Source organism: Giraffa tippelskirchi, chromosome 9 (assembly GCF_054371585.1).
Source record: "Giraffa tippelskirchi isolate mGirTip1 chromosome 9, T2T-mGirTip1v1.2.pri, whole genome shotgun sequence".
Classification (NCBI taxonomy): domain Eukaryota; kingdom Metazoa; phylum Chordata; class Mammalia; order Artiodactyla; family Giraffidae; genus Giraffa; species Giraffa tippelskirchi.
Window position 1 is genome coordinate 42,263,343 of NC_137283.1, and position 412,860 is coordinate 42,676,202.

Consider the following 412,860-nt stretch of genomic DNA (forward strand, 5'->3'; position numbering starts at 1 on the left):
AGAGCCTTCTCCAACACCACAGTTCAAAAGCATCAATTCTTCCGCGCTCAGCCTTCTTTATGATCCAACTCTCATATCCGTACATGACTACTGGGAAAACCATAACTTTGACTATACTTTGCCGGCAAAGTAATGTCTCTGCTTTTTAATACGCTGTCTAAGTTTGTCATAGCTTTTCTTCCAAGGTGCAAGCATCTTTTAATTTCTTGGCTGCAGTCACCAAGCCAGACTGGGGGAGGCGGGGCCAAAACCTGAAGTTCGAGCCTAGGGGCGGGCCCCGAGGGAAGGGGCGGTGCTAGGATCCATAGCGCATGCCCAGTGGTGCTGCCCGCTCCGCCGTGGCTGCCGGCGCCACCGCCCACTCCGGGCTGGCCAGCGGCAGGCGGCCCGGGAGCAGAGTAGGGCCCGGCTGGGCGAGCGCACGGCCATGGCCCCATGGCTGCAGCTCTGCTCGGTCTTCTTCACGGTCAACGCCTGCCTCAACGGCTCGCAGCTGGCCGTGGCCGCGGGAGGCTCCAGCAGAGCGCGGGGCGCCGACACCTGTGGCTGGAGGGTAAGGAGAGTTCTCGCTGTCCCCCAAAGCGCGGAGGGCACAGGTGCTCGCGGGCAGTGGAGCCCACGCCGACTTGCCTGCTCTCCGTCCGTGGCTTGCGCCACAGGGCTGGGATCCTGTCTGCTCCCGCCCTCCTGCCTCCCTCCCGGGGCGCGCGTCCGCCTGCCCTGACTGGGTTGAAAGAGGCCGCCCGACCCCCGGCTTTGTGTTGCTAATGAGGCGCGGCCACGGGCTGGGGTCCGGCTCCAGGCGGGCAGGCGAGAGGGGCGCCCGGCGACGGGCGGGAGGAGGGCGCCCCACCCTTTGTTCCAAGCCCGGGACCTCAGGGCAGCGCGCCCCCGGGCTAGGATCCTCCGCGCTGTCGGAATGGGGTCGTTGGAGCGGGAGTCGGGGGAGGGGTCTCCCCACGAACCTCCGGTCCTCAGCTCTGCAAAGGTTCGGGACCGCCAGGCAGGGGACCCTGAATGCTGGGCAGGGGTCCGCCCCGTTCTCGGGACTGCTTTGTTCCTTCTGGGCCAGGCCATTTTACCCCACTTTCACCCCAGCTCAAGACTCCTGTTTGATTTTGCATTCAGCCCTTTGCCTAGCGGATGGTCTCTCAGATGACCCTCTCGCACCCACGCACACCCCGAGCCCGCTTGAGTTGCGGATATTTTTCATGACCAAAGGGAGGAGTGAGTTTGTCACCTCGGTCAGGTGTCTGAGAGGAGAGGGGCACCGTCGTTCGTCCTGTGTTTGGAGCAGTCTGCCCCTAACCATCGCCTCTTGGACGCCATCTGAGCGGTGGGACATGCGGAGGGGGTTGTCCTTCCGGCAGCTTGCATCCCAGGTCCCCAGCAGTGCTCCTGGGCTTGGGGAGCGCGAAGATTGGAGACTGTATCCATCTGCCCCCGGCTCCCCTCCCTCCCAAGCCAGGGCCAACCTGGCGTGTGGGCTCTCAGCGCCTTCAGCTTTGTGGAGAGGACACCGGCTTTGCACTCAGGCAGCCACGAGCATGATCTTGCCTCTTTTTCTGGGCAGCTTTGAGCCTCGGTTTCTTCACTTGGAAAATGGGAGTAAGTGGGGATTTCCTGATTTCCCTAGCACTGCTTCTCAGGGATGGGTAGGGGGTAGATCTCTTAGAGCAGTGTTCATCCACCTCTGTGGGGTACTGTGAATGGGCCTGGAGCAGTCACGGCCTAGAACTGACACCCCTTTAGGAGTACAGACTGGTGCCTTCACCTCACTTGCCCTGCCTTCAGAGAAACACAGCAAGGAAGACCAGGTCAGCTGGGTAAGCTGAAACGTCTTCAAACCCAATAGCTGCAGTGTAGAGAGCTCTAACCCACCTTCTCACGAACCCCATAGTGAACAAAACCTCCTTAGTTGAGTAAAACATCATATTTTCCTACTTTGCCCCATTTTAGTAAAATACCACTATTCTTTTTTCTTTTTTTCCAGTAGATACCAAGTTTTCCTGTTTTTAGGTTTAAAAAGTTTCCCGTAAGACTATCCTCACATTGACTTACCAGTCTTTAAATTTTTTAGCTCTAAACTGGTATGTTGGCATTTGAGTAAACAGCATCGCAGGCATTTTATTCTGTTTTCATAAGACGGCATAGGTGGATCAGTGTAATTTGCTGTTTTTCTGCAGTTGCCCAGGTGGCTTCGTGTGTCCGTGCACCAGCTGTGTGAAGTTTTAATGCTGTGGGTATAGCAGGTCCCTGAAGGAGCCGAGCTGGTGGCTTTGTGCTCTCAGTGAGAATGTGTTCTCCCCTTAACCTGCACCCACATAGTTTTAATCGTGGCCCTCGCTCCAGTGGCTTTGCATTCATGTTGGAGGTAACCTTCTCAACAGCTCTTAACCTTGGTCCCACAGTCCTTCCCTTGGGGTCATCTTCACCTACTTCCTAAATGAGCATGGAAGTCTCAGGGTCACCTCTTGGATTCTGGGCTCTCCCCAACCTAATACCTGGCACCTTCCTTCCTGGACTTGCTCATTGATGCACGGAGCCCAGCTCACCCACCTGCCTCACACACTCACCTTCCCAGCCTCTACCTGCCCCTCCCACCCTGCTCCCTAACTCCTGTGCCTATGATGCTGCTGAGGACACGCTTCTTCCCTGCTCCTGGGGTGCCTTTTCCTCCCCTGAGAGCCCCGTGGGCCCAACACTCAGCTCAGGTTTGCTTCCTCGAGGAGGCCCTCTCTGAATGCCATTCCCCTTGCTTCGCCTTCTCTTGCAGGTCCTCGCCTTTGGCTCTCACCAGACTGCATTGTCAGTATGTGCTCCCATCTGTGTCTTCAGACTAGTTTCCTTAGCCAGGCACTTAACCTCTTTTTGGTGGGTTCAGGGCCTGGTGCACTGTAAATCTTGGCCTAACCCAATTAGACCCCGCAGCCTTCCTGCTAAATCCTGTATTAAGTGATAGATTTTAAGAAGGGGGCAGGGGAGGGATGAAGATCAGAGCAGCGGGCTGCAATGTCTTTCCCGCAGCAGGCTTTCGTACATGCTGTTCCCGCCTGTGTTCCTTCTCTTTACACCTCAGCCTCCCTTCTCAGCTCCAACATCACTTCCTGCAGGAAGCCCCCTCTCCCCCTACCTCCCTAGGTAAATTTTTCCAGAAGTTGCTCTGTCAGAGGGCTGGCCAGTAAGTACCAAAGTACAGCTATTTGGATGTCTGATTCATGTCCGTGTGACCTACCTGACAGTGGGTGTTCAACCCATAGACCTTGGTCTCAGTTCTGAGGTTGCTTATCGTCTATTTGGGGCCGTGCTCACATGTAACAGTAGGGGTTAATGCTGTGTGATGCAAACAAGTGAAGGCTTCCTGTGGGTCTAGGTCACACAGAACCTGGAAGATAGAGGCACAGCAGGGCAGAGAAGTGAGCCTGAAGGAGGTGCAGGATCTGGGTGCTGGAGAGGAGCTGAGCGATTGACCCCCTGGCTCTCGAGGGAGCGGGTGTTCCAGGAACTCTTGCCTCTGCAAAAATGTGTGTTTTCCCAGGACTCACAAGGTGACTGCAGCCAGCTAACCCTCAGCAGCTGTAACCCTCCCTTTGGGGTTGCTCTCAGAGGAGCCAGCCTGGTTTAAGTGGTCAGATTTCACAACCTCCCCGTTATTAGTGGGGCAATTAAGGGGCTGATACCATCTCAGTGTTTTAGAAATGAGTTGTGGGCACACTTCCTCGACTGCTTTAAAAACAAAAGTCTCTTAGGGCACTTGCCAGGTAAAGTTGCTCTTTGAGTAATACAGTTTTCTCAAAGAAGTAACGAGTTGTAAAACTTCCAGAGGGGCCAGCATCCTCCTTGACTGTCTTAACTGCTTGCTTCTTGGAAGTGGAGTGGTTGTGTTTGTGATGTGTAACTTTATATCAGTCACTTGCATGGAGGTTTGCCCCGCCCCGTCCTTGCCTTGCTCATTGTTTTAAGAAGCCTATGCGTGGAACCAGGAATTAGAAATCTATTCCCACAGGTTTTTATTCAGCGGCTTTTCCTGCAGTGGAGGAGGAAGGAGCATTTCTTGCCTTTTTACCTAAATGGAGTACCCCTTCCCTGGTCTATTATCCCTGAAACTCAATTTCCACTGCCTGCCCTCCCGGAAGTCTGCTCCTTCAGGAATCCAGGAAGCCGGGATGCTGGCATCGTCTTTACAGTGAAGTGCACGTTTCCCATTTAAGGCAAATACTTCATCTCAAAAGGTAGGAAGAAATAGGGTGGTACTTGGAAAAGAAGAAGTTGCAGCTGATTAAAATTTAGGTTCTTGATAAAAATCCAGTCCAAGAACTCTCCTTGGCCACAAGCCCAGCCATGTTTATTTAATTCTGAATTGGATGTGTTTTCATTCACTTGCAGCTCGTGGCTCTCAAGCCTGCATCTGATCTGCCTGTCCTGTGGCTGTGTTGTCCATGTTACACATTGCGTCTCTAAGTTAAAAATGACTCAGGCCTGGTTGACACATTTTCAGAGAAACATTTTTATAAGAAGCGTGATGCTTTCTTCCAGCCTGCTTTGCTGTGGTAATTGGGAATCCTCTGGCTGGGGTCCATCTTTCTTGAGCAGCCCTCACTTCCCATCCCTCCCCCATCCGTCCAGTGGACCCAGAGCCCCTGCAGTGCCTGAGGCATTATGCTAGTTATTAACTGGGGGTGGGGGGGGGCGGTGCTGCGGGGGGAGATTGGGAGGGTACAGCTGGGTGAATGAGCCCAGCAGCTAAGTACTGGCTGAGGCACTGCTTCCTTCTAGACATTTCTCAAAGTGAAGTCCAGAGCCCTTCCAGTATCAGGATTGCCTTGGGAGCTCATTAAAATGCAGATTCAAGGCCAGTGAGACCAGAATGGGCATGAGGTGGGGTCCAGGAACTGACATTTTAGCAAGTTCCTCTGATGCTCTCAGCGGTGAGAATCACTGCTCTAGGAGACAGGGCTTCTGTGATGGCAAGAAGGAGGTGAGAAGCCACACTGTAAACATTTAAAATCAGAGCTTGACTTTAAATTACTTCACTGGACCTTTAGAATGGAAAGTGGAGACTTTGTCCAAGCCCTGGAAAATGGCAGGGGTGAGGCTGGCTGAGGGGGGACCTGGGGAGCCAGTGGTTCCCAGGGGTGCCTCTGGGGCTGGGGACTAAAGAAGAGGCCAGGGGTGAAGGGGACTGACGCCTCCACTGGATTCCTCCCCAGAACAGCTGGGCCTGTCTGGAAAACAGTCTCAAGAAAGAGTCGAGTAGGATCCAAATCATATTCTCAGCCGTTCAAACCTTTCAGACAGCTTCCTTACAAAGGAAAGAACTGCTAATGCTTTTTTAAGTCTTTATTTTAAGTTGAGTATTTCTCATGCTTCATTTGGCTTAAAATGTATTGGTTTTTTTTTTTTTTTTTAAGCTTTCAAACTCTCTTTCCCTCATCAGTCCCTAAACTTTTCACATACCATGCCCAGCAGATGTCTGCTGGTGCTGAGGCCATCCCATCAACAGTTAGTTTTTCCTTTCATTCCTTGCTGCCTCTTGTGTCTGCCCCTGATGGATGGGTTCTTAGGCTTCTGGAAGCTTGGGGCCCCCTCACCCTTGATCTGTAAAAAAAAAAAGGGATGAAGCAGGGGCTCAGGTACCCCTAGAACTTCACAGGCTGGGGTGGGGGACAGGTCTGTCTTTGGAGCAGACCTCTGTCCAGCCACCCCAGACTGGCAGCCAAGACCATTTCTGTTTCACATCCCCCCCATATCTGGAAGTTTCCCTGACCTCTGCAAGCCCTGGGACCTGTCTGTGCTGGTGCAGCAGGCCACATCTCCAGGCAGCCTGGCTTGCCTGGGCAGTGGGAGGCAATGTCCTCCTGGGCAGTGTTTGTCTTCGCTGCCGGGATGTTCTGAACGGGCCTGACACATGATTAGGTGACTGATGGCCCCACAACACATTGTCTCCTCCAGGGGCTGGGGCCTTTGAAGCTCTTCCCTGTGGGAAGTAAAGAGACTATTTGCTCTATTAAAATGCCTTGGTATTTCCTCTGTTTAACCACAGGCCACTTCCTCTCTGCCACTCTAAACCCGGCAGGGCCACCGGCTGATTGAAAAGACACAAGCCCAGGAGTGATCACATCCTATTGAAACAGATAGTCTTACTGCAGATTAAAGCTGGGGCAAGAAGAGACCAAATCTAAGAGGGATTCCTTGAGATGCTCCTTATCTTGCTCAAATTTAGCCTGTTGATATCACTCACACTTAAAAGTCATGAATGCATTCTTTTTTTTTTTTTTCTTTTTAAGAAGGAACTCCTAAGTTGTAACCAAATGAGTGAGTGTGTGTTTCATCTATATAAGGCAGGTTAAAGTTATTCAATCCACTGAATTTCTCATCGTGTGAGTTGGAAATGCTTCAGTGTCTGGGAAGGGCATGATGTCTGTTCATAGAAAACCATACTTGGCTTATTCTCTGCTTGTAGATCCTGTCTGTTTGTTCTCATGTGCTCAGAAACCCAAGTAAGACATTTATAGCTTAACTAATACCAAGAATATATCCGGGGAGACTGTCTCTCCTGCTTTCCCGAGCAATATCTTGAGAAGGTTTAATTAATAACACCAGGCATGAAACTAAAAATTGAACAATTGAAAAATTACCTACAGTAAACAAAGACTGAAATTTAAACTCCATCCGTACCCTGTTTCTTTTGAAGGGGCCTAAAAAGGGAATGACTAGTGAGTCTCTAATGAAGACTATTATTTTAACATTTGCAACTCCATTGTTCAAAGCATCCATGATAAAAACAGCTTTCCTTTTCTTTGGTTCCTTGTTTGGAAATGTTGGGGAAAGGTGGATGTAGCTAATTAAGGCTACAACATTTAAAGGGGGGGCTTAATAAGTACCAGCTGTCCTCAACAAATCAACCGGGTGGATGACAAAATAAAGATGTGATGTGAACACACATGTAATTCTCTTCTAAAACGGAAGTTGCCCTATAAATTGTCTGATTTAATAGGGTAAATGAAAACTACCTCTACTATGCACTTTTAAGAAGCATTTGTTTTATAGTAAACCTCATGTCTTATTTGCATAAAGGCCATGCATTAAAAGTTGAAAGGGCAGTAGATGGCAGGTATTGTGGAAAGTTTAATACATTGTAATTCTTCTGTCCTTTCCCTCACTCTAAACCTGATCTTAATAGACATTAATCATGAGACTTTTCATTAAAATTACTACATTGTAGGGAAGCTTGCTTGAACTTATCAGAAATGCCTATAAAATTGTAGCCATGACTTTGAAAAGAGAATTTGGAAATTGATAGCATTAATGAAAATGTTCAGGTAGAAATTTACCTTTTACACATTAAATGAATACTTCAAATGAATCCTTTTAAATCATAAGGGATCAGGCTTTAAATATAGCTTTTTTTCAAATTTGAAAGTCCTTTACTCCCTTAAAAACTAGGAGTTTTTCCAAGTGTTCTGTTTTGTCAGTTTTGTAGATTTTTTCCCCCCATTGAATGGTAACCCTTTAAAAAAATGCTGGCTATGGCCCCAGACTTCTGTTCTGAGCTGGACTGTTTGACTTGCTAGTGGGAGGTTGATGGGGATAGAGGGAGGGTTTCCTTGGAAAGAAGAGGTACGTTTCCCTGAGACGGGCCATATGGTTCTCCATGATTTTATTCTGTCCAGGTGATTTCTGGTTTCTCTTCTGAAAAGCGTTTCTTTCCCTTTTATCTGAGGAAAATACAATGGAATCCAGACGAGACGCAGGAGCGAGCAGTCAGCCTGAGTGTGATCCCAGCTGAGTGACAGCACATTACCTCCATCCTCTGGAGGGGGCACGTTTGCCCTGGGTGGGGTCCAGGCACTCACACAGTTTTAGGATTTGTTATAACTGCTCCCTGTCTGCAGTTCACAAAGACATTTGGAGTGAGGCAGCAAGAGCTGCTCCTCTGTGTCAGGCCATGGTGGTTACATTTTCTGGGGAAGTACAAAGAGGAGTAGGACCAGGCGCCTGGCTGCAGTGGCTTCCTACCCAGGCGGAGCTGCGAGGCCTGGGGGCTCCCCCTCCTCGCTCTGCCTGGCGCACTCCCCACAGAGTAGTATGAACCAGGGTTCCTGCTCCACATTCCAGAACATTCCGCATGTGCATTTGCCAGTGTGGCAAGCAGGGTGATGAGGAGCTTGTGTCTGAGGGGCTGCTTGGTGCCTACCTTGCGGACCCTGGCTTCGTAGCTCATGTCTCGGTTGATTCCCAGGAACTCTGGCTACTTGTTCTGCCTCAGTTTCTCCAGCTTTGGAAGAGACCCGCCTTTCCCTGGGAGGCTTCTCCACAAAGGCCCCCCAACTTCCCCCCATATGGCTTTCACCTTTGCCAGGAAGCCTACCTTAGGTGAAATCAGACCCCCCCGCCCCCCGCCGCCCACCGCCCTCCCATCATGGCTCCAGATTTAGTGAGGGCCCATCCAGCCTTCTGCAGTGATGCAGTCAAGAAGGGAAATCTTGATCTGTTTATGAAGAAGACACTTAATTTGGATGGTTCAGAGGAGGCTTTGAGAAAGGGATTAGATGGCTAGAGAAGTTCGCCCAGGGGACTTTTGAGCAAGGCTTCTGGCAAGTGGAGCCCGGAGGTGAGGGACAGTTTGGTCAGAAAGAAAAATGTGGGTAAAGCTGGAGGAGGGCGGCTCCCTGGAGACGGGACAAGAAGGCTGAAGACGGAGGCTGGGACTAGATAAAGGGGTGTGTTGAGTTTTGCCCACATATGCACCTGTCAGGAATGGTGATGCTTGGAAGATTTCTCCAGCAGCCGAACAGCTTGATAGGGGTGACCCTAAGCGACCTTCATTCCTTCATTCAGTGTGTATTTGGTGCTTTCTATGTGTGAGGCCTGGTTTCTGGAGCTTAGATTGTAGTAAGGGAGACAAATAGGATAACAAACTACCAGAGCCTGACCACTGTATTTAAAATAGCAACCACTACTCTTGGTTGCTCACCATTTTTCTTCACTTGAGTTTTCTCCATAGAATTTTTTTTTTTTTTTTTTTTTACCGTGAAACACACAGTATTTTCTGGTCTGCCTGTGTGTCTCCCTTGCCGCACAGTCAGCTCCCTGGGGGCAGGGCCTTGATCTGTTTTGCTTCCTGTTGTGCCAGGAGATCAGCAGTGGCACACAGTAGATTCTCCCTCTGTGTGACCAAGTGCTCTGCAGGAAACCAGGGGTGATGAGAGCGGGTGATCTTGGGTGGCCTCTCTGAGCAGGTGTCATGTAAGGCGAGCAATTGTATTAATAATGACAATGTCCTCTGAAGTTCTGTAGTTATGATTTTCTTTTATCTTTTAAATTTTATTTTGACCGGAGTATAATTGGCTTTATTTATGGGTTCTTAACATTGGTGCATCATGTGGCATTAGGTGCTGAGAGTAGCATAAAAATATGCCTGACTTCATCCACACCGCAGATTATTGGCACCGTGTCCCCAATACTGGCCAACCGCTGGGCCGCAGGACAGGTTCCCAGGGAACAAGAGAGGCGGGGACCAGGGCTGGTCCTGGATGGCAGTCGCACTTGGGAAAGGGTTGGATTCTTGAAGAGGGGATGTTTGGACTGTCCAGGTTACGCTGCACTGTGAATGGAAAAAATATGTAAACAAACAAAAAAGGACTGCTAAGGGCTAACTAAACATTCTGATTTTGGACTTCACGAAACAATGTGAACGAGATGACCCTCACTCCCTGGCAGCAGGGAGGTGGTATGTGGAAACTTGGTGATTTTAACAGAGAATCAAGCCTCATTTTCTTTCGGTTCCCTTGGGTTGTGAATGCCTTTCATTTTCTGAAGTCACCCACCGGTCCGTCCAGAATCAAAGATGCTCTTTGCCTTCTTCCCAGGGCTGTGGGTTTGCCGGCCAGCTGTGGTAATGAGTTTCTGCCCAGCTTTGATTTCTATGCCTTGCCTCCCCGTGGGAGGAACTGGATATTTCTGATCTTACCTCTGCTCATATTCAGATCCAGCCAAGCAATCAGTGACTTCCCGGGCTTTTTTGTGGGAGACTGTGGGAAAAGTCCTGGTTGGCTGGCTATGAATTAATGAAATCCTTAGAAGGCTTCCCTAAAGATAGCTCCTGTGGTTTTAAAAAAATAGCATTGCCTTTTTTAATTTGAGAAAGAGGTCATGGAGTTTTACCGAAATTAAGCAGAGAAAATGTAACATCTGGTTGTGCTGCCTGAAGACCGCTGTAAGGGGGCAGGAGCGATGGGTTCCCAGTGTCCGACATGCCCAAGGTGAGCGCCACCCAGGTCTCTCAGGGCCGCTCTGGACACGCAGCCTGCCCCTTTGTTATCCTCCCTGCGTTTTGAACCTCAAGACACAGAAATGCTATTCTGACATCTTTTCAGTGGAGCACATTTCCCATCTACTGAGCTTTATTCCTTTTGCTTAGAGGGTCACACTTTTTTTCCCCCCCTTTAAGTGCATAGTTTTCAAGTTGCAGATTAGTATAATCATTGCCTTTATCTCATTAAAAAAAGATGGGGTAGATAATGGGAGAGAGCTTGAGCGGAAGGCAGGGAGGGGAGTTTTAAAGAGCCGTTCTGAAAACTGGAATTCTGATAAGAGGAGGAAGAGAATGATAAATTGCAGACAAGTTTTAGGGAAAGGCATAAAGGCATTTTAAAGGGACTGTGCCTTTTATAAAGGCAGAAACCTAAGTTATCTTAAATGTCTGCTGTGTGTACATACCCCCAACCACCACCCAGTTAAGTGAATAGTAAGTCATATTACTATGTTTTTAAAAAATTTATTTCAATTCTGAACCTATTCTGTATTAAGACTTTATATTTAGGGAGCACACATTTTCTGAAACTAAACCGAAAGGTGAAATTGTTGCTGCCCAGTGCCCACGCAGACCAGCATCACTCGTACCTGGGGCTTCCCTTTACTGTGCTTTCTCCCACATATTTTGGATTCTGAAAATTTCAGACCTGTAGAAGCGTTGAGAGAACAGTGGAGTAAACACCCATTTCCCCTTAGCTGAGAGTCACCAGTGCTTTGCGCCCACGTACCTCTGTTGTCCCCCAATGTCCTTCATGATTTCTTTCTGAATCACATTCCAAGATTCAGACAAGAGCCATTCACCGCTTGTAGACACACCCTGTCTCTTTAGTCTCCTTGCATCTGATGGAGTCCCTCCACCTCTTTTTTGATCTTTTGTAACATATACATTCTGAAGAGTCAGGGTCACTTGTGGTATAGACAGTCACACAATTTGAATTTCTGATTGTTTCCTCATGATTAGGGTAAAGTTAAAATTTCGCAAGATCTCTCTAAAGGTTCAAGTGTGATGTTGTTGGATTTTAGGTATCAGTCGGTAATAAACACAGGTGCAGTTCTAGCAAAGAGCAAAATGTGTTTTTTCTACTTGAAATTATTGCACATAGAGACCTTTCTAATGATTTAACCCAGTTTGGTCTTGTATTATTTGTTTTTTTTTTTTTTTAATTCAGTGCTATACAGAAAGACTTCTCTTTTACTTTACTGGGAGTCCAAAGAAATGGCAAGGTGTCTTTTGCATTATCTTGTAATTTAACTTTTTTCCTTGAAGACGATCTGATTTCAGCTGTGCTCTCAAAATTGGGAGTGTCGCGTCCCAAGAATGCTTAAGGCTTTTGCCATTCACCGGGGCTCGTTTCAAAGAGCTGTAGATGTCACTCTCAGCGACTGACCAGGAATGAGTTCCTATTATAGCTCCCGCTTTGGCCTGAGTGAGTGCATGGTTGAGTGCTCCCTCACACCAAACTCAGCCACTTCTTTCCTTTGTGCTGAGAAAACATTGAACTTTATTTCCAGAAAAGGCCGCTTTACTCAAAACATGTCCTCAAAATCAGTTTCCAGCCTTCTCCTTCCGTGAGTACATATTGCCTGAATTATTTTATTAGAGACCCTTAAGAGAGTTTATTTATTTAACTTGAATTAGTATCTTCTACCTCATGGCATGCTTTTTTTTTCTTTATCCCTACCCTAGATTTCAGGGCCAAAGACACAGAAAGTTAATATTGATTATTTCTCAAAGTAAGTTAAAATGTCAAAAAGCAACAAGTTGTTATTCTCCCAGGGTACCAGGGAGACGACAGAGACAAAACCTCCATCTTTTATTCATAAGTACAGGGAGCTGGCGAGAGCGCAGGCAGGCCTGTATGCCCAGCATTTGTTCAGCTTTCAGGACCAGGCCTCCTCCCCTGCTGGCCGTGAAATGTCATGCCGAGATGCAATAGTGGGACATTCAGCGTCCAGAGAATGGACCGCAGAGGTTCAGGCTCGCTTTTCATTTTATTTTCTGGCACAGAATCCACAGTCGCCTCTGTGGCCTGACAGCAAAAGACCAGAGAAGGATGGCTTGGGATGCTGCACACGCGGGGCACCACGTCGGGCCAGGGTGCGCCTGGGGAAAGGGCGGCCAGCCGCCTTGGCTTAGGCTGGTGTGCTCTGCTCAAGGAGAGCATTCTAGTTTCCATGGCTCTGCTCCTTTGGTTTTGGTGGGGGAGAAGTGCACAGTGCTTTTCAGTTGAGAAATCACTAACCATCTCTGTGTAGAGGGCAGCCTTGGGGCGGGGAGCTGAGGCTGGGAGGCTCCTTGGACTCTTAATTGTTTTCTTAGAAAAAGAGAAATCACACAGCATTTGCTAAACAGGCTTTATAGCAACAGTTTTCAATTGGAGGTGACTGGGGTATCTCTGGTGACACTTTTGATTGTACTGGGAGGGATTTTGCTACTGGCATTTAGTGGGTAAGGGCCAAGGATGCCACTAAACATCCCCAAATGCACAAGTCAGCCTTCCCCAATAATGGCCTAAAATGTCAGTAGTGCCAAGATTGAGAAACTCTGATTTTGGAGTCCCTTTTTAGTATTTGAATTTCGCAGCTCACTTCGCCACATAACACTTTTTAACTTCCTTTCTGTTAGAAGCTGCTGGTTCTATAAATCTGCACTCAGGATGAATTTCCATTAAAGTCTGTAAGACATATGATTAAACTATTGTGGTGCTCCGTGAAGATACGCCCTATATGCAACTACTATTTAAAATGCAAAAGACGGTGGTTTTTTTTTTTGGCCAGAATTTGATCAAAGTAGCATAACCTGTGCCTCTGTTTTTGTTACTCACTGATGGTCTGTGGATAACATTACATTTTTTCAGCATGAAACCCAACACTTCAAATCCCTAAAGCAGTCTCAAATTTATGGTTAATAAAAGCATTTATTGTACTGGATGTCATCTGTTATATCACTCTGGGGCTAGAAACTGGCAAGCAGTGGACAGGAAATATTTTCATTTCAAATCGCTTCAATCTTATGGTCTAGGGGCAAAAGTGTCTGATTTCAGGAAAGCCGTGGTGAATAGCATAGTAATGAATGCATTTTTAGTTGATTAAGCAGGCATTCTCTCCCTTTCAAACAGTCTTCTCTCTTAGGCTTGGTGGGGCTAAATAAACATGTGATCTTAAATGATAGCATTTCTTGGGTTGGCCATTCTTCTCCTTTGATCATCTTAAACTTTTCAGAGTGTTTTCCAGGAATCCTCAGTAGGGCAGGAGAAAGCCAGGGAGAAAGGCCCGACTCAAGTGTTGACCCTCCTTGTAATTGTTTACTTTAGGAGCAGAGGAGGTTTTCTGAGACGATGCTGACTCTTCCGAATTCCTCTTTAAAAATGGAATCTGGTACCCTGCCCTCAGGATCATGAATTTAGGAGGAAAAAAAAAAGCCTTGTGATTACTTTTTTCTTTCCTTTCAAAGGCTGCGATTTTATTGTAACTTGAGTATTGATCCCCCCACCACCATCAAGTAAACAGGGTAAGGAGAGTTCCATTCAGAGGCAGCTCTGGGTGGTGATGATGTATCCAGGGTGAGAGGTACCTTTGGTCCCTGCTGCCCAGCGCCTTTGAACGTGTTATGTATGTAAATCATTGCTTCCCCTGAGCCTCTGAGGTAGACGGATTATTTCTGATGTGGTTCCTTTTTTTCCAGATGAGGATTCCAAGGCACAAAGAGCCAGGAAGGGATTAGGATGGGAGGCCACGTGACTCAGAGAGGCCTCTCTCTGCCAGAAACCAGAGCCATAGAGCTCTTACCCTGCCCCGTGCCCCCAGCAGGCCAACTTGCCCTGCCTTCCCAGCACCCAGCCTGAGATGGACATCAGCCACGTGCTGCAGAACAGCTCGTGGAGGTGGGAGGAGAGCAAGACTAGATACCAGCGAGTGCTTTGCAGAGAATTAAATTAAACCACGATTCGGCATTTACCCTGGAGGTTCCCAAACCTGGCTGAACCCCAGAAGCACCGGACGGAGGAACATTCTTGGGGGTAGGCGGGGGTGGGAGATTCCGGGACTCTCCCCAGATCTGCTTAAGTGGGATTTCCCGGGAAAGGCCGGGAATCTGAGTTTTTTTAAAAAAGCTGCCAGATCAGTGGTTGCCAGGGTTTTTGGGGGGTGGGGGTGGGGGTGGATAGAGAGTTTGACTACAAAGGGGCAGAACAAGGGGATTTTGGGGAGATGATGGAATTGTTCTGTGTGCTGACTGAGGTGGTGGATACACTGGTGTATGCCTTTATACACCTAATTATATATTTATACACATGTAACCTCATGAAACGTCTTCCCGGGCGGCACCAGCGGTAAAGAACCTGCCTGCCAGTGCAAGAGACAAAAGAGATGGAAGTTCGATCCCTAGGTCAGGAAGATCCCCTGGAGGAGGGCAAGGCAACCCACTCTAGTATTCTTGCATGGAGAATCCCATGGACAAAGGAGCCTGGCGGGCTGCAGTCCATAGGGTTGTAAAGAGTCAGACACAACTGAAGCAACTTAGCACTCACTCATGCATACATTTATATGTGTGTAAACTCCTGGAACTGTACACCAAAAACGTCCATATTTACATGTGAAAAAAAAATGTTGCTCCAGTGAAACTGAGCTATCACCAAGGTGTCAGGTGACAAGTTTTCTAGCTGTGGGAAAATTCCACCTGGAATTGCAGAGGCAGGTAGGCAGATCCTGCTGAGTAGAACTTTGTGTAACAATGGACATGTTCTTCTCTGCACTGTCCATTTCAGCAGCTGTTCACCATGGTGGCTGAAATGTGGCCAGCACAGTTGTGGGACTGAATTTTGAATTGTACTGAAGTTTCAATACCTGCACATAGAGGCTGCCCTTTGGACAGCTTGCCTTGGAGGCAGACATTGCCATAATGGGGGGCTTTGGCTCTGTGCCAGGTGCACACAGAGCCCTGTGGTCCTTCGTGCTTGAGGAACAACAGTAAGTCATCCCAGGTAGAAGGCAGAACGGGCACACAGGCCAACCATCTGGGTTGATAAGGGCAGAGGGAAAAGGAACTTTGGAAAGAACAGTGATGTGAGGTGGGCCCAGGCAGGGAACTGTCTCGCCAACTGGAGGAATCAGCTTTTCTTCCCGTATGTGCAGAAGTCTGGGCCAACTGTGGGCCATTTCCTGCCCCAACTTCCCAACTTCGTTCATCTTAAAAAGACACAATAGTTAGCATGTTCCTTAATTGAGCTTCTGTTCCCTGAGATGCTGGGATGTACAGGAAGCCATTGGAGAGTTCAGGGGAATGATGTTCAGATAGGGTTAGGGGGTGCCTCTGGCTTCACTGGAGGTTTGCTGGGTCCCCGTGTCAACCTGGACAGGGTGTGGTGAAGAACTTGCATGGGCATATCCTGCTCCTCTTTGGGGAACGAGATCCTCTGAAAAGGCACCTGGGCACAAACCTCCCACCTTAGGCATCTAGCACATGGCTTCCATCTCAATACGTGTTCAGACACTCTTAAACCTATCTCTCCACCCGCATGTATTTATGCTGTCTTAAATAGCGTTACTTTTCCAAATGCATTATAAGAGTGAGATTCTGAGAGTGTGACCTTTTATTAATGCAAACCAAATGGTGACAGAAATAATGTTCCAATTTGTCAACATATTTGTTCTTAAATTGGCTAAATGGGTAACAAAAAAATTCATGAGCCACAGGTTTTTATAAATAAAGAGGTTTTGTTAATCTTACGTTAAAAGAGGGCTTACTCGAGAGCCTAAGGGGGTGGTCTTTTTTTTTTTTAAGAAAGGGCTTTAAAATTAGAAGAGCTGTTTCTTTATTTTTATATGAAAGTGCCACATCTTTGGATCAGGAAGAGAAGGACATTCTGAATCATAACATCTTTGAGCAGAGTTCCCTTGTATTGCTTTTATTAATTGGTAACTTCAGTTTAATGCAAAAAAAAAAAAGAGCATAATGAGCATTAAATGATTCTTCTTCCACTCTTGAATACATAAACACATCTTGATGCAGAGTTGTAATCACTGCATTTTTTAATGGCTAATTTTATTTTTACTTATGTTTGTTTTATGAAGATATTTCCATGTTTTAGTTCACAGACTTGTTGCTCTTTGTGGCCATATATTTTCATGTTGTGTGCCCTTGCCCCTTTTATTGCTCCTGTCCCCCCACAGATGAAGCACTTGGGCTGTTTCCAGGTTATTGCTGTTATAAAGCTGCTATGCATACCTTCATGCAGATTGCTTTCCTGCCCTCCCACCCTCACCATTTTGGTTTGTTTCCTTGGCCCATAGTGTTTCCCAAAGTGGAATTACTGGGGCAAAGGTTTTATAGCTCTTACTACACTTTTACCAGCTTGCCTTTTGTAATGACTGAGCCAATTTACAGTGCAGACTTGTGTTTTGAGAAGAGGACAGATTTGGTCCACAAATCCCAGCTCTGCCTTTTGCTACCATTTATTGTGACCTTGGGCAATTTTCTTCATCTGTAAAATGAGTTAATAATAGTTTATCTCCCAGGATTGTTTTGAGGCTTAAATAAGATACTGTTTTAAAAACATTTAGCTATGTGCCTGGCCACATAGTAGCTACATTTATAATGATTGGTGGCAGATGGCTATCAGTGAATAAGTGTGCTCCTTTTTCCACATTCTAAAAAATGTTGACATTTATCATTTTTATTTACATTTTGTTATTTGAATGGCACTGTGTATTTGTTTCATTCTGAGTTTACTAGAGTGCGACTGAGTCTTTCCACCTTTTTATTTACCTTCGGAGTAAGTTTTAGTGCTTTGTATGGATGAAATATTGCTCGGTAAAAGTATTAGGGAAAATGTTGAAGGGAGTAAATGAGGGTTTTAAAATAAGAATATTGATTGAGTGAATCTTTTGGGCTTAATAGCTTATTACGAAAACAGCTGAATCTAGGCATTTTCTTTTTTTTTTCTAATCTAGGCATTTTCATGGGAATTCTACCTGTACCAGTAATTTGGCTGGCAAACCTTTCTTCAGACATAGATTTTCCAGGGTTGATTTTTGGATTGATCACACATTTCCTGTGAATCGAATATAAATGAATCTTGTTTTACTGGAGCTTTTGTGCATCCTGATCTTGGGCTAGAAGTCACTCTGTTAGACGGTCTCATATCAGTGTGACCTGCTAGATGAGGGCATCTCAGGCCAACTGACTATGACTGTTGACAAGGTGGGTGACCCCTCTGACTCTCAGTTTCTTTACTTACGCAGGGGGGCAGTCAGACTAGAATTATTCTGGAGAATTTAGGGAGTGTTTTTATTGAGATAACTTGAACTTTTAACTCAGAGGGTGTAATTTTTCTATCCTTCCCATTCCATTTCCTTATTGAGTTGGTCCCTCCTGTTTCCATCTGGATTCTTGCCTCTTGCACCTGGATGTCTGTTTTTGATCTCTTTTGAGAAAGAAACACCCAGCCTATGGCCATTTTTGCAGCTCTTTCTATAATAAAAGTAGCATTTGTCCTCCACAAAGGTTTTGATTTTTTAAAAAAAAATTCATACACAGGGAATTCCCCAGCAGTCCAGTGGTTAAGACTCTGTGCTTTCATTGTCAAATACATGGGTTTGATCCCTGGTCAGGGAACTAAGATCCCACAAGCTGTGTGGTGTGGCTAAAAAAAAAAATTTTTTGTATACAGATTGCTTTATTTCTACAAAGTGTGCCTACCCCATCAACACTTCTGTCATTGTTGATTTGTGTCTGTTGGTGTTTACCTGAAAGTGTTTAGTGTGTCCACCTGCCTCCATCCTTCACATTTCCTGTACACTTGTCTGCATGGCCAAAGACCCCCTCTCATCTCTTGTTTTTTTAAACATTACACTACTGTTAATGATTGCTTTCAACCTACTTAGTCTTCTGGACCAGGAGCTTTTAGGGTCCAATCAATCACTGAGTCCATAAACAAGGGCACTGTCTCAGACTCCCCGTGAGCCCTGAATTCCATCAGGGTGTTGACAGTCCCTGAGGCCTGGACCGCTCTGTCATCAACTGTCAGTGGAGGAGAGGATTTGGGTCTGTGCATAGTGGTGGCGGGGGGTGGGAAGGGCAGCTGCAGATAAAAACTGACCAGAGATAAGAAATAGTTTGTTTGGCAGAAATTCTGCATGTGGGTAATTGCAGAGCTGAGAGATTAATTTTCCATTTCCCTCTCACCCCCGTTTGCATTGAACTGTCTTCTTTTTGAAGTATAGTTGATTTACAATATTATATTAGTTTCAGGTCTACAATGTAGTGATTCAGTATTTTTATAGATTTTAGTCCATCTAAAGTTATTATAAAATAATAGTTCTGTTCCCCATGCTGTGCATTACATCTTTGTATCTTATTTTATACCTAGCTGTCTCATTAGAAGAGCTGAAGATGTGAAAAAAGTGACATGCACACGCATGCCCTCCTTCACCAAGGGATTGCTGTCCACTGGTTTCCATCCAGGTGCTGTCATCCTGAATGATTGCCACCTGCCCAGGTTGAAGTGGTGTTGCTTTAGTGGGTCTTGTTGAGGGTCCCATGGATACGATAAAAATATTTCTGGAAGAATGGAAGAAGCAGCATTTAATGTTCATTAAGCTCCCCCCACCCTTTTTTGCATTGGGCTGAAATTACCAATTCATAAGAACAACATAAGGAAACTCTGCTTGACAGTGCTAATGGGCAGGCAAGGAGACAAGAATGCTTGCTAGGCTGTTAGGAAGCTGGTTATCTCCACAGGGGTCTATGACGCAGGCGGAAGGAGGAAAAGATGGGGAGAGACTGGGGAAGAGGTCACCCATGCAGAGACCAGAATGGCCTACTGCTTGAGGGCAGTGAGAAAGCTTTCTTGATGAAGAGCCTTATCTCCCGGGGTCATGCCCTCCGGAAGCTCTGAGCTTAGCCAGGAATGATGACAGGATGCCCTGGGAAGGTGCTGGGTGGTTTTAAACTACCTGCAGCAGTGATAGAGCAGTGTCTTAATCCCCTGCAGGAAGGACCAAGATGTGCATGATACATGCTGCTTGTACCTCTGAATACCCTCACCCCAAGAAATACAGCTTGGTTGTGAACACTTTCCCTGAACCTTTACTAACACCCTGTGATTTGATGGTTCCCTTCTGTGGCCTGTAACCTGTGGTACTCTGCCAGAAAGACACTGGGCAGGATGGCCAGTCTTTTGGGTTCACAGGCACTTTTGAGGGGCTCCCCAGTGCCACCAGCTGGTTCCTCACTGAGTGAGTTGCTGTGCCTTGCTGGTGAGACTGAGGACGCGGGGAGGCACGGGAAGAAGGGGGCAGTCTCCTTGGGGTCTGCTCCTTACTGGGAACTTGTTCTCTTCTGCTCTGGGCTGGTTGAAGCTTCAACCCTTGCAGAAAGCTCTGGCCTGGGTGAAAACATCTTGAAATAGGCTTCATACCTATGGAAATTGAAAAGGAAACAAATCATAGGGACCGTTTCTCCTGTTCTGATGTGCCTCCTGCCCGCTGTAAGTACAGACATATTTTAGCTCCAAATAAGTGGTTTGAGAAGTACCACTGTTCTGATTTGGAAATGTGAAGCTGGCCACTCCCCAAAGGTGCTCCCTCACTCAGTCTTCACTCAGGTAGTCACTTCTACCTGAGTGTCCCTTCCTGGCTCCCGTCTGAGTCACTCTTAGACCCTTCGTGTGCTCTGCAAATCCTGTGTGCCCTGTGAATAGGGCTGGATTACCTACTGAGTACAGATACTCAGTCTACACACATTAGGGCTTTGGGTTAAAGGGGTTTGGGTTTTTTTTTTTTTTTTTTTTAGCATTTTGGGGAGTATGTGATGCCAGGAGGATCTTAGTGACTTGGCTCATGTGCATGGAAGCGCCACCCTGCCTACTTGCATAGGGTTGCTGGCAGCCTGTGGGGACTAAGACTATTCATCCCAGACCTGTCCCCCTGACTCCTGGGAGGCAATGGGAGAGTACCCCAGGGCCACCTCTCTGCTGGGGTCACTTGACTGGGGTCACTTGGCCTTGTCAGGATTGTCCAGGAGCAGCGGAGATGAAGTCCGTCTAGCTCAGACAGTTCCATGCCTTTGCAAACAACACATTTCAGAAAGGATCCCACCACCACCCCCATGGCATTGTAAGGTGGCGGAAGGAAGCGGTGGCTGACAGCGGAGTTAAACAAACTTGAAGGTAGGTCACATTTTTGACATACCATTTTCCTCCGCCGTACCAGCAGCTGCCCTCTGCTTTGAAAGGGAGCTTAGCTGCTCACATAAACTTTGGCTTGTGATAATGTAAACTATTATTAGGATTATCTTTTTATTCATAATATATGCCTAGCTCTCTGTCTCCCTTATTTATGCTGTACTTGAAACACTCATTCACTCTCAGGACCCAAAGCCCTCTGAAAACCAAGAAACACTTTATATAATAGACTATCTATTTAAATCTCTCTGTGGTTAAAAAGAACTCTGGGAATGAAATCACTGGGTTGAGGAAGCTTCAAATCTCAGCAAATGTCCAGGTTGGAACTGGGATGTGATGTTGATGAAACATTTCAGTTATAAGACATTTTTTTTTGTTGTTTTTTAAATGAAGGTTTGTCCCAAGGGTGGTGGTTTTGATACAAAAATGCTTGATTTTCATTTTGAGAATCTTCAGCTTTCAGAAGAGTCTCTTCTCCCATTTCATCACCACCTGGTGGAACCGTCTGTCACTCGGGACATTCTGGAAGTTAGAGAAGGTCCCCAGGCTCCCGCTGTGGTCAGCTGGAAATACCTCCCTGCATCCTTCAAGGGAGGGAAGCTCCAGTGGGCCTGCCTCAGGTGCTCCTGTGTGGTTTGTCAGCAGAGGACAGGTTAACATGCAAGCCAAAAAAATCCCCCAAACTAATACCCTTTTCAATTTTCCATAAGACGACTCTCCCACCCTTTTGTTTCTCCCTCCACTGCACCCCAAAGGAAGAAACAGACTGAAGTTTTAAGCACATCTGGACACTGTTTTTGTAAAACTCTTACCCTGAATTCCCAGAAGGAATGTATTGGCTCCCATCTTTCCAAGCAGAAACTGAAATGACTCCTTTGTTTATAAGTACCGGGCTAGCATCTGTTAATAAATCTGGGAAGAAAGAAGTTGCACTGACATGAGGGTCCTTAGCCAGGCCGACACACTCTCCTCTGCTCTCTCTTGAAGTCTTTGAGAGGTGCTAAAGTCTATGTTTGGCCCTTTTTGGTGGGGGTTGGGAAGCGCGGAGTAAGGGCTCCTTGTGTCCCGTCTGAAATGACGTTTTCTGCTTTCTGTGACTGTAACAGTGTTGGGGCAGGGGTGTTTAGAGCCCTGGTCTGTCTACTCTTGCTACCATGCAGTGCCCCCTTGGTGAATGCCATGTACAAACAATCAGATTAGAATGCTCCAGGTCCGAGAATCCAGAGGTTGGCAATGGAATCCACCTTTCCCACATCGGATAGTGTTTGTTTTCCTCTTAGGCAAATCTTCTAGAAGGTTATTGTTGCTGAGAAAATGAGGCTAATCTTTCTTTAAAATCAGTCAACAAGATGTTGGCCTGGGGTTCTTCAAGTATGGGGAGAATTTCAAAACAGTGTGAAACTTCTAAAACCAAGATAGAGAGGTATTTGCTATGTTGGGTAGCTTGGAAGTTCCTTTTTTTTTTTGCCCTTAAAAAGTATGTTTACGGATTGAAGCTGTACCTTCTGAAAGACATGAGTGTAGTGTGGTTATGAGGGTAATAGTTCTGTTACTACCCAATAAATGTTCATTAGTGATAAGCATTTAACCAGTGTAGTAGTTACTTTTCTTAAAATATGCCTCTTTCCAGACTGTTCTGGGTATCTGGAAATAAACTCAAGAGGTGTAATATTCCTGCAGGCCTCTTCTCAGAGATGCATCAAATTTCAGAGATGACTGCACTTGAGCTTTATTCCCCTACTTTTGGGGAAAGATTGTTAACCACAAAGCCAAAACTGATCCACTTAAGCTTGGCAGTGCTATGGATGTCTGCCTGTCAAATGGCCACTAATGATGAAAAATGTCCAAAAGAGGATGGTCTGAAAATTAATATTTGTATTTGTGCCTTTGTGCAAAAATTCGCCATTTCCAGGAGGTTTGGACAAAAAGAATATGCCTGAACTGAAATTTAAGTTGATAACTTTGAGTTGTATTGATAATGTTCTAGCTTATCTTTCCAACTTTTTTTATTTCTTGTTGCTAAGTTGCTTCAGTCGTGTCCGACTCTGCGTGACCCCATAGATGGCAGCCCACCAGGCTCCCCCGTCCCTGGGATTCTCCAGGCAAGAATACTGGAGTGGGTTGCCATTTCCTTCTCCAGTGCACGAAAGTGAAAAGTGAAAGTGAAGTTGCTCAGTCGTGTCCGACTCTTCTCGACCCCATGGACTGCAGCCTACCAGGCTCCTCCATCCATGGGATTTTCCAGGCAAGAGTACTGGAGTAGGGTGCCATTGCCTTCTCCATTTCTTGTTGAGTTCTGGGCTATTGTTGTTTATTCTGAATGCTAGCTATTAGGTGAGTTGGTTAGGGGTGTTTGGCTAAAAAATGACCTGAGTGTTGGTTACCTCTACATTTCCCAGATAGCATCATTTCAAAACTGCCAAAAGATTGTGTGTGTTTTTTTTTAACTAATTTAGCAGTAGCTCAGACTATAAACTGGTCTTCCTTGGTGGCTCAGTGGTAAAGAATCCACCTTCTCCTGCAGGAGATGCAGGTTCGATCCCTGGGTTGGGAAGATCTCCTAGAGAAGAGAATGGCTTCCCACTCCTGTTTTCTTGCCTGGAAAATCCCGGACAGAGGAGTCTGGCGGGCTACAGTCCATGGGGTTGCAGAAGAGTCAGTCTTGACTGAGTGACTAAACAATAACAAAAGTGTAAAGTGCTGAGCAAAAATCAGGGAGTGTCATGACTTTGGGCCCCTGTGCTCTTCTCCGTAATAACTTGAGAGATTGGATGGCTGTCCTGGCAGAATGCAAAGCTCTGATGCTGCACACAAAACCCTGACAGGGTTCTTTTAAATTCTTTTAAATGCCAGATTCTTTTAAATGCCTTTTCCAGTGCTAATGTCACTTGTTTTCTTTTTAAGTTTGCAAACGTAAGAAAAGATTTTCTTTAGGTAGTATTTATAATATGCTTCCTACTTTTTTAGGAAACCAGGGGATGGGTCTGAAAAGCAACAAAAGACCTAGGAATTTATTTATGTGGAGAAGCTATTTTAAATGAGCCATCAATATAGTTATTTGCTCAGGGATTTTCATAATCAATAAGGTGGTTTTCATGTAGAAAATATCCATCTTGACAATCTGTTACATGAAACCTATTTGACATTCTTTTTTTTTTTTTCCATTCTCCTTTACCTAATAGTCTGTTCTGGCTCCTCTTCTACTTTACCAACCCCACTTTTTCTATCTTCTTTTCCTCCTCATAGGCCCTAAATGTGGATAGTCCCATCCCACAAAGCTCTGTTCTTAGCCCTACATCCTTTTTCATACCTCCTTTTAATTAGCCCATTTGCCCTTAAGATTCTGTTGCTTGACCTCATGCATGACTTCCTGCCTTACAATCCCGTATTTCCAAAAAAATATGGTATTACATTGAAGGTTCCCTGTCGTCACCTCACGTTCACCAAGTTTTTTTCTTAGAAAAGACTCCTTCCCCGGGGTTCTCTATATTGCTATAAAATCACTCACCTTCCAGGTTTCCCAAAAGAGGAGCCCTCAAGTTGCCTTTGAATTCCATCATCACCTCTCTATCACATTTGTCACAAAGGCCTGCCATTTTTTTTTTTCCTTAAAACCGCCTCAGACGGGTCCTTTCATCGTCCGCCCATCATCTCCATCCTTCTCACCTCACGTCTGGACGCCTGCAGGGGCCGCCTCTGCCACCTCCACTGTCCCCCTTCCTAATTCTTCCTGCAAACATGGCCACAGCACCCTTTTATTAATCACTTTCCTGCTCAGAATCCTTCAGTTCCTTTCTTTGTTGTTGTTTTTCCCTCCTTTTCAAAAATTGTGGTAAAATATGCATTTCATAAAATTTGCCGTTTTAACCATTTTAAAGTGATGTTAAGTCCATTCACATTGTTTTACAGCCGTCACCACCATTCATGTCTAGAGTTTCATCCTCCTAAATGGAAACTCTAAACCCATCCCCCGCCACCCCCAGCCCCTGGCAAACCCCTCATTCCACTTTCTGTCTCTGTGGAGTTGACTATGCTGGGTACCTTGTGTGAGAGGAATCACACCGTCTCTGTCCGTTTGTGCCAAGGTCAGATTTTTAAAGACTGTTTTTCGTCATTCTGATCTTCAGGAATTTTGTTGAAGAGTTGGTAGAGGCTCACAAAGGGCCTTTGTTTCTGAGTCATCTTCTTTCTGTCTTTAGTGAGCTCTGCTGGGAGCATAGCACTGGTTTACCCCAAGTATAGATAGGACAGTCAAGGTGGGTGGGATCGAGTAGGAAAGATTAGAGAATGCAGATGTTGACTCCCACCCTGAGTATCTGTGGCACTGATTCCAACAGTTAGTGATATTTTTGGCCATGGAGGGAAGATAGGTGAAAATTGGAGGTTGATGGTGCTCTGGACTCCGCTTCCGCCTTCTTAAACGTCTTCCATCTGTATCAGGCAGGAAATCAGGCCCATGTTCAAAATAAGAAGACTCTGAAATGGGACCCCAGCTCTAGTCCTTTCTCTTTTGTCAGTGGCACCTTCGGTCCACAGGCCCCAGGATCTGAATCCTCCCTTTGATTCAGCTCTCTGGTCCTTTTGGTTCATCTTTTGAAGCTGCTGTTTTACTGTCTGCTTCTTGCTCTTCTGCACCCCCAGCCTAGCCCATTGCTATGTCGACTCGGATCAGAGGTCCCTGCACCCTTCCCCTGCAGTCCCACCTGCCACGTCAGGCTGTGCTCACATCTGGCTGTGCTCACGTCTATTAGGCCCTCTCTGTTTAGGTCTTGCCAAACTCCAGGCTGTGCCACATGCAGAACCCAGCCCACCTGTCCATCCCAGCCCTACAGCGCCTATCCTTTCAGGCTACTTGGGGGTGTTTAACTCGAAAGAGATGGGTTTGTTGGGTCGGTCACTCCAGCTTGCCAGTGTTTGTTCTGGCTGGTGAAGGAGGCTCCTCCTCATCCCTGAGGACTAAGGGCCATTTCCTGAGTGTTCACCATGTGGCCACATGCTCCTCTGTCTGCCTCTGCTTGCAAGGGTCTTCTCCCCACGCCCACCCTCTCCCACCCCTCCCCACCCCCCTGAAGGTCCAGCCAGAGCCCTGCCTCCTCTGTGAAAACACTCCTCTGGTGTCTGGTGGGCCTTCCCCTCTCCACTTCCCTGTCTCTGGGCTTCTGTTACTTGGAGCTCAATTGTATACCTGAGCACATTCATTCCATAAATATAACATTACTGCCTCTAATTTAGTGTCTTTTAGCTTTGTTTTCCAAGACAGATGGTAAACTCCTGGAGGAGCATTGTTCTCCATCACTCAAAAGGACCTTCCCAGTATAAAGTGTATCTCTAGCCCTCAAGGCATGTGCTGATAAATTCTGGGGCATAAGCTAAGTTTTTGAGGCAAGATCCTTTTTCCTCCTTCATGCTACACATGTGTTGTGATTCTAATCACAAAATGGAGTATACAGTTTTTATTGGCAAATTATTTTATCTTCTTAGCTTGCTCTGGAGAATCTGCCCATAGTGGTCTTCCCCCAGCCACCCAGGCTCTGAAGAGTTGGCGCTCCGAGGTTTCCAAGCCGCTGTAATGTGATTACCGTGTAGGATAAAGCTGTTGTCAGCCGCTTCCTGGATTTGCCCATTTCCCTTTTAATTTTACACAGTTCTGTTATTCACATGAGACCAGCCAAGTAATCATAAAATCCCCTGAATTTGTGTAATTTTCTTTTAAACATACAGTATAAATCATAGTAATTTGGTTACCCTACAGAGCAGCATTTAGGGTACCCACATCAACAGGCAGCCTACCGAAATATTAACGTGTGTGTTGCCTTCTCGATGAATCTGCCTCGTTGCCTTTTCCATATACACAACTGGGTTCAGAACAGGTGAAAGGGCCCGCTACTTTTTAATAATGATGGCTAATTAGAGCTGGCTGACAACCCACTCCAATATTCTTGCCTGGAGAATCCCAGGGACGAAGGAGCCTGGTGGGCTGCCGTCTATGGGATCGCACAGAGTCGGACACGGCTAAAGCGACTTAGCAGCAGCAGCAGAACACTTAGAAATTTGCCAGTGGCCTTAATTCTCACCTTATTAGGATCTTTTTGCTATTTTACCCACATGGCTCTCCCAATAGGAACTACATCAACTAGTAGAGCTACATTAGCTAGTAGAGATTTATCATAATAAATGGTGTGTATTAGGATCCTGCTTAAGTTGGAGTCCTTGTGACACATGCAACAGAGATCATTTGGAAGAGTTTCTGAAGAGATGGGGAGGGGAGGAGTTCTAGGGACACTTTTCTTTTTATTGAGGTATATACATATATTGACCTACAACATTGTGTAAGTTTAAGGGATAACATTGTGTACATTTAGGTTGATTTGATACATTTATATTGTAGTATGATTTACAATGGCTTTAGCTGACACCTCTATCACATTACATAATTATCAGTTCTTTTTTTTGTAATGAGAGAATGTTTAAGATCTAGTCTCTTAGCAATTTTGAAGTATTTGTCTGAGTTTTTCGAAAAGGTAGAAAACCCAAATGAGCTTTTTGGCCAACCCAATATACAGTACAATAGTGTTGACTAGAGAAGATGTTCACATTCTTCTCTGCACTTAAATTTCTTTTGCCTTGAATGTGTTATATTTACAAAAGTAATAAAGCCTCTTTCAAAGAAAAGCCCACTATTTTCCCAGAAACTTGAAAACCCACTTCTAGGGTTCTCTATTTGAGAACCGCCGAGTATTGTGCCCCTCGTGGACAGTTGGGGAAGCAGCTGACAGGATTGGGCACCTGGTCCCACCGGCCTGGGGAGGGGACTTCCTCAGTGCCCCTCGCTTCCTCAGTGCTCCTGTGGCTGACGTGGCTCCATGTCCCACAGAGCCTGGCAACTTGGCCTTACGTCCACTCAGCTGCTCCTTCTCTGCTTGAAATCATTTTAGCCAGAACCTTCGGACCTCCCTTTTTTGTTTCCTTAAAAATACCTCATCACTGCTTCTTTTAATTTTTTTTCTCCTGGTAAGTGTCTGTTTTCATCCTAACTTCATTATAAAACACCACAGGCTTCTAATTTAGTTCCACCATGTTGCTTTGATTCTGGAAGCACTTCTCCGCAGAAAGCTGATGAAGGGGATAAGGTGCATGGAGCTCTTTCTATTGACAGGCCAAGGAGGAGGGTTGTGTATGTCATTTGTGTGCCTCACCCCCCTTCACCAGCACCACTCCATCAGTGCTGTTCTACTTGCCTTGTCTGCCTCACGCGTATTGGCTAATTTACCTCTATACCAATCTGTGCCAAGAGTCCCTGGGGAGGTGGGACAGGGAACTCTCATTCCTGGGAACTCTGCATGCTCTCCTTCACCCACAAGGAATATTTATCTAAGTCTGAAATCAACTGAGACATTCATACTCATTTTTTACCTTATGCTTTGCCCTCCTTCTCAGAATGACATTCTGGCCATTCAAGGAAATTAAAACAAAGTTGAATAGTTTTTGGCAAACACAATTGTTTCCTGGCCTAAATCACACAATGATTTAATTGGTATGTCTTTGTGTGTGTGTTTGCATGGGAGTATTTTAATGGGAATTCCATGTGGTATCATTGGGAAACTAGGAAAGAGAGCCTTCTGGATTTATTGCTTATAGTTTAAGGGCAGACTACTGGCTTCCATCCAAGAAGTAGGGAGACTTCAAGTTGCAGGGATCATTAGAGTTTGAATATATCCTTCCGCTCACCTACTATTTAGAAATTGGTTTGGCATAAGGTAAAAACCAGAACCAAAGGTGAACTGAGTTACACTTTGAAACTTGTAGGGTTCATCAGAATCAACTTGTGGGGGTCTTGGCATCTTGGTGGTGACAGTCTCCTTTCTCTGCTTTTACCGATATCTAATTTTTGAATCTCGAATAAGTTTTGGTATGTCTGGAGTAAGAAGTCAAAATTGTAGATTATTCTTCATTTTGGGAAACTGGGGTTTGAGATTATCCTCCCTAGTGGTTCTTGGGCAAATATTTGAGAACATGTCCCAAACCTAACCTAATTTTGTGTGTTGACAAACATACTAAAGATAGGAAGAAGCAGTTGAGCAGGAGTGGGAAACTCAGCCACTTTCTCCTTCTTTTGGACACTCTGAGTGTGTTCCTTCCCATTCAGCAAACGGGGAAAAAAAGGAATAAGAATTAACCACAGGTAGTTCATGTTTTTAAGAAAACTTGACTCAGTAAAAAGGACTTGACTGCAAACGGGACTTGTCACCTGTGATCTGAAAAGTAAGAGAGGCTCTTCATGGGTTCAGGTGGTTAACAGCAGAAATGGTTGTCTTTTACGTTCCCACTTTAAGTTCACGAGTCCCAGCATCTTAGGCAAAGTCTTCAATTACTGAGTTGGAACAAATACTGGCTACAAAGGATAACAATTGAGGCATTAATCTGGAGTTTTACTTAAAATTGAGACCTTACATTTTTTTTTTAAATAAATTTATTTATTTTAGTTGGGGGCTAATTACTTTACAATATTGTAGTGGTTTTTGCCATACATTGACATGAATCAGCCATGGGTTTACATGTGTTCCCCCTCCTGGACCCCCCACCCACCTCCCTCCCCATCCCATCCCTCTGGGTCATCCCGTTGCCCCGGCCCTGAGCAGTTGTCTCATGCATCGAACATGGAATGGTGTTCTGTTTCACATATGATAATATACGTGTTTCAATGCTATTCTCCCAGAACGTCCCACCCTCACCTTCTCCCTCAGAGTCCATAAGATTGTTCTATGCATCTGTGTCTCTTATTCTGTCAAAATTGAGACCTTACATTTAACCACCTCCCTCCCTCATTTGAATTTTGTTTTTTCCAATTGCCAGAGTTTCCCCTGGGTCCCTAAACCACTCCCTCTGTGGACCTGGTGTTAAGCTATCGATAAGGCAGGCAGGTGAGAGCCTGGGTAGATTTTAGGAATCCTGAAACCTCCTGAAGAACTCACATGCATACACGTGGACCACAGCTCTCCCCAAATCCTCAGACATCTGTGTCCCCAAATAAAAAGCTGGAGCCCTCTGTTGGGAAGGATAAGGGTCAGTGAGAGGTTTTGAGTGATTTGAAGCTATATAACAACTCAGACTCCCCCCTCCTACCCATTTTTCCAATCTGATTAGTGTTTGAAAGCCTCAGGATGTTACTCAAACCTTCAGCACATCCTTGCATCTTGAGACCATCTTGCACTTCAGCCTATGAGCATGCTTGGGTGGGACACCTGTGCTTAGGCAGGCAGCACGCTGGGGGTCGGACAGTCCCTGTCTCATGTTGTCTGAGCACTGTCATCTTTATCCATTTTCAGCCTCCTTCATGCAGGGCAAGTAACAGGTACTCGGCAAATGCGAGTGGCCTGCCTGTAGGGGAACAACTCTAGTAAATCGACATGGAGACTTCATACTGTTCTCAGGGAACTAAGATTCCCCCCAGTTGGGAGAACCAAGACTGTTGAAAATTTCCCCTGGAGGGTTTGGTGGGCTGGAGGAGCAACTGAGGTGGGGGGCGGAGGAGAAGCTTGTTCACATGCTTGTTAACATTTGAGGGTCTTTGACAAAGGAAGTCTAATGCCCTGCCCCGGTCAGCCAGCGATTGCCCCCTGGGAGGCCCCCGTTGTGCACAGGAAGTCAGACACTAATGATGTTAGCAAGGGGACAAAAGCGCCCGGCCCCGGGAAGGGCCTAATTGCTGTGTCCGGCTCCCAGGAGGCCAGCCTCAAGCTGGTGGGGGCTGGGCAGGATGCGCTAAGTGTTAACACCTGGAGCCACACTGCTGACTTCCTGGTGCTTTTTTTTCTGTGTGACTGGGTTCAGGCACACGCGTGAGAGAGCACACACACATGCACAGGCAGGCATGCACATGCACACTCCGGCTGCATCTCAGGGACACTTTGGGATGTGGTATCTAACAGACTAGTTGGAAGTGTTGGATCAGGAGGTCACAGGGCTGAGAACCAGGAAGACTGAGTCTCCTCAACCCACCCGTGGGGCTTGGTGACTATTATTTCACCTCTGGGTGGGCTGACTCTCTTCCTCTCCTCCATGAAATCTGAGAAAGGCCAGACCTTGCAAAGAGGGAGATATAAATTAGGAAGGTCACTGGAGTTTTGGCTTAGGACAGTCTAGTCAGAACGGATGGAAGAGTGCTCCCAGGGAGAAGGGAGATGAGGGTCTTTACCCCTGTTCTGAGCCAGTTGGGGCCCTAGGGAGGCAGATGAGGGGTGATGGGAGGCACCTGCCAGCATCCATGGGGTGTGTGTATATCTGAGCCCACACCTGGAGGGGTCAGTTGTGTGAGGGGGTTGCTTTCCAGAGAAGGAGGAAGCCAAGATGCACTCCCTCATTTTTAAGTGGAGTCTCTGAATTCTTTGTGTCTAAACATGACTCTGGAAAGCACTCAGTGGTCTCTCCAGAGCTCTGGGAATGTCCCAGAGTTGTTTCTGGGTGGGACAGTTTGCCCCAGGAATGTTTCTGGGGGAAGTGGGGTGGGGAGTGTTTCTCACAGGCTTCTCCTAGGGGCTCTAGAAACCCTTTCCCCTTAACAGCAAAGGGGTCATCAGCAATTAAAAGTGAAGACCTCCTGCTATGGCAGGAGCACTGCTAGGATGGCCTTAGTGGCTCATTTCCGGCAACCAGCCAAGCAGCCCTGGATCCTGAGCCTGGTCCCTCCGGAAAGCAGGCGATGAGAGGTGGCCCGGAGCACAGGGGACTGCCTTGGATTTTTGCAGTCAAAGACAGGAAAGTTTAAAAAGGATGCTTGATGGCTGCGAAGGGGGGAAAGCCACAAGTAACTTATGAAAAGGGGTCTAATGTTGACTTGCTGCTTCCCGCTGTTATTTTAAGGTTTTTCTGTCCAAGACCACCATGTGGACAGAAATAATAGGCTGACAAAAGGGGTCGCCTTGCTTTATAGCGCAGCCTGTGATGTTTCAATTAGCACTAAAACCTGAGAGGGCAGCCTTCCGTAATTTCCAAAGATGTGAAATCCACCTTGAAGGAAGCACATGTGTGGGGTGTGCTGGGGACCGGCCTCGCTGGACGAGGCTGGGTCCCCATGGCAACGCCACGGTCCCCCATTTCTGCAGGCATCTGTGCTGTAAAAGCAGAATTCCAGATGTGATACAGCGTTCGGAGGCTCCGTCCCCCGGCCTCAGAAACTGTATTTGAAGTCGGCACAATTCAGCCCTCGCTCTCTGTGTGGTCCTAAGGCTTTTTATTAGTAGTTTTGTTTTGATCCGAACATTTCCTCTGAGCTTAGGCATAACAATCATGTTTATAGCTTTAATTTTTTCCTCTGCTGTCTAATCACTATTTTGCCCTCGCAGGAAGATACTTTTCTTGGGCTTCTGGAGTGAAGTCTTTGTAACCGCCTTTCCGAGCTAAGTGAGAGCGAGCCGGTAGCCAATTGGCCGGCTGTGTGCTCGGGTGGCTGGTGTTTGCTTCCCCTTCGTACCCGGTATTTACAGAAAACCAGGTTATGTGTGTCCATGCGTTGCCCATGTGTGCTTTTGAAACTGCAGATATGTTGACGGTTACCTTAAGGATGCTGGCACTTTAACATGCGGTTCTCATTTGCGTGGATGGGAGTGGTGTGTGCAAGTGGAGGGGAGAGGCCTGGCTCTTCGTCCAGAGGCATGTTTTATAGCTTGCTTTTAACGTTTGGAGAATTGGAAAAATGGAACAATCCTGTCTATTTGTGAGTATCAGCCATGAGAGAACACGCCGCCCAGATTCTTAACAGACTCATTGGAAAAAGTACTTGGAGTTTTGCTTTGTGAAAACCAGGGCGGCTGCAGAGTTTTGTTTTGTTTTGAAACAAGAGGGAAAAAGTCAGCGTGCATGCGTGTGTGTGTGTGTGTGTGTGTTGATATCTGGGCTTTTACTGTATTTGCATGTTCCAGTGCCAAGGTAAAGACAAAATTATGAAGTCTGCAGCAAGGAAGCTTATATTAAAATGTATTAAATCCCATTTAGGCCACCACCATGTAGAAAAGTCGGAGAAGGCCATGGCACCCCACTCCAGTACTCTTGCCTGGAAAATCCCATGGACGGCAGAGCCTGGTGGGCTGCTGTCTATGGGGCCGCACAGAGTCGGACATGACTGAAGTGACTTAGCAGCAGCAGCAGCATGTAGAAAAGTTGCTGTCATACTGCAATACATAAATGTATCAAGTCAACACTTTGCACACTTTAAACTTACACAGCGTTATATGTCAATGATATCTCAAAAAAAAAGATAAAAAAAGAAAGATTTCTGAGAAACAATGCATATCAATGCCTTCCCACACTTCTGTCTTTAGTGAATGGATTTCTTTTTCCAGGGCGGGCGTGGTGGAAGGGTGAAAGAGTGAAAAGACACTCAGATGAAAACTAGAGCTTTCAGTTTGATAAGCAGGACACATGGTAACTTGGCATAGGTTGGCTCCATGTTAGAGCTCAGAAACAATTGTCCCTTCAGCTTTCCTCCGGGGAGCGTGAAATTAGGAACATGTGTGCAATGATTAGCAACATGTCAGAGATGAATCATGATTACGGCTTTGGTCTGGTGCACAGGCGATGCTGTGGAGAAGTTACTTCCTACCTCCTCCAGCAAATCTCTCTAATTAGCTTAAGATCTCTGGGTCTTTTTGGGCTGATGTGGTAATTGCTGGTGGGAACCCACCGGCACTCCCCCCACAGAGCTTGTGTGTTCCCCACTAGACATCCGAGCCCTCACCACCCTAAAGCAGACAGCTGGCTGGCACCCTGCGTGTCTGAAGTTGGTTGCTTCTAGATGGGGAGTGGGAGAGAACAGCTCCTGGGAATGTGGCGTGAATATCTCGGATAGATAGATCCGGGCCCAAGCTGGCTTTGTGATTTATTCTCCTTGTGTTTTGGGTTTGCCAGCATTCTCTTCGGCTTACATCACCTGGGGCTTCTCTGCCTTTGCTGTGTGTTTTTTGTTTTTTTAAACCAAAGGTTTGAACTGAAGTAAGTGGGATCTGTCTTCATTTATGAAACCTCTGAACCCGCATGAACTACATTGACCCCATGTTCTGCCTCTTGTCCTTGTGATGTCCCCTGGTCACAGGCAAAAATGTCACTCCCCTTGTGCATTTTAAGCTTCACAGAGCTGTCTGCTATCTTTTCAATCTCATTGACATACTTGTAAACTCACGGTGAAGGAAATGTTATGTACAATAGGATGTTTGAGTTGCCCATAATTTTAAGTAGTTACTTGGTTGGTGTGCCTTTTAAAAAAAAAATCTTTTCAGGGATTTCCCTGGCAGTCCAGTGATTAGGACTTCACGCGCCCAGTGCAGAGGGGTGCAGGTTCAATCCCTGGTCAGGGAACTAAGATCCTGCATGCCGTACATCGCGCCCCCCCCAAAAAAACGTCCTTTCAGTTCTTCCTGACAAATGCTCTTATTCAAACTTTCCCCTAATCTCAGTTCACTAAAACTTCAGTAGCTTTCTGAAAATTCCTTCACCACAGTTGATTTGAAGGCAGTCTCACGTAGGCCTTACCGTTTGGCCTGTCTTCCATCGGAAAGGGGGCACTAAAATCAGCACGGTCCTTTTCAAAATGCGTTTTTCCAAAATGGCACTTAAGCTGTTCTGGAGCTGGAATGGGAATGTTGCTCTGGAAAGTTGGTGTTTTCCAAAGGCCTAGAATCCCCCAGGGCCCCCCAGGAAACTGGCCAGCTGTTGGCCCCTGGTCTCGATGCTGGCTGCTCTGTATGGGATCCCGCCCCACGGCTGAATTTTGTGTCCAGGCCTTTGCTTTTTTTTTTTGCCATCTGGGTGGAGCATGGTGTAGGTTTTTGCCTTTTGAATTTTATTCCTTTCTAGCACTTAAGGGTGTTCCTTTCCCTCCCACTTCCAGAGTAAAAGCTGTTTTCTCCATTCTTTTTGCGTTTGCTGCTTCTTTCTCTGCTTAGCATAGAGGGATCACAGCCCAGCTGGTGTCGCTAGCTCACATCGGAACAAATTAAAAGCTGCCGTTAGTGCAGCAAATGGGGGTGGTTAATTAACTAAGAATGTGACACCCTGAGGTCACAGCACTGGCATTTTTAAGTAATAGGCAACAAGCAAGTATTCTTAATTTTCAGCTCATGAAATATCAAAATGGGTGTAGTAGGTAAAAGCTCAGAATTGTTTCCTGAAGAAACAGCTTCCGAAGCTGTTGACCAGCTTTGTGAGTGGCCTTCTTTGTGTTCTCTGACGGCAGGCCCTGACTGTAAGCCCTTGAGGCCCCCCTGTCATACCAAGCTAGGACCTCCTGGGTTCCTGGGTGTATAACTGGCTCAATTATGCATGCATTCATTATGACGAAAAGCTAATAATTGTCAGGGGCAAGGGCTGACCCTGGACAGTGGGGACCGCCCTAGTCACTTTGCCTTGAGTCTCTCCCCATTTGAGCAATTTGCAGGAATGGAGTCTCTGGGTTGCCCAGTTCCCACCACAAACAACAGCAGAACATAGTCCTCAGTCTGCTGGTTGGTGCCTTCTTCCACCTCGCTCTGGCCTGCACGGCTGCCTCTTCTCCCACTGTGCCCCCAAGGTCTGGCTGCTGGAAACATCGTACCTGGAAATGCCACTTCCTGTGGTCACCCCCCTTCCTACCTCATGTGTCCCCTCGTAGCACAGCTCTCACCGTGTTTATTAGGGCAGGAGTCTTCTCAGGAATCATGACACAACCATTGCTGCCTGTAAAATAACTGTTTCAATATGTGCCAGGTGCCATGTAGAGCACTGGACACATATCAATCATCTCACGTGGTCCCCACACCAATCCTTCCCAAGGAGCTTGATTCCAACACTTTACAGCACTGAGAAATGAGGCTCAGAAAGGTTGAGAAGCTTGCCCAAGGTCACACAGCTGGAAAATGAGATCTGCACACACCTGTTGCAATCTCAGAGCCCATTCTCTTAACGATTCTTCTACTCTAGATGAGCCCCAGTATCACTACACAGAAGCGTCTGTGTAGGATGGCAAAGTCTACAGTAGCAGTGCTCATGGATCAGTGTTCCATGTCTGCCTGAAGTGGGGGTGGAGGTGGGGTGGGAGAGGGCACAGTGAGAGTGATCGCTCAGCAGGAGGGGAGAATGACAGCGTAACCGTGTGTGTCTGTGTGTGTGTGTGTGTGTGTGTCTGTGTGTGTGTGTGTGTGTCTGTGTGTGTCTGTGTGTGTGACATTGAGATGCAGTTCATCCACTTGGCAGTTGAAATTAGGTAAGTAATTAGCTTTCAATTGCTGTAATAAAGTTACCACCATACAACATTGTAACCCAACTATACTCCAATATGAAGAAGGAAATGACAACCCACTCCAATCTTCTTGCCTGGAAAATTCCATGGATAGAGGAGCCTGGCGGGCTACAATCCATGGGATTGAAGTCGGACACGCCTGAGCACGCACGTATGCAGGTTCACACATGCATACTCCAGTAACAATTAACGTAAAAAAGTTACCACCAACTTAGTGACTTAAAATACCGCAAACTTAGCATCTTACAGCTCTTAGCATCAGAACTCCAAAATGAGTCTTCTGGGGCTGAAATCAACGTGTCGGTGGCCTCTATCTGGAGGCTCTGGGAGGTGAATCCATTCCTTGCCTTTTCCAGCATCTAGTGGCTGAACTAACTGCATTCCTCAGCTTATTAACCCCTTCTTCCTCCATCTTACAAACCCAGTAGTATAAGATTTTTAAATCATCTTTAAACCATCTCTCTGCCTCTCTGTCTCTCTGCCATCTATGTCCATTGTCATGTCTCCTCAGACTGACCATCCCATCTCCCTCTTCTAAGGACCTTTGTGATTATTATTAGGCCCAGCTGGATAATTCAGACTACTTTCCCCTACATTTCAAGATCCTGAAACTTAATTGTATTGCCCCTTTGTTACGTAAAGTAACATATTCATGGATTCTGGAGATTGTATGTGGACGTGGTTGTTTTTCTGTCTACCACCAACTGTAAAGAAAACCAGTGCTCTGTGGGCCAGCCTGGGCCACTGCTTCTCAGGTGGGTCCTAGGACTCTGGAGCAGCTGAAGCATCACTTGGTTGTGAGCTGAGGACAGCCTGGTGGAGTGTCTGTCTGAGGCATGTGCTAAGAAGCTGCGTACTTGACGATGTCCCAGCGTGGAAAGTCTTTACAGTGCACACAGGAGCCGGTGCCTCTTGATCGCACAATCAGTCTTGGTTGATCACACGGTCTTTTGGTCTCTGATCTGCTGTGGGATTAGGATGACCACCTTGCCTCTGCATTCAGAGAAGTGCCATGCTGGTCAAATTGTGGGGATGGATCACTGTGCTCCCATCAAGTGAAGTGCACAGGCAGGGACTTCCCTGGTGGTCTGGTGACCAACTCTCTGAGCTCCCAATGCCGGTGGGCCTGGGTTCGATCCCTGGTCAGGGAACTGTATCCCATGTGCCACAACTAAAAGATCCTACATGCTGCAGCTAAGACCCAGAACCTGCTAAATAAATAAACAAGTAAGTAAATAAGTATATTTAAAAAAAAAAAAGAGTGTGTAGGCAAGCTGATGTGTCAGGAACACAGTGTGAGAGGGACTAGGCTAAGGTGAGAAGCTCACAGAGGAGCAGGCTCCAGGTGAAGGGAAGGGCATTTAGGGAATATGTGTGTCCCCAAGGCAATGGCACCCCACTCCAGTACTCTTGCCTGGAAAATCCCATGGATGGAGGAGCCTGGTAGGCTACAGTCCATGGGGTCGCTAAGAGTCGGACACGACTGAGCGACTTCACTTTCACTTTTCCCTTTCATGCACTGGAGAAGGAAATGGCAACCCACTCCAGTTTTCTTGCCTGGAGAATCCCAGGGATGGCGGAGCCTGGTGGGCTGCCGTCTATGGGGTTGCACAGAGTCAGACACGACTGAAGCGACTTAGCAGTAGCAGTAGCAGCAGAACATGTACTGAGCAATCGTAGGCCCAGAGCAAGGTGGGAGGTGGGGAGGGGACTGATTGACAGGGTAGGCAGGGGCCATGTCAGGAATGGTCTAAGTGGGGCAGGGAGCCAGCGGTGGGCTTGGAGCAGAGGCATGAGGGCAGATTTGCATGTCAGGAGGTCACCTTGGTGGCCAGAGGCCATGCCCTACCCCCTGCCACCTGCCCCAGGTCAGGACCCAGGACTGGTTCTTGGCCTAGTGCCCTTTGGGGCTTGGATGAAGGTAGAATGCTCAGTTGATGGTGAATGGATGCTACAGGCAAGCCTCATTGTCCTTTGAGGCCAGGTCCCTGGGCCTGTCTCTGAGCAGCTTCACCTACATCACAGAGCCTTTATTTACAGTGATTTTGGTTCCTGTATGCAGAATATAGCCCCTCTGACTGTTTTGATCTCCTTTCCATAATGCATTCATGGCAAGTGCCCAATGAATATCTGTTAAAAACATGCTGCAATAGAAATATAGGGAGAACAAGAGCAAAATGAAAAGCTGATGTGATTGGTCACCAGAGTCCTACACGCCTCAGGGCATGCTATTAAATGGAATGCATTTCCTTTTTGAAAAATGCTTCCTCTGCATAGCTTCATGTGGCCCTCCTCAAACTCCCATCTCGGAGGAAAGACCTGTCTTTTAATAAAAAGACTATTTGAGGAGACTCAGACCCAGTGGAGTGAAGTGGTTTGCTCTTGGTTCCAGCTAGAGGATGAAGGATTAAAGTACTTTCGTTGGCCCCTGGATTACATTTTTTTCTTTCCCTCTCCTGAGACTCCCCTTTCCTCTCCATTCCAGCCCAGTTATTCTTCCCTCTTTTAAACTTCTGGTACGCAGTGTTCTTACCCTGGGTTTATCCTTCCTGACGTGCTGTTTGTGACATTTCATACACTGTATGCTTATTTATGGCCCTGTTACCATGGCTACATAGACTTTGTATGCCTTCTATACTGAGAGTTCTTGGAGGGTCAAGGTGTGATTTGAGATTTGTCTGTATGTGCTGTGTGTGATTTGCATTCTTTGAATGAATGAACAACTTTGCTCTGAAGGGTAGGGATAATGACTTTCATTCACCACTGTACCTCAAATAATGTTTGACTCATAATAGATGTGTGTCAGTCGCTCATTCATGTCCGACTGTTTGTGACCCCAGGGACTATAGCCCACCAGGCTCCTCTGTCCATGGGATTCTCCAGGCAAGAATACTGGAGCGGGTTGCCATTCTTTCTCCAGGGGATCTTCCCAACCCAGGGATCGAATCCTGGCATCCTGCATTGAAGGCAGATTCTTTACTATCTGAGCCACCAGGGAATCCAAGTGAATTTTGATCCTGGGGTTTTGTATGGGAGCAGAAGGGTATGGCCTGGGTGTCTTGGGGGTCCTAAGACTTAGGGGTCGTGGAGGTATTGTATCCTCTCCTTCCTGGTCTCCTTCTGGTCACGGTACTCTGGGTGTGGCCATCTGTAAGTTGGGCATCCTCCAGTTGCAGACTGTGGGCCTATCCCTAAGCAGTAATAGAGGCATTTAAGGTTTGAGTAAGGTATTAATAATTTGCAAAGTGTTTCAACTCAGGTGAGGAATTCTGGAATCTTGTATGTACATGGAAGGGAGGATGGAAGGAGAACAGCTGGAGAAGGAAGGTGAACCAGGAAGAAGGGGAGAGGAACCCCAACTGATCATGGAGCTAATGCGCCGTGATGATTTAGATTTTCTGTTAACCATTTCTTCCTCACTGTAATTAGAACGAGGTGTGTCCATCCCTTTCTGCACAGCTGTGCTTTCCCAAGGTCTGTGTTTATCTGAGCCCAGGGATACAGTTTCAGTGGGTGTGCCTGGCCTCAGGATAAGCCGAGTGAACATGCCTGTACCATATGGATGTGCTGGGACTGTGGCCTGAGACCTCGGGCTCCGTCAGAAGGGTTCCACACATTGTGTCTCAGTGTAACAACTGCCCATTAAATACCAGACTGCCAGCATATGGTTTTCCCCAGCATCCTTCTCGTCGGATGGAAATTGTAGCTGTGTGGTTAGAATATTTTCCCATCAGTTAGCATCTAAGAATTAACATATTGTGTGGGGGGGAGAATCCTGCAATTCATGCTGAATAGTGTACTTGCTGATGGTTACAGAAACAGTTAAACCAGAGTCTTAGCTGATCTTTCCCATGGTGGATAAATGGTGGGTCAGGAAAAGGCGGAGCCACCAGGAGGATGCCGGGGGTTCCGTGTGGGTGCTGTAATTAAAGTGGGAAGTCTGGCGGAGCTGTTAGCCCTGCTATTAGGAGTGCAGATGGCTAGCGGCCACATCACTGAGAGTCAGAGGTAGACCTTTTAAAGTCCTTTCTTTTTCTTTTATGACCCACCGTCTATGCTCCAAGCATAGGTATGGAGGCAGTGAAGAATTTTCTCATTAAAAGTAACAGCTTATTCCCACACTTACTCCCACTCTTGGAATGAAAAACCTGTTTCCTCGAACTTTAGGAACTGCCTATCTGTCGTGGCTTAATAGGGCTTTTGGACGAGAGTGTCTGGGAGGCAAATTTTATAACCAATCAATGCTCAAAGTGGATCCAACTGGAAGGGCTCCAGCTGGCAGCTCATGGTCTCTCTCTCTCCCAATTTTACTGTTAATGAATTATTATTTAACCCCCAAACACAGAGCAGCCTGCTGCTATTGTTTCAGGGGAAGTGAGTACCCCTGATCCCTGTGGCCTGGCAGTTAGGAACCTCCTGGGCTGGAGGGAGTTGGGTGGTGGGACCGGGGGGGGGGGCGGGGGGCCACAAAGAGCGTGGATGTTGCTCGGTGACTGGCATGACCCTGGACCTCTGCGATCATGTGTGCGTTTTGACTCCACGGGGATCTGGGCTAGAAAAGCAAATTGGCTTCACTCCTCCTCATGTTCTCTTGTTTTCCCACAGGGAGTGGGGCCGGCCAGCAGAAACAGTGGGCTGCACAACATCACCTTCAGATATGACAGTAAGTAAACGACTTGACCGCTGAAGAACAGAGCCCCTTCAGTGATCTAAAGCTTGCACAGTTGTGCTTAATCGGGGGCCTTACAGGTCCTTGAGTTGGGGGATTTCCTGAATTTGCTCAGGTTTGTCAACAGAGCCGAAGCACCTCAGACTCAACTAAGCCACCCAAGTATTTCAGAGCTTGAACGGGTCGAGTGTCCAGGAGAGTGTTGGGAGAAACTGTGTGGGGAGACCTCCCCTGCTTTCCTTCAGGAGATAGCCATATCCTTAGGAACAACCCAGATGCCCTTGGGCCCAGCAGGGGTCACACTAGCAAAGTACCCCAAGCACAGGATGCTTGAGAGTGATGGGGACCGTGGTAAACTGGACAGCCCGTGTCTGGTCCTACAGGAGCACTGGGTCGTCCATTCCAGCTCAGTCAGATGTGGTTTCCAAGAAGAGTGGGGAATTTGAATTTTTTTAGTTTGAGCTTTCTGGCGGGGGAGGCATGCTGTGTGGCATTCAGGGACCTTAGTTCCCCGACCAAGGATTAAACCTATGCCCCTTGCATTGGGAGTGCAAAGTCTTAACCACTGGACCACCAAGGGAAGTCCCAGCACAGACTTAAAAAAATATATATTGTATATTACCATATGTAAAATAGATGACCAGTGCAAGTTCGATGCATGAAGCAGAGCACTCAAAGCGGGTGCTCTGGGACAACCCAGAGGGTTGGGGTGGGGAGGGAGGGGGGAAGGGGGTTCAGCATAAGGGGGACACATGTGCACGCGGGGCTGATCATGTCGCTACATGGCAAAACCCACCACAGTATTGTAATTATCCTCCAAATAAAATAAATAAATTAATTAAAAAAATATATTGGCATTTACTTAAAAGTTTTCACAAACACAGAGTGGGCCAAGTGAATCTGTGTCTCAGATGGGCCCGGGTGTCTCCAGTCAGCCATCTCTGATGGGGGCCTCAGTTCTCACCCCGTCCCCAACCTCATCAGCCGTGAACGAGGGCCAACGACTCCACTTTTCCAAACTGCAGTTTTCTCATCATGTGAAGTAATGATTAACTTCCTCAGCACCGTTTTGAGACTTAAGTGAGGTAATGCTTATAACTGCTCATCTCAGGATCGGGCCTTCAGTGTGCATTCAGTAACTGATATCTGTTACTATTAGAAGTCATTCCAGCTGGAGCTGGAACCCAAGCACCTTTTTGGGCCCTTCTGTCAAGGAATTGTGACTTTTTCTGACCAAATTGTTTCCTGAGGGCAGGTTGGGTTTTTTTTTTTTCTGATGAAGCATGTGGAACCCCCTCTGAGCATCTGCTTTCATGCCTTAGAAGGTAATTATATAGAATTATGAGCAATTTTAGCCTTACGAGCCATAATTTATAGGTAAGAATGTTGACAGGAAGGAGATTGATTCATATTAGTGACTCCTGATGTTTGATTTATCTCTTGGAGAGAATTATGAGTAAGGGCTATAGGTCACACTGAGGCCTTTGGAATCAACACTGCTAAAGCAGGGTTTTTGAGGTCATGTGTGCAGCCTAACAATTATAAATACAAGTATGGATGTCAAGTTCATGCCCACAGTCGCTGACGTGGGTACTTTGACTGATGAGGACTTAACATGGGAAACTCAGATACTTCGTGTCCGTGATGTGTGCATGTTCTGGGTAAGTGCTATGATGCTAAGGAAAGATTTGCAAGTCCATGAGACTTGATTCAGCTAAGTAAAGACACGTGTAAGGGATCTTTCTTTAGATTAGAAAGTTAATTTCTAATATATGTTCTTGGTCCGGGTAGATCTTGTATTACATTCAAAGTTCAAAACTTTCTGGTCAGCTGCAAACAACTATTTGCATCTCTAATTTAATATGGGGTTTTGTGAAAGAGGAGCCATACCTATAAAACTTAAAAGTGCCTTAGTGTTCCTTCATGGGACTAGATACGTGGCGCTCATGCCAATATCTGTCTCTTGGTCATTATTTTCTTTCTGATTCTTTGGCATTTAATTACAATTTAATTCACAACTCAACTCCTGAGACATCTGAAGGTAGGTTGCATTTTGGCCAAATGTCATTTGGGCATAATTATTTTGTAACCAGAATCCAAAATGTTAGAGTTGCTAATAATTGGATCCAGGCTGTGCAAAAAAACTTAGTTATTGTTTTCCATTGAAAAAGATAGTTTATTTCTCCCACAAGGAAGTTCCTGTTACCGCTCTGTTGACTGGTTACTAGTTCTGATTGAAATAGCTAAGAACCAATTACCAAGTTTTCACCAAAAGTATTAAACTACAGAAATCTTACTTTTCTATTCCTTTGCCATTCAATGTTACAAAGAAAGAAAATGTCTTGCCTTTAAGTCAGAACCAGCTCTCAGATCTTGCCTCCTTTCACATTGGATTTCTTGTTTGTTCTTCAGCCTCTGAGTGGGTAATGCCTGAATAGGTTATAATACATTTTTTTTAATTCATAGACTTTATATTTGCATAATTGTATTTGCAGAAACCCAGAGAATGCCGATTTTGACATTAGAAATGAAAAAAGAGGAAAGAAAAAAACATGACTTACTTTTGTCCATGGATCTTTTCCTAAAGCTGTTTAAAGTCAAAAGTTTCTTTCATTATGTGCTGTGCTGTGCTAAGTTGCTTCAGCTGTGTCCGACTCTTTGGGACCGTATGGACTGTAGCCCGGCAGACTTCTTGTCCATGGGATTCTCCAGGAAAGAATACTGGAGTGGGCTGCTGTGCCTTTCTCCAGGAGATCTTCCTGACCCAGGGATCAAACTTGTGTCTCTCATGTCTCCTGCATTGGCAGGCGAGTTCTTTACCACAAGTGCCACTTGGAAAGCCCCTTCTTTCATTATAGATCTCAATAAATGAAAATATCTGAACTTTATACATATGATGGGATTTTGCCTTCTTCTTTTTTTTTTATTGGGAAGCCGGTCCCAGCCAGGATTTCTGCAGGTTAATACCTCTGACTCAGACCTTATTTTTCAGTCGAGCTTTGTGCTGGAGAGAGAACAGCCAGAGCCTTTTGTGTGAGCCCTCAGAGATGGTGTTGTGTCCTGGTCCTGGGCTGGTCACTGGCAACATTGCAAGCCACCCAGTCGATCACTGTAGCTACAGTTTCCTTGTTTGTCAGTGTGTGTGTTAAACCAGATGTTTCAACATATTTTTTCCCTACTCTAAAGTTCTCCTCTATCTAGAGAACACATGTAGAACACTTTGAGAGTGAATTTTCATCAGAAGTAGAATTTGGTTTTATTAATCATTAACATCTTTTCAAAAGTAGTACTGAAATGTAGAAGTGATTGTTTTTGAAGCAGATGGAGTTTGCAGAAGGGAGTGTGCCTTCTGTCGGAGTCAGGCAAAAAGCGGAACACAGCAGAGTGGAAGGTGGAGTTTCAGAGAGGAGGGGGTGCTTTCAGTGCATGTGTGTTATAAGAAGTTTTAAAAGAATATCATGTGCATGTTAAAAGGCTTGCAAAAGTATCCATTAGATGTTAGCAGTTACTTCTGTGTGGTGGGAGGTTATGGATGACTTTTATGTTTTTCTCATGTTCTTTTGTGACTTTCAAATATCTCGTGAATGTTTTTCATCATAAAAAATGGGAAATGTGTGGTATAGTTTATGGGGGGGTGGTGGGAATGCCACAAACTCACCAAGCTTCTTAGAAAATACCTCTGAATACTTCACCCCCCAAACCCCTGACTTTCAAGAGGGTAATGAGTAGGTTTGAAATCTGATGGAAGACCTTTTGCATCAGATACTAAAGAAACTCTTCAAGCTTAATCACTGAAAAGAAATAGCAATAAAACAGCATAATTCTGATGTCTGTAGTGAAGGCTGGTGGCTCTCCCTGCATGCGTGGCTGAAACAGCCTGCAGCCATCCTCTGAGGTCCCTGCCTGGGTCTGGCTGGATGCTTCTGGCAGCTTCTTTAGGATGGTGCAGACTTTGAAAGTGTACTTAGCAATACCAGGTGGCACAGCTGCTGCACTGGCAGGTGGCAATGAGTCACATCCTCAGACAAAATCAAAGAATCAGTGGTTTTCGTTTTTTCAAGCACCATGGGAATGTTTGGATTCAGTGGGTGTTGTGGGTGTCTTTGATGAGGTAGTGTTGGGAACAAAAGTTTTACCTTTGTCATGCTCGTAACATCCAAGGTGCTCTGCTTATCACTAAATCACTTAGTCCCTTTGGCAGGTCCTAATCGGATTCTTTAACAGCCTGGCTGTGAATGACGCCCCCACAAGTTCACATCCTCCTAAGAGTTCCTCTTTCCCAGTCACCTTGCCCTCTAGGCTTTTTCTGAAAAAGAACAAACCCCAGATTACTTAGTCATTGTTTGGTTTCAGATAACTCTGCAACATTGGAAAATTTTTGAACTAACCTAAGTTATTACTGATTTAGGTAAACTGTCAGAGTAGTAAAAAAGTGAATGCCCAATACAGCAAACTCCAGAGCTTACATAATCCTCCAACCACTTTAACTCAAAAGTGAGGGGGTGATGGTGTTATATATAAACCCCATCGCAGCATCTTACAGTTTTCCAAACAGCTAACCTTTGATGTCATCTGTGGGCTTTGAGGCACACATCTTTAAACAGAGTAGATTTGGCTAACTCCGAGCATGCTCTGTGTAATTTGAGAAGATGAACTTGGAAAAAGAAAGAAACAAATGTTTAAATCTAACTGTCCTCATTCTCCCAACCCTCCAGACTGCACCACTTACTTGAATCCGGTGGGGAAGCATGTGATCGCCGACGCCCAGAACATCACCATCAGTCAGTACGCCTGCCACGACCAAGTGGCTGTCACCATTCTTTGGTCCCCCGGGGCCCTCGGTAAGTGGTCCAAGCGGAGTCTGCTATGGTAGGTGGTACCCAGTACAGAGGTCCTAAGTGCAGTGGCCTCCTGGGGTCAGGCAGGTCTTGACACGAGTGTACCTTAGGTGTGCCTCTGCACAGATGCTACTGTGCGTGCACACACCTTCATGCTGTGCTTCATGGCTCAGCTTTTGTTCCCTTGGCTGTTATTGAGAGAGATGTAGGTTTGTAAAATAATAGGGTGTGAATGATAAATGTCACTGAGGTCTTTGCTTGTGTGTCTCAGCAGGAGTGGGGGGATGAGTGGCCTATCCAAGAATGTAATGGATTCAGGATCCAGCACTTCTGTGGCCACATGGAGATGTACCGGCCTAGCCTTGGCACATTTTGTGAGTTGTCAGGACAACCCCAGTTTTCAGGAGAAATCATGGAATCGACAATTTTTAAATGTTGGAAACGAACTGAATTTATATTTAAATTGTATGGACTGAAAAAAACCCAAACAAACTAAACAGAAAAAAAACAATAAACCTACATTATCTGGCCAGGTTCAGGTTAGGGCTGAATCTACTTGTCCTCTTTAGTTAATTGATGATGCCCAGGATAGGATGGGGTAGTTGAGTGTGGGACATGGAGAGGGCTCATTTGTTCAGATGGGCTTGGGTTTGAACCCAAGATGAGCTACCCAGGTGGCGCTTGTAGTAAAGAATCCACCTGCTACTGCGGGAGATGCAAGAGACACAGGTTCAGTCCCTGGGTCAGGAAGATTCCCCTGGATAAGGAAATGGCAACTCACTCCAATATTCTTGCCTGGAAAAATCCCATGTGAAGAAGAGCCTGGCAGTCTACAGTCCATGGGGTTGCCAAGAGTCAGACATGACTGAGTGTGCACTCACATACATGCACACACACACACAAAACCTTTCAAAAGAAGCATTTAAACCTGTCTGAGCCTCAGCTTCCCCATCTGAAGCATATGACTTTCTCCTCATTTAAGAGTTAGAAACAGAGTGGATTCATGTGTATGTATAACTGATTCACTTTGCTATTCAGCAGAAGCTAATGAAACATTATAAATCAACTATACTCCAAAAAAACTGCAAAAACAAAAAATTGAGTGGAAATGTACAATGGTATAACTACTTTGGAAAACCTTTTGTATTCTCCTAAACAGTTAAATATGCATTACCACATGATCCAGCCATTTGGCTACTATTTACCCAAGAGAAAGGAAAGCATATATCCACACAAACATTCATAGCAACTTTATTTTTAGTTGTCCAAAACTAGAAACATCCTGAATATCCAGTGCATAAACTGATAAACCAGCTGTGGTGCATTCACACAATGGAATGCCACCCAGCAATGAAGTAATGAAATAGTGATATACTTAACAATGTGGATGAATTTCAAAATAGTTTTTCTGAGTGAAATCAGCAAGACAAAAAAAAAGGTGTTGAGCATTGACACATTCAATAAAATACAAACAAAGCTTTCGTGGCAAAAAGCAGGTTCCTAACTGCCTGGGAACAGAAGTGAGAGGGAGTATAAAGAGACATGAGAAAGAATTGGGAGGTGATAGGTAAGTTCTTGGTTTTAATGACAGTTTCATGGGTATACACATAAGTCAAAGTATATGAAAATGTTCTCTGTAAAATGAAACTAATTGCATGCCAATTATGCCTCAATAAACCTGTTAAAAGTAGAAAAAGAATTAAGGACAACACACACACACACACACACACTACATTTCTAAAGAGAGCTCTTAAAAAACAGTAATAGTGTCTGTTGTTACCATCATCAGATCCCGGTCCTCAGGTTTCCTAGAACATTGCCACTTAATCTTAGAATTTTTAAAAAAGTCTGACCGAGGGAAAAGTAAGATAAAGTCTGAATTTCTTAATCTAAATGGGGTAAATCTCAAAGGAACCAGATTCAGAAAAGGTGAGTACAGAGACAGGGAGAATGGATCAGACGTGTGGGCCTGACTCACTTCTCCATGTAAATACCACTGGGTCTGAATGCAGCAGGTTTTCCAAAAATAACATTATCTTAACATTTAAAAGGAAAAACATCCTCTGTGGATAAAAGAGAAGTGGTCATTCCAACATAAGGCTAAAAATGTAAAAATGGTTAAAGGGTTGGCCTGACACATTATAGGCTCCCTCTTTAGAATGAAAGTAAGAGATGTGAGGAGAACTGACATGTGAAACAGTGAGGGCAGAAAGATGAGCTTTTTCTGCATGACAATGTGTGGGTGGGGATGGCTGGATAGATTCTAGCAATTTCTATGAGGTTCTATTAAGGAGACTCCTTGGGAGATAGAAAAACACATGTGTTAAGAGCACTCTGGGTTTGATCCCACCTGGGCCATTTCATCCCTGTGTGACCCTGGGCAAGTCATCTGGTGTCTGTACACCTCTGTTTCCTCATCTATAAAACGGGGACAATACCTTCCTCTTGTGGTTGTGAGAAGGATTCAATCAGTTAAATGACGAGGGGTAAATAAGTCCCTTTATTTTACTGCCCTATAAAATTGTAAACATGATCTAACTATGAGATGTTATAATATTTTGATAAACCTGTTACTATAAGATTTACATTTACTCCCAGACTTGGAATAGTGGTTTTCCAGACAAGTCTTTTTAAACATAAGAACTGGAATCACCCACTCCCACCTCCAACTGATGAATTTGTCTGTAATTGTGAGATGTACAGTCTTACAATCATATCAGTTACCTGGCTTTTGTTTAAACAGTTCTGGTAACACCGCAGGAATTAAATCTTAGTATAAATAATAAGGATTTGTTCAAAAATATTTGGAGGGGAGGAATGGGAGGATTTCAAAAGATAAGTTCCTGTGAGATCTACTGAATAGTTGCTGGTTGGAAACCTTGGATCTGGTCATGTGTGGATCTCTGGCTGTGGATCCGCCAGCCCTCACTCCCGCAGGAAGCTTTGTACTTGAAATACTACAACATGGCAGGATCCGGACTTGTGCCCTCTGTGCTCCGACCTCTTAAGTCGTGAAGCTCTAATTGTAACTCCTTTGCCCTTCCCACCATAAAATATGTGCTCTTCATCAAATAATTACAGGATTGAAGAACCTATTCGAAAGAGAAAAAGATTTCCTTGGCCTTTGCCATCGATAATTTTCCCACCTGCTTAATTGCATCCTGTGTAATTACTCTTGCCCTGGAAAGGAGAAGGGTTGAAAATGTCTCCTTGTCTGGTGTTCCGAAAGAATGCGAAATCGATATCTTGCCAATTGAGGCCTGCTTCGGGGAACTCCAGCTGCAGTTGGACCTCTCCAGTCTCCATGGGATACGAAGCCCCAGCATCGGCTCTTGTGGCCATCAGAGCTTAATCCTTTTGAAAGCAACTAGTTGGAAGTGCAGCAGGGGAAGCTCAGGTGGCGGGAGGCTGGGCCAGTCCCTTTCAGTGGCGCTGTGGGCGTCCCGGGGGCCTCTGAGGGCAGCATCAAGAGTACACACTGGGCAGCTCTTGGGTGTCTGCCTTTCAGGCATGATTAGAGCAAGAATGGCTTTGTAAATCACATAGGCATTCTCCTAAGCTATTTAATCTCCAGCCTAGGACCCCCTTGGGTGCAGACACACACTTTGCTGGGAATTTTCTACGTTACTCAGTGAAACACACCAGCAAATATAGGACTAAAACGGAAAGTATTTGAAACATGGTTCGGGGCAACCGAACCATGCTAGTCAGCACTGGAAATGATCGTCAGCTGAATATACCTTGTTTAATGACATAGAAATTATATATTCCACTGCAGATGTTTATGATCAATTGTGACTTGGGTCTAAATATTTGAACCCTAATGTCATAGAGCAAACGGACGTTCGTGAAATGGCTGGCAGGATTAGAGATGTATTCATTAGTAATTGTAGCACAGAAAGTCACCTGGCCTGTATGAGAGGAATGCAGGGTATGCCTTTTTCCTTTCTGTCAACCCAGATATTCCTGCCTGACTTAGAATGCCGTTTACTCTGTTGTGTAGGGGGAGAGGATGGTGATCTTAGAGGAAGGAAAGTGTGTTCAAAAGTAATAAGGTCCTCTTTTCATATTAATAAAAGCATTCTGCTTTGCTCAGGCATCGAATTCCTAAAAGGATTTCGGGTAATACTGGAGGAGCTGAAGTCAGAGGGACGACAGTGCCAACAACTGATTCTAAAGGACCCGAAGCAGCTCAACAGTAGCTTCAAAAGAGCTGTAAGTCGCATGCAGAAGAATGCACTCCTGAAGACGTGCCATTGTTCTGGGAACTGAATGGTCTATTGAGAGCCTGTGAAACTGCAGCAGGAGGGGCTGCGGAGTCCAACCCGCCTGCCCAGGTGGGCGAGCCTGCTCCACACTCCCAGAGAGCCTCCAGTACCTCTCAGTGGTAGACCCACTTCTCAGGTTACAAGCTGGAGTGGAGCAGCCATCCTGGAAGGTGGCTTTGTGCCCTCAAGAGAGGATGTGGGCTCTTCCCCACGAGCTTGGAGCCTCAGCTTCACTGTCGGAAAAACAGACAGTGTTGCCTTATATTCCTTTTCATTTAGGGGTCCAAACCTAAACTTGGTCTGGAAAAGAAACCTTAGTTCTTCCTGCCCTGCGACATCCCCCCAACCCTAGAACTGTGTCTGGGGTACCATCAGGATGGACGGGAACTCTTGCACGTAGGTAGAGGGGTGGATGATTTCTCCGTGACATCACACTTGTTTTTTGATCCCTTTTAGGGGATAGAATCTCAACCTTTCCTGAATATGAAATTTGAAACGGATTACTTTGTAAAGATCGTCCCTTTTCCTTCCATTAAAAACGAAAGCAATTATCACCCTTTCTTCTTCAGAACCCGCAGTGAGTATGGTCTTTTCTGCCTACTTTCCACGGGGAGACATTTCTCCTGCTTTTAAAGACATTTTGACAGAGATATGTTCAAGAGTACATGAAATACTAGTATGAAACTAGCATGGAGAAGAGAAAAGCATCTAGAAAAGCAATTTTTAAAATTAAGATTTGACCCAAGCTTCCCTGGCGAATCAGTGGTCAAGAATCCGCCTGCCAATGCAGGAGACATGCGTTTGATCCCTGGGCCAGGAAGCTCCTCTGGAGAAGGAAATGACAATGCACACTAGTATTCTTGCCTGAGAAATCCCACAGACAGAGGAACCTGGCAGGCTTCAGTCCATGGGGTCACAAAAGCATCAGATACAATTAAGCAACTAAACAACAACAACTGTTCATCTAACCAGAAACACCCATTCCTGGCTTGTTATAGAGTGGACATGACAATTGACCTTTTTTGAAGGTGCTGCGATACAGTACAGCCATGTAGTAAAATTGTTTAACTTAGGAAGAGGAAAAGAGAGTATAAGTTTAAGGTGAAGGGTAAGCATGAAATGATTCCATTCTGTACCTGTCCTCAGGAGGGTGGCCTCTGTGGGTGGCTGCCTGTCATTTTTTTCAAGATTAGGTCAAGTAGTGTCCCTGAGGTCACCTCATTCTAGGAAGTTTATTTATTTAACATCTCTGTGCCAGACTCCATTCTAAATACTTTCCAAATAGTAATGCAGTTGACCTCCATAACAGCCCTACAAAGGATTTAATCTTACCATCCCCACTTAGCAGAGGTGGAGCCACACAGAGAGAGGTTAAAGGGGCTGCTGGCGGGGCTGGGATTTGAATGCCACAGAGCCTGACTCTGGAGTCCTCACCCTGCAACCAACCACTGGCTGTGCTGGGTTCCCCTCTCTGTCTGCCTCTCCTTTTCCACCTGTTCTGCACACAGTGTGGTGTGTCTTTCATCCGTCCAAATTGCTGCTTTAGAGTTCTTACTCTGCTCTGCAGAGTTCTTACTCTGTTTTCTTCTTTTAACACTGTAGTGGTTTTCTATGCAGAGACGTTCGTTTTCTTAATAAAAACAGGATTCCATAGGGCAGAGACCATGTGCATTTTACAGTATCTCTCAATGCCTTACATGTAACAACCAGATAGAGGATTCAAAGAATGTGTTTATGGAAAGCTTGCCTAAATCAAAACTAGCCTACTTTAATTTTCTTCTTCAGAATCAGAGTCTCTCTGGGGGTGAGGTGGGGCAGGAGGTGCATTTATCACCATTTCAGGGCACCGTGACCTCAGTGCAGCCTTTGATTTTCTTGGCATCATAAGCACATTTTCCAGAGGGTCCTCCTGGGATAGCAGCATGGCATATAGGGCCTCTCTCATGGTGGTTTTTTTTTTTTTTTAATCACATTTAAATCCTGTTTCAAAGCTCCTTGTTTTCAAGCACTGGTGCTACTACTTAGTAGATGCCCAGATGTCATTTTTAGACTCCATCAAAAGGATTTTAAGTTGGAGAGCCAGCAAAAGTTAAAGTAACCTCAAGACAAGTTACCAGGATCACTCCGATGTTCACTTGTGCCTAAACACTCCGCAGTTAGGTAGGGGCTGGCATTATTTCTGTCTACAGCTAAAACAGAGCCCCCCCCATAGGACAGAAGCATGAACACAGTCTCACTGCCCTTGGCCATGGCCTTGAAACTATGTAATACCTGACAAGCTTTTAAAATGTAGGTGACTTCATGTTGTTTCCAATTATGTGGCATAAAATGAACTGCATTAATGTCTTTATATGGTACAATTCAAATTTTCACAAGATACAACTGGGCTGTACTGAAAAGCATTGTTCAATCGATGCAGTTGCTGTGTTTTACGTTCTTCAGCAACGTTCAGTGCCGAATATTTGTATTGTATTGAATTGTTAGAAGAAGAAGATGTCAGACTGTCCTAAAACTAAAAACATGTATCTTTCTTAATAGCGTGTGACCTGCTATTGCAGCCGGACAACCTGGCTTGTAAACCCTGTAAGTATAGCTGTCCTTGGAATTCCCAGGTGGCACAGTGGTAAAGAATCTGCCTGCCAGTGCAGGAAATGTAACAGAAGTGGGTTCGATCCCTGGGTTGGGAAGATCCCCTCGAGGAGGAAATGGCAACTCACTCCAGTATTCTTGCTGGGATAATCCCATGGACAGAGGAGGCTAGCGGACTACAGGCCCTTTGGTTGCAAAGAGTTGGGCATGACAGAGTGACTGAGCATGCGTGTAGCTGTCCTTGTCCAGTCCCAAGTGGTGTCAGGGTGCCTGCAGGGTGCTCACTCTGGTCCTTCCTCCCCCTAGTCTGGAAGCCTCGGAACCTCAACATCACTCAGCACGGTTCAGACATGCAGGTGTCTTTCGACCACGCGCCCCACACCTTTGGCTTCCGTTTCTTCTATCTTCATTACAAGCTCAAGCATGAAGGACCCTTCAAGCGAAAAACCTGTAAACAGGTAAGCCGCTGGGTATGCGTAAAGAAACCACTGCATGTTTTAAAGTGACCCCAGAGCCTCTGGAATTTGGATGGTTCAGTGTCAACATTAGCCTCTGTGGACTCTGCTATTCCAGAATGTTATCACTGAGTTCATCTCAGGATCATCCTGAGTCACCCCTCACTCCCTAATTATCTAATTATCTCTACCCTAGCTGGCCCAGTGCTGATGTAGCCAGTGAAGTTTTACCAAAGGAACAGAAACAATGACGTAGTTGTCAGTTCTTTTGTATTTCAAACCTGAATCAGGTGCCACTGTGTGCCGGTCAGCAAGCTCTGTGGTCATTGAGTGTTTACAGCTCAATGAAACCGAGGCTGCTGTTATCCTCCCTTTAGAGATGTGGAACCTGAGGCCCACGAAGGTCACCTGGCCTGCTGCTTAAGGCCTCACAGCTAATCTGGGAGCCAAGTCACTAGCATGTCAGTGGCTCGTAATTTATACAGAGGCCAAGGTTAACTTGAAATTCAGTAACCAAGTTCTTAAACTTGAGATAGGCAGAGGGAGTGGGTGGTATTTCATGGAAGTTCACGAGACTGCTCAATGACCCCACAAGAACACCAAGAGAGGTTTTTGGTCCTGGTGGCAGAAACCAGCGCCCTCCTAGATGTGTGTGCCGAGTTTGGTTTTCCTGCTCGCTCTCACCTCTTGTCATTGACTCAAGTCAAAATTATGGCAAATAAAATATGCACAAACAGGGGAGGGTAATTTTTTTCCCCATTCTGTATTAAGTAAAAGGTATTCTAACTAGCTTCTTTGTCTTCAAATAAAAAAACTGCTGCTCTAGGCACTACCAGCCGAGCATAGACTGTGACAGGGGTTGCAGGCTCTCCTGGGCCTTTTATCAGAGTGAAGTTCAGATAACCTGGCAGATAAGCACAGTTGCTTTCTAATTGTCATCTTCTGAAAACATAATTGAAACTGGTGGGAAGTCTCTTTCATTCAGTTCCAAAACAAAAGAGGGGTCCTGCTGACCTTTATCTAAGAAGAAAATTTTAGAGTGTTACTTGTTTCTTTGCAGGAGCTAAATACAGAGACAACCAGCTGCCTTCTTCAAAATGTGTCTCCTGGTGATTACATAATTGAGGTACACACAACTCAAGAAAGCCCTATTATTTTCATTAAAAAAATTTTTTTTTTTGGTGTACCATGTGGCTTGCAGGATCTTAGTTCCCAACCGGGGACTGAAGCCAGAGCCTTGTCAATTAAAGCACCGAGTCCTAATCACTGGACCACCAGGGAATTCCTGTTTTTTTAAAAAGTTTTATTGAAGTATAGTTGATTTACAATGTTATATTAATTTCTGCTCTATAGAAAAGTGATTCAGTTATACATGCACATATATATATATTTTCCTATTTCATGTTCTTTTCCATTATTATTTGTCAGGATATTGGATATAGTTCCCTGTGCTATACAATAGGGCCTTACTATTCACCTATCCTCTGTATACTCGTTTGCTTGGAAAGGCAGAGATGTACCTGACTGTTACTGTCTAATCTCAGCTTGAAAATGGTCACCGACAGCAGCAGCTCTGCCCTCCTCTTGCCCCAATGACCACAGATGGAAAAATGAATGCAATCTGTTGAGATGCTATCACTTAAAAAATAATACAGCATCCTCTGCTTTGCAGCTGGTCGATGACAGTAATACGACAAGAAAAGTGATGCATTATGCCTTAAAACCAGGTGAGATTTTGTGTGTTTGTTTGAAATGTTGCCTCTGGACTACAGAGTGGACCAAGGTATTTGATACTTTCTGTACTTCATGGTTTAGGAAAAGAAAACACTTGAGTTCCTCACTCTTATGATGTTCCATCAAATCTGACTTTCCTTCCACCCTAATGTTGATGCCTGGAAGATCAAAGCCAGTGTGCTACATGTGTCACTGGGACTAAATAAATAGTTAATTGTCTTCAGAAGCAAAGTGGTGGGAGGGGAGGTTTCCTTAGGCAGATTCTCACTCAGAGGTATTCAGTGGTCTCCGCAGATTCTAGCTGTTGAATTGTATTCTACAGCCTTTTAAAGTGAATCCTTTTATAATCACCAAATCATTACTAGAGATTCAGTTACTAGAGGTGGTCAGGGAGTCTTGGAACCTGTTATGTAGCTTATTTTTAAAAAGAAAAAAAAATGTTTCTCTTTGAACCTGTTCCACCGCTGACATCTGAAAGCCTTCCCTTTGAAACTTCCCAGTGCATTCCCCATGGGCTGGGCCCATCAGAGCCGTGGCCATCACGGTGCCATTGGTCGTCATATCGGCATTTGCGACTCTCTTCACGGTGATGTGCCGCAAGAAGCAACAAGGTATTTGTGTGGTGTGTCGTCCCCCCCTCAACCCGAGTTGGCAGGACTGGGGCCAACAGAGGGAGACCCGGAGCGCTTGGTCCCTCCAGGCAGGTGACTGGGAAGCCACACAACTCCTGTAGTCAGTTCCCTGGCTGCTGTAGTTCCCAGAATTAAAATACTTGACTTTTAACCTCAGGAGCCACTAAAAGGACAGGTGTACTTCCCTTCTCAAACTCAGGATGATAAATTCAAGAGCATATAGGAAGTCCAAAGGGGTGAGTAAGGGAAGAGGTAGGGCTTTATCACTTACAAAAGTCTGATGCCAGGAGAGAAACTTGTGGGAAACTTGGAAATGTATCTTAGTCTGAGCGGTGGTTACACAGGTATATGCTTAGATAAAAATTTCCCGAGATGTACTCTTAAGATTTATGTACTTTACCTTTGTAAGTTGTACAAAAAAACTCCCCCAAACCTCAATAAAAGTTTTAAAGAACGTCAGCTCTGCTGAAGCTTCATTGGTCAGGTAGCTGCACTCAGTTGCAAAAGCTGGTTCGAGACACTGCTGACCAGAGCGGAGGGTGAGGGTGGGTGGGTGGTCCCTGCAGTGTTTTTGGCTTAACCAAGGTCAGTTTCTGGTGAAGAACAAATTTTGGCCATTTTTGGCTCCACTGGAGAAATCAGCTGTCCCATTCCCAGCAGTGACCCAAGGGGCTGGTAGAGTTAGGGAGCTGGGAATACTCCAGGTGACATGGCGACTGTTACTTCTTGAAGACAGCATTACGTCTCGAATCATAGGGAACAAGTCAGAGCGTTGCTCATGGGCACCAACCTTATCTTCTTGTCCACTTTAGAAAATATATATTCACACTTAGATGAAGAGAGTTCGGAGTCCTCCACGTACACCGCAGCGCTCCCCAGGGAGAGGCTCCGGCCGCGGCCCAAGGTCTTCCTCTGCTATTCCAGTAAAGATGGCCAGAATCACATGAACGTTGTCCAGTGCTTTGCCTACTTCCTTCAGGACTTCTGTGGCTGTGAGGTGAGAAATCTAAAGTCTCTTCTTTTATCCTGGGCAGGATGTGTGCTAATAAACTCTTAGCTTCCAACCTAGGGGTTAGCCATGTCTTCTTTGAGTCTGTCATAGCCATCATTGGCACTAAATGTTTGCTGACACCTAGTTCTAACCCCGACACACTCCTGCTCAAAAGCCTTGAGTGGCATCCACCTGGCAGGAAGTTTTTTAAACTTTAAAAAGACTTGCTGGGTGTATGGATGGTGGAGATGGCAGCGTGCAGTGAGGGTGGTGGGAGGAGGTCATCATGGCATTGGAGGGTCAAAGAGAAAATGGTAAGTAAAGAAGTGGGTTTACACAATTCTTTGGGGGAGCTTTGCTAATAAGGGAAAACATGTTAAGTGCTCAAATGGTCTACTCTGGTTTCTTGCCTATTCTTTTGAGTTAAGCTATTAACATGTAGCTTTTATATAATGTCAGTGTTCATTTTAGAGTGAAGTTTGAAGTTCTCATGGAAAACACACTGTTTCTTACAGATGCAAGAACTGTACAATAATTTTATTGTTGTTGTTTAGTTGCTAAATTGTGTCTGACTGTGCGACCCCATAGACTGCCAGGCTCCTCTCTCCATGGGATTTCACAGGCAAGAATACCGGAATGTTTTGTCGTTTCCTTCTCCAAGGGATCTTCCTGACCTAGGGATTGAATCTGCGAATCTGTGTTTCTCCCATTGCAGGCAGATTCTTTTACTGTGGAGGCACCCTTGGAAGTTACTTGTGCTTTGAAATTGAGGGCTCAGTGAGTTTCTTAGACTCTCTCCATGTGGTGAGGCTGCCCCCTAGTGTCAGTAAAGCATATTTACAAGGCTGACAGGGTTTCCTAATGTATGAAGGTTCCAGAGGTGGGCTCATCAGCCTGAAAGACCAGCAAGTGGCACACAGTCTTCAAATACTTTGTGAGTGACTAGCCTGGGGAGAAGTGGGCTAGTGTAACAGAAATATGGGTGTAATAGAAAATTTGGAAACTAGAAAAATTTCAAAATGAATGGTAATCTTAACTTGGAGAAGAGGAATCATAGTTAAAGTTGCTGTATTTCCTCCCAGTCTTTTTCTGCATAGATGAACTCATACATACAGATTTGCGTTTTGGATGGATTGGAATTATTTTTTCTGTCTCTTCACTCAGTGACTTTTATACTATTAGTAGTTCTATGTAAACTGAAGTTTTAAGTAGACACTTGGTTCATATTAACGATTCACCATAATTGAGTTTTTTCCAAATTGTTAAACATCTTTAGTTCCAGTGTGCCTCATTTATATTGATTTCCCAAAGATAGATACCTGGAAATGGAATTGCAAGGTCAGGCAGGAACATTTTTTTAAGTGGTTAGTCAGTTAGCTTTCAGAATGTATAATGTTAGCAAGAATTAAGGAAAGTGTAAGACAACTTGGGATTATTTTCAGCAAGTAGGTAGATGTTGGGGGCTTTCCTCCCTTTGGTAATACCTTAGAGCAAAAAAGGAAGTCAAAGTCATTTCAGAACCCTCTTCCCCATAGGAGACTGTGGCTGCCACATTTGGGCATAGGCATTGGGAATTAATTTCTGAACTACAAAAGCCAAAAGACTTTGCAGCAGAATCAGATGAAGATGGTCTGAGAAAGTGAAGCCCTCTGAGGGGCCACACATGTCTTATGGTCTTACTTTTCCGGTGCTCCACTCCTAACTCCCTCCCAGACCTCCCCTTGGGTTAAAGGCCTGGTAGGGATGTGGTCCTGTTGGTTGCTTAGAAGTCATGGTGAGACATGGCAGTCTCTACAAGTGAGTGAGCCAGAATGGCGGTGTTACTGCGGCTCATCACCCTTCTCTCCATGCACCAATCACCTGGTAAAGAGCAGGCTGACCTCAGGGCTGTGAGAGTGGCCAGGGAGGCCCTCTTTGTCACTCATACTGTCTGTCGTTGAGTCAGCTGGCAGCATGAGTGGGCGACTCTGGCATCCAGACCTGAACTCCATTTCCCAGCCCACATTGAGATCCCTCACCCACACCCTTCTGTTACCACCTTCCAGTTCTCTCTTCAAGATCTGCCGCCATCCAGGTGGCCTCACTCAGCAAGTAGCTGCTCCCTCATTTCCTGTTTTCCATGCTCACCATCACACTCTAAGTTCACTGAAGGCCTCACATGCAATGTGTGACTTAGGCAAGTTGTCAGATACTCTGTACTCTATCTTCACTTGTAGGGTAGGAGTGGTAATGATCCCACAGTATGCTAAAATGAGGACATGATGCAGAGGGCCTGGTGCTTGGTGGTCGGTCACCCATGGAATGTTAGCTGTTCCTTGAAGCTGGGCGGCCTGGAGCCTGCACATAGCAGAGATTTGGGGTAGATGATGAGCCCTTCTTGTAACATTGACCATCTTGTCACTTGACTCTCCAAGCTGTACAGGTGAGAGAGGTTACCTGTTCTCTTTCCAGGTGGCTCTGGACTTGTGGGAAGACTTCAGCCTCTGCAGGGAAGGGCAGAGAGAATGGGTCATCCAGAAGATCCATGAGTCCCAGTTCATTATCGTGGTGTGTTCCAAAGGCATGAAATACTTCGTGGACAAGAAGAACTACAAGCACAAAGGAGGCGGCCGAGGCTCAGGGAAAGGGGAGCTCTTCCTGGTGGCGGTATCTGCCATTGCCGAGAAGCTCCGCCAGGCCAAGCAGAGCTCATCCGCGGCACTCAGCAAGTTCATCACTGTCTACTTCGATTATTCCTGCGAAGGAGACGTTCCCGGCGTCCTGGACCTGAGCACCAAGTACAAACTCATGGACCATCTTCCCCAGCTCTGCTCCCACCTGCACTCCCAGGACCGCAGTCCGCAAGAGCTGGGGCTGCAGCCGGGACGGGTTAGCCGAAGGAACTACTTCCGGAGCAAGTCGGGCCGCTCCCTGTACGTCGCCATTTGCAACATGCACCAGTTTATCGATGAGGAGCCTGACTGGTTTGAGAAGCAGTTCGCTCCCTTCCATCCGCCTCCTCTCCGCTACCGGGAGCCGGTCTTGGAGAAGTTTGACTCGGGCTTGGTTTTAAACGAAGTCCTCTGCAAGCCAGGGCCCGAGAATGAATTTGGCCTCAAGGCCGAGTCGGCGGGCCCTGGGACACCGGCCGACCTGCACCCTGAGGGCCCGCAGTTCGGGCCTGACGAAGACGTGGAGGCGGGACCCGTTGTCGCGGGTGCCGGTGCCGTCCTGCGGCCCCTGCCGTGCGCGGGGAAAGCTGCTGGGCCCTCGGACATGCCGCGGGACTCGGGCATCTACGACTCGTCCGTGCCCTCGTCCGAGCTGTCCCTCCCCCTGATGGAAGGGCTCTCCGCGGACCAGACAGAGACGTCTTCGCTGACGGAGAGCGTGTCGTCCTCCTCAGGCCTGGGTGAGGAGCGGGGAGCCCGGAAGCTGGTGGTTTGGTGGGTTGGGTTCCAGATTCAGGCCACAGCCTTGCTCTAGGATCCCAGAATCCAGGAGAAGCTTTTTGCTAATTTTGCTGCAATTTTATTTGTCAGTAGGATGTTATGAGAAGTAACAAAACTACATTGATAGCCTCCCAGGTAATGGGACTGTTCAGGTGTGTGAGCTACGAAATACTGATAAGAAATTACGGTGATCTGCCTGGTACCATGTTATGTAACATACATCATGTGCATTAGATCACCTTTCTAAACTCTGAAAACGGGTAGATACTAAAACACATTGGGCCCCAAGTGTGTTGGATGAGTGTCTGTGGACCTGTAGATTTGTAGGGTTCACCACTCCCCACCTTGCCAATATCTTTAAAGCCACATGTATTGACCCAGGGGTTCATGGGGCATAGTATTCTCTCCATCCTAGCTCAACACAGGCTCTGGTAGAAGGGCCTGCTTCCCCAGGGAGCCCCCCACAGGATGCCGTCTGAAGCTGCTCTTACTGTGCCTATAACCCTTTGGAGTGCATGCATGCACACGTGGCCCCTCAGCTGAGGGAACTGGAATCTGGTGGCAGGATGAGAATGCCCAGCCTTGAGCTGGTCGGGATGCCTGCCTCACTTGTGCAAAGTGCATGGTGCAAACCCACACCCAGCTTATTCTGGCCTGAGCACCCAGCAGTAACATGTGATTCTGCCCTCTCTTCTTAGGTGAGGAAGACCCTCCTGCCCTTCCTTCCAAGCTCCTTGCCTCAGGGGCGTGCAAAGCAGAACCTGGTTGCTGCAGCTACACTGGTGAACTCCACACGGTCGCCCCTTTGTAACAGAATGGAAGAGTCTAAGCATTGCCACTTTAGCTGCCGCCTCTCTCTGGTTCCCCAGCTCATCTCTCTGGGTATGTGGCCCACTTGGAGCTGAGGTCTCTTTCAAGGATTTTCAGAGTGAAATCCTGGCCAGTACTTGCTCTCCTGGCCTCTCTATTCTCTACCAAATATATTGGCAGAGTCTCCAGTTCTCTGAAACCATGTGGAGCTGTGAAAGGCATGTCCATAATGTCTGACAGCAGCTTGCCATGTTAGGTCAGACTCTGGACTAGAGCCAATTCTGGGAGGTAGGGAAGAAACAGGAAAATACCCGCACTGATCATTCAGACTTAATTTATCTGTGCACACTTTGCCAGTTAGCTATTGGCTGCTTTGATTTGAAATGCTTTGTGGAAAAAGCACTTTTGATGCCACTACAGCCGCAGAAGTCAAGTGCCAGTCTCTCTGGAATCCATGTAGTTAAAGATAATGCCTCTTTCCATTGTTGGTATGGAATTTACAGTGCCATTTATGATGCCGTGGGTGTTTAAAAAAAAAAAGCTCTGGAGTCAGAGGTCAAGAAGTTAACTGAATATACAGTCATTTTTCATAAAAATGAGTCTTATATGTTAGTGGGGGGCATGTCTGGCCAAGGAGGGGGCTGTAGGGCCAGGCTGATGACCACCTAGACCATTCTTTCTGAGATGGGTTGATCAATGTGCAGGGTCACTGGGGCCACATCTTGATCTGAATAGGCATTACGCAGGGGCCAGGTCTGCCCACCGAGTTTCCCTGGCTTATACTTACTTTGTTGAATCTCAGATGTTGGTGCCTAAACGTTTATTTTTAAGAAACTGATACCTAACTGGGCTGTATTCACCGAAGTTGTAATTTGTGCTTTGGTTGACTTCTACTCTAAAGCTCTGAACAGAAAATTAGGGATGAGAATCCAGTGACAAAACAGCAGTATGTGGAGGTGGTAGCCAGTTAATCTGCTGAACCTGTTTTGCCTAATGACAAACCTCTTTTTAAGAAGGTGAAAAGGAAGGGATTGTTATAAAGATGAATGTGCTCTTTAAGTATTGTCTAGAGAAGACAGAGACCTGAAATCATTTAATTCTTGAATCTTAAAGTACTTCCTTCACAACCCAGCCTGTTAATAAGGTTTCACTTTCTTTTTGTTTGACTTACCCAACTAAAGATTTGTCTCTTGTACTTCACTCTACCAAAAATAGGTATTGAGAGCTTAAGAGGAAAGAATTTGCTTTAAAAGGGAGAAGTATATGTTCTGTTTTTATGAGTGGCTTCTGTACAGAATTTTTGTTTCCAAAGGGAAAATAGTTGTTCCTTTTCCTTCTCCATGACCTTAATGGGGAGTGAATATCTTTTTCTACCTTTTTCATAAATGCTGTTGGATTTTGACACCAATACCAGGGAACCTGGTTTTCACTCCTTCACAAAATAGGACCAATATTGAGGGGGGGACACTAAGAAGCATCCTAAGGTGGGGTGTGGGGGAGTGGGGAGGGGAGGACTTTTCCTTCGAGGCTCATGCCCAGCAGGTGGGGAAGGGAAGGCTTGCACCCTTGGCTGGAAAGAAGAGGTTTGTGTGTATCTTTGTTGCAAATACCACACTGCTTGCTCTGTAAAGGCAGCTGGCAGCTTTTTGGGAGAAGAACATGCTCGTCTGTTCTCTGGCATCGAGTTTCCTGCAGCTGCTCTGAAGGAGAGACAAGTGGGCTGCAGAACTGTCTCCCCTATAAGACCAAGCGTCTTGCTGGAGGAGGGTTGTTCCATGTGGTCACTGTGGAATCCGAGATGAACGCAGAGTTCCTGCCCACCTGTGAGTGTCCTGCCATTCCATTGGTGGCGTCCATTCTGGGAAGGAGATTGGTCAGTCTTATTTATGTACGAACATTCACATTGGAACATTTTCAGAGTGATTTCTTAATGAAGTCAAGAAATGGTGCATGCCCCAGAGGTGCCATTGGGAGCTGCCTTAGGATAGATGTTCAGCTTTGCGTGTGAAAGGAGGCATCTCTGAGAAACTGGCCCCAGAAACAGAGTGAAAGACTGGAGAAGAAGCATCAGCTGAGCTCCGTGAGCATACGCAGAGAGCTTGCTAAATAAACTCACTGTGAAAATGGAAAGGAAAATTGTGCCTGGCCAAAAATCAAGTGATGCTTTAGTTTGGATTTAGGGTTTAGGTACTTATTTTGAAATACTAAAGATTGTGATGTTCAGCAAAATCAAACTTTTGTACCAAGTAATGAAAATGACAGTGTGAATACCCAGCTCTGAATAGTTGAGAAGTCCAACTTCCTAATGTTGTCTTATTACTTTCACTTTTTTTTTTTTTAAACCCTCCCCATCTCATGCTGGAATTGGGAATGGTTGCCATATAGATTAATGCAAAATCTTGTTTTACGCAGAGGTGCTTTTGACTCACGAATGGTCCTGGATGGTGGAAATGATAGGACAGAATTCAGATAAAGGTTCAAAAGTCACAGGCTTTCAGATGCTGGGGAATCAAGAATTCGGATATGGGAATGAACTCAATGAAGGGCCTTCATCCCGAGAGTAAAAGGCTCTAGCTCAGTTAGGTGGTATCCTCCGTACAAGAGACCAGAGGTAGGTCCAGGTTTCCTTCAGCTAACCGGGAAGGGCAGGTAGTTGAAATGAGGGAGCTAGTTGTTTATCTTGACTCACCGATGCCCTACATGTCTGACACACATGACACATTAGCATCTGGCACAGTCGGCTTTTCTTAGAGCGTGACCAGCTGGGTGAAGGCCCAGGCAAAGGTGTGTTCTTCTCTGAGATGAGCTACAAGCAGTAGGGACTGCCTGGATGGGCCCAGCCCAGTCATACAGGGGCAGGAGTCTTTTGGAGAACTGAGGCCTGGGCCTGTGAGGCACACTGATCTCCAGAGAGTTAGAAGTCATCCAGGCCCAGGTCCCAGGACTTCAGTGGGTGACCCAGCCAGGGAATAGTATTTTGAGCCCAACACAAGAGAGGCCATAAAAGTCATGAGACAAAGAGTTTTTGGTTGACACAATAATAATTGAAGACAGTCCCAGATCAGAAGTTCAGAGTTGAGTTGTCTTTTCCTTTAAAAGAAACGAAAGAAAAAGCTTTTTTTTTTTTTTTTTTAAATTTCTGGTGAAGAAATGACACACTTTCCTCCCTAAAGAGAGAAAACCCTGCAGTCCACAACCACCTCAACACTAATTGGGCTCTCTTAAGGAGAGAGGAATTACTCTCTCTTTACTGGAGAGAGGTGGACAATGGCAATGAGAAGATTATGAGCCTTTTCTAGTTGATATTGTTGGGAAAGAGTGCTGTTCTTATTTAACAGATGCTGTTCCTTCAGGAGGCCCCCCTGTAGCAAGTGTAGTGATAAATAAGGTGTGATGACAAACCCTTCTCAGGCTCAGAGAGACAGTGGGGCCTGGTGGAGACTGTGGCCAGCAGACACCCTTGTGCTGCACTTACAGGGAGCAGCCACTCCAGCCTGTTGTGACCATGTAGTGTTTCCTGATTGTCCATTTTTCAAGAGAAACTGAGAATCTGGAGTTTTACATGAAAAAAATCAGATTATTTTTCTTTAGTATGGGCACTAAAATTCTTAATTGAATTCGGGAAACCCATGGGTGGACCTTATTTGGCCTGCTAGCTATCAGTTTGCCACATCTGCTTTAGAAGATTTGAAAAGAAAGGCATCCATGATAATTACAGATGTCTGGTGCCACAAGAAAATACTCTTGCTAAATGCATCCAGAAGTTAGATTGCTTTTTTTTTTTTTTTTACCCATTGCTTCCCTAAAGAAATTTGCTATGATTGTGAATATATTTGAAATCTTTTGATTGCTTCTTCACACTTCATATGTCTTAAGAAAAAGGCACGGCAGTTGTTAATTTCAAAATCAGATTTCTCCTCATTTAAAAAACGTGACACTTGAAACAGTTTTATTTAAATTCCACACCTTAAAGGACCTTATTTATAGTTTTAACTCTTGGCTTAATCACTTTTTTAGATGAATTAAATCACTTTTTTAATGCTGAGCTTAGGCCAAGCCCTAATGAGGAAAGCAGACATTGTGGAGAGTAGGGCAAGGAGTCCTGAGTATCCACTAGAGCCAGGCATTTGCTCTGTCTTGGTTTTAAGTAATCTGTGAATTGATCTGTTTTGGAGATGTGTGACAGAATATGGGGATACCAGTCAGGAGTGCTCATGGAGTTGGGTCATCCTTGCTATATCACCTCCTTTCCAGGTTCAGGGTGAAAATAAACAGAAGGAGATCAGACTGTAAGCCAATAGCTTTCATGCCAATTGCAGAGCTTTGGGGGCGAGAGAAAGTTTGGATTATCTGGCAGGTGCCCCTCTAGTGTCAAACAGGAAGGGTTGTGCATGAATTATTTCAGACATTTGGCTGTGGATATGATTCTGGATTTTCAGTGAAGGAGCTTCTGTAACCTACCCTGCTGATCAGATAGTTCTTTGTACATCTTCCTTATAGAAATTCAAACCAGCCTTCTTTTGTTCAGCATGTAGTGGAAAAAGAACAGCTGGTCACCTTCCGTGTATTTGAAAACCACGGTAAAGTCATCCCTCTAGTGTTTTTATTCCAGTGATAAGTAATCCCACCCCTACTCATTCTTCACAGCTCTTGTTTTCCAGGGGCTTAATAATTTTCACTGCCCTTCTGTTTCTCAGTTTCACACTCAGTTTAGTTGCCCAAATAGAATGTGGTGCCTTATTCACATTGGTGCCTTGTGAAAGCCAAGCTCAGGATGGGGATTAACAGAAATTCTTATGTACCCAGCTTCTTTTACTATTTAGAAATATAAAGACGCTTTTTTAAAAGTCGTATGTCATCTGTGTTCATTTTGAAGGTTGCTTACTAGATTTTTTTTGTCTCAGCAGTAGTCCTCTATCATATGTGGGTTTGTTATTTTTTTCCCTCGTGTGTTCAAACACTTGGTGCTTATTCTTGATGTATCTAATGTCATTCCCAAGCTTCTTCAAGATACCCTTCAAGACCAGCTCTTACTTTCTGAGTGGCAACCACCCCTCCCTTCCAATTTTGGATTCTATTTTTATATATCTGTATATGTCACCTTTAATTCATGACTCACAGTATTATTAAATGGTGCAGACTCTAGCCACAGACAGGATAGCAGTTGCTGAGGGCTAATTTGCTAAGAGGTCGAGTGAGGCAGTTGCCTTCCCTCCTGCTCTTCGACTCCTCTCCAAAATTCAGTGAGGACCACAGACTCCACAAGGAACATGTCCATGTTCTAAAGGGCTGGAGCCATGGCTCCAAGTTGACCAAGCACTGTGGTTTGTATAAGCAGATGTCTGACAAAAGCAAACCATTATGACTGTGTATCTGATGTTTTTATCAAAGAAAATTTCAGTGGAGAAGATTCAAAGAAGCTATCTTCTGTTTGTATGTGACAAAGACAAAGTTGGCTGCTCCAGTCATTAGCCAAAAAATAATTACCATTGGATGACGCTAATGTGTAAGCATGTTATTTTTAATAAGTGGTTATTTTCTGTCTCAAGAAAAAGATGTAGAGAGTCTGGAGAGAGCAAAAGCTTTTGTAAAAACCAAATGTATTCATTTAGAGAGTAGATGACTTTTGTTTTCACTGTTTGTTTTGTTTTTCACTGCAGAAGCTCCCTATTACTGTGTCTGGGGGGAAAGCCTGTGGAACAGTGGTTATTGCCATTGTCTTTGTTTCATCTTTAAGTTTCTCCTTCGTGAGGTTTGATGGAATAGTGAGCACTGACCAGCAGACTGTAGCAGTATGCTATATTTTTACATTGAAGATGTTATTGTCTTATTTGATTTGTACATAACTCTGTAAATAGGTAATAGTAGTCCACAGGTGACATTTGCAAAATGTTGTTTTTGTACCCTAGAATCTCTGCATCAAATAAAATGTTTTGTTTTCAGATTGTGGTGGCTCATTATTCTAGGTTGTGTTTTCTGTTCCCTGAATAGCTGGGGTTCCTAGCACAATTTTCTGTGGACCCTCATTCTGAGAGGGAGAGAGATTACCCAGGGTGAGGAGGCCGGGGTGGCTGGTCTGTCTTATACTTGAAGGAAAAGGAACCTGCTGCCCTTGATCGTTGACTCCATCCTCCGTCGGTCAGATGCTTGTCTCCTCGGTGTCTGGAACAGGGGCAGGGACACTTACCTCAAGGAGAAATTTGACTCTCAAAACAATGGACTTTCTTTGAAGAAATTGGGAAAGAAGTTGATGGATGCTGAAATTTGGGAGCCACAAATTTCCTGTCATTCAGAAAGAAAAAGGTGCCTGTTCATTCTTCGGACAGATGGTGTCTCGTCTTCTGTGTGCCATGTGCTCTGAGTTACATCCCTAGTGTATGTCAACTTTGGGGTCTCATTTTTGAGATTCTGACACACAGAAATGGGGTAGCTTTGCTGAGAGCACAAACAGGAAGTCAGCAACATTGGGATTCGTACATCTGATTGACTCATCCTCACTCCTAACCAATGGGCTGTACTGTCTCTCAACATAATTTCTAAGAAGAAAAAACCTTGAGTAGCAAGTTACAGCGAGTTGGTTCCCTCCTCAGTCCACATATTGAGAGTACAGCTGGTTCAGAGGTTAAGCAGATGGATCTAAAAGGACTTCATTGGAAGGATCTCATTAGGTGGATGCTGCAGTAAGTGAATACCTCTTTCCTGTTAGTGGGGAGAAAATTCTCTTTGGACAGCATGAGAAGCCCTAATTTTTACCATGATATTAGAAAGCAAGAGTCCATTTTCACATCTGCTTTGGGTTCATACAGTTGCCGACATCTGTGGGACCTCACCACTGGTTTTACTTTGTTTTAGAAATGCAAACTTTAGGTAGCAAAGATCAGCTTCCCCTTGCAGGCTTTAATTAGGAAACACTTAATTTAGGTTTAGTTGAATAAGAGGCTACAGGCAATAAGCAGGTGGATGAGGAAGGAGACATAAATTATACCTTCACTGTCTCGGGCATGGGTGTCCCTGGTGGCACAGTGGTAAAAAATCCACCTGCCAATGCAGGAGACAGGTTCGACCTGGGTCGGGAAGATCCTCTGGAGGAGGAAGTGGCAACCCACTGCAGTATTCTTGCCTGGAGAATCCCATGAACAGAGGAGCCTGGCAGGCTACAGTCCATGGGGTCGCAAAGAATCAGACACGACTGAGCATGCATGCACATCTTGCGCATAGTGAGTCCTTAATAAAAGACTCAATAAAGATGTTTTCCACCCCTACCCCCTACCCTGTCTTCTCAGTTGAGAGGGACAAAATCAGAAGTGGTTCAAGAATAGTGGAGATAGAATGAAGGGCAGGACAGACAGAAACAAGAGGTAAGGAAGGCCTTTTGCAAGGAGATAAAATTCAAATGGGGTCTTTGAGATTAAGGGAAAATAATGCAAGATCACTAGGCTTGGCTCCCTGGCCTCTTTCTAGAGGGTTTTTACACCATCTTTCACATTTATAGGTAATAAAATCTTTTTACAATATTTATTTGAGAGCCTAAAATATGTATTAGAGATGCAGTAATGAATAAGATATACATGATCCCTGCCATCTTGCTTCCACCTCATTCTCAGTATGGGACTATGGGCAAACCCCCTAATTGTTCTGAGCCTCAGTTGTTTCATCTGCAAGATGGGACTGATTCCCACCACATTTGGTTTTTCTAAGACTTAAATGAGCTGGGGTTTATGAAGCACCCACAGCCACACTTGGCAAGTGCTAACCGTGTGGTAAATAGTGGCTTTTATTCTGTGGAAGAACAGGTTTTGGACTACTTGTTGGCAGGTTTTGGACTACTTGTTGGCCCTATGGACATGGGTAGAAGACAATTCCGTGATGATAGGAGCTTCAGCCCAGGAGCTTGAGCGCAGCACCTTTGTCAGGTGCTATGTCAAATCATCTCTTTCCCTAAGAGAATAGAGTGGGTCTACATGTGACTGTTGTGGAAGGAAGGCATGGGGCTTGTGGAGGGGGAGGTGCTCCTCACAAAATTAAACTAAGGCAGGATTCTTAAAAGTTGACTGTACATAGCCTGTAGCAGTTGACTGGATTCTCAGATCTGACTATGTCCCACTTACTAGGCTCATTCTCCCCTGATCATCTTTCAGCTCTGATAGAGATACAGACATGTTTCTGAATTTGTTGCTTTAAGGTCCCTGTGCTGGATTACCACACTCTGCTCTGGCTGTGAACAAAAGCAGTGATTGTTTCTCTAACCGATGACCAATTCGTGGTCGGTGGAATTTCCCAAGTTTTAGAAGCTGGAGGGGACGCAGACTGAGTAATGGTCCTTAGGATGAGGACCGCTCTTCCTGATCTTGCTGGTCAGAAACATTCCAGGGAGTGGGACAGGCAGCAGCTCCCAGACAAAGCGTAGACGTTTCCCACCAGGCTGGGCAAGGCCAGGCCAGGCGGAGCTCACAGCAGAGAGAGGCCGAAGCGTGACTGGTGACGGCAGAAATAAGCAGGACCTGCCTTTGGTTTATGTACCTGAAGTTTGAGGTACTTGAAGATCCTGCACACGGTTATAGAATTGTGCATTCTTGACGAAATTTTTTAGTCATTGTGATTAAAGTGGGGCTTTGGTTTCAGGTACCCGGAACTTAGATCTCAGTCTGCCACTTTTGGGGGGACTCAAGCAGGTCACTTGAGCTGATCAGGACTGTTTCTACATCTGGGAAATAAGTAATAGCTCAGTACCAAATGGGGCTGAGGTGAGGCTTGACTGTGAGCCTAAGCAGAGTTATGGTCACAGAACCCAGTACACGGTGAGCCCCCTTGCCTTTGGGGATGTGGTCACCTGGGGCAGGTTAAGGGATGTACAGTGATAAAATGTGATCCCCTAGATATCTCCGTTAGCCCTGGTCTGGGTAGCAGAGGGCCTCAGTGACCACAGTGGAGTCCCTGTCTCCTGGAGGACTCAGTTCTGCAGGCAGTTGGCTGGGACCAACTACAGGAAATGGCTACTTGTAAACTGCCAATAGCCCAGAAGTGAAGCCCAAACTTGTTATCTGGCTTCTAGCCAACCTCTTTTTCTCTGTGTTTCTCTTTCTTCTCTGTCGCCACAGCAGAATTTGAGGGTCCTCCCTGGTGTGGTCCTGTCCTGGACCTTCTGTGCTAGACTTTTCCTTCCCCTCTTGAAGTCTCCAACCATCCTTTGCAGTCAGGCCTTCCTTGATCACTGTCCACCCTCATTCAGGTCCTGACACACGCCTTCAGGAACAGCTCCCATGTTTATGTGCCAGACCCTCTTACTCACTAGTCCAGCTGCTCCTTGAGGGCAGGCTGTGCCCCTTGCTTATGCCTTCCACCTAGGCTGGACTTGGAATTTACTTCTTTAACCAGCTTGAGACCCCAGCCCTACCACTGATCAGTCAGCAGGCAAGTTACCTCATCTCCCTGGTCCTCAGTTTCCTCCGTCTATGGGGATAAAAATGCACCTGCCTATGGTATGGTTGTGAGGATAAAGCAGATGGAGGGGATAGTCCGGATAGTCCAGTGCCTGGCACATGGCAAGTGGTCACAGCCATCACTTGTCTCAGTTGTCATCAGGGTAAGCAGTAACAGTTGCTAGTGAGTTTCAAAAGCTTCCCAGAAGAGTAAACTGCATCTATTCCTGCTTTGCAAATTGGGGTGAGACACCCATTCACTTACCATGATCTCCAGAGCTGAGGGCCACTGGGATGTCCCACATCCCCCCCGAGTGGCTTGCATTGTCTCAAGTTTGCACTCCCTGTGGGTCCTGTCTCCATACTATAGACTTAGGGTTGGTGATGACCTGTTGTGTATTAGAGTCACCTCTGTGAGTTGGACACCTGCTACCACCTGGGCGCGTCCCATATTCCCAGCAGGGTTCATGGCTTAGGTAACGTCTCACCTTCAGGGCAGGGCGACATTGGATTTGAACCCAGGAATTTCCTGCTCTGAAGCACCTGTCTTACCTTTCCACCCCACCTCCTGGTCTTGCTTCTCAGGTCTTCCTCAAGCCCAGATTATGAGAGCAGATGGGACTTGCTTTTAGAGAAAGAAAGTCTTTTACTGTATTAGCTGCTTGCAGAACATTGCTTAGGTCTGAACACTGAGATGAACCCCTTACTCCTTCACAGGTGTCACCATCTCCTGGGGGAGAAGGTTAGTGTTGCTTCATCAACTGGATGCTCCACACCTTTCAAAATAAAGTGTGTGTGTGTGTAGGGGGGGGCGCATCTGAACATTGCTAAAGGCAGAAAACTTGAATATTCCTTTCAGTGATCCACTTCTAGCATTTTCTCTGTAAGAAATAACCAGAACTGTGTATCAAAGTTAGTTATGCAAAGATTTTCGTCACTAAGCATTATCCCTGATGCTAAGAAGTGAGGATCAAACCAGGTACCAGTCAGGACTGCTGATAAGAGGAGGCACATTCAAACCACAGACCAACGGGCGGCTCTTAACAGTCATGTTGTAGAATATTTTATCACAAGGAAAAGGCTCACAATATGTTAAATGGAAAACAAAAAAGCACACAAAATAACAGTAGATGTTGCTGGTTATCAGTAACCTCAGGTACGCAGATGACACCACCCTTCTGACAAAGTGAAGAGGAACTAAAGAGCCTCTTGATGAAAGTGAAAGAGGAGAGTGAAAAAGTTGGCTTAAAACTCAACATTCAGAAAACTAAGATCATAGCATCTGGTCCCATCACTTCATGGCAAATAGATGGGGAAACAGTGGAAACAGTGACAGACTATATTTTTGGCTCCAAAATTACAGCAGATGGTGACTGCAGCCATGAAATTAAAAGATTCTTGCTCCTTGGAAGAAAAGCTATGACCAACCTAGACAGCATATTAAAAAGCAGAGACATTACTTTGCTGACAAAGGTCTGTCTAGTCAAAGCTATGGTTTTCCAGTAGTCATGTATGGATGTGAGCATTAGACTATAAAGAAAGCTGAGCGCCAAAGGATTGATGCTTTTGAACTGTGGTGTTGGAGAAGACTCTTGAGAGTCCCTTGGGCTGCAAGGAGATCCAGCCAGTCAATCCTAAAGGAAATCAGTCCTGAATAGTCATTGGAAGGATTGATGCTGAAGCTGAAGCTCCAGTACTTTGGCCACCTGATGCAAAGAACTGACTCATTGTAAAAGACCCTGATGCTGGGAAAGATTGAAGGCAGGAGGAGAAGGGGACCACAGAGGATGAGATGGTTGGGTGGCATCACTGACTTGATGGACATGAGTTTGAGCAAGCTCCAGGAGTTGGCGATGGACAGGGAACCATGATGTGCTGCAGTCCATGGGATCACAAAGAGTTGGACATGACTGAGCAACTGAAATGATTACTGGGTGGTGTGATTGTGGGTGGGTTTTATCTTATTCTTAATATTTCTCTCAGCACTGGTCATACTAATAGTATTATATCATCAGTGGGTTTTAAATGTGTGATCTCACAGGACGAGTGTTAAAGGTACCTGGTGGGCACTCGATGGCCAGGTTGGTGGTCTCCATCTCGTCCTTGTCCTTGTTGTGCCTTCTCAAGAGATGGCTTTCTCCAGCTGTGCTCCCTGGTGCCTCATCTCAGCCCCTCACCCCTGCTTCCCTACCTGGCACCAGTTATAGCTCTTCACTCACTCTTTCATGTGGAGACCTGCAGTAGACACCCCAGCTTTCCCAACTGATGACTTAGGTGACAGCCTTGGTCCTATTCTACCTTGTTTTGCAAAGTTAGGGGAGATGGAGCTGAATTCAAGAATGAGCCCTCATGAACTGACTGTTTCAAGGAGAAAAGGTGGCTGATCATCAGTATCTTCTGGCTTCTCCAATGTTTTCAAACTCCATGGATAGTGACCCACATTTCCTGCTTATTCCCTTCACACACCCCACCACAGGACTCCCTTTGGGTGTATCACCTCTTCCCCAACAGTTGCCTAATCTGAGTCCAGGAGCCAAGTCCTCCTTACCCTCCCCCTGGCAGGGCCAAAACATGAGTAGGTGGGAGGTGATGGGGCATTGCATATAAACCATTGTGGGTTTACACAGATTTGTTTCTGGTCTACATATTCCTGCAGATCTGTTCTGATCTCTGGACACCCGGAATTGAAAAACAAAGGAAACTGAGGCGTGCATCTCCAGTAATAGTCAACACGCACATTGCCTTTGCTGTGTCTGGGAGACTTTGACCCACTGCATCCATTCCTCACTCAGCAGCCATGGAGTCCCATCACCTCTGCCTGGACCTTTCCATGGTCAAGGTCTAGTGTGTCACCTTGGCCATCAAGGCCCTTTTCCATGGGCTTCCAGAAGGGTGCCCTGTGCTCTCCCACCTCTGGGCTTCCACGTCTGTCCTCTCCAGCCTGGTCGCCCCACATCCCACAGGAAGGCTTCCCATGCTCGAATCTGGGCTAGCACTTCCCTTGTGTGTCTCTCACCATGTCCTGTCCCCTAACCTGCCCAGTGATGGCTCTGACTATTCCCACATCAGCTGTGAGCTCCATAGGGTCAGGGACTATGTCTGTCTGTCTTGTGAGAGTCACTGCTGAGGTTCAGAGTCTGGCATGGTCTGTGGCATGTAGCAGATGCTCCAATCATTAAATGGAATCTAACAGAAATAGAAATTTTATCTCGGACAACACCGCCTGAGTAGAGCACCAGGTGTCGACTTGTGGGGCAGAAGTGCCTGCCGAGCTCTGGGTTGCTGAGGGAGTGGAAGCCCTTTATTATTACCTAATAAACATGGCTGGCTGTAGTAAGTGATCTTCCACCGTGTGGAGGAGGGAGAGTAACAAGAGGTTTGGAAGAAAAGGTTGAGGACTAGGGATCTGGATATAGGTTTTGGCCTTGGAAATGGAGTCCTGGAGAGGGTGTGTGATCCTTACACAGGAAAGGGATGGGTCATGAGGCACTGGGATTGGGGTCAAGGTGTAGTGGAATGAAGTTGCCCCTGTTGGAATGAAAGTTCCTTTGCTCAAAATTGGTCAGTTTCTGGCCCGGAAGGTGGGCTGTGGTCTAGGAAGAGGTCACACAGCCTTAGGAGGCTAAGTGCCTGCAAAGGAGAGACAGGAATTTGCAATAAAGGAAGTCTCATCTGTGGCAGATGAAGGTCTGAACACCTGGTTCTGGTGATGGTGTGTGTGTGGGGGGTGGTGCCTGGGCTGGGAGATTTACATCCCAGCTGCTGCTGCCAGGGCAGGTCCCTCCTGGGAAACCCTCAACGGCCCCCTCCCCCTTGTGAGGTGGAATGAGGGGGTGGGGGTTAGAGCTCCCCCATGGAGAAAGTGAGGAGGTCCACTCAGAGCCTGATCGCAGGTTTACTGGAGGTATGGCTGCAGAGAAACTTAGCCCTGGAACTGGTGCTTTCTCCTCTGACCTGGAGGCTGGCTTCACCTTTCTAAGCTTCAGTTTCTGAGACGGCCCATACAAGCCATACACTTCACAAGGCTGTTGTGAACGTGCAAGTAGATCAAGCACCTGAAGTCCTCGCCAGGCACATGAAAGCAGCTGATGAACATTTTATCATCATGGTTTGTACTTCATAAGAGCTCATAACTAGTGTGTAGGGATATTTTTTATTCCTGACTTTATGGGGTCCTGAGGACTGGAAGAATTTAATCTGTTGAATGGATGAATGAGTACAGAAAATGCTTTTAGTATTTAGATTCTTACGTCTATTTCGGCGAAAGACCCAGGCCACACTGCTGGCTGCTGCTCTTTCAAGCTCAGCATCTGCCCACAAACGTGTTTCCTGAGAACCTAATGGGCGCGCGGGGATTCGTCTTTATTTGCACCCCCACGGTCGGGGAAAGTGAGGCTTGGGCAGGACCAGACACGCCCAAGTTCAGCCTGGTAAGCGAGGCTGGAGCTCCAAGCGCTGACCCGGGCCCTGGCCCGCCCGGGCAGCTCCTGCTGCCCATGGCTCGGGAGTCGCCACAGCCCCCTCTCGTTGGGATACAGATCCCTGGAGCCACCCTCGGGGGAGTGGGATTCGGGGGCCTGCGCACCGTTTCCCGGACCCAGTAAATTATCTCCCAAATATGTGCTGGGCATGCCCCGGGGTCCAGGTCTCCCCTTCTTCGTCCCCAGCCTTCCCTGGGACCCCGGCAGGGTGCGGAGTGGGAAGTGCTGAGCAGCGGCCAAGCGTGACTGAGTCCGAGCTTCCCGCCAACGGGCTTGGCGCCCGCTGGGGTCCCCGACCCGCCTCCCGCCCACGTGGCCGGCCAGGCCTCTCCGCCCCCGGTCCCGCCCCGCCCGCGGGGATCCGCCCCCGTAGCCGCCGCCGCTGGAGTCGTAGCCTCGGTGCGCGCGGCAGCCCCGCGGGTCGATCCCGTGCTGGGAGCCGAGGTGAGTGTGGGCGGCTGGCCTGGAGCCCCGCTACTCCGCTAGACCTTCCCAGGCTGCAGACCCTGCTAGACACTCTGGGGCGGAAGGCTTTCCCGGGCTGGTTCCTCTCCTTCACCCACCAAGCCGGAGCTAGTCCCCACCTCCAAGCCGCCCTCGCTCCATCCCGGCGCCCGCAGCAGAGTGTGCGCTCCTGGCTCCAGGCACCCTGAACGCTCAGGGGAACCCTGGACGCGGCACAGGTAGGCGATGCCAAGACCAGCGCCGACCAGCCGCCGCTCCGCCGGAGACCCTGACTTCGACCCTCTGGTAGCTCTTGGGCTAAAAGTTCCCGGACCCACTTCCGGGGAGGGAGGTGCCACCTGTCTTGGAGTGCAGCCCCTTTCCCTCCACGTGTCTTCCCCTCGGGCGCGTTCGTCGGGGGTCGCAGCACCACCAGTCACTTCGAGGCGGGGAACCCGGCTTTGGGCGCGCGGGGCGGTGGCTGCGGTTTCGGGCCCCTCGGGCCCCCGTGCTCGTTGCCGCTTAAACTAAGCGGCTCGAGGATCCAGGGATAGAGGAGGGGGAGGCGGACACCGTGGGGTTAAGGCGAACTTCGGGCCCTCGTAGCCAGAGAGGAGCAAGCGTTTTCTGAGTGTGGAAGTTTTTACTGAGTCGAGTTCCCATGGAAGTTCCTTTGCCACGAGGAAGAACCGCGCTTGCTGTATCAGCGGCCTCATCAAGGGCTTAAACGTTGATGAAACTGAGTGGCTTGTTCCTCGAGGGCTCTCCATTTAATGCCTAAACCAGCTTGCCTCCAGGACTGGGCAAGGATGCGAGAACTGCCAAGCGGTGGTTGTCTTGGGTGAACTATCAGAAACTTATTTTTAAGCACTTCATGCACTGCCCCGGTGTTATCACCTTCTACCCTAGGGTGTGGAAGAGTTTTGCTATGACTGGGCGTCAGCTGTGTAGTCTTGCGCAGGTTACTTCGCCTGCTCATGCCTCAGTGTCCTCATCCGTATAGTGGAGATGATAATAGTACAAACCTTAAAAGGTTGTGTAAGATTTAAGTTTTTATTGTAGTGCCTGGTGCAAGGTAAGTTCTCCCTCGGTTAACTGCCTTTCTTGTTACTATTTTGACTGACATTAACAGAGCACCCCCATCCTTAACTCCGCAGTGAGCTAGGTGAGCAAGCTCTCCACACTTCCCCGTTTCCTGATAAGGACCTGAATTATTTACACAGTAGCTGTGGTGTCCCCTTCCGCCTTGAAACACTTGGGCTTTGCATTAACACTTCCTATGCTTAACCAGCCTTGTTCGAAATGTTATCTCAGAATGTGAGATTACAGATGACCTTTGTCAAGGACAGTCCTGGAAAATGGGGTCTTGGACCTTCTCTGGAGGCTCTGGAGTGCTGTGGGATGTTTCCCTCGCTGGAGTGGAGTGGATAAGGTTTCACTAGGACTTCTTCAGGCCTTGGTCCCCCTGACAGGCTGACATCTTCTATCAGACATAGAAGAGATAGTGTGGGAGTCTACTTATGGGTCTGAGGAACTGATCTTGTCCCCTCTCTTTCATTTATTCACCTCTAACAGGTTGTCCCTTCCATCAGTGGGGTGCTCCTGGGCTGAACCAGTTTAGTTTTTTCTTGTAACGGTGGGAACCACAGACAGACGTTCTGAACCTGGGGCTCTAAGAACCTTCTGAAATACACATGACATGCTTGGAGCACAGGTGTGTAGTTTTTCAGAGGGTTCTCTTTACATCGTATTCTACAAAAGGCCCTCATCTCCCAAATGTGGGCCCTGAACCCCAGGTGGGAAGATGGGAGTTATGGTTCCCTATACAAGACAGGCCCACTTTTTTATGGAGTCAAGATGTCAGCATTACCTCTGTCCCTGTAGGTAGAGGTGCACACATACTCCTTTGTGCCCTTGCTCAGAGCACACTTGCCAGTGGAAAGTTCAGAGTCAAATCAGCTCTGCCTTGACGTGAGAAAATCTGATAAAGAAGTCAGTAGGGAAAGAAGGCAGGTGGGGGTGAGGGGAAATATGTGTTTAGGGCTTGTGGTGGGGCCTTTAGGATAGGGTGCAGTTGATGAATATTTGAACTCAACTTGTCAGGAGACTTCTCAGACTTCTCTTTTGCACATGCTTTTCCTTCTGCTGAGCACACTCTTTCACCACCTTTTCTCATGTCTGGCAGTTTCGTGCCATTTAGCTCAGATGTTTCCTCTGTAGAAAAGTTTCCCCTGACAACTTTGTCCAGAGCAGCCCCTTCTCTGTCAGTTTCTGTCATGTTTCCCCATTTTTTAAAATTAATTTTATTTTTGGTTGCACTCGGTCTTTGTTGCTGTGTGAGGACTTTCTCTAGTCACAGAGAGAGAGAGGACTACTCTCTAGTTGCAGTGTGCAGGCTTATTGCAGTGGCTTCTCTTGTTGCAGAGCATGGGCTCTAGGTGTGTGGGTTCAGGAGTTGTGGCACATGGGCTTAGCTGCTCTGCAGCATGTGGGATCTTCCCAGACTAGGGATCCCCTGCATTGGCAGGCGGATTTGTATCCTCTGCACCACCGGGGAAGTCCCGTATTCCCCTATTGTATTTTACTCTTGGAGCTTGCCTCAAATGGTTTTCCTCATGTATCTGCTCATGGGTTTGTTGTCTTCGTCCACCCAGAAGAACATAGAATCCTGTTGCCCTTGTCCCTGCTCCACTCTGGCCCCTGGCCCACAGTAAGTGCTCACTAAATGTCTGTAAGGGACAGCGCGAATTGAGTATCCACTAAGGGAGGCTTGTGGAGGCTGGAGAGGTTTAGGAGTCGTGAAATGCAAAGGAACTGGCCAATAGGAATGCCAGTCTACAGCGTGACCTTTGAGGTCACATAGTTCAGCCTGCAGTCTAAACCATCTCCACAGCACCTCCTCCTAGTTACTGCTTAACCCAAGCTTGGATCCTCCAGTGAAGGGAACTCGTTGCCTCCTGAGAGAGCCTATTCCTGTCAGAGAACGATGTGGGATGCAGAGAAGGGGATGTCATCCCCATACCCCCTCGGACGATGAGGAGAGGTGCATGCTACTGCTCCAGTTTTTCTGGTCCATGTTGCGTCCGGATCCTTTCCTCCATCACCATCCATCCCAGTGAGCTGCCTCTATTTCTCTGCCGTCACCAATGTTCCTGAGCCCCGACCAGAACGCAGTGTGTGCTCCTGAATCAGAAGTCACTGGAGGGAGCCTGAGGCGAAGAGGCATCAAAGAACACTGCAGTGTCTGGAAACCTTCGAGGCCAAGCTCTATCGTTCAGGCTCCTGTAACTCACTGGGCAGCAGGGGTGGGTGGCTGTGAGGTATGGGGCTCTGTTTCTTTCATTCTTTTTGTTCTTCTTTGAGATTTGTCCAGTTAATTCCTCAATCAGTTTATTAATTATAGTCCTAGCTATATTTTTAAAAGATTAATCCTTGGACCCATTACCTTGATGGTTTGTAAGGATATCGCCTGATTCATATCACCTCACACAAACAGGTTGAAACTTGAGTGAAAACAAAATGTTTATATATATGATTCTAATTTATTGAGTAAGTTCCAGTTTCTGCGGGAGGTCACCAGTGTGGTGAGTGGAGCGGGGTCCACTGTGGAGAGGTTTGGAGGAAAACTTTGCTTTTTTCCCCATGTACCTTAGCCACTTAGCTCAGCTAATTTACTTCACTTATTCAAGAATCACTTATGGAGGGAGTGCCCTGGCACTGGACACACAGCCATCAAGGAAACGAACACCGCTTCTCCCTTCAGAGTTCACATCGCAGGGGTGAAGATGGGTAATAGACAACTAGACCTATGCTAAGATGCCAAGGGGTGTGGCCAGTGTGATGAAGAAGGTGAAACTGGGTAAGGGGATTCAGAGTAGCTGGGACGGAGGCAGAGTTGCTTCTCTGAGGAAGCAGCATTTGAGGGGAAACTCATTTGAAAGAGGGAGCAGCCATGTGGGTGTCTTGGGGAAGACCACTCTGTACATATGGATATGGTCTGTCTCCCTGGGGAAGGGAGAGAGGAAATGAGGCAATATGGGCAGAACATCCCCCACCCTCTCTCCAGATCTTAGCAGGTGGCTAGAGTAAGATCTCAGCAATGTGTGCGCTCCTGGTTGACCAGAAGGCTTGTGTCTTTCTTTTCTAGAGGGTGGGACCTGGAGAAGTGATGTTCCTGAAACTGCTGCCTGGGCAATGAGCATGAACCTTGGGGGCTTGATGCAAGATTCTCATTGGTTATAGCTCTGTGTGTGTGTGTGTGTGTGTCTGTGTGTCTGTGTGTGTGTGTCTGTGTGTCTGTGTGTGTGTCTGTGTGTGTGTGTTGGAATATACCGTGGAAAAGGAACGAACGTAGCAGCCTTCAGTAAATGCCAGTTAATCTGAATGGCTGGGCCTTGTGCCGCTGAGCCCTGCACCAACATCTTAATACATCTATGTGTGTCACATACCCTCATTTTCCAGACCAGAAAACGGAGATGTGGAGTGATGAATAACTTGCCAACTGTGTGTCTTCTTGGGCCTCTCGTCAGTTGTACTGAGAGAGATGGAGGTGAAGAGAATCTTCCTGAATATCTGTTCAGTGACATGAAGAGAGAGAGGTGTTTTAAGTATCTTAGGCCTCTCTTGGGTGCACATCCCTGGAATGTCAGCTCTGGGTGGCGGAGCGAGTGCTCAGCCCCTGGCTCAGTGAGGGCTTGTTGGGACATTTGGTGGGTGCGCCAGAGTCTCTGGTGGCCATGGAGTAACAAGGCTAGAGGAGGTGATCACTTTCATTTCCCAGGTGTCTCCTGACTTTTTCAAGGTGAAGCACAAGTTTTCAGGGCAGAACTGGACATGGGTCCCAAGTCAAAACAGGAATGCTCAGAAAGAGAGGCTGGGGCTCGTGGCCAGAGTTGGAGGACAGAGGAGGCAGCTTGGTGTCTCTCCTGGCTCAGCCAGCTAAAGAGCAAGCTAGTTAGTTACCAGTCCAACTTGGCTCCTTATCCCAACACCTCCATTTCCAGCCAGCATATAGTAACTTTATGGGTTTGAATTTGCTGGTAGAACCCCAAGCTCTGAATTCAACTCCAATTCTGAGCTCCATAATATTTTCCTGGAAACTGGAGCGGAGTACTGACTTGGCTTTGAAGCAGATTGAAATGTCTGGAGGTTGTAGAGATGGGAGTTAGGGTCTTGTGTTCCAGTCTCTGCTTCAGTGTTAACCAAGGGAGTGACCTTGGACAAGGTGCTTAACCTCTCTAAGCCTGTTTCAGTGAACCAGTGAAGTTGCTCAGTCATGTCCAACTCTTTGCAATCTCATGGACTGTAGCCTATCAGGCTCTCCATCCATGGAATATTCCAGGCAAGAGTACTGAAGTGGGTTGCCATTTCCTTCTCCAGGAGATCTTCCCAACCCAGGGATTGAAGCCAGGTCTCTCACATTGCAGGCAGTCGCTTTACCATCTGAGCCACCAGGGAAGCCCCCAAGCCTGTTTGCCCATCTGTAAAGTGAGGTAGTGCTTGCCTGTACCTCAGAATTTTGCTCTGAGGATTAATTGAAAAGATATTTGCAAAGTGCTTACCCCCATCACAGCCCGCATGTTGGGGGGGGGGCTTGCTGGGGTCATCATCTGGTACTTAGGATTGACCCAGGTCACTCTATCACTTCTTCGTGCTCCTGTCGAAAAGGTATGCTCAGACACACTGGAAGTTCTTCATTCAGATTTGGGGACTTCAGTGGTGTGGATGTTATTCTTTTTGGAGACCATCTTATTAGACAAATCTGGATAATGGAGTTGGCAATCAGTTTATGGTGAGACAGAGGCCAAGCTGAACTGCTGCCGAGACCTCTTGCCCAATTATAACCCCCCATTCTCTCCCAGCAGTACCCCACGTCCTCGTGGCCGTCAATCTCTGAGGGGCACATGACACCTTTGGAACTTGGCTGCTTCAACTCACTGTTCTGATTCACCTTCACCCCATGTCCCTACTGGTTCCTGTAATAGAATGAACCTGACATCCCCCAAACACCCCAGAAGCTTTTCCACTTTCAAATCTTTGCTCCTGCTATTCCCACTACTTGGGATGCTCTTTCGCTCTTGTCCACTTTCACAGATTTCCTCACTACCCAACTCCAGTGGCCTCTTCCTTTTTCTTCTGTTTTGGCTAGAAAAATTCTCTTTTGCATGGCATGCCCTGATTATTTCTTAATACACAGAAAAGCAAGCAAATCAGAAATTGTAGAGTAAATAATGCAGTTCCACCTCCCTCATCCCAGGCTTACATCCAGAAAGAACATTTATGATCAACTGGCTGTGTATTTCTCTTACAGTCTTACATAACAAGTTTGTACCTGTGTGTATTTTTTTAAAAGGCTAGTCAATGGCACCCCACTCCAGTACTCGTGCCTGGAAAATCCCATGGACAGAGGAGCCTGATAGGCTACAGTCCATGGGGTCTCTAAGAGTCGGACACGACTGAGCGACTTCGCTTTCGCTTTTCCCTTTCATGCACTGGAGAAGGAAATGGCAACCCACTCCAATATTCTTGACTGGATAATCCCAGGGATGGTGGAGCCTGGTGGGCTGCCGTCTATGGGGTCGCACAGAGTCGGACACGACTGAAGTGACTTAGCAGCAGCAGCAGCAACATAATCACTTATTTTGTATGTATTCTTCTCTGGTCTTGTTTTTTTTTTTTTTTTTTTTCCATTTAACCATGTGTCCAAGAGCACCTTCTCTGTCCATATGCCCTCTTGTTTTTATCTGCCCTGGCTCTCACCTTCCCCTGGAAGAGTGTACAAATTTATGTGGAAATGGATTTTCACTTCTCTTAGGTATATACCAAGCAGTGGAATTGCAGGTCATATGGTGACTCAATGATTAACATTTTGAGGAACTGCCGAATGTTTGTCTTGTGGCTGTACCATTCTGCAGTCCCACCAGCAGTGTGTAAAGGCTCCAATTACTCCACATCCTCACCGATGTTTACCACTGTTCATCTTCTTGATCATTGCCGTTCTAGCGCAGGTGAAGTGATCTCGTTGTGGTTTTGATTTTCATTTTCCTTATGGCTAGGGGTGTTAAATATGTTTTTTAACTTTATTTTTTAGAACAGTTTCGAGTTTATAATAAAATTGAGAGGAGGGTACAGAGATTTTCCCCTTGCTCCCTGCTCCCACACATGCCTAGCCCCCATTATTATCAGCATCGCTCACCGGAATGCTACATTCATCACCAAGGATGAACTTGCAGTGGCACTTAATGAACATCTAAATTCTATAGTTTGCCTAAGGGCTCATCACTCTTGGTATTCTACTTTCAGTGGATTTGGGTAGATGTACAATGACGTATATCCATCTTAACAATATCATGCAGAATATTTCACTACTGTAAAAACCCTCTGTGCTCTACCTGTTTATACCTTCCTCCACCCCTGCCGTATTCACTGGTCTTTTTGTTGTCTGCACAGTTTTGCCTTTTCTAGAATGTCATACTGTTGGAATCGTACATGGTGTATCCTTCTCGTTTTGGCTTCTTTCCCTTAGTAATATGAATTTAAGATTTCCCATGTCTTTTCATGAATTGGTAGCACATTTTTAGTGCTGAATGACGTCCCTTTGTCTAGGTGTATCCCAGTTTATTTTTCCCTTTACCTACTGAAGGCCATCTTGGTTGCTTCCAAGTACTGAAAATTATGAATAAAGCCTCTATAAACATCTCTGTGCAGGTTTTTGTGTGGGCATAAGCTTTCAGCTCTTTTGGGTAAACACCAGGGAGTGGCTCACTGATAAGGGTGTCCTTAGTTTTTGTTTTTGGCTGTGCTGGGTCCTTATTGCTCCACGCGGTCTTTCTCTAATTGTGGTGAGCTGGGAATGCTCCTCGCTGCGGTGCATGGGCTTCTCATTGCAGTGATTTCTCTCGTTGTCAGCATGGGCTTTAGGCACATGGCCTTCAGTTGTCTGTCTTCAGTAGGTGTGGCTGGAGTGTGCTCCAGAGCAAGGGCTCAGAAGTTGTGGCGCACGGGCTTTGTTCTGCAGCACATGGGATCTTCCCAGACCAGGGATCAATCCAGGGATCGATCCACGTCCCCTGCACTAGCAGATAGATTCTTAACCCCCAGATCACCAGGGAAGCTCCAGTGTGTTTAGTTTTTTAAGAAACCTTCAAACTGTCTCCCAAAGTGGCTGTACCATTTTGCATTCCCACCAACAGTATATGAGAGAGTGCCTGTTGCTCCACCTGCTAGTCAGCATTTAGTGTTGTTAGTATTTTGGATTTTAGCCATTGCCATAGGTATGTAATGGTATCCTCCTTGCTATTTTACTTTATGTTTCCCTGTTGTCAGATGATGATATGTAGCATCTTTTCCTATGCTTACTTGCCATGTGTGTATCTTCTTTGTTGAGGTGTCTTTTAAGGTCTTTGGGCCATTTTTCATTCAGATTGTTTCTTATTATTCAGTTTTAAGAGTTCTTGGTATATTTTGTGTAATAGTCCTTTATCACTTGTGTCTTTCACAAATACTTTCTCCCACTCTGTGGCTTATCTTCTTTTACTCTTGGTATTATCTATTGCAGAGCAGAAATTTTTTTAACTTTATGAAGTCCAGGTTATTAATTATTTCTTTCATGAATTGTGTTTTTGGTGTTGGATCTATAAAGTCATCACCATTACAAGGTATTCTAGGTTTTCTGCTGTTTTATTTTTTCGGAGTTTCAGACATTTGCATTTTACAAGGTCTGTGATATATCTTGAGTTAATTTTTGTGATGGATGTGATGTCTATGTCTAGATTTTTCTTTTTGTATGTGAACATTCAGTTGTTTCAGCACCATTTGTTGAAAAGATGGTCCTTGCCGCATTGTACTGCCTTTGTTCTTTGTCGAAGATCTGCTGCTGCTGCTAAGTCGCTTCAGTCGTGTCCGACTCTGTGCGACCCCATAGACGGCAGCCCACCAGGCTCCGCCGTCCCTGGGATTCTCCAGGCAAGAATATCAGAGTGGGTTGCCATTTCCTTCTCCAGTGCATGAAAGGTGAAAGTGAAGTCGCTCAGTCGTGTCTGACTCTTAGCGACCCCCTGGACTGCAGCCTACCAGGCTCCTCCGTCCATGGGATTTTCCAGGCAAGAGTACTGGAGTGGGGTGCCATTGCCTTCTCCTTGTAGAAGATCAGTCGACTGTATTTATGGGGGTCTATTTCTCGGCTCTCTGTTCTGTTCCATTGATTTTTTTTTTTTGTCTCATCTTTTGCCAATACTGTGCTGTTTTTATTACTGGAGCTTTATAGTAAATGCTGATGTCTTGTAGCATCAGCCCTCCAACTTTGTTCTCCTTCAGTATTGTGTTGATTGACTATCTTTTAATGTGCTTATCAGCCATTTGTATATCATCTTTGGAGAAATGTCTGTTCAGTTCTTTTGCTTATTTGAAAAACTGGGTTGTGTTTTTACTATTAAGTTATAAGGTTCTTTATGTATTCTAGATTCAGTCCCTTATCAGATAGATACATAGTTTTTCAGTATTTTCTGCCATTCTTTGGGTTGGTCTTTTCACTTTCTTGATGGTGTCCTTTGAAGCACAAGGTTTTAATTTAGGTGAAGCCAACTTACCTATTTTTCTTGTGTTGCTTCTGCTTTTGGTGTCTTAACTAAGAAACCTTTGCCTAATCTAAGATCATAAAGATTTATGCCTAAATTTTCTTCTAAGGATTTTATAGTTGTAGCTCTTATATTTAGGTCTTTGATCCATTTTGGGTTAATTTTTGTGTGTGGTGTGAGGTAGGCCAGTACAGCTTCCTTCTTTTGCATGTGGACACCCTGTTGACCCTGCACAGTCTGTTGAAAAGACTACTCTTCTATTGAATTGTTTTAACATGCTTGTCAGAAATCAGTTAGTCACAAATGTGTTTATTTTTGCATTCTCAGTTCTAGTCTGTTGATCTATATGTCTGTCCTTATCATACTACCATTATCAGTACTGTCTTGATTACTACACCCTTATAGTAAGTTTTGAAATCAACAATTATGAATTCTTTCAACTTTGTTCTTTTCCATGATTGGTTTGGCTCTTTTGGGTCCCCATATGAATTTTAAGATCAGCTTGTCAATTTCTGCAAAAAAGACAGCTAAGTATTTGACAGGGGTTGTACTGAGTCTGTAGTCAGTGGTAAGTTTGATGATCTCATCAATACTCCATCCAGTCCAGAAATACTTTTCCTGGGTGCGTCACTCACCTCCACCAATGGTTGTCTTATGGGGACACACTCAGAGGCCCACCCTTCAGGCTGCACAGACAAAAATCCAGGAACATTGCATCTTTTTTCATTGTTGAAGAAAGTGACACCATACAGTTTAGTGTTTAAGGCTGAAGACCTTGGATAAAACATTTAATACCCGATTTTGTGGAATGGGAGTGCATCTGGCACTGACCAAACATACTACAGACCTGCTCCCTTTACTCTGAGGGTGTGATGAAGATCCCCCCTAATTCTCCCACCTCCATGCCTTGAGAAGTGTGGTGAGAACTAAGGACTCCATACCCTGGAGTTACCAGGGAACGGTGGAAGGCATTGGAGTAAGGCTGCATTTTAACTTGTTTTATCTACTAGGCAAATAGATTGCATTTAATGGGAGGGGTTTTGCTGCTAAAGCAATTCCTCCCTCCCCTCATCATAGTTTGAAGAATGGAATAAAAATAAGAACGGAATACTATCACATATTAAAAGATTAGTTTACACCCCTACACGCACTTATGTGTTCCAGATGTAATGCCTTGGCACAAGTCCAAGGTTGTATTCTCACAGAAGAAGAAATAAAAAGCACACCACCTACATGTGCGTCTGTAGGAACTTGGTTTTCTGAATTTAAGGAACAACCCGGGGACTCCATTGGAAACTGCAAATCCACTCACACCACAGCTTACTCTCAGCTAGGGCAAGGAGCTCCATTTTAAACAAAACAGTGCTAATGCATGTGTGTGTGTATTTGTGTTTGTCTGTGGTGGGGGATTGGAGTTGTTTATCACTGTTGTTACAAAAAAGTTTAGGGTGAGTTTTTCATTTTTGTAGGGGAAAAACTTACATGTAATAGAAATTATTTTGAGATCTTCAAAATCTAAGCTCCTTTGGTTTAACAGATTTCCTTTACCTAAGCTGTTAGAACAGTTCATAGGGATTTCATTTCCATTCTTAAGTGAGGGGTATGTGTGCCTGCATGTGTGGTTGGAAAGTTAGGGGGAAAACACAGTGACATAACCCAGCCCCCAAACAAGGAAGCACGTTACAGAGCTGAGGTTCCAGCCTCAGAAGGTGCAGCTTAACTGACCTTATGTAACCTCTCTTTATGACACATCTCCTGGGGGGTTGGGGTGGGGGAGAGAACTGTGTCTCTCCAGCATGGCTTTAATTTTACAAAAGCCCTGTGCAGCCTTGCGGACTCAAGTCGTTTTCTTAGCAAATCACATTTCATGTGTTCTGGGTTGGGCAGGGCCTCACTAATCCTTGGCCAGCATTGTGAGTCAGAAAATATTTAAATGACCGCCTGAGTCCTTTGAGGAGAGAGAATTGGCAAGTTAACTTAGGGAGCTGGAGTGACTCTTAAGCAGCATTGCAGGAAACAGGTGTAAAATTGACACCAATGTTAGCAACTTTCTTTTACTGTACTAGTAAAGAAAGGCGTATTACCTTTTAGAGTGAGATAGTAATAACAATGCTACCAAATTTTATTGAGCACTTACTATATGGTGGAATCTGGCTTTTCACACTTGTTTTTCACTGTGACCCATTGTAAGACAAAAATCTAAACAGTCTGTGTGTAACCTGTTCTCTGTGTGTGTGTGTATGCACACATATCTAAAACAAATTTGGTAACACAATACTCACCCTATGTATGTCTAGTGTCCTCTGATAATTCTTTCCTACATTAATGAATTTATGATATTTTTAACAAATGATGGTTGTGAGACCCACTAAATTTATTTCACTAATAGGGCAGAAACCTACTATTTGAAAAACACTGCTACACAATTTACTTTGTGTTTTATATGTACTATCACATTTATTTCTCACAGCAAACTCATGGAGGGGATATTATATATCCCCATTTTATATATAGAAAAAAAAGGCACACAGAGGTAACTTGCCCAGGGTCACCCTGTGAATGATAGTGGAGCTGGACTTGAACCCAGAAAGATCCGTACTGTTATCAATTCAAAGGAATATGGTGTAACTTAGTATCCTAATGAGTTGCTATACACTGAAAAAAAGTAGCCATAGAAAGGATACAAAATTATTACCACTCCTATGACATATAGTTGCATTTAAAATTAATGTAACCACTTTGATGGGTTTGATCAATATATAGACAGACATTATTTTTCCTAGATTTGCGGTATTTTGTGGGTTTTTTCTTTATCTTTTAAATCATGTAATGACTTGACATTTTATGAAAGTATTGGTTGTAAGAGATGATGTCTGATAGAAATTCAGTTATTTTAGGAATGTATTAGGGTTCTCCATAGAAACAAAATCAACGGTATACAAAAGTCTGTAGAATATTGTATAACAGTGTATAATGTATCAGTACCTGATGAACTATGGACGGAGGTTCGTGACATTGTACAGGAGACAGGGATCAAGACCATCCCCAAGAAAAATGCAAAAAAGTAAAATGGCTGTCTGAGGAGGCCTTACAAATAGCTGTGAAAAGAAGAGAAGTGAAAAGCAAAGGAGAAAAGGAAAGATATACCCATCTGAAAGCAGTGTTCCAAAGAATAGCAAGGAGAGATAAGAAAGCCGTCTTCAGTGATCAGTGCAAAGAAATAGAGGAAAACAATGGAATGAGAAAGACTAGAGATCTCTTCAAGAAAATTAGAGATACCAAGGAGACATTTCATGCAAAGATGGGCTCATTAAAGGACAGAAATGATATGGACCTAACAGAAGCAGAAGATACTAAGAAGTGGTGGGAAGAATACACAAAAGAACTGTACAGAAAAGATCTCCATGACCCAGATGATCACAATGGTGTGATCACTCACCTAGAGCCAGACATCCTAGAATATGAAGTCAGGTGGGCCTTGGAAGCATCACTGTGAACAAAGCTAGTGGAGGTAATGAAATTCCAGTAGAGCTATTTCAAATCCTAAAAAATGATGCTGTGAAAGTGCTGCACTCAATATGCCAGCCAATTTGTAAAACTCAGCAGTGGCCACAGGACTGGAAAAGGTCAGTTTTCATTCCAATCCCAAAGAAAGGCAATGCCAAAGAATGCTCAAACTACCGCACAATTGCACTCATCTCACACGCTAGTAAAGTAATGCTCAAAATTCTCCAAGCCAGGCTTCAGCAATACGTGAACCGTGAACTTCCAGATGTTTAAGCTGGTTTTAGAAAAGGCAGAGGAACCAGAGATTAAATTGCCAACATTCGCTAGATCATAGAAAAAGCAAGAGAGTTCCAGAAAAACATCTATTTCTGCTTTATTGACTATGCCAAAGCCTTTGACTGTGTGGATCACAACAAACTGTGGAAAATTCTTCAAGAGATGGGAATACCAGACCACCTGACCTGCCTCTTGAGAAACCTGTATGCAGGTCAGGAAGCAACAGTTAGAACTGGACATGGAACAACAGACAGGTTCCAGACAGGAAAAGGAGTACGTCAAGTCTGTATATTGTCACCCTGCTTGTTTAACTTACATGCAGAGTACATCATGTGAAATGCTGGGCTAGATGAAGCACAAGCTTGGAATCAAGATTGCCAGGAGAAATATCAGTGACCTCAGATATGCAGATGACACCACCCTTATGGCAGAAAATGAAGAAGAACTAAAGAGCCTCTTGATGAAAGTGAAAGAGGAGAGTGAAAAAGTTGGCTTAAAGCTCAACATTCAGAAAACTAAGATCATGGCATCTGGTCCCATCACTTCATGGTAAATAGTTGGGGAAACAGTGGAAACAGCGTCAGACTTTATTTTTTTGGGCTCCCAAATCACTGCAGATGGTTACTGCAGCCATGAAATTAAAAGATGCTCCTTGGAAGAAGAGCTATGACCAACCTAGACAGCATATTAAAAAGCAGAGACATTACTTTGCCAACAAAGGTCTGTCTAGTCAAGGCTATGGTTTTGCCAGTGGTCATGTATGGATGTGAGCATTGGAGTAGAAAGAAAGCTGAGTGCTGAAGAATTGATGCTTTTGAACTGTGGTATTGGAGAAGACTCTTGAGAGTCCCTTGGACTGCAAGGAGATCCAACCAGTCCATCTTAAAGGAGATCAGTCCCGGGTGTTCGTTGGAAGGACTGATGTTGAAGCTGAAACTCCAATACTTTAGCCACCTTATGGGGAGAGCTGACTCATTGTCAAAAACCCTGATGCTGGGAAAGATTGAAGGTGGGAGGAGAATGGGACGACAGAGGATGAGATGGTTGGATGGCATCACTGACTCAATGGACATGAGTTTGGGTAAACTCCAGGCGTTGATGATGGACAGAGAAGCCTGGCGTGCTGCAGTCCATGCGGTCGCTAAGAGTCGGACACGAGTGAGCGACTGAACTGAACCCAATGTATCAGTGTATACTGATGTGTTATGCATAATATATATATATTATACAATATTATATAATAGAGCATTTTACATATTGTATATATATATGTATACACATGTCACATACATAGGGAGAGTGAGCAAGAGTGAGAATAAGAGGAGAGAGATATTTATTTTGAATAATTGATGATTCTTGTATGTGATTGTGGAAGCTTGGCAAGTTAACAGTCTATAGAGTAGGCTAGCAAGCTGGCGTCTCAGGGTAGAGTTGCAGTTTGGATCCAGGGCCATCTGCTGGCACGGTGCCTTCCTGCTAGTGGAGATCAGTCTTTGTTCAGTTAAGGCCTTCAACTGTTTAGATAAGGCCCACCCATGTTTTGAGCACAGCTTGTTTTACTCTAACTCTATTGGTTTAAATGTTAATTCTATCTGAACAAATTCCTGTACCTTCACAGAAACATCTTGAATAATGTTTGACGAAATATCTGAGCCTTAGGGTCTAGCCAAATTGATATTTAAGATGAAGTATCACAGGGGTTAAGATACTGTTTGAAGTTGTTCAAAAGAAAGAAATAAGGCAATGGGAAGCAGAAGTGTGGTACTGTTACAACTGAGAGGACATTTCAGAAAGAACTCCATCTGCCATGACTAACCGCAAAATAAGGCCATCCCTCTGCAGTTACAGAGCAACAGACAGCATGGATTGGCAGATGAGGTAGGGGCGAGAGTGGCTCAGATTTTCTGCCTTTGAGTTGAATGGATTTTTCTTACATTTCACTTTTAGATCAGAGGCCTGAGAATTCATGGCCCTAACTGAGCAGGGCCATTTATCTGCAGCTACTGGGTGCTTGTTCAGTAGGTTTGTCTCAATTGCTTTTATGTGCTAATGCGGCATTTGTGTTTTAGCCTAAACTTGGGAGACTGCTCCTGTCTCCTGAGCCACCAGCTGCCACACAGCTGTTGTGACCTGTGGGTTACTGGCCACAGAAACTGTTGGTGCCCAGGGCTGTCTGCAGGGAAACTCAGGCTGCATGTGTAAACGTGGTATCCCAGAAAACATTATTATAGTTTTAATTGTATCTTTTTTTTTAATTGAGATATGTCACATACCATAAAATCAGCCACATTAAAATATACAATTTAGTAGTAGTTTTTAGTATATTCACAAGGTTGTGCAGCCATTACAACTGTCTGATTCCAGAATATTTTCATCATCACAAAGTACAACATTTTTTTTGAAAGTAAACATTCAAGAACACTGTCCTATGATGAGGTCTGTCCCATCAGTACATAAACATGCATGCTGTTATTTTTTCCAATTTAAAGAAAAAAAGAAAACAACCCGCCCACTTCTTGCCTTCAGTCAGACTCCCATTTCTTTTCAGTTGAGAGCAGAACTTCTTGAAAGAATTGTCTGCACTTGCTGACTCCCAATTATTTGCCCCCCTGCCCTTTCTCACTATTTTTTAATAAAAAAAGTGATAAACTATACATAACGTAAAATTTACCATCCTAAACATCTCTAAGTGTCCAATTTAGTAGTGTTAAGTATGTTCACAGTTGTGCAGCAGTTTCCTGAACTTTTTCATCTTGCAGAACTAAAACCCGATATTCATTAAATGACTGTTCTCCATTTCTCCCTCTCCCCAGACCCTAGTAGCCACCATTCTGTTTCCCATCTCTATGAATTCACTACTCTAGATGCCCCCTACAAGTAGAATCAATATGTGTATTTATTTGTGAGGTAGTATTTGTCTTTCTTGCCTGGAAAATCCCATGGATGGAGGAGCCTGGTAGGCTACAGTCCATGGGGTCTCGAAGAGTCGGACATGACTGAGCACCTTCACTTTCGATTTTCACTTTCATGCATTGGAGAAGGAAATGGCAACCCACTCCAGTACTCTTGCCTGGAGAATCCCAGGGACGGGGGAGCCTGGTGGGCTGCCGTCTATGGGGTCGCACAGAGTCGGACACGACTGAAGCAACTTAGCATAACATAGCATTTGTCTTTCTTGGTGACTGGCTTCTTTCATCTAGTTTAATGTCTTCAGTTTACATCGAAGTTGTAGCATGTGTCAGAATGTGTTTCATTTTTTTCCTAAGGCTGGATAATATTCCATTGTATGTTAAAAGATCACATTTTGATTATCCATTCATCTGTTGTGGAGGCATTTGGTTTGCTTCCACTTTGGCAACTGGATAATGTTGCCATCCCAATTCTATATCTCTTGTTTTTTGTAATATTTTGGCTGTGCTGCACAGTATATGAGATGTTATTCATTCCCCCAACCAGGGATCGAACCTGGGCCCCCTGCATTGGCAGCAAGGCGTCTTAATCACTGGAGCACCAAGGAAGTCCCACAAGAGTCTTTTGAGCCCATTATTCCTCATGAATATCTCTTGCCCAGGTCTGCAGTGACTGCCGTGTTCTTCATCCCAGTGGCCCATTTTCTAGCCCCGTCCTTCTTGGCTACCAGCAGTGTTTGACCGTTGGTCATTTTCTCTTCCTTGAAGCTCTTTCTTTACCTCACTTCCAGGACACTGGTCGTCTTCCCACACCTCCGTTAAGGGCAGTTCTCTCGCTGCTCATCGCCCTTGCTGCTACCGCTCTTGTCCAAGCCCCACTTCAGCATGACTCAGTTTCTCACCTCCTTCACCTTTACTCAGATACCACCTGCTCTGGCCATCATATCTAAACTGTCACCACTACCCCCAACACTCCTCTCTACCTTTCTAGATTTATTTTGTCTCTTAACTCCTGTCACCATCCAGTGCAGCGTATATTTTGCTTATTCATCTTATCCATTTTCTGCCTCCCCTGCTAGAATGGAAATTCCATGAGGGCTGGGATTTTTCTTCTGTTTTGCTCGCTGCCATATCCCCTACACTTCACCTGGCACCGAGTAGACACTCAGTAAATACTTGTTAAACCAGTAAATTTTGGAAAATCGAGATTAAAAGCCATTTATGATCCTTTCATCATGATACAATTCTTGCCATATTTTTTCTTACATGTGAATTGTTACATATAAATGTGTCTGTATTTGTGTGTCCTGTTTTTTCCCACCAGACATTACCCCATAAGACTTCTTTTTTCTTAAGTTGCTACATAATCTTCATGATTACTTGCTAAACAGCTGCATATTGTTTTCACTGAATGGATGTAGCAATTTTATTTAACCTTGTTGTTTTGTTTAGTACTATTGGGCATCTTCCAATTTGTTGCTATTGAAGATTACACCACAGTGTCTGTTGGGCATTTGCCCTGCCTCCCTCCCTCTCCTCTGAAAAGAGTCCTCATTCTTTTGATCCCAGGAAGGGACTGCAGCCCAGGCTGGGCCCGTCATGGTTCCCCAGCCACTTGGCTATGGTGATTGGTCCAGGGATGCATATAGGCCCAGCCAGGACAAGCCATGGGCTTTCCTCAGGTCACCCTTACTCAAAAGTGGCAGAATAGATGCTCAGAGGCACCAGAGCTGTAAGGAAGGGGCTCCTTACAGAGAACAGGGTGGTGACAGTTTAAGGAGGGAGATAGTCTGTGGATCCAGTGCCTGGGCTGAGCTGTTTCATTATGCTTCCAACAAATTCTCCTTTTCACTGGTGTAGATGGAATTGGATTTCTCACTGCAAAGAGAGAGTCTAGAATAATCCAACTCAATGGAACATCCCCACTCACTCCTACCCCCTGCCCCTATTCCTTTTTTTAGTTCTTTAGTCCAGAGAAGGCAATGGCAACCCACTCCAGTACTCTTGCCTGGAAAATCCCATGGACTGAGGAGCCTGGTAGGCTGCAAACCACGGGGTCGCTAGGAGTCCGACACGACTGAGTGACTTCACTTTCACTTTTCACTTTCATGCATTGGAGAAGGAACTGGCAACCCACTCCAGTATTCTTGCCTGGAGAATCCCAGGGACGGGGGAGCCTGGTGGGCTGCCGTCTATGGGGTCGCACAGAGTCGGACACGACTGACGTGACTTAGCAGCAGCGGCAGCAGTCCAGAGCAAGGAAAGAGGTTGCAGGGTACCGTTTTTTTTTTTGGTCATACTGGAGAGACAGTGTGAAAGCATCATCAGTCTGTATTCAGATGCTGGCACTGCTATCCGGTAGGTGTAACCTCAGTTTATTTGTCTGTAAAATGGGGATGAAAATAATCATGCCCCACCTCAGGGAATTGTTTTGAGGACTAAATGAGTTAACACCAGAAAATCTTCAGAATGGTGTGTAGCAAACTGAGGGAACGCTCACTGAGCGTTAGCTGTGGCAGCTGCTGGGTTATGATGCCCAACTCTTAAAAGGGTGTGCATGCTCAGTCGTGTCCAACTCTTTTGCAGCCCCATGGACCGTGGCCCACCAGGCTCCTCTGTCCATGGGATTTTCCAGGCAAGAATGCTGGAGTGAGTTGCCATTTCCTCCTTTAGGGGATCTTCCCGACCCAGGGATCAAACCCGCATCACTTGCATCACCTGCATTGGCAGGCGGATTCTTTACCACTGAACCACTTGGGAAGCCCATCTTAAAAGGGCTGTGGCAAGGGCCTTAGAGAGATGCGGCAAGAGGAGTTAAACAGAGAACTCCCATGTGAGGTACTAATAGCAGTTCCGTTCCTGTGTGTACACCCATAAGAATACCCAGAGATACTTGCACACCCATGTTCGTACCAGCGTTATTCACAGGAGCTGAAAAGTGAAGACAGCTCATGTGTCCATTGGCACGTGAACGGATAGACAGAACACGGCACGTGCGTACGATGGCACATTACTCAGCCACAGAAAGGGAGGAAACAAGCCACAACTTGGATGTGCCTTGAAAACAATGCTAAGTGAAGTAAGCCCGGCACAGGAGGACAAATATTGTATGATTCCACTTATATGAGGTGTGAATAGGCAAATTCATATGGATAGAAAGTAGAATGAAGGTTGCTAGGGCCCAGGGGGAGGCAGGCCCCCGCCATGTATTAAGCAAGTCGTGTTTAATGAGTATGGAGCTTCTGTTCGGAATGATGAAAAAGTTTTGAGATGGATAATGGTGATAGTTGTACAACATTGCGAATGTACTTAGTGGTACTGGATTGTACATTTAAAAATGGTTAACATGGTAAATTTCACGTTGCAATTTTTCCACACACACGAAAAAAGTGTAAGAGGAGTTACAGGGTGTGAATGGGTGTGAACTATGGTGGGTCTCCTGGACTTTTTCTTTACATGCTCAAGTGAACTCAAAATGAAGCAAAACACAGTGGAAAAAAATGGCACAGACTGAAACAGTGGTGGTGGCGGCGGCGGCAGCAATGGGGTAAACTACCCAGGAGCCCACAGCATCTTTCTAATGTTTCATACTGGAGGCTGGGACCTGGCGTGGGACAAGCAGGCCACCAGGCCAGAGGGTGGAAGATGAGGGACAAGGAGAGGGTCCACATGAGTGTTCTTAGTGACTATGTTAGTCCTGTCCCTGGGTCAGATGGGCCCAACCCAGAACTAGAGACCATGTGAGTCACAGCTTACCCTCCAGGGAACAAAGGGATGTGGCAGGGAGGGGCTGGGTGGTGACTCAGAGGCCTTGGCCTCTGTGAGCTTCCCGCCAGGTGCCTGGAGGCCCCCTCTGATTCCCCGATTGGCTTCCCTCTGTGGGGGTGGAGGCAGGTGTACCCACTTCTCTGCAGGCATTGAGAAGGCTCCCTAGCAGAGCCTTAAAGTTGTCCAGAGTTCTTTCCCTGCTCGTTTTTGGAAACACAAACACAATAATAATAGCAGTGGCATTGCTTGAGCAATAGTGTGCTCAGGGCTCTGTGCATTTAATCTTCTTCAAGCCTCATCTCAGCCTGTCAGCTAGTCTTATCAGTCCCACTTTACAGAAGAGAAAAGGGGCTTGTAGGGATGAAGCAACCTGCCTGAGGCCACACAGGCTGCAAGTGGCAGAGATTCAGGAGGCTGGACTTGTAACCATGACGACACATAAACACACACATTCGTGCAAGATTAGACTCCAACATGTGACTTTATCTCTGGGTCTTAGTTTTAAAGACAACTTTAATACTTTTTTCTTTGTGCTGGTGAAAAAAAGTTGGAAAATACAGATAACAAGTATATTTAACAACAAAAAGATCATTCAGTCTGGTTGCATTTTAGCATTTCAGTTCATTTTTATTGATTCCTTTGGGATCCTGAAGAGTGGATGACATTAAACAAACCCAGTGAGTACTGAGTGCCCCTCTCTCTTCAGGGCACTGTGAGTATCATAGTCATGACAGTTCTGTCCAATGTTTGTAAAACTGTGATGGTATTTCTGAAGGACCAGGCTCATTTGAAACAAATTACTTTAAATATTCCAATAAACAGGTGTAGCATTGTTTGCCCTGGAGGGAGCAAGCTATAATACAATACTCATTTCTAAGGCATTGTTCTTCTGTGTGTAAAAGGCCCCATGTCTTGTTTAATGGAAAGAAACTTGTTCTTTCAGTATTTTATTTGAAAGAGATTGTGGGAAATATGTAATTTTTCCCTGCTTACCCCCACTTCTTAATGAATGTGGCAATGATGAGAACAGGACCAAAAAGTTAAAATCCAATGAATAGGGGGGAAGGGAGAGTCATCTTAGCCAATAGTTTAAATCTCATCTCCTGAAATTTTATTGGAGTTAACCAGTTGGCAAACTGACTCATCCAGGTGGCCCATCCTTGACTTTTTTCCTGTCTAGTATCAACAGAAAAATCAGTAAAAGTAAAATTAAGGACCTGTTTTTTTGTCTATTACAGTAAGAGACATTTATTTATACATTCATTCAACAAGTACATACTGAGTGATACGACGGCTGGGGTTTAGTTCACTGGGAGGGGTATAGAAGAAAAAAGATTAGGAATGACTTGACTCTGGAGGTTGTATGATGGGTACATTTTTTTCTGCTTTTGTATGTGTTTGAACTTTTGCATTCAAAACAGTTTGTGTGTTGTGATATTGAGCATTTCAGCCTTGGGCCAGGCCATGTACTAGGTGCTTGGGACTCCTTGATGGTCAAGACAGCTCAGATTCTGCCCTTTTAGAATCAGAAGACACTCATTCAGGAAGCAAGTGCTAATCAAATAGTCACATGAATGTAAGTAAAATTACAGCTGTGGTAAGTGCTGAGAAATCACCAGTTGAGATGCAAAAGTCTGCAGTGTCGACTCCATTTCACCCAGAATTGGTGGAGGTACTAAGTTCTCAGCTTGAGGTAGCAGGAAGGGAGCAGGTGTGTGTGCATGTATGTGTGTATGCGCATGGACATGCACGCAAGCATGCATTTGTGCGCAAGCTCAGTCAAAGCTGAGAGGCTGTGATTCTTGGACTGTCTGAACTATGGTGTGATAGAAGGAATTCAGAGTAGACCAGCTAACTGAATGCTCTTCTAGAGAACTTCTGTGTTCAAGAAGATAACAGAGCATCATCCTCCAATGAATTCTGATTCTGATTAGAAAAAAAAAATCCAAGCTTTTTCTCACCTTTCACTGCATACTCTGCCACCCCCTGTCATGCCTTCTAACAAGATCCCAGTCCCTGTTGTTTCTCAGTCTTTGTGTATGCCATTCCTCCTGTCTAGAATGCTCTAACCCCTGCTCTTCTCAGGGCCAGCTCCTTTCCATATATAGGTCTTGGCTCAAATGTTGCAAGGGAGTCCTTCTCTTAGCACTTCCCTCTGTTTACTTTCTCTTCCCCCATTTTTTTTAGTCTCTTCCCCAGGCTGTGAGCATGGTGACAACAGGGGTGTGTCTGGTTGTGTCCCATAGTGTCACTCACCCCTAGCTGGTACATGCAGACAGTGGGTACTCAGCACATCTGACAGCTGGGTGCTATCTTACATCATCCCTGTGCATATTCCTACTTGATTATTTTGCATTTTAAAAGGATTTTGACCCATGGAAAGTTGTCAAAATGGACTTAAGGGAAGTTATGGAAGCTTAATATGAGATGAGAGTACTTTGTGTATGGTCTGTGTCCAGAAATTCAAACAGTAGGGTCATGTACATCTGAATTCTCTTGGGCTGCAGGAGGTGAGGCGAAATGAGATGCTTCTACAGGCTCGAGATAAAGGAAAGGGGTGTTTGGGAAGCCACATCTCTCTCGGGAGATGACAGAAGAAGGGGGTCCTTGTCTTCTGGTTTGTGGTCACAGCTGACAGGATATTACCGTAGAAGTCTACCCCACCACCCTTACTTCATACCTTATATAAAAATAGATCAAGATGTGTAAGGAACTAAATATAGAAGGCAAGTAAGTGGAGCTTCTAGAAGATAATGAAGAATATCTGTATCAAATTAGATGAGGCACAGCTTTCTTAAACAAGACACAAAAAAGCACTGCTGTAAAGAAAAAGTTTATAAATTGGACTTCATTGAAATTAAGAACTCTTGTCAACAGTAATGTGAACATGGATGGACTTAGAGGGTATTATGCAAAGTGAAATAAGTCAGAGAAAGATAAATAGTGTATGATACCACTTGTATGTGGAATCTAAAAAATACAATAGACTGGTGAACAAAACATAAAAGCAAACTCACAGATATAAAGAACAAACTAGCGGTTACCACTGGGAAGAGGGAAAGGGGAGGGGCAAGATAGGGGTGAAAGGAAGTGAAAGTCGCTCCAGCCCTGTCTGACTGCGACCCCGTGGACTGTAGCCCACCAGGCTTCTCTGTCTGTGGGTTTCTCCAGATAAAAATATTGAGTAAGATAGGGGTAAGGAATTTTAAAAAAGGTTATTATGGAATTATATGAAATCATGTGTGTCAAACTTTTGAAAATTGTAAAGTACTATAGAATTAAGAATCATTCAGTTAAAAAGTTAAAAAAATAAATTAGAAAAATAAAATTAAGAACTCTTTATCAGGACTTCTCTGGTGGTCTAGTGGTTAAAAATTTGCCTGCGAAGGCAGGGGACATAGTGGGTTTGATCCCTGCTCCAGGAAGATCCCACATGCTGCAGGACAACTGAGCCAGTGCATGCAATGCAACTGCTGAGCCTGTGCTCTAGAGCCTGGGAGCCGCAACTACTGAGCCTGTGTGCCACAACAAGAGAAGCCACTGCAATGAGAAGCCTGTGTGCAGCAATGAAGACCCAGCACAGCCAATAAATAAATTATATTTTAAAAAGAGTGAAAAATCAAGCTATAGTCTGGGAGATAATATTTGAAATACATATGTCCAACAAAGTGTTCATATCCAGAAGGTATATAAAACTGCTACAGACATGTAAGAAACAATCCAATTTAAAAAAGGCAAAAGACTTGAGCAAGCATGTCACCAAAGAGGATTCCAAAAGACAAGTAAACATGTTTAGAAAGGTACTTAACCTCAGTAGTCATCAGAAGATTTTAACCACAGTAAGATACCACTATATCTCCACCCAGAATGGCTATAATAAAAAAGACTGACACAAAAGTGTTGGTAAAGACATGGGGCAACTGGAACTCTCATATACTGCTCATGGGCAAATGCATTGGTACAACCACTTTGGAAAATCGTTTTGGCAGTGTCTACCCAAACTAAATATATTCCTCCTTACGTGGTAGCAGTTCCACTCCCAGCTGTATACCCAACAGAAATGAGTGCCTATGAGTGCCTGAGGACTTGCACAGGGAAGATCATGGCAGCTTTATTCATAATTTACCAAAAGATGAAGACAACCCAGTGCTCATCAACTAGCCATGTGAATGAGCAAGTTGTGGTATGTCCACACAATGGAGTATACTCAACAATGAAAAAGAACCTTTGGGTAGGACACTAACTGGGCGGTGGTGGGGGGCATGAAGAAATGAGGGCTATAAATGTTTTATAATTTGGTTTAGTTGGTGGTTACATTGGAGTATAAATATCTAAAAACATTAATAACTTGTACACATTAGATTTGTGTAGTTTATATATGTTGCAAACTATCTTGTTATGTATGCATACATTTTGTTATGTATGCAGAATACATGATAGTCTTTCTCTAGAGTTGGTGAAGGAAGGTTAGGGAGCTGAAAAAGTGTCAGAGGTTGGAGCCCGTGAGAGGCCGGAGTTTCCCCTGCCATGGCGCTCTGGTGTGATCCTCTTTGTCCTCAGCCGCCTCGCCCTCACATCCTGCAGCACATGAGCAATAGCCACCATCACCACCAGTTCCTGGCATGAGGCTCCCTTTGCAGAAAGGGTCAGCACTTGGGAGGGAGGGCGGCCGGCTGGTCCTAACTGTGGTGCTATTGAAAGGAGAGATGCATCGGTCTGCTGCTGTCCTCGGAGTCCCTGAACATCCCATCCTGGAAGGGAGAGAACCTGCCTGTCGGCTAGCTTTACCCAAAGCTGATGGTTAAATGGTCATGGTGGTGGTTGGTGTTACTGGGTAGGTTGGAGGGGATCCAGTGAGGAGCTGGAAGCTGCTTCTGTCTGCCTGGGCCTGTCACTTGGCACCCATACCTTGGGCTGATCCTCTGTAACAAATTAAAGTGTGTTGTGTAGATTGCCCAGGGCAGCTTTGTGGGTCTGCTGGGGCAGATCTCCAAGCTGAATGGCATGAGGTTCCCTGGGCTGAGGTTGGTGCTCCAGAGGATCCCTGGCTCCATGCTTGGGTGCCTTTGCTGGTGTCTCTCTGACAGGTCTGGCTTCTTGAGAGAGAATAAGCACTCTGGTTGTGGATCTGAATGCTAGCATGGTTTGACTTTTATCTGTTTATATCTTTGTGGTCTGCCATGTTCTGTCAAAGTTTTAAGCCACTCTACCAAGAGGAGATAAAGAAAGTGCAGGGGTTAAGAGTATCCTAGGCTCTGGAGCCGGAATTTCCAGGTTCCCAGGCCTGACTCTGTACCAGGAGCAGCTGGCAGCTTGTGCACCACTGAGGTGCCTTGGCTGGTGGCCGTGAGCAAGTCGCTCTGTCCCTTTGTGCTTCAGTCTCTTTGTTGGATGATAGAGGATACATTAGAGATGAATCTGGATAACATGAGAAGAGTAACAGTACCACCACTGGGTTGTTGTGTGGATTTAGTGGTGTAATTAATGTAAAGCACTAAGACCTGGTACACAGTCGGTGCTCCTGGATGTTAGTGGTGGTGGCGGCAACAGTGAAGAGCATTTAGACGGGCTGGAGTAGTAAAGGGCCTCAGGGCCATCATGGGCCCAGTGTGCCAGCACTGGAGCTTACTTGACGTGTCAGGGCCCGGAGTATGTTCGATCGCTTCCTATTTTTATTATTCCAGCACCTGACCACAGGTCCTCCATCCCTTATCCAGAGTTATAGAATCAAGACACTACTACATGTTTTTTAAAAAGTTTGATGCAAACTCATTGGATGCCCATATCTGAGCTGAGTTAATAGAAGCCTCTTCAGAGTGTGTGGCAGAAATAGTCACATGTTCAGCTGCAGAAATATTTATGAACTTGACTGTGGATGCTGCACTTGACCCTGCTGCGGCTGTATGGAACATACTGTACATACTTCCTATTACCTTTCTAAAATGCAAATGTTATGAGTTCTGAAATGCATATAGCTCCAAAGGTTTGGAAGAGTTGTGGCTGTGGTTTATTCTCTCGGTGGCCTGTTTAGGCCAGTTTCTCTTTTTCGCTAATATGAAGGGATCCTGCAATGAGTATCCTTGATAGACTTGGAATTGCTGGGTCAGTGAGTAGGCAGATTTTAAATTTTTGTAGCTCTTGGCAGATTGCCTTTCAAGGAGATGAGAGAAAATGGCGATTCATCCCACCAGTAGCACGTGAATGTGAGTTTGGTCCTACTACTCCCCTGCTTCCGTGAGCCTCCTCCGCCACCCATGTCCCCAGGCTTACATCCTAGCTCCTCTCTGTCACGTTTGCAGGCTCCCCTTCCCAGTCTAGCCCTGGCCTGTCTGCCCAGACTCTGACTTTCTGGCCCTTCTGCCGCACCACCATCCTTGAGCCTCTGACCAGCTGCAGAGTCCCTTGGTCAGTCAACCACCATAGCCCACGCCCCGCCACACACCCTGGGCTTAACCCTGGACTGGACAGAGCTCAGTGGCCTTGTCTTATCGGGAGAGCTGAGGGTCTGAGCTGAGAGAAGTTAGGCTGGAGGAGTGGAGGGGAAGCTCTGTGGGAAGTCCCGGAGGCAAACTTGGGAGGAAGATTTGTGTCTTCTGGCCTGTGGAAAGCTCTTGCAGAGGATTAAGCCAGGGAGTGACCTGGCTGACGGGACTCATATTTTATGCATGTGCTCAGTTGCTAAGTCATGTCCAACTCTTTGCGACCCCATGGACTATAGCCTGCTGCGCTCCTCTGTCCATGGGATTTTCCAGGCATGAATACTGGAGTGAGTTGCCATTTCCTTCTCAAGGGGATCTTCTTGACCCAGGGATGGAACCGGTGTCTCTTGCATCTCCTGCATCGACTGGCAGATTGTTGACCACTAGCACCACTGGGGAAGCCCACAGGCTATAATGGAAGGTTAAAGTGGTGTTAGCAGTTGATTTGGAGAGAAGGGGGTCAGGCCTTGTCACTGATTGTTAATGAAGAGTAAGACGGGAGAGAGGAAGGTCAAGGACACCTCTCAGTGTGGTGCATAGAGGTGGGACTTGAGGAGGGGTTGACAGTGAAAAGAGCACATGCTGCCAGGGTTCGAATCCCAGCCTCGGCTCTTGTTGGGAACAGGACTTTGGGCCAGGGCATGTCGCTGCACCGTGTGCCTCACTGTTCTCGTCTGTGAGGGGGGGACGAGGCCGCCAGCTCTGCTATGGGGTTGTGGTGAATGTGAGTGGTGTCGGTGTCAGCAGTAGTCAGAGGGATGGCCCATAGCCGGTGCTGGGCAAAGCCGTCCTTCCTGCAGTACCCTCAGCCTCCCCAGACTTGGCTTCTCCGTTGGAATTGCCTGCCTACCCATCAGTTTCCAGATTCATGTTCTTGTCTGGCCTTGCTTTCACTTTCTTGCTGGGTTGAGTCCCTCGAACCTGAATCACAGGCGGTGGATGGAGCTTGGACAGCTGCGTTTCAAAGAAATTCCCCAGGTGGACCCAGCTGCTCCCTGTAAGGCAGGAACCCTGTCTCCTCAGAGCCAGTCCCCTGGGCAGCCCTGGGTAGATGCTTTTGGAATGAATGAACCATCGACCACTGTCTTGTCTCATTTTCTCACAGACAGATCCAGCAGGCTGGACTGATCCAGTTTCCAGAGCAGCCTGGTGCCAGGCTGGCTGCCTCAGAGGCACCCTGGGTGTTATTGGTGGTGGTGTGTCGTCAAAGTGCAGATTCCCAGGCTCAGTCTCGCGATTCTGATTCGGGAGCCCCGAGCGGGAGCCGAATGTGAGCCTGTGCATGGAGCCTGCTGCCTCAGGACACCTGTGGGCCCTGAGTGACGTGTCTTTCTGGCTGTGACACCCTGTGACTCTGTTAGGGAAACAGAAGGCCCTCGGCCTCAGCCACAGGCCCTGGCATGTCCTGCCCTGTTGGGTGAGGTTGACTTTCTCGGTGCCTGGTCACCAGGTGTGGTTTCTGGGTAGTGGCAGCGGCTGCTCCCCTCCTGCAGTCAGCCGGAATGAAAACACCTGGGCATTTTGAACTTGAGTGTCCCTCTGCTGCTACCCCAGACTGCACAAGAGCAAGTGTCTTTGTCACAGCTGATGCCCCAATGATTTGGGGGCCCTTGCCTCCAGTTTCCTTTGCTTTGTGGTCTCATTCTCCCTGCCAGCCCCTTGGGAGGGGGTGATGGGGAACAGCTGCTCTCACCGCAGCAGAGCACAGGGCTTGGGTGCCAGGCTTTGCGTCCGGAAGCATCTGCCCCTTCCCATTGTCCGTGCCTTTCTGGACACAGAGGAAGGCTTATAACCGGGCAGAAGGGCCCTCCTTCACTCCTGTTTCCCTGCCACCTGCAGGTTTTGGGTGAGTTTGTGGAAGGTGCGATCTTGCTCTTGACCTGTGCAGCCTCCTGAGCTGTAAAGGTCCCATTGTAGTGTCGCAAGCACCTCCTGGTTACTTCTGTGCCTGAGAAGTGGGAGAGGGTTCAGCAGCTGGCAGAGCCAGGTTGGCATCGGACATGTGACTTGGCTGGCCCAGTGCAGCTTGCTCACACCTCCTTGTTATTTCTTGTGTGCTTTGCGGGCGTGTGCCTCTCAGAGAGGAGGGCAGGGATTTGGAATCCTGGAGGGGATTTTTCAGAGCAGATCCAGGTCTCAGCCTCCGACCTGGGGATCAGCGGAGGGGCAAAGTGGGCTGTCAGCAGGTTGGGGCTGGTGGAGGGGGTGGGGGTGGCATGCTCAAAGCCTCATTTAGGGTGACCATCACTGGAAAGGTGACTTTTTTTGTGACTGTGGTCCAGGTGGCCAATTTACTGGCTCCTGAGGTCTCTGTGGTCTTGCCTTCTGGGTGGGTCTGGAATGGTTTCTCACCAGGTAGTTTTATATTCTCTGAAAGTGTTTCTCCCTCCTTCTTATCATGCTCCTGTTTGCTCAGTAGCCCAGTTCCCCACACTTCAAGTTCTGCCTCCCAGGCCCGTTAACCTAGCTGCCCTGGGCTCACTCTGTTCCAGCAGGGACCCTCTCTCTTATACCTTGCTCCCCGAGACCCCCAGTGCTGAATACAGTGTGGATTCTGGACTTCCTCACTGTGGGACCTCTGACAAGTTGCTAACCTCTCCTCGAGACCCTCTGCTTTTTTGTCTGTTTCTTGTAGAGGGGAGGGGATGTCAGCCTTTGTGGAGCACTGTGCTGTGCTCTTCACTGGCTCTATGTCATCAAATCCCCAAAAAAGCACCATGGAGCTGACACCATCACCATCCTATTTTGTAGTTGGGGCAGTGCTATGAAAATGCTCAGTTGCTTCAGTCGTGTCCAACTCTTTGTGACCCCATGGACTGTAGCTGCCAGGCTCCTCTGTCCACGGGGATTCTCCAGGCAAGCATACTGGAGTGGGTTTTCATGCCTTCCTCCAGGAGATCTTCCTGACCCAGGGATAGAACCCAAGTCTCTTGCATTTCCTGCATTGGCAGGTGGATTCTTTACCACTAGCGCCTCCTGGGAAGCCCATAGGTGGGGAAACCAAAGTACAAAGTAGCCCTTTCTGGGCTCTCAAGGCCGCCAAGTGGCAGAGGTCAAGTTAGAGTCCCTGTAGTCTTAACTTCAGAACTGACAGGCTTGTCTGTTTCTCTGTAGTGTGAATGTTTTCAGCATTTATAATATAGATCTTTCAGCAGCTTATGGTACATCGTGCTATTGTGGAAATATGGTGTCATGGAAACCTATCTCTCTTACATTTGACTTATGTTGACTGAACTGGAAGCTCTTAGAAGAAAGAAACAACCATTGAGGGATTCCCTGATGGCTCAGTGGTAAAGAATCCACCTGCCAGGAGACACAGGTTTGATTCCTGATCTGGGAAGATCCCACAGGCTGTGGAGCAGCTAAGCCCACGCACCACAATTATTGAGCTTGTGCTCTAGAGTCCGTGTACTGCATGCACTAGAGCATGTGCTCTGCAACAAGAGAAGCCTCTACGAATGAAAGGCTGGCACACTACAACTAGAGAGTGGCCTCCACTCACCGCAGCTAAAGAAAAGCTCACGCGACAGTGAAGACCCAGCATAGCCAAAAATAAATACATAAATTAATTTTGAACAAAGAAAAAGACACAGTCATTGAACCCTGCTCTTCCGCTTAAGTAAGTGTATATTCTGGAAGGGGTGGTGGCATGGAGATTGGGGTTGGTGAGAGCTGGCCCCACATCCTGTGTGCCCCACTTCCTGTAGGGCTGCCCTGCGTGGGAGTCCAAGGGTTACATGTCTGTGTGTTCCCTCTGTCCCAACCACTGACTTTACCTGAAGTGCGATTGAACACACCCCTACTCAGCACTGGGCTCTTCGAGGGAGGGGACACCCCCTCCCCAGAACCCACCTTCTCCAGGGGCCTTCCAGGGGAATTCTGGGTTCTGCAGGATTTCCCCACTAACTTTAGAAGTTGTCCTCCAGTGTCAGAGGCCACGATTGGTCCTTTCCTCTGTAGGACCTTTCTCAGCTGATACTTGGGGGTAAGAGCACAGAGATGGAGCTAAGATTTAGCCAGAGAGTTTTCTTGGGGGAATCAGGCTGCGTATTTACTCAGGTGCCAGTTGTGGGTTTGGGAAGTTTGGAGGCCTCGGTCCAGGAGTCAGATCCAGCTGTTCAGTCCCCGTGGTCCACTTTCAGCTGCTGGAGCTTGGCCAAGCTGCTGAAGCCCGTTTCCTTCTCTGTAACATGTGGCCAACAGTGTGCATCTCCTGGGGATGTCATGTGACTAAATGCAGGTATAGAATGGGTCCTTGATATATTTAATTCCAGGGAATTTTATATTGTCTTCAAGTGCCTAGATGTCATGAAACATTATATATAGTTGAGCTTCTCAGAGAAATCACCCCCTTTTTTGCAGGTGTTTTGAAGCACTCTTTGGGCATGAAGTATGCTGTATGTAAGCATTTGTCTCAGCAGAAAATGAATGATGGTGAGGCAAACCAGACTACCTTCCTTGAGCTGAGTTAGTGAGTGTGGCACGTGTCAGTTCTACGAAGCTCACTTTAATAATAAATGGCCTATTTGGTGAAGGATCAGGTCAGGAAAATGTTGCCCTGACCAAAGGATCCAGTTTTATTCCCAGATGGCAACATTAGCACAAGGTCTATTCTAGGGCCATTTTACGAGAATCATCTCCCTTTTGGACTTCTGTTAAGTAGGGTGTGGTGGAGATAAGCACACTTATTTTTGTGCTTTGCCCTGATTCTTCCACTCACTAACTCTGTGGACATGGGAAAGGCACTTAAACCTCTCTGTAAGACGGAGGTAAGAGCCTTTATCTTACAGCATTGCTGAGAAGGCTACACGGGATCAAGCATTTGAAGCCCTCCACAGGGTGCCTGGCATATAGGAAGGCTGCTGTCACCGTTGCCTGTGGTGAGGAGGAGGGCAGTGACGACCACAATGGCAGTGCTGACATGGTGCCAAGATCCTTGGGGAGCCTGCATGCCCTCCCTTGGATGAGCCGTGCTTGGGCAGTGTCCCCTTACAGTGGGCACACTGCTCTGACCTGTGTCTTACTCTCTCCTACCTTTGTGTCCTCTGTGAATACATGAGCATGCCCCCTATCAGCAAAAACAAACGGAGCGTCCATCAAAGGCATTGTTGGAGAAACTTAGAGGTTTTGTGAAAAGCAGGTTTTTCAAACTTTTTGTTGTTGTTGCTTTGGAACTATTTTATAGTATAAGGACTTACCCAGGAACCCTGGCATATGGATCCTATAGGACAGGAGATGCCCTGGTTGGAATCGCAGCACCCTCAGGCCTAAGGACAGGCAGCTAGGAGCTGGAAAGGACTTGAGCACTGGTGGTATCCCCATCAAACCCTCCTCCTAGGACCTGGGATCCGAGCTTCCACTGGGAAGACTGAGACTTGGGATGAGGACCTGAAAACTGACCCAGTCTCCTCTTCCTGTCTCCCCAAAGGAGCATGTGATGGAGGCCATTCGTGAGCACTGGAACCATGGCTGCCACCGGGGCATGCTCAGCTCGGCCTCTCCGTGCAGTTAAGCCATGTGGGGAGCCAACCACTGAAGCTGGAGGCTGCCTGGCCAGGGGCGAGTCCAGGATGTGTGTGATGATGGCGTTAGTCTGTTGTACCCATTCCATCATTGGGGCATCTTGACCTTGGGTCTAGAAATGTAACCCCGAGTCCTTGGGTCCCCAGCCTACATCTTCCTTTGAGAGAGTGACTTGAGGGCTCAGATGGGTACTGAGGGAGCTTGCTTCTTGAAGCCTCGCTTTGCTGTGATGCTGGGGGCAGCCAACTCCCACGAGGGCCACTTTATTTCTTCACGTGTGTGGCGATGGCCTCTGAGGTGCCCTGGGCCTGCAGCAAGTTTGTGTTCTCTTCCGTGAGAGTGGACAAGTGCAGATGGTTGAATTTGTTCTTTCATCCAGAGAGCTCGTATCCGTCAGTGTGCTCACAGTTGGGCCCCTTCTGCACCCAGTGGAGTCGAGAACACACGAGCACGTACCGGGATTTGGGTGAGGCGGGGAGCACGGCAGGAGCACCGGGGAGTCACTGGAGGACTGGGAAGCTTGTGGGGATGAGAGGGGTTGTTTACAAAGTATCCCTCTGAGGGTGGGAGTGGAGACCTCCTTTCTAAACTCTTGGCCTCCGACTCCCTACCCTCCAGGACCTCACAATGTCTAGCTTCCAGGAAGGATGGAGTAAATAAAATTCGATAACACTGATCTCTAACTGAGTGCATCTTCTTGGCTAAACGCTCGGGGTAGATTGTCTCATTTTGCCCAGAGGCGCAGAGCCTGCTGAGACCAGGTCCCACCCGTGGTTCCCTCCTGCGGCCGGGGGTTGCTGCACCCCTTGTAACTGTCCGTCTCTCCATTACTGCTCCACCACACTGTGTTGTAACCATCAGGGTTTGTTTTTTAAACTTTGAGACAATTTTAATAACCCCCCAAATACGTCAACTCTTTTTGTTCTTGTAAAACTGCTAGTGGTACAGATGTAACCAAAGCCCTCCTTAACCTCCAGCCAGTCCCACGTCTCTGCTCAGAGACTGTGTCCTGGGTAGTCTGCACACCCTGGGTACAGGCACTCCCATCCGTATCCACTCAGATGCTGCAAGACAGTATGTGGGAGGCCGAGGCTGTGCCGCCACGTCTGCCCCGCAGGACAGGGAGCTGTTTGGTATCTGAGTGCGGGGCTTTAAGGAAGGGACTGCATGGGCTCGAGCCAGCAGCCAGCGCTGTGGGTCATGGCATGATGTCAGTGTCATTATCTCCGCTTCAGTTTATCTCCGGCAGCCCTCGGGGGCGGCGGCCTTGTTTTCAGTCAAGGCCTCTGGGCCACATTCTTTGGCCATGTGAGAGGTGAGGTCATCAAGGGCAGGTGGCTCAGGGTGTTGTGGTCACAGCCCCCGTCGTCCAGCCCGTCTTCAACCCTGACTTTGGCTTCGGTCCTGAGGTTGCGGACAAAAGAAGGAAAAATGTATCCATCTCTCCCTGCTTTGATAAAAGCCTGGAGGACAAACCCTGACTGTTTGCTGATAAATGTTTATAACGCCCCCGAAAGCCAAGCATGATGCAGAGGAAGGAGCAGGTGGGCTTCTTCAAATCTCTCCAGGGGGTGTGTTCCCTTCTGAGGTCTGAGACTGAAAAATTATTTTGTGACGAGTCTTGATTTGTTACTTGTGTGTTGTGAAAGGTTTTTTTTTTTTCCTCCTTCTTAGTATATCTTTTTTTGGGGGGGAGCGGGGAATGTCACATATTTATGAAGCACCAACTGTACGCCTAACCCAACTTGGGTGGGGCGTTAAGGAAGCAGAGTGGGGTCTGGGTCAAGGGCACCATGGGCCCTGGGGTCAGATCACATGGGCTCAAATCCCATCCTCTAGTGGACTTTTGGGGCCTCGGGCAAGTTAATTGGCCATTCTGTGCCTCCTACTTAAAAGAGGGATCATGGTAGCACCCACTTCGTTGGGTGGGAGAAGAGGAAATGAGGTCATGCTTGAGGAGTGCTGAACCTGATGCATGTTAGGTGCTCAGCAAAGACAGTTGCATTATTAGTAGTTATTATGAACTAGCATTGGGTGCTCACATGCAGTCAGAAGTAGGAGAATTGAACAGGCAATCCTGAACAGGCAAGACCTGATTTCTGTTCTTGAGAGTTTGTAGTCTGACTGGGGAGACTAGATTAAGGTGCTTGTCACTGTTAGCAATTAATATGTGACATTAGCAATTAAGAGCAAATGGTATGGTTTGTATTGCAAGTCCTACAGAGGTTTAGGGGGAGTTCCTGGGGGGGCAGGAGTGGTGTGTCAGGTGGGTGTGTCCATGGCTGTGTCAGGTGAGTGACAGGAGTGAAGAGGAGACGGAGGACAGTGCAGCAGGGGTCAGGGGGACATTCCGGGTCTGTCTGGTGAACAGCTACTGGCAGGATTGGGGATAGTCAGGAAGTCAGCTGGGATCTGCTTCATCCAGAGGTGAACTGACACACACCTGTGGAGTGGAAATGCATGAGAGAGGCAGAGACACTGTTGCTGCTGCATTTGCTCCTTCTTCTTCTTCCTCTCCTCCTCCTCCTTTAGTTAGAAATGCATTCCTTGGATTTTCATAACTGTTGACTCCAATGGTGGGATGCAAAGTTGGGGAATTTAGCATGTCTGTATCTATATTGATTTATAGGAAACAAGCAGTGACCTTTTTGAGAGGACTATGGAAGACTCTAAGTTGAAGGTAACGGTCGAGTAGACCAACTTTATTTGGTTCTGCCCTTTCTGCAGACAAACTCATACAGCAAGTGCTCTTGTGTTTGGTGTCATCGATTCAGTGTTGTCTCGTGAGCGTCATCTTTGTTGCAGGTAGCTGTAGACCGTACATTCTTATACACTGTGAATTACCACCTTTTATTTCATTCATTTTACTGTTGATGAGCATTTGGATTTGCTTCTGGTTTGGGGCTGGAGGTGAGGCAAATAATGGCCCCTCAGAAGTTATCCATGACCTCACCCCTGGTTACAGGTACCATTCACTGGTAATACGTGTGACTGAGTTACATTATGTGGTGGAGGGACTTTGTAGGTGTGATTAAGTTAAGGGTCTTTTTTTTTTTTTTTTTTAAATATTTGTTTATTTATTTGGCTGCTCTGGGTCCTACTTGCGGCGCATGTAATCTTTGATCTTCATTGCAGCGCGCGGGACCTTTAGTTGTGCCACGTGAGATCGTTTAGTTGTAGAATGTGGAATCTAGTTCCCTGACCAGGGATCAAACCCAGGCTCCCTGCACTGGGAGCATAGATTCTTAGCCACTGATCTCCCAGGGAAGTCCCAAGTTAAGGGCCTTGATATGGGGAGATGATCTTAAAATCTCTGGGTGGGCCAGTGTAGATACAAGGATCCTTGTAAGAGGGATGCAGGAGTGTCTGGTAAGAGGATGAGCTGTGATGATGGAAGCAGAGGTGAGATAGGGTGCTCCACTGCTGGCTGTGAAGAAGAGGAAGGGGCTATGAGCCGAGGAATACATGGAGAAGCTGGAGAAGCAAGGAAGTGGATTCTCCTCTAGAACCTCCAGAAGGAGTGCAGCCCTGCTTGACCCATTTCTGACCTCCAGAACCATAAGATGACAAACAGCACTAAGCTGGTGATTGTTACAGCAGCAGAAGGAAACTAATACAGGACGTTGTGCATAGTACTGCTGAGAACATTCTAGATAATGTCTCATGGTCCATGCAGGTACCTGGGAGCAAAGGCAGGTTGAGTAGATATTGCCACCATCTTCCAGGGTGATTGGACCAGTCTGTGCTCCCACAAGCAGCAGACTGTTAGAGTTCTGGTTGCTTCACATCCTCACCAACACTTGGTCGTCCTGAGAAGAGATGCTTCTCAGGGAAGAACTAGCCAGATTTGGTGTCCAGTGGAAACCTTGTAGGAAGGTGATGCTGAGGAGATGCTGGTCACCACTGATGCAGCCCGCAGAGGAGGGGAGGTGGTGGTGCCAGTTTCTAGCTGGGGAGAATTAGGACTCCTCTTCCATGAAGGGACTGGCATAGCGAATGCTCAGTAGCTTTAGATTAATACAGAGCTTTCCGGCTAAAGAGTTGAAACAGCACGTATTTTCACGACTTGCTGATTTCTCAGGGTGAGTGGTGGGTCTTTTGAGGTGGAGGAAAGGCCTGCACTATTCCACCAGCCCCTCAGAGTTTGAACACTGCCCTCACTTAAGTGCCCAAACCTTAATCACAAGTTCATCACAACCTCTGCCAGCTCCAGTCACCTCAAAGGGGTGTGATCCCGCCTTTCCTGTGCAGCAGTGGGTGGATGAGAGGAACCTCTGCATGAAAGCCCTGAGCTTCCCGCCTGCAGGTAGGAGGTGCTGAGTCAGTGGTTTCTCTGGCCATTACCAGCAGCAGTACTGAGCACATACACTCCTGCAGAAGTTGGCAATTCTGAGTTCAGAGGAAGTGTTCAGGGGCCGAGTAGGTGCCTTGGGAGGGATCTGAGAATATCACCAGGGCATCCAGGATGGGTGAGGGCAGTCCCTCTAGAGACACTGTCTCCCCACAGCCCTGAGACTGCTTTTGAAAGTATTGTTCATTCATTCATACATTCAGCCAGGACTGAGCTTTCCCTTGCACATTATAATACCATGGTTAGGCACACAGTCCCCCAGAACAAATGCTTGGTTAAAGTCTGGCTTTGCCATTTGCTGTCTGTACAGCCTTTGACAAATCTTAACCCAGTTTTCCAATTCATAGAGTGAGGCAGCACCTGCCTCCTAGGGCTGGTGTGAGAATTTGCTGAGATAATCCATGTCAGTGTCTGTGCCTTGGGAATCCGTCAAGGCTGGGGTACAGAAATGGGTGTCCCAATCCCCGTCCCTACCTGCAGGCTGAAGAGTAGTGGTTTCTTGATGGCTCTGTACAGAAAACTTTCTTTAACACCAGGAGGTAAAGAGTAAAACCCAACCCAGAACTAGCAAGTGGGCCCATGGAGGGCAGGCTCTGACCTCATAGCTGCTGAGGAAACGTGACTTGGAGGAGAGTCTTCTGTTGGCATCATTTGTGATGCAGATGTCAAATCCTCTTGCAGCAGTTACTATGCTGCAGAAGAGCTTGCTACACTGAGCAGATGTGGCTTCCAGGCCGAGGTGAGGGGGACTGAGGTGTTTACAGCTGCAGAAGTGGCCACTGCTTTCTGTTCTGTCCCTTCATTGCAGGGATGCAGTGGCACCTCCAGGACTCTTGAGTTCAAGTCCCACTGCCTTCCATCTCTCCTCCTTCCAGGAGCCATTATCTTCCCTCTTGCCTTTTTCTGGGTCCCTCCATGATGCACAGGCCTCAGCTGAAGGAGTTAAACTCTGAGGGAAGCTAGCCAGAGCGTTGGCCTCAGACAGGGATCCAGATACTAAAAATATCTCATGGTGTGCTCTTTGCAAGTTAAAGAGCAGGGTTGAAGGCTGTGACTGGGGATTCTCCCCCAAACTGATTCTGTCCAATGCTTCATAGTGCCGAGGTCCCAGGTATCTGGTCCTGCTCACCTGGACCTGAAAGTTTATCCACATGGTACTTTGATCTGGGAGAAGGCCAGACTCACAGTAGAACACATGGAGGAGGGTGGCGCAGGGGGTGGGGAGGATTTGGCCAAGCTGCCTGTGATGCTCAGCAGTCATAACAGCTGATGCAGCGGAGCTGGGCCGTGACAGCACAGCATGAAGGTCATGGGTGTCAAAACTCTCCTGGACCCCTTTTGTCTAGGAGGCTCCAGGCTAGGGACCAGCACACTATCCCTCAACATGGTTTACACGGCCAGCTCTTCTTATGTTGAAACTGACAGCTGTTTCTTTGGTTACAAAGGAAGGAGCTGCTCAGTGTTCTGGCTGTGTTGTAGAAAGAGAATATGTCTTTTAATGCTAGAGCCACACCTGGAGTGGTGAGGAGTGCAGCTCCTGAAACTGGAAAGGGAACCTCTGAGTTGTATCTCAGAGTCACCCTGGGACAGGTGCTCAGGAGGTGGAATAGTGGGTGGAAACCTCCACCATCGGAATGTTCTCCCTTAGGTCTGTCACTCTATCCCTGTCCGTTAGCCTCTGTTGCTCCTCAGCGCAGACTAAAATCCTTAAATGTGGGTATGGTGCACATTCAGATGGCATTTTACCATCCTGAGTAGTTGTTTCGTGAAGTGAAGCTCACAGCTCATACTTGTGGGTCCCAGCGTTCCTGACTCCATACCACGTGCTCTGCCTTCAAGACATTTCACACGGGAAGCGATTACATGCTCATTAACACTTCTTCATCCATCAAACACTGATGGAATACCTATTTGAAATGATGTGTGGTTTTACCAAAATTGTGACCCAAAGTAATTTGGCCTCACCTGTCTCCATAGACACAGACTGTCCCAAGCTCCAAATAACCAAACCCACCCTCCGAAGGGCCCCAGTGGAAATATTTAACCATAGTGTCAACTTGATGAGAGTTAGTCAGCCATAGGAACAAGACCCAATAGAACTTAAAGTTTTATTAAACTTAAAGTGACTGAAAGAATAAAGACATTTCTCTCAAAGATAGTAGTTCCAAGTTCAGAGGGCACCTGTGCTCCATGCAGAGTCACAGGCCCAAGTGCCTTTTATCTTGTTGTTTTGTTATTTCCAAGTGCATTGTCATCATCTGCATGGTCAGAACTGAGTTCCAGCCAGTGGAAAGGATGAACAAGGCTTGCCCATGTCTTGACACCTAGATGGAGAAGAGAAACATATCACATCCTCTCATATTCCGTTGGAACTCATACCTGGCTGCATGTAGCTGCAAGGATGCCTAGGAAATGTAGTCCCTGGTAAAACTCATATAACCCACGGGTGAAAGGGAGAAGAGATTTTGATGGACACTGGGCAGCCTGTGACATATTCCTTTTGTATGTATTTAATGCATCTCTTTGTGTTAACATAAATGCACCCAGGTTATAAATGTTGGTTATTTTGCTTTTTCAGAAAGAAGACCTGGATCTACGACACAGCGTCTATGGACAACTCCAGAGTAATGAATCAGTGTGTCTTTAGAGGAATGGAAGAAAACAAAGAAAGGTAAAGATTTCTTTAAAAATTAAAGTTAAAAAAAATTCTTACAGGCAACAATAAGAGCAGTTCAGGACTTTTTATTAGTCAGTGGAGGCCATCAAGAATTTGGAGATAGCAAAACTTCCACGCGTCCCCTTTTCATATCTTGAATTCCTGACACCAGAGGAAGGATACATTTGTCAAGTATGAGGGAATTTTTTCCAAAATTTAGAAGGAAGAGTTGGTATATAGCACTGATATGGTCCAGAATTAAATATCTGATTCTAAAAACCAAGGACACTCATTCCAAGAAATAACGGGCTTATGCTTAGATGTGTTGTTTCTGCATTTGCTGGTGGTGAATGCAGAGGAGGTGAAGGCAGACCCTTAAGCGCTTGGCAGTTACATCTTCTCTTGAAGTCATCATCTCTTCCTCTTCCTTCCACCTCGTCTTTTTTTGTTCCTTATAAATAAATGCATTAGTTTAAATACTCAAGAAATGCATGGATAAGTTTTCCTAGTTAATAAAAGTGAAGTCTCCATTGAGCCTCCCCCCAATTTCATTGCTTGCACATACCCTACTCCTGTCTTTCCCAGAAGTAACCACTGTGAGCTACTTTGTGAATTTCCTTCCAGCACTTTCACGAGATGTCTGTGTGTGTTAGTCGCTCGGTCGTGTCTGACTCTTTGCGACCTCATGGACTGTAGCCCTCCAGGCTCCTCTGTCCATGGAATTCTCCAGGCAATATGCATAGGAAAAAAAGTCATTCTTTCCTTCCTTCCTGTTCTTTAAAAACAGTCTGTCATACTGTGCTTGCTGGTCTATTCTGTACCCTTTGTAAAACATTCAGTAGTATGATTTTAAATGTTTTCAATACAGTACATGTGAAACTACCTTGGTTTGCTGCAAAGTGAGTATTGGGTCCATGGCACGAGCATCTCAGTGTTTTCCTGTTGGTGGTGGGTGGGTGGCTTCTCTTTTTTGCTTTTAATATTAATAGCGGTGCTTTGATGCACTTTCCGGTTTATGCCTCCAAACACATGGGCAGGCATGTTGGTTACTGATGAGTGAAGTTGTTGGGCCACCCCATGAATGAGTTTAAGATCTTCATAAATATTGCCAGATCATTCTCTAAAAAGCACCACTTACCAACAGGATACCAGATTTCCTATTTGCTCACCTCTCGCCACACCTCAGTTCTTCATGCTCTTTGATTTTTGCCAGTCTGACAGGTGAACAATGGTATCTCTTCATGGTTGTAATTTCCTCCCCCTTCTCTTTACTCTGGGGAAGTTCATCTTCTCAGGTCTCTCCATTTCCCAGTGGCCCTGGCAAGCGTCAGTCCTTACAGGACTCAGTGACTATCCTGAGGCCCAGGGTCCCTGGGCAACCCGGGTCTTTCTCAAGAGCAGACACCTCTCTGTTTCTCTTCTGAAAAGCACCCAAGTCTGCTCTTCCAGGACCGCTCATCCCAGGATCACCTGCGTCTCTCCAGATCCTGGCAGGGGTTGCTGGGAGAGCCTTGCTTTGGATTTCCCTACTCAAATGGATTCATCCACTACCATCACCATCATCCTTGGCAACAATCAGAGTGTTTAGTCTGTGTCTGGCTCTGGGTGGATCACTCGGGTTACTCATTGAATTCTCACCACAGCCCTGTGAGGTAGGGAGTTATGTTGTTACCCCCATTATGTCCATTAGGTGACATGAGGACAGAAATTGATTCATAAACAACCCAAACAACAAGGGAAAAATGAACAAATACCCTATCTTGCCATGGAGCCCCAGCTCCTACCTATTGCTCTCACTTTGAGTGACAGACAGACGCACGCTTGCTAAGTGTCGAGTTCTTCTGTGGCCATAGCTTATGGACCACATGGAGCCATCAGGCCCATGTTCATGGTGGCCTTGACCACACTCAGGGGCCTTCCCAGAGGAGAGTGTAGAAGTGGAGAGTGTGTTTTGGGTTTTGTCTGCCTCCAGCATATGAACGTGGGCTCTTGCCTTTCACTAGCCCCTCTGCTCTGGTGTATAGCTGGGGGTAATGGTCCCATCCGTGTTCGTCCAAAATACCTCCCTGGTAAGGGGCTTTCAGGGTGAGCCTGTTTGTCGTGGGAATGAATCTACTTGATGAGGATAAATAAGCCCACTGAGCTGTGGCCAGAGAGGAGGTTCTTCTCTTGCCCCCATAGACCTGATTAGTTATCCTCCCTAAAATGTTTAACTTTAGAGCTTCTCCTTAAAGCAGGCAGAGGGAAGTTTCAGAGGTCCTCCTGAGCCCCAGCCCCTGCCCCCGACTCCCCATAATGTTTCAGAGACGTAAGCATGCAGAGCCGGCAGAGGTCCTAGGCTCACTGTCTGGTTTCTTCTTCATCAGGACAGTGTGGAGCAGTCAGGCCTGGAGGGGAAATGATTGTCTGAGTTCACACAGACAAGCCTGGTCTCAGGCCTGCAGGGGCTGGGGCTCTGGCTCTTTACACAACATTGCAGCTACTTATGTGATTATTAGGAGCGCTTGTTCACAAAATTGATTTTATTAACTGATAATGCCTTGAAGGAAACCAGCCCATTGATTAGGTAATTATTCATTCAGTGGGAATCTATGAAATATAAATGTGTGCACCAGAGACAGCAACTTAAGTAAGATGAATTCTCAGGGAATTCAGGGTTGGAAAGAGTGGGCTTTTGCACACACAATGAGCAGTGGTTAAGTAGAAAATTTTAATTCTTCGTTGGTCGATGGGGATAATAATAGTACCTCCTGCAATGTCGTGTCCTGAGTTAGTCATACTAAGGCACCTGGCCTGGAGTAAGCCCCCAGTTAAGGCAGCTGTTTTCGTTTTTATTTGTTTATATTTAATCCCACATAGTGCGAGGAGCCTAGGAAGATTTTTCCATCAGAAGATTGATACAGCCAGACTTGTGGTTTAGAAATGATAATCCATTGACATGATTTTTTATCCTATACGTTATCATCTTTTGAGTATCTACCTTACTTAATAGACTGTGAACTCCATGGGGCCAAGTCTTGGCTGTTTTGTTCACAACTGTTTACCCAGTGCTCGACAGGCAGTAGGTGCTCACTGATATTTCTGGACTGACGAGTGTAGGGGTCAGGTAGTGGTAAGAGGTGGACCCCGGATCCTTGAGGTGAGGTGCTGTCACAGAATCGGCCACGGAGAAGGACCTGAGCTCACCTGGAGCCAACCCCCGGTCCCCAAGGAGAGGGGCTCCCTGGAGGTCCTGCCCACAGACTTCACTCCTTTCTGAGGGGATGTCGTTTTGCTCCTGAGCTTTATGGATATTTTGTCTTTCAAGCAAGTGACTTTTTTGTGGAGAGACCTAGTCCCACAGCATTTATTAACTGAGCAACCATTACTTGTCACTTGTACTTCTGGGTGCCAACTCACAAGAACACATGCTTTCTAGAAGAGGAAGCCCTGGGAATGCAGTTTGCTGCTGCCATCGGTAATGTGGGGGGGATAGCGCCTCTGTGCCTCTGTTTTCTCAGCTGTGCAGTAGCGGAGTTAGGCATCCGGAATTTCTAATCTTCAAGAGGATTTTGAGGGGAGAATCCCTTGCTCTTCACATAAGTCCTTCATACATATGGACTTGTGATAGCTCCTTGAAATGGATAGAAGGTTAGGACTCAGCCCATGCTGGAGAAGTGGAAGGTTTTCATTCATTGATTCATCATGTGTCAGTCAATCAGTGAACCTCCCATCCTTGCTTAGCAGCCCTAAGCACTTTCGGAAAATGTTCAAATAAGGGGTTACTCTTTGTTTGCAGGGCCTGTCACTCTCAGGTTGTACAAATGTGTATCACTTTGATGAAAATAAAGATCTTTTCTGGGTCCCTCATTTATTCCGGGGTGTTTTGAGCGCCTCCTTTGTGCTGGCTTGGCTGCTTTACTGACTTGTCTGGCGCAGCGACACTCCACCTCTAGTCCAGGGCCCTGCGCACAACAAGCTCTCAACCTGTGAGCGGCTGTAGTGGACTGAACTGGCTACAAAACAGAATGGTTTTTCTTTTTTTGTTGGCCGCAACTTGCGGCAGGATCTTAGTTCCCCAACCAGGGATTGAACCTGTGCCTCCTACAGGGGAAGCATGTGGTTCTTAACCACTAGTGGAAGTGGAAGTGCCAGGGAGACCCCCAGGATGATTAGTGGATGCATCACAGCGTGAAGGGCTGTATCCAGAATTGAGGTTTGCTGTGCGCTGTGTTCTGTTTCCACGATCTAAGGGTAGGCTGCCTCTAGAGCCCTCACCTTAGACAGGTTAGTGGCACCGTTTGTTGTTAGTTGCTGTCTTCTTGATCTGCTTATCAGCTTCCATCTTGTGCTTTAGGCAGAAGCTGTTTTGGTCACTGATTTTTATGAGCTCTTTGTTCACCGCCCAAGGGCTGTGGGGGCCTGCTCAGCTTCCTCCACCTCCAGAAGTTCAACTGCTTACCTTGAGCAGCTGGTGTCTGCACTGTGCGTGTGTGCATGCTCAGTTGGTAAGTCATGTCTGACTCTCTGTGACGCTATGGACTGTAGCCTCCCAGGCTCCTCTGTCCATGGGATTCTCCAGGCAAGAATATTGGAGTGGGTCACCATTTCCTCCCCCAGGGGATGTAGGTCCTGCTGCTGCTAAGTCATTTCAGTTGTGTCCAACTCTGTGCAACCCCATAGACGGTAGCCCACCAGGCTCCCTCGTCCCCGGGATTCCCCAGGCAAGAACACTGGAGTGGGTTGCCATTTCCTTCTCCAATGCATGAAAGTGAAAAGTGAAAGTGAAGTCGCTCAGTCGTGTCCGACCCCCAACAACCCCGTGGTCTGCAGCCTACCAGGCTCCTCCGTCCCTGGGAGTTTCCAGGCAAGAGTACTGGAGTGGGTTGACCTGTGTCTCTTGCATCTCCTGTATTGGCTGATGGATTCTTTACCACTAGCACCACCTGCGGAGAAGGCACTGGCAACCCACTCCAGTCCTCTTGCCTGGAAAATCCCATGAACGGAGGAGCCTGGTAGGCTGCAGTCCATGGGGATGCTAAGAGTCAGACCCAACTGAGCGACTTCACTTTCACTTTTCACTTTCATGCATTGGAGAAGGAAATGGCAACCCACTCCAGTGTTCTTGCCTGTAGAATCCCAGGAATGGGGGAGCCTGGTGGGCTGCCATCTATGGGGTCACACAGAGTCGGACACAACTGAAGTGACTTAGCAGCAGCAGCAGCACCAGCACCACCTGGGAAGCCCCTGAGAAGCTGGAGACCCAGCAAAAGGGAGAGTAACCCCTCCTGACCAGAGACACTAGCCTTCAGTCTCAAACTCAGCAGCCCTGTGACCTTGAGCAAGGCACTTCACCTCTCCAAGGTGTCTTCTGGAGTTTCTGTCAGCATCTCTCACGGTCTGCTCCTCAGAACATGATTGCCTCCAAACATTAATAAGCACCGAAGTGGAAAATGGGGCCTGTTGTCAAACTTGTTCAGCCATTGCTGACTTCGGCTCAGACAAGTGTGACCTTCCTCATAGGACCCAGCAGAGCAGTGCATGGAGGGAGGGGAGGGTGTGCGGCCCCCGCCACCTACACCTGCTGTTGCACGGATCACACTGGGGACACGCCCAACTGGAAGATCTTGAAGCTTCTTCCCAGTGCTGCAGTGATGTCCCTGGGACAGAGAGGCATAGATGCTGGATATTTGAATGCTTTAGTGTTTGTTTTTTTTTTTTTTTGATAGGAACTTTAGAATAGTATTGTAGGCAAAAGATGGATCAAAAGCCTGCCAGTGAGTGAGTGGAAAAGTGGAAGGGCCAGCTGTCTTCATGCCTGTTTTTATTCAGGCAGAAATTTTTCTGTGCAAAGAACACTCAGCTGCAGTTTGAAAAACCAGTGTGCAGCATCTGCTCTCCCTCTCCTTGATTTTGTGACCTTGGGTGTCTCTCCTCTCTCATATCGCTTATTGGCTTAAAAGAATGGTTGGTTGGTTGATGACTTTTCTTTTCAATCCTAAAATTTTAGATGTATATATACATATGTATATATATTTAATTAAAAATTTTTTTTGGCTGCCCTTGTCGCTGTGCGTGGGCTGTCTCTAGTTGAGGTGAGTGAGTGCTACTCTCTAGTTGGGATGATCAGGCTTCTCTTTGCAGTGGCTTCTCTCGTTGCAGACCACAGGCTCTAGAGCGTGGCTCAGTGTTTGTGGCACATGGGCTTAGTTGCCCTGCTGTGTGTGGAATCTTCCCAGACCAGGGATCAAACCCTTGCCCCTGCATTGGCAGGTGCATTCTTAACCACTGGACCGCCAGGGCATCTGGTATATTGCTTGAAACAGCTGAAAACCTTTGTAAGTCACTGAGGGCAGACTTGGTCTGTGTTGACTCCTCAGGGCGGTGCCTGGGATAGAGTCATCACTCACTAAACATTTGTTGCATAAATATGAAAACAGAATACACTCCTTATTACATTCATTGGCATAAGCCCAGAGACAGGTTATTGTTAAATGAGTGTTAAGGTAATTGAGTGAGTGATCTTCTCTGAGACACATGAAGACCCAGGGATGTTATTTTACAGATGAGATGAGAAACTGACACTTTGGGAGGCAAAGTGGAAAAGCCAAGACCCAGATTCAGCCTCCTGAGCCTCAACTTCTGCTTTGTTGTGGTTTTTCCCCACTAAATCATCTTTCTATGTCCTTGATGTGGTTAGAGGCATTAATTAGGACAGCGTCCTGAAAGATCTGCTGTGAAGACACTGAAAAAGCTCTTCAGTTCTCCAGGGAGCCTGGCTAGTTCTCTACATGGAAAATTATAATAATATCTTCCAATTCTGGGCACCTCTTGAGGGGCTTTTTATGTGTATTGGCTCCAAACACCACAGCAACTGAGCAGGATTCACATTATCTGCCTCCGTTTTACAGGTGAAGGAGCAGTTTTAAGTACCTGCCCCAGTGTCGCAGGTAATTGTTGGGACACCTGTGTCTTTGATGCTCTTAAGGGAGAAAGCCCCTGGCCTTCTTGCCATTCCCCCTGTTTCTCATCTGACTGGGACCCTCATCGTACCTTGTCCTTGCAGGTGAGTACTTGGAGCCCCCCTGCAGGATGGGGAGGGGTTGCTGTGGCTGCCCCAGGGGTGAGACTGGGCTCAGCCAAGGGAATCCATTGAGGTGCAGACGGTGGGCATTTGAGTTTCATTGGTAGCCCATCAACATGTTCCTAATTCCAGGCAGTCTCTTCATAATGGGTCCTAGTGATGGGGGAACTCCCAGGAGGATGTTAGACAAAGTGGTGACAATCCTTGGCCCGGTTGTTGAAGTTTGGATAACAGTGGTATTTAGGTCATAAAGTTGATGCGAAGGTTCAGTCTGGTAAGAAGTCCCTCACTTGAGGTCACTGGGCACCTGGTTAACACCTGGCGCATGGCCTTAGTCTGTTATCAGCCTGTAAATCATTCTCCTACCAACTGCAGAACCAAGGGGGAGACATCAGAACACATGCCCTCTACTTTTCTATAATGATCCTTATGGTGATCACCTTGGAAAATTTGTTCAGCAGTTATTTGAGTACCTACCATGTGCTCAGCTCTGTCAGCACGCTGGGAATGCAGTCAGATCTGGGCCTTGCTTCCAACATGGAAGGAGAGATGAATGTCTGTAATAGGAGACAAGCAGGGTTAAGGAAGGGCCTAGCAGGGTCTGGCACACAGTGTGCACCTGGGAAGTGCTTAAAAACACTCAAATTGAAAGGGACTCGGATGGGCACCGCACTTGAAAGTGGTACCAGGAAACACAGTGCACAAGTCTGGCAGGGGACGCTCACCCAGCCCTCGCCCTGCAGATGGACGGTGACACGTGAAAGGCAGCACCCGTCCTGATGCTGAGTCCTCGCTGGGTGGGGCCATGTGCGTCAGTCTCCCTCCTGGGAATCTGATAAAAAAAAAAAAATTCCTCCCAGGCAAGAGCGTGGCATATTTGCTGGAGGCAAATCGACCAAGAAGAATCAGGCTTGGAGAGCTGTATGAAGCTGGGGGTGGGGACGTGAACCCACAGTGGTTGAAGTGCTCACCGTACCTCACAGAGGTACAGAACTGTCATGATGCATTTATGGCTCGTGTTGGGTGTTCTCTGGGTTTTGAGTGGAGGGAATCTTAAGACACTGTCTCTAGGTGGGGAAGAGCGTGGGAACCCGGGCAGGCTCCCTGTGATCACGGTTTGGACTCGAGCTGCTTGTGGCCTTTGTCCCACCCTGTGCAGGGCTGTGTGCACGCGAGCCGGAGCCAGCGCCTTCTGTAAGGATGGGGGTGGATCGAGGGCCTGCTGTGTGCCAGGCGCTGCCCCAGGCTCAGGGCTAGATCTGTGACTGGTTGTGTTGCCCATAAGGAAACTGCCCGGGGAGGTGGTGTGCCTGGAGGTTACGCAGTGAGTTTGTAGCAGAAGTGGAAATAGAACCTGGGTGTCCTGTAGCCGTGGATGATGGCAATTAATGGGGCTGGGTCAGCGCCCAGTTGTCTTTTGGGAGGTTGTCCTCGTGATTAGGACTGAGGACCTTTCTTTATTCGTCTGTCAATTTGAACAAGTAAGAAAAGTTTTCACCCTTTCCCTCATTTCCCTCCTTGCTTTCCTTACTGTCCCCATTTCCACAGGTGCCTGCGGTCCTTCCTCATTCTTTCGGCACCTCCCATACTCAGGATTTTTCCAAGGCAACTCATTTTCTTACCTCCCCCACCCCATCTTGCTACCACTTTAGTTTTCATAGTTTATGGGTTTTTGCCAAGTTTCAGTTTTCCACATTGTTGTAATCATAGTAGTTTTATGATACTTCTCACTTGTGTCAATCATTTTTTTGTTACATGGTCTTCATGTGCATTCTTTTCTAAGGGCTGTATAATAGCTCATTCATGTAACAAATATTTCTTGAGTGGCTGCTCTGTGCCTGGCCCTGCCCTACAAATGAATGAGCAGGAACTCGATACTGCCCCTGCCCACATGGAGTTTCTAATTAGCGGGAAAGTCAGCCTTTAATATCACAGTCACTTGGGCAGAATATTCTGTTATGTTATGTGATGGTGTTGTGAGTGAGTTTTAATAACCTGTTTTGTACTCCCTAAAGCAAGTAAAGGGGAGTTTCACCTCTCTAGTGACATCTGAAAACACTTCCTGGGGTGGAGGGGGTGAGCATTCCAGGGAGAAGGCACACTTTTACTGTTGTGGAAAATTCTAAAAAAAGTATAAAACTGTCGGTCATGCAAAAAGAATATTGTGCTTTGGATAGTAGGCGTATTTTAAGTTCTGAAACAATGAAGATCTAATCACTTGTGAAAGACCTAACAACTCCTTTCTTTGTGTTCTTTATCTTTTTATTATAATATGTTATCAAAGAAACTAAGTTTTATCTTGTATTTTTTCCACCCAACTGTATATATGGAAAATTTGTAGCCCTACAGAAAAGTTAACAGACTTTTTTTTAGCCTAGATTTTATTTGAACATTTTGCATCATTACTGTCTGTGTGTGTGTGTGTATGTGTACACATATATACTTTTTTTCCCCCCACTTGGAAATCCACTGCAGACTACCTTTAAATACCTTGACCTCTAACTCTTAAAATAGGGCAGTCTTCTTCATATTCACCCACTGTTACCCAGCTCTGCAAATTAGCAATAATTTTAAAATGTCTTTTTTTAGTGTCAGTTCTCTTTATTACGTATTTTGTATATATGCATAAGTTCATTCCAGTGTTTGGGCTTAGTACATGATTCTAAAATGAGGAAGTGAAGATTTTCCCTGTGTCAATGGGACAAGTCCCAATAGTTTTAAAAATTCTATCATGAGGTTACATGAACATTGCAAACAAGAAAATAAATCCTATTTCGAATACTAACTTGAAAGCCAAGGAAGTATATAAATTCCCATAAGTAAAATCTATTCATAGGTGTTTACAAATGGCAGGAGATCCAAAGGCCGGCAGTACTTCACAAATGCATCTAATGAAGCATGTAGAAACTCAAGACAGATGATCTGCTTCCCATCTTTTGTTCATGTGGTTTTTGTCACATAGGCAAATGTGAGTATAGGATGTCCTTGTCCTTTCAGTGGAAAGGGTGGTGCTGCTCAGCATGAGGTAAAGATAACCCAACCTAGGCAACCTTTCACCTCCAGGTGAGCCGGAACACCTTTCCCCTCCCTTAGCACCATGTCATAAAGAGACATTGGCTTTTATCAGCTGTATTTCAGAAAATTGTTTTTAAAAGCTGGTACACTTTCTTCAAGGAGGTTCATCTCAGAAGCCTGGTGCACAGAACCATTTTAGGATTGAGGGAAGAGGTGGGAGTAGATTTAGGGAACACGAGTCAGATGTCACTATTATCATTCAGAAATGCACTTGGTACTTCTCTTATCCTTCCAAACACATCTCTCTCTCTCTTCTTTAAAAAATCTGTGTTCAGTATTAATTTTACTTCTTTGATTATTCTAGTCCCTTTTTATTTAGCTGAGGCCTATAACATCTTTAAATATCCAGACCATATTCAAATTTCCTTAGCTTTTTCAAAACATTTTTTATAGCTCATTCCATTTCTCTTCCTTCCCACCCCACATCCAGGGAGCATTCCTGGCTGAAGCACTGCATTTGGTTCTTATATCCCTTTAGTCCCCTTTAATCACGGTGCTAGTAGTGAAGAATCCACCTGCCAATACAGAAGACATAAGAGATGTGGATTCGATCCCTGGGTTAGGAAGATCCCCTCAAGGAGGAGATGGCCACCCACTCCAGTATTCTTGCTGGGAGAATCCCATGGACAGAGGAGTCTGGCCGGCTACAGTCTGCGGGGGTCACAGAGAGTCACACACGACTGAGAATCTGAGCACGAAATCCTCTGGGAAGGTCATGTACACCTGCTGTATTTAAAATGGATAACCAATAAAGCCTATTGTATAGCACAGGTAACTCTACTCAGTGTTATGTGCCAGCCTGGATGGGAGGGGGGTTTGGGGGGACAATGGATACTTGTATATGTATGGCTAGGTCCCCTCACTGTCCACCTGAAACTATCACAACATTGTTAATTGGCTATACCCCATTATAAAATGTTTTTGGTGTTAAAAAAATATTCAGTTTGTAGGGTTGGGAAAATCCTTAAAGAGATGGGAATACCAGACCACCTGACCTGCCTCCTGAGAAACCTGTATGCAGGTCAAGAAGCAACAGTTAGAACTGGACATGGATCAACAGACTGGTTCCAAATCGGAATGGAGTATGTTAAGGCTGTATATTGTCACCCTGCTTATTTAACATATATGCAGAGTACATCATGCAAAATGTTGGGGTGGATGAAACACAAGCTGGAATCAAGATTGCTGGCAGAAATATCAATAACCTCATATACGCAGATGACACCACCCTTATGGCAGAAAGCGAAGAACTGAAGAGTGTCTTGATGAAAGTGAAAGAGGAGAGTGAAAAAGTTGGCTTAAAACTCAACATTCAGAAAATTAAGATCATGGCATCCGATCCCGCCATTTCATGGCAAATAGATGGGGAAACAATGGAAACAGTGACTTTATTTTGGGGGGCTCCCAAATCACTGCAGATAGTGACTGCAGCCATGAAATTAAAAGATGCTTGCTCCTTGGAAGAAAAACTATGACCAACCTAGACAGCATATTGAAAAGCAGAGACGTTACTTTGCCAACAAAGGTCTGTCTAGTCAAAGCTATGGTTTTTCTAGTAGTCATGTATGGATGTGAGAGTTGGACTATAAAGAAAGCTGAGTGCTGAAGAAGTGATGCTTTTGAACTGTGGTGTTGGAGAAGACTCTTGAGAGTCCCTTGGACTGCAAGGAGATCCAACCAGTCTATCCTAAAGGAAATCAGTCTTGAATATTCATGGGATGGACTGATGCTGAAGCTGAAACTCCAATACTTTGGCCACCTGATGTGAAGAACTGACTCATTTGAAAAGACCCTGATGCTGGGAAAGATTGAATGCAGGAGGAGAAGGGGACAACAGAGGATGAGATGGTTGGATGGCATCACCAACTTGATGGACATGAGTTTGAGTAAACCCCTGGAGTTGGTGATGGACAGGGAAGCCTGGCATGCTGCAGCCCATGGGGTTGCAAAGAGTCGGACACGACTGAGTGACTGAACTGAACTAAGGGTTGGGATTGGATCTGAGGACTTAAAGAATCTGTTTTTCTATACATCCATCCATCTATCCATAAAACCAACATTTTATTATTGAACCCCTTCTGCGTCTGAGAAGGGGATGTTCAGGTTTGGGGAGACAGCGATGAATGAAGCAGATATGGTGATCCTTGTCTTGATGGACTTTACCTTTTGGAGAGAAAGTCTGTGTAAACAGACTATAAACTGACAGACGTGTGAAGCAACATTAGCTGATGACGTATTCTGTGAAGAAAAATAAAATTAAAGGGATAGAGAATAAGACAGGATTTTAGGGAAACTGGGAGGGATTTTTTCAGAGAATATCATTTTAGCACAGACCTGAGTGTTCAGACAGCAAGCCCCATAGCCTTTTTAGGGAAACTCTTGGCAGGTGGAGAGAAGCATATGCACAGGCCCAGGGGCAGGACAGGGGCTGAGATTTGTGAGGAACAGCATGCAGGTCAGTTCCCGTAAATGTGTGTTGGTCAGTGTGACCAGCCTTGTTACTGTGAGGTCACATCTTGAAGAATGGGTCTCCTTGCTCTGAGCTGGATGGGAGAGGGACCTACTAGGCTTGGCTAGGTGACAAGTAGGCCATCTCAGGAGGTGGGTTCCCAGTCACCAGAGATTGTTGAGCCAGAGCAAGATAAGTATCTTTTTGACAAGGGCCTTGTTTGGTTTGGGCTATCTGTGTATTTCAGGCATTCCACCAAAATCTGCACAAACAGAGAAGGGGGACTAGGACAGCACAGAGGAAGGAATCTTTGTTAGAATAATCATTTACTTTGGCCAGATCACCATCATATTTTCATGTTTGGTTTTTTTTTTTTGGTATATAGAAAAGCTGTTGATAAATAACATCTTTTATTACTGTTCACTAATATGAAATAGTCCTACCTTTTAAATAGTTTTTATAGGTTTTAATAGTTTTTCAGATCTTATTTATTTTTTCGCTGTTATTATTGGGAGGAGTTTTTCCGGACATATAATCACATTGTCTGTAACTCAATAAAATTTTGCTTCCTCTTCCTTTCAAATTGGTAATTTTTTTTTGATTGTCTAACTACGTTAGCAAGTGCTTCCTGAGTAATGTTAAACAGTGGTGAAATCTCAGGTCCTTCTTACCTTATACTTCAGTGGTGGAGCTCTAACCCTTCCCTCAAAATGTAATGTTGGCTTTCAGTTTGACCTGTGGAGCTCTTGAGGAAATTCCCCTCTGTTCCTATCTTGTTAAGAGGTTATTTTCCCCTTTAAAAGTCAGGAATAAATGTTGAAATCTAACAAGATTGACATTTAAGAAGACTTTTTTTTTCTTTTGACTCTGGTAATGAGATGAATTACATTGATTTATTCCCTAATATTGACCGATCTTTGCATTCCTAGTGTGAACCACGTGGTTGTGATCTGTGTTCCTTTTCATTAAAAAGCATTTTAAGTTACCATCATTTAAAATACGGTTCCATGAAGATGCGGTTAGTTGATCTTGTTGCTTAGAGTAATGCTGTCAGGCTAGCTTGATTTCAGTTTGAGAAGTTGGAGCTAGAGTCGTGAGCAAATAGTCATTGGCCAATGTACCACTGTTGAATGCTTGATGTGTGTACAATACTGCTGGGTGGCCTCTGGTGCCTTCTTGTATTGATAACATGGAGATCTTGTGCTTCTGTTCAGTTGGTCCCATTAGTCAAGATTTGTTGTTATTGCAAGTGACAGAAGCCCAGTTCGGTCTGGAGTAAGCAGCATAGGGACTGCAATGATCATATGAATAGGAGGGCCAAGAATATATGGCTTCAGGCATGGCTGGACCCAGGGGTTCAGTGTTATTCGGGCTTGGTCCCATTCTCTTCTTCTCTTGGTCTGCTTTTCTTCTGTATTGGCCTCATTCCCAGGAAGCCTTCTTCCACAGGGTACCTCCCAGAAGCTCCAGGCTGACATTCTCCCACAGTGGTGGAGTGAGAGTTTATCATTCCCACTTGTTCTAATAGGGCTGCCCAAGTGGACTCATATTTGTTCAGCTTGTCCATGCTTTCTTCTGGAACATGAGGGTGGGGGGATAGGGTCAGCCTCACTTGGACCCATAAACTCAGAGTGGGGAGGGGTGGTTCCCCCAGTGGAAAGGCCAAGTGCTATTGCCCACGGGCAGGGAATCAGTTGCTGGGTAGCAGAATCGCTCATGTTCGCGACTCCCAGGCCAGTGATGCCCTTTCTTCTGTGTTCTCACTGTCCTTTCTCACGAGTGGGAGGAGTGGCTGCCAGGCACTGGGATTCCTCACCCATCCTGAGGCCCAGCAAGTCAATGACCGAATCAGGATTCTAAGGTCTTACCTGAAGTTCGAGGCCTTACTTGCTCCACTGAATTACACATAGAAATAGGAGTGGAGAGTCAAAGCGTTAGGTGGGTACCTTGCAAGTTGGTTGTCAAGTAAAGGATTGCCCTCATCCTTGCCCCCAACCCCACAGACAAGCACCGGGGTCATCTTGGTTGTTCTTTTGTTCCCTTTTCCTGAAGAACTTAGGAGGTAGACACTTTTAAAGGGATATCTTTGGTGGGATAAATATTTTTTGGAGCCTTTATAATAGCAAAGTTTTAATTTGATGGACTCTTCTTGCCTTATCTGATTTGCCATCCCTTCACATACTTCTATTTATTTTGTTTTATTTATTCACTTTTTAATTTTGTTTCTTTTAACGTGTATTGAGTTGTAATTATATACGATGTGTGTGCAGGGGCAGCGCTTGTTCAATTTACTGTCCCACCCCAGCTCCTTCCTCTCTCAGCTTTCTCCTCCTTCCTCCCAGAGGAACTGTGGGCTCCTCGCCACTGCCTGGCCTTGGGCTGCACCTGGGAACTCTGCTCAGTGCACAGACCTGAGTCCAGGGAGGGTTAGAAAGCTGCCTGTGGAGGTTGGTGCTGGGAGCAGGGAAGTCACCTGCTGGGGAGCAGAAACAGCCACCCCTCCAGCCCTCCCTGCCGCAGGTGACCACATGCCCTGTCTAATCCTGGGCTGGCAGGGCCCCTTGCTGTTCCTGCTCTTCCTCCACAGACTAGGAAACAGGCTTGGAGAGAGCAGGGATTTGCCGAAGGTCATGGTAGTGGATGGTCTGCAGCTACAGTTCAGCCTCCCGCTGCCGTCTCTCCCATTCACCGAGTCCAGGGGGCTTAGTTGTTGAATTTGGTCATTCTCACCCCTCATTACATGACACTCTTGATTGTTTTTTTTTTCTGGGAAATCTTGACATTCTGTGAGAGATGGCATATATAATAAAGAGAATGTAAGTACTGAAATATGACATTTTGGATTCAAATTCCTGCTCTGTGTTATGACTGGGCAAGCATGTGACCTCCCTGAACCTCAGTGTCTTTTTCTGTGAAGGGGATAATATTAATGCCAACCTCATAGACTGGTTGTGAGGATTAAATGATACAATATGTAACTGATGCTCAGCACACTGACTGGTACCAGGGTTTTTATATCTGAAAAGCCAGGTTATAGCATTTCATGGGAGGAGAGTGAGAAGTGACATAAAAGTGAGTTGGAAAAATCACAGCCTCCCCCAAATGTGAACACTTTAGCATAACTTGAAGTTCACAGTTCTAAATTGGTTTAGTAATTCATGATAGCATGGTATTGAAAAACACACACTCTGGAGATGAACTGCCTTGGTTCCCAACCTGACTGTGCCACCGTGTAACCTTGGGTAGATCACTTAACCTCTCTGTGCTCGAGTTTCCTGGAATGCAAAATGAGGCTAATAGTAGAGCCTACCTTCTAGGGCAGTTCTGAGGATTAAGTGAGATGAGGTGTGTAACATACTTCCTTAGCCCAAGGCCTTAGTTGATGTATAATAACTGTGGCTTGTTATTGCTAACATATTGGCCAATTTCTCTGTGCCTTTAAATGTCTCAATGGAAGTTTGCCTTGAGTTTCAGAGTTCATACTCTCTTTGTCCTGGCGCTTCTGAAAGCTGTCTCCCATGTCTGTCTCTCGCACGTTTGTGTTGGCAGCTGATTTGGGAAGAGAAGACTGCTCAAGCAGCAGCATCCACCAGAGATCACAGGAGGAGACTGGCCCTTGGAGAAGCGTGAATGCGCCACTCTCTAGGATTGAGCGTTTCATCTGTTGGGGACAGTGGGTGGCTTTCATGGGTGACTCATTCCCGGGGCAGCGGCGACCACAGCATGGGAAAAGCGGAATGGAGTTAAAGTTCACGTTTGCCAAGTCGGTGCTTCGGTCACTACACGGTGGCAGCCGAGGGGGCCAGGGAGGGTTGATTTCTCCAAGGACTGAGGACTCCGTTCAGCCAGCAGTGGGTCACACTGAGCAACTGAAAGGATGTGAGAAAATAAGAGGTGCTGGCTGGGCCTTTTTAGTTTGAAAAATGCTCCTTTCGGCTCTGAATTGGTCCCTTGAGCTGCAAGGAGCAGTGCCAGTTAACCCACATTGAATTAGAAACTGGGTTAGTGGACATTCAGAGCGGGTCCTGGGTGTTGGACCCCTTCCAAGGGCTGGTACAGTAACAGCCATTGACACAGCCCTGGCTGTCTGTACAAGGGCATCAGCTGGGTGAACGTACATTCATCTCCTTCCACCTCCGCCAACAGGTTTCCTGACTGATTTTGCCAGCTCCGCAGAGAATGTTGACTTTCCCCTTGATTTTCCTCAAAACCCATCTCCTCAGCTTATCTTTGCCTACCTCTGCTGTTTGGGAAACACTTCAAGACATCCTTATGGTCAGATTTTTCTTTTCCTCTCAGTGGAAGATTTTCCCCTCCCGAGTGAAATGATGTGGATTTCCTTTTGTCTGGAGACTTCCCCTTGTGTATGGGGGGGGGCGGCGGGGGGAGGGTCGGGGGCAGTGTGTGTGAAAGCCTCCCTCCCTCCCTTCCTCCCTCCCTCCCCCAGGCCTCCCTGTGTCTTGTTTCTGGGGCTGGGACCCTGTGGACAGCGATACAGAGATTCCCTTGTCTGCCTGGTTCCCACCAGCTGATGAGCAAGGTCATGTTCAAACCCCTGACACCTGCTTATCAAGACCGCCAGCTGCACTCCACAGAGATGTCCCCTCCCCACACCAGCGAGAGGTGGATAAGAATAGACCAGGGAGGGACACTATCCACCTGACCCTTGAGGTGTGGGGGGGCATTTGATTGGACAACTGGACTCTAGAGGCTCCTGGTTGATGTAAGTGCCCCACCGTAACGGTTGTGCTATGTTTTGGAGAGTTCTTTTACATAGACAGTTGTCCACTGTTTGCACGCACACTGTGTAATTTGATCCCCCCTTTCTTATTCTTCCAAGCCACATTACTTTTTAGAAAGCAGTTTTAGATCATCCACCTGCCACTTATTATTTGGAAGAGCTCTGATTACAGAGGCTCTGAAATCGGAGAGTACAGATTACATGTGTAATGAAAATACATAAATTGCACTGGATGGTGGGATTTCAGCGGAGCTAAGGAATGGCTGAAGGACAGCGTGTGTGAGCAGGTGTTCCTCTTTCCTTTCTGTGGATGTGGGTGCCCTCAGGCTCCTCTCAGGACTGGTCGGCTCCATGAGCTTCCTGGCGGATCCTGGGTGTCTCTGGAAGGGCAGCTCCTCGGTCCACCAGAGTTGCCATCTGGGGACTGGAAATCAAACTGCTCGTCATGGCTAGTGCTGCTTGGGGGTTGGTGACCCCCGAGACCCTTCTTGCTGCTGAACATGATGTGGTCTTGGACGTAGAACTAGGTGGGGAAATGTCTGGGCATTATGCAGGGGTAGATCCAGTTTTGAAGAGTCTGAAAATGTATATAATTTGTGGGGGCTTCTTTAAGAAAAAGATTTCAAAAATATCCCTTTCCAAATTTTATTAAAAAAAATACCCTTTTCCAAATTTTATAAAAGCATGAAATCATATGGATACCTCTCTAAGGAGGGGCTATAGGTTCATGAGCTTCCTGATTCATCCACTGAGGGCTGGAGCAAAAAAGACACACATTGTGAGGAGAAATTTAGAGGTGGGAAAGTAAGAGGTCCATCTCTGAGCTACATTAGAAAGCAGCGTGTAGTGTTGCCATGTGTCTCAACTTGCAGGTGTATCAAAAAGTGGGCATTAGACATTTATGTAAATGATGAACATGGCTGTGTTCTGATGAACATTTATTAAATTTTTTTTTTAAAAATTGAAGTATAGTTGATTTACAATATGTTAGTTTCAGGTGTACAGCAAAGTGACTCAGTTACATATGTGTGTGTATGTGTGTATTTTTTTTTCCATTATAGGTTATCACAAGATACGGAATATAGTTCCCTGTGCTATAGAGTATGTCCTTGTTGTTTATTTTGTGTATCTGTTAATCCCAAACTCCTAGTTTATCCCTCCCTCCTTCCCCCTTTGGTAACAGTAAGTTGTTTGCTATGTCTGTTAGTCCGTTTCTGTTTTGTAAGTAAGTTCATTTGTATCTTTTTTTTAATTTAGATTCCACAATTAAGTGGTAATTTTGTCTGACTTGCCTCACTTACTGTGATAATCTCTAGGTCCATCCATGTTGTTGCAAATAGCATTGTTTCATTCTTTTTTTGTGGCTGAATAACATTCCATTGTACTTCTTTGTCCATTCGTCTGTCTATGGGCACTTAAGTTGCTTCCATATCTTGCCTATTGCAAGTAATACTGCTATGAACATTGGGGTACATACATCTTTTCCAATTAGAGTTATCATCTTTTGTGGATATGTGCACAGGAGTGGGATTGTTGGATCATATGGTAACTATTTTTTTTTTAAGGAACCTTCATACTGTTCTCCATAGTGGCTGCACTATGGAGAACAATTTACATTCCTGCCAACAGTGTAGGAGGTTTCTCTTTTCTTCACATCCTCTCTGGCATTTATTATTCGTAGACTTTTTGATGATGGCGATTCTGACCTATGTGAAATGTGAGGTGATACCTCATTATGGTTTTTGATTTGCATTTCTCGAATGATTAATGAGACTTCCCTGGTGGCTCAGACGGTAAAGTGTCTGCCTACAATGCAGGAGACCCGGGTTCAATCCCTGGGTTGGGAAGATCTCCTGGATTAGTGATGTGTGTATCTTTTCATGTGCCTATTGACCATCTGTATATCTTCTTTGGAGAAATATCTGTTTGGGTCTTCTGTCCATTGTTTGATTGGGTTGTTTTTTGTTTTGATATTGAGTTGTATGAGCTGTTTGTATACTTTGGAAAGTAAGCCCTTGTTAGGTGCATCATTTGCAAATCTTTTCTCCCATTCCGTAAGTTGTCTTTGTATTTTGTTGGTTTCCTCTGCTGTGAAAAAGCTTTAAAGTTTGATTAGACCCTATTTGTTTATTTTTGCTTTTATTCTTTTGCCTTCAGAGACCAATCTAAGAAAATTTATATCAGAGAATGTCTTGCCTAAGTTCTCTTCTAGGTGATTTATGGTGTCATATCTTGCGTTTAAATCTTTAAGTACCAATAAAACTTTATTTATACAAACAAGCAGAGGGCTGGAGTTGGCCCTTGGAATATAGTTTGCCAGCCTCTGGTCTAGACAGTAATTTCAGTATGTTTAATAAATTTTTGCAAAAAATTGATGTTTGAAAAATTAAAAAATTTTATAACATTCTGCTTTTATAAGTTATTTTTATTTTATTATTAGCTATTACTTTTTATTTATTGCTAAAATTTTTGAGGATTTTAGAAAAATATAAAGAGGAAATTTTAATATCACTTGTAATTCTACTACTACTCAGTAAACTGGTTAATCAGTGAATATTGCAGGAAATTTCCTTCTTACCTTGGCATATACACACACATTGGTTATTTTAGTTGAAATTACGCTGTCTGTGCCACTGAGTTTCCAGGTTTCTTTTAGAATATGGGAATCCAGGTGGCGATGCAAGAGGTATAGTTTTGGAGGATGGTGCCATCATGACTAAGGCTGTGGACTGTGGTGTCTGAGTCCTGGGTGTGAAGGCCAGTTTGTTTTGAGCTGTGAGGCCTTGGACAAGTGATTTTAGTTCACCTGATGTTGAAGCTGAAGCTCCAATACTTTGGCCACCTCATGCGAAGGGTTGAGTCATTGGAAAAGACCCTAATGCTGGGTAGGATTGGGGGCGGGAGGAGAAGGGGACGACAGAGGATGAGATGGTTGGATGGCATCACCGACTCGATGAACATGGGTTTGGGTAGACTCCGGGAGTTGGTGATGGACAGGGAGGCCTGGCATGCTGCAGTTCATGGGGTCGCAGAGAGTCGGACACGACTGAGCGACTGAACTGAACTGAACTGAAAGTGAAGGTAGTCACCCTACCCACCTCCTGTGGTGGTTGTGAAGATTAAATGAGATAATCCGTGAAGAGGGCTTAGTTCTTAAGCAGTATCAATTTTAGGCATCATCATCATTATTATTGTTGCTGTTATTGTTATGTTGTGTTGGAGGAGTGGAAGCTGTTCCTGGATTGTGAGGCAGGTCGTGGAGCTGAGGCCCTGCCCTGTAGATCCCAGCCCATAATCAACCACACTCTTCCTGGCACAGCTTGAAGGGGAGCAGGGCTGTTCAGGCCATCAGGTTCTCTCAGGATCCATCGTCCCTCACGGGCACTCCATGAGGGAGTCCTTGTCCTCGGGGGTTACCATGCCGGACCCAGGACCAGTCTGTGCCGGCCCCTCCCACCTAACCAGATCCCACTGCTTCTCTCTCCCCTCAATCAAGTCAGAGGCTCTGCAGGCAATGGGAGAGATGGTAGTGGAGGGAGCCCTGTGATTAACAAAGCACTTTAAAAAACTGATTCTCAATAGAGCCCAGTAGGGTTTGGGAGTGATTATCTCTGAGTGCAGGTGAAGACACAAAAGTCCGCAGTCACAGGACAGAGAAATAAATGACAGTGATGGGGCACCTGCTGCCTTTGCCTTGGTTTCGATCTGGCTTTCTCAGCCTCGGCACTACAACATTTTGGCCAGGGTCGTTCCTGGTTGTTAAGGATTGTCCTGTGCGCAGTGGGGTGTTCAGCATCGTCTATCACCTCTGCCCACTAGATGCCAGCAGCACTTCCCCCTCCAAGTTGTGACAACCAGTAATGTCTCCACACATTGCCAGGTGTCCCCTGGGCAGGGGGGCAAAGGAGGAGGCATAGACTTGCCTGCAGGTAGATGGGGTGGAGAGTGACTCAATGTCAAACTTGAAACACTGTCAGCAGTGTGTCTGAAGGAGCAATCTCCAGGGAGTTCCCTGTTAGAGCAGAAAACCATGAGCTTCTTCGCTCAAGATCATGTGCTTAGACCCAACATGTTCACATCAGTTCCAGGTGGTTGAACTTTACAACCTATTCCTAAAATGTTTTTGTTTGCATTGATGGTGCCAGTAAGTGTTTCTTTATTAGGCTTCATGCCTCCCTGCTTTATGAAATTGGACACCCGCCCCAGTTTCACCTTCCCCCTGACTTTCCACGTTGCTGACTTATAGCTTCATCACAAAGCCTTGCACACAGCCATGTGCCTTTAACCAGGGAGCGGGGCTGAGACCTTTTCCCTGGTGCTAAATCCTGCAATTTCCTATTGGTCTCCTTTCTGGAAATCGACGTCACCCATTACCACCTTCTTCTTTTTCTCATTCCCCTCTTTAGGTTTTGCTGCTTCTAATCTGTTCTTCCTAAGTTTAACGGTGTCTATAAAAGTATGAGTGACAGACAGTGAGTGAGGGTCCAAACGTCTCTTCCTTGGAGCACAGTATCAATATATTTTGTAAAACAGCCCCGTAACTATCTTTCAAGAGAACCCTCCCCTTAATTTAGGTGTTTTTGCAAACACTGGGCACCTTTGTTCTGGGTGATTGGGATGCTAGGAGTCAGGTCTCTGAAGGGGCAGACACTTCACTGTGAACAAGGCCAAAGACACATGCAGTGACTTGCACACCTAAAGCTGGCCAGTAAGGTGCGGGTTGCACATGGTCAGAGTTCATCTTAAATGTCCTCCACGCCATGCATAAAGAGAAGCGTGCACAGTTCTGTGTGCAGAGTGATCTGTGCATTTAGATGTCAGTGTAAATGGCATCATTATTTCACAGCGAGGAGCACACAAGCAAATAGATTGCACTGTGATTTTTAGTCACTGAATCCTGAACATCAGAGGCACAATGCACGGGGCAGCAGAGAGCCCCAGGATTCAGGAAGCAGCTGCCTGAGGTCAGGTTTCTGCTCCACCACTCGTCCCGTGATCCTGCTCAAGTCTGTGACCTTGCTGGGCCTCAGTTTCATCATCTCTAAAGTGGGGATAATGATGATAACACCAGCGCCCGACAGAGTGAGAGCTCACTGAGTGTTAGCTGTCCTGCTGCTGCCCATCCTTTCACTGTCATTGTCACTGCATTATTATTACCAATGAGGTGTGACTGCCCTGAGAACGGAGTTTCCATTCCTGCACCTCTTGGCTTGTGTGTTTCCTTTAAAGAGATGTGGATCCAGGTCCCATCTTCCTGACCCCAGCCTCTCATCCCCAACATACCTGAGTTTCTCTTCTCTGTGCCTTTCTTTCTCGCTTCTTCCTGCAACGTGACTCACTTGTTGGTTCATCTCCACCAGCGACTTGGCAGGCCCACAGGCAGCGTTGCACATGCTGCCCTGTTCAGAAGGATGACAAGATGCAGATGTGGCCCCGACCTTCTCAGAAACCCGCCCACCTCTGACCTCACTGTCCTGGCTCCCAAACGTATGTCCTGGCTGAGGGGTAGAGGAGACAGCCCATGGAGGTCAGAGAGTCCGAGAGGACTTTTAAACTGCCCTGGGTCCCTGGACCGACAGTGTTAGAATTGCTGGTAGGCTGGGATATATGTCCCCTGCTTTATGGAGTCCCACTTAATAGATTGTTTGTACTGGTTCTTGTGAAGTATTTTGACTTCAAAGCTTATTCATGAGTGTTCCAGTTGAAGTGAAAAATGAAAAAGTTGAGCAATATGTTAAAGGAACAAAATAAGGCAGACTTATGAATTGAAGTCCCAAACATAAATGCTCACAGGGCATCAGCTTGGGGTGGTTCATTCCCTTTTCTGGGAACTCTTTCTGTTTCCTAGTTTCTGCCTCCTATGGGTAATGGGTCCACTGTGGCCAGGTCTGCTGATATCCCAAGAGAATCCAGAATTTTGGATTTTAAAGTAAAATCCCTACATTCTCAAGAGACCTCCAGATTTTGAAATGTTGGCAATAAATTAGAAAAAAAAAATTAAGTCTGGTGCGCTGGAATTGAAAAGCCACCAGCACTGAGAGGACTCGAGAGATGCTGTGCTGATGTCTTCGAGGGGTTTACAGAGGAGGAAACTCACGTCCAGAGAGATGTGACCCGTCCATGGTCCCAGAGCTGGATTTGAATCCAGATCTCTGGGGTCCCCATCATAGGCCTTTTTCTCCCAGTGCTGTCTGGAGTCTGTTTCTGGTTGGCTTCCAAGAGAGCCATCGAGTGAAGTTTTACCGCAGGTGCCAGCATCATCCAGGCTCTACCGAGGAGCTAGTGGAGGAACCTCAGGGAGAAGGGGCCCCAGGAAGCATGAACCCTCTCCCCGACTCGCTTGGTGCTTACTCATTCCCAGAAGGGGCTGTTCTTGGCAGAGCTTCCTCCTCAGGTTCATCATCCTGCAAAGTATACAGATTTAATTTTACTGAAGTTTGATGTATTCTCAGAAAGTACATCCAATATGGCTCAACAGAGACTTTTCTGCCCAAGAATCTATGCAGTGTAAAATATTTTGGAGATCTCAGCCTCCGCAAAGGTAGGCTAGGATAAGGCCCCAGGTCTCAGATCAATTTCGCCTTGTCCTCTGGCCAGCAAAGACCAGGCTGCCCCTGGATCATGGCATCCCACCCCAGCTGCCCAGCAGAGCAGCCCTGCTGGGACAAGGTGATGAGAAATTCACCGCTGCTAAATGGCTGGTGTGACCAAATGACTTTCTGACCAAGGGACTCAGAAACGAGTGTTTCCTGTTACGCAGGAGGGAGGGGAAGTCTTGAGGCTAGTGTATTCATTCATGTGCTGCTCAGTCTGCTCATGAAAAAGACGTTTTATTTTTGCAAGTTATTGCAGCATGAACCCCAAACACCAAAGCCAGTCTCTTGAAGGAAATTGATCAGGATCCAGGAGCAGCCGTCAGGCCCTGGGAGGGTGACTCATGAGCAGTAAGTTCCCGGAACACACCCTTCCCTGGCCAGCTCGGAAGAGGCCGAGAGGGGGAGGTGGATGTGAAGGGCTGGGGCAGGCGCTGCCGGCATGGCCTCTGTTCTCAGAAAACAACATGTCTTAACAATCAGAGCACCCATCCCCTGTGAGCACCCGTGGTTTTACAAATAGGACGTTCTGCAGAAAACCATGCTGGCTGGCTACTGTTTTCTAGAAGGCCACGTGGTTACTATGCAAGCCCCATCATGGAGCAGACAAAATCAGTTCTGGCTCAGCGTCCGCAGGAGCAACGTGCCATGGCAGCACGTCTGTGGCTGCCTTTCCTTCTGGGCTGTTGGCAGTTTCTGAACCCAGTATGATCTGTGGGTCTCAACCACAGAAACAACTGGTTTTTCAGGCTGTTGAGAAACCTGGTGATTTATGAGGATGAAATATGGTGTAATTGACCCCCAGCTCTAGCCCCTAAAGTTCTAGAACACACTGAGAATTCATGTAAATCAGCAGTCTTATTTATGAACCTTCTGTAGATGAATCAGGTACATGCAGAGAAGCCTGCAAATAACCCATGTGGCTCTCTCGTACTGAACACGCCTTTGCAGATCAAGAAACACAGCGTTGACTGGTGCTCGGCATTCCCTGTGTTCCCTCCACAGGGGGAATCACATCCTGACTTCTTAGTATACATGGAATCACCAGGATGTTAGGTCATTGGTTTTGAACTTAAAGAGTCCAAAACAAGTTGATGCCGTAAAGCTGAAGGAAAAATCAGCCAGGGAGGGTTGTTCTCTGAAGGTCAGGAGGAAGATTGTTGTGGTGTTGCGAGTCTGGGGACAGTGTTGCTTAATTGGCTGGGGCGGAGATGGATGTGTCGGCCCATCTTTGAGAGGAAGGGGGAACAGGGAAATCGAGACCATGTCAGGGGGGTTTGTCAGTGGCAGGCAGAACACTGGCGAGGTGGTGTGTACCACTGATACAGGGCCATATCCTTAAAGGCTTGATTGTTCAGGAAATATTAGCAGCCCTTGAGGGGAGGAGTGGCATCTTGAATGGGAGCCAGAGAGAAGTGCCATGTGTCGGTACTGATAGAAATCTGATCGTCTCCGGATGCCGCCTGTCAGCCTGTGGGCTCCTGAGAGCTGTTTGCAGATGGCCTGGAAGATGTCTGTGACAGTGGAGCTGGGAGGATGCAGCTCTGCCTACCGAGTTCCTTGTTTCTTGGCTGAAGGTGTGGAGTTTCTTCGAGGGAAGCCCCAAGCCACTGTGATGGTTTGTTTAAAAACAACTGCAATCTGTCTCATCATTGTGGAGGTTCCATGTTACTTCATGCCGGTCCTTGACACCAACAGCTGGGAGCTCCCCTGGCAGGTGGACATAGCTGGGCTTCTTCATGATTTGTTCTCATGTTACTCGAATGTGCTGCTGGGGTGGTTTCTATATATACACTTGCTTCGTGTGGCTCAAGGAAGCAGGGAAAGTGGCAGATCCTTTTAAAAATGGTTCCTGTGCATTCACTGTTCACTCAACATTTATTAAGCGCCAACTGTGCACCAGGTGCCAGGGATGACTTTATTTACAGTCACCGGGGTGATGGGCCCTCATGCAGGCACAGTGTTCCAGGTAAGTTGTTTATTGGTTTGAGGGCTGTATGATGTGCATCCATCTCTCCTGACCTGTGTTTCTTTTCTCATCCCAAATGCGATGATATATGTAAAGGACTTGGTACACTGGATAATTTTCGGTAAGTAAATCTGAGGGGTTATTTTTATTCCAGGGCCCACAGTCTTCTGTTTGCATGTCAAGTTGAGTAGGCCTTGTGCCGGGTGCACTATAAACATTACCCTTCACCTTTTACAATACCCTTCACCTATTAGAGAATAGAGTCTCATGGAGGTGGTGCCCTCGCTCCTTGAAGGACCCGGTTTGCAGCTTCAGATCTTCACCCTCAGATGCTCTACAGGGTTGAATGCAATCTGGGTACAGAGCTGGTGGGACAGGAGCGACAGGCTGTCCAGCAGTTGGAATGCAGGTCCTGATTACAGGACTTCCCTGGGACTCTGTGATCCATACTGGGGTTCCCCTGTTGGGCAGTGTACAGTTTACCTTGGTAACTTTCCTCTAGCCTTGTAATCCCATTTAACTAATGGTGTGAGGGTGGGGACAGGTGACACTCAGGTGACGGGTGGGTTACGGCAAACACTTCCTATTGAAGTTAGCATTTGCCTCCTGGGGCTCTTGTTCTGCTCTGCTGCTTACTGGCTGTGGTGGTGGGCAAGTTACTAGACCCTCTGTGCCTCAATTTGCTCATCTATCAAGTAGAGTTAATATTAGTACCTCTGATGTAGGGTTAATATGATAATCAGGATTAAGTATTCAATATATACTCACCTGGGGCTTCTCTGGTGGTTCAGCAGTAAAGAACCCGCTTGACAGTGCAGAAGATGCGAGTTTGATCCCTGGGTCAAGAAAATCCCCTGGAGAAGAAAATGGCAACCCACTCCAGTACTCTTGCCTGGAGAATCCCATGGACAGAGAATCCCATGGACAGAGCTGTAGCCCATGGGGTCACAAAAAGACTGTGCATGTTCAGTTGCTTCAGTTGAGTCTGACTCTTTGCAACCCCATGGACTATAGCCCTGCCAGACTCCTCTGTCCATGGGGTTCTCCAGGCAAGAATACTGGAGTGGGTTGCCATACCCTCCTCCAGGGGATCTTCCTGACCCAGGGATTGAACCTGTGTCTCCTGCATCTTCTGTATCGCAGGCAGATTCTTTACCGCTGAGCCACAGACTAAATAACAACAACAAATACTCATACCCTTTCTCTTTAATTATTCCTGGAGATATTCCCATCTCCCAAATTCTGTGTGTTTCATGTATTAAGATCAGCAGAAGCTGACTCCTTTTGCCCAATAGTGTAGCTTAAAACTTTGACCTTGTACATTCTGCATTTTAGGGAGGGTTGGACTTCTTTGTGGACTTTTAAAAGAACATCGTATAAAGAGAGGGGTCTGTTTCTTTCTGCACCCCCACTTATTTTAGGGGTTGCTTGATGCTGCTATTATTTAAGTACGTGATAAATCTCGGTTTGTTGGTCTGACTGGGGAAGACTGTGATGCGTGTGGAGACCAGTGCACGTGGGAGGAGCTTCCTTGAAAGGGGAGCTGGGGATTGAAGATGAGTCTGCATCTCTTACCTGAGAACAGTCTGTTTATGGGCCTGACTTTGGCTGCGGAGAAAGGAAATGTCAAGCATTACTAGTCTGGAAGTGCAGGAGGCCCAGCAGGAGGGAAGGGCAGGAAGGCCGGACTGGTAAATCCAGACGGGCCACCAGAGGATTCCAGGAAGGAAGCTCTGTGAGGGTGTTGCCCTTTCCCTTGCCAAGTTTTGTCTCACACAAATGTAGAAACATTATCAGGGCGGGTTCATTAGAAGATGAATTCCCTGAGAAAACCGTTAGCAAGTGGCTCCAGGCTCATATCTCCCTGGACTTTGTAGGCAGTTGTGGATGACAAGGGCATTCTTCTGGGATGGCCAGGGGCCCATGTGTGTGAACCAGACGCTTTCCCCTGGGATCCCCCAGCACTTCATTGTGGGGTTCTGTGGCTCCCGTGGCATCTGGTGTTAGGAGCTGGTGGTGGCTTTCCTCTCCAGGTGAGCGAGCTCCTGGAGTGAGCTCCTGGAGTACAAGGACTCAGGAGGGTGGGTTTGGGGGTCAGAGTTATCGACTCTTCATTTCCCAGGGCTGCTGTAACACATTATTACAAACTTAACGGTTTAAACAGCAGACATTCTTTTACAATCCTAGAAATCTTAAGTCTAAGATCAGTCTCACTGAGCCAAGGTCAAGGTGTCGGTGGGCCTGGGTGCTTCCTGAAGGTTCTAGGGGAGAACCTGTTTCTTTGCCTTTTCTAGCTTCTACGGGCTGCCTGCATTCCTTGGCCTGCAGCTCCCTTGCTTCCCTCCACCTTCTGTTCCATCATCACGTCTCCTACTACTGCTTTGACCCTCTGTCTCCCTCTCTTAGGGCCCCTTTTGATCATCTGGAAGGTAATTGGGCCCAACCAGCTAATACAGGATCATCTCCCCATCTCAGGATCCTTGACTTAATCCCACCTGCAAAGTCCCTTTTGCCACATAAAGTAATGTGTTTGCGGGAATTAGGAGGTGGGTGCCTTTGAGGGGTCATTATTTAGCCTGCCACACCAACACATGCCCTGAAATGCTAAACTCACAGATCCTGGCTCTATCACTCACTGTCTTGCTGATGTTGGTGTTACTTAATGTCTCTCTATGGAGGCTCCTAATCTAATGTGAGAATAATGATAATAGTTTCCTTCTTCTGAGACTTCATTGAATACATGTGAGGTTCTTAGAACAGTGCCTGGCATGTGGTAAGTGCATTTTGAGTATTATCTATTAACGCTGTCACCATCTTATTCTTAGTAAGCACTGGAAGGGTTTGGATAAGTGTTCAATTTTGTTTGCTTGTTCTGGCTACTGACATTTAAGAACAAAAAGTTTTGTCTTTGTAATATAAATCTCTCTAATTTAAGAATCTCACTTTAAGTTTTATGATAAAAGACTACAAAGCAAACTCACGTTTTTTTGGAATTGAAATAAATTTCATTTCTTTATAGAATAATACCTAAGTAAAGTAGTAATAAAGGTTAGGAAGAGATTAATTTAGCACCTAAATAATACAGTTGTCTACAAGTCAAGTTTTTTGTTTTTTTTTTTCCATTTTGCCATGCCCTTGGTGAGGTTTTGTCCTGATGTTAACACCATGGCTGCTCGTCTCCTGCCCTCAGGTCTGTGTTCCAGCCGGGGAGGAAGGAGGGCCATCACTATAGCAAGGGAAGCAAAGTTTTCTGGGAATCTTCAGTAGATTTTTATCTTTGGCCAGAACTGAGGTATGTGTCTTCCTGTAGCTACAGGGAGGTCTGGGAAGGTGATGATGTTTAATTACAACCTAGAACACATTGGGTTCTGTTAGTAAGAACAAAAGATGCATCAGCGTGTGCCATGATTCCCTAGAGAAACTGGCTGATGCTGGTCCCCAGGGAGATCTGAACAGGAATGGCTGCATACTTACTACCATTTTGTTTGTAACAGAAGAAAACAGTAAAGACCCAAGATATCCATCAGCAGGACAATGCACAAATAAATGGCTATTATATCCATACAGTCAGGGACTCTGGAGTAGTTACACTGTGCGTATATCAATATGAATCAATCTTAGAAATATAAAATGTCAATAGAAAAGTACAAGAGATTAAGTATAACGTGATATGGTTCCACTTATATAAAGCTTACGTATAAAAACACTTGTTTATAGTTACATAGTAAGGTGAAAATACAAGTGGAGTGATCAGTGTCATGTTCAGAAGGGAGAAAGTGGAGGACTGGAATGGGGGATGAATGTGAGCTTCGCTTGTTACCTGTAATCAGGGAAGGATCCAGGTTTTGTGGGGCCTGCTGCGTATATAATTTGAGGGGATCCTTTTTAAGAAAAACGGATCCTTGCTTTACTGTAAATCTGCCTCTAACTGGTCATTGCAAGTGTGTATGTGATGTACTGAGAGTAATTTGTAAAGTTATGTAGGAAGCTCTTTGTAGATAAGTAATTATAACATTCATAATCATAATAGCTAATGATTTTTGAACCTTTTCCATGGGCCAGCCACTGCGCTAAAGATTTGGTGGGATTTTTTTTCACCTACTCCTTACAACCAGCTTATGGTACAGGTTGTGTTTTGAACTGGACCATATGTTTTTTTAGTGGTATTTCTCAAAGTAATTGACTTGATGAGTAGGTAAGAATAAGTTAAATGTTTTTGATTAAAAGACTTTTAATCAAAAAAAAAAGCACTTCAAAATCCTTGTTGCATTTAATATGTTGGCTGAGCTAATGCAAACTCCAGTTGTAAATAATCAAGAAGTCAGTATGCAAGACAGGAAAAGAGACACAGATGTAAAGAACAGTCTTTTGGACTCTGTGGGAGAAGGCGAGGGTGGGATGATTTGAGAGAATAGCGTTGAAACATGTATATTACCATATGTGAAACAGATCGCCAGTCCAGGTTCGATGCATGAGACAGGGTGCTCAGGGCTGGTGCACTGGGATGACCCTGAGGGATGAGATGGGGATGGAGGTTGGAGGGGAGTTCACGATGGGGAACACATGTACACCCATGGCTGATTCATGTGAATGTATGGCAAAAACCACTACAACATTGTAAAGTAATTAGCCTCCAATTAAAATAAATAAATTAATTTTAAAAATAAAAATAAAATATTAAAAAAAAGTCAGACCTGATGACTTCTTAGTAATAGAATTCAGTGAGATTCTCACCATATGGAGGCCCCAGAACAAGGTGCTTCAATGGGCACAGGGATCTGTTTCACAGTATCTGCTGAGGATGGGACTCTGTGTGTGCCCATGGGTGTACACACGTGGACGTGGCTTCTTCTGGATCCCTAAATGACCAGTTCCACAATGGGGAGAGAGGATGAAGGCAGGCCAGATTTGAACTGGCCATTCGTTGAAACAGTGTGAGTTAAAAGCCAAGTCATGAAAACCGAAATGGCTGGCTGCCGGCTTTCCACTGGAGTTTGGCCAAGATGGCTTGAGGAATGGTCTGTGAGGTCCCTGGGCTACAGGGCTTGGCCTGGGGGCTTGGCCGTGGCCACCTCAGTGGATGGCTGAGACCACGAAGGGGCTCATGGCCCCCTCAGGGCCCTGGCCATGGTCTTTGCTCCAGGGAGCTCTGCAGCAGCTCAAGCAGGGAAGTGCCCCGAGTCGAGCCAGTGTTGCTCTTGGCTGCAGGGAGAGAAATTAGAAAAGACGGGGTGGCTGGAAAGAGAAGGAGCCAGGTCACCTACTTGGCCACATTTAATGAACATTGAGATTTGTAAATATTAAGTAAGTATCTGTTACCAAGGAACAGCCTTGCCAAGTGATTGAGTGGAGAGCCCCCTCCTGTTTGATCTCACAGGTTTGGGGTTTCTCTGTGCAAAGAGTGTTTGGCATCTTTTTCTTTTGTGTGGTTCTATGGGTTGAATAAAGAGGTGGTTGTTTTTCAACTGTTTATGTGCAGGCTGACTGTAAAAATTTGGTACTGGAAAATGAGCAGCAGTCTGTGATGAGATCGATTTGTTATTTGCATAAATAACTTGAGAACGTTAAAAACAAAGCGGTACATCATAGATTAAGGGCATCAAAGGTAATTAAGTCTCACCTACCTCATTTTGCAAATGAGGAAACAGAAGAGCCTGCTTGCAACATTGCTTACAACTGTATGCAAGTTTGTAAGGAGTGTGGTGTTTTGCAAAATGAATATTTTTTAGAAGTTCCTGCTGAAGCATCTCCAGGAATTCTAAGTTGGAACATGGGGCCCCTGGAGGAGGGAAAAGGTAAAACCATTTGAGTTTCCTGGTAATTACAGGGGGAATGACAGGGTGGTGGGGCAGGGGTGCAGGGGGAATGCTGGGAGCATCTACCCCACCCCCACCTCCCGCTGGGGTCTCTCATTGGACTCCCAGAGTGTCCCTCTCTGTTGAGCAGGACAAAGGCACATGTGGATGTGGAAAAAGCCCCCACAAACAGCTCCTCTGAGTTCCTGTGACAGCCTGCCCAGGGAAGGCACCGTGTGGAGTCAACCCTGTTTATGGAGAGGCTTCCAGACCCCACTTTCTCCTCGTCCTTCTTGCTCAGACAAGCCCACCACTGAGCTGTCAGGGGAATAGTTCATTTTTAGCACCTCCCGCTCACCCGTGAGCTGCTCTTTTTGTTGGTAGCAGCCCCTTTCCAATAAGTCAGTACCCTCAGGCCAGTTCTCTTCCAGGCCATGGACTGGGCAAAAGTGACCACAGATGGACCGTGCCCTGAAGGGACTCGTAACAGGGTACATGGACGGGTAGGTCCATGGGGGAATCGAGAGGAGTGGTCTGTCTTGACGGAGGTCCGTGGGGAAGATCTGTCAGGAAGACTCCTTAGAAAGGGTGCCACTGGGCTGACTCAGCTGCTCAGAGAGAACCAAGCATCATAGCTTGGATGGTGTCTTGAGGGAGGGGTCAATTTTCCAGGGCTGGAGGCCTGGTGGGGGAAGCTGGAGTGGGGTTCCCAGAAAAACAGGTCCAGGTAGGTGGGGTGAGGATGGGTGTAGTGGTTAGAGGGTCTACTAAATTGTACTTTTTTATCTTGGGTTGTATTTTATGAGAGATACGGAACCTTTCAGAGATTTGAAATGGGATGCAGGGGTGAGGAGGGAATGACCGGATTTGAGATTTAACAGCTTCTTGCTGCTTTATTGACTGCGCCAAAGCCTTTGACTGTGTGGATCACGATAAACTGGAAAATCCTGAAAGAGATGGGAATACCAGACCATCTGATCTGTCTCTTGAGAAACCTGTATGCAGGTCAGGAAGCAACAGTTAGAACTGGACATGGAACAACAGACTGGTTCCAAATAGGAAAAGGAGTACGTCAAGGCTGTATATTGTCACCCTGCTTATTTAACTTATATGCAGAGTACATCATGAGAAACGCTGGGCTGGAAGAAACACAAGCTGGAATCAAGATTGCCGGGAGAAATATCAATAACCTCAGATATGCAGATGACACCACCCTTATGGCAGAAAGTGAAGAAGAACTAAAGAGCCTCTTGATGAAAGTGAAAGAGGAAAGTAAAAAAGTTGGCTTAAAGCTCAACGTTCATAAAACTAAGATCATGGCATCTGATCCCATCACTTCATGGGAAATAGATGGGGAAACAGTGGAAACAGTATCAGACTTTATTTTTTTGGGCTCCAAAATCACTGCTGATGGTGACTGCAGCCATGAAATTAAAAGACGCTTACTCCTTGGAAGGAAATTTATGACCAACCTAGATAGCATATTTAAAAACAGAGACATTACTTTGCCAACAAAAGTCCATCTAGTCAAGGCTATGGTTTTTCCAGTGGTCATGTATGGATGTGAGAGTTGGACGATGAAGAAAGCTGAGCACCAAAGAATTGATGCTTTTGAACTGTGGTGTTGGAGAAGACTCTTGAGAGTCCCTTGGACTGTAAGGAGATCCAACCAGTCCATCCTAAAGGAGATCGGTCCTGGGTGTTCACTGGAAGGACTGATGTTGAAGCTGAAACTCCAATACTTTGGCCACCTCATGCAAGGAGTTGACTCATTGGAAAAGTCCCTAATGCTGGGAAAGATTGGGGGCAGGAGGAGAAGGGGAGGACAGAGGATGAGATGGTTGGATGGCATCGCTGACTCGATGGACACGGATTTGGGTGGACTCCAGGAGTTGGTGATGGACAGGGAGGCCTGGCGTGCTGCAATTCATGGGGTCGCAAAGAGTCAGACACGACTGAGCGACTGAACTGAACTGAACTGCTGGTTGCAGTGTGCCGGGGGAGCTGAGACGGGACTGGATTAGGGAGGAAAGGGTCTGAACAAAATAAATGCAGAAATGAGGGAGATAGGGAGGGTGGATACAGAGTGGATATAGGGGGAATGATGATGCCATTCATTGAATCTCTTCTTTAACTTGGGAACCCCAGTTTCTAGATCTGGGACAATGACGGGACTAAAGAGCTCTTGTGGGCCTGTACCTAGTGGGTACCAGCCTCTGTCTTCCTCTTCTGCATCGAAACTCACCCAGCCGGCACTTCATCCCCCAGGGCCTGGCCCTTTGCTGTTTCAACTGAGGCATTACCATGCATCACGTGTGGGACTTAATGACTGGTGGGTATTAATATGTTACCCAGTCCTGATAACCTATTTACATTTTAAACAGAAGTCCTCAGGGCCCGACTGAAGGAGTCCTTAGTGCTGCTACGTTAGCCCTGAAATTTTCCTCCCAGTTTTACCAGAAAACCTTTAATTGTCCAATTTTAGCTTCAACTTCTATTTTTCAGGTTTCTCTCTATTGGAGTTTCATATTGAGACCAGGTTTTTGTTTTTTTTTTAAAGTTGGAGAGTGAGGTGGGGTCTTGTGCAGTTAAGAAATTTTACTCTCTTTTGCCCCCTAGTGGCAGCCTGTTGAACACCTCTTTTCAATTCCAACTACTTTGGAAATTTTTGATTCAAAAAATACCTCCTATGTGCTAGTGGCACAAAAATCCTCACTCTTTGATCTTTTGAGGGCTGTTCATTCATCTCCTAAACATATAAAGTTAAAATGTCTAGGAGAGTTTGTTTTTAATTTTAAGCATTTCACATTACCCTTCAATACGGTAAATATCCTGAGGTATGACAAACCCAAGGCTGAGAATAGATGCTTTGTGCACTAGCCATACTTCCTGGTACATATATTGTTTTCTTCTGTTATCCTGGATTCATGGGAATGTAGGAAGTACTTCATATGTACTAATTATTATAGGTCTAATGAGAAAAAATTATTTAAAAGATGACCCGTCCAGATGAGTGCTAGTATCTTGAGACTAGTATCTTGTATCTTGAGGCACATAATAATGGAAAAATATGAACTCTTTCATATTCAGAAATGTGAAATGAATGGGACTGTCAAAGTTCTATTCCCTTTCTGGCAAATAATTTTAGAGAAATATTTATATTCTCTGCCTAGTGGTCTCTCTTGAAAAACCTGAACATGTTGACAAATGGACCTGAGTTCTCTGTACATTATTATTTTAACACCTGAGTAGAAGCAGGAGAGTGCCCAGCTCTACACCCGATGCAGCGTCACTCCGGAAACACGCCTGCCAGCCTTTTGGGATGAGAGCTTGCTTTCTGACCATGTTTCTGCCAGTTTGTTGTTTGGGGCTATCTATTTTTATATGGAAATTTTGCCCAAGTTCCACATAGAGTTGTATTATGTACTTAACAAACCCTTGTATTTTAAAAATAGCATCAGATGATTATAACGACTATGAAAATAAGACACATTTATATTGTGTTTTATCATCTGTAATGTGTTTATGTCCACTAACACTGAGTCTTCTAATGACACATGAGTATTTCCGCTTCCAGAGGAGGACACCGAGGCTCAGGCAGGTTAAGCAACTTGTCCAAAGTCACATTGTTACTGGCCTGTGGCCAGAGTCTTCTGCCCCCAGGGCTGGTGCCGATTAAGCTGTGTGAGAGAGAAAACCCCTGTTCTCAGGAGGCTGCTCTACCGCTTGAATGTAGACTGATGTCTTTAGTGGAAATGTGCAGAAATGATCATCCTACTGTAGGTTTTAGCAAGCCCCCTCGAGCAGGTGTTTGTGCTGTGCTGACTTAGTAAACGAGCAGCCTGTGGAGCTGGACCCACCACAGAACACAGGGGTTGACAGAGGGCCTGGCGTGGAGCTGTTGATGTCTGGGGATCTCTGTTTTCCTCTGTGCCACATACTGAGGCTGGCATCTGAGGGTGTAGTCCACTGCACAGGTGTCCTCTCCCCCAAGAACTGGGACTTTGCCAGCTGTCCTGTACCTGGCTTCTCCCCAATCATTTGAGAAGGGTGACATGGAGTTAAAGTCAGTTGATCCAGGGAACACAGTTTTTCATCTCCCACCCAGTGGGGCCAGTTCTGTGTTCTTAGGTCACAGCCATTGCATGTGGCTGGGACAGACAGGAGGGACTCGACAGTCATGTCATGATGTTGATATTGCAGGTGTTGGTTGAAAGGATCAGTGACAGATGCTGGAGGTCACATGACCATCTTCCCAGGTCTCTAGTGTGCTGTACTCCATACCACAGGGCCTTTGCACATGCTGCCCTGTTTGCCTGGGATGCTTTTCCTCCTGTTATTCTCCAGATCTCACACAAAGGTTGCTTTTCTCTGAAAACCTTTAACTCTTATACAAATATATACTTAGTCAGGGTAAAATATCTGTTTAACTCATTTATGAGAAAACTAGAAGGACAAGGAAGAGAAAGCTGGATCTAGGAGGTATCCAGGAAGATGTATATGATATATATGCATATGTGTGTGTGTATGCATGTAATTGTATACATAATATATATATGTATATGTACACATACATATACTCTCATTTGTGTGTGTATATATGTGTACATATATATACATATATTCATAGAAAATTGTGAAGAAAAGAATGTTGGGATAAGACTGCAAATTTAGACATACAACTTGTTAAGGTTCTACAGGAAAATAACACTGTAACCTTTGAAATTATCTTTTAATACTTGGAAGAAATTACTTACAACTTACCAGTCTTTTATAAGTTCACATCCTAAATTTACAGAGTCTGGGACCTAATCAAAAGCAAATAGTAAGTCAAAAATCACCTACCCTGTAGGCAGGTGCTGACTGTAGATGACATTGAAGAGGCATGCTTTATTTCTTAGTTTGGGACTTTTTTTTTTTTAAGTAGCATTATGTCCTGAGTGGCTAACACAGTGCCTGGTGTAAAGCAGAAACAAGTGACTATTTGGTGAATGAATGAACACATGGGAAGAAGATCACTTCCTCAGGCAGGCACAGGAAAGTGAAAGTGAAATTGCTCAGTCGCATCTGACTCTTTGCGACCCAATGGACTATAGCCTACCAGGCTCCTCTGTCCATGGTATTTTCCAGGCAAGGGTACTGGAATGGGTTGTCATTTCCTTCTCCAGGGGATCTTCCCAACCCAGGGATAGAACCTGGGTCTCCCACATTGCAGGCAGCAGCTTTACCATCTGAGTAACCAGCGCCAGGGCTGGGTTTTTAATCCAGGACAGAGAACAATGTCTGTGAGAAATTGTGCCTCCACCACCCCACTAGAGGAGTTTGGGGTCAGAACTACCACACCACTGGAGGAGTTTGGGATCAGAATTACTACCGCACTGGAGAAATTTGGGATCAGAACTACCACCCCACTGGAGGAGTTTGGGATCAGAACTACCACCGCACTGGAGGAGTTTGGGATCAGAACTGCCTCCCCACTGGAGGAGTTTGGGGTCAGAACTACCACCCCACTGGAGGAGTTTGGGATCAGAACTACCGCCCCACTGGAGGAGTTTGGGGTCAGAATTGCCACCCCGCTGGAGGAGTTTGGGGTCAGAACTACCACCCTGCTGGAGGAGTATGGGGTCAGAACTACCACCCTACTGGAGGAGTTTGGGGTCAGAACTACCACCCTGCTGGAGGAGTTTGGGGTCAGAACTACCACCCTACTGGAGGAGTTTGGGGTCAGAACTGCCAACCCACTGGAGGAGTTTGGGGTCAGAACCCAGGCTATGTGCAGACCTGGGGGAAGCTAGTAGCAGGGCACTTACCAAATCGGGTTTGGGGCAATAAAGGACAACAGGTCAGAAATCCAGCAGTGAGGATGGGGCATTCAGAACCAGGGCAAGCTCAGGGATTAGGACAGAGGAGGGAAGGGAAGGAACTGGTCCTTCTGACATCACCGACGATGTGCGATTCGTTGTGGAGGTTTTCAGTCCCCATGGTCTGTCTCATGTCTGCCCCTCCCCTGGCCTGTTAGGTGGTCTTCTTTTCCTTCTCCCAGAGGCCTGAGCATCACTGAAGGAGCAGTGGAGGAAGATGCACTTGGATTTGCATTTAGGCTCTGCCACTTATGAGCTATGTGGGCCTTAGCAAGGTAGTGACCCTCCGTCGGCCTGTTTCCTCATTGGAACCTTGGAGTGTAACCTGGGCAGGTACCAAAGCTTCCAACACTCTAGACCTCAGGTTTTGCTATGTCCAAAGGTTCAAAGTCTGTTGGTTCTCCTCTTCACTGCGTCTCTCAAAGACTCAAAGGGGATCCATTTTAAACCCAAGAGCAGCCCTTCTTAGCAACTCCTGTCTCTTCTCCTCATTCCCTTCAGTCCCCAGCTCATCTGGCCTTGCAGGTGCCCTAAAACCTCTCTCCTCCTCCCCTGGATTCCCCCTAAGTTCTCCCCCTATGCACTCCAGAAGACTTTTCTCCCCCCACCCCACCTCAGTATTCCCTCATCTCTCCATATCCTGCTTCTCTTCCCTCTGATTCACTCAGTTTACATATAGAGACTGATGAACTCAGACCATATAATAGGGGGTGTGGGGGGCAGGGAATGGCATACAGGACCAAGTCATTCCTTAACTGCTGGACAAGAAGCCGAGTAGCCTCAATTTTTAAATAGCTCTTGCCCTCCATTCAGAAAGAAAAGCACCCCAGAGATGCTCAAGAGGTCCTCTCTTGAGGTCAAGAGGATTCTTGTAAAGGGGTATGTGTCAAGTTGCTGGCAGCTAGTGGACCTCCAGTCAATGGCAATTCCTATTATTGTTACAGAGAAGGGAACTCAGTGGGGACTTTCCCACAGCTGTGAATGATGATGACCTGACGGTGAAGCTGTGCCAGGTGGGCTCTGGTGCACAGTCTGAGTGAGCACAAAGCCCAGAGGGCGAGAACTCACCCACAGGGTCAGGCTTGAAGGAGAGTGGGGATGGTGCTCCAGCTGGAGACTGAGGTCGTGGGGGCCCGAGCTGTGGTCGAGTCTTGAGGCAGGAGGGTGTATTTTTCGAAGGTTCCTAGATTCTAGAGCAGGCCATCCAGAGTCATCTGGGTCTGAGCCAGAATCAACCTGTCCTCACTGCCACTGGGATCTCCTTACCTGCAAGCAGGAACCCCCCCTCTAGAGGTTCTGGGAGGAGTCAGGCGGCTTTGAGTCAGGGTCTGTCTGTGAAATTTGGAATCTGATGAGGTCTTAGGATGGAAATTGGATGGTGCTAGAGATCAAATTGCCAATATCTGCTGGATCATCAAAAAAGCAAGAGAGTTCCAGAAAAACATCTATTTCTGCTTTATTGACTATGCCAAAGCCTTTGACTGTGTGGATCACAATAAACTGTGGAAAATTCTGAAAGAGATGGGAATACCAGACCATCTGACCTGTCTCTTGAGAAACCTGTATGCAGGTCAGGAAGCAACAGTTAGAACTGGACATGGAACAACAGACTGGTTCCAAATAGGAAAAGGAGTACATCAAGGCTGCATATTGTCACCCTGCTTATTTAACGTGTATGCAGAGTACATCATGAGAAACGCTGTGCTGGAAGAAAGACAAGCTGGAATCAAGATTGCCGGGAGAAATATCAATAGCCTCAGATATGCAGATGACACCACCCTTATGGCAGAAAGTGAAGAAGAACTAAAGAGCCTCTTGATGAAAGTGAAAGAGGAGAGTGAAAAAGTTGGCTTAAAGCTCAACATTCAGAAAACTGAGATCATGGCATCTGGTCCCATCACTTCATGGGAAATAGGTGGGGAAACAGTGGAAACAGTGTCAGACTTTATTTTTTTGGGCTCCAGAATCACTGCTGATGGTGACTGCAGCCATGAAATTAAAAGACGCTTACTCCTTGGAAGGAAGGTTATGGCCAACCTAGATAGCATATTTAAAAGCAGAGACATTACTTTGCCAACAAAAGTCCGTCTAGTCAAGGCTATGGTTTTTCCAGTGGTCATGTGTGGATGTGAGAGTTGGATGGTGAAGAAAGCTGAGCGCCAAAGAATTGATGCTTTTGAACTGTGGTGTTGGAGAAGACTCTTGAGAGTCCCTTGGACTTCAAGGAGATCCAATCAATCCATCCTAAAAGAGATCAATCCTGAGTGTTCATTGTAAGGTCTGATGTTGAAGCTGAAACTCCAATACTTTGGCCACCTCATGTGAAGGGTTGACTCATTGGAAAAGACCCTAAATGCTGGGAAGGATTGAGGGCGGGAGGAGAAGGGGATGACAGAGGATGAGATGGTTGGATGGCATCACCGACTCAATATGAGTTTGGGTAGACTCCGGGAGTTGGTGATGGACAGAAGCCTGGCGTGATGCAATTCATGGGGTCGCAAAGAGTCAGACACGACTGAGCGACTGAACTGAACTGAACTGATGGACCACCTGAAGACCCAAGTTCCACAGGGGCCATTTTTAGGTGGCATTCATATACTCCAAGCAGGAAAACATTAAGTGAAAAGTGGAAGGAAATTCTCTTTGACCTTGTTCTTTCTCTCTGTTCTTCTCCTTTTAGGAAAGGAAGCATTTTTATTTGTGGTTCAGATTAATTAAAAAGACAGGAAAGGAAAGAAGACAAACCCAACCCCTGAGGTTTTCTCATTGCTGGCCAGCAGAGGGCACTCTTCACCCACATACTGTGCTGACTTTCTTTTTTTGGTGGAGGCAGGAGTCTTGTTCTCTCAAGGAAAAGTCAGTTCTGGAAGAGATTCACTTCCAGCCCTTTCTAATACAACTCTGCATTCTCATGGAGGGAACTTTCCTCTTTTAGAGCTACAACATCTGTCCTGTTATTTTAACATCTGTCTACTGTTGCCTGAGTATTCAAAGCCTCTTAAGAGGAAGATGTTTTTTCCCAACTTCTTAGAGCACAGATTCAGACAGAAATGGGGCCAGATGGCACAGAGTGGGAGTGTGTTAGTCTCTTTAGTCGTGTCTGGCTCTCTGCAACCCAATGGACTGAAGCCGGCCAGGCTCCTCTGTCCATGGGATTCTCCAGGCACAGAATGTTGCATTAACACCAATTAATAAATACTTGGCTCCAGATGAGCGTTCCTTGCCAGTCTCATGATTTTCACACTTCCGTGGTCCAGGCCCTTCCTCCCAGTGGTACAAAAATGATAGAGATGGCTACAAAAACCAGAGCATTCACAGGCCAGTCCTGAGAGGGAACAGCTTTGGGTCATGCAGAACACTGTACTTTCCATGGGGACATTTTAATTCCTTCCACTGGATTTTTTTCCCCCCATCACACTTTTAATCCTATTGATGTGATTAATAATATTAGGTAACCCTTATCGCACTCTAACCAACACTGTTCTAAGAGCTCTTACAAATGTCCGCTTGTTCAACTCTGTTAAAATCCCAAGAGGTGGTGGAACTGCTGGGGCTTCCGAGGCTTTGTGAGGGTTGGACACTTGCTGAGAGTCACTTAGCTGGTAAGGGAGGATCCAGATTTGACCCTGCACAGGTGTTGTCCAGACTTAATCTTTTGTTGAGTCCCAGTTGGATCCCAATACGGTGCAGACACAAGGCACTACAGTGCAGCTCTGGCTAATGTTAGTTTTGAATGTGCTATTATTTGAGTATTTGAAAGAAAAAGGAAGGAAGGAGAGTGAGCCAGCCCTCAGGGAACATGCATCCGAGAGTGGAGCCCTAAGGAGTCCTGAGTTCCACCAGGATGGAGGTGTAGGGATGGGGGAGGTTGGTGGGTCTAGTTCCTCCTCCTCCTCCCCTTCAAATAGAACAACTCTGCTTTTACCAGGTTTGTTATGTCTTGGGTTTTGAGTATAATCAGGTTTGACACATGGGTTCTATTGCTAAAGGAACAAAACAATCCTCTGGTGTAGCAGCCTGTAGCTACAAGCATGCCCTGGGGCGTTATCCACCCGCACCCTGGGGTCCCTTCCTCTTCCAGTTCCCTTTCCAGTGACTCCTTCCCTCCTGCCTCCGTCCTGTGCCACACACTTCCTTCCCTGGCTCCTGCCCAGCCTTTGCATCACCAGAAGCTCAACTCAGCTCTAGTTGAGACAAAGGCAAGGCTAGGAGGGTGAGAACTGGTGTCCGAGCTCAGCCTCCCCACCTGCTGGCACACTGTGTATGCCCCTGTGCCCCAGGCTCCTCAACCGTGAGATGAAATGTTACCAGAACCTGTCCATCACCTTGTGCAGATTATATGAGAGGATGGTTTTAAACATCACCTGGCCCAGTTGTAAGAATTCACAATCCCCGGGCCATTGTGATGACAGCTGCCACCACCCCATTTTTCTCTTTCATTGTCCCCCCAGTGTTCTCAAGAGAGTCCATCCTCTCTTCAGCCTCTACTTCTTCCTCACCTGTTCACTCTTCCCAAGAGGTTGGACCGCCAGCTCCCCCCACCCCCTCACTGCTGCCCTGAAATAGCACCCCAGGTTATCAGCCTTCTCCTGACAGCCAGTCCTGCCCCCTGACAGTACTCCACTCTCTGAGTCAGCAGCCCCAGCTGGGCATCTTCTTTGAGGAAGTTTGGGTACTGTTGGCCATTTGCAGATGAGCGACCCCAGAAAGAGGCTGTGGGGGGATGTGCACAGAACTCAGAATCTGGGTTACGGACACAGCCAGGAAGGGGGACCTTGGGCTCCCAGTTCACTGTTACCTCCCAGGCTGTAATGGTTCTAGAACGTTGCCAAGGGATGTAGAAGGCGACAGGTCCATTGTTGTTTTCAGTTGAGTGAAGAGATTTCCTTTGGGGAGAAGACAATAAAAAGGAAGGAACCGCAGGTGACTCTCGGCGCTCTGCACAGAGGGAAAGGAGCCAGGCGTAAAAGGCGACGTGCTGTGTGATCCCACTTACGTGATGTTTCGGAAAAGGCAAAATTACAGGAACAGAAGACAGATCAATGGTTGCCAGGAACTGGGATGGGGAGGAGGGTTAGATCACAAAGGGGCTGCATGAAGGGCTCTGGGGGTGGTGGAGCAGCTCTGTGTCTATGTGGTGGTGGGCATACACCTGCAAATGTCTGTCAGAACTCACACCTGCACGTCGGAGAGTGACTTTGTGTGTAAAAGTGTATTTTTAAAAACGAGGCAGTAAAATCAAATGAAAGACAGGCTGCAGAGCAGGTAGACAGAACACGCTGTCATCACCCTACAGCGGGTTGGTCTGATCCCCGTTTACTGATGCGGAAACTGAGGCTCAAGCTCCTGAGAAATGGAGGGAAGATCTCTTTCTCTTTTCTTCCATCTGTTCACCTTGGCCCCTCCAGGCCCCAGGTGCTGCTGTAGGAGCTGAGGATCAGGTCCTCAGGAGGATAGGATGGTTTCCACCCACACACAGCTCACAGTATAGAATTCTGAGAAACAGATGTGAAATAAGTAAGTCTAAGAAAGGGTGGTGTGGAAGGGAGGGTCAGCTTGTGGGGCCAGACCAGGGTCAGGGAAAGTCCAGGCTTGGGGGAGTTGGTAGGAGGTGAGCGCCCCCACCCCCCGCCACTGTGAGGCTTGGAGCAGAGAGGATAAGACAGGGAGGGGAGAGGGTGAGCTGTGGCCAGTGGAGGCTGACCGAGGGCAGCAGGCCTCTTTAAGCAAAGGAGGATTCACTCTGAGGGGCCTGGGAAGCTTTTGTAGGTTGAAGCAGGACTAGTCCCAGATCTGCCCATCTCCCGAGACCAGGCCTGGTTCACGCCCTGCGCTTGCTGCCTTGCTGCTGGGTCACAGGGTGGCGGGGAACCTCCAGTTCCTGTGTGTTTCTTGTACAGTTCATCCACTCTGCGGGTGATTCATGCCCCTCTCATTGACTCCAGTGCTCAAATACAATCTGCTAATAAGTTGCGGCTGGCAGAACCCGGAGGCGGGTGTAACTGCACAGTACTTAATAGCCGATGTTCTCTTGAACAGCCTTGGGAAGCCAGTAATAACTTTCCATCCTTTGCTTTCGTCTCCCACTTACTGACCCAGATCTGTGGATATCTTGGTCACTTACTTGGTTGCTTCTTAAGGGTCTTCACCCCTTTCCCCAGCTTGCTTGCAGTTTCCAGGTTTGCAGGGTTCAGTCTCCCCAGCGCCTGGTAGCCTGGGAGCACTCGGGAAAGGTTTGTGGGATGAACGCGGGAGGAGGAGGCAGGAGGCAGGCAACCGTTCTCAGCTGTCATCACTCCTCCTCTCAGAAACCTGGTCTTCTTGTCCATCTTTACAAAGTCGCTGGCCCTGAGCTCTTGCTGCCCACCCTGTATGTCAGTGCAACACACCCGGAGACCAGCTGAGGGGGTAGAGACCACCGGGGCTCCTGGGAGCTGCACACATCATGTCATCAGAGGACCGTGGTGTCTGGTGCAGCCTATGCTATTCTAGCCTCCCCACAGCGATGGTACCAGAGCAGCAGCCGTGCTTTTCAGGATGCACATCTATTTTAATTTAAATTCATGTGTTGGTGTCAGAAGATTTCCTTGTTTTTCTTAGGAAGCATTCATAGGCCAATGTTGAACAAATTACCATCCTTTGCTCCAAAAGAAATATACTTTCCCCTCACATTCTGGATTTCCAGGATCGAGAAGGAGAACTGATGTTGCTGCTGCTGATTGCAGGTGTGTGTCAGGGTGGGGAGGTGAGCTGGTCATCCTGGGGCCACTGAGAAGCCTTGAAGGATCCCTTTCCGCTGTGGAAGGCCAGGCTCACCTCTGTGTTTTCTTTTCCTCCCCCTTCAATTCTGCTCTGAGAGCCAAACTAATCCAAAATATTATCCTCACCTCCATGGGCCCTTCGAGATTCAGAATCTATGAAAGTCTAGGGCAAGAATTCTTCTAATCCAACTCAATGGACATGAGTTTGAGAAAACCCTGGGAAATGGAGAAGGACTGTTGATGGTGACTGCAGCCATGAAATTAAAAGATGTTTGCTCCTTGGAAGAAAAGCTATGATCAACCTAGACAGCATATTAAAAAGCAGAGACATTACTTTGCCAAAAAGGTCTGTCTAGTCAAAGCTGTGGTTTTTCCAGTGGTCATGTATGGGTTTGAGAGTTGGACCATAAAGAAAGCTGAGCACTGAAGAATTGATGGTTTTAAACTGTGGTGTTGGAGAAGACTCTTGCGGGTCCCTTGGATTGCAAGGAGATCAGAGCAGTCAATCACAAAGGAAATCAGTCCTGAATATTCATTGGAAGGACTGAAGCTGAAACTCCAATACTTTGGCCACCTCATGCGAAGAGTTGACTCATTGGAAAAGACCCTAATGCTGGGTAGGATTGGGGGCAGGAGGAAAAGGGGACGACAGAGGATGAGATGGTTGGATGGCCTCCCCGACTCGAAGGACATGAGTTTGAGTAAACTCCGGGAGTTGGTGATGGACAGGGAGGCCTGGCGTGCTGCAGTCCATGGGGTCACAAAGAGTCAGACACAAGTTAGTGACTGAACAACAACAAGGGCGAGAATATTCACTTGATTGTAGTTCAATGCTGGCAGTTAAAAATGAACTAATGGAAAGTACACAAAGGGATAAAAAAATTCTACCACAATCAATGTTATAGTGTTTTCCTTATTTTTTTAAATATATGAATTTATTCAAAGATGTAGCTTTATACCACACTTTTTAATTTAATATTTTAATATAAGCATTTCTTCATGACATTGGCAAATTATAAAGTTTTTGTTAAGGGGCCCATCCCCTCTCTCCATTCTTGTAACATGCTCACCTACCCATCGTGAGTGAGTCTGCTCACTTACTGTCCACCCATCTTGGGTGGAGGACCTCCTCTGTGAGGATGAGTTGCTGCTGTTGTTCAGTCACTCAGTCGTGTGTGACTCTTTGTGACCCCATGGACTGCAGCACACCGGGCCTTCCTGTCCCTCACATCTCCCAGAGTTTACCCAAGTTCATGTCCACTGAATCGGTGATGCTATCCAACCATCTCATCCTCTGCCACCCTCTTCTCCTGCCCTCAATCTTTCCGAACATCAGGGTCTTTTCCAATGAGGACGGGTTAGATTCTAGGAAAAAACGACTCCCTGCCCAGAGGGAATTGTCATTATACAGTGAAGGAGAGCAGAAATAAACAAAGGAAGAACCCAGATGGTGGGGTCTGCGGGCAGAGTATTCAGAGCTGCAGTGGTGGTCCATCCTCTTGTGGCTGTTCCACATCGCGGAAGACTACCCGCATCATGGGCACTGAATTTAAACACCAAATTGGGAGTCTTCCTATGGAAAAGGCAGCTCAGTGGGTGCTCAAGACGGGGCCCCTCCCATGTAGGCTTAACTGAGGGCCGTATGTTAAGGTGTGTACAGGTTGGTTGTGGTCAAACTGGGATAGTCCGGCTGAGAAGAAGGCACTGAATCTGACCTGGCTCTCTGAGCCTGCCGAGGAGGGCTGGGCTCCAAGCGCAGGATTCTCTGACACTGGAAGTTAGGTGGTTTTTGGAACATCCTAGCCACTGTTGGAGGCAGAGGGACGTTTTCAGAGGGGCTTCTTTCCACAGACCATGTGACTTTGTTGTTGTTTGGTCACTAAGTTACGTCTGAGTCTTTGCAACCCTGTGGGCTGTAGCCTGCCAGGCTCCCTATCCATAGGATTTCCCAGGCAAGAATACTGGAGTGGGTTGCCATTTCCTTCTTGAGCCAACTCTTAGTTTTCCAGTCTCTAAATCAGAGTTGTAGATTAGCTGGTTCTCTGAGGATCCTTCCAGCTCTTACCTATTTGAGTTTTAGGCATATTATCCGAAAATAAACAATTGAAGAGACACTTAATTAAAATGACCAGGTTTGAAGCAGAACAGGCTTATGAATCCTGAGGAAACACATGGGTAGGTCTTGTTTTGTTTTGGTTTATTTTTTTCTCCAACAGCTAGTTCTGGTGAATTACTAAGGAAGCTGTGAGAAACACAGAACAGCCCCAGCGATGCTGTTTCTTGGTGGCTCCTACCTATAGCTCTGGCCGTCTGGTTTGCAGGGAAGCTTTGTCAACTCTTTAGTCTGGTGATGGGAAGTGAACTCGCTGCCACAAATCTCATGCTCCAAAGGCTAGAATGGCACATTAAGGAAGATTTACCCTGGTTTTGCCCTCCAGTGTTAACTTGTGAGCAGGCCATAGTTTAAATAACACATGACCATCAACAGCTGTGGGGAAAACCAGCTGTGTGGATGTCAGCATGCGGTTCCAAGACACCGATTACATGTCTCGGTCCAGAAGTTTGCTTTAATGCTAATGTCTCGTCTCCAGAGTTAGACCCACACCAGGAGGATAGGGAGGAATGATGATGATGTTGGCCTTGCTCTTTGGTGATTCTGCTGGTGTGACTTACCCTTCTGTTCATCAGGCATCCCTGGGGCCAGCATTCATGTGACACGGTAGGGGGCTTGATAGTGAATAATCTCAAAGCTCAAAAGCCGTGCATCACCCTCCCTAGGAAGTGCTAGCAGGCATACAGCTTTGCAAGGAGGTGGCATGGGTTATGTGAACGTCAGGCTGAGCAGTGCAGGGGGCAAGAATGCTACATTCTGACTGATGTGATTTGAAGCCTGGCATCATCGATGCCTCCTGGCTGTGTGATCTGGGGCAAGTTACTTGAGCTTTCTGTGCCTCCGATTCCTCATCTGTAAATCTGAAAAATAATCTTTTGTTGTCAGCATTAAATAGGAGATCCCATGTTAGGTTCTTATCGCCCGATTGATGACTTCTGTTGGAGGTGGTGGTGGACTAGCACGGTGTCAAGTTCATCAGGCCCACTGCAGTACATGACAGACACTGTTCCTAGCTCCCCTGAGATAGATAGATAATGTGAGTATTCATGTCAACTCAGGAGGGTACTATTATTATCATTTCACTGATGAACAAACAGGGAGTTAAGTAACTTGCCTAAAGTCACAGAGCCAGTGAGTGGTAGACAAAGGATTTGAAACCCAGGCAGCTGGCTCTAGAGTTCTTGTTCTTAATCACTACTCTATATAGTCTCCATGAAATAAAAGAGCTGTTCAGAGCGCTTCCCATAGGTCAGGAAACATTCCAGGCATTTTCTATAGATTGATTCATTTAACCTTCACAAAAAACCCTCTGAAGCGGTTGCTATTTTCCTACCAATTTTATAGTGAGGAAACTGCTAGAAAGGACTGAGAATGTGGCTGAGTGGAGTTCACATCCTCATGAGCTGGGTGATGTAAGACAGGGAGGCTGATGTCTGTGAGCCTCAGTGTGGCTGCGGGCTAAGAAGGGATTGATGATAAGAATCGCCTGGAGACCTGGCGGAGGTGAGACCTTCTCGGGAGGTGGTTGTTTAATTATTAGTGAGAGGGCTTTACTCACAGACCCCAGCTTTGTTCTTGTCTCCTGGTAGCTGGGGCAGGGCCCTGAGCTCCTGGCTTCTTAGGGGGAAGAGGAATTTAAAGAAGTGTCCCCACCCCCAGCGTGGGCCTGCTGTGGCCCCAACACAGAGGCTGGGTCTCAGTCTCCTTAGATGCAAAACCAAGTGTGTCTGGGATCAAAGCATGTGATTAAAAGCACCAAATGCAGTAATTTTATATTTTCACCTTGTGGAATAAGCAGGTCTCGTGTCCTTTATTTTACACATTGAACCTGTGGAACTTTGCAAGACACATTCTCAGCAGCCAGTCCTTCTTGTCAGCTATGTGAGCTGTGCTGTTTCTCCCTCCGAAACAACACTGGGAGCTATATTCTGGTCGTTGAGCCCAAGTTTGTGGGTTTTTTTTCTTTTTTGGTCTAATTAATTATTGTAAGCACAAAGTTCTGGGTCATTGTAAGGTTCTTGGAAAATGCTGCCAAAGTATCCTGTGGAAACATTATACCAATTTATTCATCATCATTATGAAGCAAAATGTCTGCTGCTCCGCATTCTTGCCCAGACTGGATATGACCATGTCAAATTTGCCAATTTGAAAGGCAAACATGCTTTTTATTTAGATTTCCATTTTGATAGTTACTAAGGAGGGTAAACATTTTTTTGTTGTTTATTGGCTGTGTGGATTTCTTCTTTGGTGAACTGTCTATGTTATGGCAAAACATTTTAGTTTTCTTTTATTAAAAAAGCTATTTTCTGATTACAGAATTCACTTATGCATATCCTAAAAGCTCAGATAGTGTAGGAATGTGTAGCATTGCAAGTGCAGGTTCCTGGGATCAGTCCTAACCCCAAGAAATGACCACAGATGACAGTGTGAACCTTATGTTTTTCTGAATTGTCTAGAAATTTTTGAATGCCCTCATTTCACCTTAAAGATTTCCAAAGGTTCACACGTGGCTTTTGCATCTTAAAAGGTCTTTTGCTGAGTGGCATTTTTATTGAGTAAAAGTAGCAGATTTATTTTGATAAATTGATTTTTTCTGAGAAGCCACCCAGCCTAGTGGAGGGGAGCATACTGAATTCGGGGTCCCCACTGACCGCTCTCCTGTCTCCCTGTGTTCAGCTGGGTGTGTGCAGTCTGGGGGCCTGTCCAGCCCTGGCGTCAGTGCCCATGAGCTGCCCAGAGGGCGCTTTCTGTTTTGAATGTCAGGCTGCTGAACTGTAAAGGCGGCAGCAAGAGGATGAGGGCTCCTCATCTCTCTCAGCATCAGCGCCAGGCCAGTGCATGGGGACAATAGTTAATAGTAGTCATCAGTAACAGCTAGCATCTCCCCTCTATGTCCTTTACGTGCTCCAATCTGCTTAGACCTCACAGCAACTCTATGCAGCATAAAATCTAATATTATCCCTGGTTTTCACACAAAAGACAGGTTCCTAGAGACCACATCATTTGCTTAGGATGCCCAGAAAGCAAAGGCCAGAGAGCCAGAACTCAGACTTAGCCCTGCCAGGCACTGAGGCCCCTCAGGAGGTTAGCCACCTGCTCTTCAGTTCTGTACAGCCTCACGAATCCCACCTCCCTGTCCACCCTTTGTATAAAGGTATTAGTCTGGTCCAGATGCATCCGGGAACCTGAGGAACCCCCAGTAGGTTATCATTTTGGTAAAGTCTTGAGCAGGTTGGAAGCAGGTAAAAAGATGAATTCAGGGGCTGCATCCCTGAATCAGGGCTCCGGAGCAAAGAGGGGGAGAGCACCTGTGCCTGGGTGGCAGGATGCGGTTGTCATGGCAGCAGCTATGGCAACGCCAATGCAAGTGCTGGCCCTGTTCCCACTGGAGCCCAGCTGGTGAGCTGGAAGATGAGGTGCCCAAGAGAATGAGCTGGACCATGTTTGATAGAAATAATTGATAAATAGCACATAACTGATCAATATGGTTAATTTTTCTCTCCCAGTTTACGGCTTTTGTGGATTAGGTGGCTGGAAAATTCTTAGACAATTTGGCGGGACTCTGGCTGACAGCAGGCATCCTGGAATCAGGCTGTCTGGCCCTGACCTCTAGTAACTCTGGGGCATTTCCAGGTCTAACTTCTCAGTGCCTCAGCCTTCTCTTCTGTTATGGCCCTTATTTCTGTTAGAGCCCCCATGAAAGTGAAATGAATTAAGCCACAGAAAAGGCACAGCAGCATTATTACTATTCTTCTTCTTATTAAATTAATAATAATAGTTCCCACTTTTACTCAGAATTCTCTTACTCAGAATTATCCCCTCTTACTCAGAATTTCGGGGGTGGCTTGCTATTTGCCATAGTGATGAAATTATCTCAATTTGAATGGTGCCCTTAGCATCACCTTTCCCTTTTCTGCACATATGCTGTAACAAGTCTGATGTGGTCCCACCCCACCACCATATTTCACTGACAGTTTGGGAATAAACATGTTTTAATGTGTGGCCCCAGTCACTGCCAAAAACAGCATTTATGGAGCTTCTAATTACCTTGGAGACTGTGGTAGGTCCTATATTAGAGAGTCAATAAACTGCTTTAAGTGATGCTGGCTAATTTAAGAATTTTGGGGTGTTTTTGGAGTTGAAATCAACAGAACATTTGTTAGAGATGCTCAATTCTGAGGACTAATTTTAAAGGTTGCGACTTTCAATTTGGAAAATTGGGCCACCTACATACAGATTTATTAGCTTCTGATCAATATATTACTAAAAAAAAAAAAAACTGTGAGAACTTTCTTTTGCTCTTCTCTAGGCAAAAAGCCCTTGTGGAGCCTCTGTCGGAGAGGAACTGGGAAACTATGGTGTCTGTAAATATAATTTTTGAGTTAGACTTTTCCAAGATTTGAAAAACATGAATTTATCCCCCTCCTTTTTGTTTCTGGTTTGTGTATAGCTAACTAGAACAGTTCTAAAGGCTTTTCTTAATTTTCTTAAGACAAAAATTGGATAGTTCAAGGTGATTTTTTTAAACATGTCTTCTAAGGATTATTTGATCCAAATCCATTTAAAACATTAAGAAAACTCAGCCATTAACCTTGTTTATTTTTAGAATGTTAACATTGTACTCCATTTGTTTTTTTCATTCTCTCTCACAGTCTTAAAGAGAGGAGGGATTGATACTTAAATATTATTTATTTATTCATTTTCTGGCAGCACTTGGCCTTTTTTCTCTGCCTGGGCTTTCTCTCGTTGCCATGAGTAGGGGCTACTCTCTAGCTGCAGAGCACAAGGCTCCAGGGCTCTCGGGTTTTAGTAGTTCCAGCTCGCGGGCCCTAGAGCTCAGGCTCAGTAGTTGGTGATGCATGGGCTTAGTTGCTCTGTGGCACATAGGATCTTACCCGTCCAGGGATCGAACCCCTGTCTCCTGCATTGGTAGGCGGATTCTTATCCACTGTACCACCAGGGAAGTCCCGCCATTAACTTTTTCAAGCTACAACTATTTTTGTAATCAAAGTATAATGTGCACACAGTAAAGTGTACCAATTTGAATGGATTTTTACTTGCAGATGTAGAAAAACTGATAAGACTAATCTCTGATTATTTATTATTATTATTTAAGATCAATTGCATTTCACATAAAGAGGAACCAACCCTGTAACACTGGCTCTGGGTCTAGTACGTAGTAAGCATTTTAGTTCCCATCTCCTTTCCTCTGTTGTCACTGATTCTGCAGTGGTTTTAACATCTGTTTCTCTGTTCAGGTTTTCTGGAGCCAGACTGCCTGGGTTTGAATCCTAACTATGCACTGCCTAGTTGTGTGATTTTGGACTAGTCACTTAACCTCTCTGAGCTTCATTTTCCTCATCTATGAAGTGAGAATAGTAGCAGTGCTTACTTGTAAAATTGTTTTGAGGATTAAATGAGTTAATATTTATTAAGTACTGAGAACAGTGGCACATAGTAAGCATTTAAAAAAAATAAATAAACCTTTAAAAATGTCATTTCCATGACAGAGAGGTTGAGTATTCTCCCGGTCCATAAGGCAGAAGTCAGTGGTGTTGATATACTGGAATGACCGAGACCTGATTCCACATCCCTGGAGTTGTGGGCCACTGACTCTCATCAGTGGAGAGCTCCAGTTTCTCATTTCAGATGAGGGGTGGGGGTTGGTATCTCAGTTTTGGCTCATAGGAAGGTAAGGCGCGTACAAGGAGTCCTGGTTAGAAAAACACACGCTCGGGAAAGAACAGGCTCTCCCTAGGCAAAACTTTAGAAAAACAACAATCTGCTGCTCCTTGATTAAAGGGTAGAAAGCTAATTATCCTTTCCGGAGGGACGTGAAGCTGCTGTCTGCCGGGCTGTGACCTGGAGAGGCAGGATGTAGATTGCCTTAGGAGGTAATGAAGCCTTTCCCGTTGACAGTGTGCCATCATTCAGATGGTCTCAGGCGGGAAGAGGGAGAACCATCCTTGTGCTTTTAAAAGCAGCCCCCAAACACTTTATAAACAGCATTTGCAGGTCAGTACTCAGAGCATATGAAAAAATAATTTTCTTCAATTGGATTTCCGAAAGACCTTTGTTACAAAGCATCCCTTCAAAAATATCCTGTAATTCCTGCTAACTAGACTAGCTCATAATTAGCTCGACTATTTGAAACTTAGCACTGCCAATGAGAAGTCATCCATGCAGTTATGATGCGGGTCAGGATGCCAGCAAGGGGTAACTGGGAAACGTTATTTTTGTGCTGAGTAAATGCCAAGAAGTATTAAGTCTAGTTTCTTCAGTCAAAGGAGGAGACCGTGAAGCATTCTATCTTGGGATATTTGTGTATGCGTTCTCTCACTGTCTTCCATACCATCATCCTGTTAGGAATAGGAAGTTCCTGTTTACCTGTACTGTTTGGCCAGAGATGTCAAGAAAGTTCAAAGAAGTCTTACAAATATTTTTTGAGCATCTTCCATGTGCCAGGTGTCCAGAGGCTGGGATGAGGCATTAAAAAGACAGAAGTGCCTGCCCTCAGGGAGCTCACATTTTTTCTTTTTCTTTCTTTTTTTTTTTTTAAGTTTCCAGTATCACCGTTTTTATAGCATTTTAGTTGAGACATTAAAATGTCTTGTCAGTGATCCCAACAGGACAGCCATGCCTTTGTAAACATTTTAATGCTTGTAACTGCATTATTTGTGAATAGAGACCAAAAGTGTTTATTTTTAATCTATTTATTTTTAATTGGAGGGTAATTGCCTTACAATATTGTATTTGTTTCTGCCATACATTAACATGAATCAGCCATAAGTATACATATGTCCCCTCCCTCTTGAACCTCCCTCCCACCTCCCAGCCCATCCCACCCCTCTAGGTTGTCACAGAGCACCGGGTTTGAGGGGAGCTCACATTTTAATGACTCAGTGGGCTAGCCAGTACCTAAGATCCTCGTCAATTTGTATTTTCTGTGAACAGTGCCTCTGGGTAATCTGCAGACATATCCCTCTCAGCGCTTGTCCCCCCAGCTCCACTTACTTCCTTGATTTATCAAGTCACCAGGGACTTCTGCTTTGTCAGATTTAGTGAGCATTTCTCCTTCCCCTACTTAATGACATCGTAGAGCACCCCTTCCCCTAAACACTTTCTTCTCTGGCCTCTGGGATGACCCTGCTCACCTTGTCAGGACTCCTCTTCTGTCTAAAGGCTGATGACTCTTGAATACAGTCTCCAGTTCCTTAAATTCAGCTGCAGATTCCACATCTCCATTTAGAGGCCCATACCAAAACACTTGGCATATTTCAAATGCGATAATGTCCGCTCTTGATTTTTGTCCCCATATCTGCTGCTCTGATAAGTCTTCCTCACCCTCCAAGTTGCTCAGCCTAAAATTCTTAGAGTACCCTTTATTTCTTTTTTATTTCACCCTCTGTATCAACCCACCAGCAAATCCCGTTACCCTACCTTCAAATATGTACCTAATTCTAGCACTGCTCACCAACCCCATTGCCACCATCTTGGTCCAGGTCCCTGTTGTCCCTCATCTGGGCCACCATCTCCTTCTCCCTACCCTTTATCCTGTCTCTATAGCCATATCTCCATGCAGCATTGAGAACAGTCCTTTTATTTTTTATTTAAAAAAATTTTTTTTTATAAATTAGTTTATCTATTTTTTAACTTTACAATATTGTATTTGTTTTTCCATACATTGACCTGAATCCACCGTGAGTGTACATGTTTTCCCCTTCCAGAACCGCCCTTCCACCTCCCTCCCCATCCCATCCCTCCAGGTCATCCTGGTGCACCAGCCTCGAGCACCCTATATCATGCATCGAACCTGGACTGGTGATTCGTTTCACATATGATAATTTACATGCTTCAATGCCATTCTCCCATTTCATCCCGCCCTCGCCCTCTCCCATAGAGTCCATAATACTGTTCTATTTATCTGTGTCTCTTTTGAGGTCTCGCATATAGGGTTATCTTTACTGATTAACTGAATACCATATATATGAATTAGGAGAAGGCAATGGCACCCCACTCCAGTACTCTTGCCTGGAAAATCCCATGGACGGAGGAGCCTGGTAGGCTGTAGACCATGGGGTCGCTAAGAGTCGGAAACGACTGAGCTACTTCACTTTCCCTTTTCACTTTCATACATTGGAGAAGGAAATGGCAACCCACTCCAGTGTTCTTGCCTGGAGAACCCCAGGGATGGGGGAGCCTGGTGGGCTGCCGTCTATGGGGTCGCATGGGGTCGCACAGAGTCGCACACGACTGAAGCGATTTAGCAGCATATATATGGATTAGTATACTGTATTGGTGTTTTTCTTTCTGGCTTACTTCACTCTGTATAATAGGCTCCAGTTTCATCCACCTCATTAGAACTGATTCGAATGTATTCTTTTTAATGGCTGCATAATATTCCATTGTGTATATGTACCACAGCTTCCTTAGCCATTTGTCTGCTGATGGACATCTAGGCTGCTTCCATGTCCTGGCTATTATAACCAGTGCTGCGATGAACATTGGGGTACACGTGTCTCTTTCGATTCTGGTTTCCTCGGTGTGTATGCCCAGCAGTGGGATTGCTGGGTCACATGGCAGTTCTATTTCCAGTTTTTTGAAGAATCCCCACACTGGAGAACAGTCCTTTTAAAACTTAGACCATGTTTCTTCTCTGTTTAGAATCCTTTGTGGTTTCCCAGCTCACCCAGAACTAAAATCCAAAAGACCTAGCCTTCTAGTTCATCACCCAGAAGGAAGATAACTCTTAAAATGCACCTTTTGTGTACCAGGCACTAAGAGCTCTACGTATATCAATTCATTTAATCCACACAGTGGCACTATAAGGGAATCCTGTTACAACCTCCATTTTACAGAAGAAAGAAGTTGGAACAGAGAGGTTAGGTCACTTGCCCAGTGCCACACAGCTGTTGAATAGCAGAGATGGCGCCACGATCTGTGCTCTTAACCACTATGCCCAACTGTCCCTTGATGGCTCCACCTGAGAGTCACTGAAATTTGTCAACAGCAGTTTGTCTTCTGGAAGATTGCACTCATGAAAAATTGTCCTGAAGGTAAAAGCTTTGCAGGAAGCTCCAGTGTAAGAAGCAGCACAGCAGAATGGCTTGTGAGATGGGAGCAGAAGACAGAATGGGTGATGCTGCAGAATCTCTGAGCACAGAGACCCAGTTGGGGGTGGCAAGTGGGAGGAAGCACAGAAAGCCAGAGGCTGTGGAAATTTTTATCATTGTTGAATAATTCACGTAAATATGTGTCTCGGAAACAGACTAGTGGGGCTGGTTTCTCATGGTACCAGTAAAACTTCACATCTAAGCCATTTCTGTCAATTCCCAAGCTGTACAGAATGGTCTGGCTTTTATTTATGTATTTCCCTTTTCTGGAATAGTTAATATAATAGCATTTTACTTTGCATTATTATTCATGAGCATTTTTTCCATGAGATATGTATCTTTTATTTTGCCTGAAAATCGCAAAGAGAGGAGCCTGGCGTGCTATATTACATGGAGTTGCAAAGAGTTGGACGTGACTTAGCAACTGAACAACAAGCTTTACTTTACCCTCACTTTTTAAAAAATTGTGGTAAACTACACATAACGAAGTATTAGCAATTTTAAGTGTTATAATAATTGAGTGGCATTAATAAGTACATTCACAGTATTATGCATATGTCACCATTATCTCATTCTGGAACTTTTTAAAAATTACCCTCAAAGGAAACTGTACACGCATTAATGGCCACTGTCCGTTTGCTCTCTCACCCTAGCCCCTGGCTACCACGTGTCTGCTGTTCCTATGGATTTGCCTATTCCGGGTATTCCATGTAAATGGAATCATACAGTATGTGGCCTTTTGTGTCTGACTTTTTTCACTTTGCATAACGTTTTCAAGATGGTTGCATGTTGTAGCATGTATCAGGACTTCATCCTTTTCGTGGTCAAATAATACTCCTTTTTATGCATGTATATCACATTTTGTTTATCGATTTTCATTCATTATTTGATCAAAATTTTATATATTTTCAATATGGTTACTAGAGTATCAGCTATGTGTTAGACACTTTGCTTCATCCTGTATCCTGAATATATAAAGAGCCTTTACATATCAATAACAGAAAAGAGAATCCCTTTATATAAACGAGTAAATAAACCTGAACAAACATTCCACAAAAGTGGAACTATAAATATAATAATTTCAGGAGTTTAAAAATCATTTCAATCTCTTCTTTTTAGTTAATTCTGGAACTAGTTTGGTTAGAGCAATTTGTTATTATTTAGCAACAGATCATAAACATTTGTTTGAGATATGCTCCATTTGGGAAAGAATTTCATTTGTTGCTCCATTCAAGTAGGCCTGTGACCTGAAGATCATCTCCACTGGTTTTTCTAGAGACTATGTCTCTAAAGCCTTTGTAAAAATACTTTGCACCATTGAATGTTTCTGAATTCAGATGGATACAGATATCTTTTTGGGGAATGTCCCACTTTATGTGGGTCTCAACTTACACATTTTGAGTGGTCACTAACTGCTGAAACATAGAGTGGTGAATTTTCAAAGTTTGAGGCTCTTTGAAACTGTAAGTGCTGTTTTTCTGTAACTGAGCTGTCCAGTAAGGTAGACACAGGCCACCTGTCCCTGCTGAGCACTTGAAACATGGCTAGTGCCAATTAAGATGTGCTGCAAGGGTGAAATACTCAGTGGATTTTGAAGATTTGGTATAAAAAAAGTAAAATATTTCTAATTTTCTCCCGTTGATTGCATGTTGAACTGATAATACTATCTGGATATATTGGGCTCAGGAAACTATATTATTAAAATTAAACTTACCTGCTTTTTTTCCTTCCATTTTAATGTGACTCATAGAAAATTTTAAATTACGTATGTTGCCCACATGATATTTCTCTTGAGCAATGAGTGCTGTTCTGAAAATAACAGGCGCATGGGTGGAGAATGGGAGAGAAGTCTGAACAGACTTGACTTCTTTGCCTTCAGAATCTTGAAGATGTCCCACGAGAGAGGCTGAAGTGGATCTGTATGCTTCCAGGAGCCTCCCCGTAGGTCTCTGCCTTCACCCTGGACCCCCTTCAGCCATATTCTCCTCTCTCTAGCCTGATGGATCTTTCTTTTTAAAAGAATTTTTTTTGGAGTGTAGTTGATTTACAATATGTCAGTTTCAGGTGTACAGCAAGGTGAATCAGTTATACATATACATGTATCCAGTCATTTTGTTGATTTATTCTTAGATTCTTTGGCCATACAGGCCATGCAGAGTATTGAGTAGAGTCCCCTGTGCTATACAGCCATTTCTTATTAGTTATCTATTTTCTGTAGTGTGTATATGTCAGTCCTGAGTGAGTAAATGAGAGTTGGTCAGTTGTGTCCGACTCTTGTGTCCCCATGGACTGTAGCCTGCCAGGCTCCTCTGTCCATGGAGTTCTTCAGGCAAGAATACTGGAGTGGGTTGCCATTTCCTTCTCCAGGGAATTTTCCTGACCCAGGGATTGAACACAGGTCTCCTGCGTTGCAGGCAGGTTCTTTACCATCTGAGCCACCAGGGAAGCCTACTATTAAAAGACATTTTTAAGTATAAAGACAGGTCAACTTAAAAAGTATCAGGAGATACATGCTTCACTTTATCTTATAATCTATAGACAATAATTAAAATATGTAATTAAAATCTGTACACCTTTTCCAGGGAATACTCGAGACAGAAGTAGCAATCAAGTTATAAATGACAGTCATCAATCAGATGATATAATTTAGATGAAGCTTATCTCTCTCAAAGAGTTGGGCACTGTCAGTCCCAGTCTCCTAGTTTATCCGCAGGGATCTTTCTAAAGGCAATCCTCATCATGTCACTCCTCACTTTACAATTTTACTGGCACCCCGTTACCCCCAGGCCCAGCTTTTAAGGCTCCACCTTGACCACCTGCTCCGCCTCATCTCACACCTCTCTGCCTCCTTCTCCACCTGTCAGGGCCTTTTTATAAACATCATTATGATTTCCATTATATGCACAATAGGTTCCCATAGTAATGATTTAAAAATATGTAATGTAAATGGCAATGTCCACATTTATGCTGCCTAACCTGCACCCCAGCTACATCATCAGTCACTGTCAACGGTGGAGTGTATGCTCTTCCAGGGCCCTCTGCACACACACTGCTGACTCTGTGTGTGTGTGTGTGTAAACCTAAATGGGTTTACATGTTGTCTTGTGTCTTATTTCACATATTTTAAAGTTTCTGCTAGTGAGGATTTAGATTTACCTCACTATTCTTAATGGATGCTTGAGATTTTGTTATATAGCTTTGCCATGATTGATTCCTGTTTATTGCTATTTTTAGTTACACAATTTTTCACCCATATAGCAAAATATCAGCTATTACAATATCCACCTCTGTATCCCCATATAGATTGAATAAGGAGCAACATTTTGCCCTGTTGGCTTCAGGATTTTTATGTGAATATGGAAACATTCCATGCAGAGAGGAAGCCTTGTGTCTGCTCCACCCAGTCGCTCTCCCCTCTTCATCCCCAGAGGGAAGGAAGCTGCCTTCTGCAGTTGATAACACCCTGTTTACTCTTACGTTTCTACTACACGTGGCCATAAACAGGGTGTTTCTTTGTGCTTTCCTCAATGGTATCATACCATATGGCTATCTCCTGTGACTTGAATTTTCATTCTGTTTTTTTTTAAAGATTTTTCATTATTATATAATTCTATGTTGTCTTCCATTTGATAAGAATGAATATAGCTAATGAATATAGCTTCATTAAATCCATTTCCTTATTCACAGAATTTCAGTTGTCATACTTTTAATTCCAATTGTTCACATGTGTCGTCTCTCCTTCTTAACTCTGGACTCTTTTTTTATCTTCTATGGCACAGCCTGTCCAAGATTGGAATGAGCTGTTTTGAAAGTTTTATAGAATTCATCAATAGAACTGTCTGTCTGGTGCTTTCTTTTATTTTTTTTTTAATTAGTTAATGAGTTTTTTAGGTTTTGTATTTCTCCTTGAGATATTTTTGATAAGTTATATATTTTAAAGAAATGTATATGTTTTAAGTTTTCAGATTTAACGGTGTCGAGTTGTTGTTAGCAGTCGTTTGTCATTAACTTGATGTTGTGTCTGTAGTTCTGTGCCTCCATCCATAATAGTATTTGCAGTGTTCTCCATGCCCCCTTTTAACTTGATCAGTTTTGCCAGTTTTGTCTGTTTGATTAATATTTTCAAAGATCAGTTTTTTACCTCCTGCACTTTGAACATGCTTTTCCTGGGACCTGGCCTGCAGATCCCTTTTCTCATCACCTGGCCGAGTCTTTCTTCTATCTCTTCAAACCTTGATTTAGGCTCTTGGGCACTCCCCACCACTGCACTCTCCACAGCACCCCCCACCTCAATTTTTGGTCTGGTTGCCCTTCTGCAAGCTCCATGAAAGTAGGAAGTGATCTGTTTCATTCGCCACAGTCTCTCTAACATGTGGCACTGTGTGGAGATATAGTAGATGCTCAGGAAGGAAAGGGAAGGAAATTAATGAGAGTCTATTATACATAAAGAGCTACAGATTCATTCTTCAAGGAGAGAAGGCTCTCTTTCAGTGTGTATTCCCAAAAGGACTGTTGTGAAGAGGATGTAACGTGCTGAGTGATTGAACCAGCTGAGCAATCCAACGTTCTGTAATTCTTTTTTCCATAATTTATCAGGAAGTAAAAAGCTGGACTTGCAGCCATGGCGTGACTGGAATGAGGCTGAGTGTGAGTCAGTGAGCTACAGAAACATGTACCAAGTAGTGGCTTTTTACTTATATTTAAGAGAAAGACAAGCCAAAGTGATGAGATGTCCATTTTGCAAACTCTTTCCAGTGAGCTTCTCCAGGAAGACTTGAGTCTTCACTGGGCTAAACACCTGCCAGTCCATCCTTGATTATGTACTCAAAACAGAAACTAAAAAGACATTTAAGTGAAAGAAATCACCACATCTTTAGTGGTCCAACCAGAATAAGAAATACCTGGCTTTAGTTTTTCTTATAAAGTGTAGCTGTTTTCCTAGTAATTCTACAGCTTCTCATGGAGAGAGAGGTGAAACAAAAGAGAAGAAATTCAAGGAAAGTTTTGTTAGCAAGATGCTCTGGGCTGACAGTTAAGATATTAAAATATTTGCAACACATAAAACATGCTGGCAAAGGTGGTAATCTTTGAAAAGGAAGAGAGGAGTGGGGAACCAGGAAATATCAGTGGAAAGGCAGGGCTCTTTTCACAGTTACATTATGTTCATATTTATGACCATGTTATTGTCACCTAACAAAATATTCATAGCACGTTAAAGCCTTTGTTTTGTTTTACTTACATTACACAATTTGTAAGACTCAGTTGTAAATTTCATTGTCTCTCTGACAGGAGCCTTGCCAATGAAAATGGCAAGTGATATCCTCCTTGCTGGTTGGGTCGACTCAATAATAATAACAGCAAGTTTGAACAGCTATTAAGTGTCAGACTCTCTGCTAAACCTTCGTATAATACATCATTATTTTTTAATCAACTATTTTTATTCCCTTTTTATAGCACATTAATTTTTCAGTTTTATAAAAAGAGATTATTATCCCTACTTTCCGGATGAGAAGATGGAGGCTCAAGGAGAGTAAAAAGTAGGTGGCCTGGCTGATGTCCTCCAGCAAGAAAGGGAGGGAGGCACTCTTGGAGCCCCAGGTCTGAACACCAGACTTCAGCCCCCACAGTGCTGGCAGTAGCAGCAGCCTGACTCCCAGGTGCTTGGGAGATGCTGTGGATACAGTCATCATTCTCTGGTGGTGGGAGAGAGTCATGTTTGCTTAACGTGGTGGGAAAATGCATTCTCTTTCTAACCCTGAGGCCTGTCTCTCCTGACCTTATTCTGATTCCAGCCACGTACACTCCTGAATCTGAGGTCTTTCCCTAAATGCACCTTGAATCCTGACTTTTCACTCTCACCTTGGGCATTTCTGTATCTACTGTGAGCTCTCCCTGGTGTGGAGAGCTTATAACTTTTCTTTCCAGTCTTTCCTAAGATTGTAACCTCCTTCCAGTCAAGAATCTGCACCTTCCGTCTCTGCAGAGTCTGTCCTGCCGCTCACCCAGCCCTGGCTCACATCACTCGCTCCCTCTGTGGAGGGTGGAGGCGGAGGTGGGTGATCCCTGGTCAGCACTGCCCTCCTGACATCCATGGGTGGGCTGTGCTTCCTAACCGCGTGTGCACGTGTCGTGCACAGACCTGGGTCACTTAGGGGCCTGAGGACCCCATATAATACAGAGAGCTCCCCTCAGTGTAGCTTGGATCTGAGAAGCCTGTAGAACCAAGTGCCATTTTCTCCCTTGGACTTTTGCTGACAGTGCAAAGAAGTTGCCTATAAAACGAAACATACCCAGGACTGGTTGCCCCTTCCGTGGTGCACATCTGGCCTTGACTGGCTTCTGAGATGCTGTCCTTCATGCCTGCCAGTTCCCCTGGGCTTCCTAAAGGAGCCTTCTCAGGAGGGTGCCTTTTACTCCCCAAAGCCGTCCTTCGAGGCCATGTGGGTGGCAGTGTTTGGCTGGAGAGAAGGAAACTATCAGGGGACTCTTGATGCCAGATGAGATTGTTAAAAGGAACTGCAGCCAAGGTGAATGATCTGGAAGCCTGGCTGTTGGTGGAATGCAGGAGTCGGGGAAGCAGCATTTGGAGACAGCCATCTTCTAGGTAGGTTTCCTGGCACTTTCCCCAGCCACTGGGGGTGTGATCATGTTGCCCAAGAGTGCCCTGGACTGACAGACTTGCTCTGATGCATTGTCTTTGTCTATGAGGCCTCTTAGTGTGAGACCACGCTAAACCGCTGCCCTCTCACAAAAAACCCCCAGGCTGCATTCTTCCAAATGCATGGAAGCCCTGTTTGATGGGGCTTCTCTCTGTTTGAGAAGGGCTACATCCTCTGAATCTGGAGTCCAACACATCTGGGTATGGATCCCACCTTGGCCACCTACCAGCTGTGTGACTTCTGGCATCTGGTTTAACCTCTCTGGACCTCAGTTTATCCTGTCTGTTAAAATAGGATAATGATAATATCCCCATTAGGCCATAATAATATACAATATTATGTGAAAACATTATGATACGAAGTTACAATTACTGTATACTTCAATGTATGTAAGGCCATACATGTAAATGTATAAAATATGGTAATATGTAGTGCCACTGAGATGTGTTAACATACAGTATACCATAACAGAAGGACCCATCTTCCCATTATCCTAAGATTTAGATTATGTAGGCAGAATACTTGGAACAGTCCCTGGCACATCGTGTAACTCCGTCACTGTTAATTATCATGACTGTCATTTTCTGTGGACTGCAGCAGGTAAAACAGGGACACTCTGACTCAGAATGTTCTGGTATATGTTGTTGCTTTGGAAGCAGTGAAGCTCGTCAGGTAATTAGGGGAGCAAAGCCCAATTATAACATGCGAGGAGAGGGAACCGTAACCAAGGAGAAGTGCTGTTCAATTCTAAGTTTGTTTGTGTGTGTGCTTTTTTTTTTTTTTTTAAAGAAATGTCTCTTCAGAAGAGCTTAGACCAACATGGTACCTAATAAGAGAAGAGTATTAAATCTAAATAACCACCCACATTTGCTCTGTTTGTCCTGAGAAGTTATTAGCCTGGGTGTCCATTGTATGCGTGGGTGAGGAGGAGGGTGAGGCAGAAGAAGGGGGTTGGATGCAAAGATGCGGCAGGCGGGAGTTCCCATCTGTTTCAGCCAGTTGTCCCAGCTCTGCTGTGGGCACTGGGCTGACAGCTGCTGAGAACTTAGCAGTGACAACACTGGAATCAGAGCCCTCCTCTCGTCTTGGCTCTGTGTGCTGGGTATTCTCTCTCCTGTTTTGCACATAAGAATATGAAAGCTCAAGAGCTTAAACCTCGGGCTCAGGGTCACACAGCTAATAAAATGCTGTGGGATTTGAGATCACATATTTGAGACCAGAATCCTGATTTCACCTGTGTGATGATAGTCAAGTCACTTAATATTTTCTTAGGTTCCTGTTTTCTTATCTATGAAATGGGTACAACAGGGAACCCCAGCTGCCAGTAGAGAGTAGTGAGAATAACTACTCAGCATATGCTGTTTTAAGTTCTCAGTGCCTGTCAGCTGCTGCTGTTATTATAATTACCTTGTGTTTTGTTTGTTTATGTCTTCTGCCTGATGCAAGGTGTAGACATGATGCGTTCTGGTATGGTAGAGCCAGTCCAGATTTTTATCAGGCCTGACATTCTGCAGAGCCTGTGCAGTGGTCACCACAAGCATCCTACCTTGCATTCCTGCTCACTGTGGCAGGGAAGTCAAAGAAGAGGGGTGAGTATCATATAAAAAACCAGCACCATGGCCCTTTCCCTCAGGGCAAGTCCAAGGTGGACCTCCTTCAGGGGTTCTTTTCAGTGAAGTGGTACTTCAAGCAAACACGGCATTTGACTATCCATATAGACAGACATAGCATTTTGGGGAGGAGTCATTTATCTATCGCTCCATAAAAACATCATAATACGTGTTCCTGTGGGTATGTTGCAGTCACACAATTGAATTCACTTTACAAGACAGAAGTAAGGTGTTCCTGGTGTGTCTGCGGCCACCCAGCCCCCTTCCCGCATCTCTTTTGTACCGTTTACCTGCCGCTTATGTGGACCCGACTTGAACCTGCCTCTGTTACATCTAAGGAGATTGATTCGTGGGGAGAGATTAACAGGTGAGGAAGCTGGTTCTGACTTGTTAGGCAGCGGCTGCTTAACAGTTGTCCTGTCAACCGTCCCTTTAAAAGTCCAGGCAGCTCAAGTGTGGCCTTGGTGGAGGAGCAGGGACTCCCCAGCGAGCGAGCAGCAAGGGAGGGTTCCTGGCTGTGCCTGAAGCTACAAACATCACCTGATGGCCTCCCTTTGGGAGCCTTCCTTGTGTGAAAAGTAAAGACTGGAGTTTTGTCTGGCTCCGTAATTGCATCCGGTTTGCACTTTTGATTTTCTTTAAAATTTTTCTGTTTTTAAAGGTGAGGGATTGAGTTTTCTCAGTGACTTTGGAGCTTTCCTCCCAGGGGCCTGGGAAGGAATCTAGAGTGCATTTGGCTGCTCAAGATTGCTGAGCTGTAGAAAACTCCAGCCACCTCACATTGCCTGGACCATTTCTGCAAGCATCTCTCCTTCTGATGAAACTCCATCTGAAACTGGTGATTTCCTCTGAATAATGAGTGCATCTCTTTTTTTGTCCTCTTCCAGGCCTAAACGGCAGCGGCAGAACAACTTTCCCATGTTTCCTTCTCCTAAAGCCTGGAATTTCAGAGGGGTAAGTGTTTCCCCAACCAATCCCACCTGTTACTTGTCCTCTTCTGGGTGCTGCAGAGAGGACTCAGCTGAGGTGGACTTTACTAGCCAAGTCTCCACCAAGCTTCTGTGCTTTACCATCCGGGGAAGTCATCTTTGCATCAGCGCCTATGGTTTAATGAAAAAACTCCAGGTGGTTCAGTAAGTACCCAATGATGTTTGCCTGCCCTGTAGGTGTTGGGTTACGGGAAGCATCTTATGAAGAAGCCAGGAGATGTCAAGGTTGATGAAGCGGACATTGTGGCTGTTTTGGGGGAACAAGAAAGGTGCAGAGTGAAGGAGAAAGAAATCAGAAATATACTGTCTGTTCATGTGTAGTTTTATGACTTTGTGGGGAGCTTTACTTTACAAAAGGAGGGAGGTTTGTAAGCTTTAAACATTAGATGCTGAAGAGAATCATAGAATTCTCCCAGTCACAAAGCTCTAGACCCTTAGAGGTATAGGGAGGGTCAGATTTAACCTTTGCTTGATGCAAAATTCTCTTCCTTTATGTAATAGTGATAATAATAGTAGTCAAAGTGGCCCATCTGTGTGTCAAAATGAATTCTAGCTCTGACTTCAGGAACAGGACTCTTGCCTGTGTAGAGTCTGGTCTGAGCTCTGTATCACCAACAGGCCTCTGCATGTGTTGTACCTTATGCCCAAAACACAGTCTCCTGCTGCATGACATCACACTCCTGCACACACTGGACTGGCCCACCCACTTCATCCATTGGATCTAAGCTTGACATCACCTTCCATAGGAACGCATCGTGTCCGCCCCTTAAATCTGACCTAGAGGCATCTCCTGTGGATCTCTGTCGTTCTTTTTCTCATTATTAAAAGATTGGTAGTTAACATGTAGTAACATTTAAGATCGGAAGCCCCAAGCATTGGAGACCTTATCACTCTCTCTCGTTACTGCATTATCCCTGGGCCTAGCACAGTGCCTAGAACATACATGCTTAATTAACATGAATGGATAAATGGAATGAATGAATAAATAAATCTCTCACATATATCTGACACAAAATTCACTTCAGGTTATGTTTCAGGTTTTTTAGTCTTTCAGCAGTGTTTTTACTGGTTCAGTTCATCTTTAATATCCTACATACATCTCAGTCATTTTCCCCAAATGTCTTTTTAAAAATACAAATCGTGGCTCTCTTTTAGCTAAGTTTTCAGTATGCTTTTAACTGAATACAAAGAGAAATGTGTTGGCCTCTTAAGTAGATGTGTGTGTCTTACCGAGTGTAAGTCATGTACCTCCTCAGTTGGTTGTGGTTTTGTGAACAAGACCCCCATTTCTCAAAGTATGTTCAGTTGGATGACCATAAACATTAAGTGAAGAAAAGGCTTATGTGGTCCAACAGACTTGGGACACCCTGAGAGCACCCAACTGAAGTATGTTCACCACTGCAGGACTTCTCAGAGCCTTCAGTGTGTTGATGTGCACGGAGACCATGTGAAGCAGAGCTGATGGAGTTTGTGTGGAGCATCTCACAAAGTCATTGGCCATAAACCCTTTGTTGAAAAAATAGTTTGTACACATTTGACACGGTTGACATCTGCAGTTGGTTTTGAACTAAAGAGAAGTTGAACTGTTTTGAAGGTGTTTATTTTCTCTCCCTCTCTACCTTCCCTCGAGTGTACCATCCCCTTCCTTCTAATTCAACCTCTACTAGGGTTGAGGTCCATCTGGGATTTGCCTGGAACTGTCCTGGCTTTAGCACTGAAAGCCCCATGTCTTGGGAAACTTCAGTCCCGGGCAAGCTGGGACAACTTGATAACCCTACCTTTGGCTGAAACTTCTTCAGCTGTTTGTCCTTGAAAAATGTTTCATGAATTTTTAAGCTCAAGTCTGCTTTACAGATCTTTCTGCTGAAAAGGGACCTATTAGACACATACTTGGTTTAAGGGACATTCTGTCTATCAGAGCCTTGCAGGGGTAACGTTTAACACTAGTAATTTGCTGCAGGGGAGCAAGCAGACAACTGGCCCCTGGCTAATTAAAACCACATAGATAACAGAATCTGGAGAAGGCGATGGCCCCCCACTGCAGTCCTCTTGCCTGGAAAATCCCATGGACGGAGGAGCCTGGTGGGCTGCAGTCCATGGGGTCGCAAAGAGTCGGACACGACTGAGCGACTTCACTTTCACTTTTCACTTTCGTGCATTGGAGAAGGAAATGGCAACCCACTCCAGTGTTCTTGCCTGGAGAATCCCAGGGACGGCGGAGCCTGGTGGGCTGCCGTCTGTGGGGTCGCACAGAGTCGGACACGACTGAAGCGACTTAGCAGCAGCAGATAACAGAATCTGATGCTTTGTTGGCTTCAGTTTCCTATCAGCCCTCAAATTCTTAGCCAGCTCATAAGATTTCCCCCAATAGTTAAAAGTGTCAAAATGTCTAGAGTCTATTTAGGTGGTCAGGTCAGTTGTGTTTATCTTGGTCTCTTGTCTTTGCTTTGATTCTTCTGGCCCCTATGGCTTCTTGGTAAAGTTAGACAAACTGACCTCAAGACCACACCAGAGGGAGATGGTTCAGGGCCTGGCCAATTGCCAGATTCCTCTGTGACCAAAGTCATCCCTCTGTCCCTTGGAGCATAATATTCTATGGCCTGGTGGGCGTGGAAGAAAACCCAAGCCAGTGGGAACAGTGTCACTCCCAGCTCTGTAAGCATAGTTACGGTAATTGGAACTAAAGAATGAGAAGCACCCAGAATGCCAGGAGGAAAACATAGGAGATATTACCTAATCGATACATTTTCTGTAACGAAATGTGATGCTCAGGCCTGCTAGACTGTTTGTTCTAGGGCAAGACACGTGTTCTATGAACTCTTCATTTTCTTCTCTATTTGGAAGGAAAGTGTTTAGAACCTCTGTGATAGCAAATTTCCCATTTTTATATATGTGGCAGAGAAAACATTAGAAGCATTTGCATTTCCATTCCTTTTCAGCTTGTAAAGCAGAGGAGCCTGTGTTACTTTCTCACGTCCTGGACATGTGTGGGGCTTGGGGATAGGGGTGCGGGGAAGAGATGGTGAGAAATGGATTGAAAAAGACAAGAGGAGAAAGAACCACATGGTTGTAAATGAGAAGTGAGATGGAGACACATGAGGGCCAAGGAGGGAGCATGGGACGGGGAGTGAGGTGGGGAGAGGGAGTGGCCAGTGTCTTAAGAAACAGACATTTTGGGAAGAGACATGTTTCAAAATGTCAATAATTTTAAGGAAGATCTTGCTGAGTGAGTGTATGGTAACTGCCTCCTTGTCGTTCCCTTGAGATCCACTGCAGATCTCATGACTTCTTAAGGCCTTAGGAATTGCATTTGTGGTTTTCCTCTTTTTGGCTGGAGTTTTTGGCCACCAAGAGCCTCAGGAAGGGCTGGTGACACCTGGATGACACATCTTTTCTATGTACCAAGCGGTTCAGTCCTTTCATGAGTTACTGCTGCTAATTGTTGGCTGTGTCCTTTGGTTTCTGTGCTCGTCTAAGGAGACAGAGGCCCTGGGTGTTACAACCCCCTGAAATTTCTCTACCCTCCCTGGCCAGGGGTGGTGCCATGTCATCTCTCACCAGAACATGAATGCTACAGATATGTTCATGGAGAGAAGCCAGGAGGATGGTTGTGCTTGGGACAGTTATGGTAGGAAAATCACAAGTGAGACCAGAACAGGATGGGGAGAATAAGAAGGCAGGACCCTCAGAGAGGTGGGTGGGACCCTGGGAAGTGTCTTACCCTGTGTCAGCTCCTCTGGATCTGGTTCATTTCAGTTTAGTTCAGTTGCTCAGTCATGTCCGACTCTCTACGACCCCATGGACTGCAGCACACCAGGCTTTCCTGATCATCACCAACTCCCAGAGCTTACTCAAACTCATGTCCATCGTGTTGATGATGCCATCAAACCATCTCATTCTCTGTCATCCCCTTCTCCTCCTGCTTTCAACCTTTCCCAGATCAGGGTCTTTTCCAATGAGTCAGTTCTTCGCGTCAGGTGGCCAAAGTATTGGAGTTTCAGCTTCAGCATCAGTCCTTCCAGTGAATATTCAGGGATGATTTCCTTTAGGATTGACTGGTTGGATCTTCTTGCGACTGCAAGAAGGGGACTCTCAAGAGTCTTCTCCAACACCACAGTTCAAAAGCAGTAGAATGGGAAAGACTAGAGATCTCTTCAAGAAAATTAGAGATTCCAAGGGAACGTTTCATGCAAAGATGAGCACAATAAAGGACAGAAATGGTATGGATCTAACAGAAGCTGAAGATATTAAGAGGTGGCAAGAATACACAGAATAACTATACAAAAAAGATCTTCATGACCCAGATAACCATGATGGTGTGGTCATTCACCTAGAGCCAGACATCCTGGAATGCGAAGTCAAGTGGGCCTTAGGAAGCTTCATTACGAACAAAGCTAGTGGAGATGATGGAATTCCAGTTGAGCTATTTTAAATCCTAAAAGATAATGCCATGAAAGTGCTGCACTCAATATGCCAGCAAATTTGGAAAACTCAGCAGTGGCCACAGGACTGGAAAAAGTCAGTTTTCATTCCAATCCCAAAGAAAGGTAATTGCAAAGAATGTTCAAACTACTGCACAATTGCTCTTATATCACATGCTAGCAAAATAATGCTCAAAATTCTCCAAGTCAACTTCAACAGTATGTGAACCGTGAACTTCCAGATGTTCAAGCTGGATTTAGAAAAGGTAAAGGAACCAGAGATCAAATTGCCAACATCTACTGAATCATATAAAACGCAAGAGAGTTCCAGAAAAACATCTCCTTTTGCCTTATTGACTATGCCAAAGCCTTTGACTGTGTGAATCACCACAAACTGTGGAAAATTCTTAGAGAGATAGGAATACCAGACCACCTGACCTGCCTCCTGAGAAATCTGTATGTAGGTCAAGAAGTGACAGTTAGAACTGGACATGGAACAACGGACTGTTTCCAGATGGGGAAAGGAGTACGTCAAGGCTGTATATTGTCACCCTGCTTATTTAACTTATATGCAGAGTACATCATGAGAAATGCTGGGCTGGATGAAGCACAAGCTGAAATCAAGATTGCCAGGAGAAATATCAATAACCTCAGATACGCAGATGACACCACCCTTATGGCAGAAAGTGAAAAAGAACTAAAGAGTGTCTTGATGAAAGTAAAAGAGGAGGGTGAAAAAGTTGGCTTAAAACTCAACATTCAGAAAGCTAAGACCATGGCATCTGGTCCCATCACTTCATGGCAAATAGATGGGGGAACAATGGAAATAGTGAGAGACTTTATTTTGGGGGGCTCCAAAATCACTGCAGATGGTGACTTCAGCCATGATATTAAAAGACGCTTGCTCCTTGGAAGAAAAACTATGATCAACCTAGACAGCATATTAAAAAGCAGAGACATTACTCTACCAACAAAGGTCCATCTAGTCAAAGCTATGGTTTTTCCAGTAGTCATGTATGGATGTGTGAGTTGGACTATAAAGAAAACTGAGCACTGAAGAATTGATGCTTTTGAACTGGATATGGTTGGGGCATTGTAAAGTTCAGAATTCTGACCCTTTATTGTGAGAATATTTGCTGCAGCTCCTCTATTAAGCTGAGACAGAGAGTCACAGAGACGGAGTCAGGGAGGAAACTCATCCTAGAAATGTGAAAATCCTGGACCACAACACTTGGCATTTCCTGTAGTAAACTTGAAAATATTTAACAAGACCCACTATGTATGAGACATTGTTTTAGGTGCTAGATCTGAGATTTGAATGAAATATCAACCAAATTTCAGGGCCATACTGGTCTTGTCTCTTTTTCCAGTGCTTGGCCTTTATACTTGCCTAAACCATTTGGTAAGAAATGTCTAAACGAGGCTTTGGAAGGGACTTTGAACATTATGTGTGTGTGCCTGTGTGTGCTCAGTTGCTAAATCCTGTCTGACTCTTTGCGACCTCATGGACTGTAGCCTGCCAGTCTCCTCTGTCCATGGATTTCCCGGGCAAGAATACTGGAGTGGGTTGCCATTTCCTTCTCTAGGGCACCTTCCCGGCCCGGGGATTGAAACTGTGACTTCTCTGTGTCCTGCGTTAGCAGGCAGATTCTTTACCACTGAGACCGCCAGGGAAGCCCTTAACGTCGTACCCTAAACCTTTTCATTTTCAGTTGAGGAAAATAAGGCTTAGTGGATTAGTCAGGACTCTTCTGGCTGCTAGTGATAAAAACACAATTATATCAAGCTCAAGTGGAAAGGGAAATTGATTGGTTCATGTAACTTAGGGAAATGAATGGGTAGGCTTCAGGTACAGCTGTATTCAGGTACACTCTCTCAGCTTTGTCACTTTTGAAGTTTTGGTCTTGTCTTCTCCTACTGCATGTGAACTGTTTTGGAAGGAGGGGATGACCACAAATAGCCACACGTTTCCAGACAAAAGGGAGTTTTTGCTTCCAGAATCCCAATGTGAAATCCCAGCATAGGACTATGATTGCCCTGGGTCCACTCACGTAATTATACCTTGGCCAATGACTGTAGCCAAGAGCATTGGACAGACCTCGGTCATGTGCTCCTCTGAAGGAGCTGGGTTGACAGAGTTTCATGATTGGCAGTTCTACTGGAGCCATTGAAAGTGGAGAAGGGACATTTGCTCCAAGGAAGAGGTTGTTGTTGTTAATAAAAGGTTAAAGAGCATTCATTCAACAGCAAAGACACAAAATTGAATAAGACACAGTCTTAATCTCATGTACCTTAACATCTAGTAGATGTGTAGGTAAGCAAATTATTTTATCATAGCAGAATGTCACAGTAGGAGACATATGACAGAGCTGCTTAACAGGGATTGAAAACAAAAGGTCACTAGACCAGATAGTAAACACTCATATTTTCAAATGATCCCTTTGTTACATGGCATGGGTAACATGCGGCCAACCATGCCTGCAGCCCCTGGCACTGTTGGAGGTGAGTTGGGGATCCCTCTTGGTGTGGGAGGTCCAGATACTTGAGAGGTCACTAGATGCCTGAAATTTAGTGCAGGGTTTGGGAGGTATGTCATATGTTTTAGGGCAAAGGTCTTCATTTTTTTTTAGCCACACTTTCAGAGTTCTGTGATCCATGTATCTATGGCTATAGTTCTGATGGTAGAAAGTACAGTTAGGTATGTGAGACATTTGTAAAAAGATTGATTTGAAGCCCTTTCAAAACCAGTAGAGGTTTATTCATCTTGCCGGGGTGGAAAATGGCTCTTATTGGCCTTTGAAAGGGATGCTTGTTACATAGGCTTGCTGGCCCATTGTCAGCCCCTTTCCTCCAGCCTGCCCCTGACTTCTTCCTGCATGGACTTTGGGCCTTCTCTCCCACACCCTGAGCATCTACAGTTACCTGTTAGTCTTCTCTCTTCTTTGTCACTTTCTGGGTACATTCCTGGCACAGTTAATGCTTTTTTAACTAATAACCTCCTACTCTAAGGAAGAGTTTGGTACTGTCACGGAAGAGAGTCCAGTTTCTAGACAGACAGGAAATAATGCTGGTGAGGCTCAAAGCCAAGAGAATTAGGAGTCGAGTCATATCTCCAGACAATAGGTCCTGTGCCTGCTCCAGGCGGCCTGACCCACCCCCAGGCCCCAAGTTTGGAAGGAAGTTGGCAAACCCTAGGTGAATGTTTCTTGAAGATCAGGCTGAAATGCTGCAAAGTTCATAACTCATTAGAGTGACAGAGTCTCTAATACTCAAAACTCACCTCGCCCCTTCAGCGTTTACTGTGGCCTCACCTCTCTTTTGCCAAAGAAGGTGGCACGGCTTTTTATTCTCTCGCAGCCTCAGTTTGTACATTTACCTACATTATTTAACATCAGGTCCAAGCAAGGCTGCGGCAGCGCTGCGTGGTAGGTAGTACGTGTTCCGTGTTGAATATGAAGAAACTGAGTGCACGGCTGCTCGCTGCCTGAAGTCACAGCCTGTGAGCCTGGGATGGGCTTTCCCCAGGTGGTGGGAGCCTGTTGCCTTTCTAAAACAAAGCTTATTACACATACCTTGATTTCAGAGAAAGTTAGGCATGACCATCTTTTTAACAGTGCTAGAAACAAGGAACAATTTCATGGTAAACTTTTCATGACCTCAAATCCCTTTTCTTCTGCTCCCTTGAACTTTTTTGTTTATGTTTATTTATTTTTTTTCTTGAAGTATGTGTGTGCTAAGTCGCTTCAGTTGTGTCCATCTCTTTGCGACCCCATGGTCTGTAGCCCACCAGGCTCCTCTGTCCATGGGATTCTCCAGGCAAGAATACTGGAGTGGGTTGCCATGCCCTTCTCCAGGGGATCTTCCTGACCCAGGGATTCAACCTGTGTCTCTTATGTCTCCTGCATTGGCAGATGGATTCTTTACCACTGACTCCACCTGGGAAGCCCAAAGTGTTGAAGTATAGTTAATTACAATATTGTGTTAGCTTAAGGTATATAGCAAAGTGATTCAGTTATACATATATATATGTATATAATTTTTAGATTTTTTCTATTATAGGTTATTATAAGATGTTGAATATATCTCCCTGTGCTTATAACAGTAAATCCTTGTTGCTTATATACTTTATGTAGTATGTATCTGTTGATCCCATATTCCTAATTTATCCTTGCCTGCCTCTCTTTCCCCTTTGATAACCATAAGTTTGTTTTGTATGTTTGTGAGTCTGTTTCTGTTTTGTATATATATTCATTTGTATTATTTTTTAGATTTCACACAGAAGTGATATCATATATATCTTTCTCTGACATTGCACTAAGTACAGTATTCTCTAGGTCCATTCATAATGCTGAAAATGGCAATATTCATGTTAATGACTGAGTAGTATTCCTGCGTGTGTGTATGTGTGTGTATGTTCAGTTTTATGTATAAAACTGAATTACTGTACACCTGAAACTAACACAATATTGTAATCAACTCTATATATACATATATATATGTATATATATGTATGTGTATATATATATGTGTGTGTGTGTATATATATATATATATATATCTCACATCTTCTTAAGCCAGTTGTCTGTTGATGTGTGCTTGGGTTGTTTCAATGTCTTGTCTGTTGTAAAAAGTGCTGCTATGAGCTTTGGGGTGCATGCATCTTTTCAAACTAGAATTTTTGTCTTTTCTGGAGTGGAGTTGCTGAATTATACGATAGGTCTATTTTTTGTTTTATAAGAAATCTCTATACTGTTTTTCATAGTGGGTGCACCAATTTACATTCCCACAATAGTATGGAAGATTCCTTTTTCTCCGTATTTTCTCCATCATTTATTGTTCATAGTCTTACTGATGATGGCCGTTCTGACCCGTGAAAGGTGATACCTCATTGTAGTTTTGATTTGCATTTCTCTGGCAACTAGTGATGTTGAGCATCTTTTCATGTGCTTTTTGGCCATATATGTGTCATCTTTGGAGAAATGTCTATTTAGATCTTTGGCCCATTTTTTATTGAGCTGTTTATTTTATTTTTTTGATATTGAGTTGTATGAGCTGCTTGTATATTTTGGAAATTAAGCCTTTGTTGTTCACACTGTTTGTAAATATTTTCTCCCATTCCATAGCTTGTCTTTTGTTTTATTGATGGTTTCCTTTGCTGTGCAAAACCTTGTAAGTTTGATTATGTCCCATTTGTTTATTTTTGCTTTCATTTCTATTGCCTTGGGAGTCTGATCTAAGAAAATATTGCTGCGATTTATATCCGGGGATGTTTTGCCTGTGCTCTCTTCTAGGAGTTTTATGGTGTCATGTCTTATATTTAGGTCTTTAAACCATTTTGAGTTTATAATAGATGCCTTTCGATGTGAGGTGCCCCTTCAAGACGAAAAACAGCTTCTCATTCCCGCTTAGTCTTCCTGTCTCATTTCCCTTCAGACAGTGGAGAGGCCACCCTGTGAAAGATGCTGACACCTGTGAGGAAAACCCATCTCATCTTCAGTGTGCTGACACCAGAAATATGCCAGGCACATTGAAGCTCATTTTTAGACTCAAAAGTGGTTTCTTTTTTTGGCCATATGTGAGCTCTGTGGGGACACGGTGGCTTGTGTACCAGCTGTGCAAGTTCTGCACTTTTGAGACAGAATTTATAGATGCCTTTGTTTATTTTATGCTGTCAACTCAGTTATTCCCTTTTTGTTCCAGAATTTTACAAGGTAAAAGATGCGGTTGACTGTGGTCTTTTAGGTTACTTAGGACATCTTCTTGCGGTGATAGAATTCGACTCAAGTTAGCTTAAACAAGGAGAGTTTCAAAAATTATAGAGGTCTCCAGATATCTCATGGAATGCAGCAGGATGTCGGAAGTCCCTGGAAGCAGCACCTGAAGCCCATGAGGGTTCCCAATGCCTCTGTTGTTTGCTGCATTTTCTCTGCAGACTGACTTCCTCCATACCGTGGAAATGCAGCCATCTGTAGAGTGACAGCTTTTTCTCTCTCAGAGCCAAAATTACTGGTGGGGAAGATTTTGATTGGTTCAGCCTGGGTCAGGTGGATGCTCCAAGACCAATCAGCAGTGGCCACAGTGTGGAGTTCTGCTATACTGGCTCCTGTGGTAACCATAGTAACATGGGAACGAAGGGGCAGTTTCCACAGGAAGGGGAGGGGCACTGGGCAGATACAAACAATTCTTGTCTACAGTAGTCTTCCCCATCTCTCATCCCATAGTAACGGGTAATCATACTGATGCCCAGGGTCTGACTGTCAAATAAACAAAACTTCTAACCCCCTTTTTTTTCCACGTTGGCTAGAAGTAGTCCTTTTGGTTATTGGTATTTTTTTTTCAATCCTCAGAATCTGAACTGGGAGCAAGAATAAACTGCTCATAAGACATAAGGCATAGTAGTCCTCTGGATTAATTAAAATAAAAGCAGATCCTGGACAATTGCATTCTAAAATGGCCGTTATTAATTCTGTTACCATTGGGTAGTATTGGAGCTTAGTCAGGGGTTTTATTTTTATTTTTTTAAAATGTTATTGAAGTTTTATAGATTTACAATGTGTTAATTTCTGCTGCACAGCAAAGTGATTCAGCTATATATATGTGTATATATATATTTACATATATTCTTTTTCATATTTTTTCCCATTGTGCTTTATCACAGGATATTGATTTACAGTTCCCTGCACTATATAGTAGGACTTTGTTGTTTATCCACTCTGTATGTAATAGTTTGCAGCTGCTAATCTCAAACTACCACTGCTTCCTTCCCCATCACCCATTCTTTGGCAGTCACAAAACTATTCTCTATGTCCCTAAGCCAGAAACGTTTCTATGTTTAGTTGTATTGCATTTTAGATTCCATATATAAGTGATGTCATATGGTATTTGTTATTCTCTTTCTGACTTACTTCACTTAGTATGATAATCTCTAGGGCCATCCATGTTGCTTCAAATGGCATTATTTTGTTATTTTTATTACTGAGTAAGATTTCATTGTATATATATACCACGTCTTCTCTATCCATTCATCTGTTGATGAACATTTCGGTTGTTTCCCTGTCTTGGCTATTATAAATAGTGCTGCTATGAATGTAGGGGTGAATATATATTTTCAAATTAGAGTTTTATCAGAGTATGTGCCCAGGAGTGGGATTGGTAAATCATATGGCAACTCTATCTTTAGTTTCTTGAGGAACCTACATGCTGTTTTCCTTAGTGGCTACACCAATTTACATTCCCACCAACAGTGTAGAAGGGTTCCATTTTTCCCATACCCTCTCTAGCACTTATTATTTGTAGACTTTTTAATGATGGCCATTCTGACTATGGTACCTCATTGTAGTTTTGATTCTCATTTCTCTAATAATTAGCGGTGATGAGCATCTTTCAATGTGCTCATTGGCCATCCATATGTCTTCTTTGGAGAAATGTCTATTTAGGTCTTCTAGTCAGGGGTTTTAAATAGAAGGTGGCCCAAGAATCAGGCTCAGTATTTCTTTGTGTTTTGTTTCATTTATGACTTTTCATGGAGGTTTTTATTTTTTGTTCCAATCAAATTTAGCATTTATTACACAAACAATATCATGGCAGTGATCTTATCACCTCTGAAAGGCCATCATGCTATTTGAAGGCATGGGAGGGGATGGTGATGTTGAGAACTGAGGGGATGCACCAATTTGGAAAACTGATTTTCTGAATCTAAACCTTTCCCTTCACGTTTTCTTTTTCCCTCCACGGTAGATTTTACATTCTGTTTCTTGCTCACTTCAGAAGCTGGGGATGGGAGTTGAAGCCTCACTTTTCTTCTTTCCCATCGTCTTCCTCTCCAAAGTAACGTGGTACATTTAATGGACTGGATGACATTTAACTCATTGTGACTCTAAATAGTGCCTCCTTCTTTTCTTTTTCGTTTTTGTCTGCAAAGCTTGGCATGTGGGATCTTTGTTCCTTGACCAAGTATCGAACTCAAGCCCTGTGCGTTGGAAGTGTGGAGTCTTAACCACTGGACCACCAGGGAATGCCCCTGGCGTTCTTTAAATGCTCAAATCACATTGTCTATTTAAAGCAGTTGAAACATAGAAGCAAGGTGGGGAAATGGAGTAAGTTAACTCCCCGCAGAGAGGATGCAGATGGGAAGGAAGGGTCCCACCAGTATCCCGGGGTTCACAATGCTGATATGTCCCCTCTCTCTCCGCTTCACTGGCCTTTCTTTCTGACATGGTTGCAAGGACCAGAGTTGAAGTACAGGCAGGAGGTCTACAGACTGAAGGTGCCCTGGGCCACTGACACACGCTTTATCATAAAAACTCAGAGACAAACATAACTGGTCAGCAGTAGCAGCTTGCCAATTAGCCAGGTGAACAGCTGGCTAATTTCTATTTTATTTGTGTTTCTTGGGCAGAAGGGATGTGGGGTCAGGATGGAGTGTTTCCAATGGGCAGCCAGACTAAGGCCTCATGTATATTAAGTGCTCATATATATTTAGTGCCTCTGTGCAGCTAGTACCTCAGAAGTCTCATGCATATTTAGTACATAACAGACATTCAGTAACCAGGTGCTTCATGAATAATTGGTATCTTTTGCTCCTTTCACCATTTCATATCTTTGTTTACCACACACATGTTCTACTTAGTGACCACTTATTTATACTTAAGATATTTCTATTATTGAAGATGAATAAGTGTTAACAAAATTATTCATTTTTAGTAATTAAAATAAATACTCTCTAAAAGCAAATGCTCGTTACAACTTGATTGCCTAGAGCTCATTTTTAAATGGTCTATCTTCTTTAGGCCTGATGATGAGAATTCTTCCCTTACTTGATTTTTGGGCCTCCCAGCCTTGTCCTTCCTTACACAAACTCTCCTTACACAAACACCGTCTGACACTGGACATCTCAGTGAACGCACCTCCTGAATGAGCCTTTTTGAGCATGACTTTCACATGGTCCAGCTGGTTTAGACGCTGCAGTAGCAGTATAGCCCACCCCTGCCCTGACCTCCTGGTTAACACATGTTCAGGGAGGAGGAAAACATACCATACAGCAGAACGCTGCTAATGCATAATGTGTTTTTGTATCCTCAGGGCTGATTTGACCTTACATCTATTTGGGAAAAAACAGGGAATTAGGCCTATTACTTTTTTATGGACAGATGAAGACTTGTTTAAAATCATAGTTCTGATTTGAGGAGGTTGTGATAGAGGTGTATCAGATGTGTATTTATTTCATTTATATAGGTTCAGCTAAACCTGCTCATAGAAAAAGGAGTGTTGGATGGAGTGGCAAACCTGCTTTTTCCTCTGTTGATCCTAGTAGGGTGATGGTGATTCTAGACTTTGATGGGGATTTATTGTGCTGCATTCCCCCTGAACACAAGCACCAGCTTTATCAGGAGCTAAACTGAAGATGTATGTACAATATTTGTTCTAGCAGTAAAGTAGGAACTCTTAGGGCTCACTGAAATCATTCCTTTGATATGTGCTTGCAAAGTTGCTTCAGTGTTGTCTGTGACATGACTGTTTGCGACCCTGTGGACTGTAGCCCACCAGGCTCCTCTGTCAATGGGATTCTCCAGGCAAGGATACTGGAGTGGACTGCCATACCCTTCTCCAGGGGATCTTCCTGACCCAGGGATCGAACCTGTGTCTGCTGTAGCTCCTGCATTCCAGGCAGATTCTTTACCACTGAGCCACTGGGGAAGCCTTAAGGAACTCTTAAGTGTGGTTTATTGAGAGAGAAGGATGGTCAGGCTTCACCTGATGTCTTCCTAAGGGGTTTCCAAGATGATTATTTTTACTATGTGTGCTATTTTTTCAACTTTTTGTTATGAAAAATTTTAAATATATGGAAAGTTGAAAAGTAAGTACAATGAACACCCACCATCTAGAATCAACAATTGCTAACATTTGGCTTTAACTGTTTATCTATCTGTAACTGTTTATACAATCTGCTTAATTTTACAAAATCTTTTCAAAGTATGACAACCATGACACTTCACTTCTAAATTCTTTAATATGTGTGTCCTAAGAATAAGAACATTTTCCTACATTATCAGGCCTAAGAAAGCTACTATTAATTCCCCAACATTCAGTCTGTATTCCTATTTCCCCAACTATCTTTTATAGTTGATTTCCCTCAAGACATTCAAGCGCCTTGCATTGCATCTGGTTGGATTTTTTGTTTGGTGGTTTTTTTATCCAGTTGAGGACCATGATTTCATTTTGTTACTGTGTTTTTTAGTCCTGTTAAGTCCTTGAATAGTCCTCTCATTCCCCCCGCCTTTTTTTTATGACATTGATTTTTTTAAAAGACCAGACTAATTGCTTGTAGAACGGATTTCACATTTTAGTTTATCTGATTGCTTACCTAAGATGTCATTTAACTTGCTCTTCTGCCCTTTATATTTCTTATAACGCTGGTAATTTATGTCAAAAGACTTAGTTTGTTTCGGATTAAGCACTTTTGGGCAGGAAAATATCCTAAGGGATGCCAACTACTTGCATCTCATTAAGAGGCATGTGGCGTTGGTTGTTTGTAGTAAATGGTGCTGACTTGCTGCACAGGATAGATGCTGCTGACAGTCCATTCCAGTGAGGAGTGCCTCCATTGTAGATTCCTTAGTGGTTATTTCAGATTGAGTTCTTGTCAGAAAGCAGGTGCTTGCTCCCATTACAAGACAAGTGCTATTTAACAAGAGAATTATAGCTGCAGAAACCAAGGATTTCTTTCTGTGGGTTGGTTTCATTCTTTCTCTCTTGGCTGTTGTCTTCTGCTATGTAAGTCCTGCTCCCAATGTCTTCTCTTTGCATGAGCTGTTGTTGAGTTTGTCACAATGCCAGCTCTGATCCAGCCTCACATGATCTTTTAGCATCTCTTTTTCTCAAAGCTCAGAATAGTCTCAATTGCCCTGTCCCCAGATCCCTAAGAAAACCCTGATTGCTTTGGATAGTCTTTCTTGTGTTGAGCCTCTCAGGTGGTGGGCAGCCTTCTGGCTGGCTCCTAGAGGGGCTTCCCTCTCACTTGGTCCAGTCATCTGCAGCCAGAGAGTCAGGGTCAAAGGGGTCTGCCATTCACCAGGGTGGGCAAGTAAGGAAACCCATTGGGACTCAGATTTCCCCATATGAAAAATATATCTAACTCACAGGGTTCTTATGAGAATTACATTAAATAATTCATGTTAAGTGTTTAGCACTGGGTTTGTGACATACTAGATGCTCAGTAAATACTTTTTTGCCCTCTCACTACGGCTACTGTTTTACCTAGTTAGCAGGAGCTGTGGAAAACATTGGGGAAAGTGGGACACATCTCCTGAAAAGAGAATGAGGGGAAGATACTCCAAACCATTTCCAGCATGGTAGAAAAGGTTTCCATTTATCTGATATTTTTCCATATCATAGGTTGATCAGTTTAGGCCTTGGATTATAAGAGACTGAATCTGGACCGTTTGCTCTAGCATATATGTGCCATTAAGTTAAAAAAAAGAAACAACTTACTTGATGTATATGGGAATGTGCGCCAGTTTGGAGGGAGGAAAGAAAATTTCACGTGGAAAAGCAATTGCGTGAATTTTAAATGTAATCTGGATGTATTCCTGAACATTCTGATGTATTCCTTCTGATAAGTGTGACTTATGGTAATTCAAATCTTATGTACCTTGTGAAGTTTGGCAGTGGATTCAGTTCTGAATTTATTTTGCTCGTGTCTCTCTGTGCTGGGCGTCTCTCCGTACTGTCACAGACTGGTACATCGTACTGGCTGTTCTTGGCTTCTTAACTACAGCACCTTAGTTGCCCAATGAAAACCTCCAACAAATGACTACATTCTTTTCATGTTTGTGGTTTTGTTTGCATTCTTGTATGTGAGAAAAATTAACATTGTATTTTGAAGAGTAAAGATTAGTCTGATACTGAGGAAACATTGGAAATTGTTGACCTCAGCAGGTCAGTCCAAGAATTGGAAATTTTTTAAGGTATCGTTTTCAGGCTGCAGAATTAATCAGCCTTTTTAAAAGTGATAACTTTAATGCTTATAGGATGGATGCTGTCACTGATGTTTAGTGACACTGTTACTTCTTCATCTTTTTGGAAAGCTATTTGTGTCAAGAATCATAAATATATTTATGGCTATCGATCTAATAGGAATTTATCCTAAAGAAGTTACCAGAGATGTGGATTAAGATTTATGAACAAAAATGTTTAGTGTAGTTGTCATTATAGTGACAGAAAAAAAATGGAAAAAGTGTAAATGTCCGATAATGTGAAACAGCTGGTATAAATTGTGTTTTATCCATATGAGTTCATATTATGCAGCCATAAGGGGATGTTGAGGAAGAGTGCTAATTCAATAAAAATGTTTATTGTTATGGCTTTAAAAGCAGGAAACAAAATTGTATGAATAGTGATGAATCTACTATGAAAAAGCTCACTTAGAGGACTGAAAGAAAATATGCCAAAATATTAATAATGATTTCTTCTCTGTGAGGTTATAAGTGACATTTTTTCTTTGTTTTATTTTGACTTTGCCAAGTTTCTGCAAGATGCATACATAATTTTTATAATTAAAGAGAAGAAAAATCGAGGTGAGAAGACAAACTATAATTTTTAAGTGGAGTTTTAGGTCTTAAAGTTTAAGAATAAAAATCCATAGCAGGAATAAATCTGAGTCAGAAACTCAACGAATTGGCCTAAATCCCATGGTTACTTAAGATGGAATTTTAAAATAATGGCATCTGTTTGTGGAGGAGTTTTAAATGTGAGAACTTGATAAAGGTGAAGTTGGAGGAATTTTGTCTTCCTTTTCTAACAACAACTAAAAAAAAAAATCCATAAATCTTACTTGAATATTTGAGAGGGGAGGAAAAGCACCTTAATAAGAATGAATACCATGTACTCAGCCAAGAGAGAAATCACAGTCCTGAAACAGTCATCCCCAAGAGTTAATATTCCAAAGAATTAATAGGTAACTCAGTTGTATCTTTCTCAATTGGGGCACATTATTTTTAATGGGTTCCGGATGATAGCTTGGGACAGTACTATAAAATATCACTTTATTCTAAGTGATGTTAGAATTATAGAGAGAATTAGAGAAAATTACAAAATGTGGCATAGGTTTAGTTTATTATTGAAACTGTGAGGACAATCGATTGCAAACTTGGCTTAAGAATTTAGGAGTCAAAAAGATACTTGCCTTTTTAAAAAGCCCTCTTGTCCCAAAGTGTGTTTCCCATTGTAATATTTGTGTAGTAAAAATCGAAGGTGTTTTTCTCAGGGCTGATCTTTACCAGACATCACCAAGTTCATCGCCAAATTCTAAAGCTTCTCTCTCAAGGAAGGAAAAAGTTTGAGACTGCGATGGTCTTTTCAAGCCTACAGAATTGGTACAAATGGACAAGATTTGCTGTTCTTGATACCTAATAAAGCTTCTTGCTGCCTGTTCTAACAGTCTTGATGTCATGTCTTTTTTCCTTCTTTTAAAAATATGCTCATCTCATTATCCAGAGTGACTCAGAGGCCCTGCATGTGTGCCACTAAACAGCTTGTCCTCACTTTGCTCTTCATTTTCTCCAACACCCATTGCTCAGGAAGTGGCTTCTCCATCTTGTTTTATTAGTCATTCTGACATGGTCCATCACAGGCTCCCTCCCTGGAGCCTACCTAGTCTTTGAACATCATCTCTCTGCTTTAAGAAATGTCCATTTCTCTTCCCTTGTCCACTGGCATTTTTTTTTTTTTCTATTTTAGGGTTTTGATTTAGAGACTAATGTTGCCTCTTATATCTCTTATGTGTAATTTTATGTTATTTAATGATATTAAACTTATTTAATATATTAAGAAATATTTCTGCTACCCAAGTCAGAAGGCAAATGCCCAAAAGTGCAGGGGACAAGAATAGGAAAGAAAAATCTTTACTGTGAGGCAAGAAACAGACAATACAAATAAATCAGTTGATTTAGTGTCCAAAAATCTGTGTCTACACGTGTGTTTGTGTAGGAAACACAGAGTTGGCTTTCCAGGTGTTCACCACTCAACTGCCTTCTGTTCTCACATTTGACATTTGGTTTTATTTCTAGAAGAACTCAATTTCAGAAGTCTCTGGTTTAGCAATAGGAGGAGATAAAAACATTTTCACCTGTTGTTAGTTGTGTTTATGTAAACAAACCCATGCAACTATTGTTGCTTAGAGTCACTGGGCTCATTTCTGCTGGCCTGGCAGGGTTTATGTTGGCAACAGTAAGGAGATGCTATCAACAATTCATTGTGTACTGTTTGCATAACGGGACAGGGCAGCCAGCCCCAGCCAGTTAAAAAAATTAAAAAAAGAAAACATGTGTTGAATTAGTTGAATGATTTTATTAGGGTGCCTGTCTGTTTGGGATGGTGTAACCTGTTACTGAGGAGACAGTGCTCAAGCTCTAAGAGGTCCCCACCAGCTATGCTGGTGGGCTAAGGGGGCAGGTGGCTCAGCCTCTAGAACACAGTGAACTGGCCACCCCGCTGACAAGAAGAGAAACATCAGTGATGAGAATGCTAGTGAAAGCATAATGTTCAACTGTGTTGCCCTCTGAACCTCAGAGAACCCAGGGCTATTCCAGAAACTTGGGCCAAGGGACAATCTGCTGGATTTTCCTTAGTTGATAGCCTTCCACAAGGTTTTCCTCCAAGGACAGTCATCCTATTAACCACCACCAAGATAACTTGGAAATAAGAACTTTAAAGATGCATAGTGCTTGAAAATTTACTGCTTCGCTCTTGGTCTTAGAACAAAGATACCACTTGACATCGTGACTATAGAAACATAGGAAACAATGAATTTTTTTTTTCTGTCTGCTTAAGCCTCTAGCATGTGTCCTAGCAAAGGTTTTTAGCGTGTGGTCCGTGGGGCAGTAACAGGAACAGCACCTGAGATCTTGGGAGCAGTGCCGAATCTCAGGCCCCACCGCAGACCTGAATCGGCATCTGCATTTTTATCAAGACGTCCAGGAGATTTGAGGGCACATTAAAGTGTGAGAAACGCTCTAGTTTTTCGGGAAGTCTTGGAGATGTAACGTCACCTCAGTAGAGGTTCCACGTGCAAATCTTCAGTCAGGATCAGGGGTGATGGAAATGGACATGTAGTCTGTCTGCTTTCTCTAGTGAAGGAAGGTGGAACTATGGTGAATCCCAGTCAACAAGTACCCAGGACTCTAGACACTTACACAGGAGCCGTAATTATTAGCACAAATGCCCCTGTGGTTCAGATAAGAGTAAAAGAAGCCACGGGCAGGGTTGAGAATTCTGGGATCTTCCATCCCCAACTCCTCCAGCCTCACCCTCGTCCTCCACCCAGCGGCACCCAGATCGTAGCAGTCTGTGTTCATGGAAAGATCCTCTGGGCGCTCTTTCTCCAAAGCAGAGGTGGTATTTTTTCTCTCAGTGTGCACATAATAAACCTTCTGCTGAGCTTGTGGGGGCCCTGTGGTGGGAAGGCCCCCTCACCCTGACAAGGGACTCGTCGGCAAGTCCGCAGGTTGTGATACAGGAGGGATGGGTGTCCACTGTGCCTCTCACTGAGGCCCGTGTGTTATGTAATGTGTTTCCTGCCTTTAATTATTTACCGGTCTTGCTCAGTGTGCCCACTGTCCTGGTTGTTGTTTTCTTTGTTCTGTGACAGAGGAATTTGACCTCTCTGGGGATTAGATCCCGCCCAGCCTGGGCCACTCTTTGGCATGGTTTTTTCCTCAGGTGGCAGTTTGCCGGGGGCAGAGGCATATTTTCCAGCAGACACCCACCCCCCACCATGTCTCAGTTTCTTGAGTAGATCTTCATTTCCAGAGAAATCTGGGGAGAGGCTAAACTGATTACAGGGCTCCAGTGATGCCCTGAGTACATTTCAGATTTGGAATGCAAATTGTTGTCTGTAGTAATTATAGTTTGTGCCATGGCCCTGCTTGGCCCCCATGGTCATTATCTTGGTACAGAATAAGTAGCTCTGTGCTTTCAGAGTAGGAGGTAATGAGGGGGAGAGGGACGTGTGAAGGACATTAAGGACATTTTCAGAGCCTCTCTCCAAGCCTATGTGAAAGTAGGACAGACACAGACGTGTGGTGGGATGCTGCCACTGACAAGCTCAGTGACCATGGGCCAGAACCTCAACCTCTGTGAGCCTCAGTGGCCTCTAGTCCTTGTCTCAGAGCATTGCCATGGTGATGAGATGTCAGTGATGCGATGGGACATTCAGCAGACTTCCTGGTGCATGATAGGTGTTTAACAACAGGGAATCTCACTGCCTTAGCAAATGCCTGAAGGGTAGGGATCTGCAGTGGAAAACACACACCCTTCTTAAAGGGTAATTCCTGTGCACCCAGTAGTTCCCTCTCTGTCCTGCAGAGGAGCTGTGGTACATCCTTCTCGTGCTTCTCGCATCTGCAGAACTTGAGGGCTGGCTTAGAGTGCTGGCTTGTGTCAGACTTTCTGTGTGTCCTTCAGTGATTTCATTAACATCTCGGAGCTGTGGATTCTTCTCACTTGTAAAATAGACATCATAATTGTATATGATTCACATGGCTGTTGGGAAGATTCTCTGTGAAAAAAGCATATAAATTTCAGCGCCAGTGCTTGGTACAAACTCTAAGAATTTAATATTGTTATCTCCTTTGCAGAGATGAAAAACTCAAGGTTTTAAGGACTAAGTAACTTTCCCAAGCCTGCAGTTCATGGGTGGCAAATCCCGGACTCTGACCCAGCAAATTGGCTCTGGAGTCCACATTGATGTCACTTTCACTTTACCCAAAGGGGATCAAAAGTCACTGCACAAGCTACTGAGGCTCCCCTCCTCAGACCCTTCATTTTTGTTGACACATTTTTTCTTAAATTAGGTTACAACCAATCATAATAAAATAATTATATTACTATAATTATGTAATAATTAGGTAATAATTATGTGTCCTGTAGCACAGTGTTATATAATATTGGGTTAGACGAAAAGTTCGTTCAGGTTTTGCCATTACATCTTACAGAAAAACTCAACCGAACTGTGTGGCCAACCCAATATTTAAAAATAAAGTTTTATTCAATGGCAGGACATACTTAAAGTAATGAAAGAGAATAATCTACAACCCAGATTACTGTACCCAGCAAGGATCTCATTCAGATATGAAGGAGAATTCAAAAGCTTTACAGACAAGCAAGAGCTGAGGGAATTCAGCACCACCAAACCAGCTCTCCAGCAAATGCTAAAGGATCTTCTCTAAACAGGAAACACAGAAAGGATGTTTCAACACGAACTCAAAACAACAAAGTAAATGGCAACGGGATCATACTTATCAATAATTACCTTAAATGTAAATGGGTTGAATGCCCCAACCAAAAGGCAAAGGGTTGCTGAATGGATACAAAAACAAGACCCCTATATATGCTGTCTACAAGAGACCCACCTCAAAACTAGGGACACACACAGGCTGAAAGTGAAAGGGTGGAAAAACATATTCCATGCAAACGGAGACCAAAAGAAAGCAGGAGTCGCAATACTCATTTCAGATAAAATAGACTTTAAAATAAAGGATGTGAAAAGGGACAAAGAAGGACACTACATAAAGATCAAAGGATCAATTCAAGAAGAAGACGTAACAATCATAAATATATATGCACCCAACATAGGAGCACCACAATATATAAGGCAAATACTAACAAGTATGAAAGGGGAAATTAACAATAACACAATAATAGTGGGAGACTTTAATACTCCACTCACGCATATGGATAGATCAACTAAACAGAAAATTAACAAGGAAACACAAACTTTAAATGATACAATAGACAAATTAGATTTAATTGATATTTACAGGAGTTTCCACCCCAAAACAATCAATTTTACCTTTTTCTCAAGTGCACATGGAACTTTCTCCAGGATAGATCACATCCTGGGCCATAAATCTAGCCTTGGTAAATTCAAAAAAATTGAAATCATCCCAGCCATCTTCTCTGACCACAATGCAGTAAGATTAGACCTCAATTACAGGAAAAAAACTATTAAAAGTTCCAACATATGGAGGCTAAACAACACGCTTCTGAATAACCAACAAATCACAGAAGAAATCAAAAAAGAAATAAAATTATGCATAGAAACGAATGAAAATGAAAACACAACAACCCAAAACCTATGGGACACTGTAAAAGCAATACTAAGGGGAAGGTTCATAGCAATACAGGTGTACCTCAAGAAACAAGAAAAAAATCAAATAAATCAACTAACTCTACACCTAAAGCAACTAGAGAAGGAAGAAATGAAAAACCCCAGGGTCAGTAGAAGGAAAGAAATCTTAAAAATTAGGGCAGAAATAAATGCAAAAGAAACAAAAGAGACCATAGCAAAAATCAACAAAACTAAAAGCTGGTTTTTCGAGAAGATAAACAAAATTGATAAGCCATTAGCCAGACTCATCAAGAAACAAAGGGAGAAGAATCAGATCAACAAAATTAGAAATGAAAATGGAGAGATCACAACAGATTCCACAGAAATACAAAGGATCATAAGAGACTACTACCAACAGCTATATGCCAATAAAATGGACAACTTGGAAGAAATGGACAAATTCTTAGAAAAGTATAACTTTCCAAAACTGAACCAGGAAGAAATAGAAGATCTTAACAGACCCATCACAAGCACGGAAATCGAAAGTGTAATCAGAAATCTTCCAGCAAACAAAAGCCCAGGACCAGACGGCTTCACAGCGGAATTCTACCAAAAATTTAGAGAAGAGCTAACACCTATCCTGCTCAAACTCTTCCAGAAAATTGCAGAAGATGGTAAACTTCCAAACTCATTCTATGAGGCCACCATCACCCTAATTCCAAAACTAGACAAAGATGTCACAAAAAAGGAAAACTACAGGCCAATATCACTGATGAACATAGATGCAAAAATCCTTAATAAAATTCTAGCAAACAGAATCCAACATCATATTAAAAAGATCATACATCATGACCAAGTGGGCTTTATCCCAGGAATGCAAGGTTTTTTTAACATCCGCAAATCAATCAATGTAATACACCACATTAACAAATTGAAAGAAAAAAACCATATGGTTATCTCAATAGATGCAGAAAAAGCCTTTGACAAAATTCAGCATCCATTTATGATTAAAACCCTCCAGAAAGCAGGAATAGAAGGAACATATCTCAACATAATAAAAGCTATATATGACAAACCCACAGCAAACATTATCCTCAATGGTGAAAAATTGAAAGCATTTCCCCTAAAGTCAGGAACAAGGCAAGGATGCCCACTTTCACCACTACTATTCAACATAGTTTTGGAAGTTTTGGCCACAGCAATCAGAGCTGAAAAAGAAATAAAAGGAATACAGATAGGAAAAGAAGAAGTAAAACTCTCACTGTTTGCAGATGACATGATCCTCTACATAGAAAACCCTAAAGACTCTACTAGAAAATTACTAGAGTTGATCAATGAATATAGTAAAGTTGCAGGATATAAAATTAACACACAGAAATCCCTTGCATTCCTATACTCCAATAATGAGAAAACAGAAAGAGAAATTAAGGAAACAATACCATTCACCATTGCATCAAAAAGAATAAAATACTTAGGAATATATCTACCTAAAGAAACAAAAGACTTATATATAGAAAACTATAAAACACTGATGAAAGAAATCAAAGAGGACACAAACAGATGGAGAAATATACCGTGTTCATGGATTGGAAGAATTAATATAGTGAAAATGAGTATTCTACCCAAAGCAATCTACAGATTCAATGCAATCCCTATCAAGCTACCAATGGTATTTTTCACAGAACTAGAACAAATCATCTCACAATTTGTATGGAAATATAAGAAACCTCGAATAGCCAAAGCAATCTTGAGGAAGAAGAATGGAACTGGAGGAATCAACCTGCCTGACTTCAGACTCTACTACAAAGCCACAGTCATCAAGACAGTATGGTACTGGCACAAAGATAGAAATATAGATCAATGGAACAAAATAGAAAGCCCAGAGATAAACCCACGCACATATGGACACCTTATCTTCGACAAAGGAGGCCAGAATATACAATGGAGAAAAGACAATCTCTTTAACAAGTGGTGCTGGGAAAACTGGTCAACCACTTGTAAAAGAATGAAACTAGAACACTTCCTAACACCGTACACAAAAATAAACTCAAAATGGATTAAAGATCTAAACGTAAGACCAGAAACAATAAAACTCCTAGAGGAAAACATAGGCAAAACACTCTCCGACATAAATCACAGCAGGATCCTCCATGACCCACCTCCCAGAATATTGGAAATAAAAGCAAAAATAAACAAATGGGACCTAATTAAAATTAAAAGCTTTTGCACAACAAAGGAAACTATAAACAAGGTGAAAAGACAGCCTTCAGAATGGGAGAAAATAATAGCAAATGAAGCAACAGACAAACAATTAATCTCAAAAATATACAAGCAACTTCTGCAGCTGAATTCCCGAAAAATAAATGACCCAATCAAAAAATGGGCCAAAGAACTAAACAGACATTTCTCCAAAGAAGACATACAGATGGCTAACAAACACATGAAAAGATGCTCAACATCACTCATTATTAGAGAAATGCAAATCAAAACCACAATGAGGTATCATTTCACACCAGTCAGAATGGCTGCTATCCAAAAGTCTACAAGCAATAAATGCTGGAGAGGGTGTGGAGAAAAGGGAACCCTCTTACACTGTTGGTGGGAATGCAAACTAGTACAGCCACTATGGAGAACAGTGTGGAGATTCCTTAAAAAACTGGGAATAGAACTGCCATATGACCCAGCAATCCCACTGCTGGGCATATACACCGAGGAAACCAGAATTGAAAGAGACGCGTGTACCCCAATGTTCATCGCAGCACTGTTTACAATAGCCAGGACATGGAAGCAACCTAGATGTCCATCAGCAGATGAATGGATAAGGAAGCTGTGGTACATATACACAATGGAATATTACTCAGCCATTAAAAAAAATACATTTGAACCGGTTCTACTGAGATGGATGAAACTGGAGCCCATTATACAGAGTGAAGTAAGCCAGAAAGAAAAACAACAATACAGTATACTAATGCATATATATGGAATCTGAAAGATGGTAACGATAACCCTATATGCGGGACAGAATGAGAGACACAGATGCATGGAACAATTTTATGGACTCTGAGGGAGAAGGTGAGGGTGGGCCGTTCTGGGAGAATGGCATTGAGACATGTGTATTGTCATATGTGAAACAGAGCACCATTCCATGTTCGATGCATGTGACAAGGGCTCGGGGCCGGGGCAGTGGGATGATCCAGAGGGATGGGAGGGGGAGGGAGGTGGGTGGGGGGTTCGGGAAGGGGAACACATGTAAACCCATGGCTGATTCTTGTCAATGTATGGCAAAAACTATTACAATATTGTAAAGTAATTAGCCCCCAAGTAAAATAAATAAATTTATAAAAAAAAAATAAATAAATAAATAAAATCAAAAAAAAAAAAAATAAAGTTTTATTCAAGATACATAATTATATACTATAATAAATATTATATATTTTAAATAATGATAGTAACAACAGCTATTTGCATAGATTCACATTCCTATTCAAAATGTCCTAGCCAGTGTCAGCACTTATAATTGCTATTTTTGTCCCATGTGGGTGTTTAGTATCCATGATCTTGCTGTAAATTTCACTGTTTATGGTAAGTACACAGTCTCCAAAAGCTGCTACTGTTACTTAACATGTGCCAGGCACTGATTTGTTTGATCCTCACACTGATCTGTGGTGGGTGTTCTTAGTATCCTCATTTAACTGAGACACCGAGAAATTAAGTAAATTGCCCGAGGCAACACAGTAAGTAATCGAACTGAGATTTGAATCCAGGTTGCTTGGCTTAGAAGTCCTGCTCCTAGTCGTTGTGCTAAACTACCTCCATTGATTTCCAACCTACTTTCCGAATGCTGTGCCCTTACCATCTTGGCTGGCCTTGATGCTCCCAGACCTCCTCAGCTGCAGACTTAGCATACCATTCCCCGTTACTATGTACTGGTCTCACTGAGCCTCAGAAGGTCTCTCTGGGGACGCTTCCTGAATTCCCCAGAGGCTCCTTCAACATAGGAAGCTCTTTGTGTGGACTCAAACATTCTTAAAAATAAATAAGAGTCAGTCTTTCATTTTAATGATGACACAACCCAGAGGTGAGGTTCTTGTTATCCCACTGGGGGAATGAGGGCAGAGGTGGTTGGAGTTGTACAGTCAAGTAGCAGGGGAATTCCTTCTTTTCTCCATAAATTACAGATGTGAAAGCTCTGTGTAGTTTCACAGTTCAGGAGGGGATGGCTGTGCTTAACTCCTGTTAGAAGGGCAAATTTATCTCACTTCTCATATAACAGAGGGACAGAGTCAGGAAGCATAGACATGGAATTCTTGGTGGTGGTTGTTACAGTTCCTGGCTTTTAGTTCATGCACATGTACTTTTAAATATGTAGCAAATAGAGTATTAGGACATCTCACCATTGTTATATAGCCATGGCCACTGTTACTGACAGAAAAAGAATTTTTATCTGGTCATGTCTGTTCTTGCCCCAACTTGTGTTGCCCCATTTGCTACAGGATAGAGTTGGCATTCCTACCTTGGTTCCGGCCTTCTGTCTCCTGGCCTTCCCACCCTGTCCCTTCCACAGGCCCTTTGAACATGTCACCTCTTCCTGGGTGAACCGTGCTGTCCCGCCTCCTCTCCTTTGTTCTGATCCTCCTCCCCTCTGCCTGGCAACTCCTGCATGTTCCCAACACCCTGTTCTAATGGTGCTTTCACTCAGGGGAAGTGTGAGAATAGTCCCTGGTGATCCCTCTGTGTGACTGGTGCTCCAGGACTGTGGGAAGTGGCAGGGTGAGCAGCCAGCATTGTTGGCAGGCCTGTGTCCCCGGCCTGTGAGCATCTCCGTGGTGTTTTTGTATGTTGACTCAGCACAGAGCTAGGCACTTCTCTGTTAAGTGAAGGACTTCCTCACCCTCTTTACACACACCTGGCTGCATTTCTTCCATAAGGAGGATCCATGGAAAATAGACAGAACATGTGGTGTAAGATCTGAAATGTGAGGCTATGGGCTCCGTGAGAGCTGGGTCAGCTCTGTGGCTCCAGAGCCTGCACTGTGGTCGTGTCTCATTCTGTTGCTGTCAGACAGCTGCTTGAATGAGCCCTGTGGTGATGATCCCATACTACAGGCCTGGGTTCACAACCTCTTTGCATCACTGCCATGCTTGAACAATTCTTTAACCCTACTCTGAGCCTATTTCCTTATCTGTAAGTGAAAGATAAAAAAAGTACCTATCTCATAGGGTGACCATAGAATTGAATGAGTTTAATACAGTGTCTGAAGCCTTTGACTGTGTGGATCACAACAAACTGTGGGAAATTCTTAAAGACGTGTTATAATACCAGACCACCTTACCTGCTCCTGGAAAACCTGCATGCAGGTTAAGCAGCAACAATTAGAATTGGACACGGAACAATGGACTGGTTCAGAATGGAGAAAGAAGTACATGAAGGCTGTGTATTGTCACCATGCTTATTTAACTTATATGCAGAGTACATCATGCAAAATGCCAGGCTGGATGACTCACAAGCTGGAATGAAGATTGCTGGGAGAAACATCAACGACCTCAGATATGCAGATGATACCACTCTAATGGCAGAAAGCAAAGAGAAACTAAAGAGCCTTTTGATAAAGGTGAAAGAAGAGAGTGAAAAAGCAGGCTTAAAACAATATCCAGAAAACTAAGATCATGGCATCTGTCCTGTCACTTCATGGCAAATAGAAGTGGAAAAAGTGGAAATAGTGATAGATTTTATTTTCTTAGGCTCCAAAGTTACTGTGAACAGTGATTCCAGCCATGAAATTAAAGATGCTTGCTCGTTGGAAGGAAAGCTATGACAAACCTAGACAGTGTATTAAAAAGCAGAGACATCACTTTGCCAACAAAGGTCTGTATAATCAAAGCTGTGGTTTTTCCAATAGTCAGATGTATGGATGTGAGTTGCACCATAAAGAAGGCTGAGCACTGAAGAATTGGGGCTTTTGAATTGTGGTGCTGGAGAAGACTTTTGAGAGTCCCTTGGACTGCGAGGAGATCAAACCAATTAATCCTAATGGAAATCAACCCTGAATATTCATTGGAAAGACTGAAGCTCCAATACATGGCCACTGAGATACAAAGAGTTGACTTATTGGGAGAGACCCTGATGCTGGGAAAGATTGAGGGCAGGAGGAGAAGGGAGTGACAGAGGATGAGATGGTTGGATAACATAACCAACTCAATGGACATGAGTTTGAGCAAACTCCAGGAGATAGTGAAGGACAGGGAAGTCTGGGGTGCTGCAGTCCATGGGGTCACAAAGAGTTGGACATGACAGTGAAAATGAACAACAACAAGAGCACATCTAGTGTCTGGCATGTAACAAGCCTCTTAATCAATGCTGGTTGTTATTGTTATTAATAATGAAATAAATTAATCACAGGATGTGTGCTGGAAAGGAAATTAACTGGGTGTTGTGATAAAGGATAAGATGGTGAGGTGTGGGGTGTGGTCCTTTAGACAGAATGGTCATTGAAGGCTTCCTGTAAGCTGACTGAATGAGGAGGACGCTGCTGCAGTGTGAAGAGTTGGAGGAAACAGTTTGCAGTAGAGAAAGTGCAAGGGCCCTGAGGCAGAAAAGAATCTGAGGAGGAACAGCATGAGTGCCTGGTGCTTAGGAGGAAGGAGGAGAGTAGAGTGAGATTTCAGTCCAGCAGGGAGATAGGGGCCGAATGATACAGGGCCTTGCAGGCTGAAGGGCAGTAATTGGATTGAACTGGAAGTGTGAAAGAATATCTTCAGTCCTTATGCTCAGAATCATTCTTTGGGATTGGTTTCTGGATTCCTCCAGCTTTAGCCCGTCTTGTGTTCTGTGCATGTGAACTAACCCCTAGCAATAAAACCCAGTTGTGATTGACTTAAGCAGAAAATGAATTGACTAGATATCGGAAGCTCAGAGAATTTAGGAAGGATCAGGGAATCGGGAACAACCCAAATTATACTACCAAGCATTTCCTGCAAGATTACCGCTGCTGCCACTGATGGGCAGATGTGCATACCATGGTTTGCAGCACCAGCACCGGTTACAGGACACGGCTACTTGATCTGCCCTCGCTGCTGCCTCTGCGAGCTGCCCCCACCCTTCCCAGAACAGTCTGCAGTATCCCTGCTGCTTTTCCTGCCAGCTTCTCATGCCCAGTCTGAGGTGGGAGTCTCCGATTGCCAGCACCTCACTCGTGCCCAGCTGCCAGGGAAACTGGGAAAGCAAGTGTATGGCGCCCTCATCTCCTCTTGTAGAATGTGGGCTCTGGTTCATGAAGTGGGGCTTCCCTCAACCTGGGCTTGGGGGGATGAGCTGCAGAGCATCCCGAGGGTGATGAATGTCCCTCACAGAGACGCATGGAGTAAGTGTCACACGGTCCCATGGCCTCAGCAGTGTGCGTCTAATAGGCAGTGGCACTTTAAGACCTGATTGCTTTTCTCGTAGACAGTGATTTTTCAAAAAGCAGTGCCAAATTTGGAAGCAGCTATTTCTCAGTCTGATGAGAGGCTAGGGGCTGGGTTTTTTTTTTTGAAATTAGTTTCATTTGTGCAGGTGTGTGGGGTAGCATGTTTCTCCCATGTTTATCACAGACTTGCATTCCTGTTGGAAATGCCCTGGCCATTGTCAGTGCTTATAATTGCTTCTTGTTATGGCCACGTGGGGCTTATTGTCTCAGATTTTGCTGCACAGTTTATTGTTTATCTTATATTGTCTCCAGGAAGCTGCATGCGGAAATCTCTGAGTCTTACCAGGAAGTCTGATTTAAAGGGACAGCCTCCGGGGCAGAGCCCTAACTGGGAGGAGGCATTGAGCTTCCACTCAGAATCAGCTTCCCTCGGGTGGGAGCTGGGAGGAAGGAAGGCTTTTCTGACTACCTCCCACTTGGTTTGCTGGCTTCCAGTGTTTGGGTGATTCCTTTCTGATTTGGATTTAAGGGGAAAAGTAACAATATTTATTCTTCTAGTATACATAGACATATACCAAACAAAAAACAAAAAAACCACTTTCACTGTTGTGTAGGCAGAATGAATGCTCTGGGTCATGTGTATATACATGACTTTTCAATCTCTTGGTATTTTGTTGGAAGTGTTTTCATCGAAGCTTTAGATTTTTTTGATGGACACAAGGATTTCAAGGAAGTCAGCATTATAACATCTAAAAAATAAGTGGGACTTGAGTTTTAACCACCTTCCCATTTTCCCGCCTATTGGAAGGAAGAGGGAAAAAATGAGAAATTGCCAATTTCCTTTGCCTTTTTATTACTCTCTTTCAAATCAAGATGAAAATGAAACTATCTTAGATTTGGTAGCAACTTTTCAGTGTGCTCAGAGGAAGACCTGAAGCAGTATCTATAATGACACCAAAAACCTTCCTTTTCTGCTTGAAAAATCATTATTCCTGTTTTACAGATGAGGAAACTAAGAGTCTAGGAAATTAAGAAGTGACTTACCAGATCATTCAAGTAGTAAATGGCAGAGCCAAATATCACAGAGCTCCCCTATTAATTTACTGTCCATCATTCTAGCCAGCCAGTTGTTCCCCAGAAATTATCCCTAAGGAGATATCTGGAGTCAAAATACTAGCGAGAAACTTTTTTAAAAGACTGATTTCTGCTTTGGTTATGTATTTTTAACTCAGACATTCAGTTTGTCGCGATGTGTTTTTTGATATATGCAAATTGCTTTCCAAATGCCTCCTGAGTATTCAAGTGGTAGGAGTACCACCCTCCTCATATTTAGATTTTCTACTTCTAACCAGTTTTGACAGTTTAACACCAAAGAGTGAGTCTCATTTCCAAGGAAGGAAGCTCTTCGGCTGATAGATACCAGCTAATCAGTTTTTAAACCTCTCTTTATCCTAAGAATTGGTTAGAGGTCAGCAGCCTGCTGGAGTTTCACTTTTAACTGATAGTTTAACAAAGAGGACTTGACAGTCCTTTGAAAAAACTGTATTCAGGGTATTCACGTTTGTAAGAAATTGAGTGAGCTTCTTGTAAGCGCCCCAGTCTGCTCCATGCAAAATTCTTCAGGCTTCCCTGCTCATGTTCGTAAAGGAGGTGGAACCCCAAGGACCAGGCTAGGTTAGTGGCTATTTCACAGGGCACATCAAAAGATGGCTCTCCTTATTTTTCAATTGCTTTTTAAAATAGCTGTCTATATATTGGTTGCCAAAATCATGTGAGGAATGTGATAAATAGAAGTTCAGATTTGTTTAGAGAAAAAAACTGATTCCAGTTATTGCTTGTAACAAAACCAGCAAGATAAGCCCTCAGGATTAGCAATCTGTTGATTAGCAATCTCCATGTTCAAGCCTCATTTATTTTTAGTTCTTGTGTTGCAACTATAGATGAAAACTTTTCTGTTTATTCATTCTTGACCCTGGGCAGCCAGGTCTGCTCCCACATTCTTCTCAGCATGCTGTTATCTTGCTGAGCTGAGGTATTAAGAAGGGCTCTATAAGAACATGTTATAAGACATAGGTTGCAAAAAATAATAAGCTATTTGTATTGTAAGCTGAAGAGAATGAGAATCATAGAGTAGATTTGCAGCAATCTCTTCTGAGGATAGCAAGGAAAATAGACATTTCAACTGTGCCTTTAGATTTGCAATCAGGTTGATGGAAACAAATAGCCCCAGGTCATTCACCTTAAAACCTAAACAAAGAAATAATCCGCCAACCAGAGGTATAGAATTGGTATAGAATTTAAAGACTCAAGAGACAGTTTTCTATAACAGGTTAACCTGGGATATCCTCTAATGCACATTAATGAAGTCTCCTTTATGAACAGTTGGGAAGGTCCCCTGAAGGAGGAAATGGCAACCCACTCCAGTATTTTTGCCTAGAGAATCCCATGGACAGAGGAGCCTGGCGGGCTACAGTCCATGGGGTCGCAAAAAGCTGGACTCAACTGAGCGACTAATACTTAAAATGCTAGAAGAACATCAACATTTTCAAATGGTGGCAGTCTCTTAAGTCAAACCATTTTGCTTCCAACCGACACTGGCCTGGTGTGGAGTCTGGACCTGCTTGCCCAGGACGTCTCAGCTTGTTCATGGTGAGGGGGACAGAGTACTTGTTCAAGTTTTGCTTAATTTAACCACACTTCCAGCACCAAGGAGTAGATATGAAATTATGCAATAAAAATGTGTGACCATGAGTAAACTCCCAGGCTCTAAAATACTTTGAAGTTCTCTTTATTTTCCACTGGCTTGCCATGCATTATGCCTTCCTGCTAACCTAGTAACACCAAAGAGTATTACTGTACTTCCCCTCTCCACCACAGCATAAATTTTGTTTCTTCCTAGTCTTTATTTGAATTTGACAACATTCTCAGAAACTAAGATCTGTGATGTAACACTTTTCTAACACTGGAAACTTGGCTAAAGCATGGTGCAGTATGCTATTTTAATTTGGTCACTGCTTCCACTCCATTTTAATGGGATTCTTTTATTACCTATTTTTCAATTCAATTTGTGGAATTATTTTAAAATGTAAAGCATCAACTGGAATATGGTCACAGGCCTTGAAATTCCCAGACAACTTCTAAACTTTTGTGAAATCTATGGCTTCTTGGGTACAAGTAGCAAAGAGGTTGAATAAAAGAAATCAGAGTAAAATTTTGAATGGAAACAACCACCATTAGTCACCAGCTTTTAATGAAGAAATAATTCTGCTGAAATTTCACCATTTTGTTTTATGTAAATGAACTTATAATAGCCCTAATGAATTTTTTTAAATAATATTTTTTGTGAGAAAGTAGCTTGAAACCTCTCAACAGAACTTGGTATAAGTTAATAGGGTAACAGCATAAGAAACACATTTGAGCTCTAGTGACACAAGAAAGTGGGGGAGGGGGTGCCGTCTTAATGAGGCCCCCATTTTGGTGCTAGCCTCTTTGGAGTTCAATAAGAAGTTGCTACCACTGTAGTTATTCACCAGGTGTGGGAGAACAGGGACCTTTTTTTGCAAACCTATGGGTACCCTCTAGGTAGTTTCCCATTGATAATATATAATAATTCAGGTTTCACATATTTAAATAAAAGTATCATACCCTGAGAACTCCCACCCCCAGAATTTCATAGTTCTTTTTTTTTCTAACATCTTTTAATATAGTTCTTTTTAACATCTCACTCTAATTTATGTAGAATATATTTTGACTGAGTATGAAGTAGAACTTTAAAATGAGGCTTTTCTTTCTAAGAACTGAATTGTCCTGTTTGTTAGTGGTCCTTCTTTCCTCCAATAGTTTGCAGTCAACACTCGCTGTATGTCCGATTCTGACTATCCCAGGACAGGTTTTGAGCAGTCTGTCCCAGGGCTATATGCAGATAGCAGGAGCTCTGAGGTCAGCCCACCTGGTTCCCTGCCCAACCCTGCCACCTCTAGGCCCTCTGGGGCAGGCTTACACCACCGGTTTGAGTCTCAAGTTTTTTAAAAATCTATATGGTAGAGATAATAGTAAGGCCCACCTTGAGATAGTTGTGAAGATCAAATTAAAAAGTTCTCATATGAAAACATTGAAAATCTGCAGTCACCATTAATGGTTTCAGTAATTGTGGCTTTAGGACATTTTAATATCTGTGCACAAGTGCACTTTCATCATGAGTTACATTGTCAGGAAAGAGCAACTGAGAGGTGACGTTTCAAGTGTGTCTCTTAACACTTGCTGACTGTTCACAGGGCAGGAGCTGATGAACTAAGGTGCTCCCATACCATGGAGCGCTTTGCAGAGCAGTCCAAGATGTGAACAATGTGGAAAGATGATATTAAGTGAAGAAAGCCAGTGCTAAAGTAATGTTAGCATTGCATTTTTGACAAATATATTTAAAAAGTGATAAAACACAAGTTTATGTGTGTTTAGATGGAAGGAAATGTCTAAATGATCACCAGCAATGGTAGCAAACTGGTGGCCCTTGGGTCAAATCCACCAGCAACTGTGCTTTGTGTGGCTTGTACAGAATTAAAAAAAAAAAAAAGATGAATTAGTGGCCAGCATTTAAAAATCGGGAGATTTCATGTAAAACCCGAAATTCCCAGCTTCTCTTAAAAAATTGGAATGTCTGTTCACTTGGGCCATTAGTCCCTTGGGACTCCAATAAGCTGGAACTTTTCCTAGGCAAGTGCTCTCAATGGTGTCCAGTGCCTGCCAAACCACTTCTTTCCCATCCCTTACCCCCCGGTCCTAAAAGCGTTTAGGTTTGTTCACCCCCACATGGCAACCCACTGCAGTATTCTTGCCTGGAGAATTCCACGGATAGAGGAGCCTGGCAGGCTGCAGTCCATGGGGTCGCAAAGAGTCAGACATGGCTCTTAAGCAATTTTCACTTGTCTACCTGTGGTTTTGACACAGTGCCTCTGGCAAGTGGGATTGTGGTGAGGCAAAAAGCGAGGCCTTTGGGAAGATTCACTTGTTACACTATATACTTCTGTGTGGTTCGAATGTGTTATAATGACACTATGTTACTTTTAAAATGTAAAAATCAGTAGAAAAAGGTGTTTGAATAGTCCATGGTATCTTAGATGCCACGTGAAGAAAACCCACATCCCATACCTTTATAAGCTCTCATTATTATATTCAAAATGAATTTAAGCCCTCCAGGGCAGGAGCCTCTCATTGTGGAAACGTTCCTCCCAGGTGCCTTCTGCCCAGGCGATCTTATTTCTGGAGTTGTTCTTCCTGTCAAAGCAGGGGCATCAGAGGGAAGGGCCGCGCCTGGCTCTTCCCTTCCCTTTTGCAGGCTGTGCCCTTCTTCTCCTGCTAGGGGCTCTGCTGGTCCTCCCGCCCTGCCTCCCTCTGCTGTGGCTACCTGCCCCGGAGCCCACTCAAGTTTCACCTCTTCCACAAAGTGCTGCAGCCCACAGGTTTCGGTTCTTCTTTCTCATTCACAGTCAGCAGCCCGGAAGTTAGGCTTAATCATTCTAGGATTAGTTCATGTGAATGTACCCTTCCTCCCCCAGGAAAGAAAGAAACTCCAGTGCCCCGTGGTCACCTCACATTGCTTTTGGCTCCTGCCTGGAGTGGATCCTAGTCTTGGTGGCCAGGGCCCCCGCAGAGGGAAATTCCTCCAGGATTCGAGTGCCTGCGCTTATGGAGAAGGACCCTTGGTCCTTGGTCCTCAGAGAATTGACATTCTTCATTAGTCGAACTACTGCCAGGGCTGGTTAAGCTTAGCTTGTTTACAGGCCTGTACAAATCAGGACCTTTTCTATGCATGAGGCCAGAGCACGAAGCCTTTTTAGAAACACTTCCCCTTCCCCTGATAGCACCGCTTACCCCAGGTTTGCTTTGTGGGGAGTCTGGCTTTGGAAAATAGAGGATCCTGAGGACAAGCTGAAGCCCATCTTTTGTGGACACTGTTGTTTGATTTTCACACTTTACTGAGTGTTTCTTGGGTGCCTGGCCAAGGAGGTACCGCATATAGGCCTTGAGGTGACCCACATGCTTGCCTGAAGGGCTTGAGCCTTTTCACAGTGATTTCACTTCCCTCTTTCTCCAGACAGATGGGACCCGTGTCACTCTCTCTGAAGCAGGATGCAGGCCCGTCATAGTAGTACTTTCAAAGTATTTGCCTTTCTTCCTAAGCACTCATATGGGTCTGCACCCCACTGCCATTGCCCTTGCCCATCCTGCCTAGAACACCCCTCAGAATCCTGCCCATGTGTCTCTGGCTCTAAGAAGCCTTCCCAGAATTTGTCCCTATGAAAAATGCATTTGCCAGGCTCAGTTATTTCTTGGCTCCCTCAACACTTTTTGCAAATTCCTGGCAGCATTTATTTTGTTTCTGGTCATCTTTGGTTCATCTTTGCACTGCCAGAGCCTGGTGCATCCTTCTGTAGCATCTTATGTAACGCACTCTTCAGAGACCAAATGTTAGCACCCGGCTGCTGGCCCAAGAATGGGTGGGGAGAGCATTTCTGTTAAGCTCTGAGGTTGAGTCTTGGATCAAAGCTTATCAAATGAACCCTCTGTCTTTGATGAGTCCCCCCATTGTACTCAGGGCTGAGACAGGCAGAGGCTCTTAAAAATCTGTGCATTTTTAAGAATGCCTTGGGAAGTCCTGGGCTAAGTCTTTCTGCTGAAAGTTACAATTAGAAAAATGGTTGTAAATCGAATACTCACCCCGTTAGAGAACTAAAAAATAAAAATTAAGAATTGAAAACTACCCTGAAGTTTTATGTCTCCTTGGGTTCAAGTCCCTCTGCCACTGTGCTGGGAGGGTAAGGGTGTTGATTTGTTTGTGGTGAAGGGTTAAATAGGCACAGTTTCCATCTGAAACCTTGTAATTCACGTGACTGTCTCACCCAGTAAGTCTGGGCCTTGTCAAAGGCAGGGGACTAGGGCACGGTGTTCATTGGTGAGATCCCCAGTTCATAAAATAAGACATGTCAGCCACAAGTTGTTTCCGTAAGAACTCTGAGGCGAGTTCTCAGTAAGGCCTTTTGTTATTCCTGTTAAAAGCTGAAAGAGAGGTTTCCAGAAGCAACTCGTCGAAGGGGCTCTGAAGAGAAAATTTGTCTAGGAAAAAAAGAAAGGAACGGATGGGTGGGGTGTTTACCATCACTCTCATTTGTTGAGTTGCTATGAAATTAGGATTCAGCGTAGGCTTTGCCTGCCAGGCAGGGCCCTGACTCTTGGGTGAAGTTCAAGTGGACTGTTGATTCCTCTTTGAACACACACAGAGTTCTCCTCCCTGTGTCCCTTCTCTATCCATTTCACCCCAGTGGGTCTACAAAGCATGGTATCCTGGCAGTGAGCCCTTTAGAGCTGCCGGAATGCCCAGCATGGCTTTAGGTGGGGGCCCACTTAAGCATTGTCGTTCCTTACAGGCTGGGAGTTGCCAGCCAGAAACTGAGTTTCTGGTGTGCCTTTGAATGCTGGGAGGCAGGGTGCTCTGAAAAAGCAGCAGCCGGCAAGGAAACCGCTGGAGGTGGGGAGCTCTGGGCTGGTGTGGTTCTCGGCTTCTGACAATGTAACTGATGGCCCCCTGTCACTTCCTGTCATACAGCCCAAGTAGTGGGGAGGAGTTCCTTGAGGGAAACCATGCTCTGCTCTGGTCAGAGAATCCCGTCTGAAGGGCGCCGCTGCAGTTAGGGGCGAGGGACTCTGTGTGGATGAGGACGGAGCGCCCCATGGTGTGGTGCTGCTTCTTTGTTCGTACTCAGGTAAGCTCCCTGCAGCAGGACCAGGGACAGAGGGGCTCTCAGTTCCCACCCAAGCCTGGCTGGACCATGCCAGGAGCTGAGGTGTGGGAGGGGGCAGCTGTCTGCATCTCCCAAAAAACTGATCAAGGACCTGGGACGATGGAGGCACACTTCTGCCTCGCTGAAGTACATGAATCAGAAAAGAGCTGTGTGGTTGTGCTTAAGACCACAGATGTTTGTGCTTGGTGGGGACGGTGAGTTATGTGGAGTGCCTCGCTGTCAGCGCTTCCTTTAGCATCTGTGATTGGAAGAGAGCAAGGGGAGGGGGGCTTTCGTTCTTTGCTCCACCATGCCAGTATTTTAATTTTTGCAAGACACAGGTTTTCATTAAATGGGAAGGTAAAAGTAAGTGAGTGTGTGTGTGTGTGTTTAAATAGCAAAGTGGATTTTCATGACCTTTTCTTGTTTGGATTGGAAGATACCTAAACTCAGTTTTAGAAGTTCATTCTGCGTGGAGCAATTTTTTTTGTAAGTTTCCTTAAAATTCTGAATGTGTTCACCGTTGGGAAGATGAGGTCAGATAATACCAGGGGAGACTCAGACTCACTGGTATTCTCATTATAATAGTATTGGTGCCTGTTTGAGTAATTTCAGAAGAAGTGGCTGGAAATGTTATGTTTCCATGGGCAGAAGAGTGATTAGGAGCCCTGAAGCTTACTCTCTCTATTCCTTTTGTTTGTGGGTAAGTGTTAAAGCTTTGGATAAGCCAAAACTATGTTTCAAAGAAAATCCTCATTGCCTTTTCTGTTTCTTCGATCAGAATTGTGTTTCTCAGACTGATGTTTGTAATACTAATTCCAAATCTTGTATATGGCCATTATAGACCTACATTTTTAATTTTTTCATGTGATGTGTGTGGTTTTGCTATCTTTTTCCTTTCCCATCTCACTCACCTAGCTATTCACTCACCTGATAAAGAATAAATTTTAAGCCTTTGAGATATGGAAATTAGTAATACAGATACGGATAGCAGTTATTAGATATGGAAATTATTTTGTATGATTTACTACACTTCAGTTAATATAATATTAATAAAAATATTACAGTAATAGCTAATGTGTATTATTAGACAGTGTTCACATTACTTGCATCAGCTCATGAAATTCTTACATCACTGTAGGGGTTGGCTGTTATCATCATCCCCACTTTGCAGATGGTGAAACTTGGATGTGACAAGGATAAATACTCTGTCCCTGATCTCCCTGATGGTTAGCAGTGGGTCAGGCTTCAAGCTCAGGCAGAATGGATCCAGAAATGACATTCTTGGCCATGGGTGCACTTGACAATTTTAATGACAGGGGCCTTCATATATCTCCTATCACGTGTGGCATCTTCTATAACACTTTGCTCTGCAGTCCATTTGCAAATAAATTCATTTTGGTGGATGTTTGCCTTGGTTCAAATTAGCACCTACATAAGAAGTATCTACGACAAGTCACTGCCTTCTCTGGACTCAGTTTCACACCTGTCAAACAGAGATGTCTCTAAACTCATTTCAACTCTGATATGGATCTAAGGTATGATTTTTAAACAAAAAGTAAAAAATAGTTCTCCTGTCTTTCCTGTTTCAAACTCAAGTGATTTAATAAGTGCTTTTACATACACATTTTCCCAGGTATATGTCCTGGAACTCAAAATGTAATTGGCTGCCTGGCTATTGACCTTTATTCCGCTTTTGAAAATATTGTTGAATGAATTTGTATTTCTTGGCTCTGAGAGTCTCTAGAGCAGGGATCTGGAAGAGTTGAGTCTGGGTGTGGGAGAGGCAGTTGGGAGCTGGATGTGAATAGAGAGAAAGGGAAGGGAGAAACCCTTGAAAGTTCTCATAAATCCATCTTCTGAGGTTTGGCCAGGGGAGCTGTGTATCTGTGCAGGAATGGTAGAGTATAACAGTTAAGGGCAGCGTTTTAGAACCACGTAGTTGTAGGTTTCAGTCCCAGATTTGCCTCTTGCTATCCGTGTAATCCCAAGCACATTACCAAACCTATCAATGTGTTTTCTCCTTGTAAAGTGGGGGTAATCAATAGTGCCCACCTTACAGGGTTGTCTTGAGGAGTAAGTGAAGTGACTGATGACCGTGCCAAGAACAGAGCCCACACTCAGCAAACACGACCCATGTCCCAGGTCTTGCTGACCACAGGGGTCAGTGGCTCCCAGAGAAATGAATCCATGGTGTCTAAGAGCTCAGCAACCACAGGGCTGTAAAACAGCGTATCTCTCTAGTGAAACATGGTCCTGATTGGATCTTGTGGAGGGAAGGAAGCAGCGTGTTACGCAGAGAAGTCAGTACTTCATTTTAGACCCCCAATTCCAGCCATGCTTTTACACCTTTCCCAGAACGCCAAGTGGGTGCCATGGAAGGGGAAGTTGATTCAAGCCAGATCCTAAAAAAGGCCTGTCCTGATGGAATACTCAGCGGTATGACTCGGAGAGGGCAAGGTCAGGGTGGTGACCCTGCGCATCCACTGGGAGAGAAACAATGGGTGACTTTAGTGCCGAAATATGGACTACGTGGATGTCACTTGGGGAAGCCACGGTGGGTGGGTCTCCTGGTCGGAGTTCAGAAAGCAGCCCCCATGTGCCAGCCCTTGCTCTGCCAGCCCCCTCTTTCTGAATAATTTTGTCCATATTCTAAGTGTTCTGCATCCCTTGAGTGCCTGCCTCTGTTTGTCAGCCTAATTTATGTCCCCATCTCTTCCCTCCCAAGTCCTCCTTGTAGCATTTACTGTACCTCTCTCCCTTGTTTCTCACAGACCCCACCCACCCCTGCCATAAACCCCCAGTGTTCTCACTACATGCCAGTTCTCATGGAGCTGGCATGAGACCACTGGTCTGGGAGTTAGGAGTTTGGGGTTCAAGTTCGAGGTTTTGCAGTTCACCTTGGCCACTGCTGAACATCCCTGGCTACCAGGTTCTCTAGTAGAGACTTAATTGGATCCTGGAAGGTAACATTCTGAGTTCACACCCTCACTGCCACTTAACCTTGGGCAAGTTCTTTATCTCTCTGGGCTTTAGTTACCTCACCTGCAAAATGGAGATGATAGTATCTGCTTCTGATACTATGAAAAGTTTATAAAATAGTATCTGTGAAACTCTTGAAACAGGGCATCATATAAGTGCTCAAAAATGCTAGCTATGATTGTGATTTGTAGGAAAATGAGACTTAGATAGGATCAGTGTTTTCCTAAACTTCAGTTTTGTGTCCCATATCCCTGTACCACTTTCACTGTTATTTTTCACTTACTGTTTTTCTTTAAATTATCTAGTTGTTCTTTGGTTTGGCTTTGAACTTACATTCATCCTAAGCAGCTGCTGCTGCTGCTAAGTCACGTCAGTCGTGTCCAACTCTGTGCGACCCCATAGACGGCAGCCCACCAGGCTCCCTGTCCCTGGGATTCTCCAGGCAAGAACACTGGAGTGGGTTGCCATTTCCTTCTCCAGTGCATGAAAGTGGAAAGTGAAAGTGAAGTCACTCAGTCCTCAGTCGTGTCCGACTCTTTGCGACCCCATGGACTGCAGCCCACCTGGCTCCTCGGTCCAGGGTATTTTCCAGGCAAGAGTACTGGAGTGGGGTGCCAATGCCTCCTCCGCATCCTAAGCAGAAGGAGTGCTAAAGTCACTAAATATCACTATGTGTTTCCTAAAACACATTATCATAACTGCACCTTGGTCTGCTGCATATGGTCTGAAATGATCCTGTGTCACCACCAGGCCCACTTCCCACACTGGGGACCGCAGAGCCAGGGGCTTTGAGCGTCTGGGCCCAAGTTGTTGCCTGTTGTGATTTTTGACAGTGCTTCTCCCACCAGAGCGAACAGCTAGCCCATCCTTTCATACGTCAGATGCTGCCCGAGAACCAGCTTTGTGCTTGACTCTGTGCCAGGTGCCAAGATGGCCAAAATATGGGTCTCTGTGTCCCCTGCCATCTTCTCCAAATGGGACATTAACAGCTTAGAAAAAATGTGCTAGAGAGAGCCACAAAATGACCCAGTTGTTGAAATTCCACTGTAAGAGAAACCAGGGCCACTCTCTGCCTCAAATTTCTGGATATGGGTATAGGAGTATGATTCAGTCAGCTTTTGCTGAGTAACAACTATCCTAATCTCAGTGGCAAGCAATATCAAGCATTTATTCTCATCCTCACAAGTGTGCAGGTTTTGTGTGAATCTGCCTCATGCATATCGGTGAGCTAACCCACATGTATATTCTCCTGTGTAAACCAGAAGATCCCAGAGGAGCAAGCAGAAATACACAATGTTTCTTAAGGTCTACACTCAAAAGTAGTACATTGTCCTGTCTACCCTGTTCCATTGGCCAGAACAAGTGACAGAACCAAGCCATGGAGGTCAGGAGAGGGGATAGAAGTTTGCTGAAGAATAAATTAGTATACCACAGAGATCATCTCTATTTACTCACTCAAATAGCATTTACTGAGGGCCTACTATGGGAGAGGGAAATGGCAACCCACTGCAGTATTCTTGCCTAGAGAATCCTGTGGACAGAGGAGCCTGGTGGCCTCCTGTCCATAGGGTCACACACAGTCAGACACGACTGAAGTGACTTAGTAGCAGCAGCAGCAGCAGGGGGCCTACAATATTCTTGCCCTGGAAATCCCATGGACAGAGGAGCCTGGTGGGCTTCAGTCCATGGGGTTGCAAAGAGTCAGACATGACTGAGCAACTAACACTTTTCACTTATGTGGAGTACTGTGCTGTGTTGGGGAGATAAATATGATACCAATAAGTGATGAAAATGATGAAAACCACCAACCTAAGGCCTGGCATGTATTAGGTCCTAAATACATATACGGTGAATGAATATCTGCTAGTATTTTAGGGATGCTGACCAGTAATGATGTTTCACGTGGGTTATTTCATCCTCTCTTAACTAACCCACCATAAGTCCCCCCTCTTTGGGCAGCAACAGTCATCCCAGGTCAAACAGGTGAGATACTGTCTTGGCCTGTTGAATGCTTGTAGTCTGACATGAGGAAGGAGAGGGTTGGTGAAGGCACAGCAGTGGAGAGAAGCCATGTGCAAAGAGATTATCCCTGGCATGGGGGCAAAGAGGTGGACTTTGCAAAGAAACGCTGGTTCAAACTGCTTGTGTGTTTATCCTCGTGTCCTCCTGTGCACTGTTTTGGGTGCTGACTCTTCAGGCACCCACCATGGACTAAGAATTTAGCATGTCACTTGGCCTCTCATAGTTCCTTTACATCACTAGCCCCCTGCCTTCCTGAAGTCACATGCATCTTCAAATGTTCTCTTTAGAAAACTGCACATAGTTGTGAAAATGTCTGTGCAGACCCCTGGCCCAGGTGAAGAACTCGGGTCTAATGAGTCATTTCACTTCTATCCTCTTCTCTTTCCTTGCACCTATTAAGAACTTCATCCCAGCGGAAGAAGCGTTTTTCCATATTTGTATGCCATTGTCAGGCTCAGGGTCTAAATCATGTTAGTTGTCCAGTAAATGTCTTTTAAAGCCGCAAGAAAACGAGACGGAAGGTGTGGGTGATAGTTCTTTTGTATATGCATAGAGTCGCAGAACTTTCTGATTGGATGAGATAGGAAAGTTCATATATTTTATAGATAATAAAACTGAGACCCAGAGAGGTTATTTCACTTGCTTAAAGGCACAGAAGCTAATAATGATGATGATAATAATAATAAAATAATAATAATGTTTTCCCCTAAGCAAATGACCTATGTTCAGATAGAAAGCAGATGACTTATGCTCAGATATAATTAGGTCTTATTCCCTCAGTACATGGTTAGAAAATGTTCTGATCTATCAAGTTTATGGTTTATGTTGCAAAACCAAGTTTTCTTCACCTTCCTAGCCAAAGACACAGGTGACAGAAACATATACGCCATGTCTCAACCATAGAATCATTGTGGTGTCAGCCCGTTAGGGCAGCCCTTGTCACCCACCTCTTTCTCTAGGTTTCGTCTTTCTATCCTTCCCTCCGTCTGTGTGTACAGACTATTGAGAATGCAGGGAGGGTGGGGCTGGGACAGGCCATTTGTCAAGCCAAGGGTGGAAGGTGGTTTAGGGCGGTGCAGGGGAGGAATTTGTTCCTGCAGAGTCCTGGAAATCTTGTTTGGAGCCACTCTTCTATTCTTAGTTTCGAAGGCACTTTGTTCTCTGGTGCATTGTTTTAACAGGCACCAGGAAATCAGGCTCTGCTCGGGGTCAGCGATGCCACTGGTTCCTGCCTGCAGCCACCCAGGTGGGAAGTCTACTGGTTTGTTTCAGATTGTTCGTCATCAAGATCATTGCTGCCCTTTCTCATTTTGCTGCCCACCCTATCTGCATGAAGCAGGGAAGGGCGAGAAGGAGAAAAGAGATTCCAGTGAGTCTCTTTTTCTTTATAAGCAATAGTAACTGCACTTATTTCTGTGTAAAAGGAAAAATGCTAAAACCAACATCTTAAGAAAGCACTGTGCCCATTGGAGCAGCATTGTTCAATAGAAATAGAGTGTGAGACACATGTAAATTTAAATTTCCTAGTTAGCCATGTGACAGAAGTATAAAGAAACAGATGAAATTAATTTTAATGATTTGTTTAACCCAGTATATCCAAATATTAGCATTCCAAAATGCAATCCACATAAAAATTATTAAGGAGACGTTTTACATTCTGTTTTTACAATTTTGAGTCTTGGAATTCCAATGTGTATTATCCACTCAGAGCACATCTCACCTCACACTGGCCACATACTGAGTGCTCAGTACCCACATGTGGGTTCCTGGTGGCCATCGGACAGTGCAGGTCTAGAGCAGCACTGTCCAGTAGAAGTTTACACATGATGCAAATGTTTAGTGTCTGCTCTGTCTCACACAGAAACCAATAGCCATGGATGGCTGTTGAACACGTGACATGTGGCTGGCGCAGCTAAGGAGCTGAGTTTTAAATGCTATTTGTGTGTGTGTTAGTCACTCAGTCAAGTCTGACTCTTGGCAACCCATGGACTGTATAGTCTGCAGGCTGCTTTGTCCATGGGATTCAGGCAAGAATACTGGGGTGGGTAGCCATTCCTTTCTCCATGGGATCTTCCTAACCCAGGGATCAAACCCGGGTCTCCTGTGTTGCAGACAGATCCTTTACCGTCTGAGCCATTAATTTTCCTTAATTAAAATTTAAATTTAAACAGCCACATGTATCAAGTGGCTATCATTTTGGCTAGTGTAACTCTAGAGATTTGATCTTCTTATAGAAATATCCATTTAAACTTAACCAAGGTATTGTTTTTCATCTACCATATTGACAGAGATTAAAAAGTTTGATAACACCACTTGGCAAAGATAATCGAACCTCTCATGCATGGCAGTGGGAGTATAAATTAGAGCAGCCTTTACAGAGGACAATTTGACAATGTTTATCAAACTTACAAATATACATTCCCTTGGACCCAGCAGTTTCATTCCTGGATATTAGTGCTGCAGAGTCTCTCACATGTGTCAACTGATCTATGTAGAAGGATATTTGCTGCAGCAGAAGGTTGGAAACTACATATCCAGTTAATGGGGGGGTGGGTGGACAAACAAGCTTTGTTTTTATTTTATTTTATTTATTTATTTTTTTTCTGAGTTTTATTTTTTATTTATTTATTTATTTAAATAAATTTATTTATTTTAGTTGGGGGCTAATTACTTTACAATATTGTAGTGGATTTTGCCATACATTGACATGAATCAGCCATGGGTTTACATGTGTTTCTCATCCTGAACCCCCCTCCCACCTCCCTCCCCATCCCATCCTTCTGGGTCATCCCATTGCCCCAGCCCTGAGCATTTGTCTCATGCATTGAACCTGGAATGGTGTTCTTTTTCACATATGATAATATACATGTTTCAATGCATTGAAACAAGCTTTGTTTTTAAAATGTAATTTGCAACTATTAAGAAAATGGGGCCAATTTTTATTTCATAGTGTGGAAGGCTGTCTAAGCCATAATGTTAAGTATACAGCAGTGCATATAGTACAATGCCATTTGGGTAAAAGAAATGATATGCTTATTTATGTATAGAGCAACTCTGGAATGTAGAAGGAACCAATCACAATGGTTTCCTCCTGGGAGAGGAAGGGATAGATGTGGGAAAGAAGTCTACTTATTATTGTATGGTATACCCTTTTGGAACTTAATCCAATGTATTTCAGTTACTTAATCAAACAATAAGTATTTAAAACACAAAAAAGTAAACTCCAAAGGAAGGGTTAATCAGAGAAGTCTTCTGAGAGGAGGTGACCTTTGGATGGGGTTGCAAAAGTTTCATAGGAGTCTTGGCAAGAGGAAAGTTGAGACTCATAGACATCAACAAGCAGAACAGATCAGGCATGTATGTGTACCTGGAGGTGGCCAGGGTACTGGTATATAAGACAGAGCAGTAATGGAATTTGGACAGACAACAGATTGGCTAAATAGGAAGGGGGTTTGTGCAGTGTGGACTCAACCCTATGAGCCATAGGCAGCCATTCATGATTTGAGAAAAGTGGGAAATGACATGACTGTGTTTGTGTGAAAGACAACTTTTGGCAGAATGGAGGGTGATTTAAAACAGTGGTTCTAAAGTGTGATCCACAGAGCTCCCGAGGCCTAGAAAGTACTAACTACGTAACTTCAGAACAGATTTCATTCATATGTGTCAACAAAAATAGCACACCATAGCAGACTGATTACAGAAGCAGATATGTGAATCCAGCTGCCTCCTATGCAGCCAGACATTAAAAAGAGTTATAAGAGTATGAAACAGTGCTGCTCTTCTCACTGTTTTTTTTTTAACAAATAGTTAATTGTCAAATGTGATAATTAGATTAAGAAGTAATAATACACTCATTTTTAAAATAAGAAAAATTCTCAATTTTATTTCTAATACTGCAAATATTAATAAAACCAACATAAGCAAATACTCTTTGGGGACCTCGAAATTTTTTTAAAAATATAAAGGGGTCCTTAGACCAAAAATTTTGAGAACCACTAGTCTAGAAATAAGGAGGTCCTGTGTGCTTATAATTCTGGTTGGATCAAAATAAATTTTCGGGAAACAAATCCAGAATCTGGTAGGAGGCAGGATCTAACAGTGCTGGAGTTGATGTGTTTTGCATATACGAGCACAATGAAGTGGCCTGGGCAGGGATGTGTGAAAGAAATAGTCCGATTGATGGATGGGTTTTGACTGATGGAAATGTTGGTGCATGTCATATACTCCATTTATGCACCAAAAGATATTTCTGTTGTGTCCAGTCCTTTGCTGTTATAAACATCCTGAGCCTCCCTGTGTGTGTGTGCGTACTCAGTCGTGTCTGACTCTTTGCACCCCGAGGGGCTGTCGCCCGCCCGACTCCTCTGTCCTTGGGATTTCCCGGGCAAGAATACTGGAACGAGTTGCCATTTCCTCCTCCAGGAGATCTTCCCAACCTAGGGATCAAACCCATGACTCTTGAGTCTCCCACACTGGCGCCACCTACCTCTAAGTGCCCACTGCCTGCAAGAATTACGCTAGACTATGTCCTTAAAAGTTAGACCATTCACTAATGCCTTGTTCATGGAGATTTACTGAATCTTGACAAACTTGAATAACAAGAATTGACTGTACGCGTGTCTGTCAGTATGTGTATCTTTTCTTTTCCCTTCCTTTCTCCCTTGCTCACTCTCCTTTTTGACCTCTCTTTCTTTCTTCTCCTAACCCCTTGATTTTCCACTCTTTTTCATTGATCATTAGTCCTTCTGTCATTAGCCTTTTTTAAAAAAATTGAGGTTTAAAATTGGTTTATAGCACTGTATGTTTTATGTGCATAACATTGTATTTCTACTTCTATATGCTCACCACCAAAAATTTGATTTTCATCCATCACCATATAGTTGACCCCTTTGATCCATTTCGCCTTTCCCTGCCCCTTCCCCTCTAGTCACCATGACTGTGTTTTCTGTATCTATATGATTGGTTTTGGTTGGTTGGTTCATTTATTTTGTTGTTTGTTTCTTGTATTCTTCTATGAGTGAAATCACGTGGTATTTATTTTTCTGTGTCTGACTTAATTTCACTTAGCCTAATACCCTCAAGATCCATCTATATTGTCACACATGTCAGGATTTCATCTTTTCATGGCTGAGTAGTATTCCCCTATGTGTGTGTATGTATGTTATATATGTGTTCCATATATATGTTCCATATATATGTATGTATATATGTGTATACACACACACACATACACACATACCCCACATCTTCTTGATCCACTTATCCATTGATTGGTACTTAGGTCATTTCTGTATCTTGGCTGTTGTAAATAATCGAGCATTAGCCTTGAGTCTTTAAAAGATATCCAGGGAAGGTGCCTTTGTCAACTAATTTAATACACATTGGTGGATCACCTTCTTTGTGTAGTGCACTGGGTTATGCTGGAATCTGGACACAGACATTGTGTTTCAAAAACATAATACAGCTAGAATTATTGTCATCTGTGATTTTGAGGCAAATATAGAATATCATATTTGTTTCTAGAAAGTGTTCCCCAATCTCTGCTGTTCTCATTGCCCACCTTCCCACCTTCACCCAGCAGTCTCCTTGGCTATGTGTTGTCATTCACACACACAATGTTAGGAGGAAACTTTGGAGGAGCCCTGGACCAGTGCTCTTGTCTTACAGATAATAAACCTGAGATCCAGAGCCAGAAGGTGAGATGCCGAAGGTCATATAGCTAGTTTGATGACCTTAAAAAGTAGATAACAACTAGGTAATTGTTCTCTAGTTGCTCCATCTTATTACTTACACATCAGATAAGAGAAAGGTAATAACACTTGTAAAGTCTTCCCTGGTGGCTCAGTCAGTAAAGAGTCTGCTGCAGTGCTGGAGACCTGCAATGCGAGAGACCCAGGTTCAATCCCTGGGTCAGGAAGATCCACTGAGGAAGGAAATGGCAACCCACTCCAGTATTCTTGGCCTGGAGAATTCCATGGACAGAGGAGCCTAGCTGGCTACAGTTCATGGGGTCACAAAGAGTCAGACATGACTGAGTGACTAATACACACACACAATAACACTTGTGATCTGGCAACTTCTCATAAACTTGTATAGAACAGACTTCTGTAAATTGTTCACATTGTAATAAAGCTAGAGGATATACACAGATGTAAGTTTTAGAACTATTTAGGTTTAAACTTTCTTTTTTTTTTTCTTCACAGAACCATTTTGTATCTGTGGCCAAGGTATCTAGACATTTTCAGCAGAGAAGGTTTTTAAATTCCTCATTTGGGTTATTTTCATCACCAAAATATTTTTTATAGTATATCCTAAAGTGGGCATCACTTGGTCCCGATGATAGACAGCACAGATTTGAGAGCCAGCACTGTGACAGCAGAGAGGGGAGACACCGCCCACAAAGCTAACCAGGAAACAGATTCAACAGGCCTCACTTCCCACTCACTCCCCAAAGCTGAGCCTCCACCCCTCCCCTCCCAGAAAGGGGCAGGAAGAAGGTTCAGAAAAGATAATGTGCCCATCCTTCAACAAAGCTTGGCTCCCCCTCTGGGTCCTCCACATGCTCCCGTTTCCTGTGGCTAAAGTTAGACCTGTTAGATATGAATTTCATTTTTAATCCATGACTGGGCAGACAGAGGGCAGACAGATCTTCTCCAGAAGGGACGGGCGGGTGTTGAGAGGGTGGATGGGGTAGAAGTTGCTTCTCACTCCTTCAGAGAAGAGGGCAACAGAGTGTCACTTTTTCTGTGCTTGTCAGGAGCAGCAAGGTCGTGCGCCAGTTACTTTGTGTGACCATTAGGAGAGGGAGTTTCCACAAAGAAAGTGTTTCCTAAACCTCACTCAGTTATGAATCATCTTCTGCCATAGCTTTTAACATTGTAAAATACTTAATAGCTTTCTGCAAAACAACAGTTTTTCCCTTAGAGTTATCTTTAATGGAAAGTTTGTATTATAATAAACAGAAAACCAGTATGCTGGCCCAACTTTGAATACTAGATACCCACAAAGCAATGTAACTAAATTCTGGCTAGCTGCTGTTGCCTGAGTCTCTCTCCTGGAGAGAGAGTAAAGGTTGAGGTTGGTAAGCATTGAGTACGTGTTAAAGGTGAGGTAGCCCCAATCAGATGCTTCCCTGGTGGCTCAGCAGTAAAGAATCCACCTGCCAAGCAGGAGACCCAGGTTTCATCCCTGGGTCGGGAAGATCCCCTAGAGAAGGAGATGGCAACCCACTCTGATATTTTCGCCTGGAGAATCCCATGAACCAAGGAGCCTCACCAGCTACAGTCCATGGGGTTGTAAGAGTCAGACACAACTCAGCGACTAAATTACCACCACAGCAACCTGATAGACTGAGAATGGACAGTGACTTGAAAACGTGGTAACTTTCCTATCGTGTGATCTGCTGGGTAAAGCCTGTGAGAGCACTCTCCCAGTGTTCCACTCTTACCACCTAAACTGCAGATATCACCTCCAGAGTCCCCTGGACCCACGTGCGACTTCCTGTGTCCTTCAGCTTGTAGGGGGTTAACGTCCCGAGGGGCCCCTCCCCATCAGTGAGGGGGTGGATTGAATGCTTCTACCTCCCTACCTGTTAGTGGAAAATTATGAGCTGTGTCTTATACAGCCCCTCACGGGGGTGGGAGGGGGCCCAGTGGGTTGTTCTCCAGCTCCAGCTGCCCACAGCTGAAACCTGGTGGCTTTACATCTTTTTGGGGCCTCCCTCCTTTCACCACCTCACTTTCTCACTCCTCACCAGTTCTCCGTGGGGATTGCCACCCCCACGTGTAAACAGCTTATACCTAAACCGTCACCCAGGATCTGCTGTAGGGGGAGCCCAAACCACAACAACTGGTAAGCATACCGCCTAAAATAATCTTACAAACCACCATGAGACCAGACCCATCCTTTGGGCAATAGTAGCCCAAGGTACATGTCCAAATGGTGTAAAGAAACTTATCACGTTTTTTTTTTTCCTTTAAAGTTCAAAAAGGTATTGGAATTCTTGGTGTTCAACTTTTCCGTTTTCCCTAACATTTTAGTGATACTCTGTTCTGATGAGTAACATCATTTTCCATTTTTGCTGTTCCTCTTTCAATATAGTATTACAGCTTGCTAACAAACTTGGTATTCCCAAATTTGCCTATAAATTTAATTTACTGTGTGACATTTGTCAGTTGTTTGCCGGTCTGAGACATCCAGTGACTGGAGCAGTGAGTGTCGGTCTGTGGTTACTGAAAGTGATTGTTGAGGCATCAATGATGAGCCCAGGCTAAAATGCAGTGGGCAAGTGCTGCCAACCTCAGAGAGCCACTTTCTAGCAGGCCTTTTACAATATCCTGAGGAGAACCAGGACTTTAAAATTAGGGAGATTTTAAAAAGTGCTTTGTTGTTATTTAGTTGCTTACTCATGTCCAAGACTCTTTGTGACCCCACAGACTGTGACCTGCCAGGCTCCTCTGTTCCCAGGCAAGAATATTGAAGTGGGTTGTCATTTCCTTAGGGATATTAAAAAAATGCTTCTGTAAGATGAAGTTTTTGTTTCGGCCTGAGTCTTATAGGCAGATTGAAGGCAGGACTGAAGTTCTAATGGGGAAAGGACTTCTTGTCTTTAGGGGGTTGGGCCCATGCCAGCGAGATCCTGTCCTGTGAAACCTAGATTATTGAGAGAGTGGTGAAGTCCAGGGTAAGATATACCTCACAAGAAGTCAGAAGCATCTGTAAATGACATGAGATCAAGAAATCCAACAGGAAGGCAGAAAGAGGGCCAGCTTCATGGACAGGGCTCTGTGCTCAACAGGTCTTCACTATGTGGGCATGTAGAGTTGCCCAATAAATATTTGTTTAATATTTGAATGAGTCAGTGCTTGGTAGTCAAACTTGCTCTGAGTTTTCAGGGATAGTGACCTCAGAATGGGTACTCATCCCAGAAGAGTCCCTATACATTTTTTCCTTTCCAGATCTGGCTGCATAATTTGCAGGGTCCAGTGAGAAATGAAAATCCAGGGCCCTTGTTTAAAAAGTTACTCAGAGTTTCAAGATGGTGACTGCAAAACATTATTCTCTATGTGCCTGCATAATGGAAGGCGCTAGAAGTGAACTTGAACTGGCTTCTGCATTCATTGACCTTAGCTTGAAGGAGGAGACAAATGTTAACCCAGTTATTACACAAGTAAAGGGTAACATTTTAATAAGGTTAGTACAACAAAGAAGAGGCACAATGAGGCTGAGAGTCCATAACTGAGAGATTATTTTTGGTTTGGAGCTATCTTAGAATACCTCCATCACGAGGCTGCCATCTGAAGAGTAAGGAGGAGTTGGCTGGGAGAAAAGGGGAGGAAAGAAGGCTCAAAGGCAGAGGAAACATGGAGAAAGAGGAACTGGGATTATGGGAGGGAGGTTGGAGCTCAGAGCAAAGGGAATGAGAGTGGAGATGAGAATTGGACCAGTCCTGACTTTGCACAGGGTCTTCTGGACACTAACAAGTCTTGAGAAATTCAGGGCTGTTTTCGTGACTAACAATAACAAAAAGATGAGTAAAATTATTCACCCTTAGTTTTCTTTCCTGGCTTTTAGGGCTTTCCTGCTGGCTCAGACAGTAAAGAGTCTGCCTGCAGTGCAGAAGACCGGGGTTCAATCCTTGGGTTGGGAAGATCCCCTGGAGAAGGAAATGGCAACCCACTCCAGTATCCTTGCCTGGAAAATCCCATGGATGGAGGAGCCTGGCCAGCTACAGTCCTGGGGTCGCAGAGTTGGACATGACTGAGCAACTTCACTTTCACTTTCTCTTCAAATAAACTGAGAAAGAAAATTACTCCAGTACATTTCTCATCCTTATAAATAGGAAATGATGTCAACAATCATGTTCATGGACACTGGCCAATCAGGACAGTCATCAGGTACTGTGTGGGAGACTTGTGGAAAGGGAGAACTTGTACGTTTAATGATGAGGGCCCTTTAGGAGCTCTCACTCCTCATCTATCCCCATCTTTGCTTGGTTGGCTCCATCCCATCACTGAAATGTCATCTCAACTGTTCCTCCTCTGAGAAACCTCCCTGACCTCTCTCTCCAATAGCTTCACCCCTCACCCCCTTTGACAGGCTTTCCTATTACCCTGGTTTACTTTCTTTATAATTCTTGTTGTTGTTGTTCAGTCGCTAAGTCATATCCTACCCCATGGACTGCAGCATGCCAGGCTTCACTATCTCCCAGAGTTTGGTCAGATTCATGTCCATTGAGTCGGTGGTGCCAGCCAACCATCTCATCCTCTGCTGTTCCCTTCTCCTTTTGCCTTCTATCTTTCCCAACATCAGGGTCTTTTCTAATGAGTCAGCTCCTAAGCATCACAGGGCCAAAGTATTGGAACTTCAGCATCAGTCCTTCCAATGAATATTCAGGATTGATTTCCTTTAGAATTGACTGATTACTACTCTTAGTACACCTTAAAACTAGCTTGTTTATTTGCTTATTATTTTATAATCTCTATTCCCTCCAAGGGCAGAGGCTGTATCTGTTTTGTTAACCAATTTATCTCCAGCAGCTTACACAGTGCCTGGCATCTAATAGGCACTCCATAAAATAGTTATTGAATGAATGAAACTTTAGAGTGAAGGTCATTCATCTGAGTCTTGTTTCTGGATTTCCATTGCCAAAAAAAAAAAAAAAAAAAGAGGAATATTGTGGGTCCCAGAATCAAAAATGGAACTCTATGGATGACACATCTTGGTGTTTTAGTCTTCATGAAAAGAAATTCTACAGCTTTATATGCACTGTTTGGGAGTTAGTGGCTTTATTTGTTCATGTAAGTCAGTCAGCACACATTTATTGAGCTTTCTGTGTGTTGGACTAGGCCTTAGTAATGTCCAGCAAAGTTCTAGACATGAAAGAATTCTACTCTTAGTAAAACATGGATTTCCTGGGAAATGGATTAAATGTTGGATAAATGTGCTTTGATTCTGCAAAATCCAGACCTCAGTTTCAGACTTTAGGATAAAAATGATTGGGAGGGGCTTTGAAGCAAAAAATCAGGATAAGAAAATTTAGCAAAGTCCTTCCCCCTCCCTGCAGCCCCCCTGTGGCTTAGCACTACTCCTGCTTTTTACTCAAAACTTGACAGGACATGATAGTGCTGCTGAAGGAGGGCTGCCCTGAATACCTGCCTGTCCCTGTTGTTTGGGGCTCATTACCTCTCTCCGATAATTTGGACTTGTGGTGAGGCCTCCTCCCCTTTCAGAAACAGCTGCAGAAGGAAAATGTCCCTCTTAATCACAGTTGACATCTTTCCAGACACTGCATCAGGAATGGTAACTGGCTTTCATATTACTGTTCTGTCAGGTTCTCTGCAGACTGTTGCCAGGAGTGTTTTTTCAGGTTAGTCAAGACTAGTCTGGAAACTGGTCGTCTGCTTTGTGCTAATGACTAGTCAGACCAGGAGAGGGGTCCAGTCCTTCCAGAGGCCACATTCTGCAGAGCTCCATTGAAGAAACATTGTTGGCATATTCAAGAACATCATTTTGAGAGGAGGGGAATTATCTGTTACACAGTTATTTTCCTTTTAGCTGTTTCTTTCCTACTGAGAGAGAAACATCTTTAAGAATAGGCAGCTTCTTGTGAGACTTTCAAGTTTTGTTTGGAAGAGAGCTAAATATTTTGATCAAATAATCCTTAAATTATATTCTTCTCAAGCCTAAGGGATTGTGTTCCAGCTAATGCCCAACCAAAGTCTGCTGAAGTACGTAGGCAGACTCATTCCCTTTTAGGTGCTCAGGGGCTTGCAGGCACCAAAGGTTAGCAGATACTGCAGAGTTGAGCCCTGAGGGCCTGAGGGCTCCTGGAGTTGGGCACTGGGTGGATATCAGATGCCTCCAAAAGGAATGAGTGTTTATGGGCTTGTTTGTTTTTGTTTTTTTTTTTTTGAGGACAGGGGAGAGTGTGCAGGTTATTTGTGAACATCTTTTATTTTACTTTTGGCAACTTAATATTTAAAACTTTTGGAAAAGTTGCAAGTCTAGAAAAAGATACTCCTGAATACCTTTTACACACTTCACTGATTGTTTAAGTCTGTTCTCTCTGTATCTCTTTCTTTGCCTCTGTATCAGTCTTTCTCTATAGATGCATGCTTGCATGCTAAGTCGGTTCAGTCGTGTCCAACTCTGAGGGCTATGGACTGTAGCCCATCAGTCTCCTCTGTTCATGGCATTCTCCAAGCAAGAATATTGGAGTGGGTTGCCATGCCCTCCTCCAGGGGATCTTCCCGACCCAGGGATTGGACCCGAGTCTCTTGGGTCTCCTGTGCTGGCAGGCAGGTTCTTTACCACTAGCACCACCTGGGAAGCCCCTCTCCATAAGTAAATAGATAGATTTGTTGTTGTTCAGTCGCTAAGTAGTGTCCGACTCTTTGTGACCCCATACTGACTGCAGTATGCCAGGCTCCTCTGTCCTTCACTATCTCTTGCAGTTTGCTCAGATTCATGTCCATTGAGTCAGTGATGCAATCTAACAACTTTATCCCCTGTTGCCCCCTTCTCCTTTCAATCTTTCCCAGCATCAGGGTCTTTTCCAATAAGATGGCTGTTTGTGTCAGGTGGCCAAAGTATTGGAGCTTCAGCATCATTTCTTCCAATGAATATTCAGGGTTGATTTCCCTTAGGATTGACTGGTTTGATCTCCTTGCAGGAATAGAAGAATTCTCAAGAGTCTTCTCCAACAGCACAATTCGAAAGCATCAGTTCTTTCGTGCTCAGCCTTCTTTATATAAATGTGTGCATGTGTGTGTATACGTATATATTAAATAAATTTATATATTATATATTTAAATAAATATTTATATTATATATTATGTATATTTAAATAAATTTATGTATTACATATATAATGAAATTTATTTTATACATTTATATATACATATATATGTATATACTAAATACTTAACTACAAGAGTAATTACAATTACTTTCACACAAGTATAACTGTCAGAAGAAGAAAGTTTAACATTGGCAAAATATATTAACTCCTCCACCATTCATTTTTAAAGTTTTCCAACTGTTACAATAATGTATTTTATAGCTGTTTTTTTTTTTTTCCTGGCCTAGAGTCCAATTTGGGATCATGCATTGCACTTATTGCCACTTGTTCTTTGGTCTCCTTTAATCTGGAACAGTTCCCCAGGCCTGTTTGGTGTTTCTTGATTTTGACTCTTTTGAAGAATAGAAGCCAGTTAGGTTGTACAGTTTCCTTCTCTGTGGGCCTATTAGATGTTTTTCATGACTAGATTCAGAATTTGCACTTTAAAAATATCTAGAGAGATGGAAGAATGCCTTTTTTAGGCTGTGCATTTATTTTTCACAGTTCAAGAGGTTTGGAGGACCAAGATCAAGGTGCTGATCTATATAGTGTCTGGCAAGGAGCTTCTTCCTGATTTGCAGCCAGCCACCTTCTTTCTGTGTCCATAAATGACAAAGAAAACAATCTTCTCTTTCATGTCTCTTCTTATAAAAGCACTAATCCCATTCATGAGGGTTCTGTCCTTACCACCTAATCACCTCTGAAAGGTCCCACCTCCAAATACCATTACATTGGGAGTTAGGGCTTCAACAAGGGAATTTGGGAGACTCAAACATTCGGTCCATAACAGGAGAGGATCAGGCACAGATGAGGGTCCTCGTCAGACAGTATCAGGGAGGTCTGAGCCTTCACTTCCACAGTTAGTCTTAATGAAGCCTCTGGACTGAGGCTCTGGCTAATGAACAGCAAGTCCACTCAGTCCTTTCTGTGTCTTGCACAGGGGACAGTCAATGCAAAGGTCATTCACCTTTAAATTTCTTCCCAGCTTTATCTTTAAAAACTCATGTAAAATGGCATTCCACTCTTGTTAAAGTATATAAATAAAGGCTTACCTGGCTTCCCACAAAGTCAGGTTGATGGACCGTTTTTATTCTGTGGCTTTAACCCGCCTCCTATTCCACTGCTCAGTTTTAGAAGCACAGAGTTGTGTTCAGCTTGTCTTAGGTTCAGAACCCTAGAAGCAGACCTGGATACAAGTGCGAGTAGTTTATTTGGTCACCAGAAACACTGGTGAGGGACTGAGGGAGAGAAACAGGGTACAGGGTGTGATCATGAACAGGTTAGCTCTGTGAACACCTGGGGCTCAAACCTGCTGGGGACTTCTGGGAGACTGGATGTGGTGGGACTTCTCAAACTTTGCCGCACAATCGACTCAACCTGGGGAGCTTCTGCAAACTCCTGATGTTCAGAACCCGCAGATGGCAGGAGCCAGTCCCTGGGAGCTTTTTTAACTCCTCTAGTGATTCCAGTATATGGTCAAAACTGAGAAGACTATTTCAGAGTTGTCCCCTCAAGCTCTAGGAAGCTGGAGTGTTTACCTACCAACTGCAGTTCATCGCAGGTTGAGGGCTGCTCCTGGTGACATTAACAGCCAAGCATTTCTGGCCTGTAAAGAGCTGAGGCATGCCAGGGAATGGTGGTTGCCCAGGGGACGTGGGCCAACAGTATCAGCTACTAGCTGGATATGATATCAAATCCTGGCTTTGTCCAGGCACTCTCAGAGCAGTTTTAATCATGTCATTTAAACTCTTTAAGCCTCAGTTTCCTTTCCCTGGTGGCTCAGACAGTGAAAAATCTGCCTGTAGTGCAGGAGACCCAAGTTCAATCCCTGAGTCAGAAAGATCCCCTGGAGATGGGAATGGCTACCCACTCTAGTATTCTTGCCTGGAGAATTCCATGGACAAAGGGGCCTGACAGGCTACAGTCCATGGGGTCGCAAAGAGTCAGATGTGACTGAGTGACTGAACACTTTTCCTCATGTATAATAACTTCTTTGTCCAAGCTGGGAGGATCAGATATGATATATGGAAAGCACCCAGCATGCAGTGAATTCTTAACAGATCTTTGTTTTAAACCCAGCAAGTGGAAAGAGGGAGGGGAGGAAGGGGCTACTTGAAGCCTCCAGAACATGCCATAAAGCAATGCAGATTGTGAGTTCTAATCTGGTTAGATAACACCAAATAGTTCTACTAGGGAAATTTTTCTTTATTTAAAGGAATGCTATGATGAGTTGTCAGGATATACACAGTGGCTTAGCAGATGCAACCCATTTCTGTAGCATGTTCCATCTCCGCTGTGTGTGCCAAGTTGTCCCCAGGAGTAGTGGATGCAGAAACCAGTAGTCGAAGGGAAATTGCTCTTCCTATAGATAAATGCCTGCCTGCTAGTATTTGGGGGCACTACTCAAGAATGCATGGGGTGCTGTGTCTGCAAAGGTATTACCAGCACTGGGGTCTGTCCTGATAGGAAAAGGCAGGAGTCCCAAGTGAAGAAGTGAGAACTCTCCTTGAAAAATCAGATTCCCAATGGGCAATCAACACATTTGAGTCTGAATCGCACAGTTGGACCATCTGAGTTCCTTGGTTATGTGGAGTAATTCTCTAGAAATTAAGCAATTATTGGGACATTCCCTAAACTATATGGGTACTATTTTTGTTGATAAGGGATTCAGACAGTTCTGTGTGGGAATAATTTTAATACATAAGAGTTCTTTATGCTGGTAAAAATAAGTGTATTAGCAAATAACGGAGGACCAGGAAGGCACCGGTGATCACAGTGTATAATGAACTGCAGATTGTGACTAAGCCACTTCAGTGCACCTGAGAGCAGAAGGAAACAATAGAAAATAATTACAGTAATTGTTCGAAGGCTTCGGAGAAGGCAATGGCACCCCACTCCAGTACTCTTGCCTGGAAACTCCTATGGACGAAGGAGCCTGGTAGGCTATAGTCCATGGGGTCACGAAGAGTCGGACACGACTGAGCGACTTCACTTTGACTTTTCCCTTTCATGCACTGGAGAAGGAAATGGCAACCCACTCCAGTATTCTTGCCTGGAGAATCCCAGGGATGGGGGAGCCTGGTGGGCTGCCCTCCGTCTACGGGGTCGCATAGAGTCGGACATGACTGAAGCAACTTAGCAGCAGTAGCAGCAGCAGCCCTGTTTAATTAGGTTCTGTGCTTCTTGTCAAATTCCATTGTTGGCACCCTTTATGAATACGAGCCTCCTTTCCCACCTCAGATGGGTGCTCATAATGGGAGTTTATCTGGAGCAGCCTGTCTGGAAAATATACTTGCCAGTGCTCTGCCCTGGACAGACAAGTTTTCTGTCTTCTCTCCTGCTCCTTTGGCCTTGAATGTTTGGAGAGAAAAGTGGTCTGTAAATGTTCATGGGATGATTGTGAAACTGGCTGCTCTCGATTGTCAGGGCTGGTGGTGACCCTGGCAGGTTGTGACACCTGGTGATGACTCCTGACCTCTCATCTGCCTGGTTGAACATCTTTTCCTTCCCATGGGAGAGGAAGACCTTTCCTTGGCCAATGTGACCTTATCTCTGCTTCCCAGCAAGCTAAAGGCCAGGTGTTCTGGGGCCAAAATCAATCTTTGGGGCTTTTCCTGATTTGCCAAAATCAAGTCAGTGTGTACACTCTTGTACATTAGTGGAATTTTATCCATGTTCCCCCTACCCCGATGCCATTCCTGCTGTTACTGCTACTACTGCTAGTGATGACCAATGCTGAGAAGTTGCTGTGTGACAGGCATTGTGGTGAGCCCTTTACAAACACTGATCTATTTGACTCTCATGATATCCTTAGTTATTTTATAGACAAGGAAACTGAGGTTCACAGAGGAGAAATTATGTGCTTAAGGTTCTATACCATGCGGCATGACGAGGACATGAACCTACCAAGTCTAACTTTAGAGCCCACAGTTAATGGCATCTGAGCACAAAACTGTATCGAAGACATGAACCTACCAAGTCTAACTTTAGAGCCCACAGTTAATGGCATCTGAGCACAAAACTGTATATTTTGTTGTGCTCAGTTGTATCCGACTCTTTGCTACGCTATGGACTGCACTCTGCCAGGCTCCTCTGTCCATGGGATTCTCTGGGAAAGAAGACTGGAGTGGGTTGCCACTTCCTTCTCTAGGGGATCTTCCTGATCCAGAGATTGAACCCACATCTCCTACAGCTCCTGCACTGCAGATAGATTCTTTACCACTGAGCCACCAGTTAGTTAAGATTTATTTACCAACGTCTCAGGGAGCACCATGATTTCCAGGTTTTCTACCCTGTGAGCACATTAAAGAGTCTAGGAAAAAAAAGATCATGGTTCCTGGATGCTGGAGAAGGGAGGATGTTTTTTAAAATAAGGTATTAAAAATGGAGCAAAGGTTCCCTCTCAGTTTTTTTGCTCAGCCCTGGAGCTGAGACAGAGGAGAAATGAGATGTGGATCCTCTTCTGCTCAAACGTGAGTTTAGTGAGTCAAGTTCCAGCTAAGGACAAGTACAAGAACATAAAATCCTTTTCTAATCTCTCCCTAAAGAAGGCGCAGATGAAAGGCCTCGTCAAAGCCTCTGAAACCACCAAAGCTGTTTGCCAGCGGAGAGATAAATCAGGAAGGTTTGAGATCTGGTTTGAATTTAATAATTACAAATGACTAATCAGGGGCCATTCTCTGTCAAGTCAGTAGCTGTACTCTCTCCACCAGTGCATTTCTGCTGCTCTGGTCACTTGGTTATTAAATAGAAAAGCCCTGTGATTAAATCACAGGGCTGTTCCAACACTAATCAATTCAATCTCGGTCATTTAAAATTAAGTCAGGCCTTGCACTTGCCCTGCCTCTGTGACAGAAGTGGGAACCACACACTGCAAACGTGACTGAAGGTATCCAGAGAGCATCCATTTATAGCCCTGTGTGATGTGGGTACTTAGAGGAGGGTCAGGCTGCATCCTATGTCTCTTATTTATCATCCTGCAGGATTGCCTCCTCCACCATCTTTAATACCAACATCCTCTTTGCCTGCCTCTCAACATCCAGTAACAACAAAGCAGCAGTGACAATAGTAGTAATAGTAATTAGGATAGTAACCACGGAAGCGATAATAATTATCATTTTTTAATCTCTTGCCATATGCCTGGCCCTGTTGTAAATATTCTATCTGCTTTAACCCTTCAGATAAGCCTATGATGAAGAAATCAAAGTTTACAGAAATATATCATAGACACTTTCATATCTCACACACCTGGAACCTGCCTGGCCCATAGTTCATCCTCTATAAATATTTGTTGAGTGAATGAAGTGATAGAGAGCATCAGTATCTGTGATACATATCAGTTGCTGTGATAAGATCACAGCAAGGAGAAGTGATGGAGCTGGATCCTGAACTCAGTCTGTCTCATTTATTCTTTTTGTTTCCTTGAGGTATGTAGGTAAATGTCTTATGAGCCTTTTTACATTGTTCTAAGGCACATATTGTTTTAAATGTAAATTTACTTTATGTGCTTCTCTGATGGCTCAGATGGTAAAGAATCTGCCTGCAATGCAGGAGACCCGGATTGGATCCCTGGATTGGAAAGATCCCCTGGAGACGGGGATGGCAACCCACTCCAGTATTCTTGCCTGAGAAATCCCATGGTCAGAGGAGCCTGCCAGGCTACGGTCCCTGGGGTCGCAAAGGGTTAGACATGACTGAGCGACTAAGACTTTCACACTTCCCTTCACATTTTTATATTAATTTAAATAAATCACACTTTGTTTTTAAACAATATAAAAAGAGAAGTAGCACTGGATGGTGAAAGGATCAGTGGTTTGGGAACCAGGCTGGTGTAGAGAAAACTCCCCTTTCCAGCGTTTGCTAATTTTGTGGCCTTAGACAAATCCCTGAAGCTTTCCCACGCTTCAGTGTTCTTCTCTGTAAATTGAACACCACCATGTTCACTGAAGCTGGGCTGAGGAGAAGCTGGAAAGGAACAGTTCTTTAAATGGTGAGTACAGTGCTTGGCTCATAGCAGACACCCAGTTCCCGTATCCACTTCTCTCCATCCCCACTGTATATTTGATGGTGATTCTCCTTTGCTTACAAGACTGAAAACCTCAAAGGATCCCAAGATTTGGGTCTAGAGAGAATGTAAGCTGAGCCTAATAAGAATCAGACAGCTTAGACCTGGGACCAGATCTTCTGCAAATCCATCAGCTGAGGACAGGTAGGGTCACTGCTCTTGGCAGAGAGCCTTACCCAGAACCACAGAAAAACATTAGTTCCCAGACCATTTACTGATGAGATTTATGTGTCTGCCTTGTGCTGTCAGAAGGTAGCCAAGCCTAAGAGGAGGTGGTCACAGAGTGGCCTGGAGAACAGTAATGTGCTGTGAAAGCAGATGGTGTCACTAGGAATGAGTCTCAGGGTCCGCCCCATCTGTCCAGAGAGACCTGTGTCTCCATCAGAACTCAGATCCACATGTACAGAAGACTTTGCCCTGTTGTGGATTAACAGAGAGCCTCCTGGTCAGTTTTTGAGCCAAGAAGCGTGAGGTTTTTCCAGCACCCAAGCACCTCTAGAAAGCGTCACCATGAAATATGTTGCCTGCAGGGTTAAGGAATCAGACAGTATATTCTACCCCTTTGTTCCCGTACATTGCCTTCTGTAACTGCCTTTCCTCCCTGCCTCAGATAAGCGTACAGACAAAGGATTCAGATGCCCAGTCAGGTCACTTATGGTTGGATTTAGCCAGCTGTTTCATTTCAGTCAGGCTGTTATCAATCCTGGATTCGTTGTTTCTGAAGCACAGAGGCTTGGGTGCTCATGGTGTTGCTCGGGGAAGTGCGTGCTTGCTGCCTAGTCATGGGTGTGCCTCGCCCTTGAACAGACCTGACACTTTTCACACGAGGAGTGAAAATCACCAGTGTTCCACTCGGACCAATGTCTGAACAGTTGTAATTTTTTTTTTTTTAACTTATCTGTATACTTAAGGGAAAATAAATGCCCCTGCTGGTTAAGAAAAAGAGTCTCTTATTTGAAAAGCAAAACTCGTAGCTTGAACTTGCATGTTTTGAGTCCCCAAGGAAATTTGAGGTTGAAGAATTTTAGCCTTCAGTAATCTTTGCTTTTGAGGTTTTGATTTAATTTTGGCAGCCAGGTGGTTAGCGGAAGGGAAGGGTGTCGCCCCAAGAACACGGGCCTCCTTTATTTATTCTTTTTTTAGTCACTCATTCAGAGATTATTCATTGACCTTCTGCTCAGCACAGGATGCTGGGGTTTTAAGTTATGCACTCAAATCAGAGAGCCCAGACTACAGCACAGTCCCTGGGCTCACCCACGGCGCACTGTTTTGCATAGTTGAAAGGGAAGTGGACTGTGCATTCGCCTCAGTGAATGTGACAAGAATAACAGGGTGGGTCTCTGGCTCTTCAAATAGGCTGAGAACCCATGAGACCAAGTATGTAAATGCAGGTGTTTCACAGAGTCCTTCCTCCCTCGGAGGTCATCTCTCCATGACCTCTGATGCGCACAGAAGGGTGGTGCTGGGCTGGTGGAATGGGGACCCGTTTGTTCCCCTCCACCCGTACCCTCCTTCCTCGAAGCTGGGTAATAGTGAAGAAGACAAGCTTCTCAAAGGGAGCAGGGTCAGAAGTATCAACAACAACAACAAATGAAGAAATACTCTTCTGGGGCAGTTGGCTAGGTACCAGGTACTGTAGCTGGTTCTAAGAATGTGATCATGACAGATTAAATCCTGCCTCTGTGTGCTTGCATCTCATGAGAAAGTCAACCCGAAAACAGAAAATTAAAGTATCTCTCTGAAGTGGGTCTCTCCTCCTGGTCTCTGTCTCTACAGCTTGTCTGAATCATTCACAGCAGAGATCACAGTCTAAAATATTTTGTTTTCTTTCTATTCCCAGTTAGTGGGAAGGGAGCATGCCTGGCTCGTTCACTGCTGGATCCTAGCACCCAGAGCCTCGCACATCGGAAGTGCTCAGTGAACACGGTGAATGAGCACACAACCTAGTGACCCTGTGACGTGTTTGCGTTGGGCCCAGAGTTTAAATTGCAGACTCCTTCTGTGTTGCTGACCGTGGTCAGTTAACACCCTATGCAGTGGAAATTGAAAAGAACACCCACTTTGATAATCCATGCAGATTTTACTTTGTAAAATGGGTGGGTTTCTTAAGGAGATCTTTCTATCCCAGGGTAACTGGCTGTGGCTTACTTTAAAGGCTGCTGGAAGACTTTTGTCTTCTGCATTTGGCTCTTGAGATGCATAGAAGCATCTGGGGTTAGTGATGCTTAGGAGGCTGTGTTCCAGCCCTGGGTGATGTACTGAGTTGGTCTGGAGAGGGCTGCATGCCTATAAGAGAAAGAGCCTCTGTTAGTGTCCCCTTTCCTTCACTAGGGTAGGATTCTTGGGGTACAGTTCAATTCAGTTCAGTCGCTCAGTCCTGTCCGACTCTCTGCGACCCCATGAATTGCAGCACGCCAGGCCTCTCTGTCCATCACCAACTCCCGGAGTCTACCCAAACCCATGTTCATCGAGTCGGTGATGCCATCCAACCATCTCATCCTCTGTCGTCCCCTTCTCCTCCCGCCCCCAATCCTACCCAGCATTAGGGTCTTTTCCAATGAGTCAACCCTTTGCATGAGGTGGCCAAAGTATTGGAGCTTCAGCTTCAACATCAGACCTTCCAATGAACACCCAGGATTGATCTCTTTTAGGATGGATTGATTGGATCTCCTTGCAGTCCAAGGGACTCTTAAGAGTCTTCTCCAACACCACAGTTCAAAAGCATCAATTCTGCAGTGCTCAGCTTTCTTCACCGTCCAACTCTCACATCCATACATGACCACTGGAAAAACCATAGCCTTGACTAGACGGACTTTTGTTGGCAAAGTAATGTCTCTGCTTTTAAACATGCTATCTAGGTTGGCCATAACCTTCCTTCCAAGGAGTAAGCGTCTTTTAATTTTATGGCTGCAGTCACCATCAGCAGTGATTCTGGAGCCCAAAAAAGTAAAGTCTGACACTGTTTCCACTGTTTCCCCATCTATTTCCCATGGAGTGATGGGACCAGATGCCATGATCTTAGTTTTCTGAACGTTGAGCTTTAAGCCAACTTTTTCACTGTCCTCCTTCACCTTCATCAAGAGGCTCTTTAGTTCTTCTTCACTTTCTGCCATAAGGGTGGTGTCATCGCATATCTGAGGTTATTGATATTTCTCCCGGCAATCTTGATTCCAGCTTGTGTTTCTTCCAGCCCAGCGTTTCTCATGATGTACTCTGCATATAAGTTAAATAAGCAGGGTGACAATATACAGCCTTGACGTACTCCTTTTCCTATTTGGAACCAGTCTGTTTTTCCATGTCCAGTTCTAACTGTTGCTTCCTGACCTGCATACAGGTTTCTCAAGAGACAGGTCAGATGGTCTGGTATTCCCATCTCTTTCAGAATTTTCCACAGTTTATTGTGATCCACACAGTCAAAGGCTTTGGCATAGTCAATAAAGCAGAAATAGATGTTTTTCCGGAACTCTCTTGCTTTCTCGATGATCCAGCGGATATTGGCAATTTGATCTCTGGTTCCTCTGCCTTTTCTAAAACCAGCTTGGACATCTGGAAGTTCACAGTTCACGTATTGCTGAAGCCTGGCTTGGAGAATTTTGAGCATTACTTTACTAGCATGTGAGATGAGTGCAATTGTGCGGTAGTTTGAGCATTCTTTGGCATTGCCTTTCTTTGGGATTGGAACGAAAACTGACCTTTTCCAGTCCTGTGGCCACTGCTGAGTTTTCCAAATTTGCTGGCATATCGAGTGCAGCACTTTCACAGCATCGCCTTTGAGGATTTGAAATAGCTCAACTGGAATTCCATCACCTCCACTAGCTTTGTTCGTAGTGATACTTTCTAAGGCCCACTTGACTTCACATTCCAGGATGTCTGGCTCTAGGTGAGTGATCACACCATCGTGATTATCTGGGTCGTGAAGATCTTTTTTGTACAGTTCTTCTATGTATTCTTGCCACCTCTTCTTAATATCTTCTGCTTCTGTTAGGTCCATACCATTTCTGTCCTTTATCGAGCCTATCTTTGCATGTATCTTGGGGTACAGGCCACTGTCAATGTGTCATGTTGACAAGATCATTGAGCCCTCAAAATGGAACTGTAGCATCATAAAATTCCATAATCTAACAATACCAGATAGCAGCATACATCTCTGTAGCTTACAGTTTGGGTAATACTGGGAGCCACCATTTATTGTGCCCTTACCATGTGCCAGCCGTCGTTCCAGGTGCTGTATACATATCTTCTGTGATCCTCAGGACAGCCTGACCTGGTGGTTAATGGCCACTTTACAGATAACATCCCAGAGCCTCTGCCCTCTCATGGGATTTCCCAAAATCGCAGGTCTAATTCTGTAGCCTCTCAGTGCAAGAGAAGCCAGGCTCAGGAAATGGCATAGGTTGTCCTGGGTGGCAGGACACCAGCGCAGACATCCCTACTCTTTTACCCCAGCACACGTTACTGATTGATTGCAGCCTTCCCTCACTTGCTGTGCTGTGAAATCCTTCTCAATACAGCACTTGAGGCAGACGCTGCCAGGCATTCCGAATGGCAAATAAATCATAACCTATTTGCCAAGTGTGCTTTAAATGGTGTGTGTGTGAAGGGTTTTGCCCTAGGAATTCCAATCTTGGATTCAGGGTGTTATACTGTAGCCATTTAACTTGGGAGCCATTGTTTATCTCTCCTAACTTCAATTTATTTACCTGTAGAATGGAAACTATGCCTTGCCATACTTGCCTCCAAAGTCACCATATAAATACAGGCCAATGAGTTGGCTTCAATGATACCACAGTGCCGCTTTTAATTGTAACTGAATGATGAATCAGTATGGGTCATGTCCCTATGCAAACATGAAGCAGCACCCCCCCCAAAAAAATTACAAGCAGCTCTTAGCGTCCTCTTGGGACTCCCCCAAAGCCCGTGAGTGGAGTTTTTGACTCCCTGACAATCACCAATCACATGGTGAACTTGTTAGTGAAGATTCTTGGATATTATCTCAGAATGGCTGATTAAGGATCCTGGCTCCTAACATTGGATCTCTAAATTCTTCCACTGCTCAAGTGGAATAATATAGGGATCTAGCACTCCGTACTCTGTATGGAACCATGTTAACCTTTAGGATTTGAAACATCTAGGTAGCTGGTGACAGAAAAGAGGCTCCAGTCTCTTCCTCATCTGCGTCTGGCAAACTAATTCATCCGTCAGACCTGTTCAAATGCCTCCTCCTCTGAGAAGACACCCCCAGCTCCCATCAAGGCCAAGCTGATTACTCCCTCACTGTGCTCCAGAGCCCTCCAGCCCACAGGCTGAGCACTTACTGTATTTACTTCTCTCTCTTGGAAAATAAAAGCTTATGTTATCACCTCCACCTTAGAGTTGAGAAAGGGTGACTCAGGCAAGTGAAGTGACTTTCCCTAGGATAATTGGATCTTACTGCATTGTACTCACACCAGAGTCTGTGTCTCTTACAGGAATATGATAATTATGTGAGTTAATGTGAGTTCCTTAACTAGGGAAGTTGCCAATCTCGGCATTCCTGGGAGCAAACACAGGACCTGGTGCATAATAGGTGCTCAACAAATCTTTGTTGAGCTAAAGAAATACTAGAAGAGTTATAGTGAGACAGTCAAGGACAGATAAGGACTGGGTGCTTTCCAGCATCTGCCTTTGTTCACACTCTTCATCTAATAGAGAAGAAAGGGCAGGAGGTGATGGACTTCTTAGAGGACTGAAGACTCGGACTGTCTCTCATACCACTCCACTGTAGCCTCACACCAGGGATTCCAGTCTGCCGGCAGCTTTCTGCCAAGTAGGCGACTTAGCAAGTCACAAATTAGAGACTCGAGAAATACTTACCTGATTGGTTAAGCTAGAGATGCAGAAGAGAAGTAAATATGTCTCTGAAGAGCTTGATTGTGTTTGCGAATGGAGTTTCTTTTCTTTTTATATAGAGGATAATACATTTTTCCAACCCCATAGACTTCCATGGTCATAAGTTCATTTCAAATATAGTTTTCTTCAGTTCCAATAGCGACTCTTCTGAGACTTGGTGTTTATGGCTCTAAAATGGGAAGGTTGGAGAAGATGTCTAAGGTTCTTTCCAACATTCTGGTTCGGTGATGACATCAGCACCCTGGATGAAGTTTAGAACAAATTTAACTTATACAAGTACAAAGCAGCTCTAAAAATGGAATATCTTTAAGTGAATTAGATTATTTCCAGTCTAATGTCTTCTTCCATGTTAATAAAAATCTGAACTCTGTGTCTAAATTTCTAAGTCTTGCTATACAGAGACATTTAGAAAAATAGAAACTATAAAGAGAAACAAACTGTAGCAGCTTGAATAAGAACAATAATGCAAACCAGTTATCCCAGAGCTTAATCATTTCCTGTAATTTCTTAGGCTTTCTTAGAACTCAGTTTAAGGTTTTGCGTAACATGGTAGAAATCATAAGGATTACATGTGCTGTTTGATTGCATTTTTTTCTTTCCTTAATCGAAATCATAATCCTTGTTTACATTTGAACTTTGTTTTATTATTTGTTTCACAGCGGAAACGGAAGCAGAGCACCCAGGATGAAGACGCAGTTAGCCTTTGTAGTCTTGATATAAGTGTAAGTACAGTACTTCCTACGTCCCCTGCCATGGGAGCACCTCTCATCTCTGAACGTATTTGTTAACCTGCTGTGGGCTTTAGGTGGGCTTCCAGGATCCATTTACAGAGGTTGGGATCTGGGGGGAAATGTTAAAAAAATTTTTTTTTCATTTTACTGGAAGAAGCTGTGTGGCCAGCTTAAACTTCCAAGCCACTTGTTTATTGCTTGTGTATTTTCTCTCATAAAATGAACAATGAAATCAGTGCATCTGGGTAGAATCTAGATAAAGGCTGCTGTGCCGTGTTAGAGACTGGCTACTAAAGGTGGACCAGATGTCTGTCCCCCTCTGGAGGAAGTTGTCAGATTGGCCCAACTCAAGCAGCTGCATGGCTCAAAGGGCAGAAGAAGTGTCCGGCAGCATGGCTGAAGGAGTGGCTTTGGTTTTAACAGGTTCGTTTGAATGAAGATTCTGTACTTAGATTTGTATGACACCTTTCTTCTCCTCTGTTTCCTCATGTGGAAAAGACTTAACCTAACAGAATTGTTGTGAGGATCACACAAAACAGTAAAAGTGAGAGTACCAACCACGTAGCCTGGTACATAGTAGACACTCACCAAATGTTAACCTCACTGTATTTTCCTTTAAAAGCAGAAGTTTGCAAAAGATGTTTGAGTGACCTGGTAACTGTGCTAGTGATGATAGAGGTCAAAAGCTTTCTTGGATTTTTTCAGGTCTTTGGATGCTGAATTTCAGTAGCTTTCTTTGTGTGGCCTCCTTGTCTCCCAGTGACACAGTTGGGGAGGCTCCCTGGGCATCTGATGCTCTCATTGTCTAGGGACTGGGGGTCAGGAATCTGGCCCCTGCTGCGCTCCCCATGTCTGTTCATCGTTCACACTCCCTAGAACTTTAATCATCATGCGTGCACAGTGGATCCATCTAACGTTGGGGCCTGATCCTCCTCCTCCACAGACACCGCAAAAGCCACTGTTGTGAGATGAGGCTTCTGTGCTAAGAATTAAGAACTGGTCCATGGTGCTGGCTCTGTCTGTAACTAACGATGTAATCTTGGGCAAGTCAGTTCCTCTCTATGGGCCTCATCTGTTAAAAAAACAATTTTGAGATCCAGTCTTTAAAGTATTGTAAAAATTTGAAGCTCCATTGAATGCAGATTATTGGGTTCTCACCTGATAATATTTGCTTACCCATATAAGCAACGCTTTCTTAGTTATTTTTAATTGTGGCAGAGTTTTCTATGATGCACATAGCTATGATGGAGGGAGCCTGTGCTAGCTAACGTTAATGTATTCGCACATCTTTATTTGCCACATGGTGTTTGTTCCAGTCTTTAGAACCATCAGATTGATGGGTTGGACCAGTTTATTATGTTGCTATGGTAATAGGACAAAAAAGACGATGTTCTTCTTGCTTTTACTTTACTCATTGAATCTTTTATTGTTGGCAAGTGAAGTCTTTGGAACTTTCTTTATTGACAACAAGTTTTTTGGTGTTTGCAAATGTTTTTAATTTTGTGGCAATTATTAGAATTGTTGATGTTCAGAATATATAGAGCCCTTAGCCATCATATAGCCCAGTCCCCTCACTTTGAAAATGAAGAAGTAGAAGCCCAGGGACGTGTAGTGATTTAATAAGACTTTAACCTAGATCATTTCTAAGATCATGCCTCATCCTATGTTTTTGCTGAACTATGTTTATTTTTCAGAAAAATACATCTCTAGAAGCTTTATTCAAAGAACCACTCGACTCTTTTATATCAAAGGATTATTTGCAATCATAAGTTGTGATTTGGTTTTCATGTTGATCGGCATCCATGACCTTATCTTCTGATCAGAGTCATCTAAGCTCATATAATGAATTATTTGATGTCTTTTCTCCATATGCAGCCACAAAAAATACATCTCCCTCCCTTGCTGTATCTCTTAACCATATCATATCATGTTTTGTCACAGTAAAGAGACTTTCATGGAAGAGTCTACCTTTATGCTTAGGGATTCACCTGTGGCCAAACTCCTTTCTGATTTCTCTGTTATTTTTTCCTGATTCTTGGCAAACAGATTCCAGAACCTGGGCAGTTTCCTCCAAATATTGTCATGTAATATTATAATCATTATGAAACTTAAAAGAATCCTAGAAGCTGTTGGAAGACATGAAAACTGGTGTTGTGCAAGTTTACTGACAGTCCAAGCTATACAGAGATGATGGGATGTGTGACAGATACACATGTGGCCACAGAGGAATTGCTACTGATTTTCAGTGCCTTGCACCTAACAGATGCTTGGTAGAGACGAGTTGAATGAAGTAGTGGATAGAGCCACTCATGAGAAGATTGTAGCCATAAAGGCTGCAATGTCTGAGTAAATATCTGAATCCCATAAATTAAGGGTCTCCCCAAAGGTGCCTTTTAAATGGTAATATCCAGTAGAGTCACAGCAGCATTAATGAAGAGTTGTTTTGAGTCTGTTTCTATGTGTAGTGGAAAGTATCTGAAAAAAAGGTGGGTTCCAGTGGATGACTCATACCGGAAGATGTGAGGGCTTGGGAAAGTAACATTAGTAACTCTCAACTTTGATTCCACTTCATAAGTGGAAAGACGTTCACCAGATGTGTGCTTGAACACGAAGTTGCTGAATGGGGGACAGGGATCTTTGCGGGATCGTAGTCAAGTTTCCATTGAGTCCTAGCCCAATGCTGCACAATGAGCTCTTCATAAATACTTACAGGTTAGTGAATTTTAACAACGAAAAGAGTGGATCTTCCCAATGTGTCTGTGGAATTCAACACACGTATCCCCTTTCTAGAAATATATCTGTGACGTATAGTTGGAAAGTGTTAACACAGAAACTTTCCGCCTTTGATTAAAAGCATATATTGGTGTCTGAGTGTGGATAACACCAAACATTCCTGTTGACATCGTGCTTTATTTTAAAGCTTCAGATGACCATTCTTGTAGGTGCCTGCTACAGGGTTTTCCTTCTGAACGCCTGTGCAACCTCCTATTGAACTTGAGCTTAGAGACCAAACAGGAGTGGGTAAGCTAGAAAAGAGTGTATCCTTACAGAACAGGGCTCCGCAGTTGTTTGGGGGCGGAGTGTGTCATGGACTCTTTTGAGAATCTGATGATAGCACTGGGCTCCAGACTATTTTACAAGATTGACATGATTTTGTGGGCCTCACAGAGCCCAGCCAAGACCCCACATGAGGAGTTCCTCTTAAAAAGGAAACTGGAAGGATCTTAAGGCCTGGTGAGGTATCTCCGCAGAATTATTCTCCCACCTCCGGGAGCGCTTGGTGAAAAATGAGTTGTGACTGGAGAGTCTACACTAGTTGACAATATAATTGATCTCTGTTTTTTCCCACCACTTTACCCAGTCCACTGGTTGAGCCCCTGGCTTCCTGGCAGGATAGAACGCAAACTATTCTGGGGAGGAGGGGAACAGACTATATTTTTTAGCACTTTTGAGAACAATTTGCAGAGTGGAGAATGCTCCCAGAAGCCGCCTACAAATATTCTCTCACGTCAAAGGATATGAGTGGGATGGTTTCAGGGACATCGCTTCCCCCACAGCACTTTTCTCATTTGAATTCTAGTGGGCGAGAGACTCCCAAGTGAAGAGCTGGGTTTCATGGTCCCTCAAGCAAGGCCCTTGGCAGAAGAGCCAGGTGTGACCCTGATGTAGGGCACTGCTTAGCATCAAACATCCTTTATGAAAAAATACACGAATGTTGGGATAGGCACAAGAACACTTTCCAATGAAGAAACAGTGTAAAAGATAAAAAGGAATATATGTTCTTTGTTGCAGATTTGGAAAATGTGAGCACTAGAATTCACTATAGTCTTACCTCAAAGTAGTGGCTACATTTTAATGTATTACCTTTCTAGCATTATATACACACTCACTTAAAACTGTTTAATTATGAAATATTTCAGGCATACAAAGTGGTGTAAAGGATAATGTAAAATTCCAGGTAGCTACCAATGCAACTAAAGGCATGTGCCCTTAATGACGCCACAGGCCCTTAAAAAAATCCCTGGCTCTGCTGTGTTTAATGTTTATTGTTGCCTTCCCTGTCTATAAACTTGCTATGTACATGTAGCCCTAAATAGCACATATGTTATCAACCAACTTTTAAAGTTTATGTAAGCACACCGTTTTAATTGTGATCATAACATATTAATTTATTCCTGTATTTTCCATTTACTATATTGAAATCATGTCACCACAGCCTGAAACATTCTTCAATAAGATTATTTTAAATAACCACACTTTGTCAAATGGATCCACCAAGTTTATTTAGCCAGTCCTTCCTTGGATATTTAAGATAAGTTGCAGTTTTTTACTGTTACAAATACCACTGATGGGCATCCAAGAATATCTTTGTGTGATTCTTTTATCAGTAGGGTAAAATATAAAATTCCTGGCTAAAAGGGAGTGAATATTTTTTAAACCTGTTCACAGGTTTATACCCCTTCTGGCAGTGAGAGGTAGAAATTCAGTTCAGAGCATTTGAGCGTCTTGTGTGGAAACTCGGAATGGGGGATTGTTCTTAGTTTTCTTTGCCACATTCTCTTTCAGCTATATCGCTGGTCCCTTGCTAAGTGTGGCTTTATGTGGGACATTCGCTAACACCCCGTCTTTGGGAGGAGCCCCTCCTGTTGCCCTTGGCAGAGCCCAGGCTCTCTCTTACCTGGCAGGGAGGGGCTGGTAGTAGTGGAGTTGGTGGTGGGGCAGCCTTTCCATGCAGCGGGACTTCCCCACAGGAGCAGGTGGCTGAACTATAACTCAGGTTGGGATGAGGCCCATTTAACCCTCATAACAGTCTTGTGACCATAGGTGTTATCATACCGTTTTTGTAGATGAGAAAACTGAGGCTCGGAGAAATAAGCAATTTGCTCAAAACCCCACATTCTTGTAGATTCAAGGCCGGGAGAGCTGGCCCCCACAGCTTCTCCATGCTGCCTCCGGCACAGGAAGGAGAAAGCGTTTGGCTCCAGGCCTTCTGGTGATGGATGATGGACAGGACGTTGAGCTGGTCTTTTTGGCAACCCCCCTTGGAGGTTCATGCCCACGCACCTGCAGAGTACTACAACTGGGCTTTCCAAGTACTTACTCTGTTACACGATGCTCAGAGCACAAGAGTTGATACGTGAGAAGGGGGAAAAGCTTTCCCATCTCAGTGAAGCTAAATGACGTTTCTTTGCTAGGACGTGTTAAACCAGACGTGAAACAGCAGCAGGATTATTTTATCTCTGCTCAGCAGAGTCCAGATAATTACAAAAGATACCATTTCTGTGGTTTTGTTTCTCTTGGTCTGTTCTGGAACTTGCTAACTGAGGAGATTAGCCTTGCCCTGACCAGCATGAGGCCTTGATGAATTACGTGGGAGATTTTAATAATGCTCTTATCACTGAGGAGACCAGGCCTGCCCCTGAGACTGGGTTGTCAATAGCGCATATTTATATTTAACCTGATGGAATTTTTTTTTTTTTCTGTTTTGAAATTACGATCTGGTCTTGTTGCCTGTGAAATTATCTGGGCCTACAGTGGTGGAGATCCTGTGTTGAGTCCCAACCCAAATCTCTGATGGCAGATCTGCTCATTGTTGACATAGGCACATCTTATCTTGCTGTGGTTACTGTTGTTTAGTTGCTAAGTCGTGTCCATCTCTTTTTGTGACCCCATGGACTATAGCCCACCAGGCTCCTCTGTCCATAGGATTTCCCAGGCAAGAATTCTGGGATACATGGGAATTCCTAGGCATCTCCTCCTCCAGGGGATCTTCCCGACCCAGGGATTGAACCTGCGTCTCCTGCATTGGCAGGCGTATTCTTTACCTTCTTTATCTTGCCTTTGGCCTAATCGAGTAGGTTGTCAATGGTTGTCATTTCACTGTGTATTCACTATGGTCTTTTCTCTTTGATCCACCTCTTGAAAAGCACAGTGACAAAGAAGTTCCTGGGAGCTTCAGGACATGCTCTCAGAAGCTGCTCATGGGACAAAGTGTCAGTCATCATTTTTTGTCCCCCTTCAGTGACCCCCATGGGGCCCAGGATTATTGAGGGATCCTGTATTCTGAGTATACCTAGTTGTTTGAATTTGTCATCAGAATTACAGACTTTGGAAGTTTAGAGATTAATCACCTTCAGTTTCTCCACTTGTAACCTGAAATCATAGCAGTGCCTTGCCTTAGAGTTATAAGGATTAAAATAAGTTAATTCACGTAGAGCATATAGTACCTGGCCCTTGGTAAGCACAAAATACACTCGCTATTGTTGCTGTTGATTTCGTAATACCGTATTGATTCTGTGGTTCAATTTGAGGATGTCATTGTCAAAAATGTTCCATATATAGAACTGATTATGAAATTTAAAAAAAAAACAGAATATAAAGAGATGTATACAAGGAGTTTTATTACAGCATTTTAAAATAACAGCCATAATCTGGAAACAGCACGAGTGACTAAATTATATAGAGGCTTGTAAATGTGTTGCAAAATAGAAGTGCAAAACACGATTACAGAGCACATAACTGTGTAAGTTATGCCTCTGGATGGTTATGTGTATATGTGTCCACTTGAAGGAATACACATGGAGGGACATACACTACACTGTGGACAGTGGTTACATTGGGAGAATGGGGTTACAGGAGGGGGCGGTTGAGTTCCAGGGGTTCTTAACCTTTTGTATCTTGTGAAACCTATGAACCTCCCCCCACCCCCAAGACTGTTTAGATGTGCTTAAACTACAATATATGATTAGAACAAAACCCAATTTTACTGAAATGCTATGCTATGCTAAGTCGCTTCAGTCGTGTCCGACTCTGTGCGACCCCATAGACGGCAGCTCACCAGGCTCCGCCGTCCCTAGGATTCTCCAGGCAAGAATACTGGAGTGGGTTGCCATTTCTTTCTCCAGTGCATGAAAGGGAAAAGTGAAAGTGAAGTCGCTCAGTCGTGTCCGACTCTTAGCGACCCCATGGACTGTAGCCTACCAGGCTCCTCCGTCCATGGGATTTTCCAGGCAAGAGTACTGGAGTGGGGTGCCATTGCCTTCTCCGTTTACTGAAATATAGTTATCAAAATATTTAAAAGCAGAATTGTGGTGAGAGTTACATATGTGCTTCTTAATTAATGCATTAAGGAACAAGATCTGGCAACAAATCCAACATCTCATACTCCTTCCATGAAATGATGAGTAAATGATGTTTTAAAATACCCTCACCAGCCACACTGTGATTTGCAAACACAGTGATTTTTATGGTGACAAAGTCATGGGTCTGCTAATGCTTCTGTGATTCTGTGGTCTCCATTCATAAAGGAAGTGCTAAATTTCACTTGTTAGTAAAACTGATCTTCAGTGGGTTTTTTTTTCCATCCAAGCTCACAGATGCCCTGAATTGAATCTGTGCAATCCTTGGGCTTCTGAGGATTTTAGATTAAGAATCCCTGTTTAAGACACTCAGTCTGTTATGATAAGCTTGTACTGTATTACTTTAGTACTTCAAATGACTAAAATTTAAAAAAAATACAATAAATATAATTGATTTTGACCTGCTGGTATATGAGGTTGTTAGTGTTTTAAAGGAGGGAAAATAAAACATTACATAAAATTAAAGGATGGGGATAATGATGATAATGTTGTTTTTAGAAAGACTTTGCTATAAGCATTGAGTCAGTTCAGTTCTCAACTCTTGGTGTTTATTTAGATTTTTCTTTGAGAACAGCTTAGCTTTTTTAAATGAATGACTTAACTCACCCCAGTAGTTTAGTATAAGATCTTTTATGCTTTTTCTGCTATTGAAAAACAATTTTAGGGTAGAAAAATGTCCTTGTTTTTAAAAGATGAATACTGAAGTATTTAAAATGTCATTATATCTGTAATTTATTTTTGAATATTTTATTGTAAGTTGTAAAGTACATATTTTTAAAGAAAAATTTTATTTTTAATTACACATGTAACACTGCTTATATATTCCCACAATTAAAAAAATCAAACGAGAGGTAGAACTAACAACCCATTAACCATCCATGGCCCCACTTACCTTCTTAGGTATAATCTGGTTATTAACTTACTCTCCTCCTAGATATTTAGATATATAGATAGATATAGCTATAAAAATTAGTTTATGGTGGCTTTATAAAGATGTGTTGTCATTTTTTTTGTTTTACTTTGCAATTTGCTTTTTTTTCTTTTAAATTGTCTATTTTTTAGAGCACTTTTAGGTTTACAGCAAAATTGAGCAGAAAATGCAGATAATTTCCATTTGTCCTCTGTCCCTACACATGTTCGGTGTCCCCCCATTATCAGCATCCCCCACCGGAGTGGTGCAGTGTGACAACTGATGAACCTCCATTGACACACCATTATTATGCATAGTCCATAGTTTACATTAGGGTTCACTCGGTATACTTCCCCTGGGTTTTGACACACTTGTAATGACATATCCACCATTATGGTATCTTCAGAATAGCCCTGAAGATGCTCTGTGCTCTGCCTATTCATCTCTCTCTCATCTCAGCCCCTGGCAACCACCCATCTTTTTACTGTCTCCTTAGTTTTACCTTTTCCAGAATGTCATACAGTTGTTTTCAGACTGGCTTCTTTCACTCAGTAATAGCCATTAAGGGTCCTCCAAGTCTTTTCATGGCTTGAGAGCTTTTTTTTTTTTTTTTTTACTTTTTTTAATCACGGAAATAATATTCTGTTGTATGGATGTACCATAGTTTATTTATCCATTCCATTCACTTAGTGAAGGATATGTCTCATTGTTTTAACTGCTGCTTATTTTTGCACAAGACAAATGGGTCATAGTTTATTTTAACAGCATTCTCCATTGAGGGGCATTTTTGTTGTTTCCAGTATTTTCCAGTTACAATGACCGTCTTCATATTCCAGAGCAAGTAGTAAGGTAGATGCAAAAAAGTACCTGTGTACACTGGTTATTTTAAAGTTAATATGAATAATATAAGTTGCCATTTTTATAATTTAAATTTTTGTGCACACAGTTAAAAACCAAACTGTTCCCAAATGCAGATCTGAACAGGCCATGAGAACGAATAGAAAGGAAAGGTTCTTTTGTCTCCATCATGAGGGCTTCATTTAAATAAAGGCTGTGCAACTATTAAGCTTGTGTATCTCCAGAAGTGTGTTCCTTTTCTGTCACCCATGGTTAAAAATACAAAACTACAGTTGTAAATTCAAAGGAAAGGTCTTGTTATATTACCAAGTTTACATCTCAACTGCTTTTAAATTTTTTGTAGTTTATCATTAATTCTATTTTGACTGAGATTATTTGCAGTAAAAAGTCACTAGAAAATAATTGTTTACAAATACTTTTCTTATAGTTAATTTTTTTCTGAAACATAGCCTGGGTCTGTCCACCTGAAAATTACATAAATAATCTTGGTTAGAAAGTACCATCCAGGCTTCTATTCCCAGCTAATTGAGTTTTTCCCCTAAATGACTTATGTAATTGCATCAAGCCTCATCTTTGATCTGGTTATATAGTCCTAGTTTCAGTAACAGAAGCTGTTTTTCTTCTTTCTCTTCTTATTTGTGCCTGCTGCCCCTTCTCTGTGAAGAAAAGGTGGTGGGTTGACTTTGTTCCCTTAACATTTATTGTGCATAAACTTTTTACATTATTGGATTATTACTTGTATTTTGGAGGGACTTTTGAAAAATGTAGAAAGAATGAAGGATCCATGAGAATACTCGGGATCTGTATGTCTTCCTCCACCCAGCTCTAACGTAACATTGCTGTGCCTGGCTCGTTTTGTGGAGAGCTGATCAATATGAGCAACTGGTTTCTCTGTGAGCTACAGTTATAGCTGGTATTGAGAGTGAAGTGTTTGACTCACAGGTTTATTATCTTCAGTGATCCAAATGCAGAGTTTTGGGTTAACTCCTTAGAAACCTGCAGGGAATTGAAAGTGTTTATTTTGCTTCTTTCTTTAGCAGACTGACTTTGTTTTTTTTTTTCCTCTCTTAGTTACAAAAATGAGATTTCTTTTACTCCCCACACACCTCAAAACATCAGCCTCTAAAATTGAAATCTTCTACTGAACACAAGTCAATAAATCTTAAGTATCTTCTTCGCCTTTTTTTGCCAAAATGATGCTTTTGCTAGCCAGGTCTGTATGAATTCTATCCAAGGAGATATTTATTTCTATAGAATTAATGAGTTCCCTTGTTTATTGTTTAGTGCATTCATGGAAGTGATTCATGCACTAATTCAATTGACTGGTATTTACTGGACTGGACTGTATGTCGGCACAAGGACACTGAAGGAAGAGAAACTTAAAGATTCATTCATCTGCAGACAAGTGGGAACTGCATACCATTTTGTTACAAGTTAACCAATCACATAGAAAGCACATTTTAGCTTTTTACCCAGGACTGATTTTCTCCTTTCTGTAAGGAAATAAATCCAATTATCAGGATTAGTTTCGAAAAAAGAAATTTTGCTATGTATTCTGCTTGCTAACCTTTTTCTCCTAGAGAGTATCCCTGAAGTTGACTTATTTCTTGCTGATCAGCCCAGAGGCTCAACTGTGGATATACTTCACTTTATTTTAGGCAAAAACTGGCCCTGAGAAGTTATAGTCTTGCAGGTGAGCTTTGCATCTGTGTTCTCCAGAGAGTGAGCCAGCATTTGGTTTCAAAGCAAGAGCCCTGGAAGGAACCTTAAAGATTATCTAGTTGAGTATATTTCATTTTGTAGTTGTGGCAATTGAAGCTGAGACACATTACATGTCCAGCCCAAAGTGATCAAGGAAGAGTGAGAATATAATTTTGAAGATTTGTGTTCTGGATTGTACCTTAAACTCAGGAGGAGGTAGAAGCTAACAGTTCTGGTTCACCACTTCCTAGCTGTGTGACTTTGCACAATGTATTCAACTTCTCTGTGTTACGGTTTCCTTGGCTGGAAAATGCAGGTGACAGTAGGTTGCTATAAGAATTCAATAAGATAGTACAAGTAGGGCTGGGGCACAGTGCCTGACACAAGCAAGTACTCAATTGCTGTTGATAATGCAAAATATCCAGGAGCCATGGGACAAGACACAGGCAGAGATACTGTCGATTTCTGGCATTGCTGCAAAGAGTGCTGGTATGTACCCAGCTCTCTATCAAGATTTTGTTGAGTGGATTTTTTTCCAATGGAAACTTGGTAATTCTCATAGAGAATAAATGACACCAGGAAGGGGAAAATAAAGATACTTATGGGTTGCTTAAAACAAGAGGGTTGGGAAATTCTATGCCTTTTTAGGGGAAACAAGTTTGTTTTTAAATGTATTTATATTTCTAATGTATTTTTAAGATGTTGTAATATGTATGTAAATGAGTAAGTAATAATAATCAATAGGAATATTTAACTAAATGCCTCAACTGTTGATTTCATTCTGCAAAGCTTTGTTCTGAGCCCAGCTGTCATGATCAGCAGGTGACTGGTGGTAACACCTCTGTCAGCTCTGCCTCTCAATAGAGCCACAGCCACACCATTGTCACCTTCTCCAGCTGGTCCACCTTCATCCAGCTCCCATTATCTCCATGAAGTCTGCATGATTCCAGGGGCTTCCCTGCTTCTACCCTTGACCCTCTGTTGTTCCCTCTCAGCCCAGCAGCTGGAGGGGTTGCCTTAAGGCTGAATCACATGCTGTTTCTCTCATGTCCCCCTCCTCGCTCAGCCTCATTGCCGCGTCCCGAGGCCCTGCCCAGCGAGGCCATGTTGCTACTCCTGGAGCTCGTCATTTCCACACACTCTTTTCCCTGTGCTCCCGCCACTCTGGCCTTTTTCTTCTACACTCACACTCCAGGGCCTTGGCAGCTGGAGTTTCTGTCCATTTGGAAAGCTCTTTTAGGCACCCCTGTGACTTACTTCCCGTTTTCCTTCAGGTATCTGCTCAAATGTTCTTAGACTGACTTTTGCAACCCCCACCCCACCCCCTACCCCCGTGTAGAGCAGCATTTCACTCCCCACCCTCACCCCACCCTAGCTCTCCCTGCTCTTCCTACCTGACTTTGTATTTTTTTCCTTTTTGGTATTTATCATCACCTGCCACATGTTTTTTGTTTTTTTTTTTAATTTATTAGTATATGTCCACACTACAGTACAGCTCTCATTTTGTTTTCTGACATATTTCCAACATAGGGGATGATATCTGACACAGAACACATCTACTTGATATTTGTTGGATAAATGAATGAGTGGCCGCTTCATTGTTCATGTTTTGTGCTGTCTTCGAAAGGTTACTGTAAACATGAACTGGATTTATCTTGGTGACATTGTAAGAATATCTGTCTTCCTCTACCAACATATTTGCATTCCCTCTTTTTGGAAGAAAATCCATAAAACAGGAGGCAAAACCAAGGCCTACCTGTGGTGTACAAAGTGAGATAAGTGAACATAATGCCAGGCTTTTACAAGCTAATGATAGAAATCAGCCTGGAGATAAGAGGATATAAGTGTGGAATGTACATGTGATTTCTACAGATGTGGAATCATTGATGCCAGTGCTTTAATATTTCACTCACTTTGTGCTGCAGGAGTCTCTCAGGACAATGGTAGGAATGGAAATTTTCTGTTACCATGAAAAGCATTCCCCTTTTGAAGTCTCAGTTCCTTTCCATCTAACTGGTATTCATTGAGTGCAAGGCCCTGTTCCTGGTGCCCACCACGTGGGGAGAGGAGGAGAGAGACATGCGAGGAGCTTGTCAGGTACACTCATCTCTGGATGATCCCGGTTAATGAAAAGGAGTGTATTCTGGGCCAGTTAAAACAGTGGGCTACTGGACATTAATTGCAGCTCACCCTGGACTGTGTTCAGCGATGACATTGCAATGTGAGCTTGTCTCACCTTCTTGAGCATTCTCAGTGTGTTGACGCTCCTGCTCAGTTGCGTCCGACTCTTTGTGATCCCATGGACTGCAGCCTGCCAGGCTCCTCTGTCCGTGGGATTTCCGAAGCAAGAATGCTGGAGTGGGTTGCCATTTCTTCCTCCAGGGGATCTTCCTGACCCCAGGGATCGAACCCACCATTTCTTGTGTCTCCTGCATTGGCAGGCAGATCTTTTTACCACTGAGCATTCTCAATATGTGAAGAAAATAAGGGAGCCACTTTGGAGAGACCCAGCTTTGTAGGACCTGGGAATGTGCCAGGTTAACCCAACTGGACTTGGGTGGAATTCTTTCCCACTCTCCTCCAGGGTTAGTGGAGGAGCCTCACCTGGCAAAGTGATGCAGGCCACCTGCTGTACTGACCTACCCCCTCTAGCTTTGTGTGTTTAGCTTATCTTACTTGGAAAAGGTAAATAAGGTTGTGGTTTAAAGTGCCTTTTATTGACTGTAAACTTCAAAGACAGTGGAAAACTAAATAAGAGGTGCTGAATGGACCCAGGAATGAACCTGATGATCTATTCAGCTCATTCATGCTAATAACTGGAGAGGTGGCTTTTTAAAAAAATTTGCAAATAACCCAAAGGCAGATGATTTATCTGTGGCTAACAGAGGTGACTGCACTTTGAGCAAGATGTCCAAGCTCAGTGGTGCCCCATCAGCCATGGGAACTGGCTAAATTCCATAGAGGAGATAGAGGAGAGAAAACACCTTCTTTACCATGGTTTGATTTTCACACATTTGAATATTATAGCTAGCTGAAAAATCCTGGGCTTTAAAATATTGTATATTATCTTCCTTTACTGTGGTTATTTCATGTTGTTTTGCCTTCACAAGAGAACAGGGTTCGCTCATAATTATGTTTCTGAAGTACCTTTTCTTCATCACTGTTGACACCTCGCCGTGTTTGCCTTGCTCTCTTTTCCGTAGCAGAACACTTCTTTATGTCCAGCCCAGGCTTTGCCGCATTGTGTTCTCTGCCTTGCTGCTGCTTTAAGTTTTGCTCCGTCTCTCATGATGGTCCCTCTCTGTAATACAACCAGCAATTGAGGCTGAAGTTTAATTTACAGTATTGTCTGATTGCAGAAATAGGCCTGTCATGCGCTCTCTGTCCCTGCAGGGAAGTGGAGGAGTGTCTGAAATGAGAAATGAGCCGGCTGTTGGCGACAGGCAAGAAAAATGTGTCTGAAAACAGGGATGGCATGAAGGGAGGGTTATCTCTATGTGGTATATAATGAAAGGCTTGATTTATGGGGTCTCAGGAAACCACAGTAAGGGGCAAAATTGCTGTTGGGACCCCAGAGGTTTTGTTTAGTTTGGGAGTTTATGTTTGACTGAAGGTCTTAGGTTGTTGGCAGAAGAGGGACAATTTACTGAGCAGATTTTGAAATGTTGTTATATTTTATGTGATGTGGTCCTACAGACGCAAGCATGCTTCTGAGAAAAGGCTACTGAATCACTTCCCTGTCTCCTAGAAAGGTCTGCCATAAGTGGCATTGATCGTTGACTAGCTTCCTGATGTACAGGTGACTCAGAAGCCATTTCTAGAGTCTAAGTTCTTGAGGGCCTTACACATATTTTTAAAATCTTTTCCTCATTTATTCTTTTATTCATAGTCATGTTCATTGGGCATCTCTGACAGTCACACTGTGGTGGTGATGAGAGGATAAAATGGGGAACAAGCAGGGCAAGGTGACTTATACCGCAGTGATGAGGTAGATATTAATTAAAAATCACAGTAATAAGAATATAGTAACAAGTAGAAATAAAAGCACAGGAAACATGTAGCTATGAGAGTGTTTAAGCAAGGACCTTGATCTAGTCATGAAAGGTCAAGAAAAGCTTCTTTGGGGAAGTGAGATCGGAAAGAAGGGGAGTGTTAACTAGGTTAAAGGGGAGAATAGAGGAGGTGCAGCATGGTAATGGCATGTGCAGAGGTCCTGTGGTAGTATGGGGCACGCTGCTTTAAAGGCATGTGTGGCTAGTGGGTGGTATGTAGTAAGACTAGAGCAGTCAACAGGAGCCAGACCATGTAGAATCTCAAAGAACTTGCTCACGAATGAGTAGGGGAGAGGGTAAGCAAGGGTATGAGTTGCATTTTGAGAAGACTCCTCAGGCTGCTGAGTGGAGAATGGCTCAGAGGAGGCCAAGGTTAGATGCAGACGACCAGTAGGAGGCTGCCTCACTTTCCTAATGATGATGATAATGTCGTTGTCCACAACTTAGCTGGTTGTGGAGCAGATGGGTTTGAGGGACATGTGGAGCGCTTTGCATCTTTACTACCTTGTCTTGAATGGGCACTTCTCCGCATGGATTAGGAGACTTAGGTTTTATTTTGACTTCTGTCATTGTGTAGTTATCAGACCTTGTACTTGTTGGTTCACCTCTCTGGTCCTCAGTTTCCTCATCAATAAAATAGTAAGAGATAAGAGTACATCATTTTCAGTGCCAGAATTCCCGGGGTCCATGATGTTTTGAGTACCATGGGTTTTTCAGGTAGTTGAGTAGAAAGTAAATACATTAGAGATCAGTTAATAATGGGAGACTAATATCTAAGTTCGCTCATACAATCATGTGGCTTCAAGTCCTTCTCTCCAACTCCTTGTATGATGGAAGAATACATAAGCAGGTAGGGGCACTAATGCATATTTTCCCATCTCTTACCAGGGCAAACACTAGACTCTTCTTTAATTAGGACGGCTCTTTAATTAATCTTAACTCAGGCTAGTATAACAAAAGACCATAGTAGCTTATTCAAAAACATTCCTCTCTTTCTCACACCACTCCCCAAGGTGGTTCTGGGTCAGATATTTATTTCTTACAGTTTGGGAAGCTGAGAAATCCAAGGTCAGGTTTCCAGCAGATCTGTTACTTAGTGAGGGTCTCTTCCTGGCTTGCAGAGGACTGCTTTCTCTCCTCCTCTCTGTGTCATCACAGAGTGGAAAGAGAGAGCTCTGGTCTCCTTTCCTTTTCTTATGAGGACACTAATCCCCTTGTGGGACCCCACCCCCAGGACCTCATCTAAACCTATAATCTCCCATAGCCTCACCCCCAGACATCATCACGTTGGGGTTTAGGACTTCAAAATATGAGTTTGAGGGGACACACACATTCAGTCCATAGCAGATGGCTTTTTAAAACACACCAGCTGTGACTCCCAGAAAAACAAAACAAAAACCTTCATGTGAGTAGGAGTGAAAGCAGAGGTTCTAATGAAGCAGCCCAGTGTACACAGCCTAAATGAAGTGGAAAAAGCTAGAGGAGTTTTTGCTAAGGGGGTTCGTTTTTTTCTCCTGTGCCTAGGATTTTTGAATCCTTTGTCAGCAGTTGTAACAGGGCCTTAGCTGCAACCACAAACATTTTCCAATGGAGGAGTGGTGATAACATTTTCACTGACCTAAAAAATAATAATAATAATAATAATGGCATGGCCAAAGGAAAGGCAGGAGATGTAATTTGCTGGTCAGCCTTGGTCAGCTGCCCACAGCAGCCTTGTCCTGCATGAGTCTTTAAATGGATGATGCACATTGCCACGGAGATCCCTGGAGGGTGTGGGGACGGCCCAGCCTTGGCCTCATAGAGGAGCCACACATTCAAACAAGAGCGGCACTGTCGACCTTCAGACTGCAAGTGGTGGACTGCTTTCTTTGTGCCATGTCGCCCAGCGAAATAATCCTAAGAAAAGCTTTTTTGTTCAGTCCCTGGAACAAGAGCAAGGATTTGGGGAAGGAGTTTTTCCCCAACCTCTGTAAAAGTGTTTTGAAGTTGGCCCAGCAGTAGCTGTTTGGCAGATATAAGTTCAAAGTGAGCACAGGAGAGGGGCGTGGGATTTGGGGCATATTGAGGTTCTCAGTGGTTCTCAGTAATTTTCGGGGTTCTTGTTGCATCTCTCACACTTAAAAGGATAGCTGTTTCCGGCTCCCAGTCCCCTCCCCACACCTTCGTCTCTGCGCTATCCCTTATAAATCCCCGAATGGTGGATGGGTGAGGAGGTCAGGGACTTGCACTCCCCCATTTCAAGCTATGAATGAGCATCTGTATTTCTTCATTTGCATCAGCATGGCTAGAGGAAGCTGCCTTTTCGGCACACCTGGTGCCATGTGTGGGTTTCAGGGGCCATTTGAGAAATATTACAGATCTAGACCAGTGGAAGTAAAGCTGCTGCTGCTTATACTGGAGCCATTTGGTTGAGAAAGAGCAAAAACCATAAACAGACAGAACCCATAAAGACCAGGTGAGGAGGTTCCAGTGACCCTTAGAAAAGAGAGAGGAGGAAGTGTCTGAGTGAGGCACATTCTCTGGCTTTGAGGAGAGAGAAAGAGAGCCATCTGGCAGAAGCTTCTGGGCTGAGCACAGGGCCGGGCAGTGGTGGTCTCCACGCCTTGATCCCTGCAAGGCTCCAGCAGCCCCCCTCTGAGGGCCCAGCAGGTCTAGGCCTGTCCACACCACCCCCAGCCTCACTGCTCTACAAACACCGGCACACTTTACAAAGTGGGGGGTGCTCCATGGTCCCCTTGTGCAAATCCCTCAAGAGAGGAAAACTGTGTGAAGCCCCTACTTCTGCCACTGCCTTCTTCTGGTCTCAGCATTCTTTGCTTTCCCTGTTAGGAGATGGTTTCCTTTGCTATGTTTTCACCTGGATAATCTAGGTGTTTTTATTTCGCAGTATTTGAGGAGCTCGAGTTGGTTTTGTTCCAACCCTAGATAATGGAATTGGACTCCACAGCTTTCTAAGTCATCTGTGGCCATCCCTTGACTTGTGCAGGGTGAGATGGCCTCTGAGACTGCTCTCTGGTCCACCCTCCCTCTGAAGATGGTGGCCAAGGTCCTAGACTGAAGTCAACAGAGAGGAAGACCCCACCATTTACTGAGGACCCGTGGGTGCCAGGCACTGCGGTCGGCAGCTCCTCTCATCTGCAGAGCCAGCCTGTGAAGTCATCATCATCAGTCTCGTCTTATAGGAAACCCAGGTAGATGTGGTGTCTTTTCTCTGAGCCTCACTGACTCTCACAGGGGTCTTTTCTGGCCAAGAACCTCCTGTTTCTTCCTGGTGGCAGAGGACCAGAGGCACTTTATTTCTGCAGTATTAGCTTTTTATTTTTTTTTTTCCTTTGTGAGCCCAAGAAGTGCTCATGAAGACAGATCTTCCATTCGTTAGCATCCTCCTGGCAACAGAAGCCATGGTGTGCCCCCCCCCCTCAGCTGGCCAGTGCCAGCTTCCAAACTAGAAATTACCTTGGGGCTTTTTCCCTCCCTACATCCCCCACCTTCCATCAGGCTTATCTTTTCAAGAACATAAATCAGATCATATTACTTAGTCAAGCCCTGCAGTGACTTCCATGAGGTCTATAAATTTGAACTGAAAAAGAAATACACCGTCGTTTTCACTAACCTCCAACTGAAATTTAAATTTCCTTTTGTTACAAATGAGGGCGACAAACCCCAGAGGTACCTGTGACTTTGTCACCAGAAGAAACCCTAATATTTTCTTTTCACATCACACTGGTTCCATACATCCCTAGATATCATGTATGCCCATGATTATTCTGGATGACAGTAGTTATTAGACCCAACACCTGATCTTGTTATTTAAAGCATGAACAAAGAAACCATGTTACCATAGTTACATAAATTAGTTTTCTAATATGTTGATAACTATATTTGTATATGGTATTCTTTCCTGGAGAATTCCATGGACAGAGGAGCCTGGCAGGATACAATCCATGGGCTCACAAAGAGTCAGACACGGCTGAGTGACTGACACACATATTTTTATATAGTGGGATCCCTTAATCAGAAGTGTACCAAGGTAGAGTTGTGGGGGAGTAATGGGAAGTCATCCAGTTTCAGGTGATGCATTGGCTGAAGAATTTAAAAGCAGCGAAAAGCCAGTTTCAAGTCTATCTGCCTTTTAAAATTTTTTTTTAAATTTATTTTTGGTTGCTCTGGGTCTTTGTTACTACACATGAGCTGTCTCTAGTTGTGGAGAGTGGGGGCTACTCTCTAGTTGTGGTGCACAGGCTCTTCATTGCGACGGCTTCTCTTGTTGCAGAGCACAGGCTTAGTTGTACCTGGACATGTGGGATCTTCCTGGACCAGGGATCAATCTCATGTCCCCTGCATTGGCAGGCAGATTATTCTTAACCCCTGGACCACCAGGAAAGTCCCCGAGTTGGTTTCCTTTTTCTTATTACTGTATGCTGGCAACTTGAAACAACGTCAGTGATACTGTACTTCTTGCTGCCAGGATAAACCGCTCCCATTGTCCCCCTGCCTCCACACCCACACCTGTGCCCTTTCAAATTTCTAATTTGTTGGTTTTTTTGTGTCATTTAAAAATATTTTGTAAAAAAAAGAAAAAAGTCCACAGGCTTCAGGAAGCTGATCAAGAGATCCATGGTGTTAAAACAATTAAGACTTGGAAAAAAATACAGATCCACTTTCCTTGGCCTACAGGGCCCTGTATACCTGCCTGCCTGCCAACTGTGTTTCTCTCTTGGGACTTTCTAGCAAATCAGAACTTTCTGATGCTCCTCAAGCAAGCCAGGTTCATTCCTGCCGTTCCTCTTTGCCCAGACTTGGCTCCCACCTTTTTCTGATCTCAGTTTTCAATGCCACCTCCCCATAGGGGCCACCCCTCACATACCTGGCAAAGGGAGGCCAGCCTTCCTGCAGTGTCTCTTCTTGTAAGTATCGCTATGGAAGCGTCCGTTGTTCTTATTTACTGACATCCTGAAAGGTAAATCCCTAAGCACAGAACGGAACTCCCACTGTCCTAACCCCTGCTGTAGCCCCAGCCCTTGGCACCTTGCCAGGTGCAGACAGGGACTCAGTGTCCTTTGGGCTGAGTTTGCATCTCTTGAACTTTCCACGGTAGCAGCCAGTTGATCGTGTATCTTTGGTTGTTGTTCAGCCATAGCCATGCCGTGCAGCTGGCAGCATCTTACTTCCCTGATCAAGGATCTAACCAGGGCCCACATCAGTGAAAGCACTGAATCCTAACCACTAGACCACCAGGGTGGTCCCTTTTATATGTGTATAAGTTTAATCACTAGACTTAAAGACTAAAACAGTTCCTTCAAAACCTAGGAAAATGCATTCAACTATAAAAATGCATGTGGATACAGCGAATGTGTTATGTAACAAACAGGGAAGGAAAGAAGAAATTTCTCAAATGTAATTTATAGGTGAGAAAATGGTACCAGATTTTCTCTCCTACCTTCTTTGGTGTTGTGTTGGTTTGGAGAAAGCGGCAGAAATCTTGACTCAAAGCACCTTAGACAGTGGTCTCCCAGAGTAAGAAGGATAGATGTAGGATGGTTCCTGGTTGATTCACTCAGTTATTCAACTCTTACGCAAAACCCAGAATCCACACTCTTTAGGTTGATGCCCCTCATGGTTGCAAAGTGGTTGCCAGTTGCCACTGATGCAGTGTGCTTACATTTTCTTCCCTTTAGTATGATTGGGCTCATTAAGTCACATGCTTATCTCTGTGCCAGTAACAACCCCCAGAGAGCTACCATGCAGACTGATTCAGATTATGCAGTCGGTGTGAGGTGAATATTTGTGTTAAACAGGGTTTCCAAAGGGAGCGAGAAAGGGGGAACAGATGTTGGGAAGGCAGTATCCTTCCTATTGTGGATCCTGCAGTGTCCACTACCAGTATAGCTCTTATAAAAAATCAAATTTCATTGTTGTTTCAGTGTTGAGGAATAGCCACTTAGAATGGGTTCTGATGGAGACAGTTCTAATCTTTCTATTTTTTTCAAATGCATGGGCCTTTTTCCTTTGAGAAAAAATTTTTAAAAAGATGATTGCCTTTATCTTGGCCTTGTTTATCAGTCATGTGACTTGGCAACTGCAGACTTGGATGCTTATGTAAGAGGCTTTGGTCTCCATGGTTTTAAAGGGAGCGTGTGCAGCAGGGATTTGGGAAAGCTCTAATATAAATTTTCAAAGAAATAACATTGCTTAGACCTTACTTAGATTATGAAGAAGCAAGTCAGTTGATCTTGGGAGGCAGAGCAAAGCCCCTAACCGAGCTCTGGAAAGCCTCTGTTTTTTTTTTTTTTTAACTCCATTTTTATTACAGCAGAAGTGTCAGCTGCTCTTGTGATGGATCCTAAGAAAGTTAAAAAAAAACCAAGAAATCTCAAGGTGGAATAGAATTTGGTTCACTGTAGGAAAATTATAAGACAAAAGATGCAAGTAAATGAGGAGATTTGTTTATATATTATATAAATATGCAGATGTGCAGAGAAAGGTCTGGAAAGTGAGCCACTGTGCAGCAGAGATGGAATGCACCAAAGGTAAAGGGAAATAATGGGGGCTGGGACATAGTGTAGAGGAAGGAAGAGGGGGAGTCTGGGGGGACTTAAGTTATATTTGTAAGGAGGCTATATATTCATGAATTACTAGTGTAATAAATCATTAATAAAAAACTGAGTCAGTTTATTAGCAGTAGCTAGACAAGTGAAATTGCAGTATTAGATTTGATGGCTTAAGAATCCTTCAGCCCCATGTTGGTATTTGAAGGCTGTGGGGTAAAGACTAGAGAAAGAAGTTGAGATTTCTAAAAATGTTGAGTTATTGTTCTGCTGGGAGAAAGTGAAAGTCGCTCAGTCGTGTCTGAGTCTTTGTGACCCCATAGACTATGCAGTCGATGGAATTCTCCAGACCAGGATACTGGAATGGGTAGCCTTTTTCCAGGGAATCTTCCCAACCCAGGGATCGAACACAGGTCTTCCACAATGCAGGTGGATTCTTTACCAGCTGAGCCACAAGGGAAGCCCTAGTCTTCTGGACCAAGGTTGTTTTCTTCCTTTTCCTCCTCCCCTCGTTTTCCCTGAGCTTCCTTTACCTTCCTGAGTAACGTGTGTTTCATGCAACTTGGTGCTCTTCAGTGGTGCCATCTCCAAGGATTGGCTGTTTACAGATTCAGATGTCCAGTCCCCAGTAGACCTCCCCAATGTACACTGGATCAGGCCCCCACCCCTATATATCCTGCCTCAGCTCCAAGCCCCTCGGCAATGGTCTGTGGGATTAAAACTTAGTGAAATGACACACTTGGGACCAGGAAAGAGCCTTTTGAAAGCCAAATAGTGAAATTGAAAAATGACACTTGTCTCTTGGGGTGTAAAGCTTTAGAAGTTAAATTTCCTTTTATTTTAAGGTTAAGGGTAAATATTCAGAATGCCTTTACCAATGGCAGCTTTCACCCATCATCTGTACCATGTATATCACAAATAAAAGAGAGATGTGATTCAGCATTAATTACAGCTTTTCCCCCACTTCATTGTCTGTGGTTTATGCTGCAGTCATTTAAGGGACAGGCAGCAGAGAGCACTTGTTTTTCTATCAGTAAAGGTCCGTTTATTGCTACCAAGATGAGATATTTGTAAAGAGACAGAGAATACATGTCTGGATTCATATTCCTCCACTTTTGTGGGAAAGTCATTTTATCCCCTGCATAAAAATGGGGACAGTAATCTCTCTTGACAGCCTTAAGTCTTTCTCTTTGCAATGAACACCCTTCAGTGACTGCTGGCAGCCCTCCATCCTGCCCCTCACCTCCATCTCTCTCCTCCCCACTCTGGTCAGCCCCATTCACTTCTGGGTCCACTCCAGTCTGGATTCCCCCCTTAGCCCTCCTCTGACCTTGTAGCCATATATCATATGTTGCTGTCAAATATATGACCCAACTGCCTTGGCCACCGGCTTTTGTCATGGCCACATCTAATGGCTCTTTTCCCATCCTGACCTCTGCTGACTGTTCCTGATTCAGCTCCCCTTCTGTGTGGCCTCCATGACCGCACATTCTCCTGTTTCATCCTCACCTTTCTGGCCACTGTGCTTGGATTCCTTCACAGGCTCCTCTTCCTATGGCCATCCCTTAGAAGGGAGGCATCCTCCTGGGCCCTGAGTGAGGCTTCCTGGACAGCTGCATTTGAATGTCTCCCCAGACTTCATACTTCCTGTGTCTAAGACACAACTCCTCCCCACCCACCCACTCACCCACCCCCCGCCCCACTCCACCAGATCCACAGCCCCTCAAGGTATTTCTGTCCCTGACTGGTACCTCTCAGTTCCACAACCAGGAACCTGGGTGGTAGCACAGCCTTCCACTCCTTCCCCTAGTTTCCCCACACTGAATCTGTCTCCAAGTTTCAACCTGTCCGCCCCAGTACCTCTTCGTTTGCCGAGGCCACTCAGTCTTTGACCTGCATTCCTGCTGCCAGCTGGATCAATCTGCCTCCTTTCTCCCCGTCACATCTATTCCCCACATGAAGGCAGAAGGATCTTCCTGAAATACAAGTTGGGTTGTCACTCTGCTACTCTACACCTTTTGCTGCCACTTCCTGTTCCCTCTAAAGAAAGCCAGACGATAAAGCGTGCTTCTTAATGTGGCTTTCAAGACCCAGCCCCTGCCTGCCTCTGCCTCTTTCCCCAGTCCCCTTCTCCCTCTGAACCTCCTTGATCATGGTCCCGTCCACTTGCTGGTCCTTCTGTACTGTTGTTTCCTTCATCCTATCTCTGCCTGATTGTCGTTCAGGTCTCAGCTTTCACTGTCACTTCCACTCAGAAGTCCCCCCTGACCCTCAAGGAGTGTGATGTGCCCCTTCTGGAGGCTTCCATAGGAGCCTGTGCTTTCATTTGCTATGTAAGTCCCTGCAGTGCCCAGCAGAACTCTTGGCACACAGGATGTGCTTCACAGATACTCAACAAAGAAAAGCAAGAATGAGGATTCATAGCATGTGAAAGAGGCTCTGAAAATTCTAAAACATTAAGTTCAGTTCATAACAGAACTATAATAAAAATTTGGCAAGAAAACCTTGTATAATGAGGTAACTCAGTTATATTTTTGAGGATGGAAGATGTGAGCTTTCTTCTACACAATCACCAGACCTTTTTGTTGGTAGATTTCTGATTCTCGTATTCCCTGGAATTTCCTCTGATGATGTTCTGTCATCCATTCTTTTCTATCTGCACTCCTTGCTCAGGTGCTAAGAGAAAAGTGCTGCATTGAAAGAAATAAGAAGCAAGGTTCATAATATGTACAGATTTCCATCTTTGGATCAAATTCAATATTTAAAAATCTGTACTGTTTCAAAGAGGTCTTATTTTCTTAAACACAAAATCCCTTAAACTTCAAATAGAGACTCAGCTGAAGCCGTCTTTGGCTATTCTTAGCCCTTGCTCTTACTGTTTTTTCAAGGCCGCGCATGATCTATACATCCATTGAGCAGTCTGGCTTCCTCTTTGGGAAGTAATAATTCTGGTGAGTCAAGGGAATGGTTGGTAGGATAAAGTGGACATTTCAGATCAGGGTTTGATGAATCAGGCAGCTGAGCCTGAAGCTGGAAAGATTACCCACTGCATACTTCACATTTTCTTCTCCAAGTTGACCATTAAGAATGGCATATTGTACAAATGGGTTTTTTTGCAGCATGTGAATCAGCTTGTGACAATTCTGTAGGGTTTTTTCCTTTAATCTCATGAAATAAAAGAGAATTAGTCATGATTTTGATCTGCAGAAGTAAGAAAGGGGCCCAGGCCTATTCCTTTCTGCTGATGCATTTGAGAAAACGCATGTCACGCAGCAATTTGTGTTGTGTGTGTATGCATGAGTGTGAATGTATGACCTCCAAAGGGGAGAGCAGCGTGTTTGGGCTCAGGTGACTTTCCAGGCTGTGCCTCCCAGGGTCAGGTCACTGATGGTCAGTGTGGTAGGTCTAAAGGTCCTTTTTTTTTCAGACCTCTGATATCTCTGGGCTCTGATTCAACCCAAAGAAGCTACAAGGGAAATAACCAGAAGGATACTTAGATTCTTCCTCCTCTGAGATAAAAGCCCTTTACATGAAAAGAAAGCAATGAATAATGAAATAAGATTAGGGTCTGCAAAGAGCAATGGGGCCCCCAAGACCTCATCCTGGAGTGTTCTCAAGAGGAAATTTCTTATTTCCACACTGGGGCATTTTTGATGGAGTGATACACACATCTCTCTTGCGGTGGGCTTTTCCTGCATCAGGAGGAACCTAAGGAAGGCCCAGGGTTGGGAAACGTTGGCGTAGGAGCAGAATGAGTCAGATGGTAGAGGAGACTCAAAGGTTACACTGTTGGTGGGAATGCAAACTAGTACAGCCACTATGGAGAACAGTGAGGAGATTCCTTAAAAAACTGGAAATAGAACTGCCATACGACCCAGCAATCCCACTGCTGGGCATACACACCAAGGAAAGCAGAATTGAAAGAGACACATGTACCCCAATGTTCATCACAGCACTGTTTACAATAGCCAGGACATGGAAGCACCTAGATGTCCATTGGCAGACGATGGACAAGAAAGCTGTGGTACATATACACAATGGAATATTACTTAGCTATTTTTTAATGCATTAAAAATTAAATTTAATGCATTGAATTATTTTTAGAATGCATTTGAATCAGTTCTAATGAGGTGGATGAAACTGGAGCCTATTATACAGAGTGAAGTAGGTCAGAAAGAAAAACGCCAATACAGTATATTAACACATATATATGGAATTTAGAAAGATGGTAACGATGACCCTATATGTGAGAAAACAAAAGAGATAGAGATGTAAAGAACAGACTTTTGGACTCTGTGGGAGAAGGCGAGGGTGGGACGATTTGATTTGAGAGAATAGCATTGAAATATGTATATTACCATATGTGAAACAGATCGCCAGTCCAGGTTTGATACATGAGACAGGGTGCTCAGGGCTGGTGCACTGGGATGACCCTGAGGGATGGGATGGGGAGGGAGGTGGGAGGGGGGTTCAGGATGGGGAACACATGTACACCCATGGCTGATTCATGTCAATGTGGCAAAAACCACTGCAATATTGTAAAGTAATTAGCCTCCAATTAAAATAATTAATTACAAAAAAGAAATGACTTGCTCAGAAGTTTATCTCTGGGGATAGGCTTTGGGAAATCACAATTTTGTCGTTTTTGCTTGTCTTCTACTTTTTCTGCAAAGTTCATATATAACTTATACACTAAAAAACACAAAATAAGTTTTTGTTTTGTTTTGTTTTTGTTTATTCTTTAAGCAAAGAGAGTATTGGAGAGAAAACTGAGGAAAGAAAACCCATTAGGAGGTTATTGAATAGTCCAGGGGAGGAGACGGGTTTCCCTGGTGGTCCAGTTGATGAAGAATCCGCCTGCCAGTGCAGGAAACGCAAGAGACGAGGGTTTGATTCCCGAGTCAGGAAGATCCCCTGGAGGAGGACATGGCAACCCACTCCAGTGTTCTTGCCTGGAGAATCGCATGGACAGAGGAGCCTAGCGGGCTACAGTCCACGGGGTCACAAAGAATAGGACACGACTGAGCATGCACACAAGTCGCAGGGGAGGAGACTAGGGCACAGAAAAAGAGCAGAAGAGAAGTGACTGATGAAGTGAAACCCGTGGTGCTAGAAGCCAGGCAGGGGATGTGGGAACTCGATCGCCTTGTTTCAGTAAGTGGAGCGGAGGTAAATGGAGGAGGAAAGTGGAGAGAGACTTCCCCTGGACACAGAGGATGTGGAGGCCGGGGGGACACAGGCACCCTCAAGCACACAGCTGGGGCCCTCATGTAGACTCTGAAGGCATTTTCCCTCCAAAAGACAACATGATGAACAAGCAAATAGGCGATCCTGGGAGCCAGACTGCCTGGGTTTTGGTCTCTGCTCTGTCATTTACTAACTGCATGACCTTAACACAAGTTAGCTGACCTCTCTTGTGCCTCAGATGCCCCATCTGTATGTGGGCATACAGGTAGTATAATAATACTATCTACCTCATAAGACTGTTATATGGATTAGATGAGTTACTGTGAGTAAAGTGGTTAGCACAGTGCCTAACATTTGTAATCTCTATGTAATGACTGATGTATAAAGACAGAAACCAGAGTTTGAGTCCTTTGAGGACCTGGAATGTGTGTTTAGCTGGTCTCTATGCAAGTACCTCACAGTATAGTCTATTTTATACAGTATGGTATATAGCATATTGAAAGTACGTATCAGTATAGTGCTAGACAGCTATATTGCAAGCACTAAGCATATACTTCTCAAATGAATACACATGGCAATTAGGCTTTTAAATAATTATTTTGGCTATATCATGAGTTAAGTAGATCTCAGATGGCTATGTTTTTTTATGCATAGAAAAAGAAACTCATTTGAAGTTCCAAATAACCACATTTATAAAGAAATTTTGGTACACTATTTCATCAGATGGGGACTGCCAGTATTTACAGAAATTCCAGGAACTGCAGTGCCTTGTACCTAAATAGGATGGATGATGTTGGAAAGTGTCAATTAAAGAAATAGGGCTTAAAAACATTAGGTTGTTACTATGAAGGGGAGGGGGACTGGGTTTAAGAAGTACTGCTTAAAATTTAGAAAATGCATAAAGCAACTTAGTTTTGTGTCTTGAGCCAAAATTGATAAGATCTAAGGCACAGGGACTACATTTTGTGAGGGACATTTTCCAAAAGGCCCTTTCAGCTGTCATGTCCTGGCGGGAGCACGATGGCAGAGCTCCGAGGGGGGAGGCCAGGGAAGATGTAGGCACAGTATTTTTAGACTTCATTGTTCTCTGAGCTCTCCAAGAAAATGTGTTTTCAGACACACTCTTCCATTCTTTGTGCTACGTTAAGATTGGTATCTAGAAAAATAGAAAACAGAGTATGTTTTCTTTGGTAATTAAATTTCTTGGTGTTTTACCCAGAGATCGAGGTGTGGGGGACCATCTATTTTGGGCTATTAGAGTTGGTAAAACATTAAAACATCATCTTTAAGGCCACGGGCCACTTGATTTGTGGGTGGGCAGTGTGGTATCAGTGTGAGAGCTTTCTGGATGAGGTCATGGTACTCAAATAACAAAGGCATCTACCATTTATTGATCTTTTACCATGTGACTTAGCTGTGGGGTTTTCTCACTTTAATCTTTCCACAACCCTGGGAAGTTAATTTTATAATATCACCATCCCCATTTTACAGATGGAAAAAGCAAGGCTGAAAGCAGTGAAGAAACCTGACCAAAGCTATAACTCTGTATTGCTAGAATGAATCCAAGGATTGCCACTAAACCATATTGTATATACATATGGAAAAACCTCCTCAGCCTGTTTTATTTTCATTTTAAAAGAACCCAGAGTATGAGCTTCTTATACCAACTTGGAACGAAAAGTTATGTAAGTTCCTGGTGAAAGGCCGTCTGATTCTGTAGGGTAGAACACCTGGGTATGATTTTGTCATCTCCAGAAATACAGAATGAAGAGGCTTTCACAAAAGGCTGGCACTCACATTGGCAGGAGGTGAATGAGACTTGATTCACTACAATTAAGATAAAAATAAAGCTCTTTTAGTGGTTTTACTAAATAAAGAGCTAGATACCTACTGATCATAATTAGTGTTCAGTTCAGCCTTAAAAAAAAAAAAGCTACCAGCATATCAAGTGTATTAGAAGTCTTAGAGGGACAGGTGAATGGAGACTGTATGTATATGTGGGACAGTGTTCTTTTCCATACTCTGCCCCCAATAACTCTTATCATGATAACAATAATCTACCTTTTGTTGAGCACCTACATTTTCTCAGAAACAGTACCAAGCCTTTTACATACATTTTATCATCACTTAAGTCTCAAAAAAGCCCTCTAAGCAAAGGGATCTCGCAGCCATTGTATACTTGGGGAAACTGAGTCTCTGAAGAATTAATTGGATTTCCCAAAGCCACAGAGCTAGCAAATGGCACAGCTTAGAATTATTGATGCCCCCAATATTTTATTTCTGTTGATCGTAGAAATGATCAACAATTCAAGAGATGAGTATAATGAAGCATGCGTATGCCAGTGCACCCAGCTCTAACAGTTTTCCATCATTTACCATTTTTCTCTTACGTATTCCCCCATCCACACACTCTTTATCATTATTTGTGTCTTAAAGCAAACTCCAGGTATTGTATCATTCAGTCTATAATTTTTTAAAAGGTAGTTTAGAATGTCACATTAGCATTTTTTGCTTTAAAGCAACTTGCTACTCAGCTCAAGGCTTGCTTTGCTCCACCATGGACTTTTCTCTAGTTCATGGTACTTGCAACCATTGCAATATCACGGTCTCTGTGCAGTCGTTTCCTGGGCCTCATAAACTCCGAGGGGGCAGCAACTATGCCATCCCTCCCCCCTCACCCACCCCCTACATTCTACACTGAATCGGTGGGATCCAACTACTGCTTATAAAACTAAGGGTATATGCTCTTAGAGACTTCACACTTTTTAAAAATTAGAGCTTCACTCTTTTCAAGCAGTCCTAGAAAAGCAAGAGAGTCTTTGAAGGAAGAGGTGAGGAAATGCTCCTTCAGAACCCCATACTCACTGCTTCCACCTTGAAGGCATCTAACACGCACGCCTCAGTTGACCAGTAACTGTGCAGGGAACTGGATTGGAGGTGCAAAATGAGGCTGAGTTCTGGTACAGGTTTATGAGTTTGATTCTTAGGCTATGTCTCATTTTGGGTAGGGCTGAATTGGCTCCAGAGCAGAAGAAATTGCATTCATGAAATAAATTCTGGGGAGTTGGGAAGAACACCTTCCCACAAATTAAGGTTATTCTTGTGAATCTGTCTGTCTATAGTTTATGACGTGTGGGACTAGAGGAAGCTTGAGATGTGGAATCAGCCTGTGTTCTCTTCCCCTGTTCTGCCTCTACTTCATGTGTGACTTTAGGCAGGTACCTTAACCTCTCTGACCCTCTGCTTCTTCATCCATGCATTTAGTAAATACAGCTGAGCGCCTGCTATGTGCTGGGCACTGGGTATCAGGAAACATGGTGAATGTGAAAAGAATTTGTGAATGAATTCTGTAATAATTATTGATGTTTTCCTTGTTAAAAATGCAAGTTCCTTTGGAAGGGTCCACTTTGAACAGGAATCTGTCCTTATGAATAACGCTTAGCTTTTTAAAGCTTTGACAGGAGGGGAGGAGACAGGATTTAAGGCCATGGGCTCACTAAAGATACATTTCGTCAAAGAATGGCTCTCAGCAGGGGCAGTTGTATGGAGGGAAAGTTGCGAAGGCAGTCCATGAGCAAGCCCTGTATTCAAAAAGCACTATGCAATTTCTGGTGTTCAGATGAGCATTCAGAGCAGCAAAAACAGCAATTCAAGCAGCTTACACATACTCTGAGCCCTTTCACAGCAGTCTCTATCAAAGTGTCCCTTTGGAACAAGCAACACTTGGGCCTGAAAGTTCTTTAGTCGTTTTTACCCTCTCTAACACTAAATACTTGTTAATTATTGCTGAGCCAGCAGTCCTCTTACAGTACTGACCCATCCCTGTAAGCTGTAAGACCATTACCTGTCTTTTGATTCAACCCCTATTTCCCATAGCCTCAGTTTCTAGTGTCTGCATTTTCTACAGCTGTGTTTGTGTTTCTGCGCTCCTTTGAGGATGAAGTAGAGTGAACTATATCGATGAAAGACATAAACAAAAGTCCCTTGGATTGGAGTGAGGAAGGAGTTGTTAGGAACGTAAGTGGGAATTTTAGAACCTTCAAACAGATGATGTGTTATATCAGTACTGTTGACCATTCAGTCCAGTTCAGTCACTCAGTCGTGTCCAATTCTCTGCAACTCCGTGGACTGTAGCATGCCAGGATTCCCTGTCCATCGCAAACTCCTGAAGCTTACTCAAACTCCTGTCCATCAAGTCAGTGTCGCCATCCAACCATCTCATCCTCTGTCATCCCCTTCTCCTCCTGCCTTCAATCTTTCCCAGCATCAGGGTCTTTTCCAGTGAGTCCGTTCTTCGCATCAGGTGGCCAGAGTATTGGAGGGAAAGTATTGGAGTTGATCATTAGACATTACTATATAATAGACAGATTGACCTTGGGAAACCTGTGTTCATTTTCACATGTTGCCAGAACAAAGGCCACTGAGGTTACACAGAGATCCTAAGAGCAGTGGAGATGATGCTTTGTTTTTGTTTCAGCATCACAGTAGAAGTTTAGGGGCAGATGCCACATGGCAAGTACTGTGCTGGGAACTGGGGAGATGAAAATAAATGAGACACAGTTTGTGACACTGATCAATCACAGCTTCAGGGCAGTGTGATAAGTGTTCTACCACATGCCTTTATTCATTTCTTTATTCATTCAACAAACCTGGCCTTGGGGCCTTGCTAAAGATTTTGGCTGTAATTATCCAGGAAATGGAGGTTTTGGAAAAGGGATGTGACCTGATTGGAATGGTCTTTTCAGAAGGTCAAGAACTGAGAGAGCGGGTTACTGAAGTCAGGGCCTGGCACCTGGTAAATCAATTAAGAAGTCAGGGAAATTTCCCAGGAAGATCATCTGCTTGTGGAGTTCTATTATATGTTAAGTGGATGTTGTTCTCTTTCACTGTGAACAGAAAAGGAAAAGTCAGTGAACAAAGAAATACAAAATATAGCACCAATTTTTGGAATAAGGCCCATTTCAGTTCAGGCATCATCAAATAGACCTGGTAGCCCGATGCTGCTGTAGATTTTTACTCTCTCATTACTGGTCAGACTGGTGCATATATGATTTCTTTCCTTGGTTCAAATGGAAAAATGGAAGCAAACGTGATGTATTAATTATCTATAACAATGTTGGCTTCCCTTGTAGTTCAGTCAGTAAAGAATCCTCCTGCAATGCAGGAATATCTGCCTACAATGCAGGAGACCTGGGTTCAATCCCTGGGTTGAGAAGATCCCCTGGAGAAGGAAATGGCAACCTACTCCAGTATTCTTGTTTGGGAAATCCCATGGACAGAGGAGCCTGGCGGGCTACAGTCCATGGGGTTGCAAGAGTTGGACATGACTTAGCTACTAACCACCATAACAATGTTATCACAAATTCAATAGCTTAAAACAACACAGGTTTATTATTTTACAGTTTTTATGGGTCAGTAGTCTGACTTGCCTAAGCTGGTCCTCTACTGTGGGTCTCACAAGGCTTTAATCAAGGTGTTGGCCAGGGCTGTGGTCTCATCTGTGGTCTGATTGGGGCAAGAATCTGCTTCCAAACTCATACTGTGTCAGTAACATTCAGTTCCTTGTGGTTGTAGGACTGAAGGCTTCTTGTTGGTAATTGGCGGACACTGCTCTCAGCTCCTAGAAGCTGCCCTTAACTCCTTGCCACATAGGTCTCCCAACATGACCTCTTCTTTCTTCAATGCAAAGGAGAGAGCCTCCTTAAAATATGGATGTTACAATCTTATGTAATCAAGTACACATACATAATCATGCATATCCTGTCACTTTGCCACATTATATAAGGCTAGAAGCAAATTACTAGGCCAGCATATACTCGAGGACAGGAGGTCTCTAAAGGGCATGAACACAAGGAGGCAGAGGTCATGGGTGCCACCCTAACAGGCTATCTGCCATGATATTCAGTGACTTGGTAGAGGTGATGGAATAAATACAAGGGTGAAGGAGACCATAGTCTGTAGGGCTCCCAGAAAAATTATTGCCACCACAAAACTGCTTTGTTTTCCTCTTATTCCATGTAATCTTGGGAAATTGATCCACCGTCCCCACTGAATCCTTCAGGATGATTATTTTAGCCCCACTACAAGGCTAAGGCAAAAATCTGTTCCATTTTCTGTGTGCTGGAATCCTGGTGGCAGCAGCAGTTTCTACTGGTTTTATTTGCCTTTTCCTGTTTTGCTTTGTTTTGTTTCATGAAATATTCTTTGCCTGAAAGATTTTGTTCCTTTAGGTTGATTTTAATTTAACTTGTTTAGCTCAGTTGATTTGAATAAGAGTCATTTGAGGCAGGCATGATGTCTCACAGCATGCTTAGAAGGTTTTAGTAGCAACTTCAAGCATTTTTCTTATTAATTTAATGATAAATCATAGATATGGAGCTTAATGGCTCTTAGAAAAGCTAATCCTGGTACCATAATGGATCTACCTTGAGCATCACTATCTCTCAATTTCCCTACCTATAAATCTACAAGAGGCCACATCCATACTAACAAGATGTTCCAAGAGGAACCAATAATGTTTTTTTTAATATAAATTGGAAATCTTTCACAGTAGAAATTGATTTGCATTCTGCACCATTGAGCATAACTACACCCTGAGCTTTAAGTAACTGTCATGCACTAAATGCCTACCAAGTGTCAGGTACTCTGCGTGCTGTCTTCATTTCCTGTTCTTACACAGTCTTGACAGTGACCTTGAAAGGTAAATATTATCTTCATTTTACACATGATGAGTCTGAGATTCAGAGATGTTGCTTAACATGTCCAAGGCCACACATCTATGAGTTGGGATTCTGCCTGGAGTCATCGCACCAGGAATTATGGACTATGGTTGAGCCCTCACTCAGATTGACATTCAAGCATTGTGTTTTGTTTTGTTTGTTTTTTTTACTGAAATCAGTGGCAGCCTTCCAGAAGCCCAGAAACGGCAAAACTTAAAAGGGGTATTTCAACTTGTGTGTCATCTCTCACAAAGAAAAAGTGTTATAGAAAACCAAAGATTGATTTTCACTGTCTAAAATATAAAATATATATCCACAGTATGGAGTACAATACAGTGATTAAAAAAAAAAGAGAGAAGAAAGAGTAAAAAGTGAGGTAGGCCTAAGATGAAAAGATGGTGAAGATACAGTGTTAGATTTTAAAAAGCAAGTTACAGAAATCTGGTGTGCTATACTAAACTACATAAAAAGGAATTGTTGATTTTTCAAAGATACACAACTGCATTGAGAGCAGTCTGAGACAATAACACCCTAAATTTACTAAGATGGTTCCCTCTGAGGATGCGGTGTGGTACTGGCCATGTGGCAGTCTGAAGGAACTTAAATCTTTAAAATGTTAAGTTTTTACAAAGAGAACATATTCATGTGTTACTTGTGTAATTAGAAGTTACTTTTTTTAAAAAAGTAAAATATGTAACACAAAGTCAGCCCACCTCCTGAACAGCCACAGCCAAAACTTGCAGTTATTTTTAAGTCATTTCAACAATAAAGAAAAAGGATGAACTAAAAATACCATGTCACCAATAAAACTTTTCCCCCCAGAGATTTCTAAATCAGCTAGGACTTTGATGTCTGGCCTTTGTCTGAGTAAGGTACTTGCTCAGGAATCAGCTATGGCCACCTTAGGGAGAGTTCCGTGATGAGCCATGTTGGGGGACAGAGAGATGAGTGAGCAGGTCTGTTTCCTTCCAGACGTCTCTGTTCTGCATCACTTCACCTCATGTCGGGTAATCTTCCAGGGCCAGATGAATGTCGGAGGGGCAACGGGAGAGGAGGAGAGAGGCAAGGGAGTTAGTTGATGGAGAAGAAAGGGGTAAGAAAAAAAGATCACCTCTTTGAAGGTCAAAGCATTGGAGTCTAGGCATCAACTGGGAATCTTTAATGTCTAGGCTGTTTAACTCTGTTGGGTACCAGTCTAATGAGACTGATATAGACGTCACCCCTTGGTGTGCCAGATCATCTAACTCCTAGGAAAACTGGCATGACAATTCTTGAGTATTTTTCTAGTTTTTGCAAGGTATGTTACTGATGCTGAATTAGCCAAGTCCTCCGCAATAAGATTCAAATTAGATAAGGTAGTTGAGTGACTTTTTTTCCTCATCCACATTAAACAAATATTAAACTATTAAAAATAACTAGTGAAATAAAAACTTATTTATCCATGTTCATCTTAAAATCTCTACTCGTGGTGCATGGGCCATGCTTGGGGAAACACTGCTGGAAGTGTGATGAGCTTGGGCTTTGGGGAGGAACTGGGTTAAAATATGGTCTCCAAAACTAAGTAACCTGGGGACCTAACCTTCTTAGCATCAATTTCCTCACCTTAAAGTGGACTTACTAGTAGTTCCTACCTCATGAGACAATTGTTAGGATTATCTGAGCTAATGTCTCTAAAGCACAATGTGTAGCTTTTTCAAATTTTTAGTGAAAAAAAAGGTCTTTGCAAATAATAAAACAAGTGGTCAGATCTTGATTGAATGTAACATCTGTAAAAAGATACTGTCATCCTTGGGTGATGGTTCAATGTTCAACTTCTTATTTTAGAAATTTGTGTGTGTAAGTGAGGTGGGGATCACCCTAAGCTCTTGGGTCCTCTTTTTATTTTGGTCATTTGGCTATAATTCATAAAATTATCTATTTCAAATCAATCTGATGGCTGCAAAAGGCAAAACACAGAATCAAAGTGATTACATACCTACTCTGAAATGCATAGAGATCAGATACAAGATTTTTTCTTATTAAACAGTCTTTGTGGGGGTGAAGTCTCTAGCATGAAACTATGTAACTAAAGCCTTAGAAACATCTCATCAGATTGTGGGTGCTTATGTTTAAATTTTGTATCAAATACATCTTTTCTGGCTGTAGTGCTTGCTAGTTAACTTGATAGTTAGAAATGTGAACTCAGCTACTTGGCATTTAAATAGAGGCCTTGATGGAGCAAGTGAGACAGTGGGAATCATGCAGAATTGATGGCAACTAACTGGGTAAGTTCTGCCTAAGTGGAGGCCTTTTAAAGATCTCATGTCACACAACAGGAGTGTGCCATAGCTGAGAAGGTGATCCAGTTCAGGAAGCCTACCTATTAGGAAGCAGCCACATTCTCCTTGTCACTTGTTTAGAGTTTCTGCTGGATTTACCTGGAGGGGTCAACTGAGCTTTTTCAGCTGTTCCTTTGCTACTGCAGGCAAAGACGCAAGCCAAGGTTGAACCTTCTTCTTATTCTTGAGATGCCAAGTGAGCATATCCAGTGGTCTTAATTTGCCATTCTGTTTTACTCTGAATGTGATTAGTACAGGTAAGGAGCTGAGGTACTCATGTTTTGGAGATGAAGAGACGAGAAGCAGTTTTATATCCTGGCATGCTAATGTAAACATTCTTTAGATCAGGTAGGTGTATTCTGAGACCAAAGGCTTTCTTTGGCTTAACTATGTGTAGGCTAATAAATGGAACCTTTTGATTTTCTTCCATCTTTGAAAACCTTTTCTATCTCAGTAAATCTTGCTACCCATGAAACTTAATACAGCAGCACCCTGGAAGTTCTTACCTTTAAAAAAAAAGGGAAAACGTTTTAATATTTGATGAAATAAGTGAAAAAATATTTTTTAAGCAATTTGAATACGTAGTATTACTTTTGTAAGATGCCAGGAAGTGAATTTCCAGTGTGCTCCTGGCTTCTCTGTCAGCCTTTCAGAAGTGGTATTTGTCTTCTCAGTTTTAAAATCAGAGGAACAGAGAAGAGGAACCAGGGAACATGAGTCAGGGTAGAGCTGGCCTTCCATTCTGGTGTCTCAAACTTCTACTGAGCACTTATGATGCTCCCTGGGCCAAGTCCCTCAGCAAACAGACACTTCTAATCATGTGAGAGACAAATGTGTAAACAATGAACTGTGCCTCTGGGATGTGTGTGGTATTAGTGATACTTTGAAAAGGAGATGTTTGATGGGAGTATACTCGGAGCCTCAACCTTCTTATCTGTAGAACATGGGAACTGGACAGCATCTCTGCTCCTTTCCAGTTTTGAAATGCTGTGAACCTATAGAAACACAGACTGTGTCTTGTCCTAGAACATTTGTTTTGCTTGTTCATTGAATAGCAAACACACCATCAGACACAGTAAATATTTATAGCCCCCTGAAACAGGGTGTTTTTTCCTGTTTGTGACATTGTTGGCCGGCTCTCCTGAGCACAGCATAGGCTTTTCATAAGAGTGTAGCAGGCTGTCTCCACCTCACCTTTATAGAATGTCTGGGATAGTCTTTAAAAGTAACCTCTTTGCCTCAAAGTGCTAAAAATATCTGCTTCAAAATGAGGTGGGCTGCTAGAGCTGTGTCTCACCCCTCATTTCCTCTTAGTAGCTTGAGGGAAAATGCAGAGGATGACACACTGCCAAGATGAGATAATGCCTGGGATCTGCTTGTTGAAGTCATCCCCAAGGGGCTTCCTGTCAGATGAAACACTTCCGGTCCTCAGAGCTTCTCATCCTGCGTGGTTGTACCAGAGTTTGCAGACCTAGGGACCAGGCCACTTTCTTACTACTCTTTCTCCGGTGGGTAGAGCGCTGTCAGATTCTAAGGAAGGTAGCCTTCTAAGGTCACTGTTGATGCTTGGCGAACCCAATCAGTAAAAGCTCAGCTATCAGACTCTGTGAGATGTGAGGTGGGGGTACACAGTGTGGAAAGTATGTTTAAGTAACCAAGCCCTAATTCTTCTTGGTTTGCTTTCATATGTTTAATAAACTTCCATTTTGAATTGGTTTTAGATTTACAGAAATATTATACTGCAGAGAGTTCCTTTATATCTCACTCTCAGCTTCCCTTAATAATATCTCACAATCACTATGGCAAGTTGGTCAAAATTAGGAAAGTAACATTGGTGTAGTACTACTAACAAAACTACACTGTTTTTGGATTTCACCACATAGTCTTCTTTAAAAACCAAAGTTAAAACAACAACAACATTAAATCACACACACACACATACACCAAAAATAAATATATATAAAACCCCCCACTTTTAAAATGTATATGTGCAAATACACAAATATATCTAGTTATATAAGCAGATATTATGTTCTCCTGCCTTGTAACAGGTTATACACATTCTCATCTGCCATTCTCAGATGATCATCAACCATTATGCTTTGCTATATTGCATTGATGTTTAGGGCTATTTGGCCCCAGGAATTTGTGCTTTTTGAGTCCTCAGTTCAGATCATGACACTTTTTTCTAGCTCCCCTTACATTACCAAGCTGCCGGCTGTTACTTTTCTCTACCATCAGCATTTTGTTTGTGGCAGACCTTCACTTCACATCTACACTTGAACTGCTAACCTGTTAAGGTGTCATCATCATGAAACAGGACTTCTTAGAATTATGGAAGGCAAAATACCTGTAAAGAAAACACATGGGCTGTATTACTGTAGGGATTTTCTGATATTTTTCCAGAAGCCTTTTTATTGTTTCCCTGTTATTCACCAGACTTTGATAAGTAACGGTGTAAAAATTCAGTGATAATATAAGAAATAGAATCTAGATTTTAATAGCTAAAAACATGGGGGTGACTACCTGTCTTAGGTCCCTGGTGGCTCAGTGGTAGAGAATCCACCTGCCAATGTAGGAGACACAGGTTCGATCCCTGGATTGGAAAGATCCCCTGGAGAAGGAAATGGCAACCCACTCCAGTGTTCTCGTCTCGGAAATCCCATGAACAGAGAAGCCTGGTGGGCTACGCTCCATGGGATCGCAAAGAGTCGGACATAGTGACTAAACAACAACAACCTGTTTTATGTAGAGATTTTTACCAAAAAGTTCAGTCTACTGGTCTGCTCTTCCAATATATTTAAATTAATACATATTTTTTTCTAAATCATTATTTTGAAAGGCAGCATAATATTCCATATGTAGCTATATTTATCACATATAAAATGTTGCTTAGGGTGTTTATATATATATATATATATATATATATATATATATTCTTATAAATAGTTCTGTGAAGAACAGTCTTAGCTACACTTTTGCACACATCTTCCCAGGAGTGAAATCATTGAGTCAAAACATAATACATGGCACCAGACTGGGCTCTGTGTTATATGGCAGCTTCCCATTAGCTATCTGTTTTACACATGGTAGTATGACAAGCTGGAGGGATGGAATTGAGAAGTGCGAGGGAGGTTCAAGAGGGAAGGGATGTATATATATATACATATATATACTTACGACAACGTGCATTGCTGGTCAACAGAAACCAACACAATATTGTAAAACACCCTCTAATTTAAAAACTTTTTAAAAGTTAAAAAACTTGGCTTTTGATGACTGTTCTTGCAGTTAGCTGAGTTATATGCAGTTAGAAAAATACGTGATTTTCTGGCTGCTGAAGGGAGCTTATAATCCTAAAGTTTTAGAGTGAGCTTGTTTGCCAGGCTGTGCATGCATAATAGCAGAGGAAGCAGCTCTGCTTTGACCAGAATCATAGGTCGAGTATTCATGCTGGGGTGAATTCAGATGGTCAGTACTTATAAGCAAGCCTTTTCAAGTGACTTCTTAACTCCTGGAAGGAAACTGTTTGTCAAGACGTGTTGCAGTTTGCTCATCCACTGGAGGTGATGGCTTTGGAGTCTGGGGTTTACGAGGGACAGGCTACCACAGGCTTTGCCCCCCTACAGCACTTCCTTGCCCTGCAACTTCAGGTAGCTTCATAAAATAGCCTCTTTAATGAATAGTTGTCCTCTTTGATTCCCATTGGTAATCATTGGACCATCTTTTATCCTCATGTTTTCTGCCTGGTGGACTGTCAGGCAAAGCTTCTTGGCAAGTTTTCTAGCCAGTCAAAAATGGAGGACTTGTTCCATTGATCAGTCAATTCCAATTAGCTCGGCTGGTGGGACTGTGGCATTAATGCTGGACCAAGGAGGAAAGCGTGTGATTTCCCCATGAACTCAACCGGCCATGCTCTGTTCAGAGTGTGGTAGCAAAGTAGGAAAACATCTGGATTCTTTGCTTGCCCCTCTCCTTCCTTTTAAATGAGGTCTCTTTAGTTAGACTCTTCTCTGGGTTATAGGCATCTCCATTCTTTTTAATCAACCACTTAGGACTAGTCTTTTCAAAAGGTAAAAATAAACTTTCTGAACCTTCTGATTCTGATGGTGACTCTTCACTTTCTTTAGGAAACTATTTATTAAAAATAAAGCACACTTTCTGCAGGCTCTGAAAGCCTGAATACATGTTGAATATTTATAGGATGGGCCTTCTGGGAGTGAGTGAAGTAAAAATCATATCCTGGAGACTGATTCTTTCACATCGTTGTTGGTCCTTACACAATTGTCTATTTATATCTTCTCTGCTTGTGTTATAAGTGTCTTCAGGACTGGTTTGGATCATTCAGAATAGGTCAAAATAAGAATGGGCTGAAATCACCTTTGTTTCCCTGCATCTTGTGTTGGGTCCATGTAGGGACTCTGGGTGAGTAAGTGAAGGAATTAACAAATAAATGAATCCCTGAATGAATTGAATCAATAAATGAATGTGCGGCACAACTAATTAGGATAATCTTATAATGGGATTTATAATGCTTCTCAACTTTTAATTTAAAATGTCAACTGTTCCAATTCCCCCCCCCACCAAAATAGTGGGAGATAGAAGTTTGTGTAACATTTCTGTGCACAAAATATGAAAGAATACTTAAAAAAAAAAAGCATTCTGAAGAATGCTTCCTTCCCCTTTTTTCCTTTAGAAATTTTTCATCAACTATTGACCAAAAACAAACATCTGTTTTTTAACCTATTTCTTCCTAAAATTGCTAAGTTGGCCTTGTGCGGTTATCAGGAGTTATCTCTTAAGCATAGAAGATGAAGGGAGAGGACAAGGAAAAGTGATACATCAGCTTGCATCAGTCAGATGTAAATACATACATTTGCTTTACAGATGTAAATACATAGCCTTTGCTTGCTAAACTGTCACAAAGGTGATTTCTGTTGCAGAAACACTCCTGCTTACCAGCAGTTTTTCTAAGAGATGTGATGTTCTTTCCTTTGGGGACGCTGGGGAAACACGGACTTCAATCATTTCTTGACCCTCAGAAATCTTTGCACAGAAGTCCTCATGAGGGGTATGGTTCAGTTCCTCTATCCTCTTTTTCCCAGAGGTCAGGAGGGAATTGTGGGTGACTCAGCCACAGGGTTAGTCATCTGGCCTGGGAGGTGCTAAACTTTGCAGGTCATTTTCTTTGTGTATGAAAAGAAGGGAGAGGGTTTGTGCATTTAAGCCTTTCTGCTACAGCTTAATAGTTCTTTCAAGGGAACAATATGGTCCTTCCATGTGGCTGAGACCCTTGGAAGGACAAGTAGTAATTAATTAAATCTTACTCTGAACTAATGCTTTTATGTAACATTTCCATGTCTTTTATTTCATTTTAATGCACGAAGTGTGGGTGAACATCTGTTTTAAGAACCGTAATGTTAAAATTGTGAACACAAAAACAAATAATTTAGTGAATTAATAGTCTTAATACTTTTAGGTAAGAATTCTTTGCAGTCAGCCTTTAAATGAAAAGTATCTCAACATGTCTGCTTTTCACATTTTTCCAATGTTTATATCTTTATTGTACTGGCATTACAAGGATGTTGTAGAAAATTATAAGATAAAGGTAAACATAAAAAAGATTATTATACCATAATTTTACTATTGGGAGAAAGCTACTTTTCATATGTTGACAAAAAGCTTTTCTAAATGTATAATTATGTATGTTTGCAAACAGAGCAACATGATACACAGATACTGTTTTGTGGCTTGTCTTTCTGTCTGGTACACAAGACCATTGCACTTGTTCTTACATACGTCTGGACCATATTACTCTTAATATCTATGTAGTATGGAATTGTTTAACTGGGACATAGCTTTACTGAATTAATCCACTACTATGACTATGCCAAAGCCTTGACTGTGTGGATCACAATAAACTGTGGAAAATTCTGAAAGAGATGGGAATACCAGACCACCTGACCTGTCTCTTGAGAAACCTGTATGCAGGTCAGGAAGCAACAGTTAGAACTGGACATGGAACAACAGACTGGTTCCAAATAGGAAAAGGAGTCCGTGTATATTGTCACCCTGCTTATTTAACTTATATGCAGAGTATGTCATGAGAAATGCTGGGCTGGATGAAACACAAGCTGGAATCAAGATTGCCAGGAGGAAGATAGATAACCTCAGATAGCAGATGACACCACCCTTATGGCAGAAAGTGAAGAGGAACTAAAAAGCCTCTTGATGAAAGTGAAAGAGGAAGGACTTTCCACCCCAAAACAATCAATTTTACCTTTTTCTCAAGTGCACATGGAACTTTCTCCAGGATAGATCACATCCTGGGCCATAAATCTAGCCTTGGTAAATTCAAAAAAATTGAAATCATCCCAGCCATCTTCTCTGACCACAATGCAGTAAGATTAGACCTCAATTACAGGAAAAAAAACTATTAAAAATTCCAACATATGGAGGCTAAACAACATGCTTCTGAATAACCAACAAATCACAGAAGAAATCAAAAAAGAAATCAAATTATGCATAGAAACGAATGAAAATGAAAACACAACAACCCAAAACCTATGGGACACTGTAAAAGCAATACTAAGGGGAAGGTTCATAGCAATACAGGCGTACCTCAAGAAACAAGAAAAAAATCAAATAAATCAACTAACTCTACACCTAAAGCAACTAGAGAAGCAAGAAATGAAGAACCCCAGGGTCAGTAGAAGGAAAGAAATCTTAAAAATTAGGGCAGAAATAAATGCAAAAGAAACAAAAGAGACCATAGCAAAAATCAACAAAACTAAAAGCTGGTTTTTCAAGAAGATAAACAAAATTGACAAGCCATTAGCCAGACTCATCAAGAAACAAAGGGAGAAGAATCAGATCAACAAAATTAGAAATGAAAATGGAGAGATCACAACAGACTACACAGAAATACAAAGGATCATAAGAGACTACTACCAACAGCTATATGCCAATAAAATGGACAACTTGGAAGAAATGGACAAATTCTTAGAAAAGTATAACTTTCCAAAACTGAACCAGGAAGAAACAGAAGATCTTAACAGACCCATCACAAGCACGGAAATCGAAACTGTAATCAGAAATCTTCCAGCAAACAAAAGCCCAGGACCAGACGGCTTCACAGCGGAATTCTACCAAAAATTTAGAGAAGAGCTAACACCTATCCTACTCAAACTCTTCCAGAAAATTGCAGAAGATGGTAAACTTCCAAACTCATTCTATGAGGCCACCATCACCCTAATTCCAAAACCAGACAAAGATGTCACAAAAAAGGAAAACTACAGGCCAATATCACTGATGAACATAGATGCAAAAATCCTTAATAAAATTCTAGCAAACAGAATCCAACATCATATTAAAATGAGCATACATCATGACCAAGTGGGCTTTATCCCAGGAATGCAAGGTTTTTTTAACATCCGCAAATCAATCAATGTAATACACCACATTAACAAATTGAAAGAAAAAAACCATATGGTTATCTCAATAGATGCAGAAAAAGCCTTTGACAAAATTCAGCATCCATTTATGATAAAAACCCTCCAGAAAGCAGGAATACAAGGAACATATCTCAACATAATAAAAGCTATATATGACAAACCCACAGCAAACATTATCCTCAATGGTGAAAAATTGAAAGCATTTCCCCTAAAGTCAGGAACAAGGCAAGGATGCCCACTTTCACCACTACTATTCAACATAGTTTTGGAAGTTTTGGCCACAGCAATCAGAGCTGAAAAAGAAATAAAAGGAATACAGATAGGAAAAGAAGAAGTAAAACTCTCACTGTTTGCAGATGACATGATCCTCTACATAGAAAACCCTAAAGACTCTACTAGAAAATTACTAGAGTTAATCAATGAATATAGTAAAGTTGCAGGATATAAAATTAACACACAGAAATCCCTTGCATTCCTATACTCCAATAATGAGAAAACAGAAAGAGAAATTAAGGAAACAATACCATTCACCATTGCAACAAAAAGAATAAAATACTTAGGAATATATCTGCCTAAAGAAACAAAAGACTTATATATAGACAACTATAAAACACTGATGAAAGAAATCAAAGAGGACACAAACAGATGGAGAAATATACCGTGTTCATGGATTGGAAGAATTAATATAGTGAAAATGAGTATACTACCCAAAGCAATCTATAGATTCAATGCAATCCCTATCAAGCTACCAATGGTATTTTTCACAGAACTAGAACAAATCATCTCACAATTTGTATGGAAATATAAGAAACCTCGAATAGCCAAAGCAATCTTGAGGAAGAAGAATGGAACTGGAGGAATCAACCTGCCTGACTTCAGGCTCTACTACAAAGCCACAGTCATCAAGACAGTATGGTACTGGCACAAAGATAGAAATATAGATCAATGGAACAAAATAGAAAGCCCAGAGATAAACCCACGCACCTATGGACACCTTATCTTCGACAAAGGAGGCCAGAATATACAATGGAGAAAAGACAATCTCTTTAACAAGTGGTGCTGGGAAAACTGGTCAACCACTTGTAAAAGAATGAAACTAGAACACTTCCTAACACCATACACAAAAATAAACTCAAAATGGATTAAAGATCTAAACGTAAGACCAGAAACTATAAAACTCCTAGAGGAAAACATAGGCAAAACACTCTCCGACATAAATCACAGCAGGATCCTCCATGACCCACCTCCCAGAATATTGGAAATGAAAGCAAAAATAAACAAATGGGACCTAATTAAAATTAAAAGTTTTTGCACAACAAAGGAAACTATAAGCAAGGTGAAAAGACAGCCTTCAGAATGGGAGAAAATAATAGCAAACGAAGCAACAGACAAACAATTAATCTCAAAAATATACAAGCAACTTCTGCAGCTGAATTCCAGAAAAATAAGCGACCCAATCAAAAAATGGGCCAAAGAACTAAACAGACACTTCTCCAAAGAAGAAATACAGATGGCTAACAAACACATGAAAAGATGCTCAACATCACTCATTATTACAGAAATGCAAATCAAAACCACAATGAGGTATCATTTCACACCAGTCAGAATGGCTGCTATCCAAAAGTCTACAAGCAATAAATGCTGGAGAGGGTGTGGAGAAAAGGGAACCCTCTTACACTGTTGGTGGGAATGCAAACTAGTACAGCCACTATGGAGAACAGTGTGGAGATTCCTTAAAAAACTGGAAATAGAACTGCCATATGACCCAGCAGTCCCACTGCTGGGCATATACACCGAGGAAACCAGAATTGAAAGAGACGCGTGTACCCCAATGTTCATCGCAGCACTGTTTACAATAGCCAGGACATGGAAGCAACCTAGATGTCCATCAGCAGATGAATGGATAAGGAAGCTGTGGTACATATACACAATGGAATATTACTCAGCCATTAAAAAAATGCATTTGAATCGGTTCTACTGAGATGGATGAAACTGGAGCCCATTATACAGAGTGAAGTAAGCCAGAAAGAAAAACAACAATACAGTATACTAATGCATATATATGGAATTTGAAAGATGGTAACGATAACCCTATATGTGAGACAGAATAAGAGACACAGATGCATAGAACAATTTTATGGACTCTGAGGGAGAAGGTGAGGGTGGGACGTTCTGGGAGAATAGCATTGAAACATGTATATTATCATATGTGAAACAGAACACCATTCCATGTTCGATGCATGAGACAAGGGCTCAGGGCCGGGGCAATGGGATGACCCAGAGGGATGGGATGGGGAGGGAGGTGGGTGGGGGGTCCAGGAAGGGGAACACATGTAAACCCATGGCTGATTCATGTCAATGTATGGCAAAAACTATTACAATATTGTAAAGTAATTAGCCCCCAACTAAAATAAATAAATTTATAAAAATAAAAAACAAAGAAAGAAAGTGAAAGAGGAGAATGAAAAAGTTGGCTTAAAGCTCAACATTCATAAAACTAAGATCATGGCATCTGGTCCCATCACTTCATGGGAAATAGATGGGGAAACAGTGCAAACAGTGGCTGACTTTATTTTTTTGGGCTCCCAAATCACTGCAGATGGTGATTGCAGCCATGAAATTAAAAGACGCTTACTCCTTGGAAGGAAAGTTATGACCAACTTAGATAGTATATTAAAAAGCAGAGACATTACTTTGCCAACAAAGGTCCTTCTAGACAAGGCTATGGTTTTTCCAGTGGTCATGTATGGATGTGAGAGTTGGACTGTAAAGAAAGCTGAGTGCCAAAGAATTGATGCTTTTGAACTGTGGTGTTGGAGAAGACTCTTGAGAGTCCCTTGGACTGCAAGGAGATCCAACCAGTCCATCCTAAAAGAGATCAGTCCTAGGTGTTTATTGGAAGGACTGATGTTGAAGCTGAAACTCCAATACTTTGGCCACCTCATGCGAAGAGTTGACTCATTTGAAAAGACCCTGATGCTGGGAAGGATTGAGGGCAGGAGGAGAAGGGGACGACAGAGGATGAGATGATTGGAAGGCATCACCGACTCGATGGACATGGGTTTGGGTAAACTCCGGGAGCTGGTGATGGACAGGGAGGCCTGGCGTGCTGTGATTCATGGGGTCGCAAAGAGTCGGACACGACTGGGCAACTGAACTGAACTGAATCCTGAATTGATCCACTATTGAACGTATAGTCTGCTTCCAGTTTTTCTTATTGGAAACTTCAAGTTTTTCAATAATGATAGCTACTTTCCACTTTACACCCAGTGCTGTGTGAAGAAGCATTCACTATATAGCATCTCTTTTTTAGTCAATTCTGGTAAAGATCATGTAACATAAAATTAACTAAAGTGTACAGTTCTGTGACATTTAATACAGTCACAATATTGTGAAACCACCACCTCTATCTAGTGTTCAAAGTATTTCCATCAGCCTAAAGAGAAACCCCAGGCCCATTAAGCAATTACTCCATCTGCCCCTATCTTCCCCTTCCCAGACCCTGGCAACCCAACCACTAATCTATTTTCTGTCCCTATGGGTCTACTTTTCCTGGATATTTCCTATAAATGGAATCACAAAACGTGTGACCTTTCATGTAACATTTCTTGTAACCCTCACACATCCTGTATGGGAAGACCCAGGGAGGTTGAGGGTTTTGCCAGGGACTCCCACCCTGTAGAACTTGAATGCTCATCTCTCTGTCTTAAAGTCACATTCCATCCCTGTGTCCCGTGCTGTCTCTCATGATCTTCTAGACTCCATTATGCAAAAGTGCTCACTCCTTTCTTAGCCTGTTTACTTTAGCATCATGATTAGGTGACTGGTCCTTTTCCTCTGCTTCAAACTTGCACAATAAGACAGTGCTAATACAGCGGTTCTCACACTGTAACTGCCATCAGCATCACCTGGAGGACTTGCAGGGTTTCTGACTCAGGTCTGGGATGAGTCTCAAGAATTTGCTTTCCTAACAAGTTCCTGGGTGAGACCGATGCTATAGGAAACACACTTTGGAAGCCACTACTCTGACAGTTATGATGCAGAAGAATTGTTTCACTATACTACCCTCTGATCAGAATGCTTGCAATGCATTTAAGAATATGAAAAATTGCAGAAAAAGTGTGCATTCATCCCACTTGAGGAACATGCAAGTGTGATGTACACTGGAGGCTGAGGAGCCTCCTGAAATGTGATCCAAAGTTGCATTTGATTTTCCAAATGTATGTTTAAAAAGAAACTAAGCATCTGGTAAGATTGTAAATGTGCATATCCTACAATCTACATTTGAACCTTTAGAAAACCAGTCCCAGGAGCGCAAAAGGAGGCATGTACAGGGAACTGAAAGCCAATGTTCTTTGTAACATAACAGTAAGAAAAGGAAAGAAAAGAAAGAAAAGTCTAACTCTCCATAAATAAGAGAACAAGTAAAATGTGGTGTAGGGAAGGCCAAATGCAATTAAGCTTTGATCTAGATCTATACAAAATAACATGGAGGGAGCTCAAAAACAATGCTAAGTAGGGAAAATATTTAGATTTACACTCAGAAAACAAGAATATCTATTATTTGCGAGTGCCTGGAATTTTTTAAAAAGTGGTCAAAGGTCTCCAAATAGCCAATAAGAACATGAAAATATGCTCAATATTAGTTGTCATTAGGGAGATGCTAATAAAAATCACAATAATATACTATTTCACATCCATGCATTAAAAAAAAAGATTTGAAAATAAACATTGGTGAAGATGTGGAGAAATTGAAACCTTCATACCCTGCTGGTGGGAATGTAAAATGGTATATATACCACTGTGGAAAAGAGTTGACAGTTCCTCAGAAAGTATAGACTTACCATATTTGTCCAGCAATTCTGCTCCTTTAAGTAGAATTCTTTTTACCCAAAAGAATTGAAAACAGGTACTCAAAGACTTTCATACCAATGTTCTTAGCAGCACTGTTCACAGTAGCCAAAAAGAGTAACAACTCAAATGTCCATCAGCAGAGGTATGAATAATCAAAACGTGGTATATCCAAACAATTGCATATTATTCAGCCAGAACAAGGCATGAATATTGATGCATGCTACAACATGAATGAAACTTAGAAACATTACATTAAGTGAAAAAAGCCAGGTACAAAAGATCACATATAGTATGTTTCCATTGTATATGAGATGTCCAGCATTGGCAAAAAGTCTGTATATAAAGTGGTACAGATTTGGGAGGTACAGGCTTTCCTCTGGGTGATAGAAATGTTCTGGAATTAGACAGTAGTGGTGGTTGCATGACATTGCAAATATACTGATCACAGCGGAATTGCATATTTTGAAATGGGTAAAATGGTGAATTTTAATTCAATAAAAACATTTTTTGTAATGATAAGTGGACTGGTAGGATATATACCCAATCTATGACAACAGTTGCCACTTGGGGGCTGGATTAAGTTAGGATATGGGACTGTGGTTGTGGAGAAAGGAGATGTTAGGTATTCTAGTAATGTTTGTTTCTTCTATCTATTAAAAAAAAAAGTACTGGAAGCACATTTAACAAAAAATTGAGTCCATAGTTTTGGAAGGTGGGGATATCAACATTCATTATATATTACCCATAGCATTTGCTTTGATTATTTTAAACTGCTTTTAAAAAAGAATGAAACCCCATTCTAAAGGCCCAGTGGGGTGGGCATAACACAAGAAGAGCTGCCTTCTTGTCTAACTCAGACCTCTGCCTGCCCCCTAAGATCCCCTTGGATCCTGGGCCCTCTAGTTTGTGCACTCTTTCCACACAGTCTCCACTGGCCCCTCTTAACCAAAGGCGTCATTACACTCCTGATTTAGTAAGAAAAGCAAGTTTCTTGATTCCCCAGTGACTCATCAGCAGACATCTGTCCTCCTGACTCCTCCCTGAGCCTAGACACAAATCTTTCCTCCATTAGAGAACCCCCTGCCACCAGGCTCACCTAAAGATTGCTCAGGTTAGGTCCAGAAAAAGCAGAAGGGTGTCCATTTCTGTTTCTATGAATATGATAACTGGTTAATATAGTTGCATGGATAGACCTGAACCTTTCTTAAAACACTGAGTATGTCTTCTGAATATATAGACCAGTGTTCTGGGGATAAGATCTTCTTATCTGATTGGTGGTATTGTTCAGTCGCTAAGTCATGTCTGACTCTCTGGAACTTCATGGACTACAGTCCGCCAGGCTCCTCTGTCCTTCACTAACTCCTGGAGTTTGCTCAGATTCATGTCCATTGAGTCACTGAATGATAGATGAAGACTACAGACTTCTTCCCTGGTGGTTTAGTACAGGTATCTTCAAGCTAGGGCCAGCTCTGCTGGCCTGCTGTCTGTGTTTGTAAAGTTTTACTGGAACACAACCACATTCTCATTGTCTATGTCTGTTCTGTACTGCAGCAGCATAATTGAGTGGCTGCAACAGAGACTGCATGGCCCACAACGCCTAAAATAATTATCTGCCCTTTACAGGAAAGTTTGCCAGGCTCTGGTATATTGGTTAGGATCATGGGCTCCTGAGCCCAAATATGCTTAGAAGGCAGGTAAAAGACATGGGAGATCTTCTGATCGTCTTATTTTAAAAAGAGAATGGCACTGCAATGCAGAGAAAGAGTGTAAAAAGTCAGGGTTACAGAGCCAGTTACTCATGGAGGTGAAGAGTGTGGACTCTGGAGTTAAGTACCACTTCTAGACTTACAGCCTGAGATACGTCATTAAAGGTTACAAAGCTGTGCTTCACCTCTAACGCAGCATTCTTGAGAACAGTAAATGAGACGACTCAGTTATTTCATGAATAAACATTTACTAGGCTCCATTCAGTGCTGGGCACTGTTTTGAAGTGCTGGTAAGAAAACAGCAAACATGAGGGAGAAGAGTCTCGGCCTTCACAGAGCTGTAGCTTTCGATGGGAGATGGTAAATAACAGTACATCAGCCGAGGTACAGTTAGTTATGAGATGCCAGGTCAGGCGGACAGGGAGAGAGATGGGGGTTGGGGATCTCCCATAGGTGGGAGTTCAAGAAAGGCCCCTCTAAGGACCAGCCTTGTGAGCTGATGCCTCAGTAACACAAAGAAGCCAGTCCTGCAGCGATTCTGCGGCAGAGGACATAGCCAGTACAAATGTTCTGGCATGCCAGCAGGACGGAAAGGAGGCTGTGCTGGAGCTCCATGGATGAGGAGGAGAGATGCAGGGAGATGAGGTCTGACAGGTGGACACGGGTCAGACCCCTCAGGGCCTCATCATCAGGGCAAGGAGTTGGGATTTAAGTCTAAGTGCGGTAAAACCACTGGAGGATTTAGGCATGCAGTGAATGCTGTGAGCTGAGGTAACTATTTAAACAATCCTTCTGCTCTCTGATGTTGTTCAGTTGCTAAGTCGTGTCCAACTCTCTGCAACCCATGGACTGCAGCATGCCAGGCTTCCCTGTCCTTCACTGTCTCCCGGAGTTTGCTCCAGCTCATATCCATTGAGTCAATGGTGCTATCTAACCATCTCATCCTCTGCTGCCCCCTTCTCCTTTTGCCTTCAATCTTTCCCAGTATCATGGTCTTTTTCAGTGACTCAGCTCCTCACATCAGGTGGCTGAAGTATTGCAGCTTCAGCTTGAGCAGCTTCCCTTCCATTGAGTATTCAGGGTTGATTTCCTCTAGGGTTGACTGGTTTGATCTCCTTGCTGTTCATGGGACTCTCAAGAGTCTTCTCCAGCACCACACATCGAAAGCATGGCGCTGAGCCTTTGTGGTCCATTTCTCACTTTCATGGTGCAGTGAGATTGTAGAGACAAGATTTGCAACTGGGAGAACATTGAGTGGACTGCTGCACTAGTCCAGGTGAGAGATGATGGCTGGGATAGTGGTGGGAGATGGGGAGAAGTTGACAGATGTGGTGAAACTGATGGGACTTTCTGGAAGATTAGATGTAGTGTGGTGATGTATGGGAAATGCTCGACATGGGGCCAGGGACATAGTATCTTTATCATTATCGTTACCGTCCCTACCACCACCACCATGACCATCTTGAGAGACTGTGTAGCATTATGACTCAGAGTATGGACTCAAACCACACTACTTGAGTTAAACTCTAGCTAGTGGCTCAGGCGGTAAAGAATCCACCTGCAATGCAGGAGTCCCAGGTTCAATCCCTGGGTCAGGTAGATCCCATGGAGAAGGAAATGGCAACCCACTGCAGCATTCTTGCCTGGAGAATTCCATGGATAGAGGAGCCTGGTGGGCTACAGTCCATGGGGTCACAAGGAGTCAGACACGACTGAGCGACTAACATTTTCACTTTTACTTTTCCTGCCACTTGTAAGCGTTGTAACCTTGGGTAAATTATACATCCTCTCTGTGTTTCAGTTACCCTCTCTGTAAAATGCAGGAGGGATTAGAGTACCTTCCTTACAGACATTGTAAAATACTATAATATTCCTGCCAGAGCGTAAACCATTAACACCATTGCTATTATTTGAAAACTGGTAGATGGCCCTATCCTTGACAGAAGTTTGGTGACTATTGCTAAAATCCCAGCATCCTGTGGAAATCCTCATTAGAGGTCAGAAACAAGTCCCTCTTTATGTAACCCATCGAGGGGTGGTGGGAGGGCTCTCTTCTTGACCTCCGAAAATCAGCACTTCCCGGGAAGACAAGATAGCCCCACTGTTTGTTAGACTGTTTTAGCGGTGTTTAAATCAGCATTCCAAAGATGTAAAGGCAAAAAAAGTATGTTCTGGGATTTCCATAGAAAAAGGTGTGGGGCTCTGTGCTTGTTTTGAAAAGGTGTGTCTGTGTGGGGGTTGGCAGAACTGTCATTCGAGAGACATCTCCTTGTAGAGGGAGGCTTTCATTTATCCGTCTTAGGCAGACCCTATTTCAGCTGTGGGGCCTCAGGGGTAACTAGGGCTCCCTGAGTAGGCAGCTATGGTCTTTGAACAACCTGAGCCAAAGGCAGGGGCATTGTTGTTCCCGCCATGCCTTGGTCAGGCTGCTGGGACCAGGGGACCGGTCTCTGAGAGGTGGGAAGGACCCCCAGGTGTACACTTACCAGACCTCACACAGATTGCCCAAGGGCTCACATTCCCTGCTAGCTGCAGACCGTCCTTCCCGGCCCCAGGCAGCTGGCACCTGCACCCATGCAGAAGTCTGCCCCAGAGAAACAGCGGTGTGTGCCCCCTTCACCACAACCACAGAAGGGCCTCTTTAAACTTTCTGTCTTCTGAGCAATAAGCAGCAATACATGGGAAAGGTGTGCTAAAAACCCAGTCTGGGCCTTCTCCCTCCGCTCAGAAGCAAGCTCCCAGAAATAGAAGCTTTTACTCCTGGACCAGAGTCTGTTCTTATCACTGAGGGCTTGAATTTTTAGAACTTTTGGGGCTCTGAATATCTTTTTCTGCACCTGCTTAGTTAGACAACTTGTTTCTTAGCTTTTAAGTTAGGCAGATTGCTGTAAGTACAGCCATGTTTGTAAGATAGAAAAGAGTAGGCTTTTATTAAGTTAATACTGATGTTGATGTTTGTTTTGTTGGCTATGCATCACATGGACCTTACATTCTGAATATCTGCAAGATCTTGAGGTTAAATTATTTTCTTAATTAAAAAATCTCTACTTGAATAATAACAGCTCACATTTATTGAGCACTTACTATGTGACAGGTAGTCACTGAGTGCATTTACATGTGTTTAATCCCTGAATCCACAGTTGGAATAGCTTGCTTAAGAGCACCAAGTCCAAGCCCTAACTCACCCCACTAGCTCTTAAAACACTCATGCATCATAAGCAGCTTTGCTCCTTGTGAATGTTTTCATACCAAACATACAGAGATGGTTGTTGGTCCTTAGCCTCTTGCTTTCTGTTTTCTAGGAGGTCTTCACATATTATGCAGATTAGAGTTTTCTGATACAAGTTATGTTTTGTGACTTTGTTTATGATGTTTCTGTTGTTTTGTTTGCCATGTAGAAGGGTGGTTTTTTTTTTAATTTAAACTTAAAATTTTACCCTTTATATTTTATGATAAGTGCAAGTCACTCAGTTGTATCTGACTCTTGGTGACCCCATGGACTGACTATACAGTCCATGGAATTCTCCAGGCCAGAATACTGGAGTGGGTAGCCTTTCTCTTCTCCAGCGGCTCTTCCCAACTCAGGGATCGAACCCTGGTCTCCTGTATTGCAGGTGGATTCCTTACCAGCTGAGCCCCCAGGGAAGCCCATTTTATGATAAAAAGATCTCCAAATATTTTCTTCTGAACTCTGAGTCATAGTTAAAGTAAAAAATCTTTACACCAGGAAATTTGCCCATCTTCTTCTAGTACTTTTATGCTTTTCACATTTATATTTAAATCTTTGATCCATTTGAAATCTATTCTGGTACACATGTGAAATATGGGTTAAGAAAAAAAACTTTAAGAAACACTTTAAAACAAATTTCCCTGTCCAAATGTAGTCAGAGTTTGTGTATGAAGAGTACTTGGGGTGGTGAATCCTCCTTCAAAATAAACCAGGCTTATTAGTGTCATAGGTGATCAGTGTGGGAAGTTGTTTGTGGTTCTAATTAGACCTCTGACTAGCCTGCAGCTTTGGTAGGGGTTTTCCCATCTGCTAAGATGGTCCAAGTACAAGGTGATAGGAGACTCAGACAAATGAAGGTATTGGAGGTGCCAATACTTTTGGATACTCATGAGACCCCTAACTCCTCACGCCATCGGTGTCCAAAAGCTCACCTATGGAACAACTTTAACCTTTTTCTACTTTCTTTGGCATTATTAAAGAGTGATTCTTTAGCCAACCTAAGTTTGGTTTTGACAAAAAGTGTCACTTTATCCATAGGTTACCATACTTGTCTCCTAGTGTCAAGAAATTTACAGTCTTATGGAGGGAAGCAAGACTTAGATATGTAATACAAATCCTAAAGAATGTGAGGGAGTAAGAGGACAAGCACTCATTTATTTGGTAGAGGCCCTTCTGTACGTCTTTGAGTCAAAACTCTTCCAGCTCCAAGAGACAGAAACACAACTCAAATTTCTTTAAGCAAAAATCAGATTTCTGCTTATATAATGGAAAAGTCCATGGCTTATTGGCCTCAGGAGTGGCTGGATCCAGATGCTTATTTTTCCCCAGGAATTTGCCTCTCTTTACCTCCCAGCTTTTATTTCTCTCTGTTGCCTTCATTCTTGGATATGGTCTCCCCTCCTGGTGGAAAGATAGCCACCAGCAGCTCCAAGCTTACCCCACTTGTAACTTAGAGGTCCTCTCTCACCTAGTTCTTGCAGAAATCCCAAGCCTGGTTCTTATTTCCCCTTTCTGAATCAATCACTATGGCCAGAAGGAGGGGTCAGTTGCTGGTTGGCCAGTCCTGAGTTACACATACTCCCAAGGGGACTGACGGCGGGCACAGTACCGCTGAAACCACAAGCGCTGGGAGAGGAGTGGTTTCCCAAAAGGATTGTTATAAGAAGAGGGATGAACTGAGGCTGAATGAGTCAAACCCCAGAGTGCCCTAGAGCCTGAACTTCTTGTTCTCAAAGCTCTTAAAGGAGCAACACAAGCAAAGAGAGTCTTGAATGGAGCAGTTAGACTTGGTTAAGCCTATAAAAATGAAGGCTCCCTGAGTTGCTGTTTCATGATAAGAGCAATAGCTTTTGCCCATTCTCACTGACATTGCAAAATAAACAACAGATGATGTCACTGTTACTGAGCATGGGTTTCTGAGATTCTAATGGAATTTGTTGGAAAAGCTACCACCCTGTCATCAGTGTTTGTCAAATACCAAAACCCAGCAGAAAAGAACATGCATAGATAAGTGTTTCCTTCTCTCAACCATGGACTGTACAGTTTGGGAAAAGAACAAGGTCTCAAATAGGGTGAGGTTCTCAACTGGGTGCTTTGGCAAATGTCATTTACTCATTCCACAACTGAACAGCCCATAACTTGTGAGGAATATGGCAGGAAATGCAGGAGTCTTTGTAAATGAAATGGCCCGGCTACTTGGTTAGTTGTACTGAAACACTAGCTAATGTTGCATCTTGCACGGTGGCTCATACTGTCTACGCATCATCTGTTCAGTTCTTATAGTAGCCTTATATACTATTCTTATCCCCATGTTACAGGTGAGGAAACTGAGGCTCGGAAAGAGTCACTCACCCAGGGTCACAGAGCAAAGGAGCAGTAGAGTCAGAAGTGAGCTTCACAGTGCTGTTATCAGCTGGCCATGCGACCCCGACCTTGTTACCTAACAGGGTTTCCTCATTCCTTCTTACAGGTGAATACTTAAATTGTTAGAAGATTCTTTAAGCAGTGATGCCACTAAAGTGTTTTACTGTGAGAATCCTGGTGTACAATTAGCTTATAATAATGATAGACCACAAAGAAAGAAAAATCCCCCAGATTTTTCAAACCAGTTTCCTCCTACCTTTCCCAGAAAACATCCACAATTGCTAACATGGACTGGATAGCATTTCATTCTTTTCATTTTTATCTCTAGGAAGGAAAGTAAGGAGCCAGGGTACTGACCAACTTGGCCATCAGCTCTGAATTTTATAATTACCAATAATCTTCAGAAATGACATTGATGGTCTTTGAGATCTGGTAATTATACCCCTGTGTGTGAACAGTTCAAAGGCTGGGCTTTTAAGCAAATCTGCATTTGAATCACAGTCTTGCCATTGTGACCTCGAAGAAGTTGTGGAGCTTGTCTGAGCCTCAGGTTCCCCATCTATAAAGGAGATCACTAGCCAATCTGAGCTAATACAGGGTGTTATGGGGATAAGAGAAGATGCTTACAAAACGCTTAGCATAGCACTGCCCCGAGTAAGTGATCAAAACAGGCCAACTGCCAGTTTTACCGGCATTTATTATTCCAGTAACTTGCTATTATTATTTCTTGTCCTCACTCCTTCCCCTTCCAAAATAAACTCCACTGCACCGAGATCTCCATTTTTATCACTGACGTTTAATAGTTAAACATGCTTTTCTTTACTACAGCGGTTTCCAAAGCACCTTGCAATTTCCTCCCCTAATTCCTGGAATTTTGTTTGTTTGAACTTGAATTGTTTAAAGCTCTCTGTTCGGCAAACTCTCTATTGTGTGTTTTCCTCTGATGTCCAAAGGCTTTGAAACAGTAGCTTTTCCATAAACTTCACCGAAAGTTGCACCAACTCCCTGAAAGGTCGCTGCCTTTTGCGCAGTCTCCTCTTCCAGCTGGCTGTGTGACTCCTTCTGTTTTCATTCTTTTCCCCAAGATCTTTTCTCTCAGTTTAGCTCTTTTGTGGGGAATCTGTTGCAGGGCGTTCTGTAAAATATTCTTGCCTCCTCCGTTCAAGATGAAGCTATTATCTTGGTGACAGGTACTGAGGAATACTGTGTAGACGCAAGGACGGTCACGTGGCCAGGCTTACAGATTAGCACCTTTTTCAGAGGATGATCATTTCCATGGCTGTTGCAGAAGTTTTGTCAGAAAAAGTTGGACATTGATGGCAACCCTGGTTCTGGCAGTTGAAAGAATGCGGAATCTAGCTAGTAGTTTTTTTCCCCTCCCCAAGGAACATCTCTGGAACTCATTGAAACACACAAGAACACCAATCAGATTTTTAATCAGGATAACCTCCCACCTGTAGAGCATTTTATAGATTCCAAAGCACTTCGATGTTCATAATCTCTCAGTGCACTTGTCTCTGGGAACCCAGCAAATGTGTCTGTTCAGGGAAGAGGAGGGGGAGGATGAAGAGAGTAGATCCAGGATGCTGAGCTGCGTGGTGGGATTTTGAGGATCTGCCTGGGCCGGACGTTAGTAAGATGGAGAACGGGATCTCCTGCTTTCTGGTGCTTTTCTCAGTCTTGCTAATAACAAGCGACCTGTGAGAGAGTTTCACAAGACTCAGAGGGCACTTCCATTATGAAACAATCCTTTGTAGATCCGTTTAAGCTGTTGTCTTTTTTCCTCTTGTGGTATGTTTAGACATCCATCTTATAGTGTAACATTTTACTTGGCATCTAGTGCAAAAGGAAACTATGGAATAATTCTTGCTCTCTGATCAAACTAGGTGAATTCCTAGTAGAGGTCACTGGAAAAATATTTGGGGGAGGAGAAGAGGAATATTTCTTCTTTTAGTTTTGGAAGACATCCAAAGAGGAAGGAAAAAAAAATGTGCATCAAGAAACTGATGGTTTACAATGTTTATGGAAACACCATTACCCAGATGCCTTGGTTCCCTCTGCAGTGTTAGACACCTCAATTCAATGACCTCCCTTATCAATTTTTTCATTATAAAAACATATCCTCATGACCCATAATTAGGAAACCTCCCTTCTGATGCAGCCATTTTCACTTTATGTATTTTCCCTGCCAGCCTTTTCCATATTTATACAGATTGCATAGCTACCCTAATAAATAGTTTTCATCCTGTGGTGTTTTCTTTCTTTCTTTTTTTTTTTTTTTGTTTTGGTTCGAGGCATGCAGAGGCTGTGCCATGTGGGTTGTGGAATTTTAGTTTCCCGACCAGGGATCAAACCCAGGCCCTCAGCAGCGAGAGCACAGAGTCCTACATGACTGGACTGTCAGGGAATTCCTCATCTTGCTTTTTATTTAATTTAGCATTTTTCATGTTGCTTGACTTCACAGGTATACTTGTTAATGTTTACACAGTGTCATCAGTAGATGTTCTGTAATTTAAGTAAACATCTCCTGTTGTCTGACACTTGGATTCCAGGGTAACTTAGTGCAGAGTTGTAAAAATGTGGGTCCCGGAGCAGCCTGACCTGGATTTCTTGCTCTGCCAATTCTCAGCTGTACCATCTTGCTGGGAAAAATGATGATACTTTTCTTAGAGGACTGTTTGAAGGAAAATAATGTATTTGTAGCACTTAAACATAGCTCCTGGCAGATAAAACCGTCTCCATATTTAGTAGCTAGTCTGTTACTATTTCCAGTTCATCAGTATTAAGCAACAGTGCACTAACAGTGTTTTCTTTTGGTAAATTCACACATGTAGGAATATTAGGCCAGGATAATTGCATATTTATACTGTTCTTCCTAAATAGATTGACATTTCTTGATAGCCCAGTTGGTTTTTTTTTTTTACTGTTATCAACAATTCTTTGCTTTGCTCAGCCAGAAAAAAAAAAAAAGATCTAAGGACTTCTCTGGTGGTCCAATGGTTAAGACTCCGTGCTCCCAAAGCAGGGGGCACAGCTTCGAACCCTGTGGGGAGCTAAGATCCCACATTGAGGAACTAGCTAAGATCCCATGTCACACTGTCCAGCAAAAAGAAAAGTTCTAAGTGTCTCATTTTCACTCTACCCTTACTGGCATTGGAAACTATAATTTCCTAAGTTGGGCAATTTAGTATGTTAAACATGATACCTTGTGATCTGCCCACACTGAAAAAGTAGAGCAAATAGTGTAATTAGTACCTCCACTCACCCAGCATCCAGCATCCACAATGGTTAACCTCTTCCCTGTGTTTTTAGAACACCTCAAGTCATTTCATCATTTCACTCATCAGGAATCCGGTACACAGTGCTCCCTGGTGAGGACATTTTATTTTATTTTTTTACATAACCACCACACCATATCTCACTTAACAAGACTAACAAGAATTCCTTAATAGCGTATATTAAGTCCAAAGTCAAATATCTCTAAATTCACATTTGTCTTTGGGGCTTCATCTTAGGTGATACTAAGGAATTTTTGTTAATTTGTGTCCAGAAGGTCCTTGTTCAATTGATCTGTTTGAATCAGGATCCCAACATGTTCCACCCACTTCTCACGGTTGACATTCTGTAAAACTCCTCCATTTCTCCTTCCTCCCATGCTATTGATTTATTGAAGAATCCAGGTCATTTGTCTTGTGGACTGTCTTCTATCCTGGAGTCTGGGTGTGGCTTAACCTTCCCCTTTCTCCTCCTGCTTTCTGTAAGCGGATGTGTAGATATGGCGGTTTGATAAGTATCTTGCTTAATTTTAAAGGGGATGTTAGATTTTGATTTTTTTTTTTTAAGATTTGTTTTTTATGTGGACCGTTTTTTAAGTTTTTATTGAATTTGTTACAATATCGTTTCTGTTGTTTGTTTTAGTTTTTTGTCTAGGTCATGTAGGATCTTAGCTCCCTGACCTGGGATTGAACCCACACTCCCTGCATTGGAAGGCAAAGTCTTAACCACTGAGCTGCCAGGGAGGTCATTAATGGGGTGTTTTGAGGGGAGAGCACATTATTACAGTCCTTCCCTGTGTAGAATCTTGTGCAGTTGACTAGATGCCAGTGGTTATTGGCTTCTCCTGGCAGTAGGAGGACAAGCAGCATTGAGATTCTATTAAACTGGTTGGAAGAAATTGAATATAAAAATAAGTGATTAGCTTAAAAATACTCCAGTATAGTTAGTCGTTGCTCAGGAAGTCACCCTTTCTTTGTTTCAGTGCCCTAAGAGTAGTTCCAGAGGTAGGTGTGGACTGGCCCTGCCCTCCAGGAGTTCTAGGTGGGAAGATAATCAGAAAAGTTATGTGGCTCTAGAATGTTAATTTCAAAAGTTGGCACCTGGCAGAACATGGTTGATGAGTGGCAGATAATAAGAATGGTTAGATCTCAAGAGAAGAAACCACCTCCTATGGGTCGGGTTGATCTGGGAAGATTTCTCAAAAGAAAATCTTGATTGAGGATCTGTGTAACAGGTGATATTTGAAAAGGCTGAGAAAGGGGAGGAATGGGCTGTTGTGGATACGAGTTCAAAGATGCAGAAGACTTGCACCATTAGCCAGTTGATCCTCTCCTGTTGATGGCCTTTGGTATCTATCTTCTGAACTGTTTTCTTTCTTTTGCTCTTTAATTAATTCAACAAATATTTTTGGAGCATTAATTAAGTGCCAGTCTTTTTTGTGGCCTGGGAACATGACTCATGAGGCAATCTGATTTCATGAAAGAAACATGAGCTGGGAGTCAGAAGACCCGAATTACTCTGTTTTTAAAATAAAAATATTGAAAGAACTCCTTTTCGTTATTGTTAACCCTCGTATCACCAGAGGGAGACTTTGGCAGGTCTGACCAAGGTTGTGGCACACTGTCATCTTTCCTGAGAAGAAAAGCCTCTGCTATTTGAATGAAGGGGAGAAAACTAGTGAAGGAGACAGGGAAGTCTGGCATGCTGCAGTATATGGGGTCACAAAGAGTCGGACAGGACTTAGTGACTGAACAACAACAATATATATTAATTTTTTTTTTTATTCTCTTACCTTCTTTCTTCTCCTCCTTTCTTGTGGAAGCAGTTTATCCTTTGAGCTCTAAAGCTAAGCTGGAAACTCATGAAACAATATTTGTCACTACCCTGGGCAAGGATACAAATGAAAACAAGAAGAGTTCTTTCGCTCCCAGACAGCTCAGCTCACCTTTGTTCAGATTCCAAGCGCGTGGGATGCAGGCCGGGGAAGGTTTACCTGTGGTTTATCCCGCTGGAAGACATGGGCTCATTCACATGAAAAAGCATTGATCTTGAGATTGAAAATGGCTTATGGGGAGTGGGTGGCTGAGAACAAAAGAAAGACATTGTTAGCATTTTTCACATAGTCATACATCTTCTGCAGCAGCTCAACTTTTATCAATTTGATCTAGGTCTGTTTTCCTTTAAACTCAAATCTACCAGCATCTGTTGAGAGCTTGCTGTATGCAATAGTGGTCATTTAAGAGAGACTTAGCTTCCAGCCCCGTCATATCCACCAGCACCTCCCACCCCAAAGCACCCCAGATAACCTTACGAGCTAGGTATGTACATTTGTTGCTATGCAAACACAGCCTCAAGATGAACCCCCCCAACCCTGCTACCTCCCCCGTGATTCCCGTTAAGTCCCTCTCTTCCCCTTTCTCTTTCCCTATCACATAACATTCTGTAGAATTTCTGAATTTTTAAGATGAAAGGGAAATGAAGAGTCACCCAGTTCTGTGTTTGTTAACAAACATATTCCACTCCTTCCCCCAACCAGGATACCACACAGGCGGTCAGCTCATGTTTTAGCTCTTTTATCCCTCACCACCTGGGTGTAAAATGTAAGTGGTTAATGTTCTACACAATTTGCATTGAAAAACTTGGATGCAGTATATTCTGTTTGATCAAAACAGGATCCAGGAAAGTTAAATGATTTGTCCATAGCTGCCGGGAGTTGGTGGGTAAATGGTGACTGAAACCCAATGCCGCTTGAGCCCACACATCTTCTACCTGTAAAGCCACCCCATGGACAAAGACTGCTGCCCTGTGAATCTGAGCATGTTCAGAAGGGGTTGCAGCTGTTGGGCAAGTCCATCCGTGTTCTGGGCAGACTAAATGAGGATGTGGCTCTTTAGTAGCTGTGTGACCTTGAGCAAGTCAAGCCTCTGTGCCCTCATCTATAAAACAGGGAGAGCACCCTCTTCAGCAAGTTGTGAGGATTCAGTAGGTAATACGCATCACGTGCTTGTCACAGCCCTAGCAATAGAGCTAACGGCAGCCTCACAGTATTGGCTAGCTTTACAGCATTCACACATCAGTGCCCCCCATCCCAGTGGATCCTTTTTGTTCTATCCAAAGTTAATTCAAACCTGTCCACATCACTCATTTTTAGAAAGAGAAGTCCATACATAACTTTGCTCTGGGGAGGCGGCAAATATGTGTATTCTACTTTTAGAAATGACTTAAAACAACTTTGTTTCAGTGTGGTCTTTTCGATTGGTTGGTTGGTTCCTGGGCTTTGAGGAGAGTCTTTCTTTCTCCAGACTTACCTCCCAGCTCTCTTCAGAACCATCATAAACCAAGCTACTGTTTATGAAATTACTACTGTATGTCAGCCCCTTACCTGGCTTCTCTCTAATCTTCACCTCCACCCTTTGAAGTGGGTACTATTATGTTCTAATTGCAGATCAGGCACTGAGGCTCTGAGAGATTAACATGCTTGATTATTTTAGACATTTTGGTGGTTCTCCCTTGTTGAAAGATGCAGGAGCACACTTGTGTGACCTGCAGTTGTCTGGATAGATAAGAAGATTACATCTAGGATGACTCTAGTACTTAGGAGTTATAAGTGTCAGGGACCTGAATGACCATCCAACCTCTTATTGACCAGCAGGGGAAACCGGTGAGCAAAGAAGTCACTAGACCTTTGATCAGACTCAGTGTGGGAGTCCAGGGCTAAGATCTGAACCCAGATCTCCTGACTCTCGCTTAAATGTTCTTTCTTTAATTGTATCATATAGGCTCACATCCTTGACCCTTAGCACCATCAGTGTTGGTATCAAGAGACCAGCTAAGTTGCAGATAGTCTGCAGATAATTAATGTTCCACTTCATTTGTGGAATGTCAGGTTCCAGAAGCAAAGTACTAGCATTTGAACCCAGTTCTGCCCCTTACTAGCTCTGTGACTTCAGGGGAGTCGGTTGAACTCCCTGTGCTTCAGCTGGAGTGGACTGTTAAAAGGATTACCTGAGAGACAACATGGAAAGGGAAAGCATGGTGCATGGTCAGTGTCAGCTGTGGTCATCATTTGCCAAGCCCCTGTCACTCGCTAAGCACCTTTTGGTATTGCAGCTACAACACTGAACAAGAGAGTCATGTTTCTTGCCTGTATGGAGCTTACTGTCAAGTGGGAGATGCAGTTGTTAAAAAACAATAAAGTGTATGATTTGGTGAATTATTCTAGTTCCATTTGTTATTTGTAGAGCACTGTTTAAAAGTTGCTGCAAGTTATCTTTAGTTGCGATTGTTTTTTATAAATGTGTGACATTAGTGTAAATATTTTGCATCAGAAGTTTGGTCAGGGGTGCACAGAGCCCTCAGCCTTAAGGAGCGTTGGTCCTCAGCTTCCTGCCAGCAGCCATCTGCGTGTCGCCTCCAGAACAGAACTGGCCGAGGTCCTGCTCCTTAGGCAGCCTACCCGAAGGGCAGAAAGGAAGTTATGGCCGGGGAAAATCCATGAGGCAGCAGGACGTGCTCACTGAGGGAACAGACAGCTCTCATAGTCATAACAGGCCTGTAGGCAGAGGACACAGTTGGAACCAAATGATGTCATACAGATAACACAGGCACCATGCAAGCCAAGTACCTATTTTTAAGTGACAGTGGTGTATTTTAGGACAGTTCCATCCCATGTGTAGACGAACTCTATCTTCCTTTCAGTTTCTCTGTTCACAGTTAATCTAACCTCTGTCTCAAGCTTGTTTTCTTGGCCATTTGAAATTTTTAAGAATCTATATTCCCCATTGCATTTCCTGACAGATGAGAACATTGAGCTGAACTTTCTGATGAACTCTTATAAAATATTATCGTACTATCAGTTCAGTTGCTCAGTCATGTCTGACTCTTTGTGACCCATGGACTGCAGCACACCAGGCTACCCTGTCCATCACCAACTCCCAGAGCTTGCTCAAACTCATGTCCATCGAGTCAGTGATGTTACCCAACCATCTCATTCTCTGTTGTCCCCTTCTCCTCCTGCCTTCAATCTTTCCCAGCATCAGGGTCTTCTCCAGTGAGTCAGTTCTTCGCATCAGGTGACCAAAGTATTGGAGTTTCGGCTTCAGCATCAGTCCTTCCAATGAATATTCAGGACTGATTTCCTTTAGGATTGACTGGTTTGATCTCCTTGCTGTCCAAGGGACTCTCAAGAGTCTTCCCCAACACTACAGTTCAAAAGCATCAATTCTTTGGTGCTTAGTTTTCTTTATAGTCCAACTCTCACATTCATACATGACAACTGGAAAAACCATAGCTTTGAGTAGATGGACCTTTGTTGGCAAAGTGATGTCTCTGCTTTTTAATATGCTGTACAGGTAGGTCATAACTTTTCTTCCAAGGAGCAAGCATCTTTTAATTTCATGGCTGCAATCACCATCTGCAGTGATTTTGGAGCCCCCCCAAAATAAAGTCTCACTGTTTCCCCATCTATTTGTGATGAAGTGATGGGACCGGATGCCATCATCTTCATTTTTTGAATGTGAGTTTTAAGCCAGCTATTTCACTCTCATCTTTCACTTTCATCAAGAGGCTCTTCAGTTCCTCTTCGCTTTCTGCCTTAAGGATGGTGTCATCTACATATCTGATGTTATAGATATTTCTCCCTACAATCTTGATTCCAGCTTGTGCTTCATCCAGCCCAGCATTTCGCATGGTGTACTCTGCAAAGAAGTTAACCAAACAGGGTGACAGTATACAGCCTTGACGTACTCCTTCCCCAATTTGGAACCAGTCTGTGGTTCCATGTCCAGTTCTAACTGTTGCTTCTTGACATGCATACAGATTTCTCATGAGGTGGGTAAGATGGTCTGGTATTTCCATCTCTTGAAGAATTTTCCACAGTTTGTTGTGACCCACACAGTTAAAGGCTTTAGCATAGTCAATAAAGCAGAAGTAGATATTTTTCTGGAATTCTCCTGCTTCTTCTATGACCCAACGGATGTTGGCAGTTTGATTTCTGGTTCCTCTGCCTTTTCTAAATCCAGCTTATCATGCTAAAGTAATCCAAAATGTGGGCTGCCTGTACTCAGTGCGCTAATTTTAGACAAGGATACTTTCATCAGCAAGTTATATTATCACTTTTAGATTCTTCCCTGAAATAAAGTAGCATAAATTTGAGGCAATACTTTATATACAGCTTAGTCTTTGCTGTTTTATAGGATCACAGAAGATGAGCATTTATGTTTGAAAGTGAAAGTTGTTCAGTTGTATACAACTCTTTGCAACCTCATGGACTATATAGTCCATGGAATTCTCCAGGCCAGAATACTGGAGTGGGTAGCCTTTCCCTTCTCCAGGGGATCTTTCCAACCCAGGAATCGAACTGGGGTCTCCTGCATTGCAGGTAGATTCTTTACCAACTGAGCTATCAGGGAATTTTAAATTGCCATATTTTACAGTTTAAGAAAATGCACCTCGGAGAGTTTAACTGACTTGCTCAAGGTCATATGGCAAATTTAGTGGTAGAACCAGTGTTGGATCCGATGTTTTCACATTTAGGTCAGTTCACTCTTCACTGTGCCTCTTCTTTTATACATGTCCAATAGTTGAATCAATATTTGAAATCCTGCTTTAAAGAATTAACCCCTTTGAAGGCAAGGTGGGTGGAAAAGATCCCCAAATTCCACCTTTTCCTCTCTGATTCTTTGAGAAAAGAGAGGGTAGGATGATTTGTATACCAGAAAGGTTAATAACAGTATAGACTATGTGCTTACCTTGTGCCTTAAATGCTGATATATAGAGTAACTCATTAAACTATAGGCTTCCCAGGTAGTGGCACTGATAAAGAATTCACCTGCCAATGCAGGAGATACTGGAGATGTGGGTTTGATCCCTGGGTTGGGAAAATCCACTGGAGAAGGAAATGGCAGCCCACTGAAATATTCTTGTGTAGGGAATTCCACGGACAGAGGAATCTGATGGGCTGCAGTCCAAGAGGTCGCAAAGTGAAGTGAAGTTGCTCAGCTGTGTGTGACTCTTTGCAATCCCATGGACGGTAACTTAGCAGGCTCCTCCATCCATGGAATTTTCCAGGCAAGAATACTGGAGTAGCTTGCCATTTCCTTCTCCAGGGGATCTTCCCAAGGTCGCAAAGAGTAGGACTCAACTGAGCGCGAATGCATATATTTTATCTCATTAAAGCCTTTAAACTCTCATATCCCCATTTTCCAGTTGATTAAGCTGAAGTTATTGTTGTAGTTGCTCAGTTGTGTCCAACTCTTTGCGACCCCATGGACTGCAGCACGCCCAGCTTCCTTGTCCTTCATCATCTCCGGGAGCTTGCTCAAACTTATGTCCATTGAGTCGGTGATTCCATCCAATCACCAAGTCGTCTGTCGTCCCCTTCTCCTCCTGCCTTCAATCTTTCCCAGCATCAGGGTCTTTTCCAATGAGTCAGTTCTTCGCATCAGGTGGCCAAAGTATTGCAGCTTCCGCCTCAGCATCAGTTCCTCCAATGGATATTCAAGATTGATTTTCCTTTAGGATTGATTGGTTTGATCTCCTTGCAGTCCAAGGGACTCTCAAGAGTCTTCTCCAACACCACAGTTCAAAAGTATCAATTTTTCAGCTCTCAGCCTTCTTTATGGTCCAAGCTGAGGTTTGGCATGGTTAAATGAAGTCCAAAGTCATAGTCAGCAAGTGGAAGCCTTGGTGTTTGCCTTCAGGCTTCTTGTTCTAGACCTTATATTCCCCTGTGTTCTCCTAGGTACTGAAGGATGGGGTGTTACATATTCCATAAAGTTTTACTGTTATTGTAGAAGGAGGGTGGAAGGGAAATACCTTATTCTTCAAAAATTAATGTCAGGAGGCAGTGCATTTATAATTATCAGTTTACTGGAGCAGTCTGAAGGAATTTTTTTTCCTTCACTTTGAAATTTTGCACTTTCCATATTAAAAGCTTATTTAGGAAATGAAAATTAATTTGAGGGAAGGAAACCAGTGTTACTCCTGCTTCCAGCTGGAGCAGATGCCTGGCCTCCTCTGGACAGGTAGGAGGGGCAACACTGGCCTCTGCTGAGCTCGTAAAGTGGAGAAGTGTCTAAATTCAGGAACGATGCCAGGTGGGGTGGGGGCACGGAAGGGAGGAAAGGGATGTGGTGTTTGGAGCCCATAACTCAGGAAACATGATGGCACCTAATTTCAGAGTGGCATGAGGCAAGCGTTTAGGAAAAGAATAATGAGCTATTGTTGTGGGCTTTTTTTCTTTAATGGGTGGGTTGTTTTTATAAAGTTTTATGAACAGGAAACTGAAGCAAAATGCTGACCCCTTTGGTTTTTGAGCTCTGCCAGCATCATTTTCGTTTTTATTTTTGACTGTTGGTGACAGGCACTTCCCTTAACATTTTTCAGGGTGAAGCGTAACCCCAAACTGCCTTTTTTTTTAACAACAGCAGAATACAGATGAAGCGTGTGGTTTCAGATCTTCTTGATAATACCATGAGACAGAAAAAAAAAATCACCCCAGCCCAGGGAGAAAGACAGCTCTTTCAGAAACCAAGGCAGACTGTAGAATGTTTTCCTTTTGAAGACATTCTAGAAAAATTGCCCAACATGTGGGAAACCTCTAACAGGTATTAAAATGGGTCTTGCAGTGGCAAAGAAAATACTGCCTGAATTGTCGAATTCTCCTCCTACCCCAAGAGGCTGAGAATCATAAAAACTCGGCCTCCCCAGCTGTTGTTTGCTCTGGAAGATGACTTAATGTTGAAGGTGCTCTTATCTGTTGTGCATTGTGGATGCACTGAACCAAGGTTTCAGGCATCTATCTGGCTGCCAACTTCAGAGATGTTAAAGGCTGTTTTGTTCCTGCAGGGCATTTATTCATTGCTTACCTTATAAAAAGTTATGTCTTACTGCATTTTCCTGGCACCAGAGCCGTCCTTGTACCATTGCATATGGCTTTTCTGAGCCTGCAGGCAGCACTGGGTTATTAAAGTTCAAGGAAGAAGCCACGTGATGTTGGCTTTACCATTTTAATTCTCTTACCTTCCTCCCACCCCCAGACAGATGAGTTTGGTTCAGCGCACACTGTGTCTAAGCCAGAGTGAGCTCTCAAAGCGCCTCTTGTCAGACTCCAGGTGAGGAGGCCCAGCCAGGGAGGGCACGAGCAGAGCACCCGGCAGAGCAGTCGCCTTCCTATCTCACTGGCTCCCTTGGACAAAACGTTTTCAAGTCCATCATTTCACATCAGCCTGGCAACATTAGACCAGAATCATGTTTGATCCTGCAGAAACAACAGGCAAAATCTCCCCTTCCCCTTAAAAGTCAGCCACCCAGGGCCCCCCTCAAGAGAACAAAGTCTCTTATTAATAGCACTAGGTATGAGCATGGCAGATTGAAAAGAAAAAATAAATATATAGAGAGAGTTTAACCTGGAATCAGACACTTAGAGCAGGAAAGGGAAGAAAGAGCCACCGGAGGGAAGGAAAAGGGAAGATGGGGTTGTCATTAGGAATCTCTGAAAACAAACTATTTGACATCTCTTTGCCACCAGAGTTTCAATCTCCCAGGCAAGTCTACCTTGTTCAGAAATTAGTGTAAATTACTGAGTGTCTGTAAAAAGCTGGAGGGAACCAAAACCTCACAGTAATATCCAACAGGGCTCCCTTAGTCTTACACTGCAGGTGCCATCTCTACAAGCAGTTTCAGTGAGCTTGGGACTCTTCAAGAAGCTTATTAAGGGACTCATGTCTCCTTTTCAAAATTTCTTTTAACAGCCCATGGTGGTATTCTGCATGTGATTTCTTGGTCCTATCTTAGAAACTTTTTAAGTTTTTTTCTTTTTTTTTAATGTAGACTATTTTTAAAGTCTTCATTGAATTTGTTACAATATTGCTACTATTGTATGTTTTGGGTTTTTGGACACTCAAACCCACACCCCCTATATTGGAAAGTGAAGTCCTAACCGCTGGGACACCTGGGAAAAGTCCCCCATCTCAGAAACTTTAGACAACTTACCTCATTGCACAAAGTATCTGAATTTACCTTCTCTGTGACATGTTCTACTTAATTTTTCCATTTAATTTAATTTCAATTTAATTTTTATTTCAACAAAGATGGATCCTTCTACCATGCGCCAGCCAGAATGATAGAAGGAGCTGGCGCCGTTGCGGTGATTGAGAGAGTTATGGTCCCTGTGCCTTTGTAGGTAGAGACATGCTGAGTCAGTCATTATGAGCGGATGAATATTAGGGAGAGGTAATCAGTACAATGGGCTTCCCTGGTGGCCCACATGATAAAGAATCTGCCTGCAGTGCAGGGGACTCAGGTTCGATCCCTGGGTCAGAAAGATACCCTGGAGAAGGGAATGCCAATCCACTCCAGTATTCTTGTGCCTGGAGAATTCCATGGACAGAGGAGCCTGGCGGGCTACAGTCCATGGGATCCCAAAGAGTTGGACACAACTGAGCGAGTAACAGTTTCACTTTCACTCAGCACTGCTGCTGCTAAGTCGCTTCAGTCGTGTCCGACTCTGTGCGACCCCATAGACGGCAGCCCACCAGGCTCCACTGTCCCTGGGATTCTCCAGGCAAGAATACTGGAGTGGGTTGCCATTTCCTTCTCCAGTGCATGAAAGGGAAAAGTGAAAGTGAAGTCGCTCAGTCATGTCCGACTCTTAGCGACCCCATGGACTGCAGCCTACCAGGCTCCTCCATCCATGGGATTTTCCAGGCAAGAGTACTGGAGTGGGGTGCCATTGCCTTCTCCACACTCAGCACTATGCGGGTACAAAGTAGAGGTTCCTCTTGCTGGGGGATTGAGGACCGTCTTGGAGGAGAGGAATTAGCCAGGAATCTATCTGGTTGGTGGTTCTTGTCTTGGCAAAGAACTAAATGATCATGCACTAATAAAAGTTGGTGAACTAGACGCTGGTGCTTTTCTTCAGCCTTCTGTTGCACAGGTTTTGGGTTCCGTCCGAATTGCAGGCACGTGGGACCTGTGTTTTCTGAGCTTGGTTTTGGGTGTAAGATGGAAAAGTTCAGAAGCTCCTGTACCTCAGCTCACTCAACCAACACCCTCGCATTCCTCTGTAGTGTTATGGGATGCCCACAGCACAAGGAACACTTTCAGCTAATGAGCTGCTTTCTACCACACAGCAGCTGACTTCCGCTCCCACCAGATGAGGGAGAACCAGGCTTGCTAGGAGTCCCAGAGTCTGTCTGTGCTGGTTAAACTTGTTCTGTAATTAAGGTCTTCTCCTCAGGCCACTGTCCCCTCCCCCCCCCCACCATAAACCCCAGGGGCTTTTTCAAGTAAACATCTCAAGCCAACCGCCCTCCTCCCATTCTTTACTGCTGCTACTAATTTTTTAAAAATGTAAATGCAGTCATGCCCCTTGGCTATGAAGAGATAAGCATGGTTTTAGTTGGAACTTTTGGATAGGAGACTGTAAATCAAAGTCCCAAGAGCCAGAACCCATCTCCTGGTGGGTGGCTTAGTTGGTAGTTCACTGGGAGTGTGGAGTTGCATGTTTCTTGCTGTGTCCCTGATGCACCCCTATGTTTTCAGTGGGCTGCGCAGTGTGTATTGTTCCTCAGTACAGCCTGAGCAAATAAGCAGCGCTCTCTGTGCCTATTCTGGGTTGTGATACTCCAGCCAGTGGGCTTGTTGCCCCTGGGCACCTCTGGCCTGAGGATCTGTGGTCTCCTGATAATTCTAATTCACACTGTACTACTCAAACCGTGGTATTGAAGGGAGTTATATCAAAAATTCAAATTTCTCAAGTCCACTGCTGAAGAGTCCAGTTCAGTTAATCCAAAGCGGGGCCTATATTTGGTAAGTTTCTCAGTTGATTTCACTGCATGTGGTCTCTGGAATTATTGTCCCTAAATCCCCACAATTCACATGTCTATAAACGTGTAGGTTTTCAAATCCTGGCCAGAAGATATGAATAGTGCTATATTTCATTGTTACACACACTTTCCCCACATTTTTAAGTTCTCTGGAATTGGGATGTATCTTACAATTGATCATGTGTTATAATTTTTTTTCTTTTTAAAAAGTATTTATTTATTTTTAATTGATTGATTGCTTTACAATATTGGTTTGATTTCTGTCATACATCAACATGAATTAAACATAGGCGTATATATGTCCCCTCCCTCTTGAATCTCCCTCCCACCTCTCACCGTGTGTTATAATGTAATTGGCAACTTTTTTTTTCTTTCTTGGCTGTACATAAAATAATAGAACATATTTCAGTCTTTGGCATCTTAGGTTTGATGAAATATGGTACTTTGATGCTGAGTTTATAGTTGATGGACAATAAAACATTTCCACTATCCAAAGCTAGAATTGATACATTTTAGATTCCAGTTTCTCCGTGCAGTGGTTAGTATTAAAAAAAAAAAAAAAAAAAAAAAACCTACTGATACATACATTGCTGTAGTCTAAAGAGAATAAGTAGTTTTGGAATATAAAAAGTTTATTAAATTTTTGGTCAAAAATATGAAACAGTTTCAACTAAATGCAGGCTCTCCAGAAAGTTCAGTGTACAAAAAGTGTTCTAACAGTTGGCTTAAATTCTATAAAAGCAAAGCAAGCCTGCTGATAGTAATCAGCTCATATTGAAAAGTTAGCATTCTTATTGCAAAACCTTGAGTGAGGACAGGTTTCTGACTGCACAGGCTGTGCTGTGTATCACAAACAGTAAGCCATACCCTATGGGGTTTTTATTTTATCACCACGTTTGCATTTCTGCCACCTAAAATAATTAAACATGCTGGTAAAGTTTGTCCTACAAAGTTTGACTATAAAGAAAGCTGAGCGCCAAAGAACTGATGCTCTTGAACTGTGGTGTTGGAGAAGACTCTTCAGAATCCCTTGGACTGCAAGGAGATCCAACCAGTCCATCCTAAAGGAAATCAGTTCTGGGTGTTCATTGAAAGGACTGATGTTGAAGCTGAAACTCCAATCCTTTGGCCACCTGATGCGAAGAGCTGACTCATTGGAAAAGACCCTGATGCTGGGAAAGACTGAGGGTAGAAGGAGAAGGGGACGACAGAGGATGAAATGGTTGGATGGCATCATCGACTCGATGGACATGAGTTTGGGTAAACTCCAGGAGTTGGTGATGGACAGGGAGGCCTGGTGTGCTGCAGTCCATGGGGCTGCAAAGAGTCAGACACGACTGAGCGACTGAACTGAACTGAACTGAAAGTTTGTCCTAGGAAAAACAAACTAGAAACATTTCTTCCCCCTTTCCAAGTTCTTAAATTATCTGTTCATTTTCACCGGTGTTTTCAAGTACATTTTCATATCTGAAACAGGTTAAGATAATTTTCTGTTCCCTTCGCCCCTTACTCATGTTCTTCTTTATCCTTTTCTCCTTTCATGCTTTATGAAGTCTGTTATTCTGTTAAGGGTCAGGTATGGGCATGAAGGAAAGATTCTAGACATGTCAATATTCTAAGGCTTCTTGGTACTCAAGCATTTTGTTCGCAACTCCACTGTGCCTAAACTGACATTTGACATCAACCAATGATCGCAGTCTAAAGTGAAAATATCCTTGAGGTCAAAACCAACAGGTTATCCTGGCTCTGATGCCATGTTTCAGCTCTACTCCTTAGTGTAGGGTCTGTCAACTGTGACATTATAAGCATTTTGGACCTGTTAATTCTTTGGTTTGTGTGTTGGGGGGAGGTGGGGTGTCCTGTGCATTATAGGATGTTTACTGGCATCCTGGGCCTCTACCCATTAAATGACACTAGCTCCCTCCCCCAGTGACTATCTAAAACATCTAGACATTGCCGAGTGTCACCCAGGGAACAAAATCGTACCCCTTTGGGAATCACTGCTATAATGATTGTACCTGTCTATGTTATATCCGAGCATGACACATAAGATTCTTTGTTTTTAAACATAAAATCTTGATTGTTTTTGGATTATAGCTAATAAGTCACAAGATAAGCTCATTACTGGGATAAAGAGATGCTGTCACTTAACCAGTTGTTTCAGAAAACGAGATCTATGAGAGAAGGCAAGAATGAAGTCTTCCAGCTTTAGAATATCCAGGTATATGTATTCATAAATCTAGCCTGGAGCCAGTGGACATACCCCCAGGCAAAGGGAGAGGTTTTAGATGATTTTATGATTTTACGTATTATCAGTACTTGATCTGTGCCATTTTTACCTGTCTGGCAGTAAACCACACTTCTGATCTCTCAGAATTCACTACAAGAACCTCTTCAGGCTTTTAACTACCCTCTCCCATCGAGATTGAAGTTACTGAGAGGAGAGGGAACTTGGTCATTAGCTGGGAATGTCCCCCAAACAGAAGGGGAGCCGGGGGGTTGGTACACACGTGTGTCCAACATGTACATACGTGACTGTGTCAGATTAGCAGAGGTAGACAAGATGGCTCCAGATGCCAAGGAAGCAGACAGAGGTGCATTGTGTTTGAAGGCTAGGCTTTGGGACATCTGCTGCTCTCACTTGCACTCCTTCTACAAATGCACACCTCACAGCAGAGGTTAAGGTGAAAGGCCGTGTTTCAAACTCAGCTCTATTTCTTGAGCAGGTGTGTATTACTCACCTTTCTGCCATAGAGATTCAGGAATGGGTGGAAGATATTATAAGTATAATGCTGTCAGGACAACAACAATATAATGTTGTCCCATTGACTGAGAAGACTGTCACAACCACTTTAACTTGTGAAATTTTAGCCTCATGCTGGGCCTGTTCCACTCACAGTCTTGGCAATGGGATTTGGGGAGCTGATTGATGGCTTCCCAGTCATGCCTGGCTGTCTGCTGGTCTAAATGGAGCTAACAACCAGTGCCGGGCTTGTCGGTAGAAGCCCACCACTCCATCAGCAGCACAAACGTGTCCTGCTCAGCCCAGGCGAGAATGCAGGCTCTGCTCTTGGCACCGTTCCTGGAAATGCAGAACAGGCTTCTTTATTCCAGTCTCCAGGCTTCTGGCTAGCGAGGAACACTGCCTGGCTGTGAAGCATTTTACAGGATTATAACGGGTTGTGCCGAAGGCGAGTTCTGAAAGGCACTTTGTGCCGTTGCTTTGAGTGAAGCTGACTGTTCAGGCAGTGTTGTTCTTAAGCCCATAAACACACACACAGGCAGAATGGGGAATGCTGGGCTCCTGGGGCCGCTCAGCTGGGCAGCACTGCAGAGTTGGACCGACTTCTCTCCACTGTGACACCAGCTTCGGGAGTGTGTTTGGGAACCCTCCTGTAGAGCAGCCTACTTTCTGATCAAGGCTTCGACTGTAGACACTTCCGGTTGGAATACTAGGCAGATTGCCCAAACTCCACATCTGCTAATGTTGGAGCAGTGCATCGTGCACACACAAGGGAGGTTCTGAAAGTGGAAATTGCGTGGACGCAACGATAGCCTTGAAAAGCCTCTGAATGTCTCAGGGACCTGACTTGCATATACCCAAAATTGCTGGTTTCAGTTTATAGGCCTTATTATACTAAAAATATATTTCTTTAAACATGAAAATCTTATTTATGGTGGTGAGACACTCAAGCTGTGAGAGGCTTGGAAGCATCAAACCACCCAAAGGAAATCCAGATACCCATTTTCCCTTTCACACTTATTTGTCACTGGCCATTAGCGATCTCTCTCTCTCTCTCTTTTCCTCTTTCTTTACCTCTGCCTAGTATAGACAGTGGGAAAGACATAAGTTTGCTGCATATATATTGTACCATGTATATTGATTGCTTTTTATGGTTCCATTCTTTGAAGAGGGACAAAAAAAAAAAATGTTTTAAGAGCAAGTGGATATGGCAGCCTTTTCATCAACCATTACGATTATTCTTTGCTCTTTGATACTTGTACTTGAAGTTAAAGTCCCCCTCTTCCTTAGGGTTGATTTATTACTACACAGTGCTTCCCAGGTGGCACTAGTGGTAAAGAACTTGCCTGCCAATGCTGGAGACATAAGAGACATAGGTTCGATCCCTGGTTTGGGAAGATCCCCTGGAGGAGGGCATGGCAACCCACTCCAGTATTCTTGCCTCAGAAATCCCATGGACAGAAGAGCCTGGCAGGCTATACAGTCCACAGGGTTGGAAAGAGTCAGAAACAAGTGAAGCAACTTAGCACGCACGCACGGATTTACATTACGCAGACTTCCTCCTTGGTCCTGAGAATCCTGCACTGAGTAGCCCAGCCCCAGGGCTGGCATAATTTACCAGAGTCACTCTCTTCTTCACCAAGTGCTGGCTGTACACTCCCAATTGGAAGTCAATGCCAAGCCAGCTCCACCAGGGTTCAAAGCCCATCCATGAAGGGACAATTTACTGGCCAGAGCCACCTGCAAAGTTGAGGCGGTGGGCCTGCAGGGGCCAGAGGATCAGGGAGGGAAAGGGAATGAGGAGTAAGCGTCAGCTCAAATCATTGGCAGCCAGAGGAACCCTGTGTGAGAGTCTTGGTGGCAGGATTAATCAGGGGCTGCTTTGGTTGGTTGCCCTTGGATACAGGGTTGCCCCTCACTCCCCACCTCAAACTTTACCAGACTTGCAGTGAGCATCTATGAAGGTCTCCACCAGCTCAGTTCAGGCTAAAAGGACAAAGCTGTGTTCAAGAATACAGGTAGGAGAAAGCTCAGTAGTCCTGAGGTACTCTTTCCCATTCTAAACCTCCTTTTCAACCACTTCCTTCCTACTACTTTAGGGTGTATATTCGAGGAGGGAAAAAAATCAGGTGCTCTCTTCAATGTCAGTTGAACCTCACTCATTCAACAGCTTCCTTTACATGGTTGGCAAGAGCGAGACCGACAGAACTGGGCCAGATTCTCTTTGCTTCTGAAGGCAGTTTGTCCACCCTGGCTGGGCAGGAAAGCAGGCACATTTAGTGCCAGTATGTGAGTCTGGTACCTGGGATGAAAGGGCGGTATACTATGAGGTTTCCTGCCTGGAAAGTGGGAATTGCTGGATTCTGGCCTCAGCTGGAGCAGAGAACACTTAAGCAGGGACTGGATATTTCCATTCCCACTACCTCCTGCACAACTAAGATGTCAGAAGAATAGGCCCCCACTTGCTGTGACCATGACTTTGATAGGAGGGGAAGAAAACTCAACAGTGCAGTCTACAAAATAACTTTTGAGATAATGGTCATTTTAATATTTTAAAAATTAATTTCTAATTTCCCAAGTAACAATTCATGTAAAAATTTTAAGAACATATTAGCTATAAATGTGAAGTTCTCCTTTGTACACTACCTTTAATTCCCCTGGAACTGGCTGCCTCCTTTCAGCCCCAGAAAAATTTGCTGTGCTGCGCTTAGTCTCTCAATCGTGTCCAGCTCTTTGCAACCCCATGGACTGTAATCCACCAGGCACCTCTGTCCATAGGGATTCTCCAGGCACGAATACTGGAGTGGATTGCCATTCCCTCCTCCAGGGCATCTTCCCAACCCAGGGACTGATCCCAGGTCTCTCGCATTGCAGGCAGATTCTTTACCATCTGGGCCACCAAAAATTTGCTGTGGTTCCTTCCAAATGGTTTTCAATAGTATTTACCTACATTTCTCTATAGAAAATATATGGTATTCGTTTGTAGATTTTTTTTTAACACAAATGATATTATACTGCTTACTCTGCAATAGTTTTTTTAAGTGACCTGATACCTCAGAGATCTTTCCATGCCACACCCACAGGCCCATCTTCGAAATGACGGCAACTGAGTGGTGTTCCATAGTGATAAGAGTTTATTTAAGCACTCCCTATGGTGGGTGTTGCTTCCCTGGTGACTCAGTGGTAAAGAATCTGCCTGCAGTGCAGGAGATGCTGGTTCAATTCCTGGGCCAGGAAGATCCCATAGAGAAGGAAATGGCAACCCACTCCAGTAGTGTCAGCTCATCACTGGACAGCTTTGTCTGGACACACCCAGTCAGATTCCTCTTCTGAATGGCAGGCAGCCTCTTACCAGCCTCTTCATACTTAAAAGTGGGTGCAGAGGACAGGGCTCTAGGATGCTTTTTGGAAGTGGTGGAAAGGTTTTGTGTCCCAATTTTGGAGGTGGTTATTCTAGTGTTTACACTTATTAAGACTCAATTAACGGTACAGTAAAATGGGAGCATTTTACTCTTTGCAGATTATACTCCAATGACGTATATATATATTCCATATATATGTATATGTATATGGAGAGACTGGCTATGAGTAAGGCAAGGCAGAATACCACTTCTTCTTAATATGGGCTTTTAAAGAGCTTACTTTTACCCAAAGCCGCTTGCCTCCTCCTGGCTTCGCCTCAGCCTCCGTTCTGTCTGCTGCCTCTTCCACCCCACGAAGGCCAGGGAGCCCGAGTGGACCTGCCACTTAGGCTGCGCGGCCCCGAGTCCGGGGCCTGCGGGAGGAAGGGTCCAGCGGCCGGATACCCTCGTTGCTCCGGAGAGGGCTTCCGCGGGGCGGCACCTGAGCACTCCCAGGACGAGTCGGGGGTGGGGCGGGCCCTGGCGGGTCCCCGCCCACTCCCCGCCCAAGATGGGCGGGCTCTGTCTAGGCTCCGCCCCTTCTAGCCTGTGCCCCTGAGTCTGTTTGAGCTAGGCTAAAGAAGCCGGCTGTCAGTCTCAGTGTAGCAGCTGCCGCCGCCACCGCCGCCGCCGCCGCCGCTGCCGCCACCGCCGCCACCACCGCCGGCACCGTGGAGCTGGGACCCCCTTTCGCCTGGGAGTTTTGTGGTCTTATCGGATCAGCTGTGACATCCCAACGGGCAGGCCCGGCAGCCACCATGGTAGCCAAGGATTACCCCTTCTACCTCACGGTCAAGAGAGCGAACTGTAGCCTGGAGGTACCCCCGGCCAGCAGTCCAGCCAAGGACGCCGAGGTAGGGCCTCTACCTGGACCTCTCTGGGCATCTCTTACTCTTTCCACTCTCCCTCTGCGTCACTGTTTACCATCTCTCACTCTGTGTTCCTCTTTCTCTCTCTCTCCATCTCTCATACACTCTGTCTCCCTGTCTTCATCTCTAACTCTTGTCTCTATCTCATTGCCTCCCTTCCACCCTCTCTCTGTGGATCAAATGAACGCCACCTCCTCCGTCCCCATCTCTTTGCCCCTGCCTCTCTCTTGCATCCTGCAGAGCTCACAGACTGTGGATCCACTCCGCAGAGGGACTTTCTCATACTGCATCAATGGGCTCGGTCGTCAGGGAAGAGCTACCCTTTAAAAGCACAGGTTCCCTCTTGCAGGAGGTTTGGGGGAGGCCAGGGGAACATTCTTGAGGACCCCTCGAGACCTCTCACCTGTCAGGCTTGGACTTGCAGCTGTTTGGCAGCAAAGACAGGACACGGCACCTCTGCTTGTCCCTGTGGCCACTGGGAGTCATTCAGTTGGGGGTCTGGGAGCTAAATGAGTAATCTGAATGTGTCGCATGTGGATTCTGAAAATGAATTTAACTCCCTGGGGCAGTGGGAAGCTGTCTTGGAAGACTGGAAGCATTTCTCCTGATAACTTTCCTGTACTGGGAGGGTGAGGTGAGGGAGTCCTCCTGGCTGGTGTATAGTCTGCCTTTTCCTCCTGTGTGTTATATCTCTGGCAAAGAGCTCACTGGCCTTAAAGGTTGGATTCAGGTGGAGGAGAAAGTGTCTTCTTTCTTTCTTTGAGGGTCTTGGGGAACACAGTTGCTTTCATTAGACTGCACTTTTGCTGTGACTAAGCTGTAGTGGGATCCACAGGACCCAGATCATCATTTCCGCTGATGTGTTTCTGGGAGATCTCCACTCTCCCCCCACCATGAGGGGAAAAGTCTGGGGGAAGGGGTGCTTCCGGTCTTGTCACAGTGCTTTTGGGGGTCCACACACCTGCCACCCTTGGGTCTGCTTAGCTGTGTGCAGTTGGTTCACTGAATTATGTATATTTAGGAGAACAGCATCAAAGATTCATTGCCTCTAACAAGAGCTGCTCCACACTGACACGACTCTAAACAGTTTCAGGTTGTAATCAGCTTTCTATAAGTTGAGTAGAGACTAACTTCTCACCCCTGTCCCACACCTCAGTTCACTTGTATATTTTCACAAAGGGCTTTTGTTCCCAGCAGCTGTGGAAGTGTGATGGTCTTAGTGATGGTTGGGCTCTTACTGAAGTTTTGACAGCATAGCAACTGCACAGAATTCAGGTTGTTCAAGCTTGGAATGGATATATGATCTTTTCAGTGGGAACTTCACAATTTAATGAATGTAGGAGCAGTGAAGCTAGTGTCCACTCAAATTCCTTTTGGAAGGAAGCAAAGCGTAACCAAGTGTAATTAATAAATTGAATTGAGTCAAAGAAAAGAATAGTGAAGATAGCTCTAGACTGTGGTCCCTTCCTGCTATCAGTTAGTCCTATATTTTTGTGCAGTTTGGCTAAAGGCGTAGGTATATGCTTCATCTTTTCTTATTTATTAAAAAAAAAATCTGTATCTCATAAATGTGATATAAGAAATGTATCACCAGAAGTCAAATACTAATTTTCTTCACGGTAACTGGATCCAGATTATGAAATGTGACTTAATTTCCTTTTATGGGGATGTTCTGGTGTAGGAATAAGGGTGGGAGAGGAACAATTTTTTAAATAGTTGGTAATATTTTTCAGGTATCACTATTTAGGATTTTCCCCCTAGTGGTTAAATCAGAGCAGAAGTATCTTCTATACTGTATACTCCTCGAGTCCAAGGAGGCAAATCCAGTACATCTCCTAGCTTCATTAATCTGGCATTTCGCTTCCTGATAATGGCAATAGGCGGAGTTAGAAAAAGAAACCTAAGTGATAGCATAGGGGGCTCGTTTTCTGTTTCAATATCAGCTCAGAAGACAGCCCTCCTTTGCAGGCCTCACTTCTCCATAGGCAGTTAATTAAAATATATTTGCTACCAGCAGGTGTCGTCAGCATTTGTGTTTAAAAAACAGCAAACGCTAGTTGGCCTTTTGAAAAACATGATTGTATCCTTGTTTATAAGCTAGGTATGGACTCTTAGTTCTAATACAGGTAGTTTGTCAGGATCATTTTCTTTGTAGAAAGAAAGTAGTTATGCTGAAAAGAAGGATTGGCCAATCCAAACCTTTTTAACCTTCAGGAGTAGCTGAAGCAAAGCACCTGTGCTGTTAGCACATAATGACTCTTCCTTCAGAATTTTCTGTGAGGAGGACAGCGGGCACAGAGCTGCATGGGCAGGTGCCTTCGAGCATTTGTTCCTGTTCTTGCAGCAAGTGTGCTGGGCAAGGCTCGTGGGGAAGGCGCAGGTGTCACTAATGTGCATTTGATACCATGCCCTTGAGTAAAAATGTGCAACAACAAACATTCTCTTGAAAACACATCATAACAAAATTTCTACTCGGGATTAAATGCTTTGTACATTTTTAAATTTCAATGATAGTTTTCAATGATAGAGAAAAATGATATAGTTTAAATATTTATCTTCTTTAAATTATTTTAATATTAAAATTATTCTACATGGATTATGCTATTAATACAATGTGGCTCCTTAATCTAGTGTTTCTTATGACACAGGTATATGAGTTTGGTTGCAGATGTTTAATTTTAATACCACAACCAGCTGGATCCTTCCAGCTCTAATCATTAACCATGAAATCTAAAGGGCTTAGTTCATCTTAGTCCAGTAGCACTAGACTTTCATGGAGAAACATAGTATCACATGAGCATCATTAAGCTTATTTCTTCTGACTCATCGATGCAACTTTGTTCCATTGATCTTTTTTTTATATATATTTAATGGGTACTTCTCATGCCAGGAGGAACTGATTTTTCTAGGCACTATTAAGTGCTCTGAACACCTGATTAAGTCAAAGAAAAGTTGTTAGCACTAATGAATTACAGGGATCCCAAGTCAGAAGTCACTGTTTTCCCATGAGGAGGTTTGCTTTTAAAGAAGGAAGGCTCAAATGCATGTCTGTGTTGGCTAAGGAAGCTGGAGCCTGGTGAGAAGGTTTTAGAGGTTTTGGAGTCCATTTAATGAAAATACAAAGTGGTGATTCTGTTATTTTCTTTCTAAGAATATATCTGACAATATGATGGACAGCTTACTTTTGGTTTTAAGATTCACTGTCTCAGATGTCGATCTAGTTTTAGCCAGATTTAGTTAGTGATGTTTGTAGTCATTGCTTTTGTCTCTCTTGTATATGTCCCTGATTTGTCCCTGTGTTCTAACTTTGACTCAGCCAGTAGCTTTATGTGGAACCTTGGAATGACCTAGAAATGACGGAATTCTATTCTTTTTCTAAGTACCACAGTTAGTGTCTCATTTGAGAACCCAGCCATGTTGTAAGAGTAACATAAAACAAGTATTACTCTGCTTACTTTATGCATAAAGACACTGAGGGGAAGTGACTTGCAGAAAAGCCACTGAGCAAACCAGCAGTGAAGCCAAGACCCGGTGTTACGTTTCCTGATGGATTCAGTCTAGGGTTTAATACCAGTGTATCCTGTGGCATCTAAGGATGATTACCTCTGTGAAGAAAAAGGGGGGATGCAAAACAAAAGCCATGTAAGGTACTTTAAAACACATTCTTCTGAGTACATAATCTTGAGCACTTTATTAACTGAGGAGGTACCTTTCAAGTTTCCATTTTAAAGGGCAAAGTGAACTCTGTGCCCCACCATAATTTATGCCACCAGTCAGTCCACAAGTGTATTTGAAATATATGCATCTGGAGCTGTGTTCCTGACATGCCAGCTGGAGAGCTAAGGAGGTGAGCTGGCTTCTAGCGATTTATACATTTCTTGGAATTTGTATCATACAGTGTTGAGCTGACCGTTTATACAGCCAACTACATGGAAATAGCTCCAAGGAGTTATTGCAATTGGAATCTTGATTTCATCAGGTGATTAATTAGACTCCATGAATCATACGACCTCAGATGGTTCTGGATGGGAGCCGCATGGACAGTGAAGGTCTCTCACTTGCTGGCAGGAGCTGAGTATGGTCATCGGCCGTGGTTCTCTTGGGGATCGGTATCTTTGGGGTCCTGGTCTTCCAGGATGCATGTGAACTAGGAGTAGGTTTATTAGAGAAAAAATATGTTGACATGTACATTTGAGGCTGTTCAGGGCATCAGCTCTGGAATAAGACTGCCCAGGTCCCAGTGCCATCTCTACCACCTGCTAGTGATGTGGCCTTGGACAGTCTCCTGTGCTTTTCTTAGCCCCAGTTTCCACAGCTGTAAAATGGGCATAATGAGATGATTCATGTACAGTGCTAAGCACATGGTAAGTGCTCCATAAACAGCAGCATCATCAAGACCTCTGCATCACAGAAAATTTCCTAAAACAATTTTAAGAAACATGATCACCATCCTCATTCCCCAAATGCTGTTTTATGCACATCCGTGCAGCAGGGGTCTGACTGTAAGTCCTCTAAGCATCCTTACAATGATCCTATGAGGTTGGTGTAACTGTCCCCCCCCCCTTTTTTTTAGAAGAAACTGAGGCTCACAGCTGGATAGTGACCTTTCCAGGATGGCTGAGCCGGTAGATGGAGGAGCCACTATTCATACCCCAGTCTGACCCCAAAGTCTATACTTTCCCAACCACATCATGTTGCCTCTAAATGACTAAATCGCCAGTCTCCTCACCACATAACACATGAAGGGTGAGCATGCCTGCCAGAGCAAATTGCCTCATGGTCAAAGGCCCATTTTTTCTCTGAGTGCCTGGAAGGGAGACCCCACCATTAGTGAGTGTGCCTGGCAGCCACTTCATAGAGTGGCCACGGCCCACAGGAGCAAGTTTTGCAAACCTTCACTTGGGAGGGCTCTGGTAGCGTCCGTTTTGTGTTTCTCAAGACCAAGGAGCTAGTCTTTGGCAGAATTCCGCATGCTCAGCACAGTGGAGGTGACACTGTTAGTTCTGCAATTAGTCATTTTGCTTATCTGCATTAACCACCAGCCTTCCACATAAACTAGTAACTTGGAAGCTTCTGACCACCATCTGGATATTTGCATATTGTGTCATTTTCTTAAGACACCTTGTGATTACTTGTAAAATCCTGGACCAGTGCCTCTATTTTCATAACAACTGAATGAAAATAAATTACTAATCACAGGCGAATTTTACAAAGTCCTATGTACATGTAATTGTTACTAATAGTGTGTATGTATTTGGAAGGGCTCCTTCGTTTGTGGTGTGTGCACACAGTTGCCTTCCATGATTTGTCAGCTCCGATAATGGGTACAGGTCTCACACAAAATGAGGAAATTGCTGTGATTGCACGGCCATTTATCATTGTTGTGTTGGCTCATGGACTATTAGGAGTAAAGGCCAGTGGTTTCTAATGCCTTCAATTTTTTATGACTTGACACTGGTTATTAGCTAAGAAGAGGCTATTAGTCAAGAAAGGCCTCCAAACCTTTGGCTAGAAAAGGAACGGATCTTTTAAAGTCTAGAAACACTTGTGCTTGGTCTTTCTGTGTTTGGGTCATTGTGTCCTTTTGCAAGAAGGCAGCTGATTCTTAGTCAACTCAATTAATGGGAGCTAAACCAGAAACCTTAACGGTAAGTTCGCTTTTTTTAATTTTCTTTTTTCTGGCTCTTAAGATGAGGAGGAAAGGAGTAGCAAAATAGGCCTTTTTCCGGGGATTTATAAAACAAATAAACAAAACCAGCCTCTAGGAAATGACCCGGGGTCATTGAATTAGAGAACCTGAGTTTTTGAGAAAGGCCTATTGAGAACATGGAGCCCAGTTCTCGTCCACTGCTGGATCCTTTCAATCTCGGTTCAAACACTTCCAGGAACCTTCCAAGCCTATACATTGCATCTTTGTTCATTGTGGGTCATGAGAAAATCTTTTCTTAATTGTAACATTCCTTTCTCAAGCTGAGTATTACACAATGACACTTTATCTCTGTCACTATTTTCTCTCTCCCTACTGTCTACTCCTCTTCCACAAATGTGTGCTCACACTCGCACACACACGCACCCACACCACACTCTTCCCCCAGGTGCCTGTCTTCTCCTGGCTAGACATCCTGGTTCCTCTAACCTTTCCGAATGGAACATAACGTCCAAACTCTTTCTCTTCCTTGCTTGTTCCCGTTGGACATCCTCAGTGACCTCTTGAGTATTGACCAGCCTAAAGACACTGTATGATGCTATATCAACAAACAAGATTGTTTTTATATTTAATGCACTTTTTAGGCAAGGGGAGTAGACTGATACATTGAAAAAGACTTTTGAAATAGAGATGACAGACAAAAGATTAATCTTTGTCATCTACATAATTTATAGAGATATAAAAGAACACTCCAAGATGTCCATTGACAAATGGGCAAGAAGATAATAATAGGCAGTTCACATTACAAAAGTAACATTATTTTAAAAGTTCACTCCAATAGAAATTGTAGAAATGAAAAGGCAAATAATTTTAAGATACTGTTTCATACCTAATTGATGTCACAAGAACTTTAAAGACATGATAAAACCCAAAGCTGAGGGTGCTGCAGAGAAATAAAATACTTCTGTGTGCAGTGAGGAGACTTTTCTGTGCATATTAAAAGACAAAAATAGTTCTAATCTTTGCACCCAGTATTCTAACTCTTGTGGGAATAAAGCTATGTGTCCAGAGTTGTTCATAATGACACTATATGCAATAATGTTCATGTTTTATGTTTATACATTCTATAGGTTTCAAAATACTTTTATTTTTTTTGCCTCACCTGGGTATAATTACCCTCATTTTAAAGATAAGGATACACCAGGAGTCAGAGAGATTCAGTGATTTCCCCAGGATCACACAGCCAGGACTGGCAGAGCTGAAAGCTTTAAGTCTCATCATCTGGTTCCAGGCGAGCATCCTTTCCTGCTTACTTATAACAGCCAGAAGAGCCAGCAACCTCTCTGACCTTTGAGAAGGGGATGGCTCCATGTGCCATGGCCTCTGGGCCAGGGATCAGTGACATCATTTGAGCCATTCCACACTAGCAAGCAGAAATACCCTAGCGTTCCTGAGAAAAATGAAGAGGCAGAAAGCTGAGCATTATTATATAGACAATGTAACTATATATATATGCACATGACATGTAGAGAAGTGGGGGAAGGGACCTTTCAATCAGAGCATCCCCCTTCCGTCTCACTGTGATCACTATAGCAGTGCTGCCTAATGTTCTGATAACAGTCTGTTGTTTTCATGTGCACTCTCTCCTTTGAGTCCTGCACCAGCTTAGGGACCTGCACAAGGCACAGCCTGTCTTGGAAACAGAGATTCAGAGAGATCAGGAGGCAGGGCTAGAATGCTGGTCCCTCCTTGACTAGCCTTAACCTCTTGGCACACCAGAATGTTGGCTTAAGCCGGTCATGTTCCTGAGTGAGGTTGGTTGTAAGCAGCACTGTTTTAGGCGTGTTCAAAGTGAACCACATTAAACTTAACCTGAACACTGCATACCTCACCTGGAGGCCCTTCCCTTGGCCTGAACTCCTACAGATCCAAGTGTAAGGTCTTGTGCTTGCGCTTAGTCACTCAGTCACACCAGACTCTTGTGACCCCATGGACTATAGCCCACCAGACTCCTCTGTCCATGGGGATTCTCCAGGCAGAATACTGGAATGGGTAGCCATTCTCTTCTCCAGGGGATCTTCCCAACCCAGGGATCAAACCCGAGTCTCCTAAATTGCAGGCAGATTCTTTACCGTCTGAGCTACCTAGGAAGGCAATGTGAGATCTCTGTTAGAATAAACAGGAAGCCCACAAAGAAGAGACACAGACTTCTCTGCATGTAGATGACATCCCTTAAAATGATGTCTTTCTGAGCTCTGCAGATGTAATTTGCATCAGAAGTGGTAATTAAATGGTAATAACAAATAGGGTATTTCCCCAAGGGTACTGTTTCCATAGATACTGCTAGACCTGGCAACCTGATTGAATTAGATAAAACTGAGAGCCTATGTCAGGACCTTGAAAAAAATAAAGTTAAATGTTTACCAGTTGCCATACATTGTCAGATTTGAAACTTTGGAGTCTTGCTAGAGAAAGAAGCTGCAGAGGGGAAAAGGGAACAGGCCAGTGGGGAGAGAGATGGAGTCGGACCCGATGGCCAAAGGACTGAGTGATAAAGTTTCCCTCTGTGCTTTCTGGCCCTGACACAAGGCCAGTGCAAGCTCCCTCCTCAAGCATGTTATCTTATATTGCAGTGCTAATGTTTCATAATCCCCAAGTGACATAAGCTTGTCAAGAACGACCCCCAGCAAACACAGAGACGATTATTAAAGGTCACTGGTGAAGACGAGTGTTCTTATTTTTGACTTCACAGAGGCGGGGTGGGGGTGACCCATCTGTATCCTGTTAGGTTTTGGCCACCTTGGTTCATTTTCTCACACCTCGGCAGCCATCCTCCTTGCTGGTAGGTGACTGCCTGGTGCTTCTGGGTGTGGTCTTGCAGAAGACCACTGTGAAGAAGGAAATAGACTGAAGGCGAAAAAATTGATGGTAGATGACGTGTCAACCACAGATGCATAGTGGAGAGTCGTAGCCTTCCGCCTCAGCTGTTTGATGGAGCCTTTTCAGAGAGCTTTGAAGGAGACAGCATCAGAAAAGATACCTGGTTTTCTCTTGTCAGTCTCCGAATGTTTTGTGTCCAGGTTGTAACAATTTTGAAGAGTGAGCATTGTTCTGGCTCAGTATCAAGAAACCTTTGCTTTGTAGGACTCTTAAGTGCTCACCTGAATTTCTTTAGCAGCAACTATTTCTAAGCTGGTTCTTAGAAGAGTTTCACTATAAGCTGGGGACAGAGTGCTTGCTAGCAGGCTGAACATCTTGGAACCTCAGCATCTTTGTTGCTGAATGAGTAGACTGGGTTAGACCATTATTTCCCAGAAGATGGGTTTCGTAACATTTTGTGGCAGTTCAAATGGTATAGGACCAGGTGACCCAGAGACAAGATACAAAACAGTCTTGAATCACTTTCCCTTTCCAGTTCCCTTCTGATCTTTCTCATTATGTCGAAGAGAAAGGTTCCTTTGGAGCTAGTGTCTTTAATGCCTCTCTGGCACTTGCTAATTTCCCTTTTTAACAAAGCACAGGCCTCAGGCAGGCAAGACTCTCTAACAGAAATTTAACAATGGGGGTTCATTTTTTAAAAAAATAGTTCCTATTTATGGCAGCTGATAGTGATTTTCTGTTTAAGACAATGATAGAGTTGATTTTTACAATACAGTTAGTTAAATAAAAGAAAAAAGTGAGTAAGGAAACATTATATAATAGCTCAGGGGACATGTACATAGGGCAAAAAATTGCCGTGATGAAACCAAGGGTGTGGAAACAATTCATTGTCAAGTTCTGAGACCTTTCTAGGACTAGCACTCTGCCACAAAAATTTCCAAGTTTGGGTACAGTGACTTACAGGCTAGAAACTTGGGCTTTGAGCCTAGAACCCGGATTTCAGGTGTTAAGATTTTTAAATAGATCAAAGCTGGCTTAGAATGTGACATAGAAAATTATTATGAACTAGTTGCTAGCCAATTAAAAAAGAATAAAATTGGATTTCTATTCTAAGAACAATAACCTTTTTTTTTTCTTTTCAAAACTTCAAGTAAAAGTTCCAAAGTTCCAACCAGAATCATCCCTTCTTCTTCCTTTTCCCCTTCATCCTGAGGGAAGGGATAGAGCAAGATCACATTTTAATTTGAGGCAACCATCGAGTATCATGGCTAGAAAGTTGGATTTGAAGGTCAGACTGAGCTGCACTTGAATCCTAAACTTGGCCACTTATGAGCAAGAGACCCTGCACCAATGACTCATCCTCCAAGCCTCAGTTTCCTCATCTGTAAAATGAGAACTTCTAAGGGAGTTGTAAAGATGAAATGGGCCATGCTGGGCGCATCCACAGAGAAGTGCTACACAGACCATTAGCCACAACAGCATCTATTTTCCCCATCCATAAGTTGAGTAGAAGCTGTGGATGAACATCCCTATCAAGTGATGTGCTGGGAGGTCACTTCTTCCTTTAAGAAACATCCACCCAGTTTCCCAGGGATCCAAGTTGGCACTGGGCGTTATTTTTGAAAAAACAAGATGTTCCAAGCACACTGGCAAGTTTCACATTTATCCCTGCCAGGTAGGATGAAAAAATTTAGTGTGGTTTTCTAGTGTTCCAATAACAACTCTCCCGCAGAGGGTGGGGTATGAGCTCTGGGTAGAGAGGGACCCTGCTCATGGGAGATGGAGTGTGTCACTGTCCTCAAGGCCAGCCCCCACCTGACACGTTTCATCTGGGAACCTCACCCACGTTCAGACCACAGACACACACCCAGGGAAGGTGAGGAGGATTAGGTTGCTTTCAGAGTTCTTCATGTCATATTCATCAGCAGCACACTTTAATTATAAATAGGTCATTTGTTAGAGATTGGTGAAGAGTTGGACAACTGAAAATGACTCCCAGTGCTGTTTGATTGTCAGTAAATATTTGTTGAGACCAGACTCTAGCTAGCTTTTTCTTTTTTTCTTCTTTCTGGGTTTAAAGAAAAGAAGGGCATGCTTTGACCCTCAAGGAATTTTTCCTTGAGTTTGATGAGGTCATTCACAACCCTAAAGTACTGGCAGTGATTGTCAATCAGTGGAAAACTGGTTGGGGAAGTGGCAGCCTCAGTGGGGAGTTTGGCAAACGGGGAGGGGAGGCAGCACTGGGAGGGGTCATCCGATGAACCCCCTGGTGCTGGAGGTTAACCCACCAGTGCCCTGGCCTGCCCTGAACACTAGGTTGGCACCCGTGTGCCTGGCCAGGCACTCTTAAGATGTGGGGGGAGCACACAAAAGGTATGCTGATTTCTGAATTTCAGGACTTGGATGTCGAACCAACAGTTCCTACTTTTTCACCCCTTCCCTCAGTCTCTTCTGCCTCTACAGACTTTGATTTCTTCAGGGCTCCTGACCCTTGGTTTACGAAACAGCAGTGCTGTGGTTTAGAATCAAGCCTTGCAGAGTCACAGCCTTGGGCTCAGTCCTGGCTCCATCACTCACTACCAGCTCTGTGACCTCAGGCAGAGTTTTTAACCCCTCTGAGCTTCAGTTGCCTGCTTTGTGAAATGGGTACTAACATAAGTGAAATCAAGGAAATCATGCATGGAACATACTTTGACAAACCCTGGCTCAAAATCACCGTCAGTATCATTACTGTTGCAGGGCACTCAGTTGTGTCCAACTCTTTGGGCCCCTGTGAACAGTAGCCCACCAGGCTCCTCTGTCTATGGGATTCTCTGGGCAAGAGTACTGGAGTGGGTTGCCATTTCTTTCTCCAGGGGATCTTCCCGACGCAGGGATCAAACCCATGTCTCCTCCATTGCCAGGCTTACCACTGAGCCACCTGGGAAGCCATTTATTACTATTAATGTAGTTGTTATTGTAAGAGGAATTTGCGTATCCTGTGAAGCTGGAGTAGGGGTTGCTGGGAAAGCTTTCAAGTCAAGAGCTGAACTTGAATTTCAGCTCTGCCAGTAACTACCAGGTATGACTTGGGGCAAGTCACCTCACTTCTCTGAACACCTGCTTCCTCTTCCATAAAATGGGCTGATGGGATTGCTGTGTGGACTAGATGAGTGACTGTGTGCGCCTGGCAGCAGGAGACCCCAATGGGTCTTGGTACCTCCTCCTCCCCATCCAGGGGTCTCCCATTGGCTGCATAGTGCTTCCTTCTCTTCTTTTTTTTTTTTTTTTAAATTTTATTGTTGTCTTTATTATTTTAATCCTGAGGTATCTTTTTGTTTTTACATTGAGGTTACGTTGGTTTACAACATTATATTTTGACTTCTGTGTACACTCTTTGACTTCTGCATAATCGCCAACAAAAGTTTCATCTCCATCCATCACCATAGAGCTGACCCCCTTTACCTATTTTGCAATCCTCCCACCCTCTTCCTCTCCTTCTCTTCTTGACAAAATCAGAAGAGAATTACATCTGGGTCGGGGTAGAATGACCTGCTTCCCTGTTTCTAGAAAATTGCTAGAAGCTCACAAAGAGTGACTGAACTAACTCAGTAGGTCGGTCAGGGCCCTGGCAGCATGTAGTTTATGTAGCCGCAATTCTGGAGGCTTTGCCAGGCCGGGGCAGCCCCTTGCCACCCCTCTGCACAGACCTGCTTTGTAAATTCAGGAGTAGTCCAGAGCCTGACCCCTAAGTGGTGGGGCAGAAGGAGGGAGCACCTTCTGGTGAATGGGCCTTCCCCTCATCCCTGGGGGTGCTTGGGGATTGGGGGGAATCTGTCAGGTTAGACCCTCACCAGTCTCCCGGAGGAGCCCTTCCCTCTAGAGCTGGCCAGTGCTAGCAAGCTCATGGGAACTTTGCCCCTTTCTGCCACAGAAGCACTTGACTTCTGGAATAAAGAACATTTTTCTTTTACCACAAAACTGCCCTTGTCTTTCCTGGAAACTTTTACTGGCACCCTTACCACTGAATCTCCAGTGGCAAAACTAAACAACCAAATCACAGATTTGTATTTACTTCTTTTAAGTCAGCTGCCCTTTTTTATTCATTTGCCCTCATGTGTCTTTGTAATTGAAATGAACCACGTGTGACTGGGGAAGGAGGCTGGGGCTCTGAGGTTTCTGCCTCCTTTGTCAGTGTGATGCAGGCTTTTTCAAATCCACAGTCTTCTGAATTTTAATAGACTGTAGATAATGATACATCTGGTTGCATATTAATTGCTGAGTTAGAAATAACACATAATCACTGTGTTTCAAGGTTGCAAGTATACAGCAGTGGGAGCCAGGGTTTGTTATGAGCCGTTGGAAAAATACATTGTTAGTGGGCATGATTTAATTCCTGTCATTAAAAACTTGCTACAGAAGGAAAACTCTCAAACAAAGTTCAGTCTTGTGTTCTGCATGTGTGCACAAACACACACACACACACCTCCCAAGGAATAACATTGTGAAGCTACTCATCTGCCCACTTGGGGAGTGTGGGAGCAATGGCGAGGCCATGCGAATCCATTATAGATTATTTCCTGTACCTTATTTTCCTATAAACCATTGCTTGGTGGGTGGTAAGATGTCAGCTGAAAGCCAAAGCAGGAAGGTTTTCAATTTTAAGAAAAAAAACTTTTTTCCCCAATTCAGTCACTCTGGTGGCTGTGTGGTTGGTAGCTTTTTCCACTTTGAAGGATCAGGTTTCAGTGTATCCTGCTCTTAGTGAAGAGCAGGCTGTTCTCTAACACCCAAGTGCAGAGTTCCCGGGTTCCAAGTGGAGGCATGTGCCACGGAGGATGCGCACAGACCAAACAGTTTGAAGGGATGAATTGTGCTCGGAGGGACAGCGTAGGGTTACCAGCGAGCTCAGTAACTGCATTTTATGTTTCTCTCTGTAAGTCACACCTCTGCGAGGCTTGCAAACTGCTCAAAATCGCTGTTCCCATCCAGAACAGAAACTGACCAGGCAGCGAAAGGAGGGGGTCCACGTTCTTTTCCTGCAGACCCAGGGCCCTTGGTTGGATGTTCCTTTTAGGTTTCACCTAGCAGCTGAATCGGAGAAGGCAATGGTACCCCACTCCAGTACTCTTGCCTGGGAAACCCCATGGACGGAGGAGCCTGGTAGGCTGCAGCCCATGGGGTTGCGAAGAGTCGGACACGACTGAGCAAGTTCACTTTCACTTTTCACTTTCATGCGTTGGAGAAGGAAATGGCAACCCACTCCAGTATTCTTGCCTGGAGAATCCCGGGGACGAGGGAGCCTGGTGGGCTGCCGTCTATGGGGTCGCACAGAGTCGGACATGACTGACGTGACTTAGCAGCAGCAGCAGCAGCAGCTGAATATGGGATCCCTCACCCCAGCCTCGTCTTCAGTCAGATGGCAGACCCGGCTGTCAGCGTTGCTTGCCTGTGACGTGTTTGCTCATCTCAGATTCGGCTGGAACATGCTGTGCTTCCTTTGGGACACTGAGATTGCGATCTATGCATCCTTTTCTATCTCTGTGCTGCTTTTTCCTCTTCTGGGAAGCTAAGATAATGCTGAGATTCAAGGGATGACAGGAGGATGAGAGAGAGAGAGAGAACAGGTCAGTGGATCTGTGCCTGGTGCTCTCTGGAAGCCAAAAGAAGCATGTTGTTTTGGGGAGTTCTACCTTGCACCTCCGACATGGCTTGAACACCCAGAATTCCTATCATTGCCTCATCCCAGATAGTACTGGGATCAGGCAAGATTGAAAACTAGCTCTTCTAGCCCACAGTTCAGCAGTGTGGGCTGGGGAGGGGTAGGCTGGGAGGAGTTCCTTATAGACATCACGACCCACCCGACTTGGGTGCCCTTCAGCCCCTCAGGTTCTTATCTTGGGATTTCATGGCTGATGTTTTTTCCTACTTGGATGTAGCCTTGGATCTTGCCAAACCACTCCCAGTTTTGCTGTGTCCAGTCAGGGCTTGACTAAGCAGATGATGAAACTGCCAGAGGAAAGGGAAGACAAGAATGTGGAATCAAAACGTGGTCTCGTAGCAGCCCAAGTCCTCAGAGAACAGGGCATGTCATTGGTGAGACTGTGGCAGTGACCTGGAGTGACAGCTCTGTCCCTGGCAGGGAAGAGTCCAGTGCTACAGGGAATGAATGAGAGCACAGCCCTGTGGGGCGGTAGGAGAGCCACCCGCACGTCACGGGGCCTGAGACCAAGCCTGTGGAAGTTACACTGTTGGCCTGAAGTCAGAAGGTATGGAGTTCACAGGGCATTGTCCTCTGGCCAGAAAGGTTGGTTCATATTTTATCCTTAGAACCTTTGCAAAGAATCGTTTAGGGCACCAGAGTGATAAGAACTTTGTCACTTGCAGCAGAGGCTTTCTGCTCATTCTTAAACACAGAGGAAGCCTCAGCCAGTGTCCTTGAAGTGCCCTTGAGGTCTGTACACACCAGTTTCCAAACCCTGAAGCAGAGCTGGCATCCCCGGTGCATTCTTCTCCCTCTACACCTTCAACCCAGCCCAAGGGGAAGCCAGGGAATCCCTTTTACAGAGATAAACAAATACAGAATTTATATCACACCACACGGCTTCCAAGAAGTCAGTAGGAAACAACTGACTGAAACCCCAGAACCACAGAGCCCTTCCTCCAGGCCTGTGGCTGTAATTAGGTCACCATGTCACCTCTGGGGGACTTGTTGGCATCTACCAGTAATGTGAGACTCTGACCCCATTTTCCAGACCTGTGGGCACATTTCTTCTGTGGCGTGCTTGGCAAAAAGACATAACCTGATGCCAATCAAGAGAAAACATCTGTGCCTAAGGTTTGCTTCCCTGTAAGGGCCACAGAGGCTCAAGTCTGCCGGGAGCTCTCACACTGTTCCAGGTCAGACTCGTAAAGTGCTTCAGCTCTAAACATCTGGCCCTTTCTCCTTGACAGAGTCAGGGTTTTGCTTGATGATCAGAAGGCATATGTTGAGCCAGGGACCGCAGAGAGAGCTAAATATTTAGCTTCCTCTTTCTCTGAAGGTCTGCAGTACCATGTCTGGGCATGACCAAAATGAGTTTCAGGCAGTGGGCTGGCGTTTGCTAAAAGGAACCTATCGAGGTGAAGGTATGCATGTCTCCTTCTGCCCAAGGAGTAATAATAGTAACATCCTGTGTGAGAGAAGTTGAATGTGGTTTTCTGCTAAACTCCAATCTTCTGGGGCTATTTATTAGATGTGTTTTAATCATGGGCCAATTTAACTAGTAGCAGACTAATAAAATAACAAAATTGGGCTTGCTGCCAGGACAAATGTTGACTTACCCTTATAATGTTGACTGAAATGAATAACTTTGAAAGTAATTGAGGAGTGAAACCTTAGCCAAAAATAGGGTGTCTGAAACAGTGGCTCTGTTTTATTTTACTGGCACTGCTAAGAGACTTTGTTCGTAACCTAGGCTGCTACCCGCCTCAGCTCTTGGAGAGTCCCGTATTTTACTAAATTATTTTCCAAGATGTTGTTTTGGTTTTGGTTTTTTTTAGCCCATAGACCATCATTTAGAAAAAAAAAAATTAATAGCCCCATTGCAGAGAAGAACAGGCTTCTTTTCCAGTGGGGGGGCAAACATTCAACGATAATAGGAAGGAGGGATACAGATAATAACTTGCTTGAGGTCTTCTCTCAGAAATGAAGTGGTGTGCCAGGAACATTAACCCTCTCAGAGTCTGCAGTAAAATTAATTGTTCCTGCAGGGTACTCTGGATGAAATCCATCTAACTCACTGCACACTCTCCTTTCTTTCATTCTGCCATTAAGTTTATACGAACATTCAAGAGCGATAGTGTTTTTGCCAGCATGTGGTTTGAACTTGAAGGAAGCAGGGGAAGCCTGGAGGAAATGAAGCCAGGATGACCACATAAATTATCATGAACTGTGACTTCTTTCTCTTCTCATTTTTTACTTGCATTTGGTGGGAGCTGTGTTTGGGGCTGGCACTGAGCACACTTTCAGAGGCTCATGCCAGCAGCGTCTGAGCGTTCAGTCACGCGTCCCCCGCTCATGCTTCTGCCTTATGCATGGTTCCCCTAAAAGCAACCACCTCACAGGCTGACCTTGGCCAGAAGCCATAGGTGCTGACTGGCTCAAGCAGAAGTCAAGGTGTTGACTGACTTGACATACAGGGAATAAGAACCATCTCCCCATCCTTAATGTGTTCAGTGTTACAGCCCTGAGAGTCAATGGTTCAATTTGTGAATTTGCCCAGGCCATCTTCTGATGTCTCCATCATGTACTTTTTAGCATTTCCATGAGGGAAGACAGGAGAAATTATCAGATCCTCAACACAGCAACCCCCTCTCTACAACTTGGCCGTAAGACGAAGCTAACTCAGAGTGTCCTGTGGATTTCATTTATCCAGGCTTAGTCCCTAGTACCCCCCCACCGCCCCCCAAAAAAGAAACCACATTTAGTTTTTCTTTTAAAGAAGGAAATTAAGGTGTTTTCCTTGTAGCATCTGATGCACAGAGAGTTGGGCCATTTCATCAAAAGGGAAATCTACTCTCCATTGGTGCGCATGTGAGGCAACTAGACTTGGACCTGAAGAAGATAAGCCCAAGGGTGCGGCTTCCACCTTTGCGGTTAGGCTGGAGGAAGGTGGCAGGAGTTCTTCCCAGAGCCGTCCCTGGTGCTTTGTCAGTGTCCACAAAGCCTGTGGTCCATCCGTTGAAATCACCGATAAGCGTCGCTAGGGGAAAATTACAGTTCCATGTCTGAAGACCTTTTGTTCACCTTGAGGGTTAGCAACCAATAATTCTGAAATGCATTTGGCCTAATCAATGAAGCCAGGTTTCCGTTGGAATTTGGCCCTCATTATTTGCCTTTTAACGTCTGGTAACAAATGATACCAGGTCACTTAGCTCCATGCCAGGGAAAAGAAAACAACAGCAACAAAAATTTTTAATGGAAACTTTGGAGTTAGAAACCATTATTTCATTATTGTCTTTTTCTGTTTTGGAAGAAATAAGATGAAGTCCCTTGCAGGCTCCAAAGAAGCTCCCTGTCTCATTCCTACAGCCCTGCCCCTCTTGCTCAGACAGCTCTGTGAAGGCCTCCTCATTGGTGCCTCTGTGTCCTGCCCACCCCTGTGGTCCACTGTGCCCTGCCTGCTGGCCACGTCTCCTGCCCCACTCCTTGCCCATTCCCCCAAGGCTAACTCTCGGGTGCTCTGCCTGGATCAACCTTCTGGTTTTCCCTGTTCAGCCAGGAGACAGTCCCTCAAGGGTGACACCTGTACACTTGAGTGAAGCCACTTTGCATATGCTGGGTAAACACTCGCAGAACTGAGTTTCAAAGGATGCACATAGTCCCAAAGTATCTCTTCCACTTCTGTGTATTAATTACAAAGTAATTAATAAGTAACTTTACCATGGAGGAAATTTTCCAGCAAATACCTTCTGCATGGCTGCTGTAACAGAGTATCACAAGCAGGTGGGCTTAGAACAACAGATTTCTTTCTTACAGTTCTGCAGACTAGAAGTCAAAAATCACAATGTTGGTAGGACCATGCTCCCTCTGACTCCTGCAGGATCATTCTTCCTTGCCTCTTCCTATGGTGATCTGATGACAAAATAAAATGAAAGGGCAGGACGGCTTTGGCAACAGGAGGTGTCATAAGTTATAAGTGAGAACAGAAGAATATTTGTGGTGACCTAGAAATTTTGAAGGGTGAGAATCTTGGGTATTAACTGTAAAACGATGTAAACCACAAGGAAAGGGGTGGTAAAGTCGAGACGACTGTAATGAGCCGACCTGATGATCAGTGAGGAGGGGATCCCTGAGCCTTCTTAGTGGAAGACTGGGCTATTGTATGAAAGAAAAGAGTAGATTCAGGAGGCAGTTGTAGGGAAAGGAAAGCACCTTCACAAATTAAAACCAATACAGTGGAACAGAGGCCTCTTCTGATGGGCAGCCTGATCTTGAATGACCCGTTTTCTCCGTATATTTCTAAAACAAATCAGAGTTGAACTCTATCAGATTGTTTTATGTTGTGGAGCTGAGTGATCAGGAGCCAGTTGATGGGTTTCTTTTCTTTTTTTTTTTCTTTTTTAAATTAATTTGTTTATTTTAATTGAAGGCTAATTACTTTACAATACTGTGGTGGTTTTTGCCATACATTGACATGAACTAGCCTGGGCCAGTGGTCCTCAGCCTACCTGTGTCCCCCGTCCTGAACCCCCCTCCCACTTCCCTCCCAATCCCATCCCTTGGGTTGTCCCAGTGCACCGACTTTGAGTGCCCTGTTTCATGCAAGTTGATGGGTTTCTTAATGACAGCAAATAGTAGCCCAGTCAGTAATCAAACAGACTTCACAGAATCTTGACAGCCATGTTGATGCCTCTCCATGGGGTGTCCTACCTTTAAGTCTAAATGTTCCAAGGTATCTCTCTCCATTCTCAGTTTCCCAGCCTCCTGGATCTGGCTCTATTCTGGCCTATAGCAGTTGAGAATTATTTAAATTCGGTAGTGGGATTTTTTTTTTTTTTCCATTTTACCAGGTTTCTTCTACTTAACGTCCAATTCTAGATGATGTCTGCCTCCTCAGTATGCTTTCTCACTAGACAGACCCTCACTAACAAGTAAAGTAAAAATCCCAGATGGCACCTGTCTGCTCCAGGTCAGCATTCACTAGTACATCTGCAAAACTGTTTTCTGTCCATTGAAGTAAATCTTTATATTATGGGGCATTTTGACCAGGTACCATAGGCAGGACTGTGCATACTATGTCCTTCGCCAGTCTAGGGTTGGCCCCTAGATTTGCCAGTTGCCACACAAAGTCAGACAAAACTGAGTGACTGAACTCTACAACAAAACCTGGAATCCATGCCATTTCCCACACAGACCCTTTCCCCGGCCCCATATCACTTTGAAGCAGATCCCAAGCATCGTAACATTTTATGTCCCTTATTTATGGTATTGGAGAAGGCAATGGCACCCCACTCCAGTACTCCATGGACGGAGCCTGGGAAACTCCATGGACGGAGGGGCCTGGTAGGCTGCAGTCCATGGGGTCGCTAGGAGTCGGACACGACTGAGCGACTTCACTTTCACTTTTCACTTTCATGCACTGGAGAAGGAAATGGCAACCCATTCCAATATGCTTGCCTGGAGAATCCCAGAGACGAAGGAGCCTGGTGGGCTGCCGTCTATGGGGTCGCACAGAGTCGGACACGACTGAAGCGACTTAGCAGCAGCAGCATTTATGGTATTAATGGTCCAGGAAAGTTTGTGTTATGTTCAGGATAATTTGTTTGGAAAGCTAAGAGAATAAAATGTAGTAAGATAGTGTTCACTCACATAATAGGCGAGTCAGAGATACCCTCTGCTTACCAGGAGAGGACCCTGAGTCCCCACCTGCAAGCAAGGGGTACAAATCGAGCCTGTGCTGTCTGGCAGAGCCTGAAGACTATCTGAGTGTGCCTGTGAGAGACGCTCTGCTTGAGAGTGTCATCTCTGGGTATGTCTCAGCAGGAGGCTGAGGCTGAGGACCACTGGCCCAGGACATGACCCATATGAAGCCAGCAGTGGTACAGGGCAGTGGTCAGCCAGCTATGGCCCCTGAACCAAATACAGTCCACTTTCAATGGCCCTTAAGCTATTTGTTTCAGTGGCATGACATAGTATTGCCCCCCCATCTTAAAAAAAATCAGATTTAAAAAAAAATCAGATTTCTAACCCTTATTTTTAACTCAGTAGTATTTGGAAGTAGAACTCAGGATCAAAACATTGTAAATGTTGCCTGATGTACTAAAAATATTGTTGGAAAACAGTATTTTGGAAATTAATTTTCTAGAATCTTCTGTAGTGTCCTCTACTGAGCAAAATACTTGATTGAAAATTGGAGAATCTCCAACAAAACTCATGTTACTTTTTCTAATGGACAGGGGGAAAAAAGGGGACCTCAGGCCCTCAAGAACAGTTTCTCTATTTTTTAATGGTTGAAAAAAGCAGAAGAATAATACTTTGTGACATGTGAAAATTATATGAAATTTGAATTTTAGTGTCTGTAAATGAAAGCTTAATGGAACACAGCCACATTAACTTATTTACATACTGTTTATGGCTGATGGTAGAGATGAATAGTTGTGACAGAGGTTAGACAGCCCTCAAAGTCTAAAACATTTAGCCATCTGTCCCCTCACTGAAAAACATCACCAAACTCTGAAGTAGGGCATGGGCTCTGGAGCCAGCCTGCCTACATTTAAATCCTAGCCATCTTTTTTTAGCTTTCCCTGTCTTTAAAATGATGATCACAGTAGTGGCTACCTTGCAGAGATGTTGGGCTTCCCTAATAGCTCAGTTGGTAAAGAATCCACCTGCAATGCAGGAGACCCCAGTTCGATTTCTGGGTCAGGAAGATCCCCTGGAGAAGGGATAGGCTACCCACTCTAGTGTTCTTGGGCTTCCGTTGTGACTCAGCTGGTAAATAATCCGCCTGCCATGCAGGAGACCTGGGTTGGGAAGATCCCCTGGAGAAGGGAAAGGCTGCCCACTCTAGTATTCTGGTCTGGAGAATTCCATGGACAGTCCATGGGGTCTCAAAGAGTCGGACATAACTGAGTGACTTTCACTTTGGCAGAGATGTTAGGAGAAATAAATTACTAATTATCTGTAAAGCATAGAGAAGAGTCCCTGCAATGACTAAGCACTCATTATTCTTAGTTAATACTGCTAGAGTTTCTCCATCACTCACAGATCAAGACTTCCTATTTAAAACATGAGGATGATGAAAGCCTCCTAGAGGGTTCAGGGTGGGTGACACATGACGCCTGGGTGTGCGGTTCCCAGCACATCTCCTGTCTCACAGATGGAGCCCCAGAAAGGATTCCTGGTGTTTCTAAACGTTTTAAAGACATTAAAAAAAAAAAAATTACTCCATCAACTCATGGACAGAAGCACCTGCTAGCACAGTCGTTTCTCACCTCTCCCTAGCTCCTGGCCAGATGTAGAGCATCCAAGAGCAGTGTTGTCCTGCAGTAGAGTGATCAGTTCTACACTAAAGACTGCATATCTGGCCCCTCCTGGGCCATGCTTGTGGCTTAGTAAAACTAGAGTGTCAGGGAAGCTAGAGGTGATGTGGAAGACCCTTCCACTGTTCTCCAACCCAACTCTGCCTGCAAAAATGAGGTGTAGGGAGAATGAGTGGTTTCCTAAATGCTGTGTCTGTTACAATGGAACCTTTTTTTCGAGGAATAAAAATAGTGCCAAATTATATTGATATGATAGGCATTTTCTTACATTGCACATTATTGTGCTTTGGTTTTTACCTCTTAGAGGGAAAAATGAGGAAAGGGCAAAAACTGTATCTGCTAGGGAAGGATTCTTAAAATATAGTTAATGAAATCTCACATTAAAAATAAAATTACATGCAGTGCTTTATTCTCTTTTGTTTGTAATTCAAGCACAAGAGACTTTTAAAATTGCTGAAATAATTCCTTTATGAAAAAATATGACCTGTATGTCTGTCTTCATCCTTTCCTTCCCTTCTTCCCACATCTTCCTTCTTTTTGCCCCCTTCCTTGTCCTCTAGAAAGATGAAGAGAAAATATTTGATAAAAGTCAGTACTCATTCATGATAAAAATTCACAGCAAACTTAGCATGGAAAGGAACTGTCTTACTTGATAAAGGGTATCTCTTCCATGTGCTTAGCAAATACAATACTTAATGATGAAACCTTCATAATAATTACTTTATAATTAGGAATTAGACTATAGTACCCACTCTCTCAGCTTGTAATCAACAATATACAGATAGTCCTAGCCAGTGCAATAAGACAAGAAAAAAAAAGCTGTGAGATACGGAAAACGTGCAACAAGACTGTTATTCAAGAAATACTGTCCACACTGCATTTTTCTGTTTTTTTTTTTTTTTAACCTCTTTAGTGAGATGCCCTCCTGTTCTGTCTTAAAATTGCAGGGTGAGGGTATTGTCTGCACTTGAGAGTGGTTTTAGCAGTGACCTTGCCCAGCTTGGTCTGGCAGCTGAGTTTTTGGATTAGGGAGCTTCTGCAGGTTGTGCTCTGTCATCTCTCTATAAAGCCTAAAAGCATCCCTGGAATTGTATTTGCTGGTTCTCAGTACAGTTATTTAACTGGAATCTGGAAAGATTTTCCCTGAGGCCTCTTTTTAGACAGCAGTAAAATGTAGCTGGAGACATACTGAGTAAATGGAAAAGAAAAATCAAATTAGGCCAAGAATGTTTTTAATCTCCTATTCTCACTGAAGCCCTCAAGGAGAACACCATAATTCATACTTCACTCATGTGGGTCAGGCATAAAGCCTTCTCCATAGATCTAATAACCTGTAAATGTTCTGGTTTGAAATTGCACCTGCCCACTTTGCTGGATCAAGTACATCGTGCAGCAATGGTTTCTGTTTCGATTGTTCATTGCTTGGGAATGTCACACTGCCAGAGAGCAGCCCAGAGTTTACTTCCAAATGGGTGAAGCCTTAGGAAAGGAGTTTTAATTACAATCTCTTGTAGCAACACTGGGCACAGCCTGCAGAGGGGCTGACATTTGCACTGTGCATTCATCTTACAGCAGCAGAAGAACACACCACTGACTGGCTCATGTAAAATGGGCAGCAGAGTCAGCAGAGCATAGAGAAATGACACAGCAAGTGACACAAGCCAAATCTTCCCTCATCCTGCCAAGCATGCAAGGCTCCCTGCTCCCTTTTTAAAGCTAGATAACCCAGTCGGCATTTGCCTTTCAACCTCCCCAATTTGATAGGGAACCTGTGACCCAGGAGCTTTAGCCATTAATAAAACAGAGACCTGGGAGTCAACGGGCTCTGAGCGCATGGCAGGAGTATATGAGACCAATCCTGCTCCCCTAGGGAAGCCCTCTTCTTCTCACTTGCTGCAATGCAGCTTGTGCCACCAAAGGTGGTATATCAAAACTCTGGTATTTCCAGCCAAAACAGGAGTCATTTAGAAAAATTCAGGGGGTGCTCAAGAGGCTGTGCGTGCGTGCGTGCGTGCGTGCGTGTGTCTGTGTGTGTGTGTGTGTGTCTATTCAGTAAGCCTGCTGGTGGTGCAGCTCTGACGTAAAAAATATTTTAAAAATCCTCCTCTGGGCACAGATACTCAGGAGTCAGGCACTGGACAGGGAGCATCCTTGAAGGGCAATGTCACCTGGAAACAGAGGGGCAATCGGATCTTTGTCTTCAGCATTTACATAATTATAATGTGATATCTCTCATGTTGAGAGATTCATCCTTTGCATTTTGGAACTAAAGCCTTCCTGGTGTTCGGAGAGTTGCCTTCTGTCTGTTCAGCTCAGCATGCCAAGAGGCTGGAGAGGTCCCCAGCAGCCTGGATGCATTCTCCGTCTTGGAAAAGTATTTGCTTCGAGAAACCATGAAGTCACTCCTGGCCACATCGTGGAATTGTTTTGTGCTTTTTAAACAGCCTTTAGATTTTTTCTATTTGCCAGAAAGGTTGGGTCTGTTTCAGAGGAATCTTCTGTTTTCTAAGGCTAGCAAGGGCATAAAATGACATGAGAGTGTCTGGGCAGAACTCCAGATTCAAGCAAGATTTTTCCCAGCACCTACTATGTTCAAAACACCTTGCAGGGATATTCTGGAGAATCTTAATTCTCAAAACTTTGAAGGCAATGGCTGAAAAAGAAAGATGAGCGCCTTGAGGCTCCCTCTGGAAATGGTTGAGTTTCGCCAAAACCACTGGCAAGTGTGGCTTTTTCCATCAAAATTTGGCGTCTTCATGTGCTGTCCAGCATCTCCTGCAGGTCAGGTGGAGCTTAGGAAGACGAGGGTAACTGTTCTCTTTGTCAAGTGTTTTGTCTGTCATCCCTCTCTTTTCCACAGCCTCTTGTTTTTATTTATGTAACTCTAATCTGCAGAGTCATTGCTTTAGGTAGGCTCCCCTACCCTACCAACTCAGCTTGGTTTGGGGTAACTTGCAGATTTGTGCATGTTTTATGTGGTGATAATTTTCATAACTTGTGGCTAGGTATAGTCTAAAAACTAGTGCTCATGGTAGGGTTTTCTCTCTGTATATTTTCTTTTTGCTGTCTAGTTGTTATTTATAAGTATTAATACGTGCATTTCAAATATACTATAGGTACAAAGAGGCTTTCTTAACAGCCTAGTAATAGAATAACTTCTTTAAAATGTTTTTTTTTTTAATTTGGTATACTAAAAGAAAGAATCTTTGGTGCTTTAGAAAAGCCATTGCATATTAGAAATTTGGACAGTGGCTTCAGGCAAGGTAGAGAAAAGGTTTTTTAAAAAGATGAAACCAGAAGCATCAAAAGACAACCGCCTGACAAGGTCATTGGATGGGAAATTGGAGGCAGCTTTTGTCTGCAGGAAGGGTTGGAGAGAGTGATTCTCCTAAGTGGGAGCCTCTGATTTAAAAGCCAGCAGACACTGTTGGGGTGAAGGAATTTGCCTATTTGCTGTCTGCTTAGAGACTGCCTCTGTTGACCGCACCCCCCTCACCACCCCACCACCCCGACTATTTACCCTTCCCTGGCTCACCAGTCACCTTCACACAGCAGGAGTGAGACAGGTACCATTTCCATTCTACAGAGTGGTGTGCAGGCAGCAGCTCATGGAGTGAGACATGACTGTGTGGTGGAGTTACATTCTCTTTGGAATTGACCTTGACAATTTCCTTTTTTTTTTTTTTTAACCCTAGGAGCCTAGTAATAAACGAGTCAAACCTCTTTCCAGAGTCACATCCCTCGCCAACCTCATCCCACCTGTGAAGGCCACGCCGTTAAAGCGCTTCAGCCAAACCCTGCAGGTAAGGACACAATGGGCTCACATTTGCAAAAAACCCTATTGTGTGGGAGGAGACACCTCTGACCTAGCCAGAACCTCCGCTGGTTTCAGTCTGACCTGAATCAATGCTTATTATTTGAGTAGAAGAGAGCAAGTGAGCAGACTGGAAGAGAAAGAGATGTTTTAAAGTTGGTGTCAGACAGAGTCCTTCAAGGTGTAACTGGAGGCATCATCTCTGTTGGGTCTTTCCTCACAGTTCTGTTTCAGAGACCCCATCCAGATGTACTTTCATAGGTATCCATTTGGTCCTAAAATATCTATGGGCCTCCAAGCAAACCAGCACCTGACCTTGGATGGAGGGCAAGAGAGCCTAGTGGCTTTGACGAGTGGCTTAGAGCCTAGCAGCTTGTGAGAAGAAACTCAGCCCACAGACTCATTTCTTATGGCCCTGGAGCTAAGAATGATTTTTGCTTTTTAAATTGGCTGTGGCAAAGCAATCCAAAGAGGAATATTTCATAACCCATGAAGATGATTTGAAATTGCAGTGTCTGTAGCTGAAGTTGAGCTGGCACACGGGGGTGCCTGAATGTCAACGTGTTGTCTGTCTGTAGCTGCCGTGGCCCTACAAAGGCAGAGTCGAGTAGTTGTGACAGCAACCATATCACCCACAACACCAAAAATATTTACTGTTGGACCCGTTACAGAAAATGTTTGTTGCTCCCTGACTGAGGACAAGGGCCTGGGAGTACAAGTGTCTCACTTCTGGCTGTGGTTCTGTCCCCCAAAGAGTTTGTCCCTTCGAGCAAGTAACTTCACACCTCTCTAGGTCTTGCTATTATTCCACGTGGATACACTGGGGATGGTGCTGCCGGCTCCTCTAGAGAATCACTGTAAAGACTTACAAGGTGGTACATGTAAAGGACCTAGCATGGTTCCTTGGCCCATGGTTCGTAATCACTGACTTCCTAACTAGCTAAGGTGTAAATACTAGCTACTGTAAAAATTCTTTGGTTAACAGGTGGTTGTAGTTCTTGTTCATAAACTCCTGATAAAGTTTATCTTTTAAAGTGAAAATTGAGATTTTTTTTTTCCTTTCCCCAAAGGCCTTGGGCACCCAGTATGATAAAAATCCCTTTCATGTTATGAAAAGGCTCACTTTGTTCAGCTGAGTAGACTTGAGTCCGCCAGTTCCTTACATGTCCTGAATACTTCTACTTAGCAATATTTTTTATCCTGACTTTCTGAGTCACTAAGAAAGTTGTGGGCCAGCACCCAAGGCATGTCCCAAGCTATGAACACCAATGATTTGAGAGCTGTTTGAAGTCTTCCTCACCCGCTCCTGTCCTTGCTGCCACACCAGGCAGCCCAGGCTCTTCCCCCTCTTTCCTATCCACCCCTCAGTGCTCATCCCCTGCCCTGCACAGTCCTCTGTTAGCTCTGCTAATAGTCCTCCTGAATGAATACCTCATCTCATTAGCTATAGGCTTGGCTCTGAGCTGGAACCTCTGGGCTCCTGGCTATCCCCTGATCCCCTTTGTGGGAGAACAGAGGAGGAAAAATAAGGTCATCCTGGGGAGCCAGATGAAGGGCTCTGAAGCTCATGAAGAAAAATGTGTTTACCTTCTCTCCCTGGTGACCAGTCTCTCAGCCCTCTGGCCAAGCTCATCACAGGCTTCCCCTGGAAGATTCATCACCGCCCTAGCCCTGCACATCTGGTCTTTCGCTGAGTTCTGCTTTTCAAAAATTCTTCAGCCTGTCGATTGCCATTTCACCCTTTCCTTTCCATCTCAGTGGTGATGGCTCGAGGTCACCGTAGGACTTCCTCCCTTGATTACAGTCTCCATGTTGCCCGCCATCTCTTCCCCTTGTCTCTCCGAGTACAGTCCACCCTGTGCCCCAGGAAGGGCCTTGCTCACTCCACAAGTGTTTAGGCGGGCTCTATTCCCTGCCCTCATGTCACTTACATCCTAGATAGGGTTGCCTTCTAGTCACATCTGGCCCTCAGTTGTGTTTTGTTTGGCTGCACGTTGTTTTGAGCTCACATTTAGAAATCAAGAGAGTCCTTGTAACAATCTGCACTTCTGGCTTCTTTTGAGGAATTGGAACGCCTAGCAATGCTGGGCCTGTGTTCTCACATGGCACTTATGAGCCGTACCTAAGTACCCAATCAACATTCACCTACAGATGTCCCCACTTCTCCCAGCTATCCTCCCAACACCTGGCCTCTTCACTCAGTGTGATCAGCTTGCCTGGCCTGCAGGCTCCACATTTGTGCTCATGGTTCCAGGGAGAGCGCTGTCCATGCCTCCTCACCGCAGCCCAGCCCCGACACAAAGTGCATCTCCCATTGTCATTCCTTCAAAATCTTTCCTTTGGCTCCCCAGGAAACCTTTTAATTTTTTTCTCTTGTTTCTACCCTATACAGATCCCACGCAGGGAACACTGCAGGGAATATTGAATCACCTTGCAGATTTGCCCTGACCTAGAGAACTGGGGCAAGGAGAAATCAGGCCATGTCTGAAATCCAACAGACTGAGGCCAGACTTGAGGGGCTGGATCTGACATGTGATATTGGTTTCTAAAACCTCAAAGAATTTTTTTGGCAAAATAATTTTTAACTTACTTGTTTAAAATACCAGGATAAAGAGCTAATCTCAGGTTCTGTTTATTGGGCAGAAACAACCAGACAGAAACAGAATAATTATTCATAATGGTTATGTCCACAAACACAGAGAGAACTTGAACAATGTCTTTATGTTGTGAGTGTGTCTTTGGTGGGGGTCAATAAATGTAAATATGCCCCTGAGGTTGTATGCAGAGTTAGACAGCCTCATTTGCAAGATGATCTGCAAAGCTGGGAGTGTGCCATCTTGCCCCCACCTATCTCCCTGTAAGTCACCTTGGCACGTGCAGTGCAAATTCTGCTGAATTACTTCCAGTCCTAGCATCCCAATAATTGCCTCTTGGCTTTATTGCTTCCTTCCCCAGCTAGAGCGGGATAGGTGTTAACGGAGCCTGAGGAGCGGGGAGGATGGGGGAGGGGGCCCTAAAGGGAGTACTCAGTGTGCCAACTTCACTGCCTTCCTCATTTTGCCTCTGGTGGTCCTGATGCCCCTTCTAAAACGGGAGAAACAGAAAAAGAAGCCACAGGGCGGCTCCAGACCTCTCAGCAGTCATTCATTCCTTACCCATATGTGTGTGTTCTTTTTCTCTAACTTCCCGAAACGGCACAGTACTGGAATGGAGCAGCTTGCTTCTCTGTGGCAGTATCCTTGGCCCTGGCTCCTGGCCTTTAGAGAGACCCATTTGGCCTCTCAGGGTGCATTCCTTTTATCATAAGAGGAGAGATGACTTAGGCCCAAACCCAGTGCTTTAATTGATAGTAGAACACTTAGACCCTGATGCTGGGAAAGATTGAAGGCAGAAGGAGAAGAGGGCGGCAGGGGATGAGATGGTTGGATGGCATCACTGACTCAATGGACATGAGTTTGGATAAACTCCAGGAGATGGTGATAGACAGGAAAGCCAGGTGTGCTGCAGTCCACGGGGTCGCAAAGAGTCGGACGCGACTGAGCGACTGAACAACAGAACACTGAGCAGGCCTTCCTCTGGCTTCCCAGGAGGGTGTCAGGAGAGCTCGGGGCTGGCGGCCTCTTCCAAAAAGGTTAAGGGCTGAGTCACAAATGTAAGTGGTCCTTGGAGCCGCAGTTCAGGAAGACACTGCAGGACTTGTTCTCTGTGGCCTCCTCCCTACCCCCATGCCCCTCTGGACCAGGGTCTTGGGCCCCAGCACAAAGGCGGCATTTGTGGAGGTCGGAGAGGGAGCGCCGACTGCATGGCGCTCCGTCTGCTTCTGACCGGGGAGGTTAGCGCTGCTGGTCGACTGGACCACAGATATCCAGATCCCCCTGAGCCTGTAAACCCCCTCCCTGGACTGCCCGGCGCCGGAAGGGGCTTGTGTCCTCTCACTCCTCGTGTGGAGTGAGGAAGGCGGGAGGCGAGCTGCCTTGGCCCGTCCGACGCTCGCCGCGGCTGCCTCCCCGGTCACAGCTGCGCAGCTGGTGGGCTCATTTGGGCTGAGTCCAGGGCATGCTATGGGATGCTGTGTTCCCTACACGGCAACTGAACCCTCTGTTCTCTTTGAACTGTATTTCTTTTCCCTTAAAAAAGTGTGTGTTCATTATGGAAAAATACAGAAAAGAGGAAAGAGAAAGATTCCACTCCCAAACAACCCCTGTTAATATTTTATAATTTCCTTTCAGTGTTTATTCTAGGTCTGCCTATGAAACTTAAACACTCTGAGCCTAATTTGGGGTTACTCACAGTCTGCCAGCCTTATCTTTGTGTTATCTGTTTACCTTTGGATTTATACCTCCCCCTGCCATCCCCAGGGACTGTGGATGACCAGTTTCTTTTGCATCTCTATTGATCTTTGCTTCACATATTTCCAAGCTGCACAGTTAGGTATATAGAGGCTCCTCTTCATCTCATGAAGGTTTTGTACCTTTTACTAAAGTTAAATATTTCTATTTATTTCTTTTAACGCTTTTTGTATTGGATTTTCTTTTGTTTTTGTCTTTTCATGCATTTTACCTGCTGTTTCTCGTTCATCTCTCCTTTTCCACCTCCCTTTGTCATTTAGCTAGATGAAAGTTTTATTATGGCTTAAGGGAAATGTTATATCACAGTTAGAAAATATGATCTTAATTGACTAAGCATATATTATTCCAATATGATGTGATTTATTTTATATAACCAGTCTCCTATTAATGGATATTTATGTTGTAAATATTTTATATCATTAAGTACTTATGTTGAATTTTTTAATGACATTTCTATTTTTTAAAGTGCCTTCTATTTTGCTTTCTTTTCTGATTATATAACATCGTAGTCAGAAAAGGGAATAAAAGTTCTTGTAATCTCATCTTCCCATCACCAAAAAACTTTTATTAACATTTTGGTATATACTCGGGCAATCTTTTCTTTTACTATTAATATATACTTGTGTTTGGACTTTTTAAAAACAAAATTATAATCGTATTATTTTTAACTTGCTTTTGTCTTAACAATATAAAATAACTCACGGTATAAGGACCTTCTTTCTTGTCATTAAACATTTTTCATTATCTCTAGTTTTAAGAGATAATGGGTTCATATAGTGTTTTGTCAAAAGGATATACGTTTATTGAATCACCCTTCTATTGTTGAACATTTCAGTAGTTTGCATTTTTCTGCCCTTATAGATAATCACAAATATAAGCCATCTGATATCACTGTTAGACCTCCAATTTTTTTTCAATTTTTATATAGGAGTATAGATGATTTACAATTCTGTGTTAGTTTCAGGTGTACAGCAAAGTGATTCAGTCATACATATACATATATCCGTTCTTTTTCAGATTCTTTTCCCATGTAGGTTATTACAGAATGTTGAGTAGAGTCTCCTGTGCTATATAGTAAATCCTTATTGATTATTTTATATGTAGTAGTATGTATATGTTGATCCCTAACTCCTAATTTATCCCTGCCCCCTACCCTCACATTTCCCTTTGGAACCATAAGTTTGTTTTTGAACTCTATAAGTCTGTTTCTATTTTGTAAATAAGTTCATTTGTATCATTTTTTTAAGATTCCACATATAAGTGATATCATATGATATTTTTCGCTCTCTCTCTGATTTAAATCCATGCACGTTGTTGCAAATGGCATTATTTTATTCTTTTTATGGCTGAGTAATATTCCATTGTATTCCACATCTTCTTTATTCATTCCTTTGTTGATGGACATTTAGGTTGCTTCCATGTCTTGGCTATTGTAAATAGTGCTGCAGTGAACATTGGGGCAAATGAATCTTTTCGAATTTGGGTTTTCTCGGAGAGTTTGCCCAGGAGTGGGATTGCTGGATCATACAGTAGTTCTCTTTTTAGTTCCCACTAGTGGTGTAGATGGGTTCCCTTTTCTCTACACTCTCTCCAGCATTTATTGTTTGTAGACAATTTGATGATGGCCATTCTGACTAGTGAGAGGTGATACCTCATGGTAGTTTTGATTTGCATTTCTTTGATAATTAGTGACACTGAGCATCAAGCCTCTACTTTTGATGTACATCTGTCTTGGACAGAATTGCTTCTCCATATTCTCACATATTAATTCTAAACTCATAGTCATATTTCTGTCTCTCTTTGAGCAACGGTGCATGGGCTTGTGTTGGGTCTGAAATGGCTCAGAGATGATGAGGGTAAAGGGGAGAAAGGACATTTGAGTTTTGAGGAAGAAGTGTGAGAAGAAAGCCAGAAACCAAACCGCCTGTCTGGAAGGTAAGAATGTAGCTGAGGACTAACTTGTATTCCATGTTAAAGGGAACTCCTGAGTTTCTGATGTTCTTGGAATAATAGTTTGACTATTGTAATAGTTGACTATTGCAATTTAAAGCTTGTCATTTTAAATTTCATCCTAACATCTTTCATTAGTTCAGTATTTACAGCAAGCCAAGTTCTGTGCAAGGTCCTTTATATTCATAGCCTCATTCTCAACTCTGCAGGGTAGATTTCATCAGGACTTTATAGGGAAAAAACCTGCATGTGCCCAAGGTCATGCAGCCAGTCATGCTGGAGCTGGATTCTGTAGAGTTTGGCAATGCCTCTGCTGTGGTAGGCTTTTAAAAAGTCAATTTGGTCCTAATAAAGCCTCCAGTTTGCCAGTATCTAAAAGTAATAGCCAGACTTGCAGTCTGGAACATCCTATCTCATTGCGGTTCCTTATGCTTTGTTTGCTTATGTGGTAGTGCGAGTCATCATTCCATTTCAGCCTGTGGAATATTTTACCATTAGCGTTATCATGCAGCAGGCATTTTTTTTATGGTGCCCAGTGAAGATGGTCAGGCTGCTTCCCCAAGGCTCTGGAAGACTTCCTAATTCCTGGCTGGCACTAAGCAAAGTGTATGATATTTTCTCCACACCTGAAACAAATATTTTCTGCAGCTCTCATTCACTTCTACTCAGAATGTCTCCCAACTAAAAAAAAGGGTTGTCCTCATACTAGATCTTTCAGGTTAGACATTTATTGATTGTGAATTGGTCTAGTGCCGCTTACCATGTTTTTAATGTCCATTAATCTGAACTGGGTTCCATAGAGTGATTATTATGTTTGTAGCACCACTTCTGACTCAGTGTTCATGGTCTTGCACATTTGTCTGCTGATTGTGTTTTCCCTTCGTTACTATCTCTTTATTATGGAAAATCTGGAAAATAAACATAGAGAAGTGTGAAAATGAAAATAAAAATCCTTCATAGTCAGGGCTTCCCTGGTGGCTCAGTGGTTAAAAAAAAAAAAAAAATCCGCCTGCCAATGCAGGAGACATGGGTTCAATCCCTGATCTGGAAGGATCCCATATGCCTCAGAGCAGTTAAGCCCGGGAGCCACAACTGCTGAGCCCTAGAGCCCGTGTTCCACAACAAGAGAAGCCACCGCGAGATGCCCTCACACAGCAACTCGAGAGAGCCCCCACGTGCCACAGCTGGAGAAAAGCCCAAGCAGCAGACCCACCGTAGCCAAAAATAAAAACAAATAAATAAAATAAAAATCATCCATAGTCCCACCATTCAAGGGCAACCCCTATTATCATTTTGTATTTTAAATAGGGATCTTTCTTCTCTTCCTTAACTCTACTTGTGAGACTTTCCTATTTTCATTAAGCATTTCTAAAAAAGAATGGTTTTTCCAAGTTTTATTGGCATATAACTTGACATACGGCTATACTGTGTAAGTTTAAAGTATACAGCATAATTTGATTTGTATGTATTGTGAAATGATTACCACAACATTAACATCCATCGTCTCATATAGATACAAAGAAAATAAAACAGTATTCGCTCAGGAAGAATGCTTCACAGATTTGCATGTCATCCTTGTAGGGGCCCTTCTCTGCAGGGCTCTGCCCTTAGTAAATGAGCTGCCAAAATGAGCACAGAAGAATGCTTTTAACAACCGTGCAATATTCCATTGTGTGATTACACTGTAATTTATTGAACTAATCCCTATTGTCAGGTATTTTAGGCTTTTTCCACATCGTTTGCTTTTATAGTGTTTTCTCCTCCTAAAAGTTACCTTAGTGGAGGTCCCATGTAGAGGTATTTGGTCCAAGTAGTTTAGACATTTGTCTGCTGTTTGCTGATAAATGAAGTCATATAAACAAGTACTAATGGCAGCAGAGCAGTCAGTGGTGTAGTAACAGTGATAGGTCATGCCCTTTTCCTATTGATCACCTACCAGGCACTTGGCCAAACCCTTGATACGCTTTATCTTATCAAATCTTCACTGCTCCTTTGTGAGGCGTTTTTTACTATGTCTCTTCCCTTTTACAGATAATCTGCCTCCAATGCAGGAGATGCGGTTCAATCCCTGGGTCAGGAAGATCCCCTGGAGAAGGAAATGGCAACCCACTCCAGTATTCTTGCCTAGAAAATCCCATGGACAGAGGAAGGAGCTGGCAGGCTACAGTCCAAGGGATCGCAAAAGAGTCAGATACAACTGAGTGACTAAAACAATTCACAGGTAAAGAAACTGAAATCCAAAGAGATTTCCAAGGTCCCTCAGCCATTGAAGTGACTTGAAGCCAGGTCTGTTTTACTCCACAGCCTGTGCTCTTAACCCATGTTTTGGAGTTTCGTAGTTGAAAGGCTAGACTCAGTTCTCTTCCAACATATACCTGTGCCAGTCACTTAATCCTCTGGTACTTGGATTTCTTATCTGTTAAAAGGGGGCAAAATATGAGAACCTGTCCAATGCCTCTGTCAGGATTAGTATATGATGTATGTGAAGTTGCTCAGTCATGTCTGACTCTTTGCAACCCCATGGACTGTAGCCTACCAGGCTCCTCTGTCCATGGGATTTTCCAGGCAAGAGTACTAGAGTAGGTTGCCATTTCCTTCTCCAGAGGATCTTCCCGACCCAGGGATCGAACTCTGATCTCCCGAATTGTAAGCAGACACTTTACCGTCTGAGCTACCAGGGAAGTTCTGTCAGAATCAGAATGAGAGGCAAATGTGATAGCGGCTTCATAGCTAATAAATGTTATTTCTCAATTTAAGTTAATTACTCTAATCAAATTTTGTAAGAGTCTCCTCCAGGACACTGAGAATATTTCCCCATTCCCCACCACCACCACTGTACTTTCTGGTTTAATCCATTGTAGTAGCAACACAGACACATGTTTTCCTCTTACAGTCCCACCCTAACCTCCAATCCATTTCACAGTAAGCCGTCAGCTACAAAATAGCAATGGTCAGTGTAGAGGATTTCCCTGGCTCCAACTCTTTATTGGAGTGGGTTATCTTTGGCCATAGAGACCTTCTGTTTTGGGAAATGGACGAGGGAGTGCCCTACTGAACAGGGAGCATTAACAAACCAAATCTGTTCCAGCATGCCTAACATGCCAGGTCTACATTTCCTCTGACACGTGTAAAGGCGGCCACTTTTTCCCCACCTCCAGCATCTTTTCCATATACCCAGCCCAGGCATAAACATGAGCACCCATTTCCTAAATCTGCAGTATCTGCGCCTGCTATGGCCATTGTTATTGTAGCTGCCAGTAGTTATGAGCTTTGGGTTTTGGACTGATTTGCTGGGCCAGTTTCCCTTATGGAAACTCTTGCTTGTCCTGGAACATTTTTCATTCCAGGCCCAGATTACCCACAACGAGGGATATCGCCATGCATGTTTCTCTTTTGTATTCAGTCCCTCCCAGGTCTGAGTCCCTTACTTTGAAGTGAGCCTCTCCTGGTCAGTCTGTACTCCTGGCATCTAGTGGTTAGAGGTGAGGGTCATATTAAACATCCTGTGCTACCCAGGACAGCCCCTCACAACAAAGGCTGTTCTGGCCCAAGACGTTAGTGGTGGCAAGGTGGGGAGTCTCTGCCGCAGGCTGAGAAGTAGCCTGACCCTCATCTGTTTGGGCACACACATCCCATCATGCTTAAATCTTACCCTAGAGGAAGCAGGGTAGGATATTGGCTAAAAATTGTAAGGTAGGGTGGGAGCTGGACTCAAATAGACTAGATGTGGGTTGTCATCCTGAGCTCACTGTTGACCTGGTTTAAATTCTGGAGCACCATTCATCAGCCACATGACCTTCAGCAAAGCATCACCCTCTCTGAGCCTCAAGTTCCCTCATCTATAAACATGGGTAAGAACCCTCACCTCCTGGACAGAGGAGGAGATTAAAGCCCCCCTCACATGCAAGCAATGACATTTCCTCATTAAGCAAAATTGTTGAGGACCTACCATGGGCCAGTGCAGAAGAATCCATTAGTGAATAGAACAGATGGAGATCCTTGGCCTTCAAGGAGCTTACCTTCTACTGGGAGGAAACAGACACATCAGAATCAGATGAGTAAGTGATATCACAGAGCACACGGTGACACAAGAGCCAGGGCAGGGGTGGGCAGTGGTGGGGCACTAGAAGGCATGTGGCTGTACTCCTCTCTCAAGGCAGCCTCCTCTTTGGGTTTTTCCCCCAAGCAGCAGTCACCTTGTTCTCCCCTAACTCCAGTCCTTTCATCTAACGGTGCTGAGCTGTGCTAGTGACTGCTGAGGGTGTGGTCAGCCCCACCCATGAGCATGGCTTGGGGCTGGTTGGCTGTGAGCTGCCTCCAGGGCCAGTCAGCCGCTGACCACACACCTGTCTGGCATTCTTTATTTCCTTGGGATTCTTTCTTTCAGCATCCTTCCCCCTTTGAAGTGGAGTTTTAAAAAGACAAAATGTTTGTTTTAGTCCATCCTAATTCAATTACTGCACAATTGCGCTCATCTCACACACTAGCCAAGTAATGCTCAAAATTCTCCAAGCGAGGCTTCAACAATACGTGGACCGAGAACTTCCAGATGTTCAAGCTGGATTTAGAAAGGACAGAGGAACCAGAGATCAAATTGGCAACATCTGTTGGATCATCGAAAAAGCAAGAGAGTGCCAGAGAAACATCTACTCCTGCTTTATTGACTATGCCAAAGCCTTTGACTGTGTGGATCACAACAAACTGTGGAAAATTCTTAAAGAGATGGGAATACCAGACCACCTTACCTGCCTCATGAGAAATCTCTGTGCACGTCAAGAAGCAACAGTTCGAACTGGACATGGAACAACAGACTGGTTCTAAATTGGGGAAGAAGTACGTCAAGGCTGTATATTGTCACCCTGTTTGGTTAACTTCTTTGCAGAGTACACCATGCGAAATGCTGGACTGGATGAAGCACTAGCTGAAATCAAGATTCCTGGGAGAAATATCAATAATCTCATATATATGCAGATGACACCACCCTTATGGCAGAAAGTGAACAGGAACTGAAGAGCCTCTTGATGAAAGTCAAAGAGCTGGCTTAAAACTCAACATTCAAAAACAAAGATCATGGCATCTGGTCCTATCACTTCATGGCAAATAGATGGGGAAACAATGGAAACAGTAACAGACTTAATTTTGGGGGGCTCCAAAATCACTGCAGATGGTGACTGCAGCCATGAAATTAAAAGACACTTGCTCTTTGTAAGAAAAGCTATGGCCAACCTAGACAGCATACTAAAAAGCAGAGACATTACTTTGCCAACAAAGGTCCGTCGAGTCAAGGCTATGGTTTTTCCAGTAGTCGTGTATGGATGTGAGAGTTGGACCATAAAGAAAGCTGAGCACCGAAGAATTGATGCTTTTGAACTGTGGTGTTGGAGAAGACTCTTGAGAATCCCTTGGACAGCAAGGAGATCAAACCAGTCAACCCTAAAGGAAATCAGTTCTGAATATTCATTGTAAGGACTGATGCTGAAGCTGAAGCTGAAGCTCCAACACTGTGGCCACCTGATGCAAAGAACTAACTCACTGGAAAAAATCATGATACTGGGGAAGAGTGAAGGCAGGAGGAACAGGGGATGACAGAGGATGAGATGGTTGGACGGCATCACTGACTTGATGGACATGAGTTTGAGCAAGCTCTGGGAGTTGGTGATGGACAGGGAAGCCTGGTGTGTTGCAGTCCACGGGGTCACAAAGAGTCAGACACAACTGAGCGACTGAACTGAACTGAATTAAAGGTGTAAATCAGAAGTTTGCTTAATCAAAGAGCCACTCAGTCATTATTCCTAAAACTGAGCAAATGCGTGCCCTCTTCTTAACTTGAACTCTGAGAAGGATGGTTCCCATCTCACCAAAACCTCCTTACGATGCATGATTTGCCTGTAAACAGCAGGTGCATGCATAGTAAGTCACTTCAGTCATGTCCAACTCTGCAACACTATGAATAGTAGCCCAGCAGGCTCCTCTGTCCATGGGAGTCTCCAGGTAGGAGTACTGGAGTAGGTTGCCATTTCCTCCTCTAGGGGATCTTCCCGACTCAGGGATCGAACTCAAGTCCCTTATGTCTCCGGCATTGGCAGGCAGTTTCTTTACCACTAGCACCACCTGGGATGCCCAAACAGCAGGTACAACCCCTATAGTGGAAAGAGCTCAGGTTTTGGACTCACACAGATCTAGTTTTGTATCCTGAGCAGATACCTTAGCCTTCCTGAGCCTCGGTTTACTCATAAGTAAAATGGGAATAAACTCCCACCTTGAAGGGTGCTTGTGAAGATCGGAGAGAACTTATGAGAAGTGCTAAGCAGGGGCAGGTATATAATGGCCCCTCTGTGATCTATGGGCTTCCCTTGTGGCTCAGCTGGTAAAGAATCCACCTGCAATGCAGGAGACCTGGGTTCGATCCCTGGGTTGGGGAGAGCCTCTGGAGAAGGGAAAGGCTACCTGTTCCAGTATTCTGGCCTGGAGATTTCCATGGACGGTATAGTCCATGGGGTCGCAAAGAGTCAAACATGACTGAGCAACTTTCACTTTCACTTTTCTGTGATCTACGTGGTGAACTTCATCCCTGCCCCTTTCCCTTTAGCTCCCTAGCCTAGCAGTCGGGTTCTAAGGAGACACAAAGCCAGGAATTCTTAGAGATAGGACTCATCTAGTATGGCTCACCTGTCTGTTTTTTCCCTCAAAACTGCAACAGTAGAAAATCTCCAACTCTGGGAAATTTTTCAATAAAAACATAAAAATATGTTGAAGCCTGTGTTCAGAACATGAAACTGAAATTAAGATGTATTTTTTCCCCGTCAGATTGATAATAATATCTTGTTGATAAGTGTGTAGGAAAGGAACTATCGTATGCCTTTCTGGAGACTATCAAGTTGAACAGACTATTTGAAAGCCAATTTGGCAGTATATATCAAACGTTAAGAAGTGGATACTTCTCGGACCAAGGAATTCTGTTTAAGGAATCTGCCTTACAGAAATACCAGCACAAATACCTAAAGGATGTTCACTGAGTCAATTTTTATAATAGCCAGACACTGGAAATGACTTTAATGTCCCTCAGTTGTAGGTCGATTAAATCCATGTGGTTCATCCAGATTATGGGACACTGACACTGTAGCCATTAAAAAGAATGGATGACTTAAGAGGTACAAACTATATAAAATAAGCTTCAGGGCTACATTGTACAGCACAGAGAATATAGCCAATATTTTATAATAACTATAAATGCAGTATGATCTATAACATTTTGAATTACTATGTTGTATATCTGAAACTAATACAAAATTGTAAACCAACTGTACCTCAGTTTAAAAGAAAGATTGGGTGACTTCTGGGTGATGAAAATGTTTTCAAACTAGAGGTGGTGTTTGCATGACACTGTGAATGTACTAAAGTCCACTGAACTGTTCACTGTAAAAGTGGTTAATTTCATATGATGTGCATTGTACCTCCATAAATTCTAATTTTTTTTTAAGAGTGAGTCTTATAACATGGAGAGACATGTTGTTGAGTGAAAAGAGAAGACATCGTGTTTTCTGTGAATGTTAGCAAATGCATAGAAAAGGTTCAGAAAGATCTCAAACTTACAGCAGTTACTTCTAGAAAGTGGACTTAGAAAAATGAGCTGATTTGTACTTAATTTTATATACTTTTATATGAAAATTCAAAGTTAGCATACAATACTTTCAACCTGGTGGTGGAGAGGGGAATTTTGAAGTTGGTCAGGGACTGAAACTGTAACAAAGAAGGCAGTTGATGCTCTTGAGTGAAAGTGGAAAACGTCTTTCGTTTTAAATCTTCCTTTTCGTGTTTTCTTCTCTTTCTGCTCTTCAGTTCCCGCCCCAGCTGGCATCAGAACCACAAACTGAGATGAGAGAGTCTCTTGATGACTCACTTTGCTTGTTTTGACCTTTCCGTGCCTGTAGCTAATTGATTTTTAGTGCTGGAGGAATCTGCGAGCATTTGTCTGGTCACTGTTTATTATAAGGGCCTGTTTTCAAGAGATCCCAAGGATTTGCCAGATACTGTTAGTGAACTGTATTTGGAGCAAGTGCTTTCTTGGTCAGCCCTGGATCGGTCCAGTGATCATGAGCTCATCCATGACCCCAGAAGCTCACAGACACCTGTGCCAGCCTGCAGAACTGTGTTGCTGTTTGAAGCTTCCTGCTTCCAGGAAGTTGTGGTCATACTCTAAAGCCCTTGGCAGTCTCTTTTTAAATTTTTCATTTACTCATTTTTCTTGATTGATGAAAAATTGTAAACTAGGTTAAAAAATACCCATAATGTAATCAGACGAAAACAGTAGAATTGTGTGGCGTTCCTTCTGTATCTTTGCTCGTGTGCACCTTTTCACAATTATAAACAGTGTTCATGTACAGATTTGAATTCTGATTTTATTTTGACTTACAAAGAAGGGATTTTTAGCTGTTAAAACTATCTCAAAAAAAAAAAAAACCCACAGAACTATCTCAAAATTGTCTTAATGGCTAGATAACATTCTGTCAAGCAGATGTGCATGTGTGTGTGCAGGCTCTTTGTGACCCCAAGGACTGTAGCCTGCCAGGCTCCTCTGTCCGTGAGGATTCTCCAGGCAAGAATTCTGGAGTGGGTTGCCAGGACCTCCTCCAGATGATCTTCCCAACCCAGAGATCACACCCAAGTCTTCTCCCATGTCTCCTGCATTGACAGGCAGGTTCTCTACCATAGTGCCACCTGAGAAGCGGATGAATTCTAATGTACTCAACAATGTTATGGATAGTTCTCTTAAAATGTACTTTCTTAAATTTTATTGTTGAATCTCAAAATATTTGAAAGCTGCCTTAGAAGGTCTCAGTGATGATGACTCATATCTCACATGCAAAATCAGTTCCTACCCTCAGAAGTTTCTAGTTCAGAGCAGATGACCGTAAGTATCATGAAGCATGATCATCACTATATCTGAGATATGTCCAAACGGTTCTGGGAAAGGATGGGAGAATGTTGGTACAGGCTCCCTAGAGGAGGTGTTTGCATTATACCTATCCCAAGGACAGTTAGGAGTTAGCCAGCAAGGCAAGGAAAGGAAAGCATTCCAGAAAAAGAAGACTGCTTGAAGGAAGCACAAGTGGCAGAGCATGGTAGGTACATTTAGGGCATATCCGGCAGATAACCAAGCAGAGCTGGAGAACAGGGGGCTCGTGGCTGAGTGGTAGGAGGTGATCCTAGACATACAGACTGTGGTCAGATTACAAGAGGACTTCAGTGCCCAACTAAGGAGTTGGAACTTCATGTTCAAGGCCATAGACATGTGGCCACAGCCATGGCAGGGAACACTTGCTAAATAAGAATATGGCTTTTGAGCACAGCAACACCTCATTGCCTTGGCAACATTTCCAATAAGGGTGTTGAAATCTTCTAGGATGAAGGCTGAAGATGATGCACTCAGCTTTCTTCTTGATCATTTGCATTTGTCAAGAGAAAGCACTGTGGTAGCATGTCTCAGCCACACGGGCGGACTTTGGATGATTAGACCACACCAAAGTCTACTAGAACCTCTTTGGAAAATAAGAAAAATAAGGTGAGACTGGTGTCCTTTGCTGCCAAGATGGTAACTGACAGAACTGCAATTGAGGTGAATGTAAACCGAAAGGGGAATATATCAGCCCTTTAGTCTTTGCGTGGCTCTTCCTGGCTTCAATCACACTGAGATCCAGGGGCTCAGATGGTGTTGGTAGAGCTTGCTGCTCCCTTCTTCCTCACCTCGAACTCTCTCCTTCCTTCGTTCTGTGTGTCCCTTTATGCTCTCCTGTAGCATACACAATCTTCTGTGTGACCAGAGCGAGTTGCTGCAAGAAACTGCTGCTTATGTTATCTCTTGAGCTTACAGTCCTGAAGGAACGATCGTCTGTTCTTTCTCCCATGGAGCACACAGCAAATTCCAGGGAATTATATCCTCTCTCTGAAGCAGGGTGGTGGGGTACTCTGATTGGTCAGGTCTGGGGGAGTCTGCCCAAATGAAGTGAGAGGGGTTACCCAAGGAGAGTGGGTTGTATTCCCAGAAGGAGGAGAGTAGGCCTACTAGCCAGATATTGGGTTGGTTTGTTTTTTGAAGAACATCCACTTCTGTTTAACCTTTGTTCTTCTCGAGAGCGGAGGTGTCCCCTGGAAGAAAGCAGAGCCCATCCCTTGCCTGAGAGCCGCCTGTGCGCACGCATTTGACCTGAAGTGCTCTTATGCTATGGTACACAGGGTTAGCCCAGTCTCACAGAACGGATGCTCCCAGCACGTCTCTGAAAGCGGCCCCTTGCCCGATTTTCCTTAGCACGTAAGCGAGAGACAATGCTCTACTTCCCACAGGCCTCGTGGCATTTTCCTCTCCTTCTTGCAAATGTCTGATTTATGTTCTGTCAGTGACAGGAAGCCGCTCAAATGATTCACCCAGTCCTGCTGCTGTGCCTGTGACGGTTTGTTTTTCTCATTGTGCAGCGGTCCATCAGCTTCCGCAGTGAGAGCCGTCCCGACCTCCTGGGACCCCGACCCTGGTCCAGGAATGCTGCCCCGTCGAGCACAAAGCGGAGAGACAGCAAGCTGTGGAGTGAGACCTTCGACGTGTGCGTCAATCAGATGCTCACGTCCAAGGAAATCAAACGGCAGGAGGTAGGCTGGGGCCTCTGGAGTTGGGCGTGTGTTTGGAACAAGGTGTACTACGGGTGAGAACCAGGCCGGCATCTATGCTGCCTCCAAAGTGAGTTCTTCACTGTATTGTTAGAAGGAGGACGAATGGGGGTGTCAGACCTTGTAAGGAACCGAGAAGCCAGCATCCAGCCGGTTGGGTATGGCCCTGACTTTAAAAAAAAAACTGATGTGGGGACTTCCCTGGCTGTCCAGTGGCTAAGATTCGGTGCTCCTAATGCAGGGGGCTCAGGTTCCATCCCTGGTCAGAGAACTAGATCCCACTTGCCACAACTAAAGATCCCACATGCTGCAACCAAGACTGAGAGCAGTCAAATAAATAAGTAAATATTAGAGAGAAAAAAAAGAAAGTGATGTGAAAATCTGATTTTACAAAGAAGATGAATCAGGAAGTGTCTGTTTAGGATCCTAGAGTTCACAGAAATAATCACATTAATTATATCTTAATAGCACCTTCTGGAATATTTTTAAATATTCAGTTTATGAAACTTTGATCCAGTTTTATGGAATACTTCAGTATGGAATGCAGTTAATTTCATTCCCTATGAATTTTCTGCATCTGTAGCTCTTGATGGCTATGATATTACTTTATAGGGAACTTGTCACGTGCCAAGCTGTGCTAAACACTTCAAAGGTGTATCATCTAGGGAAATCCTTGGAATATCTTTTCTAGTAGAAAACCTGACATTGGTGAAAGGAGTATTTGAGAACTTTCTAGGTTTTTGACTCAGCAGTTCTTTTCTAGAACTTTATCTGCCTGGCATACTTGTACATAGATGAAACAAAGTACATGTAAGATTATTCATCATAGAAACATTTAAAACAGTGCCAGAAAGAACCCAAATATCTATTATCAAGGCTTGGTTCCATAATGAATGCCCATACCTTCTGTAACTATAGAAACACAAGAAGTGTTGGCTAAGTGGATAAAACAAGACACAAAGTAGGGTGTTACAGTATGGTACCATTTATGCAGAAGAAGGAAAAATGAGTGTGTGTGTATGTGTGTGTATTTGCATGAAAGTGAAAGTCGCTCAGTCATGTCCAACTCTTTGTGACCCCAAGGACTATACAGTCCACGGAATTTTCAAGGACAGAATACTGGAGGGGGTAGCCTTTCCCTTCTCCAGAGAATCTTCCCAACCCAGGGATCGAACCCAGGCCTCCTGCATTGCAGACGGGTTCTTTACCAGCTGAGCCACAAGGGAAGCCCAAGAATACTGGAGTGGGTAGCCTATGCCTTCTCCAGTGGATCTTTCTGACCCAAGAATCAAACCAGGGCCTCCTGCATTGCAGGCAGATTCTTTACCAACTGAGCTATGAGGGAAGCCCTATATTTGCTTATAGACACAAAAAATATTTCTGAAAAGACATATGAGAAGCTGGTAACATTGATGACTCCTGATAGGAGAACTAGGTGGCAGGAAGGAGGCGAGAGGGAGGTTTTCAACATGTGGTCATTCCTATGCCATAAATTTTGAACTATGTTGATGTGTTATCTATTTTAAAAAATGAATAGGTAATTTAAAAATAATATGTACACTAATAATATCATTTGCAGAAATATTAACAGTGGCAAAAATCTTAACAGTGGTTAACAAGATATTGTGGATGATTTAAATTTTTCCTCTTTATATTTTTCTGTGTTTTCCCAAGTGTGAATAGTGTGCATATATAACTTGGACTTTCTGATAGTAGAAAGGAAAGATGGGAGGATTGGTTCTGCAGATGAGAAGATTATTAAGGTACAGGGTCACCCACCTAGAAAGTTGCAGAGGTGGGATTTGAACCCAGGTCTGTCCTCCTCCAAAGCCCATGGTCTTCATGCTTTCCACCTGCACAGATGCCTGCCCACCGTGTACCCCACTACAGCTTCTGTGGTTCTCCTCTCCTGGGGACCACACTGAGCTCTGATGAAACAGACATACAAGGAAATCTGAGGAAGGTCCAGTTTCCTGCTCCAGGGGATCTTCCCAACCCAGGGATCAAACCTGAGTCTCCTGCATTAGCAGGAGGCTTCTATATCACTGAGCCACCTGGGAAGCTCCCAGGGTCCAAGTAAAAATAGTTAATTGTACTGTGCCTACCCACATCCTGGACTTGATAATGCTCTATAGTTATATAAGGTGCCACCAATGCAGGAGGCTGAGTCATGGCTGTACAGATCCTCTCTGTATTATTTTTGTAACTCCTCATGTGAGTCTATAATTATTTCAAAATAAAAGGTTAAACAAAATACAGAGTACCAGGAGGTCATGACGTGGAAACTTTGCTGGACCTTGAGAGGGGTCACCATGCACTGGCCTCCAGCAGTGTCCGGCCTCCGTCTGTTGCCGGGGACACGTTCATCAGCCCACTGTTCACCAGGCCTAGGGATGCAGGTGTTCTCCACACCTGCTGCCTTCTTCCCTCTAATTCAAAAGACATGCCGTAGTCCCTGAACTATCACCACAAACATGCAGTCCTTTAAAAACGTTAAGTTTGCCAACAGTTTAGACTCTTAGGTGAAAGTAAAAGACTGTTCTGTGCATCATAGCTCTTAGATTAAGATGGCTTAATAGAGCCAAATTAGAGATGGTTCATTTACACACATTTCCACACAGCCAGCTCCTGTGATTTTATTTATTGTATAGTGTGAAGGTGAGAAGTAATTTAGAATGAATTAACTTTACCAGACATTTAGAGTAATAAAATATTGGGTTCTTCGTACAATGCAGCCTTAACACAAGTGGCTGATAGGAATAAAGCTCTCTGTTAAGATTCACCTTCTGTTGAGTAGAAGGAAGACAAATTGTGATGGCCCAGTTAATAATAATTCCATATCCATCACTGAGAACAGACTCTGTATCATTTTTTATGATTGCCATTCACAACCAAGACACAGGCTCACAATCATGGCTCAAATTCTAATTATTTCACCTAAAATAACTCTGTCTTGTTCAGCTGCATCAAAATTCTGTAAGTGAAAGATGACTTGTTGGATTGGAAACATAAATGGAAACTCTTTTTCCCATAAACAGATAAGCACATTACACAGAACTTTTGCAGAATTGTCTCTTTGTAGGTTTTAGTCACTAGATACAATTGCTTTGGGGTAACTTAATGTTTTAAGAATCCTATAAAAATCCTGAAGAAATAAGTAGATTTGGGGCTTTGAGCACTGGTATCAGCATCATTTGAATTTGGTCTCATAAATGAAAGTTCAGTAAATGTGTGCTATCTTTCCTTGCAGGCGATCTTTGAGCTTTCTCAAGGAGAAGAAGATTTAATAGAGGACTTGAAATTGGCAAAAAAGGTACATTCAAATCCACTGGCCCTTTGAGTCACCTCCTGCTTTATTTTCCTCTGAATAGTTTCACAGTTCTAATACTGTACTTTATGATCACTCTTTTTATGACTACGACAGGTCATACAAAATTGAGAAGAACCTACAAACCAAGTAGTATGGAAAATGGCTCAAAGCAAGAAGGCTGTAGACCTGACACCTTTAGGGCTGGCACCTATGCATGTCTCTAACGCACGTCAAAGAATATCTCAGTTTAATCAGAAAGTGTTCAGGAGGCCTGGCTTCACATGTATTTCATTGTCCTAGAAGTCTCACAGACAGGACTCCCTCAGCCCTGGGAGAGAATGTGCAGACGTCTGAAATTGGAATGGTGTCTTAGAAAGAAAGTCGTTTGAATCCCATAAGTGGGTAAAGTTGTTCATGAAGGCAGTTGAATGCTGTCTTGTAGGTTAGGGTCTTTCATATGGAAACTTGTCTGTAATCACTTCGTGTGTGGGAAGGGAGACGTCTATGGGGTCGCACAGAGTCGGACACGACTGAAGCGACTTAGCAGCAGCAGCAGCAGCAGTCTGTATAATCTTGACAGTTATCCTGCCTCAAAAACCTTTCCATTCCATTGTCCCTCGTGGAGGCTAAAATCCAGACTTCTTCCTGTGACACTCACAGCTTTCTCAAAAATTACAGGGTTGGAAAGATGCTTCCCTTCTTTTAAGGGTCCTTGTGTGTGTGCATGTGCTCAGTTGCTCAGTCATGTCTCACTCTTTGTGACCCAATGGGCTGTAGCCCACCAGGCTCCTGTGTCCATGGAATTCTCCAGGCAGGAATACTCATGTGGGTGCTACTTGCTTCTGCAGGGGATCTTCCTGACCTGGGAACCTAACTTTATGCTAATATCAAGTCCCACCTGTAGCATTCCTGAGAGATGGCCATCCGAGCTTTTGTTGGATACAGCCAACAAAAATTGAGTTTGGGGCAGGGCTGAAGATGAAGAAGATGGGGAGGACAGAGAAGGCATTTAACTCTAGGAGAACTCTTGCTGGTCATAAGTCCAGCTTCTCCTTCCTCCTCCAAGATCAACCTCTTTACCTTTTTCACTTGTATCCTTTGCTTTGCTGGTCCTGCCTTCCTGCAGACCCTTCCCTTTCATTTCAACCATCCATGTCCACCTGTCCTCCAGAAGCAAACTCAAATCCCAGTTCCTTCAACAGTTATTTACTACATCCTTCTCTGTGCCAAACACCTCATCTTTAAAATATCCCATAGCCAATCCACCTCTAATTCTCTGATCTACTAGAGCAGTTATCATCTGGTGAATTTTTGCTGCCATGTAACATCTCTCCTATTTTTAATCTTAAACTTTTTTTTTTAACATTTAATTTTTCCACACCTTTTTTTTTAATCTTCCCGGTGAGCTTTGTAAAACTCCTTGAAGGCAGGGACTGTGCAGTCTCAGTCTTTGCAGTGCCTTGGGTATAATTGTGTATGCATGTATCCATGATCAACCCAGTCAATCCTAAAGGAAATCAGTCCTGAATATTCATTGGAAGGACTGATGCTGAACCTGAAACTCCAAAACTTTGGCCACCTGATATGAAGAACCAACTCATTGGAAAAGACCCTGATGCTGGGAAAGATTGAAGGCAGGAGGAGAAGGGGATGACAGAGGACGAGATGGTTGGATGGCTTCACCGACTAGATGGACATGAGTTTGAATAAGCTCCAGGAGTTGGTGATGGACAGGGAAGCCTGGCAAGCTGCAGTCCATGGGGTTGCAAACCCCCAGAGGTTGATCTTGGAGGAGGAAGGAGAAGCTGGACTTATGACCAGCAAGAGTTCTCTTAGAGTTAAATGCCTTCTCTGTCCTCCCCATCTTCTTCATCTTCAGCCCTGCCCCAAACTCAGTCCATGGGACACAACTGAACAACTGAACTGAACTGTGGTTTACTTACCATTAATAAGAGGTGATAAGATTGGCAGAGATTTTGCCCTCTCGGCTTCAATTTCATAGTAAAGGATGCCAAGCACCTTTTCCCCCTTCACAGTTTAAATACGGACTGACTGAAAAATAACCTAGTGATAACTAGTTTGAGGAATTTTTCAAGCCGCTGGACCTTCAATAAAGTTAATTTTTAAAACATTATACAAATCAAATCTGCTTTATGTTTAGAATTTGTGCCCTTTCTGAGATGTAAGATATACTAGGAAAAAAAAAAGCTTGAAAAAATGAGCTTTGGTTTATCAACAACTGCAAAGGCTGAAGGCAGTACCAGATTCTCATCTGCTCCAACCACACCCATTTGCTGTTTGTGCAGCCTTATGGGAGAAGTCACTGGAGAAAGCCAAATACTCTGTTACTGCGTAGGGCCTCTCAGAAGCCATTTATATTAACAGCTTGCTTCCTCTGATTATAAATGCGTGCTTCCATCTCTTGCCCTTCTTGTGCAGGCCTATCACGACCCCATGCTGAAACTCTCCATAATGACAGAACAGGAGTTGAATCAAATTTTTGGAACACTGGACTCCCTGATTCCTCTCCATGAAGGTATAATTTTGTTCCCAGGATGAGTCGTGACTTGTAGCATTGACTGAGTTGTCTTATAACAAGTCACGGTTATGTAATAACGTGAGTAACCCAGACTTTGCCAGCCCTGTTCATATTTTGAGTGCCTAACAAAATAAGGACTCTGTTTTCTCACCAGACCTCCTTAGTCAGCTTCGAGATGTCCGCAAGCCCGATGGCTCGACTGAGCACGTCGGTCCCATCCTCGTGGGCTGGGTAAGAAAAGTTCTCTGGCTTTGACTGAAGATGATTTTCAGTAATGTCAATGGAGTTTCATTTTAGCTGGGCTTTTTTTATAGGCAAACTTTTGGTTTCACATCAGAAAAAATTAAAATAGCAAGTTTCTAGTATAATTTATCATTATATTTATTCGCCTTTATTGCCTCAGAGCATGGAAACAATTTTTTTCTTATTATAAATGAACTGCATTTAAAGATAACATGGCCTTTGTGCAATAAAAGAAGTAAAGGCACACATGAAATTATTACTAGTTTCACATCAAATTAAGTAAAACTAAATATTCACATCAGGCCAATTGCAAATATAACTATTACCTCTTTTATTCTAGTGAAAATTTAAGGACAGCTTCCTGTCCATCACTAAGAAAGCTTTATTCATGCTAAAAAAAAATTTTTTTTTATTATGGTCAAATGTCATTTCATAAACAAGGTAATAACTAAATACTGTTAATGTTTAGCATATATCTGATCCTAAGTAACTTCTTACAAGAGCTGGATATTATGCTGATCTGTACCCCAACATAACCTGTAGCCTTTCATAATTGAAGAAATCAGTTGTGACTTTAGATTGTGGTGTCTATAGGTTTTAGGTTCTGGGGCTGAGTTGAGGTTTTACTGAGCACATACAGTGGTTGTTCAGTTGTAGTTTATTTTAGACAAGGTATGCACTTTCTGTTTTGCCACAGGCCCCACTGCTCCCTATTATGCATTTCTCTTTCCCTCTGTAAGTCCTTGAGTGTTCCACCCCTGCTCCGGGTGTTTTTCCTTTGTTATGAAGCAGATAATGAAAGCAGATTACTTTGAAGACTTCTTCCAGGCAGTATTAGGTCCCTCTGATCCACACAGTGTTCCAGAAGAATAGGCAGGAAGTGCCACAGTAGCAGTGCGAGAGTCATTCCACTGTTGGGAGAGTGTGTGAAGATTATAAATCCTATTACCATGTGAGTTCTGTTTATCCAGTTACACTTTATTTGTATTTTAGCCTTCCTAAACCTTCCAGCAAGTAAGTTTTGTGATTGATCTCTTTTCTTACCTTAATGCTTCTCCATTACTGCCTTGATCAAGAAACTTTGACGGTTTCATGACTTAGCTTTAGTCCAGGAGTCAGGTTTAGCACTAAGGCTGAAATATCCCAAGGGTATCTGAAAGTCAAGTAATGTTCTAAGATGAATAATTTAGAAAATGTGCCTTAATATTTCAAGAGAGATCATTCATCTTATTATTATTTTTTTTACTTTCATTTTATTATGAGCCCTGGTAGATGTCTTAACTTTGTTAGCCCACAAAGAAATGTCTCTAAAGAGAATCAGCTATTTGGAGACAGAGGAGGTATAATGAGATGAGAGAGTCTGCCTTACTGTTTCTTAAACTTCTTCAGTCTGTGGACTGCTTTGGTGGGAGAAGAAACAACTTCAGAATGGCGGGATGACTCCTCTGTTTTTGATGAGATGGCAGTGTAGAACTATAAGATTTCCTTAATCATCATATACAAATTGTCTGTTCATGTGAGAGGCAAAAATGAATGCAGTTTGCCTTGTTACTTTTCTTTTCCTGAAATAAATGCACTTTTGTTAGGAAATTGGTTTGATTTGAGGGTAGGTTTTGTAGTCCTTCTCTGTACATACACCAAAGACGTTTGACCGTGCCAGTCCATTGCTGTCTGGACACTTAGACATCAAATGGGAACTTGCAGCTTGAAGAGCAGCCTAAAATTACACAACTGGCCCTTTGTTACCAGATCTCATGGGAAATGGTCCTTATTTATCAGGCCTGATGAGCTGTTAAATGTTTTCCCTCTCTTCACCACAGATGTATCCGTGCGAGTGGGAATTGTAAACCAAGGGGTACATCTGTTTGAGTTCTGGTCTTTTTAATAGAACAAAATAAACATCTTAGTAGACTTTGAATGAGAAAAGTCAAAGCCCATTCCACCCATGAAAAATTGATTTATTTCCCCCCAACGGAAAAAAGTGGGCAAAAAAGCTCTTTTAAACAAGTAAGCCTCCCAAGTGGGATTGCCCTGACCAGTCCTTTTGACCTTAGAATGAATCAATTGCTTTTACTTTGAAGACCTTAAAGAGAGTGGTGGGTTTTTTTCAAGGAACCACCTTCATTACTGGAGATCAGTAACCATGGGCTGGCCTGTTCTCATAAGCCTCCCTTTCTCATAAAGAAACAACTTCCCAAATTACATCTTCATACTAACGTTTTTTCAGTAATAAAATAATTTATCAGCGCTACAGAGCAGCAAGTTCTCATGTTAAGTTGGGTTCTAATTAAATTTTCATTCCAAAGAGAGAGTCAGGGTACATGGAAGCAAAAAAAACAAAAACAAAACTTTGTTCTATCACTTTTCATAATGTTAGGAAAGTAGAAAGAATTTCTTTAAAAAAAAAAAAAGAGAGAGAAAGCATTTCCCTTATAAATTCTTGATAGTCTAAAAGATGGGAAGTACTTCAGAACTCTCAGAGGTTGTGGGAAGGACAAACACGCTTCAGACTGATTTGGTCTCCAGCTAAGCAAGTAGTTTTGCTTCTCTAAACCACAATTTCTTCAATAAAAATATTTTTGGAGTAAATAATAATAGCTGGTAGCTACCAGTTCTTAACTGGGAACCAACTTCCTGTTAATGCTTTTTATCTGCCATATGTCAACATCTCACTAAAAGAGGATATTAGTATGTGCATTTTGTAAGTGAAGAAAGTCTTCTAAAGGGTCCCCTGACTAGTAACTGAGTTAGGCTTTGAACGTGATTCTCCCTGTTCTAGAGTTATTACACTGTATTTGGAAACCAAGATATGTGTATTCTTCATTCCCTATCTGGTTATAGATCACTTGTGGCTTTTTCTAGCCAGTGAGCTGAACCAGATAGTTTTTCAGGTTATGCTCAGGAAATGAGGACCCTGTCAGGTGTGAACACAGGACCAGAGCCAGATTTGGTTGCCATGGCAGCAGGGGCGGCATGATCAGAGAGAGTAATGGCCCATTGGACAGCAAGCGACAGCATGGTCGGGGTTCTTAGCTAGATTACATCTGATGGTTGCTACTGATTTGTTTCTCCATAATGAAAACATTGGGTATTTCCAAGTCTTTTTAAAAGGCAAGGAAGTGGAAATGAAATTAAGAGGGCCTGAGTCTCTTTCTAATTAACTCTGAAGATCTGAATTACAAGCCACAGTGCCACATATGGGGTGTGTCTGTGTGTGTGTAAGTCCCAATTATTATTACTTTCAAACACAACATAGAGAAAAGAATTTCTGCAGCCCTTTTAAACTCAAATAGAGAGGTTTTTTTGTTTTTGTTTTCATTACACGTAAGGAAGGTAGACATTTCCAAGAAATGTTAAACTCAGCAGTGAACTTTTTAAACATTATGCATCTAGGGTGTTTGTGTATGTGTGCATGTGTATAGGCACCAATTGTCATTACTTCCAAATATAACATTGAGAAAGGAAGTTCTGTAATTCTTTTTAATATAAATAGAGATTTTTAATAACATGTAAAGAAAGTAGACATTTCCAAGGAATGTTAAACTCGACAGTGAACTTTTTGAACTTGACTTCCATGGTATCTTGTCTGATGTCAATCACTGAGAAAATAATTTCGATAAAAGGTGTAAAAGAAGCAGCAGAGCAGTTAAACTTTGGCCCGTTGTTCAGATGCCGCTGCAGCTCACGAACCATCATGTATTATCTAATCCAGTAAGCCAATAAACATTCATTTATTAGTTCATTCAAAATACAAACTTTGTCTGCTGTAGAGTGGACCTAGTGCACAGCACTGAGGATGCAAAAATGAAAGACCCTCTTGCCACCATCTCACACTGAATCCTTCTCCAGAACAGGCGTTGTGGTAGATGTGACTTCCTAGTCCAGGGAGGGAAGCAAACACTGCAGGACCGTTGGCCTCATTTTATTGCCTCTGATGACCTTCTGGAAGCTGACAGCTTGTACATGAGGGTGCCATCATAGGGAGGAGTGGAAAGGGGAGATGAGCAGCCCTTTCACTGAGTCTTTGACCTTGTGTTTACACCTTGTGACTAATGGGATATGTCAGGGAAATTAGTATTTCACTGGAAGGAAGATGGTGGACTCAAAAGTGTTCCAGCATCTTAAAATTTATTCCTTGCATAGGGCTTCCCTGGTGGCTCAGTGGTAAAGCCCCTACCTGCCAATGCAGGTGATGCAGGTTCAGTCCCCAGGTGGGGGAGGGGTGGGGAGCCCTGGAGAAGGAAATGGCCATGTTGGCCCTCCAGTACTCTTGCCTGAAACATCCCATGGACAGAGGAGCCTGGCAAGCTACAGTCCACAGGATCACAAAAGAATCAGCCAGGATTTAGTGTCTAAACAACAACAATAATATTCTTTGCATGGAATTGTGATATTAACCATAAGGTATATTCTGGCCTGTCAGAACTAATTTAAAAGACGTTTGTAAATGCTTTCTGCATCTAGTAAGTTAGTAAATTATACTTTTGTTTTAACTTCTTGGATTTCTTTATAATTGGTCTGCCTTGGAATCAAGTACTTTAAAACTAATATAGGTAGAGGTGCTTGCTCTGGCCATGCAAAGGTCTGAGCTGTGGGGGCTGACTCCTTTCTTTTTGTGCTACCAACTCTTCTAGATTACTTTCTTATTAATAATTTTAAAAGAACTCTTATTTAAAAATATTTTTTCCTCTCACCAGATACTTTTGAAAGTTTAAGACAATTCTGTATGCATATGCAGTAATCCCCATTTAGGAAAATTCTGAATTGTGCGCATATACACTAATTCCAGTTCTTTTGTGTCTAGCTTAGATTGACAGAAATGCAAACAAATTATTGAGGTCTTAATAATCAAGAAAATAAACATGCCACTAAGAAAATAACTGTGCAAGCCAACAAGAGCCTAAAGAGCTATCTGTCTATTGCCTGCTATTTTGAAGATTCTATGTGTGTCTCCTCCAGCCATGCAAACAGAGATGTTGGGCAGGCCTGGAGACCCGTTAGGCTTTGTTCAGTCCCAATGAGTGATGTCAGCATGTAGCTTCAGAGCATACTTATTTTAATGCTGCACCCCTCCTTTCATGTTCCTTTCTTAGCTACCTTGTCTCAGCTCCTACGACAGCTACTGCAGCAATCAAGTAGCTGCCAAAGCTTTGCTGGACCACAAAAAACAAGATCACCGAGTCCAAGATTTCCTGCAGCGATGTTTAGAATCCCCCTTTAGCCGAAAACTAGATCTCTGGAATTTCCTGGATATTCCAAGAAGCCGTCTGGTGAAATACCCTCTGCTTCTTCGAGAAATCTTGAGGCACACACCAAATGATAATCCAGATCAGCAGCACCTGGAAGAAGCTGTGAGTTTCTTTCTTTCTCCCCTTGGTATTTCCCCAGTGGCTGGAAGATTGGGTAAATGTGTGAATGAAGGGTCCCTGGGTACCAGGACACAGGAATCATGGGTTCAGGGCTTGACTCTAACATCGACCATGTTTTGGTTTTGTCAATCAGTGCTATTCCTAATCTGTGAAATGCACTATTTACATGAAATGCACTCTAAAGTCCCTTTGATTTAAAGTTTCTTGATTCTGAATAGGTGACTCTGTAATATGTTTGTTGTAATTCCTGATTATTAGGGTAAGATCTCTGTAGAGATTTTAAATTGAATGGCTTTGTTTAGTTAGCAAATGGAAGTTGCCTTTTTCCTTTTACCAAAGCCCATTTGTGAAGTCAGCACCCATTTGAAACCCAGCTGTCCTTGGCCCCAGATTGACGCATAGAGCCTAGTCAAATCTACTCACCAGTGACTGTATTGGGTTTGGAGCTGAGTGGTTTGGGAAATACGGATTCTTCCCTAGCAGCAGTGTAAGACCAGGAAAAATTGGATCCACATCATGGGATGTGGTGAACTGTGACATTCTGCCCAGAGAGCTCAGTTCTGGTTGCAGTGCTCTGCAGGACAGGGCAGAGGAGATGACAGGCCAGAGGAGCAAACAGCCAGGGCAGAGGTGTAAAGAAATGACAGGGTACATCATGCCAGCGAGTGCCTGGGGTTAATAATAGTCAGAAAGCAGCAAGAGAAGGTACTGGGGGTGGTGGTTCACATTGGGTATACAGTTGCAAATATCAGTTTGAGACCCTTTTCCTTTCTTGTGCTTTTGTTTCTTAAGTAGCTTAGATTCACGTTCAAATTCCAGCGCCGTCACTGACAGGCTGTGTGAACTTGAACATGTAACGTTGCATTTGTAGCACAGTGGACAGCAGAGACTAGGGACAGGGCATCAAGTTGGGAGAATGTTGCAGTGGTCCAGATGCATAGTCTTGGAAACCTGCTCAGGGAGTTAGCAGGGAGGATGCAGGCTAAGAGACCAGTTCTAATAGTTCGTTCCCTAACTGGATCTGGGACAGTAACAAGCTGATAAACAAAGGTGATTGGAAAATCAATCAGAAGCCTTGAGTCTGTGGAGCAAACTGCCTATCTCTTCCCAGAGAGGGGCTTAATAACATCGGGTTGGCCAAAGAGTTTTCTGTAAGATGGTACAGGAAAAACCCAAATGAACTTTTTGGGCAACTCAATAGTAATTAGTAACAACAACAGTGGTGAATAGTAACAGCAACAACAATAACAATAACACCTGCCGACATGTATTGAATACCTAGTAAATCAGCTTTCTGTGATTGTCTAATGGATTATGTATCTCATTTAACCCTCATACTAACCTGTGAGAAAGCTGTTCATGTTAGGGCCATTCTCCTTTTCCAGATGAGGCGTGGGGGCATTAAATAACTTGCCCAAGTCTGGGCCAGCAAGTAATGGAGTTGATAACCAAACCTCGTCACTGTAGACTGCCAGTCTTATGACTTCTCCACTTCTTTATGCTCCTCTGCCACAGAGCTGAAAGCCTGGCTACTTTTTTAAGCCCCTGTGCCCTCTGGAACCACAGAAATCTGTCTGGCTACCAGGCTTTATGGAGGGCCTCATCAGTCCAGAGCTAGGCCAGTTGTCCGTGTAGGGACAGAGAAAAACAGGAAAGACTCTCCTGATTCACAAGGTGTTTGACGTGTCTGGCAGGCCCAGCATACAGACCAAGCTCCCAGTCCAGCACAAGAGGGATTGCAGGCAACAGAGATGAGGCCCAGCTCAGTTCTTCACGTCTGTTTTTATTACTCGGAAGAGCAATACCGTGGCCTCCTCTCCATATTTCATCCCAGCAAGTGTGTGGTCTGTAGGAATGAGAACAACAGGGAACTCAAACTAGTCTAAATAATTACTTTTGTGAAGAACACAAGCCTACTCTGAGTTTTCCAGTAAAGATTTCTTCCTTTTAAAACGCAGCATGAAAGAATAATGCTTTGTTTAAAAACAAGGAAAAAAAAAACCAGTAAGCTAAAGTTTGAATTTAAAAACAGATAGATAAGAATATGATTGTAACGATAACCCTATATGCGAGACAGAATAAGAGACACAGATGCATAGAAAAGTCTTATGGACTCTGAGGGAGAAGGTGAGGGTGGGACGTTCTGGGAGAATAGCATTGAAACATGTATATTATCATATGTGAAACAGAACACCATTCCAGGTTCGATGCATGAGACAAATGCTCAGGGCTGGGGCAATGGGATGACCCAGAGGGATGGGATGGGGAGGGAGGTGGGAGGGGGTTTCAGGATGGGGAACACATGTAAACCCATGGCTGATTCATGTCAATGTATGGCAAAAACTATTACAATATTGTAAAGTAATTAGCCCCCAACTAAAATAAACAAATTTATTAAAAAAAAAAAAAAAAGAATATGATTGTTTGCAATACACCAGTTTCCTTAGTGCATAAAATTCTTCAGGCAAATTTGCCAAGTTCTTCAGGCAAATTTACGTGTGAGGCATGGTATACCTGCATTTGAAAATGTCTGCAAAGCGAGTCTTCTAAATGTCCATTTACACTGTATAGGCACAGCAATTTTTTTTTCCTCCTCTTTACAAAAATCCTTGTGGCATTATCCTGGATGAACAGAAATGTTTAGCCCTGTACTCTTGAGTGCATCGTGAATGTTTGATAACCATAAAATCCACACTACCATCGTAGCTTGACTAACATGTTCCCTGAATAAATTTTCCTCCTATGAGAAGAAAAAATCAGGGAACTCTAAATAAATTGTTTCTACACCAAGCATTCAGTCTTATGATTAGATCTAAAGAAAGATCTTGCTTTTTAATGTAGTGTGTAAACTACCACATCTGTATTAGAATTGCTTAATAATACTTTGAAAGGTTGATAGAAATTTCCCCCCAAAGAGAACATCTTAAAATAGGACTTTGGATACTTGTATATTCCAGATCTGGTTGTTTAATGTTTTGTATTCTAAGGATTGTTTCAGTCAGAAAATTATCCTGCAAACTATCTCTTCCCTCTGCCTGCCACTGCTCCAATTCCCTAAAAAAAAAAATCACTGAAATCAATGGAAAGAACAGTCCTTTTTTTTTTTTTTTTGATGCAACTGCAGTGAAGCCTGCTATTCTTGGTCCATGTCAGGAGCCAACGAGTAGATGATATTACCACACAAGGGGCCAGATAGACAGGGCTTTCAGAGTCTACTTTGAGGATGACGATTCCAGCATGTGGGGGTTTAATCCTTATTCTGCTACGGATATCTTTCATCATGTCACTTTACCAGCCCCTGCCCTTCAGCGTGAACCCAAATGAGAAATGCAACAATAAATTTAATTTAAATGCACAACTACCATGACTGTTGGTTATTGGCAATATCCTATGTGTAACTTTATTCCTTGCTGCTATTCTGCAAAATAAATTCCTCTCGAGAACTAGTACAGAGAGATTAGACATGGCATGCAGGTATATTAGTTATGTATACAACTGAATATAAATACAAAAGCAGTATTTTCAATAAATAAAAGCAGACCCAGAGTCACTACAATAAATACAGATATAGAATAGGGAATAACACCAAATGTTTCCATTCTTTTGTCTCTTTTTATTTTTTTTCAAACACCAGAGAAGCAGCATTTGAGAGTAGTCATAGCTGCCTAAGGAAGCACTGTGGCTTTTGAGTTTATTAATTTTCATGTGATATGCCAGCTGTTCAGTTCCTGAGTTAAATTAGGAAATGAACATAGCTTTATGCCTATAGTACATCCTCTTCTAGTTTCCTGGATTCTTGCAGGAAATTCAGAAAATTGATTCAAATACTGATTAATTCCAGCTGCCCAGGTACACCTAGTAATGTCTGATAAGATGAGCCACAGAACTTAATGCTCAGTCTTTAAAAACAAGGAAAAGTATGAGTTTCAATTCACGTTAAAAATGTAATAAAGTAGAAAAATAAGGTAGACATAGAACAATTGTTCAGATACCACTCATGCATTTTAAGCTTCTTGAGGGCAGGGACCCTGTCTCATTTCCTTGAATGCCACCACCTAGTCAGACATTGAACAGATGCTCAACAAGCATTAATTGAATTAATTTGCAAGGTGACTCATAGCTTCAGTATATTTTGTGAAATTTCTTTTTTGTTTGTTTTTGAAAGCAACAAATAATCAGTCATTTTTGAAAACCAAGGAGGGGAGAAACAAGGAGAAAGTTTGGGTACCAAAGTATACCATTTATTACTTGTTTTGTGTTACTGAAACTCAGATTAATTTCACAGGACTTGTACTTAACATTAGGTTGACATCAAAGACCAAAAAAATTCTTTATATGACATAAAGAACCTATACTTTTAAAAATAATGTGTTTTTTTTTTAAATTATCAAGTAGTACTACACTCAAATTTGGAAAACAGAGAAAAGAATAAATAAATGATTTTTGAGACTGTTAATAGCTAAAGCATGTAGAGATTATACCTCTGTCCTTAGGATGCAGTCACCAGACATCAGCTCAAAGCTAGAAGATCTCCTGTTGAACTGCATGGAAGTGACAAAGCTATAATTGGGTAGAAGTTTTTAATTCAGTTGCTTTGGGCATAAGGCACGTGAGAAATAATTACTTAACAATCTTAGAATTCACTGCCACTTGAACAAGGTCAGGTAGCTTTTTGCTGAGTAAAGGCCTCTTTTAAAACCTTGCTTTTCAAAGACTGGTCTGTTTTTCCATTAAGTCAATGCAACCAAGAAGAGGCCTTACTAACATTTCTCATCTGTTTAGTTGTCTTCTGTTAATCCCACCACAAGAAAGATGGGATTGTTGGTCTTTTCACTACTAGGGGACAGAAGTCTCTGCTGAGGATGTCATTCCTTTGCCTTGGATTGGTGTCTTTGAGTTTTTTTCTCAACTAATTTGTAGCTCCTTTTTTCTAGAATTTTCTAACTTTTAGATGTATCATTCACATGCAAAAAGACCACCACATTGGGATAAATGCCCACTGAACATGTCTCAGTGTTGTTCTCTTGTTTTGCTTCATTTTGTATTTAACCATAATGCATCCACCGTTGCTTTGAAATCACTCTACCCCTGACTTATTTGAGTGTGCTGTAGGAATGGGCGTGAGTGTATATAGACAAATTGTCTCCATTCTTATTCCCACTGTCCTTTCTTTCCATTCCTAGTTCTCTGCCCTTCATACATAAGTTATGTTTTGTCACTAAATGATACCGAAACCATTTATTCACACCCAATTTGGATGTGTTGTTTGTAGGTTAGATTGAATACATGTAGAGAGACCTTGAAACTGGGTTTCAAATCCTCAAGGACCATCCCTTTTCTGGACTGTTACATTCTGCTTTGTTTTCTCTCCTTGGCGGCATTTTTTGTGTGTGCCTACATTTTCTGGAGAAGGCACTGGCACCCCACTCCAGTACTCTTGCCTGGAAAATCCCATGGACGGAGGAGCCTGGTGGGCTGCAGTCCATGGGGTCGTGAAGAGTCGGACATGACTGAGCGACTTCACTTTCACTTTTCACTTTCATGCACTGGAGAAGGAAATGGCAACCCACTCCAGTATTCTTGCCTGGAGAATCCCAGGGACGGGGGATCCTGGTGAGCTACCAGCTATGGGGTCGCACAGAGTCGGACACGACTGAAGCGACTTAGCAGCAGCAGCAGCTACATTTTCTACCTTGTTGAGCATATGTTAAGAAATGTGTGATACAGAGCCTAGTGGCTATAAGTCCTGTACATTGAAAGCAGTACTTCATATTTCTTTCTCTCAGACAAAATTCTGCATCAACATTAGTTTTATATTTAATACAAATATATATGTGTGTGTGTATACAAATAAATATATATGTATGTATTTATATGTGTACATGTATATAGATGATATGCCGCTGCTGCTGCTAAGTCACTTCAGTCGTGTCCGACTCTGTGCGACCCCATAGATGGCAGGCCACCAGGCTCCCCTGTCCCTGGGATTCTCCAGGCAAGAACACTGGAGTGGGTTGCCATTTCCTTCTCCAATGCATGAAAGTGAAAAGTGAAAGTGAAGTCGCTCAGTCGTGTCCGACTCTTCGCGACCCCATGGACTGCAGCCTACCAGGCTTCTCCATCCATGGGATTTTCCAGGCAAGAGTACTGGAGTGGGTTGCCATTGCCTTCTCTGTATAGATGGTATATGGATAGATAGATACAGTACGTTAAAAGCATTTTCCCCCTTTTCCCAAAGCAGCAGCTTAGATAATGGGATCTCCGAATTAGATCCAAGTGTATCTTAGCGACTTTCCAAGGTTAAGTCCCTGGACCTTGTTGATGTGAATGGTTTGCTTACTTTCCCCATACTTCCTTTTTGTTTTTACAGATAAACATCATCCAGGGAATTGTGGCAGAAATCAACACCAAGACTGGAGAATCTGAATGCCGCTATTATAAAGAGCGACTTCTTTACTTGGAGGAAGGCCAGAAAGACTCCCTGATTGACAACTCAAAGGTGCTGTGTTGTCATGGTGAACTGAAGAACAACCGAGGCGTGGTGAGTAGTTGCTCATCCTGAGCCTCCCTGACCCCTTCATCCATGTGATATTGAGCCTGCTATTACAGTGCCTTCCCCAAGCAGATTCATGTTCTTTAGACAAAAACTTTCTCCAGTGTCTTTTATATCACAGGATCATATATTATTAAATTTATTTTATATATTATATATACATATATTTTAAATTTCATCCCCAGTACATATTCAGGAAAATTTTGGAAACCATCATAGAGTTGCCAGCTTTTTATGTTGTTTGGTCATGACCCTCAAAAACAAACACGAAACAATTACTGTCTCCTCCCACTTTGCTATCAGCAAGTAATAGATGATTTTAACAGGATGTTAAAAGTATATGATCTCAGAAAAATAGATAGTTCTTTAATTGAATTCATTTAGCTTTATGAGAAATTCTTCTTACGAGTTGGTGCCTATCCACAAACTGACATTTTGAGACCAGTTTTTTATTTTTGTGTTTTGTTTTAAATAACAACCTACCCGCCATCAGCTCTACATCTAGCTCTGACTTGTAAACACTCCATTTCCTGGCTTTTATTCGTCTGTATGTATTGAAATTGTTCCTCCTCTCCTATCATAGTAACTTGCACAAATCTCCCCTGGAGAGCTTACTACGGCGGGTTGTGATTCTCCCACAGATTGTCATTTATCTGTTAGTATTTCCCACTTTATCATGCTGTTTTAGTGTGGAGACTGTGCCTTGTCAGTCCCTTTCATGGTGACCTGACATGTACTAAGGCACTGAGTAGTGTTAGGTGAATATGTGAGTGAATGAATGAATGAATACTTACATAAAGGAAAAATAGATGTGAATTACATGAGAGGTCAAAATTGATTCAACTCACCAGGCTTTTTTTTTATATGTAGCAATAGAAAATAATGCTAATATGTAGTATTTCTATGATTTTTATACATTTATATATAACACATTTTATATAATATATCAATTGTACTATATATAACATATGTTCGTATTTTAGCGTTGAGAAAGCCATTGAGACAGTCTCCACTTCTTTTTTGTTTCATCTTCAGTATCTAGCCAACCCTTAGAATGAAAGCCAAAACTTGATGGAAAAGCTCTTAATAAAGCTTTGATGATTCAGAAGCTGCCTTTTTGACCTGGGCTTTAAAGTGGCATTTGTGAGCAGGCTTGGAAATGGTATTTGAAATCACTGAGGACATGTCATAGCACCCATTATCAGTGCTGCTGTAGATCTAACCAGCTGATGTTGCAACAAAGGTTGTGAGACCTGTCACAGGCCACTGCTTGAAGAGATGTTTCTGTTTGACTGGGAGTTACTGATTGCCACGCAACTGCACTCTGCTTTTTGCTGATTCTTGGAAAGCGCTGGTAGACTTCTAATCGCTGATACTCTAACTCCTTGAACATTGTTCCTCAGAAGCCCTGTGACAAATAGAAAGGAGCATCGGTATGTGGAATGGGGGCCTGTCTTCCTTCTGTCCATCAGTCAAGGGCTGAGACTCTGATTGGCTGTGCCTAGGTCATTAAAGATGACCCCTACCTAGTTCGTGTTTCAGGCAGATTGATTTTTGAAAACAAAGATTTTAATTGGAGTGGGGCACTTGTTTTTGTTTTTTGTTTGCTTTTTCCCAGTAGGGGTATAAAAGTCATTATGAATAAAGTCATGAGTCAGGAAAAAAAAAGTCTCAATAGCTTGAGGGCAGGAAGGAGCTGCAACTAAGAAGAGGAAGTCTCAGTGAACATTCATAAACAAGGAATATTTTCTTAAAGTTGCCCAGATAATCAATGATCAAACCTCCTACCTTGGCTGGAAGAGTGATTGAAGTAGAAGCAGTGTAAAATCTCTGATTATTTTTAGTATATGAAACAGTGACTAACCCCTCCCCTCACCAACCCCCATTATCATTCTCTCTACCATTCCCCTGCACCACCAAAGAAAAAAGCCCTTAACTTGGTTATTTTGTGCTTTTCTCTGTTTTTCATTCTTCAGACCTCCCCCTGCCCCAAATACACACCAATGCAGAACCACCATCCTTTGTCTCCACAGGCCAACATTTGGTTGAGCTTCAGTTTCTGCAGTTTTTGATGTATATGTGTGTGTATCTGTTCGTCCATCAGTCTGTGGCGGGGTAGGGGTAGATGGCCCACAAATATCTTTTCTTCCAAATGTAAAATTACCTGATAACACTGAAAGTGCTTCCCCGACCCCAAGTCAAGGTTCTAATGTGAATTTTCAGCCCTATTCTTCTGGTCTCCTCCTTGAAACTCCTGGGCTGACATTCCCAAATATTCCCGCTGGAAAACCAGAACCTGGCTGCAGAGGCATGGATCGTCTCACTTCAACTCCTAAGCATTTCCAAGCTGTGGGAAGAGTCTGGCACTTGGAGTTGAATGGAGCCAATTTACCCCAGCTCCACTCAGGAAAATTGCTCTTGTAATGTGGTTTTGAGACAAGCCTTTATTTTCGAGATTCTTTTTTGCTCACAACACACACATCAATCATCCGCCTTTTAAGCACAACCTCTTTGGAGAACTGAGGTTCTTATGAACTTTACCAAGAAGGACAACTGCTTTGATCGTCTTTCTTCGTGGCTACAGCTGCATACTCTGGTTTCCTCGGGAATGGGCAGTGTTCCGAGCCGGGGTGCCTGGGTGAAGCTGATAATCAGCTCTGTGGTGGAGCGAACGAGTATTTACAGGTTTGAGAAGCTAAGATTAATATTAGGCTCAGATATACCAGTCTCATCCTTTATGGACTGTTACTCATTTTGCTCTCTTAGAATTCTACTGGGTATAATAAACCAAAGCCAGGAAAGGACTGACCGTTTTTTTTTCCTTTCCTTCATTACACCCTTTGTTCTATGGGGTTTCTCTCTCTCTCTTTCTTTGTTAATGTTCCTGTAATAAAAGTACTAGAGACCACGTATGCCCTCAAGTGTTGTGAATTGTGAACACCCCTGGAGCTGGCAGACCTGACTGCAGGTGTCTGTAGGCAGAAAGGCCTCTTCACTGGGGCCCTAGGGAGGTGCTCTTACAGGACAGGCAATGGGTGCATCTGGAAACGCCTCCAACCCCTAGCTGCTGTTCTCCTGGAGGTAGATTTGAGCCGAGAAGTTCATAGGTCAGTTTGAAGCTGGTACCCAGGGACCTGTTATCCCCAGAGGTCTACTTATCAACTCCTTGTTAGATTATTGCTTAGGGGAATCCTGTATATTCTTTTCTTCCAGAAACTACATGTCTTCCTCTTCCAAGAAGTGCTTGTTATCACCCGCGCCGTTACCCACAATGAGCAGCTCTGCTACCAGCTGTACCGGCAGCCCATCCCCGTGAAGGACCTCCTGCTGGAAGACCTGCAGGATGGGGAAGTGAGGCTGGGTGGCTCCCTGCGGGGGGCGTTCAGCAACAACGAGAGAAGTACGGATGGCTGTCCCTCCCGACCTGCGGAATGTCTTTGGTAGCGGTGGTTTGGAGGGAATGGCCAGCTGGTGAAAGAGCCGTGGCCTTGGAGTCAAATTGCGTCTCAGTGGTGTTTCATCACTTAGAGGCTGTGTAACCTCACTCAACCTCTAGGAGCCTTAGTTTCCCACCTGCAAAGTGGGGATGCATGCATACCACTTCATAGGGTTGTTCTAAGGATTAAGTGAGACACTGTGAGTTGACCTGTCTGTCCAGCATGACTGGTGCCCCCTATGCTCCCTTTCTCTGACGGCTTCCACTGGATAAAAGCCTTCTTAAGACCAGACTGTCCCTGTGTGACTGCAACTGCTTAACAGTGGGTGTTCACTGTTAAGCTGACTTGTGTCTAAAGAGGCACAACTATGGTCAACTGGGCCGAGGGTTTATCTGTAATTACTCGAATGGGCTTCTCTGACTTGAGATTTAGTAAACAAAGGAATTAACCAAGAGAAGCTTAGCAGTGTCTATCTAGGGTCTTCTGTGTGTCAAACACTGTGCCAGGCACTGGTATACACTGGTCTACCACAAAGGTCAATTTTTGGGGAGCCGTGTGGAATTTACCTTGTGATGGAGTAGATAGATGAGAAATAACTAAATATTCTGAGTGTGTTAAAAAAAAAAAACTAAAACCCATTAAGGGGATAGAGAATAGCAATAGGAGATCTGTTTAAGATGAAATGGTCAGGGAAGTCTTCTTTGAGCAAGTAACATTTGAGCCTCTTGGGTTAATATTGGTGTCATATTGTCCAAGTAGTTAATATACGCTGCCTCTTACCTCCACACCAGCCCCTCCGCCCTAGCGGTAGTACTGGTAGCAGTAGTAGTACTTACATTTCTCTAGTAGCAATGTATGAGCATTTACATATGTTATCATGTTTATCCCTCATAATAACCATCTAAGGTTGAATCTCTTTGTTTTCCCCATTTTACAAATAAACTGAAATGTAGAGGAGTCAAGGCATTTGCCACACAGAAAAGAGTGGAGCCTGAATTTATCTGAAGCCAGTCTGTTGACCTCAAGGATGGTGCAGGGGGACTGACTGAGCTCAGACACATCCATGAACCACATGCATGTGACACAGGGGGCCCATTAAATGCCAGTTAATGTTGTTGTTAAACTAAATCAAATGTCTTCCATATTGTGCACTATCATTTTTTAAATGCACATAGCTCCAGGACTTCCCTGGCAGTCCAATGGTTAGGACCACACGCTTTCACTTGCCGAGAGCCTGGGTTCCACCCCTCGTTGGAGAACTAAGATACCACAAGCCGCATGGCCTGGCCAAAAATATATTTAAATACATAAAATTTTTAAAGAAACAAATGCACATAGCTCCTTTTGGCAGTTGTTAGAATGTCATTTCATTTTAAAATGAATCCAAACTTATAAGAGTTCTGTCTGTATCTTGGGACTTCCCTGATGGTCCAGTGGGTAAGGCTCCAAGTTCCCAGTGCAGGGGGCGCGGGTTCGATCCCTGGTCTGGGAACTGAGAGCCCACATATCGCAGCTAAGTCCGGACATGCTGCAACTACTGAGCCCACGCACCCTAGAGCCACTTGTAGCAACTAGAGAAGGCTGTGCACCACAATGAAGACCCAGCGCAGCCAAAAAAACAATAAAAAGAATTCTGTCATTACATGTCTTCTCAGTCATCGGATGGATACTAAATACACAGGTACTATCACGTGGAGGATCTTGGACTTTTTTGATGTTACAAAGAGCTTCTTAAACTTGAAAAAGCTTTAGCTTGGGGCAGTTGTTAAAATGACAGATTATCAGGCTCCCCCCCTCCCAGACCTGTTGAATCCAAATCCCTAAGGGGAAGATCCTGGAATCTGTATTTCTACCATGCTGTTTGGAGATTTTGATATGTGGCCAGGTTTGGTACCCTGTACCCCAGGGTCCCAGACAGAGTTGTTCTGTACTGATTTGATAGCTTTGGAAGGCCACTGAGTGCCAGACCTGTGTCAACACCTGTTTGTTGTTGGAGGCTGCAGGGTGGAGCTGAGCCATGTCCTGAAATAGTGGGATATTTAGTAATCAGTTAGTGATCTCTGCCGTCAATACCAGGGTTAGTGTCACCACATACGTTATCTTTGGCGGAAATACCTGTCCACTGACCCTTTTTGTGTGTTCTTCTTATTTCTAGTTAAAAACTTCTTCAGAGTGAGTTTCAAAAATGGATCCCAAAGTCAGACCCACTCATTACAAGCCAATGACACATTCAACAAACAGCAGTGGCTCAACTGTATCCGTCAAGCCAAAGAAACAGTTCTGTGTGCCACGGGGCAGGCTGGGGTCCTTGACTCTGAGGGACCATTCCTAGATCCTGCCACCAGGAGCAGGGAGCCACAGGGAGAAACAAAACTTGAGCAGATGGACCAATCAGACAGTGAATCGGATTGTAGCATGGACACGAGTGAGGTCAGCCTCGACTGTGAGCGCATGGAACAGACAGACTCTTCCTGTGGGAACAGCAGGCATGTTGAAAGCAACGTCTGACAGAAGCGTGTGCTTTCTGGAAGTAGCCCTGTGTCTTACCTGTACAGTATTTGCATTCCACATGTGGAACGGTTTGGAGAAGCACTTTTTAATACTTTTGTGACCGTGTTGACCCAGTCTCTTCTGTCTGTACTTTTTTGTCTCTAGTACTGTAACTGCCAGTTTGTGTCAACTAGAATCTGTGGCAACTCTTACCCTGTATTGTTTTTCCCAAGTGTCTGGATGGGTGGATATGTACTTGAACAAGTTATCGATATTTTCACTGGTCCTGCTGGATTTAAAAAAATAGAAAACAATCTCTAAACTACTGTTTCATATAGGTTACTTTTAAAGGATCCTTCCACATTTCCCTAGTACTTTTCTAGCTCTTTGACAGAGTACCTGAAGGCATGAATTTTCAAGGGCCTTGCAAACAGGGCACCTGTGTAATCGTGTAAGTTACCTGTGTAATCGTGATGGTGTTTGAAGGAAACCGGGAAAAATCGTTGTTTCAAGTTAAATTGGTCCGATATCATCCAACCAAAAAGCAGGAAAACATCCCTGGGGATTCTGAAGGTTTAATTTTACAAAGGAAGAAGCATTCTCTTGACCTTGCAATTTCATCCAGTAGAAATCTGATGCAATAATTTACTAGGACATGAAATAGAGTCTGACCTTAAAAGGATCCGCACAAAAGCGACTGTCAGCTCTGAATCTTGAACTGAAGTGTATATTGCATCAGGAGGTCTCTGCCTGTATAGATGCTGGCTGGCCTTAGATAGGCATTTCTAGCCTAAAACATCAGAACAGAACTCATCGGGCCTGGGGAAACCTGGCGGGAATTGCAGACAGGCCCTCTTCACTTTGTTTCATCTGCCTCAGTCCACTCATATTTTAGAGCATGAATGAAGAGATGGTGGAGAGGCTGTGGAATTTGGAAGAAGTCCTCCATCGTGACCTTGCGTGGGAAGCATTAAAAAAGAAAAGCAAAGTCCAGTGTCCTTCTAGGAAAGATCAGAGCCTGGGGTTTTCCTGCTCCACTCTAGGGCCATCATTTGCCATCACTGGCTCTGTGCTGGGATCAGAATCATAATTACATTCTCCAGAGGCTGACTTAATCAACTCCATCATCCATCAGCATCCGTTGGCCAAACTAGTAACCTCTTTGTCCAGCCTTGATTTACAATGTAGGGTGAGCTGCAGACCTTTGAAAAAACGTTAACTGAAAACACAGAAAAGCTCTGAGCAAGTGTAAATGTTAAAGATGACTTGTGCAAAATTGTACCCACACCAGCACTAGTAGTAACGATTCTAAATTATTGCCAAAAAGTTTTTTTTTTAATCTGTGTCTTTCAAGTTTACACAAAGGAGAGCAGTAAATACTGTGTTGTCATTTTATTATGTACATCTATCATGTGCATTCAGAAAGCTGTGTGACAAGATTTATCAATGTAAAAACAAGGTATAGTACTTATTTTTCAAAAATAAAAAAAGTTGTCAATTTTACCTGTAAAACATATTTCTGTATTTATAGATTTTAAACTTGGTGAATTTTTTTTCTATTACAAGTTTATTTAAAACTGCTTTGTTTCTTAAGTTGTTATTGATTTACCAACTGACTGACTGAGTCTGCTGCAGATAGAAGCAGAGAAAAGCCAAGAAAAGTTGTTTGATGGTGAAGAAAAGAATGAATAATTCTTTGAAGGAGCTATCGGCCACTTTGGCCAGCGTGTTGAGAAAAGAGGTCTCTCAAGGAGTGGCCTATGAGAAGAAAGTCAATGAATGTTTTCATGAAATGAATGTTTTTGTATAATGGCCTTAAACTTTTCTGGAAGCATTTCAAATAAATTACATTAAAATGTCATTTTCTTGGTGTATAGTGTTTGCCCTACAAATACCAAACTTCAGTTGTCTTCCTGGGAGCTTCTTTCCAAAATTTCTGCTTGTACCCAAATACACATTACGATAGGGTGCAGGTTGAAATAAATGCTTTGATTTGATCTACCAAAGTTCTTGTAGAACTCGTATTTCTAACATGTATTTTTTCAAGGATTCTCGACTTTTCTTTTTTTTAAATATTGGATTATAGTTGATTAGCAATGTTGTGTTAGTTTCTAGTGTATAACAAAGTGATTTCATTATACGTATATACCTGTACCTATTCTTTTTCAGATTTTTTCCCCATTTAGATTATTACAGAACACTGAGCAGAGTTCCCTGTGCTGTACAGTAAGTGCTTATTGCTTATCTGTTTTGTGTACAGTAGTGTGTACCTGTCACTTCCAAACTCCAAATCTATCTTCCACTACCCTTCCCCACCCCCGTAACCATAAATTCATCCTCTAAATCTGTGAGTCTGTTTCTGTTTTGTAAATAATTTCATTTGTATCTTTTTTTTTTAGATTCCTCATAGAAGTGATAACATGATATTTGTCATTCTCTGTCTGACTGACTTAGTATGATAATCTCCAGGTCCATCCATGTTGCTGCAAGTGGCATTATTTCATTCTTTTTAATGACTAATATTCTGTTGTATATATGTACTGCATATTCTTTATCCATTCATCTGTCAATGGACATTTAGGTTGCTTCATGTCTTGGCTATTGTAAACAGCACTGCAATGAACATAGGGGTCCATGTATTCTTTCCAGTCATGTTTTTCTCTGGATATATGGGATTGCTGGATCATATGGTAGCTCTATCTTTAGTGTCTTAAGAAACCTCTATACCACTCTTCATAGTGGCTGTACCAATTTACATTCCCACCAACTGTGTAGGAGGGTTCCCTTTTCTCCATACCATCTCCAGCATTTATTGTTTGTAGACTTTTTGATGATAGCTCTTCTGACTGGTGTGAGGCGATATCTTGTAGTTTTGATTTGCATTTCTCTAATAATAAATGGCATTGAACATCTTTTCATATGTTTCTTGGCCATCTGTATGTCTTCTTTGGTGAAATGTCAATTTAGGTCTTCTGCCCATTTTGAGGGGGAGGATTTTTTTTCTATATATATTAAACTGCATGAGCTTTTTTAGGAATTAATCCCTTGGCAGTCACATTGTTTGCAAATATTTTCTCCCATTCTGTAGGTTGTCTTTTCGTTTTGTTTATGGTCTCCTTTACTTTGCAAAAGCTTTTTAGTTTAATTAGGTCCAATTTGTTTATTTTTGGTCTTGTTTCCATCACTCTGACAGATCAAAAAAGATATTGCTGCAATTTATGGCAAAGAGAATTCTACCTATGTTTTCCTCTTAAGAGTTTTAGTGTCCAGTCTTACATTTAAGTCTTTAATACATTTTGAATTTATTTTTGTGTATGATGTTAAAGAATGTTCTAATTTCATTTTTTTTAACATGTAGCTCACCAGGTTTCCCAATACTGTTTATTGAAGACACTGTCTATTGTATACTCATGCCTCCTGCATTGTAGATTTATTGACCATAACTGCATGGGTTTATTTCTGGGCTTTCTATCCTGTTCTGTTGATCTGTATTTTTGTTTTTGTGCCAGTACCAAACTGTTTTGTTCACTGTAGCTTAATAGTGTAGCTTGAAGTCAAGGAGTCTGATTACTCCAGCTCCATTTTTCTTTCTCAGGACTGCTTTGGCTCTACTCACTTATTCATTTATTCATTTTTAACAACTATATCTTGAATCTATACTGTGTGTCAGAGGATGTCATGATTGTTACAAAAAAGAAGTGTTGAATATCACTGTTAGTATAGGTTACTGTTGATGAACTTGACGCCAAATAATAGCAGGGAAATTTCACTTTGAAATTCTTCCTGGAATTTTAGTCCACTTTTTTTTTTTAATTGAAATGGTTAGTTTAAGGTTCAGCAGTTTTAAGTACTTGACAGCCAATTCTCAGTAGCATATTGGCCCAGTAAGGCTGGTAGTTAATCTTATCTTTATAATAAGCCATCACCATTTTTGTCAACATGCTATTAATTCCCAGATTACTCAAGATATTCACACAAATAAAAGTAAGTCCAAATATTTTTCCCAAGTGAAAACTCACTCCTTGTTCTCTTTTTCTTGCTCTTCCCTCCTTTTCATCTTCCTCATCCTTCTCCAGTGCTGCTTTGGATGTTCCCTCCACTTTTGATTCCCTTGATTGTACTGACTTTATTACTAGAGAGTATGTCTCTACTAGTCTATTAGAAGATATTTGTACTGACATTTTGTGGGTTAGTACAAATCACTGAGGGCTAAATGGTTTTCTTCAGTCTGTTTTCAAGATGTTGTTGGACACACAGCTAAATATAATTGTCTCAGAGTAAATGAAAGTCATAAGCAAAGAGAAGAGCCAGACCTAGCAATTTTGTGCAAAATTAGAGTGTGGTTTCAGCTTCTGGTTAGTGGTCACCACCACCAACTCCTTTCATTTCCATTCCTAGCACCATCTGCAGCAACTGAGCATGCAGAACTCTTCTTAACTACAATCCTGTTTTAACAAAGTCTCTGTGGTTCCAGAAAACTGCAGCCCACCGTGTTGGTACACAAGCTGTTCAACTTCCCATTTACATTCTGTCCACGTCCACCTTTAATTCTCCAGAAGCCTGAGGATTCCTTGGAGATTTAATAAAGAGAACAGCTCACCACACAATTTGACTTGGGCATGTTGTCTCACCTGGATCCCCTCGGCTTTGTGGAAGAAGCCATTGATCATCACCTGTCACTGATGTGGTTGACTGATTTAATTCATGCTATCTCATTTATTGACATAATTCTAGAATTACAGTATTGGGAACTTGAAGAGGATAACTCAAGCCCCAACTAACCAGAAAGAATCTGAAGATCACAAAGGTTTGAAACCTTGCCCATGTGAACACACAATGAGAAAACTCAACTGTATTGAATGTACCTAGAGGATACTAATGCAAACAAGTTTGCAAAACAGTAGCCAGTGCTCACTGCATCTTATTTCCTTCTTCCAGATTGGTTTGCACATCAGTCAGCTACATAGATCTGCCCACAGGAAGCAGCAGTTCATCAGTTGACCTGGAGGGTTAGCGAGGAATTAGAAATGGCACTCTATTTTTGAGAACTGATCATCTAGTTCAGAAAACTGGACCTGCCTTCTAGATAACTCGTCCACTTCCACATACATGTTCACACACACACCTAAATGTCAATGAATGTCATCTCACCTGTGAAGTTTTGAAAAATGTCATCTTCAATATTCTGTTCAGCCCATGTCTAATGAAATGGAGATACCATAAGCCCTTAGGCCATGTGAAAAGTGAGACATTGTATGTGAGATCACTTTGAAAACTATTACGAGCCAATAGTTTTCATTATTGTTATTTAATAATCACTTTTAATTTTGCACATGGTGCTTTGAAATTTCTCAAAAGTGTGGCCTTGTGGGATCTTTTTTATTCATCTCTGCATATTTGAGGGGTAGGGTAGAGAGGTCTTCTCAATCCACAGAATCTAGAATATTTTCTTGCATTTTTTTTCATCAGTGTAGTCCTTTCCACAATTTTCTGTTTTCTCTTTCAGGAATTTTCCAGTAAGAGAGATGTTGAACCTCTGGATTTGGTCTCTTCACTCCTGCACTGGTTTTTATATATTCTTATCTTTTTTATTCCTACTTTTATTTCCTAATAGTTTGTTCTTTCTCATGGGAATTTCTTCACCTTTACTTTCTAATGCTTCTGTTAATTTGGGGAGAAGTTTTTTTTTTTTTTTTTTTAATCATTGTTCCTATTCTTCGAGCATCCCTGTTCTTATGTAGTGAAGGCATTATCTTTGCTAAACTCTCAGGCTATTATAGTTTTGTTGTATTTTTCCTCTTGCACTGTTCATTTATGTGGGGATAATAATAGCTTATGGAATTGTTCTTTTTTGCTTACGTTTCCAAGCTGACTATGCTAATCCATCATTTTATGTGCCTGTGGTGTATATGTACTTCATCAGTGAACTCTTGTTTGTCGCTTCTGGTTTTATTTGACCAAAAGGGAAGTCCTTGCATAATACCAGAGAGAGGGAAATGAGTGAGGTCAGAGTATTTATTCTCCCATTTCTCATCTTGGGCTGGCCAGCTCTCTCACATGAAGTCACAGCTCCTCTCAAGGAGTTCTCTCTGAGTCCCAGTAACCCCTCCATCCTAGAAGAAGAACCACTCCACTGTCACTAGCCCCAGGATATTGACTTGTCTCTACATCCTGCCCACAATTTGTATAGAGTCCCTTTTTAAACCTTCTTTGAATAAGCCTAATTTGAATATGCTGCTGAGCCTGCTGGGCCTCTGACGGGTACTGGGACCTGACATGAGAAACAACATACCCACGTGCTTTCTGGGTCTTCATCTCAGCGATCATTCCACCACCTGCTTTCTATTTTCATATGTTGTGGTTCAAGGATACAGCGGTCTTTTGGAGTTACCAAAGACAGATTTCATGTTTCTGTTTCTTGTTGTGGTGGCTAATTTTCTGAGAAAAGACATGAAAATATCTTTCAAAGGAAAGGCAAAATAAACTTATTTCAGGCATTTAAAAAAAAAAAAAACCTCAAAGAGTTCATTACCAGCAGGCCTATACTGCAAAAACTGTTAGAGGGTTTATTTTGATAGACTATGACACCAGATGGAGGCGTGGATCTACACAACAGAATGACGAGCCCTTAAAATGCAACATGTTCTAGCCATGATGAAGTAACAAGGACTAGATTTACCCTCCACCTAAAGCAACCAAAAAAAAAAATAAAAGAGACAACACCTGTGAAACTCTGGTTTTGAAGACAGTGGACACCGGGCAATGAAGGACGGTGACCCTGAGAGAAGAGAATGAGTGAGTGTGAGCCCTGCGTTTGCTCCAGCTTACAGCCTTGAGAGGGTTGTCAGGAAGCAGGGCAGGGAGGGAGGCCCGTCTAGTCCAGTGAAGTCGATGAGTGGAAGAGATGTGACTGAGAGGGCAGGGAGACCAAGGCAGCTCGAGTTTAGACAACAGAGGATGTCACTACATGGAGAGAAAACCTTGGAGACGTGTGAAGAGGGCCCGCCGCCCCCTCCATCCCCACCCCCCGGCCCCAGGTGCTCAGCTGAATACTTATAAGTGCACAAATGTGAGAAACTAGCCAAGGGCGGGAGAATTATCCAAAAGGATTAGCAGGAACTCACTCAATGCTGGGAATAGTGCCTGTCCTCACCCCCCCCACACACACCAAAAGAATATCATAGTTGGATAACGTATTCAGAAGGGCCTGAAAAGTTGTGGAGAATAATTAGCCCTAGTGTGAACACTTCTTTGCTTCTACCTAACAAGTCCTAAAGACCAAAAAGGATGTCAGACTATTTTCAAGTAGCTCAACTGCATCCCAGAACAAAGCACAGGAATATTTACAGGCATAAAAAATATCCAACACCTAATAGGGTAAAATTCACAGTGCTGTTAGAGATAAATCTGAGAAAAGAAGTACAAAACATGTACACTGAAAATGGTAAAATGTTGGAAAATTTAACACCAAACTAGATGGGGAAATGTACCGTGTTCATAGACTGGAAGACTCAGGACTATCAAAATGTCAGCTTTGGCCAAAATTAATCCACAGATTTAACACAATCTCAATCTAGGTAGACTATTTTATAGAAGAGCTTCCCTGATGGCTCAGTGGTAAAGAATCCGCCTGCAATGCAGGAGACACAGGAGACGCAGATTCAATCTGTGGGTTGGGAAAATCCCCTGGAGGAGGAAATGGCAACCCACTCCAGTATTCTTGCCTGGGAAATCCCATGGAGGGAGGAGCCTGACTGGCAGCAGTCCAAAATGTTGCAAAGAAAAGAGGAAAAAAAAAAAAATGTTGCAAAGGGCTGGATACCAGTGAGCACAGAGAGCGCAAGCAAGCTGGTTCTAAAATTCGCGTAGAAACCTGAGCCACTGGGAGGGCCAGAGCAACTCTGAAAAGGAGGAACAAAGTTGAAAAACTTACCTAAAACTTACTATGACTCTGCAATAACCACAACAGCATATTACTGGCATGATAGACAGTCAACAGACCCAAACAGAGCGCAGAAATACAAGACATACGGTCTGTTGATTTTTTTTTTTTTGATCAGTTGATTTTCAACAAAGTTACAAAGGCACTTTAGTGGCAAAAGGGTAATATTTTCAACAAATATGCTAAAACAAATGGATATCTATTTTCAGCAAAACAAATTAAGACCCTTACGTCCATCTTATAAAAATGCAAATAGATTGGAGACAAAAATATAAAACCTAAAGCTGTAAGACTGCTAGAGGAAATCAGGAGAAAACTTTGATACCTTGGGTAAGGCAAATAATTCCACAAATAATTCTGATATATGACCCTAAAATTGTGATTCATAAAAGAAAAAAAATGGATAAAGTAGGCCTCAATAAAATGAAGAACTTCTGCTCATTAAAAGACTGAAAAGTCACATACTGGGAGAATAATTTCTGCAAATCATATCTCTGATAGAGAAGTCAAAGTATATATTAAAAAATCTGAACATTCAATAATAAGAAAACAAACAGCCCAATTTAAAAATGGATAAATAAGGCTTCCCTGGTGGCTCAGAGGGTAAAGAATCTGCTGGTAATGCAGGAGACCCAGGTTCGATCCCTGGGTTGAAAAGATCTCCTGGAGAAGGGAATGGCTACCCCCTCCAATATTTTTGCCTAGAGAATTCCATGGACAGAGAAGACTGGTGGGCTATAGTCCATGGGGTTGCAAAGTGTTGTGGACATGACTGAGCAACAAACACTTTCAAGGTAAGTGATATTTAATTTTTTAAAAAATGGACAAAAAGTTAGAAATATTCAAACATCACTAGTTGTGAAATTAATGGGAGCTAATACCACAGTGAGATACCACTATTTACCTATTATTTGTCTAAAATTGAAAAGATTAACCATAGCCAACCGTCATGAAAAGATGGAAAAATGTTCAAAATCACTCATCACCTTGTTGTTAGTCGCTCATTCATGTCTGACTCTCTGTGACCCCATGGACTCTAGGCTTCCCTGTCCTTCACCATCTCCTGGAGCTTGCTCACACTCATGTCCACTGAGTCAGTGATGCCATTCAACCATCTCATTCTCTGTTGACGCCTTCTCCTGCCTTCGATCTTTCCCAGCGTCAGGGTCTTTTCCAATGAATCAGCTCTTCAAATCAGGTGGCCAAAGTGTTGGAGCTTCAGCATCAGTCCTTCCAATGAATATTCCGGGTGGATATCCTTTAGCATTGACTGGTTTGATCTCCTTGCAGTCCAAGGGACTCGCAAGAGTTTTCTCTAGCACCATAGTTCGAAAGCATAGTATGGATGGAGGTTCATGGTACTTTGGACTACGAACCATTTACCACTAGAGAAATGCAAATGAAAGCCACAATGATACCACTTCACCTTCATTAGGATGGCTACTCTTGAAAAAAATAGAAAATAAATGTTGGTGACAATGTGGAGAAATTGAAACCCTTGTGCACAATTGGTAGAAGTAGGAAAATGGTGAAGCTGCTATGGAAAGCAGCGTGGTGATTCCTCAAGAACAATGAAATAGGATTATCATTTGATTCAGCATATGAAAGGACTGATCCTAAGCTCCAATACTTTGTCCACCTGATGCAAAGAGCCGATTAATTGGAAGAGATCCTGTTCTGATGCTGGGAAAGATTGAGGGCAGGAGGAGAAGGGGGCAACAGAGGATGTGACGGTCGGATGGCATCACTGATTCAATGGACATATCTCCTGGGCAAACTCCAGGAGATAGTGAAGGACAGGAAAGCCTGAAGGACTGTAGTCCATGGGGTTGCAAAGAGTCGGACACGACTCAGCAACTGAACAACAACAACATTGATCCAACAGTCCGATTTATGGGTATATATCCAAAAGAATTGAAAGCAAGATCTCAGAGATAGTTACACATCCATGTTCATGGCAGAGTTATTCACAAGATGTGGCAGTAAGACAAGTATCCATCAATGGATGAATAGATAAACAAACTGGTTTATACATACAATGGAATATTATTCAGCCTTAAAATGGAAGGAAATTCTGTCACATGCTGCAATATGGATGAACCTTGAGGGAATTATGCTAAGTAAATAAGCCGATCAGAAAAAGACAAACACTGTATGATTCTACCTATATGATGTACCCAGAATAGCCAAAACCATAGAAATAGAAAGTCGAATGTTAGTTGCCATGGGCTTAGGGAGGGGAAATGGGGAGTTGCTGTATAATGGTATAGAGTGTCAGCCTTTCAAGATGGAAAGGGTTCTGAGGATTGTTTGTACATAATGTGAATGTACTTTACTAGGCTATACACTTAAAAATGGTTAAGATGATAAGTTTTCTATTATATATACACTGCTGTAATTTAAAAAAAGGAAAACAGTGTCGCACTCACTTTGTTTCATCTGTGCAGCAACCCCTTGAGGTTTTAGGTTATAATTATTATATCATTTTACAAATGAAGAAACCTAGGTGCATGGTTAGAACATATTCTTAAAAGAATCCCATTGTACCTTAAACTATGTAAAAGAGTTGGCAAACTATCAGCAGGTGACCCCACTAAGCCATCGAGATATTATGGCCCACCTTTGTTCCCTCTCATTATTTCCTAAGGTCCTGTCCATTTAAGACCCTTCAGCAGTCAGAACTTTGGGAAGAATTCTGTCCTGCCTAAATGTAAGTACTGCAATTCCATTATTCCTATGAGGCAAAAATAACGCATACACATATAAATTACATGGGTTTACATAACTCTTATCTGGAATATTTTAAAGAATATTTTTAGAATGTGATAGAGAAAAGTTGCTGGGTTTTGAAACTTGTTTCATGAGCTTTTGCTGCCCTCTGCTGGAAAGTTTGTGTATATGCTCCTGAGGATCTTTTTGGCAAAAAACAGTTGACTTTCGTTTTCATTGGTGGTGATAGTTTAGTCGCTAAGTCATGTCTCACAACCCCGTGGACTGGATCCACCAGGCTCCTCTGTCTGTGGAATTTCCTAGGCAAGAATGCTGGAGTGGGTTGCTGTTTCCTTCTCCAGGGGATCGTCCCAACCCAGAGACTGAACCCGCGTCTCCTGCATTGTAGGCAAGTTCTTTTCTGCTAAACCACCAGGGAGAAGGAAATGGCAACCCACTTCAGTATTCTTGCCTAGAGAATCCCATGGACGGAGAAGCCTGGCAGGCTACATCCATGGGGTCACAAAGAGTCAGACACAACTGAGTGACTAACACACACACGCACAAACCACCAGGGAAGCCAGACAAGTGTTAGATTCTGCTCTCCAAACCTAGATTTTCAATGAGGTGTCTCAGTCTACAGGTGTCTGACTCAAAAATTTCTTAATACATTTAAGCTATTTTTACAACCAGTATTGTGGGGGACTTCGCTGGTGGTGGTCCAGTGGTTAATGCAGGGGGCTCTATTTCAATCTCTGGTTGGGGAACTAAGATTTGTGCTCATATACATGCTCAGTTGTGTCCAACTCTTTGCAGCCCTAGACTGTAGCCCGCCAGGCTCCTCTGTCCCTGGGATTCTCCAGACAAGAATACTGGAATGGATTGCCATTTCCTTCTGCAGGGGAATCTTCCCGACCCAGAGATTAAACCCCAATCTCCTGCGTCTCCTGCATTGGCAAGCAGATTCTTTACCACTGTGCCACCTGAGAAGCCCAAAAATGTAAGTATAATTTTTAAATATTTTGAGGTTTTGCAAAGCAAAGCAAAACAGGTTTGTTTGGTTTTTTTTGCTGTTTTTATTTTTTATTTTATTTGTAAATTTTACTGGAGTATAATTTATTTACACTGTTGTGTTAGTTTCAGATGTATAGCAAAGTGATTCCATTATATATATATATGTACATATACATATATTCATTCTTTTTTAGATTCTTTCCTCATATAAGTTATCAGAGAATATTGATTAGAGTTCCCTGTGCTAATACAATAGGTCCTTGTTGGTTACTATCTTATATATAGTAGTGTGTGTATGTTCATTCCAAGTTCCTAATTTATCCCTGCCCCACATTTCCCCTTTGGTAACCGTAAGTTTGTTTTCAATACCTGTGTGTTTCTATTTTGTAAATCAGTTCATTTCTATCATTTCTTAAAATGAGATTCCATATATGAGTGATATGATAGCTGTCTTTCTCTGTTTGACTTAGTCTGATAATCTCTAGGTTCATCCATGTTGCTGCAAATGGCATTATTTAATTTGTTTTCGTGGCTGAGTAATATTCTGTTGCATATATGCACACTACATCTTCTTTATTCATTTGTTAGTGGACATTTAAGTTGCTTCTGTGTCTTGGCTGTTGTAAATAGTGCTGCTGTGGACATTGGGGGTCCGTGTATCTTTTCAAATTAGAGCTTTCTCCGGATGTATGCCCAGAAGTGAGATTGCTGGATCATATGATAGTTCTGTTTTTAGTTTTCTAATGAATCTCCATACTGTTTTCCATAGTGGCTATACCAATTTATGTCTCCTCCAATTGTGTAGGAGGTTCCCTTTTTTCCACATTCTCTCTGGATTTTATAGTTTGTGGAATTTTTGGCCATTCTGACTCGTGTGAGGTGATACCTCATTATAGTTTTGATTTGCATTTTTCTGATAATTAGTGATGCTGAGCATCTTTTCATGTGCTTTTTTGGACATCTGTATGTCATCTTTGGAGAAATGAGTGTTTAGATTTTCTGCCCCTTTTTTGATTGAGTTAAAAGTAAATTTTTGAACATTCCCGTACTTTGTCCGCAGAAAAGCACATTTAGATTCTCAAGAGAATGGGCTAATCACCAAATGGCACAAACCACAAGTAGAATTCCTCTAGAAGGGTAACTGAACACCACATTTTCTTCAATTAGATAAATGTCTGGTGTTATGTTTCTATAATTTATGCAAATTGCAACCATAAACCTACCAATTATCCCATTTAAACTTGGCTGGTTCCCCAAGGAGTTCTTAGGGGAAAACTTATAAGAATTATTGTCTATCTTTTCAGAGCCACTGGGGGGTACTAAATCTCTAGATTGCTTTTTTTTTCCCTTTAGGTCTACTTTTGCAAATCTATTCTAACCAGGGATTGTTTTTTTAGTGGAAAAATAATGGAAAAACATGATTTGGGGTGTGTTTGGAAATACGGGAAAAGAATATTTGAAATAAGGGATTTAGACGCAAACAGTAATGTTTAGAGAATTTGGAATATTTTATGATGATAGTTCACGATTCACCAGGCCTTCTATTTAAGATTCTTTTTCAGAAATAGGTTAATATTAGGTAACTTTTGAGAAATCTTTAAAACATAAAACTCAAGAAAAGACAGAAAGAGCAAGCGCTCTCATCAATTGTCAATGTCAATTTACACGTTGACATTCTGTAGTAACTGGATATAGACATACAATAGGGTGTAGGTGGCAGTTGCTGCTGTCTTAATTGACTAAGGCTACATCTCAGCTGTTATATTTAAATTATGCTGCTCCAGTGTTTGGGGATTTTTTGTTTTTCCTTTTTATTTGAAGGAAAAAAACATTACACAAGTTTAAGCACTGGTGATGGGGCACATAACTTCGTGCATCCTAGTGGAACACTATGTCAATTTGCTTTTTTAGAAAACAATTTTATTGATATAATTCACATAGTAATAACTATTGACATGTACAATTCGATGATATTTAGTATCATCACAGAGTTATGCAACCATCACCACAATTCATTCTAGAGTATTTTCATTACTCTAAAAAAAAAAAAACTAGCTTTCACCTCTAAATCCACCCATTCCTCCAGCTCTAGGCAACCACTAATCTACTTTATCTCCATAGATTTCCATATCCAGACATTTCATATAAATAGAGTTATATAATATGTGGCCTTTTGAGACTGGCTTCTTTCACTTAGCGTAGTTTTCAAGGTTCATCCATGTTGTAGCAGATATCAGTGCTTTATTCCTTTTCGTGGCTGAATAATATTCCATTATATGGGTAATACTTTTTTTTCATCCATTCACCAGTGGACTTTGCTAACTAATGTTTTTTTAAAATCAGCTGTTACCATGTAGTTACTAAGAATCCCTGTACCCAGTTCCAACATGTGCATGTATGCATGGAGGCTTCCTCATTGCTGTTATTCAGTCGCTGCATTGTGTCCAATTCTTTGTGACCCCAGGAATTACAGCACACCAGGCTTCCCTGTCCTTAATCATCTCCTAGAGCTTGCTCAAACTCATGTCCATTGAATCAGAGATGTCAGTCAACCATCTCATTCTCTGTCATCCCCTTCTTCTGCTTTCAATCTTTCCCAGCATCAGGGTCTTTTCTAATGAGTCAGCCCTTCACATCAGGTGGCCAAAGTATTGGAGCTTCAGTTTCAGCATAGTCCTTCTAATGAATATTCAAAATTGATTTCCTTTAGGATTGACTGGTCTCATCTCCTTGAAGTCCAAGCAACTCTCAAGAGTCTTCTCTTGAGGGAAGTCTGAACACCACAGTTTAGGTAAAGTAAGGTGGTAAGGTGGTCTTGTATTCCCATCTCTTTAAGAATTTTCCACAGTTTGTTGTGATCCACACAGTCAAAGGTTTTAACATAGTCAGTGAAGCAGAAGTAGATATTTTTCTGAATTTCTCTTGCTTTTTCTTTGATCCAAAGGAAGTTGGCAACTTGATCTCTGGTTCCTCTGCCTTTTCTAAATACAGCTTGAACATCTGGAAGTTCTCAATTCATGTACTTTGTTAAAGCCTGGCTTTGAGAATTTTGAGCATTACTTTGCTAGCTTGTGAAATGAGTGCAATTGTGCAGTAGTTTGAACATTGTTTGGCATTGCCCTTCTTAAGGATTGGAATGAAAACTGATCTTTTCCAGTCCTGAGGCCACTTTGGCCTCAGGCCAAACTACAGGGAGGGAACACAGCCCCATCCATCAGCAGAAAATTGGATTAAAGATTTACTGAGCATGGCCCTGCCCACCAGAGCAAGACCACTTTTACCCACAGCCAGTCCCTCCCACCAGGAGGCTTCCACAGGCCTCTTATCCTTATCCATCGAGGGGCAGACAGAATGAAAACCACAACCACAGAAAACGAACCAAACTGATCACATGGATCACAACCTTGTCTAACTCAATGAAACTATGAGCCATGCCGTGTAGGGCCATCCAAGACGGATGGTTCATGGTGAAGAGTTCTGACAAAATGTGGTCCACTGGAGAAGGGAATGGCAAACCACTTCAGTATTCTTGCCTTGAGAACCCCATGAACATTGTGAAACGGCAAAAAGATAGGACACTTTGAAAGATGAACTCCCCAGGTTGGTAGGTGCCAATATGCTACTGGAGAAGAGCGGAGGAATAACTCCAGAAAGAATTAAGAGGCTAAGCCAAAGCAGAAACAACACTCAGGTGTGGATGTATCTGGTTATGAAAGTAAAGTCCAATGCTGTAAAGAACAATGTTGCATAGGAACCTGGAATGTTAGATCCATGAATCAAGGTAAATTGGAAGTAGTCAACAGGAGATGGCAAGAGTGAACACAGACATTTTAAGAATCAGTGCTGGGAGAAATATCAGTAACCTCAGATATGCAGATGACGCCACCTTTATTGGCAGAAAGTGAAGAACTAAAGAGCCTCTTGATGAAAGTGAAAGTGGAGAGTGAAAAAGTTGGCTTAAAGCTCAACATTCAGAAAACTAAGATCATGGCATCTGGTCCCATCACTTCATGGCAGATAGATGGGGAAACAGTGGAAACAAGTGGCCGACTTTATTTTTCTGGGCTCCAAAATCACTGCAGTTGGTGCCTGCAGCCATGAAATTAAAAGATGCTTACTCCTTGGAAGGAAAGTTATGACCAACCTAGACAGCATATTAAAAAGCAGAGACATTACTTTGCCAACAAAGGTCCGTCTAGTCAAGGCTATGGGTTTTCCAGTAGTCATGTACAGATGTGAGAGTTGGACTATAAGGAAAGCTGAGCGCCGAAGAATTGATGCTTTTGAACTGTGGTGTTGGAGAAGACTCTTGAGAGTCCCTTGGACTGCAAGGAGATCCAACCAGTCCATCCTAAAGGAGATCAGTCTTGGGTGTTCATTGGAAGGACTGATGTTGAAGCTGAAACTCCCATGCTTTGGCCACCTGATGCAAACAGCTGACTCATTGGAAAAGACCCTGATGCTGGGAAAGATTGAGGGCAGGAGGAGAAGGGGACGACAGGGGATGAGATGGCTGGATGGCATCACTGACTCGATGGACATGGGTTAGGGTGGACTCAGGGAGTTGGTGATGGACAGGGAGGCCTGGCATGCTGCGGTTCAGGGGGTCGCAAAGAGTCAGACACAACGGAGCAACTGAACTGGACTGAGCTAAAATGGATGGGAATGGGCGAATTTAATTCAGATGACCATTATGTTTACTACTGTGGGCAAGAATCCCTTGGGAGAAATGGAGTGGCCCTCATAGTGAACAAAAGAGCCCGCAATTCAGTACTTGGGTGCAGTCTCAAAAACAACAGAACGATCTCTGTCTGTTTCCAAGGCAAACCATTCAATATCAAAGTAATCCAAGTCTGTGCCCCAAACACTAATGCCGAAGAAGCTAAAGTTAAATGATTCTATGAAGACCTTCTAGAACTAACACCAAAAAACGATGTCCTTTTCATCATAGAGAACTGGAATACAAAAGTAGGAAGAAGTCAAGAGATACCTGGAGTAACAGGCAAGTTTGGCCTTGGAGAACGAAATGAAGCAGGGCAAAGACTAACAGAGTTTTTGCCAAGAGAAGGCTTCCTCATACCAAGCAGCAGTTCTCAGACACCAGCTGGGTGTCCAGTGATGCAACGTTAGACGGCAGCAGCAAGCTCGGGTTGTTAAATGTGCTTCTGACTGACTGAATACAAATCAGAAGTTCCCATGGGTTTCTCTCTGGGTTGGAGTAATTGCTAGAACAGCCCACACAACTCAGGGAAATCTATTTACTTATGAGATTACTAATTTATTATGTTGTTGTTTAGTCACTAAGTAATGTCCTACCCTTCTGCTACCCCATGGACTGTTGCTTGCCAGGCTCCTCTGTCCATGGGATTTTCCAAGCAAGAATACTGGAGTGGGTTTTCATTTCCTTCTCCAGGGGATCTTCCCAACCAGAGATCAAACCTGAGTCTCTTGTGTCTCCTGCAGATTCTTTACCGCTGAATCACCGAGGAAGCCCTAATTTATTATGAAAGGCTATTTAAAGATGAAAATCTACAGCCAGATGAAGAGATATACAGGGCAAGTTCTGGAACAAAGAAACTTCTGTTCTCTTGGAATTTGGGACGCAACAAGTTAGCATGTAGAAGCAGATCTTTTCCCCCATGTAGCGGCTCCCCAGCAAAGGGTCAAAAAGCTGTCTTTTGAGGTTTTAATGGAGGCTTCTTTACATAGCCTTGACTGACTAAATCATTGGCCAGTGGACATTGAGTCAACTTCAAGCTCCCCTCCCCTCCCTGAAATCAAGAGGTGGAACTGAAATCCGGAAAACCAGCCAGTCACTTGGGCTGACAAGGAGCCCACACCCTGGGAGGGAATCCAAAGTCACCTTTGTTAACATAAACCCAATTGTGATGGAAAGAGATTGTTGTAAATATCAAGATACCCATTTCGGCTGCAGCATTTTCAGGAAGGACAAAGGTTATAGCAAACGATCCTCCTGTTGCTCTTATCAACCCCAAAATTCTAAGGGTTTTGGGAGCCATGAACCAGAAACTGTGACTGAAGCCAAACATACCTGAGGAATATACCTTGGTCATCTGAATGCCAAATATTTACAAATTTCTTATAAATCACAGTATCACAGTAGCAAAAGGTCTTGTCAACTATATCTTTTATTGCTAGCCTCTGTTTTTTTAAAGGCAATTTTAGTTTTTCTTGTTGGGCTTTTATACATTGGGGAGAAAATGTCCAAAATTACAGTAAGTCTGAGTACCTTTCTGGTATTATGAAGCACCAAATAATAAAGCCGTAACCTGAATCATGTCAAAGGGAATGCAAGCTCTGTGTTCAGTTGTTAGTCAGCCAGGGAGACTAGATGACTGATGACTGATTTGCTTCTGTCTGTCCACAAATCCTCTAGAAACTGTTCAGTGCCAAAAGATAAAGTAAAAATGAAAAGACTTGTTATTTGTAAGGGAGTTGGAGGGAAGCTTCGATGGCTCAGTGGTAAAGAATCCGCCTGCCAATGCAAGAGACTCAGGAGACATGGGTTTGATCCCTGAGTGGGGAATATCCCCTAGAGAAGGGAATGGCAGCCCACTCCAGTATTCTCGCCTGGAAAATTCCATGGACAGAGGAGCCTGGTGGGCTATAGTCCATGGGGGTCTCATGGATTCAGACACGACTGAGCACGCACGTGCATCCACGCATGTTCCTATTCATTCAGAATAATAGAGGGACCAACCAAGGGATAAGAAATGACACATGCAGGGGTGATGGGAATGTATTATGGTGTAACTTCGTAATTTTTCTTTATTTCTGTTGAGAGCCTTAATTAACAAACTAGAGCTCCTAGAGGCCTACAAGCAAGTAGAATTTCATATACTTGCCAGAGATTGGAGTCAGAAGATGGACAAATTCAAGTCCTGCTCTGTGACTTATTGGAGCTATTCCTTCGAGCAAGACAGTTAAGCCACCGTTTCTTCCTCTGCCAAACATGGCAATGTTTCTCTGGCAACTGCTGTGAAGATTAAAGAGTTTATAGTCTGGGAAGTACCAGACTATAAACCCAGGGTCGGGATGCATCTGTTTATTTTCAGCTGTATCCCCAGAAGCCCAGCCTAGGGCCTGGTAGCAGATAGGGTCCCAAGAAATACTTGTTGAGAGAAAGAATGGTAAAATATCTGTATTATTATTCCTTTTCCTCCAACTTACAGTCTTCCAAATTGAGTAGTGAGATATGTTAAACCTTCTGAATTCCTACAACTTTCTTTTGCTCTCCTTTATTATGAAAGCATAAAATCAAAAACACTTTGAATTTTTTTTCACACATTTCACCACTGTTTGCACTTTTGCAATATACCACTTGCTCTTGAGGGGTTTTTTTTTTTGCTTTGTGTAACTTATGTCCTTGGCACCATCCTCTTCTTAGAAAACTTCACCAGCCATCACGTGAAGTTAGTATAAACTTAAGTCTTTCTTCAGATGGAAACAGCAGTGGTGTAAATGATCTCATACCTGGAACTCTACCTGTCACCCAGCTGATAAAACAGGAGAATCACTCCCAATTGTTAAATCCTTTTTATTTCAACAAATCGTGGATTTAGCAAATGATGTTTCATCTGTCTTCTCAAATGCAGTAAAAGGCATTTTGAATTTGCATAAGTCATTTCGAGGGCATTTGATAGACATACCCTAATTTATATTTTGGGACAGTCTACATTTGCATATAATGAAGTTTGCTTAAAGCAATATATACCAGTAAACACTTAATGCGGTAAACCCAAATCAGGTTATGTGAAATAATGATATTCTTGCCAGAAAAGATCAGATAGCCAGTCTATCCTTGGCAGTCAAAACACATTTCATAAACACCTATTGTGTTCCAGGCACTGTGTTCTAGGCACTGCGCCAGGCTCACTGTGGTAAGTAAACCCAGACATTGCTCCTCAGCCCATGGAGTGGAGCATACATAGGTTCTAGTGGGAGAGAGAGAGAATTCCACAAATGAGGGAGTCATTACAAACTGAGGGAAGTGAAAGGTAAATAGTCTGAAAACAACAAGGTTCTGTGACAGCACACCGCACAGGGCGAACCAACCTCGAATGGGAGGAGGGTGATCAAGGAATTTTACACAAGGAAGGGAAGCTGCAGCCAAAAGAAGCTCAGGATGAGTTCATGAGGATGAGGGAGGAAGAGCACATCACACTGGGGAAGCAGTGTGTGCCGAGCTTGATCACGTGGCTGGGGAGCCCAGCTGGGGGGCCAGACGGAGGAAGCACCCAGGAGGAGCTTAGGGAGCAGGAGTGGAGAGGAAAGTAGAAAAGGGTCAGGATTAGCAGGACTCTCTAAGCCCCGTGAAGAATTCTTATCTTTGTCCCTCGAATAATGAGAACCTGCAGAAGTGTTTCTGGTTTTTTTGTTGACGTTGAACTGAAAAACAACATCATACAGTAACACACAACTTTCAAATGTAGAGTTCAATAAATATTTATATGTATATTATATATATATATATGTACTGCCCTTGTAACTATCACCTAGATCAAGATATAGAATATTTTCATTGTTTCAAAAAGTTCTTTCATATCCCCTTTGACTCAGCACCTCCTCACACCCCTCCCTGCTACAGACACATAAGGAACCACTGTTTTGACTTTTATTATCATGGGCTATTTTTGTCTTGCCCTTGTACTTCATGGGAATGGAATCATGCAGTATATACTCTTGTGTCTGACTTATTTTCACTTAACATCATGCCTGTGAGATTAATTCATGGTATTACATGTCACAGAAATCTTAGATGGGTTTGACTCAAATGACAAAAGTGGTGATCATTTTGTAATGAATAGAAATAGCGAATCACTATGTTGTACATCTGGAACTAACATAGTGTTGTAGGTCAATTGAAGTATATTCAATTAAAAAAAAAAATCTTAGAAATGAAACCAAAACAAACCTTAGTAACAGTTCTTGACTCCTGGGTTTAGTTGAGATGTGTGGTTACCAGAGTCAGCTGTGTAACTGAAGGGTTCATATGCAAGTTCATCCCTAACCTTATTCTTATTTCTAACTGAGGATTCCTTTTGTGCCTTCTCTTCTTTGCATGGAAGTCTTTCCTCCCAGACATTAACCATGATGAACTTCAACCCAGTTTGTTGCCAGGGTCTTATACTTCCTTGGGACACTCCCAAGAAATACCTGCTCAGTAAGCAATGTAAGTTCTTTGGGGGAAAGAAGATGACTCCATGAAGAATTATTATTTTTGTAGCTCAAGCATAAGGGCAAGAATGGCAATTTCATATGTTTTTAATGCATCTGAATAGGCAGTGGAGTTGTGGGCTTATAGTACTGACCTTATTCACAAAATGAACGAATTGAACTGATTTAATCTCCTAAGGTTCTATGAGTTGGATTAGTGGTGGTTTTGTTGAATAGCCTTTATTAATTTTTCTTGTGGATTTAAAAAAATTTCATTTACTTTTTAATTGAACGATAATTTCTTTATAGAATTTTGTTGGTTGACTGGCCTTTATTATCTTTCCCTGCTGCTGATCAATGGAAAGCTTTAAAAAGGTCTCCTAGCTGTATGCTTGAAGCAGGTACCTGTGAGCATCAAATAACATCTTTTACCTGGGAAAAAAACGTGAAATTGTTTACAAATGTTAAACGCTGTTATTACAATCAAATCTTTTTAGTGGCTTTGTTCACTTCAAAGGTATTGTTATTAATGCTTTTGTTTTTATGTGTGAATTATGTAACTAAATACTTACCTAGTTGATTTGATCAGCATCAAGGAGTTTCTAATTCCTCTGTTCTGAAACATAGGGATCCTTCTAGAATCTCTGTGTTGGCTTTCTGGATGATTTTTAAGATAGTGCTGTTGCACTCTTGGTTGAAATATTGAGTAATAACAACAACAGCTTCCAGCATGATTTTCTCTCTATATATTTTTAATGTTTTAATTAAAAATTTATATTGAAATGTTTTTGATTTGCATTGTTATGTTAGTTTCAGGTGTATAGCAAAGTGATTGAGCTATATATATGTGTGTGTGTGTATTTTAGATTTATTTTCCATGATAAATTATTATAGGATATTGAGTATAGTTCCCTGGCTATCCAGTTGATCCTTGTTGGTTATCTGTTTTATATAGTGTGAATATTTTAATCCCAAACTCCTAATGTATTTCTCCCCTTCTCCCTTCTTTTAAAAATGTATTCTTTTTAGTTAAGTGGTACATTTTTAAAAGCTGTTTATTTATTTGGCTGCACTGGGCCGGGTCTTTGTTGTAATCTGAGGGATCTTTGCGTCTATCCACAGTTGGGTATTGTTTTTGCTTTGGCTCCATCCCATCATTCTTTCTGGAGTTATTTCTCCACTGATCTCCATTAGCATATTGGGCACCTACCGACCTGGGGAGTTCATCTTTCAGTGTCCTATCCTTTTGCCTTTGCATACTGTTCATGGGGTTCTCAAGGCAAGAATACTGAAGTGGTTTGCCATGCCCTTCTCCAGTGGACCACAATCTGTCAGACCTCTCCACCATGACCCATCTGTCTTGGGTGGCCCCACACGGCATGGCTTAGTTTCATTGAAATAGACAAGGCTGTGGTCCGTGTGATCAGATTAGCTAGTTTTCTGTAGTTTTAGTTTTAGTGTGTCTGCCCTCTGATGCCCTCTTGCAACACTTACCGTCTTACTTGGATTTCTCTTACCTTGGGCCTTGGGTAATTCCTCTTGCCGCCGCCACCGCTGCCGCCGGCCCCAGCCCCCGGCCTGGCCTAGCCCCTCTCGACTGCCGCCCCCGGCCCTCGGCCCCCAGCCCCCGGCCCTCGGCCCCCAGCCCCCGGCCCCCAGCCCCCGGCCCGGCCTAGGCCCTGTCAGCCGCTTCCCCCAGCCCCCGGCCCGGCCTAGCCCCTGTCGGCCGCCGCCCCCGGCCCCCGGCCCGGCCTAGGCCCTCTCGGTCGCCGCCCCCAGCTCCCGGGCCCCGGCCCGGCCTAGCCCCTGTCGGCCGCCGCCCCCGGCCCCCGGCCCGGCCTAGGCCCTCTCGGTCGCCGCCCCCAGCTCCCGGCCCCCGGCCCGGCCTAGGCCCTGTTGGCCGCCGCCCCCAGCCCCCGGCCCGGCCTAGCCCCTGTCGGCCGCCGCCCCCGGCTCCCGGCCCCCGGCCCCCGGCCCCCGGCCAGGCCTAGCCTCTGTCGGCCGCCGCCCCCGGCC

General features: G+C 43.9%; 2 protein-coding genes and 1 long non-coding RNA gene across 23 annotated transcripts; all 3 read left to right on the forward strand.

The window, feature by feature from the left end:
- Positions 1-287: 287 nt before the first annotated feature.
- On the forward strand, positions 288-66,128 carry IL17RD (interleukin 17 receptor D). 3 transcript variants are annotated; one of them, XM_081524815.1, is made up of 14 exons: positions 38,386-38,506; positions 38,610-38,736; positions 40,375-40,432; positions 45,154-45,279; positions 49,373-49,491; positions 50,001-50,121; positions 52,083-52,127; positions 52,440-52,591; positions 53,649-53,714; positions 54,261-54,315; positions 54,823-54,933; positions 55,767-55,951; positions 58,397-59,336; positions 60,075-66,128. In XM_081524815.1, exons 1-14 carry the CDS (start codon positions 38,481-38,483, stop codon positions 60,185-60,187), a joined length of 2,244 nt encoding a protein of 747 aa, XP_081380941.1. In that variant the 5' UTR covers positions 38,386-38,480; the 3' UTR covers positions 60,188-66,128. The 3 variants fall into 3 exon arrangements, with proteins under 3 accessions (XP_081380942.1, XP_081380943.1, XP_081380941.1); XM_081524816.1 differs by lacking the exons at positions 38,386-38,506; positions 38,610-38,736 and adding an exon at positions 288-553; XM_081524817.1 differs by lacking the exons at positions 38,386-38,506; positions 38,610-38,736 and adding an exon at positions 32,096-32,214.
- Positions 60,226-391,863, forward strand: ARHGEF3 (Rho guanine nucleotide exchange factor 3). 19 transcript variants are annotated; one of them, XM_081524824.1, is made up of 14 exons: positions 74,428-74,530; positions 113,497-113,589; positions 120,465-120,619; positions 178,264-178,330; positions 246,530-246,592; positions 348,985-349,092; positions 365,873-366,043; positions 369,312-369,374; positions 371,811-371,907; positions 372,065-372,141; positions 377,247-377,504; positions 383,893-384,063; positions 387,289-387,475; positions 389,668-391,863. In XM_081524824.1, exons 3-14 carry the CDS (start codon positions 120,531-120,533, stop codon positions 390,018-390,020), a joined length of 1,704 nt encoding a protein of 567 aa, XP_081380950.1. In that variant the 5' UTR covers positions 74,428-74,530; positions 113,497-113,589; positions 120,465-120,530; the 3' UTR covers positions 390,021-391,863. The 19 variants fall into 19 exon arrangements, with proteins under 19 accessions (XP_081380954.1, XP_081380953.1, XP_081380950.1 ...); XM_081524825.1 differs by having other exon boundaries at positions 74,465-74,769; XM_081524838.1 differs by lacking the exon at positions 120,465-120,619 and adding an exon at positions 301,595-301,746 and having other exon boundaries at positions 74,471-74,530.
- A 308-nt stretch (positions 391,864-392,171) lies between these two features.
- LOC145519882 (uncharacterized) lies at positions 392,172-396,715 on the forward strand. Its single transcript, XR_014063996.1, has 3 exons — positions 392,172-392,228; positions 394,477-395,255; positions 395,509-396,715. It is a non-coding gene; the product is annotated as an uncharacterized LOC145519882 (long non-coding RNA).
- The last annotated feature ends 16,145 nt before the right edge of the window (positions 396,716-412,860 follow it).

Bases quoted from the DNA above. Each gene is read 5' to 3' on its own strand.
- ARHGEF3 (XM_081524824.1), top strand. From the start codon at position 120,531: ATGCTCTTAAGGGAGAAAGCCCCTGGCCTTCTTGCCATTCCCCCTGTT. The intron at 371,908-372,064 runs GTATAATTTTGT...TTTTCTCACCAG, and splicing joins CCTGATTCCTCTCCATGAAG to ACCTCCTTAGTCAGCTTCGA. The intron at 377,505-383,892 runs GTGAGTTTCTTT...TTGTTTTTACAG, and splicing joins AGCAGCACCTGGAAGAAGCT to ATAAACATCATCCAGGGAAT.
- IL17RD (XM_081524815.1), top strand. From the start codon at position 38,481: ATGAATGAACAACTTTGCTCTGAAGG. The intron at 52,128-52,439 runs GTAAGTATAGCT...TCCTCCCCCTAG, and splicing joins CAACCTGGCTTGTAAACCCT to TCTGGAAGCCTCGGAACCTC. The intron at 52,592-53,648 runs GTAAGCCGCTGG...GTTTCTTTGCAG, and splicing joins AGCGAAAAACCTGTAAACAG to GAGCTAAATACAGAGACAAC.